General features: G+C 44.8%; 3 protein-coding genes, 1 non-coding gene and 2 pseudogenes across 10 annotated transcripts; 4 read left to right on the forward strand and 2 right to left on the reverse strand.

Moving 5' to 3' along the window:
* Positions 1-27,067: 27,067 nt before the first annotated feature.
* On the reverse strand, positions 27,068-101,095 carry Ccdc150 (coiled-coil domain containing 150). 4 transcript variants are annotated; one of them, XM_075956007.1, is made up of 28 exons: positions 101,039-101,095; positions 91,610-91,773; positions 86,947-87,167; positions 86,673-86,836; positions 85,495-85,563; positions 81,740-81,856; positions 80,727-80,856; positions 78,273-78,316; positions 76,144-76,236; positions 73,289-73,396; positions 71,495-71,619; positions 71,105-71,282; positions 69,803-69,871; positions 66,157-66,270; positions 59,720-59,791; positions 57,406-57,513; positions 56,927-56,989; positions 44,054-44,182; positions 42,329-42,498; positions 41,086-41,179; positions 39,194-39,363; positions 36,345-36,471; positions 32,173-32,367; positions 31,748-31,816; positions 31,498-31,659; positions 30,113-30,199; positions 27,603-27,727; positions 27,068-27,364 (listed from the first exon to the last, which is right to left on the reverse strand). In XM_075956007.1, the coding sequence occupies exons 1-28, from the start codon at positions 101,093-101,095 to the stop codon at positions 27,241-27,243; spliced, it is 3,348 nt and encodes a 1,115-aa protein (XP_075812122.1). In that variant the 3' UTR covers positions 27,068-27,240. The 4 variants fall into 4 exon arrangements, with proteins under 4 accessions (XP_075812122.1, XP_075812123.1, XP_075812124.1 ...); XM_075956008.1 differs by lacking the exon at positions 56,927-56,989 and having other exon boundaries at positions 59,720-59,803; XM_075956009.1 differs by lacking the exons at positions 56,927-56,989; positions 81,740-81,856 and having other exon boundaries at positions 59,720-59,803.
* An 18,615-nt stretch (positions 101,096-119,710) lies between these two features.
* Positions 119,711-421,365, forward strand: Hecw2 (HECT, C2 and WW domain containing E3 ubiquitin protein ligase 2). Of its 4 annotated transcripts, none has more exons than XM_075956458.1 (29): positions 119,711-119,830; positions 243,945-244,271; positions 304,640-304,747; positions 308,381-308,475; positions 313,282-313,357; positions 317,080-317,249; positions 318,318-318,460; positions 322,247-322,347; positions 322,743-324,128; positions 325,610-325,705; positions 327,013-327,163; positions 327,787-327,890; positions 328,346-328,470; positions 336,278-336,463; positions 348,128-348,262; positions 352,027-352,129; positions 354,260-354,356; positions 364,735-364,818; positions 368,460-368,569; positions 380,702-380,822; positions 382,384-382,497; positions 393,281-393,433; positions 395,638-395,736; positions 399,061-399,190; positions 400,383-400,529; positions 401,278-401,392; positions 403,881-403,966; positions 404,890-405,002; positions 419,729-421,365. In XM_075956458.1, the coding sequence occupies exons 2-29, from the start codon at positions 243,980-243,982 to the stop codon at positions 419,838-419,840; spliced, it is 4,752 nt and encodes a 1,583-aa protein (XP_075812573.1). In that variant the 5' UTR covers positions 119,711-119,830; positions 243,945-243,979; the 3' UTR covers positions 419,841-421,365. The 4 variants fall into 4 exon arrangements, with proteins under 4 accessions (XP_075812573.1, XP_075812574.1, XP_075812575.1 ...); XM_075956459.1 differs by lacking the exon at positions 119,711-119,830 and adding an exon at positions 120,379-120,462; XM_075956460.1 differs by lacking the exon at positions 119,711-119,830 and adding an exon at positions 179,271-179,346.
* On the reverse strand, positions 202,431-206,617 carry LOC142840039 (alpha-enolase pseudogene; annotated as a pseudogene).
* LOC142840101 (U1 spliceosomal RNA) lies at positions 352,750-352,911 on the forward strand. The gene has a single exon (XR_012908887.1). It is a non-coding gene; the product is annotated as a U1 spliceosomal RNA (small nuclear RNA).
* A 7,133-nt stretch (positions 421,366-428,498) lies between the features above and the next one.
* LOC142839849 (small ribosomal subunit protein eS12-like) lies at positions 428,499-429,285 on the forward strand (annotated as a pseudogene).
* A 17,978-nt stretch (positions 429,286-447,263) lies between these two features.
* On the forward strand, positions 447,264-475,121 carry Stk17b (serine/threonine kinase 17b). The gene is made up of 8 exons (XM_075955985.1): positions 447,264-447,395; positions 455,960-456,124; positions 460,131-460,343; positions 465,124-465,268; positions 466,959-467,085; positions 467,656-467,704; positions 468,681-468,860; positions 472,504-475,121. Exons 2-8 carry the CDS (start codon positions 456,003-456,005, stop codon positions 472,784-472,786), a joined length of 1,119 nt encoding a protein of 372 aa, XP_075812100.1. The 5' UTR covers positions 447,264-447,395; positions 455,960-456,002; the 3' UTR covers positions 472,787-475,121.
* The last annotated feature ends 19,547 nt before the right edge of the window (positions 475,122-494,668 follow it).

A 494,668-nucleotide genomic window follows, 5' to 3' on the forward strand; every position in this document is an offset into this window, starting at 1 on the left:
ATGTTATTAGTTATCTTTCCTGTTCCAAAGAGGTTAACATCCTGGCCAAGATTTATCAGTCCATGCCCAGAGTGATTCCTTCAGAGGAAAATCTGTTCCCGTTTAGAGCAGCAAAACCTGTAAGAGTTTACCCTCTGCTCTTTTCCTCTCTCCCTCTCTGCACTTCCCGTGCCAGCTCTGCCTGCTGCCTTGCAATATCTTCACTTCAAGGATTCTTTCTGCTGCCCGGAGTACTGCTCCCCGCTGGGCCAAAGAATGTTGTCCTTTTCCTTCCTTGGGAATGTGGGAGTTAAACTCCTGCGTGCTGAAACTGCAGCACTATGTGGCCAGCCAGCCCTTCGCTAGTTTTATTGAGAAAGAAGCGAGAGACTTGCACTGTCAAGAGAACTTAAGAAATGGGACTAACCCTAAGTTACTGTGAATGGTAGGTTTTTTTTTTTGGTTCTTTCGTAGGCTAGCCACCGTTCTCCTGAGTTTATTCTGGTGATGTTGGGTTTAGGGCTGTCTTAATTAGAGTTTGTATTGCTGTGAAGAGACACTACATCCACCGCAACTCTTCTTATAAGGAAAACATGTAATTGGGGCGGCTTAGTTTCAGAGGTTCTGTCCATTATCATGGTGGGGAGCATGGTGGCAAACAGGGAGATGTGCTGGCTACATGCAGGCCACAGGAAGTCGGCTGGAGACACTTGGTATCCCGAGCATAGGAAACCTCAAAGCCCTCCCCCACAGTGACACACTTCCTCCAACAAGGCCATACCCATCAAACAAAGCCACACACAATAGTGCCAGCCCTTATGAGTTTGTGGAGGCTGGGAACATTCAGAGCAACACAGTGGCTTCCACATTAATGCTGTCTGTGACCTGATTTTTTTCCCCTGTGGATTGTACCAAAATGTAACTGCATGCCGCCTTCCCATTTACCATTTGTTATATTTTCACAGCGAGGCTGCACCACTTGATGGTGTCAGTTCAGCGCTGTGTATGGAGAAGACAAAAAGGTAGAAGAAATGAATAAATCTCTCAAAGATACCCAAGAAAATCAAGATAAAGCAATCAAACAGGTAATGGAAACAGTTCAAGACTTGAAAAATGAAATGGAGGTAAGGAAGAAAACACAAACCGAGGGAAGGCTGGATATGGAAAATCTGGGTAATCAAGCAGGAACTTCAGAGACAAGCATAAGAAAGAATCTCAGACACCGAAGATACTATAGAGGAAATAAACTCATTGATTAAAGAAAATAACAAATCCAACAAATTCTTAACACAAAACGTCTAGGAAATCTGGGACACCGTGAAAAGACCAAACCTAAGAATAATAGGGGTAGAAGAAGAATTACAACTCAAAGGCCCAGAAAATATATTCAACAAAATTATAGAAGAAAACTTTCCCAACCTAAAGAAGGATATTCCTATGAAGGTACAAGAAGCATACAGAACACCAAATAGACTGGATCAAATCCCCTTGCCATATAATAATCAAAACACAAAACATACAGAATAAAGAAGAATATTAAGAGCTACAAGGGAAAAAGGTCAAGTAACACATAAAGGGAAACCTATCAGAATTACACCTGACTTCTCAACGGAAACCATGAAAGCCAGAAGGCTCTTGGATAGATGTGGTACAGACACTAAGAGACCATGGATGCAAGCCCAGACTACTATGCCAAGCAAAGCTTGCATTCACCATTGATGGAGAAAACAAGATATTCCAGGACAAAAACAGATTTAAACAATACATAGCCACAAACCCAGCCTTACAGAAAATACTAGAAGGAAAGCCACAAACCAAAGAAGCAAACAACACCCATAATAACACAGGCATCTAACAACCCTCCACCAGCACAACTCAAAGAAGGGAAACACACAAACACTACCACCAAAAAATAACCGGAGTTAGCAACCACTGGTCATTAATATCACTTAATATCAATGGACTCAATTCACCTATAAGAAGGCACAGGTTAAGAGAATGGATACGAAAACAGGATCCAACATTCTGCTGTTTACAAGAAACACACTTCAACCTCAAAGACAGACACTACCTCAGAGTAAAGGGTTGGGAAAAGGTTTTCCAATCAAATGGTCCAAAGAAACAAGCGGGTATGACTATACTAATATCTAACAAAATTGACTTCAAACTAATATCAATCAGAAGAGATGGAGAAGGACACTTTATTTTCATAACAGGAACAATTCATCAGGTGGAAGTCTCAATCCTGAATATCTACACCCCTAATATAAAAGCACCCACATATGTAAAAGAAACATTACTAGAACTCAAAGAATACATCAAACCCCACACTCTAATAGTAGGAGATTTCAACACTCCGCTCTTACCAATGGACAGGTCAATCAGACAGAAACTTAACAGAGAAATAAGAGAACAGATGTAATGAACCAAATGGACTTAACAGACATCTATAGAACATTCCACCCAAACAGAAGAGAATATAACTTATTCTCAGCATCTCATAGAACCTTCTCAAAAATTGATCTCGTAATTGGTAACAAAGCAAACATCCATAAATACAAAGAAATTGTAGTAACCACCTGTGTACTATCATTGGATCACCATGGAATAAAGTTAGAATTCAACAACAATTCTACCCCCAGAAAGCCTACAAACTCATGGAAACTGAACAGTCAACTACTGAACCACCCCTGGGTCAAAGAAGAAATAAAGAAAGAAATTGAAGTCTTCCTTGAATTCAATGAAAATAAAGACACAACATACTCAAACCTATGGGACACTATGGAAGCAGTGCTAAGAGGAAAGTTCATAGCACTAAGTGCCCACATACAGAAAACGGAGAGATCACACATTAGAGACTTAATAGCACACATGAAAGCTCTAGAAAAAAAAAGAAGCAGACTCACCCAGGAGTAGAAGACTGGAAATAATCAGACTGAGGACTGAAATCAACAAAATAGAAACACAGAAAACAATCCAAAGAATCAATGAAACAAAAAGCTGGTTCCTGGAGAAAATCAACAAGACTGATAAACCCCTATCCAAACTAATCAAATGGCAGAGACAAAACATGCAAGTTAATAAGATCAGAAATGAAAAGGCAGACATAACCACAGATACAGAGGAAATTCAGAGAATCATTAGATCTTACTACAAAAGCCTGTATGCCACAAAATTGGAAAATGTAAAAGAAATGGATTTTTTTAGATAAGTACCATATACCAAAATTAAATCAAGACCAGGTGAACAATTTAAATAGACCTGTAAGTCGCGAAGAATTAGAAGCTGTTATCGAAAACCTCCCTACAAAAAAAAAAGCCCAGGACCAGATGGTTTCAAGGCAGAATTCTACCAGAACTTCCAAGAAGAGCTAATACCTATACTCCTTAATGTATTTCACAAACTAGAAACAGAAGAGTCATTGCCAAATTCCTTTTATGAAGCTACAGTTACCCTGATACCAAAACCACACAAAGACTCAACCAAGAAAGAGAATTACAGGCCAATCTCACTCATGAACATCGACGCAAAAATTCTCAATAAAATACTGGCAAACTGAATCCAAGAACACATCAAAAAAATATACATTATGATCAAGTAGGCTTCATCCCAGAGATGCAGGGCTGGTTCAACATACTCAAATCTATCAATGTAATCCATCATATAAATAAACTTAAAGAAAAAAAACATATGATCATTTCATTAGATGCTGAAAAAGCATTTGACAAAATTCAATACCCCTTTATGATAAAGGTTTTGGAAAGATTAGGGATACAAGGTTCATACCTAAATATAATAAAAAGCTATATACAGCAAGCCAACAGCTAACATCAACTTAAATGGAGAGAAACTCAAAGCCATTCCACTAAAATCAGGAACAAGACAAGGCTGTCCTCTCTCTCCATACCTCTTCAATATAGTGGTTGAAGTTCTAGCAATAGCAATAAGACAACATAAGGAGATCAAGGGGATTCAAATTGGAAAGGAAGAAGTTAAACTTTCGTTACTTGCAGATGATATGATAGTGTACATGAGCAACCCCAAAAACTCTACCAAAGAACTCCTTCAACTGATAAACACCTTTAGTAATGTGGCAGGATACAAGATCAACTCCAAAAAATCAGTTGCCCTCCTATACACAAAGGATAAAGAAGCAGAGAAGCATTACCTTTCAAGATAGCCACAAATAGCATAAAATATCTTGGGGTAACTCTAACCAAGGAAGTAAAAGATCTATTTGACAAGAACTTTAAATCTTTGAAGAAAGAAATTGAAGAGGATACCAGAAAATGGAAGGATCTTCCTTGATCTTGGATTGGGAGGATCAACATAGTAAAAATGGCAATTATACCAAAAGCAATCTATAGATTCAATGCAATCCCCATCAAAATCCCAACAAAATTCTTCATAGACCTTGAGAGAACAATAATCGACATTATATGGAAAAACAAAAAAAACAGGATAGCCAAAACAATTCTATACAATAAAAGTACTTCCGGAGGCATTACCATTCCTGACTTCAAACTCTATTACAGAGCTACAGTAATGAAAACAGCTTGGTATTGGCATAAAAACAGAGAAGTAGATCAATGGGATTGAATCGAAGACCCGGATATTAACCCACAAACCTATGAACACCTGATTTTCGACAAAGGAGCTAAAATTATACAATAGAAGAAAGAAAGCATCTTTAATAAATGGTGCTGGCATAACTGGATTTCAACATGTAGAAGAATGAAAATAGATCCATATCTATCACCATGCACAAAACTCAAGTCCAAATGGACTAAAGACCTCAATATAAATCTGACCACACTGAACCTGAGAGAAGAGAAAGTGGGAACTAGTATGCAACACACGGGCACAGGAGACCACTTCCTACATATAACCCCAGTAGCACAGACAATAAGAGCAACAACGAATAAATGGGCCCTCCTGAAACTGAGAAGCTTCTGTAATGCAAAGGACACTGTCAATCAGACAAAATGGCAACCTACTGAATGGGAGAAGATCTTTATCAACCCCACATCAGACAAAGATCTGATCTCCAAAATATATAAAGAACTCAAGAAACTAGACATTAAAACTAATTAACCCAATTAAAAAATGAGGTACTGAACTGAACAGAGAATTCTCAATAGAAGTTCAAATGGCCAAAAGACACTTAAGGTCATGTTCAACCTCCTTAGCGATCAGGGAAATGCAAATCAAAACATCTTTGAGATACCATCTTATACCTGTCAGAATGGCTAAAATAAAAAACACCAATGATAGCCTATGCTGGAGAGGATGTGGAGTAAGGGGAACACTCATCCATTGTTGGTGGGAATGCAAACTTGTGCAACCCCTTTGGAAATCAGTGTGGCGGTTTCTCAGGAAACTGGGAGTGAACCTACCTCAGGACCCAGCAATTCCACTCTTGGGAATATACCCAAGAGATGTCCAATCATACTACAAAAGCATTTGTTCAAGTATGTTCATAGCAGCACTATTTGTAATAGCCAGAACCTGGAAACAACCTAGGTGCCCCTCAATAGAAGAATGGATAAGAAAGTGTGGCACATACACACTTTAGAGTTCTACTCAGCGGAAAAAAACAATGACATCTTGAATTTTGCATGCAAATGGATGGAAATAGAAAACACGTTATTGAGTGAGATAACCCAGACCCAAAAAGATGAATATGGTATGTACTCACTCATAAGTGGATTCTAGCTATAAACAAAGGACATTGAGCAATAGTTTGTGATCCTAGAGAAGCTAAATAAGAAGGTGAACCCAAAGAAAAACATATAGTTGTCCTCCTGGTTACTGGAAGTTGACAAGATCGCTGGGCAAAAGTTGGGAGTAGGGGGGTGGGGTGGGTTGGAGGAAAGGGGAGATGGGAAGAGAGAGGGGGAGGATTGGGGAGAGCTTGGGGGAATGGGATAATTGAGATGGAAGAAGGGTGGATATGGGAGCAGGGAAGAAGTTATCCTAACTAAGGGAGCCATTTTAGGGTTGGCTAGAGTCTTGGCTCTAGAGGGGTTCCCAGGTGTCCAAGGTGATTTCCCCAACTAGGTCCCTAGACAGCAGAGGAGAGGGTGCCTGAAGTGGCCTTCTCCCATAGACACACTGATGAATATCTTGCATATCACCATAGATCCTTCATCCGGCAATGGATGGAGATAGAGACAGAGACCCACATCAGAGCAAAGGACTGAGCTCCCAGGGTCCAGGTGAAGAGCAGAAGGAGGGAGAATATGAGCAAGGAAGTCAGGACCGTGAAGGGTGTGTCCACCCACGGAGGTGTGACTGATCTAATGGGAGCTCACCAAGGCCAGCTGGACTGGGACTGATGGAGCATGTGATCAAACCGGAGTCTCTGAATGTGGCTGACAATGAGGGCTGACTAAGAAGCCAAGGACAATGGCACTGGATTTTGATTCTATTGCATGTACTGGCTTTTTAAGGGCCTAGTCTGTTTGGATGCTCACCTTCCTAGACCTGGATGGGGGGGGGGGGCTTGGACTTCCCACAAGGCAGGGCACCCTGACTTCTCTTAGGACTGAAGAACGAGGGGGAGGAGGAGTGAGGGGAGGGGGAGAGAAAAGGGAGGATGGGAGGAGGTGGAAATGTTAAATAAATAAATCTAAAAAAATAAAAATAAAAAATATAAAGGCAAAATCATATGAGAATTTTGCAGTAGAGGCTTGGGATAAGAAGGGAAACTCAACTAGTAACAGAGGAAATACGCAGTCTGTCTTTAAGGAAGGAGAGGTGCGTGGATGAGGGCTGGCAAGCCTGGAAAATGGAATTATGGGGAAAGTCACAGTAATAACCGTCAGGGGGTGACTGGGAAATGTTTCCTGGATACTAACTAAATAAAAAGAAATCGCCTACCATTTCCCCTAAATGTCAGGAATACAAGTTGCTCATTTCTCCACTGTACCTATTATGGAGCATTAAATGGTATGGGTAGGAGCCATTCATTAACCATTTGTTAAGACCAGAACAAGAGGAGAAAGGCTTGCTAACCATCAAAAACAAATGTTCACTAAACAAAGAAAAAATAGCATTTACTTGAAATTTCAACGAAGAAATTGAAAATCTGCCACGTACCGCGCTCCCGTGTCTGCGCTCTGTGCGCTGGCACCCAGTTCCTGAGCTTTGGGCAAGGAGGCTGGAGGTTAAAATACACAGACACACACAGACAGAGAGACAGCGACACGGGTCATCCTTGAATTCCCCAAGAATGCCATCTTTATTGTGGTCAGGGGCAGATTATATAGAGATAGCCACGCCCCGGCCAAACCCACCAGAAACCACTCTCCTGCCATCAGGAACTCCTGAAGGTCTCGTGCTCAGAGCAGCTGTAGGCACTCAGATCAGGGGATTACAAGAAATTCAGGATCTGGGGTCTCACTGCTCCCAACAAAAATGTACATTTAAGTATGAGATTACTACTCAGTAACCTTTATTCCGAGAGCACGATCAATTCATAAGGATCCCTGCTTCTAGAAAGCAGTTCAGATAACAGAGGAGCAGAGATAATAATCCAAGACAGTAAGAGTTTAAGGAAGTAGTCAAGAAATGCCCTAAGAACACAAAGCTCAGCTTGCAGAAACTAAACCCAAATAAATGACAGTCACTAAGACTAAAATAAAACCAATTATATATGTTGGATTACTTATTAATATTTTAGTGAGTGGGCACATTAAAAATACTTTTTTTGAGCTGCTTGCTGGAGCACACCTTTAATCCCAGCACTCAGGAGGCAGAGGCAAGCGGATCTCTGGAGATCGAGACCAGCCTGGTCTACAAAGCTAGTTCCAGGACAGCCAGGGCTATTACACAGAGAAACCCTGTATCAAATACCAACCAAACAAAAAAACTTTCATGGAGTTATTTGTATCCATTTACCGCAAATTGTTTTTTTCTAAGAGGACAGTTTCCTATTATGCATGCACCCCTTTTTCAACAAAATGTGTATCATTACTAGCAGATTTGATACCAAATAAATTTGAATTGTAACCAGGAAAAATGTAAGCACTATTAGGAATACTTACAACTTGAGAAGAGAACAAAAGGGAGAAAAACGAAAATCACTGTTAGCCAGAAGTTACTGGCCTTACTCATGTCTACAGCCACAGACCTTAACAGTAGAGCTTAAATACCTGGCAAAGGCTGAATGAGATCAGTAATGTCTTAAAGGGTGAAACAGGAGTTTGCAGGTGACTATGGAAGCTTTTGGGCAAATTAAGGACCACAGGCAAAGGCAAGCATTAGGACCTGCAACATCTAGGTGCCTAGAAGAGATGGAAATCAAATGCTCAAGAGGGAGGCACGGAGTGAAAGGTGGTGCTGAGGCTACGCCCAAAGGTCAAACTTGGGGAGGGGGTGGTGGTGAAAGGCTTGCAATAGAATTCAAATTTTTTGGAGATTTACTCAAAAGCAAACTGACTTGGTTTTGAACAAATACATGATTCTAGGTTTGCTTCTGGTGGGTAAGTTTGGGAAAGTGAAGCATAGATCAGTGGTGAGCTAAGAGAGGCATCTACAATTGCTTTTGTAGATGGCCTCGACCAAGTTGTATCTGGTCATAAAACACATCCACGATCTCAGTCTTCCCGCCATCCTACCTCTAGCTTTGAAACACCCACAGCTTCCAGGACTTTGTTATTAATGGAGCAGTGGGCACCAACCAGGTGCCTGAAATCTTGCTAATTTCATCATTTACGGAAGGATTACTCTCCTCAAGCTGTCGGCATACCCAGCCCCGCCCTCTACTCTGAAGACACCCAGAAGCTGTGACAGCAAAAGGACTTGGCCTAAGGACGTTAACGAAGGAGGAGACAACTGGCTGTGTCCCTCAAAGTTCTCATTTTTGTCCCCAGTCCTTTACTTAGATCCCATTTGGCATCCCAAATGGCCAGGTCAGCCTCCTGTTCTAGTCTTTTCTTTTCTTTTTTTTTTTTAAATTTCTATTTTCTTTCTTACCTTAATGATGTATATACAGAGCTACAAAATTAATTCATCAGGTAAGGAAACAACCGTGCTAAGCTCCCTGCTGAATTAAAAAAATTAAAAAAGCTGCTCATATTTAGGATCTGAGTGAGCAAAAAACCACATGATGATCTTACATTTGCTTTCAATATTTTATTGATTATTTATGTTGTATCTAAATATCCAGCATATTTTCTCTTCGGACAATTTGCCAGTATAGACCTAGCATAAACTCCTCCTGTCAGACATTGAATGTTATTTAGGACTCTAAAACAGTATTTTAAACTTCTCACCTGCATGCCCGGGGCCCCGGGATGGACCCCCGTGTCCAGGTCGGCGACGAGCAGCCCGCGCCCGGGTAGCGGCACAGGAAGGAGGCGGCCCCGGTCTCGGTCTCCTTCTTCGGGAGAAGACCGTGGAAAGGGAAGGGCTCCTCGGTCGCGGCGGTGGCCGTGGACGCGGTCCAGGGGACGGAGGAAGAGGCGAACCGCCAGGCTGCTCGTGGACCCGCGGCGAGGCGAGCCCGAGGTGGGGAGGGGGCGGGGCCGTGCCGCCGGGAACCAATCGCGTGCGGGCAGAGCGTCCGAGCCAATGACGTCTGCACGGGACCGAAATGGGCCCCTCTTGTCTTCTGTCCTGCTCTTGGCCTCCGGGATTCCTGAAAAATTTCTGCCTACTTCTCTCCATCGGTGTTCCTGTTTTCTCCTTCAGGCTCAGCGTTGTCCTTAAACTATAGTTGGCATTTTTTTTTTTCTATTAGGCTACCCAGGGACGGTGACCAGCTTCTGCGTCCTGTGGTCCCTGAATGAGCTGGCTGTGCCTATACCTACCAGGGTAATCTTAATTGCCCCACTGACAATCGTGTTAGACCCTCTCTCAGCGATTAAATACAGTGTATGAAATCCCCATTTTTGTTGACAGCTTCACATGTAAATCATCACGTGTGTGCTTTGTTTTGCAAATAACAAGAGTCGGCGTCAAGTCTAATAAATAAAGTCTTAAAAAATAAAGCCTACCGGGATTTCTAAATCGGAAAGCAAGTGCAAGTGACATTTGAATATATCTAAACCACACAGATTAGTTTACCTGATAACAAAGTAGCAGTACGTAGTTGTTGCCTGCTCTCATAATTAAAAAGAAACCATTTCAGAGAGGAAAATATTTTTTTTCCTATGCAATCACGGGCCCTTTGCATTTCTGTGGACTCCAGCGTAAGAGGCAGAGGCATGGAATACCTTCTATGCCACTTTCCAAACAACAGTCCTCCCAGTGACTCCGAACTTGGCTCTGGTGTCTGCAGCAATTCCTGCTGATTGCTTTCATTGTTCATTCTATAAGGCCCGAAGAGTTTGCTCTTGCTGGTGAGGGAAAGGCAGCAAGGTCAATGCTATCTTCATTCCCAACCGTGATTCATTACCTTTAGGACAGAATTGGAAAGCACTTAAGTATCTGAGCAGCAGAGGAAAGAGAATGACAAACTCTCCAGGGACTTTCAGTACTGAGCATGCAGCAGTGGCAGAAGGAACTCATGTGCAGCTTCACGGGAGCCTTGGCCCAACACTTCATTTCACATAGAGGAAATGACTGGAGGCCCCGGGTTACAAAACAACTCTCTGTTGAGACTAAGTTGTTTTCATGGTCTGCCTGCGGTGCTTTCTACCCTACTGTGTTGTGCCCACCAACCAGCGTACGAATGCCTGTTCAGTGAGTGCTGAGAACTGCTTTTTATGAAAACTAAGTGCCAGGATTTTTAAGAACTGAATTTCAAGTTTTTTGCTGCATCTCCCACGATTTTTAAACATTTTTTTTCTACAATTTTAAGGAGACTTCTGATGCCATGTCAGAGACTAGGAGACCTAAAGGACATTATTTCTGGTGTATGTATGGACTAGCATTCTTTATCTCACTGATTTCTTGGTAGCCAGTTCAATGCCTAACATCCTTTACTTACAAAACACTCAAACACTGAAACAAAGTCAACCACTCTGTCCCTCATTCTGCAATTTTATTTTCATTCCATACAGATTTTAATCTGGATGTGATTTGCATTTTTGAAGATGTGACTTCCATTATAAATACACCACAATAAAATATCTCTCATAAGTAGATAAGATCATAAAATGTGTTAAATTATAATTTAAATAATTTCTTGGGATCAAAATGTTAATTTTTCTTTAGGGTTGTTACCTTATAATTACAACGTTGATTAAAAAAATACAAATAAATCTTAAGATTAAAAATGAGGAGAAAAGGAGGGGATGGGAGGGGAAGGGGGAAAGACAAGGCAGCTTTTACACAGATGTGTGGCAGGAATAAGCTACACTTCCATTAGTAACAGACTGCTTGAGTTGATAAGGATGAGATTTCCATGTGTATGTACGTCTCCTGTAAAACCAGAGCCATCAGCTGCTACCTTTTAGGGAACAAAGCCGGCATACAGAAGTATTATATTCCTGTCTCAAAGGTGACAAGAACAAGATCTGGGAGTACAACTACTCCCATCTTGTTGAACCAACCACCCATGACAAATGTCATCTTTGGCTATAACCGTTGCATAAATTGGAGATAAGATGGATATAATGAAATGTTGAACATTAAATACAAAACACCCCAGAGAGCACTACATGCTGTGCTTTCCTGACCATCCCCCAGCACTTGCTCCACGTGGGAGACCCTGAGTATATTTGAAAGACATTTATGTCATGTGGTCCCTACAATATGTAATGAGACACCTACAATCCTAGCTCGTAGAAGGTAGAAGCAAAAGGATTTTGAGCTGGAGGCCATTCTGAGCTATACAACCAGACTCTGTCTTAAAAAACAAAAAGCCTTAATTTGTTATCGATGTAAATTTTTTTCTGTGGTACAGGATATTGATTGGAGTTTGATTTTTAAGTGTTAAAGTATTTCAGTTTGTTTATTCTTTTTTTTATGCCCTCTGATAAAATTTTCTTCAGGAGCAAATTAAGATAAAAAAGTTACATATTTTATTGTCAAAATATAATTATAAAGTATAAATGCAGAAAAAGGTTTACGATGGTGCAATCCTATCCTCCAGTCAACAGTTCTGAATAAAGTCTATCCTTATTCACACTAGTGGAGAAAGACTCAGAGGATTGGAATCCACTGAAGACAACCTACTTTGTCATCCACTGAATTTTAAGATCTCTCAAGGCTCCAGTGAACTCTTCTTTCAGATCTTTCTCCTTCTCTGAATCCTTTTCTTTCTCTCTGCTGCCATTCTTCGTCTTTGTTGGTGGAGGTATTAGATAGCAGTGCACAGGGATCACATCCTAGGAAGGTGAGAGAAGCCTTAGGTTCATTCGCTTCCCTTCACACACTAAAACCATTGTCAGTAGCTGAGAACATTGCGATAGGGGTTGTGCCTGGGTTGTAGTACACCGTATTCCAGATCCGAAGGGTCCAAAACCATCAAAAATACCAATCCACAATTACACCGTGGACACACAGGAAATAAATAATCTCATACCAGCAAAACCAAAAGAAGGAAAGCCCCCCATCACCAACAAAATAGCAAAAATCAACAATCACTGGTTACGGATATCTCTCAATATCAATGGAGTCAATTTATCCAATAAAAAGACACAGGCTAATAGAATGGATATGAAAGCAGGATCCATCCTTCTGTATACAAGAAACACACCTCAACATTAAAGATAGACACTACCTCAGAGTAACTGGTTAGAAAAAGGTTTTCCAAGCAAATGGCCCAAAGACACAAGCTGGTTTAGCCATCCTAACAGCTAACAAAACAGACTTCAAACAGAAGTAATCAAAAGAAACAGGGAAGGGCATGTCATATCCACCAAAGGAAAGTTCCATCAAGATGATCTTTCAGTTCTTAGTATCTATGCACGAAAGGCAAGAGCACCCACGCTAGTAAAGGAAACACCACCAGAGCTTAGATCACAGATCAGCCTGCACATATTGACGGGGGCCACCAGAGCTCAGATGACACATCAGCCTCCATACATTGACAGGGGAAACCAGAGCTTAGATCACAATCAGCCTCCACACATTGACAGGGGAAACCAGAGCTTAGATCACAGATCAGCCAGCACACACTGACAGGGGAAACCAGAGCTTAGATCACAATCAGCCTCCACACATTGACAGGGCCACCAGAGCTTAGATCACAGATCAGCCAGCACACATTGACAGGGGCCACCAGAGCTCAGATCACAGATCAGCCAGCACACACTGACAGGGGAAACCAGAGCTTAGATCACCATCAGCCTCCACACATTGACAGGGGCCACCAGAGCTTAGATCACAGATCAGCCTGCACACATTGACAGGGGCCACCAGAGCTTAGATCACAGATCAGCCTCCACACATTGACAGGGGAAACCAGAGCTTAGATCACAGATCAGCCTCCGCACATTGACGGGGGGACTTCAGCACCCCACTCTCACCAATGGTCAGGTCACCCAAACAAAAACTAAATCGAGACACACTGGAGCTAAGAGATCTTATGAGCCAAATGGAGCTAACGGAACATTTCATCCAAACACCAAAGAATGCACTTTCTTCTCAGCACCTCATAGAACCTTCTCCAGAACTGACCACCAACTTCGTCACAAAGCGAGTCTCCACAGATTCAAGAAAACTAAAAGAACTTCTGCATTCTCTCAGACCAGCACAGACTGAAAGTGAATCTCAACATCAAGAAACAACAACAGAAAGCCTACAAACTCATGGAAACGCAACAACTCTCTATTAAATCACTGTTGGGTCAAGGCAGAAACAAAGGAAGAAACTGAAGCCTTCCTAGAAGTCAATGAAAATGAGGACAGAACATGCCCAAATGTATGGGACACCACGGAAGCAGTGCTAGGAGGAAAGTTCGTAGGGCTAATTGTTTGCATAAAGAAACTGGAGAGATCTCACACTAGTGACTTAACAGCTCACCAGAAAGCTTTAGCACAAAAGAAGCGGGTACATCCAAGAGGAGTGGGTGCCAGGAAATAATCAAACCGAGGGCTGAAATCAATGAACTAGAAACACGGAGAATAATACAAAGAATCAACTAAACAGAGTTGGTTCTTTGAGAACATTAACAAGCTAGACAAACCCTTCTCCAAACTCACCAACAGACAGAAAGCCAATATCCAGAGTAAAGAAACCAGAAATTGCTGGTGGCCATGTCAGAGCAGCAGCTGGTAGCGACTGACTTCAGGGGATCAGCCCACCACCGGGAAGCAAAGCTCTTCTGGGAGAGAGGTGATGTCAGACAGGCAAGGCCTGAGAGCCTCAGCTGTGGGATGTCTTGCTACTCTTATGTCTTTGTCTGTTTGCTGCTGCGCTTTTTCTCTGCTATCAGGCATGATGTGAATGAGCCACCGCCTTTCCTGTGGTGGGATTGTCTCGTGGAAACACCATTCTACTGGGCATTCCTACCTGTGGATTAGTATGCAGACGGCTTCCTCTTAAGCTGTACTGTCTACCTGAAGCAGTGATTTTATATAATAATAGTGTTAGTTGAAATATGAAAGTCTTTAATAAACATAATGAGGAATTGTGATAGAGGTTAGTTTAGTGGAAAAGTTATATCGCTAAAAGTGAGATACGGTGTTGCCTCCACCCCTGATGAAGCAGGGGCTGCAGAGGATATAACATAAGAACAGGAACAACCATACAGCTTGTTTCCCTTGAGGAGCCGCATGGATTGTAGCTTAGGTTAGCGATTAAGAAAAGCAGTTGTGTCCCAGAAGCTAAGTTCGCTCAAGTTATTTTAACCTTACCTTTTAGAGATGTGTTCGCGGGTCTTGGGGTGCATCACAGCCAAAGCAAAGCTTTAAACACGATTTAGGGTTAGGTTAAGATGTTTCTGCTGATAGCCTTGAGGTGGAAAACCTGGGGAAACCGTCTAAATTTAGTAAGGCATATCTGAGTGAGGACATGGTCAGGTCAGGGAACAAGAACAAAGCAGCCCAGTTCTTGTGAGCTGGCGAGCCTTTCTTGCAGGAATGGGTTGGCGATCAAACATGATGATGAATTCCTTTTACCCCTTTCTGCCCTCAGTTTCCTGTTGTTGAGTGGGTGTGCACCCTGAGGGGTTAAGGTAGTGAGGACCGATGATTGTTTTTTCATATACAGAAGTTTAGGTTTGTGGTTCTTTTAAATTCCTTTTAAGATTACCTTTTGAGATAAGTGATAAAAATAATCCTTTCTTTGTAACCGAAAAATGCAACCTGCCAGTAAAAGACCAGGCTGAGAAAAAAATATCTTGCTGGATTACACTCTGTTCCTCTGTAACAAGTTGCTTGGATATGAATGTATGTGGGTTTGGGGATAATTTGTTTTTTCATCTATAATATGTAGGATGTTTAATCATGTAAGGGAAAGGAGAAACATGCTTTTTGCATTATTCATTGTATCATCCAATTGAAAAATAAAACATAACCTCATAACTTTTATACTGCTTGAAGATTTTGCTGTGATATATACTCTGTAAGGGGGAAAGTTAGTTAGAAGGAAGACGTCAAGACAGAAGGGAAACATCAGAAGAACGGAGCAGAACAACAGAAAGAAGAAGAAAATAAAGACCTAATAAGCATTGGCCCTCAGAAAAGTCCTCGTGTGTCTGCTTGTCTGTCCAGCAGTTGGCTTACTCTGCACCCCCTCTTCAGTTTATCTGACCTGCTGGAGGCTTGTCATTCATCAGGACTCTAGGTGAGATCCTGACATGTTGGAGGTGTGTGTGTGTGTGCTTGTGTGTTTCTCCTTTTTGCCTGCCCAAGAGAGTTAAGTTTAACCCCTCTCACTGGCCCCAGAGATAGAAAAGCAGAGTTCGGTGACAGCCCACTGCCCCCACTGGCTCCCCGTCAAACCTGCTGGAGCCTGGGCCTCAAGGCAGCAGGAGGAAATGAAAAGGGGCACAGCCACAGACACCCAGGGAATCCAGAGAAGCAGAAGCACCAACTAGGTCATACTTTAAAAGCCTGTACTCCAAGAATTTGAAACATCTAAAAGAAATAGTTAAGTTTCTTGATAGATACCACTTACCAAAGTTAAACCAAAATCAGATTAACAATTTAAGTAACAATTAGGGGGCTGGTTAAGAGCACTGGCTGCTCTTTCAGAGCTCCTGAATTCAATTCCTAGCAATCACATGGGCGGTTCACGGACATCTGGCGCCCTCTTCTGGCCTGGATGTGTATATGCAGTTTAATACTGTAAACAAAATAAATAAATCTTTTAAAAATGTAGGATGCTCTTCCAAAGGTCCTGAGTTCAATTCCCAGCAACCACATGGTGGCTCACAACCATCTGAATGAGGTCTGGTGCCCTCTTCTGGCCTGCAGGCATACACGAAGACAGAATATTGTATACATAATAAATAAATAAATATTTAAAAAAAAATGTAGGATGATCTCCCATATTGTTAAAAAAAAAACAAACAAAAATAGACCTGCAATCCTTTAAGGAAACCCTTCTATTTAAGGAAATAGAAGCAGTCATTAAAAGTTTCCCAACCTAAAACAAGCCTAGGGCCAGACAATTTTAGTGCAGAATTCTATTAGACTTTCAAAGAAGACCTAATTCCAAAACTCCTCCAATTTTTCCCACAAAATACAAACAGAAGGAACATTGTTAAATTCATCTTATGAGGCAACAGCCACCCTGATACACAAACCACACAAATAATTCAACAAAAATAGAGACTTACAGACCACTTTCCTTCATAAACATAGATGCAAAAATACTCAATAAAATACCCACAAACTAAATCCAAGAACACGTCAAAGAGCTCATTCATCATGATCAAGTAGGTTTCATCCTACAGATGCAGGATTGGTTCTACATACAAATTCTGACAACGTAATCCACCATATAAACAAACTGAATGAAAAAACCCACATGGTCATCTCATTAGATGCTGAAAAAACCTTTGCCAAAATCCAACACCCTTTCATGATAAAGGCCCTGGAGAGATCAGGGATACAAGGAACATATCTAAACATAATAAAGACAATTCACAGCAAGCCAAGAGCCAAATTAAAAGGAGAAAAACTCAAAGCAATTCCACTAAAATCAGGAACAAGACAAGGATGTCCACTCCTCTCTATATGCGTTCAAAATAATATATATACACATAGAAAAATATTATACATAATACATATATATATTTGTATATAAAATAGTATATTTCTAGCTAGACCAATAAGACAACAAAAGGACATCAAGGGGATGCAAATTGGAAAGGAAGAGCTAATTGCAGATGATATGATAGTATAAAGAAGTGACCCAAAAATTTTACCTGGGAATTCCTACAGCTGATAAGCACCTTCAGTAATGTGACTGGATACAAGATTATATATATATATATATATATATATATATATATATATATATATATAGAGAGAGAGAGAGAGGGACTATATGTATACATATGTATATATATATATACACATATATATAAATTCCAAACAGACTGAGAAAGAAATCAGAGAAACAACATCCTTCACAATAGCCACAATAATATAAAATATCTGGGTGTAACTCTAACCGAGCAAGTAAAAGACTTATATGTCAAAAACTTCAAGTCCTTGAAGAAAGAAACTGAAGCAATCAGAAGATGGAAAGATCTCCCGCGCTTATAGGTTGGTGGGATTAACAGTAAAAATAGCCAGCCCACTCAAAGCAATCTACAGACTTAATGCAATCCCCATCAAATTTCCAATCTCTCTCTCTCTCTCTCTCTCTCTCTCTCTCTCTCTCTCTCTCTCTCTCTCTCTGTTTTTCAAGACAAGGTCTGTCTGTATAGCTCTGGCTGTTCTAGAACTCACTCTGTAGACCAGGCTGGCCTTGAACTCGTGGAGATCCGCCTGCTTCTGCCTCCTGAGCTGGGATTAACGGTGTGCGCCACTCCCACCCAGCTCCAACACAATTCTTTACAGACCTTGACAGGAAAATGCTGAACTTCATATTGAAAAACAAAAACCCAGGATAGCCAAAAGAATCCTGTACAATCAAGGAACTTCCAGAGGCATCACCATCCCTGACATCAAACTGTATTATAGAGCTACAGTAATGAAAACAGCGTGGTATTGGCATAAAAACAGGCAGGTGGACCAATGGGATCGAATCAAAGACCCAGACATAAATCCACACACCTATGGACACCTGATTTTTGACAAAGAAGTCAAAATTATACAATGGAATAAAGAAAGTATCTTCAACAAATTGTGCTGGCTTACCTGGATGTCGTCATGTAAAAGAATGCAAATGGACCCATATCTATCCTCATGCACAAAACTCAAGTTCAAGTGAATCAAAGATTCCAACAGAAAACTGGACACACTGAACCTGAGAGAAGAGAAAGTGGAGAACAGCCTTGACCACACTGGCACAGGTGACAACTTCCTGAGCAATACACCAATAGCACAGGCACTAAGATTAACACTTAATAAATGGGCCTCATAAAACTGAAAAAAAAAAAACTTCTGTAGGGTAAAAGACATAGTCAATAAGATAAAATGGCAGTCTACAGAATGGGAAAAGATCGTCACCAACTCTACATCAGACAGAATGTTGTTTCCAAGATATATAAAGAACTCAAGAAACTAGACATCAACACACCAAATAATACAATAATACAATTAAAACTGAGGTATGACGTAAACACAGAACTCTGAACAGAGGAATCTCAAATGACTGAGACACATTAAAGAAATGTTCAATATCCTTAGCCATCAAGGACATGCAAATCAAACCTGCTTTTGAGATTCCGTTTAACACCCATCAGAATGGCTGAGATCAAACCCACAAATGACAGCTCATGCTGGGGACGATGTGGAGCAAGGGGAACACTCCTCCATTGCTGGCAGGAGTATAAACTTGTACAGCCACTGTGGAAATCAATATGGAAATTCCTCAGAAAATTGGGAGTTGATCTGTCTCTAGACCTCACCATACCACCAAGGACACTCCATCATACCCCAAGGACACTTGCTTAACTGTGTTCATAGCAGCTTTATTCCTAATAGCCAGAGACTGGAAACAACCTAGATGCCCCTCAACTGAAGAAGAGATAAAGAAAGTGTGGTCCATCTATACAAAAAGGACACCATGAAGTTCACAGGCAAATGGATGAAGTTGGAAAAAAAATCATCTTGAGTGATGTAACAAAAACAAAGCAAGTTGAAAACAAGAATTCATCTTGCATTAGGTAAGGGAAATACCTTATGAACAGAAGTTTGTTTTATGAGCATTTGGGATATTTTACAAAAAAAAAAAAATAATAATAGTAACAAAAAGGAAAGACAAGGGAAGAAACTGACCACTAGAGGGAGCATGGGATCCACAGAACTTTCCAAGGGCGCCAGGATTACCTGTAAGGTGTATGGGTGGGCTGCATTTTTTAAATTATTTCTTCTTTTATTTTTGGAGACTATAATAATATAATTACATCATTTACACCTTCCATTTCCTCCCTCAGAACCCTTCCATACCCCTCCTTGCTCCCTCAAAATCGTGACCTCTTTTTTCAATAAATGTTGCTACATACACAATCGCACGTGTGTGTGTGCGCGCGCGCGCGTGCGTGTGTGTGTATGACATATTACTACCATCCCAACCAAGAAAGAAGACGACATTAGTGTCCCTGTGGGTTGCAGATGCTCACACCTATATGGTCTGAACTATGTCAGCCTCACCAAGCCGCAATTGTGTCTCCCAGAATCCCTCTCTGTTAGGGCCCACAGACGGGAGCCCGTTCCACCTTGACTGAAGGGCAGAGAGTTCGAGATTTTCTTGCTCTCGCAAAGTCGTTGACAAGCGATCCTGTCCGAGGGTGTGATTAATTAGTATTTTGAGTATAGCGGTGGATCCGCTCTTCCCTGACCTCTGTTCCTTTGGCTTAATAATTCTAATCCTCATGCCCCTACCCCGGAATGTGGGCGTTTCGTTGAGGCTGGACCCCGACGTCACGCCTTGTGCTATCTGCGCATGCGAGTTAGCAGCTGTCACTTGTAATGACTAGGGAGTGCGTGGAGGTGGCGACGACTGCAGAGCTACCAATGGTTTGTTCTACTTCTTTCTTCTGCAGCTGATTTTACCTCCGAAGTAGACCAAACTCAAGCTGATCACCACCTGAGGCAGCTTTCCTTAGAACTGTACTAGCTGCCTTTGTCCTCCCGCCCAGGCAGCTGGACTGTGCTGACCTCCTGGACTCCTCCACAGACTAGGGCGGTACTTCACACGAGCTGGTCAGTGACTTTTATTGCTTAACCTTTGCTCAACGTTTTGTAAACACTCAATGCTTTTACTAACCCCCTAGTGCCTCTGCTTTCCATTTTGGGCAAAGCCCTGGGTTCGAGCCCAGCACTGCCCCTCCTGAGGCTATTGGTTTTTACGTTCACTCTGTTCACTTCCAGCTTGTTCCTTTTTCACTGTTTAAGCTGTGTGATCTTCCCTTTGGAGTTGTCCAGCTATGTTAGCCTATCGTATTCAAACGCTTTTGCTTTCCCCAGCTGTAACTGGTCCTAACTGATCTTCATAATTGCAATAATATGTTTTGAATAGAAACCGGTTTCATCAACAGGTGTTATAGATTGAACATGATTAGGTAAGCTTACATGCGTCTCGTGTATACACACTTGGCCGTGGTAAGAGACATCTCTCAATTCCATGGTCTTTTATGAACACTTTTCCCTGATTCATTTAGTGTGTGTACACACGCTATGGAATACATGCGAAAGATCGATAACTTGTGAGAACTGGTTCTCGGGGCTGGTTCCCTCTTTCTACTAAGTGGGGTTCGGGGATCATCAGGATTGGCAGAAACCTCTGTTAGCCACTAAGCCATCTTGCTGGCTCTATTTTCTTATATTTATTTTTAGTGAGTGTTAAATTACTTTCTGGTCTTAAAAATTATTATTATTATTTTTTGTTTTGTTTTTGGAGACAGAGTTTCTCTGTAGTTTTTGGAGCCTGTACTGGAACTCACTCTTGTAGGCCGGGCTGGCCTTGAACTCACAGAGATCTGCCTGCCTCTGCCTCCCGAGTGCTGGATTGAAGGTGTGTGCTACCACCGCCTGGCTCTGAGTCTGTTTTTGCAAGGAAGTGACCTGCAATTCCTCTCCTGCTCTGCACATCCTTATATTGAGCAGCATGGTGGTGGCACAAGCCTTTAATCCCAGCACTCAGGAGGCAGAGGCAGGTGGATCTCTTTGAGTTAGAGGCCAGCCTGGTCTACAGAGAGTTCCAGGACAGGCTCCAAAGCTACAAAGAAACCTTGTCTCAAAAAATAAAAAACAAAAAAATCAAATTGGTTTAATATACAAAAATCCTTTAAACAAGAGTAGATACATATATACAGTGTTGTAACAAATATTACTTAAAATTTGTATCAGAATACAAAAGTCCTTTAACCAAAGTTAAAGTGTAACAAAATTGACTTTGAATTGTACCCATATGCCAAAATCCATGCCAGTGCAAATATCTGGGACTTATAGTTGTCTTTTTATCCTATAGTCCTATATTCCCCTAAATATAACAAACACCCAGGACTCACAAAATAACCAAAGACCACCCACAGCCTCTTTTTTCTTGGGAATGTGGTCATTGCATTCTGTAGACTGTTTCCTGCTGACTGTGGGTGAAGCCATCTTTAGAGTCCCAGGGAGAAAATTAGAGATAATGGCCAAGTCCTGGGGAGACCCATTATAACCTTTGTTAACAGAGATAACCTTTCAAGATTCAGGAGGTCTCCCCTCGTCAAATCCGATCCAAGTAAACCTGGAATGAATCCACAGCCTCTTCTTTCCTGTGGGGACAAAAGCAAAACCTCTCCTCCACAGCATTTGTGATTTCCATTTGACAAATGCATTTTTTGACTTTTTAAAAGTTAAGACATTCTTGGAGTATATAAACTGGATAATTTCTACAGCCCCCTCTCAATTCTAGGTTAAGCAGCTGCCTTTGCTTTTCAGCAATCAAAAAATTCAAAGTCGCCGGGCAGTGGTGGCGCACACCTTTAATCCCAGCACTCGGGAGGCAGAGGCAGGCGGATCTCTGGGAGTTCGAGGCCAGCCTGGTCTACAAGAGCTAGTTCCAGGACAGGCACCAAAGCTACAGAGAAACCCTGTCTTGAAAAAAAAAAATCAAAGTCAACCTTATCTCATACAGGATCCAGACTCCCTGTGTTTCCCATCTCTAAGTGGTTTTTTTCCTTTATATTACTTTTACTGTCTCTTTAAAGACTTTATTATGTTTAATCTATTTTTTATGACTGCCTATACCCATTTTATTTCTTTCTTAAGCTTACGCACATTGTAAAACTCAATGGAACCTGTGTAGAGGTTTTTTTTTTTCATCTAGACCTCTGCACCAGCAAACTTTAGACTGCTAATCTACACCTGATTCTCCGTGTGCTCTATAGGATGGTTCCACCCTCGCTTGAGTTGGTCATGAAAGCCAAGCCTAAAACTTGCGCCCTGGTTGGAGCTTCATCCTGCCAAGAACTGCACTTAGCCTACCTAGAGCTCTGGAAGGCTGATGCATGTGCGCTGACAGGCATTTTACTTCATCTTTTGTGCCTGTTTAATGTGATCAAGGGCTTACTAGCATGTAAAAACTCTTTAAAAAGCTGTATACTCCCCAACCACCAGTTTTTTTAGTTTTCACTCCAAAGACATTTCATCTATAATGGCTCTGTCCTTCTCTAAATCCAAGCATGTTGTTAAAATAAAAATCCAGAGTTTCTGTCTCATGTCATGAGCCATGGTACGGGACAGAAATAAGAAAGAATTTAGGAAAAATTTTGCTTTTCTTCATATCTATTTTTGTCTCTATCGTACCTTTCATTGAATATATGTCTGTGTAAATAATGTTTAAAGTTTTCCACAATGAACAATGAATTTTCCTGCAGTAACCTTTGAAGTTTCCTGGAATAAGATGGGGCCCCACAACAACTCCACCTGGTTGATATGACATCATGTTGCTGATAGCGCTACTATGCTCAAGATGGTTCTAGCTTGGTTAGCTGAAATGGTGCACTTTTTTTTTACAACGTTCTGGCCAGAACTCCAAATAGGAACCTCAGAAAAACCCTACCTAATACTCAGAGACTATCTGCAATTATCCCAGACAGTAATCTTGGAACTTAGCCATCATTTTACTTTCACAGGATCCCATAGAAAGAACATCACCCCCATGACAGCTGGAATTCTAGAAGACTGTGTCCCCTCTGCCAACAAAGTTTTTCCTCAGGGTTTGGGGCATAAATTAGGGGTTGATTATAATTGGTATAGAATTGGGGGTCCAGGAGGAAATGGGTAGGCTCAGGGATTTCTTTGAAAAAAATAAAAGGGAAATTGGATCGGATAATAGATTAGTGTGAGCTTATTCACACTAATAATAATAGTGAGTAATGGAGTGAATACTTGTGAGCTATTATTTATAGGCAATTTACATTAGTATAGATTCTTGTATATTGACACAAACTTAAATTATATTGAATATGTTTCTATTTTCATATACATTTGTATACGCAGGCAAAGGTATTTTGTCGTATTGTATGCATGCATGCTTCTACCTCTGCTTAAGATATTTTGTATATTGATGCAATTTTAGGATATATCTATCATATTGCAATATACATTTCTACCTCTGATCAAGATACTTCATTGTTTACATTTTGAGGTCATTGTTCTCATTTGTTGCACAGTTGTTTAAAGATTGTTTAATATTCTAATATGAAGTCTTAATCTTTAAGTTATATAGGTTCTAAGGATTATAGGTCAATAGTCATTCATGTTTGTCATAATTATAGTTAGACTAATCAGGCTCTTTAGATACATAGTAATTGTATTCTGCATAGATAGGTAATCTTCAACCACTTCAAAGAGCTGTAGAAATAACTCAGGGTTCTGTTGCCTTGAGACACGATTGCTTCTGGCAGCACCGATCTATTCCTGAGAGAATTTTGAGCACCACTTGGAGCTTGTTTCCTTCTTGGCAAAACTGGCCTTTGGGCAAGGAACTGCCCATGCCTCAACCACTGACAAAATACATGGTGTTCAGACAGGACAAGCAGGATACAAGAAAAAAAGGCTGTCAAATCTTGCCAAGACAGGTTAAGATGGTTTTGAAAAATTTCCTGCCTCTGAAAATAGTCTGTCCATTCATTACTCTAGGTCTTAGTCAAAGTTAGTTGCTCCAATGTTGCAAATGAGACTTTGGGTGATTGCCCAGGTAGCCAGTTGTCTCTGTCATTTGTTGCACATTTTGGAAGTTGCGTGACTGCACTTCCTGTTTACTCAAGTAATATTATTTCCCTTCTTGGGTCTTGGATGTGGTTGAAATTAGATAGTTGTAGTTATTTTCCTGTCATGATTTGATCAAGTTATTTATAATACAAGATTTAGACTCCTTAGGATAGGATAATTATTGAAACATTTATTACATGTTTCTTGCTTGATATTGTTTATGCCTGTTGTAATTCTAATTTTATACTTGATATTCATTCTTATTGTATATAATTTTGTATTATGCTTAGAACTCTCTTATTTAAACAAAAGGGGGAGGTGCTGTAGGAAATCCTTCAGCCAGTAGCCTTTAAGTGACAACCCACTTGGTCATGGCCTCTTATACTATAAATGCTGATGTAAAGCATGCGCTCACTCTCTCTTCCAGCTGCTGGATTCGGTTGCTGTTTCCCCATTTGTGCAGAGGACTGTGATCCGTGAGTCCATCCTAAATAAATAACCCTTTATTGTACTCAGTTCTGAGCTGGTGTGGGATTTCTTTTTAGTGTTCATCTCCTCCAGGGATGGTCCTGCCTTCAGAAGTTCCTTTACTGTACAGAATTGTTTAGGCTATCCATGGTAGCAAACAGTTCTCAGAGGTAACTTCAGCTTGTCCTCCAAGCCAGTTACAATGCTCCTTAGTACCCATTCTTTGTTAAGCCCACCAAGCAATGACAGCTCCATTCTTCTGAAGGCCAGAAAAACGTGAGCCCCTAAAACTAGAATTCTATGTGCCCTCAACCCCAATAAAAGACCAGCAGTGTACTTAGGATACAGCCTAACTCATATGGGTTTCCTTTCAAACAATAAATTCAGTTTTGCCATTATATATCAGATATTGAATGCTGGACTCTCTAACCCTGGGCAGTTTTATAGTCACTAGCATTTACTTTATCATACTTGCTTACTTATATTGGGTTTTGATAGTATGAACATAAAATGCTATTACTTTGGGATCAGGTCAGATATTATGCCAATCCTTTATAAATATTAAGTCTAAATTATCCAGTCCACTATTTAATATCTGAAATAACAAATATAAAGTTCAATTTGCTACTTACTAGTATAAGGAGCAGAGCAGACTCCTATATTCATAAGCAGCCAAAGAAACTATAAATATAGTCTTTGATATGTGTTGCTTATAAGTTTTATTAAAGATATACTGATATAGGTATGAATAATTTGCATTAGTATAGATTTTGCTTTATTGATAGAGATTTACGGTCAATTTTGTTATATGTATATGTATTTCTGATATTGATAAGGTATTGTGATTGTGTAGTTCATTATTAAAATGTAATGTATAATTAGGAAATATAGGTTGTTGATGGATAATCATAAATAATAGTCAAGTTTGTAGTCATGTTAGTTAATATTTTCTAGATGTGCGTAGATATATTTTAGATAGGCATTCTTCATATTTTTCAAAGATTATAGAATATGGCATTTTAAATGTTTTAATAACTTAGGACTTTTCATGACAATGAGACACTCTGCTCCTGGCAGCACCAATCTACTTCAAGAGGAAGATGGGCATCGAAGAGGCTCGTTATGGAGTTTGATAGCCATTTGGGCAAGAAACTGCTCTTGCCTGAACTATTGCATAAACTGGACACAGAGAACCCACAGAGAGAGGACTACTGAACTTGCCTAAGGCGAGATGATCTTTCGGGGTTCCTGATTCATGAAGGAGTCTGCGAGACATTCCGCAGGACACAACAGATAGTGACTGAACTGTCTTTGAATTTTCCTGCTTTATGGAAATGTCTGCTGGATACCATGGGCCTGAAGGCTGAAGATGGATGCCCCAATGGTACAGAGGAACTTTGGGTGACTGTCCAAGCAGCGAGATGTCTCTGTCATTTCTAGAGCTTTGGATTTCTTGTTTGCTTAGGTAATATTATATCCTTCTGGAGTCTTTGATGGAGTTGAAGAATGGTTAGTTATAGTTATAGTTTTCCTTAGTTATGATAAAGATTATTGTAATTTTTACTTGATAACTGTTTTGTTATATGTAATTATGCTATGTTAAAGTTAAAGCCTTCCTTTGTTTTTGTTTAAACAGAAAAAGGGGAAATGATGGAGGAAGGTCATTGGTTAAAAAAATAGAAACTGCTTGGCCCTCATTGGTTAGAAGATAGGTGGGAGGAGTAAACAGAATAGAACGCTGGGAGGAAGAGGAAGTGAGCTCAGACTCCACAGCTCTCCTCTCGGGAGCAGATGCCTCAGGGAGACGCCATGCTCCCGGCTCCCAGGCAGACGCACGCGATGAAGCTCCGACCCAGGATGGACATAGGCTAGAATCTTCCCGGTAAGTGCACCTAGGGGCGCTACACAGATGATTAGAAATGGGCTAAATTAATATGTGAGAATTAGCCTAAAAGAGGCTAGATAGAAATGGGCCAAGCAGTGTTTAAAAGAATACAGTGTCCGTGTAATTATTTCGGGTAAAGCTAGCTGTGCGGGCAGCCAGGGTGCTGGGGACGCAGCCCCGCCGCAGCTATTACTACAATATACTTCTGCGATCACCCAGAAGTATGTATGTTTAGAGGTTCAGAAAAATGTCTACTGTTTTTATGACTAACTTCCTTTCCAGAGAGTATCCTTGATTGGTCCAAGAGAAGGGGTATTTACAATTAATTGATCACAATCTGTCACAGCGACTATCCTACAGAATGTGTCTAGAACCTCTCATTGACATAAAGCATCATATTATTTAGCAGTCATTTCATTTAACACTTTACTAAATCCTTTCTGAAAAATGGCAAATATCATATGACAGCATCTACTATCATAAAACAAACTAATTTAAATTTATTGTGTGGAAGGTAGGAAAAAGGACAAAAAGATGGGGTGTTTCTGCAGTAATATAAGAGTTCATAAAAGATAAAGTTCAAAATCTTGAGCGCACAACATGTTCTTACAATGTAGAAACAGGCCAGCCCCTCTTGCTGGCCAAGCAGAATCATGGAGGCATAACTTCTCACAGGAGGCTCTTCTATCAAGGACAGTTCTTCCTCTCTGTGTCAGAATGATACTTCTTAGGCACGATCCCGAGGTTTTGTTTAGTCTCCCATCGATGGAGAACAGATTGGCTGGATGCAACCTCACGCCTCAGGTCGTGACTCTGTAGGGAAAAAAAGATACACCCAACTCTTGTCTGCTGAGAACCAATCGTGTTCAAAGCCTGCTGCCCTCCACAGTGCATTCTGCATTTAGACGGGCAGTTTTCATCTAGATGGTTGGGAAAGGTGGAACTGACTTCCCAACAGTGGTCCACATAGCCTATAGTAAGGAGTGGCGGGACGATTAAGAAGGCTTCTGTAGTCAGAAACGGAGAAGGAAAAACTCAAGCTCTTCCACAACAACCACCTCCACCTCACCTCTTCCCGGGGAAGCCTCTGCAGCCGGTTTTTGGTCAGCTCAAGTTGTAGGCCATCGAACCTGCATTTAAACCAGCGGTGAGCTTCTTCCAGATTAGCTGTTATCTGAACATAGAAACAGCCACAAGTTCTTTTGTGCACACAGCTGGAGGTGTATAGCTAGCAGGCAGGAGACTCAGGCGCTCACATGGGATCACTGCACTGTGTTTGTATTGTCTACTGAGCAGTCAGTAAGCGGAGGGAACACTCTCTGCGCTCTAGGATCCGTGCAGGCTCCCGCTTCCCATGCATTTTGTTGGTGCTCCCTGCAGAGCCTACTCCTAGGAAGCACTGACAGGGTACGTCTGTCAAATGCATGCTCCTAAACACTTGCTGCCATGAGCGAGGCCATCTTGTGAGCACACGGTAGTGGGATAGGAGCACTGGACTCCTTTGCTATAATGTCATTTGACTTTCAAAAGCACAAAAATATTTTCTATTCTGTTGGAACAACCGGTAACAGCAACAACTTCATTCTCCAAACCCAGCCCAACCAACCCTTCCTCCAAGTGTTTTTCTTTTCTTCCCAGAAGTATGGAGAAAGGGAAATAAGTTACACCTCCTATTGCATGGCAAATGAGCAGGGACTGACACTCAAACTTACTGAAAAATCTCTTAGAATAAGGCAGTAGTGGGTTTAGCTGAATTATTTTGTAAAAACAGTAATGAATTGTTCCTAGAAAGTAAACACGGGCTGAGGAGCCCTTTGCTCAGTGGGTAAGGTGCTTGCTGTGTAAGAATGGGGACCTCAGTTTGATTCCCAGAACCCACATTAGAGGAGAGTCTGGGTGCCGGGCCATGTACTTGTGTTCCCAGAGCCAGGGAGGAGGAGACAAGCAGATCCCTGGGACTCGCTGGATAGCCGGCCTAGTCCAGCTGCTGAGTTCCAGTCCAATAACAGACCCTGTCCCAAAAAAAAAAAAGAGTGGATGGGACCTGAGGACGCCCAGGGTTGTCCTCTGGCCTCCGCATGCGTGCTTACACTCAGACACATGCAACCCATGCAGGAACATCTCTGCATGTGCATACACACACTCAAAAATGAGAGGAAATGGAGCTTTGCTGAGGGCACGCAGACTCGGGTTGTCGAGAGTCCTTTTCTTCCTAATACACTAGCCGGAGGTTACACTGCCATCCAGGAACAAAAGATAACGGACAGTTACGTCCTTGTGATACCTAGACTGTCCTTTGCATGCCATTGTAACCCCCACTGACGGTTCCACCTGGGGAGGAGCAGTAGGTGAAGGCCGCGGGGTAGCCAACCACTTCGGATTGGATCTGAGGCCTGCTCTACAGAAAGAAAACCCATGTCGGGTACACTGTAAAGCTAGCCAAGAATCTGTGGTCAGGGAACCCACAGGGTGCCGAGCAGTATGCAGTAGATCCTCACCTTGCTGCCCTTGCCTTACGTTTAGTTTCATTGATATTCTAGTATTTGTTATCATCAGGACACAGAGTCTTCACAATAAAGATACCACTTAGTAACCTGTTGGCCCTGCCTGCTGCCTCCCGGCTACCATGCCGACAGCAGGCCCACGGCACTCCAGGCTCACAGCACTCTAGGCCCACAGCACTCTAGGCTCACAGCACTCTAGGCTCACAGCACTCTAGGCTCACGGCACTCTAGGCCCACGGCACTCCAGGCCCACAGCACTCCAGGCCCACGGCACTCCAGGCCCACGGCACTCTAGGCCCACAGCACTCTAGGCCCACAGCACTCTAGGCTCACAGCACTCTAGGCTCACGGCACTCTAGGCCCACGGCACTCCAGGCCCACAGCACTCCAGGCCCACAGCACTCCAGGCCCACGGCACTCTAGGCCCACGGCACTCTAGGCCCACGGCACTCTAGGCCCACGGCACTCTAGGCTCACGGCACTCTAGGCCCACGGCACTCTAGGCCCACAGCACTCTAGGCCCACAGCACTCTAGGCCCACAGCACTCTAGGCCCACAGCACTCTAGGCTCACAGCACTCTAGGCCCACAGCACTCTAGGCCCACGGCACTCTAGGCCCACGGCACTCTAGGCCCACGGCACTCCAGGCCCACGGCACTCCAGGCCCACAGCACTCTAGGCTCACAGCACTCTAGGCTCACAGCACTCTAGGCTCACAGCACTCTAGGCTCACAGCACTCTAGGCTCACAGCACTCTAGGCCCACAGCACTCTAGGCCCACAGCACTCTAGGCCCACAGCACTCTAGGCTCACAGCACTCCAGGCTCACAGCACTCCAGGCTCACAGCACTCTAGGCCCACAGCACTCTAGGCCCACAGCACTCTAGGCTCACAGCACTCTAGGCCCACAGCACTCTAGGCCCACAGCACTCTAGGCCCTAGGGTTCTGATTTCTGTGCCCACAGCACTCTAGGCCCTAGGGTTGCCCATAGCAGGCTCCCAAGCACTCCAGGTTCCAGGGTTCTGATTTCTGTAAGGGTGCGAGTCCGGCTCACCTGTTCCGACTCCACGCTGGCTTCTTTGAGTTTGTTCTCTGTGGCTTCTTTACATTTCTTCAGGTGTCTGATAGTTTCCTCCAATTCCTGAAAACGTGAGCGATTTTAAAAAGCTTCCAACGTGCCATATAGACCCAAAATGCTTCACGTTTATAAAATGGCAATTAGATCATAAAAATAAGACGGGACACTTTTGAACTTCCTTTCATATTTTGATACAGCTTAATCTATAGTCTACCCAAAGAGTTTGATTTTGCTTTATGGATTCTGCCGAGAGAAATTAGTTAATGTCCCTGTTTCAGAATTGAGAGACCCTTTCATGGCTACTGGAAGATGGGGACCCAACGATGTCTTAAAGCTGGGTTTGGTTGTTACGGTTTCTATTAGGAATAGCTAAGACTCAACAGCAAGCACACTCATTTTGCAGAGAAGAATCAAGAGCTGGAAAGCCCCTAAAGGGTTAGGGAGTCTGCTGCAAAGGCCCAGTGGCTGTATTCTGTTTATACAGGCTCTAGCTCTTCTGTAAAAGCAAACCGAGAATGAAACTTATCTTCCATATACCCAGCTACCATGGCTTCAGCATGAGATGACCTTCAAAAGGCCTTGCCCTGAATGCTGACTCTTCAGTTGGTGGCTTTACTTTGGAAGGCATCAGAAGTGGGGGCTGGCTGGTTCCTGGGGTATTTGAAGTCCCAGTCCCTTCTTCTGTTTCCTGCCCACCATGAGGCGGGCAGTCTCCTTCTGTACATGCTCCTGTTCACATGATGTCCTGCCTCACCTGGGGTCCAGGAACAACTGAGCCAGGGTCTGCAGACTAAAATCTGTGAAACTGCGGCCTAGCACAAATCCTCCTCTAGGCTGTTTTTGTCGTGTGTTCCTGTCACTAGAATGAAGCAAGTGACTAATGTTGGTCTGTTGACCTGTGTCTACTGTTGTCCTGCTGCGAAGAGACACCGTGACCACGGCAGCTCTAATAAAGGAAATATTTCATTGGTGCCGGGCTACTGTCTCAGACGGTCCATTGTCATCATGGCAGGGAAACATGACCACAAGCCAGCAGGCATGTGCTGGGGAAGGAGCTGAGAGTCTGACGTCACGATCCAGAGGTCATATGGCTGCCGTGTGAACTGGCTGGAGCCTCAGCGCCCACCCCACAGTGATGCACTTCCTCCTGCAAGGCCCAACCTACCCCAGTGAGGCCACATCTCCTAACAGTGCCTGGCCCTATGGGCCAAGTATTCAAACCATGATGCCCATTCAAACCACCATGACATCTAAACTTTTTTTTTTTTATAGAAAGTCTAGGAAAATCCAAGTGCCATTTCACCGATTGAGGTGCATATACTTGCTAATAACTGTGGAGAGGAATCTGAAGAATTCTCTACCTCACACCGATGCTCTAGCTCCTGCCTCAGTTTCCGCTCAGCCACTAGTCTGAGCTCCTGCTGCTTATTTCGGGCTGAGGTCTCGTACTGGCTTTTGGCCAACAGCTCCATCTCTTTCTGCAGGGTGTTCATTTCGGAGACAAATCTCTGGATGCTCAGTGACTAGCAGGGGACAGGAAGGGACACACGGTAAAAGCCAGTTAGACTCTTACCTCAACAGTAAACAGAGGTTTGGGGAATTGTATTTTACCTGTTCGTAGTTCTTTTTCTGATATTGATCCTTAATTACCTCCATTTGCCTCAATTCTGTTTCTATTTGCTGAAAGTAAATGATCAAATAACATAAAAAAAAATAGTGGCCAGTAGGCTAACTTTAGCTTTTAGGCTGACTGAGTTCTAAGTTTCTGTTTCTGCTGGGTTCTATTTCCTACCTACCCACTGACCCCACAAGAGTCAAGACAGACAGTACATGAGGACCGCCCGCCTTGGGAGAGATGGGTGGGGAGAAAGACACGCCACAGAAGCACCATGAGACCCACATTTACAGCGGCGTCTCCCCCAAAGCAGAGATGGTCCCACAGAAGTCGCCTGCCCACCTCCCGGAGAACAACATCCCAGATCCCACAGCCTCCCAGCCCCTGAGGTCGCGAGGAGAGGCCTGGCGCCTCATACAACCTTCATCCTCTCTATATTCTGGGCATTGTTTGCCTTGGCCGACAAGTGCAGTTTGATCTGGGCCTTCTGATTCTTCAGTTTCTCCTTGTTACTGGCCACCACTTTCTCCAGCTCTGTGAGCTTCTGCCGTAGCTCTCGGTTTGTGCGGGACACTTCCACTGACCTGAAGTTGGCTTCGTCAAGAGCTTTCTTCACCTGCGAAGACAAAAGAACAAAAGAGCAGGAACTCCTCTTACCTACTGGTCAGCGGGAGAGGCTGCACTGTGTTCCTACATTTACATAGGAGCCTGAGGGCTGGGGAGATGTTAGCAGGTAAGAGCAATGGGCCTCTTGCAGAGGCCCTGGATCCGGTTCTCAGCACCCACATGGTGGCTCATGGCCATCTGTAACTCCCATTCCAGGGCATCTGATGCCTTCTTCTGACCTCTGAAGGTACCAGGCGTGTACACGGAATACAGACCTACATGTAGGCAAAAGACTTATACATATTAAAATCCAACTAAGAACATGCTAGAATGCACGTTGTCTGATTACTAGATTTATGGAGTAACAAGCCGAGCCATTTTCACATTTGAGAGTAAACCACTCTTTACACTGGAGTATGTGAAGATGCAGTCATGAGCTGCACTTGCTGAGCATGGCTGCAGAGAGACCCAAGTTCCCATCTCAGGTTCATCACCTGTGAGTTAGTGGGTCTATGTAATTAACGTCCTCAAGCCTTGGGTTCATCGGCTGAAAAAGGAGCGAACAGCCTACTTCAGGGGATACAGTAGAGTTAAGTAAAACAAGTAAAGAAAGAAAACAGAACCCAGTTGTTCTAGAATATTAGTTTAAGATATGTTACATTTGTTCATGCCGTGGAACATTGGTTTAATAATGCAAAGATGTGCTGCATTCTTTTATGTTGCATTTGTTTAACTCTGTGAAGCTGTGTCACTTTGCCTGCCTAAAACACCTACTTGACCTAATAAAGAGTTGATAAGAAGGCAGGAGAAAGAAAGAGGTGGGGCTGGCAGGCAGGGAGAATAAATAGGAGGAGCAATCCGTGAGAAGAAGATGGAGGAATGCCGGGCGGTGGTGGCCCACGCCTTTAATCCCAGCACTTGGGAGGCAGAGGCAGGCGGATCTCTGTGAGTTCGAGACCAGCCTGGTCTACAAGAGCTAGTTCCAGGACAGGCTCCAAAACCACAGAGAAACCCTGTCTCAAAAAACAAAAAAATAAAAAAAATAAAAAGAAGGTGGAGGAACAAGGAAAGGAGGATGACAACACCAGGGACCAGCCATCCAGCTACAGGGCGAGCCGCGGAGTAAGTAGTAAAGAGAGATATACAGAAGGAGAGAAAGGTAAAAGCCCAGAGGCAAAAGATTGACAGGTTAATTTAAGTTAAGAAAAGCTGGCAAGAAACAAGCCAAGCTAAGGCCGGGCATTCATAAGTAAGAATAGGCCCCCGTGTGTTTATTTGGGAGTTAAGGGGCAGACCCCCTCCCCCCCAAAAGCAAAGAGTAAGAGCCAAGAGAATAAAAAGCAACCAGCAACACCAGTGCATGTCACTGCTCAGTGATGACTACCGCCATCTTGTGGCTCCTGGCTGAAGAAACGACAGTAAATTCAGAGTTGCCTGCACTTGGCCGGTGTTCACTGCTACTGCAAGCATTTGGTGGCGCTGCCTCTCGTTCCGAAAGAACTTTAAAACTTTTGTCTCCTGGAAAAGTAATATCATGATGACTGATCCTGCGCTGTCCTGGTTCTCATCGTGTTCCTTCAAATTCCCACCACAGGAGTTTTAAAGCGGTGGCTGACGGGAAGTGAGCGGAGGGCCGCAGCGCAAGGCAGGGAGGTGTCTGACATCACGTGCAGTCCGTGCTTTCCGTCCCCGCTCTCGCCACAGTTCTGTCTCTAGACCTTACGGTCCAGCACACTCGTCGGCTGCCACCACTGACCATCAGTGACGCACTCCACTGCTTCTCAAGGAAGACAGACGCCAGGTCTAGCTACGTCTGGCCACGTGGCACAGACACTTTCCAATTTAATTCTTTCAACAAACCTGAAAAGTAGTTGTGATGACCTTGATGTGTGACCGAGGAAAACGGATTCAGAAGTCAAGCCACTTAGGGACAATGGCTACGTAGGTAAGACAGGCAGGGCTGGAACTCAGCAACGCTCTGAGCTCACATCTGTGCACTGCATCGGTGCACACTTGTTGACTGAGGTCTCTGTCCTGCCCAGTCCTACAGCCATTCAGTCCCAAAGAAATACACCGAGGTCTACATTAATTACAAACTGGTTGGCCCAGTAGCTCAGGCTTCTTATTAATTCTTATAACTTATATCAGCCCATGATTCTTATCTGTATGCCATGTGGCTTGGCACATCTTGCTTCCTCTGCATCTGGCTTCCTTTCTGTCTGGGTGACGACTGCAGACTGAAGCTTCCCTTTTCCCAGAATTCTCACTGCCCTGCCTATGCTTCCTGCCTGGCTACTGGCCAATCCGTGTTTACTTACTATACAAGTGACAGGGTACAGACCACTGTCCCACACTGCTGCCAGGTTCCCTCACACGTTCACCATTGCCACGGATGCTTCCTCTAGGGTCTCGGGACTTTACATTTCGGTTTATTTACGTGTCTGAGTGTTTTACCTGCTTGTGTGCCTCATTTCCAGTAAGGTCAGAGAGGGCACTGGATGCCCTGAAACTGTAATTAAGGGGAAGGTATGAGCTGCATGGGTACCAGGCTCCCATTTCTGGTGCTCTGCAAGCCAACAAGTGCTCCTACCGTCTGAGCCACCTCTTCAGCCCTGTGTTTCAGTTTTCTGTGTGTTCTGAGCAATAAGCACTAATCAATGGTTTATTTTTACAGTTAGGATACCAATTTGTTTCCCACAGAACTTATTTTTTTTATAACGTATTTACATATTGGTTTGCAGGTCACAAAAGTTCTATAAATATCACTACTTGAAGTTAACTGTATCTGTCAATTACAATTACTAAATGTGTCAAATTTGGTAAAACACAATTCACCTCAATTCTCATGTGTGTTTACTACTTTTTAGTAGTTTTTATCATTGAAGGCAATTTTTAAATTTAAACACATTTTGACCATATTCGTCTCCTCGCCCACGTCATTCCAGATCCTCTCCTTCCCTACCCATTCAACTTTAAATGCTTCCTCAGTACACAAATGAAGCCCTAACACAACAACAGAACCCCTCAAAACCAAGAAAACAAAATAAAACCACACCAAAAATAACAAAATAACACCAAACCATAAGCAAATAAAGCACATAACAAACTTCCACCTTCTTCCCGTCCATGCTTAGAACACGGCCGTTAATGCATTTGATCCTCTATTAAAATAGCCTTTGATTATCTGCTTCCTTGTCCAGCAGAACCATCTGACTTGGCCCTGGTCATCAGCAGGTATTATGCTTTTCTCTGCCCCCATCTACCTTCTCCTTATTCTCCCCCACTTCCTCCTGCCACAACACTAACTGAACATTGCTCCCAGAGTGCTCAGGTTCCACCTGACAGTTCGTATCCAGTGGCCTAGAAGGCAAGAGGCAATTGCGGCCATGGGGTCCGGCAGCCCATCAAAGACAACTTGCCATTCCCTGATTTCCATTGCTGTAGCTTAGCTTTGCTTGTATGATAGGGCCTAGCCCGCATCTCTGTGAGGCTTAGAGCCGCGTGTTCACTGTTTACCTGCCTTCTGGCCCTCAACCAGACTTGAATACACTTTCTCCTACTTTGAATTCCTTCAGGGCTGTCCACTGCCCGCAGTTACCCAAGGAAAGCTCTGGTGTCTCTATTTTCTCATGTCCAGAATGGCAATCACAATTCAACATGGGTCACACAAATAATGTGTCATGTCCATTACAGCTGTTGTTTTACCCAAGGTAGTCGAGGCTGGCCTTGAACTCAATTTTTAGCTGAGGATAACCTTGAACTTCTGACTCTCCTATCTTTGGTTCCCGGTGTTGGGGTTGCAAGTGTGTACCACAGTGACTGGATTGTGTGCAGCTGAGCAAGCATCCTACAGACTACGCTGCATCCCCAGCCCTCGCGCTGGATCCCCAGCCCCTCGCGCTGCTACTGTGTGCGCCCCTCAGGGACCGACTGCTACAGGCACCGCCCTGGCTCCACGGCCGCCCTCCTTGGAGCTGCGCCCCTCACCTCAGAAACCTCCCTCTGCGCGGTTTTCTTGGCAGTCTCTCTCTCCGCGTGAAACTGCTTTCTCAGTGCTTCAATGCGCTCCGCATGCAACTCCGCTTCTAGTTTGGCCTCCTCCGCCATCCGCTCTCTGTTTTGATGGAAACATGATAAATTCATTTTCAAAATCATCGTCAGAGTCACAAAAGGTTTTCAGGGGAATGTGCAACTCTCTCACAGATGTGTGATTCACAAAAGAGCAGTGTGCCACCTCAACCTCTTGAGCAGCCACTCAGAACCAAGAGCAAGGGGTGCCATTACCTGTGGTGAGAAACCAAACCTCCCTCTGGATGGAGGGATTCAGCCCAAAGTGGGAAAACATTCATAAAAACAGCAGAGGGTACAGTCAGAATGAGAGTTATTTCTCTCTCGTGTCATGTCTGATGGGTCAGCGGTTTTCAAACTTCCTAAGGCTGCGACCCTTTAACACAGCTTCTCATGCCGTGCTGGCCCCAAGCGTGAAATTAGTTTCACTGATACTTCATAACCACACACCGCTCATGAGAAGGTCAGAGGGCAGTTTGCAAGGCGTCTGTCTCGTCTGCTACCAGGTGGATCCCAAGGACTGAACTCCGGTTGCCACGCTTGGCAGTGAGACTCTTGACCTCTGGGTCAGCTCATCTGTCCTCAATTTTGAAGTCATTCTTCCCTGCAGTTCCCATTTCTGCTGGCACTTACGTAGGGATGAGCATCAGTGCTTTTCTTCTTATTGGAGAAGGAACCCTCAGTGTGACATCTGTTCAAACAGAGGCCTGCACACATGGGGCAGTCACGGAATAAACGTCTTTAGGACTTATGTGAACCCTGTTCTTGTTTTTTTTTTTTTTCATCCACTGTTGGTTCCTGAAACCGTTCTCTGGTTTCAGGGAAATATACTCGCCTGATCTCAAACTTCACGACAACCCTTCCGCTCTGGAATCTCTCAGGGTCCACTGGGCTGCTTCTCTACCCTCTGATCAGAGAGCCCAGGCTTCTCTGCTAGACCCGGGAAGGAAGCAGCAGAAGCTCTTCTTCACACACAGCCCCGAGCCTCCATCCTCTTTGTCCTCCCGCCTGCCTCTCCTCACCAGCTGAGTTTTGCTTCCTGAAGATTCTTATTCTGTGTCATCTTGTAAAGCTACTGAAATGGGCCACCTGAGTGTGCACAGCAGACAGCAGCTGCTAGTTCAACGGCTCCTGCCCTGGCCTCGTCCTTCACAGGGCCGCGGCCGCCCGCTGGCCTCTGCTCTGCCTCTGCCTCCAGTAGCACTTCAGCACGTTAGCTCTCGTCTCGTGGGGATGGGTTCCAACTGAGACCTGCTCTCCTGCTCTCAGAGCTCGCCTGCATTTCCACATCTCAGAACCAAAGCGTCTACCACAGCCTCCCACAGGTGATCTCCCTTCCTAAGCGTGTGCACAGATTCAGAAGGGTGCCAAGTCTCGAGTGAGGTGGACTCTTTGGGTGGGAGCTGTAAGTGGAGGGTAGGGACACATTTGGAAGCAGGCACTGCAAGGCCTGTGAGTCTCCCCTTACTCTTTCCCTGTCATTGACCTTGCAATAATCATTTTAGCAAAAGTGAGAGGGATTAGGCTTGTCTTCTTAAGTTGTACATAGATTTTTTTTTTCATATAATTTACTCTGGTTATGGTTCCCCTCCCTCACTTCTTCCAGATCACCCCACTTCCCCACTCACCCAAATCTATATCCTTTCTTGCTCTCTCTTATTAGAAAACAAACAGGAAGAAAATAATTATAAAATAAGATAGAATCAAAGCAGACACGCCCGAATGGGTCAAAACAAACAAATGGACAAAAGACCACCGTGCCTGAAGCATCTCGGGGCATTTGGGATGGCAATGACCCACCAGGTAAACAAACAACTCCTCTGACTTTGATGGCTTTTTAACTGATTCCACCAGCCACTACACAGTGTTATTTTACCCAGCACTGCACAGCCTTGTGGCTGTAACATCTGACCAGAAAATCAGCTTTGCACAGATTTCATGTATGGAAAACACCTGCTTTAGCTTCTGCCCTGATCCTCCTGCACTGATGCGTAAATCAGCGACAGGAATGAGGTTCTATATGTTTCCCTACCCAGAAACACCCATAGAATGCTGTTAGTGTCCAAACTATATTTACCAACATACTGTCTATAACAAAACATGCATGGTTTGATAGAACCAATTTCAGGCAAAAATTAACATAATGGGCTATCACCTGCTTAGATGGAGTCATTCCATTCCTGGACGGGTAGATCCACTCAGATTTTTATTTGTGTGTGTGTGTGTGTGTGTGTGTGTGTGTGTGTGTGTGTCTGCATGTGCACACACGTCAGAGGACAACTCCTGGGAGCTGGGTCTTCCCTTTTGCCTCGCAGGACTGGGGCTCGATCTCAGGACGGTGCGCCCACACAAGTGCTCCACCCACTGAGCCATCTCCAGCCCTTACTTTGTTTTGTTGAGACAGGATCTTACTAAATAGCCCAGGCTGGCTTCAAGCCCATGATCCTCCTGCCTCAGCCTTCCAAGTGTTGGGACTCTCAGTGTGAGCCTCCACACCTGGCTCAGATAGTGCTCTAAAAGGATGGTTTACGCTTGGCAGACACACGTGAGCGTCCCCTACAGGAGTCACAAGGAATCGGCTTGAGGATGCTTGAGGAAGAACTGGAAAGGAGACCCACCCAGGCATGCTCCAGCCGGCTATTACCTGCTGCTGCTGAGTTATGCCTGCTTCTCACCACGAAAGAAAAAGGGCTTCACCATTATCTAGCGAAGCCACCTACTCCTCCGGAGGCTCTTCCCCAACTGCACTGTGAATAGACCGCCCTTACTTGAAGGCTTCTAGGCTCTGCCGCTCCAGTTCTTTGCTTTCCAGTTTTTCCTGGGTGTGATCGAGCTTAGACTGCAGGTGGCCGTTTGTCTGGAGGGCTTGCTCCAGGCTCATGGCCAGTTTCCTGTTGTCCTCTCTAGTTATGTCTAGAGACTTCTGCAGCGGCTCCATCTGGAAGGGAGAAGAGCACCTGTCAGTTCAACAGTCTTCATTCCTGACACTCTCTCTCTAAGTGCCATGGCAATAACAAGCTGGAACTAGAAACCAAAACTCTAGGTAAAATATGTAATATACACACACAACTTACAATGGACATCGCTTAAGAGCCTCTAGGAAGGCAACTCCATTGGAGATCAAAGAGCACTGAAAAATGGAGTTAGCTTACATTGTCTCGATTTTCTTTTTTTTCATCTAATTTTCTTTTTTTATTGATTTTTATTGAGCTCTACATTTTTCTCTGCTCCCCTCCCTGCCTCTCCCCTCTCCCCTCCAAACCTCCCCAAAGGTCCCCATGCTCTCAATTTACTCAGGAGATCTTGTCTTTTTCTACTTCCCATGTAGATTAGATCTCTGTACGTCTCTCTTAGCATCCTCATTGTTGTCTAAGTTCTCTGGGATTGTGGTTTGTAGGCTGGTTTTCTTTTCTTTATGTTTAAAAACCACTGTAGTAATAAGGGGCGGCAGCGGGGCTGCGTCCCCAACACCCCAGCCTCCTGCCCGGCTAGCTTTACCCAAAATAATTACACGGACACTGTATTCTTTTAATCACTGCTTGGCCCTTAGCTCTAGCCCTTACTGGCTAATTCTGATATCCCAATCAATCCATCTCTAACAATCTGTGAGCACCGGTCTTACCGGGAAGATTCTAGTTCAGAGCTTCATCGCGTGTGTCTGCCCAAGAGCCTGGAGCATGGCGTCTCTCTCAGGCGTCTGCTCCTGAGAGAAGAGCTGTGGAGTCTGAGCTCACTTCCTCTTCCTCCTGGCATTCTGTTCTGTTTACTCCACCTACCTACGTCCTAACCAATAAGATGGGCCAAAGCAGTTCCTTTATTAGCCAATGACCTTCCTCCATCAAACCACCTATGAGTGAGTACATGTGATAATTGTCTTTCTGGGTCTGGGTTTCCTCACTCAAAATGATGTTTTCTAGTTCCATCCATTTCCCTGCCTGATTCAAGATGTCATTATTTTTTTCTGCTGTGTAATACTCCATTGTGTAAATGTACCACATTTTCCTTATCCATTCTTCGGTCGAGGGGCATTTAGGTTGTTTCCAGGCTCTGGCTATGCACTGTCTCGATTTTCAAGAGTTTAACCAGTTAAACTGTTCTCTTTCTGATTCCATCACCTTCTCGTCTCATCTCCAGGAGATTAAGACTGGCGACTACACCTTGCGTCTTCTTCCCAAACCAGCTACTTAAGGGCCGCTGGGATGGCTCAGCAGAAGACACCTGCCACCCAGCCAGTGCCTAAGAGAGCGTATGACCTCTGCACACGGCACAGGTGCGCTGGCCTCCAGAGCAGCAGGTGTTAAAAGGTTTGTTCACGTCTGTTACAGAGAAGCATGTGTGGCTGGCTACACGGATATACACTTAGTGGGCACACTTGTGTGTATGTCTGCTCACTAATGGTGTCAGCAGCTAGCTGTGAGGTTACAGGTCGTTTTCAAAGGCACTGAACTCCTGAAATAACCTGTGTGTTGAAAAATGTGAGGGAAAAAGTCAATCAAACCGCTGAGTTATTACCTACTTCCTATTCATAAGTATGTCACTGTCTCAGACTCCTAATTGGATGAGAAGGAACTGTCTCTGTTTTGTTTCAGTTTTCTAAAATAGCAAGGTCACAGTAAAGCTGAGCAGATGGGCGTGGCCAGCCCTGACGGCTGTCCGCTACCTCGCTGCTGTGCTGGGCCTCCACAATCAGCATCCGGGCCTGCCACTGGTCCACTTCGGCTTCCAGCTTCTGTACTCTTTGTTGATTAAGAGACCTAGAAGTACAAAGCATGGGAAACGACTGTAAAGAAGGGGACAGGAACGATGACAGCACCCGCGAGCACGGGGCACCGTTCTCTCGGAAATTCAGACTGCGTTAGTAGTAGCAGCTACGCCTGCTCAAAATATCAGCGTTGAAAACTAACAGTGGCAGCTTCAGCTTCAGGGCAAGAAAGAAAGGCTCATGAGGCTTAAAGATCCTGTCCCATGTGCACTCAATCAGCCTTACTCATTGGGCTATGAATCCACACTTCTGACTGACTCCTGGGATGGCAATTCAGTATATTACTTTACTGAGTGGGTAAGGGTTGGCCTCTGCTGAAACTTTTGCTTCTAAATATAACAGCCACTTTTAAATGTATTGAGACAAGTAAACAATATTTTAGATGCTATTCTCTTGCCCGCTTTAGAATTTAAGGTCATATACTGACACTCATATAATATGCAAACATAACAAGCCCAGAGAGGAAAATACAACTCACTTGTTTTCCGGTAACGCAGAAGCCATATGAAGCAGTAAAATACATAATACATTCAAAGGGCACTATCTGCCTCAGACCATTTTTCCTTAGCACAAAAGAAATATTAAGTGCAATTTTTAACTATCGGTTTTCATTTTATGCAATTTTGAAACATTGAATAAAGCACAGCTAGAAGTAATTCTCAGGATGAGAAACCTAAAATAATTATTAACCTTGAAATAAGACAGAAATGAATGAATAATAAGCTGCTTAGCTTCGAGTTTGAGTGTGCGTGTGTGTGTGCGTGTGTGTGCATGTGTGTGTGTGGCGAGGGACCGAGTGTGTGTCTAGCACCCGCTCCACAAGTGTCTACCCTCCGAGGCTGATCTCTAGATCTCCAGATTCAGCTATCTTGACAGTTAATGTTCTGCAGAGCCAAGGTCAGAATGAGGCTTAAATGGCGCAGAGAGCACCACGGCTAAGAAAGTCCGCGAAGCGCAAGGACACACGCTCCTTCACGCCACTATGAGACGGGCAACTCGGCCGTTCTAGGAAGCTTTAGCCTGCAGGGTTAGCCCCAAGCCTGCTGGTTCTTTAGACACCATTTTTAACAGTTTTCAAGGTGAACGATACTCAAGAGGCTTCACATCCTTCCTAGTCACGGCGGAAACATGAACGTGGTACCTTTCCTTCTTGAGGCCGGCGATCTCCGAATCCCTCCGCCCGAGCTCCATCTGGACCTTCTCCAGCGCTCCCTGCATCTTGCTGTGAGAAGCCAGCACATTCTCCAGCATGATGGTCACTTTGCAGTTGTCTTCTTTGGCCTCTGCTAACTGCCGCTGAAAGTTCCCCACCTGAGAGAAAACGGAACGGGATAGAATAGGGGAGAGGATATTACACGCTTGCTTCTTAAGTCATGGTGCTTTCAGAAAGAAAGAAGCAGATCCTACAGTCTGTGGGAAATGTGGTCGCCTCCTGACTATGGCTGTAGCATAAGAATTCAATGGACTTCTTATGCGGAATTGATCTTGGGCAAGTCTGCTCGGCTGCCTTCTGAGGGGCTCAGGAAAGGGGCGCACATCTGAGGTGTCTCTGAGGGTAGAGACTGGGAGAGAAAGTGGGAACCGCTAAAGGATGATAGGACCCACAGGTCCCGCTCTCTGAAGGGCATATAACAATTATCGCCGGCTGTCAAGAAGCTTGAGACGGGCTAGCAAAATGGTTCAGAGTATAAAGCACTGGCTACTAAGCCTGGTGACCTGAGTTCCCTCTCTGGGACCTAGGTCATGAAAGGAGAGAGCTGACTTCTGCAATTCCCCTCTGACCTCCACGGTGCACTCACACACGCCCACACAGAGACAAACATAATATATTATATACATTAATATATTATATATAACATGTGTGTGTATCTGAAATGTGGATAGAAGAGATAAAATGACACACACACACGATGGAACATTATTCACACATAAGAATAATAATTTTGCCATTTGTAGTAACACGGATAGAAGTAGCAGACATTAGACTGGACTTAAATAACTCAGGCACAGAAAGGTACGTATTATACATGCTTACGGAAATGTGGATGCAAAAATCTGACCTCAGAGACGCAGAAAATCGCGGTTGCTGGAGCCCAGGAAAGGTGGTGGAGGACAGACAGAGGGTGGTTAGCCAGGACAGAGGGGCTACTGGACAGGAGGACCCCTAAGGCTTTTTAACGTAAAGGAAGACAAGCTATCTGCCAAGAACTGTTGACTGTGTCACACACAAACAGTATGAGTAGCTGGTCAGAAGTCTACCAAGTGTTCCTGACACAAGGAAGGATAAACATTCGAGGTGACAGGCATGTTGCGTGTCCTGGCATGGTGGTTTCAATACAGATGTATGGAAATGTCATATACTAACTATCCTAAATACACACAATTGCAATGTGAAAATGAGAAAAGTAAAACATGTTTTTGAAAGCTGTTTGGGAAATGACCTCTGCGAAGCCACACGGGAGCACGGGCATGTCAAGGAGAAGGACCACAGTGATGCATACCACACTAAACACAAAGAGGAGGCTGGGCAGGAGGGCATCTGCCTGTCATCGAGCCCTGGGGTCAGGGATGAGAGGAACTAAGACAGGAGAGACAGCTTCAGACCAGCGTGGGCTACATGGTCAGACCCTGTAAGTTAAAAATCCAAATAAATTAGCTAGGTAAAAGCCCAACAGAAGGTGATGACTACCCAAATCAGGCAGGACTTAATAGAAAACAATCAGTTTTTCTTGTAGCCACAGTGCGTCGTTACGGGAAAAATTAAAACTATTTCGGCCCTTCCCTGATGACAGCTCCCCTTTCACGGGGGAAGGAAGTTAGGGGTGTGGCTTGTCAGGGTTCTCCCAGTCTCCAGAAGATGCCTTGCCTTCTTGCTCTCCCTGTCCTCCAGAGCCTCCAGGTCCCCTCTCAGCTTCTGGCTCTCCTTCAGGGCAGCATCTCGACACATCACAGCCTGGGCCAGCTCTTCCTCATTTTTCCCAAGAACAGATTTCATCTTGGAAGGGAAAATAAGACATAACTTTCTAAAACATGACACATCACTGATTGTAATAAGCACAGAAATTCAGAGAGAAAACGTGAATAGTTAAGTATGCGTATCCACTTGAATAAATAACTGCACATGGGGTTATTTCCGGAACAGTTCAGTGAAAACACAGACACACATAGTAAGACTACGGAGCAGAAAGTTTTACAACTTCTGGAAATGCAAATGTTTCCAGACGAAGACAGACATGAGAACCTGCCTCGGTGAGTCTGGGCAAACGAGAAGGGAAGAGGAGCAAGCAGCACAGGCCTTCAGCCCGGCCCCCTCCTGAGCACAGCGGAATCAGAAGCAGAGGCCCTGCACCCTAAGCACGGGACAAGCCTCTGACCCACTGGGCCACCTGCAGAGACAGTGACCGCCTCTGTGTTGCTGCTCCCTCTCAGAGCACAGTCTAAGACGGGAGCGTTTGGAGGGTGCAGCAGACAGGAGTGAGCTCACTTTGCTCATTATAGCTGGCTGCTCTTTGTTTATGTATCTCTATGGGAAACATGCTTTTGACATGTGTGGCTGACTCACGAGATTCTCAACCCTCGGAGTATAAATTGTCTGATGCTGACTTAAGTTGGCTATTCCATGAGATTTAAGTCTGTCTCATTCTTAGGCCATGCTCTCTCGGCTTCTGGCCACCAACTAGATGGGTAAACAGTTCCCCAAACCTCAGTGTCCTGGCTATGTGCCACTTAGAGAGGGAAACTATTGATGCAGACTGTGCTACTTCCCTCCCCCCAGGGCCTAATAAAAGGATCAATCAGAAGTCAAGAAACCTGGAGAGGAGTTCAAGTAACAGGAGACCCCACTTGGGCAGTGAAGGGTACGATGAATAACAACAGTGTTGGGTGCAGGACCTCAGTCTACCACCTAAAGATAAAGGAGGAGTGTCATAGCCCTGAACTTGGTATCAAGGGGGATTCGTCCTCTGGAGTCATTTGTCTGAGTTGGGGGTCCACTGTTGGTCGCTCTGCCTGCTCCCAAGCTCAGTGGAGTTCTACGCTTCTTCGGCCTCACCCCTTGAGCTGGGGGTGACCATAAGTAGGGCTTCAGAAGCACAAGAGTGGCCCCTGTGCAGACCTCAGTGCTCGGTTTGCTTGCCGCACCCTGCAACACAGTCAGCAGCCGGCCTTTGGCTGCAGCAGTAGCTACCCACGGACAGATGAACTCAGGAGTCTTTGGCGTCTAGGGCAATCTGCTGGGGCTGGACTCAAAGAGAACGGTGGTCAGCATAGGCTCTGAAACGCAGGGGAAGTGAGGACAACTCTGTCTGATGTCTAAGCCAACCTAACTGATCCCGGCTCAACACTGTCTAAATGGTGGGAGAGCCAGACTCCAACTGGCCGCCACGTTCTCCCTGGCAGACAGTTCTAGAGGATCCATTAAGAAGTTGTTCCAATACTTCTTTTTTTCGGCCATGTGTATTCCCCTATTCAAAAAGTGTCTTAGTAGTATTTTTTACTTTGTTTTGTTTTTAAAAAGTATTTATGATTATATTATTATTATTATCATTATTGTGTATGTGACAGGCAATGTACGCTGTGTGGCTGTGTGTCCCAGCACACTGCGGAGGTCGAGAGGACATCTTTATTGCGGCAATTCTCTCCTTTCATCTTTGCGAGGGTCATCAGGCTTGCGTGGCAAGTGCCTTTAATACTAAGCCATCTTCTCTATTCCGTTCATTTCGTTCATTTATTACTTCTACTTTTACCACCCATTTTCAGTTTATAGTATACTCGCAATAACTTTGCCATTTCCACGGTTACTGCTATTATATTAATTTTCAGTGTATTGTTTGGTTTCGAGTTGCTTCTCTATAGTGAATGTTACTCTGAGTGTTGCTGGGAACTGAGAGTCAGGTTGGTTCCTAAGAAGAGTCTCAAATGAAACAGAAACAGGCATTCAATCCTAAGATGCAGAAACGGCAACACAAAAATACAGGAAACATGTAAAAGGAACAAGATACCCGCAAAGACCATGGCTCATCAGTAGTGCGTCCTAAGAGACTGACATGGTTTAGATGCCAAACTAAGAAACATGTAAAAGGAACAAGATACCCGCAAAGACCATGGCTCATCAGTAGTGCGTCCTAAGAGACTGACATGGTTTAGATGCCAAACTAAGAAACATGTAAAAGGGACAAGATACCCGCAAAGACCATGGCTCATCAGTAGTGCGTCCTAAGAGACTGACATGGTTTAGATGCCAAACTAAGAAACATGTAAAAGGGACAAGATACCCGCAAAGACCATGGCTCATCAGTAGTGCGTCCTAAGAGACTGACATGGTTTAGATGCCAAACTAAGAACCCAGATTCTACTTAAAAAATGATAATGGCTTCAAAGAAAAAAAAAAACAAGCACGTGAAAGAAATAAGGGAATTGATTCAGAACACAGATTTAAAAAGTCAGTAGGCCAGCAACATGGTTGAGAAATATAGCAAGGAAATTGATAATTGAAAAAAAGAAGAAAAAGAACAGAATGTTAGAAATGAAAAACTCAAAAACCAAAGAAAGCATAAGCCATAGAGTTGATCACACAATTGAAAGAATATTAGTGGCCCAGAGAGAGAAATCTCACATCTTAATTTAACCCATCTCTATTAATCTGAGTATCACCACGAGGCTGTGGCTTCCCCGGTAAAGTTCCAGCATCTGTCAGGGGGTGGGGGGACTACATGGCATCTCCCTGACTCTGCCTTTTTTCTCCCAGCATTCAGTATAGTTTTCCGGGTCTAGCTCTGCTCTACCCTATCACAGGCCCCAAACAGCTTCTTTATTAACCAATGGTATTCACAGTACAAGAGGGGAGTCCACATCACGTGGGGGTGAGGTAGAGAATAACACAGGAAGATGCTTGATGGCCTCCTCTGGCTTCTGCACGTGCAAACATGGGCACACATATGTCCTCACACGCATGCACGTGCACACACACACTATACCGCACATGTAACATACATGACAACAAACAGAAGAAAGAAGAATATTAGGGGTGGAAGGTGAAGACAGACACCATAAATAAGCATGACCACAGCTTTCAAGAGCGCTTGAACGTGATCACGAGATCAGATGTAGGATTCTAGTGGATTAAAAGAAGGAGCTGGAGTAAAAACTAGCAGCACAGAAAATCTATTTAAAAACTCCAGCTGATCCAGTGGAAGTCACGGGGTACACCAACCACATAACTGGGCAGGCCCCATGTCCAGGGTGAGCTGCTCAACACAAGATTAACCATATGGGGTTTTCTGTTTCATTCAGCTTTGTTTTGAGATTTTTTTTTGTCTTATGGGATTTTTTTTTTGTAATTTTTTTTTTAAAGCTAGAAAGAATGTAAAATTGAGTAGGTATGGCAGTGTGGAGGATCCGGAAGAGGTTGGGAAACGGTAAAAACATGATTAAAATATATTGTATGAAATAAAATTCCAATTAAGAAAGGAAAAAGGCACTTTGGGATTTCTCCCAAATTAAAGATAATAAAAATAGAAATTACAGCTGAAGTGTTCCAAATCTAGGGAAACAATGGATATCCAGGCACAAATAGACAGAGCCAGGCAGGAGAGCCGTTAGGGCCCAGCCCAAGACCCTCTCAGGGCTCAGAAAGGAAGCATCAGCAAGCAAAGGACCTCAGGATTTCTGAGGGTGAATGAGTCTCTCATTTCGTGATTTTCCAAATCAGCCTCTTTGTTCTTCTCCCATTCCGCAAAGTTTCCAGTTTACACACACACACACACACACACACACACACACACACACACACACACTCACACACACTCTCACACACACTCTCACACACACACTCACTCACACACACACACATACACACCACACTCACACACACACACTCACACACACACACACACACACACTCACACACACACACATACACACCACACTCACACACACACTCACACACACACACACACACTCACACACACACACATACACACCACACTCACACACACACACACACTCACACACACACACACACTCACACTCACACACACACACACTCACATACACACACACACTCACACACACACACACTCACATACACACACACACTCACACACACACACACACTCACATACACACACACACTCTCACACACACACACACACTCACACACACACATACACACCACACTCACACACACACACTCACACACACACACACACTCACACACTCACACACACACACACTCACATACACACACACACTCACACACACACACTCTCACACACACACTCACACACACACACTCACACACACACACATACACACACACACACATACACACACACACACATTCACACACACACACTCACACACACACACTCACACACACTCTCACACACACTCACACTCACACACTCACACACACACACACTCTCACACACACACACACACTCACACACTCACACACATACACACACACACATACACACACACATACACACACACATACACACACACACACACACTCACACACACACACACTCACACACACACTCTCACACACCACACACACACACACACACACACACACACACACACACACACACACACACTCAGCAGTCCTCTGGCAACAGCAAGGTTCCAAGGCTTGACGTTCTCAGGCCATAAAACAGGTAAGAGAGCTGCATAAAGCAGCACCGTCAGCCTACTTTAGGGCTCAAGAGGGGCCTGGCTTCTAAAATGCCTGGGCCACTCTAAGAGGCAAAAAGGTCCATTGAAAGAGCTTTAAATTCTAAGAAGGAAAGAGAGGGGGATTCGTGTGCCACATTCCTTGATGTTGTTAATCAGACCAGAAGTGTGTGATCGATAAATGGAAGACAGGGAAGGAATGCAGTGACCATGACGGGCACTCTCTTGGCTCGCTGGAGTTGTGACACCTGGGAACAGCTTTAGGGTAGCCATGGCAACCAGAGTAAACTGCAGAAGGAGATGCAAGGAGCCTGTCTGTTTTAGCATTGTTTTCAAATGTTTGCTGGCTAGAGGAGACCTCTCAGATCTATGATCACATCTTTCACCATAAATGGTTGGAAGCCAGGGAAATTTATGGTTATATAGCACAAAACTGGGGCCTGACAGTTTCCAGCTGCCTGGGCCAAACGGTGGCAGTTGCTTCCATGGCGTCCTTGGGAAAGGATTACCTTTCTCTGGAGGTGGTTAAACCTCAAAAGCTTTCCCCTGTTATCTCTCAGAGTTAAGACACAGATAGCTGGCCTTGGTGAGTTCCCGATAGAACATCCCCATTGTCTCAGTGTGTGGGTGCACCCCTCGCGGTCCTGAGTTCCATGCTCGTACTCTCTCTCCTTCTGCTCCTGATTTGGACCTTGAGATTTCTGTCCGGTGCTCCAAATTGGGTCTCTGTCTCTGTCTCCTTTCATCGCCTGATGAGGGTTAATATTCAGAAGGATGCCTATATGTTTTTCTTTGGGTTCTCCTTATTTAGCTTCTCTAGGATCACTAATTATAGGCTCAATGTCCTTTGTTTATGGCTAGAAACCAAATATGAGTGAGTACATCCCCAGCTGGCCTGGGTCTGAAAACACCTGGGATAAAACCGGACTCACTGAACATAGCGGACAATGAGGACTACTGAGAACTCAAGAACAATGGCAGTGGGTTTTTGATCCTACTGCACGTACTGGCTTTGTGGGAGCCTTGGCAGTTTGGATGCTCACCTTACTAGACCTGGATGGAGGTGGGTGGTCCTTGGACTTCCCACTGGGCAGGGAACCCTGATAGCTCTATGGGCTGACAAGGGAGGGGAACTTGATTGGGGGAGGGGGGTGGAAATGGGAGGAGATGGCGGGGAAGAGACAGAAATCTTTAATAAATAAATAAAAGAAAAAAAAAGACACAGATAGCTAATTTCCAAGACTACTACTGTCCTATATTGATAAACCGAGGTGGGAATCGGTGCAGGGTGTTAATAGCCTGTTAAAGCCAAAGCACGGTTAACTGAGGCCGCACTTTCCTATATCAGCTGTGGGTGAACCCAGTCCTTATCTGTGAAGCCATGAATCAGCAGACCCAGCTAGGCTGTTCCAAACGCAATCTATTTGCAGGACTCCTCTTATGGCCAAATGTCTTGTTTTAAAAGATAACTACGGGAAGCTGGCTTCTAAGTTTCTCCCAGGGAAGGGAGCAGAGATTTGGCTGTGTGACTAACTTCCTCACCAGGGTCCCACAGTGTGGAAAAAGGCTCCCAATATAGCAGTACAGGGGGGAAGCTGTGCCCAATAATGAACACAGGGCTGAAGCTTTTGGGATGTGTCCCACTGTGGAGGGCGAGCGCTGCAGCATCACAGGTACTCACGGCAGGGACAGCCACTACTCACAAGGAGTGTTCTCAGATCCCTGCACCTGGGCTGGTCTCCATCAGAATGCATTCTCTGGTGGGCTGATATGATTTGTCAGCTGAAATCTCACTGCATAATTGCGAGAGCAGCAGCCAAGGAACATCCAGGGAAAGGAACAATGAGTATCCAGCACAAACAGACAAGGCCAGGGAACAAACTCCCCATGCCACATTATAGTTCATATGCCAAACGTACAAACAAAGAATATTAAAAGTTGTAACACAAAGCACCAACTCATTTACAGAGGTAAATGTAAGGATACAATGAGACCTCTCAACAGAAATTCTAAAGCTCTGGAAGCATGAAATAATATATTTCAGGCCTTGAAAGTATGTAATTGCCAACCAAGACTGCTATATCCAATAAAGCTATATTTTAAAATTGATGAAGGAAATAGAGATATTGATATTCCAAGACAAGATCAAAGGAAAACAATTCATGTCCACCAAACCAGCAATGCAACAGTATCTAAATGAATCCTAAACATATAGGATTTGAAAAAAAAAAATCTCAATCACAATAGCACAAGAAAGAATAAATTCCATATGAGGAATAAACAAAGGTAAAACAAAAAAGAATCACCCATGTCTCAATCAATATGCCAGCAACAGTCTAAGATGAACAGGGAAGAAAGAATAAACAATAATCAAAACCAACTAGAAAAACACCTAACAACGTCACAGTGATTAGTGAGACTCGCAAAAATAAATAAAAATAAATGCAAGCCATGTTCACTCTACAGTTAAAATGTGTGGCTCAGCTGATTAAACACAAATCAGACACAGCACTTATTGTGAATAAGAGACACATCTACTGGGGAGACACGGAGGCCGAAGTAGAACAAGGGAAGTCGGCACAGCAAGTAAATCAGCGTGAGTAAGCTGGTGTAGCTATTCTAACATAAAGTAGAAATAAAAGCCAAAATCAAAGAAAGAAGGTCTGGAGGTATCAATACCAGAACCAAGCCATCAAGAAGGTGTAGCAATGATAAACATACATGCACCAAACATTGAAACAATTTCATAAAACACCTCTGAACATAAAGGGACAGAGAAGTCCCGACTGTAATATCTCACTTTCATCAATATATATAGATCATGTAAACTGAAATAAAAAACCCAGAGTTAAAATGAACCATAGATGTAACACACTTGACAGACATCTACAGAATATTCCCTTTACCGGTAGTATAACACACATTCATACCAGCAGCTGGTGCACGGCATTTCCTGGGGAGATCTGTACAAACATCCATTAGCCCTAGATAGAAAACCAATGGAAAACCAAAGCAATTACCCTACCTGAGTCCAACTTGGACTCACTGAGTTTAGTGAGCTTACAGGAGCTATAAGCGGAAGAGATGACTCCAAACATCTGTACCACTGAGAGTCCTATCTTGGCATGATACTGACCTCACTGGATCAGTTACTCCTCCACCTCCATGTCCCCTGGTCTAGAGCCTTCCCAAGATCACGTGCACTTGGGAGGCAGAAAGGAGCAGGGGCCATGTTAACAGGGGTGAGTCTGATGACCCTCTCTGCCTCTCCTCCTGACCCGCAGGAATAGCTCCACTCTCATTTCCAGGGCCGGCTGTCCCTGGAATTTTCTGCTTGTTTTATTGGTATGACTACCAGGAAAACGCACCATTATCCAGAATGGGGATGGGATGGCTATGTTCCGTGCCAAGGAAAGATTTATACTATGACAGAATCCTGTGCAGCCCTCTCCAAAGTCAGTGACATCGTAGGTGATGATGCAAGGCTTAACAACCACAAAAATATCAAAATAAATTCTGTACCTTATTATGCTAGAGTAAAACTAGTCATCAGTAGCCAGCGAAGCTACAGAAACTCCAAATACAGAGACTGAACAATCGCCTTTCGATAACCAGGAGGCCGTTAAAGACACCAGGGAGGAAAGTTTTCTAAACCCAAGAATCATATAAAACGCAAAGACAATCTATCTAAACAAAAAGAGTTCGGGTAGCTTTCGTACATGAACTTATTACATGGGTGCCACAGTAAGAAATCAGAGTGCTATCGAATAGTCCTTAGCCAACAATGCCCCCCACGCCTTACCCAAAATGAGCCAAGCCTAGAAGCAACAGAGGGAAAGATAATAAATGAACAAAATGGGACACTAAAATAAAGAAGAATGCAGAGTTGGTTCTCAGCGAAAGATAAAATGTACAAACCCTTAATCAAAAGCCAAAATTAATAAAATAAGGGGTTAAAAGGGAGATATTAGAAGAAATATCAATAAAATACTCAGGACTATTAGAGAATATTTGGGAAATTTACATTTCAAAAAGATGCATAAAGAAATCAAGGATAAGTCAGGCAGCAGTGGCGGAAGCCTTTAATCCTAGTACCAGGGAGGCAGAGGCAGGTGGATCTCTGGGGATTCGAGGCTAGCCTGGTCTACAAAGTGAGTTCCAGGGCAGCCAGGGTTATCCAGAGAAATCCTGTCTCAACAACAACAAAACCAAATCAATAAATCAGGGATAAACAAATAGATCCTAGAACTTTATCTAGAAACATATAAATTAATTCAAGATGACATGAAAAAAATTAAGTAGATCTCTAACGGACAAGGAAGTTGCAGCAGCAATAAAGACTCTCCTAACAGAGAAGAAACACCGAAGGGAAGGACTTCCGCCAAATTCCACCACACCTTCCACAAGAAACAACATGCTGACATCACACAGACAGACAGACAGTCAGACAGACCAGCGAAATAAAACAGAGGACCGAGAAATTAACACGGAGCATCGTCAGACACACGCACTGACGAAGATACAAGAGTCTTCAATCAGTGGCGCTGGGAAAGCAGGGTTGACACCCGCTAAGGAGAGAGAGGAGATCCAGACAGCTGACTCCCAGTGGCCGGTGAGCTCATGGGCCCTAGAGAGAGACCACCACCGGCATTTCATTATCCAGAATAGTTTCTAATTATATTCTAAATAGTCATCACCCGGATAAGTGAGGACCTCTCCTCTCATCAAGCAATATCTTTACAGTAGACAGAGACCCGACAGAAACCCACATCTGGTCAAAGCGCAGGTAACAGTTATTGTGGGGTGCCAACCCCAAGTGACACATCTGTAACCCAACTCCTATAGCTAACGCTCCAGGAACATCGCAGAGGAGGCAGAAGAGCCCAGGAGCCACCGCATCTGCTGTGGGATCCATAGTGCCTTCTAAACACGAGACTGGACTTGGGCACTGTGGTCACCTAAAGAAGAACCGCACAATGACAATACTGGTTGACGTGACAAAGTGCATGGGGGGTCTCAGAAAGCTCCACTCCTAGATGAAGATAGAGCCCATTCGTGGCTATTGAGAAAGAGAATCGGTCTTCTCCAGAGTAGATCCCCTTGAAAAGTTCTGCAATACTAAGCAGTCAGTGCTAAACACGCGCACACACAAGCAACACTAAATGGACTCACAAGGCCGTGTTTATCAAGCATATGTAATAATGATAATTAAAGAAGAGGTCATGAATTCGGGAGAAAGTGGTAATGGAGGCACAGGAGGAGTTGGCAGGAAAGAGGGAAGGTAAAAAAAATGTAAACAGTACTCAGCACACATTTCCAAAACAATTATATTTAAATAAAAATAAAGACTAACAAGTGCATGTACCTGTGTGCACATATGCATGCGCAGGCGCGCGCGCGCACACACACACACACACACACACACACACACACACACACGGCATGGGGATAGGGCTGGAAGGTTGGCTCAGCAGGAAAAAGTACTAACAAGCCTTTGGACCTGGACCTGTATTAGGCCCTAGGCAGGACCCACAGGGTAGAAGAGAACTTTCTCCTGCAATTTGTCCTCGGCCCTTCACGTGTGTATCACGGCATGTACTCTCCCCTCCCCTGCCCCACACAATAAAAAAATATCGCCACAGGCAAGAACTTTATGAGAAGGACTCACTCCAGTAGCTCAGAAATAATCCCAAGAGCTGGCACACAGGGCTGTGAGCCATCAAAATGCTTCAGTACAGCACAGGAACCATCCTGGAGTGACAGTACACAAAATGAGAGGAAAGCCTTCCAACTATAGCAATGACAGGGACTTAATATTTAGAATTCATGGGGATTCAAAATAATTAAACGATAAAACCCCAAATCATTTGATGACTATATGGACAAATGCATTGAACACACAGTTCTTCAAAGAAGAAGTAAAAATGGCAACAAGTGTGTGAAAAACTACTCACACCCTCAGTCATCACAGAAGGCGAGCTGAAGCTTCCGTAAGTTTGCATCTCCCCCAGTCAGAGTGTTCGTTACCAGGAGAAATGGTAGCGAGCCCTGGGCGAGGATGCAGCCCCATGAAACCCTTCCCTGCTAGTGGGGATGGGAACCCATGCGCCCACTACGGAAAGAGAAATGGTAGCGAGCCCTGGGCAAGGATGCAGCCCCATGAAACCCTTCCCTGCTAGTGGGGATGGGAACCCGTGCACCCACTGCGGAAAGAGAAATGGTAGCGAGCCCTGGGCGAGGATGCGGCCCCATGAAACCCTTCCCTGCTAGTGGGGATGGGAACCCGTGCACCCACTACGGAAAGAGAAATGGTAGCGAGCCCTGGGCGAGGATGCGGCCTCATGAAACCCTTCCCTGCTAGTGGGGATGGGAACCCGTGCGCCCACTGCGGAAAGCAGCGTGGATGCTCTACCGCTCCTATGGAACAAGCCTTTTCTTGGGTCCACAATCAGCTCCCAAATCATGACATGGAAACCTTTCTTTAGTTATGAATGCTCATCCTTATTTTATGCTCGTTTCTTGATAATTCTTATAACTTAACCCGTTTCTCTTCATCTACATTTTTGCCTTGGGATTTCTTTTCTTTTAACTTTCTTGCTGTATATCTATCTTACTTTCCTGCTGTCTCATGTCTGGCTGACTGGTGGCTGCCTAGCTTCTGGCCCCAGGAATATCCCTGTCTTTCTCCTTTCTTCTCTCTTTGTTCTTTCTTCTTTCTCAATCCTACATTTCTCCTCCTACTTATTATCTCTGCCTGCCAGCTCCACCTGTCCTTTCTCTGACCAGCTATTGGCCATTCAGCTCTTTATTAAACCAAAAGGACGCCTTAGGCAGGCTGGGTGAAACATCAACACATCTTTACACGGGTAAACAATGCAGCAGAAACAAATGTAACAGTATTATTTTCACTTTGCTTAGTTCAAATAATATTCCACAACACTCCTGACTGCACACATGAAGAAATCTAAGCAAGCAACAGAGAAACATAAACATGCACATCCATAATACTGAGGCAGTATTCATGATAGCAAGATGTGGAACCAGCCCACATTCCCATAACAGATGAATAGGTAAAGAAAATGTGATGTGTGCGTTACTCTAATCAATGTGTTTAGATTGTTCCTGTGCTCTAAGTTATTCAATAAGCCTGAAATCTCCTTAAGATTCAATGTGTGTTCTTCACTTACCGAATCTTGTTTAAGTAGACTTGACGACTCCTCACTGGGTAAGGGTCTTGAGGCGAGAATGTCTATTTTGCCTTCTAGCCTTCCTTCCATGGTTTTAATGGCATTTAAAAGAGTCTTCAGAGAGATTCTGGTGTCTCCAATCTCCTGAGACATTCTCATAGAAGGCAAGGTAGGTGCAAAACTCACTCGCCGTGTTGGGCTCTGGTTAACAGTGGGCAGGGCAACTGCCGGAGCTCGCTCCTTTACATTACCGGCGTAAAGCCGCGAGCCTTCCAGGGACTTAGAAGACGTGGGTCTCTCTGGAGATTTCCTTCTTCTTGGAGGCATCACCAGTCACAAGTAACAGAATCTAGTAAACCTAAGACCTAGTTTTCAAGGAGTACCCGCTCAGTAAGAGAAACGGCAGAATGTCCCAGAGGAACCTGGAAATTATTCTTTGGCGTCGAGGATGAAAAGACCACACTGGTGTTCAGGATCTAGTAAAGACGCAGGCCATAGCCCGAGCTTCCTAAGCGTTCATCTACTGAGGGCCTCTTTACAACTTTGTGATCTCGCCATTCATCAGCAGATCAGTTGCTTAGAAGCCCTGGGCATTCCATTTGGACATTCCAGCACCATGGTTATCGGGGGTATGGGTACACAAAAGTCACAGACATGGAACCTTCTGTCTATACTGAGAGTTAAAGACTTTTATACACTGATCTAAGTTATATATACAGTAGACTTGTAATCACCAAACCGAACTGCTTTCTTTTAGTAAGATGTTCATGGGTTAAGTTCTTTACTAAACACGTTCTATATTTTGCTTGCTTAACTCTTTTATGTGATCTACAACAGGTACCATGCTGACAAACAAGTCCCTCTGCTGCCAATACCTCTTTGAGGTGAGCTTCTGTCTGCTGCAGATATGCCTTGCTGGCACTCAGTTCTGAGTTTGCCTACAATTCAAAAAACAAAGACAACCTGTTCCTCACATTTGCCAAAAGATGTTAAGGATTGAACTACAAAACCTATGAGCTTATGGAAGCCATAAACATCTTTCACAGCAATGCTGCTTCTTATGAGTGGCCGTGGAACAACCTATTTTCTTCCGAGAGGCATACCTTTCTATTCTGCAATAAATTTCAACTAATGCTACACTCATAAACCCCAAGCACACTGAGCATCCTAACTCTTGCGGGAGGCATCTCTATGGCCCCTCTCTGTCTCCACGGCAGCACTTAAGCTGAGTGAGAGAAAGCGTTCTCCTTCCCAGGACCGTTTCCGGGGAGGTGGGGAGGAAGGCACAGGCCACGCCGTCCCACTGCAGCACAGAGCGCACCTGAGGACGGCTGGCCCTGCAGATGCATCATACCTGAGCGTGTTTGACCTCCAGAGCCTTGTTCCGTTTGTGCAGATGGTCGTTCTGCAGCTTGGTCTCAGCCAAAGAGTGCAGTTGTTCTTCCAGCTGTTTGACTTTTGTCTACAAGGGAAATAGGAGAACAATGAGGAAAGCCTGCTCTTCGAGGGGAAATTTAAAAAAATTAGAGAACACGCGAAACTTGAAAAAAAAATCCTACACTTTTCTAATCTTGCAAACAGTTCTTTCTGAACTCGCTGCTGCAAGCAGGCTACAGCTGTGGAAATGTGCCAAGACGACACATCTGGCTTCTACGGCCAAAGGGAAATCCATGAGGACATGATTCCGGACGAAACAGTGAGAGTCCTGTAGATAAATCTCAATTCTCAGTGAATTGTGGTACCTGGCATTCAAAACCCTTTCTGAGTGTGGATAATTAGAAGTGTCAGTCTACAAAAAAATAAATGATAGCCTTTTGTTTTGCTCAAAGAAAACTAGAAAAGTTGAATAAGTAAAATTCTCACATGTTGAGCTGAATTTAACATGAACTCCCAATGCCAGGCATGATGGTACAGACCTGCTAGGAATTCTTAAATAAAATGACTATTTCATGGGATAAAAACAGTTTAGACTCTGTCCTTAGGGCTTGTCATGCTGTAGCCACCAAGAAACAGTGACGTGTCCTGAACCTGCTGGTAGCATACTGCCATCAAAGACACTTCATCTTCGGAGTTTCCCATTTGGTGGAAATTCTTAGAATATTTAAAGTTGGAAAGAACACGGGAGCGGCGGTCAGAAGCAAATGAACCCTGGTCCCTCAGGCCTGGTGACTGCGTGAGCCTTAAAACCATTCCATGAGCAGCTTCCTCAGGAAATCTGGGGACGCTCACACTGTTTCAACTGGTCAGTACACTAAATAATACTGTTAACACTATGTAAATTATGAGAGACAAAAAACTTAACGTGTTTACACTGTAACAAATATCCGTTCATCACATTTCCCAGATATTTGTAGCAGACACTGAAACTGCCCTAAGTTAGGACGTATCTCATTCACAGCTTGAAAGGTGCTTCAGAGTTACAGTGGCCAGTGTTTGATTCCACCGAGAACGGAAGCCAGGATGGTTCCGTAAGCAGTACTCCCAGCGAGTACCGCCCAGCCTGCCTCCCAGCCCTGGGCCTCATGTCTGCTAACTTCAGTATGAGGGAGGGGTGAACACTGACGGTTGGCACACCTAGTGCGAGATTGCTCACCACAGCAGCTGTCCAGACCTAAGCCTCGGGGCCTCATTTCTTACTGCCTAGTCCAGCTGTCCTCATGTATGACTACACGAGCCATCTGGGGAGCATCTTGACTGTTGAGAGAGGATCTTACAGCTCAGGCTGGCCTCACCATTCGCCTACCTCTTCCCCATGAGCGCTTGGACTATAGGGGTACTCGATCGTGCCTGGCGCCAACTGGGGAGCTTTACAAAGTATTAACTCTGCGACTTAAATTCTGATCTAATTCCTTTTGCTGGGATTACAGTCATGGGGAATTTTTCATCTTATGTATCATGGAAAGATTTAAGCATGCAGAAAGCTTGAACGATCTTCCTGTGAATATGACCCTCTCCACCACTCTAAGGCCCACTACTATTATTACTGATATTATTATTATTATTACTTATCACATATACTTCTCTCCTATGGGTCCTCTAATCTACTTTTTCCAATTGGATATATTTCAAAAGGAATGGTAACTACGCATCTCCCATTGCTGGGATTTTTTTAAAAAAAAAATCCCATCAGATTCTAATGTGTAAGGAAGACTTAGAACTCACAAACTGGCGGTTAGAGTTTCCACTGGTGTTGGTCTAAGGGAGGCTCAGCATCATCAGGGGCAGGCTTCCTACTGTGTGGAAACATGGTGACAACGCTGGCAGGACCGACAGCTCAGTGCCCTGGCGGTCACACACACATCTTGTCACACTCTCAGGACAAGCAGACTCAAAACTGTGGCCACAAGGCCAGCTTCATTCATTGTCAAAGACCAGGCTACAAACATTCCCCAAGCCCACAATGCCCAGCTCTCTTGTTCTCACGGCCACGCACAAATGGCTGCAATAAGGCTCCAGACGGCCACAGAGCGGGCTGTGGCCCCATCATCATACGGCTGGTCTGTGGGCAGCAGACATTTGGGTGCTAACGAAGAAATAAACGTAGGGAGGTTCAGAGGCTACAGAGCTAGCAAATGACAGAGCTACGTTTTCTAAAGTTCGACAAGATTTAATCCAACAATTACTATTTTAAACATCAGACAAAATCTGAAGATAGGTAATTCTCATACCTGGAGTTTCCCCTTTTCATAGGCCAGTTTATTCTTACTCTCAGTAATTTTTTCCAAGGCCTTTTCCACTTTCTGTTGAGCAAACTGATAAAGCAAACACATAGAGAGTTGTCTTTTACCTACAACGTGATTAGCATTCCCCGTTAAAACAGGCATTAACCCCCTCGCCATTTCCACAGGAGCAGCATCACATTTACCTGCAGCTTACTCCGCCCCTACGGCCGCCCCTGGACAACACAGCATTTCGCCTACAGGCACCACGCACGGAGCCCACTGATGAGATCAGATACGAAGCCTTAAGAGTTCCAGAGTGTGCTGCCGTTTGTGCGGCCATCTTTGCTGCTTGTTTCTGATTTCCCAATTAATCCTGTGTAGATATGTCCCAATCCAGACGTGGCGAGCTATGATAGTGACTGTGAGTCACTTGAAGAGGACTGAGCAGTTTTTAAGAACAATGACCACACCTCTTCACCTTTAGCTACCACAGCTTAAAAGGGCCTCTCAGACACTGAACATAATAAATACTTGTTGCTGAAGACACCACATACTTCGGACACACCAATGGAAAGATTTGGCTGGATCTACATGGGAAAGCTTCCTGCGGTTTAGCTTTATGAGAGTATCAAAAAGTACGATGTAAGCTGCCAAGAAGGGGAAGCAATAAACAGTCATATCCACATGTGAAGCCTATGAACTGTAATAATGAACATCACGGCAAGCTAGCCCTAAAGGTATGAGTGGCGCCCATATCATGGTAGTAACCAACAACAGTCTACTGGATTTACAGCCCACTATTGGGGGAAATCACGCCTGGTACTAGAAACCTAGACAGCAAACAGACCTAGAGAGGTCATGGATTCTAGAAACATTACCACCAGTTTACTAGACCTGCGTAATTCCTAACTACATTCTAAAACTTAGCATTGTAGCAACAAATGAGCCTAGTTCTCACCCCCCATCAGAGAAGCTTCTCCTTACAGCAAACAGAGACTCTTACAGAGAGCTACAACTGGCTGTAAGCAGAGGCCAATGGATGTGGGGGATTCCAGACACAATGTACAATACAACTGCTATATTTAAGACTCAAAGAACATCACAGAAGAGGGGCTCAACGGTTGTAAGAGAACATGACAGTCCGTTTGAAGATTATGTTTCCTAGAAATGACATGGAAGCTGTACCCATAATACCTCAGCAATATGGCTGCCTAAATAAGACCTCAACAATGACAATATCAATAGAGATATTAACTCATAAGGGGGAATCTCATGGGACCCCACCCCTAAACAAAGAACTGCAGACAACTAATGATTACCGGGAAGGGGACGATTACCAGGAAAATGTCCCCTAAGTGGTCATCAACTGATGCAGAGACAGTCCTGAAACCAAATACAGACACAAGAAAAAGATGCAGCAGGTTATGTTTACATGTGTGTATACATACATATACATACACACATATGTATATATAAAATAAAAGAAAAAGAAGTCATCCATTTGAGAGGCTGTGAGGGTGGAATGGGAGGGGTTTGAGGGGAAGAAAGGGAAGGGAAGGAATGACGTAATTATATTTTAATTTTTTTAAAAGTTAATAAAAATGTTAGGTGCTTATTTAAACTTCTGCTTACGGGTTATTAGGTAGTCCATGCGCTTTAAATAATGGAAGAATATAGATTAACATTACCCAAATAAGTCAACACCTGATTTGTGGGGACCACAAATCAGATCAGTGTTTGCTGAGATAACCTTGGCATTATCATAAAGACTATTGAAACAAAAACTGGAGAATTACTTAACAAAGAGCATACAAAGAAGAATGATAGTTTCTGTTAGAATATATATATATATATTTACTCACAAAAGTTTTAGTTTTTAATCTGTTAGAATATATAGTTTTGGCACCCAGAAACAACAGTACATATACTCTAAATGTTATCTCTATCGACTGGTGAGAGATTATACTACAAGTTACCTATTAATAGGGATTTTAAGCCCCAAAGAACAAAAATGCATTGCTAGCATTGACTAACAGTAGTTTTAATGAGAGTGCAAAACCCATCTAACAAATCCTGAGATCTCAGCTTCTCAGCTCAGGCTCACATGTCCCACTGGAAAACCTCCCTGGTGCTTTGATGGGAAAGCTTCCAGGTAGAGACAGAACTCAGCCCATGACCGAGATGAAAGCTACCACTGTGAGACCTTAAACAACAAGAGTAAGAAGAACAGGAAAGAATCAATACTGACCAAAAGTAATAAGATCTACCAAAATCTCTAGGAGGAAGAGGCGCAGACCGGACTGTGGCAGTGGGTTCAGGAATTCAAGGAGGTAGATGTGGTCTTCCCGACAGTTAGACAAACCAAGCAGAGGTCTGAACAATACGCACAGGACATGACTGAATATTTAGTCTTGGAGCTGGTGTAAGATCGGACCAGGAGTCACAGCTAATGGGTCTCTGTAGGAGCCATGGAAATATACAGTATATGGCAATTGATAATTCAGATGTCCACCCACCAGAGGAGTGACTCTGTTGGAGGTCGATCCTGTCCAGGCAAGGCCTGCAGCACCATTGCTCTGGAAACTGTTGCTCATATTTGCTAAGGCGGCTTGGTGTCTCCCCAATACCTGCACTGTAGTGTGCAATCTCCTGTGATGTGTATATGTAGTCTTCCCAATACCTGCGCTGTAGTGTGCAATCTCCTGTGATGTGAATATGTAGTTCTTCCCGATACCTGCACTGTAGTGTGCAATCTCCTGTGATGTGTATATGTAGTTCTTCCTGATACCTGCACTGTAGTGTGCAATCTCCTGTGATGTGTATATGTAGTCTTCCCAATACCTGCGCTGTAGTGTGCAATCTCCTGTGATGTGTATATGTAGTCTTCCCAATACCTGCGCTGTAGTGTGCAATCTCCTGTGATGTGTATATGTAGTCTTCCCAATACCTGCACTGTAGTGTGCAATCTCCTGTGATGTGAATATGTAGTTCTTCCCAATACCTGCACTGTAGTGTGCAATCTCCTGTGATGTGTATATGTAGTTCTTCCTGATACCTGCACTGTAGTGTGCAATCTCCTGTGATGTGTATATGTAGTTCTTCCTGATACCTGCACTGTAGTGTGCAATCTCCTGTGATGTGTATATGTAGTTCTTCCTGATACCTGCACTGTAGTGTGCAATCTCCTGTGATGTGTATATGTAGTCTTCCCAATACCTGCGCTGTAGTGTGCAATCTCCTGTGATGTGTATATGTAGTCTTCCCAATACCTGCGCTGTAGTGTGCAATCTCCTGTGATGTGTATATGTAGTCTTCCCAATACCTGCGCTGTAGTGTGCAATCTCCTGTGATGTGTATATGTAGTTCTTCCTGATACCTGCACTGTAGTGTGCAATCTCCTGTGATGTGTATATGTAGTTCTTCCCAATACCTGCACTGTAGTGTGCAATCTCCTGTGATGTGTATATGTAGTTCTTCCCGATACCTGCACTGTAGTGTGCAATCTCCTGTGATGTGTATATGTAGTTCTTCCCAATACCTGCACTGTAGTGTGCAATCTCCTGTGATGTGTATATGTAGTTCTTCCCGATACCTGCACTGTAGTGTGCAATCTCCTGTGATGTGTATATGTAGTCTTCCCAATACCTGCGCTGTAGTGTGCAATCTCCTGTGATGTGTATATGTAGTTCTTCCCAATACCTGCACTGTAGTGTGCAATCTCCTGTGACGTGTATATGTAGTTCTTCCTGATACCTGCACTGTAGTGTGCAATCTCCTGTGATGTGTATATGTAGTCTTCCCAATACCTGCACTGTAGTGTGCAATCTCCTGTGATGTGTATATGTAGTCTTCCCAATACCTGCACTGTAGTGTGCAATCTCCTGTGATGTGTATATGTAGTCTTCCCAATACCTGCGCTGTAGTGTGCAATCTCCTGTGATGTGTATATGTAGTCTTCCCAATACCTGCGCTGTAGTGTGCAATCTCCTGTGATGTGTATATGTAGTCTTCCCAATACCTGCACTGTAGTGTGCAATCTCCTGTGATGTGAATATGTAGTTCTTCCCAATACCTGCACTGTAGTGTGCAATCTCCTGTGATGTGAATATGTAGTTCTTCCTGATACCTGCACTGTAGTGTGCAATCTCCTGTGATGTGTATATGTAGTTCTTCCCAATACCTGCACTGTAGTGTGCAATCTCCTGTGATGTGTATATGTAGTTCTTCCCAATACCTGCACTGTAGTGTGCAATCTCCTGTGATGTGTATATGTAGTTCTTCCCGATACCTGCACTGTAGTGTGCAATCTCCTGTGATGTGTATATGTAGTTCTTCCCAATACCTGCACTGTAGTGTGCAATCTCCTGTGATGTGTATATGTAGTTCTTCCTGATACCTGCACTGTAGTGTGCAATCTCCTGTGATGTGTATATGTAGTTCTTCCCGATACCTGCACTGTAGTGTGCAATCTCCTGTGATGTGTATATGTAGTTCTTCCTGATACCTGCACTGTAGTGTGCAATCTCCTGTGATGTGTATATGTAGTTCTTCCTGATACCTGCACTGTAGTGTGCAATCTCCTGTGATGTGTATATGTAGTTCTTCCTGATACCTGCACTGTAGTGTGCAATCTCCTGTCATGTGTATATGTAGTTCTTCCTGATACCTGCACTGTAGTGTGCAATCTCCTGTGATGTGTATATGTAGTTCTTCCTGATACCTGCACTGTAGTGTGCAATCTCCTGTGATGTGTATATGTAGTCTCCCCAATACCTGCACTGTAGTGTGCAATCTCCTGTGATGTGTATATGTAGTTCTTCCTGATACCTGCACTGTAGTGTGCAATCTCCTGTGATGTGAATATGTAGTTCTTCCCAATACCTGCACTGTAGTGTGCAATCTCCTGTGATGTGAATATGTAGTTCTTCCCAATACCTGCACTGTAGTGTGCATACTCCTGTGACGGGTATATGTCATCTCACGATTGCATCTCAATCTTATGGGCACAAATATCTGTGGGTGGTCAGGAGGATGACCTTTCATTAAAGTGCATGATTTTGATATAACTGCATCTTCATTACTAGATCTATTTGCCCCACGTGGACACTTGAAAGCCTGCTTTGGTCTTTGGCTCAGACTAACTGCGCACAATCAGCTCACTTTCACCTCAGAGCAAGTTCAAACTGGACTAAAGGCTTTCTGGAAATGGACCCTAAGTTTAAAACCTTACAGCTGTGCACGACATCAGTCACAGGTGTCCAACCAGGCTGCCACACAAAGCACCCTAAGGAGAGCAGGCCAATTCTTCGCTTGCCACATCTAGCTATGGACCCTGTGTCTCTGGGTTCTGATTACAGTCTTACTCCTGAAACCTTGACACCTTTGTGCCGCCATGGTGAATGGCTCGGCTACCTATTGCTTACCCTAGGAAGGCGCTTTTTGACCAATGAGAGATAACTCTTGTAACTTTTTTCATTGCTTCAAGGCTCCTGTAAAAAAGGAGTTTCTAGGCTAGAGGAGAGGAAGCTATAAAGAATTAAAATTAGAACAAGAAAATCAGAAGACAGGCAGAAGAATAAAGAGACTTGTAGGGAACAGTATGAATGTACGAGAATTCATTTGCCCTCAGATACCCCCCAAAAAAAGTTTCTTATACTTTCTATAGCGCCCAGTCTGAATACTGAAGGGATCCTTGGGGCAGGACCCCAGTGGCCTTGATGGGTCTCGTTACCCCAACAGGCACTGGCAGACTTCCCATTGCCCACAAGAGCCCAGAACCTAAGAATTTAAAATACGCTAAAACTATCTGCTCCATGCTTCACATGCGTTAACTTAATCCCAGCACCTTTTGTAGCGATGGTGTTACTATCCTCATTCTGAGAGGTCATGAGGCTGAGGCTCTGAGGGATTAAATGTCATCTCGGGCATAGGCAAAACCGAAAGCAAGGCAGCCCGGCTCAAAAGTCATAAAAACATGAAAAGATTTAGGTTTAGTCCATGTAATTCTTCAGAGTGGAAGTAATACGAAGTTTAATCTTAGACTGAAAGGGACATTACGGTATTCTGTAAAAATCTAAGCACCGTTTTGTATGCTCTCAAACAGTATTAATCATACTCCAGATGGTCAAATACATAAGAAAAGTATTAGCTTCTTAGCAGAATCTCTGTAAGTCCTCTTCACTTGGAGATGCTGTAGGAGCTAACAGCAAGTATTTGGAATGCACTGACCTGGTCCAACAGCTTTCAGAAATCACACTTATTACTGGCTGCTTAATGGAGGGAAAGAACAGGTGCGAAAAATACAAGATTCTTTCTTATAATTTATGTAAAAGGAAGTATTTTAATACATCAGGTACATTTGTGCTTGTCAGTACTTCAGATCACTGTGACAATCATTCACAGCTGTCTTAACTCCTCCTATAGACTGACCTTTTTATACCCACCCCATGGTAGTCAGCCGTGACTCTCTGATGCTCCAGGGAAGCCATTTTGTCTGTCAGGTGCTTATTCTCTTCCAGTAGAGTCTGTAGGTTTTGGTTCAATAAGTTTATGTCTGCCTTTGAAAACAAAAGGAGAAAAAACTATTTTAAATAAAAAATTTATTTTAGAATAGCAGCTGAGCTGAAAATTGGGAGGCAGCCGCAGCCTCTACGTGTGTTTCCCTTCCCAAAGAGTGGGGGCTTTGATGAGTCTGATAGCTCTAGGATGTTTAAAACAAGTTGTTTTTTTTCAACTTTTTTTCAACTGTTTTTATTGAAAAATAAATTTCGTGTATCTTATAGTCTGATCATACTTTTCCCCTCCCCCAACTTCTCCCAGATCTTCTCCACCCACGCGTCTCCATTCCCTTTCTCTCTTTAAAGAACAAAACCCAAGAAACACACACACAAATGCCCACAAGAACACAAGTGAAAATAAGCAAGCAGAAGATCAATAGACAACAAATGCCCAAACAATGCATAAAGAGGCAAGCAGCCTACAAAATACCACTGAGTGTTTTGTGCAGGCCATCTGTTCCTGCGCATGGGCCCCCATCCTGAAGAGTGGTGAGTGCACCCAGTGAGACTGCTTTGGAGAAAACGGATTTTTCCTTTTCCAGAAGATATCGATTGCACACGGCTTCTTGGCTAAGGGTGGGAAGCCCATGTCCACTTGCCCCCTCACGGCTGGGACCCCGTCGGCTTGAACCTGTGCAGGTCTGTGCATGCTGCCGGTCTCTGTGGGAGCCTACCCTCTGGTTCTTACTGTCTCTGTCGCTCCTCTAGTCATTATTGGGAGAACTAGGTAATTCAGTTTAACTGGTAGTTATGCCCTGTCTAGTATCTGGTATTTATTTGTTTATCAGTTTCAGCTTGTGTACAGAGATGCAAAAATCTTCGACAAAATACTGCCAAAATTAACTAACCTAGGAATATACAAAATGAAAATAAGAGGTAAGTGAAGTTTACTTTGATAGCATATACTATTTACTACCAGTTTAATTTACCAAATCAATAGATAAGCCATATGACCATGTCAATAAAAATATTCATTTTTAAAACTCTATGACTTTAAAAAACTCACATAAAAGTTATAGACACATACTAGGGAGTGTCTGCCGAGAAAGCAGGCCAGAGCCTGAAACCTATGCTGGTCCAGGTGCCAGTCTGGGACCCCTGAGGGAACAGGTCTGAACCAGAGACTTCTGGGACTGGGTGTGAATCAGCGATATCTGATAAGGGAACTAACAGATGTTATGATTCAAATGGACATAACAGATATCTATAGAACATTCCATTCAACATAGAAGAATATACCTTCTTCTCAGCACCTCATGGACCCTTCTCAAAAACTGACTACATACTAGGTAACAAAGCAAAAAATTGGAGTACAGACCTAAACAGAGAACTCTCAACAGAGGAATCTAAAATGGCTGAAAGACACTTAAGGAAATGTTCAACAATCTTAAGTCATCAGAGATATGCAAATCAAAACAACTCTGAGAGTCCATCTTACACCTATAAGAATGGCCAAGATCAAAAACACTGATGATAACTTATGCTGGGGAGGTTGTGGGGAAAAGGGAACACTCTTGCATTGCTGGTGTTGAGTGCAAGCTGGTACAGCCCCTTTACTGGGAAGACCCGCCCCCATTGGTTCTCCAATACCAAGGGGTCAGCCTTGAAATTATATACATACCAGTAACAGCATATGAACTGATCAGGTTGTGTTCACAGATTTATGTAAGTCAATATTTACACATACTTGTAACAACAATGAAAAAGGTCATGCATTTGAGAGAGAGCAAGGAGGGGCTTTATGGGAGAGGTTGAAGGTAAGAAAGGGAGGGAAGAAGTGTCATTATATTTTAACTTCAAAAATAAAAAAATATTAATGAAATTATCCTAAAGCTAATAGGAAGCCTATTTAATTGTAAGAGTTTAATTATAAGCTCAGAGTTTCAAAGTGGCAAAAAGAAGACACATAACCAAGGAAACATATCAGGAAGTCTACAATGAGATATAAACATCTATGGCCAACTCATTTTCAACAAAAGTACCAACATGGTCCAAAGGAAAAAGTGGAGTTTATCAAAAGATGTAAGCAGAGGTGACATCAGTGACGTGGGAGAAGCAAGGCCCTTCAAAGCTTCTTTCTCACAGAGGCACAAGAGTCCCAATGAACTTCAAGCTAACAGAGGTGACCCATGCGATTCTTGTTACAGGGAACAGCTGAAACTAGAAGGGCGAGGCTCTCGTTGTGTCTACCTTCCTGAAATCTCAGGGGACTTAAGGAGTATATGGAGATGAATAAAAATGAAGAAACATCACAACTGAACCTATGCATGCAGTGAAGCCAGTTTAGAGAGGGAAATTCATTCCTGAAAACATCTAGATTGTTAAAAAGGAACATCTCTTGGTTGTGGGTCTAGTCTTTAGTGGCCGAGCCATCACTCCAGTCCAAAAGGAATGTTTCTTAAATCAATATCCCAAGCTTATCTTAAACTAGAAATCAAAGAACAAGTTAAACACAAAGCAAACAGTAGGCCAGAACAAATACTGGTGCACAAATGAAATAAAGCACAGGAAAAGCACAGAAGACAAAAGCTGGACTAGCCAAGGACAGAGAAGACACAAACCACCAGACAGTCGTGAAATAGAGACCATCACTTCTGTTCTTATAGAGACAACGACGCAGGACTATTCCAGACAAGTGTGTGCGAGCAAGTTCAACACCCTAGACTGAATGGGCACACTCCTAGAAAGAACCAATCTGTTGAAACTGATTCCAAAGAAAACCAGAATTAAAAGCCCCGAAAAGGAAATGAGAAAGGAGTCAGAAATTCAGAAAAGACCTTCTACAGGAGGTGGAGTCAGTGATGATGTCCCACAGAGGAGTGTATGACAGGACAGCTCCACTGGTCAGTGCGCCAAGGATGCTCAGGGAAGAACTGACAGGAGCCCCTCAAGAGACAGTTAGCCAAAAAAGTGAAGAGAAGAAACAGTTACAAATTATTTTAAGAGGCTAATATTATCTTGACACCAAAACCAAAGTTAACACAAGAAAAATAAAATCATAGGAGCTGGAGAGATGGCTCAGAGGTTAAGAGCATTGCCTGCTCTTCCAAAGGTCCTGAGTTCAATTCCCAGCAACCACATGGTGGCTCACAACCATCTGTAACGGGGTCTGATGCCTTCTTCTGGCCTGCAGTCACACACAGACAGAATATTGTATACAAAGTAAATAAATATTAAAAAAAAAGAAAAAGAAAATCATAGAACAATATCTCTTGTGAATACAGATTTTATTTATTTATTTGTGTGTGTGTGTGTGTGTGAGCAATCACCCCTTTGCCTTCTCCAGACCCAGGGGACTTCTGGCTGAAGTACCAGTGAACTCTAGGGCAGAACCAGTGATGGCTTACAGAGGCAAACCCCATAAGACCAACAAGCAACACCCCTAGAAAGCACTAGAAGGCCCTAAGTGACACTGGCTTTGTGCCATCTTGATCAGTACAATCATCCCACTCGTTAAATACACTGATATCGTAGGCGGCAACACAAAAAGGATCAAAAGAAAACGGAAACATCAAATATAAAACCAAAATACCTTGCTTTTAGCTAATTCCTTTTCCAAACTGCATTTTTCTTTGGCTACTTCCTTTTCTGTTTTATTGACCTGCCCAGGTGAGAAAAAGAAGTGGATGTTTAGAAGACACAGGGCCTACAATAGCAGATGGCAGCATCCTACAGGTCAGTTAGTACCCACACTGCAGAGGTAGCACGTCCTCTCAGAAAGGGGTCAACGGCATGTCTAGGAGGTGGAGCAGACTTCACCAGGGACAGGTCTGCATGTCAGATCCTGCAGCTTTCCACCCAACTAGAAGACAGTCTGGGAACTAGAAGACAGTCTGGGACTTTTAACTCTCACCCTCCTGTTTCCTTCGGAGAAATGGTTTTTTAAGTTTGACCCCGTAACCAACAGGAGGACTGTGAGCTATCAGTTCACACTACTGCTGCTGGAAGGGCACACTGTACTGTTTGGCAAAGGCTACTTTACATGCTGAAGAATGCACACGTGTTAGCGGGCAACTCAGAGCATTGGAGCTCAGCTTGACTCCTGCTCTCGCTTCTGCAGTAGATACAGCTGTGAATCACCATTCTATACCCTGCCCAGGATGGAGTCTGCTCCCACCTCCTGCTGCTCCTCACCCAGGAGGGAGTCTGCTCCCCTCCTCCCTCTGCTCCTCACCCAGGATGGAGTCTGCTTCCCTCCTCCCTCTGCTCCTCACCCAGGAGGGAGTCTGCTCCCACCTCCTGCTGCTCCTCACCCAGGATGGAGTCTGCTCCCCTCCTCCTGCTGCTCCTCACCCAGGATGGAGTCTGCTCCCCTCCTCCCTCTGCTCCTCACCCAGGATGGAGTCTGCTCCCCTCCTCCTGCTGCTCCTCACCCAGGATAGAGTCTGCTCCCCTCCTCCTGCTGCTCCCCACCTAGGGGGGAGTCTGCTCCCCTCTTCCTGCTGCTCCTCACCCAGGAGGGAGTCTGCTCCCCTCCTCCCTCTGCTCCTCACCCAGGATGGAGTCTGCTTCCCTCCTCCCTCTGCTCCTCACCCAGGATGGAGTCTGCTCCCCTCCTCCTGCTGCTCCCCACCTAGGGGGGAGTCTGCTCCCCTCTTCCTGCTGCTCCTCACCCAGGAGGGAGTCTGCTCCCCTCCTCCTGCTGCTCCTCACCCAGGATGGAGTCTGCTTCCCTCCTCCCTCTGCTCCTCACCCAGGATGGAGTCTGCTCCCCTCCTCCTGCTGCTCCTCACCCAGGATGGAGTCTGCTTCCCTCCTCCCTCTGCTCCTCACCCAGGATGGAGTCTGCTCCCCACCTCTCTGTACCTCACCTAGGGGGGAGTCTGCTCCCCACCTCCTGCTGAAACCTTTCATTCTTCTCTAGTAGAGACTTCTTCTCCTGCACCGATGCTTCCAGCTCGCCCCGCAGTCTCGCAATGGTTGATTCCAGAAGTTCTTTCTGTACCACTGTCCTCTTCTCGGCCTCCTTTGCTTTCTGGAGACACTGACCGTGCTCAAGAATCAAATGGTCTCTGGAAGAAGAGAAGGAAGGGCCATCAAGTCCTGCTGGCCCAGAGGCTAAATCTCCTTAAGGGAACATGACTCCTGTCTGCCAACAGTTCCCACCGTGTTCTAGCAGACTAGCTCCTCAAGGTTGGCTCAGAAAGGTGAGCTTAGACATTCCCACTAAGGACAAGAAGCAGAAATGAGGACCGAAAGGTGCACGTGGCGCTGGCTGGCTTACAGGTGTGTCTGGAGCTGGGCTTTATCATTCTGGACGGTTTGGAGTTTGCCGGTGATGCTGGCGTGGGCTGCGTCTAAAAGCAGATTTTGCTCCTGAAATGTCTCTGTGATCATCTTCTGCTCCACCTGAGAGAGTAGTAAAAGCTGAGATGCTATTTGACCGGTAACGTTCAGAGTCGCGGTTCAAAGACACTGTGCCCACTCCAAGACTTGCTTCTTTTCACAAACGAAGCCTTTGATAAGATAGTTTGAGAACCCGGCCCTCTCTTTGGCTACAGTTCTGTTATTTTACGGGTCTACCAAACAAAGATGAAGACATATTTACCAGCCCTGAAAATATGTCGTGAAACTATAAATGTCAATATAGTTTCAAAAATGAAATCTACATTAAAATACTTCAGTATCTTAACATTTTTTCTTACTTTGAAATATGAAACAATATAAACATCTATACATAGCAGATGAAAGGATCTTCCCATCTCTATCTTCTCCTTCCCTCCGAGTAGCGTCAGTTTGCTGGGAAAGCTGTTCTGGGCAGTTGGTGTGAACTCTCTAAGGCTCGCTCTTGTGTTGCACTAGACCGTGGCACCAATGGGACTAGTGGTTATTTGGTGCCTTTCTCTGGTTTACCATTTTCTAATTAGCAGCACTTCTATCTGCAATCCATAATAGTTTTGCAAGCCTTGAATGCATTAATAATTACTTATTAATTATTTTATTTAACCTTTTATTGGAAAAATAAGGATAAAGATGTAGCAACTATAATAATCAGGGACTGTAACGTATGTAAAATCCTTAATATCATACTTGTATATGTAAAGAAAGTAAGCAAACCAACATTCTCTCTCTCTTTCTCTCTCTCTCTCTCTCTCTCTCTCTCTCTCTCTCTCTCTCTCTCTCTCTCTAACACACACACACACACACACACACACACGCTACTACTACTTAGCATCCAAGGACCAGAATTTGAAAATTTTGTGTTTTGATTAGGATGACCAAGTTTCGTGGTGAAAGGTAATCTTAACAAAGAAAGAAGCAGAATTTCAAATAGCTGGGGTCAATGTCAAGAATATTCTTAGAATACTATAAACAAAATAGAACGTCACCGATGTTTGGTGGAAAATAAGCCTTGAGACTCAGTTTTAAATGTATACCATCCCTAGGGGCTATAGAGACGGCTAAGTGATTAAGAGGACCCAGGTGTGGCTCCCAGACACCTACACGGTGGCTCGCTACCACCCACAACTCCAGTGTGAGGGGATCTAATGCTCTCTGCTGAAATATGGCCACCAGGCACACACACGGTGCACATACAGACACACATGCAAGCCAAACACTCTCACACACAAAACAGCTTAGTCTAAAAACTTCTTTTAAAACTACACATCATTATTATGCAAATACTAGAACAGATGTCTTTTCCTAAAATCATGGACTTTTAGGAATAAAGCGTTAAACACCACAGAACTGCAAGGCCTTTGCAAATCAGCCCTTTGCAAAAAGGAAGAAACTACTAATCACAGAATAACAACTGGGCCCCAACGGCAGCCTGCAACCCAGAACTCTGTAGCCTGAGGCAGAAGGATTGTAAACTCGAGACCAGCCTGATGGGCTCATACTAAGATCCTGCTGGAACCATCAATCAGACAAAACAAGGGAAGGAAAGGAGTGCTGGCAGAAGCTGTAATTCTGGCATCCTGGAGGGAGAACCAGCAGGATCACAAGTCAAGGTCTTCTTAGCTCAGACTGAACTTGAGGCCAGACAAATGAGACCGTTTTGAGTGCGGAAGGATACCTGCTGAGTAGCACGGTGTTCAGCAACAATCCTGGCATTTTCCAGCTTTACAATCTGAAGCATGCTGGTTAGCTCTGAACACTTTCTGGAAAGCTGGTCATTCAAAACCTAAGACAGCAAAGACAGCAAGTCATAAGCCTTTCTAATACTCCACTTATATATTCTGTTTAATGATTTCACAGTACCCGCTGAGCCTAACTTAGCTAACACATCATCAGTTAATACTTCATTAGCTTGAAAACTACTTTCAAAGACATCCCTATGCGTTACTGATCATGGAAGACCCAGAGAGAGCAAGAACAACACCGGCTTTTGCCTCTGTTCTTTGTTGCCCACCATAACAAAACAATAAGATCCGATTGCTAAAGACGCTGCTCACTTTGGACGTAGAACACAGCAAAATCAACCATGAACTGAACAGGAAACTCTCTCCCTGTTAGCTGGCTTTCATGCTGCCAGAAGGAGCTAAGCAGCCAGCTAGGGAAGCAAAGGTCAATGGCTTTCCCAGCACTGAATCTCGACTGCTACAATACGGATCTGTTAGCAGGATATGCCTGCTGATGCAACTGGGCCATAGCTGCTACAGAAGTGACCGACTGTTTCCTGATTGGATAAATCTGCTCTATGGGAGGGATTTCAGGCCTGGAACTATAAGCCTGGTTTAAAGTTCCTGACAGGGAAATAATGGGCCCTAGGAGGAAACCTACTGTTGTTTTGCTAAATGCTCATGCGATCAATTACATTCTAAATATTTAGGTTTAGACCCACAGGCTTGTGCTGCTCTCGACCTTGGTCCGGGAAGCTTGTGTTTGCAGCCGATAGCAGTTAATGAAGAGAATGGTAACTTAAGGTACCAAGTATAAGAGACTACAGCGCTATGCTGTCAATCTCTATCCACCGCCCACAGCTCACAGACCTCTGCAGAAGAGGGAAGGGCGAATGTAAGGGCCAGCAGGGGACGTGGAGGAAAAGGTGTGAAGTGCTGACCTCAGCGCAGGGTATGGCCATCGCCCAGCTCAGCAGAGGTGCCATAGCATCCGCACATCAGCAGCTCAAGATGGAGCCAGTCGGGAGCTACTGAAAGTAGGTGGTACTGGAGGAGGGCCATCAGGCCTTTGGGGGTGTGGCTGCTGGAGGAGGGCCATCAGGCCTTTGGGGGTGTGGCTGCTGCTAGCTGGGGTGGGAGCACAGGGAGAACTGGTGGGAGGGGCTGACTGGTAGGGGCGGGGCCCAGAAGGAGGGCTAAGGAGGGCGGAGTGGTCTGTACCAAGCCACTGACTTTAGTCCCGGCACGCCTGAGGCAACTGGCTTTTCACTCAGCTCACAATTCTGAATACAAGTCAAAGAGAACATTCTAAAGAACGGACTCTCAGTGCCAGTGTCTAGCTGACAACACAGAAAAATCATCCCCAGAATTTTATCAACCACCCTGAGAACTACTTGCCCAATAACACAAAATATTCTTCTCACCACCAACGATAATACTTACAAAAGCAAAACACAGGTTTTTAATCTCACAAGATTAATCCTTCAGAACACAACCCCTGTGCATCCTACCCGGATGATTCTCTCACACAAAATTCACATTTTTTCCAGGGTCTGGATTAGTCTTGGGGCTTTAAGCACGTAAATGACTTGCCCCACACTGTGCTATACCTCTGCCCCAGTTCCAGACACCCAGATTCTTGTGGCACATATATACTTGAATTATTGTTTGTTAAGGTGACATTGTTTGCTGTTTTCTGAGACTGGCTGACCATGCTTTCTCAGTAGCTGAAGAGGGCCTTGGACTTCTAGTCCTCCTGACTGTAGAGTGTGGGCTCACAGATGAGCACCGCCATATCTGGCTGTGGATTGTGTGCTGAGTAAAAAAAAATCTCACTGCGGATAAGGACACATTGCTGAAAATAAAATCGCTAATGTGTTCATAACCAAATTCCCTAAACCCAAATAAAACAAAGAACAAGAAGGAAAAACCTCCTCTGCCACTTTGCTGGCTGAGTTAGCAGACCTTTCTGGGTGCCAGCTTCCTTAGCTTCAAATGATGAGTCACAGTTGCCAGGGTTATAATGTTAGGAGTGCAAGGTGCTTAGAGCTGGGCCCAGAATGTGAAAGGGCTTCAGCAAGAGTTCACTTGAGTAAGAAACAGTAGTGACTGTTTTATAAAGGGATATTCTTTTCATTCTATTTCATTTTACTGTAAAGCACAGCGGCACAGAGACACTGATGCCATCAAATCAAATTGCACCCACAGGAAAGTTATGTCAGGTGATGAGCAGTTCACCGGGCTCTGTGAAATAGAGCACCAGTGTGTGTACTGTCTTCAGCATTTGTTCACGTATGGATACCTTACAGAAAACGATCATGCATACACAAATCCCAACCCCGAATCTAACAAGCATTTGTATGTTCCCACTGTACTAGGTGATGCGGATCACACTGGAAAACTTCAGTCTACAGCCCTTGCTATGGAGCTCCTTAGACCAGCACCGCAGAGGGCAGGGAAATCCGATGGTTGATCTTGTCCAGACGTTTAGGGTCCCCATGGAAACAGACCTCTACGCGTGTCTGTGGGAGATCTTCTAGATGAAGTTAACTGAGACCCATATGAGGTGTGTCTGAGGTTCCGGAGTGGATGAGAGGGGAAGGCAGGCGCAATGTGACCTTGAGCTTCTGTGGTCATGACCTCCCACCCAAAATGTAGCTAATTTGATAATGGTTCATAGATGAAGCTGATCTTACAAAAATAGAAAGCTAGGGGAAAGAGATGATATGAATTTATATAACCAAGATTTATCTTGGTTCCTTAATAAAACAAATTAACCTCTGAGAGGGGGGGGGAGGCGAAGATTCACCTGTGCCTTTTCTGACGTATCTCGAAGGGACAGCATCTCGGATTTCAAGTATGTGTTCTCATCACGCTCCTTCTTCAGACACACTTGTGTACTCTGTGGAAGGATGAAAGGGGTTGTTCTCTTGTACACACGGGCAGGATACTGTGCGCATCGCTGTGTGCACGCAGGTGCGCAGAGACGTCCCAACAGCCAAGGAGTCCTTCAGAATCTTGCTCAACTAAAATTGCCTAAATTTCCATGGCTCGGGTATTTTTATTTTTGTGTATTTCAGAACACCGAAGCTGTTGCTTTCTAGCCTGCGTAACAAGGATTAATGTTTACTTGCCCAAGTGAAACTGATCACGAAGTAAATACATAATTCCACAGAAAATGTATGAGAAGAAAAAAAATACTCTATTAAAGAAAATATCGTTTTGTTTCTTAAAATTATTTCTTTTATTCTTTGAGATTATAATTGCATCATTTCCCCTCCCCTTTCCTCCCTCCAAACCTGCCCAAATAACCTTCCTTGTTCATTTTCAAATTTATGGCCTCTTTTTAAATTGTTTTATATATATATAATGTATAATATATATATAATGTATATATATATATATATCTCCATCCTTTTGTTTTAAAACCTCTGTGTTATGCTAACAAATGGAGGTACATACAGATAATGTAATAATGTTTAACACTAAAATTAAGCTATCAAGACATAAAAACATACAAAGGAAATTTAAATATTTATTAAGCTGAAGAAGCCGATCTAAAATGTTCTATTTATAATCCCAGTTATATGATATTCTGAGGAGGGTAGATCAATGGTTAATAAGGTTGGGAAGAAGAGGACTGAACATGTCTGCAATTCAGAGGACTTCAGGGAAGTGACTCTCCCTAAATCCAAGGAATGAACCCTAATTGCATTACTGACTTGATTAAAATAGACACTAATGTTGATTCATCTAGAACAATCCTGTGTTCCAGTGGGAGACGCTGACACCTTAAGAAGTAGTGGGCTGGAGAGATGGCTCAGCAGTTAAGAGCGTTGCCTGCCCTTCCAAAGGTCCTGAGTTCAGTTCCCAGCAACCACACGGTGGCTCACAGCCATTTGTAATGGGGTCTGGTGCCCTCTTCTGGCCAGCAGGCATACATGCAGATAGAATACTGAGAATACTGTATACATAATAAATAAATAGATTTTAAAAAAAAGAAGTAGGGGGTACATAGGAAATCTATATACTTTATGTTCTGTGTGGTGGGGAGTGTAAAATCGCTCTGAAAGTTATGATTTATTTTTAAAGACTTCATTAAATAGAATTTCATATTAGGATTCTGACTAGAAAAATGACTAAACCCGTTCCCTAACTACTCGAGTATATTCTTATATCAAGCATGTTCTCTCTGAGAATACTTACATCATATACACATTTTTATCACCCGTAAGACTTTGTCATTCCAGAGCAGTACATTCAAATATGTTTAAAAGTTGAGATGTCTTCACTGATAACCTCAGGGTGGAGAAGGGGAACACCTGCGCTGATGAACAGAACTAGTTCTGAGGGTGGGGAAGGGGGAGAGAGGGGCGGGGTGATTGGAGATCCCTAAGAGGGAAGGGCAGGGTGTAGCTTCTTCGTCTCCTGAGAAAACTGCTTCCCGATTTTTCAGAAGCGGGAAGATGAACATCACACAACGTGGGGTGGGAGGGCAACAGAAAACCTCTCCCAAATGGGAGCAGAGACTACCCCAAAAATCTCACAAGATATAAAGGTATTTTTCTCTAAGTGTAGGTAAAATGAAGTTCACTATGCTGCCCGACTTTGAGAGTGTGGGTCAGTAGTATTTGATGATGCACTCACAGGGCTGGGCAACCACCAACTACAAGATTGTGTTTGTTATAGTTCACGACCCCGTTTTAGAAATTAATTTGCAATGGGCAAAAATCCACAAAAGTCTCATTATTTTATCTTTTGAAGACAAGATAACGTGCATACGAGGACCACTTAGTTCCTCACACACAGTACTGCCTGAATACACAGCTTATTTAAAGGCTCTTTGAGGAATCAGAAGCCTATTTCCTAGCACTAGTGAAGGACTGTGGCTTAATAGAGAGAGAGACCTCCTCCGTCTGCCGCCGCAGGAACGCATACCTTATTCTCTTCAACCAGCTTGCAGATGACGTTATCTCTGGAAACTGAAAACAAAGTCCACATGGTGAGACGGAGACGCAGACCCGGAAACCGCACAGCGTCCTCCCTACACTTGGCTGGCTCTTGTCCGTGTTTGCACAGACAGTAACAACACGTGCATTTGATTATTCTCATAGGCTAGGGGCTAAAACACACAACTGTCAGCACAGCACTCCTGCAGTCTCAGCGTCTGGGAGACTGAGGCAGGGGGTCATGAGTTCAGGGCCAGCCTGCGTTACATGACAAACTTGTCTTTAAAGAGCTAAAATTAATCGGGGATTAAGTAAACTTAAAAAGAACTGGTCCGCAGTTACTTCTAATGATAAATAAGGTCACACTTTATTCAATGCATAGATTATTCTGGGCGGGATATAACCCAAACATTTTTGTTAAATTACTTTACTCAAGATTTAATAAAATGAGGGACATACACATAAAACAGTAGGAACTATTTCCCTCCCGGCAATGACAGTGAAAACAGAGAAGAAAAAAACAGACTAATGGAAAAGAAAGAAAAGCAGACTGAGAGACGGGGTGAGCATGCGGAGTGCAGACAAGGCCAGCAGGGGAGATGCTGGACTTCAGCTACGTAAAGACTGCGGGCAAGGAGCAGACTTGGGAGACAGAGCAGAAAGAACGAATGGGCACGGGCATTTCCTGGTGCTCGGAGCGTCTGCTGGGCAGCCCACTGCAGGTGCTGGGCTGACAGAGGACAGAGGTTCAGAGCTCTGGAGGGACTTCAGGTTGGGTGGGAAGCCATTCACAGGGGCGCAGACGGCTGGGACACCATGTTATAGCACTTGTCACACACTTGGAGGAAGGAAAATGGGGCAATGGTTTGGCAGTGCATATCAGCAACAAAAAATACATTTGCCATTAATGTTTTGACTTTACAGAAAATTTTAGAGCTATATTAGTGCTGTTATATTTCAATTTAAAGCCAGGCAATCACAAAGCATGTCTAAACTCCTACTTTGCATAGGATTTATCTCACAGGAACTGTTTTCTACAAATGTGAGTCCGTGACTCACTAAGTTCTAATTTAAAATGTGTGAAAAATGAAGAGAGATAAATGTGATCTGTTCTGAAGATACGCCCCAAGTCTGAACACAGGGAGAATGTCTATCTTCAGAGAATAGTTATTTGTTATATATTATTTACTGTTAATGAGATTTTCTATTTTTAATACATCGAAGAAAATAGAGGCATCTCTTTTCCTTAACCTGGCCATATAACTAGCTGAACCTTCAAGTGGTAAAACAGCACAGTCAATATATTGAACACACAGTTGGTATTCGGTTAGGCTTCCCTTCCTTCACGCTATCCTGACTTACTGTGTTTAATCTCTATCTAGTGGTCTTCCACATATGCTTTATAGAATCCAAAAAATAAATAAACCATTAATCTAAGCAACAGAAAAGCCTACTGCAGAGAGAGCGCAAACAGAGGGGCCAGCACTTCGGCTCCTGCTACTTTGTGTGGAGCGGGTCTGTGAGCGCCGTCTCCAGAGCGTTTTACTGTGAGTAACAGGGATATTTTCCTACTCGCTAACAAAGCTGTAGTGAAGTGAAAATGAGATCCTGGGGAAGAACATGAAATGTAACACAAACATGCACAGGTGTGCAATGCGAAGACAGAAGGTTATCTCGAGCGCTGCCAGCGAGCGCCTACACAGTGGTTCGCTCGGCAGCCCTAAGCAAAGGTGGCTAGCAGCTGTAGGAAGGCGTTGTCAGGTTTACTGTTCTGATGGAGCTTTCTGTCTCATGCAGATAGCAAACCAGAGGAAACGCTCAGCTTACATTGAGAAGACACAGGTTTAAGCTTTTCTTCTCTAGCTGTCCTGAGGTCATGGGAGCTCAAGGACTCTAGACCAGCTGGGGAGGTTGCATGGGACCAAACTAGGCCCTCTGCGTGTGGGTGACCAGGATCTATCCCTGGTGCATGAGCTGGCTTTTTGGAACCTATTTCCTATGGTGGGATGCCTTGCTCAGCCTTGCTGCCAGGGGGGGGGGGCAGGGGGGGCTTGGTCCTGCCTCAACTCAATGTGCCAGGCTTTGTTAATTCCCCATGGGAAGCCTTATCCTTTCTGAGGAGTGGAGGGGGCACAGACCTATAATCTTAGGGTGTGTAAGGCTTAGACAAGAAGATAGCAAATCTAAGGTAAACTTGGGTAACTCAGAGAAATGCTATCTCAGCAAACACACACGCAACCAAACCAAACCAAAGAGGGGCCGAAGAGGAGCAATGTCAAAGAAAGAGTTTGCCTCGTACAGATGAGGCCCTCCCCAATCCCGTACCACATGCACGGAAAATTAAGGTCAGAAAGGAGCCCAGCAATTTTTCACTCTGTATTGTAGGAAGCACCACCAACCCTGGCCAGCTACAGAATTCAGGCTCTTAGGAGTTTTTGCATACTTAGATCGGACTTGAGCTTCGAGGTGGCCGTCTCCAACTCTCCATTCTTGCTCTGCTCCTGCGCCAGAAGTTCTTGGGTGGTCTGTACAGAGCTGCGGAGGGCAGAGCAGCTCTGCTGCAAACTGTGTACCTGAAGTTGTGTAAGAAAAGCTATTTCTGTAAGGCAACGCACGACCCGATACGACATGGGAAGGGAGAAGCTTCAACCTAGCATCACTGAGAGGAACAGGACGTGCCTGTGTGTCCCAGCTCAAATCTCGGCAGACCACGGCTTCTTACTTTGATTGCCGGCCAATAGAGCATCCGAGTCCACTTAGATACAGTATCTGCTAGCCATAGGGTGCTCGGAGCAAGAGAAGAATTGCACCTTTAGTTCTATCTATATTTAACTAATTTTGACTTGGATGGGCTCTTTCATAAATTCCTTCAGTAAACAGACTCATTTCTATGCTTCAGCTGTGAAGTACGGTTACTGGTAAAAATAAAAAGATTATGCATAACAATAATAAATACTAAAATGTGAATTTAAAGTATCTTCAACACAAAGGTACTTCAAATAAGTACAGTGAAGGCAAAAATATCATGTTAATATGAATCTGATAACCGAAAGCAGAAACATATTATGTTCCTGTTATTTTACTTATTTGTTTCCAAGGTTGGTTCCACTTAGTCTTCCCTTTCTAACCAGATCAGACACATACAGCATTAGCTAAGACAACAGCTTCCACAACCAATGCCCATAGCAAAGACTGCTTCGTAGAGGAGACAATAGAATTCACCGCTATAAAGCCTGAGACAGACTCGCTTCTCTGGGCCTTGGCTTTCTCACTCACGAATTAAGACTGTGCAGAGCTTTTCTTATCTTAAAGACTGCGGTGAGAAGGCCACCGGGTTACTAAGGAAAAGGCCCCATCAATCCAGAGGAAACAGACAACCCGTGCGCTCAGGGGAAGAAGCCCAGCGCTCCCTTCTGGCTTTCAGTCCTCTCACAAGCAAGGCAAGCAAACCTCTACCTGCTTCCGCTCTGCATCCACCGCGGACCCCATTTCTTGGATTTTGAGTAGCATGGATGACGCAGACTTCTCAAGAGACTCCCGGAAGTGCTTCTCCTGAGCCAGTTGTCTCCTGAGCTAAAGGACAACACTGGGGTTAGAAAGACCGACGGACTCCGCTCCAGCAAACACAGATGCGACCACCGCCGCCGTTTACCAGATACGCTCCCATCCCCACCGTCCCTAAAAACGAAGCCAAGTCTGTTGGCCTCATCTTCCTGCTGCTGAAGTCTGTTGAACGAACTGGGGGTCAAGAACCACTAGTAACTTACAAGCGGCATGCAGATACTAGAAAGACAACTGAAATGGCAGCACCTGGCAAGTCACAAGGACAAGCGTCACGGAAATACCCAAGTGACCGGGGTCTGTTGGTGACGTTTTAGATAAAACACCAAGATTGCTATCTATAAAAGACATTTTTAATTATACCTCATTAATATTAAAAGTTTCACTCTCTGAAAGATGTGAGTAAGCAAGTGAAAAGAAACTAGAGACTGGCAGAGAAGGTTTTTATAAATAAGGCATATTTTGATAGAGGACTAATATCCTCTCAATTTTTTATATGTCACTGTAGCAAAAGATCTGAGGCTATAAAATGTATAAAGCATTGAGGTTTATTTAGCTCACGCTTTTGGTTTTAGTTGTTGTTTGTTTAAGATTTGAGGGCTCTAGCTGCGTGCATGCCTCTATGCCAGAAGAGGGCATCAGATCTCCCTATAGATGGCTGTGAGCCACCATGTGGTTGCTGGGAATTGAACTCAGGTCCTCTGGAAGAGCAGCCAGTGCTCTTAACGGCTGATCGTCTCTCTAAGCCCTAGCTCAAAGTTTTAGGAGCTAACATTCAAGACTGGACAACTACATATGTTCAGCTCTGGGGAGGACTTGGCGACGGAAGCAACAGACTGGTGACATCCATGGGCAGGACAAGAAGGCACATGTTCGTGGACCAGGCTGACTCCGCGTTCATAGGAACTAACCGGGGTTCTATGAAAACTATATGAACCCCTTTCAGGGGAGACTATCCTCAGCGAATTAGCACTTTCCGCCACGTCCCCATCTCTCAGAGGTCTGACCACAGTTTAAGACCTCTGGAGATTCAGCCATTAGCACACGAATCTTCACAGTGTACCTTCAAATCAGACCCCAAAACATACAAAGTGACAACCTCAAAGCTAAGAAGACTCAATTATGAGAAGATAATCTAAAATGTACTTCACCAATGGAGATATGACATTCCTCTCCAATACCCTGCTGCTGTTCCAGCCATGGAGATCCTGAGCTACGGGTCCCCGGGACCAGTCCCTTCACACACTCAAGCAGGCCATAGATGGGGTAGACATTGGGGTGTGCCTACTCCAAGCCCGGATGTGTGCCTGGATGGCAGCTAAGTTGGTCAGTCCCTGGACCACTCCTTCTGGGCTCACTCCTCTCAGACGAGGGACAGGTAACCAAGGTTGGCATGGTCTCGGCAGCAACATGGCCCTCAGACTCGAACACAGCCACAGGTGGTGACCCAGAACCCAGGTGACCGTGGTGGCAACACAGGCCAGAGCCATCACCGTAGACTCCAGCCTCGGCATGACCACGGACCCAGACATGATCTTCAGAACAGCCAGGGCCCGGATGCCACCATGGCCCTGGGGAGCAGTGCAAGCCAGGAAGTGGAAACCTTACGTCCACACAACCTGTAAGACACCGGATGCTCCTTGATAAGGGAATGGATGAGGAAACTGTGCTACACATAGCTCATCACTGTTCACTAGTGAGAAGGTATATACTGCCAGTCTCGGGAAGACATGAGGGAAGTTTAAATGTACAGTTCAAAGGATGTTCTCGACTCTTCTCAACTCTACCCAAACCGTACACACAATGCTCGCTAAAGGGCTTGCAGAAGGGATGAGTGTGTGTGTGTGTGTGGTACAGGGCATCTTTAGGGCAGTGAAACTACTGTGCTCGATCCTGGAGCAGTGGATACAAGGCAAGACACACTCATCAAAGTGCACAGAAGTCTACAGTACAGAGTGTGAGTTCTAATGCATGACAAACTCGTCAAAGTCCACAGACGTCTACAGTGCAGACAGTGGGTTCTAATGACACTCGTCAAAGTCCACAGACGTCTACAGTGCAGAGAGTGGGTTCTAATGACACACTCGTCAAAGTCCACAGACGTCTACAGTGCAGAGAGTGGGTTCTAATGACACACTCATCAAAGTCCACAGACGTCTACAGTGCAGAGAGTGGGTTCTAATGACACACTCGTCAAAGTCCACAGACGTCTACAGTGCAGAGTGAGTTCTAATGACACACTCATCAAAGTCCACAGACGTCTACAGTGCAGAGTGAGTTCTAATGACACACTCGTCAAAGTCCACAGACGTCTACGGTGCAGACAGTGGGTTCTAATGACACACTCGTCAAAGTCCACAGACGTCTACAGTGCAGAGTGAGTTCTAATGACACACTCGTCAAAGTCCACAGACGTCTACGGTGCAGACAGTGAGTTCTAATGACACACTCGTCAAGGTCCACAGACGTCTACAGTGCAGACAGTGAGTTCTAATGACACACTCATCAAAGTCCACAGACGTCTACGGTGCAGAAATGACACACTCATCAAAGTCCACAGACGTCTACGGTGCAGAGTGGGTTCTAATGACACACTCGTCAAAGTCCACAGACGTCTACAGTGCAGAGTGAGTTCTAATGACACACTCGTCAAAGTCCACAGACGTCTACAGTGCAGAGTGAGTTCTAATGGCACACTCGTCAAAGTCCACAGACGTCTACAGTGCAGAGAGTGAGTTCAAAGTCCACAGACGTCTACAGTGCAGAGAGTGAGTTCAAAGTCCACAGACGTCTACAGTGCAGACAGTGGGTTCTAATGACACACTCGTCAAAGTCCACAGACGTCTACGGTGCAGAGAGTGGGTTCCAATGTAAACCATGGGCTTTAATTGATACGGCATCAGTACCATTTTATAAACGGTGGCCAAGATACCTACCTCAATAATGTAATGTTAGAAAAAACCTGAGAGCTTAGAGAGTGGCCATATACTTTCTGCATAATTTTTCTATTTATCAAAAACTCAGGGTTAGGGTTTCTCCCGAACCTCCAAATGTTTTTTTATTCCATTTTTTTAGTATAAACAGTGGAATTTTTTATTATTATCATGTATTAAAGAAGAACAAAATCATGTCATTTTCAAGAAAATGGATGGAACTGGAGATAATCATATTAAACCAAACGAACCAAAAGAAAGTCTAATATCCCATTTTTTCTCCATGCCATGACCAATTTTTATCTGAGTTCTGAGAATTTTTAACTCATTTCTCGTCTTTGCTCAGCAAGTGTTTGGACCCAGTAAGCTATCTTTTTTTCTTACTTGGTACTCTTCTATTTTATTTAGCATTTTTAATTATTATTAAATTTCTTTTTTTAAACAATCTTTTCTCATTTTACATACCTACCCCAGTTCCCACTCCCTCCCCTTCTCCCACTCCCCTGACCGTCCCCGAACCCCAGCCAGTTTCATGGCAGCTTTAACACATGACAGTATCTTTAAGCACCTGAAGGCAGATACCCTTGCATGTGGCATGTTTTAAGGGTTCATACAATGATGTTTCCGTTGTCAAAGAGTTCTTTTTGCTCTTTGCACTTTATTGATTTCCCCTTGCAATCCCAACACCTCTTCAACATCTCCTGTCTTTTCTCTTACCTCTTGAATTTTCAGGTTCATTTTACGCTTTGTGGTCTTTAGCTCTTCCTCAATAACGGCTGCATTCGTCTACAAAGAGGAGGAGGAAAGATCTAATACCTGAGATGACAGGAAGAAACTGTCTTAGTGTGTCGAGTAAACTCAGTCTTTTTTCCCCTGGAAGCTTATAAGTGCTATTTTTTATTTTATTGCATGTGTGTGCAAAGATAAAATGTGTGTACATATGTATGTATGTGTGTGTACACATGTGTATGTATGTGTGTACACATGTGTGTGTATGCGCGTGCACACATGTGTATGTATGTATGTATGTACGTGTATATGTATACATGTGTATGTGGAGGCCAGAAGAGACAACGGGAGTCTGTTGGATTACACTCTGCCTCTCACCTGAACTCAGCCACCCATCCTTGAATCTGCCAGCTAATCAAGCCAGGGATCCTGCTCCTGCCTTCTCAATGTCAGGGCTGCCTGGCTTGCTTAGGATTCATGGAGATACGCAGGATCCAAACTCCAGTCGTAACAACTGGACAGCCCTACATCTATGTTTTTAAGATTTATTTTTATGTGTATGAGTATTTGACCTGTATGTACATATCAGTTCCCTGTACATATTTGATGCCCACAGAGGCCAGAAGAGGGTGCTGGATTCCTAGAACTGGAGTTACGGACATTGTGAGCTGCCATGTGTGTGCTGGGAACCGAACCTGAGTCCTGTGCAAAAGCAACAAGTGCCTTTAACCGTGTGTGTGTGTGTGTGTGTGTGTGTGTGTGTGTGTGTGTGTGTGAGAGAGAGAGAGAGAGAGAGAGAGAGAGAGAGAGAGAGAGAGAGAGAGAGAGAGAGAGAGTCACTACACAAGTGCTATGGCTGCTTTTTGTGTCTGGGATGCATTTAAAAAGGTATAGACCACCACTACCCTTTTCCTATTCAGTCTGTCATGTTTTGCCTTCCCAAATACCATCAGCTCTTAAAAAGGACAGAATCTAGATGGTCACTGTCTTCTTACACAGCAAGGGGTCTAGGAGCAACAAGGAAAAGACTCACTAATGGACCTTAGCAGTGCAGACAAATCTCAGACGTCGAGAACCGACCATCACTATCGCCCATTGGTAACACAGCTTTGTGGTGCTATGGCCTCTGCCGGGGCAGCCGCACTGGAGAACGCTGAACAACAAACCTTTGTCTCAGTGGCCGTCAATGTCTGGACTTCATCTTGTGCCGTGTCCTCTTCCTCCTGGACGTCTTTCAGCTGCTGGCACAGATTCAACACTTCCAGGTGCAGCAGCTTCAGGTCCGTGGCGTGCTCCTCCTGGATTGTGTTCAGCTGATCCTTCAGAAAAGCTGGGCACGGCACAGAGGGCAGAGCAGGAAGGTGAACAGAGGCACGGGAGGCACAAAACCAGCAAGGGCCACACAGTGCCAAGTTCTCGGCAACCCTCTTCTAGCCTTACCTGTTTTCTGCGGATTCAGTTCCTTTTCAGTTTGTAGATGAAAGATGTTCCTCTTCAAGGACTCGATGAGGTTTTCCAAATGGCACATTCGATTCACCAGGAACTCACAGTTCTTCCATGACAGACTTGTTTTGTCTGGACGAGTTACTTCACTCGGGATAGGACAGATGACTTTCTGGCTGGCAGGGTCTTCGAAAGAGTTTGAAGTTTTAAACTGACCTCTGAAAAAGCACCCCAAAAGAATATTACATGATGCAGTTTCCACTGCGGTAAGACCAGTCATCTGAGCCGATGGAGCCTTTCTAGTTAGAAGGGCAGTGGCCCCGCAGCATGGGAGAATTGAGACTCCTGCCTCCTTCAGACAGGAGTGCAGCCAATGACCATCTGCACGCTGATCGGCTCTTTCTGAGAGAGTGTCGGGAATAAGACAGGACCCTCCACGCTAGGCAGTGATAACTACCCACCCTGGATGGATGGAGAAGGTGGAGGCACCACTAGCCGCAGCCCCACCCAGGGCGTGCACTGGACAACCAGGGCAGATCTCTGACTTCCCAGTTTCCCTAACGGCAGAGGACAGAAGCAGGTGGGAGACATCACCCTAACTCTTCCGTTCCCAAAGGGCTGGGCCCTGAATTCTCCTGGCCGCATGAACAAAGGGATTAAGGATGTGCATGCCACTAGACACGGGACAAAACGTCAGCTCTATAAATATGCACACTTCAGAACTTGATTTCCCAGGAAGAAGATCCTAAAAGGGGTTTCCCAGAGTCCTCTCCTGCTGCTGCTGCTGACAAGTGGGTTAAGAAGACTAAGAAATGGGGTTCTAGGGCCTCAAAAGGTCAGCACTTCCCAGTCTTCTCTCCAGTTATTCCTACAACCACCAACGTAGCTAAGGAGGAGCTAGTCAGCAGCCGAATGCCTGGGAAGGACGGCACCCCAATTCTCCTAGCTCTCTCAGTGGAAGGGAAGGAGCACTGGAGAGTCCGTAGGTCGCTCCACCAACAGGCTGTTGTAACCCGGAGTCTCCACTTCTAGGTATCCTAGCTGACCAGGGGCTAGCACACATAGCTCCTTGATGTGGGATTCCCCTCTGTATGCTGTGAATATGTTTTACTGCCATTGGTTAATAAAAGAGGCGGCTTTGGGCCTATGGCAGCACAGAATAGGGCAAGGCGGGACTTCCAAGCAGTTAGGGGAGGAGAGAGTAGGCGGAGCCAAAGAGAAGCCATGCAGCCGCTGCAGGAGACAGATGCCAGACACCAGACGGACAGAACCTTCCCTGTAGGCCACATCCACATGGTGATACACATATTAATAGAAATGGACGAGTTTAAGATATAAGAGCTAGCCAATAAGAAGCATGAGCTAATAGGCCAAGCCGGGTTGTAGTAACACACTTTCTGTGTGGTTATTTCGAGTATGGGAAACTAATGAGGAGTCCCTGCCTATGGCTCCTGGTTTCTGTATGGTACGACGTCTCTGCACACACCTCGGTGACCTGGCTTCCAGATAACTTGCATGGGGAAGTGCAGTGGTTTAAATAGGTGTGGTTCCTATTTAATTTCATTTAAATTCTATTTAAATTTATGTGGCTCCTTGGCCTAGAGGGAGTGGCACTATCAGGGGGTGTGGCCTTGTTGGAGGAAGCACAGAGGTCTCAAATGCTCAAGCTGCACCAGTGTGGGAGTCAGTTCACTCCCTCCTGCCTGCAGATCCAGATGCAGAACTCTCGGCTCCTCCAGCGCCATCCCTGTCTCAATGATAATGGACTAAAGTTCTGAAACCGGAAGCCAGTACCAATGAAATGTTTTCTTTTGGAAGAGTTGCCGTGGCCATACTGTGTCTTCACAGCAATAGAAGCCCTGACTCCATAGAAGTACCAGGGACTGGGGTATTGTTGTGATAGGACTGACCGTGCTTTTGTTTGGAAGAATGAGGACCTTGGGAGTTTGGATTAGATAAGCAGTTAAACACTTTAGTGGGGCTTAATGGGCCTCCTAGTAGAAACATGGGAGACAGTGGTGCTGAGGATGATTTGAACTGGGGGGGGGGGGCTAGCTCAAGAGGTTTCGGAGGAGAAGAATTTTACTATGTTGCCTAGAGTGAAGAATGTGTCTGCCTGTTGCCCTTGGTAGAAGACTCTTCCTGAGGCTGAAGTGAAGAGGTTTGGATTAATTCGTTGGCAGAGGAAATCTCAAAACAGACTAGACTCTGCTGTGTGGTTAATAACTAATGTGTTAGCTCTAATGAAGATTTATAAGGAAAAAAAAGCGGGCTGAACAAGTTAAAATACAAAACGTACAGACTGAAAGAAAAGGGTCACCGAGAATCATAATGAAGCTGAGGCCTGTGTTTACGGAGGAAAACGGACTGAGAAATGGAATACACAGAACAGCTTAGACCAGGTGTGATGGTGCACACCTGTGATCCCACTCCTTACCAGGTGTGATGGTGCACACCTGTGATCCCACTCCTTACCAGGTGTGATGGTGCACACCTGTGATCCCACTCCTTACCAGGTGTGATGGTGCACACCTGTGATCCCACTCCTTACCAGGTGTGATGGTGCACACCTGTGATCCCACTCCTTACCAGGTGTGATGGTGCACACTTGTAATCCCACTCCTTACCAGGTGTGATGGTGCACACCTGTGACCCCACTCCTTACCAGGTGTGATGGTGCACACCTGTGACCCCACTCCTCAGAAGGCAGAGGCTGGCCGGAGTCTCAGGCAGCCTCGTCTACAGAGACGTTTCCAGAAGGCCAGTTTAGGTGGGGAAGGAAACCATCGAACAACAAAAAGCTGGCGAGGATGTCATTGAGCAGGGAAACCATGTTCCCGCCCCAGCAAGCAGCAGAGCCTGGCAGCTTTGGCCACGTGGTTCTGGCTTTAGAGTTAAGGGTGGAAGAAAGGGGTCATGGATTCTTCTTCCTCAACTCAGGAAAGCTGCGGAGGCCAGGCATGTCGGGGTGTTTCTGCATGGAGGCCTTGAGAGGCCCCTGCGTGCAGCTGTGAAGGAGATCTGGACTGGCTGCACAAAGGTGCATGTGCCTTACTATTAGCAAGTCACTTGAAAACAACACAAAAACGTCGAGCAATATGGGGCGGCGGCGGGGGGGGGGGGTTCTACAATGGTTTCTCATTCTAAGGCATGGAATAGTTAAGGATTTCAAACACATCTTTTAATTGTTTTATTTTTATTTATTTATTTTTGAGACAGGGTTTCTCGGTAGGTTTTGTTTTTGTTTTTAATAAAAGCTGGTTGTGGTGGCACACACTGGTAGGATTTGCTGAAGGAGGCAGAGGCAGAAGGATCAAGAGTTCGAGGCCAGCCTGGGCTACACATTTTTAAAATGGGCCTACAGTGGTGCACACCTTTAATCCCAGCACTCGGGAGGCAGAGGCAGGCGGATCTCTGTGAGTTCGAGGCCAGCCTGGTCTACAAGAGCTAGTTCCAGGACAGGCTCCAAAGCTACAGAGAAACCCTGTCTTGAAAAAACAAAAACAAAACAAAAACCCAAAACACCATCTTTTAATTTATACTATGATAGAAAAACTGAAGACCAGCCGGGTGGTGGTGGCGCACTCCTTTAATCCCAGTACTCAGGAGGCAGAGACAGGCGGATCTCTGTGAGTTCAAACTAGCTTGGCCTACAAGAGCTAGTCCCAGGACAGGTTCCAAAGGTACAGAGAAACCCTGTCTCGAAAAACCAAAGGAAAAAAAAGAAAAGAAAAAATGAAGAACAAATTAATGGCATGAATCGTTTCAGTTCTTCTTTTAACTATTTCCAAATAAGATCGAGAGCAGTGTTTGTGGCTGCATGTTATGGTTTGTATATAAAGTGCTCCCCATGGGCTCCAATGTTCAAGCTCACTGGTCCAGCCGGTAGACCCCACCACGGGTAGGTAACACAGTGGAGAGTTAACACAGATGAGGTCACACTGAAGGCGCCATTAGGAGCTGTGGTCTGCTGAAGGAACTCTGTCTCCCCCCCACTCTCCCTGCCCTATCCTTTGGGCCACCGAGAAGGACCAGGTCTGCTACGCCTTCTCTCCCATGATGCCTTGCCTCTCCTCGGACCCACAGTGACAGGTTCAACACCAAGAACGCAAATGTCTGAAATGGTAAGCCAAAAGCAAATCCTCCTTCCCTCAAGACGTCCTCACGGGTATCTGTCATAGCACCAGAGATCTGACTGACATATGCTGGTGCTCTGAATGAGACTTGCCCCAAGTCTCCAGCACCTGCGGACCGGATCCCCTGGGGGAGAGCCCTGCTTGGGGAGGGCTCGGAGGTGTGGACTTGTTGGAGGAAGTAAGGCTCTGAGGGTGGAATTGGAGGTCTCCAAAGGTTCCTGCCATTCCTGTAACTGCTCTGTTTCCCCGTTGTTGCTCAAGAAGTGAGCTTTTGCCCCAGCTGCCTGATGCTTTCTGCCCCCAGTCCACCACTATGGACTTGTAGCCCTGAGGAACCATAAGCTCCAAATAAGCCACTTCCTTGATAAGGTGCCTTTATAACCACAGAAAAGTAACAAAGACACGTACTCTATCACAGACCAGCAACTCTACCTAACATCGTGTCTGTGTCAAAGTTTACATGGAAACCTTTTCCAGAAGCATCTACCTCCTCTGCTTTTTGGTCTAGTTAATCTTCCCGTTACCGTTTGTCCCCGTAGCCCAGCATGATCAGGTCATCCCTCAGAGAGCTGGTCTGCTCCTCAACGATTCTCATCTTCTGCTGAAGCACCGTGAACGTCTCTGAAGCCGTGGCGTTGATGTGGGTTGGAGACAGGACTGGTCTGCACACTGTAGTTTCCATATTCACCTAAGGTCACAAGGTCACGAGAGAGCAGAGCAGGTTCTCTCACTGTGGGAAACAGTCACAGGCCCTTCCTTGAGAGGATCGTACTTTCTGTCCTATTTACTAGGGAATGGGTGTGGGTCCCGTTTGGCTCAAATGTGAAGAAAAGCTTTAAGAGACAACGTCTCATTCACTGTCTGTGTTCTCCTCCCTCATAAGATAAGCAGCATCCCAGATAGATCTGCTCCGTGGGTCAGGGTCCCGGAGTGACGATGACATGAAGCATCCATGCATACGGTGAGTGGACAGTGAGACCTATGCAGCGGTGCTATGTTACCGGGACTGCTGAGTGCTTGGCTGTCATGTTATAATCTATTCCACCCCACTTGCTTTACTAGTCACATACTTGGGACCTGAGACTTCCGAGGGAGCTTTCTCTATCATTACCACTTGTCCCCATTATAACGCCATAGCTTAGTAAGTGTCCTCCAAAAGGCTGATGCTGGAGCCTTGGTACTGCATATGAGCAGTATCTGAGAACTTATACCATGAGGCAGAGAGAGCAAGCTAACTGGGGATGGTGCTAGCTTCTGAAATCTCACCCCCCCAAATAAGGCCACACCTCCTAGTCCTTCCCAAACGGTTCCACCAACTGGGAAGCAAGCATTCAAATACATGAGCCTATGAGAACCATTCCCATTCAAACCACAACCAACATTGTTGAAAGGGGGGGAAAAAGCCATAGGATCCTGTTCACACTACTACATTAGCCAGGATGGTGTTTCCCATGTGGCAGGGAAGAAGGCCCTTGAAGGAGCCCTACAGAATTGGTTAGAAAGATGGGGCAGCACCCTGGAGAAATAACACAGCTACCGCCACACTATTTTCTGTCAACTGCTAATCTTATGTGTGTTTACAAAGTTGGATGTAGGGAGAGAAAAAGCAGAGAAAGGGTGTCCAATGAGGCTTGTGCAGATACCACTGACTCTGTCTTCTCTCTAAAAGACACTAGAGAGACCACGTGCCCGGTGATGCGCACCAGCCAACGAGACTTCAAGCAGAAACGATAAAGGAGATTTGGAAGAGACCCGGTTTTCTGATGTGAAAGAACAGAAGTTACAGCCCCCGTCATTTCTTTCTCCCATATGAGGCCGAGTTTTCAAAGCTCCCCTGCAGTCTGCCATTGTGGTGGTTTGAATGAGAACGGCCCCCATGGGCTCATAAGTCTGAATGCTTGCTTCCCAGCTTGTAGAACTATTTAGAAAGTATTAGGAGGCGTGGGCTTGCTAGACGAGCTGTGTCACTGGGGTGGGCTTTGGGGTTTCACAATCTTTCCCAGTTATTTTTCTCTGTCTCCTGCCTGTAACTGGCTATGTGAGCTCTCAGCTTCTGCCCCAGCATCATGCTTGCCTGCCCATCATGATCTCCAACATAATAGTGGTGGATTCTAACTCCCAAATTAACTAGTCTCCGTTCCTGCCACTACGCTGAAACACTCTGACGTAATCAGTTTAGAAGGGACAGAGTTTACTTCCTTCCACAGTACAAGGTACAAGCCACTGTGGCAGAGAAGTCCAGACAAGAGGAGCTCCGAACAGCTGGTAACAGCGTATCCACAATCACAGAGAAGAAACCCAATGATAAGTAAGACCACTTCCCCATTTTAGAGAGTCCAAAACTCCTGTCAGGGGTTGGTGTTACTCAGTCTTAATTTAGAAAATGACCCATGAACACAGCTGAGAGGCACATCTTCTAGGTTATTCTAGATTCTGTCAAGTTAGTAACACTATCCATTATAATTCCATTCCTTGTCGACTTGACACCAAAACATCAATTGTAAGCAATAACCTTCTAATCCTCGTCTCCAAAGGTTTGTGACTGTTTTATAGCATAAAATTAATTCAGTATAACTTTAAAGGTCCAAAGTCTCTTAACTGTGAGTTCTCATAATGTAGATGGAGGCTGCTTGTTTGTTTCCTGGCCACCCAGAACTGAATAATCACACAGAAACAATATTAATTACAGCACTGCTTGGCCAACAGCTTAGGCTTATTACCAAGTAACTCTTACATCTTAAATCAACCCATTTCTATTAATCTGTGTATCACCCTGGGGCTGTGGCCGACCAGTAAGGTTGGTGTCTGTTTCCTTTGGCAGCTTACATGGTGTCTCCTTGACTCCATCTACTTTCTCTCTATATCTCTGGATTTCCCACCTGGCTTTATTCTGCCCTGCCATAGGCCCAAAGCAGATTCTTTATTAACCAATGGTAATAACACATATTCACAGCATACAGAGGGGAACCCCACATCACTATAACATGAAAAGTTGCACACTTCAAACATGGAATGGTATAGCGTAAATATTTCTTTTCCAAAATGGGGGAAACTGGGATATGTCAAAAAAAAATTAGACCAGAGTAAAGCCAAAACTGAAGACAAACGCCAAATTCTATACCCCTAAGCCTTGCAGTTGGAGGTTTCTATATAATCAAAAGAGTTCCAAAAGGCTGAGGTAACCCCAGTCTGCTTGTTCTTTTCTCTGTTGCATTCAGTACAAACAGAGTCTCTCCCGGCTGCCAGTTCACTCCATAGTACCAGGAGTGCTGTTAGCAACAGCTAGTGGGAAAACAGAGAGAGCGATGGTGACATTTCTATAGTCTCTCTAAGGGAACATTTGTAGAAGGGGATCTGCAGGTATACCTTTAACACTGGAGTCCCTCAGGAAGGTGAGACTCAGTGGCCACAGCATGGAAATCCCACAGCATAGGACAAGCATTATCTCAGAGGCAAAGATCACCCCTGCAGCACAGGAAAGACTAACCTGTGGGATTAGCTGCAGGTGAGAAGGGGAAAGAGCTCAAAGGGGACACAGAGAACAGTGTAGAAGGCACTAGAGTGCACTGGGAAGTGAGACACAACAGGCGGCAGTGGACAATGACCAAGGAGCCGCTGTAAGGGTACACTCTCAATCAAATCTATTCTTAGGAATGTGTTAATAACGGATCATAGGGATATCTGAAAACTCTCTTACCCGACAACTGCTCCCTATCTCCCACGCCCATTTCACTTGGCTCACCTTACCATGGGGGAACAAAAATCAGTGTCAAGCTTAGGAGCCCTTGGAAACAACTGTGGACCGGGATGGCTGACCAGTGAGAGGACAGCCCTGGCCGTCACCAAGGAGAGCCTCCTGGTAACTGGGAGAATGCTCAGGGAGCTGTGAGGTAAGGACACATCTGCTGACGTGAAGCTGAAGTCAAAGTTTCTCATTTTTGCTGCAGTTCCTCATTTATTCTCATCCTCTGGATCTGACAAGCCCAGAACAGGGGCAGCAAAACGCTAGACACACTTGTACGATCCATGGCCCTGCGGCAGACCCTCTGAGTCACAGCTTTGTAGCTCAGGCTAAGAAACAGAACCTTAAAAGCAAAGACTCCGTCCAATGGCTATCACCCACTAGAAGATACTGCCTTTAATTGCCTCCACAAAGGGGCACAGAATGAATCCTGCTTTAAGCCTGAAGTGGGAAGCTGGAAAGTGGCAAAACAGAAAAACCCACCCAAGATTTTGTTAAAGCAACAGCAAACAGCTCATTCCTTTTCTTATGCATACCAGGCTATCTGCATAAGTTTGCTGATAGACGCATTACTTATAATAGTTCTAAAATACTGTGACCCTCAAGTGTCCGTTCAGGGTTGTGCAAAATTCCATACAGCAGTAAAAAATTACTAAAGTCATATCCAAATAACAAACTGAGTGAAGAGGTGGTAAAATATACATATAATATGTAGATATATAGTCAGGACTCTATGTTAGAAAACTGAAAACTAGAAAAATTTAAACTACACTGTTTAGTCATAGACATATATGATAAAACTCAACTTGGCACCCAGACTTCTCACATTCTCCGGGGTCTACGCTGGGTCCTGCCCCGGCCTCATCCGACCACCACCCACATTTAGCCTGGGTCCCACAGCCAGTGACCAGCCTAGTTGTGCCTTCGTTGCAAAGCAGCTCTACACTTGGCCCAGGCTCCCCAAACAACAGGACTCTCTCACATTGTACCCGACCTTTCCACCCAGAGCTGGAGGCTTGGAACAGAGCGCACATCCTTGTCTATGCCGCCAGGGCCTCTGTCTACTGACTTCATTCCACTCAAGCCATTTCCAACCCCTATGCCCCACACTGACTCTGCTTCCCCAACCTGCTCTGTCCATCATAAACTCAGAACTGTCGTGGGATATTCTGATTGCACCCTGACACTCCTGTGAGTGCCCAATAAAGTTATACCTCGAATCAGAGGGAGGAACCAGTGACTGGCTGACCAGAAATGGACATAGAGAAGCCAGAAATTTGTATAGAGACCCACAGGAATAAAGGGTGGGAACTGGAGTTTGAGCTCCCTCTTGGTTCTGGGATGAGGGAAGAGATGCGTCTCTTGCAGTGTCTCTGACCAAAAAGCAAGGCCAACCTGAGCTAGCAGGTTTTCACCCCAGCCTTTGACTTCTGAGTCTTACTGATAAACAGAACAATAGAGACATATCACAGCTGCATCAGAACCAGGCTGCGGGACCAGAAGCCCCACCAGGACACAGTATGAATGGCCGGCCTGGTCTTCAGAGTGAGTTCCAGGACAGCCAGGGCTACACAGAGAAACCCTGTCTCGAAAAGCCAAAAAGCACACACACACACACACACACACACACACACACACACTTTTCAATAATAACATCAATGACCTTAATTTTGCCCCCGACAAGCGCTAGCCCGCCTAGCTCAGTCGGTAGAGCATGAGACTCTTAATCCCAGGGTCGTGGGTTCGAGCCCCACGTTGGGCACCAAAATGTAACGGCGTAAATGAATACAGACAGATTGTAAAAATATATACAGATTAATGGCGAAATAGAGACTTACAGAACCACCGTTCCTGCGGAGACCAGGAAAGCAGAAGCAAGTGCTGCAAGCGGAGACCAGGAAAGCAGAAGCAAGTGCTGCAAGCACACTCGACAGATTTATAGGTAAACATTAGCTCGAGGCGAACACGTCCCCTAAGGGGTGGGACTTATCCCTACAACCAAGAAGACATTACGATCCTAAACATACGTGCACCAAACTTGAGGTTAACCCAATTTCATTTAAAAAAAATCTAGTTCTGGTTGTAAAGACACAGATTAACTTCAATCCATTAATAGTAGGTGATTTCAATGCCCTACTTTTTCCAAGAGATGGGTCATGCGGACAAAAAACTAAAGAGAGAAACATCAGAATTAGTTGATATCATATATCAAATGGAACAATATCTACAGTATATTTTACCCAAACACCAAAGAATACACATTCTACTCAGTGGCATATAGAAGCTTTTCTAAAAATAGATGACATTCTGGATACAAAAACAGACCTTTAGAAACTCAAAAAGAATGGAATCACACCTTGTATCCTGTCTGACCATAATGCACTAAGATTTAAAATTGACAGCGAAAAGAAAAACCTCTAATAAATATACAAACTCAGAGGAATTGAATAACTCGTTAAAAAATGATGAAATGGTCAAAGAATAAATCAAGAAAGAGACACTTGCTGGAACTAAATGAAAATAAAAACACAGGACAATGAAACTTCTAGGCCATAACGAAGACGTCCTATGAGGGAAATTTGTAGCTCTACGTGCCTACGTTTTAAAAAAAATTAGAAAGAGCACAACGAAATGACTAATGATATAACTCAAAAAATCAGAAACACAAGGAAAACAAGGAAATCCAAACACAGCCAATGGCAAGAAACAATAAAAATCAGAACAGAAACCAACGCAATAGAAACAACTAAGAAACTAATACAAAGAACCGACCAACAGCTAGCTCCTCTGAAAAGGTAAACAGTATTGACAGACCCTTGTTTGCCTAACCAAAAGAGAGCCAGGACCCAAATGACCAAATAAAAATGAACAGAGAAATATTACAAATGACATCAAAAATTCATAATATTACAAAGGAATATTTTTAAAACTTGCACTACATAAAGCTGGGAAAGCCAAAAGAAACAGATGAACTTCTAAATCCAGGCGAACCACCAAAATTAAGCTAAGAAGTCAACAACCTAAACAGACCCATAACAAATGGGGAGATTAAAATAGTAATAAGAAGCCTTCCAGTCAAAAATGTTCAGAGCCAGACCGATTTCCAGCAGACATTCAAAGAACAGTCCTCAAAGAACAGACATACAGTCAGTCCTTAAACTATTCAAAAGAAAATTAGAAACATAAGGAGTATGCCTTCTACAAAGCCAGTAACATTCTATTAACCGAACGAGGCAAGGACACAACAGTGGAGGAGGAGGAAGAGCAAGAAGAGGAGAAAGGAAGGGAAGAAGGAAAGAAACCAAAGACCAATATTCCTGATGAACATAGACTCGATACTTTATATACAATAAAATACTTTAAACGAATATCAAAAAGATTATACACTGAGACAAAGTTGGCTTTATCCCTGGAATGCAGGGATCGTTCAATAAATGTAATAAACCACATCAATGGACTTAGAGACAAAATCACATGACCTCAATAGAGGCAGAAAAAGTCTTTGACAGAATCCAAAATACTGTTATGACAAAAGTTCTAGAGAGTATCGAGCTAGGGAGAACATATACATCTCAACACAATAAAAGCTACAGGCACGACCCATAGCCAACATCATCCTAGATGGAGAAAATCTTGAAGAAATCACCCTGAAGTCACGAACGAGTCAGAGATGTCCACTATCCCCACGCTATGCTCAAAGTACCAACTGGAGCAACAAGGCAAGAGGAAGCAATTAAAGGAAGACAAACACGAGAGAAGTACTCAAACCATCCCAATTTGCAGACGATATGATACTATAGGGATCCCAAAAATTCTACCCAGAAGCTATAAAACAATATAAAATCAGAAACATGGCAGAAAAAAGGATCAACTTCTGCAAATGAATAGCCTTCCTATATGTCACTAACACACAGAGAAGATCATGGGCACAGTCCCGTTCACAATATACTCAAAGAAAACAAAACACCTAGGAACAACTCTCACCAAGGAAGTGAAGGACCTCTACAATCAAACTATAAACCTCCGAAGAAAGCAGTAGAGACACTTAGAAATGGAAAGACGTCCCATGCTCGTGGGTCAGAATTAACATTGTGAAAATGTCCATTTTACCGAAAACTAGACATTCAATAAAATCCCAATCAAAATCCCCATCTCATTCTTCACAGAAAAAGAAAAAAAAACTATCCTAAAACTCAAATGGAACCACAAATGATCCCAGAGAGCCAAAAACAATCCTAACCTAAAAGAACAATGCTGGAAGGATTACAGTTCTAGAACTTAAGATACAGTAATAAATACAACTATAGTAATAAAAACAATATGGCCCCGGTAGAAAAACCAATCTAGAAGAACCAAACATAAGTACACAATTTCAGCCACTTAATATTTGACAAAGATGCCACAAACACACACTGGAGAAAAGAAAGCATCTTCCACAAATGGTGCTAGGATAGCTGGATATCCACACGCCGAAGAATGAAGTTAGATCTGTATCTATCACCCACGCGGGTGGCGGGAGTTGAACCCAGGCCCGCCAGAAGAGAGCCGGTGCTCTAAATGGCTGAACCATCTGTTTCAATATCAAGTCCAATGTTCGTGTTGGCCTTTTAGGTTTCTGAGTGGAAAAATAAAGACAGAAGACAAGCTCAGCCATGGACTCCTAAGAGGAGTTACACAGGTCTCAGTCTTCAGAGACTGTGAGAAGGCCCGCAGTGGTAAGGGCAGACCTTTTTTTTGGGGGGGGGTCTGATGTCAATATCAGAAAAAGAGAAAAAGGAGGTGGCAAAAGAAAAGAAGCTACCTTTCTGAGACCTCAGAAAACATGGAAGCTTACCAGTAAGGGTCTGTTAAGGTAGAGATGAATAAATTTCATTAAGGCATAGTTGGCTAGTTAATTAGTTAGGCTTGCAGGTTGTCTTGTGTTGTCCAAGCTGCCCTCAAACCCACTGTGCACTGAGGATGACTTTGAGCGTCTTATCCTCAGGTCTCAGCCTCCCAATGCTAGAACTGCAGGCACATACCACTGAATGGGCTTGGGAAGCACCCTATTGTGCTGCACCCCCAGTTCCTACCACCCTGAGTCTTGTATATCTCTTTCTGCCTTCTGGCTCAAAGTTCTGCTCTTCAGATTGCAAAATATTCCCTTCTGAGCACCAGAGGTCTTAACCTGGCTTGTGCAGGTGAAGCTTCTACTGTCCCCATCAAACCGTGAAAGAAGTCGTTAGGAAGGGGTTGCCATGGTATCTGAAGCATTGACACCATATTTGTGTTCATGCCTCAGAAGGGTTTTCAGATATGGGGGACCATCGGCTCTTTGCATCAGGAAGGATCTTATGGAACAGGAGCGTGCAGTTTTTATCAGAGGGAACTAACAGGCGTGTGACACGTCCTAAATAGTGCCTGGAGCCAGTGGGTGGTGGTGCACGCCTTTAATCCCTGCACTCCCGAGGCAGAGGCAGGTGGATCTCTGAATTCTAGGCCACCCTGGTCTACAGAGCGAGTTCAGGACAGCAGGGTTACACAGAGAAACCCTGTCTCAAAAAACCAAAATATTATCACAGATAGTGCTTTGAAGACAGCCGAGTGGAAGTCCCCCTGATCCTCTTCCTCCCTGCCTATCATTCCCTTGTCCTGGGGTAGTCCACGAAAAACCGAGAGTCTGTGTGCGTCCCATCTTGATTAGCATGTCTTCAAGTAGGGTGACAGCCATTAGGTTTCTGTGTTTTTGTTTTGTTTTGTTTGTTAGTTGGTTGTGTTGTAGATCCTCACATCATAGTGCCTTGGCTGCTGTTGGAGGCCAAACAAACACCACAATAAATATTTAACAAGATCTATTCCAGCACGGGCATGAAACTATGCACAAATGAAAATTCCTCTTGTCTTGGAAGCAAGCTTGGGAGGCTAACCAGGGGTAGAAAACCAAACGTTAATGCTGAAAAAAAAAAAAAACCTGTCTATTTAAAGGGGAGAAGGGTGGCTAATGAGGAGGTCTCAGCCACCGGCCACCCTCCTGCCATTAGGGTCCGAGCAAAGCCAAGTAGCCTGAGGTGGTTTTCACACCCAGCAAGAAGGCTGAAGCCTGGCTAAACCAAGGCCCTCGAGGTCTGGAGGGCGGGACTGGGAGGGAAAGGGACAGATGGCCTTGGTCCGAGGCGTGCTCTCTCCCCTGCGCCGCCCGCTTCTTTTTCCCGACCAGCCCAGGCAGCCTCACCCCTAATCCATCTACCAGTCTGTAGCTCTGTCCCCCGGCCAGCAGGTCTGTTTCCATGGGACTAAACCAGCGCTTTAAACCAACCCGCTCGCCAGCAGGGTTGCTCCCGTACGCAGGCGCACCCGTGGTGAGGCATGCCGGGAATTGTAGTTTTCCCGGCCCAGCAGGGCCCTCCGCCTGGGGAGGGACCCTAGCCGGAATCCCTCAGCGCGCGGGGAAACGCGACACCACGTGACCAGGATGACGCCACGCTCCATTGTGCTCCCAGCAGGGCATGCTGGGAAACGTAGTTGCTGACCTCTCCCTCCATGAGCGAGTCCTGGGTCTGCTTTGCCTGGAAACTGGGCTTGCTCTGCAGGTAGCAAGAGTCTAAGGTCATATGTTTTCAGTTGTAGGAGGGTCAAAGGAGCAAGTATCTTCTAAACGACGGGAAATTAACGGGATTTTGCTAAGGAGAATAAAAATAGAAGAAAGCTGCTTGTTCTTGTAAAAGGAATCCAACTCGGCCCTCTTTCATGATGGTTAGGTGAACAATAAGCCATACAAAAGCTATTGTCTAATTTTCTGTCTTTTCAGCATAAGTTATGGCACCCTGTTGACAAGTAAATAAATAGAGAAGAGGGGAAGGAGGACGGAAGTGAGAGGGAGGAGGAAAGAGAGAGATTGGGAATGAGAATAAAAGTCACGTTCCTTTCTCAGTTTTGCCGTGAAAGTTTACACTCTATGAAAAAAAAACCTTCTATAGTGAAAATGTGGTGTTCAGCTTCACTTAAGTTTTGATGTACAGGACCAAACATGGTACCACCCACAGGGCAATTAGATCCCTTCTTCCTCCTGGCTGAGGGCTGAGTGTACCACAATTAATAGAAACAAAGAGATAGAACTTGGGGTTCAACCTGGAGGTCAGAAAAGCAAAACAGTCAGCCACGGGCTCTCACCTCTACCTCAGTCCGAAATGGCCCTCCTGCCTCTAGAAATCTCAGAATGAGGCTGTGTCTGAGAGCTGTCTCCTCCCATTTTGGATTTCTCTCAAGGGCTGGGATTAAAGGCCTGCACCACTACTGCCCGTTTCTATGACAGGCTCCAAAGCTGCTGCAGCTGGTGAGGTTCAGGATCAACTCTCCCATTCTTGTGACCCTGGGACCAACGTTCCTGCCTCACTTGCCGTAGGTAGCGGGTGGGGGGGGGCAAGGGGGTTATTTCTCCCTCACCCGTGCCATCATGTGACAGCGGGTCTAGCTCTCCCAGTCTCACGCCTTCAGGGTCAGCTCACCTGCACCCGGGCCAATGGGGTCAGATCCACTCTGCTGGCCAGGTGAGCTGCAGGGCCTGCTCTCCCAAGTGCTGCATTTAGTCAGGAGCAGGGCCGGTTCTCCCTCGTGTTGCAGCCGGTGAGGTGCAGGGCTAACTCCGTGCAGCCCTACCCTCACTGTGGCAACAGGGACCACAGACGTCAATACAGACCAATACAGACCGTAGCTGCAGCAGGGCTATGGACATAGACTTGGCCCTTGACAACAACCCAGGACCAGATGATGCCATGGCCCTGGGTGGCAGCGCAGGCCACTCAGATCTGTATGGTCCTGGCAGCAATACAGCCCTTAGACACTTGCAGGGTCCTAGGTGGCAGCCTGGACCCGTGACATCCACGTAGCCCTCCGTGGCAATGCGGGCCATGAATATGAACACAGACTACAGCTGTGGTAGGACCACGGACCCAGACATGGTCCTTGGCAGCAACCTGGACCCTGATGTCATCTGACTCCAGGTCTCTAGTTGGCATCACAAGTGACCCAGGTCGGCGTGGTCCTACTGGCACTGTGGCCCTTGAACACCGTGTCCCAGGGTGGCAGTCCAGACCCTCAGCATCTGCTCGGTCTCTGATGGTCATAGGAGTCACGGACATCAACAGACTTTGGCTGAGGCAGGACCATAGACCCATGGCCCTCGCTTGCCTTAGACAACACCGAAAGACAGAAATAATGAGACCTATCTCAAGGTAATGAAAATCCTCAGAATATTTCTTTCTTTGCTTTATTTATTTACTTACTTATTTATTTTTGAAACAGGATTTCTCTGTGTAGCCCTGGCTGTCCTGGAACTCACTCTGTAGGCCAGGCTGGCCTCGAACTCAGAGATCCGCCTGCCTCTGCCTCCTGAGTGCTGGGATTAAAGGCATGCGCCACCACTGCCTGACTCTCAAAATATTTTTAATAGTAACTCAAAGGAGGAAGAAGTGACCACGTCGCTATTGAGATGTTTAGCAAAGTGGTTTGGGCAAGTCTGTGGAAGGAAAATAAAGGAGAAACCATGCTCCTAGATCACGTTCTAGAACTAGACCAGCAGACTCACTTTAGTTTTTTTTTAGAAGCCAGAATTTATAAGAAAATTATAAATCATATAACTTGCGAATTATAAAAATTACGTGGCAGTGTTGGTGTTTACGGTGTTAGAGCAGAGATCCAGAAAGTTGAACGAGTGGGGTATCAGGGTGATAGCTACAGGTACAGAATTTATTTTTGGCATATTAAAAATGTCCTACACTGCATGATGCTGTGGACATACTGAAACAAACAAAGCATAAAACTATACATGTTCCATAGTGAGTTGTATCGTAGTTGACTTACACCCCCATAAAACCATCCAAAAGAGAAAAGTGGGCCAAGATATGTCATTGCCGATAGCCCGTATTTCAACTACCATGGCATTTGCCCTTCGCTAGGGCAAGGTGACAGGCATTGCTGCCAAGGCAGCAACCCTGGAGTTGATCAATGGGCAGAAGACAGACGCTTCTATTCTTAGTGCTAAGATATCGGAGGAACAAATTTAAACACACACACAACACACACACACCTTTCTTCAACTTCTGATATCTCTCTCTCTCTCTCTCTCTCTCTCTTTCTCTCTCTCTCTCTCTCCCTCTTTCTTTTCTCCAGCAACTCTAAGATTCACAGAGAAGAGAAAACTTCTAATTGAATAACTTGAAATTTTCATTTAAGGTAGCAAACAGTTCACATATCCCTATAAAATTAAGCTCCCTTAACAATAAGGTAGTTCTGAGTGTACCCAGCCATGGCCCTGATCTTTACCTCCTTGTCTTTCTGATCCCTTTTCTAGACACCCTTCCCTGTCTGTATCACAGGGAACTTCTCATACATTTTCTTGCAGGCTCTGCTGGCTTGGATGGGCTGAAGGAAAGCGCAGACAGGAGACTGGAAGAGAATTTGGGCTTTGCTTCCTCTCATGCCATGGTTTTGGTCCCAACAAGTTCATCTTCTGGAGGCCACCATCGGCTCCCTCTCCAGTAGACACCCTCACAGCAGGCTCAGAAACATCACCCCCTCCTCTTGACTCTTCCGGTTGAGAGGGCAAGGGCTTCCCACTGTCCTTTGAAAGTGCCCATTATCAGTCCCTTTATCCTCCTTTTTTAAACCTTCCCCTGATTTCCCCCTTGAGTATACAGTGGGTTTTTGGTCCCCTGGGCACCTACTTGATTGAACCATAGTAGGTCTGGTATCTGCCTATAAAAATGAAAAAGTCTAACAAAATGCAGAACAACGAATCCACACAAGGGTGGGGGGCCGCTTCACACCCACTTCCGAGCAGTGGCTCTTTCTGAAAAGGGTACAGCAAGAACCAGCTGGTAACCAGCCTCAGCTCTGCTGCCATCCAGTACATCCAAGAGTTTGAGACAGGGTGTTAGAGACCATTATCCACAGTGAGCAAGAAATGCAAGTCACCATCGCCTGATCTTCTCATGCGCCCTGGTCACTAGTGGTTTTTGTTTCTCTTTGTGTTTGGGGATCAAAAGATATGCAGATCTCAAATGGGAAGCACCAGGACTGTTTATTAATTGTAACTTTGTGGCGTTCAGTAGGTGTCCCAACCCCATAAACCTAATAGAAAATACAAGTGATCAAAAAAAAAAAACTTTTGATTTGTGACTGGGTTTTGTTATAGTCCATGACCTTCTAGCTATTATCACTGTATGTGTGACCATTCCCAAGACCTGGACCTAGGGGGCGCTAGTTGACCTTAGTGCTCTTTTTAACCAGGTAAGAAGAAAGTAAGTCTTGGGGGAGAGATTTTGCCGCGCACCGCTCCCCCCCCCCCCCCCCCCCCGTGTCTGTGCTCTGTGCGTTGGCACCCAGTTCGCGAACTTCGAACAAGGGGGCTGGAGGTTAAAATACACAGACACACACAGACAGAGAGACAGCGACACGGGTCATCCTTGAATTCCCCAAGAATGCCTTCTTTATTGTGTTCAGGGGCAGATTATATAGAGATAGCCACGCCCCAGTCAAACCCACCAGAAACCACTCTCCTGCCATCAGGAACCCCTGAAGGTCCCATGCTCAGAGCAGCTGCAGGCACTCAGATCAGGGGATTACAAGTTGTTTACAAGAAATTCAGGATCTGGGGTCTCACTGCTCCCAACAAGATTTAACTTGTGCTTTGAGGATTTATTTTTAAAATAAGCAGTAGCTTCAGGCTTGTTGGTTATATCTGCATTCTTTAATTCGAGACTAATACTTACCTTCAAAAAGACAAGCTCTAACCAGGAGGTAGTGGTACATGCCTTTAATCTCAGCACTGGGGAGGCAGAGGCAGGTGGATCTCTGTGAGTTCCAGGTCAGCCTGGTCTACAGAGAGAGTTCCAGGACATCCAGGACTGTTACACAGAGAAATCCTGTTTCAAAAATCAATCAAACAACAACAACAAAAAACAACACCCACAACAACAACAAAAAGTACTGTATGTACTGTGTTTGGTGGTTAAATGAAAAACTTACCCACCATGCTGGGTAGGGAGGTAGGAGGTAGGGAGGAGTTGGGAGAGGGAAAAGAATATTATCAACATTTTCATTTTATTTATGTATTCTATTGTGCATTTGTGAAGGCAAGCACACATACATGTGTGAACCTGGACAAAGGTCAGTGTTGGGCACCTTCTTTCACCCTCCACGTCGCTTTCGGATACAAGGTCCCTCACTGAACTTGGAGTTCATGGACAAGCTAGACTGGGTGACTAGTGAGTTCCAGGGACCCACTTGTCTCTGTCCCCATTGGGGTCACTGAAATGATCTCTTTTATGTGGGTGCTGGGGGTCAGAGAACTCCGGTTCTCACTGACCCATCAACTCTCATTTAAAACTCGGCCAATGATTGGTTAAGTGGGGATTGGGGAACTCTCCTGGGAAAAGTGGTTTCAATGTGTGTATTGTGCCACAAAGTATTTCTTCTGTTTTCCCTTTTCTTCAAACCCTTCTGCCTCAAAACAGATGTAAGAGCCGGGTAACCACACCTGAGGAGTGTAAGGTCCCTGAGGTGTGTAATCCACGTCTAAAGAAGTGAAGCAAAAAGGTGGCCTTTGCAAACCACGGTACAAACCTACACTGCTAACCTCTGGGTTTATTAGACACGACAGAATGAAGTCTAGGACATATGCCGCTGTCCTCATCTGCGTTACTCTAAGCCCAAACAGTCCTCCACTGATGGAAATTAACAACCTCCTTTGGTACTGCTGCCATCCCAGTACCTCAGAGTTTGCTGGTTGAGATATTGAGGTTGCGATATGGAGGTTGATTTAGCAGGGGTGGGCCTGGACTCTTGCAACTGGACCCTACATTAAGCATGACCCGACTTAATTTTTGGGCTTCATCATTAGGCAAGCAAGATGACTATAGCAACACCACCTTCATTGCATTCAGTTTCCTGAAGTACAGAGGAATAAGGAGGGAAGCCTCTTTTCTTGACGCGTCTATGAGGTCTTCTTAGGTTGCACTGGTTCCGACCAGGTTATGTGCAGGTTATGGTTTAGATGTAAGTGTTTATGTCTTCAGGGCTTCTAGATTCAAAGAGAGGTGACTGAATCATGAAGGCTCTGGCTGAGTGCACACGGGAATCTACTGGTGGGTTAACAACTCCATGGCATGAATGGGAAATGGCAAAAACACTAAACTAAATCTGGATGTCTCTTTTTCTGGAGATGTAGCCATCTTTAGCAGACAATCTACTTAATGACTGACTGAAGTCCTGGATGCCCTGATGCCTGAAAATGTTACACTACATGTAAAAGAGATTTTTGCTCATGTAGACAGAGTCAATAGCTTTGAAGATGAAAGAGTCGCAAGCCACAGAATATAGTCAACCTCTAGAAAGTTTGGAAAAGACAAGGGAATAATAAAGAACCAATCCTCCCATGACATCCACCGAGCACAGGCATGATGAACCCTGGCTTGAGTTCACTGAAACTGACTTCATACTTCACCTCCTCTACTGGAAGATAAAACACCTTTGTTTTAAAGCAACTAACTCTGTGGCCCTTCGTTACTGTAGCGATCAGAAACTAATAAAGTATGTCAGGTGAATTCTTTTCTGACCAAGGAAACAGCTCTGTTGGTTTCTTACGTAGTGGGACGGAACAACCATCCATGATGGCAAACGCTCTTCAGACCTCTTGCTGCTTGGGGTGAGCTAGTTTCCAAGGCTGTCCTACACCGTTACTTCCTTTCCTTCCTTTCCATCTCAAAAGTCTAGTTGACCTAAGAAGAGGCTTGTCTTAACTGATGCATTTTTAAAATTGAACTCTAATTGGCTGGGAAGGACACAGTGTATCATTTCATCAGTTCCCAGGGATGACAATCTCTGGGTAGTGGTAGCAGAGCTACAGTATCAAGATGTAACAATAACAGCTTTAGCTACCAAAGGGGAAAATGTATTTGTCACTGGGTTTCAAAGAATAGATCAGAGACTCTTTAGTAGTATTAGAAAGCCTAGCTCTAAAAGCCCAATTGTTATGATAACAATGGTCGCAAAGGGGATATTTGGACAATCTTAATCATACTGTAATTTTCTAAGTTTGTAATGTTGACACTAAGTGTTTTGGGAAGTTTTGTAACGTTGAAGATCCATGAAAGAAATCATAATAGCTAGAATTCTTGCTTAAAAGAAGAGATCTACAATGTTTCTGTTTCATGTGGTAGCTAGGTCATGAGAGAAATCTTGTTTAAAATAAACAAAGTAAACCAAAGCAATCAAAGGCCTAAGCTAATAAACTCTAGTCATCGTCAGAAACAATTACATGATACTACCTGGAGAAAATAGCTTCTTTCAGAAGAGTTAAAGCAAACTGGAATATAAGTCCCCTCCCCGCCCCAGTTCTGTATTGCATGGTTTCTTTAGTGCACATTAGTGGTGTAGCTGAGTGCCATTTAAACAAAGCCTCTCTGGCATGGCAACAGTTGCCAAGTAGGGCTCAGCCTCCTAAGGCGTTCACAGGGAAGCGGCGCTGGCTCAACAAGCTGAGGTACCCTGTGTGGCCCGCCCGGTGAGCATATAAGCTTGGTTTCATGGTCTCTATTCAGACACAGTAACTAAGGACCAATAAGGAGCTCGATGAACTCCATCTCCAGATGCAGAAATGAAGGAAACATTACCCCTGCATTGGGGGCTACTAGATCTCCAAGCATCATGCTTTCTGGAAGGTTTTATGTTTGATTTTGTGTTCTCCACCTAATAACGTGTCTTCAGCTTAATTTTATGTAAAAAGGTGAATAAGACTTCAGAAAACATAAAATTTTGCCATCTTAATCATTTTCAGTGCACAGTTAACAGACATTCACACTGGTACACAAGCCATCTTCAGAGTCTTTTTATCTCAACAATTTGAAACTCAGTTCCGGTTAACCAACAGCTTTCATGCCCCCCTCCCCAGCAGCTATGAAAACCACTATTTCATTTATTATCTTTGACTCTGATTACCCAAAGGACCTCATATTTGTTCTGCTGCGCCTGCTGGATTGAAGCCTAATGTCTTCAAGGTCATCTTTTTAAAGACCGTGTTATATTCACCATAATTACACACCATATTTACTTCTCTGCTTCATTGTTTCTGGAAGTGCATCCTTTGCACATTTTGGCTATTGTGAATAAAGATGCCCTGCCCCTGGTGCACGTGTCTGCTTAAATAGAAGTTAAAGTGGGATGGACATGGTCCCAAAATTTGGATGCCAAGATGTGAGCAGACTCTTTCAGCCTGTTTGGGCTGTTATAACAAATAAACTGGGTAGCTGATAGACAACATAGATTTAGTTTTCATATTTCTGGAGGCTGAGAAGTCCAAGATGAAGATGCCAGCAGACTGGGTATGCGGGGAAAGACTATCTCCTTCATAGATAGATAATGCCTTTTGCTACACCTTCACAGAATGAAAAAGCAAACAAGCTTCTCAAGGCTTTTTTTTTTTTTAAATAAGATCCTTCACTCATGCTCTGATTGCCTCCACAGGCCTTCTTGCTAATATTACACCCTGGGAATCAGGATTCAACATCTTAATGGAAAAGGCACAAACACTGACATTACAGCAGAAATTCCACATCTCACGAGGTAAGTGGGGAAGGAAACTCCAAAACACAAGCATAGATCCAGTTACAAATCACCGCATTGATCTACCAAGAAAGGAATGGGGTTTAAAAAAAATGTTTAAAAGATATCAATGGGATTTCTTATTTTTTAGAATGGAATGATTTCTCAGCGTTTACTTTGAATGGAAGCAGAGTGCCGTCATTCGAGAGTGCTGTATTTCATCTGGAAAACATCCAAGAAGTCTAAGAGCTGATGGGAAACTGCTGTGATGTGGGATCTTTGTGCTTGAGATGATATCAGGTAAGCTTGGGGGATTGTTGTCTGGTACCCCGTTTGAGGGCTACAGGGGAGTGGCAATTGGCCAGTGGGTCCACATTATTAGGACCAAGCTCTGACGTTTTCAGAATATTTTATTTGAGTAAATATAAGCACAAAAACCCACACCCTATTATAACGTACTCCAACAAGTTTGCACAAAAGGATCCCCTTCCATGGCTAGCAATCAGCTTAAGGAAGGGATCACTAGTGTCCAGGAAGCCCCTCATGGCCACTGTTTGACCCATAACCTCTACCCAAAGTAACCACTGTTCTGACTTCCGCTTAGCATTGATTGACTTTCCTTTGTTGTTGTTGTTGTTGAACCATATAATACATGCCTTAATTTTTTTTGTTGAACCATTTAGTATATGATTTTATTTTTGTTGAATCATACAGTATATGTTTTTTGAGACAGAGTCTGATGTATTTAGGTAATAACTAATGAAGATTTTGAACTTCTGGTCCTCCTGAGTGTTGACTGAGGTTTCTGCCCCACCAGGTCCCAACATCTGTTTAGTCCCAAACAAACACACAAAGGCCTACATTAATTATAAACCAATTGGCCTATTAGCTCAGGCTTCTTATCAACTCTTATAATTTATATTAGCTCATAATTCTTGTCTGCGTTAGCCACATGGCTTGGTATCTTTTTCAGCGAGACAGTCACATCTTGCTTCCTCTGTGTCTGGATGACGACTACAGACCGAATCTTTCCTCTTCCCAGAATTCTCCTCACTCCGCCTATACTTCCTGCCAATGAGTGTTTTATTAAAAATAATACAAGCAACAGGATAAACGACCATTGTCCCACAGCACCTGAGGATGGAATTGCTGGTGCGACAGCAAGCCTGGTCTGTGTGGTGCTGGGGACCTAGCCAGGGTTTTATGCATGCTTGGGAAGCCCATTACCAGCCCAATGACATCCCAAGCTTAGCGGATGTCCTCTTGCGCATGTGGTTGGTCTTTCACTCACCTCTTGCTTGTAGCCATCACTGATATTGCTTCTTAGTCATAATTTGCTTATTCTCACCACTTATGTGGCGATTTCTGTATTTATTAAAGTAATTGATTGATTGCGTGTGTGCTTTGCATGTTGTAGCATGTGTATGCGGAGGTCAGAGCATGACACACGTGGACCATTTGTCTCCTTTCACCACGGAGGCTCTGGGGATCGAACCCAGTTTTTCCAGTGCCTTTACCCACTGAGCCATCTAAGCCTTTCTTGCCCCACTTTTTATAAAAAGCATAAACCTATATCCAAAGAACACAAAAGCAAATCATGCAAAAAAAGAGTCCTTAAAGTGTTCCATGTCTGTAGTTCTTCTGAGAGTGATACCTCAATAACTTGAAGCAAGCATCGGGTCTGTAGAACCTTCTGTGTTATTTTTTACCTGATGGCAGAGCCTTGAACTGATGGCCCCAAAGTTCTAACATCAAAAGTTCTCTTCATCTATAGGCCAATAAGTGGAAATGTGGGTATCCTATTCAGCATCAAAACAGGGAAACACTCAATGAGGCTAGAGCTCAGACTACCTGATGGCAATTGATTCAGGTTCCATCGATCTGAAATCTATTGATCGGAACTGTAAATACACTTCTGTGACTCCACCATCTCTCAAAGTGTGAATGTCCTAAAACACGCCTGCCAGAATACCCTGCACACAATAGAAGGCCTGCTGGGCTTGGATACTGTGGGGGAGCATCGTGAAAAGTCCCTTCACAGGGGCCTGGGTGGAGTTAGAACAAGGACTCCTCAGACACCCGAGGGAAAGCTGCTGCTATCATCCACAAGCAAAGAGGACTAGGGGAAAGTATGTCGCCGGAGCCCAGGAGGGGCTGGAGCAGGGGAAGGTGGACTGCTGAGGTGGGAATAAAGGAGAGATGGGTGTGAGGGATGCTCTGACCTCTGGTCTAGTGACGGAAGGAGCCACTGTGTAGCCCACATGGGTAAGCCTCCCAGGGCACAAGGAAGGGCAGAGAATGCTGAGACCCATGTTCCAAGGACTGGCTTGACGTACAGAGGAAACCAGGGTCAAAGGGTACATTGGATATAATGTCACATTGGCCTCAGGGCATAAGTGAGGGACACCACTTAAAAGGGCACCAGAATCAAACTTCTTAATATTTGATGTAGTTTCACTTTTGCTTTTAGTGTACTTCCTATATTCCTATGCCACTTCAACTCGTCCTGGATTAATTGCTATGTCACCTATGTGTGACCTTGAACCAAGGCTCACCACCAACTTCTTGGCACAACCGTCAGTAACAACACAGTTTCTGGGAAAAGTGTCTTGTCTTTGGCCAAAAGCTACACCCACAGTCTTTCTCAGTCAACAGGGTCGTGTCTTGGGTTACAATTTTAAACCAAGTTTCGAACTGTTTTTTTCCTGAAGTAGTTGTCCACCAATAAAAAAATATGAAAATTATAGTACACATACTGTATTTTCAAATCATCCAAGGTATTTTTTTAGATATATAATGACAGTAGTTCCTTCTTTAGTGATAACTTTCCATGTCTTAATTTCTTTTACTTTTAATCTTCAGAAATTGTGGAAATATAAACAATCGGTCAACAAAGAATTTGGGGGTCTCTTCCTCTATGACTGAAACTGCTATAAGGGGTCTCAGGGTGGCTGTTCCTGTGAGGAATACCGTGACCAAAGCAACTTGGGGAGGAGAGGGTTGATTGGGCTCACACTTCCACACGGTTGTTCATCATTAATGAAGTCAGGACAGGACCTGACACAGAGCAGGAACCTGGATGGAGAGGCTGATGCAGAAGCCATGGAAGGGTGCTGCTTACCGGCTTGCTCACCGTGGCTTTCTCAGGCTGCTCTCCCAGAGAACCCAGGGCCATCAACTCAAGGGTGGCCCACTCACAGAGACCCACACCTTCCCCCATTTATCGCTAATTAAGAAAACGCCCTTCAGTTTTGCTGACAGCTGGATCTTATGAAGGCATTTTCTCAACTGAGGCTACCTCCTCTCGTTACCAGCATCAGGAGTGGTGACCTGTTCCTGCCATGCTCCCTGCAACAACTCAATTTCCTCCTCCTCCTCCTCCTCTTCCTCCTCCTCCTCCTCCTCCTCTTCCTCCTCCTCTTCCTCCTCCTCTTCCTCCTTCTTCTTCCTTCTCCTTCTCCTCCTCCATCCTCCTCCTCCTCCTCCTCTTCCTCTCCTCCTCCTCCTCCTCCTCCTCCTCCTCCTCTTCTTCTTCTTCTTCTTCTTCTTCTCCTCCTCCTCCTTCCTCTCTTCCTCCTCCTTCTCCTCTGCCTCCTCTTCCTTCCCTTCTCCTCTTCCTCTTCTTCTTCCTCTCCTCCTCCTCTTCTTTTTCTTCTCCCTTCTCATCATCTTCTCCTTCTTTTTCTCCTCCTTACTCTTCCTTTTCTTCTTCATTTTTCTTTTTTGTTTTTCAATACAGGATTTCTCTGTGTAGCCCTGGCCATATGAGAACTCTCTCTCTGTAGACTAGGCTGGCCTTGAACTCACAGAGATCCACATGCCTCTGCCTCCTGGAGTGCTGGGGTTAAAGGTGTGTACCACCACTGCCTAGCTGTGAAGCTGGTTCTTGAAATGAGAAATTATATTATATCGAACTTATTGAGAAATTCATATATATTTTGTCAGTTATACAAGGATGACATTTTAAAAAGCTCTTCTAATTTTGTCTCCTTTGAGAGTGCCTTAGATCTAGTTCTACTACAACATTCAGGAGCCCAAAGGCTCTGTTACAAGCCAGACTAAGACGTAGGAAGATAGGAGGAAGAGAAAGGAACAGTATCCCTGATAGTTATAGCAGGCCATAGAAAAAGAAGGCAGTCAGAAGCAGAAGAGGACTCTAATGTCATAGATGTGGCCCTTTGTTCAGTTTGGCCCAGACAGGTGTCTGAGTATGATAAAGCAGGGACTCTCTCATTGGTTATATTTAGATATTAGTAAGGGGTGCCGCAGATTGCACAGGCATAGCCCTGAGGTCGGCCGCCTCAAGGCAAATCCAAGAGGTACACCGCTGAGAACCCCTGTGCCTAGATTTGCTGAGCTAGGCTACGGAACGTGAACATAGCCCACATGAGTGGAGTTTTAGAGGAGCCTGGTGCAGCAGGGGCAATCAACTGAGAGGAGCTCAGACTAGCCAGGAGCAACGCTCAGCATCCCGCAAGCTGGAACCTCCGAGGATGAATCTCAACAGTCACAGGCTTCACAAAGCAAACCCCAGCTGAACGCCCAGAGAAGAAACCAGCTGATGGTTTTCAGTTTAGATGACCCAGAGGGCCAGCCCCCATGGAGGAGGTGTGCTGGAGGTGACCAGGGCTGTCTGGGCATAGCAACACAGCTGCTGCCAAATGATCTCAGCGGCCGCCACTGTGAGCTTGGAGTCGGGAGAAAATGCAGAAGTCTGAACTTTTTTAAAGGAAAAGAATTGAGAATTAAGTTTTAAAAATCTCTTTATCAAATTTATTTGACAAATTTGGCTTTTCTTTTAGATAAAAAAAATGGTTTATTAACAAAAAGGATAGTTCGAATTAGAATCAGGAACACAACACAAAGTACCAGATCTACAGAAGCATTGATGGTGCTGATGCCTCTGCAGTGGAATAACAAATTTATCTACGCTGCACTCACGTCTTTGAGGGAGTCTCTGAAACGCTCAACTTGTCTGCATAAAAAAGAAAGAATGAAGTTTGTAGAAATAATACATTAAAAACAAAACAGTCTTCAGATAAGGAAAATTACCTTTGAATTAGCACAGGAGGAGGCACATGTGCACAATCTGAGCCCTCAGAAGGCTGAGGCAGGAGGATCAATCCAAGTTTGAGGCTGGTTTCAAAAATCCAGCCAGCTGACTAGCAGAGTTATTGTGGCCTGAAGCTGTGGTTTGGGAGAAAAACCACTCATATCTACAGCCTGTTTCATCACAGGCACCTGTGAATCGTGGCATGGTAAGTTATTCACAGCCGCTGTGACAAAAGCGGGGACATCGGGAATCCCTCAGGTTCGACTGGGAAATGGGAGACAGAGACAAGAGAATCCCCAGAAGGCCCGGGGCCACCTACCCGAAGTATGGGAAAGTCGGACCATATCTCAAACAAAGTAGAAAGTAAGTAGAGAAACCAGAGCTTAGCTGGGCACTTGGGAGTCAGTATCAACAAATCTCTGCGAGGCCAGCCTGGTTTATGTAGTTAGTCCCAGACTAGGGAGGCCTATTAAGTAAGACTCTGTCTCATAAAGTAGCAAACACATGTGTACACGCACACATACAAGTGCATGTTAGAGCACACACATACACACATATACATACCCACACAAAAAAAAAACCCACATGTGTGCGCACACACACTCACAAACACACATCCCAAACCTACTGTCAATATTTTGGGATGGAAAGATGGATCAGTGGTTAAGAGTGGTTACTGCTCTTGCAGAGGACCTGGGTCCAGTACCCAGCATCCACATCAGGAAGCTCACAGTCACCTGTAACTCTAGTTCCAGGGGATCCTCATGGCACATGCGAGATAAGGACACACACACATACACACACACACACACAAAGGCACACAGATATATACACACACACAAAGGCACACAGACACAGATACACACACACTTACAAAGGCACGCAGATATATACACATGAATCTTTTAAACAATAACAACCACTACCACCACAACAAAAAATCAGGGTTGTCCTCTGATCTTCACGCATGATACAACCCATGTAGGTGTGAACACACATGTGCTCATGATACAGATGTGCACAGGCCTTTAAATGGGTATCGTTTGGCCCCCTGATTCCTTAGCCACAGCTCTTTGTTTACTTTCTTCTTAGAGATGGTGGACGAACTGCTATAGATCTAGGTGTTCCAAGGCCATCTTGTGCTCAGGTGATTAATTTCTGTCACTTCTTTCCACCCTTCGAGTGCTGTGATTTGAAAAGTCTGTGCACTCCCTTTGAGAGGTAAAGAGTGAAGGTGTAGGGTGTATCAGGGACCACACCTGTTTGCTGAACTGAAGGAAAGCGCCTCCCTTGCCGCCAGAGCCCTGAAATGCTTCCAAACTACTCCAGTTCTGCCAGGCACAAGGGTAATTCTGATAAAGGGGAAGAGAGAATGAAGAGAGAGACAAGTCTTGAATCAGCACGGACTGCATAGACTGGTGGATTAAATGCAACAAAACTCATTTTCCATGGCTCTAAAGAGAGGAAGTTCAAGAGCAAGTGGTTAGCATGGTTGGGCTTGGGTGGGCCTAACTCTGGGTTGCAAACTGTTACCTCTATTCTGGCATGACAGAGGGGATAAGACAGCTTCTAGGGTCTCAGTCCCAGCATTTTTCCCTAGCCCCACTTGTTAGGAGTGCCTTCACGATTTTTGGCCCTTCCAAAGGCCTTACCCTGTAGTAATAAGGGCGACGGCGGGGCTGCGTCCCCAGCACCCCGCCCGCATGGCTAGCTTTACCCGAAATAATTACACGGAAACTTTTATTCATTTAAACACTGCTCTGGCCCATTCCTATCTAGCCTCTTCTAGGCTAATTCTCACATCCCGATCAACCCATCTCTAACAATCTGTGAGCACCGGTCTTACTGGGAAGATTCTAGCCTAAGTCCATCCTGGGTCGGAGCTAGGGCATGGCGTGCATCTTCCCTGGAGCAGGTAGCATGGCGTGTCTCTCTGAAGCATCTGCTCCCCAGCGGAGAGCTGTCGAGTCTGACCTCACTTCCTCTTCCTCCTGGCATTCTGTTCTGTTTACTCCACCCACCTAAGGGTGGGCCTATCCAATGGGCCTAGCAGTTTCTTTATTGCTTAGCCAATGAAATCAACAGATTGATATATGACACTCCCACATCACTTCCCCTTTTTCTGTTTAAACAAAAAAAGGAAGGCTTTAACCTTAACATAGCAAAATTACATAACAAAACAGTTATCAAGTAAAGGTTACATCAGAAACATTTATACATATAACAAAATTGACCATAAATCTCTATCAATAAAGCAAAATCTATACTAACGCAAATTATTCATATCTATATCATATCCCCCTTTAAATGTAAAAGAACATTTATAAACCATATTTGGGAACATGGGCGCAGTTTTTTCTCTCCAAACTGCTTCCTGCTGAATGGGGGCGTCGTTAATTAGGTCTTTCATGGTATAACCTGTGTGCTAGTTTCATCTCAGTTGGCAGTTGAGCAAAGCAATTTTCTGAAGATGTTCACAGCAACCCTTCAGGAGGACGTGGTCCATCATACCAAATCGGAATAGAAGAAATGAACAGGGTCTCATCCTCTGTGAAAACAAAATAAGAAACTCCTTTCCAAAGCATCATGTCCTTAAACCCAAATTCTGAAATCATACCCTCATGATATCCGTTCTGGTTCCACTTGGCAGCCCATATAATGAAATGTCTCTCTGTACTTAGCTCCTTCACAGTCAAAAATTTTAAAGAAAACACAATGTACATAATCCAGACTCTCTGTGAATTTTCCATCTTTATGCGGCTTATATTTCTTTATTTCTTTTAATCTCTTAACTATCTGTACTCTGTCTCTTTAAAGACTTTACCTTTTTTTTTTAACCATTAACTTTATTCCGGTCTCTGAATTATGGGAGTTCCTAAACATTCATTCCACAACATATTTCTTGAGACAAAAGTATCTCACTTTTGAAGCTTTCTTAATGTATAAAACCACACAGACATGTCTCTAGGGCCACCTTTATGGACCTGGGAGGCCTCTGCAGGTTAAATGTCTTGAAATAGGCTTTTGGGTTTCACTCTGGATAAGAGGTCAGGATAAACACCTACAAACTTGGTCATCTCCACAGAAAAAAGGAGATATCTGAGGGAAGATTAAGACACTGTCACATGTGTGATGTTAAGGGCCACATACCTCCCCTCCTCCCAGAGAAAGTGACTGCTAAATGTTTGGAGCCTTGCAAGGCAGGAGAAGTGTTTAAATTACAAAGAAGTATTTAAATGTTACAAAGGAACAGTTTTGAATATTAAGCTAGTTGACTAGTAAAGAATTTTCTTGGAATGAGAGGGACAAGAAAAAGCTGGGACGCAGTCAGGGGCCTGATCGGGGGCAACCTACACGGATGGTGGTGGCAGTCAGGCATTGAAGTCTTACAATTTTAGGATGATGTTGCTATCAAAATGTATAGTCAAGTAAGTTTTGTCACTTCAGTCACCGTGGTCGATATATTTGGAAGTTTTAGACAGCTGAAATTGATTTCTAAGGATAACAATACCTCAAAAAAAAAAAAAAAACAACAACCCAATCCCCAACAATGACAACCCAGGACATCCACTTTGCCTGTGTTCGTTTCTGTCCTTTTTAGTTAAAAGACCACGGTCAGTCAATATGGAATGCTAAGGGTTGCAGGTGTAGGACTCCTGGGTCTACACCGTAGAGATTGGCTCACGGCATCCCGCAGGATTCCTATCACAGAGGATGCTGGCCCCGAGTCAATAGGACTGGAATTGGACCTTTAGTGGTCCATCAGTGATGCCTACGATGGCACACTTAAGGACAAGCCATGGCTTTTCTTGTGACCCGTGACCGAACGTAAATTAAAGTGATTGACTGGACACGTTTGACTCCTTCCAGGGCCAGGCACCCGCATCTTCATCTCAACCTCTCTTCCCCACGTTGACTTCCTGGCAGACTCTAGTGGTCCTTGTTGCTGAGTAAGAGCTTCCAGTTTTAGTGATACTAATTTGAATAGTTTTACGTTTTTTTTTTTACAGGTCTGAAGAAAGCCCCACACTGAATTTTTGGACTACTATGTTCACCCCCTAGCCAAGCACTGTGGTCTAGAAGATGATGGCTGGCTTGTTTAATGATGTGCCAGTATCCAGGAACCTCAAAAACTCATTGTGTCTGAGAGACCTATAGGAACCACTGCTACTAAGAAAATGAGCGTTGGGAGACACACAATACTGAGCACCCACATTCAAAAAGTATGCACATCCATAATTTGGGGTGAAGAAGTATTGTTTTCTTCCTGCATAAATATAGTTGATCTACAAACCATGTAAGTACTGAGGGGGCATACTCTTACATTTCAACCTTACATTATTATTTTTTTTTCTAAAAGGAGATTCAAAGAAGATGCTGCAGAAAAAACATATGGGAAGTGTACAGCAAAATTTAGTTTTTAGTGTCCTCTCTAAGTCAAATGCGATTTTAATAATACATTTTTCATCTTGACCCCACCCCGTGTCTGTGTGTGACATGTGTGTTAACTGTCTTGTTCTTACAGATGGGGAAACTGAGGCATGCCGCCCCTGACTCAGCTTTCGGGAGGAATTTAGGAAAAGATTTGTCTCCATGACCTCAGCGGGTCCCTTTCATCCTTCGCGAAGCCTCTAGGAATGCTCACGTCCTTCGCTCCGCAGCAGCACCCGCCCCGCTCTGCTCTGGAGCGCCTTCCTGAGGAAGGTCCCCGCGGCCCGGCTCTGGCCGCTTCTCCCGGGCTCTGCTCCATCAGGCTCCCGGGTCCCCGACGTGCAGGCGCCCCCCACCTCGCGCCCTGCGCCCCCAGTGCGGTGCGAGCCGATGCCGCCCGGGCGTCCAGCGGACACGGCGGCGGCGCGGCTGGAGGTGAGCAAGTCGGCCAGGGACCCGGGGCGACGCGGGGAGGGGCGGGCGACGGCGAGGGGCCGCGGGCGGCTGGTGCGCGGCTCGCGGGCGACGCCTCGAGAGCGAGAGGAACGGGCGCCCGGGGCCCCGAGCGCGGGGAGACATGGCTCCGCGCGTCCCCGTCGCCCGCCGCCGCCGCTGACTCAACACAATTGGCGGCTCGCGCGGCGTAACCGCGGGTGGGCGGCGGCGCAGAGTCACCTCCGGAGCGCCGAGGGTCGCGGCCGTGCGGGGATGCCGGCGCCAAGGCGAGCCGAGGACGGCCGCTGAGACGCTCGCCGGCCCCGGGAGCCGAGTGGGTTCGGTGGCCGTGGCCGCGGCCGCCGCCGCAGCCCCGGGCTGCAAGCTCGCTCGTCCGCCCGGCTGGCCGGCCGCCTTCTCCGCGGCGCGCACCGGCGGCTGGCGGCGACTGCGGGGCGCGCTCCCGCCTCGGCCCGGTCCCCACCCGCAGCCCGCCCTCCCGCCCAGGTGAGTGCGCTGCCCCGGCCCCGCGCTCGCGCCGCAGGTAGCGGGCGGCGGCTTTGTCTCGCTCCCCCGCGCCCTGGCGCGGTCATTCATTTGACATTCTGCTCCCGAAGCGCCCGGAGACCGACCGGCCGCGCCGGACGCTCCTGCTGATTCGGTGATTCCGGGAAGCTGGGACTTGGGGGCTCCTGCGAGCATCACTCGGAGGGAGAGGAGGCTTCATTTGCCTTCGGTTTGGAATGTGTGGTGAGCATCCTCGGCTGGAGCTTGGGGCCTGGAGGAAACCCGGGCTGCAGATTTAGACGTAGACGTTTGGGAGGACGTGCAGCTGCAGAGGTCTGGCTCCCTATGCCTGGTCTTCTCCCGGTAGCGGCGCTCAGCTGCTTATTATGATTAATTTTAGGAACACCATCACCGGCCCAGTTATTCCTTTTCGAGTTGGGAGTCTTTGGAGTCAGCACAGGGAGCTCACGAGTAGAGTGAGAAGGGTTCAGTCAATACTAAACTTGGAAAAGGACAGCTTCGATGATCGTATGGACAGAGGTGGACAAGAGGCAAACTTCACGGCGGCCTTTAGCATTTGTGGATAAGATTTCTGCTTTGGTCTTCTAGAGTCATGGCAACTTGGGATTCTTGTACGTATGCCTTTGCCGAAGTGTGTAACTTGTTTTTTTTTCCCTTTTTTTTCTTGAATAGTTATGTGTCTGTTCTTTGTCCTTTAGAAGAAAAATGAGTAATTTTAGTAGTCTTTTATTAGACATTGTGAAATTTGATGTGTTTGTTTGTCTTGTAAATAGGATTTTCTTTTTACTGCTTCTCCTATCCCCTGAAGGGCTCATTTCTTCTATTGCCCTAGAGAGTCAGTCCGCCTCTCTCTTTTCCCTCCCTCCGCCCTCCCTCCCCAACAGATGGCTTTATGTGCCAAGAGGTCATCTTTAAAATGTCACCCCCATCGCTGACAAACAAGGCAAGCTTAGTTCTGAAGTTTTGTCTCTGGAGTTCCGAGTGCAAGAGCCCTAATCTGATGGGAGTGTTATTAACGGTGTCAAGATCTGGATGCTGCTAATCTGTTTGGTCCTCGGAAGATCCCTGCAGAGATGGTTTTTATAGTGCAGGACAGATGGTGTCCCTAGCTGACAAGAGGAGCCAGGCAGAAAGGGGCATTGTACACTTCAGAGAGTGTCTGCTGGATTACTGGGAGGCGGAACCAAGTGGGGTGAAAGGCGATAAAGACATAATTGTGACCTCTTAAAGGGGACATTTGTTAGCCAACAACCTACATAGTTTTGTTCTTTTCAACGTTTAGCAACTCATCACTGCATTGTTTGTTTTATTACTAGACCGGCATAGGTAAGACAGTTTCAACAGTTACAGCAACACAGTTGCCTTTGAACTTCAAAGTATCTTACCACTTGTGAAGAGAGCTAGTCCCACTCCTCTTGATCTTTGGGGATATTTGGGACCTTGGACTCATGATGTCCCCAAGCCTCAAGGACGTTAGTTTCATCTGCTGGAAGTAGTTCTTTTCTTTCTTCTTGGCAGTTTGCTGACCTCCAGCCTTTGCCCCCAAGCTCTCAACTACGGACATTACTTCCGTGATGATTTTACCTGTCCCTGGATATTTGTTTCACTGTGACACCCAGCAGGGGTGGGGGGTAGGGGTGCCGTGCCTCTCGGCAGTGGATCTCCCTGAAGCATTGTGCTGCCAGAGAGGAACTCCAAGTCCTGTGAACGTTTGATCGTCTAGCTGTTGGTTTTCTGATTCTGGAGATTTTGGGCTCTTGATTGCAACTGGATCAAATGTCGGTTCTTCCTTGTGATGCACGCGAGGAAAAATATTTTAGCAATTATTTAGCAAAGATTAAATTTAATGGTCAAGTGGTGTTTGACTGAGCTGAACAAGGGGCTTGACATAAAGAGCTTGGCTCTGAAGAACTCGGGCAGTGTGCTCTAAGGAGAGAAACATTCGTTCTTACTCCTTTCAGAATCTTTTGCCGCTGACCTCAGCAAATGAAAAAGAAACCCAGCTTGTTACTGTAGTTGAGTACAGATACAATGGCATTCTTTCTTGGGGACTGTGTTTTGTAGGAGGGATGACTTTGGGCCTCTGCCTGCTGTTGAATATACTCTGTTATCAATGTTATCTGTTAGCAATCTGGTATCTTAAATCTTTGATATTCAGTTTGTGTCCCGATGCCTGTGGCCTCATGTGGTGGGCATCTCTGTTGTGAATTGCTTTTTTTTTTTTAAAAAAAAAAGTGCTCCTGGCATGGGCTTACCCTGGACCTGGCTTGTTGTGGTACTCAGTAGTGAATTGCTACCTGCTTAATGGGGAGATGGGCTAGGGGTATGGGATGAGAGTGGGGGTGGGGGGGTATGGGATCATTATGCATAGTTTGTTGGACTGGGACTAACAGCCCAAGATACTTTGTTATTGCTAGGCTTGGTCATGAAGTTTAGTTGCTCCAGCAGGGGCAGGGCTGCTTCTTCAGGCCCAGGAGGCTGCATCAGGATGTGAAGGATATAAAAGAGAGGTTAGAAGAGTAACCAGACCTTCTGGTTTGCTGTGACGGTACCATGTTGTCGCTACTAACTTTTCTCTACTTTTAAAAATTTGGGTGATAAAATTATGGGATTACTCTGGAAATGAGGGTGTCTTCTCTTGATCCTAGCTTTCCTTCCTTCCTTCCTTCCTTCCTTCCTTCCTTCCTTCCTTCCTTCCTTCCTTCTTCTCCTTCCTCCTTCCTTCCTTTCTTTTCTCTCTCCTTCCTTCCTTTTCTCCTTCCTCCTTTCTTCCTTTCTTTCTTTTCTCCTTCCTTCCTTTCTTTTCTCTCTCCTTCCTTCCTTCCTTCCTTCCTTCCTTCCTTCCTTCCTTCCTTCCTTCCTTCCTTTTCTCCTTCCTCCCTTCTTCCTTTCTTTCTTTTCTCCTTCCTTCCTTCCTTCCTTCCTTCCTTCCTTCCTTCCTTCTTCTCCTTCCTCCTTCCTTCCTTTCTTTCTTTTCTCCTTCCTTCCTTCCTTCTTTCCTTCCTTCCTTCCTTTCTTCCTTTCTGAAAGGGTCTTGCTATATAGCCCAGGCTGGCCTTGAATTCAAGGCCCTCTTGTTTTAACCTCCCAAATACTGTGTCTTACCATACCTAGCTGACACCAGCTTTTGAGCTTGCTTAAGGTCGGTCTTTTACTTCTTGAATATTCAGTAAGAAAATAAGAAGGCGTTGGAACCTGGAAAAGGCAAAGGAAAAAGACATAGTGTGGAAGACAAAAGACTGGGATCTATTTACACATGTAGAGAGAAGGTGCGTTAAGTCATGAAGTGTCTGTCGTGGTTCTAAGTCCCTAGTGCTGTCTTCAGACAACAAGAATTACGTCTTGTCCTTTATTTGAGGCGGACACACACTGGGATGACCCCTGTGATTTGAGAGGACAGTTGCTCCAACACTTGCTGGTAGATTGAATGTGTACGTGGCCCGTACACACTTGAATGCCCGTTTTCACCATCCAATGTTAGACACAGTTCTTGGATGTTTCCTCAGAGTCCAGAACACAGATGCTTCCGTTTAGTCTTGACTTCCACATTCTTGTAGTCCCCCAGAACAATAGGGGAGCCCTTGTTTCCTGTCTCTTCTGTCTCCAGTTGGATTTCGGTCTCAGCCTTTCACAGGGAGCCCATCAGAAAATATTTGGTGCATCAATACATCCCGGGCAAAGTTTCATTGTGCAAGTAACCCGATGAGGGTTTGGGCTTTGTATGTATGAAGTTCGTGGCTCCAGCTCCTGCGGCTTCAGCTGAAGAGCGTGTCTGTCTGGAACGGCTGGCTTGCAGTGCTGGCCAGCAGGTATTAATTATGGTTCTCTTCTTCCCAGCACTCAGTACACCAAAGTCCTTAGGAGCTTGGCCAGCATGTCTGAATAAGAATGAAATTTATTTATCTCCTTTATAAATATGATGACTAAGTGATTTTTTTCCAGCCAAGGACATTTTTGTGAGTAAAATGTGGTACGAACTGGAAAGAGCGTCAAGGCAACCAACTGGACTTGTTCACATTTCTGAGTTACATTCCTTGTTGCTGTGCTCAAATATCTGACTTAAGAAGGAGTGGTCTACTAGGTTTCTAGTTAAAGGGAATATAGTCCATCCTGGTGGGGAAGGTGGACTTTCTGAGATAGTGGGCTACATTGTATCCACAGCCAAGAACCAGAGAGTAATGAATACTTTCTCCCTTATGTTCTCTGGGACCAGACCCCAGCCCAGGGAATTGTTCATCTGTATTTAGGGTGAGTTTTCCCGCATCGCAAACCTGTCTAGAAACTCCCTTCCAGATGTGACCCGGGGTCACATGGTGATTTAAAATTCCAGTAAGTTGACAGCCAATATTAAACATTATTCCAGGGAAACCAGCATGGTTTCCTAATTATTATCCGAATCATGAACTTGGGGAGCTGGGGAGATGGCTCAACAGTTGCATGCCTGCTGTTCTTGCAGAAGACTTAGGGTTCGTTCCCAGCACCCAATCAGGTGGCTCACTTGTTCCAGGGGATACAACATCATCTTATGGCCTTCATAGGCAAATTCATGATGTGGTGCGTACAAACCCAGGCAAGCACACACACACACACACACACACACACACACACACACACACACACACGTATAAAAAGAGTAGCTAAGTCTAAAAAAAATGTGAACTTGAGTCTTTTATGTAACATTGGTTGGCCTGGAACTTGAAGTCCTCCAGGTGCTAGGATTATAGGCATACACTGCCACACCTGGATTTCAGATTGCCGGCTTTTATATGATGAAAGTCGCCTGATGGAAAAATACCCTTAATTACTTCTGGATTTGTTCAACTTGTATGTCTTTGTGTGTGCTTTTATATGTTGGCAGAATATATGTAGATATATCTATTGTATGGCTAAAACAAATCACTAAGAAAGTGTGGTCATTAGAAAATTGCATATTTAATTTCTTTCATGGATTGGCTTTTAAAGTAACTCTCTGTAATTAGTCTCGCCAAACTTTAAATCAACTCCTGACCTTGTCCGGCTTTAACGCTGTTTGTGGCTATAATGTCTTTCCCTAAAATTTTGATAGCTTGCGATTTTCCGTTTGAGCCTTAAAGAAAGATCTCTACACAGATTGGTGGCTACAGAGGAAAAGAAAGAATTTCATTTGTTCATTTATTCATTCAAGTGGGTTTTTTGAGTTGGTGTCTGATGTTGGTACTGGCTATCTGCCAGAGAACAAAACAACGGGTGCCAACCATGTGGAGTTTTCGTTCTGTTGAAGACCAGGATACCAAGTCAAACAAAAAAGCAAACGGTGTAGGATAGGAGAATGGGCAGACGTGGCCGAGTGCGCCTCACAGAGAAAATGGCCTCAAGCGGAGGAGAGTTCGACGGAAGTAAGAGAAGTTGCTTATGTGCACAGACAATGGCGAGAATTGCAGGCAGAGGGAGTGGCCAGTACACATTTCTGGCCTGTAGGGTGGTTTGTGTTTGGATGTGTTCAGAGACCGCAAGGAGAACAGTAGGATCCTCTGCAGGTATCCAAGAGGAAGGGTAGAGATCAGCAGTGAGGTCGGAGAAGTAACATGGGCTGGTAGGGCTTCTGTAGGGCCTTGAGATAGGAGCACAGTTATGACTTCACTAGGCATTCTGCTATATCTTTTAAAAACATTATTAACACTTATATTTTTATTGTGTGTTTATGGATCATTTGCCTGCATGTATGTATGTCTGTGCACCACGTGTGTGTGTGCCGTGTCTGTGGAGGCCAGGGGAGGAGATCAGATCCCCTAAGACTGGAGTTATAGATGGTTGTGTGACATTATGTGGGTGTTGGGAATCGAACGCAGGTCCTCTGGAAGATCAACCGGGGCTCTTGGCTGCAGAGTCCTCTCTCCATTCCCCTATTGTATTTTTGTAAAACCCCTCATAATATAAAGAAGACTCCCGATCAGTATTTTGTTAATGGTCTACTTCATGTTTAATATGCACTCTATATTATTTGTTTAGGTTTTCATTGTTAAAGTGTATTTCATTATTTCTATCTCTTCCACTTCCGTGTGTGTGTGTGTGTGTGTGTGTGTGTGTGTGTGTGTGTGTGGCTAGAAACGGAACTCAGGACTTCATAATTGTTAGGCAAACGCTACCGTTGAGCTACATTCCAAGCCCTTACTGTTGCTATTATTAAGTTGTATTTCTACTTCATAAAGTTTGGCCAGTCATTCAAAACTCCACAGAAGTGTAACCATAGTGATGAAAATAACAGGTTGAGAATACCCAGTTTGAACTCTGAAATCCGAAATGCTCTCTGTCTGAAACACTGTGAGGACCAACTGACTCTTCAAATAGAAAGCTCTATACTCTGAAGTGGTCTTCAACCTGTTGTGATCTAAATGTCCCGGTCCAGCGAGTCATCAGCATCCTTAGGGACATGAATATCCAGGCAGATATACAATGTGAATCTCTACGCATGAGAAGAAGGGACTCTGTGTCGTGCATACGGAAAAACGACAAACTCAAAGCAATTATCTGTGGGTTTAACCGTCCATTCATTCCTGATCTCTTTTGGGAGTAAATCCTTAATCAATTCCTGTTATGAAACCCTGTCCAAGAGTGGCGTGAAGCCATGGATGTTCTTGTGCCATTTCCAAACAAAGGACAGTGGCTTCTCTGTTACGCCATTGCGTTTTTCCAGGACAAGCCATAATAATGCTTCTCTAACAAGTTCCGTGTGTTATGTTACTAAGGGCCGGTCGGGGACCGTAGCCCTACTAAGTTTACTGAAGCACTCTTGTGGTGGGAATAAAGTATGGGCATCTTCTTGAAGAGACACTTGGATGATCAGCTGGGAAGATAAAGACAGGCATTCTCCTTGGAAACCAGACATTTTTAACCAGATTTCTCTGTGGAACGTTGTGGTCAGCCGCTGGACCACACCGCTGGAAGAGTGTGGAAGAGTAGGGTCGAGTATGTGATAGCAGACGTTTGTTTCATTTGCTGCTTGAGCAAAGCACCGTGCCCTGTGGGCATGAATCAGCTTTTGGCACTAGTTCTGGGAGGACTGCCTGGTGAGGCTTGGTTACTTACGCTTCAAGGGATGAGATTTCCCTTCTGGTTAGCCACCGCATATGGAATTAGAAAAGACGCTTCAGAAGGGACTGGCAGAGCCCTGGTTTAGATACATACAAGAATGTGGTGGCGGCGGCTGTGGTGGTGGTGTATGTGTGGTGTGTGTGTGTGTGTGTGTGTGTGTGTGTGTGTGTGTACCATGGTGCACATGTGGAGGTCATTGTGGCATGAGCTTTCTCCTGTCGCCTTTTTCGGGATCCCCGAGAGCAAACTCAGGTTGCCGTGTTTGAAGGCATGGCAAGAGTCTTTCCATCTTTACCTACCTTCTAACCTGCCTTGCTGACCAAAGAATGAGGAGGCCTTGTGAACGGTAGCTAGAAGCCAGCCACGCGCTACCAGTTTCCAAGGGGGCATGCGGCACCTCCTCATCTCGGGGAAATGCTGAAACCAAGCGTGAAGATCGTGGTGGCAGCAGACGTGTGTTCTCGGAACTGGGGATGTACTGTGACCACTGACGGCTAGGACACAGATACTTCTCCACGTCGATGGACGCTGTCTGAACAGGTGCTTGGCTGATAGTTCATCTGCGGAGTAAGATATGTGTGGCTATCAAGTCCTTATCACAATGGTGTCGCAAACTGACTCCTGTTCTCTCCAGCGTCTTATCTCAGTGGTAAGCTTGGCTCACAGCAAACCGCGGCAAGGGTAGGAATCGCTCACGACTAAAGACGGGGGAATCGCTAACAACTAAACCAGCACAGCGCAAGCTTCCATGTGGATTTCTTTTCCTAGCGTTGAAGGTCCGAGTGACCCCAAAGGATTAGGGAAGTAATATTTTCAGCCATGGATAGTCTTTCAAGCAATACAGAGTGTTTTTCATTGAGTCAATAGAAGAATAGGTGCTCCAAAGAACAGAACCGGCAGATCGTGGTGATGAGAAAACGGAGAAGAGGATACTGCGTATTTGAGAGCATGTAGAGAGGTGTGTGTGTGTGTGTGTGTGTGTGTGTGTGTGTGGTGCTCTTACTAGGTGGGAACAGAGGCAGGTGGGAAGTGGGGGGTGTGTGTGTGTGACAAACAAGAGGACCTTTCTTATACTCTTGCCTTATTGTATTGCTTTGGAGAAATGGACTTGGTGCCAACTAGTACAGGATGCGGTCTGTGTTGTCCTAGGCCTTACCTACGTACAAATGATGAACGGTCCCCAGTGGTCTTACTACGGTTCTAGGTTTTCTGTGTGTCTGCCTCCCCCTTTCCCCCATTCTCACTCATCATTCCCCTCCCCCTCTGTTAAGCCGGGAGTTAGAGTCGGCATCTTTTAGCTAGAAAAGGCATTCCGAGCACATAGACTGTTTTATCAGGTCTGGCAGGTGCTGTCCAAGGGCAAGACAGCCAAGTCTAGAAGGAAAGTCGGGTGCTTTTCTGAGCTCCCTGCTCCAGCCAACAGGTAACGCACACTCTTATATTTAACTCCCGCCCTTAGGAAGGCACATTCCCTCCCTTTTCTCTTTGGACTGTGGAAAAGATGGAGTCGTTGCCCTTGGTCTAATGACTTCTTTGTAGTGATGGTTATTGTTTAATGCATCCAGAACTCTTGGTTTTTCTTCATTGAACAATCACTGACACTCTTATGGGCGAGGCTCTGTGCTGCGTGTGAAATAGGCCGTGGAGATAAAAACAGGCAAACATGCACTCATCATGTCGTGTGGTGAAAAGGTGAACATTCGTTCAGTCTGGTTTTCATATGTGGTTACTGCTGTGTGAGCTTCTGAATTATAATAATTTTTGGTTATATATTTAAAATATTTCATAAGAAAAAGAAGAGAAACTAATGGCAGTGTGATGTGTGTTTTGGAAGAGGTCTTGGTAGAGAATAAAGCACAACCAAGACCTCTTAGATGGAGTGGGTGGGTCAACCTGAGGTCTTATCCCTCATCTACCGCATGAGAAGGGGGAGGGTAGCTTTGGCGGGCTTTGGAGAAGACTCACAGAGATGATTGAAGCCAGAACGAGAGTAGGATCTGTGAGAGCCGAGGACCAGCGATGCTGAGGACAGCAGAGCGCCCTGTCCGAGGGAGGGAGGAGGAGGCGTTTTCTTGTATTGGTCTATAAAGACTTTCACACAGCTACAGTCTTCCCACTGTGGGAAGTGGGGTGGCTGGAGCGTCTCAGGTAAGAATGATATGTTAGAAGAAAACTGGCGTTTCTGTCTGGCGGTTGAGAAAAAGCTGGAAAGGGTCCAAGAGACAACCTGCTCAGCGTTTCTGCAGAGAAATGCCTCACAGTGTCCCTAAGGGTGTTTACCAGGTTCTCAGGAGGTTGGTCCTATGCTCCCTTTGCACAGGACTCTTGGGGGTGGGAGTTCTTTCTTCTCCTCCTGAACACCCAGTTCCTGCTCAGTATTTCTGCCACAGGACGGACCTGGAATGCCTGTCAGTTCTACTTACTCCCATGTCTCCAACTGCCTTTTGGTAGACAACTGAAAAATAATGGTTCTCATCACCCCACCCCCTCCCCCATTCTGGACAAGCTCGCTCTCCCTTTCCTGAAGACATTCCTAGAAGTCAAAGTAGCTTTTTCTGTCAACCATTGACAGGAGGGCGGGGTGAGATGAGTATCCATGTCTTCTGAGAAAGGATGGAGGGGAGTGAGTTTAGTTTGACATTTTCCTTCTTGGTTCCATTGTTTTTTATTCATCTATTAGCTATTAAGATTTGGTCCTCTTGCTGTTTTGGAGACTTTTTTCCCACTTGGAGAGTCTGTTTTCTAGATTTGTAATTGTTGTGAACACATGGAATCTCGCCAATGCTCTGTATAATGCCCTGTATCGATCACATAGAGACTATACAATAACTCAGTGTCTAATAGCTAAAGGAACCATCAGTTTCTTCCAGGTGGATCTTTATGAAAGGCGACTATTTATGTAAATCAGATCTTTATGAAAGGCAACTATTTATGTAAAGCATTAAGTTGGCACAGAATGCTAAAAGGTGAGCATTTTTGTCTTTTTTAAAAAAACAGAATGTGACTTGGAGGTCTAAGTCATTTACATAACTCTCTCAGAAGCCTTCCATCAACGGTCTCTTGGCTCTTTGCTGTCAAAAGAGGCTCACAGCTAGCAGTGTCTGCGTCATTCTCGGGCTTTCTGCCAGACCTGCTGAATCAGGACCTGCTCCTTACGCATATTCCATATTTCCTTTACTTATTAAATACTCTTGTTAAGTGTCTACAATGCACAGTTGTACGCAGCACGGGTTAACGTGTCTTGGTAAGGAGAGTTAAGCACACCTGTTTCCTCAAGCATTTATCTCTTTGAAAGTTTCTAAAAAGTCATGTTTTGAGAATTTTATACATAAATACACTGTGCCCACAACATTCTCACCGCTCTAGTCTCCCCTTCTAGTTCTTCCTGTGTTTCCATGCCACATTCTTCTCCCGAATTCACGACAGACAGACAGACACACAGTGTGCCTGAAGCCTATTGACTTCACTTAATGCTGTCAGTATGTCTGTGGATTTAGAGCTGACCCCTAAAGGAAACCGACTCTGCCCTCTAAGCAGCTACTGACTGCTTCTAGGTCATCAGTCTTGTGAGTCTTTCCCCTAGCTATGTTGCTATGACAACGTGTGCACGTGTACTGGCACAGGTCTTGTGCAGGCAACCGTATTCTTGAGCGTGCACGGATGCACCATCCCCGTCATATCCAGAAAGCGCCATCTTGCAGCGGTCCTCGGCATCCTTTGGTTCTTGCGGTCTTTCCAGTGACGTCTTCACCATAGGGAATATATCACAAATGTCCCATGGGGGCTAACACCTGCCACAGTCTTCTGTGTTTTGACCAGCTGACGTTCTCCGCAGCTAAGAGAAACCTCTTTGATGGGAGAGGGCAATAGCTAGTTATCTGAGAATATAAACATTAAGTATTTAGAAGGTTAGGAAGTGTGTTAATTTAGTACAATCATAGTAGTGAGTTTTCTTTTAAAGTCTAGGATGTCTCTAGGGATGAGTTCTTGCCTAGGTTTACAGTAGCAGGCAGAAATTCCCTCCCACTGAGTGGTTCTTACGTCTGATTGGACAGCCGTGGTGGCACTGTTCCGCTGTTGCTGTTGAGGTTATCTTTCTAGGCAAGTCTTGTAGTTTACAGGATTCATAGATAGATAGGACGATTGATGATGTTTCTTCCCTAGCACACACATGGCACCGCTAAAGGAGACAGACGCCCGAAACCTTACTGGTAAACCATGAGCCTTGTGGTAAAATACAAAATAATAGAAATGGGTTAATTTAAGATGTAAGAGTTAGTTAATAAGAAGCTTGAGCTAATAAGCCAAGCAGTGTTTTAATTCATACAGTTTCTGTGTGTTTATTTTGGGTCTGAGCAGCCAGGAATGAACGAGCAGCCTCTGCCTACATTGGTGGAGTCAGTGCAAGACGTCAAACAGTGTTTCGAATCTAGTGAGCAGAAGGGGTCTTTGTTAAGCGAAAGGCATAAAAAGGCATAAAATAAGGGAGCTACATTTGCTTTGACAACTCACCTCGAGGACTGCAGTAGTGTTTTGAACGCATGATGGAGGTACTGTAAGAAGTAAGGCCTAGGTCTTGTAGAAGCAGGCAAGGAGCCAAGTTCAGGGTGGAGGCAGAAGCAAGGAAACAGAGACCTGGGGGGAAGCAGGCATTGGCACGTTTGAGTCACACACTGCAGCAGACAGTCATGGCCCCAGACTGTAGCTAGCACCTCCGTGTGCTGACGAGATGCTGAGTCAGGATTTCTCGTCACTGGTAGTTGGCTCTAGGTGACTGCTAGCTTGCAGGGCCTGCCGCTGCGTGTGCGAAGAAAGGAAGGAGAGTCGGAACCTTATCTAGGGGTTTGCTACTCATTAATTTCTTCTTCAAGCGAATTCCCCAAGGGCAAGGGCAGTGTGCTATTAGCCTTTGAGGGAGCACTTGGCATGGTCTGGCTCAGTGAGTGTCTGTTGAGCAGAAGTGATTATAATGCAGAGAACTCTTCTATAGGAATTCATTTCCCCTGCTAGTTTAAATATTAACACCCTTATTGAAAGATAATTCATCTACTCTAAAACTGCTGTTTGGAAACAAAAATACGAAGCATTTTGAAATATGGATGGGTCATACTTTGTTCTTTTCTTTTTCTTTTTTGGGCGAGGGTCTCTCTATGCAGCCTAGTTTGGTCTTGAACTACCAGTGTAGCTACAGAGGGACTCACATCTGTGGTCTCCCCAGCCCCTGCTTAGCAATTGAAATTACAGATGTGTACCTCCACACCTGGCAATGAGTCACACTTTTGTTGAAGAGAATTTAGTTTTTTTCTTTCTTGTGTAAATGTAAAATTATTTTACTTTTAGCTGACCAAAATCTCAACAGTTTAAAAATAGAATGGTTTACTTTAAACAATTATTCTTCATTTCTCTTTCTTTCCTCCCTCCTTCCCTTCCTCCCTCCCTCCCTCCCTCCCTCCCTCCCTCCCTCCCTCCCTCCCTCCCCCCTCTGTGTGTGTGTGTGTGTGTGCGTGTGTGTGTGTGTGTGTAAGTGTGTAATGCCGCAGGTATGTGAATGCCTGTGGAAGCCAGAAACGGACATGGGATTCCATGGAGTTACAGGCGTTTATTTGTAAGCTGCTCAGCATTGGTCCTGGAAATCACGTGTGGATCCTCTGGAAGAGCAGCAAGGACTCTTCTTGCTGAGCTGTGTGTATCTCCAGCCGGCAAGTCTCATTGTTTAGACTCCTTAAACGGATAACACTGTGCAGGGTTTATCATTGTCTGGCTTGTTTCACTGAGTATAGTGTTCCAAGGTTCGTCTGTGGTGTTGTGGATATCCACTTTTCCTTCTTTTGTAAGAGTGGGCGTATGTCCACACATATACACATATAGTAGGCTATCATACATATGTGTATACACACATATACAGCATATCTCCTTCTTCATCCACCCAATGGTGAACACTTTGGCTGTTGAGAATAACACAGTGATGAAATGGTAACTACACGGAAATGTATTTATATCTTCAAGATACTGACTCCATTTCTTTGGGATGAAAATCCAAGGATGGGATTGTTAATTACTGGTCATATGATAGACCATGTGTATGTGTGTTTCTGTGTGTGCGTGCTGGTGTATGTACCTATGCATAGTTGTGGAGGCCATAGTCTTTTTGGAGACTGTCTACTTGATTCTTTGGGTGCCCTTCAAAGTTGTTGAGTTGTATCTTCTGCTATCTAGTTGCGTGAGTAGTTTATGTATTTTGGGCATTAATCTTTTGTCAAATACATGCTTGTTTTTCCGCTCTGTTGCTGTTCCTTGCGGAAGCTTTGATTTGATGCCACCCATTTGTCTCATTGTAATTGTGGGGTGTGCTTTGGTGTCCGGTCTGAGAGGCCGTTCCCAGATGAATGTTCAGGGGGTTTCCCCTCTGCCTCTTGCAGTAGGTTCTATCCTAAGTCTAAGTCTTTACTCTTTTTTGAGTTAATTTGTATGTGATGTGAGGTAAGGGTCTGTGTGTGAGCATCCGGTTTTCCCAGCACCATTCTTTGATGAGGCTGTCATGGCCACATTGTCAGTTTCAACGGTTCTCCATTCTGATACTTTGGTCTACAGGTCTGTTTTACGACGGAACCATACTGTTTTGACCACCGTGGCTTTGTAATGTGTCTTGAATTCAGGAATTATGATCCCTCCAATTTGTTTTTGTGCTCAGCACCATTGTGAGTGTTCCCAGTCTTCTGTGGTTCAGTCTGAATTTTAGTCTGACTGTTTGTGAAGTCTGTGTGAGTGTATGTAAGGTCTGTGTGAGTGTATGTAAGGTCTGTGTGAGTGTATGTAAGGTCTGTGTGAGTGTATGTAAGGTCTGTGTGAGTGTATGTGAAGTGTGTGAGTGTATGTGAAGTGTGTGAGTGTATGTGAAGTCTGTGTGAGTGTATGTGAAGTCTGTGTGAGTGTATGTGAAGTGTGTGTGAGTGTATGTGAAGTCTGTGTGAGTGTATGTAAGGTCTGTGTGAGTGTATGTGAAGTCTGTGTGAGTGTATGTGAAGTCTGTGTGAGTGTATGTGAAGTCTGTGTGAGTGTATGTAAGGTCTGTGTGAGTGTATGTGAAGTGTGTGAGTGTATGTAAGGTCTGTGTGAGTGTATGTGAAGTCTGTGTGAGTGTATGTAAGGTCTGTGTGAGTGTATGTGAAGTGTGTGTGAGTGCATGTAAGGTCTGTGTGAGTGTATGTGAAGTCTGTATGAGTGTATGTGAAGTCTGTGTGAGTGTATGTAAGGTCTGTGTGAGTGTATGTGAAGTCTGTGTGAGTGTATGTGAAGTCTGTGTGAGTGTATGTGAAGTCTGTGAGTGTATGTGAAGTCTGTGTGAGTGTATGTAAGGTCTGTGTGAGTGTATGTGAAGTCTGTGTGAGTGTATGTAATCATGTCCTCTGCAAACAATTTTGCACTCATTTCTACACTGCATCCCCTGCCCCTCCCTCTCTCCCTCCTGCCTTCCCTCTCTTTCTTCCTTCCTCCACTTGAGTTTACTCTATGCTAAACTGGTTTCCATGCTGTACGTTTTTGTTTTCTTCTGTGCCGTCTCCTCTTCTGGTTTAAGACTAGCCCGCTCTTTTGCTCTGAGGACCATCTTGCTGTGGCAGGGGAGCTTATGGGTTAATAGCACGCAACATCTGGGCTCTCTCCTTCACCTGGGTCTCTCTCCTGGATAGAAAACGTAAATCCAAACCCTCTGTCCAGACTTACTTGGCACTTTTAGGTCTGTGATGCAGACATTCGTCACTTTTCCTGTGTCGTTGGTGCTGATACTGTGCCCTGCCCTTCTCCCAGGTCTGGACAGGGCACACCCACCCACCCCACCATTACCCTGCCAGAATGACACGTATTCCTCCTCTAAGGTGGTCCTTTCAGATCCTTGCGGATTTCTCACTTATGCGTAAGTTTGGTGGCTTGGGCAGTTTCTCCAGTGTTCTTAAAGTGTACCCAAGATCTGGACCATTGATTTCTGTGATGTTGTGAGGTCGTCTGGATGAAGGAACTGGTGAGCCACTTCCCCAGGTCACCACCGGCCACTTATTGGAGAGAAACTGTCTCCTTTTGTTGTTGTTTTGCTGCTTTCCTTGGCCCATCTCTTGTTTGCCACAGCCAGTACCGCTGCTCCAGGCACACAGTGTTGGGCAGCTGCGTGACTTTTTAGATCTGTACGGGAAGCACTTTCCCACAGAGTGGGCATCGAGGCCCATTTCATAATGGCGAGTCTTGAGAGTAGGTCTTTCCCAGATGACCCCCAGGTCAAATAATGGCGGTTCCCAGGGATACCCAGTCTCTTCGAGAAGCCGCAAGCCTCTTCTCACTCGGATAGCGGCCAGAGCGCTGGTGTCTGAAGCTGCCATGGCTGTCACATCTTGGCTCCAAGGGTGCCATGACATTGTGGATTGGATGCTGGAAAGAGACAGATTATTAAAAGCCATAAAGCACGGTCCAAAGACACAGCCATTTGTTTTTCTTGAATGAAATGTTCCCCCTGCTGTCGACTTCCAGCGCTGTAGAGTGCTGCTTTGGGTGAGGCTTTTGGTGGGTGTCCTAGGTGTCTATACTCCTGTAAGTCATTACTGGTTACCTCAGAAATATCCTTTCTCACCTCAAACTTTAAAGTAGCCATGACTGGATTTTTCTTTCCTTTCTAGATCTTGAAGCAAGGAATTTTATTTCTTGCCAGGTTTTGCACGTCTGTCTCCTCTTCTTGTTCGCGTTCTACACTGGTCTCCATGTACAAAGACATCCATGTGTGGATGGATGATTATGTTGCTCAGGTCTGCTCTCCAACTCCCAGGCTCCAGGGAGCCCCTTCCACCTGCCCCTCCTAGCTCTCCAAGTAGCTGGGACTGTGGGGACACGCCTCTGTGCTCAGGAGAAAACGTGTGTTGTGACGGAACACGTGGGCCTTAGCTCTAGCTACTCTAACAACATGGCCTGGGTTAAAATAGCTTAAACAGCAAGCATGTGTTTCTCATCATTCTGGAAACTGGAAGGCCAAGGTTAAGGTGCCAGGTGTTGGGGTGGTTAGGGTACCAGTTCTCGGTTATGAGCAGGTGTCTTCCTGCAGTGTCTTTGATTGGCTGAAAGGGAACTAGTTAGCCCTATAATTTTATTCATGAATCGTTTATCCTTATGATCTAATTACCTCCAAGAGGCCCACCTACCAGTGCTAACTAACACAAGGGGACAATGAGAGTAGACTTTCCTTATATAGAACCACAAACATTCAATGTACTGCAACACCTAATGTAAATATTGCCACCTTATCTTTTTCTCCCCTCTCATTATGTAGCCCTGGCTGGCCTCGAACTAGCTATGTAGACCAGGCTGTCCTTGAATTCACAGCTATCTGCCTGCTTCTGCTCCTGAGATACTTAGGTTAGAGGTGTGAGCCACCACTCCTGGCTCTCTGTCCCAGCTTTAAATGTAGAGTGTCCTAAGTTAAAATGTTTCCCATCATGTGGAACCTGTCACTAGACTTCGTATCTGGTCAAACCGAAACTCTGTTCCCGTTAAACAGACATACCAATTTCCCTTCTTTCAGTTTTTAGTAACTTTGGTTCTTGTCTTTCGTGGTATATGTTTGTGTGTGTGTGTGTGTGTGTGTGTGTGTGTGTGTGTGTGTGTGTGTGTATGCATGCCTGTAGTCTAGAGGGGCTTTCACCTTGACTTTTGAGAATGAATTTCTTATAGGTATGGAACTCACCTTGACTGTTGAGACAGGACATCTTATAGGCTTGGAGCTTTACCCTTGACTCTTGACACAGGATTTCTTGTTGGCTTAGAGCTTACATGCTAAGTAGTGAGCCCCTGGGATCTTCTTGTCCTTATGTCCTCGGGAGTGAGATAACAAACTGCACCGCGTGCCTGGCTTCTTTTCTTGGGTGCTGGGGCTGGGACTCAGGTCCCCATGCTCACGTGACATGTGCTTTCCTGATTGAGCTGTCTCTGTCCCCTGCTCCCCTTTCCGAGACAGAGTCTTCTGTATCCTACACTGGCCTGGAACTCACTATGGAATGACCTAGAATTCCTGATTCTCCTGCTTCTTCCACCCAGGTTCTAGGATGGCAGGCATGTGTGTTTCCCTCCCCAGTTCTGTTTTCTGTGTTTATGAGTTTGTATAGTTCATCTAAGTGCAGTATCTTATCATTTTGTGAGTAGCTTATTTCATTTAGCGCGGCCCTTTCCAATGTTTGCATGCGTCGTGGTGTGTGTCGGGGATTGCACACACACCTTTGAGGCTCCGCTTGCAATAGTTTGGAATACACGATTGACTTTTAGCTTTGTATGGGACAGAAATCCGCAGTTTGACTATTTTTTTAATAGACTGGTAAATGCTGTTGTCTGGTTCTTCTGTGGAGGAATACGGCTCTCAGTAGACGTGACTACCCACGCTTTTCTGGTTGTTTCCAGCTGTTAGACATTACCTCATTTGTGCTGTTTTTTTTTTTCAGTTAAACTTTACGCGATAAAGTTCGTTGGGGTTAGCAGCTGAATAAGTCCCAGAGCTAAATGCAGTCTGACCTCTGATTCCTGGTTAAATAAAGTGCTGTCTTTATATTACTTTGATGAAATAAGAAGACTAAGGATACAAGTTAAGGGAGTTCTTTTAAATGAGCAGCTAACAGCATTTCCTAGCATAAACTTCGTTGATGCATTAGCAGGTTGTCAGGAACCGTGTTGCTGGAGGGGTTGCTGCTGTGGTCATGGGCAGAGATGTAAATATGTGGTCATTGTATTTCCAGGATGTGTAATCTTGGAGCCTGCATCATGTAGATAAGGAATATAGATTTGTGGGGTACGCTGGGCGAGAGGCTCGCAAGTTGGGCTCACAAATGTCTACTTCTTGCTGCTACTCCTTGTCCTAGAATGCAAGATATGCCCTTTTCCTGAGAAAATTCAGGAACAGCAGTTATTCCAAGTCTCCTTCTTTTAAAAGAGAGGGCAAGTCACTTGAAATTTTTTCCACATTTAGTTATCTGCCCAGGTAAGTTTGTAAGCTGCGTTTATAGTTCTCACAGAAGTCAAGAAGCTTTTGAGTTCAGAGCTGCTCGTTTGATAGATGCAACATGAATTAACATGGTGATCGGATAAATTGAACTAAGATTTTTCTATAAAACAATTCCTCATGATGGAAAGGACTATAAGCTTCCCTCAGTCTCTCCATTTTTTCTCCGAGTTAAGAAACCAGGATTTTGAACAGCGACATGACTTTCTGTCTCGCTTCTGCTAAGATCTTGGTGGGATGTAAGACAGGAGGGTGATTGTCCCAGCTCCTCTGGCTGTGACTTACCCAAGGGCCCCAGGTCCTTAGATAAGCGCTCTGCTAATGATGTGCTCTCCCGCTCTCTTCAGTAGTTCTTGGGCTATTATTTTTTTTAGTGTGGGATATGTTTACATGATACTTTTCTGTGCGTTTTTCAATGTTATCTCCTGGGGTCATCACACTCACAAATCATAGACAGTTTTATTCAGTGAAACTCAGAAGAAACTGAGTTCCGAAGAAGTTCACGGCTTCACGCCACACAGCTGGCTACCAAGAGGTGGTGTGTCCATTATAATTTCTCTTACAGCTTGGGACACGGTTGGGAGTAATAATTACATCGTAGCAGCAGGCGTCATTGGAGTGGTCTCAGGCTGGGATATAAGGTCCCGCTAGTGACAGGAAAGATATTGGTTCCCTTCCTAAAAACCTTTACCGTCATAGGCCTGTGATAAAACACAGGCTTCTCAAGAGGGAAATATGTGTGTGCTAAAGAGACCGGAACGATGACATGAGGGATGGGGGGAAAGTTACTCGAACGGGTTTCTTGGAGGATTGTTGGTGTTTTTTTATGGGGAAGTTGGCATTTGTGACGGCTTTTATTTCTGTACTGTTTCTTAGATTTAGATTCCTCCCCTCAGTGCTCTGCGAAGCTCTTTGTTTCCTTCCATCGACTTCTACTCAGAATTCTAGCCTCTATTCTGGGATAGGTGGGAGTGAAGAACAGGGCATGGTTAGGTTTACAGGTTGGCAGCGTGGCTCAAGAATTTTCAGACACTACTGGCTTATGTAACTCGGGCGCAGAAATAACTACCATAGCAGAGAGAGTGTTCCTACAGGGACGTGTGCCCTATTGATGTTTCCCCAGTTCTGAAGAGGCACGCACATACAAGTTGACCTTGGGTGAAATTTTAATGGATTCTTAGCTAAATCTGGAAAGGAAAAAAAAAAGATAATAAGAAAGAACAAACCTAGCAAACTATGCAAAACCTGTGATTAAAACAATCCAGTGTTTCTAAAGGAAACATGGTTGAGATGCAGTCTATCAATTGCTTTATTTTTAGATATGCATGGCATTAAAGTAAAACAGATTTTCCGGGTGCCTGTGATATGTAGGACTAAAACAGTACCTTGCCTAGGGATGAAGCTCGGTCGTGGAGTGCCTCCCTAGTCTGTTTGCTACTCTTGGGTAGTGTTGACCAGAATACTTGAAAGATTATTGTGCTCGTGGTTTCAGAGGGTTCACACCAGGATTACTCGGTCCCATGCGCTTTGGAAAACCACCTTAGTGTCAGGAGTATCTGACAGGGAGGAGTCTTACCTTAAGATGGCTAGGAAGCAGTGAGGGATGGGAAGTGGCAGGGGACCTTCAAAGGCAGGCTCCCTTAAATCCCTTCTTTCACTTAGTCCCTACTTCTAAACCTGCTAGCCACTCCCCCAGATAGTGCCTTCATTTGAGGAAGCCCATGAAGGACATTTCCGGTCTGGGCCTCATCACCCAGCATATGCAAAATCCTGGTACTGATCTCTAGGGTGGAAAAAGAAAACAATTAATTTTCTTCACAACTTTAAAGCCACAAAATATTTTTATCTCAGTTTCCAACATGGGGGTTTATTTATTTATTTATTATTTTTGTTTCATTACAGAGATTTCTTCCAGAATTTTCTGAGTGCTTTCTTTGCAGCTGTAGGTCCTGTTGTACTGTCCGCTTTCTGGCTGAGAGGCGACCGATTTGACAGCTCTTTCACTGACAAACGAGGGTCTATTTTATGATCCTTTCTAGTTAGCAGCATCTGTTAGCAGGGGGCTAACAGCTGAGCCAGTGCCCTGCCCTTCATACACATGTGAGCTCACCCCACTTCTGGGTACCAGTTCCTGTGATCGCTTGGGTGAGCTAAGGTACTGTGTGTGACTGACGGAATAGTAACCCAGTACGGAGGGAGGCTGGCTTGGCTCTGTCTCTCTCTAGCACTTGTGTTTCTTCTGTTGCTCGGCCCCTCCCCTGGCTGTGATGATGTCACCTGTGCGGCGGAAGCTGCCTCCCCTCCATGCTGCACACGTGTGCCTTTCTCGTGAGCCTCAGTGTGATGACGCCTCGAGATGGAATGAGAGCTGGCACACCTGTCTGCCTGCTGCCAAACTGTGGGGCCCAGCGAAAACTTCCCAACTAGAAAAGAAGAGATTTGACTTGGGGCGAGACTCTTAAGGCCATGCAGTCTGTCACAGTGATGCGACATCTCAAGACCTTGGTTTCTTCCCCCTTTAAAATATCATGGTAACTACATCTGTTTCAGAATGGTGTCTTGGGGGTGAAGGAAAAGGGTACACAGAAATCGCTTATGGCTTTTACCAAGGACAGTGGCCTCGATCAGTATATTAATTTTTAATTATGAAGTTATTTTTCTAATGGTAAGGATAACTTTTTATTGTTATGACAATCCAATGAGTTTAATTGGGATTGTTTCCAGGAACACGGGTGACATCTCTTTCTTGCTTTTACTATTTATTGAACTTACTATCAATTCTTATTTTGCTTCAGGAAAATTGGACTACTTTAAGCAGTAAAAGATGCTGAATTAAATAATGGAGACTATGGATATTATAGGATGATAACATGTAGGTTTTCCAAGCGGTGTTATTAATGGAACAACCTTTCACACCGTTTCTTAGAATGGTTTTTAATGCAGAGAAAACATAAGTAGGTTTTGGGGTAAGTAGTCCATTAGAGTAATTTAATTTCACTTGCAAAAATTTTTTAGTTAGCTTTTTTTTTCTCTTTTAAATGGGTCATCGCTGAAAGCAATTTCTTTACCTGGTAGGCTGTTCTCAGCATAGGGATTCGCTGTAGAACTGAGAGTTCTAAGATGCCCATGTCAACATAGGGTTGCTCCTTGGTGTTTGCCTGATGGGTGCACACTAGAAACCCCTTTTCAAACTTAAAGTGAAGCAGAAGTTCCACCATACACAGAACAGGAGAGGATGTGCTAACATTTCAAACTTCTCAACCCTCACAGTAGGGGAATGGAGCCTCATATTATGACTACTTGAGCTACCCATAGCAAGATCCAATGCTTAAATCAATAGCACAATATTCTTGAACCATATTATTACTTTGAATAGAGGGCCAACTGTATTTTGGGTTTTGTTTCCTTATTAATCTTAGCCTCCCAGTTGTTAAAGATCACTCGTTACATATTTTTTCCTTTTTTTCCTGAGACTGGGTCGCTCTCCTGAAATTTCTCATGTGGCCAGAGTTAATCTTGAACTGTTTTTCTGCCTGAGCTGCTGCATGCTGGGATTGCAGACAGGCACCGTCATGCCCAGCTCACTAGGGCTTTGTTTAGAGATGAAGATGGAAAGTGACTCGGGTTCGTGGATTTTCACTAGTTTTGTGGAAACTCTATGTTAGGATGTTAATGCAGGTCCTGTATCCATTGGAAAGGCAATTTCAAAAAAAGAAAAAAAATTCAAGATGGGCTTCTGGGATGGTTCAGTAGGTAAAGCCCTTGCTGAACAGGCCTGATGGCCGAGTTCAATTCCTTGAACCATGTGAAGGGGGGAGGAGAGAACCAACTTCAGAAAGCTGTTCTCTGATTTCCATACGCACGCAATGACGTACGTGTACACATACACACAGCTATCTCTTGTTCTTTCTCTTCCTTGCTTTCTCTCTCTTTCACACACACACACACACACACACACTAAAACAAACATTATTTTTAAATGTACAAAATTACCTTTAAATCTGTTTGTTTGTTAATCCCATTCTCTATGAGAAGAACATGGGAAAAGGGACAGTGTGTGTGTGTGTGGGGGGGGGGTCAGGTGTGTTGATTTGAACGAGATGTCCCCCGTATTCTTGAACATTTGAAAACTTGTTCCCCAGTCGGGAACTCTGCTTGGACAAGCTTAGAAAGTATGGTCTTGCTGGAGGAAGTTGTTTACTGGAGGTGGGCTTTGGGTTTTAAAAGCGTCCCACCATCCCCAGTTCATCTCTCGTTTGCTGTCTGACGTCCCGGATGTGAGTTCTCAGCTGTTTCTGCCGCCATGGCGGCCTGCTGCTGCCATGCGTGCGTCCTCACCGTGATGGCCTTGGATTCTTACCCCTCCGGAAACTGGAAGCCCCAAATAAACTCTTTCTTCCGTAAGCTGCCTTGGCTGGGTGCTTTATCTCAGCAACAGAATCCTAGCTAAGACAGAAACTGGTACCAGGGTTGGGTCTTACTGTTGTCTCAGTTGGGGTTTCTATTGCTGTGAAGAGACAGCATGACCGCAGCAACTCTTATAAAAGAAAACTATATTGTTTTAGTCTTTTAAAAAAATTTGATATAATTTATTTTATTTTAAAAAAGAAAACAAAGTATCTTTTTTTAAAAATTTTACATACCAATCCCAGTTCCCACTCCCTCCCTTCCTCCCATTCTCTCCACCTTACCCTCCTCCCCCACTGTCCCTACCCCTCCTCAGAGAGGGTAAGGCACATTGCTTTGGGGAAGGTCCAATGCCCTCCCTACTATATCTAGGCTGAGCAAGGTATCCATCCAAAGAGAATGAGCTCCAAAAAGCCAGTACAAGCAGTAGGGATAAATCCTGGTGCCACTGCCAGTGGCCCCACAGTCTGCCCCAGCCATACAACTATCACCTACATTCAGAGGGTCTAGTTTGGTCTTATGCTGGTTTCTGCCCTGTCTGGCAGGAGATGGTGAGCTCCCATTAGCTCAGGTAAACTGTTTCAGTGGGTGTCCCCAAATATGGTCTTGACCTCTTTGCTCATATTCTCACTCTTCCCACTCTTCAATTGAAGAGGAAGAAGGGGGAGGGAATAGAACTTGAGGGAAGAAGATAAATAAGATGGAAGGAACGACAGAGACAGAGAGCAAGGAAAGAGATATTTTGACTGAGGGAGCCATTATAGGGCTAGCAAGAAACCTGACACTAGAGAAATTCCCAGGAATCCACAAGGATGACCCCAGCTAAGACCCTAAGCAATAGAGGAGAGGGTGCCTGAACTGACCTTGCCTGGTAGTCAGATTGATGACTGTCTTAAATGTCACCATAGAACCTTCATCCAGCAACTGATGGAAACAGGCAGAGACCTGCATGGAACACTGGGCTGAGCTCCCAAAGTCCGTTTGAAGGAGAAACATTGAACTGAAGTGTGGCTTCCAGTTTCAGAGGTTCAGTCTATTATCATCCTGGCAGGGAACACGGCGGGATGCAGGCAGGTGTGGTGCTGGAGGAATAGCCGAGAGTCCTACTTCTTGTGGGCAACAAGAAGGCTGACTCAGTGTCACGCCGAGGGAACTTGAGCAAAAGAGACTTCAAAGCCTGCCCCCACCGTCATACACTTCTTCCAGCAAAGCCACACCTCACAATAATGCCACACCTCATGAGCTTGTGGCGGCCGGTTACATTCAAACTGTCACAGCTGCCAAGTGTCTGATCGTGTTGGTTTGGGAAGGAATTTGGACAATTTGGGAACTTTGGACTAGAAATACAGTTAAATTCTGTAAGCAGGGCTTAGCAGGCCATCCTAAGGGCCTGGAAGTCAGCGAAAGGCAAAGCAGATCCTAGATGCCCATTATAGAGGTTCTGTAGGGAAGCAAGAACCTTAACAGCAGCTGGGCTTGAGCCCATTCCTGTGATTCTTTGGCAAAGACTCTCATTGCATTCTTCAGTGTACTAAGAGTTAACTGCGGCTATCTTAAAAAGCCCCGTATTCATTTCTTTGGCGGAGGCAATTTCAAGGTAGCGTTAACATTGACTCCGGGATGTGTTTATTATTAATAACTCTCGTGCAGACCTGCAATGAAAAAGAACATGTTGCAGGAAGAAATCTAAAATGTAGAGTTAGAAGAGAAAGAGTCCAGAAACCTTGGCATAGCGGGCAAGGCTTGTCCATTGCTGCGCGCCAAGTTCATCGTGAAGTCCTACTTACTCAGGAGGCTGGTGGCTGCCGTCAGCTTCACCCTGTGTTTCTACACTTTGTCTAAAAGGTTTAGCAAGTCAAGGAAGGATCAAAAGAAGAGAGTACTTGTACCTTCTAAGCTTCCCACACAGCGTCATCAATTAGGGATCAAGGGTTCAAGTCCCCAAGAATATGGGAGACATCTTAGTCAAACCAGCACACTCAGCAAGGAAAGGTTGCCCGCAGCCAAGCCTGGCTGGGATCTGAGTTTGATCTCAGGGTCCACAGCCGGAAGGAAAGACCTGATTTCCCCGAGTTGTCTTATGACCTTGACAGGCTTGTCATGGTGTGTGTGAACCGCGCCCCCTCCCCGCCCCAGGCACACACATATGTACATACTTACAAAACAAATATGTAACAAACTTAAAGAAAAAAGAACATATTAATTTAAACTTGTGAAGTTAGAAATTTTGTTTTCTAAATTTAGCGTCTCTAAAGCTTCACTTGTTACATAAGAATCTTTCCTTGGTTTGCAATTTTTTTTTTTTGGACAAAATGCTGAAAGAGAATCTGCGCGCCATCTGCTTTGTCATCAGCAACTTTAGATTGAATTCCCCGAATTTAGACTGAGTTCTTACCAACCTGCAAGCTCCTGGTACTTCCCCCCCTTGACCTCCTGAATGACTCCTGGCTGTCTTTGTGGGTTGCCGTGAGGCGATCTTGAAACTTGGAGAGAAAGAGTCAGGGTGGCTCCAGACACTAGCCTTTTCATCCAGTTGGACTTTCTTGTGGATTTGGTGGGTGGTGACCATAGTCAGCCAAAGTCAGCTTTGAATTAGGGAGAAAATTCAAGGCACAAACCCAGAAATGACCAACTACCGTGTCCTGGAAATGTCTGGACAAGGCAAGACCCTACCACCTAGTCTTCAGTGCACAGCAAGGCTTTAGTGATGCCCAATTTCATGTTTAAATGTATTTTTATTATGGTTTATATACATATGGACCCCTGAATGCACACTGTAGAACTTCCCATAATTGCTACCAAGCTCCAAGGACAAGTTAAACCAGATCTGGAACTGGCAGGGTATAGGAATTAAAAACCACGAATAGAAATTTGTGTATTTAATATTTTAATGAAAAGTTTACATGTGTTTGTTTGTGCGTGTGTGTGTGTGTTCACATGCATGTGCGTGTGTGCGTGTGTGCGTGTGTCCGTCTGTTTGTCTGTGGGCACTTGTGGAGGTCACAGGACAGTCAAGTGAGTCAATTTTTTCCTTCACCCTGTGTGCATCAAGCTTGTGTTGTCACGGTCAGCAGCAAGTGCTTTTCTGCCCATTGAACCATCTCATCCTCTCTGTGTTCCCTAGAATACGAATGTTTACAGAAAAAAATAAGGCTAAGCAGAAATAAGCAAAAATATTATGAGTGTTTTCAATTAAAACCTTTTCTCTTCCCTGAACTATTATTTTAAAAAACTTCCATGAAAAAATTAGAAGAAGGAAAAGAAAGAATACTCTTGTAGACCAACCAGGCATCAGTAACCTATCACTTTAATTCTTTCTCTATGTATGTCTAGTTTCTGAACATTTAAAGCATAAATTGGAGGTATTCTGAAACATTACTTCAAATACTTTTACATTTTCCGAGAACAAAATTATTATCCCACCATTCCTAATATTATTATTACTGTTGTTGGACCTTAATCCAATTAATCATACTTTGATAGTGTCATCATAAATGTATTTTATATTAGATTATCCTGTAACATAGTTTAGATTCAAAGGTTGTACATTGAATTTATTGTCTTCCCTCTTACTGTTTCCTAAAATATTTTTATTTTGCTTTTGACTTAATTAATTTCAATTTTTGTTGTAAATAATTAATGTACGAGGTGTTACGTTACACAAGGACATTTCACACAAGCCTATCTTGCACACTGGAATATTCCACCCCAACCACCCTTCCCTCTGACCCCTCCTCTTTCTCTTTGTTGCTCCCTTTTGGTTTTCTAGGTTCTTTTGCTTTATGATTATCTGTGAGACAAGTTTAGAGCAGTTGTATAATATTTTAGGTGTGTCTGCATTTCCTGGGTTTTGGCAGGAAGGCAGTGGCGGTAATAACGTTTGCTGCATGCCACGAGAAAGTGACCATGCAGCGGGATTGCAAGCTTGAGTGGTGACCCAAAGATGCCCATTTATCCTTTCCTGGTTTGCAGAAGGGAGCTGGAGAGCTCGCTCGTGAGCCTCCTGCTCTGGTTGATCTTCCCTAGGTACTTCCGGCTTCCCTGGGTGGTTCCTGCCCAGGCCTATCAAAGTACGACGGCCAGGGATTATTTTCTAATGCTTTCAGTCATTTTCTATCCAATAGATGGTATTCTGCAAGGTTTCCTCATGACCTCCCTCCTGTCTTAATATGGATTCATGAAGTTTATAATTAAACGTGTCAAATTTGAGTATCAGTATCCCTTCAAATTAGCTTCCGTATATAACTCCTATAGTCGTTGAAAAGTCCTTGCTTTTAGCAGTCAACTTTTGTGACTGAAATAAAATTCTAGCATTTCTCCAAGCAATGAGAGAGATGGAGTCCTAACTGGCTATCTCCTGTCATCAAGCCAATCTTTCAGTGCTGTGACTGGGGCGCATCCAGTGAAGCTTTGGCCAAAGGTGTCCCGTTGAAATCCCCAAACAACAACAGGCTGCTCTTCACAAACTATCAGTGGAGTTCCATTCCTAAGAAAACACCCACACAGCTCGCCAAATATGGAGAAGTTGAGCTGGTGCCTACACAGAACCTTCCTCCCTGTGTTCCACTGTCTTTGGTATGGGAAGGTACTCTGCAGGCTACCAAAAGAGAAACACAATCACCAACCCAGCCACAAAATTTTGACCTACAACCAGTCCTGCCTGCAAAATATGCTAGGGAAATGGTGGCACAAAGTTTGTGGGGGGTAACCAGCTGTTTTAGTGAGGGTTACAATTGCTTTGGTGACACACCATATCCATAAACAACTTGGGGAGGAGAGGGTTTGTTTCACCCACAATTCCATAGACTAGTCCATCACCAAAATCAGTGAGAGGAGAACATCAAGCCGGGCAGGAGCCTGGAGGCAGGCGCTGATGCAGAAGCCATGGAGGGAGCTGCTTTCTGCTTCATTCCTCATGGCTCCTTCAGCCTGCTTTCTTATAGAACCTAGGACCACCTGCCCTGGATGGTCCCACCCACAATGGACTGGGCCCTTTCCCCCATCAATCACTAATTAAGAAAACGGCCTGTAGCTGGATCTGATGGAGGTATCTTCTCAGTTGAGGTTCCCTCCTTTCAGATAACTCCCGTGTATGTCAAATTGACATCAAACTATCCAGCCAATGTCTGATTTGACTTAAGGGCTGTTTCGTGAGATGGAACCCATAGCTGACACCTCTTGGGTGACCAAGAACTGGAGGCTGGGTAGCCCAGAGACCTAGGATAAAGTGAATACGACCGATCCTTTAAAACAAAGCAGTGATAAGATGACTCCTAATGATACTCTGCTATACTCATAAATCAGTGCATTACCCTTCACAGAAGCTTCCTCCTGTGGGTGTGACCTACTGCCAGACATTATGCAGAGGGTTGGGGGAGCGAGACCTTGGAACACGTAGCTCTGAATTGGGATGACTCCATCAAATCCCTCCCCTCAGAGCTCATGGAAGAGGAGGCAGGAGTGTGGGAACCGGAGGGGATGGAGAACACCAGGAGAGGAAGGCCCTCTGAATCAACTGATCAAGGCTTATATAAACTGAAGGAGTCCGCACCAGGTCCTCTGCACATTTATTATAGCTTCCGGTTTAGTGTTTTTATGGGATTTCGAAATGTGTGAAGATGTGGGTCTCTGATTTTTGTGCCTTCTCTTGGGGTTCCTTTCTTTCTCTTGGTTTCCCTTGCTCAGCTTTGATGTGATAGTTTCTTTGTTTTATCTTATAAAAATATTCTGTCATGTTTGACTGTTTTCTCTTAGAAGTCCATTATCTTCTAATTAGAGACCTAAAGGGAATAGGAGGGGAGGGGAGGGGAGGTGACAAGGAACTGAGAGGAGTAGAGGGAGGGAAACCGAGATCAAGATATATTATATGATAGATTTTCAAAAAAGGACTAATACCAATACTCCTCTCATTATTCCACACAATAAACACAGAAGGAACACAACCAAACTCTTTTTATTTTTATGATGCTATAATTACCCTTACACCCAAACCTAACAAAGACATTACTAAGAAAGAGAATTACAGACCAATATCACTCGTAAATATTGATGCAAAAATACTCAATAAAATACTGGCAAACTGAATCCAAGAACACATCAAAAATTTCATCCACCATGACCAAGTTGGCTTCATCCCAGAGATGCCAGGATGCTTCAAAATACAAAAATCTGTCAATGTAATTCACCATATAAACAAACTGAAAAAAAAACCACACATGATCATCTCATTAGATGTTGAAACAGCCTTTGGCAAAATGGAACACCCCTTCATGATAAAGGTTTTGGAGAAACCAGGGACACAAGGAACACACCTAAACATAATAAAGGTGATGTGCAGAAAGCCAACAGCTAACATAAAAGTGATCCCACTGACATCAGGAACAAGACAAAGTTGTCTCCTTTCTCCAGATCTATTCAATAAGGTACTTGAAGTTCTAGCTAGAGCAATAAGATCAAGGCGGTACAAATCGGGAAAGAAGTCAAACTTCCAAATGATAGTTTATGTAACTGACCCCAAAAATTCTACCAAGAAACTCCTACAACTCATAAATACTTTAATGTGGTATCAAGATATAAGATGAACAGCAACAACCAAAAATGCGTAGCTCTCCTTTATACAGATGAGAAATTGGCTGAGAAAGAAGTCAGAGGAACATCACCTTCACAATAGCTTCAAATAACATAAAATATCTTGGAGTAACTCTTACCAAGCAAGTGGAAGACCTGTATGACAAGAATGTTAAATCTTTGAAGAAAGAAACTGAAGAAGACACCAGAATATGGAAAGATCTCCCATGCGTTTGGGTAGGTAGAATTAACATAGTAAAAATGACAAGCTTACTAAAAGCAATCTACAGATTCAATGCATTGTCCAGCAAAATCCCAGCAAAATTCCTCACAGACCTCGAAAGAACAATAAGCAGCTTCACATGAAAAAGCAAAAAACTCAGGATAGCCACAACATCCTGTACAATAAAGGAACTTCTGGAGTCATCACCATCCCTGACTTCAAACTCCACTACAGAGCTGAAGTACTGGAAACAGTTAAGTATTGACATAAAAACAGACCAATGGAATTGAATCGAAGATTCAGCTATTAATCCAAACACCTACGAACATCTGATTTTTCTTTTTTCTTTTAACAAAGAAACAAAAAAATATAAAATGGAAAAAAGAAAGCATATTCAACAAGTGTTTCTGGCATAACTGGATATCAACATGTAGAAGAATGAAAATATATCCGTATCTGTTGCCATGCACAAAACTCAAGTCCAGATGGATTAAAGATCTCAACATAAAACCAACCACATTTAACCTCATAGAAGAGAAAGTGGGAAGTACACTTGAACGCATTGGCACAGGAGACCACTTCCTAAATATAACCCCAGTAGCTCAGACACTGAGAGAGCAACAGTTAATAAATGGGAACTTCTAAAACTGAGAAGCTTCTATAAAGAAAAGGACATGTTCAACAAAACAAAATGGCAGTCTACAGAATAGAAAAAAATCTTCACCAACCTCACATTGGACAGAGGGCTGATCTCCAAAATATACAAAGAACTCAAGAAAATGGTCATTAAATGAACAAATAATCCAATTAAAAAATGGGGTATAGCCTAAATAGAGAATTCTCAACAGATAAATCTAAAGTAGCTGAGAGAAACTTAAGGAAATTCTCAATATCCTTAGTCATCAGAGAAATGCAAATCAAAACAACTCTGAGATTCCATCTTACACCCGTAAGAATGACCAAGATCAAAAACACTGATGACAGCTTATGCTGGAGAGCATGTGGGGTAAAGGGAACATTCCTTCATTGCTGGTGGGAGTGTAAACTTGTACAGCCACTTTGAAAATCAGAGGCAATTTCTCAGAAAATTGGGAAACAATCTATCTTAAGACCCAGCAATACCCTTTTTGGGTATAGGTATATACCCAAAGAATGCTCAATCATACCACAAGGATATGTGCTCAACTATGTTCATAGCAGCATTGTTTGTAATAGCTAAAACCTGGGTGTACCCTCTCCACTTTGCCTGAGGATACAGTTTAACTCCTGGGTGTGCCCACTCCACTCTGCCTGGGGATACAGCATAACTCCTGGGTGTGCCCACTCCACTCTGCCTGGGGATACAGTGTAAGTCCTGGGTGCTCATTTATTCATCATCTTTCCTAAGTCTTAACAGAAAGACCCAATTGTGGCTCTTCATCTATCCTGCCTCTGTATTTCCAGTCTCTCTCTTCAGCATCATCAGTAAAATCAGCTTTTGTAAATAACACACATAGGGAAAAAGCAATTAGATTTTCTGTTCCTGAGTTTTTTTCAGCAATAGGAATCCAGTGGCCTTGTGGATAAAGTGTCTTGCTTCTGAGGTGGGAGTTGTCAGCCGCCGCCACGTCCTGTGTAAAGTTCAGGTATTTTCTTACTCTTAGACGATCTGTAGGAATGTTGGTTTCGGGATGTACCATCTCAGGCATGTTCTCTAATGTTCGTGGACGTTAGGAGGGCTGGCAAGTGAGTGGGGAGGACATGGACTGTGAAGGGCCCTAACCGGAGGCTGACATTGTCACATCCGTCATTTTCTTTGGCATCTATGACTCTTACAAAATAAATTTGAATATGTTTGAGAATTTCATACGCTAGTAGAACTTTCTTTCATGCCATTCCTACCTTCTCCTCTTCCCCACTCCCCACTCAACTCTTTTCCCCTCCCCCCCTCCATTTTGGATTTATGACTTCTCCTCCTTCTCCTCTTCTTCCTCTTCTTCTTTTTGTTTGTTTGTTTGTTTGTTTGTTTTTTGAGACAGGATTTCTCTGTGTAACTGCCCCGGCTGTCCTGAAACTCACCGTGTAGACCAGGCTGGCCTCGAACGCACAGAGATCCACCTGCGTTGGAATGAAGGGCGTGCGCCACCAAAGCCTGGCTCCATGACCTCTTCTGTAGTTATTATTGCTGTACCCATGCACGCGTGCGCACACGTGCCTACACACCCTACTGAACCCTGCTGGTGTTGCTTGTCTGTACTTGTGTTCGGGGTTGCCACTTGGGATGGGATCATCTATCAGGGGTCTTGTCACTGGAGTGAGCTGTTTCTCCCTATATGGGCATCCATTAATTGCCCATTGTTCTTCATCTCTGGATGGGGGTCTTGTGGCATTTCCCTCTGGAAGAGTGGGTGGGAAGATTACAACAGCCAGGGGATCAAGGCACCTGCTTTGAGATAATGTCTTCTAGACTAGAAAAGTGTTGCGGGAGAGCGTTTTGCTCTTTCAGCCAGCCAATAGCCGCTGAAATACCAGCCCACTGGGGCGTGGTCTATTGCTCTTCAAAAAAGAGCAACAAGCCTTGGCTTGCTCTTTTGGTTCCCGCGCTTGGTTCCCGCGCTTGGTTCAGGCTCCTGCTCCAGCCACTAGGCTCCTTTCCTGACGGTTTTGTAAGTTTACCCCCCCCCCCAAAATAAATACCCCTTTAGATCCTAACTGGTGTGGGATTGTTTCACGCATTAGAAAAGATGTCGTACCCACGAAATCTCAGCAGTGTGGTTGACTCGAATAAGACTTGCATGATGACCATACCATACATAAGAGTGCTTCAGGAGAGACAAATACCTTGCTGATGTAGACGTGCAGTTTACTGTGGTATTGTAACTTTCTGTGAGACTCTTCTTTATTGTCTAATGATTTGAACTTTTTTTCGTATTTAGAAATTGTGTCATTTTCCCTGCCGTCCACAGCTGTTCACATCTTGAAGAGGGTATTGATTTGTGAAAAGTTTTTATTTTTTGCAGCTACCAACTCATAATAAGGGATACAGAATTTTTTTTTTTTAGTTTTCAATCTAAGTTTCTCAATAGAAATTAGATATTCATTGTTCCTTAGTCAGATTTTTTGGTTTTTTTCCTTTACACTTTTTGTGTGTGTGCTATGGTTAATATGGCTGTCTCTGCTTTAGGATTATATAATCTATTTTGGTTCAATTTCTTAGTCACAAACTTTCAATGGAAAGACCCTCATTCAGTTTTTCAATGGTGGTGCTTGTCAGTTCTGAGACCAAAAGACTTTCTATTAGACAGCTTATCTAAGTGAGGACACTGTAAAATAACCCAGCACAGAAGGAAAATTCTGTCTGATCTCACTGACGGGAGAGCTGAAATGTGGTCCAGCGGATGAATTTCTAGTCATAAGTTAAAGAGTCCCGAAGACTTGATAGAGAACACGGCGACTTTATTTAATAATGTACAATGGATTTGAGTTTGTTTTTGTTGTTGTTGTTGAGACAGGGTCTCACTGTGCAGGCCACACCAATCTTGAGCTCACAGTGTAACCCAGGCTGGCCTTGAACTTGCTGCGCTCCTCCCGGTTCAGCCTTGTGAGGGTTTGGATTATAATTCTCTGTTATTATGCCTGCCTTGTTACGCCGTATATGTTCATAACTTCCCTTTTTTTTCTATTGGTTTTCTGAGAGAGGGTTTCTTATCTGAACTGGTTTCAGGCTCCCTATATAATTGAAGATGACCTTGAACCTCAAGTTGCTCCTTCCTCAGACCCCCATTGCTGGTATTACAGGTGTCTACCACCAAACCTGGCTATCTCCGACCTTTCTAAGAGAGTAAAGCTTACTCGCTTAGATCCCGAATACAAAGACAGGCACGTATGTAAGGGGATGGGAGTGCTATCAGCTTGATTATAATAAGCATTCCATCCTATATATGCGTGTCAGTATAGCAGGTATATATCATGTATGTGTAATTTTGATCTGTTGGTTTCACCTCAGTTAAGATGAAAAGAAGCAATAGCCCTTAGTTTCACATTAGCATAAATAGAAGGAGAGGTAAATAATGATACAAGAAATGACTACTGAAGGTAACTGATCTTCGTGGAATTTACAAGACTAAGCTAGCAAAGACACCTAGCAATGGGAACCCTGTGAGAAAGGACCAATGCTGTGTACAGCTTGCAATCAGCTCTGCTTTACCTTGTTGGTTGTAGCTCTGTCGTCTAAAACAAGAGTTTTCTGGTCTCTTCTCTTGGCTATATTTTTAGGGCGGGGCTTTATTTCTGTGCCGTGCAAAGGCATTAAGAGTCGCTTCCGAGTCAACAATTTTGTGTGCCTTAATGAGCCCATAGCTCATTGTTTTTCCTGGGTAAGATTTTTCCAGTGACAACTTATTATCAGTGGATCAAAGTGGCCCTAGCCCCATTGCATGCTGAGGCATACATTTGATGGAAACTAAAGCAGAATTAGTACCAGGAAAAAGAAAAGGCATTGACATAGAACAGCAGCCTCAGTTATTGCTTCCCTACTAGGTAGGGCCCAGATTCTGAAAGGCAGGACACATATTTTGAAGAGGTGGAGGAAATTCTATTTGTTCGACTGCCATCTATGTACTTTGAGTTAGCTCTGGGCACTTCAAAAATTCTATAGTTAGCAAATATTTTTTTTTTTACAGAGTTTAAATAGGTCATGGAGTCATTTGTCAACTTTCCAGGACTCTGAAGACACGGATGAGATAATGAAACGGGGACCATAAATCATGGCGTTATGCAAGTTTTGCCGCCATAAGTCAGAAGTCAAAAAAAAAAAAAACGTTTTAAAGTCTCATAGTTAAAACGTGGAGATACCATCTCCTTGGCTCCTGAGTCACTTTGCATCCTCTCCCTCCTCCCCTCACTCCATCCCTCCGTCTCTCCCACTTCCATTTCTGTTTGGTGAGAAGGGATTGCGTTGCCGCAGACTGGTCTGGAAATCGGTGTATAGCTGAGGCTGGCATCAAACTCCTGATCGTCTTGCTCCCCGTCCCGAGCATTGTAGGTATGTGTGACCCTGCCCAGCCTTGAGAGACTGGGCTGTCTGCGGAAGGTGTCTGCTGTGTTGGTTGGACACTTCCTCTGCATCATTTTGTTTAGGGGATGTGCCTGCTTTTCCGGTTGGAGACTGGTTCCGTGGGAATGAGGCTTCGTGTGTATTTGATATTGATGATTCAGGTTAACGGTCTTTCCTGCCAAAGCTTATGCAGCGAGTCAGGTTGTTGTATACTTGAAATTCAGCACTTGGGAGGCTGGGACAAGAGGATTGTGATCTTGAGGCTGGCCCACATTGTAATAGCCTGAACAAACAAAGAATAAAAACCTTACGTAGTGTGTGAGGCATCCCTTTTGTTCAGTATAGACTTCTCTTAAGAAACACCCATTTGTTTGGCGAGCCATAGGCCCTGAAGTTTTCTCCAGACAGCCGTGTTGCAAGCAAAAGTGCAAACGCATCCTGCACCAGCAATTTGCCTCAGTTGTCTGCGATGTTTCCTCGGTCGCTGCTCATCCTGCTGGGGAGCCTGGTAGTGCCTGGACATGTAATTCTGCCCGCTGGTGTAATGTAGGCATGCATTACTACTAGCGATGCTCTGTTTCCTTGTTTATCAGCTTCCTCTCCTCCGTGAGCAGCAGCGTCTCCATTTTACTCTTCACCACCCGAACCTAGGGCAGAACCTAGTGCTTTCCGTGAGTTGGCTCAGCGAGTAGATCAACGTGAAGTTGCCTCTGTGTCCTGGCAGGTTACACAGAAACCAGAGACACGATATGTTTCCACTAAAGGAATCTTTGAATTCTGTAACATCTTCTGAGCTATTGCATGTGATCTGTACTGTCAGGAAGACGCTGAACAGAACGATATTTCTGGAAAAGAAATGTGTGAAGAATGTTTTCCTGTGGCTGGCAAAAGCCACCATTAACTTCCAGCTGATCTAAATTGCTTCTCAGGAGGACGGGATAGGGAGGGCAGAGCCTGTGAGCAAGAGAAATGTTTGTTTCCTTGTGGTCCTGGCCACCCAGCGTTGCTGGAGCTTAGAGCATGGCCATCTCTTTTCCGGGGTCTTAGCCAGGCTATGTAATAGACATAGTAGGGTAGCCAACTGGAAAGGATTTTAGTTTATGGCATGCTAATAGGGTCCTAGTTCTTGCTTGCAGTTTGAAGCTGAACCTGATAGGTCTTTCTCTTGATCCTCTGAAGAGAAAGCACAACTCTATCCTTGCCATTCTGACCTGTTCTCTTTTTACTCAAGGGAAACCCAGTGAAGACAAGGAGCAGAGACTTAGATGGATGCAGGGGAAGGCTAGGGGAAGCCTGGGTACAGGAGTTAAGACCTTACAGCCTCACGGAAGAGGGAGGAGGGAGTTTTCCTCTGCCTCTCAAGGTGATGGTGGTGGGCATTGGCAGGTGATGCCAGGCAGAGGAAAGGCGCTGTCTTGTGCCAACTTCTGTCTTCTGTACTTGTCATTGAAGAGTCAGACTTGTTTGGTTATGCAGCATCCGTGTTTTCTATGAGGCTGGAGGCTGGGTCATTTCCTGCCAGAGGGACAGAGTAAAGGTTGTTTGGGAAATCTGAAGACAAGAAACAGAAAGGCTTGTCATTCAAGTGGAGCCATGATCTGCCTGAAGAAAATCCCCAAGGATTTCCAGGCAGCCAAGGGCCTGAGGGCTCCTTTGATGGGAGAATATAAATGTGCCTGGCCCGAACCTAATGTTGGTCAGCTTCTGTGGCTATAAATCTTTTGAGCTTGGTTAGAACGTAAATCTCTCCTCCAGGTTGTCTTAGAACACACGGCTTTGCCTTGTGACATTCTGGGCTGAACCATCAATTCTTGCACCCGACTTCCCAAAGGCAGCCACTGCTTGCTCCCTTTCCGTGGAGGGTGGCTGGGCTTGGGGTGCTGTTTGAAGGAACTTCGGCGAGCAGAGTGAGACAGGGAAGGCCGTCAAAAAAGTAGAGGGGTGGAGAACGTTAAGAGAGGACTTGAGTCAACAACAAGAATCGCTAGGAAAAGAAAGCCAAGGGTGAGAATGAGTGCAGCTGGCGTGATGTCACTGCTGGCCTGGGGAGAGAATTTGAGGCACGATTTGGATCCTGAAGTGGGATGGCACAGGCTTATGAAAATAACACACGACTGCTAAACATTTTCTTTCCTTAAAAGTTGGTATAATTTTTCAGCTCATCTTCACTCCCTCCCAAATCAAGGAGTGATTCCATATAAGTTTTTAAAAGAGATCAACGATCGTGTTGCCGCAAACATTTAAGCGAAGCTTCCGCTTGCTGCGGTTGGGTGACTTAAACTGCAGGGATGGAAGTTTGTCTTTGTGTAGTGTGTTCAAGGGGGAAATACGCACGTTAGGAAGCACATGAAAGCCAGGCATTTGTATGCTTTTAATTATCATCTGGAATAGCATTTAGGAAGTAAATAGAAGCCAACTTCTGTTAGGTCATGTCTACAGATACTAGTCTTTCCTCTTCTAAGGTGATTTAAAAGGAATGACCCTCATAGGCTCCTATGTTTGAACGCTAGGTCCATGATTAGTGGAAAGGTTTGGGAAGGGTTAGGAGGTGTGGCCTTATTGGAGTTAGTGTGTTACTGGGGGCTTTGAGTCTCTCTCTCTCTCTCTCTCTCTCTCTCTCTCTCTCTCTCTCTCTCTCTCTCTCTCTCTCTCTTCTCTCTCTGGCTGCTGCCTGTGGACTAGACTGTAAGCTCTTAGCTACTGCTCCAGCACCATGTCTGCCTGTCTGCCACCACACTCCCACCATGAAGCTCATGGACTAGCTCCCTAAAACTGTAAGCAAAACCCCAGTTAAATGCTTGTTTCTGTCAGTTGCCTTCAAGGTGTCTCTTCACAGCAGAAGAACAGTAGCTGAGATAATTTCCTAGAGTGGAATAAAGAAAGTAACTATTTTCCAGGGTCTGCCACTTATTAACAACAGCTTGATATTTTTTAGGATATCATACAATGTTTGTGGAAAGTATTGTAACATTAGCTTGATTTTTTTTTAGGGAATCATACAATGTTTCTGGAATTATATTTCATTTAACTCTCCCTTGTCCCCATCCTTGGATAGAAGTTTTATGTTTCTTTGTCATAAAATGAGATTACATAGTTGCGTTCACTGTGAGACTCATATTTTAGTCCCGGAAGTAAAGTTAGAAATGGCCCTTAACTTACTCAGCCTTTGGAACCAGTTACTTGGCTTGCTGTGACAGAATGGACATGTGGATTTCATTTAATTTCCTAGTTGTCATTGAAGGCAATGGGATTCTTATTGGAGAAGAAGACAGATTTCAGCCTAATAGAAAGTTTGAATATTCCTTATTGTCCTGTGTCCATGGCAGAAATAAAATATGAAGCGTTTCAAGCTGTCAATCATCTCCTTAGAAATTTTCTTGCGTTTATTAATCTTCATGGTTGTTACTAAAGTTCATTTATTTTATTTTTTATTTTTTACTGTGTCTGCTCTGAAGTTGTAAACAGATGGCCAAGGCACAGGGTAAGAACTGGTTATTGTCATTGATGTGTACATCTTCCCTCTGAGTTATACCACATTCCTGCAATGGAATTCTGCTCTGTTGCTAGAAATTAGGCCAGAACAACAAGATTGACCATCACAGTATTGTCTCTGCAATGTTTTTTGTGTTTTTTTTTTATGTTTAAGGATTGAAACCAGCTTCTATATATGCTCCTCATTCTATTTTTAAAAGTTCTTTTTAAAGTCCTTACTGTGTTAGCAGTTCAATCCACGACCCTAGAATGATAAGCATTCTAGCTCTGAACTATAGCCCCACCCCAGCCCAGTTATCAGTCTATTTATTTATATTATATATTTTTATTTTTTTGGTTTTTTTGAGACAGGGTTTCTTTGTGGCTTTGGAGCCTGTCCTGGAACTAGCTCTTGTAGACCAGGCTGGCCTCGAACTCACAGAGAACTGCCTGCCTCTGCCTCCCGAGTGCTGGGGTTAAAGGCGTGAGCCACCACTGCCCAGCCCAATTGTCTATTTAATAAAAGCTCGTGGAGAGGGACTGGGTTTGAGTTTCACGTGTGTGTTTGAATGCCCAGGGATGGAACCACTGTATATTTTTAAGGTATAAATGTAGTCACAAAATAGTATTAATATTGTCACTTTATGTGGTATATATTTTTGCACCCATGTTCCTGTGTGTTCATGAGCAAAAAGTAAAATTCTAAAGAAATCTGTGTTGGGATGTTAGTAGTAGGTCGTCTTTGCGGATTAGACTCAGGGTGAATTTTGTCTTCAGATGATATCAATTAATGGTAATTTTGGAAAGAAAAGCTGTTTTTTATTTTCAACCCCACACAAAACTAGACCTGGCCAGCAGGTGCTGGCTAATGATGCCATGACTGAGACTTGCCTTTGAGTTGTGCTTTTGAGAGCATGGATTTGCCACTTACAGCAGCCTTAGGGAGGCTACAGGTGACGATGCATCTGTCAGATGAAAGGGAATACTGGATCCCGGAGTCAAACTTGGAGGAGCGCTACTTCAAATGATGGTCACTAATGAGTATCTTAGCAACAATTGCATGGGAAAGAAACAATATATATATATATTATATTTTTATATATCATATATTTTATATAACATATAATGCATATTATACATAAATATGTATTTATATATTATATATACTTATATATTTTAGAAAGAATATATATTATATATTTTTTAGAAAGAAAAGAAACAGGTCATGGGGATCAGGCAGTAAACACTGGATGGAAACTTCTAAGCATGAGCTAGAATCTATATTTAGAATATTGGCACAAGGTAGGCCAGTCAGGTCACTAGCTCTCAGAAGGACTAATCACTCCAGTGGATGGCTAGCTGGGCATGCAGACCGAGACACACCTCACTGTGGTGGATGATGCATGGGCAGAATCCTGAGAAAATCTCAAACTGAATTGACAGAGGCCCAAATTTTCCTTGACCCCTCCCCCCAAACCCATCAAGAATCGGGCTAGCCCCTGGGGTCCATAGAGGCCAGCAGGTTGAATTATTATCTTTCCTCTAAGGGATCCTGCTCACCAGTGAAGGCTGTATGAGGCCAATCAAATGCCTGTCCCCTCAGACAGCTGCTAGGTTCCTTTCTCTGGCTGTTCACACAGCTCGCTGGGGTGGGTGGGTGAGCCAGTCCAGTCTGGACTTGGCTCTGTATTGTCTGAGACATATCAGGCTGATGGATAAAGTTCTCTGTTAGTGTCTTTTCAGCCTGTGTGGGGGAAGTGTGGAGGTATGCCAAAGAAAATAGCTCAGATTATGATTTGTCTACACAATGTTTAAACAATTTTCCCCCTGGGATGAAAACTGTACGTTAAACATTTAGTCAGAATGAATTCTCTGTGTGGAGAAGACCTTGGCGTAGACACTGAAGGAGATGGGGATGCTGGAAACGAATGAGATAGTGGGCTTGGAAAATGGCGCTTTGTAGCTAAGTTGGCTTAGGTGCATAGAGAGGTCACTGAAACCATTTAAATGTGTTTACTTAAACATTACAGTGTTGAGTAGAAGAGGTCAATGTTGACTGAGGTTTCTGTCCTGCCTGATCCTGCAGCCGCTCAGCCCCAAAGAAACACTCAAAAAGCCAAAAATAAAAAAAAAATAAAAGAAATAGAGTTTAAAATAGAGCACATAAAGATGAAAAATACAGAGAGAGTCTGGACACTGTATGTTACTGTGTTGTCTTTAAATTGTTTGATGGCCGAGGAAGGAGCAAAAGCTGCTAAAAGATATTTGATTATAAATGCTGCTGGATTAATCAGATTAATTAAACATATATATTCTGAAAATTCCTTGACTTCAAAATTTAAGTCAAAAGGAGAAGAGGTTTTGCTTTTGTTTCCACAGGAAATGAGAGGCTGTGGATTCATTCTGGATTAAGAAAAATCAGATTTGATCAAGGAAGATTCCCTGAGAAATCTCCGATAGGAGCTGATGGCCTAGATGATTGAATGTTTCAGAGGATCTTTGTTGGAATTTCCTCTGAGGTTTACATCCAGAACAGTTTCAAGACTGTTAGCTGAGATGATCAAGCCGCAGAATCTTCCAATCAGGATTTGATCGTAATTCTACATTTTCTTTAGGTCCCCATAAGATTACCAACTCCCCTAATCAGCAGGAAGTAGCCTAGAAAATTACACCCACATTCCCAAAAAATGGATTATGGATATTTATTTTTGTTTAGAATGTTGGCTACAAGTTGTTACGGATAATGGCCAGGAGAAAAGCTAAACAGAGGATATTAGATTCAGAGTTCTTGCTTTAAAAAAAGAGGGGCGGGGAAGGACGTGCTGCGGGACCGTGGTTTTACCCTGTAAAGATTTGTGTCTTGTACTTGTTTAATAAAATGCTGATGGGCCAGTAGCCAGGCAGGAAGTAGAGGTGGGACAACCAGGCAGGAAGCAGAGGTGGGACAACCAGGCAGGAAGTAGAGGTGGGACAACCAGGCAGGAAGCATAGGTGGGACAACCAGGCAGGAAGTAGAGGTGGGACAACCAGGCAGGAAGTAGAGGTGGGACAACCAGGCAGGAAGCAGAGGTGGGACAACCAGGCAGGAAGCAGAGGTGGGACAACCAGGCAGGAAGTAGAGGTGGGATAACCAGGCAGGAAGTAGAGGTGGGACAACCAGGCAGGAAGTAGAGGTGGGACAACCAGGCAGGAAGTAGAGGTGGGACAACCAGGCAGGAAACAGAGGTGGGACAACCAGGCAGGAAGCAGAGGTGGGACAACCAGGCAGGAAGTAGAGGTGGGACAACCAGGCAGGAAGTAGAGGTGGGACAACCAGGCAGGAAGTAGAGGTGGGACAACCAGGCAGGAAGCAGAGGTGGGACAACCAGGCAGGAAGTAGAGGTGGGACAACCAGGCAGGAAGCAGAGGTGGGACAACCAGGCAGGAAGTAGAGGTGGGACAACCAGGCAGGAAGTAGAGGTGGGACAACCAGGCAGGAAGCAGAGGTGGGACAACCAGGCAGGAAGCAGAGGTGGGACAACCAGGCAGGAAGTAGAGGTGGGACAACCAGGCAGGAAGTAGAGGTGGGACAACCAGGCAGGAAGCATAGGTGGGACAACCAGGCAGGAAGTAGAGGTGGGACAACCAGGCAGGAAGCAGAGGTGGGACAACCAGGCAGGAAGTAGAGGTGGGACAACCAGGCAGGAAGCAGAGGTGGGACAACCAGGCAGGAAGTAGAGGTGGGACAACCAGGCAGGAAGCAGAGGTGGGACAACCAGGCAGGAAGCAGAGGTGGAGCAATGAGAACAGGAGAATTCTGGGAAGAGGAAAGAGTCAGTCTACAGCCGTCACCCAGGCACAAAGGACACAAGATGTGACTGCCTCACTGAAAAAAAAGTACCAAGCCATGTGGCTAACGCAGACAAGAATTGTGGGCTAAGTTATAAGAGTTAATAAGAAGCCTGAGCTAATAGGCCAATCAGTTTATAATTAATGCAGACCTCTGTGTGCTGAGCTATGAAGGAAGTGACGGAGGTCACTTCTGATGGATGATAGTGAGACTTCCTGGAGGAAGGAGGATGTGTGACCCGGCAGGGGATGTGCAGATCCAGGGCTGTTCTTTTGACCCGACTGGTGGTTACAGAGATGCCTGCTTTGTGATTTCATCATTTGCTATGCTGTGCATTTGTGTCTTAAGCATTTTTTGTGATGTTTTTCTAACTTAAAAAAAAAAAGCCTTAGAAGGAACGTAATGACCGATTCCATTGAGTTCATACTCCTCAGTCCGGGATTTAAAAGGCATCTACATTTATGTCCTGGGTTCCACTAGGTCCTCTCCATGTTCCCATGGGCCTCAGGTTGTGACTTTACTTGGAGACTGGGTCTTTCTAAAGGCACTCAAGTTAAAACAAAGTCTCCAGGTTGGGCTCTCCTCCTATCCCAGGATAACTGGGGTAGGTATTACATCTCTACAGAGAAGATGCTCAGGGAGGGATGATAGGAAGAAACCCAGGGATGAAGAGAGTCAAGGAGAAAGACCCCTCCCTTGCAGCCCTCAGAAAGATCCAAAGCCTGCTGGGATTGGGAACTTCCGGCCTCCAGAGCAGTGATACAATAAATGTCTGTGTTTTTCCCGAGGCTGTAATGAAAGCACAGACTGAGAAGATGTTCTTCCCTCCTCTCAATCAGCGTCTTGACTTAGCACAGTGATCTGGTTGGGATCTTCAAAGTGGAACAGGTAGCTACTTCTCTCCCTGTAGGATTTGGGATTTTTTTTTTTTTTTTTGCTTGCTTGTTTTTGTTTTCTGAGACAGGGTTTCTCTGTAGCTTTGGAGCCTGTCCTGGAACTTGCTCTGTAGACCTGGCTGGCCTCGAACTCACAGAGATCCGCACGTCTGCCTCCTGAGTGCTGGGATTAAAGGCGTGCGCCACCGCCGCCTGGTTGATTTAGGAATTTTTAATGAAGTTGATTGAAGAAGATTAGGAGCCAGGTTGTGGTTTATTCTCAGGCCATCTAGCTCCTGTGTAGTTATTTAATTATTTCTTTAACCATTACTTACCTATGATCTTTTAGAACTTTGTTTTGTAAACCTCTGTCCTATGCATGATGTCATCGTTTGTTTCTCCTTGGTTTTATCGAAGCAGTGAATTGCTTTTCCAAATGAAAATCATCCCAGGTCTGGAGATTGACTCCATTTAAGTTTCCTCAAGTTCTGGGAGAGAAGACCCGGGGATGGTTTACGTTAGCATAGCTCCGTCCTTTCATGCCTCTCTTGTAGGCATCGAGAATTCTTTCTTTTGAAACTCGTTTGTGATCACGTGATAAAGTGCAGCCAATGAGAAGGGTGCGTCCTCCATTGCTCTTTCTTCCTGCTGCGGTGAGACTGGAGATGAGGATGTGGACTTAGAAGTGGAAGCCTTTGGAGCCTGGATTACTAATCTCTATCTACTAATCACCATTCAATGTGAAATATTAAAATATTCTTACCCAAGCTGCTTGACCTTTTAGTTTGTGGCACCCAGCCCTGAATTTATACTCGCAACTAATAATGGCAGTAATTAAGGTTAGGTAAAGACTATAAATCTCGCAGCAACAATTCTATCCCACACATAAATCTTTCTTGTAAGAGTGCATAAAAATACATCTATGGCTTATTTTGTGAATTTGATAGAAAATAGAGTTGATCGGGGTTCTTTGGTTGCTTAAGAGATTTGATTGAGAGAACTGTGACATCATCGTAAAGACAGGATTCAGGGGGAAGTCACAGTTGACAATGGGCAACCAAAATCCTGTTAGCCAATCCCAGCCGAGTACAGAATCCAGCCTTTTGGATGTGCAGGCTGTAACCCTTCCCGGAATGGCGAGGCACTCCTGATGGGTTTCTAGGTGAGTCACAGAATCTCAGGTAGTGCATGGTGGTCTCAGACTCGTTGCGCAACAGAAGATGACCACCTCCCAAGCACTGTAGTTAGAGGTGTGTGCTCCTGCACTGGGCTTTCACCAGTTTTGATAGCTGCTTTTCCTAACTGATAGTTGCCACTGCCTGTTAGGAGGAGAGAGTGAAAACGACATTGTATCCTAATGGAGTCTTTGTGAAGAGAGTGAAAATAACATTGTATCCTAATGTAGTCTTTGTGTCTCCCAACCCGGCACTATATTTTTAGTGGGAGTGTGGGACCACATAAGACTTCCTGACCCTTGTTTCTGGTTCCAGTCAGGTCCTGTTCTTTGTCTACAGTACTGTAGGCTCCCTTCCCTGAGGACTCTCAACCTTTGCTCGTCTCTGGCTTCTTCTGCTCTAGAGTGTCAGTTTTTACTCGCTCTTTTGGTCCATGATGCATTTACAAACTTAAGGAAGTCTTACACTGACTTACATAATCACTACACTCTCCTCTCTCCCTCCTGGGGTCTAGCTCATCTCTCTTCTTGGCCAGCTTCAAGGTGATGGTCTTCCTCACAGCTAGTCTAGAGGTCGCATTTTTAGTTCAGACCCTGAGCCCCGAGTCAGACAGTTGTAGTGAAGTTGCACGATATAATTTATGTGCGAAGAGCTGTTTCTGTACTCTCTGTTCTTGAAGTGATGCTAGTACCCTGCTTCTTGCTTCGTGGAGACAGGGTCTCACTATGTAGCTCTGACTGGATCCCAGCTCACAGCGCTCCTGTGCCTGTCTCCTGAGGGCTGGTATTACAGGCCAGTACCGCTATGCCTGGCCCAGACACCTCATTTCTAAAGCCTGCAGTGTTTTCCTTGATGCTTGAAGCCACGTGGTAACAAAAGAGGCACAGACTATATAGTTGGGTAGAACTCTGGCAAGTGTAGTTATTTACATTCTTCCAAGTCCTGCTTCTAGATTACCTGCCAGATGCTTGCTCTGCTCCTCACCCAGTCACCCAGGGAAAAAGGCTGGTGGAGGGAACACATAAATAAATGATGCTACTACTTAGGAGACAATGACAGTTTGCTTCTCCCCGTGGAACCGGGTAATTGGGACTAGGAGCTGGGAAGTGTCCCTGGCGGTAATCCTCAATGAATCTAACCATAAACAAGATTTGTGCTTACAAGGAAACAGGAAAGGAATATAGTAAAGCCTTTATTTGTACAACCAGCAGTTGTAATAGGAACTAAACACCCAAATGCATACACTTTTGCCTTGTTCTGTGATTTTTCTTAGGAACAACGCTTGGTACCTGACAGAACCCTAGGGTCAAAACATGAGCTGTGTGGTTAACACTGCCACCTTGATAGGATCGAGAGCCATGTAGGTGGTAAATCTTGGCTGTGTCTATGTAGGTGTTTCTAGATTGGGTTAACTGGGATCTAAAGATCCTACCCTAAGTGTGAGTGGCCCTGTTTCCTGGCCTGGGGTCTGGTACTGAATACAAGGAGAAGGCAAGTTGAATATCAGGATGAGTCTCTTTGCTTCCACGCTGTGAACACAATGTGAGCCCCTCTCACATGGCTGTCATTGTGCCTACACATGCCTTCGCAGCCACCTTGGACTGTATCCTGTTGAACTGTGAGCCAAAGTGGCTCCTCCTTCCTTCCATTGCCTCTGAAGTCGCCTCTTGTCATCTATTTTGGTCACAGCAGCAAGAGACATAACTAATACAAGAGCTGGCGGCGTGTTCTCCTTCGCTGAAAGCTGCATGAGTCTCTCCTGATGCCTGGAAGCTAATGAGTGTGTCATTTTGCTCCAGTAGTGATTTTTAATGCTAGAATTTACTAAAAGGAATCCATCGCATTCAATTCAGGGGATTTATGAGTCCTCTTGGGCACTATAGAATGTAATAATCTATTAAGAGGTTTTCAATTACTCTCAGGCTTGGGATCCGGTGACGCATCCCCTTAAGAACTTGGGAGCAGGGGAATCTGATGCCTGCTGAGTGGCAGACTTTCAAGCTGCCCTGTAACAGCACAGACAAAGAGCTACGGCCCCATTTGGCTGGCTGAATACAGAAACAGGGCTTAGGAGAGAATGGATCAGTGGTAAGGGGGATTGGTGAGCTGTCACACACAAAAAGATGAGCCTCGGCCACCGGGAGTAAATACCAATACAGTTGCTACGTTAGACTGATGCATTGTTATAAGTTCTACATAGAATAGTTCTCCTTTTTCGTTGATTAGGATTTTTATGTGCCAATTAGATTTTGTGTGTAGGGGGCGGATGTTTTTTGCAAGATGTGATATTGACTTAAAAGCGGCTTAAGTCAAAAGAGGACTTTGACTTTCCTAAGGGAAAGCTCTAAGTCTATTTGGCCTCAGGCATAGTTGGACCTTGACATTAAAGAATACTATCACACACTTACGTCCCCACTCCACCCCTCACTTGTGCATGCCTGCACGCGTAAATGAATGAATAAAATAAATAAGTAAATGTTATTTACCAAAAGCCTTCCAGGGTCAACAAAATGGCCCTGCGGACAAGGGCCTTGCCACAAGCTTGACAGCCTAAGGTTAAAGGAGGGAGCTGACTTCTTGCAAGTTGTCCTCTGACCTCCCTACACACGCCACGGTGGAAACATATGCACATGCCACGTATACAGGAACGTGCACACATACATGCATGCTCACACACAAGTAAATACACAACCAATGACATGGGTAGCCAACATTTCTGTCTCATCATTCCGCTCACCTGCTACGCTTCACTTTGAATCACTGGCCTCTCCTCCTGGAGAGGAGGCCAGTGGCCCCCTGCAAAGCCCGGCTATTCAGATCTTCATAGCGTCCTGGTCCTACTGGGGCTAGCCAGCCACGATTCATGCCACATGCCTCTCCGCGCATGCTCACAATGAATGAGAAGTTCCCGTAAGCGAAATGTTAGATTCAGAATGAAAGGAGAGTTACTTAAAGAGAAGCAATGGTTAAGGATGCAGCCTCACACATAGGCTTTGTGTGCGGTAGGCTTATAATTCCATATTCTTACAGTTTGTCTTCGGCAGCTCTCTTTTATCTTTCAGCGTTGTCTTGAGAAACATGACAGTGATTTCTGGAGCCTGTGCCTTCGGCCTGTGTATTTGCTGGGCTACAGAGTAAACATTCTGAATATCCATGTTTGGGATCTTCTCGTTTCCTGCCCATTTTGTCGGAAGCAGCGCAAGCCCGGTGCGGGCAGTCTGTGTGTTTCTCACAATGCTGAGTGCAGTTAGCTCACACCTGGCTAGGACCCTCGAGACCTTGACTTTGCATTTCTTCAGCTAGAGCCAAGTTTTCTGGAAGAAACTCCAGTTTCTACACACTGAGAAATCTGTTTCCCGCTTCGGTAATGCTCCAAGAAGCAAGGGTTAGGAAGCTCTAAGCGTGGCTCTTTAGGGGTCAGCTGGGGTAGCGGTGGAGCAGGGTGCTCTGCTGTTTTATTGATGGTCTGTTTTCTGCCTCATCATTTTGTTGGGCAAACTGCACCAGAAGGAAGGGCCCAGTCCCGGAGACTGCGCCTCCTTGGTTAATTCGCATTTACCATTTTAAATTTCTCTGGATAGATGTGCGAGGCTCTATGGGAACTGGAATAGGGTCTGATCCTACCTCCTGAGGCTGGTGGTGAGCCGGCCCCTGCGCCCCCTGCATGAGAACAGGCCAAAGGCTTTATGTCTGGCAGCAAAGAGGGCTGAGGCTCAGGCAGGCAGGCGGTTGTGTTAAGACAGTTCTTAGGAGCTACTTTTAGCTCTTTGAAAAATTTATATCTCAAGTCCCAAATCTCCCTCCTGCGTCACGGCAGCTGGCCTACATTCACTGGAACATGCGCGTTCTCTTCTGATATTTATGGGAGATGAAGCGGCAGAGCCAGGCAGAATAGGCGAAGATTGATCGGTTGTTTCAGTCTCTTTGCGAGGCTGAAAGGCTCCTCCCAGGTGTGCATCCTTTCAAGGGGAGAAAACAACCCTTCCCCTCAGTTGTTTCGTGCTCAGAGAATTGCGATCTCGCGGTACGTTGTCCTAGTAACGTTTGCCTGGTTATTGAGGCCGACATACGAGCACTTAGCCCTGTCTATGATTTAAGACGGGAAGCAAGGTAAACATTCTTTTTCGCATACCACGTGGCCAGGAGGTCCTGACACCCACTAAAGCAATTCACTTACAGCCAGACTAACCGAGACGAATGCTTTCCTATGGCCGGGAAATACATCTCTGAAATAAGGCGATACAATGGCTGATTGCAAAAGATGTCAAAAGGTCACGCGCACCAATTTCAAATAGTCTGATCTCATTCAGGTTGGGACGCAGCGCTGCGACTCCTTCGCGGACACATGATCAGGAAAAGCAAATGAAATCAGATTTCTGGAACTGGTGCGGCAGTCAATGCGGGGCAGAAAAACAAGCCCCGGCGCACAGCCAGGGTCGAGTCTCAGACCCTGGTAGCTCGCGGCCACGCAGGGATCAGCTATGCCCGTCATTTCCAGCAAGGCTACTCTCGTATTTGTCCTTATGCAAAATGAAGTGGCGTGACTGGTGATGGTGAGGTCTTCTTTTCCTGCAGCTAAGCGTTGCCCTCTTAGCTTTTATAGTGAAATAAGTTGAGCAGGAAAAAAAAAAGTCACTGTGGTTTAAGATAGCAGTAATAGATCTACTTGCCTAAGAAAGCGTTGCTGACGGAAAACTGGGATTGAAATTACACCTTCATAATCCCCTGTCTGGTGTCATGGATGAGGAGGAGTCTGATGTTGCTGAGATTCGGGGAATAGGAGCTTCTCCACCCCTCAGCCTGGAAATTGATGAGGAAAGCAAGAACATAAAGAAAAGAAGGGAGACAGAATGGAAGGAAAAAGTTTCAGAGAGATTTAGTGGTTTTAGTCTTAAGGGGGAAAAGGACTAAGGTACAATAGAGGTTATGTAGGGCTGTGGCCAACCTATGCAGCTGGCATCTGTACTTTGGATCTGAAAAAAACAGCTAAGGTGACTATTAGTCGTCCTCATCTCCCTCCCCCCAATACTCAGAATCTTGTCTGCACCTCCATTTGTGGGGCAATGCAGGGGATTGCACGTTCTCAAGCACGCTGAACCTGTACTTGTATAACTGAAGTCCACTCTCAGACACGAACGTATTTCTTTTTCAAAAAATGAAATATTGATATTTTACTTATGATGCACATTTAAACAATATTTGCAATGCTATGGGCACAGATTTCTACATTTGACACCAAAGTTTTAGAAAGTAAAGTCACATGTGCGCATAAAATAACATATTGAAACACAACGGAAGACCAAATACATCTTGGGCATCATTTTATAATAATAAAGTCTCGTTATTTTTGAAAATAAGGGTAATTCATTCACCATTTTTTTTTTCTAAAATGTCCTGATCACAGCGTGGTGAAGTAAAACTGATCCGATATCATGCTGATTTAGGGATTTCCAAAAGTACACATATCTGAGAAATGGGTAATATAGCCTGTTGTAATCTTATGTTTATTTAAAATACAAAAGAAGTTTTTGCTTGCAGAAAACATTCAAGTGAATGGATTTAGATGGCCTTCTTTTGGAGACTCACAATACATTTCTGCAGGGACAAATACCAGGCAGAGGACACAGACACCTCTTAATGTATATTTTCTTTAGACTGTTTCTTGCAAACTTCCTAAGAAGACTTTCTTGCAAGTCTGTTTGCTTGCAAGAGCTTATCACTTGACTTACCCTGTTGAATGCGTTTGGCGAATCCGTGATTTTCTTCAGATTTTAAGGAAGCATTGGTTGTAGAACTTATATATCTCCCTTTCCTCTTTGACATCCCTGCCATACAGCGTGGCAATACTTCTTGATACAGACCTCGAATCCTTACTGGAAAACGAAGAGGACTCAAGTCTGTGTAAACTCTTAATGTTTGGTAGTGACTCTTATTCAGGCAATTTATTCTCCAAGCTCCCAATGTTACCACATAGAGTAGTGTAGAGTCCAAATACTGCTTACACCTGTTCTGTGGTGAGAGTCCACTTCACACGGCGTTTTCAGAGAATTATCCTTGATTATATTTGTCTGTGTGATGAAGGTCTTCTTAAGTTTGGGGGTGGGTTTTGAGGAGGTTTTATATCCCCCCCCCGTTCTTGGTTTTCCAAGATAGTCTTTTTCTGTGTAGCCCTGGCTGTCCTGGAACTTAATCTGTAGATCAGGCTGGCCTGGAACTCACAGAAATCAGCCTGCCTCTGCCTCCCAAGTGCTGGGATTAGAGGTGTGTGCCACCACTGCCTGGCATCTCCTTACTAGTATTACTTTAAGTAAGTACAATAAAATACGGAGAGCTAGATTTCTTTTATGGATGTGCAGTGATATTCTCCTGAAGGTTCATTTCTGGTCCCTTTTGGCATCATGGGACATGCTCCATGAAGGATGGTCCTCAGTCCTTTGGGTGCTCAGCTGGGCATGCTTCATGAAGGATGGTGCTTCAGTGCCCAGCTGGACGGTTCTGCTCAGAAAGTACCAGCCTGTTCTCCTGCCCATGCTACAGTTTATTTAGGTGCAGGGCACTGTTCCACACGGTGTGCTTGCTTTGAGTGGTTACAGCCCTCATCTTCATTCCGTTTGTTTCTGAGGACACTATTCTGAGCAGCGTGGTCAGAATCACTCTTCTTAGCTCAATTCTTTTTTTTTTTCCCTTCCGTTTCTGGGTGATTACAACTCCCTGCCCAGATAAACAAAGTTTCACTCGAAAGTTTGGGAGGTATTTCATTGAACCCGAGAAGAGAGAGAAAGCCACAGAATTTTTAGACACTTAACTGCCATCCTTCATGTTTGCCTAAGACTTTGAGTGATATTTTTAAATAGTGAACTCGGAGTGCTGGAGGGTGGGATGTTAGAAGGATGTGGAGTTGTCTCTTTCGCAGTGCTGGGATCAGGAAACGCAGCAGGCATGACCACGCGACTCCCCCTGCTCTGATGGAGAGCACACAGAACAATAGCAGAGATGCTCTGGCAAAGCCTCGGGCTTGCACAATAGAGAAGCCTTCTTTTATGCTTTGTTTGGTCGCTTATTTTGACAGGGCATCGTGTTCTGGAGCCTGGGGTGATCGTTCTAAGACATCAGGGTTCTAGCTCCAGTGATGCGGCCAGCAAGCCTTCAGCACTGACTTTGAAAGTCTGTCAGCTTTTAGACATGACTAACTTTAAAAAACAATGAAAAGCAGATCCCTTTTAAGTTTAAATTAAGTTCACTTAATTTTAAGTGGGAGAGGCTGTTCTTACTACATCTCCAAAAGAACATAGGCGCTAGTATTAACTTAGTATTTAATTACTTGTATGGCAGTATCTCTACATTCGTATAATCGAGTCAATTAAAGGCATGAACTTGAAGATCCAGGCTGTGTTTATTTAGGGAAGCTCCTGGTTTCACACAGAGAAACACCAGTCTAGATTAGCACCACCGTTATAATTGCCATCACTTCAGCCCCGGCCATTTGAGTTGCTGTGGGACTCAGTTTCTAGAGAATCGGCATGAAGCTTGAGATCAAAATGGCTTAATCCTTCACAGCCTCCAGAAACAAAAGGAAGCCTTATGTTTAAATGTAATTTAACTTTTATTATTGGGGTGGTGGTGGTGGTGTGTGTCTGTGTGTTTGTGCAATGCTGTTTGCCTGAAGGCTTGGGATCAACTTTCAGGACTTGGGTCTCCTTTTACCATGTGCGTTTGGAAGATCAAGTTCAGTTTTCCAAGTGTGTGTAGCAAGCACTTTTATCTGAGACACCTCTGGCCCTCCCTCCTGTATTTTTAAAAAGTCAAAATTCTCGAGAGGATACCAGCTGCTTGTCATGTCTTTGAGCTCATGTCAAAGAGTTCACATGACACTTTGTGCAATTTTATCCATAAAAATAATTTGATACGTTTTGTAAACTCTTTCGAAAGTCTTTTATTGTATTTTACAAAATCTTTCACTGATGTCTTTTACTCCACAACCGTCTTAGCAGCTGCTCTCGGGGAGACTGTAGCTGCAGAAGCGTTGAAAAAGTCAACCAGTGCTGACCCGTGCTGGCCTCAGATTGTTAGGAAAGCAAACAAAAAGGATGCACCAGGGTAGGTGCCGGTAGACCCTGAAGACGAGCAGACCTGGCAAAGTGACATTGGTGTCTCCAACATCTTCCCTACTTTGTAGACATTTGAAACCAAGTGTTCTGCCATGTTGGTGAAACTTGTGTCCGTCACTGTGGTGAGGGAAATATGGAGCTGGGGATGGTGGGCCAGACAGTGCTGAAGATGCACCTGGCTATTATTGATGCAAGTCGTTCAGTACCATCAGAGAAGTGGTTCTCCTCCCATGGGTTTGAAGCCTCTTTGGGGTTGAACGACCCTTTCTCGGGGGTTGCATACCAGATATTTATGTTAGAATTCCTCACAGTAGCAAAGTTGCGGTTATGAAATCGCAACGAAAAAAATTTTGTGGCTGGGGGTCAACACAGCCTGAGAAACTGTATTAAAGGGTTGCAGCTTCAGGAAGGTTGAGAACCACTGTGTGAGAGGCATGCTGGAGCTGAAAAGTGAAAAGTACCGCCTTTAATAAAACTTTCCAGAGCTTGTTTAGCCCCTCCTCCGTTGTTTAACCCCGCCCCCTGCTTAGCCTCCCCCCCCCTTCCGAACCACTCCTGGGCATGCACTCCCATGCTCTGGGTTGCGTGTTTTTTCTGCAAGTTTAAAGTTTCCCTGAAATGTTTTATTTACAAAATTTCATGCAGATGTAGTATTCTCTGTGTAATACGTGTTTTGCTTTAATACAAAACACTGTCTTAAATTATTCAACATTGGGTAAAATTGGGCTCTCGCGGAAGTTTTCTCGAGGTTTCAGTGGCCTTCACGTCCCTCAGTCCCAGAGTGTGAGCCCCTATATGGTGCATTGGGTTGGAAGTGAGGTAGCCAGATTCCTGCGTGTTTCTAAACATGACCAAGAGGGAGTTTTTTGAAGCCTGTTTTCTGTCAGACGTTTTCTGAATAAAGTCAGATTTGCCTTAGCGACGGGTGCCACATTTTCTCTTCAGTCCCTTTGCAGAGGGGGGATGCAGTGAAGGGGAGCTGAGCTACACCGAGGGGGATGCTTCGGGGTGAGCAGGCTCTGGTGCCGGTTTGCCGCTCGCCGGTTTGCCGCTCACTGGTTTTCAGAACTGAGGCCCGTTGTCACCGTACCCACAGCAGGGCTTCAGCTCTTCACGTGTAAAATGGAGTGGTCTCTGTCACCCTAGACTGTGGAGATGACATGAGCACCTTGTTTACTCTGCTCACTCTGATTATGTGCCGCTGGGATCTTGTAAGAAAATGGAGCAAAATGGAGGCCTTTTTCGATGGGCGCCTTTTCCCCAGCTTTGAACACCACCCTGTTCGAGAGTCCCCCCAGCCACAGTGAGCTAGTACTCTCCTCCTGGTTACAGTGTATTTTGTTTCTGACCTTATAGATAATCTGTGTCTTACGCTTGGTGAGCTATTTCTTTTCTGTTCTCTTTTGCACGCGCTGAATGTTATTCGAAACTGGATTGCTTTTCCCTTTTCCTGCTAACCTTCCTCTGTAACTGTGAGACATTGATAGATGACAGTCATGGGAAGGTCAAGTTTACAGTCTGACATAAGCCATCTTGGTTATGCATGACCACTATCAGGTTCTTCTGTTGGTTTGATTCTCAGCTCCACCACAGGCTGTACCTCCCTGCAGAGGGTAGCCCAGCATGCCCAGGGCTCGGGTTTGATTCTCAGCTCCACCACAGGGGGAAAACAAGGACACAATAATGAAAAGCCTCTGCAGAGACATCAGAGTCTAATACGAGGGGAAATAATGAGAAGCTTGGGACAAACTAACAAGAGCTAAGCCGTCAAGGCGTGTGTTCAAAGCTATTAACATGGGACCAAAGGATGTAGGACCCTTAAGGTCCCCAGTTCCTTGGTGCCTTGTCTCTTGTTTCCTCAATAACTCAGACCTGCCCTCCCCCCTCCAACAGTGTCCTATCCACCTGCATGGACACAGCATACGCCATGTGTGTACAACACTTGAGAACCAGAAGGTGCTTTTTCTGCTTCCTTAGGCGGGCCCACAGCTCGCCATACAGAGAGAACTATAGCCAGGAATGGTTTCGTTGACAGCTATTTCCAGACCATACATTTTAAATTAGTCATAGCTCCCATGTGCTTACGAGCTTGGTACCCATCATCCCCGCTCTCGGAACCTCTGGCCTTTTATTTGCTTTACAACACTTGTTTGTTCCCAGCTGCTCAGCACTGAAATAGTCACACAGAGACCATATCATATACAGTACTGTTTGGCCAATAGCTTAACGCGTAGTTCTGCCTAACTCCTATCTTAAATTAACCCATCTCCATTAATCTGTATATTGCCACAAGGCTGTGGCTTACAGGGTCAAGTTCCGGTGTCTGTCTATGGCAGGGCTACATAGCTTCTCTCTAACTCCGCCTTCTTTCTCCCAGCATTCAGTGTAGTTTGCCCTGCCTAGCTCTGTTATGCCCTGCTCTGCTATTGGCTCAAAGCAGTTTCTTTATTTATTAACCAATAAAAGCAGCACATAGACAGAAGGACCTCCCACACTAAGCCTGCCTTCCCAGAAACACATGCCCAGCATCCCATTCTTTTAATACACTGAAGCATACATTTCTATAATTAATTTCTGCTTAAATAAAAGTAGTACTTTGGGCTAGAAAGGATTACACAAGACCAACAAAGGTAATCCAAAGAATTAAAAGCAGAAAAACGGCAAGAAGCCCAAGGGCTGTGTTTTTGCAGTTGATTTCCATCTTTCTTCGTATTACCCCCTCTATGTGTCTAAGGGCTCCCTTTCTGTTTTAGGTTAGGAAGGTTTGATTAGTGCAAACAGTAAAGTAAGCCTGAACTGTAAATCACACGTTCACGAAGGAATACCAAACAGAGGCGATTGCCTTTGTTGAGAGACTATCCCGTGAGGTTTTGTTCTTGGGAGGTGCTTTGGGTTAAAATGGCAAGATATTATGAGCCTTTAGCCATGGCGATCGGTCCCCTCCCTAGTCTCTGGTGACCTGCCATACCCTGAGATTTGGGGAGTCGAGGCTGGAGGTGACTGGAAACAATAGGAGTGTCCTAACTTAGGACAGAACAATGGCCTTACGTTTCAGCCCAGGGCCGATTCTTCTTTGATGATGTGGCTCGTTTTCACTTCCCTTAAGGAAATTTGTTTCTCTTCGTCCTCTTGCATGATTAAAGAGAAGCCAGCAGTCACAGGCGTCACATGGAGCAGAAAACCACGGCGTGATCTCCAGTTGGATCCTGAGAGTTGCTGAAGGCTCTCAGCCAAATCTCTGCTTTCTTGTTAAAATGGAAAAGTTAGCAAGTGTCGGCAGTGTATTAATGGCATCCTGTCTTTCACAGAGTTTGTTTCAGAATTATTGGAATGTGAGTTTTACATGGCAGGTTTGACGATTTAGTTTGAGAGGTACCATAGTAAAATCGTGGACTCCTCACCTTGTTTTCTTCTTCTTTATTATTATATGTAAATATATATTTATTATATTCATTATTATATAAAACATATTTATTATATTTGTTATTAGATATAAATATATTTATTATTAAATATAAATATATATATTTCATCTTTGGTTATGGTCTCAAGCATCCCAGTCAAGAATTAATACATTACTCATGATTATCTAGAACTTAAAATATCATGATAGACCTATCTTAGAGAATTGAATTAACCTCAGTGATATTGAGAAAGCATTTTCATCTGTGAAATGAGTGTGAAAAGATTGTGTGTATGAAGCATGGAAGGAAGGCCAGGTGACCAATGGGCCACTGTCCCGAGGACGATGGCTTGTCCTGTCACCAGGACACCCTGGCGTCTCCCTGGGACTGAGTCCGCGGGTTAGGAGATGTCTCGGTTACTCCTCCTGTTGCGATGATGGATTGATTACCCCTGACTAAAGCTACTTACGGGTGAGAGGAGTGTTCATCGGGGCTTAGAGCTTTGGAGTTCAGTCCGTCATGTCAAGGGAGACAGAGGCAGGGGCTTGAGGCTGGTTGTCACGTCGCATCTGCCCTTGAGGAGCAGAGCAGGTGACTGCTCTCCTCTCTCCCCTCACCCAGCCCAGGGAGAAGCTCTGCCAAGAGAGGTGGGTCTTCCCACCTCGACTGACCTAATGAAGGAAATCACGGGCCTTCACAGGCGTGCCCAGTGCTTCTCCTGGGTGATTCTAGAAACTGTCAAGGTGACATTATTAACTGTCATATTTGGTAGTTGAAAGTAACCGAGGAACAGTCGGGACTGCCTTAAGTTATGAAACGTTTGGTGCTTGCTGGGTAATAAATGTGTCTTTGGTTGAGTTTAATCCATGGCTCCATTTCATCGTGGTAGCTACCCAGTTGTAAATCTGTGAGGAATTGGCTGTATGCCTATACATGGCTTACCTGGTGCTTGGTAAAGGACCCACGCTTTATGATGAACAGATGCCTATGACTTTGTTCTTGTTGGATACAGTATCTTTAACTTTAGTCTGTTACCAAGCAACACATCTTGAATTTGGGGAAATATGGACCCAAGGAAAGCTATAATCGCACAACCCTGGGAAGGTTTCTGTAAATCTAGGGTAGAGTACTGTTTCTCAAATCATGCGTGGAGGATTGGATTTTCCTTTTTAAACTCCAAATTCTCATGGCAAGGGGGCTGTTAGCATGAATTAGTAGAAGGTGGTAAGAACTCAGACACAATGTGAGCTCGAATCCTTTAATGTTAGAAATTGGTGCACGAGCTACATTCCAACAACACAAAGACCAAATGAAGAGAAAAAAAGAGAAATTATAAAGTCACAACTTAAAAACATCTACGCGTGTTCTTTAAAAGGATGTGAAAAGACAATAGAGACTTGTTGCTGTGCCCATAATTTCGCTGATCTAGAATACACTTAAAGCGGTCGTTTTAGTGAAATTGCCATCCCTTCTATTATATTTGCACATCAGGATGTGAACCGTCGGTGAGCTGCCGTCTTGTTTATGAGCATCATGAAGCTTGCACTAATGATGGTGCTTCTCACAGGGTATGTTGTCCAGGAAACAGTGTTCTAGGTTTGCTTTTGTTCCCCGCCCTCCCACCAGTACCCATGACAGAAGTACCACTCACACAGAGGGGATACCTGAAAGAAGCCATGCCTCACATAATCTTAACAGCCTGGAGAGTTCAACGAGAAAGAAAAAAAAAGCTCAGATATTTTACTTTTGTTTTTAGATTTTAAACCTTGTTTTTAATGTATGTATGTTGCTATGTCGCATGTCTGCGTATACATCTGTGCACATGAATGGCGGTACCCAGAGGCCCGAAGAGTCCAATCACTCTGAGGTTGGAGTTACAGATGACTGTGAGCTGCCTGTATGGGTGTTGGGAATTGAGTTAGGGTCTTCTGGAAGAGCCGAGTGTGCTGTCCACTGCTGAGTCTTCTGTCCATCCCGTTGAATGTCTTTAACAAAACCAACAGACAAAAGTCCTGTGCATTTAGCTTTCCATGACCTTCATCCCTGGGTGTTAGTTACTCCCTGCGGTTTCCAGACCCCACGGTCCCCGTCTCTCACCCAGGACTGACAAATGACTTCATTAGTTGTCCTCACCTGCCTGGTCCCTTTGGCTGCTAATGTTGGTACAGAGTTGTGCATTAGAATATTCTGTCAATGGTTAGCATTTGCGAGGGACACCGTTAAAGAGAATCCCTCAGGTTGCCTCACAAGGGATGTCATAGCCTCTGCCACCATGAGTGCTAAAGCGTATGTTGAGTGAAGTTTTGTTTCCTTTTCTGGTCCCTAGAAATGTCTTTGTTCTATCCACCTTGACTGCCTCCTGCCTCTTGGAGCTCAGCCTTTGGGTCACACAGTTTTACCATGGGATGCTAATAATGCAATAATCTGGTGTCTTTCTTGTTCTGAAATACTCTCTCGTTTCTGTTTGTCTCTTCCGTCGGAGTTTGTACAGCCAAGCACTTATGTGCTTACCTGCTTAACCCAAACCATGAGGCAGATCGTGGCTTATTTCTGCTCTGTTCTCTGAATTTTCAGCTCCTCCCTTTGAGTTGGGTGTCCAGATGGCCCTCATGTTTGCTGGATGAATAGGGTGACTTGATCCAGGGACTTGAGGGCGGAGAGTGGAATTAATTTACCCCTCTACAAAGCAGCAGGGTCTTCAATCTTAATTCAGAGTTGATTTCTCTTTTAATAGTTCTAGAAAAATGGATGACAATAGTGATTGATGTTTTCTTGTTTAATTGTATCTGTAGTTCTTGTGGTTTTATGTTTAGTAGTTTGACATTTTAGGATTCCAGGAATAGCTTAGTTACTACGCCCCATCACCGTTGATCAAATACGAAGTGTGATTTCTGGAGGTTTCCAAAAGGAGTGGGGGAGAAGCCCTTAGAATCTTCCCTACTAAGTATTTGTGGGCATAATGCAGAGAGGGGTGATGCCAGGGTTACATTCGTTTCATGCTATTAATTTAAAAATCAGTGCTGCACAATAATTAAAAATGTTTGTTCAGAAGCTCTTTTAGGCTTTTGATCACATAATACAAAAGATAGTTAAGTTTTAAAAATATGCTTATAATAATACTCATGTTTGTGGAAAGTAATTATGAAAACAAAAACTCGTGGTTTTAGTTTTGAGGGATTGAAAGTTTTTTTTTATGAAGTATGACGATTAATGTCATCTGTTAAAAGAAAAACCACGGTCTCACTTAAACCATTTTTATTTTCACGGATTGAGCTGGAGGCTGATTTCAGCGTTCCCTGTTGGAGGCTGATTTCAGCGTTCCCTGTTGTATTGTCTCGAGTTTGGTAGCTCTACGCTTTATAGGGTAATGATTGTGGTTATGTTGAATGCGCCAGGTGAAATACTCATAAGGGGACATGCTCTAGGAGACACCGAAGCTCTCTTTAGGAAGGAGGAAGAGGGTAACGAGAAGGGGGGAAGAAAGGAGAGCACCCACCTCTACGTGGACGCCCGCAGGGACTGAGGGCGGCAGGCAGAAGTACGGAAGCAGGAGGCTGGGGGGCATTCTGGCATGGTTTGCACATCTTCACCCATCTCCGTGGGAGGCTGGGATGAAGGAATAAAATCTGCCCAAGGACCAAAATACTGTTCTTTCTTATTATACCCCCACCTACTCATCCTACACAGAACTCTCTGCGAACACTGGAGCTTTTTATAGTCCCCAGAACTTTGAAAGTCAGCCCTCCCAGCCCATGAGTTCCAGGGAGAACCCAGTAGCTCTCTTTTGCCAGCTCTGAAATCGTGATCTTGAAGAAAATATTCAGTGGCTCAGATTCTAGCCGTGCCCGGGGTGGAGACGTTCAACTTCTCTTTAGTGTGCTTACACATTGGGTGGGCACACACAAGCAGGTCCACTAATGGTTCTTTCCTGCACCGTGCTGTTGTGGCGAAGGGGTAGAAAACAGGTTAGTAAAAATAGGTCAAGGGAGAAGAAGTCGTGCGTGCATGCCTCCTTCCATGTTTCAGACAGCGGCGTTCTTTTAGAGCCCTGCTCGGGGATAAAAATACCTGTGTCAAGTGGCCCAGTTATTTCCCCCAATACATAAATTGTAGAAATAGCGAAAGCAAACACTGTTTAAGACACTCGCGCCCGTCACCGTTTCCCAGGGCTGTTTTCAAGATCAAATCAGATTTCCAGTGCTCACCGGGATCAGAACTGCGTGGCTGCGTCACGCGAGAAGATTGCCTGGACCAACTCTTCTGTGGAGTGTCCCCAACCCTCTGAGGATGGGCTGGCAGCAGAAACAGTGAGTTGACTCTTTCCTTACTGGGATAAAGGTCCTCCTGCTGGAGGGATGCGCCTCACAGCTTGCTGTCCTCCTTCCTAATTGTGACCTTTCGGTTGGGCGTAATGTTTGCCCACATGCGATTTGGAGTGAGTTGTTTTAAATAGAACGTGCTTGCTTTCCTAAGGGGATCTTGTGTTAACCCAACGGTGGCTCTGGATTGAAAACCGACTTGGAGTAAGGTGCTGTGTTTCCTGGGTCAGGCTTTTTTTTTTTAACCTCGTCGCTATTGATAGCCTTGTGGTTTCTATTGGCGTGATAAAACCCATCGACCCAAAGCAACGTGGGGGAGGGGGGAGGGTTTATTCCATTTATGTCTGGAGTACAATTCTGGAAGCTGTTTCAATATTCCTTTTATTCCTGTAATAAGATCGCCTTTGTCACGCTAAACTGTTCTTTGAAAGATTTTCTGATGTTGTGTTTAAAAGTCTTTTGCAAGCCGGGCGGTGGTGGCGCACGCCTTTAATCCCAGCACTCAGGAGGCAGAGGCAGGCGGATCTCTGTGAGTTCGAGACCAGCCTGGTCTACAGAGCTAGTTCCAGGACAGGCTCCAAAACCACAGAGAAACCCTGTCTCGAAAAACCAAAAAAAAAAAAAAAAAGTCTTTTGCACCTGGACTCATCCTTGAGCCTGGCCTGTAAAATGTTTCTCAAGTAATTCACCCATGGTCCAGCAGCAGATGCTGGCACTCTGTGAGCTACTCTTAGGTAGCATTCTGATAGCCATTTTCCAAGTTGTATTAGTTAAGCAATTCACTTAATCTGGCAAGTGATATGGGTTTTCCAGTTCTGGTAGTGATATGAATTTTAGAGCTCGGGAGGTGATTCAGTAGCACATTTGTCTTTTAGTGTGGTCAGTTTAAGTAAGCATTAAGTAATGTTTATACACACACAGACACAGATACACACAGACACATACACACATAGATACACACAGAGACAAAGACACACAAAGAGATAGACATCAGACACAGACATACATACATACATACACACACACACAGACACACACATACCTAGACACACACATACACAGACACACACACAGACATAGACACACACATACACAGACACACGCACAGACACACACATACACCGGCACACACATACTCAGACACAAACACACACAAACACACACACACACGAGTATCTGGTGATACTAGCAGTCATGAAGTTAATACCCAGAGGACTGAGCCATGGAGACCATCTGTCTATGAAGCAGGTATGTCCCGCACACAGGATAAACCTGGGAAACAGAGTCTATATTTAGCCTTGTCTGATTGGCTTTCACACAAGATGCTCAGATACTGTGGTAGTTTGAATAACTCGGCCCCCATAGGGAGTGGCTCTACTAGGGGGTGTGGCCTTGCTGGAGTAGCTATGAATTTGTTGGAGGAAGCATGTCACTGGGGGTGGGCTTTGAGGTCTCAGATGCTCAAGCCCTGCTCAGTGTGGCTGTCACTTCCTGCTGCCTGGGGATCCAGATGTAGAACTCTCAGCTCCTTCCAGGCACCGTCTCCGCCAGCGTGCTTCCAGCAATGATAATAAGGGATGAAACCTCTGAACTGTAAGCCAGCCCAGTTAAATGTTTTCATTTATAAGAGCTTCCGTGGTCATGGTGTCTCTTCATAGCAATAAAACCCTAACTAACACAGATCCTGTGTGTCTCCTAAATGCTCAGTCTTTCCATACAGGGGTCATCAGGCCTCTAGACTTTTTATATGGGGGTTATATGTTCTTTCAAGGATTGGTGGAATTCATCTGTGAAACCAATTAGAATTTTTGGAGAATTTCTGTTTCTTAAAGATACTTTTCGAAACTCTCAAATGTTTTGGTCTATGCAATGTTTTTAACTTTTGAGTTTTTTTTTAAGCTTGGAATGCTTCTTCTCGGAGGTCCATGTTGTCACGCTGTCTCTTTGTGTCCCTCTTCAGTGGAAGATGCTCAGCCTGTGTCAGGCCCTTCCTTCTGACTTACAGTGTATCTGTGTTCTCTGACGGTTGTGTTGGCAACGCATCCCTGTTTCTTTACCTTTTACCTTTATTATTCTCAGCAGCACAGTGCATATGTATATATGCACATCTGTATGCAATCTCAGCAGCACAGTGCATGTGTATATACGCACATCTGTATGCAATCTCAGCAGCACAGTGCATGTGTATATACGCACATCTGTATGCAATAATTTCTTGGTAGAGCACTCCACAATGATTGTAATACTGAATTAGCAATTCTGTCCCCTTCCTCATCTTAAATGTATCTTATCTGTGTTTTACTTCTTACTAAAAAAGGACTGTTTTTGTCTGTGTTTGTCTACTTTGTCTTTTCAAAATAGTGTCTTTTTTTTTTTTTACTAGTTGTCTGGTTTCTTTGTTTTCTCTTTCATCGACTGCTATTTTGAGCGTTCCTTCTGAAAGCTGGCTTGGTATATTAAAAATAACTTTTGGGGCTGGTGCGACGGTTCCGCAGGTAAGTACACCTGCCCTGTGAGCCTGACAGCCCGAGTTCAGCCTCGGGAGACGGAGAGCTCTGACTGGAGAATTGTCCTCTGACCTCCGCACGTCCCGTGTGGCACACCTGTGCCCATGCTCGCACACCATACACACATGCAGGCACTCGCACACGATGACCTTAAAAGCTATTTTGACTTTGCCTGTTATTATTGTTGCTGCTGCATGTGTGATGCGTATGTGTTTATGCGGGGTATATTTAACACAGAGCCTATGTGGAGGTGAGAGACCAATCCAGAAGCTTGTTTTCTCCTTCCAGGCTGGGATGGGAATCCAAACTCAGGACATCGGATGTGTGTGGCAATTGTTTTCACTTGATGAGCCATCTACTTGACCCTTGAAGTTCTTTTCTTAAACTATAAAGTGGGGTTGTTATGATATTTTGATATTGTTATTGTCGGTTCAAATCCTGTTTTAAACACCGTAGAGCCACGGCTGAACATTTGCTCGGTTGATGCCCAAGACCAGGCCTTGGGAGTGGAACTAGAGCGGCTGTCGTTTTGCAGATTCACGCAGCACTGTGCACGTTTGGGGGCCTTCTAGGTTTGTGCTTTGCAGTAACTTGTGTACTCTCTGGGGGCTCAGGGTTTTGTTTATTTCTGCTTGAAGATGGTGGGGTCATGGAGCCAGAGAGATGGCTCAGTGGCTAAGCGTGCATACTCCCCTTGCAGAAGACCTGGGTACAGTTCCAATCACCCATATTAGGTGATTCACAACCGCCTGTATGACGTGTACATGCGTATGTGGGGTCTACATGGCGGTGCACGTGGAGGTCAAAGGGCAACTTTCAAAAGTTTGTTTTCTCTCTCTCCAGGGATGCCAGCGGATCTGACATCCTATTCCTGCCACCGTGGGTGCATTTTTGCTCCCCCCCCATACTCATACACACGTAACTAAAAATAAAATAAAATCCTTATAAAACTGGCTAGTAATAATGGCTGGTGAAGTTGAGGACTAAATGAGGTGGATAGAAGGCTGTGGCAAGCATGTTCAGGAACAAACGTCTGTGCATATAAAGTTAAAAAAACAGCAAAATGCTGCTGCTTAGGTGTTTTGGGTTTGTACTGTTTTCCTTTTGAGGTTATTGGGCTGTCCTTGAGTAAGTATTTTTTATTTATTTATTTATTTATTTATTTATTTATTTATTTTTATTGAAAAAAAAAATTCCACCTCCTCCCAGCCTCCCATTTCCCTCCCCCTCCTCCTACTCCTCTCCCTGTCCCCCCACTCCTCTCCCCCTCCCTCTCCTCTTAATGGAGGTCAGTTCTCGGCTACTTTTCCTTTTCTCCATGGGATCCCTCTGGGCTGTGACCATTGCTACTCCAGGGGACACCACACCCATTAGCAGAGTGCTGGCTTCTTCCTTTCCTCGCTTTTGCTGCCATTGACCAATGGGATGTCTGGATGGACTAGGCATGAGGGTGGCTGGGGAGGGGTCTTGTGATAGCCTTGGACAGTAGATTTCCTTCTCTAGTCCCCTTTCTACCCGTTGCTGGGCTGACACTAAGGCATCTCATTTACCACTAAACTTTCTGAGCTCATTACTAGTCTCAGAGTTGACTCTTCCCTTCCTCTGGTCTCTTTGATCTTTCTGTCCTCACAGGGACTAATAGTGCATTCACCGAGACCTAGATCCTGCCTTCTGGACCACCATCTAGCTACCTTGGGTACAGGATTTTCCCAATGAGAAGCTTCACGCCGGCTTCTGAAGCTTGCTTGGGTGTCTTCATAGGGTGTCTGACCATAATCTGAGAAACACTGTGCAGTTTCTTAGGCCCAAGGGATTTCTCATGGGCAGTTATTTCAGGAAGCACAGACGAGCTCAATGAAGGCCACAGTTAGGAAGAGGGGAGGTCCCTGTGCCGTTGGGTAGAGAGAGCTTGAGTGGAGAGAGGAGAGTACCTGCTGTCTATTTAGAGCCTCTATGTTCTGGCTAGAGTAATCGGTTCTGACCTTGTCTTCCATGCTGAAGACAGGAAAACAGGAACATTTGTTGGCTTAATATACAGCCTTGAAATATTTAGATATGGATATAGGCCTTCATGTCTACTCTTGCTCTGAACTTGGCGAACGGTAGAGGTAGCTCTACCAAGAACATTACCCAGGTCTCAGGCTGCCCCACCTGCTGCTCTCGGGAGGATCGCACTCAGGTGAGGATATCTCTCAGGTGAAGAGCATGCATCTCTCTCACCCAATCAGACGCTCCGTCTGCCAGGAACCATTGTTCCTTAGCACAATGCCCGGCATAAAATTATTGGCTGGAGGAAGGGTTGTGAGGTCATGGCTTAGTGGAAGGGAAGGCTGGCCCAGGGAAGTACCCTTGCCAACGCCACTGGCCTCCGTGATGTGTCCTGCGCTGAAAGAGTCAGGTGTTCTGGGTTTGCCCCCCCCCCCGTGACTAGGTTTTTTTTTTGGCTTGTCTGAACATTGAATTTGGGGGTTAGCAATAGGCACCCTCTGTTACATGAACTTGGTATCTGTTTTTTTGTGGCCATTCATCAGTAGCGTAGTTTCTCTCTGACAGATGGGAACTTCCTAGTAATTTCCTCATTTTGAATATCCCCACAAATACCCCTTATAGAATGATATGCGGTTTCATGAGGTTGGACGAGACAAACAAAACAAACCAAACTCCCCACTGCAAACGTGTAAGACAAAGTAGGCAAATACGTAAGAAATACATTATCAGGGAGGCCTTGTGATTGTTATTGCCCGTTGGAACTGTTTTCCAAAAGAAAACAAGACATGTTTTATGATATTTTTTTTCAAATGTGCACTGGAAATTTTAAAAGCATTTAAAAAACAAAACTGTATAAGCCAGAGTTCAGGAGAGCCAAGGTTTTTCTACTAAAGGACACTTACGCTGATTTACTTGAGGGACCGTGCATATCATGGAAGTGTTTGCAGCAAGATTGGTGAGGTTCTTTGAGGGGACTGTTTAGAGATGGAGGCTTAGAAAATTGTTATGGGTGCTGTGGTTTCTTGCCTGGGAGACTGTGCAGTGAACTGTATCAAATGCTCAGAAGAAGTGTGGAGTTTATGTTTCCAAATTAGGAAGTCTAATATTTAATTAGAAGTCCAAGTTGCTTGGTATTGGCTAGTGAGTTAATATGTTTGAGAGCCGTTTACCTTTCAATTAATTAATTGACTTATTTATTTATTTTAAGGAAGGGTTGTCCAGGCTGACTTTGAACCTTCCGTTCTTCTGCCTTAGGTCCTTTGTGCCAAGATAACAGGACTGAACCATGCTTGGCTCCCTGGACGTTTAAGAAGGGTTATTTATTTATTTTTAATAAAAAGCAGAAGAAACCTTGTACCCTGTAGCGATGAGCGGCGGGGCTGCATCCCCGGCACCCGGCCGCCAGCATGGCTAGCTTATGCCCCGAAATAATTACACGGAAACTGTATTCTTTTAAACACTGCCTGGCCCATTAGTTCCAGCCTCTTATTGGCTATCTCTTACATATTGATCTAACCCATTTCTAATATTCTGTGTAACCCACGAGCTGGCTTACCAGGGAAGAACTTAACCTGCGTCTGTGTCCAGTGGGAGAATCATGGTGACTCCTGACTCGGCTTCTTTCTCCCAGTATTCTGTTCTGTTTACTCCACCCACCTAAGGGTTGGCCTATCAAATGGGCCTAGGTAGTTTCTTTATTAATTAACCAATGAAAGCAACAGATTAGAAAGAAATCACTCTCACATCAGTACCCTCCTCATACAAAGCACACAGAAAAGTTCGGCTTGCAGTGTTAATTTGAGAATTGGGTAGCTTTGTTTCATAAAAAGCAAGGAAACCAGTCTGCTTTGTCAACTTCCGCAGTTGTGTGTTGCTACTGACTGTCTCTCCGACACGCTGCACTCTCTGAGAGTTGCATAGCAAGGAACAGTTTCAAACCACTTGTTGTCTTTCATAGCTTGTAATTGTATATCATCATTCTGCTCTGTAAGGGTTTTTTTTTTTAGGAGTCATTAAAATATGTTCCTGCATGATTGCCAGGGCACTTTCTATTACACACAAAAACTCTCCGCTGTGACTGCTGTCTGAGAAGAGCTTATCCTGTAGGAAGGGTGAAGTAGGCAGTTTCATGTCAATGTTATTTTATCTTGTTTTTCCCTCTGTCCTTTGTGTTTTGATGAGAAAAACCTTTATTTTGGGGGGGGTGTTTTAGTCTAGCCAATTAGGGCAGGAAAACAAGGCCGTTCTCACTGCTGGAGCCAAGCCTCCCATCTGGGGCCTGCTGTCTGTCCAGCCAAGTATCAAGGACTTATGGGAAACTTGGGGGCATAATGGAAACCAGAAGGAGTTACCAGGACCATGGTCAAGGAAAGGGGCTGTGGTGGAGGGCCACCTTAAATCCTGTGTGGTCTAGGGAAGTCCTTCCCAAGTGCTGTCCTGAGATCATTTCAGTGAGTTTGGAAAAACAGAAAATAGACGGCTTCTCTTAAAGCTTAGTGTATCAAAACAAGAAACTAGATTGCAAAATGATATAATCGTGCTACTTTTGTTGTTACTGTTTAACTTTAATTTTGAGACAGAATCTCACCGCGTAGCTTAGGCTGACCTGGAACTTGCTGTGAAGCCCGGGAAGTCTCCAAATAGAGATTCTCCTGTCTCAGCTTCTTGATGTGAAGCCCAGACAGGCCTCCCAATAGAGATGCTCCTGTCTCAGCTCCCCGAGAGTGCTAGGATTTCAGGCACGCACCACCATGTCTGGTGCCAAGTGTACCATTTTAAAACATCTTTGGTGATATAAAGAACCTGAACAATGTTCTTGGGTTTGTACTCTCTGGCGGAACCCACAGATCTCCAACTTACTCTCTTAGTGAGCTGGTGTGTGTTTGTGGGGATACTCCTGTGCCCGCATCCTTCGCGCATCCTTCACGTGTGAAAGGCTGCATGGCAGGAAGATGTATATGATGGAAATACTGCCTTGAGGTCAGGTGATAGGGCGTGAGATCTAGGCTTCCCTTAAGGGTGATATCCAAGTGTTAGGTCTCATTTAGAAATCCAAGAAAGTTCTAGTGCCGTTTAGAACAGGGCTTCTTAAACTTTCACTCATGATCCCTTTTCACCTGAGAAATCGTTATGCAACTCTGAGCATAGAGAGGTGTAAGATGAGTTCAGAAGTCAAACATATTCTGTTAATAAATTATAATAAAGAAACCAATTTGTGCCGAGCGGTGGTGGCGCACACCTTTAATCCCAGCACTTGGGAGGCAGAGGCAGGCGGATCTCTGTGAGTTCGAGACCAGCCTGGTCTACAGAGCTAGTTCCAGGACAGGTTCCAAAGCCACAGAGAAACCCTGTCTCGAGAAACCAAAAAAAAAAAAAAACCAATTTGCGCACGTGTGCAAACATCCCAGAGCACGTACGTGGAGGTCATACGGCAGCTGTCAGGAGTCCATGCTTGCCTTCCTTGTGTGTGCAAGGGACTGAGCTTAAATCTTCAGGCTTGGCAGCAAGCTCTTTTACCTGTTCTGTCGTTAAGTCTTTTTTTTTTCTTTCTGTAACTGAGCCATTGTGTTCATAGAAGAGCAGAAGACTGTGCGGAGTAGAGAGACTGCAGCAGATACAAACAGTGGTTTCAGAGCTGAATCTCGGCGTTACTGACAACGCTCGCTCCTTGGTGCCGCAAGCATGAGAGCATGCGCAGTGTAGAGTACTCCCTTGTGTCTGGAACAGAGGCTGGGGGAACCGAGGCTGTAGGGAGACCCCTTGATGGAACATAATGGACGCTGCCCCCAAACAGTTCAGATTCACTGCCTGTTTGTTTGGGGGTTAATTTTGATCGCTGACCATACAGAAAAGTTTGACTACGTCAGCAACTTTTTCAGCCCTCACAGTTAGGTGCGCAACTCCATATTTGGTCAGGACCTGCGATTTAAGAGCTCTGGGTTAGGGCATTTGCGTGTACATTAATTCATTTATTTTTTTTTTTACAGTTGGAATCGCAAAGGTAAAGGAAGTACTGTTCATCTAGAAATTTTAATGTGCAAAGGGTTTTCAACGTCCATTTGTTTTTCTGTAAAGGGACATTTTAAGGATATTTGATGGTAAAACTAAATGCCTTGCAGCTCACCTGGGATATGTAGACTTTAGCCCACATCCCCCCAGGTGCCTCCACCACCGCTAGTGGCAACAGCAACAAAAACAGAAACGAAGAGAAATTTAATACACAAGGGGCGTCACTGAATCCAAGCCAGCTATTTCTGAGAGGTCATAGAACATGATCCGTAATACAGTACAGTTAAGAAGAATGAACTTCAACTAAGCCCTTAAGGAAAAGAACTTTCTCGAAGAACTTGAGATCCTTAGGGAGGGGTTAGATTTTGGTCAGCAGTAGTACTTAGGTATTTAATGTGTGTGTTTTCTGTTAATTTTATCCCTTTAAAAATGCATGGCTTTTTAACGTCTTGTTAAAAGAGTGAGAAGCAAGCCAAGCTGTGCTGTTTAGTTCAGTGTGAGAGTTCACTGAAGACCCTAAGTTAGCTTTTGAGAAATTAGCAGTGGGAACCTAGCATGTATGAATCTGCTTGTAGATTCTAAAAATAAAACCGACATCACCCTCCAAATGAAGCCTGCTCTACGTAGCTGGTTTCCTCTTGTGTTCCTAAGCCTTTAAGGGGTTTCCCTGTTTTGTAACGGTTGGACACAAAGGTCACTATTTACGTTTATGATGTAAACATTTATATTATCAAGCTACGTTTAAAGCAGCAAATATTGCTTGAAACATGAAGGATGGTACTGGGTATTGGTGCTCACTTCCTTATTCCTGGTCTCTGGAGACCGAGGCAGGTGGGTTTCCGTGAGCTGTAGGTCACCCTAGTCTACTTAGTGAGCTCCAGGTGATGAGCCAAGGCTTCAGGGTGAGGCTGTGTGGAAGGAAGGAAGCAGGGAAAAAGGAAGGGAGGGAGGGAGGAAGGAAGGAAAGAAGGAAGGAAGGGAGGGAGGGAGGGAGGGAGGGAGGGAGGGAGTGAAGGAGGGAGAGAAGGAAGGAGGAAGGAAAGAAAGAAAAAAGGCAAAAAAAAAAGTTAAAAGTGCTCAATACTGCAAAGGTCCGATAAAACAAATACCTTCATTTACTCCATAACAATTGATAGTGAGTCAACCAATTAAGATGGAGTCACGTGATGTTCATATGGTTTTTTTTTTCTTTAAAGTGACATATGCCGAAAATGTTTAATTGAGAAAATACAGTAAAATGATAAAGGAAAACAAAAGCCAAACTCTAAGATTTATGCCGCTTTAAGTTATGAAGAGTCACGGTAGCTCCCGTTGGTCCCGGTGGGTGGGAACAGAACTGCGTAAGCCTGGTCACTTATCACAGACATGCGTTTCTTCAGTCCTGGCAGCAGGCATTCACATCCTCTCTGCAGCCGCCCAGTATTAAGTGGGGCTGGGACACAAAGATGACTAGCCCAAGACTTCAGTGTTGGGGAACTTGATGTTTCCTTGTAAACGGTTGCAGTGTTCTGGTTAAATTTCACTGTCCAGACTCCTTTCTCCTGTGAAACACTGTGCTTGCTTTAAGAATCGTGATGGTACAAACCAATGGAAAGAAACCAGGAGATCAAAGTTACCTCAGGAAATGTTAAGTGGACTTCTTTGAACGTTTTTCAGCATGTTTATTTGGGGTGGGAGTGGGGGACAATGGATCCTAGAGTTGGGATTTGGAATAAAGCTTGAAGTTTGTTAATGTACCCATACTTTTCTCCTTGGGGATCTTAAAACCATCTGGTTTGCGCTCATTGATCTGTGCTATCTATGGGGGTGTGCCGGTCTCCCTCACATAATAACTCAGAATTTCCAAAGACGATTACCGACAGGGACTCATCTTTTATTCCTCTGGAACTCGGCTCTGCAGAGTGTCTGGCAAGCTGTGGGTCCTCCGTAGATGCTGGGAGATGTGAATGACCGATCTGTGTACAGCTCACTGCTATCTCCAGAGCATAGACGTGTGGGGAAAAGAAGTTTATCGTTTCAGAAGCAATATATAATAGAAACCTGTGCCACGCATGTGGAACTTCCTTTTGGGTTGTTGTCAGGGGTGTCCAAGAGACTCCCCGCCCCCGGGAATAGTATAAGCTACTACCATTATCCAAACAGGCAGATACCACAGTCTGCCTTTGCTGCCGCCCTTCTGGGGGTGAGCTTCTTCCAGGGGCCACTGAGGTCATATAGTATCTCATGCCTACTTTCTCACGGGCCTTCCCAACTCGAGACTAATTACACAGTGACTCAGACTCCGCGGGAGAAAAGTGCTGTGCACAGTCTGGATTGGAAATTCGTTATTTTTAACTCTCGTGGGAGTTCAGTGGCAAATACTGAAGAAAACAGGGCTGAAGATTGGGATGAAAACAGACTAAAAGGATTATGAACCGTATGTGTGATGGTTACAGAGATGCTTGAGATTCGTCACCCTGGTAGACGATAAACATATGAGAATTACTACGTATTACATGTCCGTATACAAATATAGGTATCCTACGTACACAGTAGATAGCCGTTACTTAGAACCCAGGATGGATTGGTTACAAAGTTAGCCTGGATACCAAAATCTGCAGATATTTAGAATCCTTCTGGAAATGGTGCTGTGTTTGCATATGTTCCCTGCATACATTCTGTGGACTTCAAACCATTTCTAGATTAGTTATCCAATCTGGTACAATAAAAAGACCATGTAAATAGTTATGCTGTATTGTTTAGGGAATGATGTCAAAAAATTAGTAAATGTGTAATTTTTAGAACAGTATTTTCAACCCACTGTTAATTGTAATTGAATCGGGGGATTTAGAGCCCATGGACACAGAGTTCCAAGCTGTTTATACAGAATGTGGGGGAAATGGTTTAGCAGTTAAGTGCGCTTGCTGCTCTTCTCGGGGATCTGAGTTCAGATTCCAGCACCCACATTGGGTAGCTCGTAACTTCATGATGCCAGTTCCAAAGTCCAACAACCTCTGCTGAGCTCCAAGGGTGTTTTGTGAAGTTTTTGGCTTTTGGGGGGCCTACCATCCAGTTCTCAAGTAAACACACATGGAGGCTTATTCTTGCTTATGAATGCCTGGCCTTAGCTTGGCTTGTTACTTGCCAGCTTTTCTTGAATTATCCCAACTACCTTTTGCCTCTGGACTTTCACTTTTCTCTATTTCTGTATACTTTCTTTACTTCTTTCTCTGTGGCTTGCTGTATAGCCAGGTAGCTGGGTAGCTGGCCCCTGATATTTTCCTCTCCTTCTTTCTCCTCTCTCTCTTCTCCCTGATTTCTCCTTCCATTTATTCTTCTGCCTGCCAGCCCCTCCTATCCTTGCTACCTCCTCACCCTTGGGCACTCAGCTCTTTATTAGACCATCTGGTGTTTTAGACAGGCAAAGAACCCCAGGTTTACAGAGTTAAACCAACGCAGCGTAAACAAAAGTCACACACCTTAAAATAATCTTCCCCAACAAGCTTGGGATACACAGTGAGAGTCTCTCCCCCAAAGAGCAAAGCCCGAAACACAGGTTAATCTCTGTGTTGTGTGTTCTACATCACGTACTGTGTTAGTGTCTCAGGCCACCATCTGAAGCGGTTTTTGTACCTTTCGCGGCACCTTCTCTTTGTTTCCGCCAGCTCACAAACTGTGTATAAAGAATGGTGTCTGTCGGACCAGGCATGGTGGCCTTTAATCCCAGCAGTGGGGAGGCAGAAGCAGGCTGATCTCTATGAGTTCAAGGTCAGCCTACTCTACAGAGGGAGTTCCAGAACAGCCATGCAGAGAGAGAGTCTGTGTCAAAAAAGCAAAAGAAAAAAAAGTGTATATTGTGTTTGTTTGTTTGTTTGTTTATTATGTATTTTTTGAGACAGGATTTCTCTGTGTAGCCTTGGCTGTCCTGGAATTAGTTCTGTACACTGGGCTTGTCTCAAACTCAGAGCTCTTCCCGCCCATGTCTCCCAAGTGTTGATAACACTCCATCAAAGCACTCCTGGCGCACCAGATCCCAGCTTCCCTATGTGTATCTCTGTATGTCTTCCCTTTGCGTCCTTTCTTTGTTCCCTTGTCACCCCAGTCAGGCTTCCAGGACCAAGCCCTGCGGGATGTGGTACTCACCCTTCTGTGAGCTCTACCTCTGTAAAGGGCGTACTAGCCCTTTAACTGAGGTGTAACATCTGGAAATCTTCTGAGACCTGTGTTTCTGTGACCATTTCTCCAACTGACTTTACTTCTAAGTCCTGAAAAGCGTATGTTTTAAAACAGTCTCCTGAATCTGTACCGTCTTCCCCGTCACTCCAGGTTTTAATTCCACCATGGAAATCTGATCTTGTCTGTGTGTGACTGTAAACTCTGCGTTAGAGCCGCCTAAACTCCAACTAATCGTCACCTTTATGGTCTGGATTCCAACTTGTAGCCCTCTTTGCAGCACAGAACCATTTTTTTCTGAATAAGTTCTACTGCCAGGCTTCTCTGGTTGCATGGATGCAGTTCCTTTTTCCTAAAAAAGGCGGGAAAAAAAGCAAGAAACAAACAAAATACCCAAAACTCTATCTGGCTAATTTCTACTTATCCTCCAAGACTGAACTCAAAAGCTGTGATTTGGGAGGCATTACGAGTCACTGGAGGGGATTAGTCATGCCCCTGTGTTTCTGTCTCACTTCAGACATAGAGCAGAATGTTAGAAACGTTTACATGGCTGCTTCTTCCCCAAGACTACGAACAACACATCTCTGTGGTCCAATGCTGAGCAGATAACCACGAATTACCACATCCGGTCCACGCTTATCATGGCAATGCAGTTGCCCATGGAGATAGCTAGGATCCTTCTCCCTCAACTTTAAGAGCTACCGTAGGCTGTCAATATCTGTTTACGGTTTCACTCACCTCTAACCCCAGTTTGCTTTTCCAACGCAATTGGAGCATCCGGGAAATGTTTGTCCTGTTTCTACCTTCCATTATGGTTAGGTAAGCCTTTGACAGACAGGAAAAGCGTAGTGTATTTAAAATAACTCTGACAGTTGACCAGTTTTCGTTACCTTTTGGCGAGTTAGTCTTCTCACATTAGAACGTAGGCTTTCTCTGAAGGTTGCACCCCCTTGCTCTCGCAGGGAGGAGAATGTGTATTTTTAAAGAAAGGAAGGGACAGTACCCAACACTCCAGCATCCCTACTTTACTCTGAAAAGTTGGATTGAGAAGTTATTAGAGCGGAGTTCAATGGTCTATGAGTTCGTGCCAAAGCTATGTTTGAATTTCTGTTTATTTTGTCATCTAGTTCCGATTCAATGGAAACATTCAGACCTCGTCTTCTGAAATACCCTCAATGTACTTACTTGAATGGAGTCCTCATTATTCCACCCACCCACCCCCAGTAACTTTAAAGCCGCCATTAGTCTGTCTCCGCTGGGACTTTAAAGCAAGGCTTCCTGTCTGTTTTGTTTTCGAGCCACGGTCTTTGTTACGGCTCCGTCTCTGCTTTTTTGCCCCTCAGACTTGAAAAGCCTTTGTTGTTTTGTCAGTGAAAAAAGTCTATTCGGATTTTTTTAATGAAAAAAATTTTTTTTGTTGAGGTCGCATGTTCTATGCTGACTTCAGAGGTGTGTAGAGCGAGATTAAAGACGGGCAAGAACAATGAAAGAAAGAAGAGGTTGCTGACGTCAGTCTCTTTAGAAATGCCCCTGAGTTTTACACGGGGGGGTGGGGGGTGTTAGCAATAGAAAAAAATGTTATTTCAGGTTGCGCAGCCCGAAATGTCTGGATCCCGTACAGTCGGTCGTATGTCTAAAATCCTCAGCGTCCGTCCGAGAGTATCATCACCCTAATTTGACCCCTTCGAAAGAGACATGGACTTTGTCTGGGTCCTGTGCCCTCAGTCCTGTGGCTGAGGGTGACTCACTGAACAATCTCATGCTTCAGGCAAGTACTTTACCCGGTTTCATGCAAGTGGCTTGCCGATTCGCTTCCCACCTCGATCTTGGGGGCCCGAGTGTGGGCAACTTCGGGCTCTTGACGTCTTCTCTGGCCTGGTCAGGGTTGGAGTGGGAAGTGAGCTGGACAGAAGACAACAAAGCATCCCTGGCTTCGAGGGGGTCAACGGCATGTTCCTTGGCTATCTGATCAACAGCTGCATTTCCCTTGGCGTAGCACGCTTAATAAAAACCCAGAGACAGATATTGGGGTTCAACCTGGAGATCAGAGAAGCAAAGCAGCTTTGGGGAGCTCTTACCTCCTAGAAACCCTCAGAATGAAAAAGCAACTTGTATTGCATCCCGCCTTATATTCCTCTCTCTAGAGCTGGAATTAAAGGCGTGCACCACCATCATCCGGCCTCTATAGCTAACTAGTGTGGCTGCTGGATTATAGGTGTGTGCCACCACTGCCCGGCCTGTACGGCTGACTAGCGTGGCTGTTTTGCATTCTATTCTTCTGGCAAGCTTTATTTATTAAAATACAAATGAAACATCACTATACCTTGGCTTCCAGAATCTGCTCTCTTGATGTTCTTCACCGTGGATGGCTAAAGCGTCTCCAAGGTATAGAGGACAAAAGGGAAGTGGGCCCTTATCATGATCTTTTTCTATGCCATGTTCCCCAGTGCCTCTGGCTTGTTTCCTCACTGAGACCTGCTCCTCAAGCCCCAGGGGCTAGAGACTCCGAGGAAAGCCTTTGAACCCAGCTTCAAGTTCAACCCCTTCCCACTCCCGGGCTGGTCAGGTTTTGAAGTTTTAAATGATACGGAAGGCAAAATATGGAGGACGTCAGCCTGCCGATGAGACTGTTATTTTAATGTGGATTTGTGCTGCAGCTTCTTCAGCTCCTTTTGGGGGGTCACTCATTAGTCCCTTGCGAGTTTAGCTGTGTCCCTCTAACACACTGTGGGATCACAACCGTGTCTCTGCAAATAGCTCCCTTTGTGGACACCTCACGGGGAAAGCAGTGTTTGTGACAGAAAACCACAGGTTTGTTATGATAGGGTGGGAGCAGTTGCCTCCGTCAGAGGTCGGAGAACCTTCTGATGGCTGCCCATAGCATAAAAACAAAGCGCACCAGCAGAACGTGGATTCCTACCCCCCCTCCCCCCCACCGCCAGAGGCCTCCTAATTACAGCCTCATGCTGCCTCTGGCCAGCAAAGCAAACTGATGCCAGGGGACTTGATGCGTCTGCAATTTCACGTTTCTCGAGACCACGCCCTTGTGTGAATGCACTTTATAAGAACGATTTGAGATGACTGGAAGAAATGACAGCTCTGATTTATCTGTGTTGTTCCAAATCTCCTGCATGTATTTTAGTTAATGTGAGTTTTTAATACAATATAGCCTGAAGGTGATATTTTACCCTCCCCTTTTGAAATTGCTTCTCTGTGAACACAGTTGCTTTAATGTCATTCTTCAGGAGCTGTCTACCTTTTTTGGTTAGTTGTTTACAGTTGCGTTTTCATTTGTTAATTGTGAGTGTGTGTGTGTGTGTGTGTGTGTGTGTGTGCACGTATGTTCATACACATGCCACAGTGTGCATGCATCTTGAAGGGGTTGCTTCTCTCCCTCTTCCATGTCAGACCAGGGATGAACTCGTTCAGGCTTGGTGCAAACACTATCTGTGGGTCATCTTATCACCCCACTGTGTTTTCTGTAGCAGGGTCTCTCCTTGAGACCTGCGCTCACCCTTCAGACTAGGCTTGGTAGGTCGGCAAGCCTCAGGGATCCTTTTCTCGGCCTCCCCAGTAGAGGTGTTGCAAGTACCTGCTACCATGCGTACACCTGTCATCTTGACCCTTAGAAGACTCCGCAGGAAGGTTATCGTGATTTTGAGGTCAACCTGGGCTACAGAGAGATTCTCTCTCTCTCAAAAACCAAAAGAGAAAGAGTTAAACGGAAAAACCGTACATGGGATTTCAAAAACCCTAATTTTTTAGAAGACTCTCTCTATGGTTAATTTTAAATGCATGTTTTATTAATTTTAATATATATCAAAAATTATTTTTTGCGAATTGGGTATGTGAGTATACTATATTAAATCATTTCTGTCCTTTCTTCTCCCTCTCCAACTCTTCTCTTGTCCATCTTTAGTTCATGACCTCTTCTTCAATAATTATTATTGATATCCATACCCACACATCTCCATGCATCCATACAAAACCTACTGTGTTTATTCTAGGTTATAGTCTCAAATGTAAATGTTTGAAGTTAGGACTCCCAAATAAGAGAGAATGTGTGACATTTATCTTTCTGGGTCTTTGTGACCTGACTTGGTGTAATATTTTACAGGTTCTATTAATTAAGTTTAATGATTTTATCTTTCTTTTCAACCACATAATTTAAGTGTGTCTATCTACCGAATTTTTGTTGTCCCTCCACCGACCGATGGACATCTAGGCTGCGTTCATTTCGGAGAGAGTGACAGTGAACGTGGTGGAATGTTGTCTCTGGGGAAGGCTGTCAAGTCCTTTGGGTTTATGCCAAGGAGTAGTATCGCTGGAGAGCAGTGTAGTGATTTATTTTCAGCTTGTGTAGATGTCTCCATATTGATTTCCATAGGCATCGATCTATTTTTAGCGTCGGGAGACTTTTCCACATTGATTTTCATAGCGGCTGCTCCAGTTGAAATCCCAACCAACAGTGAATTGAGCATCCTCCTTCCCCCCCAATTCTTTTCTTTTGGGGGGTTGGGACGTTGAGACAGGGTTTCTCTTGCTCTGTAGACCAGGCTGGCCTGGAACTCAGCATTTGTTGAGGTCATTCTGATTATGGTCAGATGGACTCTCAAAGTGGTTTATGTTTTCCCTGATGGCTAAGGATGATGAACACTTTAGAAAGATATGTCTTAGCAATATGTGCTTCTTCTGAAAACTCGGCTCAGATTCATAGCCCATTTTTTTTTAAACTGGGTCAGTTGTTTTCTTGACTCTTTGTATATTCTGAATATTAATGCTCCAAAGAGTACACTGTTGCTGACGATGCCCTCCCACGCGCTGGGATTTCTCTTCATTTGATTGGTTGTTTTCTTGGCTCTACAGAAGTTCCTTCGGTTTTATGAGCTCCCGTGGCCAACTGTTGGCCATTTTCCTGAGTGAATGGGGGTCCTATCAAAACGCTTTCCTTTACTGTACCAGCGTCATGTGGCGACTGCCCATTTTGTTCCAATAGGTTTCAAGTTTCACATTGAGGTCTTTGATCCATTTGGAGTTGGCTTTTCTACAGTGTGGTAGATACAGGTTTAATTTCATTCTTCTTAACGTGGACATTCATCTATCCCAGCACCATTTGTTCAAGCTACCTTCTTATGTCTGTTGTATATTTTGGGTGTCTTTGTCAAATATCAAATATCTGTTTTATATCTATATACCTATATATTTATATATAACTATAGGACTTTCGTTCTGTTCTGTTCTTCTACATATCTGCTTGTATGTCAGTTTTATGCTGTTTTTATGACTATAGCTCTGTGACATATCTTGAAGTCTGGTGTGTCAATCCCTCCAGCCATGCTCTCTCTGCGTGCTATGGGCTTTCCATGGTATTGGTGCTTCCATGTGAACTTGAGGGTGTTCGTCTTTGCGTTTGCCTTTCTATTTCTGTGAAGAATTTGACTGACATTTTGATTTGGGTTGTATTAAAACTGTACATTGTTTTTGGTAGTGTGAAAATGTATTTCCTTTGAAATTTTAGCCCAGCCAGGACTCCTATTTCACCTTTTCCCTTCCCTTTCCCTTTGTGCCAATTAGCCAATCATGTCAGATTTTGAAGTAAGGCTGCTGGGGACAGGATGAGATGCAGCCACCAACTGTGCCGGGGATAAAAGACAGACACCATGTTGGCCCCAGTGTGTTGCTGGTCTGGTTTCTGTCCTGGAGCATCCTGTGTGCAGAAAGAATTGCCTTGATGAGATCCTTTCACTTTTTTTGCATGTTCCTTTTTGGGAGACAGAGATTATTTATTCTTTGTTTCTATAGTAGCATGGCTATTTTTACAATATTAAATCAACCAATCCATGAGCATGGGAGATCATTCCTTCTTCCTATGTCTTCCTCAGCCTCTCTCTTCAGACCTTTAGGGTTTTTAATTGTCTTTTTCTTCATTGGTTGTGTTTATTCCTAGATATATATTTTGGAGGCTGTTGTGGATGGAAGTGTTTCCTTGATCTCATTGAAGTGTATCTCAGTCTATATCTGTATATAGAAAGGCTGTGGTTTTTACTAAGTTGATTTTGTGGTCCTAAGACTTTGCTGAAAATGATCATTTCCAGACATTTTCCGGTAGAATTTTGAGAATCTCAAGTATAATCATGTTAGCTACAAATAGGGATAATTAGATTTTTTCTTCTTCTTTGCATTCCTTTAGTTTTTTTTTTTCTTGTTGCCATTGCTAAATCTTCAAGCACCGTATTGAAGCAGAGTGGGTTGTGGATTGGTTAATAATTAGCCCTGCCTCATTCCAGACATTTATATGGCTGCTTAGAGTTTTTCTCTTTCTGGGTTGATACTGTAGTATCATTTGTCATACATGGCCTTTCTTGTGTGGATTTATGTAGTGTGATTACTAAAAACCCAGAGACAGATATTGAGGTTCAACCTGAATGTCAGAGAAACAAAACAGCCAGCCGCTGGGTCTTACCTTTATCTCGGTCCGAAGTGACGCTTCAGCCTCCAGGAATCTCAGAATGAGTCCGTGTATAAGAACTGTCTCCTCCCCTCTTCTATTCCTCTCTAGTGCTGGGATTAAAGGTGTGCACCACCACTGCCTGGGTTTCGTGGCAAACTAGTGTGGCTGCTGGAATTAAAGGTGTGTGTCAGCACTGCCTGGTCTGTAAGGCTGACCAGTGCGGCTGGTTTACTCATTGATCTTCAGGCAAGCTTTATTTATGAAAATACAGATGAAATATCACTACAAAGGTCTGTTCCCTCCAGTCCTTTCTCTAGGACTTATCTACCTTGATAAATGTGTAGGCTTGGTTAAAGGCCTTTCTGCATCTGTTGATGTGAAATGGTTTTTAAGTCCATATGACTTATGGAATGTATTGACTTAACGTTCTTCGAACAGACTGTACACTGTTAGAGCGTGTGGGTGGGACTTCTGTCTGGGCGTGGAAGGGCATAGGGCCTGGGTCTTGAGTATCTCACCCAGTGTGAATCCAGAATAAGCTGGGCATGAAGGGATGGCTAGCATAGATGAAGGTTATGGGGCATCTCAGCTGGTGCACCCACGTGCGACTCTAGCTGGATCTGGAATCCAGGGTGGAGATGTCAAGGATCTAAGGATATTCACTAATCAGGTTAGCGTTTGGATGTGACTCCAGCGTGGGCTCAGCATGGGCGTGTGGCCTATTTATGGGTGTGTGTGTGTGTGTGTGTGTGTGTGTGAAAGAGAGAGAGAGAGAGAGAGAGAGAGAGAGAGAGAGAGAGAGAGAGAGAGAGAGAGAGAAGGGGCTCCCTAGATGCCATAGACCGGCCGTATGCTGGCCACTTTTCTGCCAGCTTGACCCAAGTTTCCCAGAGAAGGAACCCTCAATTAAGAAAATGTCTTAATTGAGCCAGTTAAGCATAGAGGGCATTTTCTTAATTAGTGACTAATGTCCATGAGTCCAGTCATTGTGGGTGAGGCCACCGCTGGGTTAGTGGTCCCAGGTTCTCTAAGAAAGCAGGCCGAGCAAGCCAGTAAACAGCACCCCTCCACGATATCTGCATCAGCTCCTGCCTCCAGATTCTTCCTCTGAGCTCTGTCCTGGCTTCCTTCAAGGATGGGCTACAGCCATCAGTAAGCCAAATAAACACTTTCCTCCCCAACTTGCTGTTTGGTGCGAAAACAATCAGGAGTGGATCCTTGAGCTTGTTTCTGCCTTCTCCGGGTGTGACCGTTCTTCACCCTTGAAGTAAGAAAGTTTTTACCTGATTTTTTTTATTTTACAGGAGCCCACAGTTGATAGACTGAATTTTTTAAAGTGACTTTGGATTTTTAAAGAGACTAAATTTTCAAGTGTTGGGATTTGTAGAGGCTGTGGGATTTTTAATTTCTTTTGACTTCCTTGCTATTTCTTTTTAGATAGGGTCTCCCAAATCTCTGTAGGCCTGCATGATGGTTTGTTTTCACTTCCTGAGCCCTGGCATTTGCAGATACGTGTCACTGTTTCCGATTGATGTGGCCCTGTGCGTGCTAGGTAAGCGCTCTGTCAGCTGAGAGCATCCATGCCTCGCTTTCTTGTTTTTATGATTGTTTTATTATTCCATACTTTGGCTCATTTTTTTCTTCTTATGAGTCATTTGTTTCAATTATTTTTTTTTGAGATTATAATATAATTATATCATTTCCCCTCCATTTCCCGGGATTAGGGAGGCTGTTTCTAATGTTGTACATACTCTGGACATGGATGTGTCATGACTGAAGCCCAAGTTAAAAGCGTGTTTTCTTATTTGCTCTTCTGCATACTGTGGGACCTGCTGGTCCGTGAGATTACAGTCAATGGACCGCTTCCACGGCCTTCTGTTGCGATGGACTTTGTCCTGGGCTTGCAAGCTGTCGGGTTGTTGCTGGGTTTGTTTATGTTTGGGGATTTTTATGTCCTTACACTTTGCCCCATATTTCTGAACCAAAGCAGCCATTCGGCCTGCTGCTTCCAGGCTGGCTACTTGTTTCTGTTTTGCCAGCAGGTGCCATCTGCTGCCATGCGTGCCGCTGGAAGTCTGGAATTGTGGCGAAGAAGGAAGTGGGGCTGCGATGCTCAGAGATAGCCCTCTATCTTCCACCTCTTCGGGGGTACTGTCGTGCAGCCTAGGTGGGCATGACTCAACAGTGACCCAAGCGCCTTACAAAAGAAAGGGAAGTTGATGTTTGTCCTGGGTTGAGTTCTTGCTGCCCAACCTTCCTTCACCTCTGAGATCATTGCATTACTGAAGAAGCTGTACCACGATGCTACCATACAGCCCCCTCGACGGCCCTTACTGTTAGCTGTCTCTCCTCATTTTCCCTTCATTACCTTCCTTGTCTTCTCATTCAAGCCTCCTGTCTCCGTCTCTGTCCTGTCTCTCCAAAATCATATATTCTATTTCTTCTACCTTGGGAGATCCTCTCCTCTTGCCCAGTCTCTCACCCACTAGATAACCTCTGTGCTTACAGTGTGCCTATCAAAGGCTTAAATGCTAGAATCTGCATATAAGACATATACACAACACAGCATTTGTATTTTGAGATCTAGGTGACCTCATCCAGGATAATTTTTTTCCTAGCTTCTGTATTTAACTGTAGTTTTATGGTTTCAGCTTTGCAACCGCGGAATAATATGTTGCTGTGTCAGTTTATGACATTTTCACTATCCAGTCTTCCATTGATGGATATCTAGTTTTTTTTCCCAGTGTATGCTATCATAAACAGAGCAGCAATGAACATAGCTGAACAAGCATCTCTGCCGTAGGATGAGGCATTCTCTGGGTATATGCCCAAGAGTGACGTAGCGGTTTGAATAAGGCTGGCTCTCATAGCCTCATAGATTTGAATGCTTTGGTCACCACAAGGGGCAGCACTGTTTGAAAGGATTAAAAGGGGTGGCCTTGTGAGAGGAAGTGCGTCACTGGGGGTGGGCCTTGAGGTGTTTAAAGCCCAAGCCAGTCCCCATGTCTCTTTCTTCCTGCTGCTCCAGATGTAAATAAACCGCTCAGCTGCCGTGACGACAATGGGCTCACTCTCTGAAATTTAAGAAGCCCTGACTAAATGCTCTCTTTTATAAGAGAGAACAAAGAGTCTGCACTGTGTTCTAGAGTTTCGTTCATTCTGATATGTGACCCCGTAAAGGACTTTCCTTAAGTCAGCGAGGCCACGCCCCTTCATTTTAAACACCTCCCCCAAAGCACTGCCAAGTCCTGAACCCATCCGTGGATTAACCCATTGCTAAAATAGTGCTGTATTGTTCAACATGTAAGGTTTTGGGGGTGCTTCATATCCTGACAGCATATGCAGGAGATATGGGGAGTGGACACTGCTTTCCTCAGAACTGGCTGGAAAGTGGGAGATGGGACGGGAAAGTCTTTGCCAGGTAGGTCACTTTGGAAAGCATTCCAGGTTTTCACTATCTTTATATTTCATTTTCACTTCAAAGGAAAATCTTATCTTTGAAGCTAAAACTTGCTTACATTTTTCGTTTTCATCTTGTGGTTTTCATTGATTCTAGAAGTATAATTAGAAGGGAGCTTGCCATTTTTCTTCATTATAAGTGATGGGGGTTTTATAATTTGAGACTGTTTTTAAGGGTCGCTTAGGCTTTGATTTTGCAGAGAACCGCTGGGGTGAGGGTTGGCTTGTGGCCACCCTAGAGACTGCACTAGGCTCCAGACACCGGCTTGGGAAGTGAGATGGCAGAAGCAGTGATTTTGGACCAATTCCGAGGCCCGGGAGCATGATTACAAAGCCGGGGTTGCCAGCAGGGCTCCAGGTGGTCAGGTATGGCCTTGAGGATGTCCAAGGAAGCTGTGACAATGGGAGATGCAAGCACTGGACCGGCCTTGAGCCCCCTCGGTGACATCAAGGACAGGGTCTAAGCAGCTGGTGACTCCAGGGGTCTCCATCCACACTTTACCTGGTCAGGGGCTTCCTGACCAGGCAAATGTAGCTCCGCTGCCCAGCTCTTCCGCAGTTCTAAGGATCTGATTGTACTTGGCCAGGTGCTCAGATCAGCGAAGGGCAAGCAGGGTGGGTAGCCATGTTGATCTGCCCAGTGTGGGGCCCCACCCCCAGGTCAGCGATGACGAAAGTATCCTCAGTCTCCCTAGAGCAATGGGACACCACGAGGCCCCAACTATTGGACCAGGTCAGCATACACACCTGCAGAGGCTCAGATGCAGAGCCAATCCGGTTCGCTTTGAGCGAGAAGCAGCTGCATGGCGGCTCACTGACGGCCTCGGCAATCCTTTCAGTGCTGGTTACTGTGAGATCATCCTCAACCTTGTGGATGCCTGCCTAGCCGTGCACTTCGGCCAGCTTCCCAGTCGATCTGGTCAAAGGGGTCCTCAGTGGACACCACTGGATACTCCCAGATGAAGGACTTACACAGGTCAGCCCGCTGGTCGGATGTGATGTACGCGCTAGAGTCATCAGACTTGAAACGCAGGTCATACCTGCCAGACCTGAAGAACTCAGAGACGACCATGTGCATGCCAATGACAAGCCTTCCTAATTGTGTTCCTTGGCAGCCCCAGAGTTTCTTTGTTCTCCAGGATGTAGGTGCAAACCTGCCCTCGTCACCCACTTTGGTGGCATGGTTCCTGTATTTCTCCTCGATGGCATTCTTCAGGTTGTGACAACCTCTACTGCAGCGCGCGTGACTTTCCCAAAAACCAGACGCCCCCACAGGGAGGATCATGGACTCCTACACGGCCGGCTTGTTGCCAGCATAGGAACATCTGTTGATCACACTGAAGGCTGGGACCGACAGCATGACTTCAGGGTTGCCAGCCAAGTCAGAGATGTGACGGTAGAGGGGTACCCCCTTTTCTGCGGTGCCAGCTTTGTAGGCAGCCAGGGGCACTCCCAGGATGGCATTGCCACCCAATTTAGATTTGTTTCCAGTGCCGTCCGTCTCGATCAACAGTTTGTCTATCTTCTCGTGTCCCGCAACATTCCGGTTCGCGCTACCAGAGCAGGCGAGATACTTTTATCGACGTGACGCCCTCATCAGTCTTTGAGACACACCCTCCCCGCATAGCGTATCTTATCGTCATCACGGAGCCCTAGGGCCTTAGAGATGCCTGTGGAGGCACCACTGGGCACGGCAGCTGGGAAGAGACCTTTTGAGATGTAGAGATCAACCTCAGCAGTGGGAGTCCCACGGGAGTCAAAGATCTCTCGGGCGTGGACCTTGAGATCAGACACGGCGAGTTTCTGACTGTCGGATCACCCCTCAGAAGAACAGAAGTTCTGCAGACACCGTGAAGAGCGTGAGGAAGAGCTGTGCATGCGAGCCTGTGACCGAGCTTTAAGAGGATTTTGTAATTGAACTAACTGCATACCTGCTTCTCTTCTGGAACTGGTAGTTACAAGGCGTGGCCAGGGTGACGGGCATTTATTTAGCATTTACTAAGTGGAAAGTACTGTGTGTGTTATTATTTCCCATGTCTTCTTTTATCTGTCACTTTTCTCAAAGACACAGTGAAGAAGCCACAGTTACCTCCATCTGGCCAGTGAGAAGCTGGGACTCAGAAGTTCCGGGATTTTGTCTGGAGTTAGAAAGGTGATTGACTGTGAAGTGGGACTAAATTAAGGTTGCTTGTCCTCCAAGTGAATGGTTTTAGCCACTAGGGCATTCCGAAGTGTTCATCCAGTAAGAGGCCTTGAGTTTCGATGCAGGAGATGACTGTAAACTGGTTCAGTCTCTTCAGTAACGAAAATAGGACTTCTGTAACATGCAAGATGAAACTAATCTATTATTATCAAAGGCTTTGATCTTCTGAGTGAACCAGCTTTGAAGGTGGCTTGGATTGCCAGGATTATATGAAAATTGAGATCTAGTGAGTATACAAGATGATTACCTGGATAAGAGGATTTAGGCAGATCATTTCCTTGAAAAGACTCTGATTTACCCTGAGGTCAACCATCTGATGAAGCAACAGGGAGATGTCCTGGGTTTACACTCCCTCTGATAAGGCTGGCTGTGTGAGGTCTAGTTTCTGCATTGGAGACACTAAAGCTTACTTTTGGGGTTTGTTGGGAGGGTCAGGGTGTTGCTACTAGCATCTCTCAGTTTAGGAACAGTGCGGACAGAGTTCATTGTCCAGGTTTTCATTTGAAAGCAGAGACAGCTCACTAGCGAAGGACTGGGTGGCATCTGACTAGACAGGGGTGGCAGAGGGGGCAAGAGAGGGGAAAGCCGAGGGGCTCCGGACCCAGAGCCCCGAGTGCTACTTAAATGCAGGCTCGCAGTTCTGAAATACGGCCTCTTGCAGGCGCAGACCAAGGGCTCCGCTTTGAGCAGGATGGGTCAGGTTCCTTACAGGGGAGGGGACAGATGATGCTGAATCCAGTTTCCTTCTTATGTGCTCAGGTGTACAGGAAGGGAGAGCATCTGCATGTCAGTTGTTAAGGAAGCAGTGCCTTCTGGTTGCAATATCATTGTTGTAGAAGGCACAAGACATCAGCACGGTTACCTAGACTCTCAGTGCTGGCTTGGTGGATACCTAATATCCAAAATCTATCATTCATCTGTCTGTCTGTCTATCACCCGTAAGTCTGTCTTTCCATCTATCTATTTTATATCTCTCTGATATCTATTTGATATCTATCTATCCTCATCATTGTTATCTATCATCTATCTATCTATCTATCTATCTATCTATCTATCTATCTATCTACCTACCTACCTATCTATCTATCTATCTATCTATCTATCTATCTATCTATCTATCTATCTATCTCTATAATCTATCATCTAGCTATCTATCCATCTCTCTATATATATATATCTATACACCTATCCATTATCTATCTATCATCTATCTATCCACCTATCCATCTATCTGTCATCTATCTATCGATCAATCATTCATTCATTTCTCTGTCTGTCTTCTGTCTAGCTCACTCTCTGGGAATTAAGGGATTCAGTCATAGAAGAAGGCATTAGAAGAATTTATGTGCGTAAGACATGGGACATAAATCTGCAGAACTACTGCCTTAGATGAAAGTGAGGACCCAAGGGAGCCTGCGTGTGGCTGCCGGGCTTTCACACCACCCTCCCTCCTGATAGCTCACGGTCAAATGAGTTCCGCAGTGACCCAGCTGACCTCCAGGGGTGACTCATTTTAATTTCGCTACCAAGCTTTTATAATTCTCGTGTAGTGTGGCACATAGATCGTGAAGATCCGTCTTACACAAAGATTCTATTCTATAATCAAGAGATCAAGCTAAAGGCGTCTCTGGAAGAGATGCGGTATGGTGGAACGGGTGGGTCTTACTGTAGTGCAGCCTGGGACATTTCAGGCTTAAAGTGTGACTCTCGTTTAAAAGTTTGTCATGCCATTACATAATCGAGTAATTTCTTCATCATGTGCCTTTGGGAGCCAAGGTTCCTCCTAGATCTGTTATAAAATCATATCAGATATAAGTATGAGCACTCAAATTGTTATGCAAGTCTTTAGGGGAAATTCCTAGTTATGGACTTAGGTCGGTTTTCACGACAAAAAAATTTAATGTATACAGCTAAACTTTTATTCAGAAATACGGTACTATTTTCTTTGTTGCTATTGCTGTTCACATAATAAACATAATGAAGTCGTTGCTTTCATAAAATTAGGTTCTGATCTGCTTCTCTAGTTAAATCATTAATTTTTTTTCTCATTTGAGTCTATAATGAAAACAACTTGTGACCCCAAGTGGTTGAACAAAAAGAGTAAAGAAATCAAGATTATTGCATTACAGGGCTTAGAGCATAACTGTAGGGCCCCAGGGTGAGTGCTCTAACCCGGGTCTCTGGCAGCATTACTGACGTTGTGTTCCTCAGCGCACAGAAACACGGATGTGGTACTAGGTGGGTAGCTGCAAGTCCCTATGGTACTAGCTGCTTCCTAAGTAGGAGGAAAGATGCAATCTTAAAGATCTGGAGTACAGGAAACCAACCTGAACTTCGCTTTCAGCCAGGGCTAGGGTTCATCTAATTGCCTGTGTTCAGTGGAGTTCAGTGGCACCTGTTGCTGCTGAAGTCCATGACTTTGTAGCTGGATACTGAGAACCTGCGGGCAGTGACCGGGGTGAAGCTGGTTGCTTGGTACACAGGACACATAAAATCGAATTGGCTCATTCCTCCCTCCACTTCTCATTTCTTCCTCATTCCCCGCACTGGTTCTCAAGGATGCCGCCTTATTATGGGTGACAGATATTTGAGAGATCGTGATGAACAGCCTTACCAGTGAGAGGGACAGAGCGCTGATGTTTTGTGTCTCGATAGTGTTCCTATGTCCACTCTATTGCCTATCAGAGAGTGGGTGTGTGTTAGGTGCTGTCAGAATTTCTGTGTGGGTGCCCTGAGACCCAGCATATCTTGGAATGAATTCATTTGGAAAAAGTCTGTAAAGAAAAGGGACTGCATTACAGTGAAGTCACAGAGCTGGATCATAATCCATCTCTCTAGATCATTACACAAACACACACACACATACACACACACACACACATACACACATACTTACACACATATACATGCACACATATGCACACACACAGGCATGCACACACATACACGCATACACATATACATGCACACATACACGCACACACACATACACACATACATGCTCACACATACATATATACACGCACACACATACACACACACATACAAACACACTCACACACAAACATACATGCATGTGGACACAAACACACACACATGGTAGGGAGGGGATAACCATTTATAATTCAACAAGGGAGACCATGAACTAACCCTACTCTGACTTCATGATTTTGAACTTTTAGCCTTCAGAATTTTGAGAAAACAGCTTTTTGTTGCTGTTGTTTATGCATCCAGCCTGCCCGTGGCACTTTGCTTTGGCTGCCTGAGGAAATAGCACAGCATGTTGGGACATTTTTAGAATTAATAGTTATCTCTCAAGTTTTCCTGTGGACTCACTGCACTGTGGCATTTTTCCGCCTTTTTCCTTGGTTCCCTCCTTTCCTTTTTTTTCTTTTTTTTTTATGCAGCCCAAGCTGGCCTTGAACTTGCTATCCCCCCCCCCCCCCCCGCCTCCGCCTCCTCAATGCTGGGATTCCAGGCATGCACTACTATGCGTGGTGTGAAATTTTCTTAGTAAGATTGTTAACATAGCCAAGTAGTCTACTTCCTAGAAAGTTATTAATAAGTCTTGCCAACATTGATGGAATAAGGAGGCAGGTGGGTGAAGAGATACACCCTCCCTGAAGGCCGTTCTGTGACTTTAAGTAGTAAACTTCTTGCTTCAGAGGCTACTCCTTGTCTCCGTTCAGGTTCAATATACATATCATCATTTCCTTGTGCCCCTTTTCCTCCATCACTGCCTTCTGACTACCTCCCTTGTTTTTATTAAAGGGTTCTTCTCATCCTGGTGTGATGGCAGTCAACCGTAACCCCCAATTTAGGACGCCGGGACTTTGATTTCAGCTTGAGAAATGGAAGCTTCTTATGCATTTGTTGTGGCCTTCCCTCTTTCCTTTAAAACTGCCCCGGTTAGATCACTTTGCATGCCCCCCAAAATTCAATGGATTCTCCTGGTTCAAGCGGCATCAGCCCCTAGGCCTGGCTTGGCTGTCCTCTGGTGTGTGCAGGATACGTGAAAATTGGTCTCTGTGCTCCAGCCACTGATAGGCTGGTCTGTAGACTCCATGATACAGGATGGGATTCACGTTCTCCTGGATTCTGTGCCTTCCATCTTAGATAGGTCCTTGCTATGTGAATAAAGGAATGAGTGAGGTGTTGGCACGTGTGCAAATGCTTTTGGGTCACCAAGAGAAGTCTCTTTGTAAATTGCTAAGGTGACTGGAATAGTTTAGGCATTGTGCTAACCAAGTTTTGGGCACAATGAAGCTGGTGTATGGATATTGATACATAAAAACAGGTTTAATTCAAGATGCTGCCTCACAATATTCTGGAAGCTGGAAAGTGTAATGGCCTTCTATCTATGAGCAGTGAACCCAGGCAAGTGGTGATGAGATTCCATGTCAGAGCAAAGGCCTTAGAGCGTGGTGTGGGGGTGTGGCCATGTCCAAAGTTAGGAGCAGATGGATGCCCAAGCTCAAGGAGCTGGAGGGAGAACACATCCCATGCCTTTCGGTTCTATTTGAGACATCAGCAGATTGAGAGATGCCCACTCATATCAGTGAAGGAGGATCTTCTTGATTCCAATCCCACTGATTCCAACACCAGTCTGCCTCTCCCTGAAAGACTGCCACAGACACTTCCAGAAATACCAACACAAAATTAACCACCACACATGATCGATATATTTTTAGATTAAGATCAAAATAGGTTCATTAAACTGGGAAGATTCTAAAAGAGACCTTGTAAACTCAAATTGAGATTCACAGAGAATTTGCAAAGTAACGGTGTTGTGCACTTGAAGCTATGTATATATCTTTAAAAACAAAGCAAAATTAGCTTGGTGCTCATAAGATCATCTCTGTGCTGCACAATAGCAAGCATGCAGGCATATTTGCTATCATAACAATATGAAAATATTTAACATGAGCCATAAAAATGTTGCCATTTGGTATAAATAAACTGCTTACACGCTTTACGCTGCAGTATCTTAAAAGACAATAAGACAAACCTGTCACTTAAACAACTGAGTATAACTAATAATCAAATATATATATATATATATATATACACACACACACACATATACACACACACATATGTATATACACGCTTGTGTGTGGTTAGTGTTAATTGCCAATGCGTGTTGAATCAACTAGCATGGAAACCTTTAGACACATCTGTGAGCAATTATTTAGATTAAGATTGGCGTCTGGGTGCACCTCTGCCAATTAACCGTATTAATTGAGTTGGGAAGAGCTTTCTGCTGTGGGTGGCATCTTGTCTCCTGCATGGTCAGTGGCCTCTGTGACTTCCCTTGACCCATGAGTGAGCCTGAATGAGCCCTTTCTCCTGTTGACTGCTTCTGCCAGGGAGTTTTATCACGGTCAGAGAAAAGAGGCACACACACACACACACACACACACACACACACACACACACACACCATCACCCCTCCCCCGCGGAGGAAAGTGCTAAATTGTTAAATATCTAGGATATCAAACACGAATGTGATAAAGGAAGTATTTCTGGTGGGAACACAGGCACTTAGAGAGACGGGCATGGCCGGTTGCACTCGGTGTCTGACCGACAGATTGGGCACCGAGCTTGTGTCTTCCTGTGTTTGGGCCCGTCATCTGTCTGTTTTTCCTTGCGATGTAAGTGTCTGTAAGGAAAACAATTCCTTTTTTTTTTTTTTAAGATTTATTTATGTGTACACAACATTCCTTCCATGTATACTTGCAGACCAGAAGAGGGCACCAGACCTCATTACAGACGGCTGTGAGCCACCATGTGGTTGCTGGGAATTGAACTCAGGACCTCTGGAAGAGCAGTCAGTGCCCTTAACCTCTGAGCCATCACTCCAGCCCCCAGGAAAACAATTCCTGGGGGCAGGTTCAGTGAATTCTATGTATAATCACCGCACTCCTGTTGGTGCTGGACACTGTCACCCTAGCAGCTCCTAAATTGTCAAGATAAGATTTAGCCAGAGAAAATAAGCACACAAGAAATAAGATAAGTTTTATTTTATAACAAATAAGTATATACAACACAGTCTTACTAACCTAGGATACTGCCAACACCCCCTTCTCTAAATGTTAGCCTACAACCTGAATGGTCAGCAAGAACAAAGCTTACTTTAGAGAATTTTTTTTTTGGTGTCTCAGCTTCTCAGGTTTTAATTTCATTTTTACAGTGGTGGGGGTTGAACCCAGGGACTTGTGAATGGCAGACCTCTCCATACACCTCCCAGCCCATCCTTCCTGATTCCAACAGCATCCAACCATATGTTATTGGGTTATGGTGACAATACCTCAACTCCCAGGAAGAAGACTGACTGGGATCGGATGTTCTCAAATATTGGAGAGGGTCTGACCAATTGGGGTTTATCCCATGTCTTGCCCAATTCGCTGATGTTTAAGCTTCGTTGTAGGTTATTGTGAATTCTAAATAAGACAGGTTCAACAAATGCGCACGGAAGCCCGTTGTTTACTGATTGGATGAAGAAGTTTCTCAGGAGCCGAGATGATAACAGGATCAATGCTTACCGCCCTAAAGAAGCTCGTAGTTTAGGGACCCTCCTCAGTACCCAGCCTGGAAGAGCCGGCATAGTGCCTACCCTGTAGCAGATCCTCAGTGAATGGTGATCGTCCTTTTCCCTTCAGGATGTCCTCTCACCCAGGGAACCTGTGGGAGAGCAGACTAATGCCGGCTGGCTTGCCACGCATCTGCTTAGGGTAGGAGATGGCAGATTCTAAAGAGCTAGGATCCAGCCTGGAGTTCATTACCACGGTGGAGCTTGCTGGCCATGTTGTCACCGTTGCCGAAGTAGAGAGTGGCCACACTCGGCGTCTGAGCGAGTGCGTGGAACTGTGCACCTCAGAAACAAGACAGCAGGTATAACTGGATGACCTGCACAGCTCCTGGCGGCACAGAAGAAAGCCAGCAGGCGCAAGACGAATCAGATTTTAACTGTCTGCTTTGACCTCGTTAGTCATAGCATGTGGACTCATAAAACAATGCCTACAGTAAAGGGGTCGGTGTGAAGCTGAAAGAGGAAGGACTTTTACCCTCAGTAGGATGGGTAAAATGGCGGCCCAGGGCTGGGCTGTGGTTCCTGGCCCAAGTTCCTGCGATGGTGCCAACCGAAACACTTGTGTGAGTGTCACAGATCCCCACAGGCTGGATTTACAAAGGATCTTAGAGGTTGGTGATTCTGCCTTCTCATTCCAGATCTGAGGAATCGGAGAGCCAGAGGGGAGTCGTGACTCAACCAAGTCTAAGTCTTCCTGGAAGGAGAGCTGGCTCTTGGGCCAGAGTATCCAGGTTTTCTTTCCATTCTGTCTGGCAACTGTGCGATGCCAAGGAAGACTAGCTGTGGCTTGCTGTCTGTCATCAGAACGCTGTCTCTCTGTGGCAGCCATCCTTCAGTTCCCAAGTAGTACTGCTGTTTCCCATTAGGAGGGGCGGTGACGGTTTTAACTTGATTTTTCTCCAGAAAGTACCCTCTGACCTTTATTACAGCTGAGGCAGATTTTTGCTGGGGCATTTGACACATCCTGCCTTCCTATGCTATATCTCTGTGATTCATTGTCATGGCGTTCCCACTCCAGGTAGAAGTGTGGGTCCCAAACAGGTCCCACTGGGAAGGACGCTGCAGTGAGGTCCTTCTTACTAACTAACGGGCTGTGATTTTTGTTTACAAACACCGAATCTACTCCTTTTCCGTTTGCTGGAAACACTTTGCCTCTGGATATGTTTTATAGCCTTGGCTGCATTCCAAGATGTGATGTAGGCAAGTCATCCTTCAATGGAAATAATTCTTATTTATGCCTAAATTTCTGAGAAGAGAGGAAAAGACATCAAAGGGTATGATGTCTGTGGCAAGTCACTGTCTAAAGTCGGAACAAAGTAGTGTTGGTGGCAGAGTTCCTAATTAAAGGAATGAATCAGGAGATGTTTATACATCTTACCAAGATAGGCTGAATGGTTAGACTTAGCCTCCAAACATGTACTGGACTTGGTGAGAACAAGCTATTGATCTCAAAATTATTACTGTTATTTTACTAGATGTCTGCTAATAATACCCTATGATGCTTACACCTGCCATTTCTATGTCTATATGGCAACTCAGGTTTGTATTATAATAATAATACTAGAATTATATAACAGTGTTAGTTCTTTTAGTCTCCTCGGGAGTCATTAAATGTTCTTTGAATAATGATTGTTTTAAGGTTTCGGTGACTCTCAGATTTGAGTCTTGCTATGTTATATACAAGATGGAATCTAGTGACTTTATTTTGTTTATTACTTTTATTTTTTTGAGACAGGGTGTGATGTCACCAAGGCTAACCTCTATAACCTGATGTAGCCAAGACATAGATAAGCTGTATCTTGAGTCTCTAATCTTCCTGTCTTTACCTGCCAAGTGCTGGGAGTATAGGCATGTACCGTCAGGCCCAGGGTGATATGGTGCTATGGACTGAACCTGAACTTCAGGCTTGCTATAATCAGGAGATCTGCCAGCTGCCATGAGTCCCCAGCAGTTTTATTCAGTTTTAAAATGTTTAGTTTTTTTTTTTTATTTTGAGACCATCTCATCATGTAGCCCGAGCTGGTTTTGAACTCAACCCTTTTACACCAGGGCTGGTATTATCAATATAATCCATCCTACCAGGCTGGTGGCCTTGTCCTTTATATTTAAAATCACACAGTTATTAGGGTCTCTAGAGACTGTATACTTGGACCGCTTGGTGTTTCCAGTGGAGGCATTAGACTTGGAGAGGTGAAGTCAGTCACCTGGAATCCTAAGTAATTACTTAGTGGCAGAATATGATAAAGAACCCAGGGCTGTCGCTGAGGTCAGGGGTAATTAGAATTTCTGGTTTGAGGGAGCAGGTTTGAAGATAGTATCTCCCCTTTTTACACAATTCTCCATGAGTTCTGTATGATGCTTTCCAGACCCACCCAATATTAGACTTGCCTTCCCTACTCAGCAAGGATTTTTGCAGTTCTTTGGTATGGTGGCCTCCTCGTAAGCAGCTTTGGGGGAATCGTAGAGGTGTAAGCCAGCCTGGTAGATAAGGGACCCCAAATGCAAGACAAGGTGGAGACTTTCAGAATCAGAAGGTGCTTCGATAGCCTGAAGGCCATGGACAGCGGCAAAGGATGCCTTATGTTTGCAGAATCCCAGGACAGATAGCACAAGCCTGGAGCACAAGAAGAAGGAGCTTGCTGCTTCCCAAGTTGGAGAAACAATCAGGACAGTTCCCATGTCCTTCAGGACACGTTAGAGGGTGAACATAGGAACTGAGAGAGGTTTGGCTCCAGAGAGGCCTAGCCTAGGAGAAGAACTGGAACTCTCTGTGGGAGACTCCTGGGATGGTCCCGTTCAAGTCTATTGGAGTAACGAAGGGCAGGAAGAAGCATGTGTGAGTTTGCACCTGGGAGGCAGTCGTGGAATAGGAAAGGGGGTGTTGGACTAGAAGTCCAAACATCAGGGAGGAGTTGCTCCAGACACCACTCACATAACCACAAATTGATGCAAAAGCAAGAGGATTTTTATTCTGTCATGACAGGGCCCTTCAGGTTCGGGATATGAAGGACCTCGATAGCTGTTACAGCCCATCTTTTAAAGCGAAAAGCCACAGACACAAGGGGGGAACCTGTAGGTTGTTTTCCAACTTATTAGATTGGCTTATTCAAAGGATTACTAGTAGTGATTGGTCTATTCCAGGGCAGGAGAATAGCTGCGTGGTCAGGTGATAAGGGAGAGCATCTCTGTGGTCCATCCTGACCTTTGGTCCAGTGACTAAATCAATACATCAGGAACTGAGTCAACATCTGTGGGTTGTCTTTGTCTCAATTCCCAAAATGGAGTTACATTTGAAGATTATTCACAAGGACACAGGCGGATAAACAGTCCAGCATGTGTGTGTGTGGGGGGGGGTGGGTGGGTGGGTGGGCGACTGTCCCTTTTCCGAGATAGAGTGAGTATAAGGTTTTAGAAAAATGTCTTAGGTTGAGGGGGGCTTACAAATGCATTTAGAGTCTTTCAGGGGGGTATACAGAAGTGGGGAACTTCCTGCAGGCTCCAGGTATGCCAGGCAGCCTGGGGTTATGACCAGTTATTTTAGATGCATATTCTGAGGGAAGAGTTAAAATTGGTGACTTGAACCATGTCGTCTTTGGAAGATGTGAGGAAAACAGTTTAGTCCTGATAGAGACCCTGTGCGGAGTCAAAGCAAGATTTCCAAGCAGTTCTTCAGTTCTTTCCTCTTCCTGCACCCTGAGTGATGACAGGTCACGGAAACCACACGCATGTCCGTGTCACTTCTCATGATCAGTTCATCATGGATAAGCAATGCCTGTGAGTTTCCTGAGAGGAAGAGTCTTCTACTGGTTTGCACTGTGAGATGCAGCGTCGCTACGTGGGCGGGGAGCCTCTGCTCATAGTTCTCCAAAGCCTTTCCACTTTGGGCATAAAGAAGAAGTGTGTTCACTTGGCCCGAGAATGGAGCAAGCCTCAATGCATCTCCTTTCCAGCTCTGAGCAAGCCTGCGGCTTCTTAATACAGTGTCGTTAATGTACACCTTAAAGAGTTGGAGAAGCCAAGCGAGGACTCTGCCGTCCTACCTAATTTTAGAACGAGAAGCAAGTTTGTGGTCTTCAGAGCTCTTTAAAAAAATCTACTGCCAAACACCTGCTTTCCCATATGCCACAACTTCTTAAGTAATCTTAAAAGCAAGGACGGGTTTTCACAGAAAGAGTTTAGCTCCATATTTAAGGCCGTCTTGAGGCTTGCTCATGCTTGCTGTGGTCTCCTGACTGCAAGCGGAAGAGACTGCAGGAGGCTAAAATGAAAGCCTTTGTTTCCTTCCAGGTAAAATACTTCTTCCCCAGCTCACATAAAACACATTTGTTGAGTGGCGCCCTCGATCAGCGCTGAGCGTGGATGCAAATGCGCACCTTGGCCCAGTGGAGCTAAGCAAGCACGGAGAGATGGCAATGGCACATGAAGTATCCCCGGTCGGCAAACGGTGGGGATGCTGTAGGTGGCATCTGTGGCTGCGAGGGCATGCTCACAACCTTAGCCAAACTTGCTTAAGCAGCATGGTGGTATTTTGTTTTTCTTGTGTCACTGACAAGTCTAGGCTGGGTCTGGGCTTTCGTCAGATAGGATGCAGGTGTCAGGCGGGCCCGCAGAGATGTAGGTCTTTCCCTTTTCAGCTCTGTGTCCTTCTTCCTTTGCAATTTGTATTCTCTTGATCCCCTTCAGTTGTCTTATTGAGCTAGCTAAAACTTTAATACTATATTGACCAGATGTTTAGAGAGAGGACAACCTTGTCTTATTCCTGATTTTATCAGAATCGCCGTGAGATTCTCTCCATTTGTTGCCTATATGCCTGCTGAATATTGCCTTTATTTTGTTTAGATATGTCTCTTGTTTCCCTAACCTCTCCAGGAAACATGGAGAGGGTGCTGGATTTTGTTAAAGGCCTTTTCTGCATCTAATGAGATGACCCAGTGTTTCCTTTTCTTTCAGTTTTATATGGTGGATTATGTTTACTGATTTTCATATGTTGAACCACCGCTGCATCTATAAGATGAAGCTGACTTGCTCGTGGTGGATGATCTAATGTGTTCTTGGATCCAGTTTGTGGGTATTTTATTGAGTACTTTTGCATCTATGCTCATAAGAGAATTGGTCTGTAATTCTCCTTCTCTGTTAAGTCTTTCTCTGGCTTGTATGTCAGGATAACTGTGTCCTCATAAAACAAATGGGCCAGTATTCCTCCTGTTTCTAGTTTATGGAATAATTTGAGGAGTATTGCCAGTAACTCCTCTTCAAAAGTCTGGTAGAATTTTGTACTAAAACCATCTGACCCTAGGCTTTTTTTTGTTTGTTTGGGAGACTTTAATGTCTGCTTCCATTTCACTAGGGGATATGGGCCTATGTAAGTTGTTTATCTGATCTTTATTTAACTTTGATAAATGATACCTATTGAGAAAATTATCCATTTCTTTTAGATTTTCTGCTTTGGCAGTATACAGATTTTTTTAGGTGTATCTTTATGGTTCTCTGGATTTCCTCAGTGTCTGTTGTCATTTCCCGCTTTTCCTTTCTGATAGTGTTTGTTTGGATAGACTCTCTCCTTCATTTTACTTAGTTTGGATAAAGGTTTGTCTATCTTGTTAATTTTATCAAAGAACCAACCCTTTATTTCATTGATTCTTTGTATTGTTCTTTTTGTCTCTATTTCATTGATTTCAGCCCTCAGTTTGATTCTTTCTTACTGTCTAATCCTCTTGGGTAACCTTGTTTCTTTTTGTTCTAGAGCTTTCAGGTGTGCTGTTAAGTCGTTAGTGTGAGATCTCTCCAAATATTTTATGCCGACACTTTGTGCTATGAACTTTTCTCTTAGCACTGCTTTCATTGTGTCTCATAAGTTTGGGTGTGTTGTGTATTATTCACTTCATTTAATTATAGAGACTCTTTAATTGCTTTCTCTATTTCTACCTTGACCCATTTTTCGTTTAGTAGAGAGTTGTTCAGTTTCCATGAACTTTGTAGGCTTTCTGTGGCTTGTATTTTTCATACCCAGCTTTCATTTGTGTTGGTCTGATAGGATGCAGGGAGTTTTTCAACTTTCCTGTATCTGTTCAGACTCGCTTTGTATCTGAGTATGTGGTCAGTCTTGGAGAAATTTCCACGAGGTACTGAGATGAAGGTGTATTCTTTTGTGTTTGGGTGAAATATTCTGTAAATAAATGTCAGTCCATATGGTTGATAACATCTATTAGCTCCAGTATTTCTCTGGTTAGTTTTTGTTTGGATGTTTCTTGATGGGAGTGTTACTGAAGTGTCCCACTATCGGTGTGTGAGGGTTAATGTGTGATTTAAACTGTAATAGTGCTTCTTTTTCAAAAGTGGGTACCCTTGTGTTTGGGGCATAGACGTTAAGAACTGAAATGTCATCTTGGCGAGTTTTTCTTTTGATGAGTATGTAGTGACCTCTCAATCCCTTTGGATTAGTTTTTGTTTGGGTCTATTTTGTTAGATATTAAAATGACCATACCAGCTTGCTTCTTTGGTCCATTTGCTTGGAATAGTTTTCCAACCTTTTACCCTGAGGTAACATCTATCATTCATGTTGCCGTGTCTTTCTTTGATGTAGCATATGGATGGATCCTGTTTTCACATCCATTCTGTTAGTCTGTGTCTTTTTACTGGGAAATTGAGACCATTGATATTGAGAGATATCAATGGCCAATGATCATTTTTTCCCATTGTGGTAGTGGTTGTGCGCGTAAGTGTGAATGAGTGTGTGTGTGTGTGTGTGTGTTTCCCTTCTTTTGTTTTTGCTGGTATGAGGTTATTGCTTGTGGTTTTTTTCATGGGTGTAGTTAACCTCCTTGGGTTGGAGTTTTCCTTCTAGCACCTTATATAGGGTTGGATTTATAGATAGATTTTTTTTTTATGATGGAATATCTTATTTTCTCCATCTATGGTGATTGAAAGTTTTGCTGGGTATAGCAGTCTGGACTGGAATCTGTAATCTTTTAGGGTCTGTAGCGTTTCTGTTCAGGCCCTTCTGGCATTTCGAGTCTCCACTTGGAAGTCAGATGGAATTCTAATAAGTCTGCCCTTACATGGTCTTTTGAAACTGCCCAGAGGGAGGGGGATGTGAGCCTGTTGCCATCAGGAGTGTCCTTGATCCTCTCAGGCACAGGGATGCTTTTGTATGTGGCAGTGACCCATGAGAGCCAGTGAAATGGCGAGCTTGCATCCTGGACACCTTAGTGAAACTCGTTAGACAGAGAAGGTGTTCTCACTGTAGTTGTGGCCAGCCGCTGGCCACACGTGTCGCTATCAGTAAGGCAAGAGATGAAGGCAAATCTGGTGCAATCTGATCCAGCTGGGACCTGCTCTACACCCTCAGGACATGAGCCTCTTTCCCCTTTCTCTTTTCGCCTCCTGATCTTTCTCTCCATCTCTCCTTCTCCCTCTCCCTTTCTTTCTTTTCTTTCTTCTCCTCTCCTCTTATGATTGTCGTCTGAAATTGTTCTAAGATAGCAAACAAGTAAATGTTTCTAAAAAACAAAGAAGCAAAAAGCAAGCGGATAGTTCTGAGGTATTTTGTGTGCATGTGTGTATGCGATGGGGGCATGCGTGTGGGCATATGTGTCCCCCAATATCCAGAGGGGGATTTAGGCTGTCTTCCTCTGCTGCTTTCTGCCTCCTTCCCTTGAGATATGGTCTCTCACTGACCTGAGACTCACCTTTTGGGTTGGGCAGAGGGCTTCTGCAATCTTCCTGTCTCTACCCTCCAGTCCTGTGGTTCCAACGACATGCAGTGTTTCCTGGCACTTTGCATTGGTGCTGAGGAGATGAATTCGGGTCCTCGGGCTTGCACAGTGATCCACTCCGAAGGATTTGTTTTGAAAGTACTTTTTAACCTAGGTTGAAAAATAGTATCATTAAAATAAAGTGTACAGTATCCTGATAAAGGCATCAATTTCCTTTCATTTATTACTTGGTGACATTTGTAATATCCACCCACCTTTTCTGCTTCTGCTAGCATGCAAGCCTTTATGGTAGCTGGTAGATACGCACTTCTTCTATTTCTACACATTTTTAATATAAGGCATCCCATGTTTATCAATAGGCATATTTAGGTACTTATTTTTCAACAATGTTATATTTTATGATGCATTACGAAGCATTTAGTGAAACTGTATCCTTTTCTTTACTGTAAATATAATTGGTAGTCATCAATATCACTAGTGTACTGGCTGTATTTGTATGGGCTTTTTGTTTTGTTTTGTTTGTTTCCTGCTGTAGGGATCAAGCATTGTACTCAAGCTTGCTCCACAGATGCTGTACCATGGGGCCCCAGAAGGCTGTGTTTGAAAGCATAGCATTTGAGAACAGTTACCTATAGTGAGCTGGTGCTAGCTACCCTGCTTCATGTTGTTGTTTAGTGGAGGGATGTAATCTATTCCAACCTAAATGATTCGGGAAGCAGATTTCTTTTCTGGCTTAAGAAAAGAATTCTAGCCACATTGTATTAGGCAAAAATCCTCCACTCCCACCCACATTTTCTGGTGATATGCCATTTTCTAAATATGTCCTGTCGGTTCCAAAATGAATATCGATAGCTGGAAGCCGACCATGTTAAGCTGGAGAATGTTAATTTTACATTTGCATTGGAGAGTGGTACTCCGTTCCTAGACTGTAACTTGTTCTTGCATGGATTTTTCCCCCAAAGGACTTTTTCCCCCATTCTATTCTTATTTATGTGTTGGTTGGTTGTATTTTGAGATAGGAGCTCCTTCTGCAGCCCAGACTGGCTCTGAACTGAAGCATGATGAATAAAAACTCAGAGAGAAATTGGGGTTCAACCTGTAGGTCAGAAAAGCAAAATAGCCAGCCACTGGCTCTTACCTTGACTTCAGTCTGAAAATGGCGATCCTGCCTCTAAGGAATCTCAGAATGAGACTGTGTCTGAGAGCTGTCTCCTCCCATCTTATATTTATCTCTAGTGCTGAGATTAAAGGCATGTACCACTGGGACTAAAAGCATGTACTTCCTGGTTTCTATGACAACTAGTGTGGCTACTGGGATTAAAGGTGTGTTTATAAGGCTGGTTTATAAGGCTGACCAGAGAGGCTGTTTTACTCTCTGATCTTCAGGCAAGCTTTATGTATTAAAATACAAATGAAATGCCACTACACTGAACTCTTGATCCTCCTGCCTCAGACTCTTGGATTTCTTGCTCTTCCTCACCTGCTTTAGTATAGAACACTTGGGTGAACAATTTTCTTAGTTTCTTCAGTCTTGTGTCCTATCAGCAAAAAAAATCTGTTTTTTAGTTCCTTGAGAACTACAGCATCTTTGGTTATATTCACCCTCCCTACTCCTCTCCAATTCTCACCACATCCATCTCCCCTTTTCCTTCCCTGTCTGTCTTGTTTTCTCTCCTTGAAAGCCAGTGTGTGCTACCCAGTGTTCTTGGAGGTGTGGCTATCTTGGCTGGTTTGAGCCACCATTCTCAGTGGCTATCAAGGGGAAAACACTTCTCTTCTATGGGTCGTGGAGGAACCCTCTACTGTGACTCGGAGCGCTACCGCCCATAACTGTCATCAGCATGCCTCTCCGTCTGGTTCCCGCGTCTTATCCCTCTGAGTGCTTCCCGTGTTCAAGAGCACCGACAATCATACTTTCTCCTTACGAGTCCCTCTTCTTAGGAGCGGTAATCTCTTAACGTAAATAGTAAAGTATAGTTACCCTCAGAGTGCCCCAAAATGAACATCTCCGATAACTATTTTGGAGAAGAGTCTGTTTGGGGGAGAGCCATTACCCTCAGAGCGCCCCAGAATGAACATCTCCGATAACTATTTTGGAGAAGGGTCTGTTTGGGGGAGAGCCACACACGCTCAGAGCCTTTCCTGGAAGTTTATTTCAAGCTGCCAAGTTAGGCTCTCTGAAGGCTGGGAAAAGGTGACTCCTGAGCCAGTCAGAGCCGGCCCTAGTAGACCACTTGTGGCTCGTTAACAGATTTAGTTAACATGCATTATCAACATCAGAGTGTAGGGAGGTCTACTTGTAACTGATAAACTGGCATATTGTTGTGAAGAAAAGACTTGCTAGCTCTTAAAATGAGTTTTGTGGCCTCTAAAATGGATTTTAACAAGATACTATGTTAGTGAGCCAATTAAGAGGTTATGACATTAGGTTTGAACAGAGATTGATAGTTATATATTTGGACAGCCCATGAAAGCAATTACTTTGAAGGATGGTACGGAGCAGATGTTTAATAAGCAAGATGACTGATCGAAGGAAAGAGCCAAAGGAAGAAACAGTGACTCCATGGTATATCCAGTGAAGAGAAAGGTTGTGGAATAGGATATTTGTTTAAGTATGTAAAGACATGTTACATTTGCTTATGCTGTATTTGTTTAAGTATGTAAAGATATGTTACATTTGTTTATGCTGCATTGTTTTAACGATGTAAAGATGTGTATGATTTGTTTAACCTTGCCTGCCTAAGGCACCGGATTGGGCTAACAAAAAGCTGAATGGCCAATAGCTAGGCAGTAGAGGGAGAGGCGGGGCTGGGGGGCAGAGAGAATAAGTAGGAGGAGAAATCTAGGCGAGAGAGAGAGAGAGAGAGAGAGAGAGAGAGAGAGAGAGAGAGAGAGAGAGAGAGAGAGAATGAGAGAGAAGGAGGGAGAAAGAGAGGAAGACAGTCTCAGGGACCAGCCAGCCATGGAGGAAGCAGGAAAGCAGGACATATAGAATGAAAGGAAAATCCCGGAGGCAAAGGTGGATGAAGAGAAACAGGTTAAATGAAGTTACAAGAGCTAGTGGGACAAGCCTAAGGTAAGGCCGAGCATTCATAACTAATAATAAGTCTCTCTGTTATGATTTGGGGACTGGCAGTCCAACACAGCCCACTGCAGAGAAAGGTTAAAGAAAATATTTAGTTGTGTCTTCTTGGATCAGTAGTCAACCATAATGGGCAAGAATTTGTCTAGGGCTCTTAGGAATCATGATTTTGAGTTTAATCCAGACACAAGTCTTACAGAGAAAGCTTATTAAATTTTTACCATGGACGATGTAAACAATAAAACAGATTCTCTAAAGAAAGACGAGATTCAAAGGCAGAAGTAACTGGGTTTTTTTTTTTAACCTCAAAAACAACCCAAAAATCATGATGGGACATGGTCCATCTTATGTTGGGGTGACTCATTTTGTCTTGGGCACATGTTTATTTTTTAATTATTCCTCTTGTGTTAAGAATTAAAAAGACATTCAGTCCAGTGTTATCTTAACCATTTGAACCTTAATTCCTGATTAAGGCTAACTACTGCTTCGTAGATTGTTCTAGAGCAAAGTTAAAGCCACGGCTGCTGCCTGTAATAAATACTGCTGCCTTTGGAAGACAATTACATTAGCCAAAATCTTATTTTTATAACTTGAGGTTCTAAAAAGCAATTCAAAACCAACCCCTTAGCATTTCCCAAAATATTCCAATCCATCTGCTGGAAAAATTTATTGCCAAATTCTTTAATTTGTTAGTAAGAAATAAAACCTGCCTACTCCTGCATCTGTTCTTGGGTGTTCATTTTCTATCGAGAGGGCCATCAGACCACCTTTCCCGGAGCACTTGAGGATATAGGCAGACACGGGCAAGCCCTATGCACCAAGTGCCTGCCAAAGGTGCTACCACCTTGCCCTGTTTGAGCGTCATTCTCTTTCCAAAAACGTGTAGGAGGAGGTATCATGGCAGTGACCTTTTCTCTTCCCTGAATTCTTACAGATCTTAGCCTTGCCAGTGGGATAATCGTAAAGTTTTGCCTCTTGTTTTAAGACAGTGGGCAGTTATACTTCAGGATTCCCTCTGGCTGCTTCTCCTTCTTGATTGATGGTTTTGTCATAGAAAGAGGGTCAAATGTCTAAGCTTAGTCACCAAAACCCTGTCATTTGATATCCTGAGTGGCCATAGGCCCTGCTTAGGTTTTGGTAGCGGCTTCATGGTCGTTAGAAAACACAGGGTGCCTAGATTAGAAGTCTAACTCCCAGCGTAATTATGGGGCTTATCCCGCCACGAATCCCCCCTCCCCATTCTACCTTTATTGTTTGACAGATGGGAATTCTGGGATGTAGACAGTAACGGCCTCTACAGTGGGAATTGTGACAAGAACTGTGACAAGGTAATGACAGACAGCTGCTGGCACAGTGTCAGCCTGAGTTCCCAGCTGCCATTTTCCTTTGTATTTCATGTTGAAAGGTGCAGGATGAAATTTGGAAGCACGTGAGTTGATAAGGGGCCCCGAGGTGGGAAGCCATTTAAATGTATCTGCTTCAAAAATATTGGAAAATAGGTTTGGAAAAACTTACTCATGGATTTGAAAGTGCAGGCAGACACTGATCTTTCGTTTCCCTGCCGCCCAGACCTGAATAATCACATAAAAACTATATTAATTACCACACTGTTTGGCCAATGACTCTAGTGTATCCCTAGCTAGCTCTTATATCTTGAATTAACCCATTTCTGTCAATCCGTGTATCACGACAAGGCTATGGTTTAATAGTACGTTTACTAACGTTCTGGTGTATCCTCCTTCAGCAGCTACATGGCATCTCCCTGACTCCACCCACTCTTGCTCTTCGTCTCCATTTGGATTTCCTGTCTGGCTTCACTCTGCTAGGTCATTGGCCCAGACAGCTTTATTCATCAACCAATACAACAACACAAATACAGAAGGACATCCACATCATGAGAGTAAAAGAAAAGAACCTGGTTTCATAGGAGGATGTGGAGGAAGAGGGAGAGAAGGAGGAAAGGAGAAAGAGGAGGAGAAAAAGAGGGAGAGGAGGAAGAGAGGCAGACGGGGAGGAAGGGAAGAAGTGGAGCCAGAAAGAGAGGAAAGGGAAATGACACAAGATACTTTAGTTCTTTTTATGAAATTTCTGTACCACTCAGGTTTTGTTTCCTGGGTCAAAACGAAGCCCAGATGATGAGTGTTGTTCTCTGGATTTGGCCGCCCCTTTGGGATTTCAGAGGAGGGGGAAATCACACCACAGAGCCCCACCCAGGGTGTCTCTGAGTGAGGAAGACCGCGTTGCTGAGCTCACAGGCAGCAAGACGAGGGGGTTCAGTTCTTTATCTCAGGAATAGCTTCACTTTATGACACTAAATAGAGGATTATATAGGCGGGTTTGAGAGAATAACGAAAAATAACGTTCTCTCCACAATTGCTACCCATCTAGTCAGAATGGAGACTGGTGCCAGGCTACGTTAGTATTTTGAAAAAGCCTGCCCATAGTTCTGAACTTGTTTCTATTAAATTCTGCCTTTGCAGCTGCAGTTTTTATTTTTTATTTTTTATTTGCAGGCAAGGGGTTGGCAGTGGGTGGTGTTCAGCCTGACTTGCATGACATATCCACTTTGGGTCTTTTTCAACCTTTTCCCAAATAGTCTAAGCACTAAGGTAGCTCTTGTGTGCACCCTCCCCCCTCCCCCCACATGCACAGGCGCACACAACACAGAGAAAGACATATAAACAGAAAAAGACAAATAAAAACACCCTTCGGGAAACCATACTAAAAATTATGATTGACAATATAATGCATGTGGTAATAAATTACTACTGCTTTTCCTCTTTATTTCTAACCTCATGAGAAGAGGTGAAATACACTTTCTTTCTACACAGGGCTCATAATGAGATCACAAGTGACCATTCAGGAAGATAGCACTGGATTCTGCATCCACCATGATTGACGGCAGCCACTCCCGCTAGTCCATTTTCATAAACTGTGTGACCGTAAAACGCCGTATAGTCAGCCAGCACCGAGAACATCAGGTAGCGTTGTTGGAAACGTGTGGATTTATCTAGGCTCTCTGAAGGGCCTTCACCCTAACCTTCTGGGTAAGAGTGAATTGTTAGGGTACCACTGTGACCTGACACGATCCGAGTTTTAAAACGTCAGAGGCAGATATACCGAGTGTCTCTCTCTGGGGCATGTCAGCTGCGCAACGTCCAGAATTTTATATCTTAATTTCATGCTGTATCTACATAGTGGACACTATGGGCACTTTTAAAAAAAAAATCTTAATTTTTCAGGCCTTATTCAGGTATTTTTTTTTCTTTGCTTAAAGCTTGGACCAGGAATGTCAATTCTAGAAACCAGTCTACATGGATCAATAAACCCATTACTGGAGAATCTCTCGGCTCTTCCTACTGTATGTTTACATGCATGTTAGATAGATAGATCAGGGCGTGGACGAACAGAGGTAGCTGGGCTGCGTGAATGCCCAGCATTCTTTATCCAAACGCCTGGAGACTATTCTGTGGACTGGGTTGTTTTTTTTTTTTCTTCCCTAGCTGATACGATGCTTTTCCTTCATCTGGCATTCTGGATGATAAAAGACAAGGAAATCCAGTGCTTCTTAGCCCCCCCCCCTCTCTCTAAGGACTTGTCCCGTAAGAGCAGTAAACGGGAAGAGTGGGGTGTAACATCTGGGAACCATTGTCTATTGCCCACATTCATACGTGCTGGGATATGGTGGCTTCCATTTGATCCCTGAGTGGTTTTCCATTAGCCCAGACTTTGACTCCAGAACCAGAGCCCCTAAGGCAGCATTTCACAGCCTGTGGGTCACGACCCCTTTGAGGGTTGGATGAGCCTTTCACAGGGGTCCCATGTCAGATATCCCGCACACCAGATCTTTACATCATGACTCATAGCAGCAGCAAAATGACGGCTATGCAGTAGCAATGAAACAGTTTTATGTTTGGGGGTCACCACAACATGGGGTGTATTAAAGGGTCGCAGCATCAGGAAGGTTAGAACCACTGCCCGGGGGGCTTCCCCTACTTTCCTGCGTAGGACAGATGGTCCCTCTAACTCCCAAGGGGCCATTTGCAATCTGCCTATTATTGGAAGTGCTTCTGGAAGGCTGTGTGCCCAAGACAAAAACAAGTCTATTTTCTGGCTGTTTCCTTATCAGAGCAAGGTAAGCTTACGACGGGAGATGATTACGTAAGCCCATAGCCCAGGACCTGGCTCACTTTAACAGGCTAGTAAATATGTTTCTATTAGATGTATAACCCTTCTTTCATGTATTTTATTAGGATTAATAAAAGATACAGAATATTTGATTTAGCATAGAGTTTTAACACAGCGTACTCTCTGTGGTTCAATATAAAACAATAAGTATTTGTGACGAGAGTACCCTGATTTGGGTAACTAGCAAGGGGAAGTCTGATTCCTACTGAAGTCTTTTGTGTGTAGAAATTCCTGCTCCTTCCCAAAGCATGTGAATACAGGCTGTGACCTGTGGAAAGCGGGATCTTCTGAAACACACATTTCTATTTTAAGTCAAGAACCGAGGAACGTAGAGTACTAGATGATAACCCCAGCTCTTTGGAGGCCGAGGCAGGAGAATCACAAGCTTGAAGTCAGTATGGCCAGCTTTGTAAGACTAAGTGCTGGAGATGCAGAGTGGTGGATATTCACTTGAGCCTGGCATGCGTGAGACTCTGGGGTGAGTCCTCAGTATTGGAGGGTGGGCACAGAAGCATAGCTCTTTATTAACTTAAAGGGTTCAATATTTTTTATTATAAATTATGGCTATTTCTCTTACTTATGTATTTATTGAACAAAAGTGATTATCAGTTATTTGACACCATCCGTTGTTATCTTTTGAGCTTCTTTTGCCTTGCAAATTAATTTGAGTAGTATATTTTAAATGTTAATCTTTGGCATTTAATATTTAAAAATTACAATTGGCCGGGTGGTGGTGGCACACGCCTTTAATCCCGATACTTGGGAGGTAGAGGCAGGTGGATCCCTATAAGTTGGAGGCCAGCCTGGTCTACAGAGTGAGTTCCAGGACAGGCTCCAAAGCTACAGAGAAACACTGTCTTGAAAAACCAAAACCAAAACAAAACAAAATAAAACAACATTTGTTTAAGTCTGGTGTGGTGGCACCTACCTGTCATCCCAGGACTCGGGATGCAGGGGCAAGGGAATTGTAGGCTCAAGACCATCAAGGGAGACACAGTAAATCTATTCTCTTTGTTCAAAGAGAGACTGTTTCTATTGCTAGAAAAATTTGCTGTGGTCTTAATTGAAAATATGCATTAAATTTGGTTAATAAAGATTATTTTAACTTAAAATATTCATAGCTCTCCCCAAAAGAATGCCATAATTTATAAATAATACAGTTTGTAGCTAAAGAAACCTTTTGAGAAACACATACAGAAAAATGTATATGCTATAGCATTTTACAGTTTTAGATTTTGAAATATTGAGTATTTTTATCACATAAACTCATGGGGATTTTTTATGACCATGGTTTTAGTCTCTATTTTATTTTAGAAGTTTAATGGAATTAGAAAAGAAAATCAAGATTTAATCATCACGTTTATTTGTCAGTGATGATTGACTGATCGATGTGCTGGAAGTAAAGATAGTTAATAAAAAATTAAGCACAACCCTCTACAATCATTTCCAGTAAGAATCAAAGAAAATATAAATTAACTTCCCCCAGTTTTTTTTTTTTTTTAGCTGTTTGGTGGACAGCATCCGGTTTAATAAGAGCTCAGTGTACTGAGAGCTCATTGTACACAGTGCTAACTCATTTAATTCTGATACCGACCCAATCGGGCAGCTGCAATGACGTCACCTCTGTTTTAGAAACTTGAGCAGCTGAGGAGCTAAGGGAGCTGAGCTGCAGCAGAGCTAGGACGTGGCGCTGGTTGTGGCATCCCACTTCCAGAACCACCGTGTGTCCCCCAGACTGTCCCCGAGCGTGGGGAAATGTGTTGTTTGTGGCACCGTAAGGAAAATAGTCCCAGTGTCTGCATGTTCTGAGCTTCCTCCCTAGAGGGGACTCCAGTGACACTTACCCATTGCCAGGAGCTGCTGATTCCAGTTCTTTTTTTATGGGTTTATTTTTAATATTTTCATTTATTCTCTGGCAATTCCTCAAATGTACGCAATGCATCTTGGTCACCTCTAACCTAAATACTTCCCTTCTCTTAGATTGCCCCAGGAATGCTTCCCTCTCACACTTCATGTCTTCCTTTCTCTTGCTTTTTTTTTTTTAAATAACCGATTTAGTGGTGCCCACGTGCTCATGGGTTTGGGACCATCTACCAGGACATGGGCAACCTGGCAGTGGTCACACCTTCAGTGGCTATGAGCTGCTGCTAGTAGCTTCTTGGCTAAGGATGGAGCCTCATTCCAGACTGGAACCTTTGATGGGCTTGATCTTGTGCTGGTGTGAAGACATAGCTGGTGTGAACACCCGAATGTGAACACATAGCTGGTGTGGACACCTGAGTGTGAACACATAGATGGTGTAAACACATAGATGGTGTGAACACATAGATGGTATGAACACCTGAGTGGGAACACATAGCTGGTGTGAACACATAGCTGGTGTGGACACCTGAGTGTGAACACATAGCTGGTGTAAACACATAGATGGTGTGAACACCGAGTGTGGACACATAGATGGTGTGAACACATAGCTGGTGTGAACACCAAATGTGGACACATAGCTGGTGTGAACACATAGATGGTATGAACACCTGAGTGGGAACACATAGCTGGTGTGGACACCTGAGTGTGAACACATAGCTGGTGTAAACACATAGATGGTATGAACACCTGAGTGGGAACACATAGCTGGTGTGGACACCTGAGTGTGAACACATAGCTGGTGTAAACACATAGCTGGTGTGAACACATAGATGGTATGAACACCTGAGTGGGAACACATAGCTGGTGTGGACACCTGAGTGGGAACACATAGCTGGTGTGAACACATAGATGGTATGAACATCTGAGTGGGAACACATAGCTGGTGTGAACACCCGAGAGTGTGAACACATAACTGATGTGGATGCCCAAGTGAGAACACAGCAGGTGTGAATACCTGAGTGTGAACCCATAGTTGGTGTGAGTGCCCAAGTGTGAACACATAGCTGGTGTGAATACCTGAGAGCAGTGGGCCGTGTCTTGTCCAGAAACAGCATTCACAGCCCTCCTCCCCTTCCTTCAGCTCTTACACCCCCTCCTACCATAAGGAATGTTCCCTGAGCCATGCAGAAGGTACTGGCTGATATAAAAGCCCCATTTAGAACTCAGCACTCAACAGGTACTTTGCCATAGCACTTTGGACAGTTGTAAGTCTCTGCACTAACTACTTCCAACGGCAAAAAGAAGCTTTTCTGATCAATGTCAAGGATGGCATTAGCCTATGGGTAAAACCATAAATATTCAGAAAGCAGTTTGACTACATGTCCATTCAGTGAAACACCAGTGTGTTTCCTCCGAAGGCCTATGGCCTCCCATTGGCTTTTGACCAGATTTATAGTATCAGGTATAAATTCTCTCCTGTGCCCGTTACCCTTGTGCAGGTCACGCCACTATTCTGCAAGTAGACACGTTAGGTTGGTACTGTAGTCCGCAGGGGCCTTGTTGGTCAAGTCCATTGATGGCTTTCTGTTGGCTGTGTGGAGCTATTAAAGCTACCCAGAAGGGAGGACCTTTTCCATTTCTTCTTGCTTGCTTGATTTCTATATGGTTTCCAGCCAAAGTGTGTTTTGTTTCATTGGTAGGGTCTCATCATCTAGCCATGGTGGAAAGCCAATGGAGATGGCATTAGTCAGTTGTTTGCTTATTTTTTTTGTTTTTTTTTTTTTGAGGGAGGGCTACAACTTCCCCACCTAAAAATTTGTGGGAGGTATTCCACACAGGACATTGAGATTTTTCATTTACTAGTCCATGTCTTCTAAGAGAAGCATTATCTATTCACACAAGGTACCTCTGTCCACACCTTTAATGTTTTTTTTAAATTGAGTTTGAAAGCGGTGGGTTTCCACATGACCTCTTCATACATCCCTAATTTTTACTTAGCCTTCCCTCCTCTTATACCGCCCCATCTCTACTCAAAATTTTACTCTCGGTAAATGCCAAAATGAAAATATGAGGTTGTATTTAAACTAACTATTTTGAGGTATGCCATATGATGAATCTTTGAAAGGATGATACAGTGTGCGGTTTGTTAATCCGAAAGTGTACATTACACTTGTATAAGAAAAGCAGGGCTCTGAAGCAGTTTAGCTTTGTAGTATGATCTCATCCATACATAAATAGATATGGATATATTTATAGGTAGGCTGTGGGTTGCCATGTCTGGAGACTGGCCTTAAGGATGTTTCGTTTCTGTTTTTAATCTTTTATCATATATTTTGTAGTGTGTATGTGTTATTTTTTTTAAACTTGGCAAAGCACCCTACAGAGGTATTTCTTTTCCCTGTCTCACCGTTCTTACTTTGTAATAAGTTTAGGTTGGCAAGTTTTGATTTGGATTATGACTTGGGAATATGAGGTAACTGTATTGGGGGGGCTTAGGAAAAGAAGTTCCGTGTCACAATAGAGATTTAAAAGCTTTGACTTACAGGGTTTGTTATTTCCTTCCCCGAAACTACTACTCCAGAAACTGGGGTGTGCTGTCATTGGGTGGGGATTCTCGTATGGTTGGCCTCTGCTCCTAATCTAAACGTAACTCTTCTGTGATTTAATTTCTGCAAAAATAGAAATATGAGATATTGTTGAATATTAAAACAAATGATATTTCACATGCACTTCAAGTCAGCAAGTGTTACCAGTCATCAGGAATATTGGCAATCAGAATGCGTCTCTTGGGATTTCCTGTAGGTCCTGGCTAACACGCCGGATGTAGACTCTTCCATCACCCTGCATAGCTCAGCCTGGATCTGGAGTCTGCTGGTACCCAACATGTCTGGCTGGTTTGTTTTCTGTCAGAGATTTGACACTGGCTGAAAGCGGTTTATTTGGCTGTGTTGTTTGAAAGTCTTCTTGGGAAGTCAAGTACACCTCTGATTCTAACATCACTCTACTCTGACAACCTAAATTTCTGTGCTGTTGTGGTGTGGAGGATGAGAGTTATTACCTCTTTCCTGCAGAAACTTCCAAGCCTGGGTGATAGAGATCTTTGAATAACAATTGATTAGTATTATTTATGCATGTAAAAGATGTCAGTACAGAGTGAGCCTCCACTTTCTGATTCCTATGACCAGGGCACTATAGTCACAAAATGTTGAAATATTGTTCTATATATTATAGAACAGAAAGACACTATATTAGAACTCTCTGTTAAATCAAATATTCTGATGGGTCTTCTGCAAATCCTAGCAAACTCCATGATGTTGAAAATGTGATACTTGAATCCCCAAACAGGCTAGTGTCTGTAACCCTTTTCAGAGATGCCTTTGTCTCAATACTTTGGTTTAACAAAATGTCCACGTGTCCAGCTTACTTTTATTTCATGTGTTATTGTTTTAGAATAAGGTGGTTGAAAGTGAAGGGGCAAAACCACTATGGCTTTTCTTAGGGTTTTCTGGTTGGCCATCAGCAGAGCTTCCTGTAAGCCATTAATTATGCCTGAAGTCAATAAGTGGTCAGGTCCAGGGAGGCTGTCCTGAGGAAGAGAAGTCAGGGCTACTCCCTAATCTTACAGGCATATAAAGTTAACAGAAATCAATCTGTGGCTCACACGGAAATAAGAATTACTCTTAATGTGTCTGTGAAAGATGTGTGGAGATGGAGCCGAGCAATGAATTTTCCTGCAGTAATCTTTGCAGTTTCCAGGAAGAAGATGGGGCCCCACAATAACAACTCCACCTGGATGATATTACATCATGATGCTGATAGCGCTACTATAAGACCTGTTTTGGGTACCAGCTGTTCAAGATGGTTCCAACTTGGTTAGCTGAAATAGTGCACTTTTTTTTCCCACAACGTTCTGGCCAGAACTCCAAATAGGAACCTCAGAAAAACCCTACCGAATACTCAGACACTATTTGCAATTATACCAGACAGTAATCTTGGAACTTAACCATCATCTTACTTTCACAGGATCTTACCGAATACTCAGACACCATTTGCAATTATACCAAACAGTAATTTTGGAATTTAACCATCGTCTTACTTTCACAGGATCCCATAGAAAGAACATTGCCCCCATGACAGCTGGAAGTAATTCTAGAAGACGATGTCCCCTCTGCCAATAAAGTTTGTCCTCAGGGTTAGAGACATCATTTATGGGTTGATTATAAGTGGTATAGGGTTGGGGGCTGGGGGCAAGATTATGTAGGATTAGGGATCTCTTTGAAGAAAATTGGATGGGATAATAGATTAGTGTGAGCTTATTCACACTAATAATAATAGTGAGTAATGGAGTGAATACTTGTAAGCTATTATTTATAAATAATTTACATTGGAATAGATTCTTGAATATTGATACAAACTTAAATTATATTGACTTTGTTCCTATTTTCATCTACAATATCTGTATATCTAGGCAAAAATTATTTTGTCATATTGTATGCATGCATGCTTCTACCTCTGCTTAAGACATTTTGTATATTGATACAATATTAGGATATATTTATCATATTGCACTATACATTTCTACCTCCACCTCTGATCAAGATACTTATACATTGTTCACATTTTGAGATCATTGTCCTCATTTGTTTCACAGTTGTTTAAAGATTGTTTAATATTCTAATATGAGGTCTTAGTCTTTAAGTTATATAGGTATTAAGATTCATAGGTCAATAGTCATCCATATTTGTCATACTTATAGTTAGACTAATCAGGTTCTTTAGATACATAGAGATTGTATTCTGCATAGATAGGTAATCTTCAACCACTTCAAAAAGCTGTAGAATATGGCAGCATTTAAATAACTTAAGGTTCTGTTGAAGTGAGACATGATTGCTCCTGGCAGCACTGATCTATTCCCAAGAGAATGTTGAGCACTGAAGACACTCCACTTGGAGCTTGTTTTCTTCTTGGCAAAACTAGCCTTTGGGCAAGGAACTGTCCATGCATTGACCACTGACAAAATGCACAGTGTCCGGACAGGACAAGCAGGATACAAGAAAAAGACTGTCAAATCTTGCCAAGACAGGTTAAGATGGTTTTGAAACATTTCCTGCCTCTGAAAGTGGTCTGTCAGTTACTCTAGGCCTTAGCCATAGTTGGTTGTTCCAACATTGCAAATGAGACTTTGGGTGAATGCCCAGGTAGCCAGTTGTCTCTGTCATTTGTTGCATATTTTGGAAGTTGCTTGATTGCACTTCGTGCTTACTCAAGTAATATTATTTCCCTTCTTGGGTCTTCGTTGGGGTTGAAGACTAGATAGTTGTAGTTACTTTCCTCTCATGACTTGGCCAAGTAATTTATTATACAAGACTTAAACTTATTAGGATAGGATAATTGTTGAAACATTTATTACATGTAATAAATTGATATTATTTATACTGGCTGTAATTCTAATTTTTATACCTGATATTTGTTCTTATTGTATATAACTTTGTATTAGGCTTAGAACTTTATTATTTAAACAAAAAGGGGAGGTGCTGTAGGAATTCCTACCACCAGTAGCCTTTAAATTACCCACCCACTTGGGCGTGGCCTCTTATACTATATATGCTGATTTAAAGTGTGTATCCAGCCTCTTTTCTGGCCTCTTTTCTGGCTACAGGATTTGGTTGCTGTTCCCCATTCCTGCAGAGGATTGTGATCTGTGAGTCTACCCCTAAATAAATTACCCTCTCTAATACTCAATTCTGATCTAGTGTGGGATTTCTTTTAAGTGTCCTTCTTCCATGAGTGGCTTGTGAGCTTTGTGTAAGTAGTTTCCAGGTAGACTGGCCTTGAGATTTAAGGCACTGACTGAAATTTGTAAGGAGTTTATTGTGTTTTCCTTTCCAAATTTTGTGCTAATCCAGGCACTGCAATACTATGGTTTGAATGTGTACCCCCAGAATTATGTGTTAGAAACTTTATACCTAAGTTCATTGCTGATTGTATTTAGAGATGAGGCTTTTGGGGAGGTAATTAGGATTGGGTTCTAGCGATGATATTCGTGGCTTTAGGAGGCAGAGACCCAAGTTTGCTTATCCCACTTGGTGATGCTCTTTGCCATGCCAAGGAGGCCTCATCAGATGCCTGCGCCATTCTCCTGGACTTCCCCATTTCCAGAGCTACCACCCTAATACACTATTAGCAATGAACTGCCAGGTCATGGGTGTTTTGTTATGGCAAGAGAAAACAGGCTCATCATATCCTAGACCTACGGACTCCATATGGAGCCTTGGCAAAGAGGTGAACCTTAATGACTCAAGCCCTGGTCTCAGCCAAGTCACCCTCTGCTTTGATATTTGGAAATCAAATCTGGGATTAGTAAATCCTGGTGGCGATAACAGGACCATGGGGTGCGAGCAGAGTGGAGACAGATGTCATCAGGATAGTTCTTAAAGAAAATCTACACCAGGAAACCAAATTTCCCAATGACCAGGAAAAAGTGTTTGACCCTTGCAAGTGGAAGCTCAAATGATGGGTATCTGTTGGTCTTACAACAAAATCTAGGCTATAGGCATAAGGATTAGCTAGTTCTTAGAAGGAAATAATAAGCAGAATGTTCAATTTTTAGAGAGTTGGAAGAACTAAGTTCTTTCAAGATTTCTGGCTTTCTAATAATAAAGAAATTTTTCATTCAGACACTATGCCAGGATTCTGTCTTTCCCTGCTTCTTTTTAATTCCATGATCTTCAGATTATTATTTTCCCTTCGGTTGTAAATTGCTCTAGCCTCTCCAGGCTCTCTTGACTTCATGTCTTTGTCTGTGGTCCTCAGAGTTCTTTGTTGGTTGCTTTCTGATGTGAGAATTCCTCCATGTTTTGAAGGCTTATGTGGTGTCTTTTTGGCTTTCTGCGACAGGGTCTTGCTGTGTATCCCTGGTGCTCACTTAGTTGCACAGGTTGACCTTGAACTCACATCATCCCTCCTGCCTCAGTTTCCCCAAGTGCTGTGATTGAAGGCTCTTTGTCCCTTCCCAGGTAGGGTACAGTTTGGGCAGCTGACTGTCTGCAGTGTGCCTTTCATGATGTAACTTGTACGGCTCGAGTGAGAATTAGCTTTAAAGTCTCCAGTGTTCTGTGACACATTTTGCTTTCATTGCCTACCCCCGACTAAGATAATGAGTATGAACAATGGAGACATAGATAAGAGGGTTTTGAAAATAAAAATCATTTGCAAACAATTGTGTTACCTCCGTGTTCTTTTTGAAAAAGTAATGGCGATTTTTTAAATCCTAGCACTTACGTTAAAATTTATACTTGACATCAGTCAACACGCAGGATCATATTGCTGAATAGAACTGCTCTCTCACACACTCTGTGTGTGTTGACTTTTCATTCTTCCATATGACTCTCTGTGGGATGGAGAAACCTCCTTCTGTCTCGCCCACTTCCCACCCACTCCCCCTTCCCTCTTCTTCTCCCTTATTCCTCCATCTCTCCTCCCCTCTTCTTCTCTTCTTCTCTCCCCCACCTTCTCCTTCCCTCATCTTCTCCCTTGCTCCCTCCATCCCTCCTTTCATCTCTTTTGGAGAGAGAGTCTCACAGTGTAACCCAGTCTGCTCCGGAGTTCCCCATCTCCCTGCTTCAGACTTTCCAGTGTTAGGGTTCCATGTGCCATCACACCTGGCTACAATTCCCCCACCTTCCTGCCCAGACTCTGCAGTATTGGGGTTCCATGTGCCATCACACCTGGCTAAGATTCCTTCTTTGTTTTTAAGTAAGTGTCACCTTCATTGAGAATGGCGTCTTTCCTCTGTTGTGCCCCTGGAGCTGAAAAACAGTGGCCTGTCCTTTGCAGCTGTCACCAACCTGGCAATAGACAATCCGACAGGTTTACTACTCCACCTTCCTGATTTATATTTCCTTCTAATCCCTAATCTGATTTTCTTTCATTGTGTCCTCTTATTTCAAATATATATCTGTTTATGGTGTATCTATATGTATATACATGTGTGTGTGTGTGGTGTGTGCACATGTGTGCGAAGAAAAAGGCCGATCTCAAATGCTCTGTTCAGTCACTTTGCCCCTTTAGTTTCTTGAGACGTCATCACTCACTGATCCTAGAGCTAGACTGGTCCCAGACAGCTTCTGTCGCCCTCCAGTCTCTAACTCCACAGCACACTGCGACGCAATTACAGACGCGGGCAGGACCACCCTTGCCTCTTCATTTGGACTTTGGGGATTTAAACTTGACTACGAAGTAAACACTGTTATTCACTGAGCCATCTCCCTGGTTTTGTCTGTCTTCTGCTTTAATGTATGGTTCGTTAACTTAAGTAGCGATAATAAACACTGGTTGGTAATGTCAGACATTGAAAAGTAGCCTGAGCTTGGCACTTTGTGTGAGGTGGGGCAGCCCCTGGAGGATCTATGATAGAGAACCACATGACGTGGCTTAGAATTGTGTGGGTTATCTCTAGATGTTGTGTTAAAGCTAGCCTGGGCTGTATCACAGAGCGCCCCAGACACACACACACACACACACACACACACACACAAACTCGCCTTCCCAACACAAATGCGCTCTGCCCGCTGTGCTCGCTTGCATCCTGTTCATTTTAAAGCCGATGTTATAAGGTACAAATTGGCTCCTCGTGGTTTGTTTCTTTTGATAGGGTGTCGCTCTTGCGTTGGCTTTAAAGGCGTGCACCAGCTACCACCGCCTGATTGGAGGGCGTACGTGCATTGGTGTTATTTTATTTTAGAGAAACATGAACTCTAAAACATACATTACAATTTCTATATGGGAAAAATCATTTTTCAAGCGATTTTGTAAACAGTGCCTCACGGTCATGCTGTTTTACGATGTACGCTGTGAGAGTCGGGCATCATAAAGAAGACTTCAGACCCAGCTGAGCTCTCCGGGGACAACACTGGCACAGTCTGTGTTAATTCATTCTCAGGTTATTCTTAGGCAGAAGCTGGCATTTGGGTATTTGTCTTATCCCTGCTCCTGTAATTTCCGGCAGCCATGGCCCAGTTACAAGAGTGCTCGGGACATCCTTGGATGGATCGCTCTTAAATTCACACAAAGGCTCCTGCTTTCTTCCATCCTGTGAACGTTTCTGGGGTTCTGTTGTCCCTTAGATTTGCAGATCCTTTGTGTTCAAAAACAACAATAACAACAACAACAAAAAAAACCCTAAAAACCTAAATCCCGATTTATGCTTCCTTTCTGTGTTGCTACAGCCCGTTCTTCCCAAGTGTGATGCTCAGGCCTATGGAAGCTCATGACTGTTTGCTGTGTACCAGAGGCCCAGAGACAGGGAACGGGAAGAGGCAGGGAATGCCTACGATCTTCCATTCCCCGAGGGCCATCCTGAACTAGACAGGATTTGTAAGAATCAAAAGATACATGATTTCTGTTTTGAGACAAGGCCTTACTGTGTAGTATAGGCTGGCCTTTTAAAATGTATTTTTGGCATTATAATATAATTATTTCACTTCCCTTTCCCTTCTGCTCTGGGTCTTACAGCCTTTCTGTGTAGTGCAGGCTGGTCTTTTTCGTATGTATGTTTTTTTTGACGTTATAATAATTACATCAACTCTCCCTTTCCTACTGCTCCGGTTCGTACATTCTCTCTGCCCTCTCTTCCTCAGTGATGTCTGAGCCACGGGAGCCGATTTGTGCTGTAGATGTGACATCTGGGACTGGGCCCCACAACCTGCTCCCCGTCTGTCGCCAACAGAAGTTTCCTTGATGCTAGGTGAAAAACCACTGTCCATGGGCCTGGGTTAGCCTAGTCTTGATTTCACAGTCTTCCTACCTCAGACTCCCAGACAGCTGGGATTACAGGCAGGTACCAGACCTACCTCAGGTTTTCTGATTAGTGTGTACTAACTTTGAAAACTCACTAGTTTGAATGATGGGCATGTGGTATGCAATTGTAGCCCTAGAACTCAGGAGACAGAAGCGGAAGAATTAGGGGTTCAAGTCCAGTCGTAGCTACTTTTTGAGAACCGTGGTAACCTGGAGTACATGAAATCCTGTTTCAAAAAAACAAAACAGAAGCGAAACGGAAGCAAACCCACCACTGTTGTTCTTAATTTCTGGCTGGCTGCGGGTTAGAGGGTAAAGATGTTACGCGAGGAAAAAGACACAGACACGCGGCGGTCCCACGTGGGTGCACATTAATGGGGGAGGGGCAACAAGCAGGTAAAGATGTGCGGACCCAAGGGGGAGGCGGGGAAGAAGAGAGAAGAAGAGAGAACTCATGGCGGCCTTTGCTTTTAACGGGGAATGCAAAGGCTTCTGGGAAATGTGTCCTGTGCTCGCGTGCGCTGGAGTCCAGCGGAAAGCTGGGAGCTGTAGTCTTGCAAAGGAACAACAACCACCCTTTCTAACAGGAGCCACATAAAATGGGTTTCTTTATGACATTCCCATATGTGCATATAATATACTTTGATCATATTTATATCTCTATACCTTCACATCCTCTTTCTGTTATGTCTGTCCTCTTCCTAAATAGCCACACTTCCACTTAAATGTGTTTTTCTAAATATATATGTATATTATATATGATAAATAATAAAACATATGTTGTATATTATATAATATAATATATACATATATAAAATATTGCACACAGGGAAGAAACCATGAGATGTTTATCTTTCTGGCTTATTTACCGTAATAGCATGATCTCTAGCTCTGTTCATTTTCTCTCATTCTTTGTGGCTGAGTAGAGTTGGACACTAGCTGCTTCCCGTGGGATACCCTACACGCGTCCAAGCCGTTTACCTTCCACAGCCCATAAAGATTCACTCCCTGTAATCAATTAATGCACTGAAGCAGTGTGAAGTTGCTGCTGCCACTGGTTTATGAATGTGGTACTCACAGTTAGCTTGCGTTCTCTTTATTTATCTCTAGTTGGGGTATTTGTAAGTGATGTGATTGTACGCCACTTCGAAAGAATAAGTGCTTTGTGAGTGTTAGTTAGGGAAATACACAGATAACCACCATCATTTGCCTCCTCCAACACAGACACCACGGGGGCATTCTCGATTGGAAGACTGTAAGCTTAGAGGTAGAAGCTAGAGGGCATCATAGGCAGGGACTTCCGAGAACTGCCAGTGTCCCTGTCCTCCAGTCTACTCTGGGAAAAACCTTCTCCTCAGACTGGATGTCTTCCTCTAACAGGAGAGTATGGTCCCCAGTTAGAGGTTTGACTAAAAGGTGTCTTGAATACAAGAGGCCCCATGAAGATCGAGGAGCCCATGCTTGCTTCCTGGTTATGTTATGGTTTAGCTCAGCGATGCTTTCCTCTTGGCTGTATGGAGACTGCTGGCAGTAAGGACTCATACACATGTTCATCATTTAGATCTGTTCCGTGTGGGCCCCTCAGGAACCCCTACCCACTTGTAGTCATTGAGTGCATGGGATATGGTTAATGCATTCTGTGTTTCTAGTAAGCCAAAAGCCTGGGGCGGGGTAGGGGGAGAAGGGAATGCCTCACTCATGATGGTTTGTATTAAATTAATGCTGAAATAGCAGGTTGTAGATATTGAGTTCAAATAGATGGTTAACATTTCTCCTTGTTTTATGTTTTCAGTGTAGTTTCTAGAAAATGTAAAATTAGCCGGGTGTTGGTGGTGCACGCCTTTAATCCCAGCACTCAGGAGGCAGAGGCAGGTGGATCTCTGTGAGTTCGAGGCCATCCTGGTCTACAAGAGCTAGTTCCAGGACAGGAACCAAAGCTACAGAGAAACCCTGTCTCGGAAAAAAAAAATTGTAAAATTACACATGCAGATCACATTATATTTCTGTTAGACAATGCTGGTTTATACCCCTTCACCTGTTTCACATGTCCTAACCTGTTTTTATGTAATTATTTTGCTGAACTGCGTGTCTCCTCTTTCCTGCGCATTCTCTTCTTTACCCACTTGTCTTTCAGCTTTTATTCATGCAACTCATACGTTCTGAAGTTTTCTGGGATTCTTGGTTTGTTTTCATTACCGTGGAAATACTGTAAACACAAACTCCTTGTCCTCCTCAGTCAAAGGCAAACCAGCCCAGCTCTGTAGCCATCCACCCCGGCTGTGACATTTGTCTATTTCTGCTCCTCAGTGTCTCCTCTCTTCTTCCCGTCTGGGCCCTGCAGTCAATTTCCAGGAACATCAGTGTGGTCTGTGCCAAGTTTGGGTTTATGCACGTGTCAGGTGTAAGACCCCGCCCCCAGAGGTCAGCTGTGAGATCACTGGCCTGCCCTCCTCCCCCAGAGGTCAGCTGTGAGACCACCGGCCTGCCCTCCTCCCCCAGAGGTCGGCTGTGGAGACCATGGGCCTGCCCCGCCCCCAGAGGTCAGCTGTGAGATCACCGGCCTGCCCTCCTCCCCCAGAGGTCAGCTGTGGAGACCATGGGCCTGCCCCGCCCCCAGAGGTCAGCTGTGAGCATCACAGATGCTTTTGCGCCTAATCCCCAGCATTCCGGGGGGTCTCACTGTGTTTGGGTTGCGGCTATCACGGCGCTCTGGGCAGCATACAGAACTTTACAGACACCAGGCTGTTCTTTTTACACGTTTGTCGGGACAGATTGTGCGTGTGAAGCGACATTGGTAGCATACTGAATTCTTTCATATATGAGCTTTTGGTCTTGTCAAAAATCTCAAGTTCTTAGAGGGTGAGAGCCGTACCATATGCGGTAGGAAGGAGATGAAATGAAGAGATGATCCCTTAGGTTTTATTGCTTAGTATCCTCTCTGGCCTGATACTAAGTACATAATAACACATGCTCCATATATGTCTGCTGATGCCATTAATTAATTAATTAATTCCATTAAGGTGGTCAATTCACGTATCTCCAGGCCTTTTTACTTTTCAACTGAGATATATGTAATGCGTTCAGGTTTTGATTTCTTATTTTATGTCTTTTCTTGGTCCAGTGTGGTCCCATGGGTGGGACACTTGTCTTTTGTTCTTTGTGTCTTCTTTTGTTCTTCTACATGGGAGGTGCTCCGTGTGTATCCTCTGGTGGTCACAAAGTCAGGTCTTAGCCTTCATGGCCGACTTCAGCACTGGACAACAGCGCTTGCCTGGGTCATGAGCACAGCCGGGTTTCTTGGGAGTTGAGCTTCTTTGTGCTACAGGGTTGTTCTGTTTCAGAATGGTGCTGTCCTTTGGGTGGGTGAGGATACTGACAGCCTGCTCTCCCATAAGAAATAGACAAGGGTTGGGGATAGAGCATGGGGGAGCGTGGGACTGTGCAAACCAGTTCTGCTTGGTGAAATTAAAGTAGAATGAACTAATGGGATAATATTCATGGCTAGACTTAATTGAACACTTAGTTTATGCTAGACATTGTTTTAAGTTTTTTTCTACAATAACTAATTTAGTTTTCTCCAAAGTCCTGGGAATAGAGATTAATGACAATAGAAAACCAGAAGAAGAAGACATTGAAACAAGATGTCAGTGATTGCAGGGTGGATGGTGGAGACTTGACCAGAAATCCTTGCATGGGGCTTTGGACCTCACTCCCTAACGTACAATGCTAACCCACTTCTCTGTTTAAATATAGACCATGCTAAAACACACAATTCAGTTGAGTGCTTTGGTCTTTTCCTTTGTTTCTAGAGCAGAATAATTTCCATAGTTGGTCTGTTGTGTTTTAAGCTGTGAAGGCTCTGGCCTGTTTCTCTCAGGAAAGTAGCTTCGTTACAGACAGCGTGCCTTTGCTGTCTGCCTGCCTTGTGTTAGGAGTTAATTATTTATAGCTCGCGGGAACTGGTGTGGCACTTGACTCACAGAGTTCATAAAGAAATCATGGCTTACGGAAATGCCCTGGTATGAAAGCAGCAAGCCACTGACCCGTGTTTTAGGCTTCATAAGTCAGAGAGTGTCCAGCAGTCATGGGACATATCTTAGTGCGGTGTTTCTGCTTACACCACTCAGTGTGAAGGGTCTACGTGAACAAGCAGGGGGACTTAATGCCATTACCCTGAAGAAACTAGCTTGTCTGTTTTTATTTTTGCTCTTTCCATGTAGGGTTTTCTGCCTACCAACCCAAGTTACTTTATATTTATATATTGGTTGAGCCATCTTGCTGCCAAGTTATTTTGACTCAAAGAATAGCGCTAAAACCATGAGATCAACTTCATGGCAGAAATCGCTTAGATACATTTACAAGTACAGTAGGTGTATTCATGGAAACGTGAGCTCTGGGATGGCTAATCTCGGCTGTCAACTTGACACATCTGGGTAGAGAGAACTGTCTTAGTAAGAGTTTCTGTGGTTGCTAGGAAACACCCTGGCCAAAAGCAAGTTGGGGAGGAAAGGGTTTATTTGGCATATGGTCCAGATCATAGTTCATCACTGGAAGAATTCAGAACAGGAACTCAAGCAGGGCTGGAATCCCGAGGCAGGAACGGATGCAGAGGCCTTGGAGGGGGGCTGCTCACTAGCTTGTTCCTCGTGGCCTGCTCAACTTGCTTTCTTAGAGAATCTGAGACCACAGCCCAGGATGGCCCTGTCCACAGTGGCTTGGGCCCTCCCACATCAATCCCTGAGAAAATGTCTTACATCTGGATCTTCTGGAGGCATTTTCTCAGCTGAGGTTCCCTCCTTTCGGATGACTCCAACTTAGGTGACGTTAACATAAAACCAGCCAGGACGGGAACCGTAACTGAAAAACTGCTGTTGTCTAACTGGCCTCTGGGCATGTCTGGGGGGCATATTCTCGGTTGCTAACTGATGGAAGAGAGCCAGCCAATCACACTGTGAACAGTGGGCCTAGGTTGTATGAATATGTAGTTCGACATGAGCAAGGGAGCCAGCTAGCAGCCCGCATTCTCCCTGGTCCCTGATTCGCTCAGTTTCCTCCACATTCCTGCTTGAATTTCTGCCCTGGCTTCCCTTGGGTGATGGACCGAAGCCTGGAAGCTGAAACAAACCCTCCCCTTCACTCCTTGCTTTCTGCCGTAGCGTTTGTCATCATAATAGAAAGCAAACCAGAACAGGCATCTCACCAAAAGTATGGAACAGATGAGGAAATGGGAAATATAGGGAGCCCCTTCTCCCAGTTTCTCTGCACACAGACTTGGTATCGGAGGTTGGTAGCTGTCGTACGGTATAACACCAGAGAGTAGCTGGTTTGCTTTGAAGTCAGAATCTCGTGCTAACTTTTTAGGAGTCAGTAGGTTAGCTTTAAATGAAATATTTTATATAAAAGATTCCAGCAAAGACAGACGGTACAGAATAAAACATACAAGTGGTTTATTATTAAAAGGTTTATTATTTAAAGGGGCACACAAGAGAAGCAAATTCACTCTACATAAAGCCAGTAGGATCTGGATGATGTAACATGAACCCACAGGCACGGGTGGGTAAGTAGACAACCTCACAGGTAGCAGGCAAAAGGACAGAAATCTTACACAGGGTCTCCTAAGCAGTTGGCCATCCTATAGGAGGAGAGTCCCAGTGGGCACATGAGGCTGGACGCCACGCCTAACAGGGAAGTCCATTCCTTGTTGGAGACCAAATGGTAGTCAGAGGAAAACCCTCATGATCCAGGCCGTAGGAATGCCTTGCACCTCTGGGCACATCAAGATGAACAGAAGCAGGCTCGGAGATTTAAGTCATGCCACAGAGTCTCTAGGATAAAGATGTTCACCACTCTTCACCTGTTCAGTTAACAGTAGGTCCCACCCGCTGTCCTCCCAACGCCATTGTAGATACCGGGAATTAAATAGTGATAAAACGTGAAAAATCACTGCTTTTGTGAAACTTAAGCTCTTGATCTGGGAGATAGACAATGGCCAGGTGAGTTAGCATGCGGCAAGTCAGATCTTAGAGAAACATAAAGAGGTACTTCCAGGATGTTCCCATTCTGCAGAGAACACCTCCTCCTCTGTATTTAAATGCAGAGGTGACATTTGATCGTGCTCCCGAGAACGGCTTCAGTGAGCTGCCTTCCTCGAGGCAAGGGGACCGAAAGCAGTGCACATGACCTTGGTACCATCTATCAACTGTATTTAGCACGGATCTTGCTGGTTAAAGATTTAGTCCTTTAAATAACAAGTGTGGGACAGAAACGGGAAAGAGGGTGCTGGACTATGTGTGGATGCACAGATCTTAAAGAGATGCTAGAAAAATCCTCCTTCCTCAGTTTCTGGAGAAGCTGTGCCAAGGGAAACTGGGGGCCACAGGTGTGTGACCGCCTGACCATCATGCAACTTCTTCTGTCTGTAGGAGTTATCTGATATCGTCAGGTGACAGGTTATTCCACAGAAGATTATTGCTTGCTGGGGTATTGATAAACTCTCCTACAAGCCTCGTGTCTGGGATGCTTAATCCTGATCGCTTGCCTTGCTAGCCCTAATATCGTACGCTTGCCTGTCTCTTGCAGCATTGTAGGAAACCCACCTCGGAGAGGCAGGCAGCATGGCTAGCTCAGCCCGAGAACATCTGCTCTTCGTACGGCGTCGGAACCCACAGATGCGGTACACGCTGAGCCCAGAGAACCTCCAGAGCCTCGCAGCCCAGAACTCCATGCCCGAGAACATGGCCCTGCAGCGAGCCAACAGCGACGCAGACCTGGTGACTTCTGAGAGCCGCTCCAGCCTGACCGCCAGCATGTATGAATACACCCTGGGGCAAGCCCAGAACCTGATTATCTTCTGGGACATTAAAGAAGAGGTCGACCCCAGCGACTGGATTGGGCTCTATCACATCGGTGAGTCCAGCAAAGCCTTGTACGTGGCCCGCCCTACAGTTTTGCTCTGAAATCGAAACGTTCTGTGTGTTCTCCTTGACATAAAAAGAAAAAAAAAAGTTTTTCAGACGCAAATAGACAAAGCAGATTCTGGAAGCTTGCTTTCTTCCTTGGGAGGAGAGGCAACTGTGTCTTTCCTTATATGCCCCGTGCAGTTACTATTTCTACCAAATTAAATGTCAGACTCCGCAAGCTCCGGAGTATTGTCTTTAGTCTCTCGTCACCCTTGAGACATATCATGTCTCGGAACGAGGGAGGTTACTGACAGCTGTGGACACTGTTAAGTTGATAAGAAAACAGTGTGTTTTCTAAAGGTTGACTTCCTCTTAAGACAATCTGTCGTTGGGGGTATTTTTGCATGCCTGGGAAATAGTAGCTACTTGTTTTGGTGAAACAGCCCCAGCTCCGTTTAGCCATTGTCAGATCTGTTATTTCTAGGTGGATGGTGATGAATGGAACATTCCAGAAGATAAAAGTTAGTATTATTGAAATGCAAAAACCAAACCCTACCAATTCATCATAAATAAAATCTAGATCTAACGCAATGATGAAATCTCATATTACTCAAAGTGGGGAGGTTTTGTCTCTGAATGAAGGAAATTCCTTTAAGATTGACATCTGATATTGCTTTCAGTGTGGGTTTCTAGCCAAGCTTCCTTTTGGTTGTGGTTTAATGAGTGGCGGGATGGCCCGTACAGCTAGGGCTCCCTGTACGCTGGGCTGTGTGTGGGAAGTTTGTCACTGTAGAGGGATGGGGCTCAGAGGGTGCTCCACAGCCCAGCTCCCTCTGTCCTGGGAGTCATCAGGTCCACTTAGAGAACCCGGTATAAGGCGAGCCTACATCCTTGCTGAAGTTTTGTTGGAACGTTAAACTCACTGAAACTTGCATTCTTTTAGGACTGATTAATCATGCTAGATAGAAAAAAACTAAAATAGCAAAAATTTAGTGGATTAATAGCTTTCTCCTCCCTCCCACCTCTTACAGTAACCAAAGGGGTGGTAGCAAGACTCTTAAGTTGCTTGTTTTCCTTGGGTGTATTTAACTGTATAGTCGAAGCGAGGAAGGCATACAAATTAAAGTTCTTGTTCCTATTATTATGACCATAAAAGAGCTTGCAGTTTTTGTGGGATGTAAGTCTCTCTTCAGGCTCTGTAAAACTTTTGTGTTTACTTTTCTTATTAATTTTTTTCTTTTTTAGATTTTATAGCAAAGAAGTCTTCCTATGATATTGTAAATAGAAGATGGTGGTTTAAGATGTTTTATATGATGTTTCTTTGGAACATAGTTTTTAATTTCTTGTGTAAGATTAATTTTTATGTATGTGTGTAATAGCCTCTAAGATGCCGGAATCGTGTCGGTATTAACTCGAATTATCTAATATTTTTCCGTCCTCTCTTTTTGTTACTCCATTCGAACTGTTACGTCTTCCTGTCTAATCTGGAAGGACTAGGAAATAAAGCCAGGGGACCACAGCTGTAAGATGTCAGTGTTCTTGTGTTTTACCTTGTAGAGGAAGGAGTGCCTGTCAGAGCTATACTTGTGACTTAACACATGGATAGAGCTAGGAAAGCAGACATGGGAAGTAAAGTAACTCTTTTTCAGGAAGCTCCTAATTGTCCTCACATAGGTCACCCCTGCTTTTGGAGCTGCCTTGTGTACAGCATGTCCCCTGCCCTCGGAGCTGGCCCTGCTCAGCACGCTCCCTGCCCTCGCCCATGCTCAGCACGCTCCTTGCCCTTGGCGCTGCCTCGTGTGCGCATGCCCCCTGCTCTTGGAGCAGCCCCCGTGTGTACAGCATGCCCCCTGCCCTTGGAGCCACCCCGTGTGTAGCATGCCCCTGCCCTTGGCGCTGCCCCGTGTGCGCATGCTCCCTGCCATTGGAGCTGCGCCTTGTGTAGCACGCCCTCTGCCCCCAGCCCTGCTGGCCGCTTTATATTTGCTCTTTATATTGATTTCCATCAGTTTGACTACGACCCATACAGATGCGATTTTCATTTTAGTTATCTTGGGATACATGAAGTTTATGTTCATGCTTTTGATGAGTTTTTTTGACATTGTTTTCCTAAACTGCATTTTTTCTAACTATTCGTACTCTATTAGTTCTCATTGTTCCGCAAGGGACTCGTGGTTTTGATTCAATTTTCGTGGATCTATTTTCTCCTTCACAATTTATCCATCTTCCTGCTCCTTTTCCTCCTTCGCACACATGCACACACACGCAGGCACAGGTACGTTGGTAACAGAGTCTCGTGTGTCCCAGCGTAGCCTGGAAGTGCTGTGTGGCTGAGGATGACTTTGAATTCCTGATCCCTTTTGCCCTCCCCTCCCGTCCCGAGATTATAGGAGTGGGCCACCGCTCGGGCTCTATTCATCTATCCTCAGGCTGATTATCCTTTTCCTTTTTTCCTTTATTCTGTTGTCTGTCCTGTTGACGGGTCTTAAAATTTCAGAGAGTTGACTTCTGACTTGGAGAATTTTTCATTCAGATCTCTTGGCAGGACAGAGTAGCAAGAAGCAATCATCTCAAACCTCTCAAGAGATGGCGAACACAGCCTAGGGTTTGCATTGACATGCCGAGAAAGTAGACTGAGATATTTGGTATTCTTGCACACGCCGTTAATCTTAGATCTTCCACAGTAAATGGTCTTAAAAGGCATGGGTGCCAGGCTTGTAACTTTCAGTGGAATGTATTTCTGCAGTTGCAAGGCTGCTGCTGTATTTGAAAGAGGGGGATGGAGGAGCGATTTGATTTACGTGGGTTCTCAGACCCAGTGGACAGAAAGCTTTAAGCACAAATAACTATTTCCCTCCAGGGGTGAAAGGAGCTCTTTCCCCCTACTTCTGGGGGAGAATGGGCAAGCATGGGCATCCAAAGAGGAAAGGGGTAAGGGGTGTAACAGTGGCCTTTAACTGATAGCCGCATGTTGGGGACTGTGGACCCCCAGAGCCTGAATTTTCTGTAAACAGTTTGTTTTTCTGTGCTTGCAGCTGCTCTGAGCACGAGGCCCTCATCAGTCCCTGATGGCAGAGAAGTGATTTCTGGTGGGCTTGCCCCTGAAGGATCTCGAGAGCTAGGGCATGGCCATTGGTCAGGGAAGGCACCGTATAAGCTGCCCTGGGACACAATAAAGTTGGCATTCTTGGGGAATTCAAGGACGACCCATGTCTCTGTCTATGTGTGTGTGTGTGTGTTTTAATCTCCAGCCCCTTGTCCTGCTCGCAAACGGTTCTGTAGTACAGGCGGTACACTACAGGCATAGTGCACGTAGTAGCCGTAGCAGCACGCATGCCTTACAGCCAGATCCTACTGTTTCCTATTTAACTCTACTGTTCAGTCTCTCTAATGTTACTTGTACGTATGGTTTCAGGGCTGACGATTTGGTATTGGATAACCAGTTGGTGTGTTCTTCCTTGGAGATGCTGTTTCTCCCATTCTCAGCATTCCTTAGTTACTGGTAGTTCTTTCTGTAGGGTTGAGGCCTTGTGGGGGTCTCCTGCCCTCCACTCTTGTCCTTGTTCAGCTCACTTGTGGGTAGTCACGTGGGTGAGACTTCTGATGTCGCTAGGCGACACAATCTCACAGCAAACCCCCTAATCCTCTGGCTCATACGGTTTTCCTGTTCCCTCTTCTGTAACGTTCCCTGAGCCAAAGGTAGGGGAGATATTTGGAGACGTATCCATTGGGGCTGGATTTTTGCATTTTGGGTTGGTCGTGATTTTTCTGTAATAGTCTCTGCTGCACAGAGATACGTTTCCTTGGTGAGGGGTGAGGACATCTGTGGGTATAAGGACAAATGTCTAGAACGCAGTTGGGTATGATGCTGGTTTAGTAATTGGTAGTTATAGTTTTGACTTCAGTAGCCCTGGGTAGTTAGCTAGGTTTTCAGTAGAGGTATGGCTTCCGTATTGTTAAGTAGGTCTTGCATCTAATTAGACAGCTGTTGGTTACAGCTAAGGCACGTGTGTCCACTATTGCACCCTTAAGGTTATCGTGCTGTGCTGGCCATGGATGTGATACATGCTCAATAGAGCCGGGTAGGACTATTGGTTTCCTCCCCCATTCGGAAGCTTGCATGGTGCCTTCTGGTACCATAAAAGCTAGCACTCAGGCTTCCCGGTCAGTTCCAGCTCAGGAACCTCTGGGCCCTGTGTCTGAAGTGCCGGGTACCTTCAGCAACAAGGACTTACCTTCCACCTCTGGGAGCGGGACTACCAAGGGAAATAGCAATAGTCTGTAAAGTTTGGGAAATCTCTTGGACAACCCTGACTGTCTTAGTTGGGGTTTCTGTGGCTGTGAAGAGACACTGTGACCACTGTCACCCATAGAAAGGGAAAACATTTAATGGGGTGGCTTCATTTTTTCAGAGGTTTAGGCCATTATGGTGATGGTACGTGGTGGTGCACAGGCAGACGTGGTGCTGGAAAAGAAGCTGAGAGTCCTGATCTTGACCCACAGGCGACAGAAAGGGGCCAGAGTATCACAGAGTGGAGCTTGAGCAAGAGACCTCCAAGCCCGCCCCCATGGTGACACACTTCCTCCAAAACCACGCCTACTTCAACAAGGCCACACCTCTTAAACGCTCCCTTTCTTTTTTTTTTAAATATTTATTTATTATGTATACAATAGTCTGTCTGTGTGTATGCCTGCAGGTCAGAAGAAGGCACCAGACCCCATTACAGATGGTTGTGAGCCACCATGTGGTTGCTGGGAATTGAACTCAGGACCTTTGGAAGAGCAAGCAATGCTCTTAACCTCTGAGCCATCTCTCCAGCCCCGCTCCCTTTCTTTGAGCCAATACATTCAAACTACCACACAGACCTACAGCTCAAAAGAAGGCTTTTCATGTCTCGTGTTGGGGGCTTCTGTTAGACAGTCTTTGACCCTAGTAGGGAGCATTGTCAACCCAGATGAGAAATTTTCATTTAAATTATATGTTTGTTTGTACATGAACATGTGTATTGTAAATTTATTTGGTGCAGATATAGTTAATAGTATGATTCCTCTCTGATTTTTTCAGACATGCTATTGTGAGTTTACTCTCTTCCCTCATTTTGTGTTTCTCTCTCACCACCTCGCCTCCTCCTCCCTAAAGGTTTTCCCTTTTTCCCCTTTCCCTAATCAGATTACTTGTACCCTCTCTCTCTCTCCCTACCCCCTCCCTGGCAATGATCCCTTCTTACTTTTCTGCTTTCTGTAATTATTTGTTGTATGATGTTATGCTCTTTGGGCTCTTTGGGGGCCCTGCCACCCAGCTCCCAAATGAATCACACACAGAGACTTATTCTTACTTGTAAATGCCCAGCCTTAGCTTGGCTTGTTTCTAGCCAGTTTATTTTAAATTATCCTGACTGTCTTTTGCCTCTGGGCTTTTATCTTTCTTTATTTTTGTATACCTTTCTTTCCTTCTTTCTGTGTGGCTTGCTGTGTAGTTGGGTGCCTGGCCCCTGATGTCTTCTTCTCTTTGTTCTCTTGCTGTTCTTCCTTCCCCTTGCTTCTCCTCATATTTATTCTTTCTGCCTGCCAGCCCCGCCTATCCTTGCTCCTGCCTCGCTGTTGGCTGTTCAGCTCTTTATTAGACCATCAGGTGTTTTAGACAGGCAAAGGATCACAGCTTCACAGAGTTAAACAGATGCAGCATAAACAAGAGTCACACCCCTTAAAGTAATGTTCCCCAACATTTCTCCTCTTTTTCTTTCTAAACAAAAATGAAAAGTTTTAACCTTAACATAGTAAAACTGTACACAATCAGAACAATTATCAAGCAAAGACTACATTCATAGTGTACTGAATTCTAATTCATTTGTGTCCGGTAAATTTAAAGAAAATACTCCATAATCTATCCTATCTCGGTCAATTCAAACTTTTATAACTAACTTACTTTCTATTACATCTAAGAGAAACTTCAACTATAACTATCTAGTCTTCAACTGTATCAAAGGCACCGGACGGACATAATATTATTTAAATAAAAAATACATCGCAGCCGACTTCTAAAACCTCTAGAAATGACAGAGACACCTGACTGCTTGGACAGCCACCTGAAGTTCCTTTGCTTAGTTGAGTCACCAGTCTTGAGGCTACAGACCCCTACCGTCTGGCAGACTTTTCAATGAAGCAGGAAATCTGAAAGACTGCCCCATCTATATTGGCCGTTTGTCAGTCACTTTCCCCTGTGCCCTGAAGTAGGTCTGGCAGCTTCTTCTGTGAAGCAGGAACCCTGAAGGACCATCCCGCCTTGTTTTGGCAAAGTCACTTTCCTGTGGGGTCCTGAACATTCCGTCTGCCCAGCACATAGCCTGCAGTCAAAGGCAAGAGCAGTTTCTTTGCTCTGTGGCTAAGCTTGCCACAGTGAAAGCAAACTCCATAAGGAGTGTGTCTTCAATGCTCATGTCTTCTCTGAAGTAAACTGGCGCTCCCAGGAGCAGATGTGTCTAATTGTCATGAAAAACTTTAATTAACAAAACATTTAAAGTGCCTTATTCTGTAGGTCTTTGTAGTATTTGGAGACCATCTATCTATCTAAAATATATCTATATATGATCTGGAAAACATACCTAGCATATCTACAAATTTAATTGTTATAGATGACTAACTACTGGCTTGTGTTTCTTTATTATCCTAAATAGCTCATGACAATATGTTGACTGTCCTGCCCAGTTCCCACAGTCATTAAGTCCCAAAGAAATCACACAGAGGTCTACATTAGTTATAAACTGATTGGCCCATTAGCTCAGGCTTCTTATTAATAACCCTTATAACATATATTAGCCCATTATTTTTATCCATGTTGTCTACGTGGCTAGGTACCTTATTTGACGAGGCAGTCACATTTTGCTTCTTTTGTGGCTGGGTCACAAATGCAGACAGAGCTTTCCTCTTCCCAGAAATTCTCCTGTTCTTATTGACCTGCCTATACTTCCTGCCTGGCTATTGGCCAATCAGCGTTTTATTAAAATACAATTGATAGGGTACAAACCATTGTCCCATAATAGTTTTCAAAAACTAGAATTTTACCTTACATTTTAAAACTGCATAGATACAATACCTGAAACAAGAGTAGATAAATATATACAGTGTGTTGTAACAAAAATAACCTTATGTTTGTATCAATATACAAAAGTCCTTTAACCAAGAGTAAAAACATATATACAGTGTAACAAAATTGACTTTGAATTTGTACCCATATACCAAAATCCATGCCAGTGCAAAATATCTGATATTAATAGTTGTCTTTTTATCCTATATTCCCCTAAATATAACAAATTTACATGATCCACAAAATAATAATCCAAAGACCACCCACAGCCTCTTTTCTCTTGGCAATGTGGACATTGTGTTCTCTAGACTGCTTCCTGCTGAATGTGGGTGAAGGCATCTTTTAGGGTCCCAGAGAGAAAATTTGAGGTAATGGGGAGACCCATTATAACCTTTGTTAACAGAGATCACCTGTCAAGTTTCAGGAGGTCTCCCCTGATCAAACCACATCCAGGTCAACCTGAAACGAATCCACAGCCTCCTGCTTCTTCTCATGGACGCAAGAGCAAAACCGCTTCTCAAAAACATTTTTGATTTCCATTTGACAAATACATTTTTTAAAATTTTTTTTAAAGTTAAGGCGTTTTTAAAATATATAGGCTGGTTTATTTCAACAGCCCCTTTTCAATTCCAGGTCTCTTAGCAGCTGGCTGCTCTTTGCTTTTCAATAGTCAAAAAATTCAAAATCAACACAATACTATACAGGAGTCCCTCTGTGTGTGTCTTTCGCATCTTTGCGTGGCCTTTTTCTTTTACATAACTTTTACTGTCTCTTTAAAGACTTAAAAACCCTGTATTTCTTTCATAGCTGCCTATACCCTTTTCTTTCTTAAGCACATTGTACAACACACTGGAACCTGTGAAGAGGTTTTTTCCCCCCATCTGGACCTCTTTTACTGTGTATCTTTTAGCCTTATTTGACTGCACGAGCAAATTTTAGACTGTTAAGCTACACCTGGATCCTCCCCGTGTTCTAGCAGCTGGCTCCGCCCACTCTCGGGTCGGGTTGTGAAAGCCACGCCCAAAGCTTGTGCCTTGGTCAGAGCATTGTGACCGGGAACTGCATTAAACCTTTCTAGCTTGGTACTTGCATTGCCACCTGTGGTATTTACTTAACTTGCTGGTTCTAGTTTCTCCAGCGCCTCTTAAAGGAGCTGTATACTATTTTTCCCCCAGCTTTCTCAGACCCTACATGGAAATATGGGTCCATGTTGGGCCCCAAAATGTTGTATGGTGTTAAGCTCTTTGGGCATTTGGGGAGCCACCCAGCTCCCAAATGAATCACACACGGAGGCTTATTCTTAGCTATGAATGCCCAGCCTTAGCTTGGCTTGTTTTTTTTTTTTTTAATTTTTATTTTTTGTTTTGTTTTTTGGTTTTTTCGCCAGCTTTTCTTAATTTAAATTATCCCAACTACCTTTTCCCTCTAAGCTTTTATCTTTCTCTATTTCTATATACGTTTCTTTCGTTCTTTCTCCATGGCTTGCTGTGTAGCTGGGTAGTTGGCCCCTGACATCCTCCTCCCCTTGTTCTCTTCTCTTCTTCCTCGTTTCTCCTTCTATTTATTCTCTCTGCCTGCCAGCCCCACCGGTCCTTACTCCTGCCTTGCTAATGGCCGTTCAGCTCTTTATTAGGATCGTCAGGTGTCTTAGACAGGCAAAGGGCTGCAGCTTCACGGAGCTAAACAATTGCAGCATACATAAAAGTCACACACCTTGAAATAATCTTTCCCAACAGTTACTCAGAGACGTGTATTCACAACTGAAGATTTGGAGACGGGAGCCTCAGATGAATAAGAACCTGTGACGTTTGTCTTTCTAGGTCTGGGTACCCTCACTCAATATGATCTTTTCCCAGTTCATTCATTTACCTGCAAATAACGTGGTTTCATTTTTTCTGTACAGCTAAATAGTCTTTAATAGATTATATGTACCGCGTTTTTATTATCTAACCGTAGGTTGAAGGATGGTTATGTCGGTTCCCTTTCGTAGCAATTGTGACGGGAGCAGCCGCAATCATAATTGAGTATCTGTGGAACAGGCAGACCTTTGTGCATGGCCAATGAGTGCTGTAGCTGGGCTATAGGAAAGATTTATTTTTAGCTTTTTGAGGATTCTTCACACCGACTTCTGTGGTATCTGTGCAAGTTTGCAGTCCCGTTTGCAGTCCCGCCAACCGCGAGGGAGCGTTCTCTTTTACCCACAATCCTTCCCTCAGGTTTGTCACTTGTTTGGTTGATATTTGTCATTCTGAATGAGGTAAAAAGAAGTCCCAAAGACATTTTGATTTTCATGTCCCTAATTGCTAGGGACTATGAACATTTTTTGAAGTATTTCTTAGCCATTTTTTTTTCTTCATTTGAGAACTCTCTATTCAGATCCTAGCCCTGTATTTAAAATGGGTCATTTGGGTTTTTTCCCCCTCTTTGTATATTCTGAATATTAACCCTCTGTTAGATGTATAGACAGAGATTCTCTCCCATTGTGTGGGCTTCCTCTTCACCTAGTTGACTATTTCTTTTGCTGTGCAGAAACTTTTCAGTTTTATGAAGTCCCACTTGTCAGCTAGTGGCCTTAATTCTTTGGAAAATGGAGTCGTGTTGAGGAAGTCCTCTCTGACACCTTTGTCAGAGGCTGCCATGTTTTCTTCTCTCAGTTCCGGTGTTTCTGGTTTCACGTTAAGGTTTTGATCCATTGGGAGTTAATTCGGAGCAAGGCAATAGATTCGAGTCCAACCTCATTCTTCTGCGCGTGGACATCCAGCTTCCTAGTACTATTTCCTGAAGATGCTTTCTTTTCCCTACCATGGTTTTGGTACCATTGTCAAATATTAAGCGGCTGAAGTTACATTTGGGTCTTTGATTTTATTTCATTGGCTTACATCTGTTTTTGTTCTAGAGCTATGGTGTTTTTAATAGTTGTGGCTCTGGAACGTATCTAAAGATCCGGACTGGTGATCCCGCCAGCATTGTCTTTTTGCCCAGGATTGTGTTTGCTATCTGGGGTCTTTGGTAGTTTCACACTAAAGGAAGAGTTTCTGAACCTCCTCTTTTCCTTTTCTTGAGGCTCTTGGGAAAGGATGAGATGCCTCGAGCTTCTCTGTCCATGATGAGCCTTGAGATATCAATCCAGAAGATAAAAAGTTAAGGATTGTATAACACAATGATAGAGCTTGGAGTAGCACCCCAGCATTGACGTTATTTGTAGAAGAAACACCCCCTCTTTGTCTACATCGCCAATAGTAAGGTTTATGTATATTTGTAGCTCTCCCTCAGCTGAAAGGCTCACGAAATAGATGAGAAATGGCCCAGGTGGGTTTCTCAACAACTACATTCAAACGAAGGGTAAATATTGTTGCATCAGTATTTAACCACTTCATGAAATGCTTAGGACCACTTTAATATATATATATGTCTATATATGTATATATACACACACACTATATAATATAACAGAGCAAGGAGCTAAGTTCAGGTAGCCAGCATCCACGTAAAATCTAGCAACCATTTGTAATCCCAGCACTGAGGGCAGAGACAGACCTTTCTGTCCAGCTGCTCTCGCCAAGTGACAGTGCTCCAGGTTCCGTGAAGAGTCGCTCTCGAAATCTAAAGAAGACATGCAATATCGACCGCTGGGCTCTCCGTGCACACTCATAGCTGAATGTACCTGTGTAACCACGTGCACATACATGTACATACCGCTTCCCAGCTCCTGCCAACTGATAACAACTGCAAGGCATGCAGAAACTTTCAGAAGATCAATAGACCTGAAAATGCGATGGGAAGACACTTTCAGTAATTAGCCCTTGAAATCAGTAAGAACTATTGGTCCTATTAAACGAGGGCAGAGAAATGATACGTTTGGACCAAGTTAAGAGAAAAGCGAAAACACAAGGCTAGTGTGGAAAAGATTTTCTGCCTATTAGAACACAGATTTAATGTCATTACAGATGAACAGGGAAATACATCATCAATTTTTTGGGGGGTGGGAGATAGTATTTTCCTTGGTGCCCAGGCTGTCCTTCACCTCTTGGGCTCATGCTACCCTGCCTGAGCCTCCTGCCTGAGCTGGGATTACAGGCATGTGCCACTGCACATGGCTCCATAACATAGTCTTCATACGGCTGTGCAATAGATATTCTGAGAACCTGGGTTGCGTAACAATAGCACGTATGTCAGAAATAGCTTCAGCTCTCTCTGCTGCTGGGTATGAAACCACCGCACCCCTTTGGTTGTGTCTTGAGAAGCTAGACTGTCTCCTAGCAACTCCTGGTCTTATTTATGGAGCAGAGAGCTGGTCTCTATAGAAATAAGTCCCAACGGAGAAGGAAGTCAGCGGAACATCTAGCTGGTGACATGTGGCTTATTGGCACAGACTACATTTTCATTGTGCTTCTCTTGGTTGGCTTACCCTTTCTTCCAAAGTGTGAGGTTTGTTTTGTTTTTAATAATGTTTAGCATTGTACAGCTTACTCCAGATGACCTTTAGGGGTATTAATCTGGAGGAAAAACATATATACCTGAACAATAACTGTCTAAGAGGCATGTTAGTTAGTACCTAGGTTCCATTGGAAATGCAAAGGAAGAAAAAGTTGAAAATACCAAAGCTCTATTTTCAGAAACTTTGAGTGTGAATGCAGTACTCAAAGCCACAGGCTCACTATTCCTTCCAGAAAATCCCACAGATACCCTGAAATTTCTAGGCATGATTTCCTTGCAGATTGTTTTCAGAAATCATTGAGTTTATAATTTATTGTTGTTAGGAACTGATCCCTTGCAAATGTGATAGTGTTGCTCGTTGCTTCCTCCTGATCTCCTGAAATAAAAGGCACACATTCCGTGCAAGGACAAGGTACTCAAGAGACAGCTGTTTTATCAGCTGCCTCCTGTTGGGACAAGCGCCTGGTAGGAAGCCACTTAGAAGAGGATGAGGCTATTCCAGTTTACAGTTCCAGGGGACATATTCCAGCATGGTAGCTGATGGTCATATAACATCCGGTCAGAAAGTAGAGAGTGAACAGGAAGTGGAGCTGGGCTCTGAAACCTTCAGACCTGTCCCTAGTGACCCCCTTCCTCCAATAGTGCTTGACATTGTAAAGGAACAGTTTTCCAAAGAGCGCCACCAGCTGGTGACCAAGTGCCCAACACTTGAGGCTACGTTTGTGTGGGAGGGACACAGAAACATTTCACATCCAAACTACAGCAGCAGCTCTGATAGGCTCCTTACAAAAACCAACCTTAAAGAAGGAGCTGACACAGTGAATTAGTTTCAGGCTCACCATTTAATTCCCTTTAACTTTAGTCTTGTGGGTAATCAAAAGATAAAACAGTTCAAAAGGCCTGATTTGTCATTTCTCATTCGTGACCAACTTTAGGTCCCTGAGAAACTAGGGAGAGGAGCACTATGAATATTTAAAAGTATGGACTCTGCTCTAAAGTAATCTACCCAACTTACGGGTCTGTATTGTGACTAAGGTGTGACTAGCCTAGGCTCTTTCTCCAGCCCGTGATTCAGTGAACCTTCATGAAGAAACACTTGGTAGGAAAGAGAAAAAAATCACCTAAACTAAGTCATGAGTTTGTTGATACGCATTTTGTATATGGACCAAGTTTCTTCCGTCGATGTGGATCAGAAATAAGTAATTGACCACTGTTCTCCTAGACTGTTTGAAGTGGTGTCTATGCATTGATTATATATTCAAGGATGAATGACAGAACCACTTACTTTGACTGTTATTCTCCAAAAAGTATTGCAGCTGACAATCATGGCACCATCCATATTTCTTTGTCCTTGGGTACTAAATGAAGTGCGATTACAAGAGAGTGAACAGACACTTAGGTCATTTGTTTAGCTTTAAGATTCCAAAGTTTGAGAAGATGTTTTATAAACAAATAAATAAAGCCTGACCTGGTACTGTCATACAGCTTGCCAAAGGTCATCAAGGCAATGCGCGTGTCTGTGCGCCAGTTTTTAGCTCTTTCTGGATCATGGGAATTTGGCTGAGCGTTGTTCATTGGTTATTCTCTCTCTGCCTTCTTGAATTTAGATATACATGCTCAACAGGTATGGTGGCACATGACTTTAGTCCCAGCAATGGGAAGGCAGAGGCAAGCAGACCTCTGTGAGTTCACGGCCACTCTTGGCTACATGGCGAGTTCCAGGCCAATCAGGTCTACAAGCTTAATAATAGAGTGTTTAAAATATTAGGTAAGTTCTAAATCAACACAACTTTCATGATGATATGAAGGCTGAATTAATCTGAAATTCAATCAAATCAAACAAAGAATTAATGTACTAGGTACCTGGTTTCCAGAATAGCAACTAATATAGTTGAGTACCTATTCTTACACATGTTTGATGATTTTTTTCTATGATTAATGCCAAAGAAAAGTTGTTATAGTTTATATCTTAAAATTATAAAAATGATATTATGAAAAAAAATTTTGACTATGAAGTTAAAAAAAATCCAGCTTATCTAAATCACTTTTTGTAACCTGCTTGGATTATTCAAGGTAAATATGATCATGCTTTAGTGATTAACTAACCCTGAATCCTCAGTGGCTGAACACAACAGAAGCCTGTGCTTTGGCATTGCTCTGTGCCCAGAACCTTTGTGTGGCAGAGGCTTGATTTGTACAGGGCCTCAGGTCCACTGTGTTCTTTGTATTTTCACCGTGTTGGATTATACATTGTGCACAGCCTTGTCATGGCGGTACCTCAGACGTACAGCCTTTCTGGGGAGCGGATGGGAAGAGGTGGACTCTTGAGTCTCCAGTTCTTTTAGTTGCTAAAAGGAGATTTTTCTGTGCGTTCGCTGAGGTGATTTTCTCTTTCCGCTAAGCTGTTCTGGAGATGTTATCCAAGTTGTCTCCCCATCCCGTACTCATTCATATCGCTGTTCCTTGAAGGACTCTTACGTTGACATAATCAGTAAATGTCAAATGATCTTTGCAAATATTCTGGGACTGAGATAAGATCACATTGACATGGAGTCTAGATGGTCTTCATTCTGATCAAAATCATCACTCACCCTTAAAACAGTTGCTTACTGTAATTCTGGTTTTGTGGTCGGGTATGATTTTATGGGAAGCTTTTCATGGTTTCCTAAAGATTAACCATAGGCTTATCTATAAAGAGGTGTATTTATAATTCCTTTATTAATCCTCATATCTTTCTCTAAGCCCATTGTGTTTGTTATTGCTCACCGTATTGTCTTCCTGGGCTTAGTTTTTGCGTGGCTTATCTTTTCCATTGATTTTCTTTCAGTCATTCATTAGCATGCATCCCATTTATCTGGTAGGAACCAGCTCAAGATGTATGCTGTCCTTCCAACATGAATGAGCATTTTTCAACTTGGGACACCACATGTGTTTCACGTTTGATATTTATCTCAGAAACATTTGAATGTCCATCTTACTTGTTCCGTGTATCATGACTTTCAAGTATTAATTTCTCCGATTTTTCTGCCTCCATTGGAAGGATGGGTTTTCTTTTTTTTTTTAAATATTTATTTATTTATTATGTTTATAATATGCTGTCTGTGTATATGTTTGCAGGCCTGAAGAGGGCACCAGACATCATTACAGATGGTTGTGAGCCACCATGTGGTTGCCGGGAATTGAACTCAGGACCTTTGGAAGAGTAGGCAATGCTCTTAACCACTGAGCCATCTCTCCAGCCCAGGATGGGTTTTCTTTACTCTCCGTTCCGGCATTCTTTCTTGGTCGGTTTTCTTGACAATTTGACATGCTGGTTTAATTCTGTTAGTGGTTAACCTTTCCACTTTGACATATGTCATTGAGCTAACAGCGGTGGCAGTGAGCCAGTTTCTCCAAATGCCCATGGTGTATCAGAACCTGAGATCCTCTCAATCCAATCACTTCCCTCTCCATTTGCTCCTTTGATGCCAACAGCATTTAATTCCGCCCACAGAGTATCTTCTGCAACATTGGCTGTGATGACAATGATGATGACTTCATGGATAAGATTATTCTAGCTACGTCGTCTGTGTAACAAACTTCAACAAAACCGTGGCTTGCAAGTCTATCGAATAAGCAGATTTAAAAACTATAATATCCCTGCAAAACAAAACCAAAAATCTCACAAGTGACAAAACCTTCAGACAAACAAACAAAAACCGACCTAGTAGAATACCCGAGGCTTGATTTCCTGCAGCAGGAATTGTACTGGGAAAAATTGTTTTAAAAAAGCAGATAGAGCCGGGCGGTGGTGGCGCACGCCTTTAATCCCAGCACTCGGGAGGCAGAGGCAGGTGGATCTCTGGGAGGTCGAGGCCAGCCTGGTCTACAAGAGCTACTACTTCTGGGACAGGCACCAAAGCTACAGAGAAACCCTGTCTCAAAAAACAAAAAACAAAAAAAAGCAGATAGGAGGGATTTTGATTAAAATTAAATTTCAAATTCTGTTGATTTTTTCAAAATGTACCACGCACTGCTAATGTTGGTTTTGAAAAGGCCTTCAATTCTGTTTGCTCCAGGGGATGCTCCCTTTGGAGCTCTCGTGCATCTCCCTTTCATTTTGCACCACTGTTTTGTAACGTCAAACCTTAGCACACCCTTGCACAGGCGATTGCTAAGCCGCAGTCAAGCTATGGGGTCACTACTGAGGTTTGTAAAGGTGATAGGCAGGGTGAACTGTGCTGTGCACGTGACCCCCTGTGCACGTGACCCCCTGTGCACGTGACCCCTGTGCACGTAACCCCCTGTGTACGTGACCCCCTGCGTCTGCTGATTTGACCAATGTGATGGGTGAGCACCTGCCAGGCAAGGCTGGGCTTTCCGAATGTCCTGGGATTCCTCTTTTGAATGGAGTATCTGCCAAACTGAAAAAATTCTTGTCAAAAGTGTGTATTAATATTATTCCACAACATCAGAATTACCGAGCTACTTGGTATTTGTTTGGGGTTTTTCCAGCTAAGGAGGTTTTACTCAAATGAAGGAAACTGTATTTTTTAAGGAAGTTGGAGGCTGATAAGCAAGTACTCGTTATTTTTCCACTTAGAGTCATTAAATACTGTGTATCGTTTTGTTGAAGTTTATTTTATTTTATTTATTTATTTATTTTTTATTTTCGAGACAGGGTTTCTCCGTAGCTTTTTGGTTCCTGTCCTCACAGAGATCCGCCTACCTCTGCCTCCCGAGTGCTGGGATTAAAGGCGTGCGCCACCACCGCCTGGCTTTAATTTGATTTTTGAGTCTCTCTTTTCTCCCTCCTCCCTTTCTCTCTGTCTCTGTCTCTGTGTGTGTTTGTGTGTGTGTAGCCAATGACAGATGTTAGGCTTCTTAGTCTCTCCAGCGCATTTGTTGACACGTTCTTTCACTGGGCTTGCTAATTCAGCAAGATTGGCAACCAGCAGCTCCAGGGATCCCCTACCCTGAGCACCAGGCTTACAGGTACACAATGCAGCACCAGCTTTTCTTCTCCATGGGTCCCGGGATCCAGCTCAGCTCCTCACGCTTGCCAGGCAAGCCCTTTGCTGTCTCCTGGTCCTTCCTTAGATCGTCCGTGTGCCAGGCTGAGAGCCTGCTTCTGTGAGCTCTAGGCATAGAAAGACTGAGATAGATGAAGATTTATACAATACAGAAACTTCTTTGCGTGAAAATGCGAACCTGTTTATCCTCCTTTAGCCTGTAACTAACTCATCCACTCTGTTCTGAAGTCACCAGTTTTGGGACCAGTTCCCAAAAGGATCCAAGAACGGAACGATTTCAACAAAATTTCTTCAATATCTCAGTTGACAAAAAAAAGCTAATGAAGAAATTAATGATAATTTTATATATGGGAAATTGATATATATGTGTGTGTGTGTGTGTACATACAGTTCTTACATATGTATATTAGAGTACCCTATCCTTACTATTTATCAAAACGCCATGCCCTTTTAAGTCATCGGTAACTCTGCACACCCCTCCCTGTGGCCTCAGAAGCTGTTTCCTGTCCTCACTGTGAGTCTCTTTTCTGAGATACTGTCCTTGATCCCTGTTTCCTGGCCAGTCAGTCTTTTCCTCTCTCCTGCGGCCTCTTTATTTCCTCCCCCTGAGCTATTCGGGCATCTGTGGATTTCCTTCCCTTGAAGCCACTACTGTCTTCGCATGTGCTTTCTTCTCTCTTGGTGGGAGCTGGTTTAAGCAGGAAGTTTCAGCTCTCACTGTTGATGGAACACTCTCCCCCACTCCTGGGAACCAGCTCCTCAAGTCCCTCAGGACCACCCAGCTCCTCACCAGTGCCCTCTCTCCTCTCACAGAGAGTAGTCAGCTGCCAAGGGAGCGCTTCCACCATGCAAAGCCCCAGGCAGCACACCTCACCCTTCCTCCAGACAGCCAGAATCCCCGCTCTCATTCCCAGGGGACTGCCCTGTCTGTGTCTTACTCATGCCTCAGACTCATTTGCTCCAAATAAATTGATTGACCTGTCAAACCAGTTCTTGATTTCTCTACTTTATTGGCAGAAATGGATATTGCTGCCCGTGTTTTGATTCCTGCCCCACTTTTTAATCTGATCAGCCAGCCTGCTGCTAAATGATATAAGTGTTCAGCTGGGCGTATTTTTCTATACTGTCCCTTTAATTCTCATCGAGGTGTTTATGATCTGCTACTCAAGTAATCTCAGCTTAAAACCCTTGATACAATCAGTGTCTCCTGTCCCTGGAAAATATTTAATTAAAATATATATTTTTTTAATTTGGGTGTTAAACGAAATGATTTATGTATCTCGTATTATTTAACCCTTAAAGCAATCTTATGGGATGGATAATCAGGGACTTAAGAACAAATAACAAACCTGGCCCTTCCCTGAATCAGTGGTTGTGACCAAGAGAATGACATAGGCAAATTTTCCTCTGAGTCTTCAGGGTCTATTGGGAAGTCCGTGGGATGATGATACAGAAACCATATCTCTGAGAATGGACAGGATGGTTGCTGTGGCGTACAGCAAGATTCTACTTAATGTAGTTATTATTCTCTCCATTTTATGGCAGAATAAATAGATCAAGATTTTAATTAACTTCTTCAAGTTATTATAGTTAAGCCATTTTTTTTCAGCTTGAAGGCTGTATTCTTTTGGTTTTTCTTTATCATTTATTTCCCAATTTATGGAGTAGAGACTAATGGTACAGAGTTTAGCTTTCCTGTTACTTCCCACCGTGACCCTGGCCAGTTGCTAACCCTGCACTGATAACATTAAGAAGAAAGTCTTATCTATCCTCAGTGGAACTTTCTGCGGCTGGATTTCTCTAACTTGACATTGAGACTTTACGGGAATGGAGCTTGGGTGTGGGTTTTCAGCCTTGGGGTTAGAGCTGAGGTTGAGCCAACCCCAGCTGAGTAAGCTGGGATCCAGAAAGATGTTGCCGGGCAAAGCGTACTGTTTTTCGGCTCTGTCGCTTCTAAGTTGAGCTGACCGACATCTGCGCTCAAGTCCCCTGGAGAGAACCACTTTTGAAGAAGCGTTCATGTGGCATCAACGCTTTGAACTATTTATGGGAAAGCAAAGCGTTTCACTTGAGAGCAGCCAAGGAACAGAGAATTGGGGGAGGGTCATCTCAGAACTTTGGGAGGACTTTTTATTAGCGGAGACATCTGAACAGTAAGGGAAACCACAGAGCAGTGATCGTGGCCAGGCAATCACCAAGGGCAAGACCCCGTGCCAGTCCTGGGCACAACGCTCAGGGCGGTTGAAACGAGGTCACTTTCCCCTAAGAATAACATTGGCATTTTTGTAGGGAGCCACAGCGCTAAGGCAGGCTAAGCCAAGGGGAGCATGAGGGGGTGGACGGAGCCGCTGCACAAAACCTTCGAGAACGCAGAGCACTAGAAATTAGATCGTAGGAACGACTCCCGAACAAAGGGTTAAGTTTTGCCTTCAGTTTACCCATGGTGCTATTTTCTTTTAATAACACCTGTATATTCAGAGGAATCTTTCAATAATATTATTTTGTGTCATTCTCGTGGCAACTATTAACCTGATTGATGGCAGAAACCAGAGAGGAAGTGGAACCGGTCAAGCTGCTTATTCAAGGTAGATGGATGGGGCCAAATCTAGAGCAGATGTCTCCCTGGGTCCTGAGTCAGAGGGGTCCCTTGAGGGCACTGCCTTTCACACAGAATCAAGGTGGACGAGAGGATTCCAGATGACGCATAGGCAACATTTTAGAACTTCACAGCTCTGTGGCCATTTCTAAGGTTGTCTTCCATCGGTCACGGAGACTGGTTTCTGTTAGACCACGAGAGATGTGTGTATGTATAAGGGGCAAAAAATTGAAAAGCCTCAAACAAACACGGGTGCTAGGAGTCCGTGGGACTGCACAGGCGATGCTGGATCAACCTTGGAGTTGATAATCTGAGTATGTCTGCAAGTCTTGCTCTTGGTGTGCCCCGTGGCCCGACCCTGACCTCAGAGTTAGACTGTAAAGGCGCGTCCTGGGCAGTTGTTGAGTGATGAGTTCAACGGTGGCCTTCCCCAGCATCCGCGCCTTGTACCCTTAGTTGGGGATGGAGTTCTTACCGGTAATAATGGGGCTGAAGTGAGGCCGTCAGGATAGGCTTTTCTAGTGTTGTTTCTTTCGTATGTTAATAAAGAAAGCTCGCCTGAAGATCAGAGAGTAAAACAGCCACGGTGACCAGCCTTACGGACCAGGCAGTCAGTGGTGACACACACCTCTAATCCCAGCAGCCACACTAGTTTACCATAGAAACCAGGCCGTCGTGGTGCACACCCTTAATCCCAGCACTAAAGAAGATTGTAAAGTGGGAGGAGACAGCGCTCAGTCTCAGTCTCGTTCTGAAGCTTCCTAGAGGCACGATCGCCATTTTTGGACTGAGATCGAAGTAAGAGCCGGTGGCTGGCTGCTTTCCTTTTCTGACTTTCGGGTTGAACCCCACAATTTCTATCTCTGGGTTTTTATTAATTGTGCTACGGGCCTTCCTCCACCCGTGGTTTCTCTGGGAGGCTTGTACTTTTCCAGTGCCCATGAAGGTGTCAGGTGTTGACAGAAGAGATAGGTCACTAGCTGTGAGGGAGACCTCACAGCCCTCAGAAGAAAGCAGCCCTCCCAACACCATTATTTTGGACGTCCAGCCTCTAGAGCTATAAAATTACATTTCTGTTGCTCCTAATACCCAGTTTGTTCTATGCCCAGTTTGTGGAATTTTGTTTTCACAGACCTCACAAGCTAGTACTTTTTGTTGTTTGTTTGTTCGTTTTTCGAGACAAGGTCTCTCTGTGTTGGCTTTGGAGCCTGTCCTGGAACTAGCTCTGTAGACCAGGCTGTCCTCGAACTCACGGAGATCCACTTGCCTCTGCCTCCCAAGTGCTGGGATTAAAGGCGTGCGCCACCACCAACCCGCTAAGCTAGCACTTTTCTTTTCTCCTTAAAAACTTGGAGCATGGGCCTTGGGAGGTGGCTCCACACTTAAGAGCCCTTGCTGCTCTTAGATGTGACCCGCGTTCAGTTCAAAGCACCCACATCAGATAGCTCACAGCCACCTGTAACTCCAGTCCCAGGGGATCTGATGTCCTCTTCTGGTCTTCTTGGGCACCGCACACACATGGTGCACATGCATGCACCCATAAAGTGAGAATAAATGTTTTTAAAAACTGGGAACATAATAACAGCACCCCCCCCCCTGTTATTTTGAGGTTACTCCTTCCCATGGGAGGACTCCCGTGAGCCAGTCTCCTCCATGGCATTCTGGGCATTGAGGTCACACTCAGTTGAACAGCCCTGTCTTCTTCCAGTGCGGCTTTCATCAAAGCCTTCCAGGATTCAAATTAAAGGGCCTCCCCCTGAGCTTCAAGGTTGGCCCTGTTTGCCATTCTTTCTCCCCCTACTTCCACAAGGCTTCCTCCTCTCTGAACTGCTCACCTGGGGTGCCTCCTGCTGCACCCCCTTTCATGAGCAGTTCTCTAGATCTAGGGGCTATATCACCCTGCGTCATCTCGGGAGGGGGGGCGGTGTGTGGAGCCAGGTCTGTTTCCTGACTCTCTGGCTTTCTGGTTTCTCATCGCGCTTCTGGCCCAAAGAGACTCGTCAGCTTTAGAAGTGGTAATAGCCTCTTAAACGTGAAGAGCTCTGCTTGAATCCAGCACAGAATCTGGCCCTAAATTAGAGCCTACCCTCCGCTCCAGTACAGTTGTTAGCCTGCACGGTGTTTGGATCCCAGTCTGTCTGTCTGGTTGGGCTGTTGTCGCAGCCTTCGACATGGGATGTTCTCATCTTTCATGGACTGGTTGCCCGCTTGCCAAGACTGGAGGATGGCCTGTGTAATCATGCCGGGATCCCCAGGGCCTGTTTTCCAAAACAAAATCAATAAGGGTTTGTTAAACCATACAGAAATTTTTTTTTCTTGGTTGGGGGTTTTAAGTCAAGGTGTCTCCGTGTGGCCCTGGCTGTCCTGGAACTCATTTTTTAGACCAGACCAGGCTGGCCTCGAACTCAGAGATCCACTTACCTCTGCCTCTTGAGTGCTGGGATTAAAGGCGTGCACCACTACAGATTGTCATAGGATTTTAATGGGAAAGTGAGACTCAATGTCATCTGCTCTCATTTGACATGAATGTTAGGAATATTTCCTAACGCAAGCTCCCTGCTGACACAAAATTCCCAATCAAGCCAAATCAAAACGAGCCAATTTAAGAAATATCCAGGTTTAACGGGAGTTCTGCACTCTCGGGTGGCCCCAAGGGGGAAACCGGGAAGCGACCCCCACTGGGAGGAAGGAAAGGGGACCAAGTGTTCCTCTTTTGCAGGGGGGGTGTGTCGCTTAAATACCCTGGGGAGTGGTATCCCGGCCTGCTGGGATTTAGAGTCCAGACCAGGCCTGGGGGCTGGGATAGATGCGAGGGACTGGGGCCTATGCTCCCAACTTGACATTACAGACTCTTTGGATATAGGTGTGACAGAAAATTGTAGTGATAATTATGACAAACATTTAGGCTCTCTTGGGAAAAAAGGGCGTAAATTTCAAATCTGGCTACTTCCTGCGGGCATGGGCGGTGTGAGGAAGGGGAGAGCTAGGTGTCCACTTTTAGCAAGAGGTTTGGCTGGAAAGGCATCCCATGAACTGTCATCCCGGAGAAGGCAGGCATCTATTCCTTGGGGGAGATGAGAAGGCAGGTGTCAAGTGTCCTGAGTAGGTGTCCACTTGAGCCTGGAGAGATGGTACCAGCATGGGTGTCCCAAGAGCTTGGCAGCTGAGGGGGTGGTGAGGATTACCGTGTGAGGTCCTGTCCATCAAGGAGTTAACTGTTTGAGGAGTACTCTGTCCTCTGGGGAGAGCAGGGCAGGTTTAGGGCATTAGGTTCCACTGGTGTGGGGGCAGGAAGACAACTGTCAGCGTGTGAACGGAGAAGGGACCTTAAAAGGGAGAGGTAGGGTAGGTACCCCACCAGTGGAGGAGTTTGAACTGGGAGGTGATGGTTAAGGAGAAAGGGCCTGCCATAAAGCAGCACAAAAGGGCTCAGGCCTGTAGGGGAAGATGGGGTGGCCCTGAGACGAGTCAGGGCAATGGGGAGAAGGGAGGGCCAAGATAACCCGTGTTCAATGGAGAGTTTGGTTAGTTGTTGTTTGATGAGTCCCATTGTCTGAGAGATATTGAGAGCTTCTGACATGAGCTCCATCACACCTGCTGTTTCCCTGGAGACTGGAAACGCTTCTATCTATCCTGTAAAAGTGTTCACAAGTGCTAAGAGATAGCAATGTTTTTTATGAATAGGCACATGGGTGAAATTAACCTGTGAATCTCTGTCCTGTTGGTGCCCATGAAGCTGGTGTATGTGGAGAGCTCCTTGTGGGTTGGCCTGGGCACCTGTCTGGCAGGAGCAGTGAACCTGTAAAATAGAATCTTGGAGATGGGTGGGGTTAAAAGGGGCTCCAAGAAGTGGAACAACGCTTTGGGGAAGCAGCTAAGGATATCTCCACCCAGTAAAGGTGCTGGGCAAGCCGGTATCACTAAGAAAGAATGGGAGAAAAATTGTCCTGCAAGAATGTAGGGCAGTGGCAGAGTTTTAAGTGGGGCTTAGTGCATAGTTACTCTGCCTCAGGATATAGACATGGCATGGAATAGACCGCATGTGCCTTTGTGGTCTGTTACAGGGTAGGGTCTCTAGCCTAGCACTAAAGGAAACTCTCGGGTCAGCTGGTAGATTCTGAAACTTTCTTTGATGTGTCTTAAAAGCAGAGATCTCGAGAGCGTTAGAAGTGTGTGTGGGTTTGAGGATGGTAAGTGGTCCGAGAGCCTCAGGCTGACATAGCACCAAACTGTGGTCTAGGAAGTGAAGAGAATTCTGAGCCATACCAAGAAATAGAAAGTCCTCGTTTTTATATCCTAAAGACACCTTTGAGATTACTTGTTCAAACTCTTACTTTTTATTCTGTAAGAGAGAGGCTTAGATACTTGCCTCCATTTCCATGGCCACTTAGTAGAAACATCAGGCTAAATTGCAAGTTTGGAAAGTTATGAGCCTTACTTTTGTTCTCTTGAGGTAGAGCCCAGATTATTTTCTCCAGAGCTTCCTACTCAGGCCTCCTTCTGTGGTGGACTGTTGAGGAATTGATTAATTCTTTAAAACAAAATGGCATGGTTTTGTACATATATTTTCGAGCCTGAATTAATTCCATTCTGGCTGATCGCAAGCTCCCAACATGTAATAACCAGCTCCAAAAAAATCCTTGAGGCAGTTAGCAATAGGTTACAGCATATCGTGGTTGTATTATCCTGCTTATTGCTTTTGGCATTGTTGGTAGCATGTTGGTGGCCATCGTCTTGTGAGGTAGGTAAGTGACGGGAGCTGAAATTGTGTGGTTCAATGAAGGGCTTGCTTACTGAGTAGTTGACAGTACCTGAATCTGCATTCTCTGGATTCTGATTCCTTGACACGTTTTTGTTTCTGTAACTTTCTTGCATCAAGATATGGTAATAAGGTTAGGATCCTAAGGGAGGATGTTTCCTCCGGTGCTACAGCATTTCAAAACTGCTGTGTGGTATAACTCAGAATTTGGTGTCCGAAAGATTCCGCTTCTGCCTTGCATCATGACAAAAGATCCAACGAAGGGGTCTAACATTTCCCAGCCATCCGCTCAATTCATCCGTATTTTCTGTTATTGATGTAACCAGACCTGGGTATGGCACTTCCCCTCCTCACTATAACAGTTTTAGAGGCTGGAGATAATAAGGTACTGGGAACAGTGTTATTAAAATCATGACCATTCAGGGAGTCTCAGGTTACAGAGTTGGAAGTACTCTACAAATAATCCCCTCCCTTGGTGACTTGTAAAAGGTGGTCTATGTGTCTTGGGAAGGAAAGTCTTCTGGAGTAGCAATACTGGGGTATGTGTAAGGTATAACACTGGGAATAAGGTCTTCTGGAGTAGGAATATGGGAGGTGGAAGTCTAGAAGATCTGGGGTTCAAGTATATACCTGTGCTCAAAGTCAATAAACCATTTCTAACATGATGAAATCAATATCTCAGGAGTGCTATCTGTTCAGAGTTAAATGGAAATATTTTGAGTTTTTCCAAGACTACAGTTTAGAGAAATGTCATTAATTCTCAAGTTACCAACTACTGATTGGGGTAGCATCAGAAGGCCCTGAATCTGGAAAGTCAAGGAAGGTTTATTGAGTGTTAGGAAATGATAGCGATTTTCCTCCATCCGTAGATCTAGACACTCGGTAGAACCTCTTCATTATCAGTAGCCCGTGTATACAAAGAGCATGAGGGATGCCTTGGGCAAGTAAGTAATGATCATGAAAGGGTCTGGGAGGGAGTTACGATGTTTAACTATTAAAGGGTACTGGTTGGGACCACAACCCTGTTGGGATTGTAGTAGAAGGCTGCTCATTCCTTCCCGGCTACTCATTCCTTCCCGTCTGCCCAGACCACAAAATAATCACAAAGAAACTATATTATTTGCAATCCTGTTTGGCCAATAGCTTAAGCGTATTTCTGGCTTACTCTTATATTTTAAATTGACCCATTTCTATTAACCTATATATTGCCACATGGCTGTGGCTTACCCACAAGGTTCCGTTGCATCTGTCCTGGGCAATGGCTACATGGCTTCTCCCCAAATCCACCCACTCTCTCTCTCTCTCTCTCTCTCTCTCTCTCTATATATATATATATATATATATATATATATATATATATATATCTTCCAGCCTGGCTATATTCTGTTAAGCCATTGGCCGAAAGCAGCTTCTTTATTCATTAACCAATAAAACCAACACATATACAAAAGGACTTCCCCTACCACACCCTATCTCCAAATCCACTGCCTTGTTTCCCCTCCCCTGTGCACAGTGGATAAAAATATATCAATTACCCAGGTACATGTATAAGTGGCAACAGGCAGCCCAGTTCTGGGAATGAAACCCTGGCCCTCTGAAGAGCAGCAAGTGTCTCTCCATCTGGTATGTTTTATATTTTACACAGTGTGATTGGGTACTGACTGTACTCCCACAGCCCTGGGGAAGTCACAGCAGGGAAGGTTAGGGTTCTTCAGGTATTTTTCTATAAGGCTGTTTCAGGGTCAGGCAACCCAGTTCTAAAACATCCCTTTGTTATATGAATTCAGACTTTCCTTTGGCGGTTAATAGCCTTTAGAGAAAATCAGTATAACATTGTTGGCTAACTATGGCCAGTAAGTGCTTGCACTATTACTAAAATGTTGATCTTTGGTGAGCTTGTGGCTTGGTTTCTAACAAAAGTATGTTTTAGAGAGTGGCTAAGATGAGGAAGTAGGGCTTCGGGCTGGACGCAATCCTGAGTAAAAGCCTTGAAAAAGCATCTGGTATACAGGCAGCGCTTAAGTAAGCTGGGAGGAAAATGTGTTCTCCTCCTTGCCTTCAAAGGACCCGAGGCCTTGTGTACTTCCTTCTAGCTGACAGGTTTTATAGCCAGGGCTATCTTATCTTCCCCACAGAGAGCGAATTTTCCAGACTGTTTTGGTTCATTTCCTTGAGGGTGTTTGAGCTCTAGTTTTTTTTCTTTCTTTCTTTTCACTGACAAGCGATAGCTGCAAAACTTTGGGGAAGTGACTCAGTGTCCTAAAATAAATCGCGCAAGTTGCCGAGGGCTTTGTCATCAAGTCACACACTTTGCAGGAGTGAGCCGCCGCAGCGTGGAAACGTCTTCATAGGGACGTTTCAAAAGATGGCGTCTTTGAGATCTGAAGGATTTCAGTTTCTGAGTCTCTTTCATATGGGATGGATTCCTAGTGATAGTCTACCTTTCGCTGGGAGTCCCCCCCCCCCCCGTTCCTCTTTGAGATGCTATGGGATGGAACCAAGTCTTGCCCACCCACCCCCAGAGTCTTCTTCGTCATATCTCTTTTTAAAAAAGCAGACTTTTTAAAATTGATTTTATTGAGCTCTACATTTTTCTCTGCTCCTCTCTCTTCCTCTCCTCTCCCCTTTAACCCTCTCCCATGCTCCCAATTGACTCAGGAGATCTTGTCTTTTTCTACGACCCATGTAGATTAGATTCATGTATATCTCTCTTGGGTCCTCATTGTTGTCTAAGTTGTCTGGGATTGTGGTTTGTGGGGTGGTTTTCTTTGCTTTATGTTTAAAAACCACTTATGCATGAATACATATGATATTTGTCTTTCTGGGTCTGGGTTACCTCACTCAATATGATGGTTTCTAGATCCATCTAAAAGCAGACATTTTTAACTATTTATCACTTTGGTAGTGTGATCATGTTTCTTCAGCTACATCTATCAAGCGTATCTTTCCTACCCATCACCTGTCCCCATATAAAGTACCAAAAGGAGCTCAGGCCCTCATACTTGCATGGAAAGTATTTTCCTGACTGAGCTACCTCCGCACTCAGAAATGGGTGTTCACAATCCCATCTTTAAATTCATAGGTATACAAGGTCCAGGTGAAAGGTCTATTTTTACTTGCCTGGTTTTGAACTATTTTGTCAGAGGCATCCCTGATACATGTCTTTAGAAATAAGGTTGTGAAAGAAAAGATTTACCCACACAATATTACAGGAGAACTTTTTTTTTTTAAATATACAATTTGTAATGGTACAAATTATCTTCCTTGCTCTATCAAAGTAAAGAAATGTTAACCGTGGGTTATATATAGTAGACGCATACATGAAAATGCTCCTTTTTGGTATGGATTTTGGGCTGTAATTTTTCTTCTGTAGCCCAGGCTAACCTTGGACAGTTCTCCCTCGGCCTCCTGACACGAGGGACTCTGGCCAGGACTCCTGACTTATAAACGTCCTTGTAAAGGAAGCGTAGCACACTGCCCAGATTTTCCTCTACTTCTGTCTTCACGTGGCCGCCCTGTCGCCAGAGGAGCCATTGCTGTTCACATCTTCAAAGCCCTCAACACGATCGTTGTTTATTTAGCCACAGCTTTGTCCTTGGCTTGGCTCCAGCATTGCTAGTGTAAGCGCAGTAGCTTCAGCTGCTCAGCTTACGTTTTGTGATTTCTATAATATTGAGATACTTAGGGAAAACTGGGATTCTTGCTCTTTTACATTGAGTCCCTAGGGAAGCTACATCGTGTTCCGTTTAGACGACTAACAACTGCCTTGACCCTTGTTTGCATGCTTAAAGAAAAGCACGTGCATTATGTTCTAAACATAGCAAAATCTGGTCCCCTCCTGTCTTATTCTGGCTAGGTGAGCACAATCCCATTGTCCACTGTGTGTAGGGCATGTGCTACCTCTCTGCTGGCCACAGTGGCCCTCTGGGCCATGGAGTTGACTGCAGCAGTTCTAGGGTGCGTGTGTTCGGGCACCCTAACTTCATTCTGGCCACAGAGCGACAGGTAATGATGCTCGGGCCCCACTGCGCTAGAGAGGAGGCGGGAACTCCTTCCCTCCAGAGCAGAGGCCCAGGTATCGTAAAACATAGAGTTATCATAGCAAGGCCATTAGGAACTATGATAACTCTGTTTTTATTCGTAGTTATTGCTGGGAAGCTCTTACTGCCCCCGATGCTAGCTGAAGCTTTATCATGCGTATCACGCAGTAGAAAGATTTAGAGCCAGGCGGTGGTGGTGCACGCCTTTAATCCCAGCACTCGGGAGGCAGAGGCAGGCGGATCTCTGTGAGTTCGAGGCCAGCCCGGTCTACAAGAGCTAGTTCCAGGACAGGCTCCAAAGCCACAGTTCTCTGTCTCAAACCCTGTCTCAAAAAAACAAAACAAAAATAAATAAATAAAAGAAGAAGATTTGGTGTAACACCCAGTTCCAGGTATTCACTAGGGCTCTTGGAACGTGTCTTCTACCTACGCAAGGGAATGACCAAAGTGCTCTTGCACGTATGTTTGTGGGCACTTGTGCTGGTGTCTCCTTTGTTTGGTGTGGCTGTGTCACCCAGCCTGGATTCCCACTCCCGAATCTCCTGCCTCTCATGTGCTAGGATTCCGGGACTGTTCCATTACACGCAGCTCTTGTGCTAATATTGCTAAGCAAACTTGATTTCCAGGCATGAAATTGCTCAGGCAAAGAGTATGTGCGTTTAATTTGAAGGAGACGGCTGAATCCCTATTTAGAAATGTCAGCTTAGCAAAACTTTCATTGAGCATGAAATGAAATCAATGAGAAGTCTCTCTATTGATAGGAATGGCAAATGGATCACCAAGGCGTGGTCGATAAGCAGAGTTCAATAAGGTTATGTTTTGTGGTAGCTAAAAATTAGTAGTTTTATGTAGACACGGGTTGAATATAAAAACATAGAAGTTAAACTTTGTAGTTTACATTTTATGAGAATGCAAGTCAGTGGCTCAAAGAGAGGGCAAAGCTCACCGCTGGGTCTTGGAAAGCCGAGCAGGGATGGGGAAAGGCGGTCTGTGTAGGAAGATGCTGTGTGGGACAGAACAGTGTTGGGTGAAGCGGTCATGGCTTTTAAGTAAACCAGCTGTGACTGGGAGTCGGTCCAAGAAGCTCTTTGTGTTAGGACAATGCGGATCTTTACTATGGAGTGGAAGTGGGAATACCAAGGTTTCCTGTGCATATTTGCGGTATAAAAATAACCTTCTCTTGAAAGCACGTTTATGAGTTTCGAACGGCCCCTGCTTCTGAACTATTTCTAGACTATCCTGTTGCAGTCAGAGGGCCTGGTCTTAACACAATGCCTATCTTCCCACTCAGGAGCAAAAGAGCACTATCTGTTCCAGAGGCACGCAGCCATTATTCATCCACCCTGCCCTTCCCCAACATGAAACTCCTTCCTGTCTGTCCCATTTCCTCACTGATGTTCCTAACGGGAGTGATGCACCTCCTCGGGGCTGGCCGTTAGAATCAGGCTGTTTGAGAGAGGCCTAAAGAGTGAAGGGCTAGTTACTAAGGTATCAAACACTAGCCCTACTGAGATTAGGGAAACTATTGAAAACTTGATAATTGTTCTTTATAACTAGGAAAATCCTGCAGAAGGGGCCTGTTACTTCCCAGTAAGGCAGAACCTCCGTGTCTCCACCATTGACCATAAATACTCTTGTAACTCTATTTATTGTCTAACTCTGTTGTGTTAGGATCTTCTCTGAGACCTGAAATGATGATTTCAATCCAAATATCTTTTCTTACATTGAAAGTTGGGTTTGGCGATCAATACCCAGAGTACTTTCTCCTGGATGAAAACACCAGTAGACTTGGCAGTGGCGGCCAACCCTTGTGCCCTTTGTTCAAAACTTTGTTACTCTTTGCTAACAATTTGGAATGATAACTCATTCTAAGACCCTTAGGTCTCAGAGTCCTAGCATGTCTGGCCTCCTTAGTACTGAGCATGCCTCGTAGAAAAGGTATGATGTTCAGGTGGCCTCCCTTTTACCCTGCCTTTGTCACCGACTCCCTGCTTGAACTTGAACTTCCCAGCATCGTCACCTGATCTGGGGTGTCGCTGCCCAGCAGGACTGTAGAGAGGAAGGAAGAGCATCTGAAGAGCACCTTGTGCTGTGCTTGACTTAGAGGAAGCTCGTGATTGACAGAAACTGTTCTTGTGGGTGGCACTTGGTCCCCAGTTTTATGGAATACTTAATATAGCGCTGCTCAGAGTTCTCCACCGGAGTATCCTGACTGCAGAGACAGGAAGCACATAATGTTGGTCTGTACTTTAGCTCAGAGGAAGCTGCTAGTAGCTACAACGTATGTGGAGACCTCAACTGAAGCTCTTCAAAATGCACATGTATGTTCTTGTAGTAATGCTATTTTGAAAACATCAATTGAATTGCACCAATTAAAAGCAAGCATCAATTACATTATCGTTATTTGGAATATCACCCTCTTCCAACATCCAGAGAAAACAGTAGCTTCTAAGAATGTGCTCTGTGTTTCCGAAAGATTTGGGGATGAGAAATAGTACTTCTGGAATACACTGACTTGCACCAACTGACATTTCACAGGTAAAAGTGGATTTGGGGAGCCAGTGTGTTATCAGTGCTGGAGTAACATACCATAACACTGAATCGCACATGTTCATTGTAAACCCTGCTTTCCATTTCAACTTTCTTTTCTCTTCTTTTCCTTGAGACAAGATAACGCTATGCAACCTGTGCAACTCATGAAGTTGCTCAGGTTGGCTTCAAACTCACAGCAATCCTCTTGCCTCAGCTTCCAAAATCCATGGGTCATAGGGGTAAACCTCTGTGCCCCACCCGGAACTCCAAGTTCTCTTTTCCTCCGAGTTGTTGCACTGCGGTATCTGCGTGACTCTTAGGTCGTCCTCTGAGGACAAGGTTTCCCGATAGAATGCCCCAGGAGTCAGAGCTGCATAGTGGACTGGACTAGACAATGAATGAAGCCCTGTAAACATATGTTTAGATAAACGTAGTAGAGATTCTTACACGTCTTTAGAGCTTAGCGAATTTTTTATGGCTGGAAAGGAGGGATACTCGGCTGTGTCTTCTTTTCTTTTCTCTGTAGCTGTTAGAAGTCTCACTGCTATGAACCCTACAGATCCCGAAAACATCCACTCATACCCATGAGACTATCTGCGGCTTTCACGAAGATCTATGGAGAATGTGTGACATATCTGCACAGTTATTAAACATGCTTATTTCATCCACCACTTAATCATTTGCCTTCTTCAGTAGCTGCCCCGCTGTTCGTTCCCATAACCCAAGATTTCCATGTCTCCACGTTTTCATCAACACTTACTTTCTGTCTCTAAATAACAGCTATCCTAGTGGTACCTGGTGATGCAGTCAAATAATCCTAGATATTCTGGAGACGAAGGAAGTAAGATTTCAAGTTCAAGGCCTATTTGGCTATCTAATGTGAATCCAAAGCCAGCTTGAGCAACTTAGTAAGCGTCAGCCTCCAATTAGAAGGTAAAAAGATAGTGGGAGAGGTAGTTTTTTACAAACCCTGTGTAGTTAGCATGTATTAGTTACGGCATCATTGTGATTTTTGATTTGAATGTTTCTTTTTTTCTTTCTTTTCTTTCTTTTTTTTTTGTGTTTTTTGAGATAGGATTTCTCTGTATCTTTGGAGCCTGTCCTGGAACTAGCTCTTGTAGACCAGGCTGGTCTCGAACTCACAGAGATTCGCCCCTCTGCCCCCTGAGTGCTGGGATTAAAGATGTGCACCACCACTGCCAGGTGATTTGAATGTTTCTAAAGACTAACAGGGTTGGCCACCTTTTAAGATGATTGTTGGTTATTTATATATCAGTTTTGAAGACATGTTTGTTCAGATTCTTTGCTGAGTTTTCAATATGGTGCACAGTGGATTTTTATTAATTTATTTGGTTGTTGAGTTGTAGGCGTTCTTTATATGTTGTGGATCCTCATCAAGGATTAGTGAGTGGCTCTATTTTCTGTGCCAGTGGGAGTGTTCTTGCTGAAGTCTGGACCCCCAATGCCGTGGTGTTAAAATATATAACTGGAAGGTGGTTAGGTCAGAAGAGCATCCTGCCACATGAGATAGGGCCCTTATGAAAGGGTTCTCAGGGAACTTGCTTCCCCCTCCTACCTTGCAGAGGAGACGGTGGCGTCTGTGAGAGCACAGGCTTCATTAGACCCCAATTGGCTGGTTCTCTGATCTTGGCCTCCCATGTTCGGAATTCTGGGAAACATGGGCAATGTTGTTCCCTTCTCACGGGTTCGTGACCCAGCAGTGTCCCAAGTGGACTGAGAGCATGAGCTTCCGTCTCTTTCCTGTGGATAATTTTGCTTTCCCAGCACTACTTGCTCAGAGACCCTCCACCGAATGTGAAACAGTATGAAAGCTAACGTCTCGTCAACCCTACTTTGATTTCTCTCCAAAGAGGGTTCATGGTGCCCTGAGTGTTGACAGTTTGCCAGCTGGAATTGACATCCAGCCCTGCTCCTGGCTGTTTTCCAAAGCTCTAGGCCCCTTTCTAAGTCGTGTGTCAGAGGAACTACCACCTTCAGCCTCCTGGGTATGCCGGGCAGTCTGAATTCTTGTGGTCTAGAGGGGATGAGGTTTATTGTTTTGTTAAAACCCCAAAACCAGTTCAGACAAAGAGATGGAGGAAGCACTGTGTTCTAAGACTGAGGAGTCAGGATGCATTCTTTCCCCTTATCTGGTAGACTTTGGCTCTGCCTTAGCTAATCGGACAGAAAAGGAATTACGCTCTGACGTCAGTCTTGTCGTTGGCCCTATTTTCCTCGGGTCATTTTCTAGGTATATAGGCTTGCACCCAGAGAGCGATGTTCTCGCATTAATGTTTTCTCCATTTCTTGAGAAACCTGTCTCTTTGTTGGCTTCCATTGCTTTTTGTATTTCTGTTATGTTTACCAGCAATGGTTCTGAAACATAGTGGTGGCTTTTGACCTTTTCATGTTTTATATTTTGTCAAAAAGAATGACTCATTTCTCCCCATTGCCTTCTCGTGCTTCTGGGAGTCATAAACAGTTGTTTGCGTTTTAGAAGAGGGAATGTACTTTACTGACAAAGCAGAGGCAATCTTCTTGCCTTCTGTGACTTCGATATGTACAGCTAAAACTTAAACTGCGTTTCCGGTATGCTTCTGTGGATAGATGCCAATCAATGAGTAGAAAATTGAAACTCAGGTAGTTCTCACCGCACTAACACAAAAATGCCTTTCTCTTTGCTTGCTTGTGTGAGGTGAACAATAGAATCACCCAGAAGGCTAAGTGCAGAATGACTGGGGTTTTCATGGGGAAAGAGTTGTGTCATCAAAAAGTAGTGCCCAGAACGGGCAAAGATGAGAAAAATATGACTTAGTTTTATCAGCAGTTGTTTTTTACATATAATACAACTGTATCTAGCCAGGCAGTGGTGGCGCACACCTTTAATTCCAGCACTCGGGAGGCAGAGGCAGCCGGATCTCTGTGAGTTCGAGGCCAGACTGGTCTACAGAGTGAGAGCTAGGACAGCTAGGGCTACACAGAGAAACCCTGTCTTGAAAAGCTAAAATATGCATACGTGCATGTATGTATGTGTGCACGCACACACGCATGTATACACGAGTCCCTTGTGCATACCTACCCAAACCTCAAAAGTACAACTTTATTTGGAAATGGGGTTTAATAGATTGATTTAGAGATGATGAGGTCAGATTAGCTTAGAGTGAACCTTAAACCCATTGTCTGTCTGTCTGTCTGTCTGTCTGTCTTAGAGAAGGGAGACTGAACAGAAAGGTACAAATGAGACCCATGAAGACCAGCAGGGATTGGAGTCGGTGCAGCCACAAACCAAGGGGGTATTCCAGACTGATTGCAACCCCAGGAAGTTAAGAACCAACAAGACAAGATTTTCCCTAGAGTCTTCAGAGGAGCCAGAGTGGTTATCATCTTAGTCTCTGCTTTCATGTCTCCAGAACTGTGAGGAGCCATGTTTTCACTGAGACTCTATTTGTGGGACTTTGTCATAGGAGTCCTAAGGAATTATGTGTTGTTTGAGACCAGAGTCCAGAGTCCACACTTTTTTTTATGTACTTCCCAAGGGTTATCCAAGAACATCCGAAGGAAAAAAGGGAAACTAACCTTCGAAAGACTGGAACGAAGGCATCCTATCTGGTCAACTTTTTGAGCTCCAAGTGTGAGCTCCTAAAGATAAATATTATGATGACAGCAGGACCGACCTATCTTAGACTTCCTGTTGCTCTGACAACACCATGACCGAGGCAACTTACAAAAGAAAGCATTTCACTTGGGGCTCACAGTTCCCAGGGGTAGTAGGATCCGTGACTATCATGGTGGGGCGCATGGCTTCAGGCAGACAGGTGCTAGAGCAGTAGCTGAGAGCTTACACAGGATCAACAGGCATGAGGCAGAGATAGACCAGGCCAACTGGAATAGTGTGGGCTTTTGAAGCCTTGGAGCCCACCCCCAATGACACACCTTCTCCAACAAGGCCACACCCCCTCATCCTTCCCAAGCCGTCCCACCAACTGGGGTCCAAGCATTTGGCCCCCAAGGGCACGGTCAGGGCATAAGGAGGCAGCCAGGGATGAAGCAACATGGACAGAAGCTGCAGGGCAGCTTCCACCAGCGGCCACAGACCAGTAAATGTCACAACCTGGGTGAGAGAGAGCCAGGTGGAGGTGATCACTTGGTGGGAACAGTGTGAGCTGGAGGGGAGCTACGCCTTTACGACTAGGATTTTGAGTAATCTCCCCCAACCCCCCCCCCCGACACACACACACTCGCACACACACACTCGCACACACACACGCCTCTTCTTCCCTTTTATCTTTTGGTGCTGCTCCCTGTTGATGAAATTCAAACAAACCACTTTTTCAGCACCGAAAGTGTACTAGTGTGATACTGAGGCTCGGGTGAAGAGATGCATCACCAATGTCAGTGAGCACAGGGCAACAGGCTAATAAAGAAACCAAGGCATCGTAGGGACTTTGAGATCAGATGTGAAGTTCAACTCCGAAAAACCCTCTTTTGTCTAAGTGCTTTGAATAGGAACGGCCCCCCCTCGGCTTGTAGACTTGCCTGCCTTGCCCTTGGGGAGTGGTACAACTTGACAGGAATTAGTGGGTGTGGCCTTGTTAGAGTGGGGGTGTTCTTGTTAGAGGAGGTGTGTCACTGGGGGTGGGCTTTGTGGTTTCAGAGGCCCAAGCCATGCCCAGTGTCGCTCTTTCTGCTGCCTTCAGATCCTGAGGCAGACTCTCAGCAACTTCTCCAGTCCCATGTCTGCCCATGGGTCCTCATGTCTACCACCATGATGAGAACCTAACCCTCTGAACTGTCAGCCAGCCCCGATCAAACGCTTTGCTTCATAAGAGCGGCTGTGGCCATGGTGCTTCTTCAGAGCCGTAGAACAGTGACTAAGTCGGTACTTAACCGATTCTTATCACTAATAAACATTCTTGTCTGTTGTAAGGCCTTAATGTCCTGTTTCTGTGGTGGGAGACGCTGCATGGAGTTGTTTTCAGATCTGTGAAAGCATTGCCCCAGCAGACTTTAAACATGAATATGCAACATTATTGAATAAGAAGGTTGTAGATGGGTTATCCCCCCCCCCCCGAAGCTAAGAGTGAATTTGCTGAATTCCCCCTACCATACTGTGAACTAATACGATTTCAGTTTTGCGGGTGAGGAAAGCAAGGTACAGAGAAGACCGAGTCTCCTGACGTTCGTTTAATATTCCATGCAGACACTTCTGGTGCTGAGGCTCAGATGTGATTCAGAAGCTGCTGTGAACTCATGTGATAATTTGGGGGCTGAAAAGGAACACCGGCAGGCATGTTAAAATCATACCCCCTGAGAATTAAATAACGAAGCTGACATTGTTTGAAGCAACCATTAAAACTTTGCAGCGTTCTCGAGCCTTCAACTCCGAGAGCAGCTGGTGAAGGCACAGACTCCAAAGATGAGCAGCCTGCCTGTGAGTTTTGAGTTGTCCCCTTTTTTTTTATGTGACTCTGAGCAAGCTCCAGTAGCTTCCGTTACTGCATAAATAAAAGAGATGCGCTAATAAGAGCTACCCCATGGAGTCGTCGGGAAAATTATGAGCTAATGGGATATAGTATTTGTGGACCACGGTGGTACTTCACACAGTACCTGGCACTGAGGAAACAGCAAGTATTATTACTCCAAGGCCTGACTCTAAAAGACTTAAGATCTTGAAATATCTAATGGTATTTTGAAAACTCAGAAAGGATCTTGGGTAGCTACAGAGCATAATCCTTGGAAGGGCCCAACTAAGTCACTGTTTGGGGAGATTAAAGGGTTTGAACTGGCATCTGTGTGGTTGCCAGGGCCAGAGGTTCATGAATCATATGGTTGTGAGAAACCTTTAATCCGGAGCTGTTTCTGATTGCGTGCTCCTGAGGAAACTCGTGCTAAGCGGGCTGGCTCTCTTTGTGGTTTTCCGAGAAGACCAGAGGACACAATTCCCTGTAAAGCTTTCATCCTTGCTCCTCAGAGTCTACCCTCTCAGTTCTTACTTGGTTGTTAGATCCAAGCATCTTTGAGAGCCGGGAGACAGATCCAGGATATTGACTACTCATCACCTCTTACTCTCCGTACATTTTCCAGGTGCTTCCCTTAGAAAAGGTTCCCTAGGCTAAGCCATTCAGGATTCCATGCAAATCAGAAGGCTTCTGGAGCTTTGGTATTTCCTAGCGCAGGTTGTGACCTTCTAAGTAGGGCACAGATGGCCCATCCCATTCTGTTCTTGTATTTCCAGGAGCCTCTTTTTCCTAGTAATTTCTCAAAACAATAAGGTTTCTAAAAACAGCCTTTAGAGAATGATGCACCGAGGAAATAGCTCTATGAAGGATACTAGCTGGCTCATCCGTCTGCCTGCAACAGGACAGCTCTGAAACGCAGCAGCTAATTTCATGCATGAAATATTCTCCAATTAGTAGCGTACAGTGGCTCTGTCTGATGGGGAGAGAAACCATATATGGATGAAGAATTTGTCCTGCATGGTCCATCAAATGACTAATCCACAGCAGATTGCATACCCGCCACATCCTATCATCTACCGACGTAGTACATCTATGCTTCAGGTTCCAGGAGCCGTCACTTCCTGTTATCCCTGTAGGTTCTGATTCTGCTCTTTGTTCATAGGGTGGTCCTCATAGTGGGAGGAGCCATGCTCCTAAGGCTTGTTTTCTTGTCAACAAAAGTTACTGAGTTTAATGAGGAAAAGACAGATGTGTGCAGATATGTTCCTGAACCTGGGAACTGCACACATCCAATGGTGCACACATCTAATGTTGCATACATCCGACGGTGCACGCATCCGACGGCGCACGCATCCGACGGCGCACGCATCAGACGGCGCACGCATCCGACGGCGCACGCATCCGACGGCGCACGCATCCAACAGTGCACACAAGTCTTTTCACTTGAAAAGCTCAAGATGCTGTCATGGTCATGGTTGTGGTGTGTGGAAAAATTAACCTCTTCCTTTAATTTAAACTTCCATTCTTAAATACTGAGAAGTCATATGTAGAGTTGGATGCTATACAAATATTCAGAGGAAAGAAAAAGGTGTCGGTTGAAGGCTCACAAGTACGTCTAGAGTAGCATAAGGTAGCAGTTAATACATGTGTGTAGAAGTCAGAAGTTAGGGCTGAATCTTGGCTCTGCTAATAATTCTGTCTCCTGTGGGCATCTCTAACCTGCGGGATTATTTTCTGAGTTACAAAGAACAGCAAGCAACACATGGCCAGCAGTAAGCATTAAATAGAGTATCTCATCGTGTCCTTAAGCAAAGACGTGAAAAATCAAGAAATTCATTCTTCATTAAATATTGTTGGGTAATTACAATGAAATTTTAAGAGCTGTTCATTGATAATGAGATTGATACGCTTTATTTAGTCTAATATTTAGTCTAATAAGCCTAATATTAGGATTATAACCTTGAAATTGATAAAACTCACTGGGGCTCTCTAGTGAAATAAGTTACTAATGATGACTCCATAGTCACAGCAAGGCAGGCAAAGGCTGTCATTCAGATTCTTCTTTTATGTCACCACACAGGCCTGAGAGATATTTTCTCCACCATTGACTTAATGCTGGCCTGGATACCTTGAGAGCCCAACTCCTGGAGATTATTTCTGTATCTATTTTCATATCTGTAGCTTTATCTACCTGTGCCTAAGGCTGCAGCTGTAAAGTATTTTCTCAGAAATATGATTTGGGTACGTTTTAAAGTTTTGTGTTTTGTCCCAGAGAGAACCACCTCTTAGTCTGCTTGAGTTGCTTTAGCAGAGTAGCTCGAACTAGCTAATTTATAGGCAACGGGAATTTCTCACAGTGCTGTGGCCAGTGAGTCCACATTTAAGGTACAGGAGATTCAGTATCCAGTGAGGCCCAGTCTCCTAAAGGGCACCTTCTCTGTACCCTCATGTGCTAGAAAAGCAGAAGGGCAAGAAAGAGGTGAGCAAGCTCCCCACGGTCTCTTTTATATGAAAATCAATCTCATCAAGGGTTCCACTCTCCTAATGGACACATCTCCTAGAGACCCCCTCTGCTTCTTGGGGATTCAGTTTCAACATGGGGATTCTTGGGAGAACATAGGCATTCTGATGTGGCTCTCCAAAGCATTTAAGCCCGTTCCCACAGGTAGAGAAGAAGTCCTCAGTGTGTGTTCTTTCAATATTACTGAGTTTTATGGGAAAAGGCTTAACCTAGCCTTAATATGTAAGTGATATGTTTGTTCCAAGAAAGGACTGATAGCGAAGACGTGATGGTAAATTTAACAGAGAAACATATGAGTCATTGCCCAGCCTCGTGCATTAACATCACCATCAACTCTAAACTTCTCTGTCAGCGTTTGGAGCAGATTTCATTAGCAGCATGGTAACTCGATCCCAGAAAACCAGCATCATCAGTCACAGCAAATGGATGCTGTTAGGTTCCACTTGTATTTAGTAAGAAAAATAAATAAAAATAAATTTTAAAAAAATTCGTAGATCTATTTAGATCTGTTGACACATATCTAGGGATCATAGCAGGAAAGTATTCTGTGTCATGTGACGAATCTACTTAAGTTGCATAGCATCAACGAAAGAACCCACTCCCTGGGGAGGAGATGGTCTTGGGCATGAGGCCTTTGCTCTGTTGAAGGGGAGCTTGGCACAGAGGCCGAGGAGATTCCTCCTGCCCTGTTCCAGTTTGTCAGCTGATTCTAATCAAAACAGCGCAGTAGCTGCAGTGTGAGCCATTTGGGATGGGTGTCTGTTTCTTCGTTGGGCTCTCCGAATCCTTGTCCTGTCTGTGGCTGTCCTTGCTGCCCCTCAGCAGGCCTGGCAAGCCCTCGGCAGCTCCATCTCAGTGCCTGGAACACGAGTTAACTCCCAGCCCTCACTCCAGTCTTAGCCCAAGCATCTGCGTTTCCGCGAGGCTTTCTCTTCTCCCCAGCTATGGGGCCTGGAATCCAGCTCAGGTCTCCGCTCTTCTCCTTAACAAACCATATGATTTACAGCGCTCGGTGCTCATTGCTCCTTGCCCCTCTCTTCCCTTTCTTCGTCCCACTATAATATAAATTCTGTGGACACGGCAAGTTTTTTGTTTGTTTGTTTTATTTAGATCGACCCAAGGGTATGTGCCCTTCTTTCAGGCACAAAGTAGGCGTGCGATAAAACATGACTAAATAAATTTGCTCCTCTACTTTTTCTGTAGTTCAGTTCTTCATGAAGTTATAGCCCAAGGTTCTCTTTCTCAAGCAGTTTTGGGGTTGGGTTGAAGGTGGCTCCTTTGTATGTATCAGTGAGAAGTTGAGCATACATACTTCTTCACTGGTCTAACACTTTTTCATCAAATGATGTATTTATAAGTTAAATAGAGCGTATCTAGTAAAGCTTCCCCATCTGGTTAGTTTTCATTGGACTCATGTGAAATAACTGATTAAGGAAATGAAACATAGGCTGGAGAGATGGCTCAGTGGTAAAGAGCACCGATTGCTCTTCCAGAGGAACTGGGTTCAATTCCCGGAACCCATATGACAGCTCACAACTGTCGGTAACTCCAAGATCTGACATCCTCACACAGACGTACATGCAGGCAAAATACCAACGCACATCCAACAACAATCAAAAAAGAAAGAAAAAAGAAAAAAAATGAAACACAACTGACCTACGTAGTCATTATTTTAACCTAGTTGAGTTACATTTTAATAAATAATCTTCATGTGGATTGTGACTTAGTTTTGACTCTGTTTCCATGATAAGATACCCTGGCAAAAGCAACGTAAAGGAGGAAGGGTTTAGTCAGCTCACAGTTCCAGGTGTCCCTCATTGTGGGGAATTCAGGTGGCAGGAACTCAAGGCTGCAAGTCAACTCACGTGTAGTATCAAGGGCAGAGAACAAGGAGTTAACGCACGCTTGCCAAGCACTCATTTCATTTAGCCGTGTTTTGTCTTTAACTTTTGTAGAATTCATACTGTTTCTCTCAAAGTCTCCTTTAGACTCCTTAAAGCCTGTTCTGTGCTCTCTGCCTGGCTGTGTGAAGGCACAAAAGACTTGTCTTTTGTGGTCTCTTCTGTTTAAACATTGAAGTTCTCTGGACTTTTACCCACCACTTTGCTCCTGTTTCTTTTATGGTCTCATCCCTTTCTTGCGGCGTTAGCCACACACCTGCATTTGAAGTCCCCGCCCTCATCTTTCTCTCCAGGAACAGTTATCATACTTCTGGATATTGGTATCGTGGTCCGAGTGGGCACAGAGTCCTCAAATTCACTGCAGCCCAGACGGAGCTGGACCAACTCTCCTTTCTTTAACCAGCCCACCTCGTTCTCTGATGTTACTGATGGTGGCGGCTCTACTTGGAAGCTGAAGGCTCATGCTGATGGTTTTCTTCCTCTCTCCCATCCACCCCTGGGTTGGTCCGCCTACTCAGCCTATCTGCTTACCTATCCACTGCTCCCGTCCTGATTTAGAATATCATCTCTTCAGTCCCTCGGCCACTCTCTCTTCTGACTGATGTCCCCATCAGTTCTTCCTTCATAACATCATCAGATTCGTCATCTTATGACATAGTTTTCGCTCTGATTGTGAAGGTTAAGCTCGGTGAAAAACGTGGAAAATAAGTAAAGGGCAAAGAATAAATAGAAGCTTCTTGCTATGGTACAGTGTGCTGATGTCATCAGTTCTGGTTTGCTGTAGTCTGTGTGGAGCAAGATGGCAGGCCAGCTTTGTTTAGAGTCTATATATACTTTACATTTTTAAAATTAATTTTAAATTTGTATTTATTGGTATTACTGTTTTGGGTTGATTTATTTTATATGTATGAGTTTGGGTCTTTAGATGTGTGTGCCCACTTGCTTGCCTGGTGTCCATGGAAGCCAAGTATATCTGGTTCCTAGAACTGGAGTTACAGATGGCTGTGAGCCATCTTATGGGTGCTGGGAATTGAACTCAGGTCCTCTGCAAGAACAGCCAGTGCTCTAAACCACATTTTCTATTAGCTCTCATTTTCATTTTATTAAATGTAGGGTTTCTTTCATATAAGATCTGTCAACTGTGGGTAGGATAGTTTTTCAGTTTGTGTAGCACTGATTCTCTCTCTTCCCGGGTCAGCACTCTTAATACAACACTGAGCAGAAGTGGGGAAGGCAGACACCTCGGTTTGTTTGAAACATGGCTGTTGGCTGGTTCCATCTTTCCACTACCCCGTATGATGCTGTCCTTGAGAACTTCATCCTTGCTCTATGTCAGGGTGAAGAGTGCTTTTGTCTTTCCAGTTTGCCAAGTGTTTTTATCATTAGGGTGAGGGATTATTTCAAGTTCTCTGTGTGGCTTTAATCCCCAGATTTCTATCAATGTGTATTAGTGTGATTGATGATTGTCAATGTTGTGCCATCTAAGCCTTCCTGGGGTTAATACCATTTGGTTGTTCTTTTAATATGCTGCCGGCTACAGTCTGTGATACATATAACTTAGGATACATATAATACAGTTAATGGCCCATATCATTAATCTGTGGTGAGAGTCTTCACAGAAAAATTACACACACGTGTGTGTATGTGCATGCATGTTTACACACAAAGAGCGCCTACAATTTCATTGGCTCATCAGCTCCTGATTTAAGGCTCCAACCCTGCTTGAGTTCCTGCCTGACTTTCTTTAGTCATGGACTATGATGTGGAAGTGTAAACCAAACAAACCCTTTCTTCCCTAACTTGCTTTTGGTCAAGGTGTTTCATCGTAGCAACAGTAACCTTACCTAAGACAATGTATTAAAGTAATGATATAAAACCATGCCTGGTCAGTTAGTGGGATGGCTTTGTGCTCACGTAATCTTTAGTGTCAGTGACATAAGAGCCAGATGGAGTTCTTACTGAAGTTGGTGGTCACAGAACAGCGACTAGGAAGGACTTAGGACTTTGGTGACATCCCCTTCAGGACAACTACTTATTATAAATAGCAGCCTGGGTGACTGAGATGCCCAGTAGGAAAAAAAAATATGATACAATTGTCAAGAGTTGGTTTATTAGTTAATTTTCTGTTGTAATAAAATGTGCCAATAAAAGGCAACTTAGGAGACAGAGGATTTATTTTGGCGGAAAGTTGCAGACAGAGGCATCATGGCAGGGAGAGCAGGACCTCAGGAGTGTGAGGCTGACCCAGCAGTCAGGGAGAAGAGCAAGGACAATAGGGAGTGGGGCCAGCTGTAAAACCTCAGAGCCTTCCCAACAGCGATGCACTTCTTCTGGGGTCTAGAACCTGCTGAACCGTGCTGCCAGCTGAGAGCCAAGTGCTGAAACATTATCCTATGGGGGAAATTTCATATTCAAGCCATAGCAGGGGACTTTGAAGAGACAGAGTCAATGGAATGATAGCCATAGGAACTCTCAAACACTCTTCTGAACATTACTAGAAATGCTGGGAAAAACTGTCCAACTGTCCTGTTCAGAACTCTGGCAAGCAAATAAAGATTTTCACGTTTTGTCAGACGTCTGTTCGGGACACAGGTCGAATCTCTTTTCATAGAGCTGGCTTTGACCTGTAGTGCTCGCTGCTGACATCGTTCATCTCTCTTCCCAGCTCTACAGTGGTTCTGGAGAGTTACAACCCTCCAACCACAGTAGCCAATGAAGACCGTACTAAGGAATTGTGCCTGGAGCAGCCAAAAGCCTCGTCCCTAGCAGATTGCCTCCCTTCTCCCTACTCTGGGAGAAGCCTCATTTGTATGGCTCTTCTTTATACATTAGAAAGATTGATGTTTATGTTTTATTATGCGTGTATGTGTATTTACACCCCATATGCACGTGGGTGTAACTACTCAAAGGAACTGGAGTCACAGGTGGTTGTGAGCCCCAAGACAGGGTGCCTGGGAACTGAACCGGGGTCCCTGCAAAAGCAGCAAGCACTCTTAACCATCAAACTATCTCTCCAGTCCCTTATAGACTTTCTCTTATTTAACCCAGCTCGTTGATCACTTGGTATAAATGGCCCTGCTGTCTTGGGTTTCTATTTTCTATTCCATTTTCTATTGCCATGAACAAGGCAACCTCTACAAGGAAGGGTTTCCCTGAAGCCTACTGTTTCAGAGACATAGAAATTCATCACCATTGTCGTGGGGGAACACGGCAGCCGACAAGCAGATTTGGCAGCTGAGAACTCACGTCCCAAGATACAAACAGGAAGCAGAGGACACACTTGAAGCCCCAACTCCACCCCTGCTGACACACCTTCTCTGACAGGACCACACCTCCTGTTTTCCCCAGACAGTTCTGCCAACTGGAAGAGGCCTCCACAGAAGGCTTTGAGAAGCTTAGCTGTAGCCCTAGAAGTCCTGCATGCAGGGCCGCTTACACGCCCAGGAAAAACAGAAGGTCATGTTATCTTTCCTCTGCCCCACCCAAGGCTGGGTATAGGGAGGAAGTAAAGGTTAAGGCTGGTAGAGGGTTGGTGATGCTGTCCACTGTGGATACAGCCCAGCAGCAAAGGCAGGAGGCTTACAGGGACTGTGCACTTAAGGGAAGCTATGTCTAGATGTTTGCTGTAACAGGAACAAGTGGGCTGCTTGTCACCGCCCGGCTAGCTTACACCCAAAATAACCACACAGAAATTGTATTACTTAAATTACTGTCTGGCCCATTATATCTAGCCTCTCCTTGGCCAACTCTCACATCCTGATCTAACCCATTTCTACCAATCTGTGTAACACCACGAGGCCATAGCTCACCAGGAAAGATTCTAACCAGCGTCAGTCTCAGGCAGGAGCTTCATGGCGACCACCACACCACCCCCCAGAATTCAGTTCTCTTTTCCACGCCTCCCTAAGCTCTTCCCTATCAAAAGGCCAAGGCAGTTTCTTTATTCAACCAATGAAAGCAGCACAAATACAGAAGGACCTTCTACACCAGTTAGCTGATGTTTAAATGTGCTGCTGAGCAGACTTCAGTGGCCTTACACGACAGCTATTCCAGAAAGTCTTTATTATGCCCGAGAACAAGAACTGTCTAGTATTACGATTTCAACTGTTGAGCTGGACCTCTTTCTCCTGCTCCACTCCCCTGTGTTAAGAAGCAACATGCCAACATACAGAAAAGTATGGTGATAATGTTTTCAGCTTTAAGGGGGTGTATTTGTGGAAGTAGCCCCTGGATAAAAGGGCAGTCTTTCCGGTGCCAGAGGCTTGTCTACTGTTTCTCCCAGTGACCACCCTCATCTGAGGGAGCCATTGTCCTGGCCTCACATACCAAAAAAATCCAATGACTCTTCATGATTCCTCCTGAGGACTAACCCAGAAGACCCTAGGATGCTCTCATGGAAAGTGTGTGGCGCCATGAATTTTAACAAACACACAAGCCTTTGTAACTGCCATCAGATTAAAATAGAGGGTGTTTCCCTTCCATTTAAAGTCCTCCTGAGAGTTGACTTCTGAAACTATAGGCCAAATTTGCCTGGTTTGGGACTATAGGAATCACATTGTTGTTTTTGTGTGGCATTTTTTATCATCTTCTGGCCCGGTCATTGTCTTAGTAACCCTGATAACACTCTCGTTTGTCCTCTGAGATGCTGCCCTTGCCAGATTTGTGTTTTCGTTCCCGGGTAATGTCCTTTAGCCACTCCCACTGGCCTCCACAGCTCTTGTCACTGGTGGGTACCACAAGGGTCTTGACTAGGACCAAGCTGGGCTTCCATGTTGCCGCTGTGTGGTGCAGATTTGCATTCCAGCCAAAGATAGGTGAGAGGCTTGATACCTACCTTTCCTAGTCTTTGATTTTTTTTTCACTTTAGAAAGTTCCATTGATTTATTCTGCATGTATGCATGGAGGCACATGTCCCCCATCCCGTGTGTGTGGCTGTCAGAGGAAAACTTTCAGGAGTGAGGTCTCTCCTTACATCACGTAGGTCCCGGGGATTGAACTCAGGTCATCAGACTTGACATCGTGCCTTTGTCCCCCTGAGCCATTTCTGGCCCTTGGCACTCCTGTTATTTGTGATGCCAACGCTGGTTTGGGGCAATACCCACCCTGTAAGTTTCTCAGCCATTGCTCGTGTAGGATTTTCAAGCGTGTTGTTCCCTTCCTCGCTGTAGTCCCGCCAGTGGGACCTAAATGAAGTTGCCCTTTTTGGTGAGTGGCAAGATGTGTTTTAAGCTGTTCTAAGCTCATGTGTTAAAAATATTTCATGGGCTTTGACAAGTCACAGCGTTTTTTTGGAGGCCAATGCAAAAAGCCATAAGTGGGCGTGTTTTAAGAATAGTTTCAGCATTTTCCTGCATCTGACTTGGATTATTAAGTCATAACAAATGATTTTTTTTATGTGTAAAGGAATCATTCCTGGCACTTCTGTTTTCTCCCTCTCATCTTCTGATTTCTTTTTCCCTTGAAGGAAGTTTTTAAATTAAAAAAAAATGTGTTTTTCAAATGTTTGATTGAGATGTTTGCATAGAATCCTTGAAGCGGGTTAGAAGGTAAAATCACAGGTCGTAATGAGAGTATTTTATAATGAAATCGCTTACAAGCTCTTAAATATAGCTTGTCAGGGAAGGGAGGAAGTGAACCTAGCTGTTACAGTTTGTTCCAGGAAAGGCACCTTGGATGGATGCCATCTATTGGTACAAAGATGTTCTATGATTTCAGTTTTATTTGCTATATTTAACCTTTCCCAAAATGATTATTTTAAAGTGTATAATAAACCAAAACAACAACAACACCAACACAGTTCCTTGAGTTAGTTGAAAATAGGCAATTCTATCCTTCCAAAGCTGTTGCTTTTGTTTCCCTGAACATTTGAGTGGGATCTCCTCCCACGAGGTCGCTGCTTTCCCGATGAGTTGCCGCTGCTCCCCTCATGTGACTGTCGTCAAGAGAATAGTCCGAAAGCTTCTTCAGTCATTCCTGACACCTGAGAGCAGCCAGGTGAGGAGTGCGCGCCCTGTGCCTGGCTCCTTCCTCCTCGTGTTATACGGCTTCACAAGCCTGCTGAACAGCTCTAGCTTTGTGTTGTTGCTGTGCCGCACTCACGGATGCGGGACCAAAACTGAAGAAGGCTGATCATTTGGCAAAGGTGTCTGATTTGGAAACATCACCAGAACGATTGTCACAAGCCGTCAGAGAGTTCTTAACCATATAATGAAAGGAGAAAAATGTCTCATGTTGAACTTTAAACAAACATTAAGGAAATGTAAGGGACCAACTTAGTATGTTAATTTATGGCATAGAGGGTAAATTTGGATATGTAAAGGTTAAGTTTATTCTTTTTTTCAATAGGAGACAGAATAGTGTTGGGGGAGAGCTCTTATTTTTCAGTCTTCCCAGGTAAAGGTCTTGGCAGCTAGGATGCGGGAGTTATTACTGTGACATCACCCACTGTGTGGAAAGAGGTCATCCTTCCAGGGTCCCCATCTTATGCCTTTTATAAACACCGTGTTTAACTTGGAAGGGAAAAACGTTGTTCTTGGCAGTGTCCTTATAGCACAAGTTGGAACCGCAGGGGCCTCCACGCCAGCTGCTGACCAGGAGCGGGACTACGGAGAATGTGTTTGCACCTGGCTTTGACAATGCTGGGAATGCCAACCAGTCTTTGAAACTGTGGCTCGAGGATGGCCCGAGTCAGAACTGCACGGGTTCGTTCTTGACAACACAGATTCCCAACACCTCTCCTTGTTGTGCAAGAGTCCCAGAGGATTTTAATGTGTGTGCAATCAAATTCAAAAAACATTGCTTCGTGTCATAAAAACCTGCAAAATATGTTTGACTCGGACTCATCTATATACTATACAAAATTCTAATGCTGATTCTGAGCATGCTTGCTGATGCAAATATGTTGGCGTCTCCTGGTGCAGGCTTTCAGCAGCGCCTCTCTTGGATGTGTTTCCAGGCGAGCTGCCCTCTCACTCCTATGTAAAGCTTCACAGTGTTTCCATTTTGCAGATCAAGGGAATCAATTCAAATAAAATGATTGGCATTATTCTCTCCACCACTGGTTTTATTTGAATTGCAATGTCTTGCACGCCTAAAATCTATGCTCATATCCATCCTGGCTTCCGATAGTTTTGTGTTTGGGATAAGAGACAGCATAGCGTCTCTGACCAAGGTTGGTGCTTCTGTTTTGCAATTGACATCAGTCAGTGGAGAGATGCATAGCTAGCCAAAGGGCTGATATAATAAGAGATTGAATGCTTGATCCTAAATTAGCATCTATATTACCCCCGTCCCCAACACACATATACACAACACTGCCAATACCGACACCAAGGCTCAGAACATCAAAGAAGTATATAACCCCCCCCCTCCCCGTCTATATATAATCCCCGGTCTATATAACCCCCCGTCCCCAACACACACACACACACACACACACACACACACACACACACACACTGCCAATACCGACACCAAGGCTCAGGACATCAGAGAAGAGAAGGCAGAAAGAACGTAAGGGTGGGAGGAGCATTACGAAATCCTCTCTTCTGCACAAGACGCGGCTGTTGGAAATCGTGAACTCACGTGGACTGTGGTTACCTGCACTAGACCTAGACAGAGGTCCAGCTAGCCAAAATGTGGCGCAGACAACTTCTGTCTCTTTGCCGCCCAGGTGAGGGGCTGAAGTGGCAAAGTTCGGAGAGAGTTTGTAAATGGCTTGTCATGGATGCTACGAACAACACCTGTGGGAAATTCTTCATAGGTAACGGTCATTCTTTATTATTGAATTTGGTTGATTGCCACTTTCTAAGCTACGTTTTAAAGACCATGTATTTCATATATTTAGATTTTAAATCTTAATTTTGATTTTTTTTAAAGTCAGGGATCTTTCTAATTTATGTAGAAATGGGATTTAGAAATCTCAAAACAGAGTGAGGAGAGGAATGTTTCTCTGGATGTTTTCCAAACACAAAGGCAGAGGGAGAAGCTACCAAGCAAAAGTGCAGCAGAGGCAGGCCCATGCCGGGAAGCTCCAATAGTGTGTACTGGTGATGTCGGACTCCAGCACGCTGGGCTCCTAAACACAGAGGAGATCCCTAAAGGCTTTTCCGTCCTGCTGTGCAAACCTTGGTGCTGGTTTGCATTTGCTGGTGGCATGAAGGAAGCTGGAGACACTGAAGGACTCTGTTGTCACATTGTGTTGTAATCTGAGGATTTGTGTCTTAGCTTTCCCCTGCCTTGCTGCCAGGAAGCGTCCCGCGAGCTTTGGGGAATAAGCTCCTTTAGTTAAATGGTGTCTTTAATTTTCTATGATTAATCCATTCAACGGCCACAAACCACAAGGCCTCCCACAGGCATCCTTCAGAATCGATAGTTTTGAATGCTAAGGACTCTAAAAATAATCAGTTGAGGTGTCAGAACGGGATCGGGTGCTGGGGGGAAGAGATATTTGATATTAGCCATTTCTGTCTCTCCCTGTGGTCTGATATTTCAAATTCCTAGAGCTTGTCCTCCTCCCTCCCTCCCTCTCTCCTTCCCTCCTCCCCTCCCTCCCAGTTCCCCCTCCAGCCCCCCACTCACCCTGACCCTCTGCATTCCTGGAAGTGCTACACAGCTGCTCACTGTTGGGCCTCTGCCTGGCCCTTCCCGCAGTCACCTCCCTCCCCTCCAAAGCCAGCCGCCTATCTGTACCCTTCATGGCTCAGGTCAGGGCTCGCTGCTTCCTGGAGTGACCTTCCTTTTAGTCTGTGGATCAGGTCATGGGTGCAGCAGCTGGCTCTTTGGGCCGTCTCTTTCTTCTGCATAGAATGTACTCTCCTTATAATATATCGTTGTATATTTAACTTTTCTTCTTTATGAAGGGAGGGACACACCATCTCTCCACACCTAGTACCTTCTCTGAGCTCCGTTCTTGAAATACTAATGGGTCTGAACTGGGTCTTCCCCTACCCAGACTCTTTTGAGAATAAGACAAGGGTACTAGCTGTATGTTTTTGCTTTTGGAGCATTTCCCCTTTCCCTCCCTCTAACCTTTCCCATGCACTCCCCTGTTCTCTCTCAAACTATGGTCTCCACTTCTTTAATTATTGTCACACATATGCATATGTGTTCCTAAATAGATAAATATGATCTTCTTAGTCTGTATATTTGTATGTATGCATGTTTCGGGGCTGGATAACCAATTCATGTGCTCTGCGGAAGACCCTTTCCCCTGCCCTCAGCATTCCTTAGAGGCTTGTAGTTCTTCTTTGTCTAAAGTTGAGGCCCCGTGAGCTTTACGCCAATCCCCCTAACTTGTCTATTGGTGTCATCTTCCTCCTCCAGGTATTGCTTAGGCAGCCACGCTGGTGAGACTGTGTGTGTAGCTTCTGACATTTCTAGGAGATGAAGTCTCACCGCACACTTCCCGCTCTCCTGGCTCTTGCTATCTCTCTTCCTTCCCCATCTCCCGCAATGATTCTTGAGGCTTAGGTGTGGGAGTTGTATTGTGGATGGACCAGTTGAGCTTGGCAATACCCGGTCACTTATTCTCTGCATGTTGATTGGTTGTGACTTCCGTGATGGTCTCTGTCTGTTGCAAAGAAATGTTTCTTTGAGGAAGGATGGTATATAATTATCTGTGGCATAAAGATACCTATTTAGAGTGTAGTAAGGAATATTCCGATTCAATAAAATGCTCATTCTCCTTTTTTAGCTGTGAGTGGCGTTGGATAGTTGGCTAGGTTTCCAGTACCAGGCATGATTCCTTCTTGGTGAATGATCCATGTGTCCAGTTAGAGAGCTGCTGCTTATTGCCAAGATATAAGAACTATTACAGCTCCCTTTGGACTGTTGTGCCATGCTAACCACTGCTTTAGTTCATGGGCACCGTAGCTGAGTAGGACCATCAGTGACTTCCCTCTACTTACTTGGTACCTTCTGGCATCATAAAAACCAGTCCCCAGCGAGGACTTTCAGGTCAGAACCACCTCAGATCTTATGTCTCAGGTCTTGTGTCTGAAGTTCATGGTATTTTCAGCAATTGGGACAAACCTTCAGCATCTGGGGGGCAAACGAGGGTAACAGCGATAGCCTGTACTGTTTTGGCAGTCTCTTAGATGATCCTGACTAACAGCTCAAAAGGGGGCTTACCATGCCTTTTGCTTGGATGCTAAATAGTCTATGGCTCTTGAGGGGGGAGGGAGTGTTGTCAGTCCAGGTGGGAATATACAGACACAGAGAGAGAGAGACAGACAGACAGACAGACAGACAGACAGACAGAGACAGCCTGACTTGACCGATCTACACCGCTCCTCAGCGTGTGAAGGGCTCACCAGCCTGCTCCACAGATACTCACTCAGGTTTGTTCAATGCTGCTGTATTCCCAATGGCTGGGAAATGGAAAGAAACCAAGTGGCCCTCAGTAGATGAACAGACCATGAGAACGGGAATCCTACACACGATGGGACAATATTCAGCTGTAAAGAAAGAATGAAATCATGAAATTTTCAGGTAAATGGATGAACTATAAAAAGACCGCACTGAGTGAGGTAACCCAGTCCCAGAAGGACAAACATCACACGTTCTCCCTCATCGGAGCCTCCTAGCTCCAAATCTCCAGAAGTGAAGATGTCGCAGAACCTGGAGTAACTGCAGGAACCAGGGAAGCAGAAAGGGACCGTGGGTAGGAGAGAAATAAGAGAAGAGCAGGGTGCAATTGATTTGAAAGGGGGAAAGGGGGCCTTTAATTAGGGAGGGGAGAGGGAGGTTAGCACAGAGGAGGGGAGGAGCATAAAGCAACAGTAAGAATGTCTGAAACACTCTATTCTCTATCTACCTAAAATTATATGTAACACATGTAAGTTTTGGCAGTAGTTATATTGATCATCGTGGTCATTTATCCATTAAAAGGAAGGTCAGGAAATAACTTCTGAATTGATGACTGTTAATGATAATGAGATTTCATTAAAGCCATATGGTGTTTGCAAAGGCAAACTTTTAATAATTCGAGATGATAAGTCTACAGATTCCACGCTGGACTGATTGGTTTGGCTACTCGGAGCCCATTTCCTAGCCTCGCAGAGGGCCATAAGCCCATAAAAGGGAGCTGCAGACTGAGATCCCAGACAGAAGCTTCTCTCTCCTCTGAGTCTCTCAGACTGCAAACTCCCCTGTGCGATAGCAGGCGGTCCCCTTTGACCACAGCCTACTGTGTGTGTGAGTGAGTGTGCGCCTAGCTCGCTCCCTGGAATTCTCCCATGGAAAAGCAAAGGAAGGAAGCTGAGGGGAGGATGGGGCGATTGCATCCTGTCCCCTTTCCAGGGAGTGGCCACAACTGCCCCGGCAGAAGGGACATAATGTGACAGGCTTTGTCACTTAGGATGCCCGAGCAGTAACAAGACTTGGTGTGTGGCCAGGGTGGCTCAGTGTTTTTCTCAGCGGGACAGGACTATTCTGTCGAGGTCACTGCTAGTCCTACCTAGCATTCCATTTGTAGAGCATCCGAGGAAACGGGGAGAAGCAGGGGCATCAGGGAAGAGGACCTGGCACGCTCCGAGAGCCACCCAAGGACGCCAGACCGGCCGTGGCTTTGGTTCCAGCTGCTGTGTGACGGAGCAGCCAAGTGGCTAGACCAAGAGCACTGTTTTAAGTAGAATGTGCCTTCTCCCTCTTGCTGCTTCTTATACCTGCTTTGAGCTGTCGGATCCTGCCGCGCAAAGGCAGAAGGGAACTCTCCGTGACTGTCAAAGGTAAGCTATAGGAAAATTCCGTGGAATGAATTTCGCTCCTACCTGACATCTGCTCTGTTTGGGTTTCTGTTCTCTCTGCCTTTCACTCCGAGAAGTTCTTTAACGTAGTCCCCTCCGCGGGTAATGGGTGGTTAGTAGTGAACTGGGTGGTGTGTTTGTCGCCTTGACTTAATTGACAACTCAAGCCGGAGAGCAGGCCTCGGGGTTAAGACGGGAAACCTCTGTAGTAAACAGGAAGTCCCATCGTTGAATTCTAGAGCCCCCCAGTCCGAGGGGATTGCTTTACTTGAGAAGTAAATACTGCTCCCTCCAAGACTGCTTTTGGAAGTGGCCGAGATTGAGTCTCTCTCTCTCTCTCTCTCTCTCTCTCTCTCTCTCTCTCTCTCTCTCTCTCTCTCTCTCTCATATCAGAATGGATTATTTGCCCCTGGAGAAGGTTATTATTATTTTTTAATGAAATTTAAAGCTCTCTTCTTTCAGGGAACGAGGTGTCAGCGTCCATTTCTTTTCAAAGTAAACAGTCTGTGGGCAAGCATGTGGGAACCATGGATTTAATGATAATATTAAAATTAAAAATAAAGAGGATTCTCTTTGAGTGACCCAAGGAGGTAGACAGACAGAGACACACAGAGAGAAACAGGATTTTACGAATTCCAGGTTGGCCCTGATGTTGCTAGATAGCCAAGGATGAGTTTGAACTTACAATGCTCTGCCTCTATTTCCTGAGTCCCGGGCTTAGCAGATGTTGACACTGAGCCTAATGTATGTGATTCCCGGGACCAAACCTAGGGCTTTCTGTGCGAGGCAAGGACCCGTTCCCGTTGACTTTTGCTCCTGCCTCTGGAAATTATCTTTTGTAATAATGAGAATAAAGAAAGGAGGATGTGTAATCAAAACCCACGATCATTCCTGGTGACACTCTATACACATGCTGCTGAAAAATCAATCTATCTGCTTGTGTGGGGAGAGGAGGGCACCCCCAGGTGGTTCTTGGGGGAACTTGATTTAAGACTCATTAGGCACCGAGTGACGTCCATTGCAGAACCAGTCAGGTCTACCAAGTCGTACGCTTCAGGGTAGTTTCAGATTACGGTACAGCATACTGACGCCCAAGGGCATGTCTTGGATGCGCAGCCTTGTGGCAAGTGTTGGTCAAGAAAGCAGAGCCTTTGGCTGGGGTGGTGGCCCTGCAAGTCTGAGTACCTGAGTTCAGATCCCCAGAATTTGTGTTGGATGTGGATGCCACAGCGCATGCCTGTAACTCCAATGGGGGGGGGGGGGGGTTAGAGACAAGAGGATTTCTGGAGCTCAAGGCTCAGCCATCCTAGCCAACTGGTGAGCTCCAGTTTCGATGGTAGAACCTGAAGTGCAAAAGATAAGGTACAGAGTGATTAACATAGTCCCTGCTGGCCTCTGGTCCCCACCACCCTTTCTCTGGTCATTCAGATTCTTACCCTGATATCTGACTTTTTATTGATTTTTTTATTGATAAGATTAATTAGATAAATGCTTCCCTATGTGCTCAATGTTTTTCATATATTCCCACACTTGACATACATACATACAAAGAAAGTTTCAGAAACAAAAATAACCATGCTTTTATTTATATATATTTAATGAGAAATTAGACAAAATTAAAAGCAAAAGCTGAGAAGCGGGGAGGGGGGAGAGGGGGGGAGCTGGGTTGGTAGAGTACTTGTCTCCCAAGCATGTAGACCTGAGTTTGACCTCCAGAAACCCTTGTTTAAAAAAAAAGTCCTGGTGTAGTGGTGGTGTGTGCTTTCTATTGCTGAGTCTGCATGGAGACAGGACAATCCCTGGAGCTCACTAGCCAGCCAGCCTAGCCCAAAGGGTGAGCTGTAGGCCAATGGGAGGCCTTGTTTCTGTTCCCAAGGGTGACACCTGAGTGTGTCCTCTGGCTTCCAGATGCATGTATCCAAACATACATGAACACACACACACATCACAAATCAAAGTTAAAAAAACTAAAATATGAAAACATGAAGTGAGGTTGAAGACATGGGCTCTGGCAGATGGAAGTCAGCCCCCTTTGAAAGAAGGTTGAAGCTGATGAAAAACTGGACAAATGCTCTGTACTCTTAGGATGTGCCTGGCTTGCACGGTTTGCTCATATCCTCCTCGCAGCCCTTCTAAGCCGATACTGTGAGCACTTCATAGACTAAAGACACAGAGCCCGTGTCCTAGAGAGGAGGGATGCGGCTGAGCTACTACTGTAATTCCAGGAACCGTAGTCAGATTGCTGCAGCCAGGGTGTGGTACCCGTTGCATCTTCAGGGTGGGCACTGTACCTAAAAGACAGAAGGCAGGGCTGGAGAGATGGCTCAGAGGTTAAGAGCATTGCCTGTTCTTCCAAAGGTCCTGAGTTCAATTCCCAGCAACCACATGGTGGCTCACAACCATCTGTAATGAGGTCCGGTGCCCTCTTCTGGCCTTTCAGGCATACACACAGAATATTGTATATATAATAAATAAATAAATATTTTTTAAAAAAAGACAGAAGGCATACATTTCTCGGCACATAGAGGGTCCCTTTGGACTCGGTACCGGTGATGTCTTGCACTGAGGGTTCTGCTAAATGATGGAGAACGGGAGCTTTCTGTTTTGGCTAAGGTTGGGCACAGGGAATGCTGGCCTTGGTGGACTTGTTTGAGTAAAAGGGGGCGTGTGGTCTATATATAGTATGGAACTCTGGGACGGTGGACTGACATGGAGAGGCAAGAGACGGGTGAGCCACCATCCACTGCCGAGCTCAAGAGGCAGAGCCTTGTTCGTGGCTGTTTGCTTTAAGGGTGGGTGTTTACGTGTCCTGCAGCTCTCTGCACTGGGCAGGCGACAGGAAGCGCTGCGTGTTCAGGTTCAGGCTGGAGAACCAGTGTCTGCCTATTCCTAGAACCAGGGACTGTCCTCCTCCCTCTATGGGTTGCTCTGCGTACAACAGGCATGGTTTTTATTGCATGTCTCTTCCGTTCCCTGCTTAAGTTTCCAGTAAGTGACGCTCTAGCTTGCTCAGCATGGATGCCTGCTGTGGCGCGGACAGACAGTGCATTGGAGCAAACAGTGAAGCATTTATCTAATTAATCTTATCAGTAAAAGTCAGGAGTCAGATATCAGGGTAAGAATCTGAATGATCAGAGAAGGGGTGGTGAGGTGACCAGTGGACTATCTCCCTCCCTCCCTCCTCCCTCCCTCCCTCCCTCCTCCCTCCCTCCCTCCCTCCCTCCCTCCCTCCCTCCCTCCCTCCAGGTTGCTGTTTTGTTTTATGATACACCATTGTCCTTTCTTACCATCTCTAGTGTGTCTCTCAGAATATTGTTCTATCGTCTAAAGTGTCCAGACAAGTAGCTCTAAGGCCACTCTGACCTAGGGGGTGAGTTTTCAGTGGGTGGCCTGCAACCTCTGTGACCTCTAATCATGCCTGACATGTTCTTTTTTTTTTTTCCATTCAGAGAGGATTTTGTTGGCACCTAGGGAGGCTGGGTTTAAAAAAAAATGCTAGGTTTTCCAATCCGTGAGAAAGTTTGTTGGTGGTTTCTCAAACGATGCGATAAAATTGGTGATCCGTTTGGTAGATTCAAAGGTGAAGACCCCCCTCCCCTCTGCTGTGGGCTTCAGATCTCTGTCATAGTCAAGCGTTCAATGTCGGGTGAGAGTCCAGCAACCCTTGCTGCATGTCATCAATCACGACTGTCCAGCAGAGCCGCGCAGTCTCTGCTGAAGGTGTGAGCCTTGCCCACACGTGGAGTTTAGCAGCTTTCATTCAAACCTAACTAGGTTGAATGTCCAATTCCTGAATGCAGCCACCGCTGAACCTGCTTCTCTGTGACCCACTATGGAGTCAGAGTTGTTCTCAATTTATGTCCAAGGGGTAAATTGAAAATCATCTTATGTTTATTTTCCTACCTCCCCCCCAATACAGAGAGGAGACAGAATTACTTTGCAACAAGGGGATATTTGTAAGCATGACTTTTCATTTTTCTGACACAGACTATCATGAAAATCTTTCTCTGTAAATTTCATGTCTATGTTTAACTGCCCTGAGTTGGTTAGCACTGTAGTGGGGTCTTTGAGAAGGGTTTTTCCTATTTGTTTTTACTTTATCTCTAGAATCTGGGGGTAGGAAGAGCTTAGAGATATTCATGTAGATATAGAAGCATTTCAAAATCCAAAATATATTTGGAAATGTTTGATATGACTTATCATATTTCCTACATATCATTATAGTAAAAGATAATTTATTGTAGGTTTTCTGTAAATCCAAAGCTTATATATAGTAAAAACTAATCTTTTATAAATAACTTTCATGCCCATCTCTGTCACTGTTTTGGGGTTTTCATAGTATTTTGAGAATCGAGTTTAAAGATAGTCTTTACAATTCATTGAGTCTCTACTTCTTTGTCTTTTTGGTTCGTGCTGCAGTTTCTTCCCTAGAGAAGAAGTACATGCTCCTAGACTATAGCAGAAATGTCATTCATGGTAGCAAGACAAATCGGAACGAGATGAGAAGGGGAACAGGGAAGACAGTGGGCAAAGAGTAAGGTGAAATCATGGAAGCTGGTGTGTTGCTAGGTTGAGTAGAAGTAAGGACCCTCTGTGAGGAGAGGTTAAAGGTTCAGGTGAGAGAAGGTAGTGAATTTGGGCGGGGCGGGGGAATTAGATCAACCACACTGTCATCAAGGGGAGTGGAATCTTGAACAGGAAGGCAACCAGGGCGCATGAATACAGAAGGATAATAGAGAGAGGATCTAGAAGAGGCAAGGGTGATCAGGCCTGACGTCTTCCATCATTTGGGTGCTATGACAACCTTGTCTCTGTTCTGTAAGTTAGAGGGTAACTAAACAGAGAACATGGGGACAGTGGGGTAGATTTGGATTTACCTTTAAGAGATCCAGGGAAAGAAAGTGGCCAGCTATAAACAAAACCATTTGTAAAGATTAGGGTGTTTTTTTTTCTTTTACTTGATCATATTGGAAAATTGGGTTTTTAATTCCTCTATGTTGCACTTGTAGAGAATTTAGAATTTTTTTTATACTTGGTGCTATTCTCTTGGGATGGAGACATCTTTCCATGACAGATTTCCATGTTGTCAGGAAGAGTGACTTGGCCTGGGTGTGTATTTCAGTGAGTAACCGCTTGTGTGGTGTGTATGAGACCCTGGATTTAAAACTCACGTGCACTGAGCTCCTCACCAACAGCTTTCTACCCTGTATCTCACCATACATGTGATGTCTGTATTCTTTCTACCCTGCATCTCACCATACATGTGATTTCTGTATTCTCTCTAGCCTGTATCTCATCATACATTCTTTTCAGCCTGAACACTCAGGCATGTGTTAAGCATTGGGATTTAATGGACCCATCTTTCCTCCACATTCCTAACGGTACCCTTTATTTCCTTGTTTCCTCCCCCCCCCCCCACCACATTCCATTTACGACAAAACACATGAGGCTGTTCTTTGCGACCATGCCTTACTTGCTTGGCAGGATGATTGCCGGTACACAACATGATTTCATTCTTTGCGACTTAACAAAGCTCCACTGTGTATCTCTACCACATTTTTTATTCAGTCATCTGTTGATGGGCACCTAGGCCAGTGCCATAACTTGTCTATGGTGCTTCGGTGAACACGAGCGCGTGGGTATATTTAGTGTACGCTAACCCTGGTTCTTGTGAGTATATATGTTCAGAAGTAGTATGGCTAGATCATTTGGTACTTCTGCTTTTAGGAACCCTCCATTCTGATTTCTTTGCGGCTTGGGATTGTTTACATTCCCATCAACACCCTTCTCCCCACATCCTCGCCAGCATCTGCTTTTCTGGGGATGGTCATTCTGACTAGGGTGAGATGAGCTCTCCATGTGCTTTTAGTGTTTATTCCCTCTGTGATAAAGATGATATGCATCTTCACGTATTTATTAGCTACCCAATGGAGTTTTCTGTATGGAGTATGAACCATTAAAGTCAGAGATAATGATTTCTTATAGTCTGGGGGGTACGTGGCATGCCGATGGTCTACCGTGCCTCTTCTCCTCCTCCTGAGACTGATATTTCCACCTCAAAATGCATGTGACTGGGTCAAGAGCTGCCCACACTGGGTCTCTCTCCCTGCCTCTTCCAAGAATAGGTAAAGGATTATGTAGCACCCCTGAGAGTCTCCTGGTCCTGAAGAGCCCTTAGAATGATTCTCCTCATTCCACTGATGTCTGGTCTGCTTTGCTGATGTTGTGTGTTGCAGTACGTACTTAATTGACTTTCACTGATTGTTTGAGAAGAAAGATCTCAGTGGGACCAGAAGGGCAGATGCGCTTACAGAAGCACAGCTTCCTCATGGGCGTGTTATAGTCAGAGAAATCCTGAGCTGTGCCTTCCTGGGGTCAAGGGTAACGGCCAAATTATTTTTAGGAACTCACTCATGTGCGCTGTTGCCCCTCTCTGGTCGTTTTGGTTGTTGCTGTTCTTCCGAGACAGGACTGTGCTATAGCAAGTCTAACCTGATAATTAATTATATTCCTCCTGCCTCAGCCTCCCAAGTGTGGGGGTTATAGGCACATGCCTCCACTCTCAGCTACAAGCAGACACTTGCTACTCCTTGTCCCTCTGTTTTCAAGTAAATAAGAGTTGAGGTAAATTTGTTTGCAAAAGTTTGAGAATTCCTCTCCCCATCTAAGCAGCTCTGATTTTGCGAGAAGTAAGTGAAGGAACTACCCTGTGTAACCTAGAGCATTATTCCTGGGCAGGCTGGTAACGATGAGTCTAAATCCCTAGTGGGTCTTACGGTGTACGTACCCATCAGGAATAACGTTCGTCCGCAGTGAACAGATAAGACTGCAGTGTGTTAGCCAGATAGAAACTCACTTCTTCCCAGGTAGCAGGGAGCCTAAGTACAGATGGTTTCAGAACCCTACAGGCTATCACAGCTGCTTCTCGTATTCCTTGCTCTGCCCCCTTAATTTGTGGCTCTCAGCAAAGAAAATTGCAAGAAAAAAAAAACAAGCAAAAAGATGCTCAGCCCATCCCCACCCACTTTAAACCAGAACAATCTTATCTGAAGTCCCCTCAACCCCAGTAAAATCTCACTTACATCTTACTGGCCACGTGCAGCTTTGTTTAGCTGCAGAAGACTGGGAGGGGGCCAGTCTTTTGGAGCAGGCGCAACTGTTGCCTTGAACACAATTGGAATTAGGTTGGCCAAGAAGTTCAGTGACCAGGCAGCAGACAGTAAGCCCCAGGTACCGTGCACACCTTTGAAATCCAGTGTGTAGTGGTTGCCTGAGGGCCTTCTAGGCAGACATACTGATGGAGTAGGTTGTCTGAACCCCAGCCCACCATGAACACTGATAGCGATCTTCCTGAGCCCCCAATCCTGGCCCATTTTCTGCTTCTTTCCAGTTGAGAAGAGGGCTGTTTCCCCACGTAGGACCATGCCTTTGTGTTCTGAATCATTTCTCTGTCTCCCCATCTTTACTGGAGGTTGTACTCTATCCTGCCTGTTTTGTCCCATGTGACTTGAAAAGCCAATGCTAGTGTATCTTTTCCAATCAAAAGTTTCAAGCCAGTATACTGTAAACTACGTATCTGTCCCTCCTCTTGGCAGGGAAGACGCAGAGGCAATCAGAGAGTCTCCTAAGCATAAATACCTTGGCTTTTACCTCAGGAGGTGAGGCAAGCGTTACGGCTTCTGGGTGGTGTGAGGAAAGCCTGGGAAATGCTGTCCTCTGGGACACCGTTGTTTCTATCTTTCTTCCACACCACAGTGGAGACATTGCCTGTTCCTGTTGCCACCTTTGTCCTGGAGGACATAGTGACTTCATAGACCCTCTTAAGACGGGTCCGCCAGATCTGCTGCTGCCTGGCTCAGCTGCTGTCCCTGGCTCCTTCATTCGTCCATGAGTTCTGTTGCATTCTCCCAACTCAGCTCGCTTCCTACCTTTGAGAAAGGTTCTGGAGATGAATTTTACTCCAGCCCCTTCTTGCAAACCAGCTCAGCACTGAAGCAGAAGTAACTTAACCCTTTGCTCTCAGCAAGATTATCTTTTGGCAACACCCTGGCCAGACCCAAAGGATCCGTCGTCTTTCCTGTTATACCTTCAGTTTTCCCCCAATAGATGCAAAAGCAGAAACTCAGACGGGCTAGGAGGTAGCCATTAGAAACAGCGGTCACTGGTGTCTGCCCTCTTTATTACCTTCTTTCTACTTATTTTAGAATGTGTGCTGATCTTTGAGGTAAGAGACGATGGGTTGTAATTAACCTAAAAGTGTTCCTTTGGTTTTTTTTTTTTTTGCCAGATGAGAATTCTCCAGCCAACTTCTGGGATTCTAAAAACAGGGGCGTCACTGGAACCCAAAAAGGACAAATTGTCTGGAGAATTGAACCTGGACCCTACTTCATGGAACGTAAGTAATTGACAAGCTTGATAATCTTAAAATTGAGTAATATGCATGTGTGTTGAATGTATAGAGTCATATCTGAATGTTATTTTTAACGGTTTTGGCTCTTATTCATATGTTTCTATCATGAAGCCCCATTTTAGAAAATATTTTGCTTTAGAAAATGCTCATCGGAGATTGAACATTTAATACTGGGCAATTAATGGTGACTTCATTGATTTTTGGGAATCAGAAAAAATAGTTCAATGTTTTGACTGACTTAGGAATTTTGTTTGCTTTGAATATTCCTCATTTCTTACCAGCAGATGGTTACCTTTTGTGTGTAGGTCAACGGAGGACGGGTAAGGTAGTCTGTGCCTCCTTCAACGTCAAATACTAACAATCAGAAATTGGATGCAGATAATCAACCATTATCCAATTCATCCCCTGTTGTATTTGTGAATACAGATGCTAATATAGTACATAGTTTATGCGAGATACTGCGTCTGTTGGTTTTTAGTAAAGTGTGATAGGGTGTGTGTGCTTATATTCACTACTAATATTCCCAAAGATACAGGGATTCTCAGGGTATATTATAGAACGGTAAGAAAACAGGTGAATAAAATAGGATTGGTGATTTGCTAGTTTACCAGTCAGTCCAGGTTAATTCAGGTATCTTGAGAAGTTTTCTCTCTTTAACAGATGGGAAAGCATGGGCTTTTGAGACTTTTTTTTTTATTAACACTGAGCCCCAAGAATGAAAATTTCTACATGTAAAGGATTTATTGTAAGAGAGTCTATGAATACGTGAAATAACGGGACTTATCAAAGCAAAATAGCAAGTGCCATTTGAACAGATGGGAACTTGATGCAAAGGTCTTTAGTGAGGTTTCTAAAACATCTGTAGCATCAAAAGTTATTTTAGAAGATTAGTGTCCCTGGCCTTCATCAGTATTAAAGGTATCCGGTAGTTTCTTCCTTTGTCTTCTCTAGTGCAGCAATGCTCGACAGTCCTCTCTGGTCCTGCTTCTTCCGGGTAAGCTGTGTCCTGCTTCATAGTCTGATGTTCTTGTTGTATTGTCTGTTGAAGCCTTGTCAGCACAAGAAGTACAGCTGTCACCCCAAAGGGATAAAAGATAGTTTATTCTGGAGGCCAGTATGGTGGACCGTGGCCCTGGCACCCAGATTCCAACATCATAACTGTGAAATTTTACATGACAAAATGAAGAAAATCATAACCAAGACACCATTCTTTCCCTCCTTCATTTATTTTTCCTTTGATTGAAAATAGATCCCATATAATAGATCCTGATTTTGGTTTCCCCTTCTTCTACTCTTTATCTATCCAGATCCACCCCCTTTCTGTCTCTCGTTAGAAAACCAACAAGCTTCCATGAAATAATACCAAAATATACAATTTATATACTATTATAGGATAAAGCAAAAACTAATGCATCAGAATAGGACAGAACAAACAAACAGAAGGAAAAGAGCCCAAGAAAATGTGTAAGAAACAGACATAGAATCAGGCGGTGGTGGTGTATGCGCATTCCCTTAATCCCAGCACTTGGGAAACAGAGGCAGGCGGATCTCTGTGAGTTTGAGACCAGCCAGGTCTACAAAGCTAGTTCCAGGACAGCTAGGGCTGTTACACAGAGAAACCTGTCTCAGGGGGGAAAAAAGGAAAAAAAAAAACAATCGGAACACTCATTTTCACATTCAGGCATCCCATAAAAACACTAACTGGAAGCCATAATGTATATGCTAGGAAAGAAAGAAAAAAATATGTGAATGAAATAAAAATAAAATGTATTTTAAAATTAAAAGCAAACAAACAAAAACAGCAGAAAGCCCAGGCATGACGTTGTGAGACAAGGAACCTGCAAAGACACGGTCCATCCTCTCGGCCATCCACTGCCAGGCATGCAGCCTGCCCTTAAGAGAACTTTCTTTCCTCCGTTTTCAGGTTCAGTGCTGAACTCATCACGTGACAGGAACATGGGGAAGTCTTTGGGCCTGGGGTGCTGATCTGAGGGCGTTATATGGAAAGTGGAGAAAATATAAGAACATACGGGGAAACACAGCCAAAGCCGGTTTTTACTTCCAACACGGTTCTTTCCTTAAAAGGATCCCACGGTTTAAGAAATTGGTTAGGTGACCAGTATTGCCAACTAAATGCCAGGGAAGAGGTAAAATCACTTTCCTGTTGGCGCCTGAATGCTGAAGACCATGCTTGGTGCTTACCTGGAGCCTGGGGGCATGATCTCTACCACAAGGCAACCTGGTCTGAGAAAAATTCAAAGCCCGTTCTTAGCATCTTTTCTGTTAGCGCTCCATAATGCCCTGAGGCTGTCTCAGATGGTAAATATAACACTTATAATATGCCACATAGTAGACACTTGTCTTGGGAAGTGTCTGCAGACCTCATCCTGCTGTTTAATAGAAATGGGCTTGGATCTTGATGTGGGCTAGAGAAGGCAGAGTGGGTTTCCGCCTGTTTGTCATTCCTTTTCCCTTGTGTAAACCCAGGACGGTGGAACTGAAACTCTCCAGTGTGCTTAAGAGCTGAGAGAATAGTCCACGTTATGTTTAGGCAGAGCAACATGACTTCAGAAAAGTCAGAAAGATGAGACTCCCAAGATGCTCCAGTCCACAGAGGTTAAGACAAGGCATCAAACAAATGGAGTGTTTATCTCTGAGCTTAGAAGTCAAGGGTGTCCTTTTAATGTCTTCTTGAGCTGGTGTCTGACTTGGACCGTCTTAAGAGAGCTTCTCAGCATTAATGCGATCTTACGCCGCTCTTTGGAGCTAATGGCACAGAGTCTTGGGGGAAAGGTGATTAAGCCATCTAGATAGCTTCTAAAACTTCTGATACTGTCAGCCTCTGACCTAGAAAATATAATATTCAAGGGTTTTCTTTTATCTTAAGAAATACATTATGTTCTTTGTCTTTAGCTTATTAGAAATCCAGACACGGATGGCTTACAGGAAATCTCAACAGTTCACCCGTCACCCAGAGCAGGCTGGAGTCAGGGCTAGATGACAACAGTGAGCCATGGCACTGCCTGGCACATGGCAAAAGTCTCTGGTCACGTTCTTCTCTTTCCGCTCTACAGAGTATATTCAGTTTATTATATGCCCGATACTTTAGCGATGCTCTTAGGAAGTTTCCACAAAGCAGACAAACCAGGGCTTGGTGCACAGGTCTGTAACCCTAGCTCTTGAGAGGCTGAGGTAAGAAGACTCAGAGTTCAAGGCCATCCTGTGCTATTACTGAGTGAGGTTCAGACTAGCTTAGGTGGCGTATTAAGACCCTGCGAGCCCGGCAGCGGTGGCGCACACCTTTCATCCCAGCACTCGGGAGGCAGAGGCAGGCGGATCTCTGTGAGTTCGAGGCCAGCCTGGTCTACAGAGTGAGTTCCAGGACAGGCTCCAAAGCCACAGAGAAACCCTGTCTCAAAATAACCAAATAATAACAATGATGATGATGATGATGATAATAATAATAATAATAAAGACCCTGTGAAACGTAAGGCAACAGAGAAAAGCCAAATAAGCAAAACTCATCAGGAACTGGTCAGCAAAGAAGGAATTGTGTTCAGAGAGGATTGCCTGAGAGAGATATGTAGATTCATCTGTTTCTCTCCCATTGCTTTGCAGCGGAGATCAAAATCTGTTTCAAGTACTACCATGGCATTAGCGGAGCCCTGCGAGCCACAACCCCCTGCATTACTGTGAAGAACCCGGCTGTGATGGTGAGTCCCCCCATGGCTGGCTTCCTCCTGGAGCCCGTTAAGAGTCCTATTTTTGCCTGGACAGCCCTGTCAGGGTCACGAGGAACAATGAAAAGGAAACACGACAGTGTGTTTCAGGAAAGGAAACGCGGTAAAGGCCGCCACGGCCACATCTGCGATACCTATCAGTGGAAAAACACTTGTGACATAGCTGTCCCATGTACAATAACTCTTCGAGGGAACACGGTCATCTACAGTGTTCTGTCGTGAAGGGTTTTACACGTGGACAGTAGGAAATGGTGGTGCTGTATCTCAGGTGGGTTTCCATGCGTTCAGTGTGTAAAGGGGGAAGGAGCCCAGCGAGATCATAAGCAGGGTCGGGTATGGGCGCTTTCCTCAGAGGTCTGAGTTTAAATTTCTCACCGAGTGCTGTGTGAGAATCTCCTGTTTGGTAAAATATGGCCGCTCTGGGAGCCAACTTCTTCATCGAGCCCTCAGGTGAAGGGTAGTCATTGCTTTTGCAATTTTCTGACTTTTTTCTCTTGGCAGGTCAGTTTTAAAAATCTAGAGTTCTCAAAATTAGGTTGATGGTTTAGGAAGAGTCACAGGCTTTGACATATGGGAATCTTTGCAGTTTTTGTCATTAGTAAAACTTAAGGTGATAGCCAGGTTGTGGTGGCGCACACCTTTAATCCCAGCACTTGGAAAGCAGAGGCAGGCGGATCTCTGTGAGTTCGAGGCCAGTCTGGTCTACAGAGTGAGTTCCAAGACAGCTGTTACACAGAGGAATTCTGTCTCCAAGAACAACAACTAAATAAATAAATGAATAAATAAATAAATAATAAAAGTCTAGAAAAAAATTTAACTCCTATCACGTGTGTGTGTGTGTGTGTGCATGCTTTTATATACTGTTGCTAATTTGGAAATAGACAGGGGCCAGGTTCAACCCCCCACTTCAGGAGGTAGTCCCTATAGATGACATTTTGGAATTGTCCATCTTTGCCGTGTGCTGTCTTTGATAGTGCCCGCGCCTCTGATTCAGCCAGTCCTTTCCTTTTGCTCATTAGTCAGACATTTCCAGTGGGCGTGTCTGCATGCCCAGACTACTGCTCAGAATCAGATGGCAAGGAGAACGAGATTGTTGCTATTGGTGCTGCCACAAGGGAAAGCGACATCGATCAGATCCCTGTAGTGACCATTGTGTGAAGAGGAAAGTGACTTCACAATCTGCTATGCCAGTATAACACTGGCCTATAGACTTCCTTGCCTTTAATATTGTAAAATAAAAAGTTACAGACCTACGAGAGTAATGCTGTGTCTAATCAAACCTCTGAAAAACTCATTCTGAGTGGAATGAGAAAGCAAAACAAAAGCCAACAGTTCCTGCGTTCAGGGTTGTTTAGACGAGCAATGGTCTAGCTACCACTGAAGGCGGCAGGAATGTCCAGCCCACTGCCAGGTAGATGCACTGCCATGACTCTCCCATGAGATTACCCCACCACAGCCTGCAGTTTGGGAATAACTGTGCTTCAGTATGACTTCAGAGGTCTGGGTAGAGGACAGCACTACAATCAAGAGTCAACGTTTTGATTGAAAAACTCATTAATGGAAATGGTGGTCTGTAGATTTCTGAACAATCTACAAGTACTTGGATCTGTATTCTTGGGTCTGACCTGTTGCAAGGAGGAGGCCGCTTGTTCATTCTGGCCACCCAGAACCAAAATAGTCACACAGAAACTGTATTAATTAAATCACTGTTTGGCCCATTAGCTCTAGCTTTTTATTGGCTAACTCTTACATATTAATGTAACCCATCTGCATTAATCTGTGCATCACCATGTGGCATTGGCTTACCAGCAAAGTTTTGGCATGTCTGACTCTGGCAACAGCTCCATGGTGTCTCTCTCTCTCTCCACCTTCCTTCTCCCAGCATTCAGTCTAGTTTTCCCCACCTACCTAAGTTCTGCCCTATCAACAGACGAAGGCAGTTTCTTTATTCACTAAAAGTAACACACAGACAGAAGGAGCTCCCACACCACTGACCTCCTCTGGGGAGGTCAGCACTTTGCTGCTGTAGCAGTGTGGTGGTCCCTGGAGTACACACCATGTATTTAACTATTGTAAACAGCAACACAGTGCTTGCTTAGTGTGACTGTTCCACGCCTGATGCAAAGAATAGAGCCGAGGAAGACAGCTGAGACTCCGCAGGTCAGGAAATGAGCCACTGTTTTAATCCTTGTGATCTCCTCTCTCACACTCTGGCAATGAATGAAGGATGAAAACCACTGCCTTCTCTGTTGTTTGTATGTTGACGTTGACGTCTTCGCGATTCATCAGAACATACGTGAGATGTGTGTCAGACAAAGCCTTGCAACAGGAAACCGTTCAGCTGCCGGGGCCGGTTCTGGTTCAAAGTGTCACCTCCGGGTCTTCCTGGAATGGATCTAGGGAGAGCAAGCGCCTATTTAAAAACCTCCCTCTGGGCGCTGGTGCGGACGTGTTCATTATAATGAATGGCCCTGTGTTCCAGGGCAGTGCTTGGCCTTCCTTGTGCGATAAAGCTGTATTCTCTTGAGTCTTAGTTCAGATGAGCATTTTGCCGGGGAGGCGCCGCAGGCTCTCTATGAATTCTTTGGTGATTGTTTTCAGATGAGTCTTTTACCGCACGATGAACTAAGTTTTTAAAATGAAGATTGCAGGGGTCTTCTCTTGTTCCCTTGGAGTTCCTTAAAATATTTAAATTCGTTTATAAGCCTGGTGTTGTGGCGGTAAATGCCTCTATTCCTAGCACTTGACAGGGCGGCTTAGGCAGTGAATTGTGACCTGGCTACATAGGAAGACAGTGTTTGGGCGGTTGGGGGGGGGGATGCAGAGGAAGGGAAGGAGAGAAGGGAGGAGGTAATTTTAAGGCAATACATTCATCTTTTCAGCCACAAATAACTGAGCACAAGCAAGTGCCTGGTTAGACACACATGTTCTGTTCCCGGAGGGATGTGTCTTACCTAGTAGACAGTGTGTTTCTACTCATGGCGAGGCCCTGTTTTGTGGACCCGTGGTCCTAGGGTAGCCAGGAGTGTAGATTACTACCCTGTCCCAGGAGAAGTCTGCCACAGTCTGTGTCCTGTGTGCAGAACGTAGGGGAAACAGTCATAGAGATCTGCTGTCTAGACACTTGGCTGTGATCTCTACCCCTGTTAATCTGGGACTTGTGAGTCCGGGGATGAAATCCATTGTAATAACTCACATTTGTGTTGAGTGAGCACCATAATCAGCAAGAGATTGGGATTAAGGGAGCTGGGGAGTTACGTCACTCGGTCAGGCCTGGGTGTGACTGCACACAGGTGCACTGCCAAGGCTGGGAAAGTGGTGGCAGGTGAATCCTAGGGCGTGTGGCTAGTCAGCCTTACTCTGCCTGGTCAGTGTCAGGCTGATGACAGTCTCATCGCCAAAGAAAAGGAGAAGAGGGGCTGAAACAGGAACTGAGGCTATTCTCTGGGGGAAAACGATTGAACGATAGCATTCCATGGTTCTACTATTGCTGAGTCCAGTAGCCAAGCACCCACCCTACAATACAGCAGAAGCCTGGATAAAGGTAGGATGCCTAAGTAGTAATATATTACTACTGAAACTACACACTAAGACACTAAGTGTGCCAGGTCATCCTCCCTCCCTTACCTCATATCTCTGAGTGTATGTGTATGTATGTATATATGTGTGTGTGTGTGTGTGTGTGTGTGTGTGTGTGTGTGTGTGTGTGTATTCATTGTGCATAAATATATTCCTCCAGGCATGGTGGTACATTCTAATAATCCCCACACTTGAGAGGCAATGGCAAGAATGCCGTGATGTCCGGGCCAGCTGGGTCTGTGCAGAGATGGGATGAGAATGACCAAGAAAGTGGAAGGCACAGTGACAAGCCAACCACCAAAGAATTCTTGCTGAAGGCAGAATAGTCGGATATCACCAGGGCAGGGGAGGGGCACTGGTGAAAGTTGAGAAATTTGGTCAAATATCTGATCTCCTCTCAAGGGGCAGGTTCTCTAAATGAAGCAGGCCAGCTTGAGCTATACAATAAGACCCTGTCTCAAATATAACAGGAACACTACTGCCATCAATGTCACACACATGTACAGACACACACCAGAGAGTGAGACAGACAGACAGAGATGGCTGGCCTCAAATTTGTGACTCTCCTGCCTCATCCTTCTGAGTGTTGGACTTATAGGAAGGTATACCATAAACAACCGTACTCATATTAAGGGGAAAGTCAGAACATACAGTAGACATAGTAAGTTGATTATATTAAGATTTCGTTGGGCAGTGGTGGCGCGTGCTTTTAATCCCAGCACTTGGGAGGCAGAGGCAGGCGGATCTCTGTGAGTTCGAGACCAGCTGTCTCTGGGCTACAAGAGCTAGTTCCAGGACAGGCCCAGAGCTACAGAGAAACCCTGTCTCAAAAAAAACTAAAGAAAGAAAGAAAGGAAGGAAGGAGGAAGGGAGGGAGGGAGGGAGGGAGGGAGGGAGGAAGGAAAGAGAGAAGGAAGAGGGGGTAAGGAAGGGAGGGAGAGAGAGAGAAAAAAAGAGAAAGAAAAGAAAGAATTCAAAGTTCATATTTTTTAAATAAGGCAAAGATCAACTTTAAATATAAACCTTTGATCCTGTATTTTGGAATCTTTATTTGCATATCTAGGATTTGAAATTTTGAAGACATGCACTGCAATGCATTTTGATATAAAAAAAATCATTGTATATCCAAACACATGAATTTCCCTGGACCATTGATAGCGTGATCCCCGTATGAAATTTCACACCCGTTTTTCTCCTCAGATGGGGGCGGAAGGCATGGAAGGCGGTGCTTCCGGAAGTCTGCACTCTCGGAAGCTCGTCAGCTTCACGTTGTCAGGTAAGTGTCTAGGTGTGGTCTCCAGTCTGAGGACGCTCAGCGTCAGTGGAAGGCGTGGTGGTTTCTTTGTCCAGTGTCATAGATGGCCTGTAAACCATGTTATTTTGAGTTCTTCTGCTCAGACTTCTGGAAAGCCATGTATGTATTTGACCATGATGAGATTAGGTGATGATTATGATCAGAAAGTGCTCTCTCTCTCTCTCTCTTTTTTAGCATGAAAAGGACTGTGTGAGTATGTGAGGTTGTTGTCAGTGTGTGTAAATGGTAAATAACTCTGCCAAGGAGCTTTGGGGATTTGAAACCACATGAGCTTACTTCATCTAAAGAAAGAAAAAGTTTGAAGTATAAACGTGAAAGGCAGGCCTTTTTCTGTGAGGGTTACACACATAGCAGATGACTGTTTTCATGAAATTAAAAAAAAATATTAATAAGTAAAAAGATAATGGTTTCCTGTTTGGTAAAGTACCCCTCACCCCCCGCTGACCGAGCTGAAACCAGCATTAAAATGATTGGCGCTTACTGCCAAAGGGAAAGTGGTTTTGATGAAACCTCAGCTTACACAAATTGACATTTTGGGGAAAAAAAGAAGCAGACACGTGCATGTATGTGTGCACTGGGCTGCAACAGGAAAAGATGAAATTTATTTTGTACATGGAGCACTATCCGACAAAAGGTTTGAAAACCACTGACCTAGTGAGAATGAATTGGCGACTCTAGAGCCAAGCATGCGCTAAGAAAGCCGGTGCTTGGATTGGAGTTTTTGAATAGACAAGGGGACGATTGGATGGTAACTTATACAGAGTCTAAAGATCTAAAGCTTATCCGGCTCTGTTAAAAAAAAAAGAATCAGTCGGTCTGAGATTTAACTGAGATTCCGTTTTCTCTGCTGAAAGAGTGTGAATGAGCGTCAGCCTCTAAAGGCGACCCTTGGTGTCAGCCACCTCCACACGCGGTGATGGCCCCATCAGGGCCAGGCTGGCCATCATCTTCTTTAGTTTCATTTTGTATCTTCCTTTTTGCTTCCTGTGGGGTGGTTCCTTCAGCTTCCCGGCGAATCTCAGACCTTGTAACCTGGTGGCTTATGGTTTAGATCGGGCCCATGTATCTATTTTTCTTGGGACCTTTGGGATTTTTTAAAGTATCGATCTGGGTAATCAGAAGATAATTTAAAGCCCCATTGTCTAGCGTTTGCCCTCAAACCGATTCCTGCTGATGATTGACGGCTCCTGCTTTAGACCTGTGAAGTGATAGGGAGTTATAGACCCTGAAGCCCTTGTGGCAATTGGGAACAATTAGCCACCCCCAGTGGTGGTTTGCTATGCTCTGTTGACTTCCTGGTTTAGAGCTATTGAGCTATGTGTCTGGCTGATGTATATCACTTCAAACATGGCAGTCACATATCGATTTTTGCTTCAGAGGGAATGCTGTTAACTCAGTGTAGGAGAATTGCTACCCGGAAAGTAAAATCATAGGGCGTCTTCCTGAAAATAAGAAACAAGTTCTAGGACATCGGTGACTCCATCTTTAACTGCTTTGGTCACATCCCAGCACTGTTCCCACGGAAGCTGGCTGCCTGCGGTGTGTTTGTCCTCTTCTAGATAGACTTTTGCCGCACGTACCGAGACGTGTAAAAATCACAGGAGGGGAAAAATGGATTCTATGATGTTGATTCTAAAACAATTAGCACGGCTGGAGGCTGACAGTGGGTAACATATTTATCTGAAAGATTGACGGGCTGGAATGGCTGCCTGTAAATGTTCTATGCTTGATTATCGAAGGAGAAGCAAGGAAGAAGCCCAGAGACCTGAACTCTACAGCCTCGGCCAAAACTGTGTCTTGATTCGTGTTTTAAGTCTTACCCAAGTAAGGCTGAAACTAGGCTATCTAGCGTGGGTGCTCTGTGGGTTCGAGTTCTTCTTTGGTCTGCTGTGTGATGCAGAGTTTGTGAACAGGGAAACAAGGAAAATAAGGAGAAGCAGGAACAGAGAGAAGAGAAGGGGCTGGATCAGCAGAGTGCAAGTAATTGGCCGTTTATCACTGTGTTGATGAAGATGCGTTCATCTGTGCTGTGTGTCAGTGCGGAGGAGTTGGCATCAAGGTTATCTAGCTCTGACATCTTTTATCACGATGACTGTAATCTGCTGGCAGGATGCGTCTGTGTTCGGAGGGATGTTTGTGAATGAATTGGCCCCGTCAGACTCTGTGGCAGCTGTTTCTGGCCACATTATACCTCAATGACTTCAAGGAAATCCCCTGCTTGGGAGTGAACTCAATATCTAGAGGCTGTCAATCTGTCTTGAGTCGGAGGCAGGGATCCTCAAGAAGGGCAAGAAAATCAATGTGTGAGCTGTGTTTTCTTCCTGAGGCTGCTTTATGCCAACAGAGCAAAACACGCAGTTGGTCGAGTGAAAACCTGCACTAGTAAAGACCGGATAGTCTATGCAGTATCGAACGTGGGCGCACTGGGATGATGACAGCAGCTTCACAGAGGGCCTGACTCAACCCTCCCTTGTCCCTTCCCTCTCCTGCTAATTTCTAGGTCAGCCATCAATCTCCATCTCATGCAGCGCTGTTAGCGTGGGTCCTTACAGTTGACCGTCTCCCTGTTTGCTGATGTATTATCCATCTCCTTCCCCTGCCGGCTGAGACCTTAGACAGCCCTGGTCTGTTTTCATCCCATGTATCTAGGCCATGCATTCTTGTGTCCCAGCCCATCTCTTCCGAAGAGTGAGCTCTGGGGATACATAAAACCCAAGCCAGGGAAAGGGTGTCCCTGTGCATAATTGCTGTCCAAGCTAGAGTGGTCCAGACCTCCAGGTTGATCTGAGCCACATACAAACGCAGGCTTGTTCATAGCTTTCAAGATGGTTTTAGCTGCAGAGCTGCATGGATCACGTTGATAGTCTCGGGAAGGTGCTGTGGGCCCAGCTACGGCAGCATTAGGTCTGGACATGCGTGCGCCTGTTCAGCTGACAATCTAAACGTCTCCTCGCTGAGACGGTTTCAGTGATGACTTCTGGCAGCTCATGTCACGTAAAACATATTGTGAAAATAAGGTAAGTTGTAAGGTATTCCCTGAACGTTTAAATTACTTTATAGGTTATGGGAAAAAAACAAGTGAAGAATTGTTCAAAATAATGGCACTCACGTGTTAGAGTTCTTACAGAAGATGCATGACTTTTAGGGTGTATCACAAATGAATGTGGGCTTTAAATTTTGATCTCAAGTTAGACCTGCTTCAGACTTACACATGCATACATATATAGTGTAGGTATTTGTGATTTTAGATATGTGGGTCTTTCTATGAAAGAACATATTTTTATAAACTGATTACTGAGAGTTTCTGTTTAGAGATTACCTTCCATTGTGGCTGACCAGTCACACCGCACCCTGAAGAAGATGGTGGGGACCCACAGACATGGGGACTCTAAAGTTCCAGATGTAGGGGCGTGAGGTCACGAAAAGGGGCTGGCTTTATTTTTGCCACCTGGGAGATCCTCCTGTCGGCTTCCTGCCGTGACCCTCTCGTTATCTGTGTGACACAGAGTGACTGGCTGTCGCTGTGTCACTAGCCCCTTGCTGGTTAGGGCTTTGGGTTCAGTAAGAAGGCCTGAGTCTCGTGCTAACTGGGATGTCTGGCTCCTTCCTCCTCTCTTCTGTGCTTTTCCCTTCCCTACTGCCTGTCCCCTCTCCCCGCTTCTCCCGACCCCCTTTCTTTAAAGATCTCAGGGCAGTTGGGCTCAAGAAAGGGATGTTCTTCAATCCCGACCCTTATCTTAAGATGTCCATTCAGCCAGGGAAGAAGAGCAGTTTCCCTACGTGTGCCCACCACGGGCAGGAGAGAAGGTCCACCATCATCAGCAACACCACCAATCCCATTTGGCACAGAGAGGTAAGACGGACTGGGGGTTGGGGGCGGAGTGTCTTCTGCCTGACGGTACTTGAGAGGCAGGCTCATCTTTTCTCTCTGCACTCTGTACAGCCTTGAGTTGTTGATGGGCTTGGGCAAGGCAGCTGCAGATGTCCGGTTTTGTTGAAGGGGGCGCACTGCCCATGAGCTACTTCCTTCCTGTTAGGGCCATGTATGTGCTAAGAGCAGCGAAGGGTTCACTCTCTGGTACAATTTCATGGGATGCTGAAGGCTTAATGATCAAAATAGATGCCTTGATATTTTAAAAACTAATGCAAAAAGTTCATGGGGAGCTAAACATACGACAGTTTCCTCAAGAACGGGAGAGTTACAGTATTATTCCCTGGCAGAGCCCAGGAGGGCTGGGACAAAGAGGGAAAGACTGGCTTCTAGTTAAGTTTTCTATCTTTTGGACTAGCACATAGTTCACTCACATTAAAGTTTCTCTCTATGGGCTTTAGCAAATGCTCTTTATGAGTTCAGATCGTTGCTGGGTGAGCCATTCAGGAAGTGGGCACCCCTGTGAAGGCAGATTGCTTTGTTAGATTCCCTCATGGCTTCCCTGTGCTGCCCATCCGACACAGGAAGCCCCTCCTCCTGAGCCGTCTTGGGTTTGTTTGAGTGACAGGTCGTTGCTTATGCTTTTTGTACTTCTACAACACCGGCTCTCCCAGTGGCAAACGACTCTATGACTCTTTAAAGTCATGGCACCCCACCTCCTATGTCTTGAAGCCTAGAAAATAGGAAGCATTTTTCAGGGTGAGCTCTAGAAGGCCCGTGGTAGCTACAAAAATCAAAACACCCTTCCTGTCACTCGCCTGACTTTTTACACCGCCCAACACAAAGCCAAGGCTACCACCCGGATGGCCAAGTGTATCAAGGACGTCTGTTGTCATTCGGATTTTAAACTTGTGTTTTAAGAATTCTTGTGTCACTTACAGTGGTTCCTAAGCGAGAATAGGAGTTACAGAAGCCGGGAGTGTGGCCTCTGAGTGCCATTCGGGTTCCACGTGTCTTCTCAGCCAGCGTGTGGTCTGTTTCTGGTTTCAGAAATACTCCTTCTTTGCACTTCTAACCGATGTCTTAGAAATCGAAATCAAAGACAAATTTGCCAAGAGCCGCCCCATCATCAAGCGTTTCCTGGGGAAGCTGACCATTCCGGTGCAGAGGCTGCTGGAGCGTCAAGCCATCGGGTAATGGGCTTTCACTGTGGGGGACCTGGAGCTCAGTCTGTGCTGGGGCAGCCAGAGTTGCGCGTGACAGTCCTGGGGTGTGTCTCACTGAGAAGAACTGGGACATATATCTTTAAAAAAAAAAGTGTTCCTATGTCCAATTACGTGTATGAGACCCAAAATACCCAGTTTTAATGCCATACTTTCTGGTGGTATCAATCCCCTCTCTAAGATTCGCCCAGTTAGCCATCGGTGACAAACCTCATAGTGTTCAGTCCATGTGAGGGCGTGTTGAAATCTCGCTACAGCACCCTTCATCGGGCATCATACCACCGTCATGTTATCCTGCTGAATTCCATCCATGGAGCCCACCTTTGTTCCACCAGAAACAAACTGATCTGGGGCTTTCGTTTTAGTTTTTATAATTTTTATTTTATTTTTTGTTGTGGTTCCCGGGAGCTGTCCAAAGTAAAGAGATGCAGCATGCCCTCGTCCATTGTGCAGTGTGTACTTTTACGTCCCGGGTACTAGCAAATCCAACACTAGAAGTACCCTAGGATAGCGCGGCGAGAGCATTGTGTGTGTCATTTTGCACACACACAACCTTTTGAACACACAGTAGTGGTGGCAGCAGCAGCGCCTAGGGCGAGTCCCTTGGACAAGCACCGTCCTGGCAGCGGTAGTGAGGAGATGCTGGGTTTGCACGTCAGCCCTTGGAATAGCACATGGATTTGCCCATGGAGCCTCGGCGGCTCCAAGAGGCACGTGATGCCATGCCACCTGTCCCAGAGAGGAGGCATCTGAGGCTGGCAGGCCAGTGGTAGAGCTGAGATTTGGGGGCTCGAGACCCTCTGTTCTCTGAAACACCTTGAGTGCTGGTTGCAATTGTTGCTGCGGAAACCCAGTCCCGCGCGTCCTCTACAGTTTGCTTGGCTTTCCGTTTCCTCTTCTGAGAGCAATTGGCCCTCTAGCCCTTCAATCGTGAGGCTCAGAGGTCCTCACGAATTCTGATCCGCTTGGCTTGAAGATGTGAACATTGTGTTTGGACAGCCCACACAAAGTAGAAATAATACAAATTTCTAGAAGCCTGGTTTATCTGATAAAAACTGAGACACGGCAGTGATTTTTTTTTAAGGAAAATAATTATAGCTTCTAGAAGACACATTTTGAGAGCTTTCCAAATTGTTTTAACACATATCAACAGTGAAAGGTGATGATGAGGTTCAACTACAAAGAATCTAATACCTTTCTCATTCATGTAATAATATATATATGTATCAACTCTGTGTACTGACAGCAAGAATGATCAAGCGAGAGCTAAATCTCGTCAGTCCCCAAACTGCCATGAACTCTCTGCTGCTTGAGTGAGTCTTCTCAAGAGCGGAACACCCACCAGGTCAACAGACCCAGTTCTGTGTCTAGTGGAAGAAACGTCCAAACTGCACTCATGAAGTATCAGGACTGAGGCGTTTCTCCGAGCACGGGTTATAAGCATTGCCGTCACACTAGAGACGTCCGTATTTCTAACCTGATGGCTGTTTTCTATCCAGTTGTTTGAGTACCTATTTGGTGAACTGTGGCTATCGGAAATAGTTGAAAACGTCCAGGGTACAGCTATGTGGGTTAAGCCACACTCCCGATCCGTTTTTAAGGCATCTGTTTCGATGTGGCATTTTTCATGGCACGGCTGACTTCTCCCTGAAACACTTGCCGTGGTCCCATGCTCCTCAGTTCCCCCATCAGTGAGAAAATGCCTCAGGCACCTAGGGAAAGTCTTTAGTGTTTACTTTTATAATAATAGTAACGTATAGCATATGCTGCATAGTGATATAGCACAGCGGGAGGCAGGCTGAGTCGGAGTAGGACGGGACAAGCCCAGGAGGAGGACCACGTCCCCAGACTGGCACTACGTACAATAGCGCACTCTCCACGGAGAGTCTGAGGCCTCGGGGGCTGTGGTGCAGAACAGGTGAGCTGAGGGGACTTGGCTCAGTTAAACTTCTTCCAAGTAAAGGTTCTTGCTCAGCAGTTGGTAAAGATGTATACATTAAGCGCCTAGTAAATGTCAAGAGCTACGTTGGGTATTAGCAATGAGAGAGTCACCGAAACAGATGGGCACAGTCCTTTATACTCAGCTCTTACAAAGCACTCATTCTCCCCTATCTGTCGCTTCTGCGAGTCTTCCGTCATCAGGGTCATTTTTTCTTGGCAGAAGAAGGGAGGAGCCATCAGTCTCTTTTAACAAGGAAATGGTGGCCTTATTAGACTGAGTGCCAAAAGAGATGGAAGAAAAGACAGGGAAGTGGAGACAGGGCATAGCATCTGCTGCTCGGTGCACACACGAGTGTGCAAGCACTCGTGTGTGTGTGTGTGTGTGTGTGTGTGTGTGTGTGTGTGTGTGTGTGTTCTCTAAATGCAGGAATACCGGACTGCAGTGGTGGGGGGAGCAGAGAGAGGCGTCCCTGTTGTTAGGCAGATTTTAGCGGTCCTGCGGTTCTGTTACACGTTCTAGTGCAGTTCGGGAAGAGAGTATTGATAGCTGCGTTAGGTTCCGGTATCCCGCAAGAAAGAATGGCAGGAAGAGGAACTCCACCCGAAGCAGCCCCAAATCACAGACCGTGAAGTGAACTTGTGCTATCAGGGGCTTCTGCCGTAGGATAATATATGACTCCTCCCGGGTTGGTCCTCCAGGAGCTTCCTAGCTAGAAAGCAGGGCTGACGCTTCCTGCCCAGTGGCCAGGGGGTAAAGAACAGCATATCCCTAGAGACCTCAGCAGTGTGTGCCTGTCACTCAGTGAACACTCCGCATGGGGAAGCAAGATGTAAGGTAGCATCCATCGAGGACAAGAAACATGATGCCATGGATGAAATGCCTAAGAACTTGACTATGAATTCAGGTGAATTATCAATTGGTAAATGCTTTTTTTTTTAATTCTTAAGAGAGATTCACACCCGGGTGGGGTGGCGCACACCTTTAATTCTAGAGGCAGAGGCAGGTGGATCTCTGTGAGTTCAGGGCCAGTGGAGGACAGAGTGAGTTCCAGGACAGTCTCCAGGACTACACAGAGAAACCTTGTCTCGAAAAAACGAGATTAAGAATGTGTTCATCTATGTAGGTACGTAGGTTGACGCCGGCAATGCTAGCTCTGATGTCCAGTGCTGCAGACGCGTCTCTTTCCAGGACGGCCAGTAGAGGGCAGTGTGAGCGCAGAAATAGTGTGATTTCGTTAGCCTTCCGGTTGGTCTCTAATTAGAAGTCAATCACCGCTTGGCTCACAGTTGTTTGCATCTGAATCTGGGAAATAGACATGGGCTTGAAATAGCTGAATAATTCCATCTTTAGGAAAGCCAGCAGCCTAAGGCAAGCCAGAGAAGGAGCGGTCCAGCTATGGTCCCCTCTAGCACCAGACATGGGATGGATGTGGTCCCCGCTCACTGCAGAACTGCTTGTAAGAACCTGAGACTCAGTGGGAGGCCAGGTGCCCTGAGATCAAGAGCCAGCTGCCCCATTCCTTATTTTGTTGGTGAGGAAGGGGAGGTGGGCACCTCTCCTGCTCACCCAGTTGGGGCAGTCGTCTGGGAGTGACCTGGTTCTGTGTTTTCCTATCGCTCTTTCCCCTTTGCAAGGCTTTCCTGTGTCCCCGGGTCACCCGTGCAAATGAATAACAACACATCAGGTCGTACTGTGCTTGAGCCTGTACTTACTTAAAACTCTGAAGGTTCCAGGGGCCGTCTGTGGGGCGTGGGGTGGCCCGTGGGAGGAAAGCAAATGCACAGCCAGGCTGAATGGCCTTTCTCCTCCTGCAGTGATCAAATGCTCAGCTACAGCCTCGGCCGAAGGCTCCCAGCGGACCACGTGAGTGGCTACCTCCAGTTTAAAGTAGAAGTCACATCCTCTGTCCACGAAGGTGAGGTGCCTGCGCAAACACGTAAGCGCGTGCCGCGTTCGCTCGGATGATAGTTAGCATGTGAGCGGGACAGTTTCACAGCCGGTGCCAAAACCGAAATGGCTTCCCAGTGATTGCCTGTCGTCTTTCAGAGTGCTTAGGAAAGTTTCTTTAGCAAAGACGGGCCCCCGGAGAGTTTTGTTTGCGCTCTGAAGCTAGGCTGAAGTTTCTTGCAGGAGAGAGAGCATCTACAGCTCCTACCCCAAACTTTCTGCAGGACTAGTGAACCCGAGCAGCCAGCGGATGCTGCCCCGGGATCGCGTGGAATGACAGAGCTTAGCAAGCTGGTTAGTGTCAGGGCAATAGATTTCTCTGTCTTCTTCCTCCTGCTCACCAACGCTGCTCTTCCCACCCAGATGCATCTCCCGAAGCTGTGGGCACCATCCTCGGAGTCAACACCGTTAACGGAGACCTGGGCAGCCCTTCTGATGACGAAGATCTGCCCGGGAGCCATCACGACAGCACCGTTTGCGCTAATGGACCAGTGTCTGAGGACAGTGCCGCCGATGGGACCCCCAAGCATTCTTTCCGGACTAGCTCTACTCTGGAGATGGACACAGAGGACTTAATCTCTACTTCCTCAAGGACCTCACCTCCCAGAGGCCGCCAGGATTCCCTTAACGATTACTTAGATGCTATCGAACACAACGGCCCCTCCAGGCCAGGGGCCGCTACCTCCTCCTCCGAGCGGCCCATAGGCGCCTCTCCCAAACTGAGGAGTAGTTTCCCCACTGACACAAGACTCAATGCGATGCTCCACATAGACTCGGATGAAGAAGACCACGAGTTCCAGCAAGATCTAGGCTACCCGTCTTCCTTGGAGGAGGAAGGGGGCTTGGTCATGTTCAGTAGAGCATCCAGAAGTGATGCGGGGAGCCTGGCATCTCAGACCAAGCCAGAGGAGGACAACCCCGTTGAGAACGAGGATGCCTCTGTTCACGAAGTCGCTTCCTTGGAAGAGAGGCCGGAGAACCTTCCAGAGGTTGCCGATGGCTCCTTGCCCTCAAGTTCAGCCCCTGATGACAACGAAGCCAGCCTAGAGCCCCATCCCAGTGCTGACCAGGGCGGCGCTGAATTGTCAGGCTCTCAAGAGGCTGATCAGACCCCGAGTGGTGCGGACACGGGAGCCTCTGACACGTCTGGAGGGAGCCGCAGAGCTGCCAGTGAGACCGAGTCCCTGGACCAGGGATCCGAACCTTCCCAGGTGTCCTCGGAGACAGAACCCAGTGACCCTGCCAGGACAGAGAGCGTCAGTGAGGCCAGCACCCGGCCCGAGGGGGAGAGCGACCTGGAAGGTGCTGACAGCTCATGCAACGACAGTGTGACCACACAGCTGTCCTCGGTGGACACACGGTGCTCATCTCTGGAGAGTGCGCGATACCCAGAAACCCCAGCCTTTTCTTCCCAAGAAGAGGAAGAGGGGGCCTGTGCAGCTGAGCCCACCAGCAGCGGCCCTGCAGAGGGGTCGCAGGAGTCCGTCTGCACTCCGGGTTCCTTACCTGCTGTGCAGGTGCCCAATGGAGGAGAAGCGGAAGGGCCAGGGGCTGAGGCTGCCGCTCTATCTGAGCAGGGGGAGCTGGGGGAGGTCTGGCAGAGGAGGGAGAGTCTGGAGGGAGCTGCTGCTGCTGCTGCTGCTGCTCCTGATGCTGTCACTGAGAGCCAGCCCCAGGAAGATGGGGATGCTGGGGACAGCCAAGGTGCCTGCGAAGGGGCCGCTGCCCAGGAAGAGGGCGCCACCGGAGGTAGGAAAAAGAAGACAGCATGACTCTTGGTTTAAGCATAGCTGTTCAAAAATAAATTCTAAAGTTTCCTTCCCTGTAAAGGGTAATGCAGCTTGCACGTGTAGGTGAGTGGACAGGCAGAATCCTCACCTGGGGCTCAGGCATTAGCAAATGGATTAAGAAGGGGAAGAGGTAGCCTGGGCTGGGCAGTGGTGGCCCACGCCTTTTATCCCAGCACACAGGAGGCAGAGGCAGGCGGATCTTTGGGAGTTCTTTGAGGCCAGCCTGGTCTACAAGAGCAAATTCCAGGACAGGCTCCAAAGCTACAGAGAAACCCTGTCGCGGAAAAACGAAGAAAAAATAAAGGGGGGGGGGTGGAAGCAGGTTACAAATTATAGATACCTGAAGCCCTCCTGTGTATCAGGCCTTCCAGTCCAGATCGGGGAGGCAGACCCAGGCTTCACCGCTCCCGTAACCAGGGGAGAAGACACGGTTTTTGTGCCCATAGACCTCCCTCAGTTCCAATTCAGTCTTTTTAAAACCTGGATCCCCTGTTGCTGCCGTAAGAGGCCCGGCACACAGCAGTCTTCAGTCTTCAATAAGATACAGAATCGGTCTCTGCCTTAATGTAACGCGTGGGGGTTATCAAAAGTCCCTCTTTCTTAAAGTCCCGGGACAGACGCTATGGGCTCTGCATCAAAACTTGGTCCATGAAAGATCAGCTGTGTTGAGTGGTCATGCCAACGCGTGAAGATGGAGAACAGGGGCAAACATGTTCAGACATAAAATCTTCCCTGAATCCCAAGAGTGATTTATTTAAAATGCTCTAGAGAGGGACAGTAAGAAAGAGAAGGGACGGTTTTATGTGCCCAAGTAGCAAAGACTCAGATAGGAATCATTCCTTTTCTTTTGGAGTGGGGGCTGGTGCTGTGGCCTTGAGGATCCATGCCAGGCAAGCACTGTGTGAAAGACGTTCACCCCAGTCCTAGGAATTGTTTTCTTATTGTGTGATTTATTTTTCTGCCTAAGTTATCATGTTCTTTCCCTCCGACTCCTATTTTGCTTTCCGTCAACTTATGGTCACTTTGTGGCCCTGTTAGTACATGAGCCAATTAAAGGCAGGGAGGGACAGTGAAAGAGGCATGCTGGGGACATTTCTCTTGGGTCACCTCTTCTGAGCCCCTACATCCACGCGGAAAGAGATAAAGAGAGCGTGAGAACAACCTTGGGGTTGATCTTCAGTTGTTTGTTTACTTGCTTTTTATTGGGACAGAGTCTTGCTGTGTGGCCCAAGCTAGCCTAAAACTCGCTATCCTCCTGCCTCAATCGACTGGGTCCTGGGATTACATAGATGTAATCGCAACACATCTGTCCTAGATGTGTGTTTCTCGTGTGTGTGAGAGAGAGCGTGCATGCACACGTGTGCATAGAGAGACCTATTTTGAGGCAAAAAGGAAAGCAATCCCTGGGCAACTCGAGTAACTCTTGACCTTTAATCCTAGGTTCACAAGCCAATGGCCACCAGCCATTGCGGTCACTGCCTTCAGTGCGTCAGGATGTCAGCCGGTACCAGAGGGTGGACGAGGCTCTCCCACCAAGTGAGCAACTGTTCGCTAAGGGCTTAGCCTACCTGCGGTGCACAAGGGTGACAGGCAGATTCACCCCATGGTCCTGGAGGAGAAGGTGTCTGGGAGATGACCAAGTGGCTGTGATCTGGGATGCCCTGACCGGTCGCTCCTCCCTGGTGCTATTCTAAATGAGAGGACAGCCAGGAAAAGCGAACGTCGCTATGTAAATGCTGTAATTGGGGGAGCAGATCCTCATATTTCAGCCCTTAGTTGGCTAAGTAATTTTTAAGATTGTTCTACACAGCAGCATGATTTTAGTGAGTGGGCAAAACGGGGCGCTCTCGCGAGAATCTCCCCCTGGAATGTACTGGTTTTTCGTCTCTTCCGTCGGTTTAAATTATTAAGCACAAGGATCTGAGTTTTTTCCTTCAGGATATACAGGGCATGTTATTAATTTCAGAAATTAGCCTGTAGTTTCTTTTGGGGGGGGGGATGTAATCATAGTATGAGGATATAAAGAGAGTTTCATTCTTCTACTTCCAGAAGACTGAGCCCTTGAGTTGGGGGCTGAGGAATAGGGGTGTGGGAGAAATGGCTCACAGCCTAAATTGTACTCACCTACTCCTAATCAGCACAAAATGTGAACTCTGTTTACATTTGTGAGAGCAGCTCACAGCGTGGCTGAGCATGCGGCTCTGTCAGGTGCCCCGTTGGAGAAGCAGCTGGACAGATGCCCTCGCGGTGTGTGGTTTCCTCTCTTTTCCACCCTCCTCGCGGGTCTCTACCCACGTGGGCCTTCCTGTTGGACCTTCCCGTGCTTTCAAATGTGGGGCGGGGCGTGAAGAGAGCCAGCTACTCTCCATCCAAAACCTACATTTTTCACGATTGTGTCTAAATATACGCATGGATATTTCTGCTAAGCTAGGAGAGGAGGGGGAAGGGCGCAGGTGGAGAAGAAGAAAAAAAAAGAGATGAAATCTGGGTGAAAAGTAAACACCGATACCATTTTTGATATGAAACTATCAAAAAACGATACCACCTGCATTTGAAAACAGGTGCTTACAGGTAAAGAGGGCCGAGGGCAAGCAACATGAAAAGATGCTTTAGATTTAGAAATTCTTTAAGGGTTCTGTATCCTCCATGCCTCGGAGACTTAATAACCAGTAACGACAGCCTTCCAAGTGGACTGGGGAGGCATGCTGGGCTACGCAGTGAGGTGTGTGTTATTAGCCACAAATTATAGCGTGCGCGGGAGAGAAAACTTGCGCTGAGCTTAATGAGCCGTCTTCCTGGCCCAGCTCCTCCTCATCTCTCTCGGTGTCCTTCCTGCCCTTTAGACTGGGAGGCACGCATTGACAGCCACGGCAGGATCTTCTACGTGGACCATGTGAACAGAACCACGACGTGGCAGCGGCCCACCGCTCCCCCCGCCCCCCAGGTCCTGCAGAGATCCAACTCCATCCAGCAGATGGAACAGCTGAACCGGCGGTGAGCATGCCCCTAATACTCTCTCGCTGCTCTGTCTCGTGGTTGGGCTTTTCCCTGGTGTGCAGAGGAGACTCGGCTTCTTTCAGCTTTGATGTCCCTGCCACAGAGCTGTGTGTGTCATAGACTGCATTGGATTCCTCCTGGGGGAAAGAAAACAAAACATACACGCACATACGTGCATTGTTGGGGAAGTACAAAGAAAATAACTGTAGTAATTCCTATAATGCATTGGATTTTAGTAAGGCAAACATACACAATGAGGATTTGAAGCCAAACATCCCTTGCCACGTAGTCTTACGCACCTAACATTTTCAAAGCAGTCAGGCCTTCTCTGTCAAAAGCTAATTGTCATAGGGCATCAACCTGGTTTTTTCCTTCCTTACAGATAGGTTTTCTTTGGTTAAGGGACACAGTTGTTTTAAGTTTTATTAATTTGTCAGGAAAATGGTCTATAAAGGTGGGAGGGCAGAGCTTCAATGTGGTGTCATTTACTTAAGCAAGAGAGCTTCTTGAGGTGGAGGACAGGAGCCTGGGACCCAGCACTTGAAGTGGAGAGGCCTGGAACTTTGGGTTCTAGGGCAACTTCCAGCGGCTGGAATGTAACTCCAGGTTCATGTTTTCAGTTATCAGAGCATCCGGAGAACCATGACGAATGAGAGGCCAGAGGAAAATGCCAGCGCTATCGACGGGGCAGGGGAGGAAGCTGACTTCCACCAGGCCAGCGCAGGTAAGAGAGGGCCTTTAGCCGCAACCTCGTAGATGGAGAAAAAGAACAAGGAATTCTAAGAAATGAGCTGTTCTTTCGGAGAATTCTTGTTCTTCTGTAGATATAAGAAAACTTGAAAAACAAAATAAAATATTCAACAGAAGTCTTTCCTGACACTAAACCTTTATGAGTTCTGAGGAAAGGATCACAAAGCCAAACAGATTGCAAGCCGCCGTAGCCTCTGAATGTGTGTCAAAGTGGAACAAGAGTGTGGCCACCTTCAAAAAGCTACGGATGCATTACCACATTGATAACTAGAAATGATAGCCAGTGTATTGTAGTGCCATTAAGAATCGTCTGGTTTACACGTGAATTCTTTGGCAAATAAAAATGTTGTTTTTAGGGAGTTTTGAAGTCCTAGCAATGGACGTAAGCATCATTGTTTAGTCCTGAAAGCCTATGTGATCTCTGCTTAGATTTCCGACGGGAGAGCGTCCTGCCCCACTCTACCTCTAGATCCAGGCTCACGCTGCTGCTGCAGTCTCCCCCTGTGAAGTTCCTCATCAGCCCAGAGTTCTTCACAGTGCTGCATTCCAACCCTGTGAGTAACAAAACCGGGAGGAACACGCTGGAAAGGACCACGGGGCCGAAGACAATGACGCCCCTCACTCGTGACCTGCCCCCACCCCGCTCGTGACCCCCCCACTCATGACCTCCACTCGTGACCCCTGCTCGTGACACCCCCCCCTCCCCCGCTCGTGTCCTCCCTCTCGTGATCCCCTCTCACTCGTGACCCCCGCTCCGATGCTGGGACCCGTCGGAGTATCTCCCCAGCGCTTGGTGTGTTTCGAATGCTGCATTGAGTAATTTGCATTTAAAACAACCACTGCCTAGTCTATGTAACAGACATCCAAAATCAAACAAAGGCAAAACCCTTTAGAACGGACTGGCTGATAAATAGTAAGAGTTCATTTCCCACCATCTTGGGGGCTGTGAAGTCCAGGATCCTTCTGGCTGACCTGGAGTCAGGTGCTGTCCTGATATGGCTCATGAGTTGCACCCTCCTGGAAAGGTGTGAGAGCTGCCTTTGGTTCTGCTTTAAGGAGGGCGGGGGCACTAATTCTACTGGGGAGGATCCTCGGGTAACCGCTGAGTTACCTCCTGATGTCATCCTATTGGTGATTAGGTTTCCGCAAATGAATTGGGATGGGGGTTGGCACGGGGTGGGAGGACTCACATCCAGTCAAACCCTACCAGGGGGGTCATTCCATCAGACTCCGAGGGTTGAGGGAACAGCTTTCCCGAAGATGTTAATTGGAGAAAGGCTATCTTAATTGTTTATGGAAGTCAGCTGGGTAGAATCCATTCCTCAGGGTGTGAGCCGAGAGGAGCCTCAACTAGAGAAGGACCCAGAGGGAGAAGAAGCAACCGAAAGTTGGCAAGATTTGGTGGGTTAGAAGCTGACGATTAGACCCCTAAGTTGGTCCTGAAGAGTGAGGATCTCACATTAATAACTGATAATAACAGGGAAGTTAGAAGGGAAGGGGAAATCTTGCATGTGGCAGAACAAATCAAACGTCTTCGGAAAATCAGACTAGACCAAAGGAAAAGACGACGCTGGCGTAGTACTAGTACCGGAGGTGTCTGTGGAGTACTTTCTGAGTACCTGTTTACTGATATTCACGTATTTCTTCCTAACTTCATAAGTATGTGCATCTCCATGGATTTGCTCATCACAATGTCCTGGTTTACAGGTTTGTCTTGGAATGAAAATGGCTTGAGTGGAGAGAGAGCATAGGTAGCAAGGTCTTCGCAGCTCACACGAGGACTTAGGCTTTTGTACATTTACCAACTTTCTATTCATTCCCTGGTATATACTAGGGAATGAATAACATTGCAGGGTTTTTTTTTTTTTTGAAGATTATGCTGAAGGGATGCGTGGGAACAGGTGTGTAACAGAGGGCGTGTAACTCCACCGGGAAGGCACAGGGAAGGGGTCACGGATGGGAATGTATTTGCAAAGGGTTCTGCAGGCCGAACGAGAGCTTGTCCTACGGACACAGACATCAAGAGCAGTGTAGCTAGAAGGAGCAGTTCTCTCAAGTAAAATCGTGGTCATTGCTAGAGACGATCACTGACGCTGGGCCAGCAGTACCATGGCGTAGCGCTGCTATGGAGACAGGGCACAGGGAAGTCAGACTTGAACCCAAGCTTGTGTGTGGCATGAGTCTGGGAGACGACGGTTTTCTACAAAGAGGGATAGACTAACATTTAGAATTGTCACAAGACACAGAAACTCTCCTGCCGTAGAGAGAAGCGCTTTGGCTTAGAATCAGATAATACAAGCTTTTATTTGTTTATTTTTATTTTTGTTTATTTGTTTGTTTATTCATTCTGTCTGTTCGTTAAATCCCTGTGATTTCCCTAGAGTTGGTGGTAGACAAGACAGGCAGAGTGCCTGGAGGGCTTGAAGGATGCCTTGTTGATTGTTACCTGTGGGCCTGTGCTCTGGAGAGGCTGCCAAACAATGAATCAAGCCCTGCTTCTCATTTCCCATTTTCAGCAGTGTGAACGCTATCCCCCACTGAGTTCAGATGCTAGGGACATCATTCAGTGGGGCTCCTGACGTCTCTGTCCGGGCTGGTCTTTGCTATAAGCTCTCCGTCTCTGTGGTGTCATAACAGTTGATGAGCTGTGGTGTAAACCTGTGGTTTTTCATTGGATCGGCCTTTTCAGATAAACGCAAAGTGTTGATTCCTTGCAGATTCTGCTCCGACAGGGCTGCAGTGAGCCCCGGGGATCTGTGTGGTCATTCAAAGGAATGGAGTAAACATACGCTCACTGCCTTCCTCACAGCTCTGGCCTGTAGGCACTGGATGCCGACTGTAGCCTCTTAGCCCAGGCTTTCCTGCAGTTGCTTGGTGTCTGGTGCTAACTCACTCTCTCTTACCCTCTAATTCTCTCTCTTTCTCTCTCTCTATCTCTTTCTCTCTCTCTAATTCTCTAACTCTCTCTTTCTCTAACTCTCTCTCTCTCTCTCTCTCTCTTCCTTCCATACTTGGGTGCAATTTTATAATTCCTTTCTCTGAACAGCCCATCTGGAGTTAAAAATACTCTTCCCTAGAGACTTCACGTTTTGGTTTTTGGCTTTGGGTTTTTTTTTTTTTTTTCTACCCAAACTGGTTTAGAAGATGCGCATGTCCATTTCAGCTCTGCAGGTTAAGAAATCTTGTTTTCTGACTTATATTTGGCATGAACCGAAGTAGCTGTCATTTTCCTTATTCAGGTCTTGAGCTACGGGATGAATAGGAACAACCTCTGTGAAGCGAGAGACGCTGTTTTTCCTTATTTGGAGATTGGTAGAAAATATTATAAAGTAAACTTTCCTGAATTTTTTTTAAATCTACTTTTTATTTTCTTGCTTTTTGGTTGAATTCTTTTAGCTTGTAGATATTTCAGTAAATCCTTCTTTATGTTATTGTAAATAGCATTCAAAAGAAGTGTTGGCATTTGAAATTCTCCTGTTCTCTCTACTAAAACAATTTGAAGAAATGAATTCATGTTGAAAGATGAGCATGAAACACATGCTGCACGGAGCAGTGATTTGCATGATAATGCATGCTGGAGAGTAAACCTAAGCAAGCATCATCCAGTCCCCAAAACTGAAAACTGACCTGTTTCCCTGCTTTCCATAACTTTTAGGTGGTTTTACTGCCCTCTGCTGGTTGGATCAGATTTCTTTGCAAATTGCCTCCAAACTAACCCAAGATTTAGTTCCTAGCGCCCAGTCTTTGTAGTTGAGATGCCTGTGTTTGTCTAACTTATGTTACAGGGAAGTGCACTTAATTATATGTAACAGAATTATATTTTCAACGTACATGCTAAAAATTACTACCCTGACTTTTTAATAAGCTTTAGGAATGCATTCATTCAATTATCTGAATTCCTTAGGACTTAATAAAGAAAGATACTATTTTAAATAATAATTTATTTATAAATAATGTCTTAAACATGCTCTTAGAAACAAGGGTTTCTGCTGTTGCACAGTGGGTGGGCTGATAGGTTGCAGGTATTTCTGCTGATGAAAGAAAGTTTCCCTCCCTAGTATCCTTTAACTAGTTGAAAACAACTTAAAATTAAATTATTTAAAATCAAATTAATAACAGTATTAACACAGACGATAGCAAGCAGGATTGTTTCCATATACTAGATGGCCTACTTTGGAACCGGTATTTCCTGCTTTGTTAATCATAGTTTTTATTTAAGTGAGTGATATACAACATCGCTGATATTTGCCCCAAGAGGCATTTGCTATTAAGTCGGGGATGCTGTTTTCCAAATCCGATTTAAAATACCTATTCTTGATGAAGAGTCTCTGAATAAAAGGTGTTATTCATTAGTCGTGTATTTAGTGGTATTTTTGAAACTGACAGAATTAGGTGAGACTAGAACCAGACTTGGAGGAGCTTGGCCCACCACAACACTAAAGAAGACCTTCAGCATCGATCTAGGGTTCGATGGTCACTCACAGTTGCTAAGAACTGAGTGTTTCCTATGTTGCAATCTTCCTTTGAACTCCTTTCGATGTTTTTCACTTCTAAAACCTCTAACACTTAGCCAAGGGAGACACATTTGAGCTCCAGATTTAACAGAATTCTGCCAAGGAAGCGGTTGACTCGGCCACTGAATATTGATTTCAGGAAGATGGGAGACATGGAAGGGGGAGGCTGGGAAAGGCTCAACAGGGTGCTGACTTCCCATCAAGGGAAACCCAGACATTCGGTCGGTCAGATATTATTTAAAGGAGCCTCATCTCCCAATCACGGTCTCCTGCTCACTCCACCTCACTGGAATCCATGACCAGACCTCCAGTGAGCTCATCCTGCCTGGGGCCATGAGGCTGTGGCATGAACTAGGCAACATTCCCTCTTCCCTGGCCTGCTGTTGTTTTGGACAAGAAAGCCGATCCATTTACCTAGCTAGAACCACTCACCGCAATGCGGAAACGACGAGCCAGCCCTCTTTTCTCTTAAAGCAAGGCCTCGCCAATGCCACGCTCCAGCTCCACCGAGACAAGACGCACCCTTCCAGTCTGAACTCACCTGCTGGGTGTCTCTTGACTGGCCTGGCCTTGTCCTTAGCTCCGCTAGGTCTGCCAGTTTGTTCCAGCCCTGTGACCTTTGTTATTCCAACCCGATTTTCTGTCGCCCTGTCCTGCACCATCCTCCTGCTTTTGACTGCAGAGTTCCGTAACCCCAGGCTTTCACGGGGCAGAACTGTGGGTAGTTAATGACAGGTTAGGAGACCCTTGGGCTAATAGAAAGTGGGCTGCTGGCCCATGGGCTTCAAAGGCTAAGAGTAGAAAAGTTTTACTGCTCCATTTGTCTGTTTTGACCCTAGCTAGATTGGGATTGCCCCCCAGATAGTCTTTTAATTACATGTGCCCTGTATTCTCTAATGACCTTCTCAAAGCAGCTTTACATCCTCTATTCTCCTGGTTTTGGACCTTAGTATGTTATTACTCCTCATGGCTGAGCAAACAGAGGCAAATGAGATTGAGTCTCTGTCTCTGTAGCTGTGACAACCCAGACATTCTGGAGTATACATATTCTTTTTAAACTTTATGTGTTTGCGTAGACAGAGCACACTATACATCATGCATGTATACGTATATACACGGTACGGCGTATGTGTTGCCTGCTTACATATATGTCTGTTCAAAAATTCTTCCCTGATGAAAAGGGAACAGCTTGGAGAGCTGTTTTCTTCAGCCCCTGACAGTCACGGTGACGTTTTTCAGACTTGGCAAGGCTATGATTCTAAAGGTTGTTTACTGCTTAAGAATGGGCAAAGAATACTTCTTACTCTTAATTTGCTTTGATAGGCGCTTTTTTTCCAAGATCGCTCCCACCTGGCACAGTGTCTCCCTGAGTCGGGAGGAGGAAGATAAAAGGATATCGTTAATTACAAGACCTAGGTAGGATTCCCACGCTGGAGGAGCCGTCCATTCACTGGGAATTGCACCAAGCCCGAGGCTGGCAAGGGTTCCTGACCCTGACTGCCACGTCCTGCTCTACTGGAGTTGGGCTGCCTCTCTTTAGCAGACAGGAGGGACGGGTTTGCTGCTCTGGATTAGGAAGCACTGTGTCCCATCTCCTTGGCTACACCCACTTAGAACAATGGCCAGGGCACCATCTCTTCAGCACAGTCAGCATGCAAGCGTTTGTCCCCAGAGAGGCTTGTTACACAGAATGCCCCGAAAGTTCTTTGTCATCACCGCACAGACTGGTGCGGTCTCGGGCACTGAAACTTGTCGTGGCTGTGTGAGGACACGTGAGGAACACAGAGCCAGTACAGGAAGCAAGCGCCTGCTGATGGCAGTGAAAACCTCAAGTCGGGCTAACCACAGGATAAACGATTTGCTAGCCCAAGTTTCTCTCTGGCAACCTCCAACTTATTTTGTTAGACCCCCCTGTCTTCATAGAATCATTTTCCCATGCTCTCATGTTCCCTGATCTCCTGCCTGCTTTGCAGTTCTGAGGCTCTGGACCACACAAAGCCTCCAGCCATCAAAAACAGTTTGCCTTTAGACTGGCAAGTTGAAATGCCTCACGGTATTTAAGACTCTGGTTTAAGGAATTAAGATCTGAGATTGGTTTATTATAGCTGATCACCTTCCCTCCCTTCCTCTCTTCCTTCCCTTTTCCCTCCCTCCTTCCTTCTATTATATGTATTGATAGGGAAAAATATTTTAAATGCAAAGCAAAAACTATCTATGCAAGGGCGCTAATAAGAACCCTTTTTTGTTACACACCAGGCACAGGAACTATCAAATGCCAGCAAGTTAAGCTAACTAAGCTGTGTTTTCATTCCAAGTAAGATTACCAGAATTCTCATGATCCAAACACACTCACAAGCTAGACTGGAATGTTCCCACTTCCCATGCTTACCACACCAAAGAGAAGAGAGCTCTGTGGGGCTTCACAATGAGCCATAAAATGTGTGAGCTGGATGTGACTACTCCGGAGGACCCTGGAGAGACTGCTGTGTCACATCTTTTGTACTGATAGCTACGTAGTACTGACACAGACAGATGGGAAATGGTCATTCCATTGGCACTGTGTCCAGGTACTCTGAGGTCTGCGCAAGTTACTTTGGGCTAAGGCTGAAAGAAATAACAAAGCCCATGAAGGAAAGCCCTAACCTCAGACTCCACCAATCCTAGTACCTCTGTGATGCTGAAAAGCAGGGCACTCAGGAGTCCTTTCACTGTATCGGTGAGGAATAGAATTCCAGGGTGGATGGTCGGCTTCCTGGGTACCAACTTTCCTAGTGACTCAGGAGCATAGATCCCTTTCCGCTGCGAAGTACGCGGATTAGCTCACGCATTTGCTGAAGAACCGAGGTGTGGGCAGTCTGAGACACAGGCAGGTTTCGCAATCTTTGATAATGAGTTTAAACAGTAGTGTTTATAACCAGATAATCTTTTTGGTTTGGGGGTGGTGGTAGAGTGGTATTTTATTAAACTTGTGTTTTAATCAATGCAGCTGTGTGTGTGGACAAGGGGGTGGGTGGGGACCACCAAAACAAGACAAAACAGTGAGGGATGGTCTCCAAGGTGTTCTAACTACACCCTGGCTCCCTAAGCATCTGCCCCCACCCACCCAGGAGGGTGCAGGATTTCAGATGAGTGTCTCTGTCTGCTGCGGTCTCCATGGACATGATTGATGGAAGAGCAACTCACCTTGTTAGTGTGTTTCTGATATCCAAATATATAGTAAGCATTTTCCAAATAGCGTGACCCTTAACTCTCTGCTTCTACACTGTCTGACCCTCTGAGCCAGGGACCTGCTCCAAAGCTGGAGGAAGAGCAGACTCTTGGGGTTCACTGTCGGGTGGTATGTTTATCCCCAACATCATACACTTGCGATTGTGTGTTTTCTTAAGACCAACCCTAGGATCTAATGTCCTATGCTTATTCTCAGAAAGCTAAAAACCAGGTTGGGCAGTGGTGGTGCACACCTCTAATCCCAGCACTAGGGAGGTAAAGGCAGGTGGATCTCTGTGAGTTCAAGGTCAGCCTGGTCTACAGAGGGAATCTGAGGATAGCCAGGGCTATACAAAGAAATCCTGTCTTGAAAAAACCAAACGGGCTGGGAGGGGGGAGCAGAAGTAAGGAGAAAAAGAAAACTAGAAACCGGTCATGAAGGGCCTCGCTTTCTACAGTTTCTGTGTGTGCGAGCCAGTCTGCTCCTTTGGCTGTTTCCATATGTGGGTTTGGGGTGACGCAGAAGCCTGTGTTCATGTTTTCCACACCATCAAAGGACCCGATATCTGCCGTGCGGTGATTCCCAGGCCCGTGCACGTGGACAGCCTAACGGTCGTTGTTGTCGTCGTCTTCCCTCTAGAGTGCCTACCGTATGTTTACAAACAACACGTGTCTGAAGCACATGATCACCAAAGTCCGGCGGGACACCCACCACTTCGAACGCTATCAGCATAACCGGGACCTCGTGGGCTTCCTCAACATGTTTGCAAACAAGCAGCTGGAGCTACCGAGGGGCTGGGAGATGAAGCATGACCATCAGGGCAAGGTAACCTGAGCCGCTCTTGGGGTTTCCCTCGACTTTTGCGGGGACAAACATCACATCTCCTCGGGTTCAGTGCAAACCTGCCCAGGCAGCTTGTTGCTGCAAGAGGCATGGGTTTGGTGTCCATGTTTCTTTCCCTGGACCTTCTTCTGTCTGTGCTCTCTTACCGTTTTCCGCCGACTAGAGAAAAGCCTGACAACACTTACTTACCCTCCTGTGTGCTGTGACTTGTGTTGTAAACAGGAGACTAAGACATGGTCGTGTGGTTTAGAGAGTGTACTTATGAATCGGTGAGCCATTGTGCAAGTCGCTGGCCAAGCCTGAGCTTCAGTTACAGCTCAGAGCCCTGGCCTGGCTGCACCTTGAACAACTCCCTAGTTTATGACGAGAAGCACATAAAGACCAGAGTGATGACGTCTTCCTGTGCAGACGGCGAGCCAGAAAGCCCAGTTTTAATCGGGACGTTGGACGTGAGTGACGAGTCCCAATGAGAAAGTTGCTTTTGTTCGAAGGTGTTCCCCTAGTGAACATTTTTTTTATTGGACGTTTGCTTGACTGCCCCTGTGAACCGTGCACTGTCTAAGGTCTTGATAGATACGTAGAGGCTTCTCACGTCACACACGGTGAAGCACCTTAAACATGAGATGTTCCGGAGCCAAAGCATCCCCAAGACAGGCTATGGCTAAACTGTGCTGGGGCCCAGATCATCTGGTTCCACCAACCGTGCTCTTGACTGCGATATTATAGTTTCTAGATTTTGTATAATGAACCCCAGTTTCTCTTCCTATAAGAAGTATGGATGTATAACACTTACAAAGAGGACTATAATGGCGTGTTATTTAAAGTACGTAACAATGAGAGTCATTTTGTTTTTTTTGCAAAGCCAGGCTTTGAGCACCCCTACCACGCAGTTAAGCCTTTTACTTCAGAGGCGTGCCCTTTGAAGAAAAGAGACAGGCAAGAGGCAAGTAAAGAAACTGTGTGCCCAGAGGTGATTAATACCACGTTGTAGGCTGAGGCCAGAGTCTGTGGAAAGATGAGAACGGGTGGCGTTCTGTACAGGTGTTTGGGGAAGTCTTCGTGGTCGTTAGGGAAGCATGAAGGACATGGGGTGTGAACTGACTCCTGGGGGAAGAGCGTTCAAGGTAAACGGGGCCGGTAAAGTTTGCGATATAAGCTGCTTTTCCGGAAGTGCCTTCTACAACCTCAATTTCCACTCCCAGCCAACTTCTCCCAGAGCCCCTTACAGTCAAAGTGTTTGTTTTAGTGAGAGGAGGAACTCAGACTTCATGGGAACTACTGACTTGATTCCTACAGGGCTGATTGACAAGTTCTCTCGTTCCCGAACAAGGGTTTAGTAGGGTCAGGCATGAGTTTAGAGGCGATCAAGGCAATGATCTGCGATCATGGCCCTGGATCACAGGTCCAGTGGCAGTGAGTCAGAAGCATGACAGTCTGACTAGGAAGACAGAAGCAGGGACACCGGGGAGGACGTGGCATCGCTGCAGCTAAGTCTGCATCAGTCGATTGAAACGACGCCCAGCAACTGCTTAGACTGACCTGGACCCCACAATTAGGGCCGAGGGTGAAGGCTCACACCTGTAATCTCATCCCTTGCAAGGCTGAGCAGGATTGGCATGGCTTAGAGGCTAGCCTGGGCTACACAGTCAGCTCAAGACAAGCCTAGGGTATGTAACATGAAGGGCCAGGCCTCCTTGTTTGGGTTTCTGTCCCACCCGGTACCCCACAACCGTTTAGCCCCAAAGGAAATCACACATAGGTCTCCATAAATTATAAGCTGATTGGCCCATTAGCTCTAGCCTCTCACTGGCTAGCTCTCACATCTTGATTAACCCATTTTTCTGGTCTATGATAGCCATGTGGCTCAGTACCTTTTTTTTCAGTGGGGCAGATCACGTCCTGCAGCTTCAGTGGTCTGGGCAGGAGTGGGAGGAATCAGCTTCCTCCTTCCCAGAATTCTCCTGTTCTCATTACATCATTTCTACTTCCTGTCTGGTTTTCCCACCTGTATTTCCTGCCTGGCCAATCAGCGTTTATTTAAAACATGATTGACAGAATACAGACAATTACTTGCACCAAGGGTACATAGCAAGACCCTGTCTTAAAAAACCAGAATGTCACATTTCATGAGCGATAGGCTTGGGTGTTCAATGTTCCCTTCCCCTAAGTCTCACTCTTGAGCGGGTGGATGGCTGTCTTCTTCAATTATTGTGCCGACAGCAAAGACTTGTCGGGGGAGGTCCTCATCTGCCTGATGATGTGGTTATTAACGTGCCCTAGCTTCCTGAGCAGAAGATCCCTCCATGAGGTTTCTTTTGTGTGTCTGGGTCACGCCCCTTTCTCCCAGTGCACTCATGGAGAAACATCTCAAATCAGTGAATGAACGAGAAATCACCTGTGGTTCCCTATCATCATCTTCCCTCGGAGTGAAGCAAGACGCTCCCGGGCTCACTCTCCTGACGCCCACCCCTCCCATCTGCTCTCTCGCTAGATATAGCTCTTTCCATCGGACCGTCTTTTTCCCCCTTTTTTATTTTATGTGTCTGGTTATTTCTCCTACAGTTAGCTCTATATACCGTGTGTGCATGACGTGCCCTTAGAAGCCAGAAGAGGGCCTCAGAGGGTCTCTGGTACTGGCGCATCAGAGGGTTGTGAACTTCCCTGTGGGTACTGGGAATTGAACCTGGGCCCTCTGGAAGAGCGGCCATTGCTCTTTACCACAGGGCCTTCTCTCAAGCCTTCCACCTGAGCTCTTTTAATTATTCATAGCTTGTCTTGGCTGGTTTACATTCCATACTTGTGATGTGTGCTTCAGGTGATTTTAATTTTGGAAGAGATTTTCTTTTTTGGGTGGATAATTTTTAATCAGACGACTGTCGATTCCACAGGAACACAAATCCAGCTACTCTGGGAGTTGTGAGGTAAAGACTGTTTTTTAAGACACACAGACGAAGGGTGTGGCGTAGAACATTCATTTAAGATTGACGGGGCCGGAGAGGTGTCACAGTGATTAAGAGCCCTTGTTGCTCTCGCAGAGGACCTAGGTTTGGTTCCCAGAGCCCACATGGAAATTTACAACGCCCATCACCCCAGTTCCAGGGGAATCCAACACTCTCTTCTTCCCTCCTGATGTGCCAAGCACATACAAGGAACACATACATATATGCAGATAGAAATACTCATATATGTAGAGTAAAATAAATGAATCAATTGATAATTTTAAAGATAAATAATCAAAGAGTAAGAATAAATTGCATGACATTTTGCACTTGGCCGGGGGAGCATGTAGAGAAGTTGGACCCCTCGGCTCCTGCTGATAGAAGCAGAAAATGATCCATCAACTTTGGAACCAGCCTGGGAGTTTCTGAAACTCTTAAGCGAGCAGCTGTCGTGTAACCTGCCAATTTTATATATACACCCAAGAGAAACACACGTCCCACATAAAAGCACCCGTTTCAGTGTTCAGAGCTGTATTACTTATAAACCAGAAGTTGGAAATAAGCCAAATATGTATCGTTGATTAATAAAATGTGGTGGATTGGTCCAATGGAACATTACTTGATACTACAAAGGAATGAAATCAACACCATGCCACAACATATATGAGCGTTGAAAATGCTTGCTAAGGGAAAGAAACCACCCCAAAGGTTACATATTGTGCCATGCCCCGAAGAGGCACTGCAGAGAGGCTGAAGGTAGACTATTGGCTTCCTAAAATAGTCATTTTGGAGGAAAATTTTGCTAAAATTAGATAGTGGCCACACTTATGCATCCCTGTGTCTCCATTAACAGAGCAAAACAGATACAGTAAGTGAATGAATTGTGTGGTATCTGAGTTCATTGTTAGCAAAAGTAGTTTTAAAATGAATAGATTCAGTTAAAGGGTGAAAATTCCTATTTTAAAGCTCTTAGGTTGTATAGGTTTTGGCTTCCTTGACCTCTAAGGTTAGGTTACATGGTTCTTAACTGTGACTTAATATCAAATATGTAGTGATCTTTTTTTTTTAAGTACGTTAGTAAAATATAGAGTGTGTGGTTTACACACAACAGAAACTCATTCCTCACAATTCCAGAGGCTGAGATGTTTTGGATCAAGGTGCTGGCAGGACTTGTGTGTTCAGGGAGGGCCTGTATTCTCTTTTTTTCTTAATATTTATTTACTTATTATGTATACAATATTCTGTCTACATGTATACCTGCAGGCCAGAAGAGGGCACCAGACCTCATTTCAGATGGTTGTGAGTCACCATGTGGTTGCTAGGAAATGAACTCAGGACCTTTGGAAGAGCTGGCAATGCTCTTAACTGCTGAGCCATCGCTCCAGCCTGGCCTGTATTCTTGTAAGTGGCTAAAGTCACTAGGTAGCTCTCCGGGCAGTTCTTTGAACAAGCGCGGATGCCATTCTTGAGGTCCCTCTGCCATTACTGATCCTATTTGTGGGGGGCCCACTCTCGTATGACCTAATCACCTCCCAAGGATGCTCCCCATTCCAGCACTTGGCTGGAAGTGCAGGTGGGATAAGGGAGAGCACAGATAAACTATAATGCTCACGCTTTTCTTCCTGATCTGAATTTCATTTGGAGTGAGCTCTCATTCAAAACCCCATTATAGTATTTATTAGTTGTACTTTATTCTGTTATCGCCTTAATTATTTTAATTCTGTAACTTTGAAGCTGACAGTTAATCCAGGTTTAGTTTTATACACAATAGATGTTTGAAGACTACATGACTAACTTCTGCATACATGTATTGAAGTCAGGACCCAGGACTTCAATTTCCCCCAGGACACGAATGTACATGTATTCTCTCCCCACCCCCATTCTGAGCATCAACCCAGGGCCTTGCCCATTGGGCAAACTGTGGCTGAGCTCTCTGGTACCTGTCTCTGCTTCTAGTTCTGTTTCTCAGTTTTTGAGACAAGGTCTCCAAAGGTTGATCAAGCTGACCTTGAATTCTCCCTTAGTCCAGTTCGGCCTTGACTTTGGGATCTTCCTTCTTTAGCCTCCCAGGCTCTGGATCTCGAAGAGTGTGCCGTGTTCCCCAGTGCAAAGATCTAATTTTGAAGGAACCACAAACAAAGAAAAAGAACTATTATTTAAACATTTTCCTTGCCTCTTATAAGAACAGTCTTTAAACTTTGGCACACTCAGGAATATTAAAATCAAGGGCAATTTGAGATCTGAGTAGCAGTGCTGATCAAAGTTTTATTATTTATATGAGAAAAGGTCATCAAATACTATTAAGATGTGACTTACTTCAAATATCTCTGGTTCTTGGCTGAGTTTAGTAACTAGTAAGAGCTCACAGCAGTCAGACAGTTAGGAACTGAAGATGCAGTTTCCTAGGGAGAACACTGGTTTTAAATACCTTCACTTTCTTTTCTCTCTGTGTTTTATTTTGCTCTGTTTTGGGTTTGCAATGGTTAATTTAATGGATTTGAAAAAAACATATGTTGAATTGGGAAGCTTCTTGGATCTGCAGCTTCTTGGCATGACCTCTGTGAGCCTGGGTTCTCTTTCCTGTGAGCGTTTGTACCCACACTGCCCTGCCCCCAGAGCTGTGGTAGCACCAAACCCTACTAATGGCGAGATGGTAAGGCTCACACTCACTCAACAGTTGAATTATCAGCCACTGTTTTTAAGGACCCCTTGCCTAATTTTTAAGTGGTAAACGATACCAAGTCAAAAAACCCACAGGGAGATAAAGATCAGATGTATTAGATTCAGTTCCGAAAAGATCACAATGACACCCATTATCTAACGAATGTAAACTGATCATTTCTGTTGTCTGAATAAACACAAATTAGTAGATATAGAACACAAACAGCAAAATGAGAGTCGTTGTCTTTCTGGGCTGCGTCAATTTGGATGAAGGAATAATAGAACAAGCTTGGGCTTCGTGGGTGTTTCTGAGTAAAATGCTCAGATTTTAGACTCTGGAAGGAAATGCCCGAATCAGGAATGGATTTTCCCTTTCTTTCTTCTTAAGTTATCCTCATGACTTGCATTGGGACTTTAAAAACATATTATTTTTCAGAGTCCCCAGCAATCCCTCTGTTTTCCTGGAAAATGTGTTGATTTGGATAACCCCATTTTTAGTCTTCCACGGTCATGTGGTCATAAATAAGAGAAAGGAAAATGTTAGCAGCGACCGCCCGTCTGGAGTGGGGCGGGGGCTCTGTGTTTTGCTGTGTTTACATGCCTGGTCCTTTCCTAGATATTCCCGGTTTGGCAAAATATTAACTGGAAACAATCCCAAGCTTCTTTAGCTTAGATTCGTTGAGGTTGCCGTTGGTATTTCTTCATAAGTACGGATGGCCTTTCCTTTGCTTAAAATAATAGAAGTTTAAAAAAAAAAGACAAGGAAAAAGAAAAAGAGAATTGTGTAAAGAAAGAGATGTGTTTTGTTTGGCCTTGCTAAAATACCGCTTGGCTCCAGCCGGCCCATATTTCTTGACTCTGACGGTGCCCTGAAGCCGTGTGTGTGTGTGTGTGTGTGTGTGTGTGTGCGTGTGTGTGTGCGTGTGCGTGTGCATGTGCATGTGTGTGCGTGTGTGTGTTTGTGTGTGTGTGTGTGTGCGCGTGTGTGTGTGTGTGCGTGTGTGTGTGTGTGCATGTGTGTGTGTGTGTGTGCATGTGTGTGTGTGTGCGTGTGTGTGTGTGTGCGTGTGTGTGTGTGTGTGTGCGTGTGTGTGTGTGTGTGCGTGTGTGTGTGTGTGCATGTGTGTGTGTGTGCATGTGTGTGTGTTTGCGTGTGTGTGTGTGTGTGCGTGTGCATGTGCGTGTGTGTGTGTGCGTGTGCATGTGCGTGTGTGTGTGTGTGTGCGTGTGTGTGTGTGTGCGTGTGCGTGTGCGTGTGCATGTGCGTGTGTGTGTGTTTGCATTCCGCCCCACTTCTGCGTTGCTAGTCTTAGTGGGCACAGCTCTAGGAAGCTTGAGTGAATTTCCTTTATGAAACTTGACAGTAGGGAAGGGTGCTGTTCGGAAAATGCCCTGAGAGCTGCTAATTTGAACAGGACTAACGACTTCCGATGACTGTTTTCTTAAATCAAGTTTCAGACAGTTGCCTGCTAGATAGACACCCATCAGTAATTGCAGGCTGTTCAGGAGCTGTGGCGTGAAAGTGACCCATTTTTTTTTTTTAAAAAAAAAGGACCAGGTCAGCTTCGTTGCTCACTTGAACTAGTTAGCGTTCCCTGTGGAAAGTGATCTACTTTTCTGATATAATTGGTGTGTGTCACCCAGGAACTAACTAGCCAGCCTGCAAATTGCACGGTGATTTTTTGTGCTTCATCTGGGGTTTCTTGCTCCTGGTGGTGCTAGAGATGAAACCCAGGCCCAGTTTACTTTAAAGTAGCCTGCATTTTCACACCTTGGCCGTGACCTGAGTCACCCCCTTTTACATATATATAACACAGCAACATCCTAAGGAGACCCATCCAAGGTCACACAAAAAACCCTGAGCCCAAATGCGTGCTGAGCAATTGCTCCTGGGTGCTGTATCCTGTTAGTGCCCTAGATCTGTGATGCTCGCGGAGATTTTCAAGACCTTTCCTCTCAAGTACTTGCGACTGGAAAAACTTATGTAAACAGTGCACACATTCCATTGACTCTGGAACGGGACCCCTCCTGACGTGACGAACACACTGCCCTCCCTGCCCACGGCCAGGCCTCCGACCTCTTAGTGGTGAGGGTTGCAGCGCAGGTCACGTGGACGATGCGGCTGAGCCTCTTCAGATTGCATCAGTAGAGAAGAAGCCACGTGCCGCGCATGAGTGGCTGTGGTTCTCAACCCCGGTCAAGGCATCCTTCAGTGCTTTTCCAAAGCCAAGTCTGGGGACAAGGTGTGGGAGAAGCGAGAAGAGCACCGTAGGGATCTTGAGAGCGCGCCATAGACGGGGAAGAGCTGTAAGGACAGAGTGCGAGGAGTGTGCTCTTTAGCCTGTGGCGCCTTAGCCTAATTTGTAGAGACGATCGCTACTTCCTGACATTTTAAATAATGTCCCAGCTTTGTAAGTTCCCAAGTGTTTCCCTGAAATCCACAGCTGTGACACAACTGGATTAATAGTGACCGATGACCAGATGCCATTATCAAATAATGAAAATCCTTTGCTGAGATGCTGGCTCCAGTCTGAAGTTTAGCGAGGGCACGGTTGCTTTGCCATGGAGATTGTGGTGTGACCGGCTGGGGTTGGCTTGCCTGGACTGTGATAGAACACCTACCCAGGGTTTACTTGGGAGAGTGTATTCATTCTCATTCGTATGAGGAAGTTCAGAGGTGAGCCAGCTGGATTGATCGGGAGGTTCCTGAAGTTACAAGACCGCCCCCCTCCAGCTACTCCAGTTCTCTCGTTTTGTTTATCCACTTCCGTTGCTTTAGTATGCTGGCTGTTGGAAGTTCCTGCACCCCAGAAGCCTCTCCACCAACACAGCAATCCAACTCAGACCAAATCAAAACAAATTAGAAAAAGTCCGAGTTTAATGGATTAAAAAACGCTCCCCAGTGATTTTCCAGCCCCTACCCCTACCCCCAGAGGAGAAAGTCCGAGTTTAATGGATAGAAAACTCTCCTGGATGATTTCCCAATCCCCCCCACCCCCCCACCCCCCCATCCCCCCCACCCCCCCATCCCCCCCAGAGGAGACGGAAAAGAGAGATGGGAAAAACCACTTGTCTGTTTTCTGGGGGGGGGGGGCAGTTTTAATACTCTGTGGGAGTGGCCTTGAGCATCTCTGGGGGAGGGGTCAGGGCATTCTGAGCTGCAGCAGGGTTTGAAGAGAGATGGGGAGGGGTCTTGGGGTGGAGCTACCACCCGAACATTCCACACTCTTTGGGTGTACAGATGCCAGGGGTTGGGGATGGAGCTTCCACCAGGACATTCCAGACTCTTTGGGTATATGGATGCTAAGAGCTGGGGTGGACCTTCCACCAGAACAGCTGTTAACTTCCTTACTTTAGGGGACAGGATGGAGGATGAGCAGAAGGACCCCACCTGTGTCCCTAATAAGGAGACTTGCCAGCTACAAATGGAATATTCCACTTCGTCATGGCCCCTCGCATGCGAGGGGTCAGGGAGAATTCCTTTCCCTGATTCTCTATGGTCCTTGCGGTTTGTTTTTCCACCCTCGTGTGTGGACTGTAGCAAGAAACTCTGGAATGTTTAGGGAAAAGGATCAGAATTGAAAACTATTTTTCCTGATAATAGCAGTCACTCATATTTGAAAGGTCATAGAAATGGTGTTTAAAAATGGGTTTAGCTTTGCTTGAACATAGATGTAATGTCATAATTTAACAGGGAAAAAAAATAATAAACTAAACCTTAAACTTAGAGGCAGTTTGCCCAGAATTACATTCGGAGTGAGTGGCAGGGTGGAGCTCAGAAATGGACGTGTCCTTTTCTGGGTCCCAAGCAAAGTGATTACTTTGTCACCTACTTTGAATGTTTTCGTCTGAGAGTTTGTTCATATCTATAACTTGAGTTTCAAAACTTTCTCTTCCAAGATCTGAGTAAATTGGGGGCATGGGGACCTTGGAGGAGGGCTGAGGGGGGAAGGGGAAAGGCAGGGAGGGAGCAGAGAAAAATGGAGAGCTCAATAAAAATCAATAAAAAAAAAAGAAAAAGTCAAAAAATAAATAAAAATAAAAACCTTAACCCTGCTTTTAAAAAAACAAAAAAAACTTTGTCTTCTATTTAGTTCTCAACTTAATCTTTAGTTTCTCAGACCTTATGTTTTATATACCCCTTTCATTTCTTTTTAATTCTTCCACATCTTTAGCTATTGTTGTGCTTTTTATAGATAGTTAGGTGGGAGCTGCCCCGTCACGAGGGTTGGGAGGCTGTTAGGAGCGCTTTGCTATTTCTTGGGCGCCTGCCTTTTCCCAGGTCAGCCCTGAAAGCGATTGAGGATGGCAGGGTGAGGGAGAATAGTCTTCTTCCCTCGGGACATTTACATAATTCCTTAGAGAATGGGTTTGAAACAAGCCTGTTAACGTCAAATTAGGTTCTGACACTGTATGCAAATCCGCACTGACCTACCTGCAGACACCCATTTGTGTCTTGTAATTACTGGTGCATCATGGTGCCTGTGGTTGCCACCCGTCCTTGAAAGCATTCCTAAGGTGCTACATAATTAGGCCATACTATTTTAGCACTTTTTATATTTTCTCTTAAGTAACATGGTTTATATTATTATGTTTGTAGTAAAATTTATACAAAAAGAGACTTGGTAATATCTGCTGGGGTTTTTTGGGGGGGTGGGTTGGTTTTTCGAGACAGTGTTTCTCTGTGTAGCTTTGGAGCCTCTCCTGGAACTCTCTGTGTAGACCAGGTTGGCCTCGAACTCACAGAGATCCGCCTGCCTGTGCCTCCCAAGTGCTGGGATTAAAAGTGGCGCCAGCACCGCCCCAGCCATAATATCTGTTTTTTAAAGGCAGGAGTTAAATAAACATGCTTGTTTGTAGAAATGATTGCTATTCGTGACATTTTGAATAATGTCGGGAATAATGAACAGGTGTGTTAGAAACCTAAATAAAGTGAAGGCTAGCGTGAAATTTGAGGCCAGAACCTGTCCGTAAGAGGCTATGAAGGTCTCTCACCCATGCATGTCTCATAGTGATAAGATAAGACCAAGGATGCTCCAGTCTCTCTTAGCTCGGGGAAGACACACTCAGTGTGTGTACTTAGAAACCCCATAGTGTGATGAGAGGCCTGGAACATTCTTGTTCTGTCATTGTTCTGCTTTGTTTATTTAAGAGGGTAAAAAAGAAAAAAAATCAAATACTTTGTTTTTTAGGATCTGTGAGAACTGTCCCAAGTTTTGGGGGGTACATTAGAGACGTTGGGTGGCCGTTAGAAGCTTTGTTTTAGAGTCGTGACGTCATCTAAGTGCTCAGGAGAAAGAGTCTTCTAAAAGGTTTGAGGAATAAAGGCGTCAGGGAGATGGGGACTACTGAGGAACTAGTGGTGTGGTTCTTATGCAGAATGAGCTCCTGGAATAGTGGAGTGTGCTCAGAGGCCAGGAGGGGACAGAGAGAGGACTGGACACAGGGAAAATAGGCAGAGTCTAGTAGTTGATTGCTTTGGAAAGGGAAGAAGAGAGTCATTGATGGTGAAGTTTCAGATGATTAGACTTTTGTAGTAACCAGGTGTGGGAGGGGCCCCAAGAGCACCAATTAGAAGAGTCCAGATGCCCTTCCCACTCATTGTTATGGCCACTGCTTTGTTTTGAAGCAGGATCTCCCTGTGTATCCCAGGGTAGCCTCCTCCACCTAAGGATGCTTTTGTTTCCACAGTCAGTGCTGGGATGACAGGCCTGTGCCGCCACACCCAGCTCCAGATATCCACCCCATGGCCTCCTTCTAAGGTCACATCTTTGATGACCTAGAGCATTTTCTAAAACTTCATGTCATGCTCCTCCCTGCTGTCTTCACTCTGGATGCAGGCTAGATGCGCCTTTCCCTAGTCCACCCTGTCTTGATGGAGATCAAGTCATTCTTCCAAGGGTTGGAAATTGTGCGAAAACGAGACTCAGATGACCACCCGAGAGTGGGTAGTTTCCCGACTGCGCCGTGCCCTAGGTCTGCTGAGACGCGCGCATGCGCGCGACACCTGTTGGCCGCTCCGCTGATGCAATGGGTTGTATCCTAGGCGTTTTTTGTTGACCACAACTCCCGGACCACCACGTTCATCGACCCTCGGCTCCCACTTCAGAGCAGCAGACCCACGAGCGCGCTGGTTCATCGGCAACACCTGACCAGGCAACGCAGCCACAGTGCTGGCGAGGTAAGTCGTGGCCAGTCGATTGGCGATGACAACCGGTAGGATGCCGATATGGTACTGTGTGAAATTGTGTTGCCTTTTCTGTCGTTTGCTTGTTTCGTTTTCTGGTTTTCTTTTAGTTTTTAGTTTAGTTTGGTTTTATTCAATTTAAGTGTATCATTTATAGGCTTCGAACGTTCCGGAATGTTGACAAGGTTTCTCTGAAAATACCTCTAAGCTAAATTGCAAATTTTAGTAGTTTGGGTATATGATGAACGACTGAAGAATGAAGTTTCATGTTTAACCCAGACGGAATTGGTACTGATTAGTGCACACAGAAGACAATAATCCCTTTGCACACCCAAGGACAGTCTCATAAGAAAAAACAATGAATGAACTTTAGTGGGGCTAAAACTGTCTTTTCCGCAGGGAAGAATTCCCGAAGTGAGGTTTACTGGATGCCATTAAAATATCCGGATATCCAAGGGTGAATCCATAGGGCCGTGGAATCCTTGGCTGGTATTGTCTAAAATTCAGATGTATTTGACAGAAGTGGTTCATGTGCTGACCGCACAGAGAAAACGGTCTGAACTAAGAACGAGTGGACAGCCCTGAATTCTGCTTTGTCAGTTTGCAGTGGTCTGTGGTGACCACATGAGGGCTCTGCAGCACCCTAGCCCCAAACACATAAAAATCCCCTCTTGTTTCATTTTTCTTTCAACGGCTTAAAAGCGTGAAAGGACTGTTTGAGGGCGAAGTGTCTCCTCCTCAAGGGAGCTTACGGCTTGAGTGTGCACTGTGGCTTGCTGTGCGCCCTTTGGAGGGAGACCCTTAGACAAATGGAATTAAGATTTCTTTTCCTGCCTGCCGTTCCTAAACGCGTATCCGATTTCCAATATGATACCGTAGGCCAAATGTTCTGAGGGCTTTCTTGTAATAAAAAATTATGAATGCAATAAGTAACTGGGTTCAGTTCATCAAGATTCCACCCGTGGAATCCCCCCCCCCCCGTGCTGTTCATGCTGCTTTAATGCATCACGTGAGCCCTGTTTATAGAAGAACATACACGAGAAGCTCATATAAAAATGATGTATAGGTCTAACGCAGGGTGAGCTATGCATGAAAATATTTATGCTTTATGAGTAGCCCATAAATCTTTATCATGCTTTTCTGTAAACCATGAGTGGTGAACTGGAGGACACGAACAGCGTTTATCTCACCAAGTACAACCGAACTCTTACCCTTGGACCTTGCCTAGATGTATACATGATTAGGACCCTGCCTAGCTTTAGCACGTGGACAGTCCGCTTTAACCATTTGCTTGACGGTGGCTTCACAAGCTGAAGGTGGCCGTTCTGTCTAGTCAGGGCGATGTTTTTGAGAAAATATGAGAGATTAATAGCGGTACTTCCCCCCGTTTCTTTTAGCACCCCTGCTTCAGAACATTGTTTTTTTTTTTAATTTATTAAAGATTTCTGCCTCCTCCCCGCCACCACCTCCTATTTATGACTTTCAAAGTCTAGAAGTAGCCAGTCTGTGGGACAGAGCCCATCAAGAGTATATTAGCAACTAAATGAAAATCTCCCTTCTACTGCTGGGAACTGAACAGTGAAACAGAGTAACCCAGCAGGCGGCCACATTATCATCCAACCTTTCTCAGAGGCTGTTCTTCTGGATGAACACCCAGGAAGCAGGGCAGCTCGAGGCATTGCCTGTGTTTCTTGGAGGAGTTAGCCGCTATCTTGTGGCCTGGTTTTAAGAAGTGAAGGCTTTGCGACCTTTGGCTGTTCTAGGAAATGTTGACACATGGCAACACTCTGGCAGGAGGGAAATTACATAGACTGGTGTCTTGAAAAGCTAAGCGCTCCTCCGTCTGAAGATGTGAAGATGATAACCGAATCTCCTCAGAGTGGCTGGATGCATTCCTCAAAGCCAGTAACTCAGAAGGAGCAGGCTGAGAAAGCTTGCGGTTACATCGAGGGTCCGCACTGTGACCATGCAAGCCTCATTCAGCAGGGTCTGCCGCTGCTATTGCAGCTGTGGACAAACACCTGCAGCCGTGCAGACACATCGTGGTTGACGGTGTAATGAATGCAAATAATTAGGGCCTATTTCCCACATTCTCAGTACGGAGAGCAAGTTTAAAGTGATATTTGAAATGATTGAAAATAAGAGGGAAAAAGTCCTTGATAAACCTTTTTTTCTTGTTTGTTTTTTTATCTTTTGTTTTTTCAAGACAGGATTTCTCCATAGCTTTGGAGCCTGTCCTGGAACTAGCTCTTGTAGACCAGGCTGGCCTCAAACTCACAGCGATCCACCTGCCTCTGCCTCCCGAGAGCTGGGATTAAAGACATGCGCCACCACCACCCGGCCTTGATAAACTTTTAAGGGGCCCACAAGGATGCCAGGGCAGGGTGTGTAACACTCTTGCTGCACAGCCTAGTGGCCTGACTTTGATCCTGGGAACCCATGAGAGAGTGGAAAGCGAGAACTCCCTCCACAGACTTTCCCTCTGACCACCACATGGACACCGTGGCACCCCGAACACCAACCACCATAACCAATCACAGTACATTGTTTTTAATAGCTGAAGAAGAAAGCTGCATTTTAATAACTCCTTTTAGTAATAATGTGGACTTTTTAAATTGTTTCCAGCTTTATGGGGACATAGGAAATAAATAACAAATGGCTGATAATGACAGCTGATTTTGAAATATCCCCGAGCCCCGTGGGAGCTCAGAGGAGAAGATTATGTTTAACCTCACCTTGAAGAGAAGGGAAGGTTTGGTAGAGGAAGATGGGGCTGTTTGAACTTTACTTTGAAGAATGAGTGAGAGCCCTTCCTGAAGGATGGGGGCGGGGCAGGGGAGGTGGAAAGGCTCTTTCTGATGGGAGGGGCTGTAGAGATGGCCTCAAAAAGTACCCAGCTGATATAATATGATAAAATGGCCTTGAGGATTTCAGCATGAGGGGGTAGGAGCACCGTCTAAAAAGTGTCAGTGTACCAGTCCAGTGTCACCTCCTGTCCTCTCCTTAAAAGCCTTTTGGAATATGCGAGAAGATGCTAGAACAGAAGCTAAAGCAAGGTTAGACTTTCCTGGCACGAGCACAGATGAATGGATTGGTTATCTATCTGTAGGGGTTCCTAAGCCTATAAGAGGCGCAATGAATAATCAAGGGATTATAAAAAAAGGAAACCGTATTTAGATCATGCACACCTGCTCCTGTTAGCCGTCTGGTGTGGGAGGCTCAAACCAGAAAGAGCTGTTACACCAGCTCCTCTAATGAGCGTATAAAATTGCTTCTGAGGAGATAATGTCCTACTGCACAACCCCGCAGGAAGATTGCCGCAGCTCAGCTCCTCCTCTGCGGAGGCAGGGAATTCCCTCAGCTAAAAGAAGGAATATCCAGGCGCAGCCGGATGCATCTTGTATCACCCAGCTCTTCCCTTTGACCGTATTGCGGCAGGTTGGGGTTCTGGCCGTGCAGACAATCCTGCTCAGCAATTCTTCAATTTTGCTTCTGCGGCCTTGGTAAAGGCAAGCAGATTGAACTCCCGAGCCATGCATGTTCACTGGCCCAGCTCCTGTCACTGACGGACCTGTCTCACCCATCAGCTTGAAGCCTTAAGAACAGACCTTTCAAGGACCTGGCCTCAGCACCTTAGCTGGCGCCTGTCCTGATCAATTGCTTATTGGCCCCCAAGTGTTTTGAACAACTCGGTTTGAGATGCCAATGCAAAGCCCCGGAGCTCTTGGTGCAGACATAAATGTTGCTTGTCTTCGCAGGTAGGCGAAGACTCTCGGCACGCGGGACCACCCGTTCTTCCCAGACCGTCCAGCACATTCAATACCGTCAGCAGGCCGCAGTACCAGGACATGGTTCCAGTGGGTACGTCAGCTGTTTCTGCACATCTTTATCCGCGTTATCCTGCTACTGTATAAAGTGCACACTATGCCCACGGGTGCCCCCTGCCAGCCTCCCACTCCTCCTTCCGTTGTCCTTAAGCCACTATAACTATATCTTAGTCCCTTGATTCTCAGAGAGCTTCTGCCTTATAAAACCTGTAGTCCCGCTTAGCAAGTATTGGGTTGCTGAAGGTAAGGAACACTAATGAAATAATATGCAATCACTGTAAATTAAGCTTTCAAACAAACGTATAATTAGAATATATCGCATCCTAGGATGGAATGTAAGGGGTGTGTGAATCCGTGGTAGCCTCATTCACCAACCAAGCAAGGCTTCCACGTTCTTACGGGCTTTTTATAACACACAGAATAGCAACAAAGCCTCCAGAATAGTAAACTGAAATCAACGGATGTGGGCTTCCAGGTCTGAAAACCATTTTTGAACTGTTATTAAAACAGTGAAGCTAAAGTAGAGTCACGGTCTCCAACCTGGAGCCCCCGAGGCGTGCAGAGCAGACAAACTGTAGAGAGGTGGCTAAACTCCCTCCCCACCTTAAAGCAAAACAGCTTTCTCTTTGTCTGTTTTTACATCAAAACACAAACATACTTAACCTGGCAGGGGATATGCCATGCTCATGAAGGTGGTTCTCCCAGGGCGAGGCACCTGCGTTGTGCTCCAGATGAGCTGACCCTGGGATTTCCCCAAGTGTGGGAAACTTGACCACATAGCCTGTCGTGGGGGGTAGGGGCTTGTTTCTCTACCCTAGAAACAAACAAACAAAAACACTTCTGCAACAAAATACGGTGTACTACCCATGGCTTAAAGATAACCACAAGATAAGATATCTAGGGTTGATGTCTGTCCACACTTATAGTATCATTATTAATATATAATTATTAATAATATATATTATACTACATGCATAACTTTCTAAAGCTTTAAAGTTATTGCATAAGAAGTATCTCGCCTCTGATCTTGGATGGAAAATAAAACGATGTCCTCAGTTAATATATCATGAAATGTTAACTTAGGGATTCTTGGTGTTGACATTAGAATTCAGTCTTAACAGATAGCATTTAAAAACTTTTGAAACATTTAGCTAAAATATGTATGTGTAGACAGTATGGCATTTTAGACACAGCTGCCTGTAGAATTACCAGGCTCCCTGTTGTTTGTGAATTCAGACCCTCTCACCTTGGTTCTCTGAATTATATTTATTACCGATTCCTGATTACTAGTAATATAACTAAGCAGAAGAATCTTAAGGATGCAGATTCATTTTCCTGACAAAAGAGGTAATAATGGAACACGTAATAAATTTTTTTTATCAATTTTGACATTTCTGTAGCCATAATAAGTAGGTTGTAGATTGTTTAAAAATATATGTTTGCCCGTAGTTGGTGATGGTGTTGCAGTTGTTTGGTGTGGAGCTGTTTGTGTTTGGCATTTATTTCCATGTAGAGTTAGAGAATGGCTTGTCATTAACACTGTGGCCGTAGCTGTCACTGTTACTGGTGACTATTGTTTTGGGGGTTGGGTGAGTCTCTGATTCTACCTCTCTGACTAGCTACTATTCAACCAGAAGACAATTTCCCGTTTCTTATGGTTGTCAATATCTGTGAGGTTGTCTTCTGCTGGCGTTTCGTTGATGGTGGTAGTTTTGGTTTGGTTTGGTTGTTAGGCAGTCGTACAATGTAGCCCAGGTTGGCCTCAAACTCAATCCTCCTGCTTCAGTCTCCCAAGTGCTGGGACTGTAGGCCTGTACCGCCATGCCTGGCTTTCAGGTTGATTTTGGTAAACTTAAAATTATGACCATCTAGAATCTTGTTAGTGAACTAATCTTCTCATTTGAAAGTATTTTTGGCTCATGAGATATATTGAAAAAGAATAGCAAGAATAGCAAGTAGCAAGTGTAAGCCCAAGAATCATGTAACAGCTTAGACAAAGTGGAAAAGTGGCAGAATAGCTCCAAACTGAGGACTTGGGGGGGGGAATGGATGTTAGCAATAAAATGTAGTTTTTAAAGTCTGGTTTTATGTGAATTTATATCATCATAGAAGTAGTAGTAGATTTTTTTAAGAATCATTGTTTCTTTTTACTTTTTTCTTCCAGCCTACAATGACAAAATCGTTGCGTTTTTGCGTCAACCCAACATCTTTGAAATTCTCCAAGAGCGTCAACCCGATCTTACCAGAAACCACTCACTCAGGTAACCAGGGTATCGGGATTTGTTTCAAGGGGCATCAACACCCATATCAAATCTTAGTGGCACCGCCAGTCATCTGGGGGGGTGGCTTCCCAACTGACATTGTTTACAAGGATCATATATGAATAAGTTCTGTCATCAACACCAGCACGGTTTAGTCCCAGTTTCTCTCCTAAGCACAAGAGTTGAGTAAGATTGGCTAAATAAGCTACAATCAACCTTACAGAAGAAACATTAAAAGGAGACAAAGGTGTCCAACCAAGACTACATCACAGCTTACAACAATGACACTGACGTTTTAACTGTGGCTTGAATCAACAAGAGTAGTCTTCTATCGAGTTGAGATTTATCAAGTCCCAGGCTTGAAATTCCATTTTTTTCCTTAATGAAAACATAGCAGAGCCACGTAGAGAATCTGGTTTCCCTGTGAGAGCCCACCATACACCGATGTCACTGTTACAGCCTCCCTCTCCCTTCCTAAACTGTGCTCCTCTTCCCTGTAGACTTGGCTTCTTCTTGGTTTGTCAAGCAGGGACTTTCTTTTTAAATCATTCCACCTTTGAAACCTTGCAATTCCAAAGTGGCTCTTACGTTCGGGATATTGGACAGTGTTTCCATGTCCCAGCAGGCTGTGCGTCACCGGGGGTAAGAAGGGAAGTGTTATACTTGGCGCCCACTTGATTTACATGTTACCTTTTATGGTAGAGATACATTTGCCGATGATATAGCATCATATATAGTATATCATATCGTATAGATGATATTTGCCGTGTATAGCAGTGCTTCTCAAAGCTGACCCATCTTGTTTTCACCCAAATAATGTAGGAGCTTTATAAAATGCAAAATGCCAGGCCTCAATGTCCAACACACAGTCTGTCTGTCTGTCTGTCTGTCCGTCTGTCTATCTGTCTGTCTATCTGTCTATCTGCCTCTATGCCTCTATCTGTCTGTCTATCTATCTATCTATCTATCTATCTATCTATCTATCTATCTATCTATCTAAATGCCTCTATATCTATCTATCATCTATCCGTCCATCTGTCCGTCTGTCTGTCTCTCCTCTTCCTCCCTTACCCTCTCCAGAAACGCCATCCAAGAAGCATGGGTCAAGCTCAGGCAGTGTTTTCTCTGAGCATCTCCATGTAGTTTTCCGGCACGGCCAGGTGCAATATAGCCTGACTAGACACTAATTTGATAGTTAATCGTGTGATGTCCGAAGCCGTTCTTTGTATTCCTGACTAAGCGACTTTCTTGCTCTGATTTGATTTTTCAAGTTCTCATTTCTCAGTTAGGTTCTCAGATTCTTTCCGGTAGGGAGTGTGTCTAGCTCACCCGTCCCCTGAGGTCTGTCCCTTGCTGCTCAGAGATCTAAAAGCACTTTCTATACCGTGACTAAATTGCCCATGTTATTATGCAGCCCTTAGCCCCAGAAACCTTGTGTTTCTGAAGACGAGAAATTAGGCAAAATTTTAAGGCACACAAACAATGACTATGTTAGAATCCTAGTTTACATAATTGTGGGTTTCCAAAGTGGAGTCCTGGTGTTCTCTTCACCTAAGCAGGCTGTTCTTGACCGCCACAAATATTATTAAGACAACACAGTTACGGATTTTGAATGTCTCTTCCTCTGGGTGTCTCCTCGGCAATCCAGGGTCCCCTAGAGATGAATAAAACTGCAGAAGTGAGTTAGCCAGTTCAACCTTCTATTGGAATTAAGGATCCTAGGGATTCTGGACCTCCTCAGTGCAAAACAACTTCTTCCTGCCTTGTTAATCATGAGGGAAAGATGGTTCTAGTTTCTCTCAGTTTTACTTCCTGCACACACATACACATGGCCAGGGTGGGAGGGGGATCTTCTAATGAATCCCATCCCCCACAAAACACTCAGAGTGTGAATGCTTAAGGTTTGTGCTTTTCCTTTGTACGCTAACTTATTATTTAAGGTAATTAGCATCTCTTCGCGTTCCCATCCCCTGGGAACTGCATGATGTAGTTGACCTGAACAGAGCATCTGGCTTACCACAAGTCTCTAATGGCTTAGAACATTAGCAAGCATATTAAAGGGCGATGGGAAGCTCCAGCTGATAACAGCCAACTTCTGCCTTGTTTTGTTTTCTTTCTGCTTTTTATTGCTAAGACGACCAAGGATTTTTTAACTTTTTCAGTGGCCGTCAGGGTCCCTCCCCCAGTTAACCACAGTTCTGCATAGCGCTCACATGGCAATCTCTTATGGAGAAATGACTTCATATTTTCTTTGAGATGTTTCCATCTATGTACGATTCGAGCCTCTGCAGACTGTGGCCATGGGAAGCCTCAACAAGCATGACTGGCCGAATGAAGCAGGAACTTAAGTCGATGAGATAATGTTGTTTCCCCTACCCGGTGTGTTTGCTTAGCCTGACAACTTAAAGAAGAAGTTCATGTATCTGAGAGAACATTCTGTTTCATAGAGCTAAAAAAAAAACTGCATTGTAAGGAACGTTCCCACAAATATAGGGGTGGAGTCTAAATTGTGATTTTTTTTTAATCTCAGCTTTAAGTGATATTTTTGATAGATTGTGTTAGTCAGCTGTCGTTATAACAAGATACCTGAGATAATTGATTTATAAAGAAAAAAGCTTACATTCCTTTTAGTGTTTCTAGTCCTTGATCTGGTGGACCAGTTGTCTTTGGTCCTCTGAGGGGCAGGCAGGCATCACCAGATGAGAACAGCACAGCTGAAGGCTAAATGCTCGCCTCACAGCAGGGAAGCTGAATGTAAGCTTTAGGAGCCAGGGTCCCTCAGTCCCCATGGGGACCACAATCCTGATGGCTGATGAACCTCCCTTGGGACATGTCCTGGAAGTCCACAGCAATTCCACTAACACCGCCCTAAAAGCAGAGACTAGCTTCTGGACCTTGAATTGCAGACTAGACCCCGTGGTTCATCTGTGTTCGCAGGTGTCTTTGAGCTATCTGTTCCTGCCTGGCCAGGGACTCCTGACACCGATCCAGAGTCCGGTGTCCTCCTTACTGATAGCACAACCACTGGAGAGAAGCACAGGCTTCCTTGTCCTCTGAGGAAGGGACAGCACTGGGGGACAGAAGCGGTCTCTTGGCCTTGTGCGTCTTTTGCGTTTTCTGCTTCCTCCTAAACCAGAGCAGAGCGAGCAACTGGTTCGGCTTTATTCACAGCCACTTTTCATGAGATTCCACGTTTCTCTTTTCATGAGAGAGAATGCTCATGCTTGTCCACATACAGAATGGCGTTTGTGTCAACGGCTGGTCTGAAATCCCGGTTTCCTCTTTAGCCTATCATAAGGCCAGAATGGTGCCAGCTTGTCCCTTCAGATCCTCCAGTTAAGAGATGAATGTCCAGAGCGGGAGACGATTCAGCGATTAGGACTGTGTACTGCTCTCTCAGAGGACCTGGGTTTGCTTTCCAGTAGCCATTGTTAGGAATATTTCCTAAGACGAGCCACTCCACCGGCACAAAGAATTCAGGCAGACCAGATAAACCAAATTAAAATGCCCATGTTTGATAAATGTTGCACTCTTGGGTGGCCAGGAGAGCATGGCAAAGGAAGGTGGGGTGTCAATCCACATAACCCCCCCAAAAAAAACAAATGTTCTTTCCTGAGCAAGCCTAAATAGCCTGGGGGAGTGGTCCTGACCCTCCCCAGGGAGGGGTCACCGCTTGGCAGGCTGGGAGTTGGAGTCCAAGCCAGGGCAGCTGCCAGGCCAGGGGCTTCCAGTCATCCCAGACTTCTTGGATATAGGGGTGTTAGAGGGCTGGGGTGATGCCTCCAGTTTAATATTACACCGCCCATGTTGGGTGGCTCACAACCACGTGTAACTCCAGCTCCAGGGCCTTAGAGAAAAGGGCACTACTGTGTATAGAATTGTGTTTTATTGGATGCATGGTTCCCATCAGCACTGAGTTGTGAGAAACATAAACCCTTCAGGTGAGCCATGTGGTACCCATAGCACGAGTCCTACTTTAAGGAGAGGTCAGTGTCTAGTCTACTATTCCTTATCGAGTCTTCACTACAAATCCGTGGAACGAACGCACGCTATGATTTCAGTAGATTGCCAACAGCGGCACAGGAAAAAGAGCGGATCTCCAGAAGCCTAGCTTGACTCTGTTTCCAACAGAGCCTCGTGTTGGGAAAAGCATAAATAACTCTGCGGCCCATCTAATAACAGGCTTGCGAGTTTAGTCTTTGAAGGCCAACGACAGAATAAGCTCCAGGCTAAGTATTTGCATTCTAAATCTGCTTGTTTCAAGATGAAGAGGCGGAGTTAAGCCCGTCTTAGTCCTTGGCCTGTAGATGATTTAGTTGATTTACATCCACCTATAAGATATCCTCAACACGTGGCCAACTCATGTCATCTCTGTGTGTCCAGAAGAGTCCCATTCTAAACCCAACCTACAAAGCGGCAAGCAGGAAGAAAATGAGCCTTTCTGTTGTGGGCCTTCTGTCAAGGCAGACTGTCCTGGGATAGCCATCATGTCTATCGCTAATTTCCCTCTCTTGGGTATGTAGCCTTAGGGGACTCCAAATGCTTCTCTAAAATTGTCCCAGGCAGTTTGGGAAGCACGCGTTTGCCACTGCATTACCGAATGCCTGTGCAGGAACCCAAGTACAGGGAGCGCCTCGACGCGGCATGCCCTTCTTTAACTGCAAGACCGGAGAGACGGTTGGTTTCAGTGAGATTGTTTTCTCTGGGAATTCCAGTCTTAAGACATTGCTCCTTGTCCTCAAATGACCTCCCCCCTGCAAGAGAGTCCCTCTCTGGAGGCAGATCTGTGCCCTGGGAGGAAGTGGTTACAAGCTGGGTGTGAGGGGCAGCACACGCGGGCCACTTTTTCCTGCCGTCGTCTTGAATGTCTTTTCACTGTCCTCGGCCGATTCCAGTTCAGCCATGAACCCGAAGTCAGCATCCTGATTCTGTTTTCCTGCCACAGCAGAAAGTGATAGCACTATTGTTCGTGACCAACATGGAGTGTGGGTGTTAGAACGCAGTTATTTTGGCATTGGCTGATCAAGTGCCTGACATTTTACCAGGCTTTCCTGTGCATAAACACTGTGAAGCATGTGGCCAGAGGATATAGGGAGAAGGACCTTTGTCCCCCAGAGACTCACTCGTACCTCGAAAGGAATTTATAATCTTTGTTATAAACCACTAAGATTGAATTCCTTCCTTCCTTCCTCCCCCCCCTTCTTGTTTATTTTTTTTGGGGGGGGTGGCTTTTTGACAGAGAGTTTTTCTGTGTAGCCCTGACTGTCCTGGAACTCACTCTATAGACCAGGCTGGCCTTGAACTCACAGAGATCCACCTGCCTCTGCCTCCCGAGTGCTGGGATTAAAAACTTGTGCCACCATGCCTGGCAAAAGGGTGTTTGCTTATTTTGGTTTTGGTTTTGCTTTTTAGGATCCTTTCAATTCTATATATTAGCTGAATCAATATATTAAAATAATATTCAGAATCCTCTAATTACAGTCGAGCGTGTTAGTAACATGTCTCAAACTGTGTTAATTCCAGATACTAAGCAGCTCTGTGGAAGTTCATATGAATCCAGTCTCATTTTCTGAAAGGACTAGAGGAATAGTAGATCACTCACATTGACTGTGGCCTCTTCTGTCTGAAGAAACTTAAATATGTTTAAATATAAAACTCATATCAATTTCCTGTGATTATAATTTTTATGAACCACAAACCAAGAGATGTATAAATTAAAACTGAGAAAATTATATAATATAAATTAATTCTCTTTTTGTAAGTCCCCCAAAGGGTGTGCTGTTTCTGGATGAACTGCAATACTAGGGCGATGTATAGAGAGGTTGGGCCGAGCTCCCGTCCCCTCTCTCTGCTTCCCAAATCCACTTCATATGCTGTCCTTGGGCAGAGGGTTATCCCACATTAAACTGATACACACAGGTTGTAGACTTATCTTTGCCAGAATGCCGAGAGGCAAGAGAATGAATACTTTATCTGAGATCTTTTTTCAAGAGTCAAATAATAGATATTGAGACTGTTACCAGTAGAAAGAGGCACGTGTCTTTGTTTGCCCGGTGTTTGACTCAGTCCTATGCTTTGGTCTCTGATGGTCTGTGACTTGCATCCTCGGCATTATCCTGGTCACCATATCTCCTTCACAATAGAAAACTCTCTTGTAGTCACAGATTTGTTGGTTTAGCCCATCAGTTTATTTAGAATATTCCCAAATATTATAGTGAAGATGTTAGTGAATGCATCCCGTGATGTGTGAATTCCACCACTTTTCTATTTGCAGGATGCTTTTGAACTTCTGTTCATAGAATGAGACCTGCAGATGCCACCCCAAGTTCTGCATCAAGTTTTAAGTGTTTTCTCATTCTGGTGATCGAAGCCATGAACATTAGAGAAGCATATGGAACACATGCGTGACTGTCTGCCACCATGGGACTTCATGTTGTATGACGTGTAGTTGCAAGAGAAGCACTCAGCAATTAGACATGGTCTCTTCAAGTGTTAGTGAGCAGGGTTCATACGTTACTTAGCATAACTCTATAATATCCTTTTTAAGTTCATCTCTTCATTTTCTCTGTAGCCTGTGGCAACCTCTATGACTTAGCGTCCCTTGATCATTTCCATGGAAATTAATAGTGTAGCAGAAAAGTTGTCCTTCCAGTAAGAGAATTGTGCATGAGCAGAAGACAGGTGCTGTTGCCATACTTGACAACAAGGCCCTGGTGGTGTAATGTAGTATGGAAGCCACTTGTTCATTTCCCGGCCACCCAGACTCCGAAATAACCACACAGAAACTGTATTAATTAAATCGCTGCTTGGCCTTTTAGCTCTAACTTCTTATTGGCTAGCTCTTACATATTTATCCCATTTTTATTATTTTATATTTTACCATGAAGCTCATGGCCTACCAGCAAGGTTCCAGCGTATCTGTCTCCAGCGGCACCTCCAAGGTTTCTCTCTGACTCCGCCTCTTTTCTTCCAGCATTCAGTTTAGTTTTCCCCGCCTAGCCTACTCTATTCTACCCTATCACAGGCCTAGGACAGTTTCTTTATTAACCAGTGGTATTCACAGTATACAGAAGGGACTTCCACATCAGTGGAAGGGTAGACAGCCCTGCTCGCTAACACTTGAAGAGTCTGTGTCTAATTGCTGAGTACTTGTCTTGCAACTACACGTCATGGGACATGAAGTCCCATGGTGGCAGACAGTCATGCATGTGTTCTACATGGCTTCAATCATGAGAAAACACTTAAAATTTGCTGCAGAACTTGGCGTGGCATCTGCAGATTTCTCATAGACAAGGTAGCCGGTTGAGGAACAATGGTCTATGGGACGTTGGGCAAATCAGTGATAACCAAGGAGCATTTCCTTCTGCATTCTTGGAAAGTAGGTGCCATTTCTGAGACTCTGCTGAATTCTCTCTTCCTCTCCCTTGGTTCATTTTCTTAAGCATCAATAAACGAAGCTCGTTTTTGTTTTTACGTGAAAAGACTTTAGAAAAAAAACTCTAGCTAAGGCCTAAAACAGAGTTGGGGTATAGGAACAGAACACTTGGCATAGGTTTATATACTATTGGGAATTGCCTTTGGCTTGCTATAGCACCATAAGCTCCCGGGTAGGCATTTTTGTGGTTTTCTTTCTTTCTTTCCTTCTTTCTTTCTTTCTTTCTTTCTTTCCTTCCTTCCTTCCTTCCTTCCTTCCTTCCTTCCTTCCTTCCTTCCTTCCTTTAATTGTTTTTTGAGACAGGGTTTCTCTGTATAACAGCTGCCCTGGCTGTCCTGGGACTAGCTCTTGTAGACCAGGCTGCCCGAACTCACAGACATCTGTCTGTCACTGCCTCCCGGGTGCTGGGATTAAAGGCGTGTGCCACCACTGCCCAATGTTGTTTTCTTTATTGGATTCCAAGTCCACGGGAGACTGTGCCCAGCACAAATTAAGTGCTTGAGAAATGCTTGAAGAAAAGAGGGATCCTGAAGTAGTCTAAGAAAGGAGTAAAGAGCTGGGTAGTGCTGGCTCACACCTTTAATCCCATCACCCAGGAGGAAGAGGCCGGCTGATCTCTGAGTCTGAGGCCAATCTAGTCTATAAAATGAGTTCCGGGACAACCAGGGCTGCACAGAGAAAACCTGTCTTGAAAAGAAGAAAGGAGGGCAAGAGAAAGAAAAAAAACTCCCTAATACAGAAGATACCAGATGGTACCAGTTTTCTAATACACTCTAGTGCTTTCTCCTGGAAGCGTGACCCATAGCTTGTCACCGTGACAAATATTCTGGCCTGGTAGAAAACTGGTCTCAGCCCGCCTCGCTGTGTTCTCATCTGAGAAATCAAAACCAGTTGTTTCCGTTGCCTAGTAGTTAGTGTAGAGAGAGCGATGCGCAGTTTTCCCGCTGACCTCCTGCCTCCGATGCCAGGCTCCTTCCTTGCCTTCTCTGGGTCTTCCCTGTGACTCAGATGAGGGAGATGATGGTCCTCTTATTCACCGGATGTCTGCAGGCCACGCTACGGTCAGAACCTAGCGTCTGTTCCATCGCCTTGTCCCATTCCAGGGAGCACAGCTGGGGAAAGTGCAAGCCTGATTTCTGCTTTTGTTTCATCTGCCTGGCTGCCTTGCGACGGTAGACTGGAGAGTGGAGACGGTAGACTGGAGAGATAAAGCATGTATTTGCTGGAGATGGCATCAAAGCATGGCTTTATCGGCCCTTACACAGGACTTCTTAGGAACTGTTCCTTTTCCTACAAGATAATATTTTTCTAATTTAGATTTCTTAAAATCTAATCCCTAGATCTCTTATAAAAGAATTCACCAGATAATAGGCCTTGATTTCCATCATGTGCTTCCCAATCCGATGCTAACACTTGTGGACACCACCCTTCCTGGTTCTGATCTTCAAGGCAGAGAGATTTTGCAGAGAACCGGGCATCTCTTGAAAATTCACATCTTTTGAAAATGAATGTCCAAGTTCCATGTCTTCATAGTCTCTTGCTGACTATACAGGACAGAAAAGAAAAGTTTCTAAAGACAATAAAAGTCAGGTGCCTCCTGTACTAATAATGTCAAGTAGATCTAACCAGAGGATACCAGGGCCTGAAGCCTATCCCCTCACCCTGTAAGCTGCGCGGCCGGAGGGAAGTCAGTTTCTACGTGTCTGGGCACTCTTCATCTGGACGCCTTAGCCTTCCTTACCTTCCAGCCCGCGGCTTTCAGCTCTGTTGAGGATCTTAATAAGGTGACTTGGCTCCTAGGAAGCTAAAGCTAAAATGCAGTGGAATTGGTGAAGCCCGGTGCTCTACAGATCAGAACCGAAGCTAGAAGAGTAAGCAGAGGTGCCTCCGTTTATATGCTGCGGTTCTCAGAACGCCTTGTCCTTAGCTCCCAGAGTGGCTTCCACGCTCCATCAAAGGAAATGGCTTCGGGGCCATGGCTTACACTTACATTTTCCGCCCCTCTTACACATCGCTATGGTGTGCTCTGAAATAACATGAGATAAATTAGAGAAAGAAAAAGTTTGATTGGCACAACCAAAGGTGTTACTACATGTATCTATGGTCAGATAATGAATGGGAGAAATCACATGTCAGTGCACTGTGTGTGTGCGCGCGCACTGTATTAGGGCTCCCGCACAAGGCCTTGTATATTCCAGCCGAGCACTCAACCACTGACCTGCAGCCCCACCCACAGCGTTGTGTCTGGCGTGTGAGGTCTGTTTCCATTTGCACTTTAGACACACAATCTGCTTGATGAGTCTTCATAGCTAAGAACGCATCACTGTTTAAAATAGCTGTCTTCTTCTTTTGACCGAGGTTACGAGCACAGGCGCTGTCTGTTTCCAAGTGTGACAGCGCTTGGCCCATGTCACTCGTGGGTTCATCTTCGGGAAAGTCAATGGATATCCCTCCGCAACACGTTTGCAATGGCAGGAGAGAAATCTGGGTGCTTGCTTTCGGAAGAGCAAGGGATCCCCCGTTAGAAGTGTGCTTAGATTCAAACCCACAGGTGGCCTTAGCTCAGAATGGGGACTGGTTTTACCAGCTGGGAGCAGTACTGTGTATCTATAATGATGCTTAGCGGAGTGTTGGAAGCAATAGAATTCTAAATATTCTATAATAATAATAATAATAGAATAGGGCCCTTTCATTATATGTTTTGTTTTGTCCTTTTTGTTTGTTTTCCTTATAGTGCTAAGAATGAATTCAGGGTCTCCTGCATGCTAGGCAAGGACTCTACTACCTCAATCCAGTCCCACAATGTTCTATTCAAGGTTCCATAACACAGTGCCATTTAATAGGCACCCAAAATGCGATAGCCGTGATAGAACAGGTGGTCATCCAATTATTTACATCCCGGAGCCTGACACATCCATTTGCCCTGTTTCCTTGCCCCCACAGGGAGAAGATCCAGTTTATCCGAACTGAAGGGACCCCTGGATTGGTTCGGCTCTCCAGTGACGCGGACCTCGTCATGCTCCTGAGGTAGGGGCCGTTGGGACTGCAGGCGGCAGTGTCCCGCTTTTAGAAAATAATATGCCAGGGTTGGCAGCCTAAAGACGTCTCCTTTCTCCTCAAAGTCTAAGGAAATCGTGCGTTGAAGACTTAGGATGCAGCTTTCCGAAGGATTCATTTCCAATGACACCTGATAGCCACCCCAAGACTTGCTTATTCATGTTTCGCAGCACTGGAAGAGGGAAAGGTTATAATGACAAACAAATCAAAAGTCCTGCTCAAGGAACGGAGCAGGGGGTAGCCTTATAAGACTGTGCAGCTCACCCCTCAGTGCAGAGCGGAGGTCATGTCTCTATTTCTTTCCATTTTCTTCTTCTTCTTCGTCTTCCTCCTCCTCCTTCTCTTCCTCCTCTTCCTCTTCTTCCTCTTCTTCTCAGAATGTGTTCTGCCTCCTTTGGCTAGATTTTAGGCGTAGACTATTTACTTGACGGTTTTGAGAGTTTAAGTTGGAATGGAAAGGTCTTCGTTTGGTCAACAGTCCTGCCAATTTGACAGCACTTCGTGGCACGGACCCGTTTTTGTTTTCTTTCATGGTGGTTAGATCGGGTTTGGTTTTAAATTGTAGAGGTCTTGGCGAGGGCAGCTGTCAAAACTTCCTCATGTTTCACATCGTCCCCCAAGCAGAGGAGAATCACAGCTAAAGCCAAGCTTTGCAGGACCCACTGGTTGGAAGCTGCCCTGGAGGCCTCCCTAAGATCAAGAGCAGCTATGAGGAGCTGGCCACTCAGTGCTAAAGGCCGCCAGGAGTTGGGATTTTCGTTTGTTTATTTGGTTTGGTTTTTACTTGGGTTTTTTGTTGGTTTTTTCCCCCCATTTATTTTGACCCTGACTCTGATTTTCTCCCACCTAGTGCTCCTTGCCTTCTTTCTTGCTACTTCTTTGCTGATGTTGAAGGAAGATTCCCATGAGACGATCACTTCCCAAAAGTGTTTCTCCTCCCTTGACTCTGAAGACTCTTCGGGGACAGGGTGTCGCTTCTCAATCTAGCCGGAGACCCTTTTAACCAAGACGTACTGAACTAGTTCTGAAAATAGTCCAGCCTCCCAGATATAGTCAGACTGTCTCTGAGAAGGTCAGCAGCAGGAGAGACAGACAAGGAAACAAGCATCTTAAGACAATACAGGCTTTTATTTGGGAGAAAAACCCTGTAGCAGGAATATGCACGCACACAAGCTGGGCTCAGTTATAGGGCAGAAGGGGAAATGGGCAAGGAGGTTGGGAAGTTTCCTTTGGCCTGAAATCGACTCTTACTAGGAGTGAACTAAGAAGGTGAGTAGTGGGTAAAGGCATGTCAGGTGATGGATAAACATCACAGCCGCCACTATCAAGGTGTCTGCAGGGGGCAGCAATTAAGAAAATACGTCTGGAATTCAGATTACCATGGTCTCACTGACACCAAACCAAAAGCTTTTCAAAATGGTGTGACCGTGGCTCACCGGCTTATTCTCCATCTGTCTTTAGTTAAATAATCTTTAGGTGGTGTGGTCCTAAGTGTTTTCGTTAATTATAGCTAAAATGTTTGTACATTGTTAAAGACCATAGTCTACATGCATTTCTTCTATCCTGCATGGTTGAATTGGAAGTTTTAAAAAAAATCTCACCAGTAAAGAACAAGACTACATCACATTGTGCCTGGGAAAATAAGCGTGTTCGCTGAAACTAAACAGCCTTTGAAGAATTGAACATGTTATACACTCAGTTCTAGATCATCATTTTATTTGGGTTATCGAATGTATTTATTAATAGTATACAGTGGTACAATATACTATTTGTAATTACCTAATGAACAGTATTCACTACTTATGGGAAATGTGGGGTTTTACTTCTTTGCACACGAAAGAGTATACTTGCTGCACACTTACTGGGTGTGTCTGTGTCTCTTTGGGGTTTTACTTCTTAGAGGGAAGGGTCAGTCCTGGTACACATGTGCTTGATTATCAGTAAGTCACAGTGTGAGGCTGTGTTGCTTTGGCACAATATTCAAATCAAATCGAACCTATTTTAAGGTATCTTTCCATGACTATTATAAAATATTGTAAAAATTTAAATACCTTTGTTGAATTTGCTATTAATTATTCATTTCCTATATTCAATTATTATTATTATATATTAGTTATTCCAGTAACTAATTTCATTAACACTGTGCCATTATCAGGATTCACATAGGAAGTAGTAGGTGAATTTGAACATATGAAAAATTTTCAAGTTGTATAACAAAAGATGCTAGAAGTAAAGGCGTGAAAAATGTAGCAAGTGGAAAGGGTGATTTTGACAACGGATAACCAGCAGGGGAAGAATGACTTTCAATTAGCGGATCTCTGTGAGTTCGAGGCCAGCCTGGTCTACAAGAGCTAGTTCCTGGACAGGCTCCAAAGCTACAGAGAAACCCTGTCTCAGACAACAAAAACAAACAAACAAACAAAAAAGACAAGAACCAAACACTCGGTAAAGGAAATGAGATGGCATCTCACAGGATTTGAAGAGTTTGATTCATGCAGGTGTGTGGGAAGACGCTGGTGACCAAAAGCTGAAGTTGTGTACAATGAGCCACTGTTTGACATGACATTTGTAGACCCCCCAAAAAGTCTAATGATGCCCAGTGAGGCTGAGACACTCTCGTGTTACCTGGCTTGAGGAGACTGAAGTTTCTCTTGAGACAACGTCTCTGCACACAAATTGGCAACATCTTGTACAATTAAAAAAGCTAAAAACATTCTTGCATTTTTAAGAATTATGTATCTATTTTTACATGTCTGGGAGTTTTTGCTTGTGTGTGTGTGTGTGTGTGTGTGCGCGCGCGTGCACGCACATTGTATGTGTACACTGCCTGCAGAGGCTGGGGAGTAGCACCGTTGGTAATAAAAAGCAGGCAGTCGGGGTGTCTTAGTTAGGGTTTCTATTGCTAGGAAGAGACACCAGGACTATGGCCACACTCTTGAAGGAAAAGCATTTAATTGGGGTGGCTTACCTTCTCAGAGGTTCAGTCCATTGTTATCATGGGGCAGCATGGTGGCATGCAGGCAGACGTGGTGCTGGGGTAGGATGCATTTTGATCTGCAGGCAACAGGAAGTAGTCTGAGACACTGGGCAGCTTCTTGAGCATAGGAGACTTGGAAGCCTGCTCCCACAGAGACACACTTCCTCCAACAAGGCCACACCTACTTCAACAAAGTCACATCCCACTCCCTGTGAGCTTATGGGGGGGGCCAATTATACTCTAACTACCACATGGGGAAAGGGTAAATATTTTTCAAAAAAAATAGGGATAAATAAACTAGTATGTTTATTGAATGGCCTGATACACAGCCAGCCAAAGGGATATCCTCGGCTCGTACGTAGCCGTGCAGAAATCAGACTACAATAATATTGTTGATTGAGGGAGGTCAATAAAACTCAAGCGTAGTAGAGACAGAGAACATTTAAAATGCACACAGCAGAATTATGTTTTACCTGTATATGGCTGTTTCTAAGTATGAAACTGTGGAAGGAAGTTACCTGCTAAATCAAGGAAAACAAGAGGCTCCACAGGGTCCTTCCTCTTCCTCCCCGCAGATGCGGTTTCCTCAGCCTCTTTAGCTAACATCTGTCTTCTCTTTCGTGTCTTTCCCCAGCTTGTTTGAGGAAGAGATCATGTCCTATGTGCCTCCACACGCCTTACTGCACCCCAGCTACTGTCAGTCCCCGCGAGGCTCCCCCGTTTCATCTCCCCAGAACTCACCAGGTGAGTCTGCCTACAGCGTGGGAATTCTCTGAGGAGCACAAGCAGGGGTTGCTCCGCCTACAGGTACACACTGCGTGGCATTTGCTGCCCTTTTAAGGAACTGGCTTCCTTGTGAGTTTGTCGGCTGATGGATAATAAATAGGAGGATGAATGTTAGCAGTGTAACGTAAGATGCATTCTTGGAAGACGTTCTTGGAACCCCAGCCTGAAAATGATGATACCTTTGGCTTAGGCTTGTCCCCAGCTAGCTCTTATAACTCAAATTAACCTGCTTCTATTAATCTGTGTTCTGCCACGTGACTTTTACCTTTTCTCAGTACAGCAAGTCCTACTTTGAGTCTGGTTAGCAAATCACCCTCCTTCTTCCCAGAGTTCTCTCCCTGGAGATCTCGCTACTCTCCTGCCTAGCTATTGGCCATCCAGCTCTATATTAAACCGATCAGAAGGTTCCTTGGCAAAGACACATCTTCACAGTGTACACAAATATTTCGCAACAGTATAATGTATCCTGCTGTAGAATTTTGCTTTTCGTTTTGCTATCTAATGCCTAATGTTTCTTGGAAAATATTAGGCACAGAATACTAGTTGAGCTTTTTTTGACTTAGAGTTTGGTTGAGACCAAGCGGTGGTGGCGCACACCTTTAATCCCAACAGTTGGGAGGCAGAGGCAGGTAGATCTCTTTGAGTTCTAGGCCAATCTGGTCTACAAGAGCTAGTTCCAGGACAGGCTCCAAAGCTACAGAGAAACCCTGTCTCGAAAAACCAAAACCAAACAAACAAAAACAAGCAAAAAAAAATTTGGGTTGAGAGTACAGTTTTGATAGACAATAAAAATAATGTCTCCACTCTTAAGAAATAATACAGAATTTAAATTATTTGCTATAATGGACTTGGGCGTTTTCCTCCTGTTGTCTGAGATGGTGCGGGGGAGATGAATGGACAGACGGAACGTGGTGATGAGTGAAAACGTATCTGAACTCTGTTGGAAGAGACAGATGTGAACTAAGGGGTCGTAAACAGCTGGGTGAGCAGATGATACACGTGGAACTTGGCAGAAGTGAATTTTTAGGGAAGACAGCCACGATGTTGACAGATTATCAACTGTATCTTTATCTTAGGCAGTGTTGTTCAGACTTCTGTAGAATTTAAAGCTATTTCAGTCGAAATCCAGACTTCAGGTGTGCCCGAAAGCTACGGTGCTCTTTCATGTGTGACGCATGTCCTCACACCGTGCTCTGAGAGTATAACTGCTGTCTAATTGAACACCGCGAACAGGAAAAGCCCTATTAATTCATCCACGTAACACAGATTTATTGAGCATCCAACTCTGAGCCAAGCACCGAGCCAGACCGTGGTGGTTTAGAGATGAACAATGTGGTCTCTGCTTTTGAAGGGCTCATGGTGAGGGAGTGAGTCAGCGGAGACTCTGAAGCCCAGTGGGCGATGCTGTCATGGTGAGACATCTGGGAACACAGGTGTGGGAACAGTTGTCCAGGGAAGATGAAGGGTGTGGGGCAGCCTTGAAGGACAGGTGAGTGACTAGAAATTTGCCGGGCAGGGCTGGGAATTTCACTGGGCAATAGTGTACTTGCTTAGCTCTGGGATTGGTCCCTCACACTAGCTGTGTGGAGGAAGGGCAGAGAAACAAAACCCTGGAGAACTAGAAATTTCCCAGATGAACCGAAGACAGAAGGACATTCTGGCTAGACGGGTGAGCACGCACTGAGCATGGATGGGGAATGCTGAGGAGAAAGAGCAGCCGTGGAAGGCAGCTCTCAAGATTCAGGCTGGAAATCCAGGCCAAATTGAGGTCTTTCTATGTGACCTGCTCAGTTCACACCCTGCTTTGGCAAAGGTCCTTAATAACTTAGTGAATTTCAACCCAGTGGCCTGTCTTTGGACCCCATCTTGAGCATCTGGCTCTGCTCTATTTATTTTATTTTATTTATTTATTTATTTATTTTTAAACTTTTGAGACAGGGTTTCTCCGTAGCTTTTTTGGTTCCGGTCCTGAAACTAGCTCTTGTAGACCAGGCTGGCCTCGAACTCACAGAGATTCACCTGCCTCTGCCTCCTGAGTACTGGGATTAAAGGCGTGCGCCACCACCGCCTGGCATGGCTCTGCTCTAACCATGCCTTGAAAACTGACCTTTGGTGAAACCTCTGAAGCTCTACAAAAACTAAAATGCCAGCGATATCCGATTTTATGAAGATCAGTTTGATGGCAGGAGGGAAGATGTCAGAGTTTAAAGGACTGGAGGCCGAGCAGTCGCTTGAGAGAGGGTCACGTGACATATGGTAAAAAACTGGACTTGGAAGGCAGCGGTGAGGGGGACACAGGGACAAAGGAATGGGACATGTGACTCGCTGAGATGTCAGGACCGAGCCCAGGTAAGGAAAAGCCGAAGCAGGTCAGAAGGTCTTCTTGCCCATGATGTCCAGCAGATATCTGCGCCACTTGCCAAGAAAACAAGAAGATTTAACTTAAAAAGAAATGTAAAATGAGTGGGACTCGTTGCGAGTTTTAGTAAGACATTTTGGGGGCTCCCAATCTGAGATACCCAAAGACAAGTGGAAAATGCAGTTAGGAGATACCAAAGACAAGTGGACCATACAGACTGACAGCAAGAACTTGAGTTTCCTGAGAACTGGAGCCTGAAGTGTAGAGGAAGCATTGAGAAGATAAAGCAGGATGGTCACGTGGAGAACTCTAGTATCTAAGGGCCCTGCTAAGGTGGAGGGGTGGATCTGGGGTATAACTAGGAACATGCTTCCACAGGTGTCCATTTTCAAGGAGGTGTGGCTAATAAAGCCAAATGCTGAGAGGACTCAGGAAGAAGGAAGTCCTAAAAGAGACCCAGAATGTGAAACTCGGTTATCCCTGCCAAAGCAGGCTCTCAAAACCAGTGTACGGAATGTGGGATTGTGCCGGGTACAACGTGGCGCGTGGTGCTGAGTGGATGCCACGAGTGCGGAATGCTCTTTTTATAAAGTGCAGTTGTCCCCAAGACAAAGTTGGACGGTAGTCAGAAGCAGGAAAACGGAAGGAAGGGACTCTCAGCTGGAGAAGCTGAAGGCGTGTGCACGCAGGTCTCAGGGGGTGCCGATGGAGACAGAAGCCTCTGCCGCTGCCGTCGAACCTTTGAGAAGGTTACAGTATACCACAGGCAGAAGCACACACAGATCAGCATCAGAGCAGTTGGAGAGAGACACATATGGGGATGACACATGAAAGAACATCACCGTCTGACACTCCGGCTAGGTTAAAGGTGTAGAGGGACGTCAGGATTCACGGCTGGCCTCAGTGAGTTCTTTTATCAGTGGAGAACCTTTGGGTCAGTGTATCTCCTGCCAGAACTTTGAGTTTCCTTTGGTAATAAAAATGGATATAGTTATAATCACCTCACTTTTGACTTTTTTTTTTTTTGTGGCGGCAGCCGTGGGGGATACCTTGCACTGCAAATATCCAGTAAACATTATTATTTTTTCTTTCTTTCTGGAAATATGTACAATAGTACGCTTTGTCCCTCCATGAGCCATTCATCACTGGCAGATATGAGTCCATTTTTTCTTGACTTGCTAGCTTGGCTGGTTTAGGCGTTGAATCATCCGGAGAGGTCTTTGTCTTCACTAAGATGTTTGGTAAAGCTGTCAGCAGACTGTCTTTTTTGCCTTGCTGTTTTATGATTAAACAAGTGGAACCATGTGGGATTTGTTCATCCCGTTTTTCTAGGCATTTCCAAGATTCTTCTTCCCTAAGAAAAACGTAGATCCCCCCCCCCCAGAATCTGTCTTCTGAGCCCTCACACAAGCATGCTCTTTGAGACCGCCTGAGCGTCCTCTTATCCTGCGCAGACATTCCAAATGGTGACAGACCACAATCTTCCCTTAGCATCCCAGATGTTCGCAAATAATTCGTGGCAGTAATAGAGTGTGTTCTGGAACATTAAACATTTTCCAATGACATGCGTAATCCGGCCATATCTAAATTGCTAGCGGTGTTTGTGGTGGTTTTAATTTGCAGGAAAAAATCATTTCCATATTCTTGACGGCTCCATCCCAGCGGGCTTGGTTTGGTGTTGAGATGGGGTGCGCTGTCTGATAGGAGCGGAGGCAACCGTAATGACGCCCGTGAGCAGAGCCAGGCCTCGCTAACCTCCTTCCCCTGCGGAGGAATCTCTGTTCCTGAGAATGACTTCTGCTCCTGCCAGGCCCTTTGCTGGCTGTGGAAAATCAACATTTCAAAAATAACTTTTTGAGTGGCCTGGTCCCGTTCATGCGACTAGAATTCCACCCATTTTAGTGGTTTGAGAATGGGATTGTGAAAATTATGACAATAATAAATTTTAACGCTCTTCACTCTGAGTGCCCAGGAACCTGGTAACCTTTCCATATTTTTCCTCATCCCGAGCACATTTGTGTGTCTTTTCGAGAGAAGAGGGGCTTTGGAAACACTGACTCACTGCTTTCTGCGGCTGGGAGAGAGTGTTCACCTAAAACTCGTCAAAATTTTGGAATGCGAAGGCTTGTTTTTCTAGGGCCATTATAACGCCAGTCCAACCTCAGCTGCATCCGAAGGAAAGGATCTCTGCAAACACCGTGTGGTTTGCTGTGCCAAATAGGAAACCAGCAAGTTTGCCTCAGGGCACATCTCTGGGAATGTAGATGCAGTGGCACCTGATTTGTCTAATATATTGGAGATTTACTTTCTGGTCTGCATTTTCCAGGGGATTAAAACTAGGTGTCAATGGCATGAGAATTTATCTAGCACCACATTTATTGAAATCCCTCATGTGTATTATTTTTCTCCATGTTCTCATATTTGTGGCACATGGAGGTGCTGCATGGTGGGTATAAGGGGTCATTGGGTCTGAATGTGGTTCACAACTGTGGTGGCTTCACCGGAACTGGAGCAGTTGGAGCTATAAGCAGCGTGAGGTCACGGGACTCGCAGCCCTGAGGAGCCTCCTGGGTCTTCATCAGGGTCGCCTCAATGGAACAGACCATGAGAGGGTTTATTTCCCTTTAAAGGATCTTTTCTTCTCATGAATTCTTGAATATTACTGGCCACGGATATTACCTTCTCCTCTTAGAGACATTTCTCTCTGTTCCTCCCTAACCCTCTGTTGACTGAGGTTTCTGTCCCACCAGGTCCCGCAGTCTTTCAGTCCCAAAGAAACACACAGAGGTCTACATTAATTGTAAACTCATTGGCCTATTAGCCCAGGCTTCTTATTAACTCTCATAACTTATATTAACCCGTAATTCTTGTTTGTGTTAGTACCTTTTTTGGCTTGGTGCCTTTTTTGGCGAGGCAGTCACATTTTGCTTGCTCTGTATCTAGGTGACTACTGCAAACTGAATCTTTCCTCTTCCCAGAATTCTCCTGTTCTCAATGCCCCGCCTCTACTTCCTACCTGGTTGTTTCACCTATACTTCCTGCCTGGCTACTGGCCAACCAGCATTTTATTAAACAAGTACAAGAAACAAATCTTTACAGGGTAAAACCATTGTCCTGCAGCAGCCCTCCTCTTTCTCTTCCCTCTCTTCTCAGTACTGTTATAATATGACTATTATTTTTATCATTTTTATTCATATAGTATATATTGATCAAATCTAACCACCAGTACTCTCTTCTGACTATCCCTACTACCCTTACCCACCTCCCTCTGAATTTCATGTCCTCTTTTTATTTTTTTGTTATTAATAACCCCCTGAATCCAGTTAGTGTAGACAGTTCATTTTTTATTAATCTTCATTGGCCTCACCCCTGGAACTGCCAGGATAGGGTGTCTATTATTGGCATACCCCTCAGCGTTCCCTTTTTAATAAGATACTTCTTGGCCAAGTCTGAAAAACCACAGTTCTCAATCTGTTCTCAGTAAATGGTAGGAGCCAAGCCTAACGGCGGAGATCCACAATCCCAGCTACTTCGAGAGATGGCAAGTTAAAGTTCTACCCTCCCAAGTGAGTTCTAGGGTAACCTGGGCAACTTAGTGAGACCTTGTCAAAATAAAAATGAAAAAGTAAGCTGAGTATGCAGCTAGGTGATAGATTACTTGTCTGACAAATACATGAAACCTCACATTTAATCCCCAGAATCCCCCCCAAAAAAAGCAAAAAAAATGGAAAATTAAGTAGTATGTATAGAAATATCCATAGATCCAAGGCTTTTGCTACTCTTGAAAAATAGGCAATGGATATGAGGACGTACATATTATGTTTCATCTAAACTATGCCCAGGGTGCTCCCCCTCTAAGAACATTCTACTGTGCTCCAGATAAGACTGTCGGGACATCGTTGTGATGCTCATTGGCTTGTTCTGTGTTACTAACGGGAATTGAGGTGACATATTTGTACAGTGTGTGAGGATGTCTTGCTGTGATTGGTGAAATCAAAAGCTGAATGGCCAATAGCTAGGCAGGAGAGGATAGATGGGACTTCCTGGGAGAGAGAGGAAGAGGAGGAGGAATCTAGGCACAGAATTCACCAGCAGATGAACAAGTTGGACATGCTGTTCACAATGGCAGAACTTAGATGACTAGAAACAGGTTAATTATATTATAAGGGCTAGTTGGGGGCCAAGCCTACACTAAAGCCCAAGCTTTCATTATTAATAAGAAGTCCCCATGTCATTATTTGGGGGCTGGTGATCCAAAGGTAGTTCAACAAGAAAGCTTGCTATAAGGGATTGAGGGGAAAGTGTGTGTGTGTGTGTGTGTGTGTGTGTGTGTGTGTGTGTGTGTGTGTGTGTGTGTGTGTGTGTGTAAAAGGAACCAAGGAAGAAGGGAGCCTCTAAGCTGCGCTAGGACCAAAGCCTAGAGTTATGTAGTCAGGGTTCAACTCCCTTCAGAAAAGAGCATAAATCCAACCGGATTCCAGGATCCAGAAGAAGAAAAACACAGACTTGTCCAGAATTTGATGCCAAATTTTTTCTAGTGTCATCTGAGATACTTTGTCAGATAGAGTTTTATAGTTGGTAACTATGCAGTGTTGTATGGAAAACAGACAGAGAGGGCACGAGAGTTCTTAAGATCTACCTAGCAGTGACGAAGAGAAGCAGCCGTAAGAGCTGTTATGGGGGAAAAACATGTTCCCGCAAATATTTAACATAGTACTCATCACCCACGAAGTCTGTTCTCCACGGGATCACTTGCTAGAAGCATCTTTTTCCATGCAGTTCCCTTTGGTAAGAGCTGAGAGCAAGGGCCTTCAGGTGCAGTTGTGGTTAACATACATTTCTCTCAGCTCAGCCTTCCAAGAACATTTTTTTGGTTTCTAGAAGCAAAATAATCTCATTCTTTCCTGGGAAGCTCTTGGCAGTTGAGCCTGATTTGTATTGATTATATGACAGCTGTTTTGGGAATGGTGGCTCATATCTAAAATCTCAGGCCCCGGAAGGGGGATGCAGGACGATTTGAAGTTTTTCAAGTCCCAGGCTAGCCTGGGCTATATAGCAAGACCCTGCTACCCTACTTCTCAAAATACTTACCCATAAACAGACAGTTTTGTAAGTTATGTTAAATAATATATCAGTAAAATTTCTGTTTTTCTTTTTGAATTTACTCTAATAACACTGTCTTTTCCAAAAACAAAATTAACTCCTAAGAACTAATATGGATAATATTTGTTCAAAACTATAGACGGTCAGAATTTTATTCCCACTTTACAATGAGGAACCCAGTCTTCCGGCCACCCCTGAAGCAACTCCCACGAAGCCCTAGTCTGTTTCCAATATATGATACTTAGAGCCAGATTAACCTCTGGGATTATATAGCTCTTTCACTATAAATTTTGTTGAAAAACTATTCATGATCCATGACTTCCTGTATTGAAGAACGATGTCCTACCACGTAGACTCAGTTGCAAGCCCACACGGGATCCGTCCTTGTCTGTGTCACATTGCTTACCTGTTTCTTCTGGGTCCCTCAGACAGGTCTTTCCTGGACTGCCTAGCTCATCTCCTGGCTCACAAGAGAATCTGTACTCTACTACTAACCTTTCAAATCCTGCTTCAGACCCCTCTAAAAAAATCCCACCTCCTGCACGTGTGTGTTCCCCATCTCAATAAGTTTCTTACCTACAGGTTCTGAGCTCTGTGTGGTGGTGCATGCCTGTAATCCCAGCACTTATGCCCGGTTACAGAGTGAGTTTGTTTACTTACTTATTTATTTATTTTGGTTTTTTTTTTTTTTCGAGACAGAGTTTCTCTGTAGCTTTGGAACTTGTCCTAGAACTACCTCTTGTAAACCAGGCTGACCCAGCCTTGAAAACAGATATAGAAATTGACAAATTGACAAAGGCCAACAGTACTTACTGTTTACTGTCGTTTTCAGTGAATTATATGTGATTATTTTTTCATAACAGAACTATTAGCAATGGGATGCTCACCTTGAACCATTGCTGTTACCAGGCTCTCGATGGTTAAGTCCCTGAGCTGGAGTGTAAATGGAGGCGGAGCTAACTTTTCATTTATCGGTATTGAGAGTGACAGGGTGCATGGTGGGACTTCCCACGGCCTAGCTCGAGTTATACAGGTGTAGTAATTACTTCTTAAAAGTCGTCAGCTAGACGAATGATGTTTCCTGTTGAGGCTATAAAGAGTTTTCATTCAGTCTTTGAGCTTTATTTCCTGTTTCCCATCCATGACTCCTGTTGACGCAAATTTGTTGTGGCTACTTTCTGGGCTTTTGGGTGACAGCGTAGAGCTCCTTGCAACTTTCTTGGGTGTCCTGAGTGGCCGAGTGTTGCGTCGTCTTGACCTCCATCCACCCAGCAGCAGCCCTATGCTCCCGCGGCTCCTGTCCATTTGTGGAGCACACAGGCTGCCCAGTGTGAGCTACTGGACGCTGCCCACATGTCTCCCAGCTTTCTGTTGAGCTTGCTTTCTGTAAGCCATTCTTCAGCTTGGCTGCATTTTGGAGTCATCTGGAGAGCTGCAGAAAACATGTAGGCCTGGATCCTTCCCCCACAGATTCTGATGTCATGGTTTGGGCAGTGGCTTGCACTTTGGAATTTTTTAAAGTTCCCTCAGAGACTCTGACATGCCCTCAAGATCGAGTGCTTAGGATTCTCCTTTATTTCCTGGATTTTGTAAGGCTGAGTTTATTTGTTTTTTTTCATGACTTAACTTTTAGCTCTTTGAAGGAAAGGTTTATAACTCTGCAGACAAGCCTCTAAGACTGGTCAGGAGCCGGTCTTGTGACTATCCATCCCTGAAGCTCTAACATGTTTGCCTATGTGTTGAGGATGTATTTCCATAACATGAACAGCCAGCACACAGAGGACTTCTGGTGATCGACACTGCACAGGGTCATGCATGCACAAACCTATCTTAGCCACAGGAATTAGCTGATCTCTCACGCAAACTCAGGAGCTCTCCTGTCCAGGGGCTGTAGAGAGCATCCCTGACTGTCGCATCCAATCAATATTCACAAAGCATCCTGTGTCCCTGACTAACAACGTCACTGTCCCCATGCACACTGCTTTTAGCATCCAATAGACCTTGTCAAATCCCAAATTCCTGTTCCTGGTGTAGGATTTGGGCATTGAAGCTGCTTCCTCGTTTTCTTCCGTCAGAGTGATGATGGAGACCTTAATGGCCCCTTCAGAGGCTCTGTGTGAGGACTTCTCAAGACTCCCCTTATGGAAAGTGCCGCAATATCCCCAGCGGATAGCAGGTGCTTATCCGACAACAGCTATCATTACTATTAAGAAACGCTGTTATCATCAGAGCTCCCCATCCCCCCCCACTTTGCTTTTCTGCTGGTGCTAATTTGTATTTCGCATGCGCGGGGTTCCTCTGAGTCACCCACACTCCTGACTAGTTCTTATCCCCTCAGGCCTCAGTTGCTGTCTAAACTCCTAACTGCTTCTCCGCCCTTCCGTCCTCCTTCCTCTTTTCCACCCTACATCTGCCCTCTGCCCTCCCTCCGCTGAGAATTTCTCTAACCAAATCCCACTTTGGCATTCTTCCCCTTTCCTTTCCTCAGTGGTCTATAAAGGAGCCCTGCCCCCTATTCCCTAACACCAGCGGCAGGATTTTTAAATCTCTCTTCTAACTGACTTCAGCCCTTGTCTCTCTGGTATGCCCTCCATAGCATCTGAACACACATTCAGTATCTAGTCCCATTCTTCCTGCCGTGAACGGGCATAAAATTCAGAGTCTTTTCTAGCCACAAGTTTAGTGGTACTGAATCTTCTCATTGTAGTGACCAAATACCAGACATTAAAAACCTTAAGACAGGGAAGGTTTATTCGGGCTTATAATTAGAGGGGATACAGTACCGCTGGGTCAAGGAAGACGTGGTGGCAGGGGCAGGTGGTGGCTGCTTTTATTGATTGCATCCTCAGTCAAAAGCCGAGAGATGGATCTCAGCTACGAAGCCCTCTTTCTCCACTGCTAGACCCCAGCCCCTGAAATGGTGCCACTCACATTTAGGGTGGGTCCCCCTACCTCAATTAACCAGAGCTAGAAATTCCATCGCTGGCTTGCCCAGAGGTTTGTCTCCATGGTGACTGTAGATCCTATCTGCTTGGCAACTAACCACTTAGGCTCCAATTAAGCTCCTCCCTGAGGTCTTTTCCATTTTGATCCCTACACACACACACACACACACACACACATACACTACTGCTCTGTGACATCACCATTATCTCCTATACCACTGGTCTCAAAGGCAAACGCCTAGGCAATCAGATAGCCCGTGCCCCTGAGTGGATCCAAGGAAGTGGAGTCTGAGGAAGCAGCCTCCTCAAGGAGGCTCAAGCCAGTTGTAAAATTTCTCCTAACTTTCAAGAGAAAAACATGTGTTTCTTTACCTTGAAATTGCCTCATTTTTAAATGCTGGCGATGAATCTAGTCATCTAGTCTTATTTATTTATTTGTTTGTTTATTTATTTATTTATTTTAATGTAGGAGGCAAACAAAGTAGACATTCGAGACTGGATATAGCCCCAGGGCTATAGTTTTTGTCTCCTCTGTTTTAGGGTTTGTATCCCTTCTAGTTTAAGACCTAATTATTTAATATGTTTTATTTCTGTCTTCTCAACCAGGACATCCATTGTTGACTATAACGCAAGACTAGCAATAACAATAAATAGCCATCCTAGCTACCTCATTTGTTAAAGAAATTTCTGCTAAGCAGGATGGCTCAGGCCTGTAATTGAAGCCTATATAATTGAGGCACAGGCAGGAGGATGGAAAATTCGAGGCCAGTCTAGGCTAACTAACAAGCTTCTGTCTCAACAGAACAAATAACAACACACACACAACACATCAAATAAAAAAATCTCATGGAACTCGAATGCTGTGTAAGGAGCGAGATAGTAATTTGTTTCTGCTTTCTTTCACTGAGTTGGGAAATATTTCATGGAAGCAGCCGGTGTTTATTTCATGCGTCCGTGCCCGATTCCCCTGGTCATCGCCAGTCCAGCATTCCAACATGTAACCTAATCCCCTGGGACACACGGATTTTTCTGTGGAAAGAGGAAGAAACCATGTCGTATTTACACCTTATTAATAATACTTTATTAATAACGAATGGCGTATTTTTCATCTATAGCTATTTGCAGTACTCGACACATTGGAAATACAGTAACTACTAATACTGCTTATTCTTCGTGCAGCTCCAAGATATACATTCCTCCCACAACTCTGTTTTTAGATTAATCTCTTATCCTACAACATAAAATAAGTGTAATTGTATTTCTAAGATTGTTCTTAAATATACTGCATATTTAAAAACACTTTCGCCAGGCTCCGTGCGACTTCCTTTAGAGCTTCCATGATATTGTTTCTTCTGCAAGCAAAGATAATCTGTCCTGACTAGTTATCCTTAGACATGAATAACTCTTTGACTCATTCTGGTTTGGATGAAAAGGGGGAACATATCTGAGAAACAGTGAGCGTATTTGGCTGTTTAACCGAGATCTTCATTCTCAGTCAAAAAGCAACCAAGGAGAATTTCCCCTAAAACCTTCCTTAAGCTCTGCTAAGGCCTTCACCGTTGGAGAGGGTGGAGGAGGGGTGATGTCTCGGTTTTCTTTGCTAACTCGTGGCAGTTTTTCGCGGTATTGGGACGATGCTGGCACAGAGCGTGGATCCAGCTTGTCCTCCTTTGGTTGCTACAGGTACTCAGCGTGCCAATGCCCGGGCTCCAGCCCCTTACAAGAGAGATTTTGAAGCCAAACTGAGGAACTTTTACAGGAAGTTAGAAACGAAAGGATATGGACAAGGCCCGGGGAAATTAAAGTAAGTAGAAATGACGCAAACCACGTGGTTTAGAGGTGATGGATGGGTAGGAGCAGTGGTGAGTTTGAAAAACTGGGCGTCGCATGAGTCTATTTTCGTGGGCATGATTCTTTCAGAAATTGTAAATTACACTCTAATGATATAAAATGTTCAGGAATTAAACACTAGTAAGCTTGTGGTTTTCAATCAGGCTAGGCCTGTGTAAAACAATACGCAAAATTCAAAATTGATGACTTTTTTCTCTCTCTCTGCTGGCCTATCTGATATTCGTGAGATGTGTCATTATCACAGTGTTTTATGCCACATGTTACGAGTTCCAGGTCAGCATGAGCACAGGATAATAACCAGCCCTATTCGTTCTGTGCAACAAATCTCACTTGAACAACAGAACCTGTCGTGAACGCTGTGCCTGCCTCTTTAGCCACCTCCCTTGCTTGTCCAGAGATCTTCTCATCCCTGTGTGCCTCTTTCCCGTCTTCCTACCTCTGTGTCCCCACTTGAGCTCACTGTCCCACCTGTGAGAAGATAGGAAGATAGGGGAGGGACGGTCACCTTGTACCCTGAGAGTCCAGGGGAAGTCCAGCCCCCATGCTCACTGCCCCAGGCACAGGAATGTTGGCTTGGTCCATTCCACTTTCATGGACCTCCAAACACATTGGCGTAACCCCGACTCCATATCTCTCTGAACTGCTTCTATCATATTTGAATTGCCAAGATCTTCATAACTTCAGGCTCCCTGTCATGTCCCCGTTGCTCTTGACATTAAGGGTAATTTGATGCGTGCAGAAGACGGCTTCAGTTGTCATCATCACAGGAGATTGTCACAAGCTTCACCTATTTTTCTCTACCCCTTAGGAAGTCTCAAGGTTCACAAAATATTTAAAATCCAGTATAATTGTAAACTCTTTTGCTTTGCAGCACGCACACACACACACACACACACACACACACGCACGCACACACACACACACACACGCACGCACACACACGCGCACACACGCACACACACACACGCATGCACACACACACGCGCGCACACACACACACACACGCACACACGCACACACGCACACACACACACACCACACACACCCTCCTGGTTCTCACTGGGCATGAGTAATTGAATTCCATGCTTAGGTGCATTCCAGACCTTAAAAATTACCTCATAGTGTTGTTCTTTCTTTAGTAAGATATCTCTGTCTCTCCCTGTCTCCCTCTCCCTTCCCTATCCCCCCGCCATGTGTGTGTGTGTGTGTATGTGTGTGTGTGTGTGTGTGTTATGACCACTTCCCTTCTGGGATCCATGTCTTGGCCACTCAGAAAGGACCCATAGATTTTTTTCACAGGTCACGGGTTTTACCCATGATGCTCTCCAGTAACTTTTGCTCTTGCTGTGAAAGAGTTAAAGCCAGATGTGTACCCAAGTGCAGATGGCAAGGGCATTAAAGCAGCTTCCCTCCTCGCCTCGTTGATTGTGGCAAACAGAAATCATAAGGCAAGAAAGATAAGGCACAGGAAGTAATCTCTTAATGCACTTTTCCAATCGCCTCTCCGCGGACAGGTTAATCATCCGAAGGGACCACTTGTTAGAAGATGCTTTTAACCAGATTATGGGCTACTCCAGAAAAGACCTGCAGAGGAATAAGCTGTACGTCACCTTCGTTGGGGAAGAAGGGTAAGTAGAACAGAGAAGTGGTCTATGCAACCCAGGCTGTGGCTACAGAGCGGATGTTTCTCCGCATCTGTGGTTCCCAAAACAGGAAGTCCTTCTGGCAGGAAGTGTTGGTCTCACATGCTTAAACATTTTGTCCTTTTTTTTTTTTCTCCACTTCCCCTGGTTTTTAAATCATTTGACATAGATTTTTTTTTAATTAAAATAACTGTTACCTGTAATTCATTGTTTCAGTTAGAAGGCCAGTGTGGTTGTTTTTCTTTTATCTCTCCCATCTTTTTTGAAGGGGAAAAGTGGAACTTTGAGGGGGAGGGAACAGGAACTATAGTTTACATCTTGTTTTCCACCCCGGTGCGCTGCGTAGAATGTGTGTCACCTGTTAAATAAGCCCCCTAGTTCAGACCCATCCTGCTGCTCTGCCCGGAAGTGCCCACAGCAATTGCACCAATGCCTTTGCTCTGTTTTCCCCACCCCCAGTTCTCTTCCCTTGGAAGGGCAGCATACCTCCCCATAGAACCTCTTGTAAACAAACCATGCAACCTGACTCCTCCACGAGTGTGCTCATCTAGATAAGGGTTGGGAAACAAAGGCCTGGGGCTCCCACACTTGAGTCTGCTGCAACCCAGGTAGACATAGCCTTTGTTAATAGACTGAAGCTTACATCCCTCCCAGGCCCCTCCTTCTTCCAACCTCAGGACTCAGTGCTTGCTTTGTAGCTTGTAGCTACTAGACACAATCTAAAAAGGTCATGCCCAGCCTTAATACATGGGGAGGTGCCCAGTCTCACTGCAACTTGATATGCCGTATTTTATTGATACTCCCGGGAGACCTGCCCTTTCCTGGATAGAGACGGAAGAGGAGGGGATTGGAAAGTGGGGGGTGCGAATTGGGACGGGAGGATGGAGGTGGGGAGCCTGCCACCAGGAAGTAAAATAAATAGATGAATAGTTTTTAAAATGCCACACAGTTATCCAAACTCTGGCTGTGTTCTGTTTGGCACTGTTGGCTTGGGTATTTGCTTGTTGAGCAGTGCTGAGGAGCTTGGAGCCTTGCAGATGAGCTACACCCGCTCTCTGAGGTATCCCTAGCCTTGTCTAGATTTTATTTTGAGAGAGGGTCTTATCAAAACACACAAGCTGGCCTTGACTTAGTCCATAGCCCAGTGAGATCTCGACTGCCTTGTAACTGGGCTTCCAGGCCCATGCTACCAAGCCCAGTAGTGCAGATCACTTTAAAAAACACCCCATTGAGTCTTACCCTGTAGTGAAGAAGGTTAAGGAGCCATAGTAGTGATAGCCAACAACTTCCCTCCTCCCCCAAGTCCCGTATGTGGTAAATGGAGGTTCAAAGTGCATCATGACCGAACCTGTCCATGGAACTAGAGAAAGCAAAACGAAGCCCCAAGCCCAAGCCTTAAGTCTTTCTTCTGATACCCTTGGACCAGACTGGGATTTAAGAAACACTCCTTATCTTCAGTCTGCCCGTGTCCCGTTCCCCCCCCCCTTGGAATGCATTTTAGCGTTCCAGATAGTGACTGAACGCATGAAGTTCGGGCTTCAGCCTACCTGAGACTTCAGCCTTCCGTGACTAATGTTGTGAGTGCCCTTGGAACCCGTGTTAGTCTGTTTAAAGATGCAGGTGCACGGCTGAAGACGGAGGCAAGTGGTGTTAGCCTCCTCCCTGGTATGCAAGAGATGCCAGGCATTTCCTCACAGGATGAGTCTGGTTTAGGCGAGAATATTTTCTTCTCCCCGAACTCCAGCTGCCTTCTTTTATTATTAAACCACAGACTGTTTTTTTTTTTTTTTTTGATACACGATCTTGCTATGTTGGTCAGATTGGCCTTGAACATTCAAGCAGAAGTGGCCTCAGCCTCCAAAGAGCTCGGAGCCGGGCCCACAGATGTCCGTCAACACTTCTGGCTTAGGCCGCCGTTTGTGAGGATCTCAGGCATACACTTCAAAAGCCCTAGTGAACGTGTTTGGCTTGAACAGATATCTGTCAGGTGTGATCATCCTGAGTGGTCCCTACCATGTTCTGAACCGATGATCTCGGTTCCAAGCAGAGCTAGATTCCTTTCTGTGTGATGCCCAAGTGCTTCCTGCCCCTGTCCCTTGACTACTTCCTATGACATCAGAGGGAAGACAGAGAGAGGATGCTTCGGGGGTGGTCTCAGTTGTCAACAACAATCCCTTAATCTGCTCCCTCTCTGCATGGTGTTGACTCTGAGTTTCTGGACTCAGGCTCTATCATGAAAGTAGCCTTTAGATAGGATGGAAGATGCAGGTCCTGTATTCCAGTGAGGGTGCTGAGAATACATCGGCTGGCTTTGAAAAATGAAAACAGAAACCTCAAAACTACATGAAAGTTAAAAAATGAAAAGGCTTTTCAAAGAACATCGCATTAAAACATATTTCTCTCTGGGTTATAAAAAATGTTCACGTTTTCCCATTGTATTTTGGAAATGGAACTTTTCTGTTTCTCCAGATTCAGTGCTGTCACATTATTTAATTATTTTTTTAAGATTCTTTGAGTTTAAGCCTACTCTTTGGCATTTAAAAACATGTCTGTTGTTCAGACATTGGGTTTCTAGTTTTTCTTCAGTGCCATGTGTTGACTCTAGGCCCAGGACAAGAAGTGCATACAAGATGGAGCCTGAAGGGCCTCCCAGTGCCTTCCATAAAGTAGGGAAGTTTGTCAACAGCTCAAAACCACAGGGCCCAGGAGCCAACAAAGTCCCCAGTGATCAAAATGGGAATAATTTCAATTACAAAATGAATAAATAAAGGAATATTGAACTCTCATTCCAAGCCATTGGATATATGATCAAATGGGGAAACAGGTAGGAGAAAGGAGACTCTCTCCGAATAACTCAGGAGAATTTCATAAGTGTGGCTTGGATAGTGACTGTTTCCCAAATAACGCAGGAAGGGTAAGGGGGCAGAGAAGCGAGTTGGTTTTGTTGAAGCCTGGCAAGCGTTGTCTCAGCCGTCAGTCATGTTGACGGCGTGTTCATCACATGAGAACAACACTTAACCCAAACCCATAATCACAGTCCGTCTGCAGGAAAAACACGGGACAGTTCCCAGCTGAGGGACATGGTAAGAACCTCTCACCAGTCTTCTCAGAGATCATGGAGGACACTGAACAAGCGGAAGAGCTTGCAAGATCGCTAGAGTCAAGAAGAGACTTGATTAAATGTAACGCTGCCTCCTAGATGAAATTGCAGAGATAGCAGGGGGAAGTGAACGGAATCTGGATAAAGTCTGCGTTGTGTCCACAGTTACACATCCGCATTGGCTCGTGAATATGACGGTTGATGACAGTCCCTGGACCAGGCGTTGTGAAAGAGTTTATTTCCCCGGCAATGGAGCCCCGAGTCACAGATCTGCCGGCCCAGGTTTCGAGGTCTGAGTAGGCTGAGAGACAGCGTGGCCTGAAGTGTGGAGAAAAGCTAAGTGAAAACAGGGTCCATTCCCTGCGCAACCACCCTCTCCACAGGCCTCAGGCTGAGGAAAAGCTTACCATCCGTGTAATCAAAAATTATCAAATAAGGCACACTGCTGAGGTCCAAGTGAACAGTTGATAGGTTCAGCTAGCTTGAGACACACAAACATGGCTCCAAGTTCCTGAAAAACAACTTAGGCAACCGTTGCCTCTGGGGCATTGTCTGTCAGCAGAGAGGATGGTGGGAGCATACCGGACTAGTCGGTGATAGGTCTGGTGAAGCTAGAGGCCTTATCTAGAGTTCCCATCAGATGTATTGATGAGGAACGTTCTATACTGAGTAGAGATATTCATAAAGGCTATGCAAGAGCACTTTGCCCTGTCTTTTCTTATAATCCAAAGAAATTCTAAAATAATAGGTTTGACAAATGAGAGCATTGGGTCAGGATTTGGAGAGGTTTAGCCAATGTTTCCTTTTTGAGTTTTCCAGTTGCCTTACTGTTAGAGGCTGACTTCCCTGGGATTATTTTCAGTAGAGGCCTCTGTCATCGGAGTTAATTTTTGAGAAGTCTAAATTAATACTAATACTGGCATTCAAAGAGTATTATTTTGTGTCAACTTTATGCTAGCCGTGAGGGATCAATACTTTGCGGTTTTTGTGGCTACTATCTCAGTGATATTTCTAATCTGACAACAGTCAGTCTGGCCTTGCCAAAGCATGAAGGATAGTGAATTTACTTTTAATAACAATGCATGTACCTGTCTTCCATAAAGGCATGGATTAGCCACTTCCCAGAAGCAATAGCTATGCCTCATGCTGTATATTCACATATAGCTGAAACACAATATATAGATTGTTCCAGAAGTAATGGATCTCTAGGATAATACAGATGCTATTTGACATTCAGTTTCAAAACCACAGACATCCTCCTCAGGCCTATAAATGTAGATGCATTCGAATAAAAATAAGTTTATTTTTTTTTTCCTGAAGCGATTCTTTGTGCTAGCCTTGGCTTTTTACACAATGTAGATAGGTTCTAAGCGCTGTCTCATGGTTTAGTCAGGCCAGAGCTGGGAGCTGTGTTCCAGGCACGGAATCTCTACCGAGCTCAGTATGGTTATGTTGTCTCAAAGTTAGGGCAGGGGAGGACCTCTGTGGCAGAATTACCAAAACCAGCCACCCTGCTCAAAGGTGAGGAGAAATGGTTTGTTGCCCATTTCTGAGGAGCTCTGGTCAGACTGGGAGTTGCTTATGGGATGGAGGAAAACAGTTCTTCCTTGGTGTGTTGTTTTTGCTCATTTAAAGTCCTAGCAACCAAAGCTCACATGGTATCAGAGTTCAGGGAGAACCTGATAAGGCATTCAGGCCATGACCTAAGTCCTAGCACTCCCAGGTAAAGAAATAATGTCCTAGACAGCTCTGATGCTGGCTCTATGATTGGGCCACCTCTTGTCTGCTCCTTGACAACTCTGTAAAGGGCACCTTTATTGAAGAAAGAATGTACCACGTGCTGTCAAGATGACATCAGTCTTCAGTCTTGCCAGCCCCATGTAGACTAGGAAGGAGCATTTGCAAATGCTTTTCCTTTGGGGACCTATGTTTAGTATCTTTCTGTATTCCCCTGGGATAAGGACATAAAAATAATCACGAGATGGGAATGACTTGAGATGGTTTTCTTGGCCCCTTACGGTTTATCAATGAACCAGTTGCCTTCATATATCACCAAACTGGGGTCTGAGCCGCCCAGCTATAGGCTGAACTCGCGGTTGCTGCTTGCTCTCTTCAAAGAGGGATCCACATCATTCGAATCATACTAACCTGCCAAAGAAGGATGCTCTGTAGCCGCACCCTGGCTAGGTACCACCAAGTGTAACCTTTTCCTATGAGACTTCCGTCCTCTGCTCCAGTCCTTGTTTAGTGGCTCAAGACCTGATGCTTCATTGTTCTCAATCTCTGTGGCTGAATCAGAAGGTACCCAGCCCACGTGCGCCTGGACAAACTTTTGAGAAAAGAGAGTTTGACCTCCGGAGGCTACCATATTCTCTCTCACTTTTCAGTTTGTTCCCATCGGAGCGTTTTGGCTTGGATTATTTTTAGTTGAAACAGAAAGAACGGGAGAATAAAATTAACTATTTTAACACCTGTCAAATGCTGCTAATAACGCATGTGGTGTGCCAGGCCAGCAGTGTGATGCTGGGAGAAATGCCTTGTCAGCAGGCAGGGCCCAGGACACCGTGGTCACCCCACTGACATCTCTGCTTACTCAGAAATGCCCTCCAATGCAGCTGTTATGTGGCTACACGCCCGTTGTCCGGAGTTTCTGTACTTCCTTGCCAAGCCTTTGGCTGTGGAACCAACCTAACTGGCAAAACAGGAATGTGGCAAACGATCCCCGTGGTATGAGTCACGTTAACTATTTATATGGAAGAGGTGTTGGAGGAGCTGCATGCCCACATGCCCTGCTGGGACATGTTTCCTTGAGTTTGCTAGATGGCGAGAGCAATCGCAGCCCGCAGCGGACTCACCCCTAAATACGCAGTTCTACATTCGGAGTTACAACCAAATTAAAGTCGTAGGCTTCTCTTGCCTTTGGATTGACTCTATTCATGGCTCAAGAGTTAAGAAAAAAAAAAAGGAAGATAAAAAGTAAAGTTTCCCAGTTAACACGCATTTCCTACTAAGGAGCTGTCAGTTTTCTTCCCTTCTGAGTTTTGCTTTTCAACTTAACGCCTCAGAGAAAATGTGTTTGTCTTCAGCCGCAAGAGGAACTAATCAATAAGGTCATTGTTGTCTTAACAAACTTCACCATGTTAGAAGATGTTACACCGTGACCGTCCCAAGCCAGCTTACCTGTGTGGCGGTAGTTTTGGATTGAGTCGTCTCTTAGGGATCGACTCAGTTTGCGCCTGGCATTGAACTCATGTCCCACGGCCCCGGCCCCTTGGCAAACTGGCTCACAGTTATTCACACTGCCAATGCCAAGCAACGATATAAGGGATGCTGATTTCCTTTGGGGAGCATCAGGGAGCTGTAGTCGCAATTCGGCAAATGTGCGTTGAGCTCCTACAGAATATCATTCTGCAAGCATGGGTGTCTTAGTTAGGGTTACCATTTCTGTGAAGAAACACTGTAACCAAAACAACAACAAAACAAAAAAACAAGTTGGAGAGGAAAGGGTTTATCTGGCTTATGCTTCCACATCACTGTTCATCAGTACAGGAATCAAGACAGGAATTCAAACAGGACAGGAAGCTGGAGGCAGGAGCTGATGCAGAGGTTATAGAGGGGTGCTGTTTGCTGGCTTACTCCCCAGCGCTTGCTCAGCCTGATTCCTCGTAGAGCCCAGAACCACGAGCCCAGGGCTGACACAACCCACACCCACGAAGGGCTGTGCCCGCCCCTCTCCAACGCTAATTAGGAAAATGCCCTACAGGCTTGCCTACAGCCGGATCTTTCGGAGGCATTTTCTTAATTGAGCTTCCCTCCTCTCAGATGACTTTAGCTTGGGGTCGGATTGACGTAAAACTATCCAGCGCAAAGAGTAAGACACGCTCACCTGCGCCCAGTGAGGTCAAAGTCTCAACTTATGTACAGGGGAAGCAGACACACAGGGGTCATTAGAATGTACTCTGGTAACTGCAGTATTATTGAAATGTTCGGAGTTAAATCTTAGGGACCACCCCGTAATTTTTAATGGAAAATCCACAGTAGAGTCAAGTTTGCCTAGTACAGTCGTCTCAAAGCAGGCTCACTCTACCGCTGGTCTGTGACCCTAGTGTCCTGCAGGCCTCTACAAGGCAAAAAGCCCAGCAGAGGAGTGACCACAGCCAGTCAGTGTTTATGTCTCCTTGGAGAGTCTCCCTGAAGATTTATAGTAAGCTAGATGTTTTAAGAATGCGTCTCCCTCCCCCCCCTGTTTTTTGTAACAGCAGCAGTTGGCAAAACTTGTCCATAAAGAGACAGATAGTAAACATCTTTAGACTTTGCCCACTGTGCGTTCTCTGAGGCACGTACACCTCCACATCTTATCAGGGCACAGCTACAGGCTACACGCACGTCAATGCGGTCGGCGCATTTCAGTATAGCTTCGTTTACCAAACCTGGACTTCGGCAGTCCTGCCCTTAGGACATAGTTAGCCAAGCCCTGCTCTAGAAGCAATATTGTTTTAATCTTGATAGACAGTTAAAACGTACTGAAGGGGCAGGGCACGTGGAATAACCTTAAAGTTGAAATAAGGACACCTGTTTAGGGTTTAACAGCCGGCACGTCTTCACCGTGCTTCTCTGATCCAGCTCACCGGGTTTCTCTGGCCTCTTTCTTCTCTATAAAAAAAAAAAAATGATGAAATTTAACAAAATGTCTTCCTTGATGTCTTTGACAATGGATGTCCTAGCTCTGTTTCTGCTAGGATGAAAAGCCAGTTGGGGAGGAAATGATTGACTTCAGCCTATGAATTACAGTCTGTCTTGCAAGGAAACCAGGGCAGGAACACAAGGCAGGGGCTGAAACGGAAACCATAGAGGAACACTGCTTACTGGCTTGCTTCAAGTCTCACGTTCAACCCTCACACACTGCCTGGACCACCTGCCCAGAGGTGGCCTTGTGGCCTTGGCTGTTCCACATCAATGAGCAGCTAAGAGAATACCACACAGACATGCCTGCAGGCCAATCTGAAGGAGGCACAGTTCTTCGGCTGTGGTAAAGGAAAAGACGTGACTTCCCCAGGTGGGGTAACGTCAACCTGCTTGAGCGAAAGAAAGCGTCCAGACTTCCTTAGCTCCTTCGCCACCCCTCAGGCTTGGGGTCGGTTCCAGGAGACCAGGAAATCCCCACCTGTGCAGTGAGAGAAGGTTGAAGGAGGTGGTCCGCCCAGGGGAGAAAGAAGACACAGGGACTGGAGATCAAGGCATCCAACTATGGCGTCCTGTCAGGAGTAGCTCCTTCAAGACCTAGATGAACACTTAGGCTGGAATGGGCATTTCAGTCTTTGTTGGGAGGTTGTGGGCAAAGAACATGCAAACGGAAGAAGGTAGCTGCTGCTGCTGGCCTTCCTAGAGTACGTGACATGATGGGAGCTATCTGAGTTCTGGGTACCTGTGAGTAACCTCATTGAGGCCTGAAGATGGCCTTCCTAACCTAGGCTGGAGCCACAAGTTGACTTCATTATCAGCAGTTATAATGACAGGGCCACCATGCCTCTGTGGGAAGCCTGACTGGCCCGCAGAGTTGCCAGTACCTACCCATTCCCACTCAATAGGTTGCCGGCAGGTTCCCTGTGGGTCTGAATCTAGGAGCTTGAAGTCTTCACCCATGCGGTTCTGGACAGTTTTAACTGGTGCTTATGCTTCCTCTAATGTATATTAGGAGAAAGTTGAACCCGTACATGGAAATATAAATATTACATAAGACTGGAGTGAAAAAAGTCAGAGTTGATGTACTGAAAAATAGACATGAAGTGAATAATGGCATCTGCAGTCAGAGAAGACAAAAATGGGAAGTTCATATGTGAACAGTTGAAGTCCACACGGTGTAAATTCAGTGATACGATCACTACAGGAAGAGGTCATTTTTATTTTTGGTTACATTTTAATTTTTCCAAATCTTCTGCCTGTAACAGGATTATTTTCTAGTTTATAAAATTCCATCACTGGAAAAGGGTCAGATGATTCCACTTTCATTAAAAAAATGTAGTGGAGGCCAGGCACTCCTGGGGGAGGCAGAGACACTCCTGGGGGAGGCAGAGACACTCCTGGGGGAGGTAGAGACACTCCTGGGGGAGACAGAGACACTCCTGGAGAGACAGAGACACTCCTGGGAGAGGCAGAGACACTCCTGGGGGAGGTAGAGACACTCCTGGGGAAGGCAGAGACACTCCTGGAGAGACAGAGACACTCCTGGGGAGACAGAGACACTCCTGGGAGAGGCAGAGACACTCCTGGGGGAGGTAGAGACACTCCTGGGGAGACAGAGACACTCCTGGAGAGACAGAGACACTCCTGGGGGAGGCAGAGACACTCCTGGGAGAGGCAGAGACACTCCTGGGGGAGGCAGAGACACTCCTGGGGAGACAGAGACACTCCTGGGGAGACAGAGACACTCCTGGAGAGACAGAGACACTCCTGGGGGAGGCAGAGACACTCCTGGGGGAGGTAGAGACACTCCTGGGGAGACAGAGACACTCCTGGGGAGACAGAGACACTCCTGGGGGAGACAGAGACACTCCTGGGAGAGGCAGAGACACTCCTGGAGAGACAGAGACACTCCTGGGGAGACAGAGACACTCCTGGGTCTTTGAGATTCACTGACCACTTATCATAGCCTGTCTGGTGAGCTATAGGCCAGTGAAAGAGCCTGTCTCAAAAAGGTGGGTGTCACCTGTCGCCTGGCCTCTGCGCACACACACACACACACACAGAGCAATAATACCTAAATAACAAGATCTGGAAAGAAATAGAGGTGGTGGGCAAGAGAAAGCAAACAAAAGTCTTGATTGGAGTTGCCGGCTCCCTACCTCACTCCCATTGCTAAATCTTTTTATCAAAAGGCTGATATATTTTATATTTTCCATTTGAAACTTAGCATGTCAAATTGCTTTCTACTTCCTGCTTCTCTTTGCTGCACCCTTCCCACGTGGGCATCCTTGGCCACTTGTCACTCCTCCCACCACGTCCCTCTGGCCCTGAAGCTGTTGCAAGTTAAATGGAGTTCCCAGTGTAGTCCGGGCGCTGGAGGTCTAGGCTGTCCAAGTACCGTACAAGTACCAAGTACAAGTTAGAAACTCTCAGCATCTTCCTTTCCTTGCCTGTGATTCTCCGTGGTGTTTCATAATTTATACTTTCTGCTTGTATCCTCTTATTCCGTGTTTTTTTTTCTCTGACATCCTTAAAAAAGACTTCTTTTTCTTCCCCAATTTAGAAGATTTCCAGAAATATCCGAGGCCTTCATTTGCTCTAAGCGGTGTAACTGCTTCTGTCTGTATGAACGAAACATTCCCATGACACTCCCTTCCCTGTGACCTTGCTATTTTTGTGTGTGTGTGTGTGTGTGTGTGTGTGTGTGTGTGTGTGTGTTTGTATAAGCAATGAGTGTATTGCGTATTGTGTGCCTTGTCAAATGGGGTAGCTAAGGTTTTGGGTATGGGCTGTATAGATGATTAGTTATTTTGAGTCAAGAATACTGAGATCAGAGTTTTTTCATTTTTGTTTGCAGAGTCCTGATATGTAGACAGTCACTGTAATGAGTATTTTTCTAGAAAGCTAAACACTGAAGAAAATATGCCCAACACCTAGAAAGAGTAGAGACTGATTATTCTTATGTAAATTTTTTTTTTTTTACAGGTTGGATTATAGCGGGCCTTCCAGAGAGTTTTTCTTCTTGGTATCCAGAGAACTCTTTAACCCCTATTATGGCTTATTTGAATATTCAGCCAACGACACATACACCGTACAAATAAGTCCCATGTCTGCTTTTGTAGACAATCACCATGAATGGTAAGGGTTTTGTTTCTCTGACAGTTATCCTCAGTTAATTTTCTGGCATGCTAAGCTCCCCCTCCCCCTCCAAAAAAAGCCGCGTTTCTTTAGACGTTTCTCCCTCCTGGATAAAAATTACATTATCAGCTATATATCTCATTTGGTGTTTATTTTTGTTCTCAAACTAAATTACATAGACAGTCGTCTCCCCCCACCCCAGTCAGTAATTGATTCTATTGCATAAGGTCAACTTTAAGTGAGTTGAATAGAATTCAAAAGCTTTATAGCATTGGGGAAATATTACAGGTGATTCGTTTGTTAGCAAGACCCCAAGTCCGGTGGTTCTCGGGCTCCCTCATGCTGCTACCCCTAAACACAGTTCCTCGTGTTGTGGTGACCCCCAACTGTGAAATTATGTCTTTGATGCTTCATGACTGTAATTTTGCTATTGTTATGAATCATAATATAGATATCTGATATGCAACCCCCAAAGGGGTTGTGACCCACAGGTTGAGAACCACTGCCCAGGTCTCTATGGCAGAGGCCAAGCGATTTATCTAACAGCCTGGGCAGATCTGGCCTTGGGGGAGGGGAAGTGGATGTGCTGGGGACCTGAAAAAGACCTGTTTATATTTGTGAGTATGTGTGCATGTGTGTGTGTGAGAGAGAGAGAGAGAGAGAGAGAAAGAGAGAATGAATGTGAGCATGTGTATGTGAGAATATGTCTGTGTGTATGAGACTGTGTGTGTATGAGACTGTGTGTGTGTGTCTGTGTGTGTATGAGACTGTGTGTGTGTCTGTGTGTGTGTATGAGACTTTGTGTGTATGAGACTGTGTGTGTGTGTCTGTGTGTGTATGAGACTGTGTGTGTGTCTGTGTGTGTGTATGAGACTTTGTGTGTATGAGACTGTGTGTGTGTGTCTGTGTGTGTGTATGAGACTGTGTGTGTGTATGAGACTGTGTGTGTGTGTGTGCGCGTCTGTGTGTGCACACGAGCAAGCACACGTACATGGAGAGTGGCCCGGGGGAGCTGCAGATCAAGAGCAGGAATAGGAAGTCCGTACAGCACCCGCTCACGCACCAGCGTGTTCCAGCCTCTTCGAGTCTGGAAGCAGAGATTGCTTAATTTTTCTTAATTTATCACACTAAACCAAGGCAAACAATTTCAAGAATCCCATCTGGAGGTACTTATTCTGAAAAATCCCAAATTACACTCTTTCCAAATGGCCTTACATCTTTTTAAAATCCCTGCATTTGTAGACTTTAAATATTTACATAACCCCTATTAACTTGTTCCCGGTCGCTTTTCGCTGATAGTAACAAAGCAAGGACACAGTGGAAAAGGCTCTCTGAGTCACGAGGTTATTGACGGGTGAAAGGCATTGACTCTGAGGACTCGCTCCTCAAATTCATTTCTTGTTTAGTTACAAATTTGGAGGCCTCCTAACTCTGGCTGTTATAGCTCCGCTCACGTGAGTGGAAATAAAGAGAGGCAAAAGCTGTTAGCTGCTGCCCTCGAAAAGCCTTCCCTACTGAAATGATAGACGCACAGCACTCTGGTAGGCATCAGGCTTGGAAGTGCTGGAAACCAAAAAAAAAAACTTGTGATGGAGAAAACGACCGTGTGCCTCAGGCAGAAAACCCAGCCTTAACAGATCTGTATGATAAAGTTTCCAAGTCGATTCAGAAGAGCGTTCAATTTTGACATTTTGGAGAATGGAATGTCTCATGAGGAAAGCCCCCCCTCCCAAATGTCTGTATGAATGCTTCGTAGGTGATGGTATTTACCTTCAGGAGTGAGGCTTGAACCTCCTCAACCTGAATAAAGGCTTTTCCTCAAAAGGGAATGGCTCGTAGTTTGCATTAGAGAAATCAACTAATATCTATATGCATAAAATGAAGATGACATTTTCTCTTTATCTTTATCAGTATCTCTTGGGATGGTCTGGGGAAATGTTACTGAAAAGCTAAGGGAAATTCATACTGTCGAATGCGGAGTAACTTGGAGTAAGGGTAAGGTGTCGCTAAATACTAGAGGAACAGATCCCCCCGCCCCAAGTAAACCCTGGCCAATGAAGACACACTCTACAGTGCCCAGAACCTCTCTCATAGAGCTGGCAGGCAGGTAATCTTGGACAGAGAGTTGAGATCCATTCTAGGAAGTAAACACAGCTGAGATGCTGCCGAGTTGTGTTCAGCTGCCTCGTGTTTTTCCTTCCCAGGTTCCGGTTCAGTGGGAGGATCCTCGGCCTTGCGCTAATCCACCAGTATCTGTTGGACGCCTTCTTCACGCGACCCTTCTATAAGGCTCTTCTCAGAATGTAAGTGTATGTCTGTGCCTGCATAATCAGCCTCTAAAGCTCAAACGGGCTTTCCTGAAGAGGTTTCGTCGGGGACTCTGCTTATCTGCGCGCTATCCCAAATCGGTGGCTAAATGCATAGTGGTTTAGAGTTAAAAAAGCGAATATGATTTCAAATGTGGCTGTTAGCTTCCGACCCTTTGTTTCTGATGACACACCACGTCTTGGTTTTGTTCGCCCCTGAATATTTGGTTCTCCTCTGTGGCAACACATGTTTCTTTAAAACACCCGTACATCAAACACAGCACTGAGATTCTTGTGGCCTCGATGCCGATTATTAATAGAATGGTGTGGATTAGTCCCCGGTGACTCACAGCCTGTGCCCTTTGTGAAGTGCACATTGTTGTTTGCCGTGTGCACTTCCAACAGCTTGTGCTTGGTCACAAGTTCATTTTCTTTTGTTTAATTTCAGTTTTCCTTTTGGTTTCTCTGCTAGGCGTAGATAATGCCATACTTTCTTTTTTGAGACCTTCCTCTATCAAAACAGCAGTGTACGGGGCAAATGGACTTTTTCTTTGTTTAGGTCTCAATGACCGATAGCAGTCATTGTACAACGTAGAGTAAAAGTGCCCACATATTCTGTGTGTAGTCACTGACGAGACCAAGCAGAAGGCAAGGGTTAGGGAGAGGAAGGTAGGCTTGTATAGATGCCAATTGCAAAGTACTGAAGTACGGAACTGTGGCTGGGAGCTGTCTGGCACATTCTTCCATCAAGCCCATGAACCTCTTGTGAAGTGAAGAAGTCTTGACCTCAAATGAAAACCAACAGAGTGTTTCTCATGAGGCTTTGGCATGCTCAGTAGGAGGACTTTGCTCGTGGGCAACAAGGACCTGCGTCCCTGCTTTTCCCAGGCCCCTCTTGTCACCCCTGCATCTCCTTGTCTTCTTTCATAGGTTTCCTGAAAGCCATACCCACCAATTACATTTGCTCCTAAGTCATTCCGTCCACACGTGCTGTTCCGGCTTCTCTCTCTCTGTGAACACATGGTTGCTATTGATGAGTGCTTCTTCTCATCCCTATCTTCTTCGATCGTTTTTGCTGCTTCTGATGCTAATATTTCAACTCTGGGAAAGCAGAGACGATCAGAAACTAAAAGTTCTCTCTGTTATCCCTGGGTCTTTCCTATCCTGACGCTTGCGACAGTGTTCCTACAAGTCTGTGGGGCCTTTCTTGGGACTTGCCCTTCACCTTGGGGTTTCAGAAGCTTCCATCCCACGCCCAGCTTTCTTCTCTCTAGAGCTGACAGAAGGAAATTCCTCCACTTGCTTCTTCTCCTATGGACCACTGAATCTAACCCCGAGTCTTGCTCTCTTGAGTTACAGGCTCATGGGAACAGTCCTCTGAACAAGAAGTCCTGCTTCTTGGGTGCCTCAGGGGGACTCCAAATCTGCATAGTTAAAGCGGAACTCTTTGTGGGCGTTGAAGTGAAACTTCTTCTTATGTGTCCACCAGACGTTAATGGTCCACACGTTCTTGGTTATTCTGGTTAGACATCGGGAGGGGATCCTAAGCAAGCAGAGCAGATAAAACAGTGTAGGTTTTCAAGTTGTGTTCTTGGTGGTGCTGGGACAAAATGCTTGACCAGAGCAGCTTAAGAGACAATTTGCTTTGCCTTACAGTTTGAGGAATGCCAGGCATCCTGGCAGGGCAGCTGGTAACATTTCATCCTCAGGAAGCAGGTGGTTCTTCTTCTTCTTCTTCTTCTTCTTCTTCTTCTTCTTCTTCTTCTTCTTCTTCTTCTTCTTCTTCTTCTTCTTCTTCTTCTTCTTCTTCTTCTTCTTCCTCTTCTTCTTCCTCTTCTTCTTCCTCTTCTTCTTCCTCTTCTTCTTCTTCTCCTTCTTCTCCTTCTCCTCCTCCTCCTCCTTCTCCTCCTCCTCCTCCTTCTCCTCCTTCTTCTTCTTCCCCTTCCCCTTCCCCCCTCCTCCTCCTCTTTCTTCTTCTCTTTCTCATCTTCCTCCTCCTCCTTCTCCTCCTCCTCCTTACCCTCTACCTCCTTCTCCTCCTCCTCTTTCTCTCTCTACCTCTTCCTCCTCCTCTTTCTTCTTCTTCTTTCTCCTCCTCCTATTCCTTTCTGGAGCCCCAGCCCATAGAATGGTTGGTTCTGCCCACATTTGGATGGCATCTTCCACTACAATTACATTAATCTAGAAAATTCCCCACAGGCATATCCAGAGGCTATCTCCTTGGTGATGCTGCGCCCTGTCAGCTGACACTAGTGCCCTTCACAGCATCCTCCACCTTCTCTGTTCCCAACCCTGGGGTTATTTTCCAAGGACGCGTGGTACTTTTCCCACTGAAATCATGTGACCTCAGAAATCTTCTCAAGTTCATTTCACTGAAAATTGTTGATTGAATCAGGCAACATGGTTGAGGTCTAAGAGCACCTTTAAGAGTTGGCTTGTGACGTGAATGTATTTGCTGTCCTTATTTTAGGTTATCCTCCTTTACCGTCAGTGTGTCTGTCTCCCCAACAAGATCACTTCCTTCCAAGAGCAACCGGTCCCCCAAGCAGTTATTAATATGTGTGGCACACATTCGATACCTAATAAATATCTAAAATAAACCAAACAAGACAGCCCTTGAAGTTGAGCTGGCTGAAGAACAGGAAATTTCAAAACAACTATAGCAAATCAGTTACTACCCCCTAACACCGGGGCATAGAATAGTAATCTAGCTCAAGCAACTGTTGTCGCCACAAAGAGAAAAAGCCCCGGTGGAGTGAAGGACAAGAAACTTTGTTGATTTTTTTTCTCTGGCTTAGTATTGTGAAGGTGGCGGAATAAGAACCATGAGAGAAAGGACGTTAGTTACAGTATCTAGTCTTTTTAAAAAGGCAAGTGAAAAACAAAGATAAAATACAGAGAAATCAGTAAGAGATTTCAAATTGGCGGGACAGTAAGTTTTGATAGGATAGCACAGCAGAAGAGAATATTGGCGCACGTTTTCAGCCTGTGCCGGCGCCAGATCTGGCACTGGCTGCAGATGGCCGTGTATATGACAGCCGTTCTTTGTGCCTCCTGGTTCTATTTTTGGGAGAAGAGATAGGGAAGTGGTTCCCATGGCGTTTTATATACCCAGGATTTAAAAATGTATGTCACAGTTCTGTCTCACTTCGGTAGTGTGACCACCACGCCCTCGGCCATTCCAGGTACCACCCACTACTGAATGGGTTTTGTTCTTGTCACCGGCCTCCGTTCCCAGATTCCCCACGTCCGCGTCTTGCGATTCTGGAGTTTGCCGCTAACTAACGAGGCCTGTGTGCCTGCTTCTTCTTGTCACCCTAGCCTGTGTGACCTGAGCGACCTGGAATACCTGGATGAGGAGTTCCACCAGAGCCTCCAATGGATGAAAGACAACGACATCCATGACATCCTGGACCTCACGTTCACTGTGAACGAAGAGGTGTTTGGACAGGTCTGTTACAGGCTAACGGGAGGTCGCTGGCTGGTGGAAAGCTAGCTCCATGGCTAAGATCAATGCCAGTCTCTTCTCTGTGGCTCATTGGGCGATTGAACCCAGGACTAAACTGTAGTAATCTGGAGTGCAGAGATTATTCTAATGCCAACTACAGTTTAAGGTGTTCTCATGTATAGATTATGAGAAGGATTTATATATTATAAATAATCTTCTTACTTCCAACTCAAATGGATATGGGATATGAGACTATCTAGAGATATCTAGAGATGGGATAATATATCTCACACAGAATACATGTGAATAGTCTCTGTTATCCCTGAGTTGGATATGAAATTATTTAATTTTAATATAAAATTAAGGTCCATTTATTTCCAGCTCAATGGATATGAGATATGAGACTATCTACAGATATGATAATATATCTCACACAGAATACATTTGAATAGTTCCTCCTATCCCTGAGTTGGATATGAAATTATTTAATTTTAATATAAAATTAAGATCCTTGAAAAACTGTAATCAGTTGCTTTGAAACAGAGTATTTTTGAAGAGTGCCTGAAAACAGAGAGCATATTGGTTTTATTTTCAATTTGATGGCAGGGAAGACTAAAAGGTTCCTATCAGGAGCCTTGTATTAGTTCTCCCTGGGCATTGGGACCAGGAGCTATGTATTAGTTCTGGCTGGACATTGGGATTCACCTGGGTTCCCTGTAATCCATGTGCTTTGAAAACTGAGCTCTCAATTTAACATACTCAGGTATGTTTCTGTTTTCCTTGGGTCTATCTTTTACACTGGCTCAATAGGTATAGTTGATTCCAAGCCTTAGATCAGTGGTTCTCAACCTGTGGGTTGTAACCTTTTGGGAGTTGAATGACCCTTCCACAGGGGCCCCCAAGACCATCTGCCTAGCAGATACTTGCATTATAATTCATAACAGTAGCCAAAATGCAGTTATGAAATAGCAATGAAATCATTTTATGCTTAGGGGGTCCCCCAATAACACGGAGAACTGTGTAATAGGGTCGCAGCAGCATCAGGAAGGTTGAGAAGCACAGCCCCAGATGCTTCTCCCTGCTGTGGGATGCACCTGAGGCCGAGAAGGGCTGGGTGCCTGGCCTCAGCTCGTTGGTAGCCGTTAACAATCAAGCGTGCTGCTTTCTGATCAGGTCTTCTTCTTCATAATGGCAGATTACTGAACGAGAGTTAAAACCAGGAGGCGCCAACATCCCGGTCACAGAGAAGAACAAGAAGGAATACATCGAGAGGATGGTGAAGTGGAGGATCGAGAGGGGCGTGGTGCAGCAGACCGAGAGCCTAGTCCGCGGTTTCTACGAGGTGAGGCAGCGGCGGCGGCAGACTCTGCCGTCCCACAGCTCGGCTGCCCGTCCCTTCTACCAGGCTCCCCATAGAGAATATGTTTCTCTTCTCTCTTGACATGTTTGCTCTTGTTCTTTTAATTCAGAAAGTCACATATGTTCTCGTATGTCTCCAAAGTACACAGGTGAAGTTATAAGTTTACCATGCATGTTAGAAGAGATCGCGGAAGTGAGTGGTACCCTGGTCTTAGGTGTACCATTTTAATGGCTTAATGACTACTGATAACTTGGAAGTTATGATTCTTACTCATGCGTAGATACGCACAATCAAATCTCCCGCCTGATATGTGCAGTGATTGCGTGGACAGGCCAGAATTTATCATACGTATTCCATGTAACTTTCTCTGTAAGACCACTGAATCTTTTTCAAAAGGAAAACGACAAACAACTAGATTACTCAGTGGTCAGTTGTGCGACAAAGTCCTCCTATTCTAGAACTCACTGGACACTTGCTTAGCTTCTGAGACCAGAGGAGACCTAGCAGGGTGTTTGGGATATGGTGATCAACCAATACAAGAATTCTCAAGGCTAATCCTACCGACTTTCAACCGATCTGCACAGTAGGACAAGTTTAGCATACTAGTGCCGAGTATAAGTAACCCCTGTCCTCGCGAAACTCCCTGTGTCCTGCACTTCTGATGAGGCTTCCTGATGGCTGACGTGTCCCTAGGCTCCTAAGCCATACCTGTGCCCTTTCTGTTCCGCAGGTGGTAGATGCCAGGCTAGTATCTGTCTTCGATGCGCGAGAGCTGGAGCTGGTCATCGCTGGCACCGCTGAAATAGACCTCAATGACTGGAGAAACAACACTGAATATAGAGGCGGTGAGGTTTGATTCGTGAATGTCTAGATTTAAGTTACAGGGGGTGCCTAGTTCCAGCGCGGGTCTGAGCACAGGGCAAAGGCATTTGCTTTAATCGCTGGTCTGCCGCTGTTTTCTGGGAGACCCTGGGCGAGGTGGGTCCCTTCTGTACCTACTGACTCCATTAGTCAAAACGGGGAAGGACTGTTTCCACCCCTCTGAGGATGTCATAACTCCTAATTGCCGGTGAGGAAATGTGATCATTAGACCTCCAATTAATTATCGGATGACGTCGTTAGTGAGGCATGGGGAGGCTCTAGCCAGCTGGTCCAACCCTACCTGACTGATCTGCATTCTAAACCTCCAAGTGCCACACCCTTTGGGCTTCCTAACCTGCACAGGTGAGGAAGAACAGAGTTCCTTGAACTCTCTGTCAGTGAGCGCTCACAGTTAAAAACCCTAGCAGGAACAAGATAGGGGGTCTCTAAATTCTCATGCCCATCTGCAAGACCCTTCTCAGCTGGAGCTCGATTCTAACTGGAAAGGGAACTGCTGTGGGATCATTTTAAGTGGGGGCTCTTCGGAAGTGGCTCTCTGTAGATCACCGTACAGCTCTGGCTAGTCATTTGGACCAGTGTGAGCGGGTTTGTCCCTTATTAAAAAGCGGAAACCTAAGGGCAGCCTGGAGTTCTGTCAAATAATTTCAAATGAAGAAAGTATGCCTTCCTGGGTGTGCGGTAGTATTAGGGTTTTCTCGGAAAGGTCGTGTTAAATTGGTGGTTCTACCAGCGCTCTTTCTGAAGTCAAACTGTGCAGCAATTTTTCCTGGCTGGACCCATGTAGCATCCCTCTATGATCTTGGTTATTAAAGATGTCTTTGTTAGCTGTATTGGTTTTTTTTCTAATTAAAATGTAATTTCTCTGATATCCCACCTAACTTAAATTTTGTGGTAAATATGATTTCCTCGTTTCACGTTCCCAGGAGATTCTAATAGAATACAGCCATCAAATTAGTCACTTTTGTATTTACACAGTCTAAGACTTTTTTACTTGCTTCATGTGACTAAATCAAGGACCTACTTTAGTGGTAAATCTTCCAGAATGAGACCTTAGAAGAGACCAGATAAAGGACAAGATACTGAGCTGCCATGTTTGCCCAGGGCAGCTAGCTAGTTGGCACTGCACAAAAAAAGGAGTTAGGCTGTGGCTTAGCATCTGTTTCTGCAGCAGCTGTTTGTGGACAACGTCACTCTCCTTTCAAGATAGGCTTAGCAAAAGCAGTGAAGGGTTAGCTCGCAAGGATGGGAAGCGTCAGAGCCCCAGAGCTAATGCACGCACCCATCAGTCTCACTAGCAAAGTCTTTCCAAAGACTGCACCCGATCAAATGCTGTTTACCCTCCACTGAGACTCTTTCTTCTCCAAGGGGAACAGGCACCCTTAATGAGATTTCCTGGTACACTTTACAACGATGGGGCCTTGAGGATGCATTCAGATGAAGGTTGATTTCTACTCACCTTCGTCTCTACTCACGTACAGCCCAGAATTAAATAAAGTAGCTTTCGTAAAACGTGACTACCACTTGATTTGAATCACTATTGACTTGGGAATTCCTGTCAGCCTTCCCTTTGAGCTGGGCTATCCTTTGCTGAGAAGTTAGAACACCCATCAGCACCGCTTTCGCCCAGATCTGTGAGATAGTGTTGGCATTTTATGTTAGAGAATATTGACATGTCCTACAAAAATATAAGGTGATTGTGACGTTTCGTTACATTCTTCTAAAGTATGAACCAAAAGTAAAATTGAGATAATTCATTGAAGAAATGAAAGGTCTCTTTCCTGTTTATTAATAAATAGTGCGAAAATCATTTGGTTTTATTTCTGTTTTAATTCTTTTTGGTGTTGTTGGGGATTGAACTGAAAGCCCTGCCCTTCCTAAGCAAGTGCTTTGCCATTGAGCTTCATGCCCGGTCTCAATAATTTGGTTTTATTATGACCTATGAATAGGATATATAGCTTTTAGGGATGCACGTGGAATTGAAATAGGCAGCTGCAAAAAAAGTGTCCATTTTTCGTAAAAATTGTGTGATTGTTTCTCTTTCATCAGGAAGTCCTGCGAGGGTCTGTTTTCTCTGTCATTAGACCCCCCTAGCTTAGTCTAGTGCTTGGCGTCATGGTATTTGGAAGTTATTTCTTATAGAAATAACCAAAAGAGTTAAGCATTTCTCATCATAGCAATTGTATTTTTCAGAAATGATGGAGCTGAAATCACTTACTTGTCTTTCTTCTCACTGCTAAATGAAAGTAGAAGCCCATTGGGTTCATGTGTGCTGTCTTGTTCAACTCTTGATTCCCATATGATCGCATTGATAAAGTTGCTCCCTATCTTGCATTATTGTTTAATTATTATTGCATTTAATTTGTGTGTAGGGCATTGTGGGCCTTTGTCATGCTTCTTGGTAGTTTAAGATGGGAGAGTCAAAGTAACATGCGCTTTCGTGGTGGATTCTAGGGTACCATGACAATCACATCGTAATTCGGTGGTTCTGGGCTGCGGTAGAACGATTCAACAATGAACAGCGACTAAGGTTGTTACAGGTAAGAGGCCACCGATTCATCAGTTTTTAACACAATTACATGTTGTTGGAAGTGTGTATCCCTCATAGATACAAACCTTGTTTCTCTGGCAATGACATTTCCATACCCTTCTGACGGTGGGTCCACCGACTACATCAGCAGCCAGGTCAAAGCCCTTCTTGAGGGTCGTGTGGAGCCAATTCTGGTCTGGGGAAACTCAGGATTGACATATGCCCCCAGGACAGTCGGGGCCTTGTGGTGACAGCCAGTGGCTTTCTGCAGTCAGCATGCTTCTTAGAAAAAGAGTTGATGTTCAGTACTGTAAGGAAAACCCCATTTGTTGATACGGACCTTTCCCCTCACTTGACTTTCCATAGCCTACAGAACGAGGGCATTTTAGGGAACACGTCATTGTGTTCCGTGGCGTCTAGAAAAGCTCCCATCCGGGGAAATGCTGGTAAGAAGCCACTAAAGTACTAGATCCAAGGAAGCCTCTGGACCCTAAGGCACAGCCTTACATGTTGGCTCGTATGTGCCTTTGGATTAAGGACTGGAACTCAGATTTGAGGACTACAGAATTCCTAAAAGTCTTGCGGAATTGATGACAGGCTGATGCTAAGCAAGTTTAGGTTAATTGGTAGACCCATGGCGTTCATCTGTCATGGGACATGTCCCTGACTTAAACATCTGAGCGGGTCAACTGCACAGAATGCTTCATCTTCCATCAATGCTTTGCATCTCACTCCCAGGTATAATTGACGGCCCTTTCTCCGTGTGGCTGATTGTCAGACTCAGTTTTGGTTCTCCCCATGTTGAGGAAACTTTGACTTCTGAAACTCCCTGCTTGTGCCTCCCACTCCGGAGTGCGACGCAGCCATCATGGAGCTCCGATCCTTACTGAGGTTTCTGACTTCGCCTCTCTCCTCTGTTTCTGTGACTGACAGTTCGTTACAGGTACCTCTAGCATACCCTATGAAGGATTCGCTTCTCTCCGAGGGAGTAATGGCCCAAGAAGGTTCTGTGTAGAGAAATGGGGAAAAATCACCGCACTTCCCAGGTAAGGTAGAAAATAACCTTCTTTTCCTCCCAATACAGCGCAAGGAAACCTCAGCTTAATCTATATTTTATAGTATATTCATATATATATGTATTTAAATATATTCCTATTTATATGAATGAATGAATGAATGAATATATGTGTGTATGGATCAATTGCCGTTTTATGTGAAGACTGGAAAACTGGAAAGCTTGAAAGATGAAATTCTTTAGTGGGGAGAGACAAGAGACCCTGTGTAACGTACACGCATCCGTGTATCAAAGTATAAAACACAGCAAAGGCAGACTATTTACTAGCTTTAGTTAGGCACCGTCTGTCCGAGTTGGGGTTTCTATTGCTGTGATGAAACACCATGACCACTAGCTAGCTTTTCTTTAAGTTTGGTTCATTGGGTATGCAATTTTTTAAGGCTATTTTTTATCATGGAAAGTTTTTCTTTCTCCTTCAACTATGGCAGACACTTTTGCCAGGTCTGTTTTAGCTGGCCATGGCTGTCTTGCAGGACTCAGAGCACAATGTTTCTGGTTTTCAACACTGATAACACCAACAGATATGCTCTGGTGGATGGAGGAAAGTAGGGGAGGCCACAACCATAGACAGAGAATGATAGGCAGGCAAGGAATGCTGAAAGTGGCAGAAACTGTCTTCCCCAGGGAAGAGCTCGCCAGTTATTGTCCAATACCAGATGGTCAGCCTTGACCACATGCCTACAAATAGCATCATATAGACGGTGCAGGTTGTATTCGTGTTTTTAGGAACACACACACACATACACACACACACACACACACACACACTTACACTTACACTTACGGGCAAAGAGGCCATAAATTTGAAAGAGCAAAGAAGGGGGCATGGCAGATTTGAAGGGAAAAACGGGAAAGGCGACAGAATGTGATTATATTATAATCTCAAAAAATACTTAAAAATGAATAAAAAACAAACATCAACAAAACCATCATGACCAAAAGCAAATTTCAGAGGAAAGGATTTATTTCACCTTACAACTTATAGGCCATTACCCAAGGGGATCCAGGGCAGGAACTCAAGGCAGGAACTGATGCAGAGGCCATGGAGGGGAGCCACTTACGGGCTTGCTTCCCATGGCTCGTTCGTCCTGCTTTCTTATAGCACCCAGGAAACACCAACCCAGGTGTGGCACCACCACAGTGAGTTGCACCCTTCCATGTCAATCATCGATTACAAAAAAATGTGCCAGACTCTTGCCCATAGGCAATGTGGTAGGGCATTTCCTCAAGTGACATCTAAAACGACTCTAGCTTCTGTCACCTTGGTATAAGCTAGCGGGTCCAAAGCTCTAGCGTGAAGGGTGTGTTATAAACGGTTGAGCAGGACCTCCCTAGAAACACCGCTGTGGGTGGAGAGGAGTCCGTCTCGTGGGTACACGCTTCCTCTCTGGTATATGGTCTCTGTGCTGTCATTCCTTTTGAATGCCCTGCAGCTGGTTCTCCACGCTGCCATGCACCTGGTTGGGGTGGAATGGCATTGTGTATCAGTACACAGTGTACAGTACATTGTGTATCAGTACACAGCAATCAGTACACAGGGCTGGCAGATAGTGCTTGGGCAGAAAGGCATTTAGGAGGTTAAATGGCTACAACTCAGGGGCTTGCCTAAATGCCTCGTGTACCTATGTGTATCACAAACCGTACGTGGTCATCCTGCAGCCCAGACTTAGTATCTTGTCAATTTGATACCCTAAATTGGATGGCTGTGACTTTCAGCACTTAAAAAACTTGCTTGTTTTATTCCATGTGCCTCGTGCTTGGGTAGCGAGGCTCCCCACCTCCCCGTAATGCATATTTGTCTCTTAAGAACAGATTTCTTCTATCTTGATAAGGTTTTCCACTTTCTGAGAAACTTAAGGATTAGCCTAGGAAACACAGGAAGCTTCAGATCAACTGTGTGCCACATGGCTATTGAATCTTTTCCGGCGAAGCCGCTAAGGTTGATGAAATAATGTCTGTTATAATAGCTGTTCACACTTAACCCCTGGAACCTGTTGAGCAGAGAAAGAGAGTTCCTTACCACCCTCTTCCTCATTTGCCTCATACTGAGGGCTCGCTGAAATCTTTTGCGTAAGACACACTGTTCATTGGCCCTGCGTTTTCTGCTGGCCACCGCTATCGCTTTTGCTGCTGTGTCTGTCACCACCATCTGCAATTAGGCAGTGACACAATTAGGCATGCAGAAGGTGGGAAGTTAGAACTCCCGGGTCCAGTTCTGCTTTGTCACCAACAAACTCTGGGGGCCTCGGAGCCACTGCTTTCTGCGTTTCAGGGCCCAGTTGGCTTGTCTGTAGACATCAGGAGGAGGTGGTATGTTGGTTCGACTGAGAGGTAACGCACAGAAGGTTGCTGTAGAGTCTTGGGGGTTGTCTGGCATGTCTACTTCCCCCTGGTAGTTCCAGAAAGTTCTCACGCTGACTCATTGTAGATGGAGTTGTTCCTCAGAGAACTGAAATGCACGCTTGGATAACAGCTATGGTCATTCTTCCTCCCTTCCTGGGCAGCACCCGGTTCGATTCTCATTATAACCTGGCATAAATTAAAGGTGTGATTCTCCATCTCTGCAGAGCAGAAACGACAATGCCTGGCTCAGAGATTAGTTCTAGCACTTGAGTGAGATAACGTGTTGGAAGGTCCTTAGGGAATGTATGCTTTCTTGTTTCTTTTTAAGCCTTTAACCCTTAACCTCTGTAGCTACTGTATTACTCAGATGAAATTCTCTCCCCCTCCCTTCCCTCCCTCCCCTCTCTTTCTTTTACACACATACACACACACACACACACACACAGACACACCGAGTTCAGACAAAATCATAATACAAACAACCTCAGCGTGTGACAGTATATCTTTGCCAGAAGTAATTTTTTCACCGACATCTGGCCGTTGCCCTTTATGAGATTTTAAGCGTGCACTGGAGTTCAGAAAGATCTGTCACGTCAGTTCCAATCTAAAGACGTTATTTTATATTACTGAGTCTAGTATTCTTAAGACCAAAATATATGCGCTCAAGGCATTTTCCTGCCACTTCCTGGTAGATGTGAGTCACAGAGCTGGGGAGCTGGTCTGTCTCAAGTCGGTCAGCTCTAGCGTGTTCTTTTCCCTCCAAGAGGCTCTGTCTGTGTCTGGGGTTTCAGTTGTGACACTGTGCGTATATACTAGATACATCGGGTGGAGGGCCTCCTTACTAAAAGTAAATGTATTCTTAAGTCCCCTGCTACAAGTTTGGCAATCTTCGCGTGACAATCTGTTATAACCTGCAGAGCTGGAAGGGTGTGAAGGGTGACAGCCAGCTGTCCTTGCGAGCCAGAGTGATGACAGAGAGCCTCTTGGCCTTTCCAGACAGGTAATTCAGTCTTTTGGCCTTCTAAGCAAGCAAGGGGTTGACCCTTCCTCTTTGATTTCCTAGTCTCATTTTGTGGTAGCCCTGACCACGACGTGCCCCGAGACATGTATTCAAGTATGTATAGTAATCCCTGAAGTCAGAACAAGTGGCATCCATGACTTTCCCGGCTCCTCTACGGTAATAAAGTAACCGGCGATTTAGCGGATAAATAATCATAGAGACTTGAAACTTGCTCGATGGTGTCTCCGTGGAGACCAGCAGCCTGAGCACATTACTGCACTTCCTCTGCTTTGTGGTCGGTGGCTGGACTAGCTTTGCATTTGCATCTCTGTAGAAGCCTCCCTGCCCCCCGGAGCTCTGATGGATTTTATGAGTAAAGAGTAAACCCACTTTATGGCGTTTCCTCTTGACAGTGCAAAAAAAAAAAAAAAAAAAAGTACTGTTCCCATGCCAGCCTGCAGGGTACAGGGCCCTTCTCTTCCCGATCTGGATAAGAGCTCCCAAGTTCATCTGAAGTTTCTGCCAATGGAATTGAAGAAGAAGAATTAGAAACTACAGTCCGGGTGCAAGGGTGGTGTTCGACAAAGGAGAAAGTGTTAATTTGGGAAATTAGTTGTATCAGGAGACTATTGAAAATAAAATGTCCACCCAAAAGTTAGGAAATTGAATGCAAGTGCTCACTCGAAATAGGGGTCTCTCAGGGAAACTGCTTTACACACTAGACTAGGGCTGGTATTTTGTGATCTGTGAGCTCAGGCTGACCTTGAATTTGTGACCTTTTTGCCTTTGTCTCCTTCTCACCGTTCTGGCCTGGCAGCAGAGGCACACACATAGTGCCACGCCCAATGAAACAGACCTGGAAAAACACAATGCGCTCTCTCTCTCTCTTCCCCTCTCTCCCTTTCTCTCTCTCCCTCTCTCTCTCTCCTTCTCTATCTCCCTCTCTCCCTCTCTCTCCCTCCCCTCCCTGTCTTTCTCCCCCTCCTTCTCTTTCCCCTCCCTCTCTCTTCCCCTCCCCCTCCTTTTCTCCCCCTTTCTTTCCCCCTCTCTCTCCTTCTCTTTTCCTCTCCCTCCCTCTCTCTTTCCCCCTTTCTCTCCCTTTCTTTTTGTATCTTTCTCCCCCTTTCCATCTCTCTCTCTCCCTCCCCCCTCTCTCAATGAGAACCATCTTCCCCCTGTAAAATCCTATTTGTTATTCTTTTCATAAAAAGAAAACTTTTTGCAGATGTGCCAAGGAACATATTTAAGTTTTAGGGTACACAACGCATGTCAGTCGACAGTCCAGCAGCGAGAGAAGTCCTCTCAGCGGTATGGAGAATCTGCTCCCGTCGTCCTTCAGATTCCCACACGCATACATGCATGAGGACAAAACTTGCTCTGCAGAGCATGTCTGCAAGCTGCTTTCGGGGCATTGCACCATTAATTATGAACCTCTTTCTATGTCTTTAAATATCGCTCCACGATGTCATCAATAATGCAGTTTCTCCTCCTCCAGTGGAAGAGCGTTGTTGACAGTCAAGGTGAGCTTCCAGCGAGCGAATAGGCAAACAGCAGAGGAGTCTCATGATAAACTGCTCCTTTGCTCAATTACAAACATTAACCAGACAAGGATGCGCCCTGGAAATACCCTTTGGGGCCACTTCTTTTGAAGCATCCAGCTGCTGGCGTCTGGGGTGGCTGTGAGGTTCTCATAGTTGAGTCTCCACACTGCCCTCCTACTCAGTTCTGTAAAGCAGCGATAACGAACGATTCTGCCATTTAATCAACTTCTCAACATGTATATGTAAATATGAAAGACCTTTTGGCTCGGTCTCTGGGAGGTAGACCGGGAAGCCAGGCCGGTGGCACCTACCTGTGATTCCGGAAAACCAGAGTCCAGAGGGTTCAGAGTCCAGAGGGTTCGGTAAAAACTAAAGCACTGAAAGAATCTGCTGATTTCTGATGCAGCGTTTCCATTGCTATCTGCGGTAGGGGATGACGTAATCCAGGCGAACCTGACCAGCAGGCCTTGGGGCTGTCTCGTAAAGTGTTCTTTAAGTGTATTGGTGGGCAGTAGACAAGGCAGCTGTTAAAGAGTAAGTCATTTCTTTCCTTTGGCTCCAAGAGCACAAACTTGGCTCATCTCTTATCAACCGCTTACTCCATGACACGCTCACCTCTCACCCGGATCGCTGCGGCAGGGAGCCAGCCAGACTCCTCCGGTCCCATCTACCCTGACATTTGTTCATCTCTTTCCCTGGCTTACCTCCTTCAGTTGCCTAAAGAAAATTCAGACTCCTTCCGAAGTACTGGAGGGCGGGAGACCTGATCAGGCATTCAGCTCCGGCTTCAGCCCATCCGTGCCTCTGCGGCTGGCCTCCTGGCTAGTCTTCAAGGCCCTGAGTGGGGCCTGCTGGCCAGCACTTCTTTCTGTTGGCGTTTTCTCATCCCTGAGAATTGGGCTGGGCTGTGACCCCATCAGAAAGGCCCCTCTGACATCTTCACTCGATGGTCCCAGCACTGCACTCTGGCAAAATGTGTTTCTGTCAGAAGACTTACCCTAACCCACTGATCAAGTTTAGTGGTTAGTGTATTTATTCCCTTTCCCCTTCAGGAATATAACCCTATGAGGACAAGGACCTTGTGTGAATTTAACATGGCCTTGACGTTAGTTAGCGTTGAGCTGAGCGCCTGACACCCACGGCTTGTTGTTAGTGGGATGGTTTTTTTGTTTTGTTTTGTTTCTGATTTTTGAGACAGGGTTTCTCTGTAGCTTTGGAGACTGTCCTGGAACTATTTCTTGTAGACCAGGCTGGTCTCGAACTCACAGAGATCTGCCTGCCTCTGCCTCCCAAGTGCTGGAATTAAAGGCGTACACCACCACCGCTTGTCCGTGGGATAGTTTTTAACTTGACTTTATACCCATCTGAAAAGCCAAGGGCTGCTGCTGGCACTCACATTATAAAGCTGTAAAATCGAAATGAGACTATACACGCCACGTGAAGGCTAACACCGCAGCCAGTAGGTGCAGGCGAAGATGGAACTTGCTTGGAATGCATAGTTCGAGGCATTTCTTCTGCTAGTAGTCTGCAGGACAGGAGTTCCCCCTGCAGCAGCGTTTGCACACCGTGCTCATAGATCAGGCATCTCCACTAAGGTGACCTCAGAGACACTGGGATAAGACTGAGCTCACAGATCTCATTCTTCACTGCTTACTGAGCAAGTACTTATGTGATGTATAAATTGATCTCTGTCCGTGTGGCCTTAAAACAGGAAGAAAAATGGTAATCTAATGCTAAATTAATCAATGCAAATTAGCATTTTTGTCCACCAAATAATATGAAAAACAGATCGTTGGAGTAATAAATTCCACAGCTCTCCTCCCCATTAGTTCATATTTAGTGAACACCTGATCGGGTGTTCAACAGATTAAATAGATAAAATTATTACCTAGTGTTAGCAAGAATTTCTATTCTAAATTTCCTGGCCCAAGCAGATATTATATTAATAAGGATACTAGAGAAATTATTATCATTTTTAAAATAAGAATATTAAGAAATGGCAAGTTATACCCTAATTTGTGCTAATGATGCTACCTAAGCTAAGAAAACTGGCCCTGGGTATCTTTACTGAATCCCGTCACGCTGGGTGACCGGTAATTTTGGATTTCTCATGCTGATTACAGCCATGGTTCATCTTCGGTCCTTATCTAGCTCCTCTGTTCTCTGCCTTGTTTAATGGCACCTCTGCCACCCAATTGCACACCCAACCAGTGTTCCCTCTCATCCCTGAAATAAATGAAAAAGGCTTTTGCATGCACACACCTGCATCCCTCTGGCCCATCCTCTCTTTCTGGCCTGGTCTAGCTTTGACCCTGGTTGGTTCCTTGCCCTTCTCTGGTTTCCTGGCAACACCATGCTTTCTCTCCCAGGCTTCCAGCCCATCTGTTGGGAAACATCCTTCGTGTTGATCCAGAAAAGCCCTGCACGCCTACAAAGTCTTCCAGCCTTGGCATAGGCAGGATCCGCCACAAAACCTTGCCCAACGTGGCTGGACAGACTTATAACTCATTGTATTATCACTGTATGCTAAACCACACATAACCCACAGGAATCTTTCGGATTAATTAGACAAAGGTGTGTCAGTCTTTGGGAGAAAATGCAGCCCAGATCTGGGACTAAGAGCCCAAAGCCATATTGGGTCTCAGAGCTGCTTGCTCCAGGCAGATTCCTCAGCACAGAGCACAAGCTCCTGACCCTTCGGCTTCCTTTTGCTGAACATGGGAATTCTTTGAGGACAGAGACCAGATCTTTCTTCCTCTTCTACCTGAGCAGCTCAGTGCCTGACATGCAGCCTCTGTTGAGTGGGCGTTTGGCAAGTGAAGGAACAAGGAAGGTGTCATGCAAGTTGAAGATTTAAGTTTTGATCATCAGAGGCGGTTTGCATGAACACGGCAGGGGATCTTCACGGGGAGGGAGAATCATATGGGTATTTTTCTCTTAGTGAGAAGATTCTAGAAATGAAAGGATTAGAGCCTTTCCGAACACCCATGGGTCCCTGAATTGGGAACTTGAAAAGCCAGAAAGGGGGTGGAGAGGCACTACCAGAACGCCCAGACACATGAATAATCCCGAGAATTATCTTCTCCAACCACAACAGCTGATAGACCCCTAAGCACACTCACTTCCCTTGAAAGCAGTGCCCGCAACACTCTTGCAAATAGGTACAGTTTGGACCCCATAAATCAGTTTGAGAACACGCGCATTGCCAGAGAAGTTTTGACATTGCAAAATGATACTTCACAGATCCTTGCAGATCTCCCGGTGTTTTTTTTTTAAAAAAATATTTGTTTTTGATTGGTGAAATTTCTTGACAGAAAAGTAGGAAGAGGAATAAGAAACCTGACACGTGACCTGTGAGACATCAGGGCATTTGAGATGAGAGTATTGGCGCGTTCTACCTCCCAGATCCTGCAAGAGAGCTGCTTTGATGCCAACATTTGATTTTTGTATGACACCTGTTACTTAAAACTAGATTCATGATTTTCTCTTCCTCTCTTTCTCTTTCCCTCCCCCTCCCTCTCCATCCCTCTCCCCCTCACTCTCTCTCACGTACTTTCTCCTATTTTAAAATCTCAATTTTCATTTTTTCTTTGTCTAGCATTTTGAGTGCTTGAACAAAAACCAGGATGACTCTTGGGTACAGGACATGTGAGGGATACGTTAGTCAGCCAAGTGGCTTGTGCAGGCATAACTGATGCTCACTGGGTTTAGGTAACTCAGTCACCATAGGAAGCCCAAAGGAGGGCAAGCCTGGGACCCTGTGTTTAATATCAGAAAAAAAAAATCCAGAAAATGCTGAGACAACCGTTAAGTCAGACCATAGATCTGGGGGTTGGGGAGTGGGCCTTTGCTTTCTTTTCAGTGCTCTGGCTGAAGAGCTTGAAGTGAGGTAAACTCATTATGACTTCAGGGTGGCTGGCTTTGGAAGATTTGAAAAAACATTTTCTTACTGAGACTGAAGAAACTGGGTGCACTTTTGCTGCCAATATCAACACAGTTCAGAGGCCCTTTTGGTACTTTCTACTAGTTTTTTTTTTAGGACATGGAATGAACTTGGGGTAGAGTATGAAAAGCCTCAGAGGATTTTTTTTGTTTGTTTGCCTTTTTTTTTTCTTTCTCGTACTTGGCTCATCCAACAAGCTGATGGTAAATATTGGGCAACTTATTTAACCACACTCTTCCTCAATTTCCTTATTAGCAACGTTGTCTTGTTTGTGTGCAGTTTTGAAATATTTGCGAGCACACAGAATGTCAGCGTGGCGATCCAGTTTAGAGATTGTATTTCTAATTGGCTTGATGTCTCTCCAGTGGTGCAGACCACCTACAGCAGAATCATTTGGAGTAAATCTTAAAATACAGATCACCAGCCCCCCCCCAGACCATCCAACTGAGAATCTCAGGGACAAACCCCAGACTCCTTGGGTAATTCTGAGGCACACCAAAATACCCCCTGGAGGACCTCTGTTCTCCCTCCCGTGAACCTGAGATTCAGCTTGCTAGTTTGGTGGCTGAAAAATCCCCTGGTATCTCCCAGGATCTTCTGGATTGACCCAGATTTGATAGTTGTCCCCAGAGATACTGCGCCCTGTTACTGACTAGCTCCTTAAAAATTCCCTAAAGCTTTCCCCCCCCAACATACACACACCCCGTAATCCTTTTCCACGGATGTTTGTGGCTGTCGTGCAGAAGGCATGCAGCATGCCGAGGACTCACAGCCCACATTCAGGGGTTGCATGGTAGGAGTGAAGAATGCAGCTGGATATTGGGCTTCCATGAGGAGGCCCCGGGGGGTTGTGGTGCTATTTGTTTTGATGATGTTGTTGGGCCACTTGCTTATCTTTTACCTTGGGAAAACCATTCAATCCTTGCACATAGCTTCCCCGTGTAGAATATAGGCGCCTGTCTCTACCTTCATGAGACTTTCTCCAGAGGATCTGTTTATTCAGAAGGAAAGTTAGGTTGCGGTAACTACATGTTATGCAACCAGACGTAACTTGAGAAACAACGATGACTTTACATTGTGCAGCCGTAATGGTGGTTACGTCTCGTGACTGAAGAGGAGCAAAGAGAATATTATTCCAAGATGAAGTGGTAACTTAATTGGGAGGCTAAGATAGGAGGTTTGCATTGAGTACAGGCCCAGCTTGAGCTACATTATGTTCCAATCTACCCTATGCTAGAATCTCTCTCTCTCTCTCTCTCTCTCTCTCTCTCTCTCTCTCTCTCTCTCTCTCTCACACGCACGCACGCACGCACGCACGCACACACCACACACACGCACACACATGCATGTACGCCCAGTGGTTCAGTCCTCCCTTTCATGTTGAGAACTGAAAACAGGACCCAGGCTTGTGGAAATTCCTAGATAAGAGGCAACGGCAAAGATGCTACAGAAACTGAAAGGGCTGTACACGATTCCTGTTCAGCCTCGCTCAGCACTGACCCTTGACCCATGATCATGTCCTATGAAGTCATCACCGCATTCCATACCTTTCCTTGTGTGCTCGAGGACCTTGACACTTGGTACTAATTTCTGGTTGCTGCCAAACAAACCACGCAAACTTAGTGATTGAAAATGTCCCCGCAAGTCTTTCTGTGTCTTTGGTGCAAGGGTTCAGGCAGGGCTTAGTGAAGTCTACACAGCCTCCCAAGACTGGACTTGGGTGTCTCCTGGGGTTTTTTTCTCATAGGAAGACTCAGCCAGGGAAGGGTGTGTTTCCAAGCTCCTTTAGACTTCAGGCTTCGTGGCAGCTTGCTTCTTCAAACTCAACAAGAGAGTCCATTTTTTTTATTATATAACATTTAGATGAGTCAATAAGAACCCTGGAAAAAATGAATGATTTCGTACCCATTAGGATGGCTAGACTAAAGATTAAAAAAATACCAATGTGCTGGGTAGTTTTATGTCCACTTGACATAAGCTAATGTAAACTATAAGAGGAGGAAACCTCAATTAAGAAAATGCCTCTGTAAGATGAGACAGTAGACAAATCTTTAGAGCATTTTCCTAATTAGTGATTGATTAGTGATAGGAAGGGCCCCATCCATTTTAACCGGTGCCGTCCCTAGCCTGGTAGTCCTGGGTTCTATAAGAAAGCAGGTCGAACAAGCCATGATGAGCATAGCCAGTAAGAAGCACCCCTCCATGGCCTCTGCATCAGCTCCTGCCTCCAGGTTCCTGCCCTGCTTGAGTTCCTGTCCTGGCTTCCTTTGATGATAAACAATGATGTAGAAGCCTAAGCCAAATAAACCCTTCCCTCCCCAAGTTGCTTTGGTCACACTGTTTCGGTTTAGCAATAGAAACCCTAGCTAATTTGGGTGGTGGTGGCCGCTCACGCCTTTAAACCCAGCACCCAGAGGCAGAGGCAGGCGGATCTCTGTGAGTTTGAGGCCAACTTGGTCTACAGAGCAAGTTCCGGGATAGCCAGAGCTACACGGAGAAACCCTGTCTTGAAGCACACACACCCTAAGACAATAAATAAGATGTAGAGAATGAATGTTATGAATGTTGACGAAGATATCAAGTGATAAGAGCTCCTGTACACTGCTGGCATGGATGGAAAATGTGGAACCAGTAAGGAGCACTGGTGGGTCCTTAACATATTAAATACATCATGTTCCCACAATCCACTCCTGGATCTCTCCCCCAAAGACTGAAAGCAGAGATTTGCAGAGATTTAAACAGGTATTGCATGCGTGCAAGTGTCTCTCTCTGTCTCTCTCTGTCTCTGTCTCTCTCTCTCTCTCTGTGTGTGTGTGTGTGTGTGTTCACAGCAGCAGTGTTTCTGATAGCCAGAGGTGGGAAACAGACTCACGTTCATCAATGGATGAAACGATCAACAGATCATGGTATATGCACAGTGGCCTGAATGAAGGGGACCCTGAGCCATGGTTGCAAAATCCACCTTAAAAACATTACGCAAAATGAAATAAGCCAGACACAGTGAACATATATCTTAAGATTCTACTTTAAAGTACACAGAGTAGTAAAAATCACAGACAGAAAACAGAACTGTGCATTCCGGGGCACAGGAGGAGGAAAAACGGGCTCCATTTACTGTTTGATGGAGCCAGTTCAGAAGCGGTATGTCAGTGTTCTGGAGCTAGCGGATGGGGCCGGTTGCTGGTCCATTTGTATTCATCTCTGTGCCTGCCGCTGTTCTAAAACGCCCTGACAAAAGCCACAAAAGAGAGGGGAAGCTGGTCTTAGCTTACATTTCACGGGGCACATCCATCCTGGTGGCAGGAGCTTGAGGTGACTGATCGTACTGCACCCAGTCTGGGGGCAGAACCTCTGACGAACGCGCCCAAGTCTCCTGGGTCATTTGCCTCCCTTTCAGGTGGACAGTCAACGGTAGCCACCACACTGCCTGAGTGCCTTTGACGCCACCAAACTGAGCCCTTAAAAACATCCACAGTGGCCAGGCAGTGGTGGCGCAGGCTTTTAATCCCAGCACTCGGGAGGCAGAGGCCGGCGGATCTCTGTGAGTTCGAGGCCAGCCTGGTCTACAAGAGCTAGTTCCAGGACAGGCTCCAAAGCTACAGAGAAATCCTGTCTCGAAAACAAACAAACAAACAAACAAAATCCACAGTGGTAAAAAGTCACCACCATCAAAGCATTAAAAAGGAAATGTAGGGAAAGGAAAAGGTGAAGATCACAAAGCAGTGACTCCTAAGACTACGTACACCTGTTAGACCAAGACAAGAAACTGAGAACAGTGACGTGCCTACCATACCTCAGTCACATGGGGTAATAAATACTCCCTGGCTGTCACACAAAGTCTGACATGTTATTCTGTTCAAACAATATTTCACTTCTGTATTTATCCCTCACCTGCCCTGGAACAAAAATGAAACCAGGTATATATAAATTTCTATTTTTATTTTCTTATTGGTTTTTTTGAGACAGGTTTCTCTGTGCAACAGCACTGGCTGTCCTGGAACTAGCTCTGTAGACCAGGCTGGCCTCAAACTCACAGAGATCCACCTGCCTCCGCCTCCCAGGTGCTTGGGATTAAAGGTGTGTACCACCACCGCTCAGCCCAGATATATATATTAATTTCAGAGTTTCACACCAGATAGATTTTTAAGCCATCCCTGGGACTCTGTTTTGCCACATTAGTAAAAACTTTGCCTTGGGATCTAGGTCTGGGCTCCATTATAAGGAGATAACAAAAGAATTATGATAAATACAATTCTAGGATGCTTGGTAGGGTTTTTTTTTGTTTTGTTTTCGTTTTGTTTGTTTGTTTTTAGTTTGCCCGCAAAAATTGATGAGGTGATTTCCACCAATATGTCCAAGTATCTGAGGTATCAGGAGTGGACAACCTGGAGCTTTAATTTCAGGGCTGTTTTAACAGAGCCCCTCACATTCTCGTTTCTGTAAGTTATATGAACGCACACATGCTTTCTTAGCTCTTTATTATGCCGTGTTTTCCGTGGGTCATTGTTATCGCCGGGCCATCTATTGAAGGCCATCAGGATACAGTCCTCTGGTCATGGGGAAATGTATCTAACAATGCAGCTCTATTATGTGGTCCAACACCACGTGCCAGCCATTCTCTGAAGCGTGTTTCTCTTACTTCGGTGAATCTCACCCCCTTCTGATATCAATTGCCTTATTGTATCGACCCCCCCTTTAACAGGTAAGAAATTTAAGTCTCAGAATTCTAACACAACACTCCAAATCACACAGCTGGTACGGATGGTAAAAGGGGTACTCAACCCCAAATCTCCCCAAGACCAAGGTTAATCTTCCCCCCCATTTAGTATTGCCTACAGGAATAGTACTTTATATTTACATCATAAGACATACATGATTTGTAACAATAAAATTTGCACATTGCTTTTGTATAAATATTATGGCTCCTCAAACTTCATGTTACTTCAGGGTCTTTTTTTTTGTTTTGTTTTTTGTTTTGTTTTGTCTTGTTTTTTGTTTTTCTATCTCTCTTAAGTCTAAGCTACTTAGCCCCAGCAAATTCTCGTGCGTTCAGGACGGGGCATTTCCTATCCCGTGTCAAAAGTGCAGATCTGTTCCCTGATAAGATGTACTATTTGGAGACGAATTTTTTTTTTAATTGTGAATCAGGTGAAAATAACAGGAAAACACCTCCCCCCCTTCTTGGCAAAAGAGCAGGTATTTCTAAAAAGAGCACTGCACACAACTGTGATTTAATGGCCCTTTTTCTTGAGTTGTGACGGGTGGGAAGGCAGATTAGAGCACGCAGTTCAAAGCAGTCCCAGTGTTTACTGACTTCCAAAGACAAGTCTAGCCAGGGACTTTCCCCCAAACTCTGAGCCACAGTCTGGGCTTCAGAGACAGTTTGCTGGTCTTCCCTGCCCAAGGAAATGAAAAACTGCCGGGCCACAGACTCTCGGAGGGGCACCCTGGCAACTGGCAGTGTTGGAAGGGAATCAAAGTGCATCCCTTGGCAAGGCCTTTATTCTTAACTTTGAACAGAGAGGAAGAAAAAGGACTAAACTTGGCGTTTTCATTCTCATACAGCTCAGCAAGCAATACTATGCACGGAATATATCTTCTAAAGGGTGACGTGTAAAAAAAAAAATTCAATGTGTCCAACTCCTCTAAAGAAAAATGCAACTCTGAATTTTTTTAAGTTAAAACATCTTCACTTTTCCCAAAATAACTGTGGAAATGGTAACAGATAAATTCGAATAAGAAAGGAAAAGGCATTCTTGTGGGTGCGCACATGCACGCGCGTGCACGCGCCCCCACCGCACACGCATGCGTACATGAGTGCCTGAAGAGGCGCTTTCGTTTTTTTCTCATCATGCTTCTTCTGTTTGCAGAGCCCACACTTGTTTTAACCGCCTGGATCTCCCTCCGTACCCTTCCTTTTCCATGCTGTATGAGAAACTCTTGACAGCAGTCGAAGAGACCAGCACCTTTGGACTTGAGTGAGCTGGGAGGAGGATGCTCGGCTCTTGGCGGACAGGCAGCGTCAGAAGCCGCCTCCGGAAGAGTGGCAGAGCAGCGGTAGTCTCCAGCCCACGGTTCCAGGAGAACAAACTGCGTGTTGCTCTTGAGGAACACAGGCTCGTGTGTTGGGGGGCTGGCTGTGAGTGCCCTTGGAAGCCTTGGGGTGAGCTCGGTGCCCGTGGAACAACCCAAAAGTCTTTCAATCAACAGTTCTTGACTGCCAAACCTTTTCCCATGCGTTATGTTTCAAGATAAAGGTGAACCCGCGCTTGAGCAACTCCATGGGGGACTTTCAGCGACTCGGGCGAATCTTGGAACGCTCCCGTCGGGCATAACTTCAAGCCAAACCGGCAGCACTTGGCCCAATCTCCAAATTAGTGCAAGTGGAAGATTATCATAAAAAAAATATATATTTCCCGAAAGTACATTTGTTTAAGCCCTAAGTTATAACCGAAATACTCATTTCTTGCTTACGCGTGCCTGCATGGTGTCCACTATAGGTTTCGACATTCACGGAACGCGAGCGAAACGAAGTCAGTATGAGGTAACTGTAAAGATTGGCCGCAAGGTGGTCCTGTAACAGTGTATATGCAAGTGGTATGTGTGTCCTGCGGCTGAAGACAAACTTGTTCAGTGAACTGCTAATGAGAGATCGGATGCTTTATAATGCATGAAAACAGATGTCAAATAACTAGCAATTAATCACAGCATATCAGGAAAATGTACACAGTGAGTTCTGTTTATTTTTTTATAGGTTCGTTCTATTTCTGTTCTCTAAGATGTATATAAGGACCTAGCTACCGTATTGTCCGTACCTCCTCTTCATTTTCACGTTCCGTGCTTACTCGGGCATCTGGCTAGACTTGTCTCCTTGTAAGCCCGCTCAAGGGAACTAAAGGGCCTTTTATTTTTATAAAGGTTACAAAAAAAATCCCCCCAAATATTTTGCACTGAACGTACCAAAGTCGAAGGGACATTACAATATGACTAACAGCAGCTCCATCTCTTGCTGAGTACAACAGACGTTGCTTCTGAATCAGATTTCCTTCCCAGTGCCATGGCAGCCACTGCAAGGACTGTGCATCTAAGTAATAATTTTTTTAAGACTCACACTATGTGATAGTATGATATGCATTTATTTAAAAATGCATTAGATTCTCTTCCATCCATCGACTACTTTACAGGATGGCATTTATTACAGAAATTTCGTATTCCTCCTCCCTGCTACTTTTTATTTGTACAGCATCATCGAACAGCAAGCTTGGTTAGGGAGCCATCGGCAGTGTCAGAGAGGTCAACTCTCCTCATAGAAAGAATTCCACTTTCCCTCATCAGTGAAGATACCACGAATTGAAACTCTCAGCACTATATTTCTAGGCCTGCATTTTCACTGATGCATAACTTTCTTATTAATATCAAGGAAAAGTCTTTTCTATGGTCTCTCAGAAACTGCATGACATCACTGACAAACCTTCTTAATTTAATAAAAGGATATCCTTCATTTTAATTGCTTTCAGGACTGTCCCATGCTATTGTTTGTTCCTTGATTTATGACATCGCTAAGCAGATGCAGAATTCAGTGAGGTGGGATGGAATTGAGGGCGGGAAAACCATTGGATTAGCATTTAATCTGCCAGTCTGCGGGGAGGGGCGTTCCAGGCATTCCCTACACATTGCTCCGAGCATCTTGTTTATAAGTGGCGTGGACGTCTGTGGTGGGGTGTGGGTGACTTTGCAGGTCACGGGCTTACATGCAAAGGTACCCAGAGGTGTGTAGTAAGAGCAGTTACTCTCCTGCTAGCGAAGCTGTGTGTCCCGTTGGATCCTCAGGAGGAATGACGCTCAGGTTGTGTTACAGTGTTAAAGGATAAGCACTGGATGTGGGAAAACATTCCGGGAGAAAAGCTTATGGGAACCCAGGAAAGATATGAAGACTATTTATTTGTATGCATAATTGGGCCAGAAAAAAAAACTAAACCTTTTGACCGGAATTATTAGTTTGTACTTATTTGCCATGAATACAAGTATATATTTAATTTTTGCAAATTTCTTTTGTTTGTGTTTTTTCATCGTAAGGAAAGCAGAGCACACCAACACGCTCTGAGAATCACACTTTGATGTGTCAGAGCATCCCCTGACTGACAGCTGCCACAGGGTCTCCTCACAGGAAAGCTGCCTTTCCTTCAGAAGTACGTGTCCAGCTAGGCCGTGTTAGTGTTCGCTTGGCTTGAGACGTTTTGCCACCCACCGAAGGCCCTATTGTTGGCGGAAGATATTTGAAATAAGATGTACCCCTTTATTTCTAATTGATGCTACAACTTCTCAAATAACCATTTAGATGCACTCAGACGTTCTTAAAGCAGTACGATTTAGTCTAGTTGGCCCTGTTTTGAGAGTTGGAAAATGATCAGAATCGAAGCTAGCATATCAGAAAACCAGGATAACTTGTCTGCTGTTCTCCGTGGGTAAAACCAAAAGCACACGACTAACTTTTACAACTTGTAAAAGTTAGACAACATAGCCACTGAATAAATTAGATGTTACTGTACACCACAATTAGAAATATCCATAAATATGTTCTTCTGGAATGTGAACCCCAATAACTTGGCTCTTTGGTTTGGTTTGAAGAGATTTCTAAATGAGGCTACTAGCAGCATAAAAAGACAATTTTGGTACCCCATCATCGTTCAAAGCACGGGCACATCGTTGGGGTTCTCTTCGTGCCAGTCACTCATTTGATGATGGAGCCCCAAGAATCTGAATCTGGCCTCCAGAAAAACGCTCACGGTCTACTAGAGAGGGCATTGAGTTTCCAAAACATTTTTCATTAAAAGACCGAGTTCTACAATTCATGAATGAAGAGAGAATAACCTATCCGTCCCCCCCGCCCCGCCCCGCCAGAGTCTTGGTTATAGCTTCATGTATGTCAAACCGTGTAGCTCAAAATCATCATCGCAGATGTGCTCTTTCTCTTGGTAACTACAAAGCTCTCAGAATATCAGTGCTGGTAAATCTTGAGACCCAAAATGCATTCAAAATGAGGAGGGCTTCGAGTCTACAGATGGAGCCTGAGTTGTGAAGGAGCAAGTCAAGGTCTTTAAATTATCAAAGAAATATCATCCTAGATAGAAAAGAATAGAAAAAAAAAAGAAATATCAAAATGAAGTCTGGGTATTTCCTCCCATCCCTGCGCTACAACACACGTTCCATTTTCGGTGTAAAATATCTCAGCTCCTGAGCCAAAAACCACACCTGGGATCAGAACATCTCTCTGGCACACAAAATGAATGGAAGTCACTTTTCTAGTACATGCTGTATTTATACTTTAGTGGTCACTCTGTAATAAATAAATATAAAAGATGCAATTGAACTAGAGAAGGAATTCATTTTGCAAAACCAGAGTGCAACCACTCCAGACATTCTCAGTCCATTAAACTCTAGTCGTAAGGACTGAGGTCTGTTCACAGCCGCCCTGATGGAAACGTGAGAAAGCCCGAAGCGCTGGCGCATCCTCATCCTCCTTTGGTCCTCAGTGCTCGCTTAGGGAGAAGGATCAAGCTCCCGCTGGGATCGGGCTCATTTCTCGCGTAACTGGGGAGATGAGTTCTCCTACTTTGGTGCTGCGATCCTGTTTCATCTCGGGAACTACGAAGGCTAATGTTTGTACCGATCTACTCGATTTTCAGACGCTTTCCTTTCCCAAACTCTCATTTTCTCAAACATGCTTCAGTTGTGGCGCTCCTGCGGAGGCCATGGAGAAAGGAGTATATCCGTGGAGAAGGCTCTTCACGGGCACAGTGTTTACATGTCCTGCCTGTGGGAGCAACTGAAGACCAGTCTGGTTGTCTTTGGTGGGCTTCCTTGGGGATTATGTAGAAGCAAGAATATGGAAAAGGCACCAACCAGAGACCTGGCTTCCATTATTGATTTTTGCTAAACCTGAGTCTTCAGAGGCCTGGCAGCTGGCTCCCAGTGACGTGGAGGAAGGGACCACCCGCAGCTTCCGTTTATCTTCCTGTCTTCCTGATATTTATTCAAATGACTTTTTTTTTCTACTTTTTGCACTACTTCTCACAAGGAACATAACTTATAATTGAAGAGTCTAGGGTTTTATTCAATTTAACTTCATTCAGGAAATTCCAGGGGCAGGAAACGAGGCTGTACTCTTATTACAAGTCACCACTCACCCCACATAAGAAACAACATGCAGTTGAAAAAATACAGCCTGTCCCCCTCCCACGTCCCCAGTTACACTTGAGATTTGGGTCAGCTGTTGCAGAGTGGAGTCCTCAATCGGCCAGCCTACTCACATGTGACTTGACTTTAAGTTAATGAGAATGACCCTCTGGCAGCAGATTCTAATCAGAAGACTCTATTTGCTTCGAAGTTAGTTTTGTTTTTAGATCATTTGTCTAGCACAGAAGCAAAGGAACCCCAGAGACATCAGAGGTTTCTGGGCTGTAACTCAAGGTCCAACCACTACCGTTGAAAGGGTGGTTAAAAAAATAAAAAGAGGTGCCTGGCAATTGTACCGCTCTGGCCATCTAACCGTAACTGCTGTTGAGATTCAGGAGTAACAGCTGCATCTCCAGGAACTGACGTTATGGATATAAGGAATGTGTGTTGACTCCGTGAGAGCCATCAGGGTTAGGAGTGAAGGCGCATTTAAGATCGCAGGAGAGCCAAGGGGACAGGGGAGCATTGCTGCAAACACCATCAGACTCAGAGCATGCTGACGGGGGAGTCGGAATGTGTGACTTTTCTGAGTTGAAAACAATGTCTTAGTTTTGTGAAGACACTGATGGGCCATCTACCTGGTGGGAGATACCCATATTGTGTGATTTCAGTAAGCTAGCATTTCCTGTTCTGCAAAATGTCATTCAGTCCCAAAGTTTTAAGGCTAATTATAGCTTGATCAGGAAGCTCAACAATTTGCATTAATTTTTTTTTACTTGGAAATTATTGTTACTACTATCGAATGCTATTTTTGAAATAAAAGTGCTTTTATTTCATTATGGTTCATTTGTTTTTACAGCTGACATTAACATAACTTTTGAGATATTCTCACTCTCCAATCAGCTCTCCAATTAGTGTTGATTTACACTATTATAATATGTAATATTACACTATTATAATGTTGATTTAACATTCCCTATTAGTGTGGAAAGTAAGCTCTGAAGTGTGAGGTTACCGAATCACAAAAGGAGACCGAATGATGGCTTCCTGCCAAAGAAATTAACACAGTAGATACATTTGCTTCAATTTTGATGGTCAAGGTACTTTATTCTGATTTCGTGATCAAATAGCTCAACAGGACAGATGGCTCTAGCTGTTTATGATTTTTATGTCCGGTGGCCTTGGGCAAGTGATATCTTCAAATCCAATTTCATTTTAAGATATGACAAACCTGAGGAATGTTGATAGGAATGTTTATGATTCAAAGTGAATCAGCTACTACTGGTGTAGGTAAGAAATCATCAGTAAATTCTGGTAATTATCACCTTCTGTTAAAAGGGATGGGTAATGTTTAAGAAACACCTTGGAAGGGTGAACCAGGAAACACAGAACAGAATGTTTTGTTAGGACATCAATGCCCTAAAAGATATAATTACAGCTTATTTTTCTTTATGTAATATCATAAGTAAAATATGGGGGCTGTTAGCACACTGGAAAGTGCGTAAGATTACATGTTTTTATAATAGGGGTGCAGGCATTCCAAAATAAATGAATGAAAAAAAACTACATGCATCTCTCTTGCCTCTTACTGAAAGTATTAATCTAATTTTATAATAATGCTTACTTTTTAATATCAAGGCTCTGTAAAGACATTTTATTTCTAAGATTTCAGTAGAGCACAGGCGGTGTATTTTTTAAGCCTCTCTGTCTCTTCGCCAGCCCCGCCCTTCATGCCCACTGTACCGTAGATCACAGTTCATTGTCACACTTCTGGGTCTGGTGATTTGATTTAAGCTTTGTATTTCTTCGGTGTAACTTTTAATAGAGAAAACTAATGGGAGGTGTTTGATATTAGAATAAGATTACACAGCCCTCATTTGACACAGTTACTTTTTTTTTAAGGCACATACTATAGGGTGTTGGTAGCCCTCCTAGAAATGCGTCATGACTGGCATTACACAAAGCTTACAACTGAATCGTGGACCAGTTGTTCATTTTTCCAGGAAGTCTGTATTCTTATCCTCACCTGAGCCCCTGACTCTTGTGTTGTATTTTTTATGATTATGAAATGCTTTGACGGAAAGATATTTTAATGTGTACAATTTGTTTTATTTTCATACTGATCTCTATTTTTGTTTAAAGCCATGTTACATCACGAAATCACTTAATCAAAAATAAATCTTCTTTTAAAAAATGAGTTGGGACTTTTCTGTCATAGTTTGGGGGAAAAATAAACTCCAGAAGGACAAAATTAGGGATACAGTACTTGGGATTAGTAGACAGTTCTGCAGATATGTTAATTTCTCCCTTCATTGGATTTGTAATCAAGAATCTATTTTGTTTATCTTTACAAGAATATTTTTGCTCTCAGTGGTGCACCAATGGATGTTACAGGAATTAAAACAAAGCATAGGGTTTTCACTCACGCATTGAGTCTGTTTGTTAGGTCACGTTGAACCTTTAACTCATAATCATATGTACACCAGCTCCCCTACTGTCGCCCAGATCAATATAATCTGAGGGTCATGTATTCATGCCTGGAAAAAGCCGGTAGGAAAACTGGCTGTGCCTGAGCAACAGACCAATGGGGCTTCCAAATATCTTGCTCCTGCAGATCCTAGCCGTGCGTAATTCTGGTCCAGCATTGAAAAATGCGTTGATTTATAAGGAGAAACGCAGCGATTCAAATGTTGGTATGACTGTTCCAAACCGTTTGATATGTATTAGATGGATCAAACCCACCATGTCCACAGGTTGAATTTGACTTATAGAGGTAGAGTCTGATACCCTTGATTTAATCCATGAATCCTTTATGCCTGGCTTAGTAGTAACCTAAATGAACTGCCCAAATAAAGAAAACGCTTCTAGGACATAGTAGTTAATAGGAGAGGAAGAGGAAAGGAAAAAACGTGAACACATGGTATGAAAGGCAACAGTTAGTAGCCAGGAAAGGGTAGCTCTATAGTACAAAGGCCAGCAGGCGGTGCCTGGAGTTTGTATTTGAAAATGACGTAGTATTGGTATCTTTCTGCAAAACTAGCTTGTGTTGGTTCATATAAGAGGGTCCCTGTCAAGATGTCACGAGTCTTGAGATATCATTAAACCCTTTCTTTGATACTCTAGATCGGGGATTCTACTTTCTGTAGACATGAGAGTTTGAAACAGGATTTCACTATTACAGGTTTGCACTGTTGCTGCAAGACAAGCGTGGGGGGTGGCATTCGTGCCGCTGACTTCCTGCTCTGCCTTTTGACTTCACCGTGTCTCTGTCATGATAAAATTACCTGCTCTTGTTTTGTTCTCTTAATGTAAAGCTCAAACCCACTTCCCCGGTGACGATAGAACAGCTGCTCTCTGCCGCTCCGGGTACTTCACGCTGTTGTGGAATTGTTTCTTTGGCTGGCTGGTAGGTTGGTTTTATTTGGTTTTTTATCTTTAAGCCAGAAAGCATTTCAACTCCTGGCGAAGGAGTAGAGACTTTCTCCTTGTCCTTTCTTTTCCTCATTGGCGAGTGGGTCCCTAATCGTGACTTTCCTTTTTCTGATAGCAACTTCCCTACTATTGTGTCTCCCAGTCAAACAAAACTCTGGAATCACAAGAACAAACTGAACTGAGAGCTCCTGATAAAGTTATGCTTGCTGAGACACGTTCCGTCCACTTTGTTTGCTGGAGAACTTGAAAATCCTCACATAAAAAGATCTCCTCAAAGATGCTCAGACATTTGGGAAATGCGAGTAACGTTCCAGGGGCTCTTGGGAGCAGCCTGCATTTCTTTCCTGATTTATCACAATGCCATAAAGTGCCACCTCACAACACGAAATGCTTAGATGGGGTAATAATTCATGACTCATTAATATTCATTTGACAAGCTCACATTCTTGAGAGCGATCATGACATAGTCAACCGTGCCCCCCCCCCCACGCCCGCTGCAGGCCCACTCAAAGTGAAATTCTGAGGTTGAGGCCGTAAAGATCTGCCTTTTCTAACTGACAGTTTTGTCCAGATTTGTCAAGTCTGTTTTTGTAGAATTTGACTAACCCCAGTGGAGGACATCTTTTCACAGAAACAGAATGGAGTCTAAAGAAACCAACTGAAGTATGGTGTTGCCATCTAGATCTGATGAACAACGGGGGGGGGGGGGGGCAATGGCAATAGCCTGTCTTGTTTGGGGAGCCCCTGGGACCTTCCTGGCCCGCAGCTCATAGGGAGGTTGCTTATACCCAAACTAGGACTTTCATTTAGCAACCCGCAGCTTCTCAGGGCAGCATTTCCCACTCACGCAGGGTACCTCCATTCAAACTCTTCTTTTCAATGACAGATTTTAGTTCATTGACAAAGTGCCAGGTTTCCAAATGTTTCTTCCCGTATCTTCGGTTTGGGTTTGCCATTTTTTTTTCCCTTGCTGCCACTGGAGTCGGAGGCTCAGATATGTTCAGGATTTGGCCTCACAAGTAATCCACCTCCATGGCCAAGGAAGACGTGGTTGTTGGAGGTGTCATGACATTAATACTGCTTTACAAGAGGTGATGAAGACTGCCTTCATCCACAGTGGCCAAGCACATGGCATCTGTGAGGTTGCTAAAGCCTTAGTTAACTGCCAAGCCCATCTTCTGTGCTTGTACCCAATTGTGATCAGCATATATAACTACCATATATATAATAGTTATATACATATCATATATATATCATAGTTAGGTTATTTATTGCTGTGAAGAGACTCCATTACCATGGCAACTATTATAAAGAAGATTTTAATCAGGGTGGCTCACTTAACAGTTTCAGCGGTTTGGTCCATTATCATGATGAGGAGCACGGTGGTGTGCAATGCGGTGCTGGCGCTGATAGAGCTACGTCTTGCAGGCAACAGGAAGTTGACTAACACACTGGGCAGTATCCTGAGTATAGGAAACCTCAAAGCCCACCCCCACGGTGACACACTTCCTCCAACAAGGCCACACCCACTCCAACAAGCCACACCTCCTAATAGTGCCACTCCCTCACTCGCTATGAGATTATGGGGGCCAATTACATCCAAACTGATATATATATATTAGAGGCCCTTTGCACTGAGCATCAAATCAACCTAAGTAAGGTAGATGACAACAAGAAAGTATGAGTAGGCCTCTGTAAAACTGATCAAGAGGGAAAACCACTGAAGAGGGTTGGTTGTACTTGTGTAATAGTTGAGGGCTATGGCAAAGAATCCCAAGCTAAGCATATTCCCAAAGAGTACTTTAGAAGCAAGAAATGAACATATAAAAAAAATGGCCCATTAAAGCAGAAAAGGAATCAGATGCTTAATACTAAGTGTGTATCCCCAAATTTCACGTTTTGAAGCTTAATCACAAAGGCATTTAGAAGCAGGGCTTTTAAGACAGGCATAGTGGCACATACCTTTAACCCCAGTACTCAGGAGGCAGAGACAAGCAGGGTTCCAAGTCAGCCTGGTCTACAGAATAAGTTCCAGAACAGCCAGGTCTGCACAGAAAAATCCCGTTTCAAACAAACAAAATAGAAATTATGTTTGTAAGAGTTGATTAAGCCAAGATAGTGAAATTCTCATGAATGGGCTTAGTGCCATTACAATCGGTATCCCAGAAGGCTCCTTGACTTCTGCGGTGTAAGGGAATAGTGAAAAGACACCCATGTGTGTCCAGAAGCTGGCCCTCACCACACAATGGATCTGGTTGAGTGCTGATTTGGGCTTGCCAGTTTATAGGACTGTAAGAAATCAAATTTCGTGTTTATAAGTACCGAGACTGTGCTACCCTGCTATGGAAACCCAAATGGATTGTGTTACCAAAAGAAACCAAAATGTTTCATATGTCTCTTTCTTCCTAAGATCCCTCTTAGCTGCAGGATCAGGCAATTCCAGGAAGAAATTAAAAATCAGACAATAAAAAACAAAATACTTAAAGCAAAGCAGATTTATATTACCACTTCAGGCCTGAATAAAAACAACATAGGCCTTTTTTTAAAAAATGTATCTGGGTGTTTTGCCTACTTGTGACCACAAGGCTGCAGTGCCTGCAGAGACCGGAAGAACACATTGGATCATTTAGAACTGGCGTTACAGATGGTTGTGGGTACCATGTGGATGCCGGGAACCGAATGCTGGTCCTCTGCCAAGTCAACAAAAGCTCTTAACCGCCGAGCCCTCTCTCCAGCCCCAAGTACAGGACTTTTTGATCAGTCTGGAGAATTGGGAGATGGTGATGTTTTACTAAGGTGGGGCAGCTCTTGTTACTGTCCAATCTTCACGGCGTGGGAATAGAAGAGAAACCCAGAGTAATAAGTTAAGCAGGAGTCCAGAACCAGGCTGATCCAGAACAGCATTTCTCTGAGGTGGCACGAGGGAGGATGGAGAGAGCTATGAGTTACCATTTGGGGGCTGATTCTTCCAGAATTTGGCTTTCGAGAATAAAACTAAATAAGCAAATGACCCGTCACCTATGATGCTCTTAACTGCGGGCTCAGGGAGTAGTCACCAATTAGTGCTAATTTTTTCATCACTTCAGCTTCAGGTGGGAAACCCTGCCTCTTAGCATTTGCATCTTGTCACCCTTAATGCCAGAGGACCCTTCTAACAGGGAGGTGCAGCAGCGTGACACTATTCCTGCCCCTCACAATGACTTCTGTTTTATTTATTGTTCGCTAAACCCTTCACCTAGCACCCCGAGTATTAGAGGCATATGTCAAAGGTCCCACCTTTGATTTTCTCCATTCCTTGTCTGGTCCCTGTGTTCCCACACTAACTTAAAAATATTGTCTGGAAAATGATTCTTTTAGTATCACTGATCTTTTGGAGCCAAAATGCTTGGCTTGCTTTGGCTCACGTGTATCTAGCTCGTCTGTCACGTCACACAGATCAACGGATGTTTCGGGAGGTGTGGAGATAGCGGGCTGCCTGTGGCTCAGAATTCCAGCAGGAATGCCTACGGTGTGGTAGGGGCAGAGGACACACATGCTTTTCTAACCCGCTGTGCCTCCGAGGTATGGCGGTGACTGTACAATTCACTTGAGTAAATGTCTCCAGCTTGACTTCAGTGCGCCCTTAGCAAAGGCCCCAATCAACACATAAAATCTTGGCGTTTCCTAGTGTCTTGTGCTGCAAAGTAAGTAATGAGAAAATTAGTAGACGACGGGGGTCTCCAAGAGGAGTCAAGAGTTCCAGTGGCCAGAGCTGGAATAATCTGAACAGCCCAATGTTTATTTTACCAAATAAAATCAAAGGCAGTGGTGGTGCACGCCTTTAATCCCAGCACTGGGGAGCAGAGGCAGGCGGATCTCTGTGAGGGAGTGCCACTGGGATAGCCAGAGCTACACAGAAGAACCCTGTCTCAAAAAAAAAAAAGGATGTACTCCAATTCATAATGTGCCTTATGAAGTATAATTAATGTGGTATTAGTGTATGTTAGCGTGGGAGCTGGGTATGGCCTCTATGTAAACTCTATATGACTTTCTCAACTTTTCTGTAAATAGGAAACTAATGAAGTATATTGAGAATAAACAGAAGCATTCATGTAGAAAAATAAGGGCCCAAGCAGACCGTGTGACAAAGCCAGCCGATCAATGTAATGATGATTGAAAGGGGACCCAGGCCATTAAGTATAATCCATAGCAGCTATGAAAATGAGCATCATTTGAACACAATTCCCTGGCTCCAAGCCCAAGCATCACAGAGAGTACAGCGCGAATAAAGGCAGCTGTATAGACGGCGACCAATGGGAAGAACATGCAATGTGGAAACTGCTGTCCCGCTGAGCAACATATTGGGCTACAAAAGGGGAATTCTGAAATTTTGTATTAAAAGCAAATAGTTTTGTTTACCTTGAGAGAACTAAGATGTAGCTCCGGTTAGCAGACTGCTTTCCCAGTATGCATAAGGCCCCAGGTTCAGCCCCTAACAAAGCATAAATCAGGTACAATGACAAGTACCTGTAATCCAGAGAGTTGGAGCACGGAGGCAGGAGGACCAGGAGCTCAGAGTCATTGATACAGAAAGCCTGAGAGCAGCTCAGGCTACATGGGAGGTGCAGGGGAATAAAAAGAACAGCTGTAAGAACAGAAGAGAATTATGAATTGGTGCAAAACACCTCGGGAAGGAGGTCTCACTCACGAAAAAGAAGAGAGAAGGCAAGCCCGTTCCGATAGTGCTGGGCCAAGAATGGCCTCTGGCCTGTTTATCTTATTCACTTTTTAAAATAAACATTTTTTGTAGTGGCATTTCAATCGTGTTTTAATAAATAAAGACTGCCTGCAGATCTGAGAGGAAAACAGTCCCACTGGTCACCCTTACAGACCAGGTTATGGTGACACACACCTTTAATCCCAGTAGCCACAATGACACACACCTTTAATCCCAGTAGCCACACTAGTTGCCGTAGAATTCGGGTGGTGCATGCTTTTAATCCCAGTCCTAGAAAGGAATATAAGACAGTGGGGCAGGGCGGGTGGGGGGTCAACTCTCAGACACAATCTCCTTCTGAGATTCTGGGAGGCAGGATTGCCGTTTCACACTGAGGTCAAGGCAAGAGCCAGTGGCTGGCTGTTTTGCTTTTCAGATCTTCAGGTTGAACCCCAATTTTCTGACCCTAAGTTTTTTATTAATTGTGCATTATTTTTCTTTAAACTTTATCCTTAAAAATTTTCAAATAAAAATAAAAGCACACACGGAAATTAGCCAGATCCCACGTCTTAGTGAGCTTCCATACAGCCAGAGTGGCCATTAGGAATGCGAGCTGTGGAGTTTCACGTTGGATCCCAGACTTTCACAATCATGATACCTACTAAGACACCAAAGTGTAAGTCTCTAAAACCATGGCCTGCCTCCATCGGAGTGAGCAGAGGGAGGAGGAGAGGTGACGCCCACTGTGGGCAAGGATGTGGACTAGGAGCACACTCTGGACTGCTGGGCAGAATGTAAGCTCACTGAGCCACTCTATGAAACTGGTGGTGTCGTCTAAATCCAGACTATGTAGAAACCAGAAATGAATGCTTTTACAGGCTGTCCCCAAATAAGCACCAAAGAATGCCTATAGCACTCGGTTAATAAAACTGGAAATAATGAAGTGCCCATCCACAGCAGGATACATGGAACGTGATTCGATGACTTCACCGAACTGTCCCATAGAGATGAAAAAGAATCAATTACCACGACAGCACGGGAGGATTTCACAAAGTTCAACATCAAAAGCAGAGGTTCCAGCACAATCCCATTGACGTCAAGTCTGAAACAGGAGCCTGTGATGACTGAAGCCAATTAGTGGCTGCCTTGGGCATAACGACTGTGGGAAGGACACCGGGGAAGCTTCACCAGTCGGAGGCTCAAAATGTTGTATTTCTTAACCTGGTTGATGATGATGGGATATACACATCTTTAAATTTTATCGACTGTACACTTAAAATATGAACACATTTTACGTTTAGTTAAAAAAAAGAATAGTCTTCTAAAAGTGATAGAAGAAGGAGAAGAAAAAGAAGAAAGAAAAGAAGAGGAGGAGGAGGAAGAGGAAGGAGAAGACGAAGAAGAAGAAGAAGAAGGAGAAGACGAAGAAGAAGAAGAAGAAGAAGAAGAAGAAGGAGAAGGAGAAGAAGAAGAAGAAGAAGAAGAAGAAGAAGAAGAAGAAGAAGAAGAAGAAGAAGAAGAAGAAGAAAAGGAGGAGAAGGAAGGAGAAGAAGAAGGGGGAGGATGAAGAAGGAGGAGGATGAAGGAGGAGGAGGATGAAGGAGGAGGAGGATGAAGGAGGAGGAGGAGAAGCATGGCCTTGAACACCTGACAAGTCTAATTCCACATCCTGATGCTAACACTTGTGTGTGGATGGGCATGTGTTGTGTTCAGGTTCATCTGTTTGCATGGGTGCCTGTGTGCATACATATGTTTGCACATGGACGCCAGCAGGTAATCGTGAGTGGTGTTCCTCAGGTGCTGGCCACCCTTTTGGAGATAATGTCTCACACACACCAGGCACTTGCCAAGCAGACTCAGCTAGCCGGCCAGTGAGCCCCAGGGATGAGCTTGCCTCCCAAAGCACTGGGATTATAAATGCACGTTGTTACACTGTGGCCTTTTTGTTTGGGTTCTGGGGATCAAACTTGGGTCCTGGTTCTTAAACATACTAGCCAGGCTCAGCCATCATCTCCCCAGGCCCTCTGTCATTTTTTATATGACCTCAGGCAACCTCACGAACCCATGCCTTGGGTTTTAGTTTGTAAATCGGGGCTAAGTCCTTTCTCCTACTCTGTTCTTTGTGTTGTGGGATTACGCATGCATGGTGCTGTCTGGTGCTTGTGAAATTCTTTGTAGATGCTACTTCCCATTATCTCTCTGTCCCAACAGGCCAGTCTCACGGTTCCTACATTTTGTCACTGGGAGACTATCAGATGTCATCCCTGTTTTTAGGGACCGGTGATTGACTTACTCTGATCTAAAATGTGATCCATCCTGCCCTAGATTGGGTGATGAAACCACCTACTTCCTCAGCTCCCTTCGGGAACTTCTAGAAGTGATCTGCCCATCCATCTGTCCATTCATCCACCCATCCATCCAAGGAACACACACTGGGCTGCTGTTTTCTTTCAGGTACCATGGTGTGTGCTTGGGAAACGGCCGTGTAAAGCAGCCAGATGCTGGTATGGAACTCCCTTTGGGGAGTTTACAGTCTCCGAGGGAGGACAGACAATCTTGAGCTGTCCGTGTGATGACTAAGTGTGACTTTTAAAAGGTTCCATAAAGAAAAAGGAGAAGCACTGGAGAGAAGAAAAAAAAAACCACCTCTCTGAGGATGCCACACTGAGGATGGGAACGGGAGGGGGAAGATCAGAGGGAAAGCTTCTGCTGCATCCTATCATTGCCGTCCCATAAACATCCCAAATAATTACAGAGCGCGCATGAAAGGCAGAGTCTCTTCCAGGGAGCATCTTCTTTCTCATGAAGACTGAGCGCTGGGACACCCGTCCTGCTTCCTTCCCCTTTGACCCCACAGCCAGTTAAGTAGGTTCCCCTAGTGTGATGTGAGTCTCTTGTGTAAATGAGTTTGGAGCCAGGACACGGCGAGAAGGAAAATGTGAGAACACGTGACCTGCATGTAGCGTGTACTATGGAGTGCTAAGGGCGTGAGATTGGTAGCCTGAACCAAAAAAATCTGTGTCCATTGATTGGCTCCATGATTCCAGACAGGTGAGTGAGCCCGAATTTCCCTAAATGAGACTACTTAATAATCTAAGCTCCAAGGATTAATAAAATGGCATATACATTTCATCTCATGCGAGAAAGTACGGCCAACTTTTCTTACTTTATTACAGAAGTGTTATCCCTTTGTCGTTTTGTTTGTCTAGTTTTGATCTGGAAATGCGGGTTCTGAAGGACAAGCAGACGCCCTTGACTGCTGGCTCGCAATCTAGTGTATGCTTGATAGCATTAGCTCAAAGGTAGAACGGCCCTGATCTACCGAATCCTCACTCACGAACACTCAGGCGGTCTAGGACGGGAGACACGAGTGAGTCGGCCTAGCCAGTAGAGACTCTATGATCACTAAGGCACCAAGTCTTAGGACTTCCGGTTTAACACAGCTGCGTGTGAGAGAGCCGCACGTTTCCCCCTTTGCTTGCCATCTGCTGACAAATTATGCTTTGCTTTCCCCCCTCTGCCCATGGCTGCTGCGTCATAGGACCCCCTAGTCTGATTCAGGAAAGGATGAGAGTGGGGGAAGGGAAGCGGCCCTGAAGTCTCGCCCTGGCTTACCCTTTCCTTGGGTGTGCCCCACAGTGCCTGCGCGATCATCGGCTCCAGCCCTCGCCTCAATGGGCATCTCATCTCCTCATTCTTTTCTTGTCTGTGGAATGGGATAATGCTAGCCTTGCTTGCGGTCATGCTAGAGTTACCAGGGCTGGGCTAAAACACTACCCACGGAAGCTGTCCAGTAACTCTAAAGCGTGGCCATTAATACTGATATACCCTGTGCCACAGCCAGCCTGCATGGCTGGCCTAGAAACTCTTATACTCGCTCTGGGGCTCTGCTACTCAATGGAGATTTTTATAGGTCAAATAGGTAATGGGGAATGTCTCAAAAGAACTGTCTTAATTTTGTTTGCCTAGAGCAGCCTTCTTAGAGGCCGGCTCATAGTGCTGAAATCTTGAGGTTCAGAAGAGTAAAATAATGAAATACTAAACAAAACAGGCCTATTCTGATTATTTCTATGGCTGAAAATACGTACGTGATGCTGCCTGGGTTAAAGTGAGTAACGCTTACCGAAGTAATGGGAACAGGTCAAAAACCATCTTTGCCATTTCCTGTTCTTAGCAGGCAGAGAAGACAGGCAGACACCGTGGGTGAGAGGCAGGAAGACGTAAAGGCACGCGATCTTCTGCCTGTGCAGCTTCAAGTACATCGAGATAAGAAGCCACACACTGCTCAGAGCGCTCGTGGTTAGCGAGATGCACCCATAATTTGAGTGTGCAAGAAGCAGGTTTATCATTGCTCATTATAAGAGCCTGTTCTTCAATATGTCAACTTGTTCTCGAGTTACGCTGTCTTATATCTTTCTGTTGCGTTGGGTACTGTACCCACGCCTGTCTTGTGATGACACAGGGATGCCCCCCAACCTCAGACTCAACAATCAAAGTACACAAAACGAGAAAGAAAAATCAATGTTTGCTTCCCTGGGTATTGTTTTTTTTCTGAATTATTTCAAGACTTCAGAGAATCTTTCCTCTTCCGTATTGTTTCAGTTTCAAACAGCGTTTCTGCTTCCAGAAGAAGATGCTGTTCTCAGCCAAAATGGACTTAAACCCCTAACAGTTCGAGTTAGGATGAACTGGAAACATCTGTAGGACCCAATCAGCCTGCACACTCTCCACCCTTAATGTGTAACAGGAAGGTAATTTGGATTTAAAAAACAACTTTAAAATATACTTGCAAAATTACAGAAATCAGAACCATTCCTGGCCCAAGCAGCCCACATGGAGTGGTATTATACATTATATAAATAAGAAGAAAGAAACCTCATAGGAGCCAGGTCCTGGATCCTTTCGAGATACTTCACTACCCTTGAACTCCAGTATGGTTCTCACGACACTCTTATGCACTCTATAAAGTGAGATTCTCTCAGACATTTCTGTTTTGGTTGGCTCAGAAAGGCTGGAGGGACTTGAAGGGATTTCTGATGAACTAAGCATATGGCATGGCGTCACCGGCTGCTCGCCTCAGAGCCTCTTGCTCCTTTATAGGAGCTGCGTAGCTGAGCAGTAACAACCAAAGTCTTACACTCTACTGGTTACGAGTTGGATCATGGATCCAAAGTCTGGGTAAAAGTTCATTGCGGGAGTAGGACGCCAGCATCTCCTTTTCCAACTCTGAAAATGTAAATGTTTTAATTTGCTTAAGCAGTTTTTTATTTTTGTTGGCAGATAAAGGACTAAAGGTCAGGGTATGTTTATTTTGTTTTCTTTTTTTAAAAAAATTAATGACTTCTTTATGGAATCTCAGGAAGGCCGATTGATATAAACAGGATCAAGATCTGTATACACAGTTGCTTGTAGGATCGGTCAGAGTTCTTGAGCATCTCTGGATGAGCGAAATTTAAGAATATTAAAATGGGCATCTGAACAGGAGAGCCAGGATCAGGATGAATAGCTATGAACAGCGTCCAAAGTCCTGTTTGCAGATGTTGTTAAGTACAGATTCCGCCACTCCCAAACATGGGACTCCAAGCTGCAGTGTGTACCACAGATTCCTCTCAGAGTGAACACAGATGGGGCCTCCAGAGCCTTTGCTTCTGAGATCTGATATCTTTGCCACCCCTCCTGCCGTCTCAGAGTCGGTCACAACTGATGTGGGATTCCTCTCTGTATGCAGTGAATATGACTGGTTAATAAAGAAACTGTCTTGAGCCCGTGATAGGGTAGAACGGAGCTGGGTGGGGAAGACCAAGCTGAATGCTGGGAGAAAGAAGGGCGGAGTCAGGGAAAAGCCACGGAGCCCCTCTGGAGCCAGATGGAACTTTAGCCAGTAAGCCACAGCCATGTGACAATACACAGATTAATAGAAATGGGTTAAATTAATATGTAAGAGCTAGCCAATAAGAAGCTAGAGCTAATGGGTCAAGCAGTGATTTTTGCTGGAAGCTCCGCAGGATCCTGAGAGATGAAGAAGGAAAGGAGATCAACACATTAGCATCATTATGAAACCAGTTTTGACACTGGTTTCTCTGAAAGGGTCTTGGCATTTCTTCATAGTTCCAGACCATCTAGGTGGAAGATGCCCCTTATGATTGGAACCAGATGGGGTCTATCAAATCGGAGCACACAGTACAATGACGATACCTTCATTCCTGTCATGATTTTTGCACAGAGGCGGGCAGGATTGAGTCTCCACCAAGTCATTAAAATGATCATGTTTTGAATAGGTAGGAAAACCAAGAGCTGGAGACTATTGGTCGGTTTATTGAGCTTTATTTCACTCTCTCCTTTAATTTGGAGAACGATTACTCCACCTTTAGTTTTCGGTCCTGTAGTTTTCCTATGTGGATGCCTTAAGAAATGGTAGACAAGTTATTATTAAGCAAGCCATTAAGAAAGCTATAGATTCCTAGAATTATCGCAAATGTAGGATAAAGGTCCTGCATGCTTGTGACCAATTTCCCCTATGGCAGGGCGCATTTATCACATCTAGCGCATTAACACAAACTCGCAGTTATCAGCCATGGCACAGTGCTTGTTCAGAGTCTCATTTTCCCACTTCAGGTTCCCACGCAGGATGTCACATTCAATCCAGTCCCCACCGCACCTCAGACCCTCCTTACCTATGACTGAGTCTCAGACGTCCCTCAGGTTTGATGGCTTTAGCTGTTCTGAGGGCCATCACTCAGGTGTATTACAAAGTGCTCTCTGGTCAGGGCTACGGATGTTAAGGGGGAAGGCATGAGAGGCATGCCGTAGTCAGCGACCCAGACCCAGACACAGGTTATCATCTTGACTACACAAGCGTGCCTGACTTTGAAACTTCCTGGGCTTGAACTGTTATCACTTCCCTCTCTGCTGCACTTCTCTCTCTCCCCCGCTGTGTCTGTCGGGAAGAAAGTCATAGACAGACAGGACTTTAGCTAAGCAGTGAGAAGTTCTACCTTCTGCCTGGAAGATATCGCTTCTCTATTGCTGTTTATTGGTTCACTTACTCATTTGAGTTATTATCAATCCAGGAATATGTATCTCTTACTCAGACGTGTTGCTCAAAGTCCCCGGCCTTGGTCATTTAGCCTGTGGACACACCCTACACGCCCCACGTTGTGTGATGGCCCTTGTCTGTCTACACTGCTTTTCTAGACTCCATGCTAGCTTAGGCCCACGGTCTACCTCTGTGCTCTACAGAACCAGCCACACCCATAAGGAGCTTTGGTTCCTTTGACTTGAGCATGTAAGACCTGAATACTTGTTGCTTGTTGGGCATATTATTTTTAGGCATTCCTGGCTGACGTTCCAAGGAGAGACACGCACATCGTTGATGTGCGTGCGCATCAATGAACATTTAGAGAGGTAAGCATCTATCTACATGAAGATAACCACAAATTCACACAGATGTGTTGGATTCACTGCCGCAGGGGATGTGCTAACCCCCATCTCTTACATTTTTATACTGTTACGATATTATTTTAGTAATTGAAAATGGTAGGTTTGAGAAATAGCCAAAGCATGAGGAGAGTGGGAATTCCAGGGATCCTTGTGAATGATTGGTTTGCAGTGGTGGGGACGGAGCCTGGGGTCTCCCACCCATTAGGCCAGCATTGCGCACCAGCTCTGCTCACAACACCTAGGAGATTAGGCACCCCGGAAGTTGTGCTTCTGTGTCAGTAGCTACAGTTAGCAGAGATCTGTAACAGGAATGCCACTTGTTTGTCCCAGCTGCCCAGAACTGGAATAACCACACAGAAACTCATTAAAACACTGCTTGGCCCATTAGCTCTAGCTTCTTATTGGCTAACTCTTATATTAATTTAACCCATTTCTATTTATCTGTTTATTGCCACGTGGTCATGGCTTACCGGCAAAGATTCAGCATGTCTGACTCTGGCGGATCTATGGTGTCTCGCTCTGACTCTGCCTCCTTTCTCCCAGCATGCCATTTAGCACCCCCCATGCCTAGCTCTTTTCCCGTATAGCTCTGCTAGAGGCCCAAAGCAGTTCCTTTTTTAACCAACGAAAGCAACACATAGACAGAAGGACCTCCTACACGAGAGATCCATAGATAAATGCTGTGCAGCGGAGATGGGGTTGGAGCGTGGATTCATGGGTAACTACTTTAGTTACGTGGGTAGAACGGACCCCTCCAGTTCATTATCTTCAAAGAGGGAAAGTGTAGCACTTTAATTCATGAGAATGTGTGAGTGGCTGGGGGAATTAACACAAGCTCCACATTTAGAATCGCCCGGCTCATTATTTGTGAGTTGTTGTTATTTATACCATGGGGCAAGTGTATTATTACATCCATTTTACAGATGAAAATAGAGAGGCACAGAAATTTTCTGTCTTGCTTGAGGCTTCCCAGCTGGTAAATTAGAGAGCGACTCTGCCATCCACTGTGACCTTTCAAAGGTTGCTGCCCATGTCTGAGCTTGCTTCTCGTTCTACAAAAATAGCGTTATGAACGGCTGCTCTCTGTGTCTCAGAGTAGAATATGCCACTGAAAAGATCTTCATGTCAGCGGTACCATGACAACGGTGTCAAAGGTCTCAGTGAGTAGAGGACCTTTCTCAATACTTGTGGTATTGCCTTAAAACAGATGAGACCGAGGTTCCTCCTAAAGAGGTAGCTCTTCCCCAGCTCTCCCCGTTACTGCCTGATGTACGAAAACACAGTGAAGGAAGCTTAGGTATTGCCCTCCTGCTCTATACTCCAACAATGCATGCATTGGGAAAGTGAACAGAAGATCTGCTGGGGAGAGCCGGTAGGATAGTTTAGCTTCCCAAATTAAGTTGGTAACAATCCACTCCCCACGTTTCCTGCCTTGTTCCGCTCCTATCTGCTTCCCTTAAATCCTGGTCCTAATTCCTTTATCTCACATAGCCCCCACCCCCAGGCTTCACCATTTATTGAGTCTAGAGATTCATGTTGATTGTGGCCATTCAACCAGGCAAATCCTGAAAGCAATCCTCCTCTTTGCCCTCTCCCTCCCCAGGGATTGACTTCACTGCATGGTCTTCACGCTAGCCATCTCTCCTGGCTTTCGGATGTGTATTCGCCTTGCCCTGTCTGTCTCTGGCCTTGGACAGTCACAGGTGCAGTCAATGGACCAGGCAACTACGGTCCCTTCTCTGCAGGGAGCCTGTGGACCTTTGGAAACTCTCACCAGGTGATGGAAGCCCTGCTTGATTCGGCCAGGCATTGTCTGGCCCTCATAATCACATTGAAATCTTACAGAGGCAGCTGTTCCTTTTATTTCCCTTTTAATTGCAAGAAAACCAAGGACTTTCCAAAGTCACAGAAGGAACTGACAGATAACGCTGCAGCCCGAATTGTCTCATATAGACATCCTCTTTCTTTCTCACCCTTCTCGCTGGGCGGGATGTTCGAGGCTGGGCCTTGGGTGGCAGCTCTTTGCTCTGCTGCCATTTGTGCTAAGTCTTTTGGTTTGCAAATAGAAGTCTCTGATGCCCAACGGTAAACAAAGTGTGGCGGACAGCTGGGAAATGACAGCTGCAGAGAAAGAGAGAGAGAGAGAGAGAGAGAGAGAGAGAGAGAGAGAGAGAGAGAGAGAGAGAAATGTGGCCGGATGCTCTGGGAGTGGGTGGGATGCATGCATGGTCAGGTGACTCCCTGAAGAGGAAACTGTGACAGACAGGCTGAGGTAAGGGGCGCTGTGAGGTTCAGTCACCCAGCCCTCCAACCACAGTGTAAGCAGGTACCAACGCATTTGCTTTCCTTTGCCTGTAGCATTTGATCAATTGTCCACACAAATTTGATTTCTTTGATTTTTTCCCCCCTGGTGTGTATATCTGACATAAGAATAACAAACTATCCTAGATTAAGAAGCAGGAGACGTAGGGCCAGGCTATATTGTTTGATGATACAGTGCTTGCACAAGGTCCCGAGTCCGAGCTTCAACACTGCAAACTGCGACATAATGAAAATAAACAAAACTACTACCTAAACATCTGTTCAGGTACCCGCTAACGATGAGTGTAGGCTTGCGAGCGAGCCTATAACTTCTCTCGTTCCATTTTCTTTCTTTACTTTCTAAATCAAGGAAACTGGGCTAGTAGTGATATTTGAAATTCCAAACTTTTCTGGTTCTATGACTTACTGAAAGCTTGTAATGTCTCCAACAATGAATTAGGGCAATCTGAGATTTAGACCAATTAAAAGAGTACATTTCCAGATTCGTAGACCTGGGCAGCAAAGCAGCCACCAGCATGGGTCGATGCAGCCCTCGAAATGTGGTGAATGGGGCTGAACTTTCCTTTTAGGTCTCCTTCCTTAAATTTAATTAAGAATGTTTACTACGGTCATTTATTTTAAAAATTAATATATTCAAAATCACACATGTGGATCTATTTTATCCTGTGGTAAATATTATGAGCTATAAACACATTTAGTGGTTGAACTGGAAAGAGCTATTGGATGTAAATATAAAGATAATATAAAAAGGAAGCAAACGTCCCAATAAAGCCGGGCAGTGGTGGTGCATGCCTTTAATCGCAGAACTCTGGAGACAGAGACAGTTGAATGTCTGTAAGTTCAAGGTCTGCCTAGTCTACAGAGCAAGTTTCAGGACAGGCTCCAAAAGCTACTGAGAAACCCTGTCTCAAAAAGCCAAAAAGAAAAAAAAATCTAATAATTCGTTCCACGTTGAAATGCTAATACTTTAGTTATACTAAAAATATAGTATCAAAATGAACAGAATTTATTTTTTTAACATGGCTATTAGAACTCTTAGAATTACTAATGTGTATGGTATTTCTTTCCGAAGGCTCTGCCAGTTTTCCCCTGTATACTGTAGTGGGTGGCTGCATTAACATAATGGCCCTAGTCTGACATGAATTGTGTCTCAGTTTGAGGAAGTCACCTGACTCACCCTGAGTCACTCTTCTTTGCCAGGAAGACTTGCCCCAATTACTTTTGCTAACAGGGTCTAGGAGAGTCTGGAGGTTTGAATAGGTGTCTGCAGCATGAAGGGCCTTCACATCTGGGATGTGCATAAGTGGCGTGGCTAAAAGACACTCTGATGTCTTCATCCGACACCTGAGAGAGGCATCCCTTGCCTTCAGAGAGTGAGTGTTTGGAGGCCTGGGCTCCATCCGGCGTGAGTTCCTCTGTTGGGTGGAAGTTTACGCCACGCCTCTACAGAAGTGGTTGACTCCTCTTGTGTCTGGCTGCCTTCAATCTGGCCTCAAATGTCTGGACTATTTGGCTGTGGATAGTTTGATGTCATCTTGACACAAGCTAGAGTCATTCCGGAAGAGGGACACTCATTTGAGAAAATGCTTCCCCCAGATTGGCCTAGGGTTCATTTCCTTGATGGATGACCGATGTGGGGAGGGCCCAGATTGCCTTGGGTGGTACCACTTCTGGGCAGGTGGGCCTGGGTGCTATAACAGAGCAAGCCGAGCAAGCCATGAGAGAGCAGGCTACTGAGAAGCATTCCTCAATGGCTTTTCTACCAGGTCCTGTTTCCAGGTTCCTGCCCTGACTTCCTTCAGTGATGGACTATGATATGGAAGACTAAGATGACATGAAGCCTCTCCTCCCCAGGCTGCTTCTGGTCATGGCATTTGATCATAGTAATAGAAAACCAATTAAGACAACAGTAAAGAGTGTTTTTGTTTTTGTTTTCCTCTTTTCACGTAGATTGAACTTTAGGCCCTTAATATTTAAATACTGGTAGGCATTGTGGGTATCTTTTAAGGAGGATGTGACAGGAATTGGAGTTTGAAGGCTTCTCTCTGCAAAACACTCTCTGCAAAATACTCTGGAGGTATGGAACGGAGATCAGGGAGAATTCCTTTCTCTGGTCAATACATAAGGATTGGCCTATTTGGACCAGGGAAGGTAGCTTTTCCTGGTATCGTGGACAGAGTGGGCATGATCAGAGCAGGATAGTGAACATTATGGACATGGTCACACTTAACTAGAGTGGCCAGGAAGGACCACTTGCTCCTGGTCCACATGCGAGTTCTAAGTTGTGAGGACAACTGTGTTATTTTGCAAGGGCTGCTCCGACAGATACCAGAGTGAGTAGCTTACCCAACAGAAACTGGCCCTTCCAACAGTCTGGAGCGAGCGCTGGGTCAAGGTGCCAGATTGAGGGTCTTCTGAGGGGTCTCCCCTTGGCTCGCAGATGGCTACCTTCTTATGGTATCTTTCCATGACTGTCCCTGGGTCTGCACTGTGAGCGAATCTCTTCTAATTCTTAATATAGTATGGAGACCGGCCATACTATATCAAGATCCTCTCATGTGACCTCATCTTACTTCGACTGCCTATTTAAAGATAACAACTTCCAAATACAGCCCGATTTTAACGTTGATATAAGGTGCAAATGAATTGGGAGAATTCATCCATTCAATCTATGACCACCGCCATGCCTGCTGGTCAGTGGTGTTCAAGTATATCAGGGCCAAGGCTACGACAGCAGAATGACCACCACACTACACGAGGATTTCCTCTTCGAATGAATAACAATAAGAACATACATGGCCGTGAGTGCATTGAATTCCCGATTGCCTTCAGAGACCACAGGTGGTACAGGACTCTCCTCAGAAGAAGATATTTCTTGTTACTTAAATCACAGTACCAGAGACCAAGCGAATGCAGTTGAATGTGTGTCTTTGGAAGAACTTAAGTCTGGCATCAGGGACAGGGTTATGGAACAGGTTTGTTTGTTTGTTTTGATTTGATTTGACCTAGAATCCCCTAAGATGTTAGTGAGAGATTGTCCACACTGGACTGACCAGTGGACATGCCTGTGGGATTATCTCAATTAACTGGTGTGGGAAGACCAGGCCAGTGTGGGCAGCACCATTCCCTAGATAAGTAGGGACATTGAGCTGAGCACAAGCAACCGGGGAAGTATTCTTTCTGCTCTTGATAGTGGATGTGATATAACTGGCTGTTTGAGTTTGAGGTTCCTGCCCTGACTTCTCCACAATGATGAACTGGATCTGGGGTGATGGGTGAAATAAACCTTATTCCATAAGTCGCTTATGGCGGTTGTTGGGCTATTTTTAGTACAACAGAAATGAACCTGGGACAACATAAAAGTAACACACAGGAAAAACCCATGCATGGTAACCACACTGGAAGCCTAGAGCACAATGCAACAAAGACTTCTGATTGCTGGAGAAGGCAGCCTGCTTACTGTTCAACAGTAAACGGATGGAAGAAGACGGCGGCGGGGAAGCTGGTGGCCTATGGATGGTGGCAGCAGAGAAAAGACTCCTTGGTTAAGATATGGTGATATCTAACTCCAGCTCCATGGGGGAGGAGGGTGCACCATTTCCAGCCTCCCCTGACTCCTGTACTCATGTGTGCCATACCCTTCACATACAAAGGATTAAAAGTAAAAGGTGTTTGTTGTTGTGATGGTGGTGGGAATGGGCTAGGGAGATGTCTCAGTTGGTAGACATGTTTGCCTTGCCACCACATTGCCATCAGCTGAGATCCCCACGTAAGAAACCGGACACAATGGCACCTGAATGTGTCACCTGTAATCCCAGTGCTGGGAAAGTGGAGACAGGTGGATGGATCCCCAGAGCTCGCTGGCCGAGTCTGTAGAACTGATTCAGAAGGAGACTGTCTTAAAAGCAAGGTGGAGAGCTAACGAGGAGGCCTCTGGCTTCTTCCTGCAGGCACACAGATGCACACAGCCCCACGTAAGTACACAAACACACCCCAACACACACAAAGCTGACAACTGAGGCACTGTCGAGATGACAAGGGTAGAGTTACACACATGCATACACCAGAAACCACCACAAAGAACCCTCAGAGGGCACTGCCTCCAGTTTTGATGCTGAGACTTTCCTGAAAGGAAAGATGGGACAGTTTCATTGGTTTGTGGACACCTGACAAATCTATTTCAGTGTGTGACTTTGTTTCCACCCTAACATTAGGCTTCCCTGACCGAAAAATGCAATATTCTCAATTAGACAAAGCTTAGAGAATCAATACGCAATGCTGAGGCCCGTATAAATAACAACAGACTTCATGAAATGGCCATGATGCTTGAAATGTATCTGTCTTAGGATGTTTGGAAAATCAAACGGAGGGTCTGGGGAAAGTTTGGTTAAATGTGACCAAGGAAAACAGCTCCCCTTAAAAATGTTGCTAAGATCTTATAAAAGGATCTCACTTCCAGTATGCTTCCCCAATAGTTTTTCACATCTATTGAAAAAAAGATACTCTTCCACCAATTTTAAGTTCTATGTGCATATACTACATATAAGTAACCTAGGATCTTATATGTATGTAAACCTACTGTGTCTAGCCCAGAAGTTTCAATTTTTTTCACTGTCTTCAAGATTCTGGGGGCTGGGGCTGGAACTCAGTGATGGAGCCCTTGCTTAGCATGTGAAAGGCCCGGGTTTTCTCTGGACTCCTAACACTGCTGAAAAAAAAAATAAAAAATAAAAATGTTAGCAGTGCATGCCGAGCAGACGCAGGTTTTCATCCTTTCTCTTAGCTCAGTAAACTAGCAATTAGTTCGTCTTCGGCCTCTGTTACAGTGCCTCGAGCCAGTGTCTCAGGACACCCAGCTGCAGAGACCAGAATCGGGAAATCCCTGGGTCGTGTTTATGGTTCCGTAAACTTGTACCGAACCGACAGCAAACAGAAATCTCTATTTGTAGGGAAGGTTCAGGTGGTAAGGAAGAGGAAGACTTAAAGAACAGGACTTTGGTGGTCACAGAGGCAGACAGACCTCCGACTTCGGTCCTCTCTGGCGTCTCAGGACTCACACCTCCCGGGGCCACGGGAGGTGGAAAAGGTCGCGCCCGCCCCCGCCCACCCCCGCCCACCCCCTCCGCAGTCCCAGACTTCCAGCAGCCAAGCCTGCAGGCGCCAGGCGCCCCGCCCAGGCCCCGCCCATTGCCCCCGCTTCGGCCCCGCCCCTCAGCACGCGCGGCCGGCCGGCGCCCCGCCCCGCCCTCCCACGTGACGACCCCACCCTCCGAGCGCGCTCCGATTGGCTCTTGGGCGCGAGCGGGCGGAGTCTGCCGAAGTCCAGCGGCCCCAGACGCGGCTGCACTTTTCAAACCTCAACCGTGAGAAGCGCCGGTCGGCGTCCGTGCGTGCGGCGCTCGTCGCCGGGAGTCGCCTCCCAGGGACCCGGCCGCCGGCGAGCAGCCGCCGTGAGCGGGGAAGAGAGCGAGGTGAGCCTGGGTAGCCGCCGCCCCGTCGAGGGGCAGAGCCCGCGGCGGGCCGAACCGTCCGTCCGTCCGCCGGCGTCGGGGGTGCGGGGCGCGGGGGACACGGCGGGGAGCCCGAGGGCCGGGGCGGCCGTCCGGGAGCGTGGGCTTTGCCCGATCGCCTCCACGAAGTGTGTGTGGACGCGGTGGTGGATCCCGGGCTCGCGTGCTGCGGCCACGGGACGCTTTCCCGTTGGGGCGGACGCGCTCGGCCCGCAGCCCCGGAGGAACTCGGCGGCCATCGCATGGGCCGCTGTCAGCCCCTGTGTGGGGGAGCCGCAGCTGTTTGCCCGGACGGTCCGGCTTTCCCCTGTGCTGGTGACCGAGCCTCAGACTGCGGTCTGGACCGGTCTCCCGGCCCGCCCGGCCCTACCGTGGGAAAAGGCGCTTCCGTCCGCTTCCCCCTTCGGGACGTGGAGGAGTGGAGACAAAGTGGCGAGGAACTCCCCGGCCGGCTTGCGGCCGGTCTCGGTGGCTTGCATGGGGGACTAGAGGCGTGCTGGCTTCAGCTTGCAAGTTGGGATGAAGGAATACATCCGAAAGTTTAGTGATTTCGGTCACCCTCAAGCGTCAGGTCGGTGGATGACATTCACCGAGTGTTGGGCTGACGTCATGTTGACATCCGTGGCACCGATAACGCCGAACCTCGCCGGCAGGTTTGATAGCGTGTGGACTTTTTAAAAAAGTTTTTCCAAGTCTAGCAGAGACTCTGTGCCTTGGGCGGCAAGGTCTGCCGCGATACATAGGCGACTGGAGGCGTTTGAAACGTGGGATTTTGAACTCCAGGAGCAGAGTTTTATTACAGAGAGATAATAAACTCACTTTCTCATTGGTACACCGTTGTACCGTCTTTAGGGTGAGATGCCCAGAAATGGTTTTGCACAGTTTCGTAAAAATTGAATCACACTGCTTTAAAATCGTGTATATTTCAAAAAAGCTGGTGACCAAATTTTAGACCCGTGTTTTTTCCCAACCCTTTTCTGATAATAATTGAATTTTGTGATTTTAATATTTCAAGTAATTGTTACTTTTTTGAGATACACATCCGTTTTAGATAATTTTCTAAAATGAAGGTTTTACTCTTAAAGTACATTTACCTTCATGACAGTATGTTTAAGTTAGAGAAACAACATTTCTGTAATCATTTGAAAATCTTTTTGTATGTAGACAGGATAGTGACGGTTTCTCTTGGATTAAGTAAAAAATTACAGTCCCAGGTCAGGGAGAAGGCTCTGCTGGAAAAGTGCCTGTCACCAACCCAAATGTCCTGATCCCCTGGGACCTGCATGGTGGAAAGAGAGAACTTACTCTCACTGACCTCTCCACTTGCATGTAATAAAAAAGAAAAAAAGGAATTACAGTTTGATTAAGGTAGCAGTGGTATTTTAGTAGAGACCTCATTAATCAATGTGAATGACATCTATAGAAACTGCAGGCATTTAATAGCAGGCATTTTTTATTAATTTCATTAATTTTATTAATTAGTTTGTACTGACAGCCAGACAGTGTTGGTGCTTGCCTTTACTCTCAGCATTCGGAAGGCAGAGGCAGGTGGATCTCTTTGAGTCTGAGGCCAGCCTGGTCTACAGAGTGAGCTCCAGGACAGCCAGGACTTTACACAGAGAAGCCCTGTCTGGAAACAAACAAACAAACAAACAAACTCTGCCAACAGTGAACAGTTTACTGGTACTGAGCGAACAGGCACATTTGTCTCAACGCTTTGTTCTGTAGCAGTTTGAGAATTATAAAGCAGGATTTCTGTGTCAAAACCTCTCAGTTTTAATTTTAGAGACTCAGTTTAAAACTCAAATCAAGAAAATCAATTACAAATTTATGCATTTTATCCTTAATATATATATTATAATGCACACTCCCTTTGTCTAAAATTCTTACTTCCTGCACCTTGGCATTCGCTTAGCTGTTGAGCTATACACCCCAGTTTGAAAGGAGTGCTGCTCCTTGAGACAGAGCGCCCCCCCACCCCTCCCCTCCTGTAGTCCAGGCTGGCTCTGACCTCAAGAGAGCCACCTGCTGTTGCCTCCCAAGTGCCGAGAGTAAAGACATGAGCCACCATGGCTGCTCAGAGCTGATTGTTTGTTTCTGTGGGGTGCTGGGCATTGAATATAGCCTCGTGGACTCCACCCACAGAGCTGTGCATGCAACCATACATATCTTAGATTTTCTATACCAGACTACTAGAAAAAGACAGGTTTTCTTTTCTTGCTGGATTCAAAGCAGAGAAATGTTCTTTTCAATCAAGTCACAAGTGTCTACTTTTATGATGTTGCTGTGATAAAAGTTGCATTTTTGAGAACATCGTTCATTAAATTGCTTTCTTCTATTTATGTTTTATCTGAGCATTTAATTCAGTTATTTTGTGCATGTAAATGAGTCCTCTTATAAATATTTATACATAATATGTTTGGTTGATTTCCTTGCTCTTTCCAACTAGTCCAAAAGAGGACGTATTAAGCACTGAGAGACTTGAATGGTGAGATGGCAGGTCTCTCTAATCCTTTAAGGCTAGATTCCCTTTTGCATTGTGATAGCTACTGAGCAAACAGTGCTTTGGCTGTGCTGTTATGTTAGTAAATGGTGTGGTAATTTATTGTACAACAGAAGCCCGGCTTTCCGCCTGATGAGTGACAAGCTCCGTGTAATTGTTGGCCCACTATTATTTCCGGTTTTCAGCATCTTCCATCCTACTTCACAATTGTAGGATCTATTCTTCTCTGCAGGTGGGAGAGGTGGCTGCAGGCCGTACTGCCTTGGCCTGGTGTCAGGCTGGGCTTCTTTGCCTGGACTGCAACCCTGGTGTAAACCATACCCCAGGGCTGGACTAGAGTCACTTGGCTTCCTATTGTGATCTTCAGGGGATTAAATTATCGAATTATGCTTGCTGTTGAGTACTTAAAGACAAACACAAACAGCACAACCCTATCAGCACACACAGCACGTGGGAGCCGACATTTGCTTGCGGCAGGACTGTTCCAGTCCCTGGCCGACTGAAGCAGATCCCTCCTCAACATGGCAGGAAGTTGTGTTTTTATGGATGCTAGGTAAATACATCTTCAGTCTGTCTTTTCCTGGACGCAGCTCAGCCTTGTTGGTGCGCATGTAGGAGAGAGGAGTTGCTCCCCTGCCATAGCCGTTCTCACTAACTTCATGCAGATCTAGATTTGCCAGTCTTCAGGCAGCACAATGTGGGGCTCTCAGGGAGCGCTTAGCTAACCCAGATAGTGACGTGCAAATGGGGGGTCACCTGGGCAAAAATTAGTAAGTACAGACTAAATGGTTTTTCAATTTTGCATTACAGTAGATGATAAAGATAATTGTCACATTTCTGGGTCTTGTGGTGACCTCGTTTTGAACTGACAGTCTATGAGAGAAATCTTAATTATTTAGTCAACTGCTGAAATAATGAGAGACCTCTGAAAGCTTCAGGACTGCAATTTCAAGATGATCTCAGTTCAGCCTACCCCTTAGATGTTCCTAGACATACATTTTGCTGTGCCTTACCTATAGACTTGTAGTCAAACGTTTTCAATCCTCACTAGGGACGCCGCGCTGAGGTGCGTGAGCTCAAGTGAACGGTGGGTGTCCCCAGACACAAAGTGTGCTGCTCTCTAACGTTCAGTCATCAGGTGCTGTGTCCAGGGTCCTCTTGTGTGAAGATAGACAAAAGGCATGTAAGACAGCCTGTGGGTTTTAGGCAAAGCTTCCTGGGGCAGAGCATGCATAAGAAATAGCCCTTTAAGGAAAGGTAGGATATATGTTTCAGGCAGAGAAGTAAAGCAAAGAAGTGGAGATCAAATAGGAAACTGAAGCATGAGAGGAAACGGAGCCAGGGCATATTGAGCTTCCGGGGTCTTTGAGCGTCATGCCGCAGAGGGGTTTACCTTACGGTTCCTGGGGCTCATAAAGGACAACTTATTTCGCAGGCAACTTATTTCTCAGTGCGTTCAGGATTGCATTCTGTGGTTTCTGCATTCACAAGCTCTTTGCACTTGATAGCCTTGAAAGAGTATTGCGGTGAGTACGTTTATTTACTGCTCATCCTGCTGGCTGTCTCTGTCCAGCCCAGCCCAGGCACAGACTGAATCTAACCTTTCCTCTCTTCCTTCCATCCTTGATTCCTATCTGAATTCCTACTGCAATTATCATAGTGGGAGTTAGTGAAGACACTGGAACGAGTGTGTGACCCCATGCGTGTGCACCACGCGAGCGCACAATTGACATCTCACTGTGTCTCAGTTGTGCCTCCTGGCGCTGTGTCTATGATTGCTATAGTCTGATAAAATAGTCAGTGATTTCAAATTGAGTAAGCTAAGTTGGTAATTTGAATTTAGAATGTTACATTCTTGGTTAGAATTGGCTATAAAAGCTATGAATTGTAGAAGAGATCTCTGGATTGTTTATTAGAAATGAGAACTGGATGATCATTTGAGGACAGACAAGGAGAGGCAGAATTGACCGGCAGCCCTCATGTGTATTGTATCACAGGCAGCCCCCGATTGTGAAGACTTTGTTGACCAGAGATGACTTGTGCTCCCTTACAGGCAACATTGGATATAGGAGAAACAGGAAACCACGTAGACTGACAGCTCTTAAGGAAATTAGGAGGCTTCAACAGCTTCCGGTGCAGGTGTATTAGCAACAGGCAGATGTGCCTATGGTCTGGTCTCTTGAAATGTCTTGTCCTACGGCAGAACTTGTATCCCAGGAGATATAGAGCCACGATGAAATGAGTCAGAGCATCCAAACTCATTTGCATATTTAAATGTATTCTGTTTCTGGCTGCATCTGTTGTCATACAAGTACCTGTGCTATACTCATCCTTTCTGGTGACCATCATATGAGTGTTAAAGAATTTGCTAGGGTATGAAGTTAATACATGCCAAAGACCAGTTAGGAAGTCCTTGAAGTGGGCTGATCGATAAGATCTGCTTTAGACCAGTTAGGAAGTCCTTAAAGTGGGCTGATCAATAAGATCTGCTATAGACCAGTTAGGAAGTCCTTGAAGTGGGCTGATCGATAAGATCTGCTTTAGACTACTGTTGTGCACTTCACTCCCTTTTATTAAAAAGAAACTACGCTCCCTTCTTCCTCATGTAACTAAACAGCAGGCTTGGCCACACTTAATTCTCATTACTATACTTGAATGTCACACTTTGGACTCTTGGTCTCAGTGTCGGACTTTTCTCAATACCCACTCTGTGTGTGTAGAATTATCCTCTGAAAATTTCATGCATGTATACAATGTATATAATGTATCCGTGCCCACCCCTCCCTCCATCTTCTCTTCCGACTGCATCACATCTTCCTTCTAACTTCATGGTCTTATTTATTCATTTAATCTCGCTGAGGCCAGTATGTGCATGGCTGCTCAATTAGCACATGGGGAATTTTCAGTGACCATACTCCTAGAGGAAAGGGGCTCCCCCTCTTCTAATAGGTCAACTCCTGATAGAGCCTCAGCTAGGGGTGGGGCCACGGGAGCACCTCCCCATGCTAGAACTTTCCCTGTGATCTTGTGCAGGTAAGCACAGCAGCCGAGAGCTGAACCGTGCAGCCCACTTCTCGCCCAAAGGAGAGCATTTCACAGCACTCCCCGTCCTCCAGGTCTAACGTTCTCCCCTGAGATGTTCCCGACTCATTACATACAGTGAGAACTAAGTCTAGTCAAGAAATGCTTAGTGTTTTTCTACATAACATTAAACAGTACACTGATTTGTGTTTAGATTATAGCCTGAAGTTGTACATGGTCTCTGTATGAGAACTGACCTTTGATTTGGATAATAAACACCACCAACTATACGTAAAAGCAAAGAAAATGTTGAGACCTTGAAAAACCTGGACAATCATAGTTACTGAACTGATTTATCATACGATCTATAAACTTTTATGTCTTTCATTTCGTACTTAATGAGGTAAAAAGTCATCTTTCAAAGTGCAACTTTGTGGAGTGTTAATATGTGGATTTTAGAGTTTCAGATTTTTGCAGTGTTTTTAAAGTCAGAAATTATGCTTAATTGAACATAAACCTTTCATGCCATAAAAGGATCGTATTACCTCTTGAAAACTGAGAGTAGAAAATGATTATTCATAAAATGTTTATTGGTTTTAGTTTCTATGAGAGGCAAATATCCTAGAATCTAAAATTTATATAAAAAAAACTCATAAACTTGTCTCTCTGATTACTTGCCATGTTTTTTTGTTGATGAAAGGTGCCGGGACTACAGCCCAGTTATGTCAGTGACTGAGCCCTGGCCTTCTATTTGTGGAAATGGGAATAATGGAAGTGTAACCATAAGCATGGACTCAAAATAAAGGTGGCACCCGAAAGCCTTAGCCTAACTCCATGTAGAGACGGATGCTTGCATTGATTTGTTGGAGAATAAAATGTGACCCATGAACTGCAGCACTAGGAAAGTATGAAGAAGTTCACGCCAGTGGGTGTGATGGCACAGGCCTGTAATCCCAGCTGGAGAGAGGGGGAGGGGGGATTATAACCAGTTCAAGATTACACAGAGTTTTCTAGGCTAACCTGGACTGCACAGTGAGACCCTTGCAGCTTTCCTCGGTGATCATTTTCTGCCAGTGTTGTGGCGTGCCTTGCACTCAAGTGTTTTTGTATAGGACACTTAGTGCGTTAGTGCCTACCTTACTGGCCATTTTAACTTAGCGCCTCAAGCGCCCTTATCTGAAAAGGCAGTTTGAGTGTGAGTTACTGGGGGTTAATATTTCACTAACAAATACAAGGAAGGTGTAGTTTGCCCTAGAACGGGAGCCATTAGGATCCCAAACTCATGTTGAATCCCCATTGCGAGGCTCCCTCTCCCTCCTAGACAAGGTTTTGTTGTGTAGACCTCTTACTCCGTGTGGTTCAGGTTGGCCTCAGACTCCCAGCTGTCCTACCTGCCTTGAACCTTCAGACTGTTTTAGCCTTCTGAGTGCTGGGTTCATAGGCGTGCGCACCACCGCACCCAACCATTGTGAGGTGTTGAGAGGGTGAGGACTTGAGGCTGTGTTAGAGCCACCGGGAAGTGATTAGGGTTAAGTAGGGTCCTTAGGTTAGAACCCCATGGTGATGAAGCACCCTAGGGGTTTTATGAAAGGAGGGGAAGAGACAGACAAGTGCACACACTCCTTGTCTCTTGTGATGCTTTGTGATGTCTTTGGACTCTCCAGCAAGAAGGCCACCATCATTTGAGGCTCCTTGGCCTTCTACTTCCAGAACTGTAAGCCAAAATACACACTCTTTCTTTAGTAATAGCGCAATTGCTGTATTGGCCCTCCAATATAGCGACAAGAACCAGACTGACACAGTCGGGAACTTAAAACTGCTCGGCCTGGTGGCAGTAATGAAGAGTAAATGGAATTCAGACCCGAGCGTTTCAGCTCTGTGTGTTTTTCAGTGTACTGCGTTGTTGCTCTTAGACTCCTAGAGATGTTCCTCCAACTACCTAGAGGAGTTTTCCCGTGGGACCAAAGGTTACAGAGAAACGGTTTGCAGATTTGAGAATTGAACAGGAAACTGTGCTCCAGTCACACTGCCTGTTTGCTGAAATACAGAAGAGAATAGTTTGCATTTGAATTAAAATGCAAAATTAATTAAAAAAAAAACAGTTCTGAAGCAGGAAGTGAGGCGGGGGATGTGGCAGTGGGAACGGTCTAGAGGGTTTTATAGAGGGTGCTAGCGGACTGATTCCTGGCCTTTCCTTAGGCAGAGGTGGCAGAGGCCACCGTAATTACACGAGTTCAGCTCATACGAACCAGCAGTTCGGTAGTGAGGCTTCATAAAGCTTTAATATTAGTTAATATGAAGCAGGAATTTCACACCAGATATGGCCACATAAAGTACACGAAGCTGCAGACAGTCTAAGCTCAGATGCGGATTTGAACTCTGGGTTGGTGATTATCTCTGGCCAGTCCCTGACCCAGTGAAATTACTGAGTTTTCCTGCACGGCCCACTCAACGTTGAGGCTCTGCCCTAGGAAGAACTCTTCAGGTCTAAGGGAGTTTCTAGATTTAGTTTTGAAAAGTAGCTAGTCCATGAACAAGTTCTATTTTTGTGTTTCACAGGACTGTGATATAATTCACAAAATGTGAACTTGCCCCCCAAGCTTGTTTTATCATATGAAGTTAAAACACAGTCTTTACATTGCTATGCTAAATTGCACAGGTGCGTGAAACCTGTCACTTAAAGAAGGGTCGTTCACAAATCAAATAATGGTCACCTCGTTCCATTTTAATCATTTGATTTTTACTGTTTTCATAGCAATTTCATTTAGAAGCGAAGTCGGAAGCTTTGTTTCTGTGCCATAGAGGAGGGGATACCAGTTTAAGCTTCTAGCGTTTTCTCCGTGTGAATAGCATGGTTTCTGAAATCAGCCTATCTGCACTGTGGTCGCGTCTTAATACTATATTTGGACTTGTGCGCTGTAGTGCACATCCTGCCCGAGATAATGTCTCTTTCTTGGTGACATTTAAGTACAACCTCTCTTCCTGTCTCCCCTTCTAACAGGTAAAAGTGTGTGCCCAGAGAAGCAGACCTGCCGTCATCTACCATGTCTCGGAGAAGATTTGATTGCCGCAGTGTCTCCGGCCTGCTGACCACCACTCCTCAAACGCCAATGAAGACGGAAAATTTTAATAATTTCTATACACTTATGTCGAAAGAACTCGGGAGGTAAGGAGACTTTGATATGTATGCTGTCTAAATTCAAATATTTTATTTCTGCTCTAGAGCACACTTGGACCACTATCAGTAATTAGAAAGAAAAGCCGCCGCCTCTGCTCTCTTAGCGGACTAGAAAGTCACATCTGTGGAGGAGTTCACATCCAAGGGCCCACCCAGCTTCAGAGCTCAGCTCTTCCTGCGTCTGTGAGTGGGAAGGGGCAGCTTAGGCTGCCAGGCCCCCATCTGGGCTCTGCCACTGGCTGTCTGGGTGACTTCAGCTGTTAAACGTACCTCTAAGTGCTGGTCTCCTCTTCTCAAGAAGAGATGCGGATCATACGTGGATGCTCACATGTAACTCATTTAGAATTTTCAGGGTTAAGTCACCTAATGTTTGTGAAGTGCTTATTGCGGTGTTATATGCTGTGGTTTCAACACATTTGTCTCCATTTCTGGTGTTTGTCTAAGAGAGAAATAGAGATGCTTCACACGCGCACACACACACACACTTTCATAAACAAAGAATATTGGACTCCTGTCTGATATCACAATTTATATCACAGAGAGCTGGTGTCCTATAAATAGAAGCTCTATGAATTCTGCCTTGGCTTAACCAGATACATCTTTCTCATGGCCAAGGGTGCCCTTGACACTTAGTACTGCAGTAGTTTTGATAGGCTTGAGAATTAGAAAAGCTATGCCCAGTTATTTATCTGTTGTGTGTCTCGTTAGGTTTAAATTAAGTGTGGTGGTGAAGGCTAGACGACCGTGGTCATATATATATGTATGTGGAGGTCAGTGTTTTGTTTTATGCTACAGCGATCTATAAAGTCTGTTTTTGTTAATGGATAGTCAGTAAACTAATATGTTTACTTTAGCCTGAAAATCTCTGTGTGGAACCTCAGATTTGCTGACCATGAACTTTAATTCTTTGTTGGCGTCTTGGATGTTTAGTAGAGGCTAGCCCTGGCTTTCTACTTTTTCAGCTGTCCCACACAGCCCTGCTTTCATAACATAAAGATGAACCCCTCTCTCATCGCTATAGAATATTTTGCTTTCTGCTCTGCTAATCTCTATTTGACGGACACAGTTTTCTTTTTGTAGCTGCACACAGTATATGTTGAGGTAGCAGTCTCTCAAACGTTTAAACAAAGCTGAACACCGCTGGTTCCCTTAAGTGCTTATCAGGTGATCCAATATCCAGATCGCCTTCCTTGGTGCAGTTTCCCTCTTCTGGACCTCATTCTGCTTCTGATTGTTTCTGTTGAAAAGAGAGGCCTGTATTAGACACAGAGTTGTTAGTAGCTTCCTCTTTGGGTTGTAAGCAGACTAGTGAAGAAACCCAGCATGCCATTAGGTGCCTGTCTGCCTCCTGTACATTGTTCCTCTCCCTTTGGTCACTGCGCATGTCCAGTCTGTGTCGCACAGCATGCTGTTACTCCACCTGAGCTAGGAGCTCCTCGAGCTGCCTTGGCTCTGGATCAGAATTTGTGTGATGGTCTTAGTTGTGTGCTCTTCTTTTCTTAGTTGAGAAGATAGACTAAATATGTTCAAGTTGCCTCTTATTGCCAAATGTCTGGAAATTGCTCTGAACAGATACTTAGACCATGACTCGTTTAATCTATACCACAAGAAGCCTTCTCACCTATTTTTCTAGGTTACTGTTTGGATGAGTAACTTTATTAGGTTAACTTTGAAAAATAATAGGTATAGTAGCTCCTGAGGGCTTCTCCCTTTAGCTCTGTAGAGAACGTGAGTGGGCCCACTCTGAGCTTTAAATTGTCTTGCAGAGGTGGTGTCATAAGGAGCCATCATGAGTTGCAGTTAGTTTGCTTTTAAACATTTTAAAGCAAAAGCTCATGTTAGGAGCTGATTAAAAAACCGAGTCAGACTGCTAAAATGCCGGCATCAGATGTCGTCATGGAAGAGACCTGAATTGCTTTGGGCCAATGACTCACATGGTAGATACTGATGCGTTTAATTTTTAACCTTGGCAATTAAAAATCATTATTTTTTAATTTTCTGTCCTTTAAGAAGATCCTTTCAAGCTGACAACCATTCTTAGTGTGCAACCCTTGTGAAGTGAGTCTGGGGTTCTGAGCATGTTTCCCTGGGCGGCCTGCTCATTGTGTAACATAAACGTAATTCTAGCATGTGGAAAGCTACAGAGTTATCTTTCTGTGTCAGCTTGTCTTTAAAATTTAATTTTAAAATGTCAGTGTTTGAGAGTGTATTTCCCTTTAGCAATACAAAGGAAACTGTATAAAGTAAGTCTAAGTTCATTTTTCACTATTCTCAAAAACTGCATTGTTCCTGTTTTTTAACATGTTGGATAAGTTTTTTCCACCCCTCCCCCAGCTGAGGCAAAGTTTCATGGGCCTTGTGGTTAGAAGGGTGAGGCAGATTCAAACGTCAGCTTCCTCTGTGGCTTCCCCTCCCCCCCTTCGTATTTTATTGTTGTAGATGCAGAGAGCACCGGGTAGACGTTTCTCTGCGGGGAAACTAGTCAGTCTGCCCTCTGAAGGTGTGTGGACTGGTGGTATTAAGGTTTTACGTTTTCTTGACTCTGTCTTAAATTTGTACAGGAACATTGTATATTGAAGATTATTTTTATGCTTCTAGCCTAAACCGCAACTAGCATCTTAAAATGTAAAACAGATAGTTGATTGTTCTTCTTAAAGCCTCTAATATTTATGCTAAAATATTTACCTTTTTTCACAGTATATATGACTTTATGCATGTGTGATTATGTGTTAATATATGGATATAACTTTATGAAGACCTCCAATGTGGTAGTGCACACCTTTAATCCCAGCACTGCAGAGGTGAGACAGGCTCTGCATGTGGGCCAGCCTTGTCTACAGAGTAAGTACTAGGACAGCCAGAGCTACCCAAAGAACCCTTTCTTAAAAAAATCCTCTGTGGATTTAAAACCTAGCATAACGTGGAGTGTCACAGTAGCTCCACAAACTGCTGCTTATCGGATGCTACTGTGTGTTAGTTCGCAGAATATAGACTTTTATAGACTTGATTAATGAGGTCAGACATGTTTCCTCTGCTCGTAGTGCTTTTCCTTGGCAGTGAACATGTCAGGTGACCACATGTCAGGTGACCATTCATTGCCCATGACATTTGCTCAGCTTTGTCCTGGCTCATGGGAGTAAGAGTAGGAAGTCTCAGGAAAGCCAGAAACAGTGAGGTAAAAGCAGGTGAAACTTGTTCATCTTGCTACTTGTTTTTGAAGTGATTCTAGTGCCTGGATACTGTCACGTGACTAGTGTCGTGATGTCATCACAGCTGCAAACTGTGTCTTTCAGATACATAGCTCTCTTGGCTTCCTAGTTTGTTATTAAACTTTACAAGGTGAGGTTTTATCCTAAAACCCTGAAAAAGAGGGTTTGCAATAGGCTTTGACCTGAAAACCCTCCAGAAAGGAATGTAAACCTTCTTATTTGAGGGTATGTATGCATTTTTTGGAGTGTACAAATCAATAGCTTTTATTAGTTCTTAAAATAATCCTTGCTTCAAAATAACTTTACATCTTTGTAAAACTAAATGCTGTAATAGATGCATATACCAGGAGGAATAGTCTTTGTGCTTTAACTTTGGGTAGGATGCTGAGTATTTCTGTTAGAGAGATAAAAGCATTTGTACTTTCTTAGAAAGATTAGCGTGGCATTACTGGTGTGCTTGTGCCAAACTGTTGATAACTCCGAATTTCTTTGCCGATCAAAAATGCATTTGAATAGACTCCATATCTCTTAGGTGTCTATTAGGAACATGAAGTTGGTAGGCAAACAAAACTATCGGGTATGCTAAAATTGTGTCACACTAATACTGAAAATAAATTGATTAACCTGCTGAGATAGTTAGTCTTCTGCATTTTATATGGTCGCATTGTAGACTTTATAAAAGAGCATATGGTATTTGATTCAGCTTATAGAGGAAAAAATGGCACAGATGTGAACGAATTCACTCTAAGTTGAAGATATAAACCCGCCCTTTTCTTTCTCTCTAGAGGAAAGTTTGCTGTTGTTAGACAATGTATATCAAAATCTACGGGCCAAGAGTATGCTGCAAAATTTCTGAAAAAGAGGAGAAGAGGCCAGGATTGCCGGGCAGAGATTCTGCACGAGATAGCCGTGCTGGAGCTGGCCAGGGCCTGTCCCCACGTGATCAATCTGCACGAGGTCTACGAGACGGCCACCGAAATCATCCTGGTGTTAGAATAGTAAGTGTGTGTGTTCTCATGCACTTAAGTGTTTATTGTGATTGTGGAACGTGGTATGAAATGTCAGAGACAATAATAATAACAGTCTGGCAAAATTTATAGATGCTTGTTAAAAAATATTCGTTTATGTTTGTACATTTTTGACAAGACTAAATGTTTAGCTTCATGCTTACATACCAAAACTAATTAATAGCAAGTAATAAACAAAAGACAATATAATAATTTGGGAATATAGTTGCAAGAATTTGATTCCATATAAATAGTACACAAATTGAGATTTTCTTCTAGAAAATAATGGTAAATAAAATCAAAGTAATTTTTATGACTAAAATCTAAAACCAAACCTGTTTTTTAATAAAACATGCCTAAGAAAATGATTCAAGAAGAAACTTGCCCAGAGGTGTGCCTCCAGCGTCACCAAGATACCTATAGTACATACAATGTGAAAGGACTGTCAGGAACTATGGCCAAAAGAGAGGGGAAAATCTTTTGTTAGTAAAACAGTGGGAACACCAAAATGCACAGTAGACTGCCATGGCCTGTGACGCACAGATTAACATCCAGTACAAACAATTAGAATTTTTTTGAAGATAAAGAACACTGGAAAGAGATCAGGTAAATTAATACTGAGTTTATCTCAGGTTTTGATAGGTTTTAATAAAGTAATGATGCTTTAATTAAATTTAATAAAGTAATTTATGCCAATTTAGCACAAACTATTAAAGAAAAGTGCTATTTTAGAGAAAATAAGGCTACAAACTATGGTGATTCTTTATGCCTGCCAGTGTACATCATTGCCCGTGGAATTTGTAAGTGTATATATCCTATTTTATTTGCACAATTGTGTGTCTATAGAGTGTGTGTGTGTGTAGCACACAAGCTTGTGGTTATGTATCGAAGCAGACCTTTCACTGAACTGAGAACTCACCGTTTCTGCTGATCTGCCTGGCCTGCTGGCTCCTGAGATTCCCCCCTTGCGTTAGCATTGCAGGTGGGCCACCACACCTGCCTGGTGGCCAGAACTAGGTCCTCATGCTCCTGTGGCAAGTCTATCACCTGCTGAGTCACCTCCCCAGCTCCCAGGGCTTTTATTTTAGTGTTGATGTTGTAAGGAAGTGGAGGTTTGTTTATATAGTGTTTGAAAACCAATTGTTTTGTGGAAAGAAATAGATGTGGCTAGAATTAATGGATGAAAATGCTGCTTTTCTAAGGTCAAGCTGGCTTGGGGTTTCCTGAGCAGTGAACAGTGTGTGCGTCCCCAGAACCAGACCCCGCAGCAAAGTCTGTTCTAGAGCCGGCAGAGTAAGGTAGAGTAACAAGGAAGACTAGGAGACCAACGCCACTTCAGTTTTCATATAGTTTATGATGACTCTTGTCAGAGATTCTTAGCAGCCTTTGCTCTAAATAGAGCTACCTTTCTGTAAGCCATGGGAAAGGCAGTTAAGGAAAGGCTGGAGGATGAGTCCGTACAGGACCCTGACTGTGTCTGTCAGTCCTGCTGGAGCTCAGGGGAAGCAGCAGGAGTCTCTCAGAAACACGATGCGTGTCATGTATAGCCTGCGTTTACAGTCGGAAATGGGTCCAGAGACCTCTCCCAATGACTTAGGAAAATTGTTGTGATCTCACTGCCTGGCTGAAATATAACGAGCTCTCAGCAACTGTTTGAGTAGATTAGTACATTTAATCTCATAAAGTGGCTACGACTAAAATTTATTGCTAGGATTGGGGCTTAATTGTGTCTATCACTTTTGGGGTGGCAGCCACCCTGGCGTTTTCATATAATTCCAACAGTTTGGCCAGACAGATTTGCTGTAACAAGGAGACATATGTCTTTTGTCTTACAGTGAAAATTAAATGGTGGAGTCTTTTACTCTGATAATGTACAGATTAAATTCCTACCACAAACCATTCCATGTACTCACGTTTATTCTACAAAATTCAAATCTCTGAAGACTTGGAAACATAATACTCTTGACATTCATGCATTCTTCGCTTTGATTCCTCAGTTGTTGACCTTGTACCGTCTTCACTGAGCCCCTGGAAGACTGCACATGTTAGTACGTCACATCAGGTGGCATTAACATCAGCTGGTTTTGTTAGATTTGAAGAGGGTACGGCGGTCTGCCAGATCTCCCATCCGTTATAAAGGGGCAGCCTCCCTTTGCAGTCGTCACTAATCTGAGTGATGACCTAGTAAATGCCCTTCTCCTTGACGTGCTTGCTGGCCTTAGCAGTCACCGTGGATGTCGGGACGTGCTTCATTCTAATCCCATTATTCTCTCTGCATGTATTTACGTAAATTGTGTATTTACATGGATTTAAGCTGGCGTTCTTCTGATAAAAGTGTTCCTTTCCCCTTTCTCACTATGTTTTCATGGTTTCGTTGAACTGTTAGCTAGCATCAAGTAAAGGTAACTCATTATGATCAATTAGTGGGCCTAATCAGCTTCTTCCATGATTTTCCTTCATGCCAACTTTATCAAAGATTGACATCTGTCAGGTAGGCTTTAGATCTCCGACTCGTTCTGTCTGATGAGATTGACTTAGTTTCTGGAGACTTCCTGGCTCAGCACGCTAAGATCCCTTGAGCCTTCCCCAGCTGGACCAGGTCAGCCCACTCTGCATGACACCCTGGTTGCAGTGGGTGGTATCTGGCAATTCAGAATAAACCTGCTAAGACCACAGCTAGCAGCAAGTGACAAGATTACCCCCCCCCCTTTTTGCTGTTCTTTTAAACTAAAGTATTGCCCGCTATGGCATGTTTTCAGAGAGTCAGAGTTATAGGGTTAGGTTAGGTACATTTGCTTCTGTTTATATTCAGTGTTGGGATTTCATTTAAAAAACAAAACAAAAAAAAACCTCCTTATTAAAAATCATTTTAACTATTAAAAAGGTATGCATAATTTAAAACTCAGACATGTAAAAGCGTTTGACGCTTGTGTGTGCGTGCATGTGCGTGTGTTGATGGCAGGGGTTGTAAGCACCTGCTGTGTCGCTCTGCCGTGTCCCCATGGATGGCTGATTCCAGAGTACTCCATGTATGGCTTAGCGCTTTATTCCGCTGTCTTACACAGAGGCTTTATCTTCAGGTAAATCTGGGAGCTGATTGCTGGCTCAAAGAATAATGCATGTCTAACTATATATACAGTGCCTGAACCCCCATGATCATTTTAGAAAGTCCTTTTTTGAGTTTCTGCATTTGCTGACTTTATAAATACACATAAAACTTCCTTTAGCAATTAATATAGCTAGGAGTTCTTCAAGTTCTATTGTGTTTTTGTATTTTGCTGTTTTGTCTCAATCGAAACCTTTTTTAAAAACCAAATTGTTTACTTTTGTAAATCAAAGTGAGGTTCTTCTAATTACCTTGTCACTCGTAAGTAAGTTTTAGATCTTCTTATTTTTATCGAAACACATAGCCCACATAAAAGTATTACCTTCCAGTTAAATGTATCAGTGACTCCAGTCCTCTCTTTGGCTGCTTTGCTGCGGTGGTCTTGTTGCATCTCTTTATGAATTAGGGTTCTGAGAATAGACAGGCCACCACATCCCCACTTTGCCCACACTGAGTGCTTTAAAAGCGTGTGTGCAGGCAATGAGGAGAATACCTTCAAAAAGTAGTAAGGGGAACACGTTTTCTAAATGGACACATGAAGTGTTTAGTGCTGAGTTTTAAGCAAACTAAAATTGATTATGGCATAAACTGATTCGTTTTTTGAAGCCATGAGACAAACGCTGCCCTTGAAACAGAGCAGCCTGAAGGGGAAGTTGCTCGTAATTAACAAGCAATAGCTGTAGCTGTGCAGGACTGAGACGAGACACGCTTTTTGTTGGGAAGTGACAGAGTTCTGTCCATTGGGAACGTCCACTGTGCTAGCCAATTTAGCAGCAGCCACAATACGCAGTCTTGATTTTTGTGGCGCCCCCACGAGTACCCGCTGACCTGTGTCTTGCTTCCTATAGTTTTCTCAGTTCGTGGTACATCTGCACACAAGTTCTGAGAACTTCGTGTGTCATCTCTGTGTTTTCACCTTCTGAGAATTGCATTTGCAGTATTGTACTGCTAATCTCATCTCGGTGCCGCTGCAGGAATGTGGTTGGGCCGCTCTGTTCTTGAGTGGCATTTTTAGTTACAGTAAACAGTGGGACTAGAAAGGGAGGGTAGATGTGTCGCCATCTACACCATGGCTTCTTCCTCCAAAGACCTCGGGGAACTGTGTGGAAAGAAGAGGCTAGTATGTTAAATATTCATGAGTATAAACTTATTTCTTTTTCCAGATTTGTTTTCCTATATTGCCTTCCCATGACTGGTTTTGTAGTTTCTAATTGTGAAATTTCTGATACTTACATTGCCTTTATTATGATACGTCAAGTCAGACAATACAGTTAGTTTTTGTGAATGTCCAAAAGGTTTTGGTGAGTGGGTAGGATGGAGTGTGGGGGGTGTCATTGGCACCTTCAGACATGTTCCTTACCAGCGGATATTTTTTCCTATGTTGTCATAAACCAAGTGTCAGCAGCAAATTCTCATGGTTTTCCTTGGCATGCTATGTGCAGATTAATCTGTGACAGCTTACAGCGGCAGTGTAAAGTATTGGTTCTTGGAACTTAGGTTTGAGACCACCATACCCTACATACAACATCTTTCTTAGTCTTGACAGCCACGGAGATGCTATACAAGCATTGACGTTTACATGAACATTTGCTTAATGGGTATACAATATTTAAAGGTTATTTTTAGATAAATGATTTTAATAGTTCTATTTGAATTTTCTTTCAGTGCTGCAGGTGGAGAAATATTCAACCTGTGTTTACCTGAGGTGGCTGAAATGGTATCTGAAAATGATGTTGTCAGACTCATTAAACAAATACTTGAAGGAGTGGATTATCTACATCAGAATAACATTGTTCACCTTGACTTAAAGGTATGGTAATGTGATTTAAACTAACATTGCTGTTCTTTATCTGTCCTTGGTAGCTCAGTGTCAGGCTGGCCTTGGTAGAAATAGGGCCTGTCATGGTCCTCTAGACTTGTGGGTGCCTCTGCCAGGGTAGGGCTGCATTGGGCTTTGCTTTGTACTGAGTCAGGAGAGGCTGCCTGTGTGCTAAGCATGAAATATACCACCTAAAATCTAGCACCCTTACATGTAATCCATCCATCCTGCTCCAAGGCACATGTACCTTTCCTGGCTCCTCCTCCCTTTGAAGTGATTGGTTCTGGTGACTGCCTAATCCCCTCCTGTTGTTTTTTGTCCTTCTGCTTCTGCATCTCAGTCCCCTTTCTCTGAGGTGTCATGTGGTCTGTCTCTGTAGTTTAGTCAGAGTTGTCACCAGTCAGTCCCCAGAGCCATGGTCTGTCTTTCCTGCACAGTCGCTCCCAGGCCTTGTAGTCCGAAGTAACACGTTTGTTACCCCGTGGATTCTCTGTCTGTCTGTATAGTTGGCCTGCAGGAGCCTTTGGGTTCCTCTGCCACCTTCATAATATAATTTCAAAATCGGTGCCTAGCATAACCCAGACCTGTCTCTAATTTCCACCTGTGGATTCTGACCATTTGAAAGTTCTATAAATTTAAATGTACATTGCCCAGCTCTTTATCCTATCCCCTTAAAAAACAAAGCAGAACAAAGACAAAAACCACATTTTTATTTGTTTCCCTGTGGAGGGGGAGGAAATTTTTATCATCTGGCCTCCCTGCCCTTTCTCCTATAATCACGTGGTTGGGGAAGGGCAGCATAGTAAGTGCCAGGATGATTACCTGTGAATCCGTTTGGTCTTTGTCCTGTGTAATGCAAACTGTCCCACGGCACCTCCGAGCACTTGAAGTCGAGGTGGCCTGTAAACCTGGCTTTTCTCTGCAACCATGAAGCTGACAGCAGAGTTTAATTGTCTCCTATAGTCGTCTCTTGTGATTTAACATGAAGCCTGGCATAGTCCCTAAGCTAAAAGACTGTTAGGATTTTTGCACAGACTTTGTGAGCAACACTTCTGCATTTATAATGGGTTCTGATAGGGTGCTTTGTCATACCTACAGTAATAAATTCAAGTCATGTGGCTCTTGGGGACAGCGGAGAGCACGCACATATACAGATACAGCTTATTGTCTGAGCCATACACCTCGAGACGGTCAGGCCAAGCTCTTCTAGGACCATCCGTCACACTTGTTAGAACCACGTTCTGCCCTGGACATGCATATGTGTGTAACTCCTGCATGCTTACCCTGCTGTCTCCCGGAGCTCCTTTCTCATTGACACTCAGCCTGAGCATCGTCGTCTCTATCGCCAAGACTGCATGTTTGCGTGTGCGCATGCGTGTGTGTGTGTGTGTGTGTTCACCACTTGAACTTTTTGTGTGCAGAATTTAGTGCTCTTGTCTTTATAACTACATAGTCCATATGTCATAATGAGCCCAACGTCTTACAAACTGAAACTCCTTCTTAGCTGCCTTTTGCTTTCTTCGTCTTTAAATGTGGGCTTCTCCTAACTGGCAGTTAAGCGGTGTTGGCTGAAGTACTGTAAGGATGCATAGAGCCAAGCAGCAAGGTAGACTCATTCGCCCGCAGTCTAGGACCAGCCCCTTGCTGTGCATTGCTCATCTCCTCTGTGTGCTTTATCTAGCCGCAGAACATACTACTGAGCAGTATATACCCACTTGGAGACATAAAGATTGTAGATTTTGGAATGTCTCGAAAAATTGAGAATGCGTGTGAGCTTCGAGAAATCATGGGAACACCTGAATACTTAGGTAAGAAATGCATTTTATTTTTATATCATTTTGAAATGTATAAAGATCCCTATTTAAAGCTATATTTATGGTGGAGATGTGGCTAACTATTATGGTAGAGTGCTCACTTAGCACCAAACAAACAGAAAATCCTCACGTATTTTAGATCACACAGTACTAGGATTCATTTGATTCAGAAAGTTTAATGTGTTCAAATATGGTTATGACTCATTAAATGAGGGGCAGTGAATACAGGAACAGGTTACACATTTGGAACAGCTCACAGGACATTGGCTACGTGCAAAAGCTCAGTGCGTGTTTATACTGACTTTGTGTGCAGGGAGAAAAGCGTAAAAGGGGAATCAGTAGCAAATAGGCAGAAAGCAGAGGAGAGAAGCAGAAGCACTTCTTCACGTCATTTCCACACTATCAGCTGTGAATAATCTCAAAATAATTAAAGCCCCACCACATTCCTGTTGGCGTTCTCTTACTCTGCCTTCCATAGCCAGATCAAGTCGTAATTTAATGTAAGGTGATTATTTTGTTTTCAAGTTTGCTCGTGTTGAGTCTTAATTTAATTTTCTCTTTCAGCTCCAGAAATCCTCAACTATGACCCCATTACCACCGCGACAGATATGTGGTGAGAGTCTACTGGTTATCTAGACACACCCTTCACAGCTGCACAATAGATGCTTAGCTTTTAGAAAAGCAACTTTAATACTAAGAATAAGGCTTTCTGTCAAAGATGCTATTGCAGAGAGGTCATTGAGGACATTTGACCTGCCTGTCCTTTTCAGTGAGCTCCTGACCAGAGGTGCAGAGATAGAAACTCCCCTCCCTGGTCACCTCAGTGACACACACTCAGGAAGCTGGCTGGTGTGTCCGTCATAGCTTGGGGTGATTCTCTGCCCAGCTGTGCGAGTATAGAAGGGATCGGCATGGTGTTTGCTGAGCAGGAGGAGGTCAGGTGCACACAGAAGCTCAGTTTATGGTTCACCTGGTTCACTTCTAGGGAATTGTGGGGTTTGAGGTCTCAGAGAGACCTCACAGGAGGCAGCACTAGGATGGGCAATGGAATTTCTGTTGCCACAACAGACCGACCGACTTACCTTAGCCTTACTCTCCTGATTCTTTAAATCTAATGGGTTTGTAACGAAACAGAGATCTGAGTACTGATACATGTGTAAAGTCTGCTGTGTTGTCTTGTTCTAGCTCCTGACCAGCCTTGTCCTTAACATATTTACATTTGAAAGTTTTTGCCCTTCCAACCTTGGGCTTTGCCAAACTTGTAGACTGAGTTTGCACAAAACCCTGGCTACATCATTATTGTGTAATTGGACAGACTTAAAATGCAGCTGTCTTATGTTCCCATCACGTGTCTATACCGAAGGTTGTGTAGACTGTAGATAAAATAATATTTTCATTGGATTATGTTGATATTATACGTAACATATATGTGGACTCTGTTTTCTTTGTGCGGCCAATGGAAGTAAATTAACTATTTTAGGTTACTGCCAGTTTTGAGGACAGGAACTTGTGTGCTATTAACTGTATTATCTATAAACATTGTTAAATTAATAGACCTTTTAAGCTTTCTTCTCCCTCATGTCTTCCAGGAATATTGGCGTCATAGCATATATGTTGTTAACTCACACATCGCCATTTGTAGGAGAAGATAATCAAGAAACATACCTGAATATTTCTCAAGTCAACGTAGATTATTCAGAAGAAACTTTCTCCTCGGTTTCACAACTGGCCACAGACTTCATCCAGACCCTCCTAGTAAAGAATCCAGAGTAAGTAAAGCTTTGAGTTAAATGTTGTTACAGAACAAACGTGTCCCTATTGAGAAGGGCGCAGTCTACACAAAATGCACCGTGTGTGCAGACCATGGTGGGCGCATGGAAGTTGAAGGGAACTGACAGGAAAGCGGGCAGGGGTATGGGGAAGAGAGGGACGGGAATCTCAGTAATAAAAATTATTTTGTGCATGTATGGAATTGTTATTGTGAACCATTTTTGTAAAATTTGAAATGCTAGGAAAGTAAAAACACACTAATGCCACAAGAAAGGTGATTCTAAAGTCACACAGAGTTATTACACGTCCGTTCAGATTTCTGGTAAAGCGTATAAATGCTAGTAAAATAAAAACACTAATGTCACAAGAAAGGTAATTCTAAAGTTATACAAAGTTATTACACGTCTGTTCAGATTTCTGGTAAAGTGATAGAAAGTTGATATGAAAGACAATTAAATAACTAATATGCAACTCTAAGCAAAAAAGCATACAACAGGAAGTTTAGAATGAAGGAGAGATTTGACTGAATATTTGCTCAACCAGCTCCTTATCCTTGGCTCACTATGATGGGCCCTGAATGTTTGCAGTTAAGTAAGTCTGTAGCATAACGGGCACAGGTTAACAATGGCGAAATCTTAAAGGATTAGATGTCTGCTCTTTTATATAGAAGAATGGGCAAGTTTTGATGGCTTAGAAGAAAGAAAAAAAAAGCCCAGGGTCATAGAGTATCTTTCACCCCAGCATATGCTGAAAATGCAATGCATCATGGGATTTACTGGAGAAAGGACTTGATCACTGGCAGTTTCAAGGCAAGAAGAGGCCCTATTCTTCTTCAAGAAGGCTGGCCTGTGTCCTGGGGCCGGTGGTCTCATCTGCAGACTTCTGTTGTTGGCAGTTAACCTTCTGGGGGACTCAGTTTCTTTATCTTTGAGAGGAAAAAACAAAACAACAAAAGCAGCTTTCTGAATGTTTTGCCAAATGAATTTGAATCCAGACAACTCTTGCTTGGTAATTTTGGACATGAATGTTTATTTCATATAAAGAATTATATTGTGGTTTGTTTATAAGCCATTTTTGTTTTCTTAAGTAGACTTTGCCTATAGTCTCTTTAATGAGCATATTACTAGTTTAATTATGAAAGACGATATACAAAAACAAAAGACCAGAAATAGCTACCAAATGGTTCCTATTGAGCCTTTGGGTTCACAGGTGTTTCTCCTTTTGAACACTAAAAAGCGATTTTCAGACCCAGAGTATTGGGTGGACATCACTGACTGTCTTTTCAGGATTTAGCAGTTGCTAGTTGTTGTTTGCTTTGTTGTTTTCTGAGACAGGGTTTCTCTGTGGAGCTCTGGCTGTCCTGGAATTTGCTCTGTAGACCAGGCTGGCCTCGAACTCCCGAGCACTGGGATTACCCGGCGACAGTTACTATTTTTAAGAGTATAAACTAAATGCAGAAAATAAATTCCTGATTTACAGTTTCTCCAGAGGCTTTCTAAATTGAAGGGCTTTAGTAATTTCACTAACCTGTGTTTGCTTGGCCAGCACGTGCTTCAAGCTTGACTGGATTTCCATTTGTTCTCTGACACATTTTCTGTTCAGCATAGGTTAGGGTGAGGCATCTACACCCCAGTTTTCCTCTCAGCTGTCGTGAAAACACATCTTCATGCGTAAAGGGAATCTCCCCATAAGCAGACGTAAGGCCTGGAGGTGAGGAGGAAATGCTCTGTCCAATCCTCTCAATTCTGTGTTTTCGGGTAGTATTGAAACACACAGTATTTAAGCATTTTGCTTACTAGCTGTCACACTTCCACCCTGGTACCCCACAGTCTGTTTAACAAGACCCTACTGGTGCTTCCAAGACCTTGATGTTATAAGCAGCAATCTGGTGAACACTAAGGAAATGCTTCCAGAAACTAGGTTGATTCTCCCCAGAGCAGGAATTTCTGTTTTATATTTTGCAACATGGTTTTATGTGTCCTCCCAATTACTTCTAATATTCAATAATACCAGTATCTTTTAGAAGATTATGGAAAACAAGCATTTATAGTATCTAGGATGTACTTTGTGAACTTAGACCTTTCTTCCTTAATCTTTGTTTACATACTAGTTTTCAGTGGTGGGGACCAATGCCACGGCCTTACACAAATGAGGGAATTCTACCATTTGGCTTCACCCTCAGCCCATGAATTCACATTTGTGTAAGGAATACAAAACAAATCTGTTTCTATAAATGTCAGAGAAAACATCAGTCAATGGTCATGCCTGATTGTTGCACTTAATTTTTAGATATCCTTTATTACAGAATAAATACGTGCTTTATTTAGCTCTGCAGTGACGCAGACGGATACTTAAGCTGTATTATCTACTTTGAGTTACCACCTCGCTCAGAGTGGCTGTCATCAGAAAATCTGATAACTCTCATGCTGGAGAGGATGTGAGGAAAGAGGAATCCTAGTCACTGTTTGTGAGACTGCGAATCAGTAGTCGTTATGCAAATTAACTTGTAGGTTCTCTAAAATTCAAAAGAAATTATTTTATGACCCAGAGGGACTCTATGTCCTACCACAGAGATATTGGTATACCCATGATTATTGGTGCTTTATTTATAATAGCAAACCGAGCGAGTCAGTAGATGAATAGATAGTGAAAATGCACAAAATATACACAATGAAATATTACCCAGTTGTAAAGAAAAATCATGAAATTTGTAGGGAAATGACATTGGAAAGTATAGTAAGGAGCTGCCTAAAACTAGCAGAAGAAACCCCCTATGTTCTCCCTCATATGTGGGTCTTAGGCTTCAGAATTCCATGCTAACTGTGGAGAAGGCTGCTGAGACGCACAGGCCGCGACCGGGCAAGTGTTTGAGTGGCTGCTTAATCTGTTGTGAGCTCATTATAACAAAATGGTTTTGTTTACTAAGAGTAAAGTGACGTATTTTCAAGTGGGCGAGAAAGCAGCTGACAAAAATGATCATAGAGAAACTCTCTGGAGTTGACATAGAGAAAATGATCATAGAGAAACTCTCTGGAGTTGACATAGAGAAAATAATCTTACTTCCTTAGAACGAGACGTGAAAGTACACACTGTAGCCCACGCCTCCGCATGGCTGCCAGGCAGGATCCATTACCGTCACGGGTTAACACAGACCTTGCACTGCCGGGAAGAGAGGTTTCGCTCAGGACCTCACAGTGTTTGCCACTTGTCTCTGCCGCGTGGGGCCGTGGCGAGATGGAGCATGACGTCCCGTATAACGAAGGCCCAGCCATGTTACCTACCTCCTCCAGGCTTGTCCTCAGTGCTCCAACTGCCTTCAGCGAGTCCACCACCTTCCACCAATGTCACAGGCTGGTGGCCTTTGGGGAGACACTCAGTGTCCAGACTACAGCGCATGACGCTGACAGTTGGGAAATTGGCCTCAGATTCAAGTCTTCTAGTATGTCCTTCAGTGGTCCGTTAGATGACAGTGATGGTGCCTGTTTCCTAGGTTCCCTGGGATTATTAATAATATACCGAAGCATGTGAACTAGCCCTAGCGTATGCATGAGCAGTTCGTGAGAGTCAGCTGTGTGCTGTCTCCATCTGTGTTCGTCTCCATCGGCTCTTGCGCTCACCTTTCCCGTGTGCTTTCCGCCACAGGAAAAGACCCACAGCAGAATCCTGCCTGTCGCATTCGTGGCTGCAGCAGTGGGACTTTGGAAGCTTGTTTCACCCCGAGGAGACTCCAGGTTCCTCTCCAGTTCAGGATCACACCCTCAGGTCCTCTGAAGACAGGACCCCCAAATCCTCCTGTAACGGGAGCTGTGGGGACCGGGAGGACAAGGAGAATATCCCCGAGGACAGCAGCGTGATCTCTAAGCGATTCCGCTTTGACGACTCCTTGCCCAGCCCCCACGAGCTTGTTCCAGACTTGCTGTGCTAGCACTTTCCTCTGTGAGCCGGCGGGACTGACGTGGAGATTGAAAATCCTCTCTGTGTGAGATTGTCTCTTTAGCTTCATATGTGATATGTTTTTATTACAAATGCACTTTTGCTTAGAAGAACGTAGGGAACAGTTTAAATGCTAGGTTTCTGTTTGCTAGCATAGCATTTCCTGTCCTGAAGTTGTTTTACAGAGAAGAATATTTAAGTATATGACAAAAATGTAAATTGTGCATGTGAGTTCACATGCAACTAAAAGAATTCAAGTTCAGTTGAACTTATAAAATGTTTTACATATCAAGAAAAATGGGTTCTATTATGGTGAGCGAACACTGAACAGAGTGGAAACATTGGAATGTAATAGCTTTTCTAAGGCGAGCCCTGTGCCGTGACTGTTGACGGAACTGGTCTGGGGAAGCAATGTCAAGTATAAACCACACTGTACTGAGACGGTGTTTATTAGCAAAGCTCCAGAGATATTCACAATTGGAAGTGCTTCCCACTTACCAATACCTTGAAACTATGTAAGATTTCCTTTGTGTGCGGGATGCTCCGTGAGAGGGGCTGTCAGCCAGAGCAGAGAGGAAGCAGGGCTGAGCCAGGCTGTTTCTCTGCAAGCTGAAGCAAAACATGGCATCATTTTCCAACTCCAGTGTGTTTTGCACACTCATCGTACATCAGATCTAGCAAAAGTCTGGAAGATAGGAATGTGTGGTTTGCAGATAAGAAAGGTCCTCCTCATCCTCTAGAATTACCAGAGTATAGGAGAATTGGGAAAAGCCAAATGTGTTCTCATTTCAGTCAGCTAGACACACTCATAAAGGGAAATGTTAAGTCCAGGCAGCTCACTCAGTGTTGGGTATCTCCTAAGTCTTAGAACAAGCCCACCGTTTAGAGTCTTCCACAAAAGTTCCAGAGTATTAGTGGAACTGTTGGCACCAGAGTCCTTGGTAGGCAGTGCAAAACATTATGGCTTAGGCATTGCTGGAGTTCTTCAGTGAAATTCCGAGTGAGTGAGGAGGCTTGACACGCAGCTATCTCCAGGGTCTCTGTGTGTGTGTGGCGTGTGCGTGTGTGTGTGGCGTGTGCGTTTATGTGTGGCGTGTGTTTGTGCGCGCGTGTGTGTGTGGTTCTGCTGGAAACGACACAGATGAGCGTCTAGTGTTGAGTCCGTGGTCAGTAACTGTGTTCAGTCTTGATGGGAAGGAGCCTGGGGAATGCTCTGGTGACTTCCCATTTGTGCCTACTAGAAGGTCTGTAATAATATGCTACTATAATAAACTCCATTACCAAAAACCTTAATAAAAAGCCCGTGTATTTCCACATTGAAGTGGGTTTAGGCTAACGATCTGTAAATTCTTGAAATTATTAATAAATTCTGAGTTCTTTAGAAAACTTTAAACTATTTTAAATGAGCATCAGGTATTTGACTAAACATTGAGTTCCTTCTTTCTTTGTCATCTTTAAAGATGTGCTTTGTATAAGTGTGTGCATATGTGTATGTGTACAGTGTATGTATATATGTATAGATAGAGAAAATAGAGTCTTGGGTTGTTTTTTTATTTTATTTTTTTATTTTTATTTTTGTTTTTTGAGACAGGATTTCTCTGTAGCTTTGGAGCCTGTCCTGGAACTAGCTCTTGTAGACCAGGCTGGCCTCGAACTCACAGAGATCTGCCTGCCTCTGCCTCCCGAGTGCTGGGATCAAAGGCATGCGCCACCACCGCCTGGCCAAATAAAGTCTTTAAACATTCTTACATTAGACATTCTTTGCTTGTGTATTGTGCTCAACTCAGGTGCCAAAGGAACCCTCTTGTATGAATCATAGATGCTTTCTGTAGGACGTCATCTGTTGGCCCAGTAAGCTAAACTCTGAAGATGCTGCATTTAACTCATGTGTCTAAAACTGAGGAGTTGATAAACCATTGACTGCTTGTGTATTTTCCACCAGTATTAATTCAGGTGAAGTCGTTAGTCAAATCATGAGGAAGGATTGTGGTTGCTTTCCCAACAGGTAACATCTTATTGTAAAACTTTAAAAAGTATTATGCCAGACCACAAGAGTAAACATTTGAAGTTTTAATTTTAAGCCATTTGTTTAAAAATCTCTTTTTTATTGTCTTTCTTTTTCTGGGGAATTCTGAGATGGTTTGCCTGTTCTCCTTAGTTAAGGGGCCACCAATCTGTAAACTCCCGCACCTTTTCTTGAGATGTTGTTTATTGTAAAACAGTAGCTAGTGGTTATACACAGAATATAAAAACGGTCTTTCTTTCCATAAAGGGGAATTCAAGTATTTCCTATGTTGAAATCTGGAAATAAATGTCTTTTGAGAGAATGTATCAAAAATGCCTCCGTTCTTCCTCTTCTCCCTGCAAGGCTGAAGAACAGGTCTATCAAGAGCAGACGATGAGATGATGTCTCTCTTGCTCGAGTAGGAGTTGGAGAGCCCCTCTGAGAATCAGCTCACACACCTGAGGAGAGCTCATGAAACTCCCATTGCTGTTTCGGATGGATCTGGGTGGCTGGGATTTTGGAACTGCTGGTGCATCAAAGGCACTTGAGGGGTCTCCGTTTGTGACTGAGGTGGCATCGATCCTGTTACTCACGATGCTAACAGCCACAGTCCGTCTAAAGTTCCCACCCTTGCAGAGTTCTGCAGCTTTGCTTCCCCAGGAGATGCAGCAGCGTGCTTCTGTAACCTCTGCTTGTAACATTCTTCTTGGGCAGCCAGTTGGCACGCAGCCTCACTCACCTGTTTCAAGACGCTATGTAATGTAATCTACATGGCTAGGTCATTAGCTTCGAACCAGCTGGAAAAAATAGTAGTCTAGGCTGTAATGCCAACCCCGGAGAGACATAAACAGGAGCGTCTTCAGCGCATTCAAGACCAGCCTGGTCTGCACAGTGAGTCCCAGACTAGTAGGACAGCATAGTGAGACCCTGTCTAATAAAAGCCAAAGCAAACGAACACCTGTGCCTGACTTATGCTGAACTCAGGGCTACGAGGATGAACTCCTGGGCCTTGCTTGTCACGCTAATTCTCTCCATATCACCATCCTCTGGGTGTAGAGACGGACACACAGCACGGTACTCTGCCGTGTTGAACTGAAACCAGCAAAAGCGTCGGCTTTTTCAAGTTCTGTGACAGTCTCCTGCTTGACAGTACAGAGTTACCCCAGCGGAGAACAAGTTCCGTCAGGTGCCTTTTTCTTTTGAGAAATGGTCAAAACAAGATCGTGGCAGAAGCCACAAATTACGTTGCTGGCAATTTTAGACTCAGAGCCTTCTCCGTGAGACCAGCCCTTATGTGAACTGTTCCAAACCAAGGGCAGCGGGGACCGAGACTGTGGGCATAGGACGAAAAGGTCTCGACTTCCTTCAGGAAGGTCTGCCTTGCATCAGGGGAGGAGGCCTTTTTTGGTGAAAAACTTGGTTTAACTTTAAAATTTTTTAGTTTTAGCCCCTCCCCCTTCAAAAAAAAACCCATCATGTAGGCTCCTGTCTTGATTTAAAAAAAAAAAATCAGTGACACTAATGTCAAAGGGTCATTGGGAATCCATCCAGACTTAGCACCTTCACTCGAAGGAGCTTTGGACACGTAAACGTGGGGGTCCAAATCTTAGCACCGCAAAAACAAAAAGCAAAACCCCAACCTCACCCCTCCAAAAAACAAAACAGAAACAAAACCTTTAAGGTTCATTTATCAGCATTGAAAAAATAAGACCAGTTTTCTCCTTAAGAAGTGTCCAGCCAAATCAGAGTAAGTGCAAGAAAGGACTCAGAAGCCAGTCGGTCCTGACCCCGGGCCAACCTTCCAGTCTGGGGCAACATAGGCTAAAATGTCTTTGGATATTATCCATGGACACTTAAACTTGGAACATAGCACTAGATAGCAAAGCGATGGGATTCAGTGATATTCAAACTCTAGCTTATCTAGGGGGTGGCGTTCATACTGCTTTGTGAGGACCAAATCATTTCCTTGTGTCCATCAGCTACTGTCGTTGCTGTTACAACATACCAGACAAGCAACGCAAGAGAGGAAGTCTGTTTGACTTTACAGGTAGTTCATCTAGGTGGGCGAGCTTGGCAACAACGGTAGGAACCAGCAGGGCGTATTTCGGCCATAGTTAGAAGGCAGAGGTCGGACAGGAAATGTGGGCAGGCTGATAGCCCTCAAGACAACCCTCACTGCTTACAACAGCCTTCCAGAACTGCTAGCTTGGGGCCCGTGTGTGCACACCTGTGAGCCTACAGAGAGACACTGACTGACAGCAGGCCCCTGACCTGAGAAACACTACTCTCGCCACCCTCCGGAGCTCCGTAAGCTCCACGTGCATGCCGGGAACCAGTAGCAGAGTCTGATACAGCGGTAAGCTCCACGTGCACGCCGGGAACCAGTAGCAGAGTCTGATGCAGCGTGCGCTGATTCTCATGGTCCCTCTGTGTGCCAAAGATGCTTTCTGAATAGAAAGTCATTGCGGTGGAGTTTTGCTCAAGACTCAACTTGACCATACCTGGGCTTCCAGAACTTTCCCTGTTTCTCTACCAACTAGCACGTATCTCTTTGTGATATTTTCTATAACTCAACGTGAAGGTCTTTTTATATCTCTGTGTTCTAGGCAAATACAGTTGGTGAAAACAGAAAAACCTGTATGGTTTCCTTACATATGTGTACATAATAACTCCATACTTTTCCATCTTAAACGTTAATACCAAAGGTTTTCTTAGGAGGAAGTAAATTGATCTTCCAACTTGACGAAGTATATGATTTCCTTCCCTTTAGGATGCATTACTAAAAAAAAAAAATTCAAAATCACCTCCAGTGGAGACAGCAAGCATCAACATGGCCAGAATCCAATGAATAAAATCCCATGTGTACATCCAAGCCAAACTATGCTGTAGTCCAGCCTTAGAATACGCGAAAAGAAAAGGATTATTTTATAATTAGTTCAGAGGATTCCGCCCTCCGCGGCTCACCACTGGAATTTAAATTTAGTAACTAGAATACTCCTTTGAAAGACCAATGGAGAGATATCTGCTAATTATCCTGGTATTTCTAGCCAGATTGTAAAGTGAATCTGGGTCACTACTTACGCAGTTGCCAGTGTACAATCAGCTCGGCTGTGCGCAATGACCAACGAATAAATGCAGAATATTGGTGGAAATTGGAAGATAGACTTGCTGAACGAGTAAGACAACGGATTCTGTCGTGCAGTGTACACTCCAACCCCTTCACTCTGTGAACCAACAAACGTACGTAAGCCCGCTAGGCCTTTTGATTCTCTGTAGTTTCACCCTTGAAACCCAGCGTATTTTATACCTAGATTTCATAATTTGTATCACCGAATTAACCGTCTAAATTGCCTTTCTCCGAGTCAGATTTTACGGGTGAGATATTGTAGCTTGTGTCTTCCTTTGAGATCGGTCGTTAGCCCCCACTTAATTGGAACGTGATTGGGTTCTAAAGCGCGAAGTGTACAAAAAGGCCTCTGAAGTAAATGAATATTTAAGTAAGCACAGGCTGAAGACCATTGAAAACAAGTTGAAAGGGGGGAAAAGCTCCTGGTCGTTTACCCAGAGGCCGCCTTGGCTGCTGGAACCCGCGTGAACATCAGCTCCTTTCTGTTAGAGAGCCCCAACCATCAGCGGGTTTGCTTCTTTGATTCGTTCCGGTCCTGATTCATTTAACACTCATGATTAAGCACAGGATACTACAAATGAGCCTGTCTCCTTTCTTCCCAGAAGTTGAATGATTGCTGGCCAGTGGCTGGGGCTTCTATATGACTACATTTGTTAGGGATTTAATTACTTGGGCTCCTCTCCAACAGTCCTGAGCAAACACGACAAACAACCCCACAATATTGGAGCTAAGTAGTCAGCCTCGTTTTGAACTCTCAGCAAAATGTGTCGCTACTGAATTGGGTGCTTGGATGTGGCGTAACAAGTATGGCCTGCGGATACGACCGTGTTGGGAGAGAGGCAGCCTAGAAGGCGAAAGAATGAAAAGTGTTCAAGGACCTATCGTGAGTCAGGAAGGATATTTGGCTCTTTTCTTCATGCGGTTCATGTACTTTTTGCATGATGAGCCGGCAAGGCTAATGCCACACTCCTGTGCAGGCAAGGAAGCAGATCTCCTACAGCTAGGTAACCTTTCAAAGTTCTCAGATGACCGTGTGCTGGGATTTGTGCTTCTTAGGAGGTTTTTCCTTCCTAAGGCAGCCTTCCTGCATCCTCCCCCCTTCCTAAGGCTGCCTTCTGTCCATCCTTCCCCCCTCCTAAGGCTTCCTTCCTGCCATGCTCCCCCTCCCACTTTTATTCCTTCCTTCCTGACTGCCTTGTAGTATGCTAAATAATGAGTCTTTCAAAGACATCTTTTTCAGATATCCTTTGCCCTGTCATACCAAAATGGAACTGAATTTTCCAGGCACAATTTAAAAACTTGAGGAAGTCACTGGAACCTGATCATTCTTTGAAAATGGATGAAAACCTGAATTCTTGCATGATCAACTGAAAATATATCACATTGCCAGTGAAGTCTATACTATAATATTCTAAATGTCGGTGTGTGTTGTAGTGCCCAGTGAGCTAAGTGCTAAACAGAGATGCGAACAATTCATTGTCCTATGCCATTTCCACTGCACACAAACAGCTATCATGCTGACTTCCTAGCTCCATACGGTTTGCTGCCCTGGAGTCAGAAATAGGTCAATGTTGGTCCTTCTTTAACCACCATGTCTGAGAAGCATCTAATAAGCGTAGTTCTCACTGAAGACCTCCTCCAGGAAGGACGATCAGCATTTGCTCTGAGGCACAGAATGCCTGATTCATCCGAGGAACTGAGCTTCCAGAGAGGTGAGGGCAGGGGGGGGGGGGTCGGGTGGGCGGGGAGAGCGTGCGCGGGTGTGGGCGGGGGAGCGCGGTGTGGGCGGAGATCGGGTTAACAAGCTCAGCTTTATTCTCGGGGCTACGAGCTCCTCTTCAGAGAGTCTTAAGGTTGAGTTTGGCGTAATCTTATTTCCCGTTTCAAGGGGTCTTCGTTTGGTTGTGGTGTGGAAGATGGGTCAGATCTAAGAGATGTCATCTAGGAACATAGTTCCCTGTATCCTGGCGAGAGGACGGGGTGTGGGCCCGAGAGAAATGGAGGGATTCCAACAAAATCTGGGAGACGGATGTGACTGTCTCCTGGTTATTCGGGTGTGTTCAATGCGGGATGTACAGAGCTGTCTTCTGAACCAAGCAACTACTGTCTTGGAGAGTTCAGCTGTGCCCACTGGCCAAAGATTATTCTAGTCTGTTGCCCATTTACATCCCCTCACAGAAGGGCAGTGAGGACCACGATACCCTCTCTCTACCTCCCTTACTTACCTTGCTGTCTTAATTACATGTGATCTTGGAGCAGCTAGACCACAGAAGGCTGGGGGAGGGGCCCTATGTAGGTGGCCACAGGAAGGCTGTCATCTGAGTTGGTAAAGACTTCCCGCTGTGGCTGTGGCTGTGGGGAGCATCCACACCCAGTCACCTCTCATCTTTACTCTGTCAGGAACCCCCCAATAAACTCACTGGTTCCCTGGAGTGAACTTTGGTAGAGATGTACCTCCGTTTGTCTTTGGAATCACAGGAGGAGGGGTAGATGTTCTTAATGTCTCCTCCTGGGAAAAATTTTGGCAGCAAAATTAGAATTATTATCCAATTTGTTATCATCTACATAACTTTTGAATGTAGATAAAGATCATTCTGTTCTCTACCTAGGGGGTGCTCAGTATTAGCTTTGAACTTGTTGTAAAAGCCAGTGGATTAATTTAAATTTTCTGATGATGGTTCTGTAGCTTGCTTCAGTGTAAACTGCGTTGCCCAAATGCTAGGCATTTGTGAGTGAGTACACAGCTTGAAACTCTACCTGGAAATGGCGGTACTAGTAATATTGCTAATTACTACGGCAATAGTAGTCATGTTGGAAGAATATGGCATCCCTGTTACTGTATAGAAAATGAGCCATGCTATGTATAATGCACTTAAGAATCTCTTACCTCGTGTTGGCTTATGCATGTTGTATGTCCATATTCCAGTGTATGTACATGTAAGGATGTGAGCCTGCACATGCCTGAGACTGACGTCAGGAATACCCTTAGGTCATGTCAATCTCGGTCATGGAGGCGGAGTCCCCCACTGACTCCAGAGCTGGCCCACAGCAGCTAATCTGGCTGGCTTGCCGGGGGAATCCTGTGGCCACCTCCCTTGTAATGGAATTACAGGCAGGCTGCTATGCCCCTGAAGCGCATTTGTGGGCTCCGGGGAATCCAGTCTGAGTCATCTCCTAGCCCTCCACCTTATTTTACGAGACGAGGTCTCTCCCTGAGCTTGGCGTTGGAGATTTAGCCTGGCTAGTGAAGTCTTAGATCCGGCACAGAGCTAGGGCTGTATGTGGTTGCTGGGAATCTGACTGGGGTGCTCACTCATGCCTTCCGAAGCACTTCACCATCTTCCCAGTCCGAGACGACAGGTTTATGGAGGTGTAATTCCCATATCATAAATTGACCCACTTAAAGATTTTAAGCTTCTGTCAATGTTTTTGTTATTTACCGGCTTACGTAACCAACACCAATAATTCCAGAACATTCCATCCTCCTCAGCGAGAAATCCAGCATCACTGTGGAGTAGCCCGTTCTAGACATTTCATATAAATGAAATCCTAAAATGGGCTTTTGTGACTGGCTTCTTACTCCGCATTCCGAAATTTATACATTTTATAACATAAATCAGTATTTGCTTTCCTTCTCTTGATAAATAATATGCTCTCTATTTATAGACATGTCATTTTCTTTTTCATTAGTTGTTAGATGTTTGACTCATTTCTACACTTTGGCTAAAAATAAATCCTGATACTGAGCAACATGTATGTACAAATTTTTGTGGGAATGCATGATCTCATTTGGTCATATACATAGGAGAAGTGCCAGGTATTAATGGTACCAACTGACACATTGTTTTCTGGTTTGCATCCACACACGCAGTAAGCCTAAGGATTTAACATTCTCCTCTGCTCTTGTGACTGTCTGTGGTATGTATATGTAGTGTGCGTGTCCCCTCAGTGGGGACAGTGGCATCTCTGCATAGCTTGGGGTTTTTTTAATGATGATTTATGACCTTGGGGTTTTTTTTCAGGTGCTTGATAACATTTATGTATATTTATCGGAGAAATGACTACAGGTTTTTTTGCAAAATTTAAAATGGAATGGTTTTCCTTTCTACATATAGGCAAGCCTCAATTGTTCGAAACCTTCATCAAGAAAAAAAAATATTAGATAAATAAAGATAATCTGATTTGGACACAAAGCAAGCGATGATACACTAAACCTCTAAATTATAAGCCAAGATATACCTTCTCAACTTGTAAAATGATTATCTCAGGGATTTTCTGTAGCAGCCGAAAGCCAGTCATGGTCTGGTTTTCTATGTCTGTGACAAACACAGTTTAAGCGGGGTTGGGGGAAGCTGGCTGTGTTGCTTGAGGTCTGAGGCAGGATGGAAGGAGTACCAAGGCAACAAGAATGAGCAGAACATTTGGTCCTCTCACGATGCCCCAAAAACAGAAAGAGGGAGCAGGGACAGGCTATGGCCCTCAAATGCTCACCTCATAGGGACCACTTCCTCCAGTGAGGCTCCACTTCCTAACCTCACTACCCCTAAATAATGTCATTGAATTCTGAGTCCAGCAGTGGACTCGTTTACTCAAGACAGAATTCTGGTGGCTTGATCAATTTCCTAAAGTCCCATATTGGGACACTGTTGCACTAGGGACCGTGATGTAACCCCTGGTGAGCCAAAGTAACAATTGTGTTCAAATCTAGGTTGGCGAACCAATTATTTTAATCGGCGGTTCTTTCTGGTGCAATGGGTGTGGAATTATTTCTTGGAGCAATGCAACATGGGGCTATCCCATGGAAGAAAACGTCTCCTGGTAACCACCTCTCTCCTCAGGGAGGAGTGGGGCTGCTTAAACCCCTCCTCCCAGTAACTGTCGGTGGGGAAAAGCAGGGTCTCAGAAATCCCTCTGCGACTCTCTGCTGGAACCTAACTGGCCAACTGCGTACAGGTTTCAAGTGGTCGTCACAACTGCTGAGTGTTAAACAAGCCATAGCCTTATCGCGCCCAGAGAGCACCGCTCCACAATGGGACCAAGACTGCAATAGATGAGCCCGGCGGCCTTTCATAGCCGGATCAGAACACAGAAGAGCCCCGCGAATCCCCTCAGTTCGTTAACCTGGATTCTGCGCAGTGAAATCGAGGTTATATTTTTTCCAGGCTTTACAATTCTTTCTGGAACGAGCATTTCTTCGATAATCAGGGCATTTTACTAAAGGGGAGGAAAATTGTCTCGGCGGTAGTGTTGGAACCATTTGGAGTCCTGGCCTCCAGCTGCTCTTCCCTGCTAGAGATCTTTACTTTCCTTCTGATTTGAGCTACTGAAAGCTGTGTCAAAGTTGTTTACCAGCTCTGCTTCACGAGCACGAGTTGCCTTGGCCTTGAGGATCAGAGGATGAGGTTTTCACCTGTTGGCCCACCTGACTGTTGGGTATATAAGCCTCCGTGGTGCTATTGAATAAAGGGCTTCTTACCAGTGACTAGAGGTCTGTGTCTCTGTGTGTTTGTATGTTTCAATCTCTAGCCCCTTGCCCAAAGCTTGTGATCTGTATGGTAGCGCATAGAGCGCAGACAAGTGTTGTGTGCTGCACGGTAGCATAAAAAATTGTGAGATTAAAGCTAATAGATTATCTTTGAAGATCTGAGAGGGTTTTGGAATTCTGAGTCGGTGTTTCATGACTCTGTATTATACTTTTTTTTTTTTTTTTTTTTTTTTTTTTTTTTTTTTTTTTTAGTAAAGTCAGGAAGTGAGAGTCATTTTCCCTGTAGTGTTCCTAGTCACTTATCTAGGACTGTACTTCTCCATTTAAGTTGCTTCTTGGAGGGTAGCTTGGGAAACCGAGAAACATTTCCTTGTTCAGAAACAATACTCTGTGGGGGTGTACACGTTTTATATTTTCCAAGGTTTGGGGAATTCTGATCAGAGACCATTTTTGCTTTCTCACGGTTTATTTCCTTGCTTCATGTACCTTTGAAAGAGGGGCACAGAAATCTCTGAAAACATTTGCGTGTGTCATAAAATTCCTCGCAGCATGTTTTTCTGGGGCTGAGGCTATTCCCGTGAAGCAGGCAAGCAACGGATCTCTGGCCACAGTTCCTGCAACTGCTGTCATTTCAAGGCCAACCACTAATTGCAGAGGAATTCACTTGGAGCTAAAGATTTCTTTGCAGGAGACTCCTCAAGACTCTTCCCAGATTTCCCTTGCTCGAAACGCGGGTGCTCCTTAGGCACGGCAGTCCTCCCCTGCTCTCTGTGTGAACGGGATTCTGAGACAGCTACTTCTGAAAAACAGAATGTTCTGGTGGGTTTGGCTGCACCACACCACAGAGACGCTGGCACGGGGCTGCGGACACGCGTCCAGAAGTGCTGTTTGCAATTGTGATAGCAATCTTCCTAAAAATAAGGACTCTCTTTGCAGTTCACAGAGGTGTGGGTACCGCTGCCCCCACGTCTCCCAAAGCCCTTTCGTTTCCTGATGGATGTTGTGTTTTTTTGTTTTGTTTTGGTTTTTTTGAGACAGGGTTTCTCTGTAGCTTTGGAGCCTGTCCTGGAACTAGCTCTTGTAGACCAGGCTGGCCTCTAACTCACAGAGATCCGCCTGCCTCTGCCTCCCAAATGCTGGGATTAAAGGCGTGCGCCACCACTGCCCAGCTTTGGATGTTGATGTTTCAAAGACTTCACATGAATCATAATATTTTTTTTTCACTTCAGTTTCTGTTCTTAGCAGAAAGCATTGTCTGTAGGTATCCTTTTCCAAATTATATCTTTTTAAAATCTGAAACATGAATTTCCGCAGTTTTTTTAAAGGAGGGAGACAAATCTTTTTGTTTAAGGCCAAGAAATTCTGTGGAAGAGATCATGCAACTCCTCCTAATGACGGTCTCCACTCTAAAGTGACCTGGTTCCAATGTTTTACCTTTTAAGTAAATGTTCCTGCTTTATTTTTTCCAAGAGTGAAGACGGACGCTAAAAAGAAATCCCACACGAGCTCAGAATTGAGTATAATAAAGGGTAATTTATTTAGGGGTAGACTCGCAGATCACAGTTTTCTGCTAGAACGGGGAACAGGAACCGAATCCCGCAGCTGGAAGAGAGAGGGTGAATATGCGCTTTACATATATAAGAGGCCACGCCCAAGTACGGGTAACTTAAAGGCTACTGGCTGGAGGAATTTCCTACAGCCAGTAATCAGTGTTCCAGACATGGATTATTTGTCACGTGAAGGGGTTACTGTTCCTGTGCTCAGGCAAAGAGTATGTCCAGCTGTCCCTTTTGCTGAATAACTCATCTCTGGGCTTCAGCGATGTTTACAAATTTAGGCAGAGATTTTGTTCAGCCCTTTAAAAACTATGGCAACGTCTGCATAATTTCGGGGAGAAGAAGAGCATCACGCAGTTTGAAGAGGACCCCCCGTTGCCCAACTCTTGCTGGACTCCGGCTAACAAAATGGTAAGTGTATTGCTCTCCAGGGCTTTGTGGTGTTTGTAGTTCTCCAAGTCAGCTCTGACTGTTATAACAAAATGCCACAAGTTCGGCGGCTTCAACACCCCGAACATTGCTTTCCTCCGTTCTGGAGGCTGAAGGCCCAAGATCAAAGCCAAACCAGTCCCCATTTTCAGAGAGAGGTCTTCACAGTGTGTCCTCACACGGTGATGAGAGCTAGGTATCTTCCTCACCTCGTCTCATTTTCTAATGGCACCAGTACCGTCCGTGGGCGTTCCGTCTTCACTACCTGCAAAGGCCCCAACTCCGAGTACCGTCACTAGAGACTTCAACTCATGGATCCGAGAGAGACAAAATATCCAGGTCACAGTAATGGCCGATGTAGAGCAGGGAAAGGCTGTAACGAGCGCCTCCATGACTATCACTGCGGTGTCCGCCACGTTGCTCTCAATGACTCGCCCGCCCATCAGCTCTCATCTTTTCCACCTGCTCTCCATAGAGCAAGGCTCAACTTCTAGTGTCCTCCCACTCGTGTGGCGCCTGCTCATGCGCTGCACGGACCATCTAAAGAGAAGCAGTGCGAGCCGAGCGTTGTGTGATGTTTTGAGTGTGTTCTGAAGGCGGGACTCAGCGAGGATCTCTGCTCCTTCCGGTGGGAGGAACCAGTAAGCTCCCCTCGCGGCTCCCCTGCTTCCCTGATCTTTCAGGTTTTTACCCCAATATCGGACTCCTGGTTTTTCTATTGATAAAGATTAATTAGATTAACACTTCACCGGAGCTTTAGAGAGCCTTCAATAAACATTGCATTTGCTGTTATAACTATAGTGATAAAAACTAATAGATTTTATTTTTAACAAGAATATTCTATTAATAGCAGGTTATAAGTTGAATTTTTCATATCTGTTTCACAGCATCAAGGAGTTTGTATTTAAGAAGCATACTGCTTTACAAATCTCTTTTGAAAGCATTCTGTTGTTTTATTTTAATTAAAGCAGAAAATGCACTTCCCATAGAAAGGGCAAAAAAAGAAAACTCAGTTTAAACCTTTATAAGGTATCAGTGCAGTTAATACATCACAAGGTGGTTCTTGCCACAAAATGTCCTAACATAGCATTATTTTCAGTAATACCATTACCTGGCATTGTGTGGGTGGCTCATCTCTTTTTAAACTAATTCTCTCACTTTGGGACATTTCATTTTAAAAACAGTCTTCATCGCAGACAAGGTAGCTATTATCCTTGATGCTGAATGTTATAATCTAGTCACAATTATTTTTTTAAGATAATTTTTTCTTGAAAGTACAATATCAAGGTTAAAGAATGTGCAAAAAGTTTTTTTTTTCCTTTTAGAAAAAAAAAATTGTGATATTTTAAGGCCCATCAGCTGAGTTCCCGTTTTTATTTTAGGGTTTATAGAAAAATAGTACTTTGTTTTTATATTTACCTTTTGGTTGTTTGTGCTCCTTATGTCTCTCTCTTTATATTTTCATATTGAGAAATAAGATTTTAAAATAATTTTGGCTCAGTTTAAGCAATACTAAATCCCAATGACTGATTGAAAACCAGGTATTAGATTTTTTGTTTGTTTGTTTACTGGATTCTTTTTTTTTCTTGACGTGTAAAGACCAAGGCCTTTGGAAATAGACTGCTTGGTGCTTGATGTCCCGGAAGTACAGCCTTGAACAGTGGCTGGGCTTTCTGCTGTGGACAGCCACGCATGGTGGCCATTGGATGGGCGTGTGAAGAACTGGGTAGCGGTTGGAGACTGTGACCCACAGTAGGCCTTTTTCTCATTGGACTTCAAATCTTAGCACTTAGTAGTCCCTGTGGCTCCAAAGCTATTATTGGCAGATAGTTTTGAGCTCTCAAATTCAGCTCCATCTGTAATTGAATCAGAGACCCACATTCTGTTCTCCAGGGAGACAGATGCCCGATCACTGTCTTTGATTTCTATTTATGGAAAATGTCAGCGATGAGAAGCATGAACGAGCCTTAATATCTTTATTTTCAATCTAACTTAATAATCAAACGTGAAAGTGAGAAAATTTCTGCCAAACCCTATTTAGGAGGAATGTTCTGGGCTGAAAAGCTGGACTGAGGTCAACGAGCCAAAATAAACACAAGTCAAACTTTCATGATGTGGACAAATGAACTTAGACGATCTAGTGGAAATATGCAAAATATGCAAAAGATCAAAAAGAGGGATCTGTGCCCAAATGGCTAAGATTAATTCTGGCTGTTTTCCACTTGAGGTTGGTGGGTTTTCCAAGTTAGGAAGTTGTCGTTTACAGTTGAGATATCCACTTCCTTGTCTTGTCTCTATCTCTGTATGTGTGTACATATTCCTGAGTGCGTGTGCATGCGTGTGAGCGTTCACACAAGTGTGCACGTGGTCACACCACCCCCACACACCCCCACTCTGCCTCTCCACAGAATCCATCTACTGGTCTAGGACTGTATGTCCCTGCCCTGTGAGTCTTAGTCTCTGCCTACAAAAGAACAGCCGCTTTGTGCCGTGTTCACTTGCTATTCCGTCACGTTCAAACGACTCAAATAATACTATAAAGAGGATTTTCCATTCTGTATTTGTTCATATCTTGTTTCGCTTCCCAAATGATTCCGAGAAACCTCTGGGCTGTCCGTGGAGGAGGATGCGTTTGGGGGCAAGAAAAGAGAGGGGCAGAGATAATAAAAGTCATGAAGATGCGTGCTAGAATGGCCACAGCTGGCACCGAGGGGCAGCGGCGCACCAGACACTGCTCCAGGTGCCCACAGAAAGGACTCTAATTAACAGTCAGCCTCCCCGTCATCCCAGGTTCACAGCCACAGGAATGGAAATCCAGGGGTCTGGGTCACAAAGCTCAAGGGCTGGAAGACAGGATGGAAACATAAGCAGCTCCAACCACTGAACTCTTCTCTGGATGTCTATGCATCTGTCTCCAGCCTTCTCTGGACGTCTATGCCTCTGTCTCCAGCCTTCTCTGGACGTTTATTCCTCTGTCTCCAGCCTTCTCTGGACGTCTATGCATCTGTCTCCAGCCTTCTCTGGACATCTGTTCCTCTTTCTCCAGCCTTCTCTGGATGTCTATGCATCTGTCTCCAGCTTTCTCTGGACGTCTATGCCTCTGTCTCCAGCCTTCTCTGGACGCCTATGCCTCTGTCTCCAGCCTGCTTCTCGATGCCCCCTGGGAATCAGAGGCTAAACATCCTTACATGTGGTTCTAAGGCCCAGGCTCCTCAATCCGTGCTACTCAACCCTTTACTGGGAAAAGTGACCTTAGGCAAGGCACCACCCTCTGCGGCCCGATTTTCTCATCTGTCAGATTCTAATGACATTAAAAAGTGCCATATGTTTAGTGTGGACGTTAAACCTGGCTGTGGATAGAAGATACTCAGCCTAAGACCTGACATTGTCATATCATCTGCCTGCTGGGGAAGTACGAAGTTGACAGAGCTGAGGGTCAAGCTTGCACAGTTGGTAACACAGTTATACAGATTGGACAGTGGGTGACAGTGTTGTAAAGGTGACCTGTCTATTCATCCCCAGCACACTCTGATTCCATGCCTTCTTGATGGAGGACATCACCTCTCAAATTTTGTGTTTCTTGTCATCCTTCTTAGTTCCAACATGCATGCACAAAGAAAATGTGTGTGTATGAGTGTTTGAGCGTCCGGCACATTATCGATGCCTGATATCTCACTTAGTATAAAGACTAATATGAACACATGTTTGTATGTGCTATTATATAATATATAGCACAGCATATATTATCATATATACAATAAATGGCCTAGCAAAATTAGAACATATTATGATAATCACACCATTGGTTTGTTATTAATTAATAATATATTAACTCGACCCATGGCTAAGATACTAAGATCCTGTTGTCTTAAGCAGATGAAGGTCAATAGTTTAAGGTATTGAATAATGATTTATCACCTGGCCATCACAGAGCTCATTCATTTTCCTTGTTAATGGGCATTGAAGCCGCAGCTCAGTCAGAAAGCTGCGAGGCACCCTTGAGAGAGAGCAGACACTGTCGTCATTGCTACCACCACACCTTGTCCTCTCTCCGTGTTCCTCCTTACAGAAACCGGTTAGGAAGCCACCATGCCCTTCCAGGGGGCCAGGGGCCAAGCTTGATTCCGTCTTTCCGTCGCGACTGGTTTAGGGATGGCCGCATGCGTCTGAGGAGATCTCCCCACCCACTGCGTGGAAAGGGACCCATGATGCAGCTAGCTCTCTTTTCCACCTTTTTGGCGTTACTGAGTAAGGACCATAAATGCTTGGAACTGAAGTAAACAAACTCAACCAGGAGCAGCTAGCGCAGCCTTCCGGCAGAGACCGGCATGGGCTCTGGACCTCAGGGTACCCTTAAGCTAACCTGGAACGCTTTGACTCCGACTCCGGTGCTTGCTCCCGGTTCATGTGTGATACAGTAGATCTGATTTTCCGGTCGCGGCTTCCGTTCCTTGTAGCAGGAATATCCATGCTAACATCACAGCACACACACCTGGCTGTCTAGGTGTAACGTTTTCCTCTGCTGGTGTAAAAGGGCGGATACAGGATGCGGGGCTCACAGTGCTACCCATTGACTCTCGTACAACATATCCCCGTGTTCTTTCTGGAGGCGCAGGGGAAAATCTCACTTTTCTTCGTTCCTTGTCAGATTCTAGAAACTGCCTATTCTCCCTGGCGGATGCATGGCCTGTTTTACTCTATTTGAATTGCAACCCAAAAATACCTTACATTGAACAATTTCTAAACAGAAACTGCCTCCAGTACAGGAGGCTTGGGCATTCAACATTGAGATGCCAGCAGACTCCTTGCGGCGGAGGCTCCTTTCCATCCATGGGTCCTCCTTGCTGAGCCCTTTCATGGCGGAAGAAGCCCTCTATCACGGGCCTACTCATTTATGCCAGAATGAGCAATCTTGCCTGCCATGTCAATAACAACACTTGACAACCCGACTGAGTCTTTGCTATATGCCGTTTTAAGGGCTTTAACTGTGTATGACCAGTAATTAGGGCATTACTTTGAAATTATTGTCACTGTTAGACTCCCATTCTGCAGAGGGGCACATTCAACTGTGGATGCTGATTTTTGTCTACTTTTAAACCAGTCGAAAGCCCATGGATTTTAGTACTCTTTCAGAAAAAAAAAAAAAGGCAAGCTTCTCCAGCTGGGGGGGGGGCGGTAGCTAGGGTGCTCTTAACTGTGACTTTAATCTATCAAGGAGGGCTTGGACAGCGGAATTTATCACCTTTCCAAGCAGGAAGTCCAGAGAGAGAGAGAGAGAGAGAGAGAGAGAGAGAGAGAGAGAGAGAGAGAGCGAGCGAGCTAGGGGGACAAATTAAGCAACTGGGTCAAGCGAAGGTTCCTTTTATTAGGGAAGAAAGGCTCCTTTTGCAAAGCCCTTAAGCAGTGTCTTTATTGGCTTGATCCCTGCACCGTTTCCTGGCAAGGGGGAAGGGCCCAGCCTGACTCTGTGCTGGTTAGAGCCCTGACCAAAGCCAAGAGTCCCTTAGGGAAGAGCATAGACAGGGAACCCGGGGCCTTGGTCTCTCCAGGCCCTTGCGCGCCTACCTGCAGAATGCAGGACGTCTAACTGCACGCTTATACAGAAAGCCAGCTGTGCGCCTGGGCCGGGCGTCCCCAAAGCCTCTGACCACCTCTTGATGTGACTCAGAACAGCTTTCCGAGCTGCACCCTAGCTGGGGCAGCAAGCCGAGGCTCCGCTGGAAACGCGGCAGGGTAAATGGAATTCACTTCTTATCTGCCGGCCTCAAAGGGTCTGGGGAGTAACAGTTCCAGATCACTTTGAAGATAATGTTTTATCGGGAGGAAGGAAAGGTTCCCCTTGCGGGACCAAATGCGTATCTTCTCGGAGGCCTTTGATACTGGCTGGAATCGCAAAACAAGTTTCCTTCTACAACCCCCACCGCAAGTAACCTATTTCACTAAGAGTAAAGCATGTGACATTTATCTTCCCCAAGCACGGCAGAGCTGAGTCACCCACACAGGGACTCAGACTTTCCCTGAAAAGCAGGGATGCAAAAACCGTCTGAGCCTCAGCCTCCTGCTTCCCCGTCCTAGAGAAGGTCCTACAACTCGGGATACTTGACGCGTATCTCAGCGTTCTTGAAGAGCCGGCTCCTGTATGCACGTCCTGTTGTGATTAGATCATTCCCATGTTTCAGAAAAGTAGGATTTTTTTTTTAGCTTGGAGTTTTGATCGAATGGATGCATACATGAAAACAAGCTTTCCGACCTAAGTGCGGCTTCCTTCCCCAGGAATCAATAGCCAGCAGCAAGGCTGACTGCTCAAGGGGACCCCCTGCTGCCACCGTGCCTGAAGGCGGTTGGGATATTCAGAGTAATAAGGGAACACCTCTTGTTCTGGCCTCCCTCGCTGCTCTTCTGCTTTCCCTTGTAGACCAAAGTCTCTGCCGTCATTGCCCTCAGAAGGCGCCATGGTGCCTGTTAGGTGTTTCTTTAGACGAGCCTCTCTGCCGACGCAAATATTTCCAATCCAATCAAATTAAACCAAATTAAAAGATGTCCATGTTTAATGCAATGCTCCCAGGTGGCCCCGGAAAGCATGGAAAAGGGGAAGAGAGGAAAGGGGAGACCACGTGTTCATTCTCTGGGGGGCAGTTTATATAGCCTGTGGAAGTGGTCCTGACCTTCCCTGGGGAGGGGTTACCATTTGGCAGGCTTCCTTGAGCCTCCCTGGGGAAGGGTCTTCTGCCAGGAGCTAGAGTGAAGCCCCCAGGCAAACAATCCAGACTTTTTATAAAGGGGTGTTAGGGAGCTGGGGTGATGTTTCCGACCAAACACTCCAGGCTTTTTGGATAAGGGGGTGCTAGCAAGCTGATGTGAAGCCCCTCAACCAAACATTTTAGACTTCTTGGATAAAGGGGCACCAGCTCAAGTCTGGCTGCTTCCTGTATTTTAGCAGGAAAATTAGCAAATGAAGTCATGAGCTACCAGTACCTTAAGTCATCAAATGCCATTAGACAGCTCTAAGGGGGATAAATGAGCAGAAACGAGACAGCTTTTTTAGCTACGCAGGCAATCCCAAGTCTCTCCGTAGTCCTTGGAGAACACCAGCCTAGAAGCAGTGCTTGCCGTTAGCTGCTGAGTACAAGAAGCCCGAAGATTTTTCTGCGGGGAGGAAGATTTAGTCTACCTGTCTTGGCAGGATGAGAAGATCAGTTCCCTGGGTGGCATCCAGGAAGCTGAAGAGGTAGAAGGCCGCATTTTGCTCTGTGCGTGGCTTTGCCAAACCCAAAAGCAAGCCTCAAGGCAGAAGGTCTTTTGTAACCATGTATCTTTTTGGAGATACTGCCGGAGCTGACTTGTCTCTGTGTTAGAAGCCTTTTTGTTAAATGCCATACTCTCTGATCTGGAAAGGCACTTGAGAATTGGGTACCATTACCTGTTATATTTAAACTAGACATATAAGGTAAATTTAGACATGTACTTTACCCACTTAGTTACAGCTTGCCAATGCTAGTGAATGTAAGAAGATTAAAAGGAATTGTTTTAATAAGTCAAAGAATACTAGCGCACGTGGGTACTCTTACTCAAGATGGCGAGGTGGGGTCGGCAGAGAGGCTCGTCTAAAGAAATACCTAACAGTGCCCTTTGTACAGAAGGAGTTAGCCTGATAGTTTGAACCAACTGGTGTTGCATGCGTAAACAGAACATTGCTTGAAGTCCAAGAGGATTTTACTAACTCCTAAGAGGTGCCCTTGGGGATTAGCAGAGCCAAGGAGCCAGCTACACTTGCTTTTTGGGGGAGATAATTAAAAGGGTCTTTTGGGTCCATTTAACATCAATTGTTTGCCATAGGTGTAGAATAGTGACCCTGCTGTGTACTGTGTACCTCAGTGTTTTCACTGAGCTGTACAGAACTTGGAGACCCCCTGATGCCATGCTGGCCTTCTATGTAGAGCTCGGGCAGGTGTTCCAAGCAGTCCAGCTGTTACGTAAATCACACAATGTGTGCCTCCCCCCCCCCCCCGCCCGGAAGCGTAAGCTAATTTCTCTAGTTGAAAGCAAAATGTTCTCAGGTTCGCATTCTCTAGCATGAGTCCCTTGTGTGCCTGAGGAATGAGCTCGGATCCCCAGCTATTGATGCTGGACGCAGCCCGAAAGGAATGAGTCCCAGGGGTTGACAGCTCACCTCGTGAATTTCCCCCCAGTGCTGCCGTGGCTCCCGAGAAGGTTGGAACAAGAGTCAAGTCTCTGAGGGGAAGGTTATTGCGAAAGATCTCAGACTTTTGCAGGGAGGTGTTTTGAGTACATAACATATTGAACTTTAATACCATGTCCTGGAAGGGAAAATAATTCCTTCGTAGCGGCAGGTCCTGTTGTGTTTTAGAGGAATTTTCCAGTAAACCACCTCACAGCTGCTTTACTGTACAGGCCTTGAAATGCTGTCCTTTCTTGGGTCACATACACTTTGCTTTTGGAAACTTTACATGCTTTTCTTTACTACTACTATTTTATTCCCCCAAATATCAGCTCCTGGGGATGGTTTAATAAAAACTGACCCAGCAAGAAACGCTTTTGCATAGGTCTTCTCGATGTCTTTGGCTAGGCCCCATGGCTTATGTAAGTGCATACTGGGTAGCGTTATCACTGAAGACCCCCCAAGATAACCTCGGCTTTTCACGACAAAAATAAAATGTTGTTGTTGTTGTTGCTTCATATAAAGGCTTTTTGTTCATGTGACTGAGGAAGTAGGAGATACAGCAGTGCTAGCAGAGGAATTGTGTGTCTGTCTGTCTGTCTGTCTGTCTAGAGTCGGGGGTGATAGAACAGACATTGACAGATATATGACCAGGAGAAATTCTCTCCTTTACTTTGTAGTTGACCATTCCCTTCCCACAGGAGAAGGTGTTCAATAAAGGTCTTGAGTCTCAAGTACTTCCCTGTGAACGTTTACTAGACGGAGATTGTGCTGGTTTGAACGGGAATGTCTCCCATAGGCTATAGAGTTGGAACTTTGGCTCCCAGCTGGGGCAAGCCTTCGGGAGACTTAGGAGGTGTGTCGCTGGAGGTGGGCTTTGACAGTTTAACGACTCGCCACACCCCTAGTGTGCTCTCTCTGCTCACTTCCTGTTTGTGGTTCAAACTGTGAGCTCTCAGTTTGCTATACCAAACTGCCACGTCTACCAGGCTTTCTAATGTTGTTCCAACCTTTCACAAACTGCCCCTCCCCTTCTCCTGTCAGTGTAAGTGGTCATGTTAATAACTCTGATCTTTGACCGTACCCAGTCTGA

This window comes from Microtus pennsylvanicus, chromosome 22 (genome assembly GCF_037038515.1).
Source record: "Microtus pennsylvanicus isolate mMicPen1 chromosome 22, mMicPen1.hap1, whole genome shotgun sequence".
NCBI classification, from domain to species: domain Eukaryota; kingdom Metazoa; phylum Chordata; class Mammalia; order Rodentia; family Cricetidae; genus Microtus; species Microtus pennsylvanicus.

Bases quoted from the DNA above. Each gene is read 5' to 3' on its own strand.
- Stk17b (XM_075955985.1), top strand. From the start codon at position 456,003: ATGTCTCGGAGAAGATTTGATTGCCGCAGTGTCTCCGGCCTGCTGACC. The intron at 460,344-465,123 runs GTAAGTGTGTGT...ATTTTCTTTCAG, and splicing joins ATCATCCTGGTGTTAGAATA to TGCTGCAGGTGGAGAAATAT. The intron at 467,086-467,655 runs GTAAGAAATGCA...TTTCTCTTTCAG, and splicing joins GGGAACACCTGAATACTTAG to CTCCAGAAATCCTCAACTAT.
- Ccdc150 (XM_075956007.1), bottom strand. From the start codon at position 101,095: ATGGAAACAGACCTGCTGGCCGGGGGACAGAGCTACAGACTGGTAGAT. The intron at 32,368-36,344 runs GTGAGGGGCGCA...TTGTCTTCGCAG, and splicing joins CGCAGAGGGAGGTTTCTGAG to GTGAAGAAAGCTCTTGACGA. The intron at 27,728-30,112 runs GTGAGCCGGACT...TTCTATGTTCAG, and splicing joins CCAGCGTGGAGTCGGAACAG to ATAACAGCTAATCTGGAAGA.
- Hecw2 (XM_075956458.1), top strand. From the start codon at position 243,980: ATGGCTAGCTCAGCCCGAGAACATCTGCTCTTCGTACGGCGTCGGAAC. The intron at 244,272-304,639 runs GTGAGTCCAGCA...TTTTTTTGCCAG, and splicing joins GATTGGGCTCTATCACATCG to ATGAGAATTCTCCAGCCAAC. The intron at 328,471-336,277 runs GTGAGTAACAAA...TCTTCCCTCTAG, and splicing joins CAGTGCTGCATTCCAACCCT to AGTGCCTACCGTATGTTTAC.